This window comes from Siphateles boraxobius, unplaced genomic scaffold (assembly GCF_051911475.1).
Source record: "Siphateles boraxobius isolate OS27281-9 unplaced genomic scaffold, OSU_SipBor_1 35, whole genome shotgun sequence".
Taxonomy (NCBI): Eukaryota; Metazoa; Chordata; class Actinopteri; order Cypriniformes; family Leuciscidae; genus Siphateles; species Siphateles boraxobius.
The window spans coordinates 16,261,514-16,838,229 of record NW_027508975.1 but is presented as its reverse complement, the minus strand read 5'-3'; the positions used below and the strand labels follow the sequence as shown (position 1 = coordinate 16,838,229).

General features: G+C 40.6%; 6 protein-coding genes and 3 long non-coding RNA genes across 59 annotated transcripts in view; 5 read left to right on the top strand and 4 right to left on the bottom strand.

The window, feature by feature from the left end:
• zfpm2b (zinc finger protein, FOG family member 2b) overlaps nucleotides 1–5,874 on the bottom strand; it is an 88,355-nt gene extending 82,481 nt beyond the window's left edge. The window contains exon 1 of the mRNA XM_077196631.1: nucleotides 5,585–5,874. Coding sequence (XP_077052746.1) covers nucleotides 5,585–5,624 — 40 coding nt within the window. The 5' untranslated portion in view covers nucleotides 5,625–5,874. The remainder of the gene's footprint in view (nucleotides 1–5,584) is intronic.
• Nucleotides 5,875–75,008: 69,134 nt separating this feature from the next.
• On the top strand, nucleotides 75,009–91,873 carry lrp12 (low density lipoprotein receptor-related protein 12). The gene is made up of 7 exons (XM_077196651.1): nucleotides 75,009–76,016; nucleotides 78,404–78,460; nucleotides 79,414–79,549; nucleotides 84,389–84,591; nucleotides 86,173–87,274; nucleotides 87,423–87,555; nucleotides 89,643–91,873. Exons 1-7 carry the CDS (start codon nucleotides 75,944–75,946, stop codon nucleotides 90,573–90,575), a joined length of 2,637 nt encoding a protein of 878 aa, XP_077052766.1. The 5' UTR covers nucleotides 75,009–75,943; the 3' UTR covers nucleotides 90,576–91,873.
• Nucleotides 91,874–110,181: 18,308 nt separating this feature from the next.
• On the bottom strand, nucleotides 110,182–350,960 carry rims2b (regulating synaptic membrane exocytosis 2b). 50 transcript variants are annotated; one of them, XM_077196592.1, is made up of 44 exons: nucleotides 350,795–350,960; nucleotides 328,635–328,673; nucleotides 314,910–314,996; nucleotides 310,803–311,013; nucleotides 286,372–286,547; nucleotides 242,781–243,658; nucleotides 221,481–221,545; nucleotides 217,843–217,962; nucleotides 217,061–217,160; nucleotides 205,401–205,524; nucleotides 204,649–204,695; nucleotides 204,430–204,539; nucleotides 195,447–195,494; nucleotides 188,708–188,838; nucleotides 186,120–186,291; nucleotides 185,686–185,839; nucleotides 185,029–185,055; nucleotides 183,476–183,544; nucleotides 182,186–182,321; nucleotides 178,908–178,994; nucleotides 178,459–178,530; nucleotides 176,125–176,217; nucleotides 173,147–173,206; nucleotides 172,890–172,964; nucleotides 172,583–172,630; nucleotides 171,614–171,670; nucleotides 171,013–171,198; nucleotides 168,596–168,705; nucleotides 168,214–168,246; nucleotides 166,936–167,007; nucleotides 166,454–166,522; nucleotides 165,261–165,524; nucleotides 164,187–164,234; nucleotides 163,407–163,442; nucleotides 160,504–160,545; nucleotides 157,607–157,629; nucleotides 154,961–155,100; nucleotides 153,509–153,667; nucleotides 141,725–141,912; nucleotides 117,574–117,715; nucleotides 117,282–117,394; nucleotides 115,042–115,143; nucleotides 114,791–114,930; nucleotides 110,182–112,213 (listed from the first exon to the last, which is right to left on the bottom strand). In XM_077196592.1, exons 1-44 carry the CDS (start codon nucleotides 350,947–350,949, stop codon nucleotides 112,007–112,009), a joined length of 5,415 nt encoding a protein of 1,804 aa, XP_077052707.1. In that variant the 5' UTR covers nucleotides 350,950–350,960; the 3' UTR covers nucleotides 110,182–112,006. The 50 variants fall into 50 exon arrangements, with proteins under 50 accessions (XP_077052707.1, XP_077052692.1, XP_077052696.1 ...); XM_077196577.1 differs by lacking the exon at nucleotides 221,481–221,545 and adding an exon at nucleotides 221,173–221,384; XM_077196581.1 differs by lacking the exon at nucleotides 221,481–221,545 and adding an exon at nucleotides 221,173–221,384 and having other exon boundaries at nucleotides 160,504–160,542.
• A 5,345-nt stretch (nucleotides 350,961–356,305) lies between these two features.
• On the top strand, nucleotides 356,306–369,111 carry slc25a32a (solute carrier family 25 member 32a). Its single transcript, XM_077196660.1, has 8 exons — nucleotides 356,306–356,725; nucleotides 357,803–357,953; nucleotides 360,644–360,729; nucleotides 363,048–363,202; nucleotides 365,146–365,259; nucleotides 365,942–366,087; nucleotides 368,164–368,276; nucleotides 368,763–369,111. The coding sequence occupies exons 1-8, from the start codon at nucleotides 356,530–356,532 to the stop codon at nucleotides 368,777–368,779; spliced, it is 978 nt and encodes a 325-aa protein (XP_077052775.1). The 5' UTR covers nucleotides 356,306–356,529; the 3' UTR covers nucleotides 368,780–369,111.
• On the top strand, nucleotides 361,826–362,738 carry LOC143702610 (uncharacterized). The gene is made up of 2 exons (XR_013190469.1): nucleotides 361,826–362,114; nucleotides 362,278–362,738. It is a non-coding gene; the product is annotated as an uncharacterized LOC143702610 (long non-coding RNA).
• A 2,029-nt stretch (nucleotides 369,112–371,140) lies between the features above and the next one.
• cthrc1a (collagen triple helix repeat containing 1a) lies at nucleotides 371,141–381,247 on the bottom strand. Its single transcript, XM_077196667.1, has 4 exons — nucleotides 381,081–381,247; nucleotides 377,931–378,149; nucleotides 373,526–373,742; nucleotides 371,141–372,066 (listed from the first exon to the last, which is right to left on the bottom strand). The coding sequence occupies exons 1-4, from the start codon at nucleotides 381,234–381,236 to the stop codon at nucleotides 371,924–371,926; spliced, it is 735 nt and encodes a 244-aa protein (XP_077052782.1). The 5' UTR covers nucleotides 381,237–381,247; the 3' UTR covers nucleotides 371,141–371,923.
• Nucleotides 381,248–413,204: 31,957 nt separating this feature from the next.
• LOC143702657 (uncharacterized) lies at nucleotides 413,205–414,805 on the top strand. Of its 2 annotated transcripts, none has more exons than XR_013190493.1 (4): nucleotides 413,205–413,338; nucleotides 413,532–413,842; nucleotides 413,940–414,269; nucleotides 414,419–414,805. It is a non-coding gene; the product is annotated as an uncharacterized LOC143702657 (long non-coding RNA). The 2 variants fall into 2 exon arrangements; XR_013190492.1 differs by having other exon boundaries at nucleotides 413,205–413,496; nucleotides 413,538–413,842.
• Nucleotides 414,806–543,317: 128,512 nt separating this feature from the next.
• Nucleotides 543,318–546,206, top strand: LOC143702589 (uncharacterized). The gene is made up of 6 exons (XR_013190466.1): nucleotides 543,318–543,385; nucleotides 544,135–544,236; nucleotides 544,580–544,657; nucleotides 544,854–545,240; nucleotides 545,675–545,773; nucleotides 546,005–546,206. It is a non-coding gene; the product is annotated as an uncharacterized LOC143702589 (long non-coding RNA).
• A 12,645-nt stretch (nucleotides 546,207–558,851) lies between these two features.
• LOC143702588 (uncharacterized) lies at nucleotides 558,852–565,379 on the bottom strand. The gene is made up of 14 exons (XM_077196573.1): nucleotides 564,942–565,379; nucleotides 564,554–564,646; nucleotides 564,016–564,396; nucleotides 563,312–563,413; nucleotides 562,525–562,757; nucleotides 561,765–561,943; nucleotides 561,580–561,673; nucleotides 561,128–561,472; nucleotides 560,927–561,044; nucleotides 560,723–560,814; nucleotides 560,505–560,619; nucleotides 559,492–559,764; nucleotides 559,173–559,349; nucleotides 558,852–559,089 (listed from the first exon to the last, which is right to left on the bottom strand). The coding sequence occupies exons 1-14, from the start codon at nucleotides 565,093–565,095 to the stop codon at nucleotides 558,902–558,904; spliced, it is 2,544 nt and encodes an 847-aa protein (XP_077052688.1). The 5' UTR covers nucleotides 565,096–565,379; the 3' UTR covers nucleotides 558,852–558,901.
• Between the last annotated feature and the right edge of the window lie 11,337 nt (nucleotides 565,380–576,716).

The following is a 576,716-nucleotide window of genomic DNA, read 5'->3' as shown; positions in this document are numbered from 1 at the left end:
TCAAAAAGCTAAAGAAGCTAAAGCTAAAGAAGTGAATTTGTGGTTATGTTTTATTTGCTGTATGATACCCTTGTTGTCAGAATTTATTGCTGATATGACATATATAGTTCAAATGTAATCTTGATCAACAGTTTTGGCAATTTCTGTCTTTTCCCATTTAAGTAGACAACTTGCCTACAGATGACAAAAAAAAAGTTACCAAGATAGCAGCCATGTAAAATGACATGACTTAAAGGGACATTTGTGTAACTTGAAGGACAAGCTCTTTAGCAAATGTTATGTACAAACACTCTAATTGAGCCGTCTTTTTGTTCCCATTCAAACACAATCACCAGTTTGTGCATCTGACAACAGTTATTGATTTAACATCATTGAACTCTAAAGGCTCAATGAAGGTGAGGAGAATAAAAGTGGTGTGTTCCCTTAGAGCCGCTGGACCTTACTGATAGGACATCTAGCACGGCAGGGGCATCAATGATAAAGGCTCGTCAAATAAACATCTTGCTTATCTTGTTTTTGGCATTGATTCTGTCGGCCTCTTTTAGAGCTACTGTCCCAGAGGCTGCCTACAGATGCTGTTTAAGGACAGTCTTTTGTACATTTGTATTTTTGTCCGTTTGTTGTTGTTGTTTTTTTGGTTCTTTCTTGTATTGGTTGATTGAAACAGATAACAATAATTTAACAATACAGATTTCAATAACTCAAGCCAATATCTACTGAACAATTAAATAAGTACATTTATAATATTACAAAATATTTCTATTTCAAATAAATGTTTTTTTTTTAATATTTTCAAAGAAAAACTTTCTATTTATCAAAGAATCCTGAAAAGTGTCACAATTTGCACAAAAATTTTAATCAGCACAACTGTTTTCATCATTTATAATAATAAGAAATGTTTCTTGAGTAGCAAATCAGCATATTCAAATTATTTCTGAAGGGTCATGTGACAATTGTGTAAGAAATTACACTTTAAAATATATTCACACAGAAAAAAAGTTATTTTGAATGTTAATAATTTTCCTCAATATTACTGTTTTTAAAATGTATTTTTGATCAATTATGCAGCTTTGTAAGTGTAAACGAGACTTTTAAAACATTATAAAAATCGTACCGATCCCAAACTGTGTGTGTGTTTGTGTGTGTGTGTGTATAATGCTTTTTTATTATTATTTTGGTAATAATTTATATTGTATTGCATTTGCACCATTATTTTAAAAAGTCCATCAAGGCAGTGATTTTATCCCTTACCTTAACTGTAATGCACAGCCTCTTGTGGCTTTTCGCTTTCGACTACAATCCAGGTATTACTAATCACTGAGTTGTGGAATTGTTCTGTGCAACTAACAAATAAAAAAATAGTGGCTACATTCCTAAACTGCCCAGATGTCTCCAAGTGTTCCTAGAGAAGGGTGAGCCAGGCGCATGGCGTTCCTGTCCTCTCCATCCCCCCTCCTCTTTTTGCAGCCTAGAGAGCCACAGCACTTCATAGCTCATTAGTGCTGAACAGATGCTGGGGAGAAAGTTGGCACGCAATAAGCCCTCTCTTCATATTGCACTGATCTGTGAGAGATAGCTCACGAATGAGGGATGCCTCATGCTGACAGTTGGCAGATGAAGTTAATCAAAACGGATTAAAAAAAGAATAAAGGAGAGGCAACAAATCTGACATCCTTGATAGGGTATAATAATGAAATAAATTATCATATTCTGACAGCACAAAGTTAGCACCGACAACTACGAATGACAGCCACCAAATAAATAATTTAAGTATTATGAACAATGAGAGCAAGAGAAATACTTTGACAGTTCACTGCTGCAAGAGCTGAAACTATAGCTTATGTGGCAAAACTTCATTAGCAGTTACACCACATTGAAATAGATAGTTATCATTCAGTAGTTAGAAGCATAGACAGTAGCCCCATTTGGACACTTAAAGGGTTCACCCAAAAATAAAAATTCTGTCATTAATTAGTTACTCACCCTCATATTGTTCCAAACCCGTAAGACTTTAGTTCATCTTCGGAACACAAAAGAGCTTTTTGTCCCTCAATTGACAGCAACGCAACTGAAACTTTGACGCTTCATAAAGTTCATAAAGAGATCGTAAAACTAATTCATATGAATTGAGCTATTTAGTTAAAATTTTCTGAAGGAACACGATCGCTTTATATGGTGAATGGATTGAATTTAGGCTTTTATTCACATATAAACATTGATCAGCGAACATAAACAGAAGTTCAACCAAACCTGCTCGACCCGCGAGAACAAAACCCAGTGCGGAAGTTCAAATGTGCTGCATAACACGAGAATGAACCTCATTAGTTCTCGCACGTCAAGCGATCATGCTGGAGCTTCCGCTAACCACAACTGATGTGTGAGTTGATGAATGTTTATGTGAATAAAAGACTTAAGTTTTATCTATTCAACATATAAAGCGATCATGTCTCTTCAGAAAACTTTGGACTAAACTGCTCAATTCAAACAAATTATTTTTGGAGGGACAGAAATCTCTCAGATTTTATCAAAAAATATATATTTTTGTTCCGAAGATGAATAAAAGTCATGATAAACAAAAAGGTTTGGAACGACGTAAGGGCGAGTGATTAATGACAGAATTTAAATTTTTGGGTGAACTAACCATTTAAGTTACACATGTGGTGCATTCTATTTGTCCTCAGAAGTAGGAAAGTCCTAGTCCCCAGTAAGAACTTTTAACTGGAATGTCCCATCAAGTCGGAGTTGCGACTGGGAAACTTGAGGGAAGTGCAAGAACCTCGACTTTAGAATCCAATATGGCTGCTCAGTGCATCAAACATAGTGAAACAGTAGTACTTTGTTGTTTATTAGAAAGTCCTAGTCCCCAGTAAGAACTTTTAACTGGAATGTCCCATCAAGTCGGAGTTGCGACTTGGAAACTTGAGGGAAGTGCAAGAACCTCGACTTTAGAATACAATATGGCTGCTCAGTGCATCAAACATAGTGAAACAGTAGTACTTTGTTGTTTATTAGCTCTTCTGTTTGTCTGTGTCTCAATAAACTAACTGTTGCATGCAATATCCAACCTCTTTTTGTGGACATGATACTCGGCATTATATGTACAAAATCTGTGCATTTTTATGTGTTCGTATTCTGAAAGAACAAGCACAACAAAGGTTTGCCTGGACAGGTCCATCTTAGTTTTCTGACCAGTTTTCTGGCACGCAGTCAACTTGGGTGTGACGTCATTTCCAGATACGATGAGGTAAATAGAATACAGCATTAAAAAACATGTCAATATCATTGAATTAAACATCAGAATATCAATATCTGCACACAAATGCTGATTGACTCATTTCTGCAAAGACTTTTTTTTACTGTCAAGGTGATTTTAGTAGGTGTGTATCAGTTCATCTCATGTACAAACAGGTATCCAAACAAAGCAACCAAAGGTATGTCACATTAACTATGACCAAAAACATTTAGTAGTCCAAATACAGAGGCCGCTGCATTTTCTGAAGTGGTTTATTTTGCAATAATGATGGCCTGACCGTACATTATATGGATATCAGTTAAAAATTATTATAATATGGGGGAGGCAAGGACCAAAGAGTGCATCTTTTTTTTCTTGCATTAGAAACAAGGCACTTTGTCAATTTGTGAAATCTACAGTTTGGCATTAAAAATACAAAGATATTCAACGACAACATGCAGAATCAGTACAGTACTGTTATAAGTAAGAAATTCATAGACAATAAGAATGCCCTCAACATAACAATGAAAATAAAGTTTAAGTTTGAAAGAAAAATAGATGTTATGTTAGTATGGAAACCATACCTAGACTCGTTGCATTCTGCCTTTTTAATCCGCTGTCATTTATTTGGCAAACCCGCCTTGCACTGACCAACAATTTGGACAAATTTACACTGCGTTTGGCCATAGAGGTGATAAGAGGTTGAGATGAACAGCAGGTACCAGCCTGTGCCTGAGATGCTAATCGGATAGCAGTGATGGCTACTCTCCCACCAAGACACCTTGGCCATCCAATCTCACTTTACCATCAAACTCTTATTACAATAAAACCCTAAACACCAGCAGAGGGGGAAGGCCGCATGGGAAGAGAAGAAAAAAAGGATGACCCGAAATGCCCTTTTTATCTCTCCATAAGGAGAAAGACAGATCCTTCAATAGGGCTAAAATAGTTGGAGAAAAGAAAATACATAATTTATCACTATATTATCGGAATATCCAGGCGGGCTAATAAAGAGAGTGCGGACTGACTATTCCTTGTCTTATCATGCGAAGTGGAGGATGGGGGAGGGATTATCAGGCTGGAACAGACTGCTGGCCTGGAATTCTAATGGTAATAATGGGGTCTCTGATGGTATATCTTCCCCAGCTTATCTAGCCCATTATCTGCCCTTATCGCCGCAGTCATCGGGGCAAATTAATGGAGCTCTTTCAGTGCTCTGGCTTTATCTGCCTCACAGAGGGCACACCAGAGAATGGAATAGGCAAAATATGAAAATCCAGGGTGAATCGCCAGGGTTCAGATAACAGGGCAAAGTGCGTTCAATTGGGAACAAAATGTAACAAAAAAAAAAGAGAGGAACGTCTCTACCCATAACAACCTCTTTGTCCTTTGCTATGAGCAGGTGGCTGGTAAAGCTGTGCTCTTTACAGGTGCTGCTGCGCTCTCTAGCCTACAGTCATTTCAAGAACTCTCTGCTGTGTGCTAGTGTTTCAAATCATTCCAGAAATATGTGGGACACGTCTGCAGATTGAGATATCACAACAACTGCCTTCTGTATAATGCAGACCTTGAAAAGCAGAAAACAGACATGATGAGAGCTGATATGCCTGGACTGCTAAGCAAACAGTTTCAGCACTATAAAAACTCCAGTGAGGTGTGCCATGACGGAAAATAAATTACGCATTTTGGAGAGCTGTCCTTGTGTTATTTCAAGTCTGCTTCAATAAAAATTGAATTTCCTCCAAGCGTCAACCAAAGGTCTTCTCTGTAGATCCGAGATGCATTAACAGATAATTGCAATTTTGCTATGTCTGCCTTATTCAAAGAAGTGTCAAAGTATTGCAATTTTTAAAACTTGCAGGTTAGCCTACATTTTTTTCACTCCATATAAATTTTATTCATTACATTAATTTCTCAAACAATAGAAAAATGTAGGAAGTTCTGATTTAAAAATATATATATATTTTTCTAAATAGTGCATACTTCTCAGTTTATTAAAAGTAATAATAATGCACATGGTTTATACTTCACAAACATTGCATTAAGCCATTCAGACAAATCAAGAGTTGTACGCTGCAACTTTCCAAAGATCTCAAAATTAAAATTTTCTATAATATAAAAGGAGAATAAAAAATGTTCATACATTGAAACAAAACAAGCCTTTGATTTTCTGATCCACGTCTGACTGCTCAGATCAATCAATCACTTGATCAATCATTCAAATCTGTTTAAAATAAACGTTTTTCAACTTTATCTGCATTAAAACTACTATAAACAACTGTCATCTGTTTTGAGAGAGAGAGAGAGAGAGAGAGAGAAAAGCATGAGTAAAATCAGCGTTGGCAAACTCACGTTTGAATTGCTTTGGGTTGCTCTGTTTCCTCCGGGACATTCCTGCTCCGCGCGCTGGACTCGAGATTAAAAAATGATACTGCGATTCATCCAAACACAGATAAACGTGCTGTGTGTAAGATTTGGGTGTGTTTCAGTGTCTGTCTGATTCCAGTCAGGGTTAGTTGGTGTCGTCGTGTAGAGGGTTAAGTTGTGTTGTGATCCGAGCGCACACTGACAGCGCAGATGAGCGCGTGTTGTGCTTTTGTTGCAGGAGGTTTAAGCGCAGTGGTGCGCCGTAGAGCTGCAGCAGCACTACACACTCCACACACACTACAACCAAGTCATATTCACTGCACTGTAGTATTTTAATAGCTTTTAGTTGTTGTTTTTTTCCTTATTCTTCTTCTTTCCTCTCAGGATGTTTTTGTATCAGGTCTAATAATACGGTTTTGAGTTTCGTTTTGTTTTAAAAAGTGTTACAGGTTTTGGTTTTGATAATCATATTAGCTGGAAATCTTTAAAATGACACAATGTAAAAGGTTACATTAAACAGATTTAAACTGTGTCTCAAAACTGTGTCTGTGTTCAGAATTGCATACTACATGCTATGCTTACTATTTCTGCTGTATACAGTATGCATTGCATGGTTTGCAAATGTTGTTAATTCATGGGATGCTATGGCTGGAAAATCTACTACATTTTGGTCAAATGTGCAGTATGCAACAGAGGCCTTGTCCCAAAATTGGCCCATTAGTCTTGGAAGTCCTCCTCTGAGTCCACTCCTGATGTAATGCCATAAAGACAGTTGGTCCTGCAAGACATAAATACACATCAAGTGCACCATTTGAGACAGGGCCAGAGCTTAGTTTGTGCAACACTATATCCCAGAATGCAGTATGCTCACTTTTACCTTCCCAGTGTGAGAAAGAAACTGGAAAAAATAACAACCACGATTTTTAGCATGTCCTTGTTAACTGACTGATTGATCAGACTACAAAGAGATAAGACTATTTTGCATAAAATTTAAAACAATAATTTTTATTTCCGAGACGATGGCTGGATGCCAATTGCTGAATTGCTGAACATGCATGCACACTACTATTTGAAATGTTTCACTATGCATTCTCTTCCATAAAAAAGAAGGCTGTTTACAGTGTTTACTGCACACTTTAGTTCTGAATGTATGCCTAGTGAGCTGACTACCTAGACAGCAATGGCCATAGATGCTTCTGATTTTGGTACTTTCTGAGCTGACACAGAATGGGCAAAAAAATTTGAAATGTCAATTAATATTACTTAGAATATATAAACCTAATTATTAACCTATTTTATCATATCACCCTTGTGAAAAAGAAGTGCACTTAATTGTATTGAATGTACACATGCTGTGAATTTCAATTCTTAAACATATATATTTCATAACTGTCCACTTTCATGACTTTTTCTAACACACTTAAGGACACTTTAAAAAAGTGCACTTTGTACTAGTGTCAAATTAAAAGTTTTACTTTAAAATACATTTTGAATAATTATACTTTAATAGTCGTTTGTCCTGCTTTAAATATGTAGGCCTACACTTATTTTGATGTCTGACATACTAAAGCACATGTAAAGTAGCCTATGTGATTATAATTTTGACTGAAGTGCGTTACCCAATATTACATTTAAAGTTAATATTTTATCTACTAAATAGCTATTTTATCATTTCAAATATATATATGTATATATATATATATATATATATATTCACATTTATTTGCATAGAGCTTTTCACAATACATATTTTTTCAAAGCAGCTTTACAGAAAATTCTCGTGTCTACATTACAATTAAGAGTGATCTGTTATCAGAGGTGACTTTGTCCAAGTTATGTATTTCAGAAATGTACAAATACAAATCATGCAGTTAGTCAATAATGTATTAATTTAGGGCAGAAACAATGAACTAATTGAAGTATTTATTACAAGTTTGGAACAATGATTACAATGTATGGAAAATGTAGCATCGGTGCATGTTGATTCAGAGTTTGCATCATTAGTAGTCTTCACATGTGTTGGGTATCTGAAGGCTTCATGAGAGGCTGGATCCAAACTGGAGCTGACATACTCTCTAATTACCTCGGGATGGGCATCCTGAGATAAAAACAGAAAAGCAAATGAAAAAAAAGCATTGCTGCTGTTCATAACATTAGGCAAATTTGATCTTGTGCATTTGATCTGATATAACTGGAGTACAAATGTATGAGATGCTTTATGTGAATGCTTGGCTAAAGAGATGTGTCTTTAGTCTATATTTAAACGTGAGACTGAGCCTTGAACATTATCAAAAAGGCTATGTTTTGGAGCCAAATGCCAAAAACGTTCTCTCCTATTTATACTATGCAAAACACTGTACATATGTTCATAATGTAAATCTGAAAATGTCCATTCTGACTAAACCCAACTGTGATACTTTTATTCTCATATATTTATATTTTATTCTTATAATTTGTAGTATGTTTCTTGTTGTATTTGTATTTGTATATGTCCACTGGAAGCCTCAGTACCAAAACAAATTCCTTGTGTGTGCAAGCACACTTGGCAATAAAGCTCTTTCTGATTCTGATTCTGATATTTTCTTGACCTGGTGAGAACTGTAACAGCTGCATTTTGAACTAATTGTAGCTTGTTTATTGAGGATGCAGGACAACCACCTAGTAATTTTTACAGTAATTTAAATACTTGATAGGCAAGTTACAATTGAATTTACATTCAATTATTTTTTTTTAATTCACCATAAATGTTTATTTGGCAGTATTTCAAAGATAGAAGTAATTATTAAATAACATAAAGATGTACTTAAATGGATAGTTCACCCAAAAATAAAATTTCTGTCATAATTTATTCACCATCATGTTGTTTTAAACCTGTATGAGTTTATTTGTTCTGTTTAAAACAAAATAAGTTATTTTAAAGAATGTTGGTAACCAAACGGTTTCTGGTCCCAAATGACTTCCATAGTATTCTTTTTTTTTTTTCATACTATGAATGTCACTGGGGTCCAGCAGCTGTTTGGTTACCAACATTCTTCAAAATATCTTCTTTTTTGTTCAGCAGAAGAAAGACACTAAATTATGACAGACTATCTCTTTAAGTTCTACCTAAGTGTGTCAAAAAACACTCTAAAGTTCAGCTCATTGCATTTAATATAAAATTGAACTATAATACATTTTCATTCAATCACAATTGGCAAGTAATTAATTGTCCAAAAAAATTACATTCAGTTGTGTCAAGTGTAGGCCAACTATATACAACAGACTGAAATTCAAAGTGTGTCACCAAAACAGTCCGTTTTGTTTGTAATTTAAAGTATAGATGATAAGCAATGATTTAGCGCAATGGGAATCATGTCTTCAATCTAAGGCTCAACTAAAGGATTTGCAACTCTCTATTTATAAGAGATATCAATGGAGAATTCCAGTTCCATTGAGACACGGGAACGAGCGTGATAAGGGCGGGGGCGCGCCAGAGATGGATTAATTATGAGCGAGCATAGAAAGTAGGCTTATCATCACTTAGCACAGGAGACAGGCTCACACGATCACAGAGCACGGATAAGACGGGAACAATGTGATGATGCTACCTTACAACCCATTGCCTTACTTTTTTATAATTAAAAACTAACATGCAATTATGCCCGTATCTTGCTCAACCAAGAGGGCGATGTAAATAACTGTGCTGTAAAAGGATGGCAGGGGAAAGACAGTCTAAAACACAGAGGACAAAATGACCTCTGTGAAAAAGAAGATACAGAATGGGTGAAAGTGCATGCAACACTCTTACAGTAAATCACAACCACTTAACCTTTAATTCCTAAAAACAATACAACTTCTTCAATGGTTCTTTGAATAGATTCCTGTCAAGAAGCATTATTCACTCTGTAGGAAGTTTTTGAGTTGATATATGTTTCTTTGGTGGGTATATTATTATTATTGGTGTTATATTATTCAGAACAAACTATTTCTGGGTTCTTTAAAACATAATGTTCACTAATGTATTAAAGAACTAGAGAATGACATGTTCTTTTTTAAAACGTAAAACAGTTATCTTATGGCTGTAAAGACCTAATTGGGCTTATATATTTTACTGGACCCTTTTACTTTGAAGAGTGTTGGATGCAATCAATAGAGACCAATATGAGTATATCCCTTTTTGGTTAGTTCAGACTGAAGCGTTACCCCTTGTGAAAAAGAATTGTGCTTAATTGCACTGAATGTGTACTTGTAGTGTACTTAAAATGCTAAAAGTGTGTGTATATATATATATATATTTAAATGTTCTTGTAGATAATATAATATTAATGAAATAAAAGGTCACTTAAATGTACATAAAGAGAGTAAACTTTTATGACTATGTTTCTTTACACTCTTAAGTATATTTTTAAAAAGGTTTATTAATATTTTGCAATGCAAAGATGTGCCCTTATTTTGATGTGTTGATCAACACAAAGCACATGTAAAGTACTTGATTATATTTTTAATTTAAGTGTGTTATTCTGATTAAGAATAGAGAAATCATTCTTTTATCCATTTTTCTAAGAATCATCTTTTAAAGTATTAAAGTATAAAGTGTACTTTTTACATAAGGGACAACATTCTTGAAATGTCTTTTTCTAAATAAACTACACTAAAACAATTGCCCTGTTTTGCTTTATGTTCTAAATGAAGGTTCTGGATGAGTAAATTCATCTAATTATCTAAAGTCAAATATAATGCAAGAGTTGCATATTTCTGTATCATTTTACAATAAGTTTTCATTAGTTAACATTTGTTAACTACATTAATTAACATGAACTAATAATAAACTGCACTTTTACAGCATTTATTAATCTTTGTTAAATGTTGATTTCAACATTTACTAATACAATATTAAAATCAAAAGTTGTATTTGTTAACAAGTTAATGCATTGTGAAGTAGCATGAACAAACAATGAAAAGCTGTATTTTTTATTAACTAACGTTAACAAAGATGAACAATTTATTTATAAAGTTTATTTTTTTAAATTTTATAACAAACTTCAGAGCTGAGTCTCAAGTTCAAGACCCCTATTTTAAACAGCAAGCCTAATTTATTTTCCATCATTATATTCAAAGGATTACATGAGCATATAATGAGCATATATCCCTGCATATAAACTTGTGAAACAATAAATTTACCTCACAAAAGTGAAAGTGAATAATTTAGTTGATACCTTTGATTCATTAATTATTCAAAATTATGAATTTGAAACACTTGTTCACTGAAATATAAATAGAGATGCATCAAATGTGCCATGTTCAATTTATTTTGCCCCCAAAAAAGTTATATACAGTATACTGTAAATAAAGAGAACAGTCATAAGGGACAAAGTTAATCACCTATGATGGTTTTGGATGTAACATCAAATCCTGAATGATTTAAGTGCTCTTAAAGATCCCTCCAACAAACAATACTGAGATCTTTCTCAAGAAACTATTCAAGTCTGGACTTTTGTGGCATGCATCTCCATGCGTTTCCCCCCATCTCTCAGAGAAGATTGACTTGAGCTGTAACAATTAAGGCACAATTCATCCTGTTACTTTATCTGGCTTGTCTGAAGCCCTCAACTCCTTGCACCTACCTTCCATCACCTTCACATTTCTGAAGGCCATTAAAAGGATATCTGATAGAATTATAGTGTGAAATGGGGTAGGGTGAAGCCTGTGTAATGGGTTTTGCATATGTTTTCGCCTCTGGCGTGAGATATATTTGAAGTTCGTTTTTAGTTCATTTGATAAAATAAATTGGCAAAACATCATCCCTGCCAACCTTTTACCCACCTGTGTGCTATCCATAAAGAGAAAAATATATATATAGAATGGTCAAATCTTGCTAAAATAACTCTAGCTTTAACTCCCCCCTAAAAACAAAGCAGAAGATTATATTTACAGTAAGGCAAACAAATTTAGTTTGATGTATTAGTCTCTCAACATTGTCTGCGAAGGATATTTTATAGACAATGTTATCCCTTCCTTCAAATTGGAGGCATATTATGTGAACATATGGGTCTTTGGTGATAAGCCGTGAATGGCAAAAGCTGCTTCCTACTACCTCTGATGTTTACTTCTGTGGTCTTACCACATTTACACAGTGCAGAGAGAGTATGGAAACTCGAAAGGCTTGATTCAATTAAACAGGAAACAGATGCACCGTCAGAACACGGAGGTTGGGAAACCAATGCGGTGGAAACATGGAGGACGTCGCACGCGACATGGTGAGGAAGTGGAAGTGCGACCGGGCCGAAAGGGTAACGTCCACTGAGGTGACGTCAAAGTTATCTTAAAAAACAAATGAAATTGCCATTACACGGTTCGTAGCGACACGGATGTCGACGGGGGCAGTGAATTTTGCTCCTCCCCACGGGAGAGATCGGTCTGCTTGTGTTTGCTGGATTAATAACTTCATTTAAAAGCTCCAGGCAAGAGGAAAGTTAACAGTGACAGTGGCCCAGGTTTTGCACACCCTCAACGAGCCATGAAATTACTGCATGCCACCTGAAAACGGCTGCTGATGGAAAGGGAACGAGCTTGGGGCCAGAAATCGGGGGCTGTCACACATGTACATGGACATACACACACACTATCACACATCACAGATGCGTAAGGAATGAAAGGGCCGGTTGTCGCAATCTTGTTTCTGTGTAGATACTAAAAGCGTTGCATGCTCTGAATCATTTTAAAAGTTATTATATCACAAATGACATTTCTTTAATTTTTCAGTTGTTTCTCTTACACAACAATGAGAGGCAAAGAAGATCAAATTAAGATATTGGTTTCTCAGATTTGTACCTGATATAAAGTCTCCAAAACTGTTTCACAGATCTCACAAATATCTCACATGGTGCTCAGATTTGAAGTCTGCAATCGAAAGATTTCAATATGAACATTTCTCATACATTTTTTTGACTATCCAATAAATTATCTGTGCTAATTTAAGCGTTTTATAGCAGCGGTTCTCAACTATCAACTTTCCTGCCAAACTTTAGCTCCAACCCTAATCAAACCCCAGACAACAACATAGTGTTGGTCCAGATCCGGCCCACATCTGGTACGTGTGGATTCCACGTGTACCAGATCTGGGCATACACTGGCTGCATACGAAAACGTAGACAGCTGACTTGTTGTCTTGCAGCCCTTATCAGGCAATGACTTTGCAGGCAGCGTTCGCACACTAAGGTATCTCACGAAACTGATCACGAAACTTCGGCAGTGTTGCGGTTTAATGATCTTCAGCAAAATAGAGTGAGCTTTAGTGAAAACTTAAATATTTAATTACTACAAGGTTATTATGTGAGTACAGGAGACCATAAGTCTGAATGGACATCCATGACATGCGGAGTCCCTCAAGGCTCAATTCTTGCGCCACTCCTATTCAACATGTACATGCTCCCAATGAGCCAAATAATGAGAAAGAACCAAATTGCTTACCACAGCTATGCAGACGACACACAGCTCTACTTATCCCTATCGCCTAACGATTACAGCCCCATTAACTCCCTGTTCCAATGCATTGATGAAGTAAACAGTTGGATGTGCCAAAACTTTCTTCTGTTAAACAAAGACAAAACTGAAGTCATTGCATTTGGAAACAAAGATGCACAACTAAAAATCAAGTCAGGAATCTGGGTGTGTCTCTAGAGTCAGACCTTAGTTACATTTACATTACATTTATTCATTTAGCTGACGCTTTTATCCAAAGCGACTAAATTTCAGAGGTTGCACGCCTCTGGAGCAATTAGGGGTTTAGTGTCTTGCACATCTTATCCACTGCGCCATCACCACCTTAGTTTCAGTAGTCATGTCAAACCAATAACTAAATCAGCATACTATCACCTGAAAAATATTGCAAGAATTAGATGCTTTGTTTCCAGTCAAGACTTAGAGAAACTTGTGCATGCTTTCATCACCAGCAGGGTGGATTATTGTAATGGACTTCTCACTGGCCTTCCCAAAAATACCATAAGACAGTTGCAGCTCATACAGAACGCAGCTGCTAGGATTCTGAGCAGAACCAGAAAATATGAACATATCACACCAGTCCTCAGGTCTTCACACTGGCTGCCAGTTACATATAGGATTGATTTTAACGTATTATTACTGGTATATAAATCACTCAATGGCCTAGGACCTCAATACATTCCAGACATGCTCACTGAATATAAACCCAACAGATCACTCCGATCATTAGGATCACATCAGCTTGAAATACCAAGGGTTCACTCTAAGAATGGTGAGACCGCCAGCTGGAACCAGCTTCCAGAAGAGATCAGATGTGCTTGTACAGTAGTCACATTCAAATCCAAACTCAAAACACATCTGTTTAGCTGTGCATTTACTGAATGAGCACTCTGCCACTGTTCGTCCGACTGTTTGTACTGTATTTTTTTTAATTACTTTTTTTTATTCAAAACTGTTTTAATTACTCTGATTTCTTTTGATTATTTTAATTTCTTCTTATTATTTTAATTTTTTCTATGTAAAGCACTTTGAATTAACACTGTGTATGAAATGTGCTATATAAATAAACGTGCCTTGCCTTGCCTACAATATTAATTTCTCGCTAGAAATGACATCATAAGTGGAAAACATTGATCAAAAATGTACATTTACATACAAACTGACGACCAACCGCAACTTTCAGACACCATCTTTATTTTTCTAGCTCAACTCTCAAAGACTGGAAAGCACAGGATTGTGGGATGTCAAAGGCAGGGAAGGATACATATGCTGCCTTCAAAAATCAATCAGATGAAGGTATCGATTGCAGACTAGATGGCGTAATCCAAGATGGCGTAACTGTGCAGATGTGTTTTGTCTCTGTCCCTGTATATAGTCCTCGTTTTGCTTTTGTTTTGCTTCACCTACGATTCCATAAGATACGAGCTAAGCAATTGTTCGTCAACATCTCTTTCCGCTATTATGTGGTATTTTTTATTTTTATTTATTTTCTCCTGCATGTAACGCATATTTTCGTTGCTAACGTCGCCTGGCGACGTTAGCTAGCTAACCAGCTACAGCTAGCGGCCTCCACCTATTGTTTTTGAGCCAGCCGGATAGCTCTCTCCCTGACCCGCCTCCTCAGATCCTAGATCCGTCTGCTAACCTGCGCAGCACACCACCATCAGACTAGCGTTCTTAGGTCTTTCCACTGCTCTATTTCACCGCCCCACTGGATCATTATTATTATTATTTTTTTCTTCTTCTATATACTGGACTGAATTGAACTGAATATAAATAATGGACATTGGCTGCCGCGTATCACCGGATCATTCACAGCCAGCCAGCTACCTGGAACGGATCCGACAAACGGTTAACGAGCTACGGCTAGTGGCGTTGTTCCGGACCCGGCTCATAGCTTCTCCCCCTGCTGTTGTTATTATTGTCCCCCTGCTTATTGCTATTATCAACACAGTGACTGTCTACTAGTCTACTCTACGTGTTAACCGGACTTTCACTGGTCATTTGTCTTATATACAGCCGGAGCATCACAGCTAGTTCACCCCGGTTTGTCGATTAGCCGCGGTAGCATACCATGCTGGAGGATAATAACAACCTACAATACGGTACTGTTTTTGTCTGTTAAGCTAGGCCCTAACATCGATTACTGTCTTTGTTCAGTCCTAGCTATTACTTGTGATTTCCCTGTTTTGTTTATACCAAATAATATTATATTATATTTATTTCCTTCATTGCTCTACTCTCATGGAGATTACTCAACCCCCTCTGCTTTAATTATGCTAATTTCTCTACTTTATTGACTGCAGAGCCAGGCACCTCTGGCATATTTTATCTGTCCAGAGATACAATCTCTTTTTTTATTACTTTACGCTTAGGTATACCTCAGTTGAATATTCATACTGTTATACCCTTGGCTTCTCACACTGCACTGCAGTTAGTGTATTACGATCTGATTCCCATTTCTTTGTATAATGCTACCCGCTGTTCTAAACGGCCAGTGCTTAAAGCCATGTGCCATACTCTTATTTATCTTCTCCTTTGCTCATCTGGAGACGTAGAGCTCAACCCTGCCCCTGAAACCCCTAGTGCCTTCCCCGAGCCCCAGGCATTCTCTTTCACTGACTTCTGTGATCGTAAAATCCTTGGGTTCATGCAAATCAACATTAGAAGTCTACTCCCAAAATTAGACTTACTTACAGCTCTTGCACATTCAGCTAATCCTGATATACTAGCCGTATCCGAATCCTGGCTTAGGAAGTCTGTTAACACCATTGAAATAACAATCCCCAACTATAATATCTTTGGGCAATATTGAGTTACGAAAGGTGGTGGAGTAGCAATCTATTGCAGAGATAAGCTACAGAGCTCAGTCATCTTGCCCAGATCTGTACCTAAACAGTTTGAGCTTCTACTTTTAAAAATCCAGCTCTCAAAACAAGGCTATTACTGTTGCTGCCTGCTACAGACTCCCCTCGGCCCCTTGCGGTGTCCTTGACTCCATATGTGAACTCATTGCCCCACACCTATCCTCTGAGTTTTTATTGCTTATAACCCCCCAGTCACTTTACTCTCTAAGCTCAATCTTACACAGATTATAAATTAACCTACCAGGTTCAACCACAAATCAGCGACGAAGAGAACCCTCATAGACGTTGCCCTGACTAACTTGCCTTGTAAATATACCTCTGCTGTTTACAACCAGGATCTTAGCGATCACTGCCTTATTGCCTGTGTCCGAAATGGGACCGGGGTCAAATGACCACCCCTCATCTCCATCAAACGCTGTCTAAAACACTTCAGCGAACAGGCTTTTTTAATGACCTGAACGCTATTCCTTGGTTAAAAATTAATCTCATCCCGTCAGTAGAGGATGCTTGGCTGTACTTCAAAAGTGAATTTATCTCTGTTCTGAATATTCATGCCCCTTTTAAAAAGTTTAGAACGAAAGATAGATACAGTCCTTGGTTCACCACAGAACTGACCTCCCTCAATCAACACAAAAACCGCGTACCGCGTTAGCCTCAAATAAGCCCCGCGATATGCAACTTTTTAAAGAAGCCAGAAACCGATATACTCAGGCAGTTAGGGAAGCAATGGCCCACTTCTTTAAACAGAAATTTGCTTCCTGCTACACTAACTCCAAAATGTTTTGGGACACTGTTAAAACTCTGGAGAACAAACTCACCTCCTCCCAACTTCCTATAGCCCTAAGAATAGATAATACTGTAAGACTGGAAAAACTTGAAGGAAATACACAGGCTTACAAAGTGGTGACCTCGACGTGATGTCGCAACAAATGAATTTCACGAGCAACGTCTTTTCCAGCAAAGTATGGGGATTTTAAAATCAACACGAGGTTTGAACATCTTCTCTTTCTTCTGCCGCTGTGGTAAGTCAACTTTTTCTTCCCTTTTGAGAAGTGTTGAGAAAACGTCTCGGTTACGTATGTAACCCTCGTTCCCTGAGTACAGGGAACGGAGACGTGTCGTCGGGGGAGTTCCCTGACGAATTGGGATCACGCTAGGGAGACCAATTGCCTTCGAGTGAATTAAAACGAGCCAATGAAAATTGGCATGCAAGATTTGCATTCCGCGACCCGCCTACCAGCGCGGGTATAAAAGGCGGAAGTAAACATTGCGCAATGCTTTTCGCTGAGGAGCCGAACAGTGTCCAGTCCTCCGCGAAGGTACAGCAACATGGCGAAGGGACGACACGTCTCCGTTCCCTGTACTCAGGGAACGAGGGTTACATACGTAACCGAGACGTTCCCTTTCGTCCTGGGAACTCCGACGTGTCGTCGGGGGAGTTCCCTGACGAATTGGGATCCCTAATAAAGCGCCATGGTGCTGGCCCCTTCCAGCGCCCGGCTAAGCTACCCTGCAGCAGTTTCTTGAAATAAGTTGCGGGAGCTAGCACGGGAACCACACTGCTGTTCCGCAAGACCCGCACAGTGGACATTGGATAACACTGGGAAAGCGTTCCCCAAGAGAGGGGGAAAGCTGCGGAAGGCCCAGCCTGACTGACCAGGAATACACATATGTACTAGCCCAATGGGGTAGTGAAACATATGGCAGTCCCTGAGGTGGTCCCAATCCAAGGGAAATGGGAGCGCACTCAACAGGGATGACGAACGAGTCCGTCAAGGGGAAGACACGGCTAAACTGCACGTGGCATGATGGTTCACAGTAGAGATCACTGGAGCACCCAGTCTACTAACAACTCCTCACTAGAGGTAGCAGACCTGGCGCCGGGCGGTCCGCCACGCCCAGCACCGGAGGGGTGAAGGAGGAACTCACGAGGCTCACCAACGTAGGGCGCCATACGGAGCAAGAAGCACGTATCCGCTGTTCGAGGCGGAGTGGCGTAGCAAGCCGACACAACTTATTCCCTCGACCCACTGGCCGTAGCCAGAACTCGGGAGGAAACAGGTTCCACACGAAGGCTATAGAACCTAGCGAACGTGTTCGGTGTCGCCCAGCCCGCAGCTCTACAGATGTCTGTCAGCGAGGCGCCTTGAGCCAAAGCCCAGGAAGCGGCAGCACCTCTAGAGGAGTGAGCGCGCAACCTGGGAGGACAAGGCTCACCCAGAGACTCATATGCTCGGGTGATAGCATCCACTAACCAGTGGGCTAACCTCTGCTTGGAGACGGCCTTCCCCTTCTGCCGGCCTCCGTAACAGACAAAGAGCTGATCTGAGGTTCTGAAGCTTTGCGTTCTGTCAATATAAACCCGCAGGGCGCGGACAGGACAGAGAAAGCTAGGGCTGGGTCTGCCTCCTCCTGGGGCAGCACTTGCAGGTTCACTACCTGGTCCACGAAGGGAGTGGTAGGAACCTTGGGCACATATCCGAGCCGGGCTCTCAACACAACGTGAGAAAGGCCTGGCCCGAACTCTAGGCACGATTCGTCGACCGAAAAAGCCTGCAGATCCCCGACCCTCTTGAAAGAGGCCAATGCCAACAGGAGCGCTGTCTTAATGGACAGGATATTAAGCTCTACCGTCAGCAAAGGCTCAAAGGGAGGACTTTGAAGAGCTCTAAGTACCAGAGCAAGGTCCCAAGAGGGTACCGAGTGCAAAACACGAGGTGGATTTAACCTCCTGGCACCCTTAAGGAATCTGATGACCAGGTCGTGCTTCCCCAAGGACTTACCTTCCAGTGCATCGTGATGCGCGGCTATTGCGGCGACATACACTTTGAGGGTGGAGGGAGACAGCCTTCGCTCCAACCCATCTTGCAGGAAGGAAAGCACGACTCCGATCGGGCAAGTTCGGGGGTCCTCCTGACGGGAGAAACACCAATCGACGAACAGGTTCCACTTCAACGCATAGAGGCGCCTCGTAGAGGGGGCTCTAGCGGAAGTGATGGTGTCTACCACTGCCTGTGGCAGACCACCTAGAACCTCCGCGTCCCGTCCAGGGACCAGACATGGAGTTTCCAGAGGTCTGGACGCGGGTGCCATAGAGTGCCCCGTCTCTGAGAAAGAAGGTCCTTCCTCAGAGGAATCGGCCAAGGAGGGGCTGTCGCGAGGAGCATGAATTCGGTGAACCAAGTCCTGGTGGGCCAATACGGCGCCACAAGAAGGACCTGCTGCTCGTCCTCCCTGACCTTGCACAGAGTCTGTGCAAGAAGGCTCACTGGGGGAAACGCATACTTGCGCAGGTCCCGGGGCCAGCTGTGAGCCAGGGCGTCCGTGCCGAGGGTCCCCTCGGACAGGGAATAAAACCACTGGCAATGGGTCGTGTCCGGAGAGGCAAACAGGTCTACCTGTGCGACTCCGAAGACACTCCAAATCAGCTGGACCGACTGGGGATGGAGTCGCCATTCTCCTGGCAGGGGAGGCAGCCGTGAGAGCTCGTCTGCCACACGGTTGAGCTCCCCTGGAATGTGAATGGCACGAAGCGACCTCAGATGCTTCTGACTCCATAGGAGGAGGTGGGAGGCGAGTCGCGACATACGACAGGAGCATAGACCACCTTGATGGTTGATGTACGCAACGGTCGCAGTGCTGTCCATACGGACCAGTACGTGCTTGTGTCTGAGAACCCCTTTGAGGCGACGCAAGGCTAAGCGTACTGCTTGCAACTCTAGGCAGTTGATATGCCAATGCAGTTGAGGCCCCGTCCACAGACCTGAAACTGCATGCCCGTTGTACGTGGCCCCCCATCCGGTGGCAGAGGCATCTGTGAAAACCACAGCATGCCTGGAAACCTGGACTAAGGGCACTCCGGCCCGTAGAAACGCAGGATCCGACCACGGGGAGAAGGTTTGGCGACAGTGCGGGGTCACTTTGACCCGGAACGTGCCGCTGTGCCACGCCCACCTCGGGACTCGATCGTGAAGCCAGCGCTGAAGCGGTCTCATATGTAACAGGCCGAGCGGCGTTACTGCGGCTGCGGCTGCCATATGCCCCAGGAGCCTCTGAAATTGTTTCAGTGGAACCGCTGTCCTGCCTCGAAAAGACCTGAGGCAGGTGAGCACTGACTGGACGCGTTTCTCCGTGAGGCGCGCAGTCCGGGCGACCGAGTCCAGCTCCATACCGAGATAAGAGATCCTCTGCACGGGGCAGAGTTTGCTCTTGTCCCAGTTGACCTGAAGCCCCAACCGGCTGAGGTGCCGAAGCACCATGTCCCTGTGATCGCACAACACATCTCGCGAGTGAGCTAAAATGAGCCAGTCGTCGAGGTAGTTGAGGATGCGAACGCCTTGTTCTCTCATGGGAACAAGGCCGCCTCCGCGACTTTCGTGAAGACGCGGGGTGACAGGGCCAGCCCGAAGGGTAGGACTTTGTACTGATACGCCCGACCCTCGAAAGCAAACCGAAGAAACGATCTGTGTCGAAGGAGAATCGAGACGTGAAAGTACGCGTCCTTCAGGTCGATCGCTGCAAACCAATCCTGGGGACGGATGCATTCGAAAATGCGCTTCTGCGTGAGCATCTTGAACGGGAGTTTTTGCAGGGCCCGATTCAAGACCCGCAGGTCCAGGATTGGCCGTAACCCACCGCCTTTCTTGGGTACAATGAAGTAGGGGCTGTAAAACCCGGACCTCATCTCGGCAGGAGGGACCGGCTCGATCGCGTCCTTCGCCAGCAGGACATCGATCTCTTTCCGCAAGACAGGGGCGTCCACCGACCGCACACGGGTAAAGTGGACGCCCCTGAACTTGGGAGGCCGGCGTGCAAACTGAATTGCATAGCCGAACCGGATGGTGCGGATGAGCCATCGGGACGGAGCCGGAAGCGCTTCTAGCCAGGCTTCCAGATACCGTCCCAATGAACCCACCCGAACCACCGGCGTACCCGCGGAGGGGCAGCGAGGTGGAAGACAGGGACCCGGCTCTGGTGGCGTTGTAGCGACCGAGAGCGGGGGTCTGGGTGCGCCTGACACCAACCTGCTTCCACCGAGGGGCAGACGGCAGAGAAGGCTCGTGGGCGTTCTGCTGCGGACTGCCCGGTGGCGAGGGGAGGGGGAGAGACGAGGAACGAGGCCCTGACTCCTCGTATGCTGGTCTCTGCGCCTCCGGGCCCAGCTGCAGACCGGAGCGACGCAGCTGAGGCTGCATCACTGCTATCTGCAAGCTGGGGAGAGGGGAACGGGAGTGGTGCAGCTCGGGGGCGGCACGCACTGCCATTCTGACCCTCTCGGACGGAGGAAACTGGTCTTATTATACTGCCAGTCTCGACCGTGAGGGGAAACGAGGGACGAGGCCCGGGGGCATCGAGTCCTGGTTTCCCCTCACCCAGCGAGAGACGAGAGTGACAAGGCCGTAGCCCTCACTGCCATCTGAGCGCTGGGGCCCGTGAACGACTCAGAGGAAGTGGACTGCTCAAACTTTGGGTACCGCTGATTACTGGATAACCAGCGGCGGAACAGAAACTAAATTCTCCACCCGGCCCTCCCCCGGGGGAAGGAGTGGTGATGACACGCACTCCCAAAGAGCAGATCGTCACATACTCTGGGTCGCTCCTCTCAGGGTTGCTTCCCTTCCCTTGGGAAAAACAAACTCCGAGCGGGCTGGTTTTGAGGTGCTTCTGGACCACCAGCGTGGACATCGTCTAACCGAGGGCCAGCGCTGTGACTAATCACGGTCAGTCACTAAGCACAGCTCAACCCCGAGTTAGAACTACGCACGTGCAGTGGTAGTGAGAGAGGAAAAACTTCTGCAGATTTAGGCATGTTTGGCTTGCCATATTGGCACCAAAACGCTTCCATACTGCCAAAATTCTTCACACACATCCAGGCGCTTTAGAACAGCCCAGGAAAGTGTGGCTGTTAAGTCTGAATCTTCAGCATGAGAACACGACATTATAGTAGGAACTCAGCATCATTTTCAGAGTATAACAGCCCTCTCTCCGATGTAGCGATCGACATCTGTCCTCCCTGGGGCCCCGAATGAAATGCTTGGTCCCTCATGAGAAGGACCAGAATCCCATCCGAAAGCCTCGACGGCACACGGCACGCTAAGCGGCTCAAGCCTTTACGAGAAAGGGGAGACGAGCAGCACGCCGACGTGGTCATGCACTCCTGAGAGAACATGAACCACCCACGAACGCAGTCTCAACACACTGATTAGGCATGTGAAACAGTGATCGTGGCCGTCAACCAGGCATGCAAGATAGTGAACGTGGCCATCGCTTCGATGACACACGGCACGCTGGGCGCTCAAGCCTTCAGGCAAGGCGAACAACGTGCCGACGTGGTCATGCTCTCATAAGAAAGCATAAACCACCCACGAACACAGTCTCAGCATGTTTGCGATGCGCTAGAGGAGTGAGTGGTTCGTGCTCACTGAAACCCTCAGATCACCAATGTTATTCGCCAAAGTAGCCCTCCTCTGGTGCACCAGAAGAGAAACTAGATCGGGAAATAAGCAAAGGGACTCACCTCATAGAGGCACGCGAGTCTTGATCTTGACCACGCATCTTGAGCGCCGAATGACGCGCGCTGGGTTGTCGTGACAACCCGCGCTGTCAGCCGGCGCTCGACGGCACACGGCACGCTGAGCGGCTCAAGCCTTTACGAGAAAGGGGAGACGAACAACGTGCCGACGTGGTCATGCACCCCTGAGAGAACATGAGCCACCCACGAACGTAGTCTCACACACGGATTAGGCATGTGAAACAATGAACGTGGCCGTCAAATAAGGACAGGGAACGATCGCATCCAGAAACACACGAGTGAAACGTCATCCTGAAAAGGACGCGATCTTCACTCGTGTTGCTCTTTCAGGAAGAAAGTACTCTCTCTATCGTGCTGAAGCACACAGGGACCCAACGCGGCAACACAGCGGGGAAACTGCAAGCCCGCTGTGCGCACTCAACCGTTTACCAGCTGTGAAAACAGCTTTTGAATTAACAGCATATAGACGCAGCCGGCAGACAGGAACCGCGCGGTCGCTGAAACGCCATCTCACCAACACAGAGAGATCCCCTCCCGAAACAGCAGACTCGTAGCAGTAAGAAAAATACAATCTTAAAGCTCACTCACTCAGAGAGGACACAATCGGTCGGCTCCGAAGCTAAAAGCATTGCGCAATGTTTACTTCCGCCTTTTATACCCGCGCTGGTAGGCGGGTCGCGGAATGCAAATCTTGCATGCCAATTTTCATTGGCTCGTTTTAATTCACTCGAAGGCAATTGGTCTCCCTAGCGTGATCCCAATTCGTCAGGGAACTCCCCCGACGACACGTCGGAGTTCCCAGGACGAAAGGGAATGTTGTTTGCATTGTTACGGATCGGAAAGCCATTTGTTTAGTCCGGAACTGAAAAACGTGAGGACGTGATAGTGGCGGCGCAGATGAAGAATGAAACCCCTTGTTAATAGATTTTAAAGATATCCTTGTTTGCCTAAGCAACAAAAAAAAAAAAAACGAAACCTAAAATCGGAATAACATCTTCCAAATGTTTTTCGTGTAACGTTACTTGATGAGGAGCTGTAAAACAAACCCTAAAAGTTTTCAAATCAGCCGCATGTTTGTCGCCATTGTTGTATTGGCTTTGTTGAAACAAACCAGCAACACGTGAAGAGAATCAGCAAACAACAGAAAGAAAAATCTAAGTTTGTAAACGATCGGAAAACACATGATTTTATAAATAAAAGACAGGCCGATGATGCATTGTTTATAAAAAGCTAAATTTGGAAAAACAGGCATGATATGATTTACAGACTAAAATCGGATCTCAAGGCTAAGCTAAATGCTATTGTCCATGCTGTTTCCAAAACAAGGCTAAGCTAAATGCTATTGTCCATGCTGTTTCCAAAACAAGGCTAAGCTAAATGCTATTGTCCATGCATTCAAAAAACCAACACACCATGGGCCCTAGGCCACATTGAATAATATTCTATAATAAACCTAAACTAATCTTTACAAACTTTATATTGCATTTGAAAGCTTCCACTTTAACACAGATGGGATTAAAAGGCAATAATGCAATAATTTGTATTTTCAAATTTGGAGTTGTGCTTCACACATTGTAATGCACTCATAGAACACACTTTATAGTTGTTTGTGCTACTATATGTGCACATAGGCTAATTGTAAGTTTATTCTTTAAACACAGGATTGCTTTATTGTGGGTGTATTTGGAACACTTAGGTAAAGGCTGTTGATGTTGTATTCTAGGCCATGTATCCTGTGTGAACTGAATTGAACAAGTGTGTGTCTATGCTTAATGTGGTTATAATGTGATTCACAATGAATTTGAAAGTCAGAAACAACAAACGCGCATCTCATTAATTCTTGAAAGTCCCGAGACAGAAATACTTTTCATATTCGGAGAACGAAATATTATCACGTTTGAACTAATTCTGGATTGCTCTGAAATTATTTTTCAAAATAGATTACAGGATTCGTATATTTCCACAAGTTTGCGCCAGACATTAGTGACGACTAATACTGAATATCAGATTCAAGTGTACTTGAATGAGGGGAACGAGTTATTTCTGTCCAGAATCAGCAAAATGCTGTTTGATCAACCTGGATTCGGGTGCGTTCCATAACCTCTGTTCCTGAGGTGGCGTTCAAGGGGGCTATTCAAGTGTCTGTTATTGTGTACGTGTGAATACGGCACATCTAAGATATTTAGCCAATTACCTCTGTTTTGATAAGTCAGACTGGCGAGATTGTGTCGTGCATCCTTAGAAGAAGGACTGCAAAGTGATATAGTTTCCTGATCTATAAACGAAAAATATAAAGTAAGAGAAAATAGAATAATCAAACGTTAAAATGACTTTGCCTTCATATAGTCTGAATTTTTGTATCCTTGGTGGAAAACTCCCATAGCTACGATAAAACCACGCAAAGGAACATAGATGAGAATCACAAACTGTGAACGTGCATCTCATTAATCCTGAAACAAAAAAACTTTTCATATTCAAAGCTTCAGGGAACGAAATTTCCCCAAATATAAATTGGAACATGTATAATGATCCTGTCCTGTTTACATTATGGGCCGAAAAGGTCGAGCCTACACTGTATAAACTCAATAAAAAAGGTCTTAACATGGACGCTATTGAGAATGAAATTTCCACTTGGTGGAAAACGGTGGGTAGTAAGCAGAAGAAATCAAAACATGGTGAAATAATTGAGGCTTTAAACTTCATGAGTTATAAACGGCTAGATAAGTCAACAACATTTCTATCTTCGCTTATGGATATTAAATGTGAAGAAGTGCATTCTAAAAATGCAGAGGCAAAAATGTCTGAGGCAAAGATTCAAGATCTCCAAACACAGCTAGATAAATTACTAGCTGAGCAGTTAGCCCTGACTGAAAAGTGTAAAAATCACAAATACACCATTGCAGATCTTAAGACTAAACTAAAATCTAAAAAATGCATGTCTCCCAAAACGCTCAACAGCGATGGGACTAAAAATGTGCACTTCTTAAATGAGCCAGCCTGCTCTTACAATCCTGTATCTTTTCAGACAGGTGAAGCATGTGATAAAGTTTTGAACAGAGTGCCTGTTTCAGCCTTTAAGGTGATACGGCACCCAAATGGCACAGAGTCAACCATTCGGCGTCCTCTAACGGTAACTGAATGTAGCTTGTTTAAAACAGAGATCGGACCATTCCCCTTGAAAGGGCCATTCGAACCATGGTGGAGACGCATTGTTAGTCTAAAACATGCATTTCAGCTTGAACCAAAAGATATTTGGCAAATTGTTATCAGCTCAATTCCAGACGTTCTGAACTATAAGATACCACAGGCTTTGATGACAGGGAACATTGTGCAGTCAATGTATCAAAATGAGCCTGAGGATGAAATCTTTAATAGACTAAAACAATGTCTTCGCGATCTACGTGGTTGTAGTCCTGTTGGATAGGAATTGATTTTCAATCGGAAACAGAGTACTGAAGAATCGTTCGAGACGTATGCAGAAAATATGTTTGAACTGTTTGAGGAGTATTCTGGAATTGAAGGTGTTAACCACAACAATGTAACTCTCCTTGATTTACTACTTACAAATGCAGGACCGCGTGTACAGCAATCGCTCATGTATGGTGCTTCTCCAGCAAAAAATACATTCGAAGGTATTGTTAGCTGGGCAACAAGAATTGAGTCACGAAAACAGATGCATGGTGAGGTAGCTGTGTTAGAATGTCATGAAAATCCTCCATTTGCAGGAGAATTCAGAAAGCCACACAGTGAAAAACTGAGCAGACCCTGTAATTCCTGTCACAAAACAGGCCATACAGAGGAAAAGTGCTGGTCATTGGGCAGAGGCAGACCTCCACCCTATTTCAAAAAACGCAGAAAACCACACTCTGATGACACAAACCAGCGCTCTGCAAGCAACCAAAGCTCAAATGCATCCCTCACTGAGCTAACAACTTTGGTCACTCAAGGCCTTCAGCTATTAGCGTCATTTGCTAGTCGGGTAGCAGCCCAATAGCAAATGGCTTAATAGTTTTAACATCTAAATTCATTGAATCGGTCACATTTTTCCCTTAAATGTATTGACACAAGAACGAGCAGAGACTCTTCAGAGACCAGAAACAATATAATTTCATTTATATTCTTAAATTATAATATACATTATATTGTAATCGCCAAACAGGGCATTAATTTGAGAAGTATGACATTAACATTAATCCTTACAGTTCGATTTCGTTAACCTGCTACCCAGTGCCAAAAGGGCGGAGGTGTGTTTAAATTTTTTGCCTTTAAAAAACACTCCCGGAAGTGTGGCACAGGTAAGCAAATTTACAAGGAGGGTGTGAACTAAACATCAGACAGACCACAGCCTTTTGCAGGTAACTAGAGACCTGCACTAACCAAATGTGTGAACGACACCATGAACTAATTCATGCCCACAGATCTGGCTGTAATGAAAGCAACTTGTAAAACCCGAAAACTGGGATCTCTAATGCTGTGACACAGCAGACTGTGAAGGCTCGACTGCAAGAGCAGCTTTAAGGTGTCACACACTGCACCGAAGCAGCAGCAATAATTCAGACCTGGTCAATGAAACTCGGTTTCATGTGACAACTGGAATTAAAATTGCAATGGACATGATAATGGAGCAAGCAAAATAATTCCACATGTCTGAATTTGAAACTGTTTGAAAACATCAGAATTAACTGTGGTTCTCTCTGCATTTGTTTCTGTCAGGTTTACTTCTGCAATTCCTCGGAGGACGGATGCCAGGACGGGCCGGACCTCACGATTGTTAGAACATAATCTGAGACTCGGGAGATGGGTGAAAAGACACTTCAAGAGGCCATTAACATCTCACAATAGCATATCACTATATAAGCATGGCCTCCCAGTATACAACTGGAACTAAATTTACGACACAATTATTATAGATTAGATTCCACCCATCTCCTAGACATGAACACTGAACACACTCCTCCATCACTACACCCTCACATCATCATCACCTGGAATAGATCAAGTCTATCCAGGCTGAACACTATACATCATGGGAAGATCACCTCACTAAAGACCTATTGTACATCTTCACACTAACAGATCCGGATAGCTTCACACATATAGGATGATAGAGCTGATCCAATGACGACAGTCTAACAGAGACGCACATAGCATACTCCGTTCACAACACTCACACAAAAACACTGTAATATACATATGAATGGTCACAGCCACAAATCGATGATGCAAATTATAAGCAGAGACAGACCTGCTATTCAATTTTCAAAATGTTAAAATTTTCTGAATGTTATTAGGGTGGTTGGAAAGTCAGAGGGCCCCTGATTTCTCAATAAACCACTAATAACAGAAACATCATAACTAAGTAGATCGCTTTGTGTGAACGCTTCAATCAATTACAGAATTTACAATTCAACCCTGTCATTGACTGTGACTTAGCCAACAACACACACACATACACACACACACACACACACACACACACACACACACACTCTCTCTCTCTCTCTCTCTTTCTCTCACACAAACTCTCACACTCTCACACACAGACACACACACACCCTCACACAAACACACACTCTCACACCTGTTGCAAGGAATGAACAATCTCCATTCTTGAATACATTTAAGCATGTTCCAAGTCACTTCTTAGATTTGCATAAGTGGCTGGCATTGGAAGATTCCTGAACAAACACTGATTATTATATACAAATGCATTTATTGAATAGTATTGTTGTTATTACATGACCTCTTGATCCATAGAATCTATTTGATTGCTTTGATTACACTGACCTCTTGCTGCATTTCCTTTATATAATTCAGACCAAAAAATATTTATATTTAAGAATTGGATATTTAATATGAGACATCCTTACCATTCAGGACCTTGAGAAACATATGAGACAGATGTACCATTCACACTTGCTGACAAGAACATGGTATTTTACATTGAAGATGACATGATTTTGTTTTGTTGCATTATGCGTTTCTATGCATTTCTTCACGAGTTCAAGTTCATATGTGTTCAATCGTGAAGCGGACATTTAAGATGCTTTTCAGATGTCTCACACAAGGCAGTGTGAAGCCAAGGAGAGCCCCTTCACCCACTGAGGTCTGCCCAGACAACCGCACTGCTGGAGGTGACAGGATTGGTCAAGAAGGGACAGATTATCACCCTGGGGAAGGTGCCAGGGAAACGGAAGTTTCTCCATGAAGGAATGACACGTCAACTGAACAAGTCAAAAGGTCCAGATTGACTCTATGAACTTTGCTCAAATCACTGGATCACCGGAAGAAAGCCTGAATGCCTTCTTCCACCTGCTGGACTCAAGCTACATACACCTGGTGAGGCCAGGTGTTCTGCAGGTGAACAAAGCCCTCTGAGCTTCTACAGATGCTAACATTGCAAAGACAATTTTTTGAGTTACGTCTCGAGGATTACAACAACCGTCTTACTGTGACCACGTAAGTGTTCATCTGAATTTGACCCACGTGGTCAAGAGGCCAATCTGTAAGACTGGAAAAACTTGAAGGACTTTAAGAGAGGGCCACTCTCTGAGAAAACAAAGGAAATTAACATTTGAACTCCCCCTCATGCACTATTGAGATGAAGGTCTCACCTCCCTCATCCTAATCTACATTTCTGTCCCCCATTCTTCATCCTGGCAGAGATCTCCCAAACTCACACAAGAATCTAAATGGTTTAATGTGAATGATTATAATCTAGTTTTATACATATTTGGTATTATTTGAAATGTCTCGGTACGACTGGTACAAATGTCTCATTCCCAAAGAAATAAACCCAAAAGGTAATAAAGTTCTTAGGAAGTTTAGAAATATCTTCCACACCCTCCAATACTGGAGGGTGTGTCTTTGAGTTAACACCTTCGACCATTTGACTGAATGCTAATTTTCCACTGCTAGCAAATGGTGACTTACAGGTAAAATTCCACTGTGAATGATGTTTAGATTTGAAATGAGGTCTGGGTATATAATGAAACGCAGCGAGAGCTCAGGGCCTTTTCTGTATCTGAGATCGGCCCGTGAGGCTGAGAGTTGCGAGTCTCTCTGCCTCACGCATTTCTTGTCGGGTAAACTTTTCCTCTTTGTTCTAGAGCATTTGATGGTTTGCATTGATTATCTTTCAATTGATTATGGAATTGTAATAATACATTTACCTGACATAATAAATTGTTATATTTGATTATTCTAACAGACTTTGAATTTATTTTCATTGGAGTTAAAAGGAATAGTCAAACATTAACGTATATTTAATGATGCACAGATATCATTGAAAAACCTTTTCATTTTATGGAGTCAGATGAAACGAGTTAATACATAAGATAAAATGTATTGCATTTAACCAAAAATACTTTGCCACGAGAAAAGACAGTAACACGCAAAGACCTTCACCGCTAATTCGAATACCGCCATTGGATCGAGTTAGACGGCCTTACAATACTATAGATAAGGTTAAGATATTAGAGAACTTTAATAAGCATTTCGCTGAAGCCGGCCACACCTTTTATCTAAATACTCGCCCTCAAGCTAGCTACCACAACACCCCCATGCTCAGCCCCCTCCACACACTTTTCCTTTACCCCTATCCAGACAGCCGATGTACTGAAAGAATTGCAAAAGCTGGACCCATACAAATCAGCTGGGCTGGATAATTTGGACCCATTTTTTCTAAAATGATCTGCAAATATTATTGCTGCCCCCATCACCAGTCTATTTAACCTCTCTCTCTTATCTTCTGAAATCCCGAAAGATTGGAAATCCGCCGCAGTCATTCCCCTGTTCAAAGGGGGAGACACCCTCGACCCCAACTGCTACAGACCAATAACCATCCTACCCTGTCTTTCCAAAGTTTTCGAAAAACTGGTCAACAAACAAATTGTCAGTCATCTCGAATCCCACTGCATTCTTTCCACTATGCAGTCTGGTTTTCATGCTGGTCATGGCTGCACCACGGCTACCCTAAAGGTCCTGAACGACATCATAGCCATTGATAAAAAGCGATACTGTGCAGCCGTCTACATCGATCTGTCCAAGGCTTTTGATTCGGTTAATCAACCTGTTCTCATCAGCCGACTATATAGCCTGGTTCTCCAACTATCTCGCAGTCAGGGTCCAACGTGTTAAATCGGAGGGCAAACTTGTCGGGACCCATGCCCTTCTCTATGGGGGTGCAACAGGGCACGATTCTCGGTTCGACTTTATTTTCCCTCTCAACGATGTGGCTCTCACTTCTGGGGACTCTCAGATCCATCTTTATGCAGATGATACCATCCTGTACATGTCAGGTCCTTCGTTAGATACTGTGCTCAAAAATCTCCAGGAGATTGTCATTGCCATTCAACATTCCTTTCGAAACCTTCAGTTATTACTAAATTCAGGTAAATCTATGTGCATGCTTTTCAATCGATCACTGCCAACAGCTGCCTGTCTACCTAGCATCACCACGCTGGATGGGTCTGAGTTAGAATATGTTGATACATAGAAATATCTAGGTGTCTTGTTAGACAGCTCTCTCTCCTTCCAGGCACATATTAACAAACTAAGATCTAAAATTAAATCTAGAATCGGCTTCCTCTTCCGCAATAGGACCTCCTTCACTCATGCTGCCAAACTTGCTTTGGCGAAAATGACTATCATTCCAATGTTCGACTTTGGTGATGTAATTTATAGAACTACGTCAAACCTTCTGCTGAAAAAACTAGACATGATCTACCATACCGTCATACGTTTTGTTACAAATGCCCCTTACAACACCCACCACTGCAAGCTCTATGCATTAGTCGGTTGGCCGTCATTAACTACTCTGAGCTTAACTCATTAGTACCAACTTATTTACAAGTCTCTGCTTGGCAAAGTCCCGCTGTACTTAATCTGTCTAATTATCTTTCCTCTACCTACTCGTAGTCTACGGTCTAGTAGGTATACAGCCATAGTCACTCCGAAAGCCTGCACAACATTTGGCCGCCAATCTTTCCAGTTTGCAGCTCCCAACAACTGGAATGAACTACAAAATACCCTAAAACTTGAAACATTCATATCACCAGTTGCCTTTAAACTACTCCTTCTGAACACCTGTCCGATCTATGTACCTGCTAGCTATCTTCAACTTCTCTCTTTTATGTTATGCCCGCATAGCACAGTGGACCTCTTTCACCTGCACTACTGTTATATCTGCTGACTTTCCTGTATTTATTCATGTTGCTCAGATATTTCTCAAATGCTCTTTCCCATAATCGCGGTTATACAATCCATTCACCCAAATGATTTACCTGCTAGACACACTTTAATCCTTGTATATCCAGTAAAATGATATTTTTTTATGTACTATTATATTTTTAAAGTATTTTAAATTATATTCGCTAATGTTTTAGCTATGCTGTTCAACAGAACGACATATACCTTATCTTCATATTGTGTTTTACTGTAACTTGTAATTTCCACTCCTGTGTTTTGTGTACTTATTATGTAATTTTACGAATTTTCGCCTTTTTCTTGGCCAGGTCGCCGTTGTAAATGAGAATTTGTTCTCAATCGGCCTACCTGGTAAAATAAAGGTTAAATAAAAAAAAAACATAATTAAAAAAAAAATCTCACGAGACAGGAAGTGAAACGTCTCGGTTACATATGGTAACCCTCGTTCCCTGAAGGAGGGAACGGATACGTAGGTCATGACCGGCAAATAGTAATCTCGCTAGGGAGGCCAATCTACTTCGAGTGAAACTAAACAAGCCAGTGCACATTGATGTGCAATCATTTGCATCAGCTGTTCAGCCTTGCAGCATGGGTATATAATGAGCAGCAGATGTGATTGCACTTCAGTTTTTTGCTGAGGAGCCAAGCCTGAAAAGATGGCCACCCCGGCAGGCAGCAGCAGATGTGGTGATGGGTCGGATGTCTCCATTAACTCCTTCAGGGAATGAGGGATACAATATGACGTAAGTCGTGACCGACGAATAGGAATCCTTACCAAAGCGCCACAGCTACTGCACCCCATCCAGCGCCCTGTGCAAGCCTCTACTCCTTCTTGCCTGTGAGGACGATAGGAGAGGGCTTACACAGAGTGTACCTGTCACTGTTGTTCTGTGATAACCAATACAGTGAGATATTGGATAACACTGGGAAAGCGTGCCCTTTCTGTTAGGAAAGAGAACGGTGTGGAAGCCACTTCTTCAAAAGAGTTATGTGGGAAATACATATGGACTAGCCCGAAGGTTGTACTGCATATGAACTACTGGGTGACTTAGCCCAAGGGAAAGACACAGGCTTCTGTTAGGAGCAGCCGTGGAGAAAATATACACATATGGGACCCAGCCTAGACCCGGTTTTCAAGGATTTTCAAGGACCTGGCTGGTTCTGGTGCAATCGCGGCTCACACCAGAGCAAATAAACGACGCGCAAATAAACGGCTTTTATGTGTGATTACTGAGAACATAATCAAGAAACCTGGACTCGGTCGAGACCAAAAGCCATATTTGGCAAGACCAGTGGCCGAGACCGAGACAAGTCCGAGTCCGAACACCAGCGAGTCCGAGACCATAGAAAACGGTTTCCTACTGTTTTGCCATCTATGTGGTCATGATATGTTGAATTAGTGGCAGCATGTACTTTGAGGGTGGAGGGGGACAGCCTTTGCTCCAACCCTTGCAGCACGGACCCTATCAAACATCTTCGTGGGTCTTCTCGGTGAGAAGAACACCATTCGACGAACATGTTCCACTTCAAAACTTACACACGTCTTGGATGGGGCCAGTGCAGACTTTGATGGTGTTAAGTACCTCTGGGGGTAAGTCACCTAGAACCTCTGCGTTCCGTCCAGGGACCAGACATGGAGTTTCCAGAGGTCTGGTCGCGGGTGCCATAGGGTGCCCCGTCTCTGAGTCAGAAGATCCTTCCTCAGAGGAATGGGCCAGGGAGAGACTGTCAAAAGGAGCATGAGTTCTGGGAACCAAGTCCGAGTCCCTTGTAGCGGCCTTTTAAAGCGGCTCAGAACGAGACGTACTGCTAGCAACTCGAGGCAGTTGATGTGCCAATGCAGCTGGGGGTCCGTCCACACCCCTGACACTGCATGCATGTTGTACGTGGCACCCCAGCCGGTGGCAGAGGCATCTGTATACCACAGCATGCCTGGACACCTGTTCCAAGGGGACTCCTGCCTGCAGGAACGAGGGGTCTGACCACTGGCTGAAGGTCTGGCGGCACGCCAGTGTGATTGCCAGCTGGTGAGTGCCATGATGCCATGCCCATCTCGGGACTCAGCCATTAAGACAGTGCTGAAGCAGTCTCATATGGAGCAGGCCAAGCGGAGTTACTGCTGCTGCCGCTGCCATATGCCCCAGGAGCCTCTGAAAGAATTTCAGTGGGACCGCCGCCCTGCCTTTGAACGTATTCAAGCAGTTCAGCACCGACTGAGCAACCGAATATCGAGAAAAGAGATCCTTTGCACAGGGGAGAGTTTGCTCTTTACTCAGTTGACCTTAAGACCCAACTGACTGAGGTGCTGAAGTACGCAGGGGAGCGGTCACCGCGAACACAGACAGGGATGTGCACCTGTCTGTGCGGTGTTTCTCACTTGCTGGTCTTCCCAGCCGTGAAAATGGCTGTTGAGCGCTCTCACTGCGCACCTTACCAGCTGTGACAAGAGCTTTTTTGTTTTGCTCAAGTCAAAAAACAAAAAAGAGAGAGAAGAGAGGACCGCTTGCGCTGATGTGTTCTCATGCCCACACCAGGGTGGAGAGGTCAGAGAAAAAGGCTTGTTTGAAGTTTTCACAATCTCCTGGGAGTTTGTAAAGAGCATCGAAATGCTTGGCTCCGAAGCAAAAAGCTGAAGTGCAATCGCACCTTCTGCTCATTATATACCCGCACTGTGAGGCTGAACAGCTGATGCAAATGATTGCACGCCAACGTGCATTGGCTTGTTTAGTTTCACTCAAAGTAGATTGGCCTCTCCAGCGAGATTCCTATTCGTCGGTCACAACGTACACTGGGTGGGAACTAACATTACATACGGATGTGCCTTGATGCCTTCCGACCTTGGAATGTGTCTTCCGAAGGCAGCATGTATCAGTTTTCGGACGTAGCCACTATGTTGCTGTTTGGGAAACACCTGGACAAGCTAATCAAGTGTTCAGGATTACTAGAAAGTTATAGGCAGATGAGTTTGATCAAGGTTGGAGCTGAACTCATGTTCAAAAGTTTGGTTGAAAGTTTTTAAAAGAAGTCATTTGTGCTCATCAAGGCTGCATTTATTTAATCAAAAATACAGTAGTATATATACACACACACACACACACACACACATATATATATATATATATATATATATAAATTTACAATTAAAAATAACTGCTTTTAATTTAAATGGGGCATTTACATGACACTGTTTTCAACTAAAAACTGACAAACTTTTTATGCATTTTAGGAGTTCATTATCATGACAACAGTGTTTTGGGGGCCTAACGAAAATTAGTCATGGTTTTATTATAGTAAAAGTGTAGTAACCATGTTTTTTTTTTGTTTGTTTTTTTGGTGGATTGATTACCATTTGTATAACCACAATTTGGCTACAAATACCATGGTTAAACTATAGTTAGTGTAGCAAAACCATTTTTTTTAATCATGGCTAATTTTCATAAATGTAAACTTTTGAAAGTTGGTTTTAAAGTGCAAGTTTCTGAAAGCCATATCGTTATTGTCTCCGTGTAAACTTTAAAAAATGTGAATTGAAAACGGTGACGTAGTGTGCATGCGTATTACGTTTTCTGTCTATTGGTGCGTAGTGTTTCTTTTCAATGTGAAATCACCAACTACTGGACTGAATAATACAGCGTTTTTAGTAATTTCCGCGGATTGGAGATTGTTTTGACAACATCGTCGCCTGTATGTGAAAAATACAAAGGAAAAACGTTTCCGTGTTTAGTACATCATTGTCCTGAAAATATCTGGTTCTCCTAGACAATGTGATCAAATTGAGATCAGATTAAGATGTCTGGTAGTCTCTTGTCAAGAAAAAGACACTAGTCAGTCATCTCACATGTCTCCTCTAAAATTTTAGAAGAGAACTCAATCATTTCTCATCAAATTCCTCCAAGACCGATTTAAATGAGGTACAGAAGAGGTACAGCTCTATCTTAGACAAAGGTGATAGATTTTGAGCATACTAAGTCACAACAGCTGACTAATACAATTTTCCATTGTGTTATCCAAATGTTGCATAGATATCCAAATGTTGCATAGATATCTATGCATTTCCTGTAATTATACACATTTTAAAAGCAAGATGCAATTTTGAAATGCTCAGACTAAATGAGATTTTGCTGACTGACCACAGAGGGAGTGAAGCATCAGGCTCGTCATTATTGAGACATCACCGTAACATCCTTTTGATAACTATTATATTTCACTAGCTGTTAATGAGAATTAATTAATTGTGTAAATGCTACTCCAAAAAGCATTATTAACAGCATTATCTATCTTCGGGTTAAATCCAGAGGGGTTTCTGTGTGCCTGTAAATGAGAGCTTAATTAATTTAGGCCCTGCCTTAAGAATTGATATGAATTGTTAACACTGTATGTGGCCTCATTAATATGTGTCCCTATGGGCTTGGACTGCTAATCATCACACATACTAACAACCTGACGGAGTCTCTGTGTGTGGATGCCCCTCGCACAGGGACGCTGACATTAGGTAATTAATCATTAAGAGAACAACACCTCTACTTATAACACTCACACAAAGCAAATTCAACCCCTGTCACTGACTCTGGTTATGAGATCACTGAAATATATTTTTACAAGTCATTAAGCAAGGAGTCTAATTAATTATCCATTTTTAACCGTGGTTTTGTGTTTTTACGGTTTACATAATCAGTATTACATTATTAGTAGCAATACTAATCTTTACAATTCCAAAATAACAAAAATACATCTATTATAAATGCAAAAAGACCTATCAAATTAAAGCAGTATGTAAGCAAGATATAAAGGCCTAATATACTGTGAATACTTTTATTAAATAAATCAACACAATAATAATAATACAAATACTAAGGACACACGTTTTCTTCCAAGAAAATCCAGGATGTGTCACTTTTGCTTAAACAAGTAAACTCTCTGACATGTAAGCAAAGATAGTTGGTCTCTGTGGAAGATGTGCAGTGATGTGCAGCTGGGAACAGGATGGGAACTTTCTGTTTTATAATTAAAATCGAACAATGTAAATCAATAACAAAAATGTCTAGTCTTAAGTGATCCCAAAGTTGGATCTGAATTTCATCCTTATCAAAATATAATCCATCAGTGCTTCCCCTTACCCATACAAGTCTATGTTTTTAATTGAAGTGATAACACAATAAAAATATATTATGAAAATAAGAATAAGAGCCTTTAGAGCCTGAATAATTCTGCTCAGGTGGCCTGTAAGTTATGATGAATATTGAAAATGTTGGAGATGCATATCTGATTCATGAATTATTAAACAGCTACGTTATTTATAATAATTAATAAATCAAATAATAAAATTATATTTTAAAAGACCCTCTAAGAAAGTAAATAAGGTCAATTTTAATTTGATGTTGTATTTAAGTAAAAAAATAAAATAAAAAAACACGGATCAATGTTCAGCAAAGTGTCATGAGGTAAGAGAGCCAGATAACAGGTGCGGAGAAATAGTATATTTTAATGAGAGAGCTTGCCAGGAGATCGATAAACACAAATATTCTCAATAAGAACTTAGGGCTTCTTGTAGAAGGGTTACATTCAAATAAAGTCTCTGCTTGAAGAAACAACTAATACAGCAATCAGCCTAGTAGACGATAATTAGATGAGATCTCCGTCAAGTGAGTAGAGGCACAGGCTGAAGGCGCTCGAGGGAGACTTGAGGCAAGCGGCGATTCTCCGGCTCAGATCAACAAGGCTATAACAATCAGCTCTCCGACACGACATGACCGAGACAGGACAGAAGACAAAATGTTAGATGGCACATAGCATACACACAGTAATGCAATACTCATGGAAAGACAGGAAGGAAGAGAGGGGAGAAATAGAGACGCTAATCAAGAGAAAAGGATTCAGGTGAAGGGAGGCAAGGGCCCCAACTAGTGAACGAGTAACAGCTGATGAGGATAACGAGGGGGTGTGTGAGATAATGAAAAAAACAGCGTGATGTGAGAGAAATGACCAGGATCATGACAGTGCCCCCCCCCTCAACGAGAGCCCCCTGGCGCCCCCGAGGGAGAGAGCTGACGGGACCGAAAGAAATCGTCAATAAGGGACTGATCTAGGATGTCACGAGAGGGGACCCAGCTCCTCTCCTCAGGACCATAACCCTCCCAGTCCACAAGGAACTGTTGACCCCGACCCCGGCGGCGAACGTCTAATAGTTTACGGACTGTGTAAACAGGAGTACCCTCGACCCGAACAGGAGGAGAAGAGTAGCGCAGAGGGGAACAAATAACCGGTTTAATACATGAAACGTGAAAGACAGGATGGATGCGACGAAGATGATTGGGGAGCTTTAGTTGGACCGTGACAGGACTGATGATCTTAGACACACGAAAAGGTCCAATAAAACAGTAACGTCGGGGAATAACTGGATTGGAGCTGAGGTGAATAAGGATTTCAGACGATCAAACACGTTCTGGGCGGACTCGGACCAAAAAAAACAGGACTTGGAAGACGTCAATGAAGTCAAGGGAGCGACAATCTGACTGAAGCTACAAATAAAACGCTGATAAAAATTGGCGAAACCGAGAAAACGCTGAAGAGCGTTTCGAGAATCTGGAACTGGCCAATCAGTGACTGCTTTTACCTTGTCAGGGTCCATACTAACCCCCTCCGGCGAGGTTACCGAACCCAGAAAGAAAACTGACTGGGCGTGAAACTTGCACTTCTCAGCTTTAACAAACAGTTTATTCTCGAGAAGACGTTGAAGGACCTGTCGAACGTGCTGAACGTGCACCTGGAGAGAAGGAGAAAAAATAAGAATATCATCGAGATAAACGGAAACGAAAACGTTCAGCATGTCCTGAAGGACATCATTGACCAAAGCCTGAAAAACTGCGGGGGCGTTGACCAACCCGAACGGAAGAACGCGATATTCAAAGTGCCCCAGGGGAGTATTGAACGCAGTTTTCCATTCATCCCCTTGCTTAATACCGATTAGGTGATAAGCGTTGCGGAGATCGAGCTTAGAAAAGAACTTGGCTCCTTGTAAAATCTCAAAGGCCGATGACATAAGCGGTAAAGGATAACGATTCTTTATGGTTATGTCATTCAAACCACGATAATCAATGCACGGACGCAGCGATCCATCTTTCTTTTTCACAAAGAAAAACCCCGCACCGGCCGGGGACGTGGAGGCAACTATGGTACCTGCGTTTAAGCATTCAGACAAATACTTCTCGAGAGCCTCACGTTCTGGCGCGGATAAAGAATACAAGCGTCCGCGAGGGGGCGTGGTACCGGGGAGGAGATCAATGCTACAGTCATATGGACGGTGAGGAGGGAGCGAGGCCGCCCGCGATCGACTAAAAACCATACTAAGATTGTGATATTCCTTAAGTACGCCAGACAAATCCCCTGGCTCTTCCTGCAACACAGAGACAGAGGAAACAGGAGGAAGGGCAGAAGTTAGACACTCAACATGACACGAAACATTCCACGACACAACAGAACCCTCCACCCAATTAATCTGAGGATTGTGTTTAGTAAGCCAAGGATGATCTAAGACTAAAGGGTAATAGGGGGAACAAAAAATCAAAAAGGTAATGGTCTCATGGTGGTTACCAGAAACCGTGAGAGTCAAAGGAGAAGTCTCTCGTCTGACCCTCGGTAGGGAACTTCCATCAAGGGCAAAAAGGGGAGTGGCTTCCTCTAACTCCTTCAGGGGAATACCCTGTTCACGCGCCCAGCCCTCATCAACGAAAGTTTCCCTCCGCGCCCGAGTCGATGAGCGCCCTGCAGAGAACAGAGGAACTGGGCCAGCGTAGGTGAACCTCAAAGGTGGTACAGGAGATAGGTGGAGAGTCCAGAGAAATCGCGCTCGCCAGTAGCCCTCCCCTCACTGGCGAGCTCTGGCTTTTAATGGGCATGACAAGACAAAATGGGCGGCGGAGGCACAGTAGAGACAGAGACGATCTACAATTCTTCGTTCCCGCTCTGATGGAGTGATATGGATGCCACCCAGCTGCATAGGTTCAGAGCCAGACGGAACAGAGGGAGAAAAGGGCAAGGCAGCTGGTGCAGAGGATAGAAGGGCCGATTCCATTCCACGAGCCCTACGGCGGAGGTCGAATCACTTCTCAATCCGTATGGCCAGCTCAATGAGAGGGTCGAGGCGAGTCGGAACCTCACGCGCCAGTATCTCATCCTTGACCTGAGCGTTAAGACCCTCAAGAAAGCGAGCCAACAGTGAAGGTTCGTTCCATCCGCTGGTGGTGGCCAGGGTACGAAATTCTATGGAAAAGTCAGCAACTGAGCGCTTACCCTGGCGCAGTGAAGAGAGAAGGCGAGAGGCTTCCTCCCCATAAACAGAACGGTCGAACACCTTGATCATCTCCTGCTTAAAACGAGAGAAACGCCTTACACACTCGGCGTCCGACTCCCAAACTGCTGTTCCCCATTCGCGAGCCCTTCCAGAGAGAAGTGAGATGACGAATGCCACACGAGTGGAGTCCTCGGAATACGTGGAGGGCTGGAGAGAGAACACAACCTCGCATTGAGTAAAAAATGAACGGCACTGAGTGGGCTCACCGGAATAACAGGGAGGATTATTGACGCGAGGTTCAGAGAGGGCCTGCGAAGCGTGAGTAGCAGATGGATCATGGCGGACCCGGTGAAGCTGTAGCGTGAGGTCATTAACTTGAGCGGCTAGGGAATCAACGGCGCGCCGCGCAGCAGCGAGTTCCTCCTCGTGTCTTCCCAGGACAACTCCTTGGATCTCTATAGCTGACCGGACAGGATTCTCCGCAGCTGGGCCTGAGTATTCTGTCATGAGGTAAGAGAGCCAGATAACAGGTGCGGAGAAATAGTATATTTTAATGAGAGAGCTTGCCAGGAGATCGATAAACACAAATATTCTCAATAAGAACTTAGGGCTTCTTGTAGAAGGGTTACATTCAAATAAAGTCTCTGCTTGAAGAAACAACTAATACAGCAATCAGCCTAGTAGACGATAGTTAGATGAGATCTCCGTCAAGTGAGTAGAGGCACAGGCTGAAGGCGCTCGAGGGAGATTTGAGGCAAGCGGCGATTCTCCGGCTCAGATCAACAAGGCTATAACAATCAGCTCTCCGACACGACAGGACCGAGACAGGACAGAAGACAAAATGTTAGATGGCACATAGCATACACACAGTAATGCAATACTCAGGCAAAGACAGGAAGGAAGAGAGGGGAGAAATAGAGACGCTAATCAGGAGAAAAGGATTCAGGTGAAGGGAGGCAAGGGCCCCAACTAGTGAACGAGTAACAGCTGATGAGGATAACGAGGGGGTGTGTGAGATAATGAAAAAAACAGCGTGATGTGAGAGAAATGACCAGGATCATGACACAAAGGATACCTTCAAATTTTATAATTTAAAAATAAAACTGGTTTCCCATGCGGGCTTATAAAGACTACCTGATCTCACTCCACTGGCTCTCAGTTGGTCTAGAATCAATATTAAGGTTTTAACGCTTGCTTTCTTTCAGGACTGCCACTGGAACAGCACCTCCCTACCTCAGTTCACTCCTACATGTGTACACTCCCTTCCGTCAGTTAAGGTCACTGAATGAGCGATGCCTTGTATTTTCTTCACAATTAGACAAAAAGTCACTCTCCAAAACCTTAATCACATCCAGAAATCACATCTTTAAGGAAACAGCTCAAGATACACCTCTTTCACAACCACTTAACCACCAAACACCCTTTAACCACACACACACACACACACACACACACAAACACACACACACACACACACACACACACACACACACACACACACACACACACACACACACACACACACACACACACACACACACACACACACACACACACACACTTCTACTAGTTGTCAAGTAGTCCATAAACCTGGCATTATGTATTATTATGTTCCTCTCTTGTAAGCTACTTTGAATAAAATAATCTGCTAAATTTGTAAATGTATAAAGTCGTTCATCAAAAAAAAACCACAAAAAACCCACACAAAAACAAAAACAAACAAACACTGATGCTTCCAGTCATTCAAGACATCAGTTCTTACATTGTTTTCTGACTTACTCCATTCTGTCACTGACATTTCCATCTTAGATTGAATAATTCTGTTCATTTGGCCTGTAGGTTATGAACATTGAAGATGTTGGGCATGCACAACTAATTCATGAATTATTACATAACAGTGCCATTATTTAGGTCAGGGGTGTCAAATTCAGTTCCTGGAGGGCTTCAACCTTAATTAAACACACCTTATCCTAATCAAGTTCTTCAGACTTTTTAAAAAATTACAGATGTGTATGTTGGAGTAGGGTTGGAACTAAACTGTATAGGACTGTTGCCCCGATTTAGATTAATTAATTAATTAATTAATTAATTAAATGAAATATGTGTACAGTGTTTTTTAAATGAGGAAATAAATTACAGATTGCCCCTTTAAGAAAGTAAATATGGTCGATTTTAAATTCATGTTGTTTTTAAGTAGGATAAAAATTCAGCAGAGGACACCTTAAAATTCTGAAAACAATATCAAGCAGTTGCACATTTAAAAAAAAAAACAGTTTTCCCAGGGGGCTTAGATTATAAAGTCGTTCATCAAAGATAAAGTGTATTGATGCTTTTAGTCGAGCAAGACAACAGCTCTTACATTGTTCCCATATCTTCCTTCATTCCGTCATTAACATTTTCAGCTTAGATGAACTTTGGCCCATTATCATTTGCAGTGAGACAGGTGCTAGCTTAACGAATGCTCCCAGTGTTTAATTAGCTCCCTGTGGGACAGTAGACAGGATTATCAAATGAAAAACTCCATAATTACTATCCATCACATGCTCACTTCCTCTCTCTGAGAACATCCTCTCCTAGCGCTGTCACCACTGTAGCATCTCGTGCATCAGAGCAGCGATGGGGGCAGAGAGAGTCATCCAATGGGGTGAGGGGAGTTCAGAGGCCTAGACAGAAATGCCCTTCTTCCTCATATAATGCCCAGCACCTGATCATTAGAGGTTTGATAATGGTATGCCACCATTATGGTTCAAATATGCAGAAGCTGACATGTCAATTAGCTGCTGAGAGCCTTGAACTGAAGGCAGAGCATCAGTGTAGTGCTGGTAATTAACTTAAACAGTAATTAGGCTTCTGTCAGAGATTGTCGTGTCATAACAAAAGATAAAGACAAGCTGTTAGCTTGCGAGGAGACAAAAGATCTCAGAGTATCATCTCTACATACGAGGATCTCTTATAGAGTTATGGAACATCCCTCATTGTGCTGCTTCATGATCTGTATGTAACCGGGTGGTAAATGGCTTTAAAGTTTGTTTTTCTCCCTTACGTTAAAGTCTTTTATTTAATTATTATTTTCCATGTTTAAATATAAAAACAGAGACTACCTGTATTTCTTTGGAGTCATCAGCGGGGGGCGCTTTGTGTGTTGTCCACGACAACGTGTTTGCGCTCTTGCCTCACGGCATCCGTAGTATATTTTGTTGGTGAGATGTGCAGTGGGCAGTGCAAGAGAGACGCGCATTCTCGAGAGATTGTCGACAATTTGAGTCATCCATGGTGTGCACCATATTGTTGGAGATTTCAGCCCTTCGTGAAGTGAAAGTGTTGGTGTGTTGAAGCTGATTATTATGTGAGGGTTATTTTCTCTAATTTCTCTAAAGTGATAAATAAGTGGGTAAAATAAAAATGTACTTACGTTGTTTTGTTTTCTGTGAACAGTATTCCCACTGCCGTATTGTATTGAAAAGTTTGATAACGGACGTTACTCTTATTTTTGATTTTTCCTTTTCTTTGTTTGCATTTTAAACAGTTGTATTATTGCATTGCCGTGTTTAAGAGTCTTGTGTTTATCATACACAAGTGGACTGTGATATTTAGCTGGTTTTAATTGTCATCAGCTCTGTGAATCTCATTCATTTAATTTTGTTTCTTTCTGCTCTTTTCTGTTTATTTTGTGAACATTTAAATAATTGGAACTGTTTCTTATCAATTAAATCGATAAACCACATTTGACAATCAGTAGTTTTTATTTCTATATCATTAAAGGAATAAACTTAAAGTAGATAGAACCCCCAGATGTGTTCCTGGTGGTAAACCTAAATCCCCGGTCACACATTTTGCTACCAGGAGTGGGGTTGTTTATTCAATCTGATTCGTTTTTTACGTCGAGCGGTATAGTTGGGTTAGACAATAAGGCAGTGGTGAATATTTTCCAGAGGCTGAGGAGGTCGGGAGTGTGGAGGATCGTGGTTGCGGACGAGATGGTCAGCGTGGGACTGATCGTGTTTCCAGTGTGTCAGGCGTGACGGCTGCTGAGAAGACTAGTCCAGCTTGACGGGGTTCCAGTTGTCAACGTGTTAGCTCCCAGGATTTCTGGCCGCATCCAGGGACTGTGCACCAGCACGAGGGTGTATTTGAGCTACCAAAAAGTACTGTGAAGGCTGAAGTTTGCGCCAGAAACATTTATTTAGGACTGAGTTGAGTCAATTCTGAGTTGATCCTATCTGTCCTGCATGTGTAAAAAATGTCTGACTCTGAAGAACTAACTGAGGAGGAGGTGCACGTCCCTGTCGTTGGGGCTGTGGGAAATGATGTCATAGAGCAATTGAGGGGTCAGATACAAGAGTTAAGTGATTGGAGAAATGATACTCTGGCCAATAGGGCTGCTGGGGGAGGTAACTCAACCCGCTCTTACATTTATGTTCCTCGAGAACGCCAGGTTCAACCTTTTAGCGGGGAGTATAACAAAGATGGACGGTCTGCAGAGGAGTTTATTGAGGAGGTGGAAAAGGTTCTACGGGCCAGAGACCAGACACAAGAAGAACAGCTTGACTTTATCATCTCTCTTTTGAGAGGGCCTGCACTGGAAGAGGTGCGTTTATGTGTTGGAAACCATTCCAGGCGGGCCAGTGACTTGTTTACTTTCCTGCGGGAGGGGAACGGCGTAAGGGGACTCAATTGTTGCAAACGTTTTACAACCGCAAACAATTGGATGGGGAAGATCTGCGAAATTACTCTCATGCACTCTCGCGCCTTTTAAGCTCTGCAGCAAAGCAATCCCCAGGTGACTTGGCAAACGAGGAGGGAATTTTGCGTGATCAGTTTGTGGAGGGTGTGCGAGATGCTGTGTTAAGGCGAGAGCTGCGTAAACTAATCAGAGATAAGCCCCACTTGACCCTGCTTGAGGTTCGAAATGAGGCTGTTCTTTGGTCCATGGAGGAAAGCAGGCCGACCAGAGTAGCAAATAGTCGACCAGTCCATTCAGAATTGCTTGGTCAACCGGGTGATACTTCTGTCGGGTCTGAGAAACAAACTTCTACTCTGTTGAATGATATTTTACAGGTGATTTCCCGGCAGGACAAGCGAATAAGTGAGCAAGAGCAGACTATTTCCGAGCTCACCAAGGCAGTCAAGGAGTTGACTATGCAGCGTTCAGTGTCTGTTCCACAGAATTATGTACCCATATCTAAGCCGCCTCCCAGGTTTACAGAAGAGGGAGAACCTATCTGTTTCAGATGCAACGGGGTTGGGCATATCGCTAGATATTGCACCGTGAGACGGGTCGGGAGATCCAAGAGTGCTGGCAGGACAACTGAAGGGCAAGAAAAACAAGGTCATTCTGCTGCGGGCTGTCAGGCAGCACAAGGGGTAGTATCTGGTTCACCACCTCTGGGAACTAGTCAGGACAGGTTCTTTGAACGGGCTGTTGGAACGTGCCCGATGGTAGACTTGAACATAAAGGGTGTGCCAATGTCATGCTTGTTAGACACTGGTAGTCAGGTCAGTACTATTTCTGAGGGGTTCTTCCGAGAGCATCTATTTGGGGATGATCGTGATGTGTTGTCTACCTCAGGTTGGCTAAAGATCACGGCAGCCAACGGTTTAGACATTCCCTATTTGGGCTACATGGAGCTGGATGTGGAAGTTATGGGGATGACCCTGCTGGAATGTGGTTTCTTGGTCGTTAAAGAAACTCCTAGTCCGTTGTCGGTGGCCGTGCTCATCTGAATGAACATCATCAGTAAGTGCCGAAGAATTTTTCATGCTGAGTTTGACACCACGCTGGGTGGTAGGCTGGATTCGGACTGGAGGGCAGTTGTCCAGCAGGCACAATCCGTTGAGTTAGTTGAGCGAGTTTCATTTGCACGGGTCGTGGGTAAGACTCCTGCTCATGTGCCTGCTTGGTCGGCAGCTACTGTCCTGATTAAGGGGATGTAAACCAGTAAAAAGGATGGTTCAGCCTGGTTGGTAGAACCAGCAAATACGGCCTTACCAGGAGGTTTAGTTGTAGTACCTATCTTGATTTCATCGGAGTTACCCGTGTGTCCAGTGAGAGTACTTAACTTGTCTCAGGAAGATCTTTGGCTTCAGCCTAGGGCCCGTCTAGGTATGTTGTCTCCCGTCGATGGTTATAGTGTGGGTTCGTCCTGTGAAGTGAGGTTCCAGCGAATTTCCGCAGACACAGAACAGGTACCTATGGGTGAAGGTCATGGTTCTGAGCCTCAGGCCCAGTCAGTTTTGGATCACATTGACATGGGAGGCACACTTGAACAGCAGGTTCAGTTAAAAGCTGTGCTGGGCAAGTATTCCAGCGTGTTTGCCCTGGAGGACAATGATTTGGGTTATACAGATAAGGTTCAGCATGAGATACATCTGACTGATGACGTACCAGTGAATCAGCCATACCGGCGAATTCCACCAAATCAGTACCAGGAGGTCAGAGAGCACATCACCAGGTTGCTGCAAAAGGGTGTAATTCAGGAGAGTGGGAGTGCTTACGCCTCGCCTGTGGTACTTGTGCGCAAAACTGATGGGTCGCTACGGTTGTGCGTAGATTATCGAAAGCTCAATGCCAAGACGAGGCGTGACGCATTCCCACTACCCAGAATTGATGAGAGCTTCGATGCCCTCAGGGGAGCGAAGTTCTTTTCAACGGTGGACTTGGCCTCTGGGTATCATCAGATTGCGGTGAGTGACCGGGATAGGGCCAAGACGGCGTTCACCACACCTTTTGGCTTATTTGAGTACCGGAGAATGCCGTTTGGGGTCTGCAACGGACCGTCTACCTTTCAGCGGCTCATGCAGTCTGTTATGAGCGATCTGATCTTTCAGGTGTTGATTGTGTACCTGGATGACATTTTGCTGTTTTCACAGACTTTTGAGGAACACCTGGAAAGACTAGAGATGGTGCTGAAACGGTTGTCAGATACCGGTTTAAAAGTCAAGTTGGGGAAGTGCCATTTTCTCCAAGACTCTGTGCGATTCCTTGGCCACCAAGTTTCGGCACAAGGGATTTCTCCTGACCCAGACAAGGTTGTTGCAGTCAGTAATTGGAAGACCCCAGAAACGGTCAAGGAGCTGAGGTCATTTCTAGGGTTCTGCAGCTATTATAGGAAGTTTATTGAGGGCTTCTCGAAGATAGCTGGACCCTTACATGATCTGGTAAATGCATGTTTGCATGAAGGCAGGTGTGCAAAGAGTGGTCGTCACTTTAGGTCTGGTTGGTCTAATGAGTGTGATCATGCATTCAGTCAGTTGAAGTGGAAGTTAACAACGGCACCTTTGCTTGGTTTTGCGGATTTCACTTGCCCTTTCATACTCGAGACTGATGCGAGCCAGAATGGCTTAGGGGCCATTCTGTACCAGGTACAGGATTACAAGAAGCGGGTCATTGCATACGCAAGCAGAAGATTGCGTAACGCAGAGAGAAACGATCGCAATTACAGTAGCATGAAGCTTGAACTACTGGCCCTTAAGTGGGCTGTAGTCGAGAAGTTTCGTGGCTATTTACTTGGGTCTTGGTTTGAGGTGATTACAGATAACAATCCGCGTTGTCACTTGCAAACTGTGAAGTTAGGAGCGATCGAACAGAGATGGGTTGCTCAGCTGTCTGTCTTCAACTTTGAGGTGAAGTACAGGCCATGCAAGAGTAACGCTGCAGCTGATGCTCTGTCTAGGCAGGAGTTTGCAGGGGAGCCAGAATCCGTTCTTGACGCTGATTGGGATGAGTGTGTAGCGATTTGCAGTGTTTTCAGCCGTGGTACAGCTTTGGAACCTGAACTCGCTCAGAAGGGACTTGAGTGCTGTAGGTTAAGGCAAATACGTGTGCTGGAGGCTGGAGAAGCAGTCGCTAGTCTCCAAGGTAACACTCATACGCTTCCTGGTTACACTAGGGAACAGCTGGTCGAGTTTCAGAGAAGTGACCCTGTTCTGAGGGAATTTAGAGAGTTTTGGAACACGAAAAAGAGACCAGATCATCTGGAAAGAAAGTCTCTGTCCAGCTCTGTGAAGTGCCTTCTGAAGCAGTGGAGCCTCTTAAGAGAACGAAATGGGTTGCTGTATCGAGTAGTAGATGGCCCTTCTGAGGAATGCTGCTGGCAACTGTTGTTGCCGGGTTGTTTGAAGAAAGCAGTACTGCAGAGCGAGCACGACGATATGGGGCACCATTTCAATTTCCATTTATTCATTTAGCTGACGCTTTTATCCAAAGCGACTTACAATTGCTATATACGTCAGAGGTCGCACGCCTCTGGAGCAACTAGTGGTTAAGTGTCTTGCTCAGGGACACATTGGTGTCTCACAGTGGATTCGAACCCGGGTCTCTCACACCAAAGGCATGTGTCTTATCCACTGCGGCACCAGGGCATTGAGCGGACCTTGGGGTTGTTGAAGCAGAGGTGTTTTTGGTCCGGTATGTATGAGGATGTGGAGGAATGGGTAAAGAAGTGCCAGCGTTGTATCCTTACCAAGATGCCTCAGCCCAAGGTCCGTGCCCCTATGAGAGCATTCTTGGCAACCAGACCCCTGGAAATGATTGCAGTAGACTTTACACTCATAGAGCCTGCTTCTGATGGGCGTGAAAATGTTTTGGTGGTTACTGATGTTTTCACAAAGTTTACACAGGCGTTTCCCACCAAAGACCAAAAGGCGGATACCACAGCAAAAACCATGTTGAAAGAGTGGTTTATGAAGTACGGAGTCCCTGAGAGGTTGCACTCCGATCAAGGTCGTAATTTCGAGAGCGAAGTAATTGCTGAGCTGTGCAGACTCTATGGTGTGAAGAAGACCCGAACCACCCCTTATCGGCCGCAGGGAAATGCCCAGTGTGAACGGTACAACCGAACACTTCACAATCTGCTACGTACATTACCACCAGAACGTAAGCGCCGTTGGCCCGAGTACTTGCCGGAGATAGTCCATGCTTATAATGTGACTCCGCATGCTACTACAGGATTTTCCCCATATTATTTACTTTTTGGGGTGTAGCCACATCTTCCCATTGATGCATTGTTGTGAAGTGAGGAGGTCTCAGAGGGAAAACAAGACTAGTTGTCTGTCCATCGAGAGAGGCTGAGATATGCCCATGAGAAAGCAAAGGAGTACTCTGAGGAAAAAGCTCTAGAGAGAGTGGCTCGGCTGAATGAAAAGACATTTTGTCCCCAGGTCAGTGTGGGCGAGTTGGTGTATCTGCGCCAGCGGCCTCCAGGGAGGAATAAGATTCAAGATGCCTGGAGCCCGATCATCCACCGAGTAGTGGAAATAGTTGGCACAACTTACACTGTTGAGCCGTTGGATGGAGGGCTCTCGAAAAGGGTACACAGGTCAGAGTTGCGACCAGGTGCCGTACCTACTCCTAGGCCTAGGAGTAAGAAGTCTGAGCCCGATGCACTGCCTGTCATGTTGGATGTGAACAAGACTTCTGAGCCAGATTTGGTGATAGTAGAGGAGCAACCCTTTGTGAGAGGGGCTGCACACCCTTCAGTGCGCTCAGAGGCACTGGGTACTTCAGGGTTGAGAGGTGGCCAGTTACAAGAATCAGCGGGTTCGGATGGAGACCCTGCAGAGTCTGACAATGTGGTCCTTAATGTAGAGACTCCAGTTGAGCGTGTCCAATCGGAGGAGCTTGAGATTGGTGAAGTGCATAACCCAGTCCAGAGAGAATTGCCAGTTCCAGCTATGCGCAGAAGCAAGCGAGCAACTGCGGGTATTCACACTAATCCTTTTCATGCACCCAGGTCCGCTTGTCATGCAGTGAACGTCAGCAGGGATATGGTGTCTCAGGTATTGGCCAGTATTGGCACTGCATTGTTTGAAAAGGCATTGCAGGGTGTTATGAATGCCGAAATGGGTGATTAAGGGAGTCATCGAGGACGCTGACTTGAAGCAGGGGAGGATGTAACCGGGTGGTAAATGGCTTTAAAGTTTGTTTTTCTCCCTTACGTTAAAGTCTTTTATTTAATTATTATTTTCCATGTTTAAATATAAAAACAGAGACTACCTGTATTTCTTTGGAGTCATCAGCGGGTGGCGCTTTGTGTGTTGTCCACGACAACGTGTTTGCGCTCTTGCCTCACGGCATCCGTAGTATATTTTGTTGGTGAGATGTGCAGTGGGCAGTGCAAGAGAGACGCGCATTCTCGAGAGATTGTCGACAATTTGAGTCATCCATGGTGTGCACCATATTGTTGGAGATTTCAGCCCTTCGTGAAGTGAAAGTGTTGGTGTGTTGAAGCTGATTATTATGTGAGGGTTATTTTCTCTAATTTCTCTAAAGTGATAAATAAGTGGGTAAAATAAAAATGTACTTACGTTGTTTTGTTTTCTGTGAACAGTATTCCCACTGCCGTATTGTATTGAAAAGTTTGATAACGGACGTTACTCTTATTTTTGATTTTTCCTTTTCTTTCTTTGCATTTTAAACAGTTATATTACTGCATTGCCATGTTTAAGAGTCTTGTGTTTATCATACACAAGTGGACTGTGATATTTAGCTGGTTTTAATTGTCATCAGCTCTGTGAATCTCATTCATTTAATTTTGTTTCTTTCTGCTCTTTTCTGTTTATTTTGTGAACATTTAAATAATTGGAACTGTTTCTTATCAATTAAATCGATAAACCACATTTGAAAATCAGTAGTTTTTATTTCTATATCATTAAAGGAATAAACTTAAAGTAGATAGAACCCCCAGATGTGTTCCTGGTGGTAAACCTAAATCCCCGGTCACATGTATCATACAATGAATGTCTTTATTTCCCATTTGTTTTTACTGAAGTTTCAACTCTGACCATCATACTTATTAAACGGCCTCAAAAAGTAGCCTTTTAGACATCAATTGATCATTGCATTAAACAACAAAATTTTTACATTATTATTATTACAAAAAGAAGAAAGATGGCACATCATAACACACCCAAGCAATGTTTAATAATGTGATTACCCTGATAATGTGAGTATCAGGCTGATAATGTGATTGCAACGTGTTGCAACCCATGACGCAACCTGTTCCATGTAAAATAAATCAGCTAATATGACTGGTGTCTGCATTACACTTGGGTATTAGTTATTTTAAATTTCATTTTTAAAAGTAAGTTAAGATGGAAGAAGCAATCCCTCGAGAACAGTGTACATCCATTCATCCATCCATTTTCCTGTATATGGTTGCTGGGATGTTGGGGCCTGTCTTGGACCCAAACACACTGGTTGGATTTGTCAGTACATCAGAGGGTTTCAGAACAGGGTATAATTATTGCTAAACTTTAACACGTTAAGAGTGGAGTTTGACATGCATCACAATAGAAATAAAGGGAAACATCTGGTCATTTAAAATAGTGCAAGACTGAAAATCATGAAAGAGGCCTACAATAAAATAAAAGCAATTTTAAGAATGGCCTCATTATCTAGATCTAAAAAATACATATTTTTTAAAAATGCAATGACAGCAATACGAGACAAGGCATTTTAAGAAGGCTCAAACATATGAAATGTGTCCCCTTAATTTTAAAATAAACCACTCTTCAGCTCAGTTTATTCATTGGTTTTGTAATTAAAATGCCTGAAGGCATTAGAAACCGTGTGGCTCATTGTGATTTTTCCCTTTTTCAGTATGGCTGTGTGTTACGTTCCAGCTCCCCAAAGGGAGGAGAGCCTGACAACCCACTGCTCGGGCCCACCGATGCCAGCAAAGGAGGTATGGAGTCGCAGTGTGAGAAAAGGACACACCAAATACCGTAATAAAAACAAAACTTAATTAGCCACGGTAATATTGTAAATAATAAACAATAACAATTTTCTGTGAAAAGGGGAGGGCTGGACAAACCAAAACAAAGAAATAAAAAAATACCACCCCTAACCTATATTAATCCCCAAAAAAAAAAAATACCACCCCTAACCTATATTAATCCCAAAAAAAACATACACACACACACACACATATATACATATATATATATATACACAAAATCCCTATATGGCACACGATCAAGGCGCCCTAACCAAACTTACAGCTGGTGGTCCGCCCAGGTCTAGCTGGTGTTTCTAGACAGAGAAGTATACCTACGGGTGATGTATATATACACCCCAGGGTAGCTCTAAAATGTACTCCCCAACTCCCTATATTTAAAAATAAAAAATAATAATTAGTACTAATCGCACACGCACACGCAGGGTACAAACCAAACCAAAAACAGGAACAGAGAGAGAGAGAACTGATCCAAATCTGCGCTTTTTGAAGAGCCCAACCAGCTGCAGCCACTGATGGGTGGGCGGAGTTCCAAGTCCCAATCAGTCATTGGATCACCAATCAGTTGCCGGAACGGTCACAGAAGCCATCTTGCCTGGTAGAAAAACACAAACACAACCAAAAGCAATACCAGAACAAAATGACTATAAAACGAACCCAGAACTCTGGGGACGTAACACTGTGTCTTGTAGGAGATAAACGCTGAAGGGAAAATATGGGAGTAGCTAATCTTCAAATCCTTGGCATGCAGTGAGGTGACTGTGATAGAGGAAAGGGCTGCCGTCGATCAGTGTGCTGATGAAATGGAGGGGAAGCAGATGGGGGAATCTCACAGTGTGAGGTGAAGAGAGGCCGTTCTTTCAAATCAGCAGCAAAGAGAAAGATGAGAAGACACAGAAAAACATTCCGAACACTTCATCAGCAGTGGCCCACAACCCAACCCAATCTCTCTGCAGCTCATGGACAGCATCTGTGACATAATGTTTAATAAAACAATTTACAGTAATGCACTTACTCTGGAAGTCAGAATAAATGTTAACACAAACTGTTTCAATTGCTGATATGTAAGGCTTGAATATTATGTTAACATGAAAGTAAAACAGTAATAAAAACAGAACTTACTGTAGAACAGTGTTCCCACCACAAAAGGACAATTTATTGAACTTTACAACTTAAACAACACACAAGGTTGTATGGAAGACAGTAAGTTCTTTAATGAAACCTTCACAGTTATTCCACTTTGTTACTTTAGCAATCCTCATGAATATATTCTTCCATACAGTAAATGTCTGTTGTTCAAGTGCATTTACTGTAAAAAAAAAGAAAAAAAAAGAATAGTGGTTCTTGCCTGTGCAAAACTCCCATGATGCTGGTGTTTTGGGGTAGTTTGGGGTAGAGCTGTGTTATGTGTCTGATAAAGGGGTAGTTTGTAGCATATTGCTGAGATATTGTGTATTCTGATGCTGCATCCGAAATCGAATAATATCCTATTATATAGTATGTGAAAAACAGTATGCCAAAAGAGTCGTGTGTCCTAAAACAGTACGTGAAAAGTCCCCAGATATGACCTATACCGGAATTCTGCTGAAATTCTGAAGTGCACATTCTAAAAACACTTTACTATCCCATGAGGATATGGGAGAAAATTTATGAATGGAAGTGAAGTGAAGCAATGGACGCCTGTAGGTCACTTGACAGTAACAACATGGATGTGTTACTTCCGAACTTCATTCATTCTACCAATAGTCATACTATATAGAGCATACTTTTTTAACAATTGCAAAGTAAATTCAAATATAGTACCTACCTACTCAGACAGCGTGCAATTTCGGATGCAGCGTGAGAATGTTTTGGAATGTTGCTCTGGTTGCAACTTGCAAGGATTTTGCTAGGTTATTTACATCAACAGCAATACCATTTTGAAATGTTCAACAGGGAGATCTTTTTTTATATGTAAGTGAATTGAGATGCCCCAGTTCCCGAAAATAAACAGCTTTTGTGTGGTAACAGTTCTTCATATAATAAATAAAATTAATAAAATAATATGCCTGGTTTCCATGACACATTTTTTTAGTAAAATTTATTTGGGTTTACAATGGAAAAATTAAGTAAGTTACTTAATTAAGTCAATGGGACTTTTGCCCATTTTATCATAAATAAAGTTGTGGTCACATTACCAAAATTTTGCAGGCAAAAAAGCCCATTGTTAATTGTCAATAGGGTTACATACACAACCTGAGACTTTTACTTCCGTGTTGAAGGTGGATGCAGACCTTCAACACGGAAGTAAAAGTCTCAGGTTGTGTATGTAACCCGGTTACATAGCCTCTGAGATGCTGCGTCAAGGTCGTTTACACTATGCGGGAGCCCATGTCTGAAGCACGTCTACACACGCCCGTTCCTGATTATTCTCAGCCTCAGACGTCACACCGACGTTGGCTACACGTCTGATGCATATGGCACACTTTTCTGGAAACACTTTCGAAGTTGTGATCTGATTGGTTGAATTAATTAGTTAATCAATTATTGCAGTAAACTTGCTCAACCTTCTTGAATTAATAATTTATTAGATGCACGCCGGTCTGTTATTGTAGGGACATCAATATTATATTGTCACGCCCCTAAACATGACGCGGAACAAAACGAACTGTGATTGGATCAAACGTCCTCTTAGGTGGTCCTTGGCCAAGAAAAGCTGCAATAGAGTCCAGACCTTCTGCCGTCAGTCTGAAGGTCTGGATAAGCGAGACTAGTTCCTGATTGGCTACACGTGATAACGTAGTGACATAACAAAGCCACGGGATAGTGCTTGCCCAACAAGGCTGTGTATCTGCACAGAAAGTTGTTGAGCTCAGGCTGAGTCCAGATGAACTCTGAAGGACTTGACACCCTGGGGTTGAATCCATGTCCAGACTATAAAACCTGATGAATGTGTGCAGAGAGGACCATCCTGCCATCTTATAAGGATGCACCCCTAGCCAGAGCTTTGGAAGACGCAACGCTCCTAGTGGAGTGGGCCCTAACCCCTTTGGCGAAGCCATACCACACACCTTATAGGAGAGGATGATTGTGTCAGTGATCCAATACGAGATGCGCTGCTTGGTGACCGTGTTTCCTCTATTGCAGCCACCAAAACAGCTGAGAGGATTTACGTCACTTGCCTGAGCGGAGAACATAAATCCCCCGAGCATGGACCGAACATAACAGCTGCAGGCCTTCTTTCTCTTGCGTCTCATCAGATGAAGGGAAAAAAGCCTACAGGACCACTGGCTGACCATTAATAGAAGAATTATAGTTCTGTACTATAGTTGTATGTATTGTAGCTATGCGCCACAGTATAGCTCTGACATCACCTGGAGCAAAGTCTAAGCAGGAAGAGGCTACTGACTGGGCCTGCAAGTCCCCTACTCTCTTGAGGGAAGTCAATGCTAGTAATAGAGAGTTCACTTTAAGAGTCAGCATTTTTTTAGAGACTAACTCCAAAGGCTCGAATGGTATGGTAAAGGTATGTGGCTAGCAGAGATGGCGGCCAAACCTGGCCTGTTGAAAGCCGTTCTTGAAGGAACTTCAGCACTGAACCAACAGGGCAGCTGACTAGGTTCAGGTGGTTCTGCTCACACCATGATACAAAGAGTCACCTATTTAAAGCATCCAGCTTCCTGGTGGAAGGGACTCTAGAACTCAAAATTGTCTCAATAACCTCAGTTGAGAGACCAGAATCTAGGATTTGGTAGCTCGGGGGCCAGACCCAAAGTCTCCAGATCTACGGCTTGGGGTGGGGTGGGATTTCCCATGAAATGCTGTCTAGGAGAAATACCAGGTCCAAGAACCATAATCGGAGCGGCCAGAAGGTGGAGCAAAGCTATCTGAGGAAAGGCTTACAGATGCAGCCTCGGCCATGTCTGGACCATGGCATCCAGCCCCAGAGAAGCTGGAGGTGTGAGGGTAAAACAGAGGGGACAGTGGGTCGTCTCCTTCAAAGCAAACAAGTCAACTTCCTCTAGGCCGTACCTCTGCCATATAGACTCCACCACTTAAGGATGAAGTTGTCATTCACTGGGGCTTAGCCCTTGCCTAAACCGGATATCTGCCCCTAAGTTTGCACGCACCAGAATGTAAACTGGCTTCAGAGACAAGAACTTTTCCTCTCCCAGAGCAGAATTTGCGTACTAAAACATGATAGTGTTTCAATGCTATAAATACTGCCCTCATTTCCAGTCAATGTGTCAGTAGAGATGAGGGTCACTCCAAAGGCCACTGGCTGGCTGGGCTGCCATTGACAACCGCACCCCAGGCCGTGAGGAAGGCGTCTGTCACTAAACTCTTTTAACAGCAAAACGCTCTGAGAGCCTGGCCCTTGTTGAGAAACCAGAGCTCCTTCCAAAGTCGTAGAGCATTTAGCCCCTGGTGCGTGACCCTTACGACCCTGGAGGGATGATTCAGAGGATGAAACCCCCAGCTTCTGAGCCAGAACTGGCTTATCTTGAACCTGTATATCCAACGAGTAGAGTTTTTTGGGTATATTAAAGTACTGGCTATAGAACCCTGATTCTCTCTCTGGGAGGGGTACATTTTCTATGGCCCCTTTCACCAAGAAAGACTTTTTCTGATTCCTGAAAACCCCCGTAGCTACTACGCAATTGAACTGAGGTGGACGGGAGGCAAACTGAATCCTGTAACCTTTTTTGGTTATTCAGTACCCATAGAGAGACATGTAGCAGTACCTGCCACACTGCCAGCTCGACGCCCTGAATCATTGAACTGGCAGGGACCGACTGAGCGGGCCGAAAGGAAAAATGACTCTTGATGGAAGATGGGGTGAATAGTGGGTGACTCTCAAAAACAGAGTGATTATGACAAAACAGAGTGCATGATTATGATAATAAAATAATATGATAACAAAAAACAGTTTGTAACATAGCACGTTGTTCTGCCAGTCGTTGGAATTTCATGCAGAGACTCTCCTCATGTCACGGGCTGGTTGAGGTAAACACGGGAAGCAGGATCGCAGTTGCAGCAGTATTTATTAACAAACTAAATTCGCATGAAGATGAACAGAGAGAAAAGGTACAGGAACAATCACGCATAAAGCAACAATGACCGACAAGGAACAGACTGAAGCACAGGGCTTAAATAGAGAGGGAACAGACAAGTGAAGCAAGACACAGCTGGGGCAAATTAACTGATAATGACAGGTTGACAGGTGAATTAACTAAACACTAATGAGGAGCGGGAAACTGGAAACAGGACTGAACCAAATACACAAAGAACAGGGAAAACACAGGACATACATGTGACACCTCATGTGTTTGCAATTTGCATAATGATGAATGTATTTTTACAAAAGTTTACAAAATTAAGCAGCATAACATTAAGATTTTGTACAGCTAAAATAACTGGAAGCGAATGACACCAGATGCCTCACACATTAAGTTAATGTCCACGCCTGCTCTTATATTGAAAATAAGGTGTATTAAGCACAGCTTACACAGAAGTCACTTTCAAACCAATGAGCTTTCTGTTGGTCAATGCAGCAAACTCCATGATCAATTTGAACCTGTTGCGAAATTGTCCTCATGCAAAATTCCCAATCGTGTGGATTTCTATTGAAATGCCTGAATTTAGCCGGTGAAAATTCTATTAATGTGACCACAACTTAGGTCTAAAGTATTAACACACCTCAACAAGTCTTGTGATTTAAGGTATCATTCATATATGTAACACAAACATTGAAGACAGGTTAAACACCAAAGTTTAATACTTTAAACATTAGCATTAGGGCTTTGTTCATACAGTATATGACCAATAGTAAAAGTTATGCTTTAGCCAGCCCAAAAAAAAGGGATAAATCCTAAACATGCAAACTCCTTGATGCTGATGAAGTCTTGGCTAAAGAATGATATCAGACTAAGCAAAGGTTCATTAATAGCAGGCGTGCGATGCGTTTCCTCCTTATCAAGTTAAGCCCGGCAAGAGGACTGATAAGAGACTAATGCAAATTCACTGATAAGAACTGAGTGCAAATATTTATGATGTACCTTCAGAATGACGCATAGGTGAGCCAAAAACAAGAGCTTCGTTTGTGTGGTCTTGAGAGGTGAGCAGAAAATAAGTTTAGTGGACGCTCTATTCCTGCAACCACTTTGTGTTGTGTGTGTGTGTGCTTTCTGTGCGCTAAGCTGTTCATTTAGAGAGGGTAATTAGTTACTGTAATTACAGTGATGTCATTGGCTTAATTGTTTTTGAAACTGACTGTATGCCTGTAAGAAAAGATTGCTGGGCCCTTTACAGGATTTGAGTCGGAAAATGTTCACTTCAACACCAAAGTCGTGTTTTTGTAGGATCGACTGAACAACCTTTCTCAGAGGAAAGATGTGTGTGAGAGAATCAGCTAATTCAGACTAATTAGCAAGCGTAATGTGTGCTCTTGGATTAAAAACTTGAAATAAACTAAGGTTTGAATGAATTACTGGTGGGTCGAATGTAAATACAAAGTACAAAATACAAAGTTGAAAGTGTTTTGCACATTGAAAGTCTGGCAAGGTTAGAGCCAGTCAGTGGCTCACTGCTCTAGCACACAGCGGTGTTACAATAGACAACATAACATCATTTAACCTTTACAACGCTCGTATTGATTTTTTTGTGTTTATCAAGACTGTGATCAGAGCTTGCAGCTGGCTCTGATGGTGGGTGATTGGGTTAATTGAACGGTTGTGAGAAGACAAAGAGATGTTTGCCATGTTAGCCTAGCCTCTGGGAGTAAAAAGTTAGCAGTAGCAGTTAGCGAAGTAAGTACGGCTATTGTAGTGAAGCACGAATGTTTGGGGGCTAATCGCATGCTTGATTCCATACAATTTAACCAAAGAGGGGACTGTTATTTACAATACGCACAATATAACAAAGGTGGTTCAAACAAAACCCTACGGCTGTTTTTCCCTATCTAGCGAACTTCCTCCAGGAGATCTCGGGACAAAATTGGGAAGGCACGTTTTAATTAAATCCCTTTTGCAAATAACTACTGACCATTATAAATCATTTGGTATCACATAAAACTATTTTACTCTTCTCTCTGTGGTGAGCAGAGTGAAAGGCCTTTTCAGGTCTAGATAAGTGTTAATAAATTACCCATGTTTCCCCGTTAATGGCTGTCAGCCTGCCTTGGAGAGATATCATTGTGTGTCATGAATATTTTGATGTTGTGATTAGATCAAAAATGCTGTGAATTCCTAAACAGCTCGACGCAGCACCGCTGATCAGAAATGGCTATTTCACCCAAACAGATTATAGTGCTTGCATATCTGCAGATAGGGAATAATTAGAATGACACCGTGCCTGTATTCTGCTGTAATAGCCCTGCTACTTTAGCCTATCCCTGTGATCTGGAGACTGCACGGAAATGCACGTGTTTCTGAGATTCAATGTACCTTGGCAGCTGAGATAATTACTATTCTGATGCATAAGCAATTTGTATTTACTGGAGGAGGGGAAAGAAAAAGAAAATATGGAGAGAAGAAGAAAAAAAACCAATTCTCATCCCTGTGAGAAATTGATTAGATACTTGCAGCCATTTGTGTATGGTAGTTTCATTGCCTGTCCTCATTATTTGTGGACGATTATCATCGCGCAGCATGTGCGCATGCTACTTGATGTTTTAATTGACAGGCACAACAAAGGAAGAAGTGAGCTGGATCTCTGAACAGCACTGCAAGACTATTTTTGTGCATTTATTCTGAAATATCACATTTGCACCATACAATGCTTGCTATTTCAGGTTAACAAATGGAGAAAAATAAAATAAGATTATTTTCAGAATCTCAATAGCTTCCTCTAGCATTGAGATAAAATTGTGATCAAAATTAGACTTTTGATTAAGTGTCATGAACTTTTTCACTTGAGAAAAAATACCCAATCTCACATGTGTTTCCTCTAAAGTTTCGAAATAAATCTCAAAAGCATCTCATACTGTGCTCAAATTTGCCAAGATGCTAAAGTTTGCAATTAAAAGTTTTAATGCTGTCAAGATTTCCATATGAACTCCTCAGTTTTTTACAGGAATGATCTGAGATGTGCTACCACATTTATTTTTGTAGCTCAATTTTTGTGTCAACAATTGCCGAATTTGGGGCTATTTTATTTGTACAAATGCATTTTAACCCTGTAAAGCCTGACATATGAATTAATAGTCAGAATTTTTTTTTTTAACAGTTTATTAAACCTTTAGATGAAATACTAAAAATTAAAAAGTTTGCATTTGTGTTTTGAGTATCATATCTGTATCAGGAATTTATGGGTCAGTATGACATAGGAACTGAAAAAACATCTCAATTTTATTTAGAGACCCAAACTGAGGAAAAATTGTAATTTGCTGCAGTTACTCATATTTATATGACAACAAAGCAATATTAAATTCTGATATGATGTTCTGATAGCTTGCAATGATAATCAATGTGATCTTTATCAGTATATCGGACTACTGTTATAAGTTATATTGTTATACTGTTATACTTACATGCTTTATAACAGTAAAGCATATAAATATCAGTTGTCACTGTATCTCCAGGCCCCCGCCAAGAAGAGCAGCAAAGCCAAGAGCAAGCGGCCCTAGGACTGGTGACCCAGTGATGGAAGGGACTGCTCTCCAGGAGACGATGACCGCATCGCTCCATCCCCCGGGAGAGGGCCAGGCGGAGAATCCTATGTTTCATTTTCTTTGTGTTCCGCCGCTGGCCTAAAAACCAGCAGTACCCAAATTCTCTATAAAAGAGCAGTTTCTACCATCTCTTGGTCCGAAGAGGACCCGGAGAGCAGTGGGGGGACAAAATCCTTACCACTCTAATCTGCCTCCTCTGTCGCCAGCGGGCAGCAGTGTGTTGTTCCGGAACGCCACCGAGCCGCCTCCTGCCCCTCCTGCCCCGTGGAACCAGGTAAGTGTTGCACAGCACACTCAGACGCCGCTATGGGCCGCCTCCCAGAGAGAGCCGCCCGGGCCGTGTCCCTGTGTTCCACCTCGCTGCCCCACTCCGGGTACGCCTACGGTCCCTTTGGTCCCGCTTGTACGGTCTCTGCGAGCCTGGTTAGCACTCCTCTCTCGCTGGCTCATTCGGACCATCAGGCTCGGCTATGCGATTCAATTAGCCCGGCGTCCCCCGAAGTTTCAGGCCATCCACTCCACTACAGTGAGAGCAGCCGATGCCCATGTCTTGCATGCGGAGATTGCAGTCCTACAAGCGAAGGACGCGATAGAGCCGGTCCCTCCAGCCGATATGAGGTCAGGGCATTACAGTCCCTACTTCATTGTACCCAAGAAAGGTGGTGGGTTACGACCGAATCTCCGCTTTTGAATCGGAGCCTCCACAAGCAACCGTTCAAAATGCTCACGCAGAGACGCATTTTCGAATACATCAGTCCCCGAGAATGGTTTGCACCGATCGACCTGAAGGACTTTCATGTCTCGATTCTTCCTCGATACAGGCCATTCCTGCACTTTGCGTATCGAGCATATCAGTATAAGGTCCTACCCTTCGGGCTGTCTTTGTGCCCCCGTGTCTTCACGAAAGTCACAGAGGGGGCCCTTGTTCCCATGAGAGAACAGGGCAGTTGCATCCTCAACTATCTCGACGACTGTCTCATACTAGCACACTCTCAAAATCAGCTATGCGAACACAGGGACCTCATGCTCAGGCACCTCAGCCAGTTGGGTCTTCAGGTCAACTAGGAAAAGAGCAAACTCTCCCCCGTGCAGAGGATCTCTTTTCTCGGTATGGAGCTGCTTGAACACGTTCAACTGCGGTTCCACTGAAATTCTTTCAGAGGCTCCTGAGGCATATGGCAGCAGCAGCAGTGTTAACCCCGCTAGGCCTGCTTCATATGAGACCGCTTCAGCACTGTCCCGAGTCCCGAGATGGGCGTGGCATCACGGCACTCACCGGGTGGCAATCACACCGCGTGCCACCAAACCTTCAGCCTGTGGTCAGATCCCTAGTTCCAGCAGCGTTCTCCTTCCTAAACAGAAAGGGTACGCTTTCCCAGTGTTAGCCAACGTATCACTGTATGGGTTATCACGGAACAACAGTGACGGGTACACTCTGTGTTAAGCCCTATCGTCCTTCCAGGCAAGAAGGGGTAGAGTCTTGCACGAGGCGCTGGATGGGGTTCAGCGGCTGTGGCGCTTTGGTAGGGATTCCTACTGGTCAGTCATGACCTACGTTGTAGTGACTGACCGATAGGGAACGTCTCGGTTACATATGGTAACCCTCGTTCCCTGAGGGAGGTAACGGAGACGTAGGTCCCGTCGCCACATCTGCTGCCACCAACCGGGGCGCCAGCTTGTCAGGTTGGCTCCTCAGCAAAAATTGAAGTGCAATCCAGCAGCTGCTCGTTATATACCCGTGCTAACGAGGCTGCGCAGCTGATGCAAATGATTGCACGCCAATGTGTATTGGCTTGTTTTAGTTTTACTTGAAGTAGATTGGCCTCTCTTGCGAGATTCCTACTGGTCAGTCATGACCTACGTCTCCGTTCCCTCCCTCAGGGAACGAGGGTTACCATATGTAACCGAGACGTTATTAGTGGTGCTTGCCAAAGGCAAGGCATCACTATTGTTATTGCTCATACTTAAACTTCGGCACGCTACTCCTCCCGCACCGTTTGTCTTAGACCCTTGAATGAGGTGTCAAATTGACCGGTTTATTGAGGACAGGTGTGCTTTGTCTTTTATAAGCGATTGGGTGTACGAAATTAGTCCGGCGGGCGATAAATCGGGCGAAAAAAGTTCTGTGTATAACATTGGCACAGAATTTGTAAGAACATATCTTTGGATCAGAAGGTCAAAGAGACTTTGAGCTGGGCTCTTTTGACTCGGCCTATCAAGTAGTCAATAAGTAGTCAAGTTAGTCATCCTCATTATAGCGCTTTTAACAATGTAGATTTTTTCAAAGCAGCTTTTTACAGAGATAAACATATAATTTAACCCTCTAGGCGCCACGGTCGAGTTTACTCGACAAGATCGGGCATTGGAATAAAACGGCCGATTTTTTTCAAATTGGGTGTCAAATTTCGTTCGACATCCCCTCCACTGGATGGCAGACATGTCATTCTTCACCCCCGACTCAAAAAAACGTAATGTTTCTATACAAAATGTTCGAGTTAGAGCGCATTGAATCAGTGCGATCAAAAGCGGAGCTAGTGTGCGAGTGAGCCATGTTATCAGAGCCTCTCGCCATCACAATCGCGGCGACAGTATTGTGGTGGAGACTTTGTCTAATACCACTGGGTATGTTAGACGAGGTCGAAGTATTCATAGGACAGTTAGGAGGCAACGTGGAAGCAGGGTGAGGAGTCGCAATGACAATGAAAGTAGTCCGAGCTGTGCATACTCGGCGCGCGCGCGAGGCAGATCTGGCCGCGCTGCTCGTATCATCTCACTCATGATCTGTGCCTTGCTGTGGCGAGTGAGAGTTTGAACTAAACAGGTCTTGTCTACTTGTGTTTGTATGTCATATGAATAATATATATGTGCCCCATACATGGAATCAGAGTGCCTACTGTATTTAGTAAATGTATCTCTACAGCAAAAGTCCAACCACTACATGCATTCGGTTTGTTTCTACCATTTATTAGTAATGATTTACAGTTTGTTTAATACTTAATATATACCTGAGCATTCAGTATTGTGCAATATAGCATACAGAAGGTGATGGACATTTTGGGGGGAAAGAAGTGCTGCATTTTATCATTTAAACGTGACTTTTCATGAAAATTCTATAATCCAAGATTGCCGCCACCATATGACGTCATAATATGCAAATTAGATGGGAAAATGTAATCCCTACATAAACTTTGAGTCATCCTTAATATTTCTCTAATTTACAGAAAGTCTCTATCTTTTATCACTTTTAATATATAGACTTTTGAAATTAAGATGTCAAAATTGGACATTTTAGGAAAAAACCTCTGGCGCCTAAAGGGTTAAGGTAATAGAGATTGGTTTGGTTTTATAGTGGTTCTTGAATAATGTTTTTTCGTGCTAAAGTTAGTTTTGATTGATTCACTTCCGTCGAAATTATCATTTGTTATTAAATTAGGGGCCGCTAAGACGACACCGTTCTCTCTAAACAGACTTTAAATGCGAACCTGTGATTGACGCTGATGGCGTTCACATGCGCATTAAGAATTGATTCTTTAGTTATGTGAATATATGTGCGCAGGTTTGTAATTGCCTAAAAACCATGCCTAAACAAACTACTTGTCTTGCCTATAAATTTTGATGCAGAATTTTATTTTATTTTATCACTTCGGGCAGGTATACGAACCGAAAATTCCACAACGCTTTATCTGTAGAGTGGTATAGGGATCCTCCATAGGGAGAGGCTAGTTGGCGCTTCAGCACTGCATTGTCATCGGGTCCAGGCGAAGATTCTTCGTCAGATCTGGAAATGGCCTTGATAAGGGCTGCGGGAAAACCTCGGGATAAACAAAGACACTAAAATTAGCGTAGATGCCATTCTTTTTATGATGTAACGAGTACATCAGGATTTAAGGGAAGTGCAGTAGAGCATTACAATAATCTAGCCTTGAGGTCATGAACGCATGAACTAGTTGTTCCGCATTTGTCAATAAGAGCATATGACGTAATTTAGATATATTTTTAAGATGGAAAAATGCGGTTTTACAGATACTAGACACGTGACTTTCAAATGAAAGATTGGTATCAAACAGCACACCCAGGTTCCTAACTGACGACGAAAATTTAACAGTAGTGACATAACAACTTCATAGCCGCACCATAGCAACCAGTTACATGACCCTAGCAACCATTAAGCCAGTGGTTCTCAACTCCAGTTCTCGGGACCCACTGCTCTGCACATTTTTTATGTCTCCTTATTTAACACACCTGATTCGGATCACCAGCTCTTTAGGAGAGACTCCTTGATCTGAACTGAGTGTGTCAGATAAGAGAGACATACAAAATGTGCAGAGCAGTGGGTCCGGAGGACTGGAGTTGAGAACCACTGCATTAAACAACATAAACAAGCAAAATCTCAGCACCAGAACATTGTAGAAACATAGAGTTGGCCTTTTTGGACTCAGACTGGCAAACAGTCTTTAAATATCAACCCATAAACTGTATAAGCAAGCCCTAGTAAAGAGTACCCTAGCAACCGTACAAACACATGAATAACCTATATCTCAGCAGCAGAACATCGTATAGACATGGGGGTGGGCTTGTTTGTTTCGTAAATATTGTTTTGTGTAAATATCACCATGGTAACTGTGTAACCACACCCTAGCAACCGAGTGCCGAGTTTTGCCACTGCAAGCGGCACTCACAATTTCTTCAGGAAATGTATACATTCTAGTTTGAATTATTATTATTAAAACTTTGTGTTGGAACTATTATTTGTCTATTTGCCTGCAACCAGCTGTGACAAATAATTCTCCTGAGCTTTGAAAGAACAACCTCAGAAAAAAAAATTCCTCTGTATTCTTTCTTTGATATCTCAGTTGTTTCTCCTAAACAGAAATTAGGTCAAATAAAGAGCTATAATGATATATTGCTTAAATATCTTGCTTCTCAGTCTCCTTTTTTTTCTCCAAAGGAATTGTAGGAGAACATCTGAGATAAAGTTTATGCTTAAAAACATCTGAGCAATAAAAATTTCCTCTGGGTTAATACGAACACACAAACTTTAATAGATTAAGAAGCGTCTTTTAAATTATTCAACTTTCTAAAGTAACTTATCTTTATTCTTTAATTAGTTTGCCCATATGCCACACATATGCATTCACTTTAATCCATATGGTAGCCTACTGCCTTTATAAAAAAATCTGGGAGTTATTCTGCACAATCTATGATGGGTTGATCCAGTCTAAGCAACAGAAGACAACAGCAAACTTCTAATTGTGCAAGTGTGGAAAGGAACCAGTAATCTGTGCAGATGGTTGTCAAAATTGATGAATACTTCAAAAGAGATGCGTCAGTCGAGATTGGCACTACAGTACGAGACCACAATGCAGTGCCCCGCTCAGTTTGTACGCTATTTGCCCGCAATCCTGCTGAAAATGAGAAAGGAGATGTTGGGAAACATCTGGAAAAGCAAATCCCAAATGGCATCCTACGAGATTCTGCACTTGTCAGTCATCAGCCGTAATGGCGCTCTCTGGGTTGACAAGCTTTCATCAGCGAGGACGATGTTTATCGCTTCAGCAAACTGACGCATGGCAGCTGTACTGACTGTTCACAGCACACTGGGCCATTTGAGCTAGTGACACTGAGGTATTACTTTGCACAAATTAAGTTAATTTAAAGATATAGAGGAACATTTAATTAGTGGTGTTTGCTGAGGCAAACATAACTCTTCGGTTTTTGTGTCTAACGTCTTGCTTGCACTGTTTGTGCTAGGAACATTTAAATGATAGCCTACCTCAAATCATGCAGCTTGATGAGACGAAGTGTGCTATTACTTTAAGAGATCAAACTCACTGTTTGTCTAAACTTTTAAATATAAAGGTTGCAAATGGTGTGTTTTTTCCAGCAATGCCATAGAAGAACCATTTTGGGGTTTGCAAAGAACCTTTCAGAACCGAACAGGACAGTTCACCCAAAAATGAAAATGTTGTCATCACTTACTGACCCTCAAGTTGTTCTAAACCTTCATGAGGTTTTTTTTTTTCTTTTGTTGAACACATAAAGATATTTTAAAGAATTTTGGTAATCCAACAGTTAACGATAGCCATAGTAGAAGAAGAAAATACTATGGAAGTCAATGGCTACCGCCAACTGTCAAAATATCTTATTTTTGTGTTTAACAGAATAAAGAAACTTATACAGGTTTGGAACAACATGAGGGTGAGTAAATGATAACAGAATTAAAAAAAAAAAACTGGGGGAACTATCCCTTTAAAAGAGACCACCCTGAACACCATAGCATTGCAGAAGTATTTTTGCCTGTTATATTTTCTTTCGGAAAATGTAAAAAATAGGTGTCATTGCAGTTGTCATGTGCATGAGAGGAACAACATGTCTCTCTGTCAAATATAGACTGCAATACATGATACTGATAATTCTCTGCAAGTATCTTGAGCAGTAGATTCAGACAGAAGGTTCGCATGGAGTTCAGGGTCACTTCCTGATGTTTAATGTATCTTTCTATCCTTCTTAGTAATTTATTCCCTTTCTCCCTCTCTATTTCTGCTTACCTTCTTATTGTATGGCGGGGTTACTATTTTTAACCTTCCTCTAAAGACCCTTCATCTGAGCACTGAGATATGACTGGGGTGACATTTTATGGAGTCAACAGTCTCTTATCGAGGGCTGTGTCTTAAGCTTTTCTCTCCAGGGTTTACTAGCACGGAGAGTGCGCTGAACTGCTCTGATAGCACTACTGATCTTAACAGAGGAAGACACTGATATGTAGAGTTCTGAGCCTTACTGTCATCCAACTTCAGTTTACATATGCTTATTTTGTAAAAAGAAAGGTTAAAACATATTGAAGGATTATGATTGCAACTGCGCTGGAAACTTAATTGTTACGGTTTTGAACATTTAAAAAAAAAAAGTTTCAATTGGAGCCCTCTCATAAAAGGGCATTACAACACCATCAAAGTATTTTGAGAATCTTTTAATGTCAATTAATAATAATACATTATCTATTATCTCAATATTAGCTGTATATACCTTAATATTAAATGTTATAATATTATTATAATCTAAATATTGTTGTTATTATTTAGAACTTTAAGCATTTTTGATGTTTGAACTCTAAATGTTTTATCGCTTTTAAAAGGGCTGGTGTTTCTGTTTCCGTCCTATTAAAAGGTTTATGCTTCCTAACTGGTGAATTTTACATTGTTTGTACTAAAATCATTATAAACTAAAACATGTATGCACCAGTAATGAGAGGAACTGTTCTTCCTCTTGTGTGAATGGTCCAGCTCGCCAATGATTAGATCAAGACCAATTCTGATTCTTGGCAGATTTAGTGATATGTAAAATGTCTTTCAAAGAAGAGCTTGGTGGCATTTTGAAACAAATCAGCTTTAACGATCTGGATTTGTTTGAAAAGCATTTTTACATTATCAAGTAACACTGAAAAGGTCCTTGTTGATTCGAAAGTGATATGTGCAAATATCATGTCTCCTTTATAAAGCTGACAGGGTTGACTCTTAAGATTGTCTTTATCAGACATGTCTTTACCTTAAGTATAGCAACTGATTGGATATTGGTTTAACATTTGTATACAATAATAAAGAGATGTCAACAAGTAAAGGGATGCTCTGCACTACATAATTAAGGAACTAACAGCACAACAATGCTACCATCTAGTGAGCAAATGGGATAGGACTCTACAGTTTAAAGAGAAGTCTGGACCAAAAAAGGATTTAAATAATTCCTTTTGCTGATTTGTCTGGCAAAATATGTTGACAATCTGAATGGGATAACCTTGATTTACCCTCACTGTTTCTATGAATTTAATAATAAAATGATTTCAATGTTTCTTGTGGGAATGCAAAACTTTTGAGATTTAAAAGCATTGAAATATATTTTTTCCTCCCTTTTTTCTCTCTCACATCACTGCGCTCATTTAGGGGCTCTGTATACATATTACACTTACATGTTAAATATGTTTTACCAAATACTGTTTTTATCTTAATGCCAAAAGAACTTTTATTTTGACATATTGCATTTTAAAAATGCAGATAAATGTCACGGAACGGGTGAACGGAGACGAAGATACAAAAGCAGGTTGAGGTGATGTTTTTAAAATAATACAAAATAAAGACAAACTACAACTAAAACAACCCCGGGGGGGAAAACAAGAAAGGCTTCAGGCAAAAAACAGGAATCAAGAGGAAACATTGACAACGAACCAGCACAGGACTACAAACACAGGGGGGCTAAATAGGGGAACAAACAAAGGAGGTAAACGAGCAGGACAGGTGGGACAGATTAACCAATAATCTGATAACAAGATGGGCGGGGTTAGACAATAGACAGGAGAGCACATGGCACAAGAAATAACAAGACAGTCATGTGCTCACAACAGACCAGAATAACACAAACACATGACAACATGACATAACCCCCCCTCTACGGAGCGGCTACCAGACGCTCCAAGGCCCACAAAAAACAAACAAAAAAAGAGTCCAGGAGGGCGGTGGAACGTTGGAGGATCAGGGGGAGGGATGGGGGGCCAGGTCCATGGAAGGGAACAGAAACAGGGGGTGATGATTTAGCCGGCGGCCAGGGCGAAGCAGACGGTCCGTCGGGCGGCCAGGGTGAAGCAGACGGTCCATCGGGCGGCCAGGGCGAAGCAGACGGTCCATCGGGGGGACAGGGCGAAGCAGACGGCCAATCGGACGGCCAGGGCGAAGCAGACGGCCCATCGGGCGGCAAGGGCGAAGCAGACGACCCATCGGGCGGCCAGGGCGAAGGAGACGACCCATCGGGCGGCCAGGGCGAAGCAGACGACCCCTTGGTCGGCCAGGGCGAAGCAGACGACCCCTCAGGCGGCCAGGGCGAAGCAGACGACCCCAGACATCAACCAGCAGTCGAGAAGCAGGAGCAAGAGGGCACTGATCTTGTGATCTTCGCAGTAGGCTAGTGAATGCACCAGAGAGAAATGCACATTTAATTTCATAAGCAGAGAGCAGTCTGTTTTCTTTCGTTTTGAATTGTTCTGTTTACAAGTAGACATATCAATATAGATATATTTTTTCAGGTCCGTGAATAGGCTACCTTATAAGCTGAGTTTCGGTTCATTTATGAGACGCGCTCCAGTTCACGCGCTTAAATCCAGGCAATTGGTTGATGAAACATTGATTAAAATTAAGATACGATTAATACAAAACGAAATTCACTTTAAAGAAAGGCTTTGTGTGTGTAAGGTCTCTGTGAAAGTTTTAAAGCAGTCTTTTAGTGCCGCTTCAGAGCGGTCGCGTCCGTAACGGAGAACTGTCACGTCTGTAACATTGTTTTTTCCTCATAAATGCGAACACGAAAAATAAAATAAAATAAATATTTTATGTTCTGGGGAGAGCCAACCCTTCTTCATCCGATTTGCGCAGTTTAATTCACAGAATTACAAAAAAAATAAAAAATAAAAAATCGTTGCCTCCTAAAAGTTAAAGTTTTTTTTGTCACGCATGATTGTCTATTTCCATAATATTAAAAATAAAACGCATGTGTAGACTGATATTTTTCTAATGTCTGGACTCCTTTCAGGGAGGAGCCTATGGATAAACAGACATTTCAATATTTTGGTATTAATGCATTTTCTGAGAATTTATATTTCAAGTTTTGACTGCAAATGTCATGTCCATAAAGCTGGAATTCCCAAATTTTAAATAATTTATCATCAACTAGTTTTGTGGCTAGTTACGCTGGGAGTTGGAAGGGGTGTGTCGCCATTCTGCAGGTTCGTGGATCTGAGTGTCGCGATTTCGGTTTCATATCGCATATCGTTACAGCCCTAGTCATTTTAGAATGTTAAGTTCTACTTCTGTATAGTTATTTTGGTGAAAGTAACTCAAAAGTAATACAGGAGTAATGTAACGCATTACAATTCTGAGACAGTAATATTGTAAGGTAATGAATTACTTTTAAATAACAGTAACAAGTAATATATAATGTATTACAGTTTGGAAGTAACTTGCACAACACTGGTGAGCATATAAGAAGTATTTCCTCTGGAGAGAAAGAGACTATATAGACACCAAATATGTCACACATATTTGTATGCAAAGTCTGAAACATTAACCCATTAGAGTTTACAAAAAAACATATGCCAAAACAACATCAGAAGGAAAATCATGAGATGTGAAAATAAGATACATGTTTATACATTTCTCAAGTGGTTATATATATATGTGTATATATATATATATATATATATATATATATATATATATATATATATATTTATATATATATATATATATATATATATATACACACTCAAAAAAATAATTTTTGCCTCTTGTTAAATTTAATTAAGTAAAATAAGCAAGAGTAACACAATTGTTTAATATTTTGTCACAACTTAATTTAATTGTGTTCAATCAACCTAATATATTTAAAACTGAAGTTTACTTAATTAATTTGTGAGAAAACTACATGAATCATTTTTGTTGACAACTAACTGGGCAGTGGATCTGTAGTTCCCAGCATGCTTTGCAAGGGACTGCATTAGGAGGGTAAATTTAGGGATTAAAGTGTTATTTTATGTGTTTTTCTGTAAATGGAAAGATGTTGTTAGTTAATGTTAATGTTTAATATTCAGTAATGTTAGAAACTTAGAAGACTTTCTGTAATGTTTTTTAATTTTGTGGTTACCATTATGCAGATGAGTGGTGACTGTGTTTAGATTAGGGCTGGGGGCACTCAATATACTCTATACATGCATTAAACTTCATTTGCAGTCCTCCATAAGTAATATTCAATATTACTCTGTAAAAAAGTGGTTTTAATTAAACTGAACACTAGTAGCTCCTATCATTGGAAATAACTGTAGAGTCAAATTAGCCAAAATTATAATGTTGGCGAATCTAGGCAGGGCAAAAATTAAATATAGTCAACCTGACAAAACTTTATCTAGCAGGAATGACTAAATAAATTTAAGTTCATACAACAAGATTATAACAAATAATTTCAAACGGGGATTAAATATATTAGGTTGATTGAACACAATTAAACGTTTTAATTAAACAATTAATTAACAATTAAACGATTAAACAATTAAACGAAATTAACAATTAAACGATTAAACGTTCCCTTAACGTTAGGGGGAACGTTCCCCTAACGTTAAGGGAAAGTTCTAGGAACGTTCTGGGAACCAAAAACTAACGTTCGCAGACCGTTCCCAGAACCTAAATTTGTTTGCTGGGCGGTACGCTTGGAACCTCAACAGAGGTGGTACCATTTAAAGCGAACCGAAGCGAGCCATACCGTACCATACCATGCAGTGGAAAAGCGCCACAAGTGAGCCGTACCGAGCCGAGCCGTACCGTACTATGCAGGGGAAAAGCGCCATAGCGTGCCGTACAGAACCGTGCTGTAGCGTACCATGCAGTGGAAAAGCACCATTAGTTTCAGGGGAAGTTGGCCACATTTCTTAGTTGGGAGAGTGATTTTGCTGGACTATTCATTAAATATAATGAATAATTTGTGTGTGATTGGTCCAGACCCTACACCTCCATTATCCCAGTGTAAGAGGAGAAGAAACAAAGAACTTCAGTGAATAAACTTTGACTAAAGAAATCTTAAAAAAAAAAAAAAGTAGAAGAAAAAAAACATTCGCTTTCTCTACATAAGGGTGTCAGTAGGGAATAAACTTTGACTAAAGAAATCTTAAAAAAAATAAAAAAAGTAGAAGAAAAAAAAAACATTCGCTTTCTCTACATAAGGGTGTCAGTATTGATCAACAAGAGTAAAGGTCATGAGTGGTTGTGGGGGGTCTTCAGTGTACCCTTTTCCTGTGATTTCTCAGTTCAAATAACCGGACTACTAGCTTGTTTAGCTTGTTTTTCTGTGTAGTCAGTGTGTTTATGCACACACATTTTTATTTTAAAGTTAGCATGAGATGGAAATTGGGATTTCATGTTCATTGTGTGTCAAGTCTTTGTAAGGGGAACTAATAATTTGTGATTGGTGAGTAAATGACAGAATAATTTTTGGGTGAACTAACCCTTTAAACACAAAGTAAAAGCTAAACACAAAGTGTCTCTTTCAATATATTTGTCATGCGTAAACAAATCTGTCATTACTACAGCTACGAAACTGGCACCGAGTAAGATGGCAGAGCATTGAAAAATGCTGCAGGGGATGTTAATATTTGTAATTATATATTATGAGAACACATGAATTAAAAAAAATGATGTGCGTGGATTAATCTTTTATATTAAACTACAATATTCCATAAAAAATGTGAAGTGTCAGTTTTTATTTCATGGTGAATTTAAGTCTCCATTCGGTGTTACTTTTGTTTGTTTTATCTATAAAAAAGTTTTCAGTAATAGGGGTTTTAAAAGTTATTTACCACTTTAATTAAAAAATAAATTTATCAACAAATAAATATTTTCCAGCAGCTTGGTGGGGGAAAAAAATTATATAATTTAAGTTAAGTCGATCATGTTGCATGTCTAATTTCAGTTTGCTACTTTTCAAATGTTTTTATGTAGATATTATCATTATTTTACCCTTGTCCCTGACCCAGACTTTCAATCTTACAATATGAAAACCCTTCATATTAAAATATTACATTATGATTATAACAAGGAGTCAAATAAACAATTTCATAATTTATTTGTGAAAATAATTGAATTGTTCCACATTAGTGGTGTCATTTCCATCACAACAAAAGATGCATTTAGTTGCAACACCTCAGAAAATGATTTGTCTTCTAGATGTATGTATAATTATTTTGAATTTAATATATTCTTCTTTAGAGTACTACAGAAAGCTCATACGCCAAAACACTTAGGGGAGACTGGGGACAGTTGCAACACTTTTTGCATTTGGCTCTGTTACTCGAGACGGTTTGGATTAGACAAACCAATTGTTTATAGAATAAACTTACATCTGTATGTTAATAGTCTAAACCATTTAAAGATAATCTACATTTTTCACAATTTGCTTTTGAATGTAAGGAGTCAGATGTTGTTTGGGGATGGTTGCAACATGTTACAAATACAATATATTACAATATATGTCAGTGTTAGCAAAAGGATTATTATCAAAAATGTAAGTTATAATAATATTACAGTGTTATTTATTTATCAGCTTTGATTAGATGACAATTATAGATTTGTCTAAATGAGTAGGCCTTATGTGCAGATGTCAAATATTCAAATAGATATAAAATGCAGTAGGCTTTTAGTGACATAGGAAGAATGGAACAATTTGTAAGGCAATTAACTTTTATTTAGACTATTGTCTAGACTGTTGTTTTTTTAAACTATATTTTATATTATATTATATATATATATATATATATTGAGAATACATAGATATATATATGAGAAAAAAAAATCCTGAACCATCTGTTTACTTCCTAACGGATTTAACCCCGTCATTGGGCATGCGTGGATGACACGACATCTGTCACTCAGTAAGGGGCACATGGGCCGTTTGAACAGAGACAGATGTTAGTTTTTCAACCCATGATGTCTGAGCTCAACAATACAGGGGAGCTTGAATGCAGTGACCTCTCTGACTATGAGAAGAAGACCCCGCGGTCAAAGCCTTTGTTAAACAAAGCGGCTATATAGCTCTCTGTTATACTAGTTGCTGTATTATCCTCAGGGTCCTTCCACATAAGCCCTGTCTCTTTTGAAAATTTTAAAGTAGTTAAAGCCATTAATTGATAAAAAATAAGTATTTACATATATATATATATATATATATATTATATATTAGAAGATATTAAGTGGCACAACTGTTTTTCAACAAAAAACAAAAAAAAAGTTTCTTGAACTGTAACTCAGCATGATTTCTGAAGGATCATGTGATTAATAATGCTGCACATTCAGCTTTGCCATCACAGGAACAAAGTAGCCTACATTTAAAATATATTAAACTTTTTACTGGTATTCAATTCAAAACAATATAAATATATTTGATTTCCATATTAATGTATTATGGTATTTAAGTGGTAGGCTACTTAAACGTATCTTAAACGTATGGACATCATCACAAGTATAGTAATTAAATTACACAATCAACAAAATGTAACATTTTGTCATCATGAAAAATTAAAGGTTCCTTACAACAGACTTTGTAACAGGATATGATATGTAACAGGATAATTTTCTAAGTGTTTGTGTTCAAAGGTTTTGACATTTTATTAAAGGAATTAAAAAGGGACTTTAGGCTATATCAGAGGAGAAGATTCTAAAATTGGGATTACAGTGAATGGTTCTGGCTTTGTGAAGATGAAATTTATACATAGCCTAACCATTACAGTATGAGTCATTAGAAAGAATTTTGCACCAAATAGACAATCAGTGGTGTTGCAAGGCCCCCTGTTGTTCCATTATTAGACAGTCCTGGAACAGTGCAGTCCCCCTTCTCAACCCATGTAGCCTATTTTGAGTTAAATAATAATAATAATAATAATAATAATAATAATAATAATAATAATAATAATAATAATAATAATAATAATTGTGCGAAAGTTAATCGATCCTTAATTATTGTTTTAACATATTGTGGGCAGTGTGTGTGTGTGTGTGTGTGTGTGTGTGTGTGTGTGTGTGTGTGTGTGTGTGTGTGTGTGTGTGTGTGTGTGTGTGTGTGTGTGAGAGAGAGAGAGAGAGAGAGAGAGAGAGAGAGAGAGAGAGAGAGAGAGAGAGAGAGAGAGAGATGGTCAGAGGGGGAAGGGCTGGTTTGTGGTGGTAAATACCCGGCTGTAACAACACACAAGCGATCGGAAAGGCCAAAATTCCGCAAGTAGATTTCAGTCAGATAAAGAACAAAAGACGATCATGCAGTTTTATTTTCAGTATTTGGTTTGGTCAGATTTCTGTTAGCGACATCATGCAGTAGATCAGTGTGTGCCTATATTTGTCTGGATTAGGGCTATTTGACACCTTTAAACTCTTGGAATTAGCGCTTTCACGTTGGATCATCGATAGATTAGTGTTGATCTCGTCTCAGGCTTTTAAGGATACTGTTTGTGTAGCTATGTTTTAAAGGAGCTCGTGAGCTAAACAAAAGCGCTAGCACAACCGGCTAACGTTAGTCAACACTGGTGCATTTATTTCGAAATATATCAATGATGGACATCGGAAAGGATTTAGCTGCTTTACAAATTAGATAAATGTGCATTTCACCCCAGAGGTTCATCAAATGAATCAATGGGTTTTATAGTAGTAAGTTAGATTAGAGGTGTAGGTTGACATTAGCATTAACGTTACCCTGTTAGCATTAACGTTAGCGACTCCTTTGTTGGGAAGACTGATTGTGTTTTCACTCACTTTGCTTTTTGTTGAGGGAAATTATCGCTTTTATTCAAACTTATTAATGATTTTATTATGTATACATTATTATAATGTATCTAAGACGTTCGTTTTTCTGTAACATCAGTGTTGTGTCAAGATAGAAGTAGGAAACGAAAAGAAATGTTGAACAGCTAACGTTAGTGTCTCTGGTAATATTCCTATAGAACACATACGTTATTGTGTATAAATAGCGATACTAAAACTACAGAGTAGCACATTTGATAATTTAAAGCTATTATGGCCTACGTTTTGAACCTAAACAAGATCTACTTGCTATGGACACATCTAACGTTACTCTTCATTTGTATGGGTAAGACACTTCTCTACCGTTTATTGATTTATATAATATATAGACTACATGTTTCTTCTATTTCTCTATTTACATATCTCCCTGTATGTGTTTTTCTCACACTATTTTGGTTATGTTAAAATAGCATTAATGTTATAGTATAATGCCGTATTTCGCACATGCTCGGTTATAAACTAGGCTAGTTATTTTGCAGTGGTGCTGCTATGGGAAAGTGTGCTGATTTTCATTCACATACATTGAGGTTTCTCTAATGGTTAAATAGGGTTTGATTTAATAACTGCCATAGAAACTCTTGACACGCTTTAAACATGTAACAGTTAGAGTGAATGTGATTACATGGCTTGTGTTTGAGATCAGATCCGGGTGAATGAAGGGAACAAAGACTTCTTTTGTTTACAGCATGTCTGTCCATCTCTGTGATTGAATCCCATCATTTTGACTGAAAACAAAACAAATTAATCCTTTTGCCCTTCATTCTCTCGTTTTATTTCCCATCCACCTCTCTTTATTTGCCCTCATGATGGATTTTCAAACATGTGCATCTCATGGTTTGGGGAATTCTGTTTTTTTCTTTTCCTCTTTCACGTTTGACTATGTTTGGAGGATTCCTGCTTTCTAACTTTCTATATAAAACAGATCAGGGGTGTTTTTTTAATGTGCAACATTAGATGGAAATGATACAGCTAGTTGAATGTACTGAATGGCAGCTATAAAAGCACATTTACTGGAATTTGCACATACTTTTCAACTAATCTTAACTAATTTTTGAAATGGACAAAACTGAGCCCTGGCCATCCATACGCTTGCATTAATACTTTACTATAAGGTGTAATTTGTTAACAATTAGTTAATGCATTAACTAACAGTAACAATGAGCAATATATTTTTACAGCATTTATTAACCGTTGTTAATTATAGTTTATAAAGTTCTCATTCATGTTAGTTCACAGTGAATTAACAACTAATGTTAACAGATGCAACATTTGATGGAAAAAAATATAATAGGCTAAATGTTGAGATTAACTAAATATAATAAATGCTGTAGAAGTACTGTTCATTGTTAGTTCATGTTAACCAATGTTGACAAATTAAGCTTTATTGTAAAGTGTTACCCTTCTCACAGTTGGCGTTGCATTATTTTATTATTTAATAGATAAATCCGTGTAAAGTTTAATTGTTAACCAGACTCTAGTGATTCAAAATTGCTTGTATAGTATCATAAAGACTGGTCCATCTGTTCCAGTTGTCAAATCTGTTGCTGGGGATCTTACAACTGACCTATTGATGTAGGCAAGCTAAAATATCCACCGTATCCATCAGTTGTTGTACATTTGTTGTATAACAACGGCCTGTTTTGCATGCCTGTGTTTGAATGTGGACTGTTTCTCCTTTGCTTTGCTCCCATCATGCCCTCAGCTGCTGTAAGCCAACAGACATAAGTGTGGGAAACCCCAACAGATGATCAGCAAGCTCAAACAATGAGGGATCTTCAGGGCTTACCTAGGGTTTTATTTTTTGTTCATGCATACAAAAAAGTATATTGTAAATAGTATGTTTGCAGTATACTGCAGAAATAGAAGAGTAGGATGCTTCTGTACATAGCCAGATATTTAGCCTAATTGCTAAACCCCGAAGTTATCAAACAGTCATCTTGTGCGGCTTTTAGAACATACTAGTTGCATCTAATCAGTTTGTATTGGTGTTGGATTTTGGCGGAAGGGGAAGGTACTACAACGTGCCAAAATACTAGGTAATCACTAATTTAGTTCTATATATTATATTGCAATGTTTTTTGTAAAGCATTTAAAAATGTGAGCAAGCAAGTGATTCACTCTGGGATGAAAAACCTTGCTTAGTTTTGGTAGGCATTGGCCAACAAATTCAGTTTTACTTTCATATCTATTCCACTGAATAAAGAATGGAGGGAGTTTCCCTAAAAATGTCACTTTAATGATATTGTGAGAAAAACATACTGACAGGAACATTTTTATATAAATTAGATACAGTAGAAACGCCCAGTCTTTTAATTTTGATGAGAAGTCTAAAATGTGATACATTTTCGTCTCCTTCCTTTGCATTCTAATTTTGAAGTAAAGCATTGTGTCTTGTCTTCAGAATGATTGTGGGTGTTTGAACCAAATTTTTCTATGTTGCTTGAAATGTGGGTAGTATTCTGGGTCGGTCTGTTGCTCACAAATGTGCTGTTTTAAAATTGGTTTGATTCCATATTGTTCCTAGTGGATAAAATTTGGACTCTTTGTTTTGTAAAGCTCTGCTGCACACTAGATTGAGTTTGAAGAATCATGTCTTTCTGCACCCTTTAGGTTTTCATCTACATGTATTGATTTCTGCAGCATCATATGTTTTTTTTTTTTCTGTTTTTACAGGTAATGCAGTTTCTTCGGAGCTCAGCGAGAATGTATATGTATCAGGGATGTCGAACGGTAAAGTCTTGAGTTCTGTTTTGATTTACATACCCAGGTTACAGATCTTGTTCATCTTCAGAGGAAAATAGACACTTAATGTGGTTAAACTCTGTGGGTGACTGATATCCAAAACATTTTTTCAGAGTCCTCAAACATAGCTTACAGGGAGCTGTATACGTGTCTTTGCAGGTCACTTGTTTTTTTTAGTTTTTTTAAAAGGAATGTAAGACATATAAAGGCTCTTGATATTTAGCCCAGATTAGTCTGCCACCCACATGTTACCTCTTGCCTGGCTAACTTTTAACTGCTACTCTTTCATCCACCCTATCTCATTAGTAGGCCAGCCTTATTTCTAGCATTTTTTTTTAGGGTGAATTCTGGAACCCACAATTTTAGGTTACATTGCACATGTATTTAACAATTTACTGTTTTGGTGTTCATAATTCAGTGAGCTGTATAATCATATACACTCTCTCTAGAGTTAAAAGCTTTTTAAAATGACTCTGCCTTGAAGTCTAAAGCATCATCGCATAATTTGTAATGAAGGCTAGAATGCATTTCAACATGCTGTTGGAAACATTTATTCTGAATAAATAAATGAAGTCAGCAGAAATGTTAACAAATATTTAATTCCCTAATAAAAAAGGACTAAATTGTTTAAGCCAACTAAGAATTAAATTTTAGACTAAATATTTTTGGTATCCTTTTTATCCTTTTTTTCTTTAAATCAATGTGATATTTATGAAATGGTCTGACTGCTTTACATGAAGAGAGCTTTTTGTGTGGAGCATATGCAATGTAGCATGTCCAAATAAGAAGGCTAATTTACAAGGTTTATTATTGGTTAAGATACAGTGAAGTAATCAAGATGGCTCACTTGGTTTTGGACAGTGCTATTGTGTATTAATCACCCATTATGTGTTGAAATCTGTGTGCAGGGTTCTAATCTTTGTTTTTGTGGTCTTCTCCAGCCTGTGGAGATGTAGCGGAGCAGATAAGGGCGTCCAGTGGAGTGATAACCAGTCCTGGTTGGCCCTTTGAATACCCTTCTCGCATCAACTGCAGCTGGAACATCAGGGCCAACCCTGGAGAAATCATCACCATCAGGTAACACTTCACCACAATACTACAATATTTGCCAAAAGCAGGCCAAGAAGAAAGATGGTGCTCTCAGTTTACCGAAATTACAGGTTACAGGCCATAGGCACTATAAATTCCTTCAGTGGTGGTGGAATCTGGTACTCTGTACAAATTCAAGCTACAATTTTTTCATAGTAACTGCTCTTGCTGAAGCAATCTGCCTCTTTAGATACAGATTAAAAATGGTGGTCAACTGATATATTGCCAAAGCTGATATTTGGCTTTAAAAAAATAATAATATATGTGTGTGTATATATATATATATATATATATATATATATATATATATATATATATAATTTTTATAATTTTTTTTAGTATCGGCATCGACCGATACATTTTCCTGTTTGGCCGATGTGTCAGAAGCCGTGTTTATTTTGACAGCGTTGAGAACGCCAGTGCCTGAGCACACAACGCTCCCTGTGTCCTTCTTCATTAGTTTATCATCTCTCGTCTCTGTTTAACAGTTCTTTCTAGTACTTTATTAATTGAACTGTAGTTAACCCAAAAAAGAAATTCTGTCATTAATTACTCGCCCTCATGTCGTTCCAAACCTGTAAAGGACCCCGCACACCAATCGAGAATCACAGCGTCTAAGCATCTAGGACAACTCGAGGTATCAAACACCGGACGCGCACATTCTTAGTTTATGCCCAGCAATATTGTTATGTTTAAGGACATTATGAAAGTAAGATAATGTATGTACTATGTTATGATTGTACTGTACAATTAAATGCAATCGTTGCTGAATCTGCACTCTAAAGACTTTACCTCAAGGCGTACGTTAACTGAATTAATTGAGAATCTCACCTGAAACATAATCCGTTTGCAATCTTCATCCAGGCAGCTGATTTCTGTAATTAAATGAATGTAAAACTAAATGTATCTTGCAGCACAGGGTGAAGTCAGTATGTACATTAATGACGATTTGAGACAAATATAATGTACATTTAATGTAAAAAATATGTAAATGGCGCTCTGTGGCTCGGCAGGATTTTGAACAGGGTCCTGGGTCGTAGCAGGGCGTCGCGGACAGACGCCAAATGACACTGCCTGTGTGTATGTACACTCATAAAACATAATGTTCAAATTTTAAAGACTTGACACGGCGTGGCGCTGCACTTCTCGTCCGGCGTGAAACCCCCTCAAGGCTTTTGGGTAGCACTTTACTTAAAGCCTTTATGTATAATGAATTATAAAAGTATTTTCAATTCATTAATTATGCCTTGTAATTCGCCTTATAATGCATTGTATGGTTTCATGAATAACAGTAACCACAGTTATAATACATTATAATACTTATCTAATCATTAAACACAAGTATAATGCATTAAAACACATGACAAACAATCTATTTCAGAATCTGATAATATTATAATGCATTTTTACTGTGGTTACAATTATTTCTGAAAAGATATAATGCATTATATAACATACATTATAAATACTTTAATATTTTATAAAGTGTTACCGACTTTTATTCATCTTCGGAACACAAATGAAGATCCTTTTTAATGAAATCTGAGAGCTTCCTGTCCCTTTATTGACAGCCTATGCAACTATCATTTTCAATCCCCAGAAAGGTAGTTAAGACATCATAAAGTTAATCCATGTGACTCCAGTGGTTTAACCTTAAATGTATTAAAAAAAACAACAGCAATTTACCACTTTATTTACAAAATATTAATTTCCAACCTGTAAGACGTTTGTTTATCTTTCACCTTTGTTTATATAGCGCTTTTTACAATACAGATTGTTTCAAAGCAGCTTTACAGAGATAACAGGAAAATAATGTTGTAATAATATTGTTAAATATAAAATTAAATGTCCCCGACTAAGCAAGCCAAAAGACAAAGGCGAAAAAGGCGACAGTCTTTGGTACACAAAATATATTTTTAATGAAATCTGAGATCTTTCTGTCCCTCCATTGACACCCTACGCATCTACCACTTTCAAGCCCCAGAAAGGAAGTAAAGACATCATAAAAGTAATCCATGTGACTCCAGTGATTTATCCTCAATTTTATGTAGTGACGTGAGGGCTTTTTTTACGCGAGGGGTTTTTTTTGCGCAAAAAAAACCAACACTGTTTAGAAATGATTAATCTCCAACGCACGTCCACGCAACAACGTCTGCTCTCGCGCCAACAAAACATGAAAAAGATCTTCATTTGTGTACTGAAGATGAACGAAGGTCTTACGGGTTTGGAACAACATGAGGGTGAGTAATTAATGACAGAATTTACATTTTCGTGTGAACTAACCCTTTAAACATACAGTAGTAAACGGTATAAGAAATATTATACCTATTGCTTTTATATTATTAGTAAAAGGACAGCAAACACGATAATACTTTCTCATTTACCATCAGCATGCAGTTAATACGCATTTTTATAATTTACAAATCTTTGAATATCTAAAACTTTTCACTGCGCAAACCTGGCTTGCAGACTTGGTTGAATCATGCTGTGTGATCTTCTGAAGTGTGCATTTGAAACCTGCACACAAACGCGTTACTCTGCGCTTGACAGTCGGTCCTTGTGAATTGAATAGAATTGAGCTGTCACTGGAGATGCACGTTCGACAAACTCGAAACCCTTGATTTCAAACTAGGCTGTGCTTTATCCAGTTTCCCACTAAGTCTTATTTATGTCATTTTTCACTGTGCTGTATGTAAAATGTGTAAAAAAACCCAATATCGGTCGACCACTAATTAAAAACACTGGGCATCTGTTTGTTTTTATCCTTGTCATATCTTTACAACAGATATTTTTAAAGCAATGCAGTGTCTCTTGGAATTTTCATGGGGATAGGACTGTATTTTGAGTGCTGTTTTTTTGAGTGTTAATATAAATTATTTATTTTTTCAGTTACTGCCACCTCAAACAAACTCCTTTTGAAGTGGTTCTTTATTTCTATTTTTATGTTCTGCATCTGCTCTATTCTTGAACAGCCTGTTTGCCTCAACTAGAGCATTTGTTTGTGTCTTTATCTGAGAATGGTGTCCATGGTTACTGGTACAGAAATAGACCCAATTGGTATTTCTTCCCACAGGATGTGATTTTTGTGGTAAACACAGAAACTCACTAATTTTTCCAATGGAAGCGGTCTCATAGAGATGATTGGTCCGGTTGTTTTTGTTTTGTACAAATATGTATATGAACACCTTGTTTGTTGTACTTAGTAGGGCTGCACAATATGGCTCAACATTTTGTGCTTGTATATTAATATGTCTAATAATAATTATTATGATTTATTATTATTCCTCAGTAATATTTCTTATTTTATTAAATATTTTTATTATTACAATAAAATGTTCATTATTATTAATATTATTGTTATTTAGGAATAAATATAATAATTAAAATATTAATATTTTACATAACTTGTTTTACGAAAAACTGCAGGGTTACCTGTTAACATACAGGCAGCCTATGACTATAGATCATTAGAAAGCTCTGAGGATTTATTATAAAATATTATATTATTATAAAATTTGTGACAATTTCTTAATTTTGTCAGGAGTCGTCCATTTCTTTAATATGAAATTTTATGCATCCACTGTGGGGGAAAAACACTAAACACTAAAACACTATTATCATATAAATTTCTTTAGAGAGAAGTATTATTTTTTTTTCCACCAAAAATAGGATGGAGTGAGCATTAGTGAGCGCTAAACTCACTTCTGTTTCATTCATCCTGGAAGCCAGAGGGCGCCCTCGAGCAGAAACTCCACATTTGCCTCAGAAGCAGTGTTGCCGATCAATAATGAAAAAAATCCCATAATGTACGATAATTTCAGAGTTTTCAGTCGTTTGTCCAAACACACATCCTACCGCCTCTCTCTCTGACCCAAATCATTTCGCAGGCTCATCTGCCTGCACGCAAGCACGTATACACACACAGGCACCACATGGTGTCGCCCGGCCCGCACGTCAACACTACAAAAGAAGATAGAAACACTTTGACTGATTAAACATGAAGACAATAAACGCATGATGACTGTGACAATATATGGTGTATTTGAGTTCTTCAAGCCTTCTCTGGTATTTTCATAATAAAGTATATTTATAATGCATTGCTAATCGGCATAGCCTTTATCACTGTACAGAATACTATAAAATGATATATTGTCTGCCTTGTTCTGTGATAAGAAGCCACATCAGATCACAAAAGGAAATATCAAACACTCGATTCTGACGATATGAATTGAGTAAAAACTTTAATAAATGTTGTCTTTTGTTGGACAACAGGTTTATGAATGCTTTACAAGTTTGGGAAGATGTTTGAGGCATGTTCCTTTTTTAAAGTTATAAGCGACTCAAACTCAGTGCTTTCAGAGACGGAACAGCATTTACTACTGATCACAGAGCCCCCCTTCACTAACACGCTGTGCATATATTTATTTGATGATAAATTGCATCCTTTGCCATTTCATAATCGCATTGAGCCAAATCACGATTTCGGTTCGATTTCGATTAATCGTGCAGCCCTAGTATTCAGCAAGACACTACGTCCCACATATACCTCCTCCTTTTTTTTGTCTTTTCGTTTGGTAGAGCTTTTCCCAGCATCATGTTTCTTAATTTGTACTATTTAATAATCATACATCTGGAAGTCATGATCTGTTGCAGTTTGAGACATAAGATGCAATAAGACGTAATCCTGTGTCTAATGTCAGTTAACTCATTAAATTATGAAATAGCTGTTTAACTTCTTGATTACAGGGATACTGTTTTAAAAAAATATATATATATAATTGTGCACATACCGGACATTCCTTTACTTAAAATTGGTTGTACTTTTAGTTTTCAGGACTTTGAAATTCAGAGCTCGCATCGATGTGGTTTAGACTGGATCTCTATTGGCACCTACAAGAACCTGGATGGGTACCGGGCCTGTGGCTCGTCTATTCCTGCCCCATACATCTCCTCTCAGGATCACGTGTGGATCAAGTTCCACTCTGATGACAGCATGACTGGAAAGGGCTTTAGGCTCTCTTACATAACAGGTAGACTTGCTATTTATATCCCTTTAGATTTAACTGCATCATTGAGGATGCAGTTACGTAGATGTCTTCAACACTGTCTGGCACTGCCATGCAAAACTTCTACTCTTGTGAAACAATTTTCACTCTCTCTCTCTCAAAGGTTGCATTTACATTGCATGTCTTGATGGTCAATTTTGACTATATACGATTTTTTGACGACCAGCTTCTATCTTTTTAAAGTGACCCATATCCGATATCTGCATTTACACTATACACTTGGAGAAACAACTCAAGGTAGATGTACTGACCCGGAAAAGCTTTTTCTTTCCGTAACGTCTTTAAAGGTCAGCAAAACATTGGTCTCTTAAGGCAAAGGGGAAAAAAACATTGTTACAGCCTGGATGAATGTAGCAATGATCAATGCTATAATCGCTGTGGTTGGTGTTGTCGCTTTTTCAATGACATACAACTCACATTGATCGGAATATCCGATCTGTCTGTTTATGTCAGACACAAATGCACATATCCGAATCATTTTAGATTTTTTCCACATGAATAAGGTCTGAAACCAATTTGAGAATATCGGAATGCTTTTTTCCTGCTTCCACGTTCGAGGGTCATATCTGATTGGAATTGGGTCAATTGAACCATGTATTGTAAATGTGACCAAATTGAATCTGGTTACTGAAAAACGGCCTGCTTTCCATGAACACTTTAACTTGGCTTTGTTCTTGAATCAGTTTTTTTTTCTTGCATTTGCTCAAACTTAAGTTTTGAAAAACTCCTAACCTATCATTTCCACTTGGTCAATTTGAAAATGGGATTAGATCTCAGACTTGCATTAGGCCGTGTGTCCATCAAAGCATTTTTTCACGCAGCTGGCGTATAATTCCAATTGTTTTCAATGGGAGCGCCGCGTTTTTAGAACGCCATGAGCGTAACGAGGCGCTGAGCGTGTATTTAACGCTCAAGCGCTGAGCGCCCGGCGTTTTTTACTGGTTGCCGAGAGTAGAAAATTTTTCAACTTTGGGTAAAACGCAGCGCTCACTGTCACTTTTTACCCAGCCGTCCAATCACAGTGGAGGAGGGGTGGGACAAATACCACACCGACCAACTGTCACAACATTCTTTATGTACAACGATGTCAACCAACAGAGCTAACCGAATAAAATGGATGAAAAATTAATTTTTAGTATGAAACAAATTATCTGCGAAATCAGTTACAAGGAAACTGTGCTGCTGATATTCTGTATCATAGCAACAAATCGTCTCAACTGAAAAAATTTAGCGCTGCCAAAACTTTCTCAAGCGCCCACAGCTAGGCGTTTTCAACAGAGCGCATAGCGTTTTTAGCCAGCTGAAAACGCTTTGGTGGACACACGGCCTTAAATAAGCGAAACAAGTCCTTCTAGAGACCAGCATATAATAGACAATTTAGGTTTTAGCTATTTAGATTTCATGCTTAATATAGATCACAGACTTCCCTTTGGCTGTTGCACAGTAAACATCCTCTGAAACAAATCTTCCAAAAATGTATGAATCAAACATTACTATCAATGCTTATGTATATCCAAAAGGCTAAAATCTGTTTGTAATTGGTAGGTAAATCGGAAGAAGCCAGTTGCAAGCCTGACCAATTCCACTGTGCTAATGGGAAGTGTATCCCGGAGTCATGGAAGTGTAATACCATGGATGAATGTGGCGATAACTCAGACGAGGAGCTGTGTGTACAGCCAAACCCCTCTGCATTCTTCTCCTTCCAGCCCTGCGCTTTTAACCAGTTCCCTTGTCTTTCACGCTACACCCGTGTTTACACCTGTCTGCCAGAGTCCCTCAAATGTGACGGTAGCATTGACTGTCAAGACTTGGGCGATGAGATCGACTGTGACGTGCCCACCTGTGGCGAATGGCTGCACAATTTCTACGGTACTTTCAGCTCACCCAACTATCCTGACTTCTATCCACCTGGTAGTAACTGCACCTGGCTGATCGACACTGGTGACCACCGTAAGGTTATCTTACGCTTTATGGACTTCAAACTGGATGGCACAGGTTACGGCGATTATGTTAAAGTCTACGATGGATTAGAAGAGAACCCCAGGCGTCTGTTGCGTGTGTTGACTGCATTTGACTCTCGAGCCCCTGTAGCGGTGGTGTCATCTTCAGGACAGCTTCGGATACACTTTTATGCTGACAAAATCAATGCGGCTCGAGGTTTTAATGTTACGTATCAAGTAGATGGCTTTTGCTTGCCATGGGAAATCCCATGTGGAGGGAACTGGGGTTGCTACACTGAACAACAGCGCTGTGACGGCTACTGGCACTGTCCCAATGGCAGGGACGAGCTCAACTGCAGCAACTGCCAGGAAGATGAGTTCCCATGCTCACGAAACGGTGCCTGCTACCCACGTTCTGACCGGTGCAACTACCAGAACCGTTGCCCAAACGGCTCAGATGAGAAGAACTGCTTTTTCTGTCAGCCTGGAAACTTCCACTGCAAGAACAACCGCTGTGTTTTTGAAAGCTGGGTGTGTGACGCGCAAGATGACTGTGGGGATGGAAGTGATGAAGAAAGCTGCCCTGTAATTGTACCCACACGAGTAATCACTGCCGCTGTAATCGGTAGTCTAATCTGCGGCCTGCTGCTGGTCATTGCTCTGGGCTGCACCTGCAAACTGTACTCGCTCAGGATGTTTGAGCGCAGGTAAGTGAAGCAGTTACTAAAGTTATACCCAGACTAAAGCTAAAATAGAAATTGATTGGCAGGGAAAATAATTTAGCAGCTTATTAGTGTATGCGTCTGTGACTGTTCTCTTGTCAATTACCAATTAATGGGTTGGTTGTTCTTCCAGGTCATTTGAGACTCAGTTGTCCAGAGTGGAAGCAGAGTTACTGAGAAGAGAAGCTCCTCCTTCATATGGGCAGCTGATTGCTCAAGGACTAATCCCCCCAGTGGAAGATTTTCCTGTCTGCTCTGGAAATCAGGTAAGAAGACTCCATAATTATGTACTTTAGGTAGGGCTGGACAATATGGCCAAATTTTATATCACGATATATTTCTTAATTTCGGTCGATACAATATAATTCCGATATAGATATGAACAATATAAAAGCCTCAGAAAAACTGCCAAGAACGCCCACAACAGATGTCTGTATACAATCTTCTGAAAAATGAATTTGCCAAGTCTATCCAACCTGCTGGAGTCTTTTGGTACTGCACCATAACAAACTACATGAACCAATGAAAAAACCCATCATAACAATAATATTCTATTCTCAATACCTGCTACAAGACTATGAATGGGTAGCAATATTCAATTTGAAATGTAATATGCAAAATGACACTGCATTTCTGTTTTAAAATTTACATTTAACTACATTTGTGCAACGTTTGGTGCAGAATTAAAATTCAATTATATAATTTACATTTGCCATTTCATACACTAGTTTTAATGTGTAAATTGAATACATATTTTAGGGTTTTATAAGTTGCAAAATTAAAATGTATTACAGATATGATTAGATATGTTTAACATGTTCAAGCAAAAACTATAGCAAAATGATAATTTAAATGTTATTTTTCTTAATTGCATTTACACTCACAGTTAAGACACTTTGTTCGAAATGCGATTGCATTTTCATTAAATGTCCCGCAATGAATGTAGCAAAATTCAGTGTGCAAACTGAAAATTCATTCCGAGCCGATCACGCCCCCTCCCGCCCTGTCAATCACTGCGTGAAGTTTCGGTTTCTTAGATGTTAAAATCATATATTGGTCATTCTGAGGTCACTCCGCATCCCCACATGCTCCAAATACACGCAAAAAGTCTCTTTTGTTTGTGCTTCGTTTGTGCCGGTTAAAGTTTTGTTTGTGCTGCTTCTATCGTTTGGAACTGCTTCAGATGGTGCAACAGATTTGTTAGTCGGCACCACTCTCAGTCTCCGGCATATTTTGCAGCACGCTGAAACACCGAAACGCCACTGAATTTATACCACTGAATTTATACCACTGAATTAGTCTTTCCTCTCTTATCAACTATTTTGTCTGCTTTCTCTTTACTTGTGGAAGCTCGTTCAGTCATATTTGTATTGCGGTCAGGGGTGCTCATTTTGTAGCTAAAACTTTCCGCGTTGGAGATCAGCCTACTAGTGCCGAGCGTCTGTGGTGGACGTCATCACGAAAGTAGCCAATTGTGTTCTGCTCTTTCTGACGGCTGCCCGCCTAACGTCAGTCAGTGACATGCTGTATATTGAAATATCGAAAATGTTTTTAAAAATCATATCACCGTTATTGGAAAAAGAATATTGCAATATTTACTGATATTGAATTCTTGTCCAGCCCTAACTTTAGGCCCGTATACACAGAACAATAATTATATTAGCATACACACCAACTTGCACGCTGCAGTTTTGTCATTTGCCGCTTTTCATGCTTTAGCTTGGTGGATTCTGATTGGTTTTTATTGTTTATCAGCTGGAAAAAATTCTTCTGAAAGTGATCCCAAATACAGGTCCTTCTCAAAAAATTAGCATATTGTGATAGTTCATTATTTTCCATAATGTAATGATACAAATTTAACTTTCATATATTTTAGATTCATTGCACATCAACTGAAATATTTCAGGTCTTTTATTGTTTTAATACTGATGATTTTGGCATACATCTCATGAAAACCCAAATTCCTATCTCAAAAAATTTGCATATCATGAAAAGGGTCTCTAAACGAGCTATTAACCTAATCATCTGAATCAACTAATTAACTCTTAAACACCTGCAAAAGATTCCTGAGGCTTTAAAAACTCCCAGCCTGTTTCATTACTCAAAACCGCAATCATGGGTAAGACTGCCGACCTGACTGCTGTCCAGAAGGCCATCATTGACACCCTCAAGCAAGAGGGTAAGACACAGAAAGGAATTTCTGAACAAATAGGCTGTTTGTTATACCATTTAAGAGATTTTACTCGCACTCATGCTCAAATACATTTCGCACATCTATTTTTAGTCGAAAATGCGAGTGAAACGTTTGCACTGTCGAGCCCTGGGTAACATTCCCTGTTGTTCTTACTTTCAGGCATCTGTTTTAGAAAACCTAAGACTGGCAGTTCGTTCTCAGCTGGGATTCACCTCAATCCGGCTCCCCACCACAGGGCGCCATGGCAACATCTGGAGACGCCTGTTCAATTTCACACGTTCACGACGATCTGGTTCTCTTGCACTGGTGTCTGCAGACACTGAAGAGGGTCCTGCCGGCAATGCCTCTGCACGTGAGCCAGAGAGGCTTGGCTCTCACCGTGGACTCTTGCCCTTGGACTCAGATGACACAGACACTGAAAGTGATCACCATCCCCGCAGGGATGTCCCTGGAGCTGTTGGAGGCCTGATGGCCCCACTACCACAGAAAACTCCCCCTACCACAGCCGTGGAAGCCATCGTCTCTGTGTCTGCCAGCTCTGCCCCACTGGTCAGCCGAGAAAGCAGCATCTCTGAGAGCATCTCAGAAAGTTCTGGAGTAACTGGACCTCTGTGTACTACTACTACTATTACTACTACTTCTGCAAGGAGCCCCTTCAGCAGTGCTTTAAGCCGGGTCACACGCAGCCTGCGCTGGATTCGTTTCTCTCTAGGTCGCTCAGGTGACGGAGGGTCAAGTGGCATTGGGCAGAATCACAGCCCTCTGCGGCAACTGGAGCAAGGAAGTGCGGGCTGTACTGGTGTCAGTATTAGGGGCGAGGATGAGGATGACGTGGAACTCCTCATTCCTGTCTCAGACTCTGGCTCCCTGGACAGTGATGAGAGCTCCAGGCCCCTGCTGGAACAAGGCTTTGAGCAGGCTTTTGTGCCCCATCTAGCCCCCGCTGCCGTCTCTCTCAGAGGCCGGCTGGTGGGTAGGGACGGCCCCTGTGAACACTGTGGAATTGTCCACACGGCGCGGATCCCAGACGCATGTCTGGAGGTGACTGCGAAAACAGAAACTAGTGATGATGAGTCACTGCTGCTCTGTTAAGAATTGCCCATATGACTCTAAAATGCCCCTGCTCACAGCTTGCCATTTCTGTTATCGCAACCTAGTGGAGCGGAGGTTGAATGTCTTTTTGACAGGTGTCCGAAGAGCTTCAGAAGAGCTTCAGAAATCAGGTACTTTTAAAGACCAGTCTGTAAAAATCATACAGAGTACGAGAACTCCCCAATCCCACTGTGCAATATTAGTATTCGTTGAGATGTTTACCAGGTCAAAGTCTATTTTTCTGAAGAGTCAAATTAAGCTCACATTGAGTAGAGAGTGAGCCACTCTGCAGTTCTCAGTATGGGAAAGCAGTACAAACAAATGCATCTATCCTGGACAGTGTGGAACAACGAAAGACTGAACACATCCAAGCGCTCTGAGGGATTTTTACCTAACCTTTAATTTATTTGTACATTTGATGTCATACATTTGTTTTATTAAAGGAATGGTTGACCCAAAAAATTAAATGACTACTCACTCACCCTCATGTTGTTCCAGACATACTATTTGTGGAGTTATTTTGAATGATGCCCTCCAAGCTTTTTCCTAAACAGTGAATAGGGACAGGCTGTCAAGCTTTTTAAACGATGATAAAACTGCACATGCACATATGACGTATCAAGGTACATTGTGTTAGATTTGGCATCAAATGCCATTGGTTGAGGGCAACTTTCAACTATTAACGCAAAAGTCATATGGACTTGTTTCAGGGTTCTTATTGTATGGAAAAGAGCAGCTTGGAGATTCTGCAAAGTTTTTTCCCTTTTTTTTAGGAGTAACTGATGAGCAAATAACAGATTTTATTTTGAGTAAAATTATTCGTTTAACTGCTTGCAAAAATTGGGATATCAACCAAAATTTGGTACGATTGTTCATTTCAGTGTGAGTTTGGTCCCTGCTGCAGTGGTACTATGTGCGTCACATGCGAATATGAGTGAGGGACATTTATTTATAACAGAGTATAATCTGAGAGGAAGCTACTATTTTTAAAGGATGTTGCATTGTATAACAGCCACTTTTGTTTGTTGTATTTATTTTTTGTTACCGTTAACCTTTTGGTAACCTTACTGTTTTGGTACTGAGAATTGTGTGAGGGTGTATATTTATTATTGGTTTTCATTTCGATAGTGTTTACTTGAAAAGCATGTCCAGCTGTCTTGTGCTTATTTCTTTTTCCATTTCATAATGCGGTGTTAATATATCTATGTACATACACACATACACAAACATGCAAAATATATATAAAGATAAAGATAAAAAGTGTTTACTGCACCAAGAGAATAAAAGTGTTCACCCCACTTGTTTATGTTTGACTTTTCTTCTTTTTTTCCTTAAGTGAGCAATAATGGTCATTGGATTTTGGTTTGTAGCAAAGAGGAAGCATTCTAAAAGTCGTCTTTGGACTGCAGAAAAAAACTACACCAGTGTCTACTGATGGCCCTAGACATGCTGAAACGAGTACAGGAAAAACTAAATTTAAACCTCACCAAAGAGAGAGAGAGGAGGAAAAACATGACTGTATAAATTCGTGCTGCTGTTTCCACTGGGTGGAGCCAAAAGCTAGTTTTAATTTTATAATATAGTCGAGTAGTTATTCTGATTAAAAAGTTAAACACATTTGTAGTTTTATCAAAAATTAAATATGACCCCTAACCCAACCGATATCTGTATTTTAAAATGTATATTTATAATTTATAGTCTGAAATGTGACCTCAGAGGAGACCACAGCAATTTATGTTGCCTTTTACAGGTTTTACAAACACTAGGACATATTTCTCAATACTTTTCAAAACTCTGAAAAAGTTTCAGACTTTTGAAAAAGAGATTCCAACTTGCAGCTGGGCACAGCAGTTAATTTCACTTTCAAAATGCATTAAAACTAGGGTGACCACCCGTAGCGCGTGCGCGCACAGCGTTTGAAGCCCAATTCATGCGTCCCGCAAATTGAGACCGTGTCACGCATAATCAATGCTTGCTCAAAAAAAAATTGGTCGCTCTATATCCTCGAGCCCCAGGCACCCAAACGAACATTACTTGACAGTTCAGCACGCTACTGTTGCCACACCCACGTGACCTCAGTTGAATTGCTGACTAGGTTCTATGACTAGGTTGTTGTCAACTTTTTCATTGTTGTCATGACAGCGCAGTGACTTCTCGTTCCGTGAACCTCTGGAGTTGTGAGTTAAGAATTTTTTTCCTAACTGTTCCTGTGGTGTTGAGCAACTACAATAGGTTGTTTGCAGTCACGTGACTGTGTTGACGCGCGAAATTCAGATGGAGGGCAGGAAGTGAAGAACGCAATGGACGTGATGGAGGAAAGTCCGTACTGTACTACTTTAGACGCTATTACAAGAGAAATATATAAACAAAAAATCTAAACATAAGTTGGACGTGATCCATACGTTATGAAGAGGACCGATTTTCAACTGAATTGAAAGATTTGCCTGCCATTGAGGCGGTAGATATCAGCAACTACCTCGTCTCACAGACATACTTTGACTTTACAAAGTTCAAAAACTAGTACGTTACACAAACAGACACATAAGCTGTATTAACTCAGCTTTGACGAAGTGATCACTGACACACACGGGCATTTTCCCATTCGGCTCCTCCCGACCGGCAATTTTCCTATGTTTTTCTGTCAATTTCTTGTATTTTCCCCCCTTATGAACAACAAATTTTGGCACACGATAAAAACTCCTCGAGGTTTGATCGATTTGAGCAACCATAAACGACGCAAAACATAGGCATTTTGAGTTTGTTATAGTGAGTCCTAAATATAGAAAATCACTTCCTGCCCTCCATCTGTATCAGAAGAATCAGAATCAGAATCTGAAAGAGCTTTATTGCCAAGTGTGCTTGCACACACAAGGAATTTGTTTTGGTACTGAGGCTTCCAGTGGACATATACAAATACAAATACAACATGAAACATAATACTACATGTAGTCAGAATAGACATTTTCAGATTTACAGATTATGAACCTATTTACAGTGTTTTGAATATTATAAATAAATAAATCTACATATAAGTATGTATCGCTATGGCAACGCAGTGACGTCATGTGAAAACAAGCTATTCCTGTTAATCCTATAATTTTATATTAATATTTATTTAAGGTGAATAAATTGTAATGAAAAATAAATAAAATTAAATAGCTAAAGTAAATCGTAAGTGGAAGTGCATCTGTCAATTCATTGAATGTTCAAAATATTATGAATCTTTACTTAGAAAAAAATACATATTGGTTGGCCTATTCATGAGCATACATCAGCAATTACACATGTTTAGGGGAATAGGGCATTATTAATATACCATGTAAGGTGGTATGTGCTAGAAATGGGTAAACCACTATCAGTGAGTCTGTCCGTGGGGTGGGGGCACCGCCGCGCCAGGCAGTGTCCCACATTGTCCCTCAGAAACATACCCCTTGTCCCACCTTGGGCTTATTAGCAGGTGGTCACCCTAATTAAAACTACCTTGAGAAAAACACTTGCAGTTGTTTTAAACAATTGCTAAAACACTAAACCCCATTCTTTGAACCAAATGCTCAGTCAGTGGCCTAAACATTTGTCAAATCAATTTTGGCAAAACTTTAAACAATTTCAGGTAGTTAGACACCATTCGCAATTATAATGTACTCCTTTTGAAAAACTATAGTCTTAATACAATTCTGTCAATACTGACTAAAGCAAGAGGCCACCTATGGACAGAGAAGAACATTTAGATATGATTAAACTGGTGCTTTTAAATAAATTCAAATCGATCAAAATATTGCTAAGAATTTTATAACTTTGGTCTTAGAGAACACCCTGAATAACATAAGTCTATAATCATTGGATGTAATATAATCTAGCAGCTCCATGGCCAGCTCTCTGTGTCCTGCTTCAGTGCTTTTACGACCCAGGTTTCAGTGATAAGGAACAAGACCAAACTGATCAGAGCACATTAAAGGTGCTCTAAGCGATGTCTCGCATTTTAGTGCGCATGCACATGAAGGGGGGTGTGGGGAGTGGAGGAGAGAGAACCATGAAGAGGGAAGTTAGCTAGAGGAGAGATGTCCTAGAGCGAAAAAGACTAACGTTAAAATAGTATATTCTTGAGAATATTGATATAGCCGACACACGACCAAAGAGACGACGTTCCGATGAACAAATAACAAAGAATAGGGAAAAGGAGAAGGAACGCGCGAAGTGACTCTTTCAGGAAGCACGGAAGGGAGGGGACGGGATGAGGAGGAGGGAGGGTCGAGCTAGCCTCCATTTTGTTTGCCAATACTTCAAACGTCAACAAGAAGTGACATCACCCAACATCGCTTAGCACTTTTAATAATGACTAAGGCCGTGTGTCAACCAAAGCATTTTTAGCCAGGAAACTTCCAAGAAGTTCTACGAATAACCTAATCGAGTTCCCAGATAGCCACATTGTGTCGGCCCAGATTCGGCCCACATCTGGCACATGTGAAATGATGTTCCCTTTCAGTCGATGACGTCGGACGTAGTCGACAAGACTGAAATGGGATCACGTCAGGGAGCTTATTGTCTTAGAGTATTATTGAACGAGCCAATGCACATTGGCGTGCGAGATTTGCATCTCACACTCCGCCCCACGTCGCGGGTATAAATACGGAAGTAGATGCACGCACCATTTGCCTTTCGCATCGGAGCCGAGCTTCATGTATGGTCTTCTGAAGAGTATTGTTATACAACAAGCGACTGTGTTGGCGCTTCTTTGGGAAGTCTCTCCTGGTGTCGGTGTTTACTGCGTGAGTGCAAGGTGATCGCGAGCTTTCAAGCTCTCAACTGCTGTTTTCACAGCAACCAAATTTCTGTTTGTGTTTGTTTGTCTGATGGCGTTTGAGGGCGAGAGTGTGAGTGTTTCACTGATACAGGCTGCACCATTCCTGTGTCAGTGTTGCCGCTGTCATTCCCCTGTGTGCTCCGGCACTGGTGAGAGGTTTTCACTTCCTAAAAGAGCAACACGGGTGCGTTTGCGTCTTTTTCAAGATGTCATTCCACCTGTGCGTTTCTGGATGCGATCGTTCCTTTTTCCTCTCTGACGGTCACAATTGTTGCATCATATGTTTGGGCTGTATATTTATGTGTATATAAATATACATGCATATGTATGTGTATGTTCAGCATGCTGAGGCAGCTTTTGTGGACAGCTCGTGTTCTCATTGTGAGAATATGACTGTCGCGGTGTTGAGATCGAGACTCGCCTTTGTACGCAAAGTGCGAGTCCCCATTATCATGCCCCACCCCCGGGTGGCGTATGAGATGGGTGATCGGAGGATAGTGATGGATGTCTCGCCCGGTAACCATTCCCTGTGGGCTCCTCACTCCTCCATTACACCGCAGCCGATGGAATTCCTGTTGGACATGCTGGTCCCTCTGTAATTGACCGATCAGCTGTTTCAATGGGGCTTCCCCCAGAGGATAAGATGTCGATAGCAGCATCGGAGGGTGAGCTGGCCTCTGGAGATGACGACTCGGCTTTGTTATCACATTGCCCGAGCCAGAGCCATTGAGTGTAACATTGCCCGAGCCAGATCCAGAAATGTCAGCTATGCTGAAACGGGCCGCCGAGGCTGCCAGGCTTGAGTGGAAACTCCACCGTGTCCCGTTCAGTCTCGGTTGGAGGATTGGTATCTCAGGGCGGGCTGCGCTGGTTCTCAGCTCGCCGCCCCAGTGCTTTTCTTTTCCGAAATGCATGGAGAGCTTATCAGGTGGTGAACAGCACCTTTCTCTGCCAGAAACTGCCTGAATAGCTTTTCCCCCTCACTACCCTTGATGGAGGAACGGTGAAGGGTTGCGAGGTGTCCCTCCATTCATTGGAGCGGTCTGTCATGACACAGGTGCACCTGTGTCTGGCGGTCGCTGCATTTTGGGGGGATCCTCGTCCCCACAAGGCCTGTGAATTCTCGTCCATTCCGAAGGGCAGAGTTTACAAAGTCTCTGGGAAAGCCGTTTTATTTTGCATGCCATGGCGCTGCTACAGGTCTTGTCAGGCCAGGGTACCCATGTGTACTGTCATGCACGAGGGTAGCCCAGACCGTGCACTCATAGGTGAGCACCGCACCACATCCGACCTCGCCCTCCGGGGCATGAGTGTCGTGGTGTGTGCGATCGCTCTGGCGATGTCCACCTTAGTGGTCCAGGAGCGCCATCGTTGGCTCAGCCTGGTTGATATGGCGGCTCACTCCCTCTCCCCGGGTGAGGGCTGGGTGGAGTCTTTGTTTGTGTGTGTGTCTGTTCCGCCGCTGGCTCCCTGAAAAAAAAGAAAGTGGAGCAAGCGGTACCCACACTTCAAAGAAAGAGCAATTTCATCTGTTCTTGGGTCCCAAGAGGGCCAGTCTGGCGGGTGTGACCCTGTATAGCCTTACACCCCTCAGCCCCCCCTTGGTCGCCAGCAGGCAGCTTGGTGCGTTCGAGGACCCGGTCATCCGCCTTCTCACGCGCCCCCTGCTGCTAGTGGAGACAGGTAAGTGTTGCACAGCACACTAACACCACTTTCTCTACTTTGCTGCCCCACCTCAGGCTGGGCTATTCCGCTCAAGTAAGTGATAATCATCACATTAGGTGTTGAGCAGATGTGCTCCTGAAAATCCAGTGATATTCATCACACCTAGTGTTGAGCAGTGCTCCTGACTTGTGCGTGCTTATCTTATCCTGCTGGCGAAGGATTTTATATAGCCGCTCCTCCAGCCAGTATGAAGGCCAGTTGTAAACTCGTTCTTCATGCTACTAGGTGGTGGGTCGTGACCATCTTGGCCCAAGATTGGTCTGCAGCTCCAACCTGAAAGACATGTGCTTCAGATCTCTACCTTCCGCGCCGCAGGCCATATGGTGTGTTGCGTGTGAGGGTTGAATTATCAGTACAGAGTCCTTCCCTTCGAGTGTGCTAGAGCCCGTTGGGTCTTCACGTCGACTGGGAGAGAGTAATCTCGCCCACGGGTTGAGTTTCTCTTTTTCAGTTTTGGAGATGGACTCGGTCCAACACGTCTCTCCATGAGAGTGTGTTCAGCTGGTGTTTGAAGTGAGAAAGGGTCCCACTGAAAGAACTTTCAGTGGCTCCTGGGGCATATGGTAGATGCAGCCATTGGCTTCCTCCATATGATGACCGCTTCGGCGCTAGCTTCAGGATTGGGTCCCGAGGTGACCGTGGCAGAGCAGCTCACCCTGTGTGACTATAGTTCATCCCGGTCTGCTGCCAAACCCTTTCCAACTGAGGGGCCATGTATAAAGGGCGTGTTTTAACGGGACCTGGGCGACCCTCGACTTCACGGGCATTCATGCTTCGAGTTGTTAGACATTGCAACCGTTGCGCAAGCTTCCCTTGCATGTCACAACTCACCCGTCACCTCCTACTTGGAGTCAGAAGCTTCTGAGGACGCTTTGTTCCACTCTTCCCGCTTTACTTAATCGTGCTGCCAACAAGCCTCACGACAGTTATAGCCAGGGCAAGTGCAGACTCCACCCCTGGGGTCCAGCTGGGTCATGACCATTCCGGGGCCGCTCAGTTGCCTCTCCGGTTTCGTCTCCCTGCCAGTTGTGTTTCTGTCCGACACACACTTGCTCTCAGCTGCCCCAGGGGCCTAAATAGTCCCCAGTGAGCCTTCCAAAAGCGACTGCAACTCATGGTTGTCTGGCGCCTGCTCAAGTCAGTGAATCCTTCACACTCATGTTGAGCAGAAAAGCTCCTGAATTTCAGTAAAGTTCATCGCACTCAGGTGTTGAGCAGCAGTGCTCCTGTAGCTCAGTGAATTCATCGCACTCATGTGTTGAGCAGAAATGCTCCTGAAAGCTTAGTGAACTTATCTCTCTCTAGTGCTGAAGGGAAATGTTCCTGAAGCTCAGTGATCTTCACATGTAGTATTGAGCATGCACTTACGGTGCCAAGTCATGAGGGAACAGGTCTTCATAGTTGCCCCTTATTGGCCCAACTCGACCTAGTTCCCATCGACAGCCTTCCTGACTTCCCCTGAACACATTTTCAGGGATGGGCACGATGGCACCAGAGTTCTACCTTAGAGACTAAAAAATGGTTCTACGCTGAACGCGGAGGTTCAGATGGCTATCACAGGTACATGTGGTAGTTACCATCACTTCTGCGAGCACCCCCTAGAAATGGGTAGCGTGCTTACGCCTTTAGAAGTTGAACCTAGTTGTTGAGTACGTCTTCCTGAGGAGATCCTGAAAGCTTTCGATCATTTCAGTGCTTTCTTTCCTGCAAGATTGGTTGGAGTAAGCCGTTTCCTTCACCCTCAAAATGATGTTGCCTCTGTGTTTTAACGACGCTCATCATGATGCAGAAGCATGGAGAAGCACGTCTTGATCATCAGGTTCCTGAGGAGCAAGGTAATGTAAATCCTTGCGTCCCTCTTTATCCTCTTGGGCCTTATCTCTGGTGCAACTGCACTACAGAGACCGCCCCTGAGCCACTGCAGGCAGTGAGTTAAAAAATCTGTTATATTAGTTCTCCTGCTAGCAATGTCTCTACTAGAGGGTAGGCTTTCGGTCAACATATTGTGCCTGGAGTTCGGGCCGGTTAACTCTCACAAGCTGAGACCCCGGCTTGGATTGTGCCCAAGGTTCCTACCTCTCCCGTAATAGGACCAGGTGGTGAGCCTGCAAGCGCTGCCCCAGAGGAGGCAGATTCCGGCCTGGCTTTCTCTTTCCGTTCGCTTATAGCAGCTAGACGTGTACATAACGCAAGTCATAGACCTCAGACCAGCTCTTATCTGTTAGGAATTCAGCTAAGAGGGAAGGCTGTTTCCAAGCAAAGTTGGCCACTTAGTGCCTACTTTCATTTCGGTGGGAAATTCCAAGATGCAACATGTCCTCTTAGGTGTTGAGCTCCTCTATGATGAGTGTAAAGTGCTCCACCTGGGCGTTGACATTATGCTTTGCTAAACAGATTCTAGAGTTGGGGGCTGGACGACACCTATTGAACCACTGCTTCCCGTGGGCTCCCTTCTCATGAAGCCAGTTTCATCGTAAGCCCGGTTCAAGTATCGGCTTGCTGCGCCATTCCCCTCCTATGCACTGAATATGTGCGCCTTTTTCTACTCCAGTTGAGTTCCCTTAAATCTGAACCCTGTTGAGTTCCTCCACACCCCTCTGACGTCGGACGTGCGGGAAGTCTGGTGTTAGGCCTTCCACTCGTAAGCAGTGTGAAACCTGTGCTAGGTTGGGTCCATATGTTGCGGTCCCTACGGCGAACCCATATGTGTATTCTTCCACGATACGGCTCCCTACGGTCGAGCCCGTGTCTTCCCTCGGCAGAGTCTCTCTGCCGTCACTGTCTGGTGAGTCTTCCCCCGTCTTAGGTTGGAGCCACCCCAGTGACATTCCATATGTCGTACTGCCGGTCATCAGCCCAGTTCATATGTGTATTCTCCACATTACCTCCCTTTGGGTAGGATGTGGCTTCCGCAGCGTCCCTTCCTTCCAATGTACGGGAACGCTTTCCCAGTGGTCCTGTAGGGACAGCAGTGACTTCCTGGCCTAAGCCTATCCTCTTCCGCTAAAATATCGGAGGATCAGAAGACTCTTGTCTAGGCTCTGGAAGCTGGCAGCGTTAGTGGGGTTTTCATGGGGTGATTCCATTTCAGTCGAGTCGAATACGTCCGACGTTATCGACTGAAAGGGAACATCCTGGTTGCGTATACAACCCACCGTTCCCTGAAGGAGTAAACGGAGGACGTAGTCCCCTTGCCACTACCGCTGGACCACCGCTGACTCCGAGTTACGCTCGGCTCCTCAGCGAAAAAGCAAATGGTACGTGCATCTACTTCCGTATTTATACCCGAACCAGCGGGGCGGAGTGTGAGATGCATATCTTGCACGCCAATGTGCATTGGCTCGTTCATTAACACTCAAAGACAATAGGCTCCCTGGCGTGATCCCATTTCAGTAGAGTCGACTACGTCCTCCAGGACGCAACCAGGACGATCTGGCCCACATGCTGCGTTGAATGATGGCACTTGGGCGGACCTCTCCTGTTTACCAGATCTGGGCCACAAGCAGGCCATAGCAATGCCACATGTCAGCCAAGAGCAAAAAAAATAAACCAGAAATGGAGCTTATCTGAGCCACAAAATCTGTGTATATTAAATACGGAGCCATCTCAGCCTTAATAAGCCTGCTAACACGCAGAATCACTGAAGGAAAGAAGAGAATAGAAAAAGAGACGAGCAGAAACAAAAAACTACAACTGACTTCCAGCCACAGCCTTAGATGAAATTAACTGAAGATAAAACAAGACATTAAATCTCTCATGATCTCAGCAAAGGAGGATTAAATAACTCCACAAACAGCATTACCAGCCTCACTTAATACTAACCAGATTGACTATTTCTGTCATACGTCTACAGAAGTTCTTATTGAGAATTAACAGTGCATGGTTAAATTCTAATGTTTCATTTGAAGTCACCATAACGGTGATTAGTCTTCCCATTAGTTGGGCTCTTAACTATACCTTTTGACTTTTTTGGCTGCTGTTACAGTGTGTTTTCTCAAACATGTTTGCAGTAGCAAAGGAAGCTAAAGCGAAATGATAAAATGTGTTAATAGACGTGTAAATTACCTGTTGTAATAATAGAAATAACCTGCTGATGTCATTTGAATCTAATCGAATCTAACAATTTTGTTGTGCCATTCATATTTACATTACACACCCTGTGTTACTGCAGCATGACATCCAGCAGTACTGCAGTGATCAGGTAGAAGATTTTTACAAACACAAAAGCGAGTAATAAAAAATGCACCCACTATTTTAAAATTTGCAGCATTAACTCGAGTGTGTGCGTGTGAGTGTGTGTGCGGCGTGCGTGCGAGGCTGCAAGTGTGCTTGTGTGTGCGAGGCTGCATGCGTGCGGGTATTTGCGAGTATGTGTGCGTAAATAAAAAAAATCCTTGGAAAATAATTCTTCATGCCTTAACAGCTTGAATTTAACTCTACACCTCATTTTGTATATGCAGTTATGAATATGCAAATGAGCCCCATCTCCACTCACTCGCACTAGCTCAGGGGCCTCTTTTATAACCGTTGCATACGCACAAAACAGGCTCTCATCCTCACGTCCTCAGGCTGTTGAGCGATTACAACCTCCTCCTCCTGTCGTTCTATTTCCAAAGCATGCAGCTCCTCTTCTGAAACCTCTGGTTTGTAGAGGTATGGTTCTGGATCTTGACCGTCTAAGAAGTCACCCTCTTCGTCTCTCACAAAATCTGCCATGTTCATCGCCATTCACTATCTATGTCTACTGTAGGAAAAATAGCCTGCTAATATTCACGCCGGTATGTTGACGGAAGTGGTGGGATTTCAGGTGTTGCATGATATCTCTGCGCCCAAGTAGCAGTGCTTCGCCTGTGCTTCCCCCTATAGTCCCAAGTAAATATCTGCCAAAGAAATCGCCTAGTCTTAATCTGCATTGCTATTTGCACTCGTTGTGAATGCGCAGGCCACAATAATTAATTAGTTGTTTTTTAATCACATTTACTCAAGACATGCTATCCAGCAACAAAGGATTCCATTCATTATGCTAAGCTAAGTTAGCGGCCGCTCTGCCAGACTAAGACAATGCATGCACTGCGACAAAAATGTGTTTGCCCACCTATCTAAATGTAGGGGAGACGGTGAAGAACCCCTATTTCAAAAAACGGTGGCGTGTTCCTTTAAGCTGGACTATGATGCTATTTTCTTCTAAATCTGCTGTACAGCCGAAACAAACTTTGTTGCATTATTTTCCTGGTATCACTGTTAAGTTGCTTTGAAACAATCTGTATTGTAAAAAGTGTTATATAGATAAAGAGGACTTGACTTGACTTGACTAAAAGGCAAAAGCACGCAAGAGACAAAAAAAGACGGCAAGCTCGGATGGCAGGTTAACAGGCTAGCAAAACGCTAGCGCGTTGTGCTATTGATAATGATTTAGATTAAAGCTAGCGAAGTCAGATTAATGTGACAGACAATATAAGATAATATCAAATATATTGTGATGATAAAGTTATATAAAGCAAAATAAACAGCGAGCTAAGGTAAATGGAGATTTAAACAAAGCTATACGGAGCATCAAATGCAATCCACTCAGGTAGACAGGAAACCAATGTGCAACAGTGAAAACCAACCGTCATAGTAATGCTGATTGGCTACACGTTTGTTGTTGTGTCTGGTTTAGAGGATGGATACCCGAACCGAGCCCGACGGGACCCGACGGGCCGGGCCGGGTTCGGACACATATTTTGAAATGACATTCGGGTTTGGGTCGGGCTTGGTCACGTCGGCGCGATAAGGCATTGAACATTTGAAATTTAAAACAGCTTATTATAATGTTTAACTGGATGCAAATGTATGTTTTTGTGATTAAAATAAATTTAAAATATTACCCTAACATCCATCTTCATGTGTGCAGAATTTTGTTTATGTTGCTGTGACAATGCGCAACACGTGCATGCATAATATTGCATATTTGGCTATCATCACTGCCTTTGCTAGTTCCTCAAGAAAAATTCCTCAGCGGGCCAAACAAAAACTGACTGAAAAATGCATTGAGTACTGCTGTAAAGATATAAGGCCATTTCGTTCCATTGAAGGAGGGGGTTTCATTGAGCTGGCCTAGCAGCTTATTAACATCGGTGCTACATATGGTTCAGTGGCAGCGCAGGATATACTGCCTGATCCCACCACTGTGTCAAAACGGTGCCGTGAGCTGGCAATAGAGAAACGCACAAAGCTGGTTGAGCAGCTAAATTAGTAATTTAAATTACTAAATCTGACTGAGGTGAATTCGATTGGAATGACAACGGATATCTGGACGGAGGACTACCACAAATTAAGCTACTTGACCATCACTTGCCATTTCGAGACACGATCATTTAAAATGATAAGCACTGTATTGACAACAGTCGCATTCCCACTGGAAGAGGCTAAGACAGGGTAGAATATTAGGAGAGAAATCATCAGACTTCTAACGGAGTATGGCCTGGATATGAGTCTGCTGAATAAAGTGGTGGGTGACAGACTAAGGCTCAAACATCATCAGTGCCCTCAGACCATATCGAAGACTTGACTGCCAAGATCACGTTTATAATACGGTGATGAGACACGCCCTAGACCCAACACAACTGGCCCAATATGCTCCAACTTTTGCAGACACTCTGCAAGCTACCAAGGCACTGGTCAAATATGTCAAAAAGTCGGGCATGGTTCGTCTGGTGACAAAATGACAAAGTTCGGACAGCTTTGCTGTCAAAAACGGTCATCCAAATGGCAGACACGAGGTTTAGCACGGTATATCTGACCTTAAATTCTGTCCGCTTGGTTTATCAAGAACTACGCGAAAAACTAAATGATCGCGCAGAGGGCTTGCGGATCGATGCCATATCTCCGGATGTCCTTGACTTTCTTGTCGAGTTCCTGCTACCATTTTATGATGCTCAGCGTGAACTTGAAGGGGACCAGTACCCAACAATAAACCTGGTGTTTCTGTGGCTTGAGCGACTGAAGCGTCACTGCAACAAAAAAACGACTGACAGCCCCTATCAAGCCATCATCCGCGAGCGGCATCTCAGTTGGATTTTTCGTAAAGTGGAGATCCAAGAACTCCAAAAAATTGCAACTTTCCTTTGGCCTAAATATAGCCAGCTCCGAATGTTGTCCTCCTCAAAGAGAGACAACCATCACCAGGAGGTTCGGAGACAGCTCAGTGACCTCCGCACCCAGGAGACCGTCACTGAAGGACCAGCGCCCAAGAAAGCGTCTCGGTTACGTATGTAACCCTCGTTCCCTGAGTAGGGAACGGAGACGTAACGTCGGATGACGATGAATGGGGTTTCGCTTAGAAAGCCTATCGCCTTCGAGTATACAAAACGAGCCAATGGCAAAGAAATAGAGAATACACATATGACCGGGAGGGATGCATATGGAGAACACTGGGGTGTCCAGTCGCAGGTGGAATATTTCAACCCCAGGGGTGGCAAGGTGGCTTGCCAAGGGAAAGACACATGCTCAGAGAGGCTTACAGTGGAAATACACATGTGGGGGTCGCTCAGAGGAGGGACCATGCACACGGGAGGCACCTAGCCGACACGCATGCAATAGACACTGGCGCAGACGTCAGGAGTGCTGGAGGAACTCAGGGTTTTCGGAGAAGCTCACCTGAGGAGAATATCGCATATCCAGTCCGTGGAGTGGAATGGCGAGCAAGCGAAGACACCTGAGCGGGTCCAGTACTAGCTGGTTAAAGCAAGTATATGAGAGGACACTGGCTTCACTCGGAGATTGTAGAATCTGGCGAATGTGTGGGTGTCGCCCAGCCTGCAGCTATGCAGTTGTCTTTTAGCGAGGCACCATGCGCTAGAGCCCAAGAGGACACCACACTCCAGGTGGAGTGGGCAGTCACACCAAGGGGGCACGGTCGACCTTGCTGCTGGTATGCCAAGCAATGGTGTCAACTATCCAGTGAGACAACCTTTGCTTGGAGAGAGCCTTTCCCTTCAGCTTCCCACCATAACAGACAAAGAGCTGGTCTGAGGTCCTGAACACTGCGTTCTGTCTACATAGGTGCTGAGAGCACATACTGGAAAGAGCAGTGCCAAGGCTGGGTCTGCCTCCTCCAGGGACAGCCCTTGCAGGTTCAACACCTGGTCCCGGAAGGGAGTGGTAGGAACCTTTGACACATATCTAAGCCTGGGACCCAGGAACACGTGAGAGTAAGCCGGCCCGAATCCCAGGCATGCTTCGTCAACGGAGAATGCGTGCAGGTCCCCTACCATCTTGATGAAGGCTAATGCAACCTGGAGCGCTGTCTTGATTGACAGGAACTTATAGCTCCACTGATTACAAAGGCCTAAAGGGGGCACTCTGCAGGGCAGTTAGAACCACTGAGAGGTCCCAAAAGGGAACGAGAGGAGGGCGAGGAGGATTCAGTCTCCTCGCTCCGCTGAGGAACCTGACGATCAGGTCGTACTTCCCAACAGACTTACCTTCTACCGTATCATGGTGTGCGGCAATGGCGGCAACGTTTACTTAGAGGGTGGAGGGAGACAGCCTTCGCTCCAACCCTTCTTGAAGGAAGGAAAGCACGACACTGATCGAACATCACCGGGGGTCTTCTCAGTAAGAAAAGCACCAGTTGACGAAGAGGTTCCACTTCAAGCATAGGCGTGTCTCGTGGACGACGCCTAGCGGAAGTGAAGGTAGCCACCACCGCTGGTGGTAGGGTACTCAAACCTGCCTCGTCCCCTCCAGGAGCCATGTGTGGAGGCTCCAGGATCAGGACTAGGGTGCCACAGGGTGCCCCGTCCCTGAGAAAGGAGGTCCTTCCTTAGAGGAATGGCCAGGGAGGTGCTGTCGCGAGGAGAACTAGTTCGGAGAACCAGGCGGTCCACTGCGGCGCGACCAGAATGACCTACTCCTCGTCCCACCTGATCTCGCACAGGTCTGTGCCAGACGGCTCGCTGGGGGAAAACTTATACTTGCAGGGCCCCGCGGCCAGCTGTGCCCTCAGACAGGGAGTAAAACAGAGCGCAATGGGTCGAGTCGTGGGAGGCAAACAGATCTGTGCGTCCGCGAACTGGTCCCAAACCAGCTGAACCGACTGGGGACAGAGTCACCATTCTCCAGGGAGGGGCTGAAGCTGCGGGACCTCGTAGGCTCCACAGTTCAGGGCTCCAGGAAAAATGTCTCTAAGCGACCTCAGATTCTTCTGACTCCATAAGAGGAGGTGTCGGGAGAGTTGCGATATACGGCGGGAGCGCAGACCACCCTGATGGTAGATGTACACTACTGACGCGGTAATGTCAGACCTTGAGCAACGCAAGAGCGGTGCAGAAAAAGGCATACTGCCAGCAACTCGAGGCTATAGACATGCTAAGGGCGCTAAGTCCTGTCCAGGAGCTGGCGGCAGCGTGTCCATTGTGCATGGCGCCCCGGCCTGTGGTGGAGGCCTGTGTTGAGAAACAGCATGCCCGGAAGCTCGTCCCAGGGGCAGTAGCCCATAGGAACTGAGGTTCGACCACGGGGTGAAGGTCTGACGGCAGGTCGGAGTAACTGGTACTTGGAGCACGCCGTGTTGCCATGCCCACCTCGGGACTCGGTCGCGAAGCCAAAGCTGAAGCGGTCTCATATGAGCAATCTGAGCGGCGATGTTGCGGCTACGGACGCCATATGCCCCACGAGCCTCTGAAAAAAATTCAGGCAAGTCAGCAGTGGGTGAGTGGAGAAAGCGACCGAGTCAATACCGAGAAAAGATATCCTCTGCACGGGGCAAAGTTTACTCTTTTCCCAGTTGACCCGAAGGCCCAGACGAGCTAGGTGCCGGAGCACTGGGTCCCTGTGTTCGCAAATAGTCTCGAGAGTGAGCTAGGATAGCCAGTCGCCGAGATAGTTCAGGATGCGAACCCCGTGTTCCCATGGAGGAACAAGGGCTGCCTCGACAACCTTTGTGAAGGCACGAGGAGACAGGTCTAGTCCGAATGGGAGAACAGAGTACTGATATGCGCGCCCCCTGACAGCAAACCGTAGGTACGGTCTGTGTCGAAGGAGAACGGAGACATAAAAGTAGGCGTCCTTCAGGTTGATCACTGCAAACCAATCATGTGGCCGCACACATTCAGAAATGCGTTTGGCCAGGAGCATCTTGAACGGCAGCCTGTGAAGGGGGCGGTTCAGATGCGCAGGTCCAGGATTGGTCGTAACCCACTGGATTTTTTGGGACAATGAGTTAGGGGCTGTAAAATCCAGACCTCATTTCGGCTGGAGGGACAGTCTCGATCTTACCCTTCGCCAGTAGGGTAGCAACCTCCACTCTCATGATAGGGGCATGGCCATCAACCATAGTGGAGCGGACTCCCCTGAAGCGGGGAGGAGACCATGCGAACTGAATCGCATAGCCGAGCCAATGGTTCGCGCGACCCCAACGGAACCGAAAGAACTGTGCCAGCGGAGTCATGCGAATCACAGACGTCCCCTCGGTGGTGCAGCGAAGCGGCATGACCGGCCCGGACGTGGACGGCATAGCGGCCCGGTGTGGGGGCACGGTCAAAACCGCACCCTGACAGAGGAGGTCAGGGAAGGACCAGCGTTCCGTGGGGGCCTGCTCTGCCAGGGGTCTGGCGACAGAGGGGGATGAGAGCGGTACGGTCCCGGGGACGGCACGCACTGTCATCCGACTCTGAGACAGAGGGCGACGAGGGGTGCACGGCTCGAGGGCAGCGCACCGTGTCGTCCGAGAACTCTGTGTGCTCAGAGATGGGAGAGTCAGTTCTTTCTGAGAATAAGGATTCTTCCCCGGCCCTCCACCAGGGAAAGGAGTGGCCCTGCTGCCAGCTCCTGGAAAGAACTGAGTCCCATCTCTGAGCAGCCCGGGTGAACGGGCGGGTGGGAGCCGCGGGAGGGCCTGTAAGTTCAATTTCAACAGCGAATGCTTACAGTGCTGCTGGACAGGCCGCCTCTGCCCTGCATGCCATGGCCATCCTGCAGGTCCATCAGGCCAAAGCTCTTAAAGAGCTGCACAAGCGTAGTTCTGAGTCGGGTTAATGCAGGAACTGTGCTCACCGATCAATTTCACTCTCCGAGCAACGAAGGTCACAGCGCAGGCTCTCGGCCAGGCGATGTCCACCATGGTGGTCAAGGGACACCATCTCTGGGTCAACCTTGGATAGATTAGGGAGGTTGACAAAGTCTGCTTTCTTGACCTCAACTCGCAAGTTGGCCTCTTTGGCCAAGCAGTTCCCGGCAGTCAAGCAGTGAACAGAGGCAATTAAACACATCTTGCCTCAGCATGATTCCACTTACAGGCCGCAGAGGGTATCCACCTGCGGTTGCCACACCAGCTCCACCGCAGCCCAAGCCTATAGCCCGGCCACAGCGTTGAGCTTCCCACAGGAAAGCAAAGGAGCCTGCTCATTATGCGAGTGTTAAGAACCCCAAGAAGGTTTCGAAACGTCCCAGGGATGGCAGTGGAGAATCTCTTCTTTCCTTTTATTTTTGTTCTGCTGCTCTACCAAGAGGCAGCGGTACCCATATTTTCAAAGAAAGAGAAGCTTCCTCATTCCCTGGGTCACACAGTCTGCAGCTCGAACATGCTGGCGGCTGGGCATGTTCAGAGGATCAGGACTTGGAGGATTTGGAAAATTTCCAAACGGTATCCCTAATCCCGTCACCTTCCTTGCCATCATCTTTTTTATCCTTTTGCTTTCAGTGCAATACATTTTTTAACCATCGTTTCCTTCACTGCTGGAGTCCTGAATTATTTTTGTTTGCCTGTTTTTTGTCAGCCTGTATTATGCTTGCAAATAACACTAGGGTCAACTACTGACATCCCTCTATTGGTCAACTACTTAGTGACTGAAATCATAAGTTCATCTATTACTAGTAATGATTTCAGCAACTAAGCAGAAAAAATCAAAGACCAGAATCAAAACTGTAATAATCTTCATGAATCCAATGGATCCAACCAACCCCGTGACCTCACATGCTGTAGTTCTTTAAGATGGCAGCGCCCTATTGCTACAAAAGCTGTAACAATATATATATATATATTCTTTTAAATGGATACATTTATCATGTTTGCCACATCATTTTTTATTGGATTGGAAATCAATTTACTAAATAATGTTAACTTGACTGACTGCTTAATTTCCACGTTAACACACACATTCACTCTTCTAACATTACTTTAATGTCTTTATCATGTCAATGTAAGATTTTTTTTTAAAACAAACAAAAAAACACCATTACTTGGGCATTTTAACCGAAATGAAATGCCCAAACCCAAATTAAAGGGTCAAACACACATATTTTAATAAGATGAATATTATTTTAAACTTTATTAGAGAGTGGGGCAATCACACAACTTTTCTGCTCATCTGCCATATTTATGACCATAGCGAGGCACAAATGTAATATTTGGATGTGCCTGTGCTAACCTGACATTTGTAAAAATGTTTTTGGTAACAGATCAAAACCAGTGATCAACCGTTTTTTTTTTTCTTGGTAGCTCTGTTCATGTGTTTTTGTATTTACAGTAATTAATTTGCTCAGCATATGGATGAGTGGAAAAGTCACATGACTGAAAATTTCTCTTCATCTTGTTGATGACAGAAGCGCTTGCACTCAGTTGAAGTCTGATGGAAACTTGCTTATGGTCAGTATGTTTCTTTATGAAAAATGGAAAAACTTAATTTTTAACCTTTACAGATGAGGATATAGAATTGTTGAGTGTAAGTTAATCGCTGGAAAAACATGTATCCAATGTATTAAACAGCACAGGCTGTCAAAGCATGTGACAAGGCAAGTCAAATTGTAATGATAAGATATATTATTTAATTAATTATTACTTTGTAAAACAAACTGTGACAAATTTGAACCCTTCTTTGGAATTATCGATGTGCCTCATCTTCAGTGTAACATTCAACTTAAATTGGCATTTGGATTAAATTGGTATTTTGACCTAAAGGAGAATCCTGCAATCCATGAAAGTAAATGTTTTGGTATTTTAAGCTGTAGTATGTCATGTTGTAATGTCTGTGGCCTTCACAACAGGTTTTAAAAGGTTAGTGGGCAGGTTTGGGGAACAATAGCAGACAAAACCAGGAATTAGTAAATGAATTTTATTCTCTGAAAACAAGAAACAATTAAAAATTCATATTGTGTGGCAATTTTCCCATCTCAACAAACTGTAAATCACTCCTCATTCGACAACCAGTGTCTGTTGTGTTGAATAACACAATGTGTATAAACATTGTTCAGTCCACTCTGAGATCAGAGACTTGTACAGCACCATCCAATGGGATCCATTTTTATAACATTTTCTTAATAACAATAATAAAATAAAATAAAATATACTTGCAACCTTTTCAAGTCAACCTTGAATAAATATAAATTTTCTTCTGAACCCCCTCCCCCCCATGTTTTTTCTTTTGTCTGTTTGATTCTCTTTTCCTTTTTTCTTTTCAAAACTTCAAGATAAGATGAGTGCCAAGAGGTGGAATGTTGCATTGAATGTTTGAACCGTCGGCCACAAAACCTCGACCCCGACCTGAATCCGTGGACGCCACTGAATCGGGGCATGGGGGGAGGGACGACAGAGCCTCCGGTCCACATGCACTGTACATAAAACTGCAAAAAAATTCCAAGATGTCTCTATCAAAACATGCTGTATTACTCAGATGGTGTGCTCAATCCATGTTGCAGACCCTTTTCAACATGCTTGCTTTGAATGAATGAGCCATTCTCGAGTAGCGGAACACAGTGGGATCATGACAGACCCATACGATAATCTACAGCTCTGTCTCCACATGAACACATTTATGGCTGCATTTGAAGGGAGAAATGTACAATCTTCATGTTACATTTTTATATCGAAATAAATATTGTACATTTATTGTTTTCCTCAACCATCTCTTGCTTTTTTCCCGTTAATAATATGAGATACAAAGTCTCACCAGGTCATACCTGTAACCGAGATCTGTAAAAATACAGAAGAATATTCTAAAGGATGACAATCACGTCGTTATCATTTTGCATTCAGTCCCTTTGAAAATCATGCACTAGAGAATTTCATATTAAAAATAATACAAACTGTTGAAAATGGCTGATCTGGTCATCCTTAAATAAGTTTCTTCCTCTCTCTCTTTTTTCCCCCTTTTTTTTGCAAGTCTCGAGGAAAATAACCATAGAATTTTTTTTTTAAACAACTTTGCATCCATGCAAAAAAAGAAAAAGAAAAAAAAAGAAAAAATTATAAATTTCATACAGTACATCAACAAAGAGAACATCATACCGGAGCACATAAAGGTCCATTATTTATTTATGCTTATTTTTTCAGAATTTTGTTGTGTCCTGAATCAAACAGGATCTCTGGCCGTATCCATTTCCTCATCACCAAACTTTGAAGATCGATCCAGTGGAGATCGGGCTTGATGTAGTTATGATTCCCATGAGGACGTCATCTCTCCTAGGTTACTCTTTCCTATTCCATTTTAGCCAAATGCTTCTCTCTTTCTAGATCTTCTTTTGACAGCTTGGCTTGTGGTAATGGCTACAACGCATCAAGTTCTAGGTAAGAAACACTGACATCTCTTTGCATACAACAGAGAGTAAACAGCCAGAGTAAAACAGTGTCTTCCTTTTTCTACTGTTAAGAGTCAGACTCTGCCGAATCCCTGGCTGCATCTCTTCAGCTGAATGGAGAGACTTCCTGTGGCGTTCTTTCCCTGCGTGCGACAGCAGCATACAATTTCATTTCATTTATTTTTTTGGCAAAAGGACGCAGGCCTTTTATTTGCCTCTTGTTGCATGGGCTCAGAGGACACAACATCAAGCATGCAGTGTAACCAGGACGTGAACCGTCGAGACCCTCTCCTCTCTGTCAGTGCTGGAGCTACTCACGCTGCTCTCTACCGCTCACCTCCTCGTGCCGCTACGACCGAACGTTGGAACTGTCCAGGCCTGAATCTGGAGGTTTACTACTTAAAGGTGCCAAGGTTGGGTCCACCAATGAGGTGGGAGGGAAGAGCTTGTACCAGCCAATCACCATGTTGGTCAGCTCTAAATCGTCTAACAGGATCTGGGCGGCTCCCATGAAGGACTTGTGGTCCATGCGTCCATAGTCCCCCCAAACAATAATCTGTAGAAAGAAAAGAAAGACATGATTAGTCAAAGAGTTTCCAGGGATGTGGTGCATTATCATCAACTAAAACTAAATCTATTAAAAAAAAATAGTGATTTGAAATAAAGCTGAAATAAAATAAAATATAAATATTAGATGAAAAAGTTCAATAAAAAATGGAAACTTGGCAAATAACTAAAATAAAAGTATTTGAAGTATTAAAATTACTAAAACTGAAATAAAAATAACTTAAAGCTAAATAAAAATGAAAATAAAAAAAAATACTAAAAATTCAACTAAAATTAAAATGAAAACTGAAAATGTAAAAATAACTAAAAAACACTTTAAAATGTTAATAAATACTATAATACATAAATGTGGTGAAAACAACTCTAACTCAAAATCAAAAGAAAACACTAGGAAAGAAATTTAATTTGCCTTTCATGACACTTTCAAGTACACACTCTCTACTACACTTAAATGGGGAAAAATCAAAGATAACGTCAGTAGACTATGGAGTGCCGCAAGGATCGGTGTTAGGCCCTCTGCTATTCTCAATATATATGCTCCCACTTGGTAATATTATAAGAAAACATGGAATTAATCTCCCCTGTTATGCTGATGACACTCAATTATATATTTCATCACGGCCAGATGAAAACACTAACTTATCAAATTTGACAGAGTGTCTCAAAGATATAAAATGCTGGATGACGCGTAATTTCCTGCTACTAAATTCAGATAAAACGGAGGTATTACTTATTGGTCCAAAATACTACCCACAAACTCACTTACAATACAACTTTAATATAGAAGGATGTCCTGTTACTTTATCCACTACAGTAAAAGACCTGGGTGTTATACTAGACCGCAACTTGTCTTTCGAAAATCATATTTCATATGTTACAAGAACAGCCTTTTTCCACCTTAGAAACATTACAAAGCTACGTAATATGCTATCTGTTTCTGATGCAGAAAAGTTAGTTCATGCATTCATGACCTCGAGACTAGATTATTGTAATGCTATATTAGCTGGCTGTCCTGCATCCTCAATAAACAAGCTACAGTTAGTGCAAAATGCAGCTGCTAGAGTTCTTACTAGGTCAAGAAAAAATGATCATATAACACCAATTTTATCATCTCTACACTGGTTAACTATCAAATTCCGTATCAATTACAAAGTACTATTACTGACCTATAAAGCCCTAAATGGTTTAGCTCCTGTGTATTTAATGGACCTTCTATCGCCCTACAATCCATCGCGTTCTTTAAGATCACTAAATTCGAGGCTTCTGGTCATTCCTAGGATATCTAAGTCCACTAAAGGAGGAAGGGCGTTCTCACATTTAGCTCCAAAACTCTGGAATAGCCTTCCTGATATTGTTCGAAGGCTCTGACTCGCTGTCCCAGTTTAAAACTAGATTAAAGACGCATCTCTTTAGCCAAGCATTTACATAATGCTTACCTTTTATACCACTGCTGAATCAGATCAAATGCATTTAATATTATAAAACTTGAAGAGTCTGTAGGTTATTTGTATAGGTTGCATAGTATTTACAGTCATTACATTCCTGTGTATATTGCGTGAATGACGGGTGGTTGGGTAGATATTGTGTTTTGCGGTAGGTGGTATGCCATACGGAACCGTTGCCACTGAACCTGCTTTAACGACGACAGTGGGGCTCGACAGCCTTAGTCAAACGGGTCGGCGCGTATGGTTGGGCTGCGGAGAGATTGTGAGATTGTGGTTGGGTCTCAGCAGCAGGAGGGATGTAGAGGTCAGTAAGCAGGGCTGAGTTGAGTGGGGGACGGAGGGGGGTGACTCTGGGACGCAAGAATCACTGTCTTCATGTTTTTTATCATTTGCGCCCGTGTTATTGAAATCATTATGAACAGCAGCTACGCTAATTATTTTCCCTTTTTGCTTTTCTGCTGTTATCTCGGGATGCGAGTCCCGAGAAAAACGGCGTTCATCAGCTCCAGTTTGTATCCAGCCTTTCACGGAGACTTCAGATACCCCAATCACAAAGCCTGTGAAGAGACGACTCAACACCGGCGACATGGACCCTCTATGGTGGACGGCACTGATCCTCAACAACTCGTCTCAACACCGGAGTGATTACTTGGACTTCGAAAAGATGGAAATGGATAAATATTCTAAATGTTCCGATCCAATCTGCCTTGTAATGCTGCCCGAATCATAAATCATGCACTGTTCCTTCGTTGGCCAGAGGAGAACTGGCCCTCCGACTGAGTCTGGTTTCTCCCAAGGATTTTTTTCTCCATTCTGTCACCTGATGGAGTTTTGGTTCCTTGCCACTGTTGCCTTGGCTTTTGGCTTGCTTAGTTGGGGACATTTAATATTCAATAATATTATTGATCTGCCTTACTTAAGGTGGACGTTGACTCAATTTTCTTTTAGAAACAAACACTGTTATATTATTTTCATGTTATCACTGTGAAGCTGCTTTGATACAATCTGTATTGTAAAAAGCGCTATATAAATAAAGGTGACTTGACTTGACACTTTTTTGCCTTACATGTTGTTCATACTTAGTAAAGTGAGAAAATAAAATGCAGCACTTATGGTGTTACCTGTAAAACCTTCCCCTCAGGGTTCTCCTCAAACTGAAGCTGCTGTTGATAAAGAGGATCCAGAGTTTTTCTAGCTGTCCGCGTTTTCTTTTTGTTGATGCATTTCCCATTGTCCAGCAGATATACTTTTACATAAGGTGCTGCAAATGAAAGATTGCAGGGATTTACATATAAACCTCACAAAAAAGTCCTAGAACAGGACTATTAAAAAGTGGTATTGTGTCACGATCAGATTGAGTAATGAGGTGTACCTGGGGTCTGTTTGTTCCCTGGTTTGCCCACCAGGCCTCGAGCCCGAATAACTTCAACATCCAGCCTTTCTTTCCTGTGTACCATACCAATCTGGATGTCACCTGTGGAGAAACCACATCCAAACTCTTAGAGCAGACAAAGGGTCTCTTTATAGAAACTATTTGATGAAAGGCAACACAGTGTTATTACAGTGCTATGGACAAATCATTTTCAATATTAAAGGAATATTTCACCACACAATTCTGTCATTATTCAGGTTTTAGTTTATTTTTAATGAAACCTGAGAGGTTCCTGTCCCTCTATTGAATGCCAAATATTATTACGGAGCTCCGCCTATGATTACTTATCTTCGTTAACTGTTCTTATTCTGTTCATTGGTTATTTTATTTATGAATGGATTTTGTTTTCATGAAACTGTTGACTGACAATAAATCACATTTAACTAATCTTAATTGTCAAATTATTTTCATCACATGTATTGTAAAATGCTGTAATTTGAGAGTAGGCATTGGTCCACCTTATTTCACCAATGTCCACTATTTAACAAATATTAAACTTTTATGAAAAAAAAGAAAAAAATACTAAAGCATGTAAATTGTTTAATTCCTTCAATATCTACACGCTTTAAAAATTTCAGTCTGAATTGTTTGAATGCAACTTCCCTTTGTTTTTAGTAGCCTCAGACGCTCGATCGCCCCCAAACACATATGGGGGTTGGAACAGTTCAGTAAGCTTCACGGTGGGGGTGGGCAATACAAGGTGTAAATCAACGACCTGTCATACAAAGAGTGCTGGCTTGCCTGATAATAAGTGTTTTAAACAGAGTAAGCAAAGGCAAAGTCAATGTGTCCAAATGTAATTTTATTAAGCTTAAGGTTTTACATTAAAGTATTTAATCGTTTGAAGTGATCAATCCAAGTGTTCAACTGGCTTTAGATTTTTTAATCAGTGTGTTACGATTGTCAACAATCTTATATTATCTAAACAAGTGCCCTTGCCAACTTTATAGAAACAAATTTGAGTGGAACCGGAGCCTGAGCTGAGGAGATACAGAGCTTGTTTATTTGCAATCAAACTTGTTTTTTAATGAATATGTATCCTGATACTGTTCTGAGACTTCATGTTAACCTCAAAAGCCTGACAAAAACCGCTTTAACAGATACATTGAGCACCTTCAGAAAGTTTTGTCAGCTATGGTACAGCACAATGGAGGCTCTACTAGAATTTAAAAATGTTTTGTAATGTTATAACTTGGCATTATTTATTAAACCAAATACTTGACCATAACAGTCTACTGTCCCTTATTTTTTAAGCATCAATAAGAATGGTAAATCACAAATCCTGTCGGCCAACATCAGTTAAGAGGAAATATTTACAAGGGAGTGAGGTTTTACTCGCACAGCTCTTACTAGGTCGTCTTCGTTACATAAAAAACAAATGCTTACATAAGGGTTTGATTACTAAATTTGGTTATGTGAATGTGATTTTTAAGAATCATATTGACAGTTATGATACTTTTCTTGCAATCTTTTTCTTTGCAAAAATTTCAAATGGAGGGATCAGAAACCTCTCATTTTCATTAAAATCTCTTCATTTGTGTTTCAAAGATTAACCAAAGAATAACATGATATTGAGTAAATGTTGACCTATTTATTTTTGGATGAACTACCCCTTTAAAGGATTAATTTCTGATCAAAAATTATACCGTAACCAAGCGATCCTAGGTGTTTATGACTTTCCTCTTTCAGCCGAACACAATCGAAGTTTTATTTAATATAACTTCGATTGTGTTCGGCTGAAAGAAGAAAGTCATAAACAGCTAGGGTGGCTTTAGGGTGAGTAAATTATGAGATCATTTTCATTTTTGGGTTAACTATTCCTTTAAGCCCAACGTATACTCCGATATTTACGCATATGTAAAGCATACAGTTTGCATAATGTAAATCTCATCATAGTACACATACTGTATGCGCATAGCCCAATTATTCTAGTATACTTTGTATATTATAAATACTTTATAGTATTTATAACAGATATCCAAGAAGGATATCTGTTTGGCTGTATGCATACGCTAAATGTTTGTCAAAACTGAAGTTTGACAGTGTCTTATATAACTGAACCCATTGTTTTGTTTGTTATCATTGTCCATTGCCGTTATTGTTGCTTGTTCATTGTAAAGCGTCCTTGAGCCCTGGAAAGGCGCTATATAATTAAAACTTATTATTATTATGATACTAACCCATTGGAGGTGTGGCCAATGTCTGTCTCCCTGCCAGCTGGGCTGGGCCAAGACCATCCAAAAACTCAGTGAACTGGCTGTCTGATGAGATCTTCACTCCAGGGAAGATTAGACTATTAATAGATAATCGACAGAAAATCAGTAAACTGAGTGCTAAAGGCTTCTTGCAACACATTTCTTAAAAGATATCATCACTGATGCAAACCCAGCCAACCAGCAATGGTGGTGATGACATCATGTGATTTATGGAGTGGTGGACCATCATATTCAAATAGATTTTTACAGCACTTACTTTCCAGGTTTTGCCTTTTCGCCATCGTCCGTGGTCTCTCGGCTGGGCTGCCGTGTCATCCTGCTCTTCATCTCAACGGCTAAACCCGTCTCCACACTCCGCTGGATTGCCAGCCGGACTGGCTTCTTTTTCTTACCCTCCTCTGAAAATTACAACAAGGGGAAGGGAAGATGAGAAAATAAGACAAATGCGTGACACTATGACCACCCGTTCCACCCCACAGTGTTTTGAGTCCATGTCGAGTAGTTTTGTGGTCTTGGTCTTATGAGCATTTGGACTCGGTCTTGACTTTGATTCAGACCGTGTCCAGTCAGGAGAACTTCAACTCATGCATATGATCTGCTTTGAGCTATTGTGTATCTCTGGACTGGAGCAAACTGTGTGCACGCTGTTTGCGTCACACTGACATGAAACCAGACTCCATTCCCCCTAAAGAATATTTACATTGTTTGAATTGTTCAGAGTCTCTTCAGGTCTCTGTCTTTACTCAGACTCAACCTACTCAGGTTTCAGTCTGGACTCCCAACATGTATGAGCTGGTCTGAACTAGAACACTGCTAGCACAAATGCATCTGCCATTAGTTTAGCAAACTCATAGCTCCATCCCAAACTTATGCAAGAGGAAGTGGAGCCAGAAGTCAACATGTCGAACCATTCAATCTTCAAGAACCACAGATCAACAGTTTTCATGCTCTTCAAGTAACATAAATGGTTTATTTATAGTTGTCTGCCCATCAAACTGGTTTGGAGAAAGTGTTTTAGCACTAGAAAACATAATACATTTCACCCTTTAAGAAAAAAAACTTGACAACTACTGAATGAGAAAAAAAAAAAAAGACATGTTATGATCAGCAGGGGGCGTCAAGTCTGCCACTCTGAGCAGCAGGACATCCTGTGTCCCCCAGTCAGGTTTTACACATCCATCCATCCATCGACACAAACATACATCACTCATATACGTCTCTCTGGCTTTCCGATGGTCACAAACCCTTCACAAACAAATTTTGCGCTGACGAATAAAGCTTTTAAAAACACAAGACACTGAAGCACACCTGATATTTAACTTCATTCTTACCTCCGTCTGCCTCGTCAAAGGAGTTCATGCAGGGGAAATAGATAGCCAGTGCTTCGAAGGAGGCAGACAGGCTGAGCCGGCTCTGCGAGCGCTGTATCCGCATGCCGGGGACAGCGGCGCTGCCATCCTGCCCTTGTCTGCCCATTTTACCACCCCGGCACTCTCAAACACCTCAAAGGACACTGAAGAAGGGTGGCAGATATGTATAGCTGATGCTGTGAGTTGGTTTTGTAGAAAAAAGTTTGGCAGGATTGTGTTCGGTAGCAGCTGCGAGTCTTATTAGTTCTCAGGTTGATATGCGGTGAGGATGACTGTCTGACTCTCTCCTCTGCAGCGCACTACTTCCCATCTAAAGGGGTGGGAGGGGGAGACGGTGACATGTGCACGTGTTTCACAGAGGATGTGGCCAATCAGAGGCACAGAAACTAAAAGACCTCTAAAACGCTTCTCCAGGAGACAGAGCTCTGCCTAGAGATATGACTGAACACAAACACATGCACATGACTTGCCTTCTGACTGCAGCTTCATCAGTCACCACACACACACACACTCTCTCATCCTCACTGACGCACAATTATATGTGCACAATAGTGTTGAGGAGTGGTTATAAGTAGTAAAGCTACTATCTTGATAATATTTTTTATTAGCTTGACAATAATTCAGCTGTTCTCATGCAGCTTTTCCAGAAACAAGCTATATTTACCATGTAAATTATACATCACTGCTTTTTATGTCACATTGTATTGTGCACGCAGCTGTACAGCAGAGTGAACAGGAACAACAGATGGGCGAAGACATGAAGTCAATCTTCCTTAAAATGGAGATGATGCCTGTGGTACCTTGCCGATGATGGAAAACACTTTCTCAATCTAATAAGATTGATTTCCTGATTTAACATCACTTCTGAGACTAAGGACACACATTTGTTATTAGTCTACCCAGCAAGATATTCTTGTTTTGAAAGAAATGAATACTTTAATTCAGCAAGTAACAGTAAAGACTTTTACATTGTTACAAAAAAACTATAGCAAATTAAAGTTGTTCTTTTGAACATTTAATATCAAAGAATAAAAAAAGTCCATCACATTTTCTACAAAAAGATTAAAGCAACTTTTTTTCAACTGATAAAAATAAGAAATGTTTCTTGAGCAGCAAATCAGCATATTAGAATCATTCCCGAAGGATCATGTGACACTAAGACTGGAGTAATGGCTGCTGAAAATTCAGCTTTACATCACAGGAATAAATTACATTTTAAAATGCATCAACAAAGAAAACAGTTATTTTAAATTGTAATAATATTTTACAATATGACTCTTTTCACTGTACTTTTGATAAAAAGATGCAGCCTTGGTAAGAGATTTCTTTCAAGAACATTAAAACCTTAGAATGACCACAAACTTTGAACGTTAGTGTACATTATCTCACATAACCCTGCCCCTAAACAGCACAATCTAAGATTGATCGAATTACAGTCAAGTATTTACGATTTGCCAGTCAAGCTGCTCTTCACATATAACTGTGTGGTTCTTGACCAAAAGAGGCAGCAAAAAAAGGTCCAGAACTTCTACCATCTGTGATCTTCGTTAAATTGTTATAATAGGACAAATACGTTATAATATACAAATTAAATAAGCAGTGCTTTAATTTTTCAGCTAGGTATATTTAACAGTAAGAAACTGAATAGTCAAATGTAAAAATAAACTGCATAGACTTCACTTTATGAATTAAACATGTACTGATGCTACTGAAGTTATTCAGTAAAGATCAGTGTGTGATTTTCGTTTTGTCTTTTGTTGTTTGACATTACTGAGACAAATGTCAGCAGGTAAGCTGCTGTCACCTAATGCACAGATTCAATATACCGACACACATCCGATTTTCTCCCTGCTGTTTACATTCACTTAAGATATATCCGACTGTAAAATAGAACTTAGCTCAGTTCTCGTGAGAGAACCATAATCACTCTAATAGTTAGACAAAGTTGCACAATGTGGGCAAATAATCTTTGCAAATCAGCGACTGTGCAACACGCAACATCCATAGAAACAGTCTCAACTCTGGAGAACTATGCGTCTCCATTTACAGGTAAGAAAAATCACTTTACAAACTTATATACACACCCAATATGTGCAGATGTGCAGTTGTGATTTATTTTCAGACTTTTAGTATATTCTGGTAGCTTTAATGTAATTTAGCTTCAAATGTAAATAGCTCCAAGGAACAGCATGTTATCTTTCTGAGGAAAACAGTGTGACAACAGGTCCTCACCACCTGACTGAGCTAATGACATTAAAACCCATGAAACAAACATACTGCAATATCACAACCTGTTACAAGAATTGCAAAAATTGCAATGTTCTACTCAGTTAGCCTTTTCATTAACAAAGTGAAAACTAGCAGCTTGGTTTTGTTACTGAACAGAAATGAGACGACAACCTAAAGCGTGAAAATTCCATTCATTATGGTGTTTTAGGCAAATAGAAACTGCATGCACCTTAATGAAGACAAGACCTTTAGTTTAAATATGAGATCTAATCTACACTTCTGTAAGTTATAAATATCTTATTGTGGGTATGTTGAAATCATCACCCCTGCTGCATACTGGCTTAAAATAGTAACGTCTTAAACCTTCCTATTAAAGTCTGAAGAATACAGTTGTGACTCATATCACCGCTCAAACCTCAACATGTCTGACAGTAACACAAATAGTGTAGTGCACATAAAGTCTAACAGAGCCAAACTTCCCACAACGTTTCACTTGTGTCATTTCTTTTTAAGTAAACAATCCAATGAACTTAAAATACCATCTAAGCACTAAAAATAACTGTGGTTGAGATCTGTAATGCAAACCATTGGCTAATAAATGTGCAGTTTATATTAAACACTAATATTGCAATAGCGCAGACAGAAGACTCAGATCTGACATTAGACTCACTGTGTCTAGGGGGGGGGGGACACAGTGAAAATGTAATCCTTTGTCTGAGCCGGGACAGGTTTCCTTTGGAATATAAAGAAAAGCGGATCCAGATCTTCCCTGACTATACATCGGACGTGACCATCCGGCGTTGTGCCTTTCTATTTTGGTGATGACAAAGCTGAATTTTCAACAGCCATTTTTTCCAGTCTTCAGTGTCACATGATCCTTCAGAGATTATTCTAATATGTTGATTTTCTGCTTAAGAAATGTTTATTCACTTTTGATCAATTTAATACATCCTTGCTGAAGAAATATATATATATATATATATATATATATATATATATATATATATATACAGGTCCTTCTCAAAAAATTTGCATATTGTGATAAAGTTCATTATTTTCCATAATGTAATGATAAAAATTAAACTTTCATATATTTTAGATTCATTGCACACCAACTGAAATATTTCAGGTCTTTTATTGTTTTAATACTGATGATTTTGGCATACAGCTCATGAAAACCCAAAATTCCTATTTCAAAAAATTAGCATATTTCATCCGACCAATAAAAGAAGTGTTTCTAATACAAAAAAAGTCAAAATAATTCTTACTCTTATAATTCCTTCAAATAATTGTTCAGTTATGCACTCAATACTTGGTCGGGAATCCTTTTGCAGAAATGACTGCTTCAATGCGGCGTGGCATGGAGGCAATCAGCCTGTGGCACTGCTGAGGTGTTATGGAGGCCCAGGATGCTTCGATAGCGGCCTTAAGCTCATCCAGAGTGTTGGGTCTTGCGTCTCTCAACTTTCTCTTCACAATATCCCACAGATTCTCGATGGGGTTCAGTTCAGAAGAGTTGGCAGGCCAATTGAGCACAGTAATACCATGGTCAGTAAACCATTTACCAGTGGTTTTGGCACTGTGAGCAGGTGCCAGGTCGTGCTGAAAAATGAAATCTTCATCTCCATAAAGTTTTTCATCAGATGGAAGCATGAAGTGCTCCAAAATCTCCTGATAGCTAGCTGCATTGGCCCTGCCCTTGATAAAACACAGTGGACCAACACCAGCAGTTGACATGGCACCCCAGACCATCACTGACTGTGGGTACTTGACACTGGACTTCAGGCATTTTGGCATTTCCTTCTCCACAGTCTTCCTCCAGACTCTGGCACCTTGATTTCCGAATGACATGCAAAATTTGCTTTCATCCGAAAAAAGTACTTTGGACCGCTGAGCAACAGTCCAGTGCTGCTTCTCTGTAGCCCAGGTCAGGCGCTTCTGCCACCGTTTCTGGTTCAAAAGTGGCATGACCTGGGGAATGCGGCACCTGTAGCCCATTTCCTGCACACGCCTGTGCACGGTGGCTCTGGATGTTTCTACTCCTGACTCAGTCCACTGCTTCCGCAGGTCCCCCAAGATCTGGAATCGGTCCTTCTCCACAATCTTCCTCAGGGTCCGGTCACCTCTTCTCGTTGTGCAGCGTTTTTTGCCACACTTTTTCCTTCCCACAGACTTCCCACTGAGGTGCCTTGATACAGCACTCTGGGAACAGCCTATTTGTGCAGAAATTTCTTTCTGTGTCTTACCCTCTTGCTTGAGGGTGTCAATGATGGCCTTCTGGACAGCAGTCAGGTCGGCAGTCTTACCCATGATTGCGGTTTTGAGTAATGAAACAGGCTGGGAGTTTTTAAAAGCCTAAGGAGTCTTTTGCAGGTGTTTAGAGTTAATTAGTTGATTCAGATGATTAGGTTAATAGCTCGTTTAGAGACCCTTTTCATGATATGCTAATTTTTTGAGATAGGAATTTTGGGTTTTCATGAGCTGTATGCCAAAATCATCAGTATTAAAACAATAAAAGACCTGAAATATTTCAGTTGGTGTGCAATGGATCTAAAATATATGAAAGTTAAATTTTTATCATTACATTATTGAAAATAATGAACTTTATCACAATATGCTAATTTTTTGAAAAGGACCTGTATATATATATATATATATATATATATATATATATATATATATATATATATATATATATATATTTAGACTGAAGATAGACTAAAATAAACCTGAAATAATCCTTGTAACACATGAATGGAATATTCCACAATGTCATTCATTTAGAAGGAATAACACACTCAGGAGAACTTTAATGGTCCATTAAGTACAGTCTCTTGAATAACAACCAGGTGTTGAAATGGCTCTTTACCATCATATCATGTCCTGAGATATTGACTTGTGTTGACCCTATGACCCCTAACCTCTTCTCCAAAGAAACAGATGGACTTGGTGGAGCGGTCAGCATGTTATTAACACCTGGACCACACAGACCGTAAACGCAAGTCCATTATTCCACAACAAGTGGTTTACACAATCCTCTAAAACAGTCTTTGACAGGGTGTTTAGAAAGTCTCTGCTACTGAGCAAAGCGCTTTGGGAAAGTTTTCATGGTACTGTTTTTCATGTATCAGTTCCAAACCCTAGTGATCTGCTTACCTAGAGAACATTTTAGGGCAATTTCAGGTTAAAGACTCGATTATAACCTATCATACCATAGGCACACCCAGCTCTACAGGCTGTTCTAGGTGGACACAATTCTGCTGCCTTTTAACCCTTTCACATGTAAGTTTAAAATATTCTAGCTGATCCCCCAGCGTGAGCTTTTTAAGGCGACAGCTATTTTAAAACGTATCACCTTATAATTTCCATGGGACGCGTCATGCTTGTCACGTGACAATCCGCAGCCACAATAGTGTTGTATGACAAATGTATTTTGTATACAGCGCTGTATCTATCTCTAAATGTACTTTAGTTCTTCCTATTTTATTCAAAATATTCACAAACTTGTTGATTATGTCATCAACTACCTGATATTACGATTCTCAAATATGTGTAAGTGAATGCGTTTTGTCGTTTAAAAACCTTTATAATTAGCCTGGTTAAAACCAGATCCTTCTCAGTCGTAACTGAGTTAGGGTCTGGGGAAGGTTCATTCACAGCTCATTTTCAAAGGGGCGTCACCAACAGACGTCGCTCAAATGCCTCTGTAAGCAATTGGGATAGACCTTAAAACCAATCAGATCGATCGTCATCTTGTAAAGCCCGCCTCAATTTTTGTGATTGGTGCCTCGATTTGGAAAGATTGGAAATGAACTTGAATGGGCTCTTCGCCAGACTAACTTGCAGAGCAAATCTAAATTTGCCGGAAGTTCGTCTGGGTTTTCCCAGGCTACTTTATAATGATCATGTTATTTGATCTGTGATGCGCGATGGGCGTCACCATGTTAGTTTGCACCGCAATTCAGAGAATCGCATCTATCGGATTTACAACACGTAAATTCACCCACTCCTTCAAATACATGAATGTAAGTGGCCGGATGTTATAGTTACCTATACAATGTGTATACAATGTGTATTTGACCTGAATAAAACACCTCGTCAATTCATAATTAAAAGGATTGTTAATGCCACGTCCATAGACATCCGTGTGTTTTTTACAAACTATAAATGTATTGTTTTGCTAGTACTTATGTGTATTTAAATGTCTGAATCCCAAAATAAACATTATGTGGTTGAAAACACTGAATATGACAAGCGCTGAACTCTCTGGCTCAGCACCACCAACGCGTGAAAGCACGTTTGAATTTAGCAGAGATATATTTTATAATTTTTGAGAGATATGTTGAAAAAAACAAATTAATAACAGAAATAACAAACAAAAATAAATTAGGTGCAATGAATCTGATTATTTTTACTATTATATTGAGGAATGACTGAGACGAATGAATAGCGCTTCTCGCTCATGTGAGCGAACACACACTGGAGAATCGAACGTTTGGGCAATTCTCAGTGAGTGAATTCATAGCCGAGTGGTAGAACTTACGTTTCGATCATTTAGATGTCACGGGTTCAAATCCCGAACAAACATGGACAATTGTAAATTTTATATTAGCCTATTAATGCATTTTATAGCCAATTAAACGCACGTTTAAACGGCAAACAATAAAATCCAAACCAGTGTTTCAGTTACGTTCATGGTTCCAGTGGCCTTAATGCATGCATGCAAGCTTTTCAAAATGTCACAAAGCGTTTTGAGATTATTTTGAATGAAATATTGAAGTTTATAATTAAGTGTTTTGGCACACCACACAATGCATTGTTCTAAAGTCGAGTTTTATTCTGGCATGTTGAATTAGTCTTCGACAAACGCGGCGGCGTGTTCATTTGGATTTTTTTTGTCTCATAACAGCTAAAACAACTTAATAGGCTACTCCGTAATTTTTTGGTCACACAGATAAGAGTAGAGTAGCCTACATCGTTCAAAACTGTAAACTTTTATTCATATTAGGCTAACGACAAAAGTTCTCTGTCGTCGGGAACTGCGCGTCACAAAAATGAACCGAAAATGCACTTGCCTCAGCTCAGTCACGATAAGAAATCGGCTATGTCTAAAGCCTTTAAATGTCTAAATATTTAATAAATGTTATCTGATTATGTAATCTGAAACCGTGAGGTACAGAGGATCTACTCAAACATGTTTACCTATCATGAGAGCGATTCCCAGTGAGGAAAGGACAAAGGCAAGGGTGAAAATCTCGCTCTAATTAAATGTAGGCAAAATCGCCCTAAATTAAAATGTAAAAACAGATCAAATAATCTATTTGTCGAAATGTTCCGATATTGTTTAATTTAAGTTCATAATTATTCTATACATGTTATTTAGTTTAACAACCGCACCACGAAGCACTGTTGTTCGAGATTTATTTGAATAAAATTCTTTTTAAAAACTTTATTCGCAAATCGCATGCACCCTGGTTGTAAGGATCCAAAGATCTCTGTGGAATTTAATATTGAGTTGAGCATTTTGTTTATGACAACAAATGAAAATGTTTTTGAAGATTGTAATTAGTTTTGCTTGGAAAAAGCTGGCCCAAACCGAAGTAGCGTTTTATTTATTCAATTATTGAAATAATGAAATACTTACTAATAAACCCTCTATGACAGAAATATCACTACATGTAGCTTAAATTATGTAATTCCTTCATTATAAACACTTTAAAAGACTAATGCTATAATGTCTAGAATAGCGATTTAAGTGTGAATTGCAACTTCACTTTGTTTTAAGTCAGTCTCAAACTCAGCCTGTGTGGGGTTTGGAGGGACAGTTCAGTTCAGTGCTTTATCGTGCGTGCAGGACAATAGGTGTTAATTTTCCGTCTTTCATATGGAGAGTGTCGGATAGCCAGCCTGATGAGCATGCAAAGGCAAAATTCTTTTAAGGATAAATCTCTCAATGTGTCCAAATGTAGGCCCTATATCTTATTAAATTATAAATATTGTAGTTTATTTATTGTATTTAAAGTTTTTTCACACAAAATTTCAATTGAAGTGTTCAATGTAGTTGTTTCAACTGGTTTTGTAGAGTTTTAGAATGTTTGAGCAGTGTGAATGATTGTCGACAATCTGGCATTGTCTAAACATGAACTGTTGACGAAACGCAACGCCAAGAAACGAATGGGAGTGATCAGCAGATACAGAGCTCTTTAATTCGCAATCAACCTCGTTTTATTGTAAGATGAAATCAACAAGGCATGCTGTGTCTTTGAAGCAACAAAGGCTAAATAATTTGTTAGTTTTTTTCGTGATCTGTATGGATGACACACAGCGACATATACAGTATTATCAGCTGTATGATGTGTTTTTACCCTGAAATGTTTAATTTCGAGAGCGACCCGGCGCGCGCAGTGAGGGAGACTAAATAAACTTGCTAAAAAGAGATCCAGCGCACTAGAGAGACAAATGAAAACGCATGTTCTTAATTTATGTTGCTTTGGACTATTTTCGTTTTGTACTGTTTTAATTGTTTAATTTAGTTGCAATTTCTTTTGCAATACAAATTTAAAATGTCACAAGAATAAGATTGTTTCTTATTTTGCATCGTAAAGGAAATAAACTCTAACCTCGATGTAATTTATTTAAGTTTTTTAAATAAATAAACTGTCCCGACTGTCACGGTGTGGGCGTTGTGTTTTGTTCCTTGTTCTTGTCTGTCATGTGTTTCCCTGTCTTTACATGTTCAGCTGTTCCCCGTTCTGTTGATTAGTCTCCCCATGTGTTTCTGATTAGCCACGCCCCCTTGTTATCTTGTTTAGCTTTTTTGCCTGTGTATTCTTACCCTTGTTCTTCAGTTGATGTTTGTCGGTCGTTGTTTTTGATGTTGCTGGTAGCTGTTCCGTGTTCCTGTCCTGAGTCCATTGGATTACCTGTTTGTTTTATTAAAGTGCTTGCATTTGGATTCTCTCTCTGCTTCTTCCTTGCTGCATCGTAACAGAACGACCGACCAAAATGAATCCAGCAGCACGGACCTCGTCTGATCTCCCCAGCATGAGCCGGGAATTCGCGGGTCAGATCGCAGCCTTGGCCCTGGATAGCCCTGATTTATTTCAGTTCACGTGGGGATTTATTCCTCTTGCTTCTTCGTGCTCCCTCGGAGACGAGGCTATTAAATTGTGTTACCGGCTCGGGGCTAAGGAGGTCAGCCCGAGGGAGCTTCCAAATATCTCTGGTCTGGACTGGAGAGAGGCACTCTCCCGATGTCTGGAGAGCTTCCTCCCACGGTACGCCAGGTCATCATCTGACCTCCACGCCCAGCTGGATTTTCACGTCAGCCACGTCCAGCCAGAGCTTCACGTCAGCCACGTCCAGCCAGAGCTTCACGTCAGCCACGTCCAGCCAGAGCCTTCACCGCTGGTCCCGTCCAGCCAGAGCCTTCACTGCTGGTCCCGTCCAGCCAGAGCCTTCACCGCTGGTCCCGTCCAGCCCAGCGCACTCTCGCTCTCGGAGACGGAGGAGGAAGAGGACTTCCCGCGTCCCGCAATGCCTGGAAGTCCTTCCTGTACTTCCTGTCAGCCCAGAGTCCTCGCCGCTGGTCCCTGCCGATCCAGAGACTGTTCAAGTCACGTCTACCGATCCAGGGACTGTTCAAGTCACGTCTGCCGATCCAGAGACTGTTCAAGTCACGTCTCCCGATCCAGAGACTGTTCAAGTCACGTCTGGCGATCCAGAGACTGTTCAAATTACGTCTGGCGATCCAGAGACTGTTCAAGTCACGTCTGCCGATCCAGAGACTGTTCAAGTCACGTCTGCCGATCCAGAGACTGTTCAAGTCACGTCTGCCGATCCAGAGACTGTTCAAGTCACGTCTACCGATCCAGAGACTGTTCAAGTCGCGTCTGCCGATCCAGAAACCGTTCAAGTCACGTGTGGCGATTCAGAGACTGTTCACATCACTGCTGCTGATCCAGAGACTGTTCACGTCACTTCCTCCGAGCCAGTGTCTACGGACAAGATGGCCGCCTCCGAGCCAGTGTGTGTGTTGTCTGCTGTTCCAGTGTGTGTGATGTCTGTTCCCGAGCCAGTGTGTGTGACGTCTGTTCCCGAGCCAGTGTGTGTGACGTCTGTTCCCGAGCCAGTGTGTGTGACGTCTGTTCCCGAGCCAGTGTGTGTGACGTCTGTTCCCGATCCAGTGTGTGTGACGTCTGTTCCCGAGCCAGTGTGTGGGATGTCTGTTCCCGAGCCAGTGTGTGGAATGTCTGTTCCCGAGCCAGTGTGTGTGTTGTCTGTTCCCGAGCCAGTGTGTGTTCCCGAGCCAGTGTGTGTGTTGTCTGTTCCCGAGCCAGTGTGTGTGTTGTCTGTTCCCGAGCCAGTGTGTGTGCTGTCTGTTCCCGAGCCAGTGTGTGTGTTGTCTGCTGTTCCTGAGCCGGTGTCTGCTGTTCCTGAGCCGGTGTCTGCTGTTCCTGAGCCGGTGTCTGCTGTTCCTGAGCCGGTGTCTGCACCACCCTGGCCGCCCGAGGGGTCGTCTCCGCCCTGGCCGCCCGAGGGGTCTTCACCGCCCTGGCCGCCCGAGGGGTCTTCACCGCCCTGGCCGCCCGAGGGGTCTTCACCGCCCTGGCTGCCCGAGGGGTCTTCACCGCCCTAGCCGCCCGAGGGGTCTTCACCGCCCTGGCCGCCCGAGGGGTCTTCACCGCCCTGGCCGCCCGAGGGGTCTTCACTGCCCTGGCCGCCCGAGGGATCTTCACCGCCCTGGCCGCCCGAGGGGTCGCCTTCTCAGCCTGCTCCACCCACGGTCCAGGTCCGCCCTCACTCCACGAACCTGGCCCTCCGTCCCTCCCCCAAGACCGCCTCCACTTTACCACCCTCCTGAACTTTAGTGTTTTGTTTCGAGGGGCGTCGGGAGCCGCCCATAGGGGGGCGGCTATGTCACGGTGTATGTCACGGTGGATTACCTGTTTGTTTTATTAAAGTGCTTGCATTTGGATTCTCTCTCCGCTTCTTCCTTGCTGCATCGTAACACCGACACTTTATCTAAACCTTGAAATGTGCGATGTGGTTTCAAAATTTATTAATTTTATTCTTCTTTTACATTTTCATTGGTTTTCATATTGAAAGCAATACTATTTAGTTAGTCTGTTATTTTGTGTAGCCATGACAAAATCAGTCGTTTTCTGATTTGTTCAATGTATGGATCTGTTGAATAAAGACATTAAAGACAAGCTTCTTCATTTTCATTTTCTGACGCGATCGGCTGACAATCTTCCTTCATCAGTTTTGTCGTCTGTGCAGTGGCTCTACTGGAATGTAGCACATTTATGTTGTAATGTGCCATTGATAATTAAACAAAACGCCTGACTTTAAATAAATAAACAGTTAATAAACTCGCTTATAAACGGTTACCTATTTAAGCACCAAGACCGGTAAAACATAAAAGGCTGCATGCCATGTAGGCTTCAATGAGATTCGATCTCGGTTCGCTTGAAGCGACGCAAGGCTCATGTTGTTGCGTTGACCACAGACCTACCGTCAGCAGGCTACGCTGGTGAGATAACGTCTTGTGCTCTTGCAAAGCCTCATTGATGTAACCTAACATGTTTCTATTGCAGTGTTTTATTTTGAAATGTTTTCATTATTTATTCAATTTAATTTCAGTATTGTGATTATGAATCAGTTTAACTACAATGTTTCACTTGAATTCATCTGCTACCAGTTTTTAATCGCTATGAGCCGTGGCGCGGCGGCAGATTACGCAATAGAGAGAATAAACTGACACTTTTCAAAGTCTGTGATTGCAGCGCCTCTCAGCGGTAAAGGGCAGCAAATACACACCCACAATTTACCGCCGCGGGAACGGTGGTAAATTTTACTATAATAATAAAAGTATTATTCTGGTTGGCTACCTACTGTATACTTAATTTAATACTGTAATTTTAGATAAAAATGCTTAAGACAAACTCTTCTGATGTGCCCTATTTTTGTGGTGTATAACAGTGCAGATGTAGAGTTTCCTGAAAGCCACTTTTGTTATTTGTCAAGTTACAAGATTTTTTAAAAATGTATTTGTTTTACAATATGTTTAATACAAGAACCATCTTAAACTGACTTACCAAAAACTACATATGAGAGAGGACTGTTCAGGACAAACAAATTCACTTAAAAATCAAACAGACTTGCCAGTGCTACAAGAGAGAGAGAGACAACTCTCTTTGTTGTTTACCTCCACTCATCTGTCAAGAAAAAATAACACAAATGTGACTTTGACAAACAATGATCAATGCGCTACAACACTAATCACTGGAAAGTGGTTTGTAACTTTCTAGTGGTGTGTGTGCTGGATGTTGTCACATGCTGAATCATACACCTCAGTTTAATGTCCTTGTCATCATCAGATCTTATTTTTCAGAAGCTCTACACACAGATCACAAGACTGTGCTATTACTATCAAGGAAGAAATAATCACTCTAATAGTTATACAAAGCGGAACAATGTGGACAAATAATCTTTGCAAATCAGTGATGGTGCAACACGCAACATTCAAAGGAACAGTCATCACAACTCTGGAGAACTATGCGTCTCCAATTACAAGGAGAAACGACACTTTACAAACTTATATACAAACCAGGTTTGATTATTCTGCAGTTGTGTTTAATTTCCAGACTATTAGTATATTCTGGTAGCTTTATTGTAATGTAGCTTTAAATGAAAATAGCTTAGAAACAGCATGTTATCTTTCTGAAAAAAAAAAAAGAAAAAAGAAAAGGTGTGACGAATTAACAACAGGTCCTCACTACCTGACTGAACTAATGACCTCAAAATCCCTGAAACAAACACACTGCAATATCACAACCAATGATAAACTGGACAGGATGAAAAAAGACAATGGCCTGGTCAGAAAAATATTGTTGGTACTGTTTGCTAAAAAAATTATCTCACAGCATTTTTCCATGAATGTTGCTTGAAATCATACAGCTAATGTTAAGCACTTTAAATGAAATCAAGAATGTAATACAGAACAATTTTTTATATTCTTTGTGGTTTTGTGTTATTTTTATGGTTAATATACATACATCATTAGGTGCCACTCAAGCGACATATGAACAGCAGAGTTTTACATCATGCCATACTGACGTACACAGCCAGTGTATCTTCCTTCAGACTGTGTGTGCCTGTGTGTGAAAATCGGAGGAATGAGGAGGGTTATTTTTGGCTGTATATGACTGATCCAGCAGGAAATAGGAAGGAGAGGATCTTTAAATACGTGAGAAAAAAGCATCGGGTGTGAGAATGAGCCTGTTAAGTATGGAAACATGTCAATCTGTACAGCGGGATAGTGAATCATTACTGCGCCACAAAAATATCCACAACCTATTTAAGGGGATCTTGGTGGATGTACGACAATCATATAGTAGAACATGTATAGCTGTCTTAAACACTATACTTTTAGATCTGGATTTATGTTTTCCTGAACACAAAAGAATAATTTTAAAGATTGTTTGTAAGCAAACAGTTTTGGTAACATTGTATGGCCAAAAAATAAAAATAATGAATAATTAATTAAATAATTAATTAAATAATTAACATAATAATAATTTAAAAAAACTTTACCAAAATTTCTCAACATCTTTTATCTTCCACAGAAGTAAGAAAGTAATACATGTTTGGAACAACATGAAAGTGAGTAAATGATGGCCATTTTTAATTTTGGGGTAAATTCTCCCTTTATCAACAGTCAGTAGCCAAACATACTGCTGATTTGCTGAATCAATGACACCACAAAGTTTACAAAAATGAGTACACTTAAGCATACTTAAAAACTTATTATGAAAACAATATACTTTAAGAGAAAAATAATAAAGTGGGAACTGAATATAATGTTTACTTTAATGTCATTTATATTCATGTTATTACACATTTGAAATGATGCAGTTGCAATTTAGTTCATTTCAAATATATTAACTTAAAATTTAATATTGAATAATACACTATGGTTAAAATTATAATTTAGTACTTTACATGTGCTTTAGTATGTTAGTCAACACATCAACATAAGTGTACTTTAATGCATGAAAAAAAATTAATAAAACTTAATGGTTTAAAATGTATTTAAATTAAAACTTAATTTGACATTATTTCAAAGTGCACTTTTTGTAGTCATGAAAGTGTACTCTCTTTAAGTGCACTTGAGTGGCCTTTTATATTTTTAAGATTTTACCTACACTACAAAAGCACATTCACTACAATTAAGAGCACTTCTTTTTTTGCACGCCTGTGGTCACATTGTACATACTGAATACACAAAGCCAGAGGAGCGTTTGAGTTATTGCCAACACAGATGAGATCACTCAAGTGAAATAATGCCCATTATGTCAACTCACCAGTCAAATCAACACAAGTGCTGAAGGATTGGCCTCCAGCAGCAAACCTCTTTTAAACACAACAGTTTTTCCTCAACGGACAGCAACGGGGCATCTGTGAGGGAAATTTACACACTTGCATGTGGCAAATGCTGTAAAACTGCTTTATCTAAAGAGAAGCTTTGACCAGTGTAATCATACACTAACGATTTCACAGTATAATGAAAGAAATCACAGGTCAGCAAAGAAATCTGTGGAAGAGGCAAAGGCGGCCCTTCAAATTGGTGATATCGTGGGACAGGTACAGCATGGAAGAGGGGGTTATGGGCTCAGTTTAGCTCCTCCTAAATGGCACAAGGCAGCCCCAGCTCAAAGGAGGAAGCTGCTAGTCAAAGAGGTGTGAAAGCAGGAGGAGAGGATGAGGTGTATAAAGGCCATTTCCCAGGCCAAGCAGGGAGAGTGGATGAGATGGGAGAGTGTGGAACAACGCAAGATGGGCTAGCAAGACCTTTGGTCAATGGAAGAGAGTAGGATCAGTTTCCTTATCAGGTCAACATATGATGTTCTCCCATCACTACAGAGCCTAAACCTCTGGGTAGGAGAGGATACCTCTTGTCCTTTGTGTTCATCACCTGCCACATTAAGGCACATTTTGACAGGATGTAGGGTGGCTCTTAGCCAGGGTCGGTTTACTTGGCGCCATGACCAAGTACTGTGATGTTTGGGTTCAGCATTGGAAGATAAGCGTAACATGACCAATAAGTTGCCACCTGTTCTAGCAAAACATTACACACAGAAGACAATATTCCTCCGTCCAGGCGAGCAACCACCAAGAAAAGGTGTTAAAACCAATTTTCGTCCAGGACAACTGGAAGCGGCTAGGAACTGGAAGATGCTGGTTGATCTTGATCAGCGGATTATTTTTCCACCTGAGATTGCCACCACTAACCTCCGACCAAATATTGTTTTGTGGTCTGGATCAGCACGCATTGTTCAACTGATAGAGTTAACAGTGCCATGGGAGGATGCTGTAGATGAGGCATATGAGAGGAAGAAACTGCGGGACGCTCATCTGGCCACTGAAGCAGAACAGTGAAGATGGAGAGTCAGGGTTTATCCAGTGGAAGTGGGTTGTCGAGGATTTGTGGCACACTCTACAACCCGGTTCCTCAGAGACATCGGATTCAGTGGCCAAGAGTTGCCTCGCACAGTAAAGAACTTATCTGAAGCAGCAGAGAGGAGCAGCAACTGGCTGTGGTTGAGACGGAAAGATTCTGGCAGACTGTGTACAGGCTGCCACGCTACGGTTTCGAAGAATTCTTGAAAACTCGAAGAGTCTGTTGGTTTATTTGTATAGTTTGCATTGTAATATTATGTTCCTGTGTATTTTGTTTGAATGAGGATTGGTGTCTGGACAGGTGGTATGCCATACGGAACCGTTGCCACTGAACCTGCTTTAATGAGGGCAGTGGGGCTCGACAGCCTTAGTCAAACGGGTTGGCGCGTATGGTCGGGTTGCGGAGAGATTGTGAGAGATTGTGGTTAGGTCACATGTGAACTATGAGGAAGGAGCAACCTCAGCAGCAGGAGGGAGGTAAAGGTCAGTAAGCTGGGCTGAGTTGAGTGGGGGACGGAGGGGGGTGACTCTGGGACGCCAGAGTCACTGTCAAGCCCTCTTGAGGTGTCGTGGGCTAGTCGACGAAACACTGAGGACGGAAGGTGCCCACTTGAAGACCCTAGAGATGTTCCCTACTCAGCTCAATCCAGACGGTTGTTATGGGGGGACCGCACTGTGGTTGCAGCCGTTGTGTGTGCTGACGCGTGTTAACACTAGACACAGGGAGATTTACATCACCATATGGAAAGAAGCGTAAATGGATGGAGAAGCATAGGTTACTGTAAAGCTACGTCTTAGTTGGTGCTTATCTTGGCGAAAGCCGAGTACAAATCAGCATGAAGTTTTAACATCTACTCTCGTGTAATGGAAATCAAACCACGTGGAGCTTCAGATTCAAGCCATCCCATCCCATCCCAGCGGTTCTTTATGAGGCAGAGCGGGGTGTGAGGCACGATTTAACCAGTAGGACCTCTGAATCCTACCTGTGAGCTGTAGAGTGGGACATGCACTTCCTTAAAGCTAGCTCATATCACTGCATGTGTGTGTTCAGATGGGCTACTCATTAGGTCATGACTTACATCATGGATAAAGTGAGAGACAAAGTGCTTTGTTTCCCAGAATAAGAAAAGCAGGTCATTTAGGGATGTTAAAGGATTTTTTTTAAATATATTTTTTTAAGGTAAAATATTTCCTTTTATCTGTATTAGTTAGTTAGTTAGTTAGTTATTGTTTATTTGAGTGTCAAACACCTTTTATGGTGCCCAGCCCTCATGGGCTTATTAGACACAACAGCTTCACACATATCACCAAAATAGCCACGTGATATAAGACAAAATCTCCAACATAGTATAACTAAACCACAAAGATAAATACACATACAAATAGAGATGACATACGGGATATCATACAGGATACAGAATACTTTGCCGTAAACACCAGGCTTTTTCTATAAATTTTGCCAAAGCAAAAACATGATTATCAAACAGCCAGCACAAAATCTCCCCTTCATATTTCCAAAATATATCAGGATTTTTTAACTGAACTAATTCAAAAAGATAGTTCCTTAAATCATAGTATAAAGGGCAATAAAAAACAAAGTGAAATTCATCTTCCACAACCTTGAGATCACAGAATTCACATAAACGTAAATGTTCAGGTATACCCTTAAATCGACCCACTTCCACTGCCAGAGGTAAGGTACTAGTTCTCAATTGCGCACAGAGAGACCTCTGCCTTCTCTTTAAATTAAGGAAAATATAAGGTTCTGTTACAAAATCATTCTTAAACTGAACATAATTTCTGAGTTTTGGCTTCTTCCATATATCTTGTTTCCAGTGATTTTCATATTTACTTAACAGTCTTTGTCTGACATCCTTTATATTACATTGAAGCTTATTGTAGTACCTTATATGCAAGTCAGACACAGAAAATATTGACAAAACTTCTCCACACCAGGGGTGATGATTTGCTCTGTCCCAGTTAAAAATTTTCTTCGTTAGCCTTTCCTCTGGCAGACTAACAAGACGGTTCCACAATCGCACCATTTCACACCTTTGTTTTACAATACATGGATCCCATCCTGCATCTCCATTCACAGCTACCTTCGCTGCATATTTATGTACCCCAAGAAAACATCTCAAAGCACGATTTTGAACAGAATTACAATCATAAACCTCTTCAAATCCCCAAACTCCTGCAGCATAAAACAAAACTGAGTCAACCAAAGATTTATATAGTTGTGTAAATGTCAAAAAACCAAGATCTGTACATAGTTTCATTTTACTCAACACAGAACCCAATGCCCTTCCAGCAGACTCTGCTAGTATTTTTCTTCCCTCTGTAAACTTCATATTTTCATCAAAAACAAAACCAAGGTATTTATAATGACTGGTATATTTTAAGGACACAGGCCCAAACTGAAATACATAAGTACTCTGTAATTCACTTTTTTTCCTAAATTGAACAACTTGTGTTTTTTCATAATTAATAGTAAGACGCCATTTTCTACACCAGGAACTCATAATATTCAACATATTTTGTAAACTTACTTCATTTTCAGCTATCAAAACAATGTCATCTGCGTAAAGCAGAATACTTAGATTCATGTCCTCAATTTGTACACCCAGATTTCCCTGCTTAATTTCTTGGGCTAAATCATTTATGTAGAAAGCAAACAGGGAAGGGGAAAGTAAGTCACCCTGCTTCACCCCAAAAGGTGTCGGAAACCAGTCTGTTCTCAAATTATTTATCTGTACACAAGCAATGGGGTCTCTGTAAAGGAGTTTTATAGCATTATAAAATTCCCCATTAATACCAAATGAAAGTAATTTAAACAGTAAAAGGTCTCGATTAACACAATCAAACGCCTTTTTGAAATCAACAAAGCAGGCAAAAGTACTTTTACCTCTATCCAAACGCGCTCTCACCACCGAGGATAGCACATAAATATGATCAAAACAGGACCTGTTTTTCCTAAAACCATTCTGTTCATCTACTAATCCCCCATAAGCCTCCAAAAAAGCATTAAGTCTGTTGTTAAGGACTCCTGAGTAAATTTTATAGACTGTACTAATCAAACTAATCCCTCTATAATTCAGCGGGACCCTATGATCATCTTTTATGGATTTCGGGATAGGTTTGATAATTGATCGATTCCACACAGATGGTATAATACCATTCTGAAAACATATACGACATAAACAATGTAGAACATTACACAAGCTAGGGTTCCTAAGTACCTCGTTAGGGAGATCTTCAATGCCCACAGCTTTATTTACCTTGGCTCTATCTAGTACTTTAAGTACTTCCTCTAACGTAATATCACTGTTCAGTATATCATTTTGATAGTATATTGTGTTCATCCCGGTTTCCACCTCCAATTTTACTTTACAAGTTTCTTCTAAGAAATTATCATCAAATAAAGAGAAACTACTATAGGAATATAATTCACGATAATCCTTTTCCCACTTTTTTAATATTTGTCCACATTCAAAAGAAGATTCGCCAGTTTCAAATAAAACCTCCATAGGAATTAATGTTTTCTTTTTTGGACCTAACTTAAGTAATTCCCTCCAGAATTGCTGAGGGTTACCAGTTTGTAACTGTTCTAATTTGAGGGCCTGGCCTCTTTTAAACCTTCTTTTACAAAACCTAAGCTTTCTATCAAAGCTAGTCTGACACTGTACAAATTCACTATGCAAAGCCCTCCTCTCCCCAAATTTCCCAGGATTACCCTTAAGAAATAATCTTTCTGCCGATCGTAACTTCGACCATAATTCATTTAATTCATTATTCCAGTAAGGTTGTTTAACTCTGTAATATTTCTTTGTAGCACCCATATTCTTTACAGGACAATATTTGTCCATCTCAGCATGTAAAAAATTACAAAGATTAGAATAACATTGGTCCATATTTTCTTGATTTTTATGTACACTCTGTAATTGGCCTATTACCTCCAATAGGGCCCTACAACACATATTTGAAGACAGGAAATCAACAGGGTAATTCCTGTCTCGTCTTGCATATTGTGGACAGTCAGCCTTACTCTGAATATTGACCACCTCCCCCGCTTGAAAACGTAAACAAAGAACTGAATGGTCAGGGATTCTGCTATGATCATCAATCAGATCAAGACTTCCTGGACCAACCCTGTCAAAAAGTTGTGAAGGTAGATAAACATTAAATCCAAGACATGTATTCAAATTAACATGAGGCGTTACAATATAATCCACAACAGCTTTGCCCCTTACAGAGATGGAAGTAAAGTTATCATTTTCCGGATTCAGCCTCCCATTAAGTATACAGCATTTAGAATCCTTCAAAAACTCAAGAAAGGTATGACCATGCTTATTTACATTGGCATCCAGAGCTAATCGAGGAGGAAGATCATCTCCTTCCACATAGTCCTTAAGCGCCCCGATCCGGCTATTAACATCACCACATATATAGATTGAGTCCACCTTGTCGGTAACAGTATATATCAATGCCAATAGATGGTTGAAATAAAGATCTGCATTCCTGCCCCAGACAGATGATTCTGGAGACAGGTAACATGAAATTAAAATGAAAGAATATTGCGATTCTCTATGCTCAAAACATAAACAAAATATCCCATCAACTGTTTTATCAACAATGCAAACTAAATACTGCTCCAACACAGCATTTTTAACCAAAAATCCCACTCCACCCGAGGCTTTAACAGCCCTCTTATGAGCAATACGATTGTGTATTAGTGTTTAGTAGTGTTTCAATTAGCAGGTTACTAAAATATCTCTAGAAAGTCATACAGGTTTGGAGTGACATGAGAGTGAGTAAATGATGACAACATAACCATCTTAATCATTAAAAAAAAGAAAATGTTTTTTTATGGTATTTTCTTTTTAACATATCATGAATTATTCATATACAAATATTACATTTTTGAGGAGTCACACCATGTGAATTTTGCAACCTAAACTAACCTTGCTTTGCAATAAAAAGGTCAAATTATCTGATATTTTAGGAAACTTACTGACCATGGTGCTTTGCAGGTGCTTTCTCTATTAAATCACTTCCTGTTTTTTTTATTTATTATTTTTTGTCCATGTTAGTTGCACCACATGACTTCTGAATGAATCTTCACTGGCATTGATTAAGCCTGTATTACACAGGGCTGTATAATGAATGAGAACAGACCTATTCAGAATTTGTACCAGCAGCACTGCATGGTTCAAATGGATCTCCATCCATTGAGATGATCAGTGATAATGATCCTGATTCATTTGAATGGCTGAGCTGTATGACTCATTTTTGGTTTCACAAAAAACCTTTCAGTGAACAGTTCTTTCTTATTGTAAAGAAGATTTTAAAAATCCAGAGAGCCATTTTCCACTATAAAGAATGCAGAGATGGATGTTAAAGGTTCTTCATGGAACCACAGTTCACAATAAAGAACATTTGTTGTCAAGAGGGTAGGAGTAGCGAGTGATTTTCTTGTTTTGTTGTTTGATTAACATTAATGACACGGACAGCAGCAGGTTTATTAGGCTGTCAATTTAAGACCTAATGCATGCATCCAATATACTGATACACATTTTATTTTCTCCCAATTGTTTTCTACATTAACATAACCAAATGTGTGTAGATGTATACCAGCCAAGCCTGACCTTTTTGACATATATTGGTGGGTATTAATGTTTAGGCATTCATTTTATAAAGTTAACTGACCACTACTAAACGCTTTATAACTACCTGAATTAACCATGATTTACAGTAGAAATACAAGTTAATAAAACATTTATTGACACAGTAAGTAACTATTACTATATGTCTGAATAATTAGATGTATGAATGTACTTTTAAATAGTTTATTAATAATTTACTTACACTTTCCAAGTGATCCTATGAACCACTGACAACTCCTAAATAACTAGTTAGTAAATAATGCAATACTTAAATAATCATTAATAAAGTTTGAAAATACAATAATTAAACAAGTTATAGATATGCTAGCTATAATTTATAGCTGTATTTATAAAATGCTTATTAATGTCTATTAATGCTTTATAAATGATTACTGTTTACTAATGCTTAAAGGTGCCCTAGAATTTGAAAATAAATTTATCTTGCCATAGTTAAATAACAAGAGTTCAGTACATGGACATGACATACAGTGAGTCTCAAACACCGTTGTTTTCTCCTTCTTATTTAAATCTCGTTTTTGAAAAACACCCCTGAAAAAAAGGCGAATCTCCACATAACACCGACTGTGACCCAACAGTCGGGATCATTAATATGTAAGCCTCCAACATTTGCATATGCCAGCCAATGCCAGGCGGAACTGCGCAGCCGAATGTGAAGACTTTTCATACCTTACCGTTCAAAAGGAATGTCAACAGGCGTGGTTGATGTTTATATATAATCGGATACCGCAACAGTTTAATTCAAAGTTGCTAGTTTGCTCTGCCCATTTCACCATTTCGACTTATTTTCGAACCTGGGACAATATCAAGCAGGCTTCTCTCAGCGTCTCATAGGCCTACTGAAGAAGGGGGTAATTCCAACTATATTCCCGCAAGTGGTAAGTAGTGATTTTATTAACGATAATTTACACTGTGTTATCTAGATCCAGCGCAAGATCCTAGTACAGTAACTAATATCAAACTCCAAGTAACTAGCATACATAACTAAATAGTATGACAAAGTATTTATGCTGAGGTTAATATTTCTTGCCTGTGTTGTCATATAAATCTACAAAATAATACTTTTAGATACATATGTAAATTCCCTTTTGTCAAATAATTGTACTTTCGTCTATTTCATCAACAACACGTCAGGGGCTAAGTACGTTAATTTAGTTGCTCAAAGATAATGTTAGCTCACTCGATCCTTCTAGCTAACGTCACATTCTACACCACATAAGTTGAAGCTATATTTATTTGACAAGGCATCTAACGTTAGTCCATTTGTTCAAATGTTTTAATTTTTGAAAACTGACGTATGATTATTTTGCACGCTTGTATTTCAGAGTGCACCACAGCTCTTCAGAGCAGAACTCCTCATTACTATTCATGACCCTTCCAAATAAGGTAAATACAGACCATTTCATTCTAGGGCCAATTTCTAGAGTTGAAAATGGACCTGTAAAACCATATCTGGACATTTTAAATGCCCTTAAACAAGCCACATACCCTTATGTAGATATCAGAGACAAAATTAAAATATTATTTCAACACATTCTAGGGCACCTTTAACTAAATAAAGTGTAACCAAAAATTGTACTGACTCTAAACTTTTGAACGGTAGTGTAAAGTGTTGGAAAGTTCGTCATTCTCTTGGGTTAATGTACTAGCACAGCTCACTCACCCTCTGGGTCCAGCTGTGAGGTACTTTGACTCTTTTTTCCCAGTCCCACCATGGCGGCCATCTTCGCCCCGAAGCTGGAGCGCCTCTTCTTGTCATCGTCCTCATCATCATTCCTGCCCAGCGAGCACATGTCTCCACCCACACTGGAACTCTTGGTGATGACGGAGCCAGGGGTGGCCGTCTGAGCCCTGTGTTTCATTTTAGATGTAAACTCACTGTCAGCAATATCAGAAGGAGGTGATACAGGAAGAGGGAAGGAGAGGTGGACAGGGACAGGAAGAGAGAGGAAGGAACAGGCTTAAGCTATAGGATTTAGGAGCAGGGTCAAAGGTGAAGGACAGTCACACTGGTATAACAGCCACAGTGTATGACATCTCCGGGGAGCAACATGACCAGCATCTATACAGTGCTGCAGGGATGACCTATTTTTCTTAAGCCAAAACCCGGAAACAAGTTGCAATTTAGCACTTCCAGTTCTATCGGACTGAAGTTATTAGGGTTTTGAATGGGTTTTTGGTTAAATGCCTGAAATAAGTTCTGTGGTTATTTTCACATTTATTCTACAATATAAAATACATCGGTAATACCCCCTTGTGATATAAACAAACAAACAAACAAACAAAAAACTTTGTGTCTAAATCGAACTCCAGAGGTTGTCTGGGACATTAAACGTCTTCATGCTGAACAGATAAATACTCACTAGTCTACTTTCACAGCCTCATTGTGTTTTGTGCTCTCGCAAACTATTGTTGTTTGCAAAAAAGTAAATGTTTTTTTAAATGGGTCATAAACTGAATTTTTTTAAATTATTTTATAATGTTTCCTGAGGTGCAATTATATTGTTAGAATGATTTTTACATAAAAAGGTCATAGTTTATAAATAAATAGCCATTTTCCACCCTGATTTTAGCCCTCTGATTTGAAAACTCTGTTGGAAGGGGTGTGAACTAACGAATTACAAATACTCACGTTACTGTAATTAAGTAGTTTTTTTTCAGAAATTATACTTTTTGAGTAGTTTAAAATTTTTGTAATTTTACTTTTACTTGAGTACATTTTAAGTGATGTATCGGTACTTTTTCTCCGCTATTTTCCTTCTGTTTGTGGTCGTTACTCGTTACATTCTTGTTTTAATTTAATTTAATTTTTATCCATCAACGTGATTGGATCGAGTAATTGGTCTCGTGACTGTCATCAAATCAAATTAAGGATAGAAGACTTTAACCGCCTATTCCTGCTGTTACTCGTGACTGCTGTGGAAGTGCATTTTTCACGCATCAATTCAATCCAGATATCAGCGTCTTCCTCTAATATGCTAAGGTACATTTCACATATAGGCTGGCCTGTCTACAGGGCCTAACATTTGGTCTGAGGTTGGGGGTATTGCGTGACGAGTTCATAATGCGGTGAATTCCCGCTCCCATTTACTTCACAATCGCATTATAGAGAGACGCCCATCACGATCTGTGCACTGCCGCGTCTTGCGCTCGCCATGCCGCCAGATTCAGCATCAGTGCACTCTATGAACCATGGCGTTAACTTGAACTAAACATTTTTCATGATCAACTTTTGTTTTTTTGTGTGTGGATGCTGCTGATAAAACAGCTTCGCGGAGACTACAAAGAGACATGCATTTGTGTGTGTGTGTGTGTGTGTGTGTGTGTTTGTTTGTTTGTTTCTTTTGTAAAAGTTTCCTGGATATAACTTCCCTATTTAATGCACAATTTTCCTTACAAATTATATTAAGCATTACAATGTGAGTAAATGTAGCCGTGTAAACTGTAAGGGATGATGCCACCCTTCTAGAAAAATGTCCATTTACGTTTAAATTGTAACATAATTAATAGCATGGAATTAAAGTGTGTAATTAGCGTTAGCTCACTATCTTAGCCTTTTTGAGTGCATTAGGAGAGGAAATCTGATAATATTAGTGATTCTCATTTATCAGAACACTAACATTGGTAGGCTACCGTTTTGGAGAGAAATTGGGTATTTTTTAATCTCTCTATTTAACCCATCTCATGGTGTGTGATGCTGAACTATCATATGAGTTTCTAAAGGTTTTTGAATTCTTTGCACAGTTATGAATATTGATATTTTTTGTGCAACAATAGCATGCTCAGGCCCAGTGGCCTTTTGCCTAATTTTAAATGCTTTTTTCCCCCCAAATAATATGATTTAAATGGTGATGCGTGTACTGATTTGATGCATTTTAAAAAGATGGATGATAGATATTCTTCAATCTTTCTGACAAAGAACAAAATATAATGTGAATTACAGTATGTGCAATTTTTTTTTTTTTTTATAAATTGTAGTGCACAGTGTTTATTATAAGGGGTAGAATCCGCAGCTCAGTACTCACTACTCACTACTCATGAGTACTTTTAAATAAGCTACTTTTTTACTCTTACTCAAGTAGTTTTTTGGACAAGTACTTTTTACTCTACTCACACTACATTTTTTGGAATGTAATGGTACTTTTACTTGAGTATGTTTTTTCAGTACTCTTTCCACCACTGGTCTGCTGTGAGACTTGAATGTAAACGCCCACTGCTGTTATTGGCTAACATATTTGCATATGAAATAAGTATTACATGTGGAACTCTCTCGAAATCTTTTATTACGTTTTTAATATTACAGCTGGCAAGATTACCTAATCGTGAAAATTGTTGATTATAGCATTATATTTTGATTTACTCCCGTTGAATGAAATGTTGCAGCGATGAGCATTGTAGCCGATGACAGATATGTCTGTGGAGTGCATGAATGCAGTGATCTAGTCAATGCAACTCTGCACTCTCACAAATGCTTTCATCATAACTAACAGTTGAAACACAATGAAAATAAGAGATTCATTGAGCAATGTAGAAAGTGTCATTAATTATAATTGGAATTTTGGCAAGAGTCCAGAAGTCACTGATAAACTCACGCTGTGTGATTGACAGCTACAGCAATTATAAAGGGAGCATTCTTTGATCCCTTTCTGTGTATAATTTATTCAAATTTAAATAACAGATTATTTTAACGTTAACATTAACAAACATTAATACATTCTGTAACAAATGTATTGCTCAGTCTTCGTTTAAGTTAGTAATGCATTAGCCTTAACTGATGGGACCTTATTGTAAAGTGTGACCAAAATCTTTGATTTTGATTGCAGACTTGTTATTTTGTAAGAAGTCATAATGGTGTCAAGAGATGTAAAGACTGTGTGCTGCTGTGTCTATTTTGAGTTCACCTGCCATGAGAGATTGCTGTAAAGAACAAAAATGTCTCTAGTGTAAAGTCAATCTCTACAAAATTAATTGAATTAATCAGCATTAGGGTTAGCATTATTTAATTGAATTGAATAGGTCTACTCCAGCATATCTTGTAGAAAGGTCAGGTATGGAATAGAGACTGTAATATATTAAGTATTTATCCACAGAGGCACAGTTTGCAGAAAGCTTGTATAATGACCTATTTTAGTGACGTGAGACAAGCTCTTGAGTCAAACAAGGGGGAAATAATGAGACAGTGACTCATCAAACTCAAGCTCTCTCTCCTGAAAAGATATGAGAAGATGGCTTTAGGATACTAACATGAGATTGAATCCTGAATCCTGTGCTAGTGATCCATCTTACTACCAGAAACGAGAGATTACTTTCTGTTTGTTTTTCTGTGAATGGCAAGTTTTTGAGTGAACATCTTTTCTGGGTTTGTATCTACCATATGAAAATACTTTCAGAAGAATTTTCTGAGGATTGTTCTATTGACACTGAGTTAAAATATTTCTACAGTCTTGAAGAAGAGGATGTAGCTGTTTCTATGACAACTATCTTCAACAATAATCTTTGCTATGAATGTTAAAGTCTTTATTAGGCAGGATCATCAGACATTAAACACTGTAACACTATACAAACTGACTCAAATGTATGTGTTATTACTTTTTTATTTATTTTAAATATGCCTCTACAACCTGATATTGCTTTGTATATTGAAATCAACAGGTTTCGGCAGGTCCTATTATTGTATCTGTCTACAACTGTCTAACTTATTAAAATATCTTCAAATAGTCTGAACAAACTATCTTACATTCTTGAAATACTGTACTTAAGATTTTAGACAAGTTTTTGTCGTTTTTAACTGTACTTTTAACAAGAATATAAAAAACTTTTTTATGATACATATGAGAACATGCAAACGGTTAAGATTGGGCTGAAAAACAGAAGGAAGTGCAGGGCAGTAGGTGCTACAAAGATGGCAAAGATGCATTAAATTGATCAAAAGCGACTGTAAAGACATTTATTATTTCTATTTCAAATAAATGCTGCTCTTTGGACTTTCTATTATAAAAAAAAAAAAAAGTGTCACAGTTTTTAGAAAAATAGCAGCAGAGCTGTTTTTAACATTGATAATACGAAACGTTTCCAAATCAGCATATTAGACTAATTTCTAAAGGATCAAGTGACACTGAAGACTGAAATAATAAGCTTAAGAGACTTCTTTCAAAAACATAAAAACCCCATTACCGACCCCACATTTTTTAACAATATAGTAACTATAAATTACAATAGGCTCGTAGTATCCTTCACTAGAACTGAGTCCCTGGAGTATACAATACTATGTTCTGAAGCAGGGGAGTCTGAACAGTAGCCAGGTTATCCCGATATATTTTCTGTTGATATGAAAGATCAGGTACATTTAGCAATATAGAGGGTGAATTATGTATTTGATGTATAACACAATGCTATGACAAACTATATGCCTTTCTCCACTGACGTTCTAAGTTCAAAGCGTTTCTAAAGATACTGATATTTAGAAGGCAGACTGAGATAGCAAACCCGGACATGGTTTGTGTAACATTAGCAACACATCATTAGCTGTTTGATAACGTAGTAAATTAAAAAGCTAATCATATTAATTACCGTTATGTGTCCGACATTGTAAAGAGCGATATCATTGTGCAGCATTTACTACAGTAATTTTTGTAAAGTTGACCAAATCTCTGAGCTTGTGTTAGTGAGTGGAGGTGGGGTTAATTTGGATATTCATGGATCTGCATATACTAAATGAAGCAAGGGTGTAAAGTTATGTTCAAGCTATTTTATGGCATGAAGACATTTTTTTTTTCACAGGATTTTTTTTTTCAGGCGAGACCCTACAGGTGAATAGGGTAATTTTTTTAACTAGCAGATATCACCATGAAACTTAGCCAGTTGATTACCTAAATTAAGATGAGAAAAAACTGTTTTACAAGTTTTCTGTAATTTAATGTTTAAATATGCAAATGAGACATTATCTAATTAAATATGCGCTAATTTGCATATATTTTAAAAAACAAAATCTGAGTATTGGATAAAGCCAGGTTTCAAATTATTTTTTCATTGTGTTCACATATTAGATGGGAAACAAATTACAGAGGGATCTATGGATATCTACTTTTGTTATCCTGTAAACCAGAATATACTGCCAATAGCCTTAAAAAATGATTTTCGACATGTTTTTTGGAATAAAATGTTATATCAATCAGGCTAGGAATAATATATTTACAAATCCCTCTGTAAATGTCTTCATAATATAACTAGGTACAAGACTGGAAAGTTTGGTGTATATAGGTGAAACTGAAGTGGAGATTTCAGACTTGGAGTATGAGAGAACAGTCATTTTGAGAAAACGGGCTTTAAAGATTTAGCATCAGCCAATGAGATTGCGCATTTAGAGTAAAATCCCCCCTTTTACTTTCGCGATTGGTTGCTGATAAAAAGGAAATGACCATATTTGGATCGGGCATTATTGTTCAGGAGAGAGAGAGCTTTCTAATGGTGTGTGTGATGACAGGGTGCAGATCACGATCGCGGAGCAGAGGGATGATTTATAACGACAACTTTTGATGAATTTATGAGAAATCTACAGACGCAAACAGACAAAATGTAGTAGAATAAAGACCTAAATGTGTGTTTCGGACTTTTTTTCACCACAAGTCTGAAAGAAGACATGTTATTGAAGATAAATATCCCAAAATCTCAAAATTGACCAGTGAAAAAAAAACAATGTTTTGGCCTGCCGTGTCTCGCCTTAAATATGGCATGTTGGTGATCAAAGTTTTAAGGGATACAATTATTGACTACAGGGGGGCTTTAAGGGCCTTATCAGCAGGCCCGGAGTGGGTAATCGGGAGAATTCCCGGTGGGCTGCTTTACTTTTGGGCCGGTCGAGGATTTTTTTTTTTTTTTTTACATTTGTCACGTTAGTCTATTCTAGGCTACACACATTCCGCATTCTGACACCGCAGCACGCAGCCTATGCAAGGGTTGTACCATGTGACGGAGTTCTCCCCTCCCAAATAGAGTTGGTTGGGTCCATAGCTCGTCTTTTTCCAAAACGTTTTCTCAGGTAGGCTACTGATAGCTGGGCCGGCCCTACCGTAACGGTAGGGCGTCAGGTAGGATGGATGGGAGGAAGAGGCCAGGAGGGGCTGAAAAAGCCAGGTAAAAAAAAAAAAGGCATTGGAGGAGGATGCGGCCAAATGTGCCAAGACAAACACAAGTGGCAACAGGTAAATAGAGATAGGCCTAGTAATGATTAGCATTAGCAACGCTGCAACGTAATTATTCGGCTAATACTGTTGTAGCGTTGTCAACCTATTCACAAGCAAAATATTAAATTTAATTAAAATATTAGCCTTTTTGTATCACCCAATTATGGCGATTCATAGACTTTGCGAATATTATGCAAATTTTGATAACAAAACTCAAGCTTGATCCCTGTATGCAGTAAAATGACCTCTTAATTATTGTTTTGTAGCTTCTGAGCAGCAGATAAGCCAGTCCCCGCTGAAAATGAGGAGGCCATGACTACAGCGAAAGGTAGAGCGGATACCAGAGTAAACAGTATGAGTTAAAGTTACATAATGTAAGAAAGAGCAGTATGCTTTTGTTAATTTATCAACCTATCCTTGTGGAATAGTGGAATATTTTTTGTTAACTTCTCAGCTTAAGTTAATTATTATTTAACCTTTACATTATTGTTGAACCATGGTATTAATAAAAACTACACAATAGTAAGAGCTAAACTGTTGCTTTTATTTATCCAATTTCCACCACCATGGAAAAGTGGGCTGGTCTTAGGCCTGAAACTCCCGGGCTGAAAAGTGTCCCCACTCAGGCCCTGCTTATCAGTCAAAACAAATGAAAATGGTGGGTTGACAGAAGGACTTCACGTGACAAAGGAGGACTATTGCTAACTATGGCATTTCATTTTGGCACTTAATCTCATGCTGCAGCAGCTCAGTGTGTTTGTGGAAACTTGAGAAACCAATGCAGACATAGAGGATTAATGCTGAATGTTTTCATTTCCTGTGACGTTTAGGCAGAAGCTATGAAATCTAATGATTGTGTCTGTATGAATACACAATAACTTAGATAGGAAATAACCTTGTCTTGCTATGAAAATGGCATTTGACTATGAATGAGACTACCCCTCATTAAAGCAACATGAATGGGCGTCATACAGTCACAAACAGTAAGAGGGATAAAACATTTTGAAGAGCGCTGGTGCTGCTTTGAAATGACTGTAACCTAATAAAAATGCATTCTGCGGTACTCAACATCTGTATGAGTGCACAGAGTGCTGGTTATGTAAGAATTCATGCTACTGCAGTTGCTAATTAGTGAAAAATTCAGTTGACAACATTAAAATTCTATTTTATCTGCTGAAACGTTTTAATGATCACAAACACTTCATCTATATTCAGTTAGTGACCCACAAACTGAAAACTTATTGAAGTGGAAATTGGTGGAAATGCTTGAGAACTTAAGCTTGTTTCTTGTTTTTGGTCTAATTGGAATGGAGATGGCAGCTGTTCATGCAGAACTCCCCAAGGTTAATAAGATGACAGTGACTCAAACTCTTTTGGGACAATATGACGAATTAAAGGGCAGTGGAGAGTGGTGCCATCTAGAACTACCAAACACAGGATTGAATAACAAGACACATGCACTGACAAAAAAGTGAAATAACTGTGTCATTTATTTAAAGTGCATTTTTATGTTGGTCTAATCTAAAAACATAGTTCCCTTTCAGTCTGTCATGTTCAACGTTAACTCTATACTGATGTATGAGGAGCCGACTTAGGAGCCCAATCACCCTCAGGTAGCAAGAAATCAGGCCATTGAAGATTGGCGAGTGATATTTGCATGCCAAGCCACTCCCCCGGACAAACGGGTATATAAGCTGGCTGGCAACTCACTCATTCAGCTTTCTGCTTTGGAGCCGACCTGTTGTTTCTACTCACTCTGCCATCCGCCTTCGCTAAAGAGAGGCGAGGTTCTTCTGTTGGAGAAAAGGCGCATTCAGCTACACAACACTTTGAGGCAGCATTCGATGATGGTCCATGTTCTCTCAGTGGGGACATGACCATCATGATGTTAAGATCTAAACACATGAGTGCCCTCCATTATTCCCCGTTCTGGTTTCTCTGCACCACAGAAAGCCACTTCGGTTAATAAGCAGGGTAATCTATGGATTGTTGTGGGAGTTCTTCCAACAGGCCAGTCCCCATGGGCCACCCACTCCTCACACACATCGCGAGCTTTAGAGCTTTATGATGAATCCGCGGGTCTTTCTGACGGGTGACCTAGCGTCTCATTCGGAGCTCCTGCGGAGAATCAGTTGTCGATCGCTGCATCGGAGGGTGGGCTTGAGTGCTCCAGGGATGAAGACTCTGCAGAGCTGCTCTCTTTAGGGAGAGCAGTGCAGGTTGAGTCGGACCCAGAGCTGACAGCTATGCTTTTCTGGGCAGCTGCAAGCGTAGGGCTTGAGTGGAACCTTCCACCTTGTCCTGAACTCTTGAGGTTGGACGACTGGTTTCTCGGCGCAAGGCGTGCTTTGAAGCATCATCTATCACACATCTGTTGCCACCCTATCAGCATGTGGTCCTAGCTTGCATTTCTAAGGGCAGGGGTACCCTTAGAATAAGTGTCCAGACATGTTGTTGTCACAACAACATGTTGGGCTGGGGCACTGTATGCGACGGGCATGCAGCTTCGGGCTCCTGGACAGGAGTTGCTAGCAGTATTGTTACAACTGTTGCTGCAGGACAAGCACATATTGGTCCAAAGGGACAAAACTGCAACGGTGGCGCACATCAACAAACAGGGTGATTTACGCTCACGCTGCAACTCGTCCGCCATCTCCTCCTCTGGAATCAGAAGCAGCTCAAGTTGCTCCATGCCGGGCGAGCTCAATGGTGCGGCTCATGCGTTCTCACGACAGCTCACACTTCCGGGAATGGAGACGCCATCCCCAGGTGGTCTGGATTTGATTCGGGGACGCATTTAGGTAGGCCTTTTTGCCTCTCCGGAATCCTCCCATTGGCAGCTTTTTTACTCCCTGACTGAGGGGACCCTCGGCACAGATGCGCGGGCACACAGGATCTATGCAAGTATGCGTTTCTCCCAGTGAGCCTGCTTGCATAGACACAGTGCAAGGTCAGGGAGGATGAGGAACAGGTCTCGATGGTTGCACCATACTGGCCCACCTGGACCTGGTTCTTGAACCTGATGCTCCTGGACCTTCTTTCTCAGAGATGAGGCACCATATTGTACCCACCTCAAGATCTCTGGCACCTGCAGAGACTGCCCAAAGTTCCCAACACTCCTTTTCTTACAGTACAAGTGCTGCCCCTGAAGGAGGCAGACCCATCCCCCGAATTGCCCAGCCCAGACAGAATGCAGAGCTGAGTTGGAGCTCACTCTACATGGCTCCTCTTTAGCAGACATCTGCAGATCTGCAGGCCGGGTGACACTTAATACCTTTGCGAGATTTTATAATCTACGGGTAGATCCAGTTTACAGATCCAGATCCAGTTTGATAACGTGTTAATGGTATAATAGGTAGGTGGCCGGAAAACTGGCTTGGTGTAGCAGTGTCTGCTGTCATAGCTCAGCGTTTGTAGTAGTTCCATCCGTTTCCAGGTAGGACCTACCGCAGAGTTTTCTTCCATATGTAGCACTGCCAAATGGTCAGTCCATATGTGTATTTTCCACATGTTACCTCCCTACGGACAGGATGTGGCCTCTGTAGAGTCCCTTTCCATCTGGACTCTGCATACTTCCCCAGTGTTATCCAACCAGTTGTGGCTGAATAGGGTAAAGCAGAAAGGAACAGTAACTATTGATCTTCCCCCTAGAAAGTTCTGTTCTTCAGTCCCACCAGGTACGGAGGTCTGTTCAACTTACATTTTGAGCTGGGAAGGGTCAGCATTTATGGCACTTTCCATAGGGATCTCATGCATCAGTATCGACATAACATTGAATCTGACTGACTAAAAGTGAGCGTTTTGTTTACTGTTGTAACCCTCCTCCTATATATACACACTGCCGTTCAAAAGTGATCAGTAAGTTTGTTTAAAGTTTTTAAAAGTCTGTTATGCTTACCATAAAATACCATTTATTTATTTGATTAAAAATACAAAACAAACACTAATATTGTGAAATATAACGTACAATTACTTTTTTTTAATTTGATTATATTTTAAAACGTAATTTATTATTGTGATGCAAAGCAGAATTTTCAGCATCTTTACTCGATTCTTTAGTGTCACACGATCCTTCAGAAATAACCATAATATGCTTATTTGCTGCTAAAGAAACATTTTTTATAATTATCCGTGTTGAAAACAGTTGTGCATATTTTTTTTCAGGATTCTTTGATGTATAGAAAGTTCAAGAGAACAGCATTTATGTAGCATTTTAAATGTCTTTACTGTCACTTTTGATCAATTTAATGCATCCTTGCTGAATAAAAGCATTAATTTCTTTAATTTCTTTCGAAAAAAAAAATATTCTCACTGACCCTAAACTTTTGAACGGCAGTGTATAATGTTACAGAAGCTTTCCATTTCAAATAAATACTGTTCTTTTGAACTTTCTATTCATCAAATAATCTTAATTTGTTTTTACACTGTTTTCAACATTGATAATAATAATAAGAAGAAATGTGTCTTGAGCAGCAAATCACATATTAGAATGATTTCTGATCATGTGACACAGAAGACTGGAGTAATTATGCTGAAAATTCAGCTTTGCCATCACATGAATAAATCATATATATATATTCAATATATTCAATATATATTCAAAAAGAAAAGTTATTTTAAATTGTAATAATATTTCACAATATTTGTGTTTTTTCTAATTTAATTAAATAAATGCATCCTTGGTGAGCAGAAGAGACTTATTTTGAAAACAAAATGAGAATACAGCAAAATTACTTAACTAAACCACGTTTGCGACAAGTTAATGCTTTGCGCCTTTAAACGTTTTTTTTGTTGTTGTTGTTTTTTTTCATTTAACATTATTAATCAGCAGATTAACTGATACAATATCTGATCTTACCTTTTTATATTCACATCCAGGTGGGAGAAATATTAATTTTTTTTGGTAAATACTGGTAAAAATTCTTAGACATCAATGCTTTGGCTCTCTGGGCCCAGGATTCCCATCTATCATAACGATTTTGAGCGTTTAGGATTTTTTCTTGCACAGAGTACTACAGCTGACCCAATGGAAATGTAAAACTGTTCTAAAAAAGTATTGTCCGGACCTCCACTAGGAAGGAAATATAGATCCCGGACCTCTTGGAACTTTATCTTAATACCCCTCCCTTGATTTAGGGGCATGATTAGACTGGGGAGAACATTAGCTGAGGACACAAACTGGAGAACACTAAGCTGGAGGACATTAGCTAAAGGACACTAGTTGGAGGACATTAGCTAGGTTTATGAGACAATCTGCTTCTAACCTCTCAGGTTCCTCCTGTTCTTCCTCCTCCTCTGGGTTCTCAGTAGACAAACCCACCCCCCCTTCATGCCCTGCCCCCAGTGTGCTTGTTGTAGTTGCTTCCAACTGCTCAACAACAACAGCGACCTCTTCTCCCTGACTCGGAAGGGCCTCCGCACGGCTGACATATACACACACGGACAGTCAGTCAGACAGACACACAAACACATAAACCAAGCCATGACATCGTGAAAGGAAGCATGCAGGACAGAAAAGACACAGAACAGACAGCCATGAGCTTGACAGACATGCAGATGATGAAAATAAAATAAATCTTTAACAAGATAACAGAATTAAAGTGTGAAAATAAATTAACACTCCTAATTCTGTGACAATAAAGGCCACAGAATGATGTTGTCATATACTTTGAGATTCTCCTAAGTCTTAATCCTTCTGTTAATGGGTTAATCTTATAAAAATGGAGTCCAATTACAAAAACATGTCCAAATCATATTTCAATAATACACTTTAAGCTTATTTATAAAATGAAATGTTTTTGCTTTGTATTGAAACATTCATGGAAAGTAAACTCTTATTAGTGTCATGTGAAAAAGTCTGCTCAATTCTGTGATATGAAAATAAAACAATGTTGTATAATTTAATTAATTAATTAATTAAAGCATTCATTAATTGTTAAAGGATATTAATACTTTTATTCAGCAAGGAAATTGATCAAAAGTGACAGGTAAGTATTTTAAATTGTTACAAAAGACATCTATTTTAAATGAATGCTGTTCTTTTGAACTTTCTATTCATCAAAGAATCATGAGGAAAAAAGGTATCACGGTTTTCATTGATAATAATAAGAATCATATTCGAATGATTCTGAATGATCATGTGACAGTAATGGCTGGGCTGCTGAAAATTCAGCCTTAGCATTACATAAATAAATTACTTTTTAAAATATATTAAAATAGAAAACAGTTATTTTAAATTGTAGTAAAATTTCACAGTATAAATATTTTTTGAAAAAAAATAAATGCAGCCTTGCTATGCATATGATACTTTTTTCAAGACCATTAAAAAAATCTTACCAACCATAAACTTTTGAATTAGTAAAAAAAACTTGAATATACCGGTATACTTGAAATAGTATATATTTATTGCAATACAGTAATTGATACGTTTAAAAACGTTAAGCAGAATATTTGTTTCTCTATTGATTTTGAGGTGAAATATGAGCTGGACATTTCTTCATTAGAGTCACCTATACAAGTCTATTCAAAAACCTGTGATGTCATCTCAGCCATTGGTAAACACACTCTTGGAAAGTTCAGAGGTTTGGTTCACTTCACAAGCAGGCAGAGCCACACCTGAACTCATCAGAAGCACAGTAAGTGTGACCAGAGGGTTTTTCCATAGCTGAAGATACATCCACAGGTATAACAGGTCAGTGGGTTTATTGTGTGCCTACCTGATCCTGCGGCTTGCTCGCACCCTTTCTGATTGGACAGACATGTAGCTCGTGCTGCTAAGCCGAGATGCACTCGACATAGCGGACACGTCGCTTACATCACTGTCTGATGACCTCATGGAGAGACTGTCCATCCCCTGCTGTGAGAAAAAAATAAACAATGCTGATTATTACATTAAAATTATGTTGCAAAAACTGACTTAAAAATAGAAACGAAATAAATCTCAAACACGGTCCAACAGTGCCCAACCCACTTTTTCAGCTGCATTGGTTCCGGAAGTATTTTTCCATTCATTTTTTTCCACAGGGATTTTAAAAAAGTCTATGTTAAAGCATTATGCCATGAAACAAACCTATCAGCTATGAGGTGAATCACTACAAATGTTTTTTTGAAGCAAAAAAATCTGACAAAAAGACAAAGGTTTAAAGACTGTCGGCTTTAATGGGGGAAAGAACTACAATCCCATGGAGCATTGCAAATGACAATCAAATTATAAACAATGGTAAAAAATGAAACTATTCATTTAAAGTTGTTAATTATATCTATAGAAACAATATTTTTTTAAGTGTTTTACAAAATTTGCACAAATAAATATACATTTATGAACTTAAATTAAATATTCAAGTATTTTGAGTATAGGGGTTGCGTAGAGCTTTGTTGGCGCGATTTGCTCGCTTTGTCTCTCTGATTGGTGGAATTTTCTATACAGCATCATGGGCAATGTTTTTAACCACAAATTCCACTGATAAACGTTATTATTTTAAAATAAGTTGAAATAATGGAAACAGATGGCTTAAAAAAATATATCATCGATTAACAACCTCAGAGCTCACAACAGGTCTTTCTTTAAAGGGTTTAAAGTTAGTGTTATAAATCAGTTTCCCGTGAAAAATGAATGTTCCCAAAACGCGACTGTTGCACTCTAGAGTTTGATGTTAACATGTTGCTAAGCTAACACTAATACTCTAATAACCATAAAAATTAGATCACAGATCACACAAATAATTATTTTAACTATTCAGTAATAAATGAAATATTAGTATATTTTTGGTCAAAAGTTCTTGACACCATCAGCCATCTTGGATATATCTAAGATGGTTTGGATTGCGTTCTGGAATTGAATTGCATTATCCAGGGTTAGATTTTGGTCCAAGTGGTTTGTCTGTGCTTATTTACAGTAGAAAGTGCATTGAATGCTGTCTTGGTAGGCAACTCACTAGGTTTTAAAGAAACCAATAACTAAAATGTTTATAAAAGTCACAAAGGATGTCATATTCAAGAGCACACACAAATCTGAACTGACAAAAAAAAAAAAAAACTAGGTTTATATAACTTCCGTCATTAATCAAAACAGAATAGAGGACGAAGTGAAGTATTTGTAACATATGCAAGAATTATGGGAAATAGTGTACACGTGCCTCTGTTGAAGATCAAATAAAAAAGAGACGTGTTATATAACTACAGGATTCTCAGTGCTCATCTTTTCTTATAGTAAACTCAACACGAGTCATGGTGGTGTATTTCAGCAGTATATCAGGAACAAGCTTTTTTACAGATACTTGACACCTTATGTAACCATGAGGAACAGCTAATCAGTACTTAATGTCTATGTGAGGGTCTTTATATTGTGTCCTAACCAGGCACAACATTGTGTCCTAACAAGCAACACACAGTAAATCATTAATGTTAATCAGAGAGCTTTTGAGAAATATTATTAGATTTTAAAATAAGCGTTTCCAATTAGAATTTGTTTTAAAATATCATTCATTTCTATGATGGCAAAGCTGAATTTTCGGCATATTAACTGCAGTCTTCAGTGTAACATTTGTGCTGCTTAATATATTTATGTAAAACTGTGATACATTTTTTTCATAATTCTTTGATGAATAGGAAGATTTAAAGAACAGCATTTATTTGAAAGATAAATATTTTGTAACATTATAAATGTCTTTACTGTCAATTTCGATCAATTAAATGCATCCTTGCTGAAGAAAAAATATGAATGAATTTTTTTTTAATCTTACTGAACCCAGTCTTTTGAACGATAGTGTACAAGCTGTAAATTACGGACTCTGAAATATACTGTTTAAATTTAAACAAAGTACAATTTTTTTTTATTGAATGATGTCTTTAGTTAATGTGATTCTCTACACCTAAACTTACTTTGTTTGGACACATGTGTGAACTAGAGGAGAACTGACTTCAGTTCATACATCTAAAATCACCAAAACACCAGGTGATTAAAAGTTGTTGCACAAATTGCTGATATTTTGTATCCAAATATTTTTGGCCCCTTTGTAGCAGTCCTATTCATTTTGCTTTCACAATGTAAGGGTGGAAATGAATTTTACTCCAACTGAAGAGAACATTCCTTGCTGCAAAGTAAACTATTCTCAGTCCACTGGTGGCAAAGGCCAAACGTCTGTCATCGGACATGTTTGTAAATGCTTAAAATATCACCTAAGAGAACTATCTGAGACTGATACACTGGCTGAGACTTCTCGTCTCTACAGGGTTATTCTAAAAAATCATGAAGTCACCATGAAGAAAAGCTTCAAACAAACAGCTCCTCATCTATTCCCAAATTTTAAGGATACAATTGCTTTACTGTAGAAAAACTCAAGCAATGACAGAAAGAAACATACCTTTGATGGATCCTTCAAAGTGCCTGCGTGACAGCAAAAGACAAAAAAGTTAGATGTATTGAAACCCATTACACAGAAGCACTGTACTGTATGTAAATTCATAAATGTTGCTTGTTGATACAAATACACATCCAACAAACTCCGAGGCAACACACATTAGACAACAGAAGTTATATGGACAGCATTGTTCAACAGTAGGAAATTATAAGCTGATTCAGTCCAACCCAGATAAACAGATGTGCAAGAGAGCACAATGCCATTAAGCAACTGAATGAAAATTGATTTGACCAGTCATTTAAATACAATATGAAATGGTTTTATGAATGCAAGTTACACATGACTGTGCAGGAGATGATATCATCAATAATTCTGGCAGGAAAAAAGGAAGGGACTGTATTTTGTACCATGTACTGTATATCTGCTAAAGATTTACTTTGTCGGCTTTTAGGAGTACACTTGCACATGATAAGATCAAAGCACACATGAGCTCGTAAAAGAGTAATGGACTAAAAGCCACTAAACTAAATAAATAAATAGATAAATAAGTAAACAAATCACAGGTTCTCTAAGGAATAGAGTACAACAGTGCCAACCAACTTTTTCAGCAGCACTGGTTCCGAAAGTATTTTTTCCATTCATTTCTCTGATAGGGATTTTAAAAAGTCTTTGTCAAAGCAACAAAGTATTTGGAAATCAGACAATATGGCTTTAGTGATGGAAAGAACTACAATCCCATGTAGCATTGCGAACAGCATAATCAAATTATAAAATATATAAAACTACGAATTTAAAATGTGATTATTTATAAAAACAATAGGTTTTAAATATATTGCAAAACATGCATATTATACATAGAAATATTTCAGTATTTTGAGAGAGTAGATCGACTCGATTATGTGCCGCTTCATGGTAGTGGGTGGAGCTAAATAGATCTTTTAATGTGGGTTTGCTTGTTGTGCTCTCTGATTGGTGGAAGTGTCTGTAAAGTATCATGGGAAATGTAGTTTTTGGACACAAATTCTGCTGTTAAACTATTTTATTTTAAAACTAAGAATGGAATTTTTACTTTTGGGAACCCGCTTGTTGCACTCTATTGAACGAGCATATTAAATAACATTTAGCAAGCATCAAGAACCCCCCCCCCCCCAGGCTTGATTTAAACACTAATGCCTGGGGATTTTGGTCTCATATAGAAATAACTTACTGAATTCCACATATTTTGCCATGTCAACATTTATGCAATGAAGTAAAACAAATCTTTCTGAAAGATAAGACATCTTATCCTATTTCTGTGAACCACTGAAAATACTGGAATAATTTTGAATACTGGTCTTTAACATGTGATGCTGGTGTCTCCACTAGATTGCTTAACTAACTTAACCAGCATGACTTCCTTGGTCTGGAAAAGTTAGTTCAGCAGTCTAGCTTGTTAAATAAGATAGTCTAATGCAGGGGTCTCCAACACGTCGCTCGCGAGCTACCAGTAGCTCATGCCCTGATTGGAGGTAGCTCACCAAGGGGGCGTTCACATATCGCATCTCCTGCGCGCTCAAGTTCGTTATTTCAAATGTAGGAAGCTCATAATTGAAGCGACGCACTCATTTTTTCCATGCGCAGCAAGATGAAAAATCCATTAGCTACTAAAACTTCTTTGTCATTGTGGAGAGCGCAGTGCATGGTTGCATAGCAATGACAGACGCCACGGGAAAATCGGACCGAATTTTACTATTAATAATGAAAGATAAGCTAATGTGCATTGTGAACGTCAGTAATTTATCTTTTTTGACTCATTCTTTTTATAAAAATGATTTAAAGGCTGAAATATGCGAGCTTTTTATAAATCTTTTTTTGTCAAAACTTTATTTGTACTTGTAGGCTACATGTTAGTAGATAACATGTCGCAAGACACTCCTTTAAAATCTGACCATTATTTTTAATGTTGTTATTTTGTTTATGTAAACAAAAAGTGAAAATGAATTCTAATTATATTTGTTATTTGCTGGTTTTCGACATAAACCTTGGTGAATGGATTTTATTGTGTAGTATTAGTACTTTTTGAACAGGATCCTGTGATAACCGTGATCATTTTGGTCACTATAATCATGAAATGAAATTTTCAGGCCATTTCATCTCTAGTTAAGATGCACTATAAAATCAACTATAATTATGTGTTTTTATAGTATAATATTCAAAGTACAATTTTCTTTAAAAAAAAAAAATCTCTGCTTCTGTTCTTTTCTCTGACATTTAAGGGTGACATATATAGGCCTAAAAAAACTCTTTTAGGTCTAAAACAGTTTAGATAGTTGTTAATATGAGAGTTATGAGACATTATTTAAGAGATTTAAGTATTGTATTAGCCTACATGAGTAGCTCTCGGCCACTATATTTTTTAAAAAGTAGCTCTCAAATGAAAAAAGGTTGGAGACCCCTGGTCTAATGGATTTCATTAGAAAGACAATATGCACAAGCTTGCGAACTTTAAACTCTTTACCCTTCAAAAGTTTGGAGTCTGCAAGATTTTTCAATGTTTTTTTTAAGAAGTCTAATGCTTAACAAGGCTGCATTTATTTAATCAAGCATACAGTAAAAACAGTAATATAGTGAAATATTATTACAATTTAAAATAAGCAACAGAAGAACAGAATTATTTTAAATAGAAATCTTTTGATCTCTAATATTTAATATGAAATCTAACATTTGCTGTCACTTATGATCAATTTTAATCCTTGATTAATAAAATTATTAAAAAAAAATTAAAAACCCCACTGACCCCAAATTTTAAAACAGCGTAATTCCAATGTTTTAAACTGTTTTTATAACACTACCCAACCATTTACCCTGTTTGCTCCACACACACACAGAGTTTTGGAGGGGTTTATGTTAGTCTAAATTACCTGCATCTCCATTCTCTGACACTGTTGACTCTGACACTACTGCTGATGTATGGATGAAACACAAAATGAGAGGAAAACAAGACAGTTTAAACAGACACATGACACACGTTATGATGGACACGCACGCACGCACGCACACACGCACACACACAAAAAGGATTTTAGATGCATTTCAGATTCAGAAACTCATCACTCATGCCGAAACAAAATAAGATCTGAGAAATCCAACACCTCAGAAAAACCTTAAAGCATCAAAAGAATGACCTGAAGTGTACTAAGCAAAGGTTAATGTGGAACATACGTCTCAAACACACACTACAAACACAGGCCACCATCGATGCTCTATTTTCCCCACTACATACTACATGCAACACAACAGTAATGTCTAACATAGCTCAATGGCATTATTGATTCACGATTTATTGTTATAATTCTACTTTTATTGATATTAATTGTTTAATCTGAGAAGCAGGTATTCTATAAAGGTATTCAGGTATTCTTTATAATATAAAGATATTCTAACTCTAAAATCACAACAAAAAGGCCAGCTCTTAATTCATATTTTGAAATCATATTAGCTTTCCAAAAACCAAGTCTCCAGTTTTATTTTACCAAACAAATGATACAGGTGCTATAAAATTACTGTTAAATGTAGTTTATTCTGTTCTTCTGTTTTTGATCTTTCAGTATTCAGATTATTCAGCTGTTTATCATAATGTATCAAAATTACAGATTCCATTACAGAACCATTCATCTCAGCATCAATAAAAGTGTTAATTACTTAATTACTACCTTCCATCCAACTATTGCCATAGTGATGATGACAAAGAACAATTAGCAGTTCAGTTCTACATCCCTATATAAATAAAATATATCTTGCTATATACATATAGGTGACTTGACTTGACTAAATCTAAAGTGAATGACGTGAACTCTAATCAATAGGGATATGCACAGACATTTTTAAGGGTAGTGGCCCAAACCAAGAAAAAGGGCACCATGTTCTGTTGTGTTTGTTTGCAACTATTTTCAATAGAGCAAAAACATACTGTATTGACATTATTATTTCTAAAATCTAAATAATTACTAAACTGAAAATTATACTGTTGTATAAAATCAATATCACATTTGGATTTGTGCTCATAGGCCATCCGAGAAAAAACTGCTCTCTTGATCGTGTGATACCTTGTTAAAAAAGGAACTAATTAGAGGGGAATTTTTGCTCCCATATCTTAAATTTTGAGTCATCATCGTTATTATTATTTTGGTTGCATTTCCGACCCTGGTCTTATTCCAATCTTTTCGACAACTAGACATGTACTAAACCATAACATAGCCTGCCATTTAAAGATTACTCTCTTCAATTTCATGAAAATGTGTTGTATAATTAAAATGTGTTCATCTTAAAAACAGACAGATTTTAACCTAAAATTGCAGAATAAACCTCTTGAACTTCCAGATTAAGTCAGCTATATGGTATTGTACTGTGTTTATAACGTGTGTTTATTCTACATCAATCCCAAAAGACCTTTTCAAGCACTGTGTGATTAGTTCACTTAAAGTCCCCCTGTGGTGAATATTAAGTTGTTTCTATGAGGTGTTTTTCATATGCTTTAAGACAGACCACAAGTCAACACCATTGCTGAATATTTTCTCTTTAGAAGAACCAAAAACAGTCTCAAAAACGCAGTTTGAAATTGCTGGTGTTTCTGAAATCATAACTAACTTGAAACAAATCACGTCAACAAGTGATTGACAACGGTGATTGAATCTCTGAGCTGGTGTGAGTGAGTGGAGGCGTGGCTAATTTACATATTCATAGAACCGCATACACTAAATTAGGCAAGTGTGTAGAGTAACATTCAAGCTATTTTAAGAAAAAGCTATTTAAAGGAATTTTATTTTTAAAATATGACATTTTGATGATCAAAGATGAGTTTTAAGAGATATAATTAGTGACTACAGGGGGGCTTTAAATATTTATTGCTGCTTCATAAATGTATTGCAAAAGATCGTGTTGAAAAATGGGTTTATAGTGCATTTTTGTGTCGCAACGTGTTGTCTGTTCAATGTGAGCCGCGCTGATAAAAAAATCACCCTCAGCAGAAAGAGGACAAGTCAAGCATTAACGAGACCTAAAAAGCTCATGTTGGTCTATCATCCGCAGCCCATAATGAGAATAAACACCAATATATTTATTGATATTTTTTGCTTGCTAGCACACCAATTTTGAAAGGTAGAAATCACGATTGTGTTAATATACTGTATGAGTAATGAGTATTATATACTCCTCTAGTCCGCTGGGGAACTCTGAGCACGGCTGTGGTGCGAGCGATAAGTGGAAAGCCCGGACCGAAGTGGATTTGGAGCAGGAGATTCATTACAGAATGCATTTAGCACGAATTGAAATCCACTCCACTCATATACAATACTCTGCCTGCTAGAGGGATAACTTGGACCAAGAGGACAGAGGGGCAGTGGCTCAGGCCCCGTAGCTACACGTAACTGCAACGCAACATTTGACAACCTATATTACTGAATAAAAACAGCGAAAACCCTATTTGGGAATAATTTTGTAGTTGGTTTACAGATTAATCTGAATTCACCTTGAATCGGACTTGCAAGTGCTTCCCAGTAGGCAAACACACCACACCAGTTTTTTACCTTTTTGATGTTCAAATACACCAAAAAGGAATACTACATTTTTGTATATTTTAATAATCATGCCGTATAGAGCAGTAATTACAGAGGGTTCAGTCTTAATAAATAACATGGCAGCAACAAGAGGAGCAAAAGAAGAGAGCTACACAGCAGAAGAAGGGCTGCAATCTAGTTCATTTGGAAGCGCACTAGTGTTGATCTATTCTACTAAAGGCAGATGAAGACCACAGGTTGTGGCATACCAGGAGCTTTCTTCTGCTGGTCCTCCCATGTCACCTCTGAAGTTAGACAAGGAGAAAAAGTCAATGGTCCTAGTTAACAAAATTGTTAAGTAGATGTGCATACTTCAAGCCAGCAGAGTGCATATATAAGGCACATTTAGCATGATTAAATTACAATTATACCCTGTTTACCTTCGTAGTTTAAAAAAAAAAAAAATCCAGTTATTTTTTTCCCTACATAAAGCCAAAAAAAACTTTCCTTTTTCAGTTTTCACTATTCATGCATATTTGCAATTATAAAAAAATAGAAAAAAATGTAAATTAAATAGTAATTTAATATTATTATGTTTATTTAATCCCTTTTAAAATGAATTTTAATTAAAAAAAATTAAAAAGTTGTACTCTAACTATGAAAGTCTAGTTGAGAGGAAAAGGAGTGTCATTGAGCCATCTACAGGTAAATGAAGGAACTTGGTTTACACGAGTGTCCAGTGGCTTCAAAAACATAATAAACAATTATTCTTAAAATAATGACTAATCCCTCAAAACAAGAAAAATAGCACAGCTTAGTGCAGAAACAGAATTTCTAAACATTTTCAATAAAATCACTCTTAATGACATCACCAACACAATCATAGCATAAATAGGCTATGATATACAAAATATATCTGATACAAGTGTAGCCGTACAAACGTCAAGTACTGCAAACGTATCTACTTAAACATCTACTTTTCTAAATCTCTGCAACACAAACACACTGTAAAACATCACTGAGAGATTCACACGGTCACACACACTTGCCTTTCCTCCCATTGACAGGTGGGGGAGCTACAGGCTTTTCCTGGGATTCTTGTGTCGGAAATGGCACACACATAAACAGAAGGGGAGTTTAATAATCAGTATTTTCCACAACCACACAGGTACAGGTTTACCCATGCTAAAACACACACACATGCTACTATGAAGCTACAAGCACTCAATCTATGTTCAGAACATTACACTAGTCTTACTATTTGTGCTGCAATATCTAATACTGTTTATGATTGCATACTGCATACTGTTTGATATACTATTTTAAAGTATCACAGGAAGTATAGTGTATACCAGGGGTGCAAAAATACCTAGTTTCAACCCTGCTCCAACAAACATACCTGTTAGCTGGATCATGTGCGTTTATAATTAGGGTTGAAGCTAAACTCTGCAGGGCTGTGACCCTCAAGGAACTAAGGGTGTGTCTCAATCAGCTCCCTAGCTTCCTAGGTTGTGAATTAGGATATCGTGTACACGAATATTGGTACTGGTAAGGACAGTAAAGACCCTGGCTCACTACACATTGGGTCACTGATGACCTATTTCCGTACAACATCACTACTGGTATTTATGAACAACAGGAGAACTGATATCTTTCTGACATCATTTTTAAATGTTATTTTAAGTACATGAAAAAATATGAAAATACTAAGAATATGAAAAATACTTTGCTTGTTACATATAAGTGCAAAATGTATGTTTATGTTGAAATATAATTCAATAATTTTTAATAATAAAAAAAAAACATCTATTGTGTGGTGAGTTGGCTCACGTGATTTTTTTGTGCTTCTGAACTTCCCTTAAAGGAACACAGTGGGAATCGATGCTCTCTGGTTTTCTTGGTGCTCTGTGGGACTTTTTAGGGAGCGAAAGTTTTAGTGGTAGGATGGTCCACTGGTAGGATTTTGTGGTTGAGGCCCTTTAATTGGCAGACTGTCTGATCAGTTCCCTGACTACTGAACTAGGGAGCTGATGGAAACATCAGCACTTAGGAAACCTAAGTTTTGCATCCCTGGTGTATACTGTGTAGCATGTAGTAAGAAGTACTCTTTTGCATTGACACACCTGACACAGAAGCCTGTTGTACAAGAGGTGAGGCTGATGATGAGGCAGTGGCTGGAGGGGGAGGAGCATGTGATGCAGGAGGAGGGGCATTGGCTGGAGAGGGAGGGGCATGTGTTGGAGGAGGAGGGGCCTGTGCAGGTGGGGGAGTGGACACTGAAGAAGGTGGATGGGGATGTGCAGGAGGGAGAGGAGAGTGGACATGAGGAGGTATGGTGACATGTGCGATGGTAGGGCCTGGGACAGGAGGCTCCATCCTCTCATGAGCTTTGTTGATGATGACAATGAAGACAACATGATTGGCAGAGACAGGGTTGTGGACATAAAACAAAAAAAAAACAAAAAAACAGGAAAATTAACAAAAGGATTATTTGGGCGGATATTTATGAAATGTACTGAAATATAAAAAAAAGACAATAAACATGAAAATATTTACAGGAAACTTGCTACTTTAACAGATATCGGTAACAAATATTTTGACATTAGGAAAGTGTGCATATGAAATAATCCAGTTTAACTGATATCTTATTTTATTGTGATATATTTTTTTATAATCATAATTTTTTATAATTTAATTGTCCAGAATAAAACTTCATGACTTTTACCTTAAATACTTATTGGATTTACCAATAACTGATTTATTATTTGGTAAATATTTAAAAAAAAAATAGCTTAGCTGTTCAAACTATAGCTGCTAATTTTTTTATTTGTAAAAACATATATTTAAATATTATTACAATTTAAAAGAACTGTTTTCAGTCGATACTTTTTTTGTTGAATAGAAAGCTTAAAAGACAGCATTTATATAAAATAGAAATCGTTTGTAACAATGTAACAGTTTTACTGTTACTTTTAATCAATTGAATGCCTCCTTGCTGAATAAAAGTAGCCTAATAATTTCTTGCAAAAAAACACAAAAAAAAACACTTATATAACATATAAAAGCAATGGCAAGAAGAATATTAAACTATATGAAACAAAATCAGAATTGTTGGTTTCGGCTAAACATTTCGGTGCATTACTAATAATACGTTACGTACGATGACACACACAACAAGGTAGTTTGTGCCATTGTATTGTAGTGTACTGCTACAGTATTTACTGACCGTTTTTTAACATTTTAATCTACACCTTTTTTCCTTATTTGTGTATTCTTATTATGGGATCAATTGCTTGCTATGCGATAACAGCATTACCAGCCATTGCTTGTGTGACTTGTGGAGGTGGAGGGGGCGGGGCTGTGTGTTGTGAAGCCCCTCCCACCGCTTCAACATTCAGACAGAAATTAGTGGAAAAAAGAAAGAGAGAAGTATGCCATCAGACATTAGGGTGAGAAATAGAAAAAAAAATATGAATATGAATAGAAGCAAAAAAAACTAAATTAATCTACAATTTACTGAAAGACTGAAATGTTTATTTTGTAAGTCCACCTGGTGACTGAACATACTAACTAGTGTGCTGCAGTACAAATGCAAATATAATTCTGAAAATTCAGTTTTTTTAACACTGAATTATTTAATATAAAAAATGATAAAGATCCATTACAATGTAATTTACATAGTCTATTAACAAACTTATTAAAACAACTTTGATGCAAATGCAATTACTCTCAGAATATAAAGATCATATTTGCATTTGACTGATATAAAGTATCCCATGTGTGCTAAATATAATTTACCAGCGACAGTCTGAGGAAGCTGGGAAAGAATAGGAGAAGGAGGAGGAGGCTGAGCTACCACCCCTGTTCCTGCTACATCGGTTGATGAGTTGTGCAAATCAAAAGAGAAAGCAAACCAAAATGTCAAGAAACCAAGAACTAGTGACTAATAAACCATAATTATCACTGTGTGACTGAGAGGATTACTGCTAGGAGTAGACCGCCATGCAGGTGCAAGTGACTTACATTTCTAAAACTAAATATACAACATAAATATAAATAAATAAATATAGATTAATTTCTCAATATTGCTCACATGCCAATGATTATCCCTTCAAAGGGAGCAGCCCCTCTGCTATAAACATACCAGAATTTACCCTGTTTTTTTAGCACTTACAATACTGTCAGAAGATGTTACTAACGTTAGAGTTCTGACATAAATTGCCTTTCTGCTTTTACCTGTATTTCAATAAGGGCAAGTAGACTTTTGTATGGATACCTGTTTACGCCACATAATTAATATATATATAAAGGTAATTGCAGCTTTTTATCTCAGAATTCTGACATTATTTCTTACAATTTTTCTGTTAAAATCACAATTCAGACTCTTTTTCTCAGAATTTTGCAATTTCGACTTTCTCAGAAATTACTTAATTTCTCGCAATTCTGAGTTTGTATCTTGCAATTTTGAGTTAACAACACGCAATTCTTTATTTTTTATTATCTCTTTTTTCCTCAGAGTTGCAAGTTTATACCACGCAATTTGGACTTTCTTTCTCACAATTGCAAGTTTATAACACCATTCTGACCTAATTTTAAGTTTTTATTAAAGTATAAGATAAGAGTAAACATCTCAAAAGAAATTTCCTCCGAAGGAATTTTTTTTTTTTCCTTCAGACTTGTTTTTCTCAGTTGACATCTCTCATTTTCTGAGAGAAAAAGTACTGAATGCAAGATGTAAACTCACAATTGCCAGAAAATAAAGTCAGAATTTTTTTTTTTTTTACTGTGTGTGACGAAAACAACCACTGTGGCAGATTTGGATATGATTCCAGACATGGACGGAGTACATAGACTACACAAAGCATACATCTATAATGATACATGTACAGCACTATTAATTGCACAACCAAGGCTGAAGCATCTGTTCACTATACCCAATGAATGCCAGAAGCTAGAAAATGACAGGTAACGCTCACAGACCAGAGCTAACAGGTTTAGTCAAACAGAGTAGATGATAAAGCTGTAATAAAGAAGACCGAGACGTAGCTTAACAAACAGAAGCTAGTGCTTACAGACCTTCATAAGGCTCAGTAATTCCCTCGCCATCTTCTGGGAAAAAGGGTGGGGGAAAAAGCAATCCATGTTGTGTTATGTAAAGGACAATAATGTTATTTTATCCAAATTGTAGTTACACAATATTCTTTATCTGACTTGTGGTCAAGATGTTTGTTTATGCATAAGCCATTTTTTTTGTGATAACTGATACATTTGTGCAATAAAAGGCTATAGTTATTTATTACTGTTGATTTTTTGTCAGTTACCCAATGGAAAGGTTATTCTTATCATCAACATATCGCTAATATATGCGTCTGGTGACCCTAACCTGACTAATTATAAAGGCTTTCTACCCATGGTGAGCCAACTTGCAATTAGGAAGAAGACTGGTTTATCTACTCACTTCTGTCCACAGAGCCCTTTGGTGGAACTTGCGGTAGCTGCCGACCTCTTCGACTCGATACTGGCGTGCTGGTGGGACTTATTTGGACCGATCCGGTACGGGGATTTGCCCTGCGGGACAGATGGTGTGTCAGTAATAAACAAAGCATTACATCTAAAGAAGTGTTTGTCGTCGAGTCATAAACCTGCCCAAGACAGGGCAGACTGATTGACTACAGACACACGCTGGTGAGAGAATACTAATAAAAACAAACCTAACTATGGTTATACTGGCAGTAGCATCACTTAGTAATGATACAATAGTGTCAGAAAACACACTCCACTTGATTGCTATAAAAAGGGACACATACTATGTACTATTAAACAAAATAAGTCAATATTTGGCACGGTTTTCTCAAGGGTTAGTAAAAAAACAAAAGGAAGTAAAAACATTTGGTGAAATATACGTTCTGTAGATAAGGTAAATCAACATGAGCTGGTACAGCAACCCACATAATATTGTAGGTGAATCTCATGAAAATTGTCAAGTCATATTTCACCCCAATATCAAAAGAAATACATGATAAATTATATTTTTCATTTCATCAACAAGGCCTATTTTACGTATGAAGAAATTTGTGCATTTTACATAATTTCTCCTCTCCCCTGTTACTATAACTTCTCACTATAAATCTTCTTATTTACATTACTTTAAAGGAAACAAATAATTATATATTTATTATATTTAAATTGTAAAGTTTTAGTAATGTTTGCTGCATTGCTTTTCATTTCTGCTGATTTGCTGAGTTATATTGATGTATTTTTCAATTGTGGGAAAGTACTTTTTACAAACCACCTTTTAAACTGTTACAGAACGCCTGTTCTGGTAAAAAAATAAATAAATAAAAACTACATTTGATGTTTTCATATTATGTGCAAAAGATTTCTTTTTGCACAAAATATATAAATTATGTTGGCTTGTTTCCATTACGGTATAAAACAATTTAAATGATAATTGCGACTTTTATATCTCACAATTCAGACTTGTTTTCTCACAATTGCGAGTTATATTGTCAGAATTGAGAGACAATTGTGAGATGTAAACTCATAATTGCGAGATATAAAGTCAGAATTGTGAGATTTAAAATCGCTATTCAGATTTTTCTTGCAATTCGAACTTTTTTTACTTGTGGAAAAAAGACAACTTTTTCTCAGAATTGCAAGTTTATATCTCGCAATTCTGACTTTATAACTCACAATTCTGAGAAAAAAAGTCAGAATTGCTCATTTATATCACAATTATGGCTTTTTCACAAACAAGTCAGAATTGTGAAATAAAAAGTCGCAATTACTTTTTTTATTTTTCATTCAGTGGAGAAAACAAACTTCCATAATAAATAAAACTGCAAAATGATATAGAAATGGAATATAAAAAGAAATGAAAATCAACATTTAAAATGCTTAGAATTAGAAAAATTAACCATCTGGAACCATCTGAAAATCACAATAAAAAATATATATTTTTTAATCTAAAACAGGCTTAATTTTCTTTTTATAAAATATTTTTTCATATATTTATCTTCTTATTTTGGGGTAAAATATGACAACAAGTTCTTGGCACATGTTCTTTTGTGTAAAACTAAAGAAAAATAACCATTAAATAAATTTCACATATATAACCATATAAGAGCATGCATTTAGTAAATGTGTCACAGTCATGTGCATTTTAGCCACGTAAACAAATATATACGTTTAAAATGCACATCAACTCCACAGTAAACACAATGATCTTTAAAGCACCTTTTGAGCTCAATGTCACATTTGCTTTCCAATGATCGTACATGTGCCTCACATCTCAAAGTAAATTTGCGGCACATTCAAGAGCTACTGTGTCAGTGAAAGTTCATGTGTAAATCTGAACATTTATGTAATTTCCTTGAGACTTATGATGTGCCGGGCAAATCTTAAGCCAAAAGGTTTTATGGTGTCTCAAAAGGTGGGATGGAATCAGCATCAGGAAAGGTGCTTGTGGCTGCTAAAGCTGCAAGGAAAGTGAAAAGGCCTAAATGCATGAGCACACGGCACTCATAACAGCCCATAACTCAAAGCATAAACTGTTAAACCACAAATAAATAATGTTAGTAAACACAAAAACAAATATAATAATTAAAACAAATAAGAAAGTAAACAGTACGATGCCAGGTACAACCCATTATATCTCAAATGGATATAACAGGTGTGTCTATAATTCAAATGAAAAGACGTTAGTAGCAACCATCATCACTAATCTCTACTCAATAAATGAAGACAAATCAAAAACAGCATCGTTCCAACAGGGTTAAAATAAGAGGAAGTGGAGAGAGGCATTCCAGGTGACAGGAAGCAGAAGGCATGGTTTCGTTTAGGGCTTTAGTGCTTGTTGTGATGGGTCTGGGTCACCTCGTTAAGGCAGGAGAGGGAGGAGCGGATCTCCCTGACGGTAAGGACGGCATGGATCTCATGTAGCCGGAGTCGGGCCGCTCAGACGAGCGGGAGCGGGTGTAGACCGGTCGCTCCATCATGGGCCGCTGGTCAGCTGACCTGGACCTGTAATGGTCATGTCTGTCCACCATGCTGCGGCTATACCTGCAGAATGTTAGTCAAAAAGCCACGCTCAGCTGAGCCCCACTGCATCATGGGATCACAGGGCATCAAATGCTCTATAATCGCAGCTCGTTAGGTTGTTCCTGTGAAATTATGCTTTTTGGCTAATAATTGGCAAAAAACAACCAAACAAAAAGTTTCAATGTTGGTTGCTCAGGGCCATCAGCATAAACAGAAAATCATAAAGAAATACCAAACTGAAACAACCAAAAATAAGTGTTAACCAAAGAAAGTCAACAAACTGACATGTGCAGTAATAGGCAAAAGTTAAAGAAACAAGCAAATAAATGCTTCTGGAAGCTGCTGCAAAGAAAACAAGAGAAGACATTTCATAATATCACAACCATTAACCCCATGACTAGTCTACTCTATTCATCTAAAAATTCTACTGTATTACCTCAGATCTTCCTCAAAGTACTCATTGTTAGCTGGGAACTCTGGAATATGATCCTCTCTATAGAGGTGCATGAGAGAAGAACATGAAATGGTCATTTAGAAGCTCTCATAGCTGTCAGGAGTTGCTAAATAGCCTTATAACACAATATACCCTTATGAAAAAGAAGTACGCTTAATTGTATTGAATGAGCACTTGGGTACTTCAAATCTTAAAAGTATATTTTTTTGCTAAACTGTAATTGCAGATAATATAATATTAATGAAAGTACACTTAAATGTACTTAAAGAGAGTACACTATCACGACTGATTCTAAACACACTTAAGGAGACTTAAGTAAAAGTGCATTTCAAAATAATGTAAAAATTAAAGTTTTATTTTAAAACATTATGTTTCAATAACCTTTTTTGTGCTTTCTAGAAGTACATTTGGTGTACTTAATTGGTTAAAAAATTCAAGTAAGCCAACTGCATTTAATATAAATCTAAACAAATATATTTTCATTTAATTGCAATTAACATGCAATTAAGTGACTTAAAACATTACATTCAGTTCATACTTAAGTATATTATTTCCATAATAAGTACTCTTTTTAAAAGTATGCTTAAGTGTTCTTCTTTTTCATAAGAGTTTATAGATAATGTAATGCATAGTATACTGCTCAAAGAGAAAATCGCTTACTACTTCGAAACAAACAAACTAAAACTAAATGAACTTCATTATGTTTTTAAAACTGGGTACCATACTAATATAAAAAATGTATTTAGTTGTGCTACTGCTAAATCTTCTAATCATTTAAGCAACATGCGATTTGTTTTTCACTGTGCTAAAGCTTCCATTTACCAAAATATTAGTGAGCATTTAAAAATGCTGCAAAAACGTAAAGGTAACAGGATAACTAAAACATTTAAGTTGAACTAAGGTCTGCACTGAAAACATCTTCTGAAACTATTTCACTCAATGTAATAATACCTTTCTGTGTCTGTAGATGGCTCAATTTCTATCCTGGGGCATGTCCTACTGAATAAACCAACCTCAATGTGTTAGTGCCACACTTAGTACATTATATTCAGTTTTTATTTGCTTGAAAATGTATAAAAGGTCAGTGTTTGAGAAGATAAATAAAATAAAAAGGAGTCTCAAATCCATAACTGGGATCTAGACACAAAGTCTCAGTGGGAACATAAATTGGGCATCTGTTCCTAGCAGTTAATAACTGATGAGTAAAAAGAAAGAGTTTGTGATGTATTGTGGCTGCTTATCTCTACAGAAATCTTACCTGTAGTCCCCACTGGTTCCATTCATGACATGATTGGGCCATGGAGTAGATACATGATTGGGCCCATTGTAATATCTTTAAATGGAGGATGAGGAACGATAGATTGAAATGAAGAAAGGAAAGTATGATTAGAATGAGCGACAGCTGAATTCGGGCAAGGGGTGAGAGTTATGTATCTATAGTAAAATAGTCCACTTGAATACTATTATGGATGCATAAACATAATGCATTTCTCAACTTAAGTATCTGGGTTTTACCTCTCAGGTGAATCAAAAGAGTCACTGTAGGTAGACATTTGTCTATCTCTCCTCATCCTCCTGAACACAAAATAACACATAATCAGATCCTATGTGCCAAACATAATTCTACTTGCCAGAAAGAACTCCAATGCAGCCATAAAGTGTTATAGATTCACATTTGCTCACGATAACAGATCTTAAGTTAGTTATGTCACTATGATATGGCATGACACATCACTCATGATTTTTCCATGATAATGGAATAATTATTCAAATTCGTAATTAAATAACAAAACAGTTCTCTCAAGATCTCATTTACTTTTATGCATTTGGTAGACACTTTTACCCAAAAGGACTCACATTGCATTTAAGGTATACATTTTATCAGTTCATTCATTCCCTTGCTTTTTGAACCCATAACCTTGGTGTTTTGCTGACAACTTGAGCTACATCAAGTCTCTCAGGAAATCTAAGATTTCAAAGAAATAAAAGATTGGCAATGCAAAAGTCGACTCCAGCGCTAGGTTGTTGTGGGTGGTCACTGGTTTCCAGGGAGTTGCTAAGGGTTTCTTTGTGTTTTTTAAGTATGTTGCGTTGGCATTGCTATAGGTCAAAATCAAAAGAGACCATACCTAGGTCTATTAAGTGATTTTACAGCAGTTTTCTCATCTCCTATGCAGTGCTGGGTAGATTACTTACAAATTGTAGTCCGGTACAGATTGCAAATTGCATTTTGAAAATTGAAAATGCATTCCACAATATGAATGGCATTAAACATTGCGTCAGGGTTTCCCGAACTGTGGTTTGTGAAGGAACTGCAGGATGTTAGTGAGTTTATGAAAAGCTAGTAATGAATTAAATCATAAAAATGTTAAATGAAAATAAATAAAAACAAATCAACACATACTAAAATGTTTAAATATTATAGTTTTTTTTTACCTGGATGTCATGATCATTAATCGACATCAGAGAACCATGAATATCTGTGTTGTTAAATTATTGACTTAATTATTAAATATATTATATCAAAAGAGGTGCAGCTGACTAAAAAGTTTGGGGAAAACTACATTACAAGTAAATATGAACTTACATGAATTTGTAAATTTTAATGTGTTTGAAAGAAAAAAGCCTCCCAAAGACAGTAATAAATGGTTAAATGACTCTTAAATTATAGTTTGAATAATAATTCAAATGTGTTCATCAAAATTTGATTAGAAATGCAAACAATCCTTAAAAGTGGATTTCTGTAAATTCAGTGGTCAAGTGCTGTTGCCTCTCCATTTTCCATGTTATTTTAGCCATTTGACTAGTGGCTGGTGTGAAATTCCACAAATCGAGAAGACTTTACAAACATTTATAAGCGATAAACTTTTTACAAAAGGAAGATTTGGGGAGAATCAAGGAATATGTAATCATGTAAACAATAAAAACTTAACTCTGGTCTGATTATGAGAAGTTTAAAGCATAATAATCCCATTACAAGTACTTAATTTTTGGAATCAAAAATTACACAATCCAGATTACATGTAATCAGTTACTATCCAACACTGCTCCCAGCAATGGTGTGTCTCTTCTCAACAAGCCACATGGTTTGAATTTAATTATTACTATTAATTCATCGTAAATATTAATATAATATTTTGATTCCAGGGAATGCCTGAACTGATAGAATAAATACCTCAAATGAAATGTAAGTTGCTTTAGATAAAAGCATCTGCCATGTTTATGGTTACATCATGGAATAAAATAAAGGTTCCAATAGGCGAGGCCATTGAAGAATCATTTTTGGTTCCCAGTTATGTAAAGAACAACTTTTTTTCTCAGTGAGAAGAACATTTTAATAATCTAAAGAACCATTTTCCACTATAAATACTTTTTGAGGAGTGGAAAGATTCTATGGATGTTAAAGAATCTTCATGGAACCCAAGATGCCGTTAAAGTACCTTCATTTTCAAGAGTGAAGAGATACGCAAGTATATTAAGGTGTGGTCACATTTACTGTTGTAAGGTGAATTTTTACAGGCAACATCAAGTAATTTCAATAGGAATCCACATGACTGAATTTCATGTGAGGGTAAATTCCAACACAGATTCTGCAATGGGTTCAATTTGGTCATGTGTACTCTGTTTGGTTTGAATGTGACTTCTATGTGCACAGTTTCACACATCACAACACTGTTGACAAATACATCTTTTTTTTTTTGCCCTCGAAATTTTGCTAATGTGAATGGCGCAAAAATTATATGTGAATCTTATCACACCTTAGGGCTTCTGTACACCAAAGCTGGCAAGGTCTACTCCATAATATATGAGTCTCCACTACACATCCTAAATCGATTCAATCCCATATTTCTGAGGGGTAAATAATATATTTATATATAACAGGGTGAACATTCACTGTAGCTTGCAGTTTTTTGACTGGCAGTTCTGTCATAGTGACGCTAGTTGGCTTGGGACCGAAAGAGCTAGTGCTCAGTCATCAAAACAACACAAGCCATCCAGTGAGCAGCGCTGAAGATGCAATTCATTACACAGTGGGAATGGTGGAGTGGGAGCTGCTAAAGAGACATACATACACATTTCACAAATTTCCTTTGGGAAATATTGTTCTAAGATTACTGGCGTACTTAGTAGCATAGTCGGCAAAGTCACAATCTGAACGCTATCATCTATTTTTATCCTCCTGAGAGGAGCCATAATGACTCCATATCATTATGACGACGGCACAAAGCTTTCTCAATGGGCAGAGGATTGACGCTACAGCGACACGTAAAATTTGCCACTGTTTTTCAAACATTTACCACATTTCTGTAAGAAAATGGCCCATTTGACGTTATTGTCTCCTTTTCCGCCCATTGGAAAGTTTCCTTTGTAAATCTGGAGACATAAACATGAAACATTTTGAAAGGCGCCACTAGCTATTCTAGCCCAAACTACCACCACGGCACTAATATGAAGCATCATGAGAACGAGAGTGAACCTCTGTGGTTTACTACCTGTCCACGCTATTGTACCCTTCTGAGTATGCACGGGCCATCCTAGTGGAGCGCAGTAACCTGACCGCGTCTTCACGATAAAGGGGGCACATACTATGAGTCAGAACAGAAAGTGAAAGTGCAGTAGTTAGAGACGGGTAGGACAAGTGGGCATTATCTGAGTGGTAAGAGTGTGGGGCACCTTTTTTTGGCACCCCCACTCTGAAAGAAGGAACAGGTGAAGATCACCCAAAGCACAAAAGCAGAAATCAAGTAACCTCAAGTCAAGAGAACTAAGCTATCGACACAATAATTTATGTTGCAGCAAACATCAGCAACAATGATTTGCTAAACTTTTAGAAGTGAAAATGTAGTGCTTTTCCGGTGGTGCGAATTAAAAATGTGAAAGTACGACTACTTGCATGTATTACGATCACATGCTAGCAAGTACTAGCAAATGCACAACACTACACTGTTATTTTTGAAGGAATCCTGGGGTGAATTCACTAAAGGACATTGGCCTTTCAAGGTGTATTATAGACTATATAGACTTTATTTTCAAAACAGTATTTGCTTGGCTAAAGTATATTTTGGGTTTTACGAATTGCATTGCATAAATATAGTCATCTGTAGATGTCTGGAGAGAAACAGCACAGAAATTGAACGAAGTTTGAACTTTCAAGGGCACACGAGTCGATCGCCTGTTTGTGCATGCTATCAAATGGAGTATACTTTGAAAGGGTAAGCGCTCACGTCAAAACTGAAGTATTTTTTAGGCTTTCCATCACAATATTATGGCAAGGGAAAGTAGGCGGTAAACTGAATCACTTAATAGAGATGTTTGTTTAAATTTTTTCACTATTCATGGGAGTAGTAATGATGATCAATCGATGGAAATGAGCGATTATTGGGATTTGATTACCAGGCATTTATCCCTGTAGAAGCATTACAAATTTCAAGAGTTTACTGGGTGTCTGGACCTCTTCGGTGCAGATATGCCGCACAACTATAGTGAAAATTGTCTAATGAAAATTGCCCTTGTTTGTTTGCTGCATCCATATTATGCAAATCGCATTCAGCACAGAATATTGTTGCCTGATTTGTGAAAAATGAATCAGGCGCAATTCATTCATAGTGAATTCCCAAAGGTTTTAATACAAGATTTGAACAGAGAATATGACACTATTGTTCAAAAGTTTGGGGTCAAGAAATTGAAAAATGCAGCAAGAATGCATTAAATTTATATATATATATATATATATATATATATATATATATATAAAAATTGAGAGTAAAGATTGTTATAAAATATTTATTTTTCAAATAAATGCTGTTGTTGTGACGTTTCTACTCAAAGATTTCTGAGAAAAAAAGTCACGCTTTCCACAGAAATATTAAGCACAACTGTTTTCAACATTAATAAGAAATGTTTCTTGAGCATATTAATGGTTTCTGAAGGATAATTTGACACTGAAGACTGGAGTAATGGCTGCTGAAAATTCAGCTTTGCCATCACAGGAATAAATTATTATTCAAATAGAAAAAGAGTTATTTTAAATGGTAATAATATTTCACAATATTACTGCTTTTATTGTATTTTCAATCAAATAAATGCAGCCTTGGTGAGCATTAGACACTTTTTAAAAAAAACATCAAGAAATCTTACCGACCCCAAACTGTTGAACAGTAGTGTATTTTGTCCCTCAGTTTGAACACAAAACAAACAAAAATCACATTGACAGTAATACATTTACAAAGGGTAAATAAACAGACGACATATTTTTATTTTATTTTAAGTATACAGCATTAGTGTTAACCCATACAATATGATCATGTGAAGCCAGCAAACTGCTAACTTTTCTGTAAGAAAGAAGTGTTTTAAAAAATTGAAAAAGCTGCATTTCGTCTAATGGTGCATTACTACTTTTTGTTTGTTTTTACAAAACAAGGGCAAGTCAAAATAGTTTCAATGGTAATGGACAGTTCTTCACAGATTATATTGATCTATGTAGGTCTTTCCTTGTATTGAAATCTGGACATTCCTTTAAGGTAGTAAGAATGTGACAGTATTAGTTAGAGAGAGGTGCTGAATGTTTTCTCATGTAAAAACATGACTCTTATCATCCAAAAAGGAGATCTATAATGCATGAGTGAATTAATTACATACTTGTTATGACTTATTAAAGTGAAAGAACAGCCTCATTTTTCTTATACAGTGCCATGTGTGGGCAAGCTGTCACCTGTCAATCAGCTAGCAGCAGGAGGTAAGTGGGTGAAAGTGAGAGGAGTGCTGTGATTGGAGAGAAGGGGGAGGTGAGCAGGGGCGCGTAATGCTGCTCTGGGGTAACAGAATACCTGGGGTCCTGGATAGCGGGGTCGATGGTTGGCTGTCTGTGTCTGGTTCGAGGAGGGAGGGTAAGATACTGGCTGCAACCACAGGGAGCAAAGAACAGAAATATGGCTGAATGGAGCTATTGAATATGGAGCAATGGAAAGATAAAAGCGAGAGAGGCAGTGATTGACGGATAAAAAAAAGTGTGATGTCAAAGAGAAAGGAGGAGGAACAGATTTTTTCCCCTGCTTTCTCAAAATGAACTGAACCTTCCTACGATTCTCTCTGTGCTGCTGGCACATCATATTCGTCAAACTGAATTTCCATAATCACGTTAACTGAAAAGATGAAGGTATAATGGCAACATTCCCATTTGTGTTCCCTCTATCAGGAAAAAAGCAAACTAAGACACAAAGAACTTTTTAGGGTACAATAAACACAAGCGCTCTCTAGCGTTTTATGTGACACATACCTGTCTGGTGAGTATCTGTCTTCAGACAATTGTTGTCGGGGGCCATAAAGCGAGGGTGCTCCTCTCACACCATGGTCTAAACTTCGACTGAAGGAGGAGAGAGAAAAGGAGAGCTCTGCTTTAACAATGAGCACCAGGAACAGAAGTGCCATATTTAATGCGTTATTTTACTATTCTGTAGATTATATTATTTTTGCACCTAATATTTATATTTTATTTCAGTTAACGAATAAGATGTTTTTTTTAACAAGTTTTAAATAGAACCGTTTATTGAACCTTTAGACAAAATATTGTTCTTTAAAAAAAAAAAAAAAAAGTTTGCATTCGTGTTTAATGTTTTGTCTCATATTTGATACATCAGGATTCTATGGCTCATATCATACGGTATAGGACAATATATTTATTCAGATACATTTATAAAATGAATGATACTTTTATTCAGATTAATAAAAATATGTAATTTGGTGCATTTGCTAATATTAATATGGCCAAAATGTAAAGTGAAAAATAATAGGATCTTTATAACAGACAACTCTGTACATAAAATGCATTTAAATATCAGTTGTTAGTCTATAACTTCTAGTAATATGTCTTAGTAAGATTAGGGCTGCGCGATATGACCAAAATTTCATATCACGATATAAGTCATCTCATATCCCGACAACGATATATATCACAATATGGTACCTTTTCTGTAAATGCAATAAATTAATAGTTTATAAATATTTACCAGATGGAAAAGAGTATTTCTTTTTTACATTTCAAAATATATACTCAAAAATGTACTCATTCATATGTGATTATTTTTCTCCCTTTATTTAGAACTTCTGGGCAAATGTTTAAGAATGTAGAAATATAAAATAATTTTCAAAAACAAATGATCACCGGCCCATTGGCCCAACATAAAATACTGATATATAAACAGTTTATTATTAATTATTATTACTAATTATTAGAATTATGAATGTAAACAATACATTACTAATGTTATTTTATCGTTCTATTAAATATTTTAATTTGGCAGTCAACCAATCACTAATTCAAATAGTACCGACTGTGCAAATGTGATATTGACGCATATATGCCTATCCAACGTGAGTGAAATGCCTGCGCTCAGCTCTCAATCATCATAGGTAAGTTGCAATGCCAATGCGCTGGTGTTAGTTTTTCCGAGGATATACTGTATATGTCACCAACTGTCAAAAAATTAGGCCTACATTTCAGTGAAAACTAATAGTGGGTAATATGCAGCTTGTTGTGTTTTTTAAAAACCAGCGGAAATTGCAGGATAGACTAAAACATGGATTCACACAACGTCACATCACACACTTAAAGCGCTTCTGTGAACGGAGAAAACAGAATAAAACAAGATTTCCATTACACGAGAGTAGATGTTAAAACTTCATGCTGATTTGTACTCGGCTTTCGCCAAGATAAGCACCAACTAAGACATAGCTTTACAGTAACCTATGCTTCTCCATCCATTTACGCTTCTTTCCATATGGTGATGTAAATCTCCCTCTGTCTAGTGTTAACACGCGTCAGCACACACAACGGCTGCAACCACAGTGCGGTCCCCCCATGACAACCGTCTGGATTGAGCTGAGTAGGGGACATCTCTAGGGTCTTCAAGTGGGCACCTTCCGTCCTCAGTGTTTTGTCGACTAGCCCACGACACCTCAAGAGGGCTTGACAGTCACCCCAGAGTCACCCCCCTCCGTCCCCCACTCAACTCAGCCCAGCTTACTGACCACTACATCCCTCCTGCTGCTGAGACCTAACAACAATCTCACAATCTCTCCGCAACCCAACCATACACGCCAACCCGTTTGACTATGGCTGTCGAGCCCCACTGGTGCGTTAAAATATATAAACAAAATATATAAAACTAATACATATGCCTATACGCTAAATATAGGCTATTTCAATTAAATAATTACAGATTAACAAAACGAAAGGAAATATTTTGCTGAGCTTCGGTTCATTGAGACAGGGTCCAAAGTTCACGGTAAGGAAACAGACGGCAGAAAATGGATCGTGCTTGTTTTTTGTATTTTACAAAGGCTTTACAGTTTTGAATCATGTCTTGCTTCTATCCGTATTACTATAAATTACAAAGTAACAGATTTTCCTGAACAAAAATTCCCCTGATCACGCCGACGCCTCACGCGCACACAACTTATTCTAGCATTGCTAACTTGACATCGCAGCCTGTTAATTATCAAAATAAAATAGTCAATCAAACATATAGAAAGTTAACCAAACCATGTCCATGCTACAGAGGTAGCCCCTCGTTTAGGAACGAGCTCGTCGATTTGTCCTGGCTGGTGCTTCTCCAGCTCGGAGCCACTCGGTTCTGTCTCCCCTTTACTCTCTATGTTATTCACGTTTACGTTTACATTTATTCATTTAGTAGACAGTTTTATCCAAAGCGACTCAAAAATGAGAACAATAGAAGCAGTTAAACTAACAATAGGACAACAATATGCAAGTGCTATGACCCTTCCCAGTTTAATCTAACGCAGTACCTGTTTTTTTTGTTTTTTTTTAAGATAATAGATATAGAATAGAAGATAAAGTGTTAGTATTAATGGATCAGGTGTTGCCGAGTTTCTGCCTGCATCATCATGTGGCGTGTAAGATTGGAGTCGTCCAAATGATGAAAAAGTTTTGCCGTAAACTATGTATTTTACGACACTGCGAAATAAACGATAGAGCATAATATGAAACGATAAGACTTTTTATTTCGTCCATCCGATATATATTGTCATATCGCACAGCCCTAACTAAGATGATATGTAAATGCTTATTTTTATGATCAAAGTTTTTTTATTGGGGGGGAAACATATACTGCAATGAAATACAATGATGATTGAGAGATGAACAAATAAACATTTCTCAAAAGCCTGATGTATCATAATTGATGCTCATGTTTTAGCATGATTTTTTTTAAAGATAAATGATGCATGCATAATCAAGTACACCTAAGTCCACTAAGTGTTCATCTTGAAATATTATTAACAATATACAATTTATTTTTCCGTTTACTTATAAACATTTCACAGCAAAAAGTCATGTGTATCTGAAGAGGGACATTTGTACAATTATCCTAAAAGGCCTTTTACTTGTTAAAAAAGTATCTATCAGACGACAGAAGGCATCTTCTGAAAGTTACTATGTGTTTTTCATAGCTCACTGAACTCATATTTCCAAAGATTCCTCATAATATGACCCTTTACACATAAATCACTCATTTGTGTTTTTCTGTTGTAGATTACCTTTGTGGGGGAGGAACGCTGGGTGAGCGTGAACGTGTGCGGATCATGTCTGATCGTGAACAGTGATTGGATGACATCACCTGCTCAGGTACAGACAGAGTGGAGCTCTGGAAATCCCTGCCATTGTGACGGTAATCTGAGGCAAACACAACACAACAGACATTTAACAACTCAACTCAACATTCAGTGAAATAAAGGAGCATGAGTAATTAGTATTATCTAATACAATGGCATTCAGACATTTTTGGGTGTCCACACTACACAATGACACTTTGTGAACATGAAAAGAAGTGACGCCTTCTTGAAGTGAAGGCGTAAATTGACGCCTTAAGAAGTGAGCACAACCGTTAAGAGTCCTGTTACAACGTCAGAGTGAAATGACGGTGAGGATTTTCCTTGTGCTGAGTTGGGAGAGACTAAAGTTCACAGTAATCTTCTCTCTGACAATATCCTTTAATTTGATTTGTTGATCAGCATGTGTGAACGCACACAAAGGCCTGGGTAGCCCACGTGCAATCAGACATCAAACAGATAATTCCAAAGACAACAGACATCCCTCTGGAGTTTCATTCATGTAGATCAGATCAGGTTGTGTGTTCAAACGGTCAGTAAGATAAAAAAAAAAAGATGCACTTTTGAACTTTCTATTCATCAAAGAATTCATCAAATAACTGGTTTCAACATTGATAATAGTAAGAAAAGTTTCTTGAGCAGAAAATCAAATATCAGAATGATTTCTGAAGATCATGTGACACTGAGGAGTGCAGTTAGGATGCTGAAAATTCAGCTTTGCCTCCACAGGAATAAATTACATTTTAAAATATTTTAAACAGTTGTAATAATATTTACAACAATACAACGCAATCTTGTTTCTGCAACGACGTCTGACATTTACGTTTTATGTGGCGCATAAATGATATAATGGATTTCCAGAAATTATATCTGAATACGATTTCAAACCATATATGAATGTAGCTTGAAATGGATTTGTAAAATTGTAATCTAATTCCAATATTTAGACTGACCGTCTGAACAAGGCTTATAAGACTGACCCAAAACTCGGTATATAATCACACTGTTGGTACCACTTTCCACTAAAATGTGAGTGAAGTGAAATAATAAGTTACAGTATAACTTTGTTTTATGTTTGCAATACATTGCAAATTAATTTGATATATAAAAGAGCACTGAATTTAATTGAAAAGCACTGAATGCTTTCAATGACGCTCAAGTCTTCAGTTTTCTAAGAACAGTGTGGTACTAAAGCAGAGAAAGGTGACTTCGCTGTACCTGAGATAACACCAATCCCATCTTCACAGTCGTAATCAGAGAACTCGCTGTCACTGATTCTCTGTGATCCTGAGAGAGAGAGAGAGAGAGAGAGAGAGAGAGAGAGAGAGAGAGAGAGAGAGAGAGAGAGAGAGAGAGAGAAGGGTGGAGGAACAGATCACGAGGGACATAATGAAGAAAATACCCTCTTAACGTGACCGTCTGTTGTAATTTACAGCACGGTTCACGTGAGGTTAAGTAATCTAGCTAGGGTCACAGCACAGCAAACACACGCACACACTAAACTAGCATCATGTTATCAGAGATGCACCAATATTGAAATTATGATATTAACATATTTTTAAATAATTTAAAAAATCTTTAACATTTCTAATTAATTCTAAATTAATAATTTTTATAATTAGTTATTATATTGCGAACTAAACATAAATTGTATTTTTTTATATAATTTTATTATAAAATTATAAATTATTTTGTTTTATGTGGCTTATATGATGGCGGATATTATAAATATGTACAGTTGTGCCTAACATTTTTTTGTTCGTTTCACAAAAATAGCTTTCAATAAAGCAAATTCTTCACTTTTACATTTTAATTCAATTTTTAGGCATGAAAAAACGCTTTTTACTTCTGAAAGCTTTTAAGAGTGTATAGTTTGACCTAAAAAAAAGATCTGATATTCTTATATTGGATATTATTATATTGGATATTATTCAACCTAAAAAGACTGATCATTTAAAAATGCTCATATTGGTCCATTTGTAGTTATAATTTCAGAAAGCATTAACTAACGAGTATTACATTTGTTACAGTATTTAGTAACATTTGTTAACATTCGTTATTAGAAAAACTGTTCAATGTTAGTCCCTTTCAGCTGAAGTCCATTAAATAATATTAATAGATGCAACTTTTGATTTGAATAATATATTGAAAATGACCTGAGAATATTTTATGTGAAATTTTTTTCCATGCTAAGGCAAAGCTTATGTGAAAGCAACCTAGACTAGTTTGTATAATTTGCATGTAAAACAAAATGCATTTGTTTCTAATGAAATAACTTTAGGTAAGAGGCTCTTTGTATCCCTTACAATATATCCATGCCAGTTAATTTTAGTTTAAGCTGACGCTTTCTCATTTGTTACCTTTCTACATTGGAAAAACAGCTGCAGCTCACGATGAAACTCACATTGATAACAGAAACAAACTTTGGTTCAAAATAGTGAAACACAGCAAACATCAACCACAGAAAGGTTTGTGAGAGACTGGGAAAAGCGTTAGCAGTCCATACATAGATCGTCTCAGGAACTGGGTTGATTTTATATTTTTTAATGGTGAAGATCAGGCCTTAAAAGGGATATAAGCTTTAAAATGAGGATTGGTGGCATGTAGCAGCAGCAATGTGCATTAACTCCATGCAAGCTGTGTGGAATAGTGGGTGTTTCTGAAGAGTATGAGGCGGAACTGAGGGGAGATCACACTTTGGACAGTGTAAAGGATACAAATCACATTGCTGGCCAATCACATGCTAACAGGAGCAAGCAGGTAAAAGTTACCTGAGTTGTATAAATACGGGCTCTTGACTGGAAATGTGTCAGTGGTGGATAGATAGTAATATTTTTTTGAAGGAAACAAAACATGAAAAAAAGAAACACATCAACAAAAACAAAAACAAACATACATAAAATGTTCTTTTGAACTTTCTACACATACATTTTTAAAGAAAAATGCATCATAGTTTCCCCAGCAATAATAAACAAATATATAAACATAGAAACAGTTATTTTAAATTGTAATAATATTTCACAATATTATTGTTTGATCAAATAAATGCAGACTTGCTGAGCATAAGAGACCACAAACTTTTGAATGGTAGTGTGTATTTTTTTACATGTCTATGTAATGCAGTGTAATTCAAATTTTATTTTATGATTTAAACAACTGGTAAATGAAACAAAATGATATGATGAATGATTAACATAAAATGAATCATGACAGGACTGTTTACAGAAGTCGATTTACACATCTGAAAGTGGCCCTGACTGGATTTAAATACCGGTATGTGATTCAAAATCTATTGCTGTTCACACTGTTCGGTCAAAATCAGATTGAGATCACATTCAATTGTACTGTGAATACTTTAGTTTACCATTATTAAGCAGTTTCAATTGATTATGTTTGTGTTTATTGTAACAGTAGATGTGTGTACATACTCTGTAACCTGCGCGTTGGGCTCTCTCCATGTAGGAGACGTCTCTGCATGTAGGGTGACGGGTTAGGCAGCGGCATAGAGGACACGTCATGTGTTTGGAGCTTATACCAATGAGGCTGATCATCCAATAGCGCTGTCTCCAGCTCTATCAGAATCTACACACACAAACACACAAGGTATGAAATACAGAGCCATTTATAATGACTTATGTTTTGAGTTTAAACTGCAAAATTGTGCAATATTTAAAGTATAAACTTTGCCAAGAAAGTTTAAATTGATTTTAAACTAAAACTTCTATTCATGTCTGATATTGCTTTCAGACATGAACTGCCACAACAGTTATCTAGCATTATACCGAGTAAACAGTGTGAAATCTTTTATTACTACGAATGTGGCATCATAGAGACATACAGTGGGATGGTGTTTCTCTCTCACCTCTCCCAGGAACTCGCTTTCTTCCTCTCGGACTCTAGCCTGGTCCCATAGCGTGATCTCCAGCATACGTTCCCTGAACTCTCGCCTGTGCACTGGCGAGTACATGAACGTCTGGTTCCACTTGGGTTCCAGAGATTTCTTCACTGTTTTCGTTCTCCTCTTGCTTTTATCGCTGAGAAGAACAGGTGAGTTCATATTTTACTGCTGCTAATATGACTTAAACTTGAGGGGTTTTAACATTTAGTTTCACAGACCCTCATAGAGACAGTCAATCCAAGGACCCTCTCATTGAAAATAATAATTATATATATATATATATATATATATATATATATATATATATATATATATATATATATATATATATGTATATATATATATATATATATATATATATATATATATATATATATGTATATATATATATATATATATATATATCACATTATTAGACTTTATTACACATTTTGATAATTTATTATTACACAAAATATTATTTATTCATTCATTCATTTATATTCAGAAATGAATTTTCATTTCAAATGTAATTTATAGTTTTTTTCAGTAGTTGTCAGTCTGTGTTTGTGGAATATTTCCCATTAATTTTCCCCATGTCTATATCCCTTCTATAAATTAAGGATTTTGAGAATTTTAATGCATTTTCACTAGGTTTTGAAGTCTTCGTAATAAAAATATAATGTCTTTTGAAAAACACTTTTTGTCCTGAAAATACTTAATGGGTTTACTATAAAAATGTATGTAATTGTGTCAATATATCAGTGATTTTGAAGGTTTCACTGTGAATAGACACAAATTTGTTAATAACAACTTCGGGGATTATCGAACCTCAATTTATTGTCCTGGCTTAGAGTAAAAAAAACCAAAAAAAAAAACCTTAATACATTGAATTTACACATTAATTGTTTTTATATTTTAGAAAATATTTTATAATTTTTTATTTAGACAATTATGAAAATTAAAATTAAATCTCTGTTTTTTTGTTTACTTCGAACATCCTATTCATTAAATAATCTTTAAAAAGTCTCTCAGTTTCCACAATATAATTAAGCACTACAACTGTTTTCAAGATTATTATTTATAATAAAATGCTTCTTGAGCAGCAAATCAATGTATTAAAATATACAAATAATCATGTGACACTGAAGACTGAAGTCGTGACTGCTGAAAATTCTGCTTTGTCATAAAATATATTTTAATTGAAAACAGTTCTTTAAAATTTCAATAATATTTCACAATATCACTGTTTTAAAGGTGCAGTGTGTAAACATTTTGAGTATCTATTAACAGAAATGCAATATGACATCCATAACTATGTGTTCAGTGGTGTATAAAGAACTTACTCAATAAACCGTAATGTTTTTATTACCTTAGAGTGAGACATTTATATCTACATAGGCGCGGGAATCCCCTTCTATGAAGGTCGCCATATTGTGACGTCATGTTTCTACTGTAGCCGACAGCGAACAAACAGAGTTACAGAGCGCGTTTCGTCACTACCTTGAAAGAGAAGCCGCAGAAAGCTAGAAGAAGCTAGCCATAAACACCGTGAGTAGTGACTTTTCCCTTGTCAGTGGTGTAAATATGTAGTTGGATTGTTTCATGTAACTTAATTCTTCTCCCTCGCTGTGTAATGGCTTTGCTATGTGGGGATAAATGTGCTGGTTACGTTCGTGAGACAGCTGATTAGTAGGCTACTCTTGTCATTGACCGTAAAACAGTTAGAGGAATCACCAACCCGTCGATCTTGGAAGCATTTTAAGTCGATCGAGTTTCCAAAATCAGAGAAAAAAGCCTATTGTGTGTAGTAAGTGGTGTCTAGGGGATGCGGAGGCGCGCGCGCTGTTACAATCATGTAATTTTTGCCGCACGCACCTTTGGGCTCATGCGGACGCGTCGAGTATAAACAAGGCTTAATGCTTTAACCAGCTCAGCCACAGTAACTGCTCATATTAGCCAGCTAAACTTTTACTACCCTGTTAGAAAAAATATATAGTTGCATAGTTTTATGTGGTTCTTGTCCCTCGCTATATTATGGGTTTGCTATGTGGGGAGAATGTGCTGGTTACGTTCGTGAGACAATCAGCTGATTACTATTATTATATTATGTATTAAGACCCTTGATCCTCACCTGACTATGGCTTTGTAATCTTTATCCATGATGTGGTTTATAATGGACTGTGGTACAGAAACTTGGTTTACTCTGGCTATTCTCTGCTGTCTCAGACGACGATGTTTGTCCCGTTTTAGCCACCGTAGCTTCTTCGAAAGGGAGGGGTGAGCAGTGGGCTGAGCCCTTAGTGCAAACTCGCAAACGAACCGCTACATGTCGCCAAAAGCTACACACTGCACCTTTAAAGTATTTTTGATCAAATAAATGCAGCCATGGTGAGCATTACAGAATTCTTTCAAAAACATTTAAAAAACGCACCACCTGACAACAAACTTTTGACCAGCAGTGTAAGTATTGTTTACAAAGGTTATCATTTGAGATTATAATTAAAAATCCAAATTCAAAGTTCTTTTGAAGGACAAAAGCTGAATATATCTGAACTCTGAAGTGCAGGTACCTTCTGTCAGGGAGGAAGTAGATTTTGACGTAGGGATTCCTAGGTCGCCCGTCTTCTCGTGAAGGGAGGTCTTTGGCGCCCAGGAGAGTGACAATGAGTTGATGTCCCACTTTATCGTACCATAGCTTGACCTGCAGGAAGACACAGACTTTCTTAGGTGGTATGTAACGAAAGCCTACCCCAGAGGTTCCAGGGAAGCCCTGCAGAAGCATCACATGCTTGGCAGAACTTTCCCAGAGCAGGTACAGCACCAGCACACAGCAACTAAATCAAGTTAACTACCTCTCAAGATCAACTTTGATGATCAACTAAATTCACCACAAAAAAAACAAATATGAAATTCAAACTAGTTCTAAACACTGAATCACATATTTTGATACCACGTTTCTGGGGGCTGACTTTTTAATGCACTCAATATTCCAGGTTGAATACAGCTTCATTATCACAGAATCTTTTTTTGACTTGCATCTCAGTTTGTAAAAACTTTTGTTTACAATAAATACACTGTATTGCACTTACTATGGGGAAAGACACTGTCTTAAATATAAATTAAAAGCGATTAAAACCTTTTCCCTTTTGAGGGAATCTGGGGTGAGTTGAATGAAGACACTTTATAGAACTACTCCAGCATGACAGCGTCTGAAGCATGTGTGAAATTAGTCCAATCCTGATTGGAATTGCGCCGTGACGTAGCGTGTGATGGTGCACCACAGAAGCTACAAAGGTAAGCTGGCACACAATAGTATCAGTTTCTGTTCTTCAGCAAGTGATCTGTGTGTGTGAGACTGTCATGTTCTATTTGGTGTAGTTTATTCTGACAAAAGAAAGAAATTATGGCGAGTAAGAAAGCTACAAAAAATGGACTAAAGTTTTGTGCTCTCTGCCTGGGAGCAGAGCATGCATGGGCAGCTCTCAAGGGGGGCTGCCTGTACTCACTGTGAGCAGGTGAGGTTCGTGACCTGCGTCTGCCGAGGCAGTGCGGCATCTTAAAATCATGGTATTAGCAAATTGAGCTTGCAGAAGAGGTGGAGTGAGCTTCAGCCCTTTCTTTTCCATCATCTGCAGGTTCCAGCCCTCGCATTTGGGATACGGAAGCCTGCTCTGCGGCTTCTTCCACCCCGAGCAAGTGCTCGATGCTTGAGTTCTTCATTTCTGAGGAATTGGAAGATCTCAGCATTGAGGCGGGGGAGATTGAGGATTACCAACCTCTTCCCCCACTTATGTAGAACTGGTTGAGGTTGTGACTTGTGCATGGTAGCTTGCTTTTCCATTTAGTTTCTACAGAACTCAGTTTGGCTAGCAGATAAACGCTTTCTGTTGAGCCAAGCACAACCTCAGCGCCGGGGCTTACCGTTCTTTCACAATCTCCATGTCGAGTTATTGAGATGAAAGAAGTCGTTCTCTTCCTGCTTATCGAGCCCATCAGCAAATGTGCATTTCAACATAATGGGCTCCATGGCAGCATCGGTGGCAACTGAGAGGCATTTGTAGTTTACACCTGTTGTGCATCAAGGAGAGTGACAGAACATTCCTCCTTGATGCCCCGTATCGAGTATATCATGATGACAGTAATCAGGATAAATCTAGGCCAAGTCATCACTGGGCTCATGGCAGCTGCGTCCAATGTAATATCTTTTGGCCTGCTGTAAATGAGACCCCTGCAGTGGTGGCTCAGGACCAAGGGGTTTTCCCAGAGATGGTGGAGTTAACCATCTGAGGATAGGTCCTGCTGGATTTTTTCCTTATAACGGTGGAAACAACTCAAAATACTCTGTCATTTTTGAGGATACAGATAAGTGAAAGACATAATTTGAAACTATAAAGTTTCTATAAAGTATATCTACTTTTATTTGTGTACATTGTCAATAACAACAAAACTTTGTGCTTTTGTAAAACAAAGAAAACATACAGGGTACACTTTCTGCTGTCTCAGTCTCTGGGAAATTCTTTCTGAAACATTTCATAAACATGAGCCGGAACTCACTGAATACTTGCCACACAGACATAAGAGATGCTTTTCGACAGACAACCCACTGTCCGCTGTGGTTATCCCTCAGGCAACGCAGCTCCACTTGGGCTGGATGCCATGGTACAGGCGTGGCCGAGCCGAGTGCTTTGGGTCTCCCAAGAAGGGGTCCCCAGTGCCTTAACCTCTGTTGATCAGGACACACTCTATGAGGAGTCTTACATCCTCGAAAGCTCTATTATCGGGGGTTTCCTTCTAAGAAGTCTGTGAACACATTTATGAGATTCTACAGTCTGCGTCCCTTTACCACACCTCCTGAATGGTTGAGAGCGGCTTGCTTCAGGCTCTCAGAAGCTGAGGCTGTTTTGTACTGGCTTACCTTTGTAGCTTCCGTGGTGCGTCATGACGCGTATATATATTTTACTTATATATTATTATAGTATAAATAGTATAATAAAATAAAAATGAAACTGCTGATTTGAATGAACAGCCATGTTAAAGTGTAACAATATGCATGGTAACATGAGACTAGTGTGATAAACTGTCTTATAACATTTCACACACAAGGTTAGTAACAAACTCTAATGACAAGACCAGACATAGGTAAACCCAGTTTTACACAATGGTCTACATTCATGATGACAATTTACATTACAAAAAAAATATTTTAGAAATGGTTTAAAAATATAAATTCACTCATGTTTCACACTTGCCCAATACAGCTAATTCATGAAAGAATATCGGAAGGTCACCTTTAATGTAAATGTGTTTTTACTTTTCTTTTACAAACTGAGGGATGAGTTTTTGGAAGAATCTGCAGTATGCCACATCAATAGATATTAAACTGCATTTAACCCAAAATATTAGAGGGGAGCTATTTTTTCTATGATTTCTGACATCTTGCATGTTAGACTACATGTTAGAGGATTTGAACAGTTGTTTGTGTGCTAGTCTGGGTTGTGGAATATTCCATCCCTCATTGGCTGGCCAGGGGATGAGGGCGTGTCTACCCAATTAAGTCTAATTCAATCAGATGACTCAAATGTAGTCACAATTTGTCAAATTTATTCTAAAACTGACAGACACTTTCAAAGCCCAGCAATCCAAATCAAATAAAATACCACACAAGAGACTAAGCAAAGGAAATGTTAACATAAAACAATTTTTTTTTAAACTTTTTCAATTATCTAATTTCAACCCAAACTAGAATTTAAATGAAGCAGCTTTGAAAGTCTCAGTTGCATCTATCTGAGAATGAAATAAACTAAATATTAATTCTCATACATGCACACTAAAATTATCCTAAAAATCAAGAAGGGCAAAAACTGGAAGGTTTTGAAACATGGCGGACAAAAATATGAATAAAGCATTAAATAATCAGATTCATCTCGCCAAAAATTATTAATTTATCTTGAAATAAAGCAAGCAGTTAAATAAATCTAAACCTAAATGTCCTTAATTGAATAAACAATTAAATCAAAAGTTACTTGTATTCATTCATTTAGAAATGATTAAATCAGTGTTAATCAGTATAATGAGTTAAAAGATGCTTATTTATTTATTTATTTATTTATTTATTTATTTATTTATTTATTTATTAAAGACAGTGTAGGCAATTTGTTCCAGAATTATTATTTTTTTGTTATGCTGGTTGGAAGTCTCCACAGTGTGATAGCAATCACTGTTAAGTGCTCTAAATGTATTTATATATATCGTCTGTAGATGGCCTAGGACAACAAAATGTTCTTCCAATCATTGCATTCGGTCCATTTATGCATTTCAGTGGCAACACTATCAACGGCAAAATTAATCTGCTGCAGTCAGGTGGTGAGACGTGATTTATTTTTACGCCGTTTCTCGTCTCGTGATGGTTTGAAAACTCTGCAGTGTGCATTCATGTGTTTTGAAGGAGGCGTGGCTTTGGAGAGCACTCTGAAGGGAGGGTGAGATCTCATGCTTTTAAAGCTAACTGTTATGAATTCTGTCCGTGTTTCCCCGTTCTTTGTGTTTTTGGTTTAGTCCTGTTTTCTGTTTCCCGCTCCTCGTTTCTTGTTTAGTAGTTCCCCATTATCACTATTAATTTTCCCGGGTGTCCCCGATTAACCACGCCCCCTTGTTATCTTGTTCAGCTCATTTGCCCTTGTATTTAAGCCCTGTGTTTCAGTCCAGTCTTTGTGAGTTCTTGAATGTACGTGAATGTGTGATTTTGTAGCATTGATGTTGGTTGATATGTTCCTGATCCCTGTCTAAGTCCTCGTCAAGTTTAGAGTTTGTTTAATAAAGTGTGTGCTGCAAGTGGATCCTGCTTCTTCCTTGCTTCAACCACCATCATTTCACTAACTTGCTATTGCTACCCAGTCCAAAAATTGCCTACCTTACCTTTAAATCAAATAATGAAATGCTCCAATTTGTTTGTAATATTTCGTATATACAATTGTACAATTTATTCTGTAATGTAATTACCTTTTTGTTTTATGCATAGAAAAATAGTATTTTGTCACGTTTAATTTACTTCCTGAATGACAAATCAAACATTTATTTATACAATTTTGAGTACTTTTGTCCTCTATGAAAACCTTCTCAAGCATTAATAGTAGCTTAATTATCTCACTTCCAAGCATTTGCCCTTTTTGAGATCACTAGAGCTAAAAGAAACACTATAATGCATCTTTAGAGAACTTACTATTCTAAAACATACTCCATTACTAATGCATGCAGCAAAGCAACAGAAAGTGCTCAATACAGACTAGGGCAATTCAGGTAGCTTCCATTTCAAAAAAGAGCAGGGGGAGGCTTCAGTCCAAACAAATTGTACCATTTGATTCTTACACAGATGTATCGATGTCTGTGTTTTTATTAGTTGACTGCATCAGGAATAAGGTTGGGTACTGTTTGAATTTTAGCGATTCCGATTCCAATTCACATTCCCATTCCGCTTATTGATTACGATTCTTATTGGTTGCCAGGTTTGATTCCAATATGGTAAAAAAAAAAACAAAAAACTTTTAGATATTAAACATATTTATTCTGTGTCTGTGTCTTTGCAAAACATTCTGAATACCATGAATGGTAACAATATATTTTAGGGTTCAGTTCTCACTTTGAACTAGTTGCCTATTAGCTTGCATTTTACTAGGATATTGGCTGTTTATTAGTACTTATAAAGCACATATTAATGCCTTATTCTCCATGACAAAAGTTATTCAGTCAAGATCAGTAAGTGATTTTCTTTTTCTTTCATTCTTTGAATGACAGACAGCAGCATGTTTATTAGGCAGCTGTCACTTTACGACTTAATGCACAGATCCAATATACTTGTACACGCATTTTCTTTCTCAACTGTTTACGTTCACTTAAGACATAACTGATTGTGTTTAAGATTATATTTTGACAACATTTTGTGTGTATTTGTCCATTCAAGTGCAAGAAGACGTGAAAGAGAACTCAACTTAGTATTTATTCACTATATGAGAGGTTAAATTTTGTACGCGCGCTCTGGATGTGTCCAGCACGCAAGTGCCGAAATGAGTTTTAATTTGCATCTTCTTGCTCTTGAATGGTTTCGAACCACAGGAATCGATAAGTGGAATCACATTTATTTTATTATCTTTTTTTACAAGTATTCTTGATCTAAAGTATCCGATTCCAGAAATGGAACTTATTTTTGATCCAACCCTAATCGGGAAACAATAGTCTGAAAATCTAACATTGCAATATCTAAATTTTTGAAAACTACAGCAACAACTATTGGAGTTAATGCAGTTAAATGAGAAATCATTAGCAAGTGATATTAAAGAATTAGTTAACTTAAAAATGAATATTCATCATTTACTCTCCCTCATATTGTTCCAAACATGTATTATTTTTTTCTCTGTGAAACACAAACCAATGTTTGTTTTTTAAAATACTTGGCACATTAAGATGCCACTACAGTTTTTTTTGTCAATTATGTCTTGTGTGCATAACATGCCAGGTTTAAACTACTTATTTTTTGTTACACAGTAGAAAGCATGTCATATGGGTTTGCCTAAACGGTAGTCATTTGGTACAATTTGTTTATTTATCTATGAAGTTTAGAAACATGTTCTACATTGGAAAATGCAATATTATCTTGAAAGTGTGGCAATAAACAGTGTATCTCTTCATTATAACACAGAACATAATATTTGATAGTACTGATACAACCTGATAGTACTAGTGTCTTTGGCATTGATTTTTTTTAACTAAAAATTTAAACTAACAGCATGCATTTCATTCAAATAATTTCTTTAAAATATAATACAAATATAAAGTTCCATGTTACATGACAAAGAATTAAAAATGTTTGTCTAAAAAAATCAGTTTAAAATTTAAAGAGACTTAATTTAGTAACCTACGCTAATTACAAAATCATGCCACATTTAAAAAGGTTAAAACAAATGTCTCTTTAAACTATTAAATCAGGTATGTAATTCATGCAGAAAATTTCAAGCCTCAGCAAGATGGCCTTTCAATTAACTAAGCAAAAAACAGACTGTAATAATGAAACCGCTCTTATGAATTGTGGTTATAAATTGCAAGGGCAATGACATATTTGGGGGGGGGGGGGGGGGGATAAAAACTGAACAAAAGAGCAGGGGGAGAAACTTGGAATGCTGCCATTTTCCTGCAGTGCATTTTCCAAATAGCGCACAGAGAGAGTAAGGAGGGATTGAGAAAGACTGCCATAAATGAAAGAAAAGATTAAAAAAAAGACTGAGCAGAGAAAGAGAGAGAGAAGTCTGACGATGTTACCTGGACCCTAGGGACAAAAGGCGTGGTTCTCCTACTAAGGCATGGACTCTGGATGAGCAAAATTAACAAAGAAAACAAAAGCAATACAACTAAACCAAAATTGCACAGAGGCAAACAAATTAAAACAACCCATCTGAGAAGAAATTTTCCTAACAGAGTGACGTAAAACAGCTCTTATTCATCAAACTGCTTCATACTCAAACATTACGAGAATCGTAAAGCTGAATTAACCTTAGGCTTTTGTGGTCTGAAATAGTGTCAAAAGATGATTCTTATAACGCAATGTAAGTATGCTTATAAAACCACAGTGACACATGTTGGTAGGTACAGTGTAGAATACCTTTCAACTTTAAATGCCTTATAATGTTTCTCAATAATGTATAGTCAGCAACAACATGCATGATCAGTATATGTGTGTTTTCAGGTTTTAGGATAAATCTCCCTCATTCCAAACAAAAAGAAAAAAAATGACAACATCGCAACCCATTGCAAGATAAAAGAACAGATACAATTCAGCGCAAAAACAGAAAAAACACTTTTACTATTATTGTTAATCAGTATTGCCTTTTTAAACACATTTCTCTCATGATTTCTCCACATTTAATATAATTTCTCTATTAAACAATTAACAGAAACAATAATTGCTAATTGTTTCCCATGCCTGAAGCAATTTACTGTACTGTATGAAAGCACTAACACCTGGATGAAACTTACCTCACAGACGTCTCAGGCGTAGTTAGGACCACTGATAGTGCAAACTGTGTAAATTATTTATATGCTTCCCCTAAGTTTCAAACTGTCGTTAAGACCGAGGTTGATCGTTAAAGCAGACAGAGAAATGTACAGTAGCTACCCCTTCAAGGAATTGACTTTACCTAACATCCTGATCCACCTGTGCTGTGTCAGAGCTGACCTGCAGAGTCTACGTCAATCAGGTAACAAGCTTGAAAACTGAGAATACGTTTTGCATTACGGGATACCTTCCAGAATCCAGGCTGTCTGTGACGGACACTGTCTTGGACTGACACAACTAGTCTAGTATAAAGTGCATATATATATATATATATATATATATATATATATATATATATATATATATCATCATACATCTCGCTAACTTTTTTAAATGCAATAAACTATTTTGGTTTCACTTTATTTTGATGGTCCCTTTAACACATTCTGTTGACTATAAGTAAAGTTGCACCTACATGTCTGCTAACTCTCATTTGGGTGTTAGTAGAGTATTAGTAGACTGGTAGGGTTAGGGTTAGAATAAGTTGACGTACTTGCAAAGTTACTTATAGTCAGTAGAAATTCTGTTGGAGGACCAACACAATAAATAGTTAGCAGATATTAAGCAGACAATCTACTAATACTCTAATGAGAGTTAGTTGACATGTAGTTGCAAAGTTACTTATAGTCAACAGAATGTTCAAAAGGGACCATCAAAATAAAGTGTTACCACAATTTTAATTTAAAAAATTGTTTTATATATCCTATGTTTTGCTCATTTAACTTTATAGCATAGAACACAGATTTAGCTTAAAATTATTTAAATTTAGCATTTAGTAGCATTTAGCATTCCACAAACCTTAAAGGGCCCCTATTATGCTATTTTAAAGTTTCCTATTGTTGTTGTGGAGTCTCTTACAACATGTTTGCACACATCAAAGGTAAAAAAACTGTTTAATTTCCTCATAATATACATTTGCACATCGTCACATTTTCATGATTCTCAAACGACTCGTCAAATGAATCAATCCCTCTAAATCCCTCCTTTCCGCGAGCTACTCTGTTCTGATTGGCCAGACAGCTCAGTCTGTTGTGATTGGCCTACAGTGTACAGTGCGTCGATAACAAAAACGCCCATTGCCATAACATATCAGCTCTGCTTGTCGCCCTGAGGGTTCCTACACTGTAAACTAAACACAGTAACGAACAATGACGTTGATTTGACCATATCAATGCGAGCGCTAGTCCGATGATGAAACGCTGTTATTCAACCCGAACCTCCATCGCAAGGACGACTTGAGCAGGACGTTTCACAGTGATACACTACTCAGTTTGAGGTACATTATAAGATATTGCAACTGTAATTCCTCACCAACAAGTGTATGTTTTTTACATGCACTTGTTTTTTAGCGATTATCTTTCTAATATACTGCGGTGAATACGTGGAAACTGTATCAATAACAGTGCATGTATGCAATGTACATTACCCGAGCTCTAGAGTGAATGATCTGATGTAACATAAACGTTGGTAAAACAAATATTTCCTCAAAGTAGTGAGAACGACAGATAATCTGCATTAATAGACAGTTTTAGGTAATACTGGCCCACAGCTGATCAGCAGAAGCATTTCAGTAAGACAGTAATAATGTGAGTTAGTCAGTTAGCAGGAGACCTACGCAATATAAAACTCAAAACTACGTTTTTTGAACACCATCTTTCAAGAGCAAGCAGTTTGCGAATCCTGCATTGAACTCTGAGATTGGAGAAGCAGTCGTCAGTAGAATAAAGGGAACACAGCAAAAGTTTAGGATTATACTGCTGTGATATTGTGGTAAAGATGAATTTTAACCACTGATTCTTCACATGCTGATCCTTGGGGAGTGAAAAATAACTGTCTTTACCTTCACATTATAGAGCACAGCGTCTTCTCAACATGATGCTATCCAGTACAGGAATCAGCTGCCAGTTTGAGGTTCAAGTTTCCCTGGTGTCTGCGCGTGCAATACGTGGGCGGGCAATATACTAATGTTTCGTCTTGACGTCACAACGAAATGGCTTATGACTCATTTGAAGAAGGATTAATTTAATTGACTAGAGACGACTCTTAGTTTTGAAAGACAATAATTTTATATACAGTGCACTTTCAGATTTAAAACTTTGCAGGATGTTTTCATTCACTTAGAGCTATGTTACACACTACATGAAAGGTCATTTTCAAAATCCATAATAGGGGCCCTTTAAAGGGTAACTATGCAGTTTATTTTTAGCTTAACTCAACAGCTTCGGAGTCATTGGAATGGTTATATTACTTTTTTCGGGTTGAAAGGGGGTTTTCTTGCTCCCCCCCCGGTGCCTGTGAGCGGAAAAAACACCCTTGCAACTTTGGTCCGGCGGACCGCCGGCCTCAGCTTCAGGAAGTATCGCGTGATATCAGTTCTCGCGATGTAACGAATTGCTTTACGGCACTGCACACATACCAATAAGCACATACATATGAAGCACCCTCTATGGAAGACACTACACTAGCGCGCATTTCAGACGTGATGGCAGACTCGACGAAGGAAAAAACGAAGAAAGCACGGTCAGAAGAGTCTAGGAAAAGGAAACGAGAATCTGACCGTGTGAGGAACCGGACAAGAGTCCCACTCAGACAGGCTTTCACTGTTAAAGTTGATTCGTGCGATTATCATGAGAAAATTTGTCAATATCTCACATAACAATATCTCACATCTCACATTATCAGTACATAAATAAGCCTACACGTTGTAAATGGTGCAAACGAGCGCAATTTCCAAACTATTATGATAAAGTGCAATAATCATGTCTAACGACTTCAAACGGACAATGTTATGAAATAATGAGACGTACATGTAACTTTATTGATGTTATCTGGTATTTTGTAATGTTTACATTACACTCAATAAACACAACTGAGATCATACAGTATGCCTAGGCTATAGGCTATTTACTTGTAATTTAGCCACAATCATGTAAAAACGTTATAAGCCATCAAACGCGGTAGGCTACTTTATAATTATAAAGTAATAAAGTGCAGAGCCTCTCTGCGTGAGTGGTATTTACGACAGTAACGTTAAATACAAGTACTCCACATCGACTCTAGGGGTCGCTGTTTGACAAATACAGAATTCCGGCAAAGTGTGCCTTTAAAGGGACAATGTGTAGGAATTTCTCCCATTTAGTGGTGAAATTGTATTTTGCATTCAAACGAATAGTGCTCTACAGAGCCTCGCCTTTTCAAATGCGTGTTGCAGCTACGGTAGCCGTTATGCACCAAAAAGCTATGACAGGATGTCGAGTTTTCCCTCGGGTGAACAGGTTTGTTATTTCAAACAAACTGCAACTTGACACAACAAACAAACGGATGTTTGATAGAATTGAAAGTTTCCAAAGGCAGAGGAGCGACCAAAAAAAGCTTGTAATTTAGAAAGCAGGCAGGTTCAGCGTCTCTTTTGAAAGCTTTCTCCTGCATCAACTCTTTCCACCTGGAAAAAGCTATCCTGACATTAAACCTTGTTTTTTGCAATCTCCGGTCCTGTGGCTCCACATAAGTATGGTCCTCCATTATAAATAACCATGCAGAGCAGCCTTTTAAACTTGCCGAGGCAGTGACAAGCGTCTCTCAAATCTTCTTGTCCTTTCAGTCAAGTGACGCTGGCTCTGAACGAAAATGCGTTGTGGAAACGTGTTGGCCTGGTACTCTCTGCTATTATAGTTTTTCAAGATGGCGGAACGACATGGAAGCCTCCGTGGACCTACCCATCCCATTTACATAAAGATAATAAATTCTTTGTTTATGAGGATAAGTCAGATCATTGGAAGAGGTATTTGTACACCATTGAGGACATATTTATGAATAAAAATATTGATTTTAGATAATAAAATACTTTAAAAAATACACATTGTCCCTTTAAATACAAGTATCAAAATTAAGTAAAATTTTAATACACTGGCACAACCTAATTAGGATCTATTTTTAAAATAAAAAGCTAGTAATTAAGTTATATATTGTGCTCAAAATGTTATAAAATTACAATATTGTCACCACTTACTGAGTCCTGGCTGTTCAGTGACTCATAACGTCCATTTCTAAATAAGCAATCTCTTGGGAATCCTCAAACATTTAGCAAATTATGGTATTAAAAAAAAATAGATTTTATGCTTGTAAATTAGAAAGAGGGAGAGTTTATCTCCTATTTATGGGGAACTAGATGTTAATGTATTTATGTAATGTTAAAATTACAAAGAACAGCATTTTTTTAAATTGTATTATAATTATTGGGCATGCAGTTCCCTTTCAAGGAAACTCGAGCTGCATCAACTCTGTGGGATGTGCGTCCTGAGCACGTATGGAATCAGTCCAATGGAGAGATGGAATGTCATTCGGCGGGTGACATCATCGACCAGGAAACTATAAAGCACCCCAAAAACAGAAGCGCGACAGCTTCTGTGACTCAGCAAGCGCTTTATGTGAATCATTGTCTCAAGTGGTTTTGTCTGCCCTTAGGCCCCATCCACACTACTGCGTTTTCGTTTAAAAACGGAGACCTTTTGCTACGTTTGCACCTCCCGTCCACACTAAAACGGGAAAAACGAAGACCCAAAACGGAGAAGTTTAGAAACGCTGGAGCTCCGTTTTTCGTTTTGAATCTCCGGAGGGCGTTTTAGTGTAGACGGGACAAAACGGAGGAGTTTAGAAACGATGACGTAGAAGGTCACGCTCGGCTCTATGATTGGGTGTCATCACCCATGACGTGTCCTTCCCTGATTCGTCAGCCACCCATCACATGTCCCGTCACCGGAAGAAAACAAACAAAAACATCCTGGACTACGTAGCTGATGTTAGTGAGTGCAACATGGATAACGAATTACAAGCGTTACTGACTTTGATGTCTTTGTTAGCAGCTGTTGTGCAAGCAAATTCTGCATTTTACAATGCTATAACTGCCTACATGCGCCGGAGGCAAACTATTATTCGAGCAATCTATGACAATTCCCGTGTGCAGCGGCGGTATCAACCGTACATGGAGCGTCGGTTTTGGGTTAAGCCGGGAAGAACCAGCGCATGGTGGGATAATTTTAAAAATCAAGTTGTGGTCCCTGAGGAATGGTGCGAAAACTTTCGAATGTCCAGAGCGGCACTTATCAACCTCAGCGAAAGACTACGTCCGCACGTGGAAGGAGCAACAACAAAAATTTATTCCATTGTAACTTTAAGTAAAAGTTCCACCTCGTCGTCGGTCCATGAAAAGAAATCTCTGGTCTTCGACATTTTCTAATCTTTGCAGAGGTAGCTAACGTTACTTGCTTCCTCATCAAATCTGAGGAATAGTCCATCCGTTTCCTGTTTACACCGGCACGCGCATGCACAGTGTTGGAGAATGGTCACGTGATCCGAGTTTTCAGTCGTTTTAATGTGGACGGAGATCAATTCTAATACGCAGCTAAAACGCTGGTGTGGACGGAGATCGTTTTCGTTTTAATTCTCCGTTTTTAAACGAAAACGCAGTAGTGTGGACGGGGCCTTAGTTGTCACTAGGCAAGAGTATTTCAATATTTCAAAAAAAAAAATTTTATGTATATATTGAGAGCCATGGCGAGCGAACAGCAATATAGAAAGTGTGTTCCTCCCTGCCCGCGCTATCTAACGGGCGGGGATACACACAATCTATGTGTTGTTTGGGAGTTCAGCATGCCCAGTCAGCTCTCGAGGGAGCTGACTGTGAGCATTGCGAGCGTTTTCCCCTTAGAACGCTCCGCTGCCGCTGAGCACTCTTTGAGGAGAGTGGTTTGGTTCGCCATCCCCACGGATCGGGTCCCGCTTCTGTCGAGGCAAAGCGGCGGTGTCATTCGTGGGGATCGCAGATGAATCTAACATCACTTTGATTCTCTCAGCCGTAAAACAGGTGAAGCTAGGCCAGTTGCTCACTGTAAAGCAGTTCCAGAGACTGCTGGGTCTGATGACAGCAGCATCCAACGTTATACCTTGTGGCCTGCTGTACATGAGACCGTTACAGTGGTGGCTCAGGACCAAGGGGTTCTCCCCGAGGGGAAACCCACTCCGCACGATCAAAGTCACGTGGCGTTGCCTCCGTGCTCTGGTCAAGTGGAGGGAATCTTGGTTTCTGTCCCAAGGACCTGTGTTGGGAGCTCTTTGTCGTTGTGTAACGCTAACGACGATCATGAGTGGTCGTCCAGCCCAAGGTCTGTGGCAGGACAATCATCTCTCGTGGCACATAAATTGCCTAGAAATGTTGGCATTGTTTCAGGCTCTGAAGCACTTCCTCACAGACCTGAGAGGCCGTCATGATCTTGTCCGGTCAGACAACACATCGGTGGTCTCTTACATAAACCATCAGGGGGTATGCGTTCGCGCCCGTTATACAAGCTGGCTCGCCAGATCCTTCTATGGTCCCAGGGGAAGCTTCTTTCATTAAGGGCGATATTTATCCCGGGGTAACTAAATCAGGGGGCAGACATCCTGTCGAGGCAGTGGCCGAGGCCCGGGGAATTGAGACTCCACCCCGAGGTGGTGGAGCTCCTTTGGAAACATTTCGGTCGTGTCGAGGTAGACCTGTTTGCTTCCAGGGAGACATCACACTGTCCACTGTGGTTCTCTCTAAATTCATCCAGCCCCTCTGGGGTTGGACGATATGGTACAGGCGTGGCCGAGGTCGCGTCTGTACGCTTTTACCCCGATTGCTCTGCTCCCAGGAGTTCTGGAGAGAGTTCGCCGGGACGGGGTCAGTCTACTGCTGGTAGCCCCGTTCTGGCCGGCCCGAGTATGGTTCGCGGACCTAGTGTCTCTCCTCGATGGCTCTTCTCTGGAGATTCCGATCAGGAGGGACCTTCTCTCTCAGGCGAGGTGGGTCAGACCAGGAGAAACTTAATTTACTCTGCCCGGTTAGGGCTTTAGATGCTTATGTCCACAGAGCTGCCCTGTGGAGGAAGTCTGAACAGTTGTTCATTTGCTTTGGGCCACCCAGGAAGGGGTGTCCTGCAACTAAACAGAGGATGAGCAAGTGGGTGGTTGAGGCCATTTCACTTGTTTACGATTCGGCTGGTCAGCCTTCACCCTTGGCTGTACGAGCAGGAGTATGACTGCTTCCAAAGCTTTATTGTCAGGAGTTTCTCTCCACGATGTCTGTGATGCGGCAGGCTGGTCCTCACCGCACATTTTTGTTAGGTTCTATGATCTTGACCTCAGCTCCACTACAGGGGCGCAGGTGCTCTCGTCCTCTGTGCGCTCTGATTTCACATGACGGGCACTTGCTCCTATGGCGACGTGGGTATTAGCGTTCCCACAGCGTTGATGCAGCTAGAGTTCCCTTGAAAGGGAACGTCTCGGTAACGTATGTAACCCTAGTTCCCTGAAGAGGGAACGAGATGCTGCGTCGTTCTGCCATACTCCCGGCATGCCTGTTAGCACTTGCTTTGGCCTACCAGAAGCTGTCGCGCTTGTGTTTTTGGGGTGCTTTATAGTTTCCTGGTCGATGACGTCACCCGCCAATGACGTTCCATCTCTCCATTGGACTGATTCCACACTTGCTCAGGACGCACACATGCAGGGGCGTTCCCACAGCGTTGACGCAGCGTCTCGTTCCCTCTTGAGGGAACTAGTGTTACATACGTAACGGAGACATTTTTATGACCTCATATCAGCAGAAATCGAATGAAATATCTGTATTTTTAAAAATGACACTGCAGGACTATTCAAATCAACCAGTGAAATAAAAAATCTGATAATAGTGGTGATTTTTTTTTATTTGTAAACATGATTTTTACAGTTAAAAAGTTTGAGGTCAGTAAGATTTTTTTAAAATGTTTTTCATACACGTTTGTAATGCTCACCAAGGCTGCAATTATTTGCAAAACAGTAACATTGTGAAATATTACAATTTAAGTTATAATTTAAGTGTTTTCTATTTGAATATATTTGAAAATGTAATTCCATGAAAACAGCATTTATTTGAAATAGAAATAATTACTTTATAAATGTGTATATTGCCACTTTTGACAATGTAATGCATCCATGCTGAATAAACTGATAAAAAAAAACTAAAAAAAACTTTATCACCCCAAACTTTTGAACAGTAGTATAAATTACCTATATTCCTGATGTTTAAAAAACGATTTGTCCATTTGTCAACTCCGCACTACTCTTTTAAAGCTCTTTTTAAAGTCTAGATATCAGTCAATTGTGCAGAGCATCTGACCAGATGCTGGTACTCACTGAGAGCTGTCCAGACAGATACTGAGGGTTGTCCCGATGCATGCCAGGACTCATTGGGGAAGTGACAGAGATAGAGGGACCCATTTTTTGGGATTCGAAGGAACTTGAACCTAAAAAAAATAATGAATGAAGGCTTAGATCATTGATCCTCCTGCTAGCTAAAGCAATGCTAAAGTACAGATGTGTTTCAAACAATATATCATTACCAACTAAACTTACTTGATTCAAGTTGTCCATGTGTGCTCTCTGGTATTCTAGGGACATCTCTACAAGGAAAGAGTGAAGAAAATTTTAATGGAGAGCATTCCAACTATATGTCAGAAAGTAATTGGGAGGGTAAAAAATATCAAGCTTTGATTACACACACACACACACATATATATATATATATATATATATATATATATATATATATATATATATATTCTATGAAATGGGTTTAATCTCAATCATTTCAACCACACAGCAATTTTTGTCAAGCAGATTCGTAATAGTTATAAACAGCAATCTTTACCTGATTTTGTTTTATGAAATATAATTACCAAATGAAAAGATCATTAAAATATCAAATATTTACAATGGAAGATAATTTTACTGTATATTGCCATCAAAATAATTTTAAATGCATCACTGATATATTGCCCAGCTCTTCAATGTTAACCTGAGCATTTGACCATTTTGGTCCTAGACTCTTAATGGTTGAAGGTAGAAAAATGTCTAGCATTTTGAAAGACACAATTAATAATTTCAAAGCATGTCAAGATGTTCTCCTAAAGCATTTTCATTTCAAATCATGAATGTTGAAGTTTCTGCATGTCTGTGTGTGTTAGTGTGTGTATGTGAATATAAGCATTCATATGTTGAGCTACCACGGGCTACACTTCTTCATAAGCCTCCATTGTCAAAGAAAATGTGCTTTGTGTCCCTGAACTGACACAGTGAGTAATAATCCATCACCCGCTTTAACTCACCCAATGGGCCGTGAGACCACCAGCTCCACCTGGGGCTCTGGCTTGGATTCTAGGATTATATTGTAAACTTCCTTGAATGTGGCTCCCTGCAAGACCCTCCCATTCCACTCCAGAACCTGATCACCTGAGGACGGATACAACACAGGATGTATACAAAATAGTTTATCTCCACTTAAAACAACAGACTTTTAATTTTACTACATAATTGACTCACTTTTATGTCATTCTAAAACGTCTCGGTTACTAATGTAACCCTCGTTCCCTGAAGGAGGGAGCGGGAGACGTAACGTCGACGTGACGATGTAATTGGGGAACACTTCTGGGAGCCCTATCAACTTCGAGTGTCTACAGAACGAGCCAATGGACGTTGGCGTGCCTGAAAAGTGTCACACGCCCCGCAGCGCAGGTATAAACAGGAAGCGGGCGAACGCATTCATTGTTTTCCGCTGAGGAGCCGAGATTGTGACGGCCGTACAGCGATGGTCAGCCACCGTGGCGACGGGACATTACGTCTCCCGTTCCCTCCTTCAGGGAACGAGGGTTACATTAGTAACCGAGACGTTCCCTCTCAGTCGCTCACGTTCGATGCAACGTTGACGTGTCGACGTAATTGGGATCCCATGGAAAACGCCACGGTTCTTGCAACACCCAGCGCCCTACGCAAGACTCTCAGACCCCTAACTGGCTGGGGCGGAAGGCCTGCGTAGAGGGAGTTCGAACTGCTATTCCGTTATACCCCACACAGTGGAACTCTTTGGATAACACTGGGAAAGCGTGTCTTTCCAGGGGAGAGGGACGCTGTGGAAGCCACACCCTGCCCGAAGCGAGGTAACATGTGGAGAATACACATATGGACTGGCCGTAGGGGCAGTGCAACATATGGAATGTCACTGGGGTGGCTCCAGCCTGAGAAGGGGGAGGCTACACCAGACAGTGGCGGCAGAGCAGACTCTGCCAAGGGAAAGAAACACAGGCTCACTGCAGGGAGCTGATCGTGGAAGAATACACATATGGGATCTCCGCAGGGATCACCACATATGGAACCCAGCCTAGCACAAGTTACACAAGCATACGAGCACAAGGCCTGGCGTCGGACGCTCCGCAACGTCCGACTGCCGAAGGTGTGCGGAGGAACTCTACAGGGTTCGCCTGAGTGGGGAACTCGACTGGAGCAAAGAAGTGCACGTATCCGCTCCATGTGGACGGGAGTGGCGCAGCAAGCCGACACTATAGCGGGAACTTCGGTGTTACCGGCTGGTTGAAGCAAGCACACAGGAAGAAACCGGCTCAACACGTAGGCTATAAAACCTAGCGAACGTGTTAGGTGTCGCCCAGCCCGCAGCTCTACAGATATCTCTCAGCGAGGTGTTGTGTGCCAGCGCCCAAGAAGTGACACTCCTAGTGGAGTGGGCTCTCAACCCGGGCGGGCAAGACACGCATTAGGCTTCATAAGCCAAGGCGATGGCATCCACTATCCAGTGGGCCATCCTCGTCTTGGAGACAGCCTTACCCTTCTGCTGGCCTCCGTAACAAACGAAAAGCTTATCTGAGGTCCTGAGGCTTTGCGTTCTGTCCACGTACAGGCGCAGAGCGCGGATGGGACAGAGAAAAGCCAGGTCTGGGTCTGCCTCCTCCGAAGGCAGCGCTTGCAGGTTCACTACCTGCTACCGGAAGGGAGTGGTGGGAACCTTGGGCACGTATCCAGGCCGCGGTGTCAGGATCACGTGAGAGTTAGCCGGGCCGAATTCCAGGCACGATTCGTCGACCGAAAATGCATGCAGGTCCCCTACCCTCTTGATGGAGGCCAATGCAACCAGGAGTACTGTTTTACAGGACAGAATTTTTAACTCAGCTGATTGCAGAGACTCAAAGGGTGATCTCTGAAGAGCCGAAAAGACCAGAGACAAATCCCAAGAGGGTATAGAGAGCGATGGAGGAGGATTTAGTCTCCTAGCCCCGCTCAGGAACCTGACGATCAGATTTTCTTTTCCCAGCAACTTACCCTCAACTGCATTGTGATGTGCGGCGATAGCGGCAACATACACTTTAAGGGTGGAGGGAGACAGCCTTCGCTCCAACCCATCTTGCAGGAAGGAAAGCACAGTAGCTCCTCGTGAGAAGAACACCAGTCAACGAACAGGTTCCTCTTCAACGCATAGAGGCGCCTCGTTGAGGGGGCTCTAGCGGAAGTGATGGTGTCAACTACCACTGGGGGTAGGTCACCTAGAACCTCCACATCCCATCCAGGGAACAGACATGGAGTTTTCAGAGGTCTGGAAATGCCATAGGGTGCCCCGTCTCTGAGAAAGCAGGTCCTCTCTCAGAGGAATGGGCCAGGGAGGGGCTGTCACGAGGAGCACTAGTTCTGGGAACCAGGTCTGGTTGGGCCAATACGGCACAACTAACAAGACCTGCTCTTCGTCGTTCTTGACCTTGCACAAGGTCTGTGCAAGAAGGCTCACTAGGGGAAACGCATACTTGCGTAGGCCCGAGGGCCAGCTGTGTGCCACAGCATCAATGCTGAGGGTCCCCTCAGTCAGGAGGTAGAACAACTGGCAGTGAGACGTGTCCGGGGCGGCAAACAGATCTACCTGTGCGGTCCCGAAGCGCCTGAAAATCAGCTGGACCACCTGGGGATGGAGTCGCCATTCTTCCGGTAGCACCCGTTGCCGTGAGAGCTCGTCGGCTGCAGGGTTGAGCAGGTCTGGAATATAAATGGCACGAAGCAACATCAGATGATTCTGACTCCAAAGGAGGAGATGGCGGGCGAGTTGTGACATGCGGCGGGAGCGTAGACCACCCTGACAGTTGATGTACGCAACGGTCGCAGTGCTGTCCGCACAGACCAGAACATGCTTGCCGAGTAGCGGCATTTTGATGCGGCCCGGTGCAAGATGTACTGCTAACAACTCGAGGCAGTTGATGTGCCAATGTAGTTGAGGCCCCGTCCATAGACCTGAAGCTGCATGCCCGTAGTACGTGGCCCCCCAGCCGGTGGTAGAGGCATCCGTGGTGACCACAGAGTCCCTGGACACTTGTTCTAGGGGGACACCTGCCCGCAGGAACGAAGGGTCCGACCACAAGCTGAGAGTTTGGTGACAGTGTGGGTCACTTGGACCCGGCACGAGCCACTCTGCCACGCCCATCTCGGGACACGATGGTGGGGCCAGTGTTGGAGCGGCCTCATATGAAGCAATCCGAGCGGCATTACCGTGGCTGCGGATTCCATATGCCCCAGAAGCCTCTGAAACAGTTTCAGTGGTGCCGCTGTTCTGCGTCTGAGCATGCTCACGGAGTTCAACACTGACTGGACGCGGGCCTCTGTGAGGCGCGCTGTCATGTTGATCGAATCGAACTCCATACCGAGAAAAGAGATCCTCTGCCCGGGGTAGAGTTTGCTATTTTCCCAATTGACCCGAAGCCCTAGGTGGCTGAGGTGACTGAGCACCATGTCCCTGTGTTTGTACAACTGCTCTCTCGACTAGGCGAGAATAAGCCAGTCATCTGTAGTTGAGAATACCAACACCAAGCTCAAACATGGGAGCAATGGCCGCCTCCGCGACTTTCGTGAAGACACAGGGCGACAGGGCCAGCCCGAAGGGTAAGACTTTGTACTGATATGCCCATCCCTCGAACGCAAGTCGAAGAAACGGTCTGTGTCGAGGGAAAATCGAGACAGGAAAGTACGCGTCCTTCAGTTCGATCGCTGCAAACCAATCTTGGGGACGGATGTATTTGAAAATGCGTTTCTGCATAAGGGACCAGCAGTTAACGTAGTGTGATTGCGCAGAGCTACGTCACACGTAGGCTCACTATTGGCCGACGCTCGTCATGTGGGTGATGTGTGTGACGTACAGCAACCAAAGTTTACGCTATTATACTAGTGAACTGACTCGAGGCCCACAGAGAAGGAAATTAATAGTTGTTATTTTTATTTTTTTTGAGAACAAAAAGTATTCTCGTCGCTTGATAAACTTAACCCTCTGGGGTCGAGAAACGTGCCGGCGCGTTTTGCTCGATTTTTTTCACATAGCAGGAAAATAGACTTAAAATACTCTGTCATTTTTGGTCATACAGACTTAAGAAATATAAAAAAATAAACTGTTGAATGTGTACTTTTTATGTGTCCACTTACAATCGAAATAAAAAATTGTGCTTCGGTAAAATAGAGAAAATAAACAGGGTGTGCTTTCTGCCTCTCTGTCTCCGTTAACTTTTTTCTGGAGCACGTCTCTAAACTTAAACAAAGCTCAGCGAATACTATTCACCCAAGCATGAGCAATATATCTTTATAATCATTTAAGTTTGTACTTTTAAAATATCTAATTCAAAACTAAAATAAATATTCTCTGTTTATGTAATCTATAAAAAAAGAGAGGGGTGTCACCCGATCTCATTATGTGACACGCCCACGGAGAGCGCGCGCAATTCCGACGCAAATGATCTGAAGCAACACATGCAAATGTGTCAACGCCCCTCATAAACGCGATAACACAACAAATGTAATCATCAGATTAATGTATTTGTATTTCGTCTTGCGAGGCTGTGTGAGGAATAATCCTGGGACATTTACCTCAGAACATGTGCTGGTTTATTTTCATTTCAAGGAGCGACGGATCTAGCCGAGAATTGTAAGTTTTCTATTCCTGTGCTTTGTTCTAATCGCGATATGGAATATAGTGTCTGTAAACGCAAAAAGACTGTTTAAATTTGAATCACGTTTCTGTGTGTGAATGAATTAAGGGCACATATGGGCGCTGTTGTTTATGTTACAGATGAAATATGAAAGACAACATTTCATATTTTTTGGATAGATTATAACGTTTTAATTCTAAAATAGACATCAAATAAGCTTTTGTTAGCCAGTTTCTGCTCATATGTAAAATATAGTATGTTCGGTCAAAAAAAAAATCATCAACTAAGATGTTATTATAGTATTTGTTCTAATGTAAGGGTACTTTTAAAAAGAATAATTTATAAGAAATTTGTGGGAAAAGACAATTTTCTTTTCAAGATGTTTCCAACTCTAACTTTGAGCAAATTCTGGAGAATTGCCCATATAGCCTATTTGAACAGGATTTGTCTCCAGGAACGACTATTTACTAAAAATGTGCTTTTGACTTTCATTTATATTTGGATTATATACACTGCCGTTCAAAAGTTTGGGGTCAGTACGATTTTTAATGTTTTTAAAAGAAGTCACTTATGCTCAGCAATGCTGTATTTATTTAATTAAAAATACAACAAAAAAACAGTAATATAGTGAAATATAGCTGCAAGCAGCCATTCCGGGGCCAAGCGCAAACGCAGACGACAAGACATGCCAACATGGCTGGAAGTTTCAGACCGACAGCAGCAAGGAGCAATTAAAGACATTTAAAGATGAATTTAGGCAAATGGCTAAAAAATCATATATACAGTAACTTTTAAGATGATTTAATGGATTATCACTTTCGACCAATAGGTGGCGCAGTTACGAAATCGATGTGATGTGGTCAGAGTGAGGTGACAATGACACATACAAAGTTTGGTGTCAAAATATCAAGGCATTGCAGAGATAAAGACTTAATAGTCATTTTGCCAGCATGTCTCAACTTTGCTGCTGCGGTATACGAAAACGGTTTCGTCTATCGTCACAAAATCCATAACTTTTAGTCGGCACGGTATGGAGATGACACGATTCGATTTTGGTGAAAATCGGACGAATGGTCTAGGAGAAGTTCGAAAAAGAAGGTTTTGAAAGTAAATAAAGATGGCGGACAGGAAGTTCGTCCAAATACGTCAAACTTGGTATCTATGTTCTCGGCATGACCCAAGGAATCTATTAAGACCAGTGTCATTACAATAAGCACATTTTAAAAAAAGTTATTAGCATTTTTGGAAATGTTATTTTAACTTTTGACCAACAGGTGGCGCTGTCTTGAAATCTTTTGAGTACCTTCAAGGCAAGGTGCTGGTAACAAATTCTGAGTTTCATAATGTTACAGCAATGTGTTCATTAAGTATAGCATTTCACATCACAAAACTGCATTGAAATCAATGGGATTTTCATGTTTTGTTCTATTATAGCGCCACCAAGAGGCAAAATCTCACAATTTTTTTTCATGTGTCCTTGGAATGAGCCCATACGTGTGTGTGCCAAATTTGGTGAAAATATCTCAATTCGCTTCGGAGTTTTAGACATTTATATGAAAAAAAGCATCAAAAATGACTGACACGTGACTTTGATTTGATTTTACTACCCCTTACCATCAATATTTTGGCATTTGGGCTCTCACATATAGTTAACAAGCTATGGTTACAAACTTCTGACGGTGGTTTCGTCTCGATCGGACTAGCGGTTTCGAAGATATCGGCAAATGTTTTTTAAGCGCTAAATCACAACGCTACACAAACCGTAAGTCGAAACCTAGCATGTTTGGTATCTGTGGACTTGGCAAGGATTCAGGACCTCAACGAGATGACTCCCGTGAAAATAAGTCAACCACAGCCAGAGTTATAAGCATTTGAAAAATAAATTTTACCACTAGGTGGCGCTGTTTCGAAACTTCTCAGGCTCCTTCAGGGCATCGTACCGATGACCCATACCGAGTTTCGTAACAATTCGTTCATGCGTTCAAAAAATACAGCATTTTAGCACATAATTCAAAATGGCCGACAGCCAAAATGGCCGATCTGGGAAAATTCGATATCAGTCGACTCGGCATGACGCCCTGAATCTACAGAGACCACTTTTATGATTTTTGGACAAACCGTTCAGAAGTTATGAGCGAAAATAGCCGTTTTTCATATCTCCGGACCAGTAGGTGGCGCTGCGCCGAAACGCAGCATGTAGCCTCAGGTCATGCTTGTGATGACATGTACCAAGTTTGGTCTGAATACGATTAAGCGTTGCGGAGATACAGCCTTACGTCTGTTTTCGCAAGCGCTACGTAAAATTTGTTTGCGCGTTTATCGAAAGCGGTTTGACGAATCGACTTGAATTCCATAACTTTTTGTCGCCAATGCCTGGAGATGATCTGGTGCGATTTTGGTGAGAATCGGACAAACCGTCTAGGACGAGTTCGCAAAAGTAGGTTTTTTGGACAATTCAAAATGGCGGCCATATTTTTATGACGGAAAATGACGTCATAGGGTGCGATCGAATCGTCATGAGCTCAGGAATCAGAGGAAAAAATAATTTTGTTGATAGGCCAAACGGTTCAAAAGTTATTAGCATAATAAAAGTGAAACTTTGGACAGGTGGTGGCGCTAGAGGCAATGAGTAAGAGACACCAAAATTGGTGCAATTACTGTTGGGACTGTCCTCTATCAGAATGTCAAACCTGAACAACTTTCCCGGACACGGTTCTAGGGGCTGCCATAGACGCCCAGTCGGAAGAAGAAGAAGAATAATAATAATAAATATAGCTGCAAGCAGCCATTCCGGGGCCAAGCGCAAACGCAGACGACAAGACATGCCAACATGGCTGGAAGTTTCAGACCGACAGCAGCAAGGAGCAATTAAAGACATTTAAAGATGAATTTAGGCAAATGGCTAAAAAATCATATATACAGTAACTTTTAAGATGATTTAATGGATTATGACTTTCGACCAATAGGTGGCGCAGTTACGAAATCGATTTGATGTGGTCAGAGTGAGGTGACAATGACACATACAAAGTTTGGTGTCAAAATATCAAGGCATTGCAGAGATACAGACTTAATAGTCATTTTGGCAGCATGTCTCAACTTTGCTGCTGCGGTATACGAAAACGGTTTCGTCTATCGTCACGAAATCCATAACTTTTAGTCGGCACGGTATGGAGATGACACGATTCGATTTTGGTGAAAATCGGACGAATGGTCTAGGAGAAGTTCGAAAAAGAAGGTTTTGAAAGTAAATAAAGATGGCGGACAGGAAGTTCGTCCAAATACGTCAAACTTGGTATCTATGTTCTCGGCATGACCCAAGGAATCTATTAAGACCAGTGTCATTACAATAAGCACATTTAAAAAAAAGTTATTAGCATTTTTGGAAATGTAATTTTAACTTTTGACCAACAGGTAGCGCTGTCTTGAAATCTTTTGAGTACCTTCAAGGCAAGGTGCTGGTAACAAATTCTGAGTTTCATAATGTTACAGCAATGTGTTCATTAAGTATAGCATTTCACATCACAAAACTGCATTGAAATCAATGGGATTTTCATGTTTTGTTCTATTATAGCGCCACCAAGAGGCAAAATCTCACAATTTTTTTCATGTGTCCTTGGAATGAGCCCATACATGTGTGTGCCAAATTTGGTGAAAATATCTCAATTCGCTTCGGAGTTTTAGACATTTATATGAAAAAAAAGCATCAAAAATGACTGACACGTGACTTTGATTTGATTTTACTACCCCTTACCATCAATATTTTGGCATTTGGGCTCTCACATATAGTTAACAAGCTATGGTTTCAAACTTCTGACGGTGGTTTCGTCTCGATCGGACTAGCGGTTTCGAAGATATCGGCAAATGTTTTTTAAGCGCTAAATCACAACGCTACACAAACCGTAATTCAAAACCTAGCATGTTTGGTATCTGTGGACTCGGCAAGGATTCAGGACCTCAACGAGATGACTCCCGTGAAAATACGTCAACCACAGCCAGAGTTATAAGCATTTGAAAAATAAATTTTACCACTAGGTGGCGCTGTTTCGAAACTTCTCAGGCTCCTTCAGGGCATCGTACAGATGACCCATACCGAGTTTCGTAACAATTCGTTCATGCGTTCAAAAAATACAGCATTTTAGCACATAATTCAAAATGGCCGACAGCCAAAATGGCCGATCTGGGAAAATTCGATATCAGTCGACTCGGCATGACGCCCTGAATCTACAGAGACCACTTTTATGATTTTTGGACAAACCGTTCAGAAGTTATGAGCGAAAATAGCCGTTTTTCATATCTCCGGACCAGTAGGTGGCGCTGCGCCGAAACGCAGCATGTAGCCTCAAGTCATGCTTGTGATGACATGTACCAAGTTTGGTCTGAATACGATTAAGCGTTGCGGAGATACAGCCTTACGTCTGTTTTCGCAAGCGCTACGTAAAATTTGTTTGCGCGTTTATCGAAAGCGGTTTGACGAATCGACTTGAATTCCATAACTTTTTGTCGGCACTGCCTGGAGATGATCTGGTGCGATTTTGGTGAGAATCGGACAAACCGCCTAGGACGAGTTCGCAAAAGTAGGTTTTTTGGACAATTCAAAATGGCGGCCATATTTTTATGACGGAAAATGACGTCATAGGGTGCGATCGAATCGTCATGAGCTCAGGAATCAGAGCAAAAAAGAATTTTGTTGATAGGCCTAACGGTTCAAAAGTTATTAGCATAATAAAAGTGAAATTTTCGACAGGTGGTGGCGCTAGAGGCAATGAGTTAGAGACACCAAAATTGGTGCAATTACTGTTGGGACTGTCCTCTATCAGAATGTCAAACCGGAACAACTTTCCCGGACACGGTTCTAGGGGCTGCCATAGACGCCCAGTCGGAAGAAGAAGAAGAATAATAATAATAATAATAAGAACCGGAACAGATACAATAGGTGCCTCCGCACCTTCGGTGCTTGGCCCCTAATAATAAGAACCGGAACAGATACAATAGGTGCCTCCGCACCTTCGGTGCTTGGCCCCTAAATATTATTACAATTTAAAATACCTGTTTTCGATTTAAATATATTTGAAAATATTATTTATTCCTGTGATCAAAGCTGAATTTTCAGCATCATTACTCCAGTCTTCAGTCACATGATCCTTCAGAAATCATTCTAATATGAGGATTTGATGCTCAAGAAACATTAATGATTATGATCAATGTTGAAAACAGTTGTGTACCATTTTCTTAGGATTCTTTGAGGAACAGAAAGTTAAAAACAACAGCATTTATTTGAAATATAATCTTTTGAATCATTATAAATGTCTTTACTGTCACTTTTGATCAATTTAATTCCTCCTTGATGAATAAAAGTATTGATTTATTTTATTTATTTCCCCCAAAAAATAAAATAAAAATACTTACTGACCCCAAAGTTTTGAACGGTAGTGTTACAAAAGATTCTATTTCAGATAAATACTGTTCTTTTGAACTTTACCTCAGAAGTGCTGGTATTTCGAGGAGCAATTCAGCTGAGCTGAGGAATACTGTAGTAAGTTTTTTTCATTCTCAAGTGAATCGCATTTCTGTGTGTGAATGAATGAACGGCAGAGATGCGCTGTTGATGCGCTGTAGCCTAGGCTATATCCAAAGTAATGAATCCTTAACTTTGAAATATGTATAATAAAATATATACTTTAGTTTTTACAAAGAAAGACTGCACTTGAATTGTTGTAATTGTAACCTTTTAAATAAAAAACTATATTTACAAGGTAGATGTAAACAAACTATTAAAAGGTAAATATAAGCCTTTTCTTTAAATAATTTTTATTGAGTTTAGTGACAAATTTGGAGAGAGGATACATATTCCAAAACTGAAAATACAGTATGAGAATTAACTGAACAATTACTAGACATGGCAAAATATAAAAAAAATGTGCAAGACACATATATATATATATTGCTCTTGCATTCTTTCTTGTGGCTCAGTGACACACCTTTTCTTTTCTTTTAATTTTAGTGTGCGTGTGTGCGTGTGTGTGTTAGGGGTGGAGCCGAACCCGAATACGATATTCGGAGCACAAATAACGTGTTTTTTACGAATACTTATTTCAAACAAATACTTTAAAAATATTTGTATTCGAGAACAAGAAAAACTTTATATCAAAAAGCTGCATTTCCTCATGAGACCGCAGTGCATGCCCGGATGAGTGAGTTAGAGTGAGTGACGTTCAGGAAGAGGTGACTGACACAGGCTGTAGACTTAAACCACGCCCATTCTGGCGGGACGTGACGCACGAGGGCGCCCACGCCTTCATTGGTGCTTACGTCACGAATAGTCCATTGATAGGCTGCAGCAGTTGCCGAAGGTTAACCAATAGGCGCGCGAGCTGCATTGCCTAGGTCTGCTCTGTGCAGCAATGCGTTTTAAATTAATGCAAAATTAAGGATCATTTTTGCCTTCAGTATTCTCAAGAAAAGGGGGTTTTCCCTTTTCTTTGAAGTATTATTCTGGTGGTGGGGTTCATAATGTTCACAATGGTATTTTATTAGTTGTTGGTTTAACCATGGATGAAGTAATGGCTGTTATGTTATTTTCTGTTCAATGACGTTCCTTGTTACATGTTCATTATTGGATTTATGGAAAAAACAACAACCAATATTGCATATCCATAATTATTATAATGGATTTAATTAAAGAATACTTACTTATAACGTAAATTAGAAGTGTAACGCAAAAAAAAAAAGGATTTTTACGCCTATTTTGAATTTTACTCGAATACAAATACAAATACTTTTCCCCCCTCAACAAATACAAATACAGATACAAATACCGGCTGCTTTGCACATCCCTAGTGTGTGTGTATAAAGTAAAAAAAAATAACAAAAACATAAAAAGCTTGATTTTTAACTTCTTTTGTCATATATACAATGGAACCACAAAATTCAGCAGGACTGTAGAGGCAGCAGCTTCTAAAATAGTAGACAAAGATGCTAAAGTACTGAAATAAATGTTTAATTGTGGTTTGTACAGAAGTGTTCACCTGGTCGTAGATGGCCGACAGTGTCTGCTAGACTTCCTCTCTTCACCTTCGTGATGAAAGCACAAAGTCTGCCAGACTCTGTCATCTTCCCTCCCACAACCTGCAACAAAGACAAAAGGCAATGAAATTTATTTAAAATATGTTTTACATGAAATTGCAATTTTTCCAGAACAAAGGGTCTGAAAGGTGATTATTTATCTGGATTTTAACTACAGAAAGTTTAACCTCTACCATAGAGAAATGATGATCAGGCATCAAAACATTACAACACTATGTGTGCCAATACTGTGGGGAGAGTTTACTATGAATGGACTGATAGCGTTACTTATTTGCATGCATTTTCTGTATACCCCATTTACTAAAGGAACTATGCAAATCAGGCAACAAAGCAAACACACCCACAAGACTAATACTAAATACAGTTTTCCTGGGGAAACTGCTCCCTATTCACAGAAATGTACCCAGATAATGGCTGAAACTGGGCAAACTTTTAGTAACTCAAGCACTATATCAGCATAAATAGTGCCTTTTGTGGGAATGGGTACTGTTTTAAGAGTAATGGGCCATCAGTAAACACTTTATAATATAATCTCAAGCAAAATCCAGTCCACAATATTGTGACAAATGTCAAAATTCAAATCATTAAGATAAAGTAAAACCTGCAGTATTGCGTATGAAGCTGATCAAGTATTTGCTGAAGTTCTCTTATGATTGGTTGAGGTTGAGGGTTATTAGCATGACTTTTAATGGGTGAACTCTGACAGTGTTTGGGAATCTCTTACCTTGAGGCCCAGCAATGCCCCCGTGTCTCTGGGCACTGTGCCATCTTTCATCCGCTTGTTTAGCACTATCCGCCCTATTAGGCGCTCTCCATCTTTGGATGGTTGCCATGTCACCGGGTGCTATGGGGTCAAAGTGATAATGTACCTTTGGTTTTTATACAAGCATTCACACCGCACATTACACACACACACACACACACACACACACATACAGGCTCAGGGAAATTAGAGGAGGGTGAACTCTTACTTGCTGTGAAGACACAAACCATCCCAAGGTGTTACTTAAAAATAAGGCATTGTTTTAAAGACAAAATGAAATACATTCACATAACCTTTTTTACTTTTGTAATCGTTTATTCTAATGAAACAAGATATTCAACAACAAAAATGTAGGATGGTATTTGATTGTATCTGTTGAGGATTGATCAAGTCATGACAAAAGTGGCCCTTATAGACCAGAATGGAGTTATCCATCTATTTTTATTCTTTGGATTAACATGCGCAAATGATAAGACCAGGAACACACATTTCATGTTGACTTTAAAAGGATATTTTTTTAAGTCTTTTCATGAGGAATTTATAAAAGCAATAAACACCATAATATGTACAGTATTTAAATAAATAATTCACACAAAATTGAAGATCCTGTCATCATTTTCTTACTCTCATGTCATAAACCAATCAAATCAATAAAAGCCTTAAAGAGTTCCCATCCTCTGTAGTTCTCAAATGGTGCATCAAGACATAAAATGCCACATTTGATGTAAATTACATAATATCAATTTTTGTTCTTTCTTTTTTTAGTATCTTGACACTGGTGTTAAAATTTGCACCACATTTGAATTGAATTTGACTTAAAAGGTGCTAGGAAGGTGAGGATAATCAGTGATTAACATTTACATTAGGCCATATTTTTACAGACTTTGTAAAAATAAGTGACTTGTTCCTCACTCAAAGCTATTGTTTGGCTTCAGAAAACTTTGAAAATATAACGTGATTTGTATAGACCACTTTGTGGTACAGTACATGTGTTTGCCATTGTTTGAGCCTGACAGCCTCAGTCCCCATTATGAATAAAAGCATCCTGCAGTACATCTTCTGTTGTGTTCCACAGAGGAAAAAAAGTCATACAAGTCTGGAACGACATAGTAAATGATGACAGAATCTTGGCATTTGCTAACAGCATGAAAGTAATTGTCTTTATATTTTTACACCCTGTAGGGGTTGGTTTGTGCGTTCATCAAGTACAGACACAATAGACAGGACAGGGTTAGAGGTATTCAAGCACACTATTCTCTGGACAGAAACTCACAGTATTGAACTAGATCAGCAGTTCTCAACTGGTGGATCACAACACTGTTCTGATAGGGCAGGTATTAATATATTAAAGCAATAAGCCCCAAGAAGCAGTGGTTTACAGTGATTTTAGAACAACTATAGGCACAACACTAAGCAGAGTTGAACAGTAATATTGATGTAATGTGTGGTGTGTGTTTATACAGCATTTTACATGTTAGAATGTGACTAAGCCAATCATAATAATGGCGCAGAACTATCCATTTGAGTAAAAACAATATGAAATGCACACAACCTGTAGTTGGCTTGGTTTGTAGAAAGGGATGCAGACAGCCCCCTTTCAATTCAAACAATAAAATGGAAAAATATATATATATGTATATGTGTGTGTGTGTGTGTGTATATGTATATATATATATATATATATATATATATAGAGAGAGAGAGAGAGAGAGAGAGAGAGAGAGAGAGAGAGAGAGAGAGAGAGAGAGAGAGAGAGAGAGAGAGAATATATATATTTTTTTTTACATAAAAGGCTGGACATTCAATTAAACCGATGTTTTTGCACAAATTTGTCGTTTTTAGCATAAATTCTTCACTCACTTGGTAAAAGTAAAATTTAGACAGATTCTAACATGGACAGGTTGTTATTACACAAGAGTGTTACAGCGACAAGCAAATTGTCTGTTCAACCTAAATGCAAAACTGTCAGAAGATATTTAATGTTTAATATATATATAGAGGGGAATTTTGGACAAAAAAGGATTTACTGTCTTTAATTGCAATACACCACAAATAAAAACCAAACCATTAACAAAAAGTCTCATTACTTGTTGTGGTTAGAATTTGAGACAAAACTCAAATTTACATGCTTGTTGCTTCATCCATCGCATATGGTTCAGACTTAGGGCCAGATTTACTAAACAGGGTAAATTAGTGTCAGATTTCTATTCCAAAAAATGCTGATGGGAGTGGAAAGTTCTGCGCGTGATCTACTGACGATGCACAAATTAAAGAACACAGATGCAGCCGGATAATTTCCATAATGACCAACGCAATCTACGAAGAGCAGCGCAAATTAGAGTCTGGTTAAAAAGCTTTTTTGGGCGTTAAATAATGGTGCAAATAACAGTAAATTGACTAGCGCAAACTTTTATAAATCACCTTGTATAATTCATGTAAATACTCTTCTCCCATAAATTTTGTGTTTGAAAGGGAAACTCTTACAAATGAATATGCAATAAGGTAAGCCGCAAAAATAACCCTGTCCACGCCTTTTTAGCGCTAATTTTTCACTGCGTGTCTTTAGTAAATCCCGAAGGTAGTTTAACGCCAAAAGAGGGTTTGCGCTGGTGCAAACTAATAGTAAATCTGGTCCATTGTGTTAAAATAATTTAAGACATTTTTAACCAGTTAAAGCAAAACCAGTTGAGAATCACTTATCAAGATCAATCCATCAACCAAAAACAAAAGCAAAGTAAACTGCTCTCACACCCTCAAGCAGTATGGATGTAGCACGCTACTTCTATCCACTACTGTGAAAGACATGGTGAACAAACAAAAACAAAAGACAGGACAGGAAAGGGCAGCATGAAGAATGAGACAGTGAAAAGGGGAAAAGAAAAACAACTGCTTAGTGCAAGATTGATTCCCACACTAGTCTATCCTTGTGTTTAAGCTGAGACTGAAGGATTGTGTGGAAAAAACCATGTCAGGAAAATCCCAAAGGAGGAAACAGTGTGAGAAGGTAACGTGACCAAGTGAGGAAAAACAGGTTTGCAATCAGAATGGGGGCGTCTGTCCGCATCGAGAAGCATGCAGCATATGGAGCAAACAGTGTCAGGAAGTTTGTCATTCATCTTTCTGTGTGTTAGGATGCGCTACGACTTTGCAGCCAGAAGACAGTGGAGCCAAGCAAACAAGAGGGTTCTCCTCTCTCCTGAGAGGCACAGTTAGAGTAGAAAACCCTCTAGGGGCGGAAACAGACAGTGAGCGTGTCGAGCAGGTCAGTCACAGGAAGCGTCGTCCCAGTACCTTGTCGCTATGGCTATGCTCCTCGTTTAGCGTGGTGCTACTGCACGTGTCAACGCCTGAATCTTTGACCTGCGGCTCGCACCACTCCACGTCTTCGTCGTGGGAGCGCTCCAAAAATCGCACCACTGTCTTTTGCCTCTCAGACAGGGCATAACTGGCGTCCAAAAAATATGCCTGCTCATTTGTTTTTCTTTTCCCCCTTTGAATGTTGCCTAAAAGTTATGGATGATATAAAAAAGGAGAAGAAACAAAACATGCAGAGGTGAATTAAACGAGGGGAAATGGGGTGAGAGGGTCATAAGCCTCACCATAGACATTGAGGCAGCCTCGCTATGCCAAGACGCATGGTCCCACCAGTGACCATCCATATCTCCTGAGGACAGCACAGTGAGAGGACACACACTTGTATATACAAGAAAGAACTTATAAAGTTACATGTACAACATTCATTTACTCGCACTTTCATATTCTTACAGCTCTCTTAAAGGAATAGTTCAACAAAAATTAACTTTCGGTCATCACTTTCTCACCCTCATGTCAATCCACACCTGTATAACATTCTTTCTTCCTTGAAACACAAAAAATATTATATATTTTAAAGAATGTACATGCCATTTTTTGTTTCATGCAATTACAATGAATGGGGAATGAATCTAAGTTTCAAAAAGGACATTTGTGATAGAAATCTATTATATTGTAGGCTATATCATTACGCTTTCAGGCAAATCACATCATCTACATGGCACAAAAATGTGTGTATCAAATACCAATAGATGTAAAAATAAATATTGTGATTAAATAAAGTAACTTATTATAAGATAAATATGATTAAAATAAAATAAAATACCATGTATCATGGCATCTTGATGTATTTTTTTCTACAGGTAGTGAGTTTGAGTGTGAGTATGCTCTCTTCTTACAATCATGTGACACAGGCCAGCTAAATATATCAGGGGTGTTTTAACACAAACTTTAAAAAAAGAACTGAAAGTGTCTGAAAGTGATGTAGAAACACACGCTTTGCATTAATGTAATTTTTATTCAGATTTTATACCAAATAAATAGCTTGACATATCAATACTGCAGTATCAATGTGTCCATCCATAGTTCAAAATTAAAATCGCAATTCATTTAATTAATTAATTGGAATGATAAATTCAAGTGTTAAACTCACAGACTCGATTTGGCTGCAGTGATTAAGAACTTACTGGATTTGAAGATTATAAATATATTTCATTCATCTTTCATCTTAAAAATATATTTTTTTGCATTCTACACAAGACTGGAAGTCATATAGGACTAGAACAACATGAGGGTGACTAGCCTAAATGATGACAGAATATTCATTTTTGGATCAATTATCCCTTTAAAGTATAATATTAGTAATCAATATTACTTTTCTTTATACACACATTTAACTTTTCAAAAAAAGGACAGTGTTACATAAAAGCATAAAAGCCACCACCAAAAAAGGCAACAAAAAAAAGGCAAACAGACAGCTTCTATCAGCTTCTTAGCTTAACATCTGTCAGTTAGTTTTCCACTGAAGTAAATCACCTGACTCCCCTCTAGACAGAAGCATTTCAGTTTTTAGTTCAGAAATCTATATCTGGTTGGTTACATACAGACATTAACATCAAGTGTGTAAATGACATTTAAAACACACATTGATTTTATTGCTGTTTGATATTGCTCTTTGCTGTTGCAAAATGTAGACTACATAATACCATAAAATGCATACTATTTTGTTGTGATGTTAAATTTTGATAATCAGATATATTTAACATATACATCGTGCAAATATTAATAAATTAACAAATATTCTCCTTGCATTATCATTGTAACATAAGTAGTTTTACATAGTAAAGCATTACTTTTAAAGGTAAAGTTTTCCAACTGTAACATTTCAATTGTGTCATTATGCCTAAAAGAATAATTATCTGAATTATTAAGTATTATTGTACTGATACGTTCTTACCAGTACAAAACAAAACTGGATTGGATTCATTTAGGTAAACCATCATCATATGATTCATTTGAAATGTGCAAAATAGTTATTTAACTGTGATTGTACCATCAGTACAGAAGAAACAGTAAGACCAAGCTGTAGTTTAAAGACGAAAAATATGGCCATTATGCATCAATAACTTTAACAGCCAAATTCAGTGCAATATTACAACAGCACTATAATAAACGGTAAAAAAACCTGTATCCTACAATACAGCATAGAAACATAATATTGCAGAAGTCTGATTACTGCCGCTAACATTGCATCATCCTGCTCCCAATTTCCCAGCCAACAAGCAGTGGTATCTGTATTCTACCATGAAAAGTACCATGAGCATTGTAAAAGCTTACTTCAGTAGACATTACTTCTGCTTTAACATACACCATGCCTCACAAACCAGAAGCATTTGCCATTTGTCACATCATGTGTAGACCGTCCCCAGCGTCTTCAGGACAAAAAGAATCTGGTCTGTGTAGTCACAATATATTGTTGATAATCCGTCTTTGCTACACCACCTCTTCCAAACCTTGGCAAGTTAAAGTTCCACAAAGCTGATTTACTCAATTACGTCCACCAGAACTCAAATGCAGCTCTTCAAATTCACACTTGTGTCAGCACTCAAAGATCTGGCACATCCACTTCAAGGAAGATGTCACTTCCCAACGTTTGCCATTTTTTATTGCCTCTCACTGTGTAGTTCTTTCCTTCTCTCTCTCCTTGCACAGAGATGGAGTTCATGCCTTAGAATAATGAGCTTACTGTTATTCTTGTAAGCCAGCTCAAACACCCTGCCCTACATAGTCCCTGCATCACTACAGACTGTTTCCCTGAGTTTGGCGTGCTGATCTCTGACTCAGAGAACCCCTACAGCTCGCTCTTGATTCCTTAGTAGCAAGCATTGGCCTCAATCATCTGCACAGAACCAATAGTCCCATTCCTTTCCTTTAGATTTTCCGACCTTCTAGTTGGGGGTTTTACATGAAAGTGACAGTTCAGAGAGAACAAATAAGTTAGTAAGAAGTCCCCACTCATTTGAGATTGAGAAATACTCCAAAGCACACGGCAGCAGAGTAATCCAAATTCATTAAAATATCAACTTACCACCATTTTCCCTAGCTTCACACAGCGTAGCGTCTCGGTGTGCGCCTCCACCAGTTTGCTACTTGACCAAATCCTTTTCCCTTTTCTCAGATGGGGAGGGAATTGAATACTTTGAACCAATCAGGTTGGGTAGTCATTGACTGATCTCCAATGGCACCTGATGGAAGGATAAGCTTGTCAGAGATCAAGCTCCTTCCTTTCTACAGTCAAGAGGTGTGCCACGCTTATGAGGTCAGAAGGAGTGATGTGGATGTCTGATAGATTTGTGGCAACTCTAGAATTTAAAGTTGGCTATTGGATTGAGAAATTTGGGAAACAGTCATGGCCTTAAGAAACACTAATATGGTTATCGTACTAATCCAACAAAACCAAACAACCGTTGGGATTTGGAGTTTGTTGGTGTTTGTTGGGGAGGTGAACTAGCCATTAGATAGCAGACTGAAACAGAGAGACAAAGAATGAGTGTGGTTGAAGGTGTTTCTTTGGGACAATCTTTAAAATTCTACTCCACTGTAGTCTCATAAGTGCAGTAAGTAGCTGTGCTGGAGATGTGACCACTACATATGTACTGGTGCAATTTCACTTTCTGACTATGACATGGAAGTGATCCTCTACAAGTGCCATCCACCGCAAAGCTGCTGGGACTCCCTCTCCCTACCTCTGCAGATGGAGGAAAGGCTCTGGTTAGCTCTCTCGAGACTGCTCCTGTGCAAAGAGGCTTATCCAATTGAGCTAATTGTGACCCTGACAACATCAGAGCCTTTATGGTAGGGGCTAAAACCACAGGGCATATCTTGCATGATAAAAGAAAAAGCAGGAAGAGGAAGGACAGGTACTTCACAGATAGTTAAGAAAGTAGTATTCCATATCCCTTCCTGGTATCCTAACATGGCTAATAAGCACCCAGAGAAAATTTAAACATTTGCTGAAACCCTCTGATATAAGCAATGTTCAGTGAGAATTTCAAAGAGTAAAGTTGTTTTTTAGATATCCAATCTAATGTATTCTCAATTTAAATTGACCCTGCTCTTAATGCATCTCAAGCTGTTGCACCTCTAAAGGTTTTTTGACAGTGTAGTACAATGCACAGACATTACACACCAGGGGCCGGATTCACAAAACATTCTTAAGTAAAAAATTATTCTCAATTGCCAATTTCTTCTTATTTTCTAACTCAAGAAAAAAGATAAGAATATTTTGTATTCCCGAAAACTTTTCTTAAGAATGTTCTTTTCTTTTTTTCTTAAGATGTTACTTAAGATCTTATTTATTTAAGTATTCATATTCTCGAAAAGAATGTTCGTAAATGTCTTAAATACCTAAATGTAAGATGTTTAATGAATTTACTGGGTTGTGTCAAATTGTAAGCATTAAACATAACACTAGCTAGCTAAGTATAATACATATTATTACTAGTGTCATGAATCTGGATGAGTACTCTTAAGTGACACAGATCGATCCTTTGTGTGTAAATGATGTGCTCATTAAAGATAGACAGCACACACAGATACAGGACATGTTCACTCTAGAGAGTGCAAGAAAGATGGAGCGCAAATGAATGGGAAAGATTGCTGCATCTTGAGACACGGTGCATAAAAAACTCGACTGTGAGTGATTAACTCCCGCCAACCCAGTCGCAATGAAAATAGTTTGTGCGCTTATTATGAAATCTACGGTAATCGTCTGGCAGCTCAATAGACGAGCTTTGAGGTACCCGACTACACCAACACCTTTCATTTTCTTCTTAAGTAAAAAATGTTTGTGAAATTCTTAAGAATTTTTCAAGAATTGAACTTAGGATCATTTTTCGTAGAACTTCTTAGAATTTATCAAAAGAATTTGTCAGTATGACTATTGAAGAAACATGTTTAGCACGGCTGAAAAAGGCAATTTGGTGATCCATTTTAATTATTCAACAATTGAAAGATTCTAAGATTCACATTAGGTCATATTAGGGGTGGGGGGGGGGGGGGGGGGGTGATCGATTCTTATATGCATCGCGATGCGGACGATTCTGAATCGATTCACAAATGTCAAAAATTTGGGTTTGGGGGGGTTTGGGTTGTCTTACATGACGACCTCACAAGCTCTAGATTCCGGGAGATTTGAACTAATTTGCGGCCATCAGGGAGCCGCTATAAATATACGGGAGCTTTGGGATGTTTGCAAACGTTCATCGGGCGCTGCGTCCATTGGCCAAAGAAGATCGCCTGTTTGGGCCTCATGTTTTAGACTAAATATATATTTTTTAATTAATATTTGATACCCATTTTTAACAACATGAAAAAGACTATTCAAACATGACATTAAAATATAAATATAAAAAATTACAGACATTTCATGGGGGTGCTGGGCGGGTGCTATGGCTATTATAGGGGGAGCTACAGCACCACCTAGCTCCCGCCTGGCTCCGCCACTGTGTCACAAAAAGTTACATTTTGACTGTGCTCTCTGCAGATGATCATGTACTTTTTTTTGTATAAACTATTTTTGATTGTGCTATACAGCAACAATTTCAAGTCATAAGTTTTAGACTCTTTATTATTTATTGGGTAGCTTTGTATGTCACTAATTATTCAGAATATGTGTAAGTCCACAAACATTATTATTGTATGAAAGATGTTTGTGATTTTTTTCTTGTGATTCTATTTTTTTTTTGTCTGAAGGATTATACAGTTTTGCTCCATTGCACATAACAGGATGATGATGGTTATAAGTCTACTATTTTATGTTAGAGATTCAGAATATGCTGAAGTTTGTGTTAATTTACTACAAGTATGCTGCTAGTACAGGCACACATTTATTTTCCTGTTGGTTCTTTGCAATGTTGGGACATATGTTGGCAAATGTAACCTTACAGTTGAGTTGCCAAATCACTTCAATTTGTTTTATTAATAAAATATATTGGAAGTAAATTCTTTACGGGTCATTATAAATACTTTGCCTTAAAAGTACCAAATAGTCACACACACACACACACACACACACACACACACACACACACACACACACACACACAAAATGATGCATCGATAATCGATTTAGCATCGCAGCCCTCTGGATCGGAATCAAATCGAATCATGGCCAAGAGATTCCCACCCCTAGCTCATATACTTGTCAGGATGTACTAGTAAATAGCACTCCTAAAAAACACCATTATAAAGTACTGTATGTTTTGCATGCTTAGACATGGAATGCTGATTGCTGGTTTGCTGCTCTACAGGATGTGAATTGGGTGTGCTGATCGACCAACTTCACCAGCACTAACCAGCATAAACCAGCCTGGATTTTTTTAACCAATGGATTCACCCAATGAACTAGAACAGAGATATGACTGTCTGTTTGTTTAGCTAGTTACAGATTTATATCTAACCTGTGGTGATGACATTGATAAAGAATTTACTAGGGATGCACCGAATGTTCGGCAACCGAAATTATTATAATTAATAAATAATTATTATAAGTAAAAGTATAAGCCGAATAAGTAAAAAGACTGAATAAATTTGACCGAACAATGACCTTTTTGATGACGCGATCAAATAGTAACCAGAGTAGAGTGAGAGGCGCGCTTTATAAATACAGCCAACATGCCCCCTTTGGGCAGATAACAAAAGAGAAGCTCAACTGATGCATCTGTGGCAGATGTTATACGTGCAGCACTAAAGCGTCTTTTAACCCTCTGTAGTAGACAAACGCGACGCCGCGTTTTGCTGGATTTTTTTCACATAGCAGCAAAATAGACTTAAATACTCCGTCATTTGTGGTCACTTAAATGCAGACTTAAGAAATATGAAAAAATAAACTATTCTATTCTATATAAATGTCTATTTGTGTCCACTTACAATCGAAACAAAACTGTGCTTTTGTAAAATAAAGAAAACAAACAGGGTGTGCTTTCTGCCTCTCTGTCTCCGTTAACTTTTTTTCTGGAGCACGTCTCTAAACGTAAACAAAACTCAGCCAATACTAGTCACACAGGCAAAGGCAATATAGCTTTATAATCATTGAATTGTCTACTTTTAAATGATCTCATTCAAAACGAAAACAAATATTCTCTGTTTATGTAATCTGTATGAAAAGAGCGACATGTCAGAGGTTCTCATGGCAACTCCTTATCTGCTAATCACCACGGAGAGCGCGCGCTATATTGAAACCTAAATGATCTGAGGCAATCCATGCAAACCTGTCAACGCCCACAATAAAGTGTATGTGAACCGCAAAAGTAGGCTTATGTCTAGGACAGTTATTCACTTCATTGTATAATAATAATAACTGAATATTATTCAGTTATTCACAGTTGTGGGTTCATCCACATTTTTTTTGTGCTTTTCAATGCACTTTTTTGGTTACATTTTTTCAGCAGTCAGTTATAGGCCTAACATAGGCTATTCAAGAAGGGGGGCTTCAAAGATGGTTAAATACAAATATATTTTTTATTTTACTAATTTATTTATTTTAAGTTATATTGTGCTTTGTTTAAATAATATCTGCTGGAATGTTAAAAAAGTGTTAAATAAATTGTATTTTTGCAATTTGATTTTTTTTCTCTGAAAAGCAAGACAAAATATTAAAAAAGAATAATTTTACTATTTAATTAAATGCAATGGTGAAAAAATTGCCAAAATGGAAAATATGTGAAACACCCCGTTCTGTATTCGGCCTTCAGCCAACCGTTTCATTATTATTCGGCTTCGGCCAAGAATTTTCATTTCGGTGCATCCCTAGAATCTACAGATCTACAGGACATTACATCATCAGGTCATTTGAGGTCATAGTAAAATACTCACTTTAAAGCGGCACTATGCAGGATTTCTGTTTTTGTCAAACAGCGATCTCTAGAGTCGCTGTAGAGTACTTGTATGTAACGTTACTGTCGTAAACACCACTCACGCAGAGCGTATCTGCACTCACGGCGTCTGCACTTCATAATAATAAAGTAGCCTACCGCATTAGGCTTACCTGAGCCTAAATGCCAGATGACACCAATAAAGTGTATCATGTACGTCGCATTATTTCGCAGGGCTCTCAAGTTTTGAAGACAGGCAAGAGTGACATCCAGCCGACAGATACATTTTTGTCATTGGTTGTTGCGTTAAATCTTACCCAGATACAATAGTGCTATTTTCTGATTGGCTATTGTGTAGCTCGACGAACAACACCAGAGGAGACGCGCTTGATTCCAGCCGGTTCCACAGTGAGAGCGGCGCGGCCAGAGTTGTGGCATATTAAATATATTACAAATAGTTTTTCAGCGTGAGAAATACAATGTGTGGCGGGAGAGCGTGACAAAAGACCGAAATGAGTGACTGTCACGCTCAATGCGTGACACTTGAGAGCCCTGATTTCGTAACAATGTTCGTTATGATGTTGTTAGACATGATTATTGCAATTTATCATAATAGTTTGCAAATTGCGCTCATTTACACTATTTACAACATGTAGGCTTATTTATGTCCTGATAATTACGTGAGATATTGACAACTGTTCTCATGATAATCGATCTTGTCCGGTTCCTCGTGCTGTCAGATTCTCGTTACCTTTTTCTAGACTCTTCCGACCGCACTTTCATCGTTTTTTTTCGCCATTCTGAAAACGCAGGTCCGATGTTTACTCGTGTCTGACTCCTCGCTCGTTCAGTCTGCCATTTCCTCTTTCTCTGTTCCTCTGACAATGCTTTTCTAGCTTTCTGCTTCTTATATGCCAGCTTTGCCATGGGACGATAGTAGAGCCCGACCGATATGGATTTTTGGGGGCCGATGCCGATATTAGGGAGTAAAAAAAGCCTGATACCGATATATCGGCCGATATTATTTATGTGTATATTATAATACAGTAGCAATATTATTTATGTGTATTATAGTACAGTATACCAGTCAAAAGTTTGGACACTTTCCTATTGGTGTGTACAAACTTTTGATGGGTACTTTACACAGTAGCTATAAACAGAATAAATATATTTTATAAACACGTTTTGCAATGATCACTCAAATGTGGTAATCAAACACTTGTGTGACACAGATATGTAATGGAGGCAGGGGGAATGATAGAATGAGAATTATACAGCTGAGCTGTAACCAAACTAGTTTGCATTGCATGTTATATTATATTATATTATATTCTAAATACTGTTGCATAATCTTCACTAACGACGACTTTGTCTTTTAATTTAGTCATAACTTGTATCAATAAATATATAAAAAGTGTCACTGACAAAACCTTATTATCTTCTATTTTTACTCTTAATTCCTCTAATCTCTACCAGTAGAGGAAGAACTCAGATCTTTTTACTAAAGTAAAATGAATAATATCATAATGAAAACGTTTTTAATTACATATGTACAGTACTTTTATACTATTTTAAATAATTAGTAAGCAAAATGTACTAAACGTGAAACTAGGCTACTCTTAATGCAAAATGGCCCTATATAAAGTGTTATAATTATATACATTTTTGGAATATTGCTTGATGTTGTAACGTAGCGTTATCAGGCAGAATGAGCTTTAACACGGTGTCTACACCGGACGCGGCCGTTACTGCTCGCGTCGCAACAGCTGTTTACCCTAGACAAAGCAGAATCAATTTACTGTCGGATATCGCTCGCGCCACGCATTTTAATCAATGTTTCATCAACCAATTGATGAAATTAATTGGTTAGGCCTTCTTCTTAATAAATAAGAAGAAGGCCTAAATATAGCAGACAATATAATCAGGACTTCTCAGCTGCGCGCTTGCAATAGTCACAAGCTCACACAATACGCGACAGAGGCTTGTAGCAGAGAAATCAATTCTGTGAATTACACTGCGCAAATCACAAGTAGGCTACTACCCACCGGATGAAGAAGGGTTGGCTCTCAGTCTCCACAGGCTACATAAAAAATATTCATTTTATTTTATTTTATTTTATTTTTCGTGTTTGCATTTATGAGGAAAAAACAATGTTACAGACGCGACAGTTCAGCACTACGGACGTGAGCGCTCTGAAAGCGGCACTAATGCTTTGAAACTTTCACATAGACATCAAACAGAAAGCACAAAACCTTTCGTTTCAAAGTGAATTTCGTTTTGTATTAATTGTATCTTAATTTTAATCAATGTTTCATCAGCCATTTGCCTGGGTTTAATTTATAAGAAGTAAATTTAGCAGACGATAGATAATCTCGACACGGAGGCGCCTGCAAGTGAACTGGAGCTCGTCTCATGAACCGAAATTCAGCGTATAGACCTGAGAATTGAAATATATCTATATTGAAATGTCTACTTTTAAACAGAACAATTCAAAACGAAAGACAGACAGACTCATGTAATCGTATGAAATGTGCATTTCTCTCTGGCGCGCGCTCACTGAAGATCGCGAGTCAGCATCGTCAACTTCATCTTTGGCTGACACTGACTGAAAACACTTGTTTATTAATAAACAATTAAAATGTCTCCTTGCTATATTTGTTGTATTCATAATCATTATTTTTGCCAGTTCTTGTGACAGCTTTTAGGTGCTTTATTGGCAGCGCCACCCTTACATGAATCACCGTACCCGCATTTTTTAAAATATTCATTTATCGGCCATTATAAATGCCGATACCGATAGTTAGGAAAATGCCTAAAATCGGCCGATAATATCAGCCCGCCGATATATCGGTCGGGCTCTAGACGATAGTTGTTCTTATAGCTAGCCGTATCCTGGATGGGGGCGTGTACGCGTGCAGTGCCGTAAAGCAATTCGTTACCTCGCGAGACCTGATATCACACGATACTTGCCGGCCCAAAGTTGCAAGGGTGGTTTTGCGGCTCACAGGCACTAGGGGGGTGCGAGACGACCACCATTCAACACAAAATCAGTAATATAAACATTACAATGACTCCAAAGCTGTTTGGTTAAGGTAAAAAAGTTACTTAGTTCTGCTTTAACTGTCCTGTAGAAAAGCTATATAAATTCATATTGTAATGGGAATCAACTTAATACTGAATAGAAATGTATGACTGTGTCCACTGAAGCGCTACACATCATTCCCATTCACACTCAAGTATCTTCAGCCTGGCTTACATTGCATAATTAGTTTCAGTGGATTCTTCTTTATCTTAAGTGCAGTTTTAAACTGAATTTAAAGGTGAGAGGTCAATGAATAAATTGCATGTCACAACTGATCTCAACAACTCTAAAGCACAGAAATTAAAACTAAAAGAGATTTACCAAGAGAACTGGCAATTGTACTGAATCTGAGGTCAATGTAACATCCTAGCAAGTCTTTAATACTTCATCTTCTAATTTTTCAACTTCCCACGTGATTGTGTTAAGAATGTCACTCAGGGATTACCGTTACTAGGGACGCTCATAATTTATTGGTTAACCGGTAACCGACAGAATTTTGACAGATTAATACTATCGGTTAAACAGTTTAAAAAGTACTTTTTCAGGATAAATTAAAATAAAAAAAATTAAGGGGCCAGCGTTCTGACATAGAAGCTGGAAGTCTGCACAGTGTTTACTACGACTGACATGGAAGAGAAGAGATTGTTGAATAAAATCATTATTTTTGTCTTTTTTTGCACAAAAAATGTATTCTCATCGCTTCATAACATTAAGGTTGAACCACTGTAGTCACATGGACCATTTTAACGATGTCTTTACTACCTTTCTGGGCTTCGAAAGTTGCAATGATGTTGCTCCCTATGGCTGGTAAAGAAAGACATCGGATTTCATCAAAAATATCTTCATTTGTGTTCCGAAGATGAACTTACAGCCGGGCTATTCAATTGGCGGCCTGCGGGCCACAAGCGGCCCGGAAGCAACCTCCGAGTGGTCCAGCCCGTGGTCCCGCCAAAAACACACATTCCAACAAATTCATACAGTAGTACAGACCACATAGCCTAGCAACACGCAAACAATGCAGAGCGTACCGGTAGTAGCCTAGATTACTATCAATATGTCTTTCTCAACACTGAAACGTAAAATTGCCAATGAAAACCGTCAGTTTAACCCTGCCTGGACTGAAAAATACTTGTTTATTTTACCGCCACATCCAAACACCAAACCGATGTGTTTAATTTGTAATGAGTGCGTCGCAGTACTTAAAGATTACAATGTGCGGTGGCACCAGGTTGAGAAACACCAGACTTTCCGCACCAATTTTCCCGAGGGATCTCAAGAGAGTGCTGCAAAAGTTCAGAGTTTGATTGCATCTTACAACCGGAGTAGTACTACCATGGTGCGATCATTCACAGCCCAAGAGAGAGCTACCGCAGCATCCCTTCGTGTTTCCTGGATATTGGCAAAAAAGAAAAGGCCATTCACAGACTCTGAAACCTGTATGCTGGTCGTAGTGGATGAGGTGATAAATGGCGATAAAATTAAAACGAGCATGGCATCTGCTATAAAAAACGTACCCCTTTCAGATACTTCCAACATTCGTAGGGTTGAAATTCTTGCTGCAGATGTGTATGAAACGCTGTTAGGAGACCTGATGAAGGCTGATACTATGTCTATAGTAGTAGATGAGTCCACAGACAAAACCGATACTACTCAGTTGTACATATATGTCAGGTTGTTTTTTTTACAGCAAGTGCTTCCGAGAGGAGCTGCTTGGCCAACTGCCGTTAGAAGGACACACAACTGGCAATATAGTCTTTTGGAAAATTCCCGATTTTTTAAAAAAATATGGTCTGGATATGAAGCGTATGTGCATGCTTGTGACAGATGGGGCTCCATCCATGACAGGGAAAATTAATGGTTTGGCAGCACGTTGATCTGCTGTTGCACCTCAGTTGATCCCCTTACACTGCGTTGGCATCAGGCGGTGTTGTGCGCAAAACTAAGCGGGGCGCCCAAAACGACAATGGACAGCGTGATGGCTACAATTAATTTTATTTGCTCCACATCAAGCCTCCAACACCGGTTATTCCACATGCTGCTGTCAGAAATGTTTGCTGAGTACCACGACCTTCTTTTTCATAATGAGTTGGCTGTCCAAAGGCAAAGCAATGGAGCGTTTCTGTGGTCTCAGAGAGGAGATACATAACTTTCCTTCGCAGCAGCAAGCAATAATCGTCAGAAACGCACTTTAGTCGAATACTGGACGACAACTTCATGGCCGATGCCTGCTTTCTGAGCGACATTTTCAAACACCTGAATGATCTCAATTTGGGACTACAAGGCAGAGACAAGACTGTCATCGACCTTGTGGAACAGATGTGCGCATTACAAGTTAAACTGGACCTTTTCGCAACTGATTTGAGCACAGGCCGAATGCTGCATTTTCCAACACTCCGCAAACACATCTAATCCCCCGCACAAATCACGGATGTGATGACAGATTTCATTGCGAGGCTGAAAAAGAACTTTGCTGGTCGATTGGATGGACTTGTTCTGCCCACAGAGGTGGCCGTTTTTGTCAGAGACCCATTCACTGTTGCAATAGAAGGGGACTTATCCGCCAGAGCAAGGCAAGTGGTCCCTTCCATTGACGAGGGAAAATTAACACTCAAACTTGTTGACATGCAGTCATCTGTAACCATGGCACAGGAGCTTTGCACTAACGGGCCTGCAATGTTTTGGACTGATGTCAACGTACATCAGGTCCCTAACATTAAGAAAGTAGCATTCATCATGCTCAGTATGTTTGGATCAACACACACATGCGACTCAAGTTTTTCACACATGAACTCCATAAAAAGCAACTCTCGTTGCTCCCTGACTGACCGTACTCTCCACTAATGCCTTCGGATTGCATTGACAACTTACAAGCCTAAAGTCAATGCTCTCTTTCAAAACAAAAAAATATCACTTCTCCCACTAAGTCAGCAGGGTAACTGTAGCCTACATCAATATAATGTGGGATGTGTAACAAAGGCATGCCTAATCACACATGTGGTAATTTAAAATATGTTCCCTCAGTGTGCAGTAGTACACCTTGTATGCATGTGTTAGTTGTGAATACTGTGCACTTTTTATTTTATGCACTTTGAGATGTTCCTGGGTCAAATGTGAGCAAGATGTTGATTTTGTTTCAAAAGAGAACTTAATATTATTGCTAATAGCCTACTACTGTGCACTCTTTTTGTTTTATGCACTTTGTGATCAGATAGGTCATATATGTAGCCTAGGTAGGACTAGGCAAGAGGTCAGTTTTTTTCTTTTGTAAGTGGAAAAAGTAGGGGCTACCTCAGATACTGTTCAGTTAGCTCTTTTATTGTTTTTTTATGAACCTTTTGCTGTGCAAACTGACCAAAGTTAAAAGAGAAACAATTAATAAACCTTACATGTTTTTCAATACATTTGTTTGTGTTGGTTTTAAAATGTGTCATTACGAGCTGCTTCACTGCTGAAATGACTGGCCCAGCTATCCTTCTTGTTTTGAAAATCTGGCCCAACCCGGGCTGAACCCCGAGTTTGGAGCCCTCCCCCGGACAGCACGCCAAATACGCATTAGACTTACTCCCTCTAATTGTATGTAAGTGTGAACTTGTGAAACAGCGATACGTAATCAGGATCAGAGATGGGGGACTCGAGTCACATGACTTGACTCGAGTCTGACTCGAGTCGCAAATTTAAGGACTTGAGACTTGCTTGACTAAATTAAGAAAATGACTTGACTTTGACTTGAGATCCAATGACTCGAGACTTGACTTGACTTGAACTGTATGACTCGAAAATGACTTCATATACATTTTTATATAAATCATCGCAAGATATATTGATGAACAAAATGAAAGCAACGGAACCATTGACGCCAGTCATCAGATTCTGCGCGATTGCGTGACGCACAGAGCACAGAAAAAACATACACCTCAGTGAGTGCGCTAAATTCAAAAACATCTCCCAGCATCTTTTCTTTTTGGATATAAACACTAGAAATTGACCATATTCATACAAGAAGATTTGCTGTATACATAATAACTGGCAAGGGATATCGGACACGGCCATCACAACCTCGAACTTCATTCACCACGTCTAAAAGTAAGCTATGGCTTGTTTAACCTGTTTGTTATAGTGAATTTGACAAACGTTACATCTAGAGAGAATAGTGGTTAAAACAGCATGCCTCTTTATACAATATTATGTTTTCAAATATAGCTTAAGGCTGTCAATAGATTCAAAATGATAATTAATGGTGGCATATGTTTTGTATAACGTGCATAAATTCACGCAGACATTTGCCACAGTTTCTTTCAAATCACGCTTTTAAAGCCAAATATGTCGCTCTTTCCAATGACGAAAAACAGCATAGAAAACTGTTAATGATGTTTTGCCGTGTTTTATGTTTCTCTTGAAGCAGGGTCAGATGTTATCAGGGGGTTGGGGGGCAATGTGAGCAGAATTAATATGCACCCAAAATTCAAGATGTGGAAAAAATGTCCCTATATGAGATATTTTTATATTTATAACATATGATATTAAAAAATATTTCCAGAATATTGGCGCGATTGCGAATGTGATAATGATTTTATACAACAGTCCAGTAAACGAAGAGTGAATATTGTGTGACATTTTAGACGTAATATTGTAAATATTCTCTGTTTTTGCTCTATTTCTCCAATGACCGTAGTTTCAAACAAACCACAGAAAAAGAGGAAATCTGTTTTTTTTTGTGATTCAGTGACCTAGTTGCTTAGTTCCAGATTGAATGTACCGCTTTGAACGAATCGGTTGAATGAATGCTTCTATGACTCGTACATTAAGACGTTGATTTGGCGCCACCTATTAGCGGTTTTAATTTCATAATTAAAATAATATAATTTATTATTTTTTAGCATCTATTTTTTTCTATATTAAAATGATTATATTTAAATAATTAATCTCATAACATTATTTATGGTGTGTAATTGCAGTGTAAATGCATGGATAGAAAAAAAATGGTTAGAACATAGTTAGAAAAAAATGCCCCTGGAAATCTATTTTAGGGGTCAACCATGGGCTATTAATGGGAAAGTTAATGTCTGCCGGTGATATTCCATAAAAAAAATATAAGCAAAGTTAAACATATGACATTTACTATAAAACCAATATAATTAATGTATCACATTTGTGAATTTGCCTTCAAATGTTTTATCTTCAACATTTTTCATATAATTGTTATTATATTAATAATAATTCCAAATTTTGATAATCACAAATACATGCTGTAATAAATTATATGAATATTAATAATATTACGATATAAATGTATAAGAAAGGTAATCAAGGTAATCAAAAATAAATAAGGTTGAGGCCAATATAAACTTTTTTTCTGTTTGGTATTGTAACTTGACTTGGACTTGACTTGACCTTTAGCAGGACTCGACTTGACTTGCTTGAAGTGAACCACTGAATTGACTTGACTTGGTTTCGTGTACATGCGACTTGGACTTGCTTGAGACTTGATGGTATGGGACTTGAGACTTACTTGTGACTTGAACATGTGTGACTTGCTCCCACCTCTGATCAGGATACAAGAAATTGGTAACTGTAATTTGTTACAATTAGGTCAAATAACAAAGATTTCAAGTTAACAATGCTAGAACTGATATATTGTGAGTGCGCGTGAGGCGATCACTTGAATTGTTTCCTTATAACGGAGGAAACAACTTCATACACTCCGTCATTTATGGTCATAAGTGGAAGTCATCATTTGAACCTGTAAAGGGTTTAGTTTTATTTGTGTTCACTTACAATAAAGCAAAACATTGTACTTTTTAAAAATAAAGAGAAAAAACAGGATGCTGCAATCTGCCGTCACGGATTATTTTCTTGTTTGAACTCTGAACTTGTTTAGCACCATATAGCCTACAACTTGCACATTTTCTTTTGTTTTGTTAATATCGTAATGATTGAATTGAAACATTTTGCACATTTAATCCTTTTATATATATATATATATATATATATATATATATATATATATATATATATATATATTGTTTTTTTCTCCGTTCACAGAAGAGCTGCAGGTGTGTGATGTGACGATGAGTGAATATTTGCGCATGTAAAACTAAACCCCTGGAAAACAGATTCTGTTATTCTTAATGGCTCACAGACACTTGTTTATTCTAGTTCAATTTAATTCTAATTTAACATAATCTTGTCGGTTAACAAGCTTTGGTTGCCGGATAGGGAAACAAATAAATAAATAACATCACTAACCGTTACAAAACATCACATTTACAATCACACACCCAGTCTGATAGTCTCTCAAAGTCTGTTATGGTATAGCCATACAGTATTAAAGGTTTAATTATTGTTCATTAAATTAAAAATGCATTCAGCATGACATTTTGGTAGAAATGTTTACTATTACAATCTAGTTAATGAACAACACTGGCTTTTTTAACAATCATTTTAAAGGGATAGTTCACCCAAAAATGAAAATATTGCCATTATTTACTCGCCCTCAAGTTTTCTAAACCTGTATGAGTTTTTTTCTTCTGTTGAACACAAAAGAAGATATTCTGAAGAATGTTGGTAACCAAACCATTGCTGGTCCCCATTGACTTCCATAGTATGAAAAAAAAAAACACAGTTTGCTTACCAACACTCCAAGAAACTCATACAGGTGAAGAAAAACTTGATGGGCGAGTAAATTATGACATAATTTTAATTGTTGTGTGAACTATCCCTTTAATTCTACAATTGCAATTGCATCAAGCACAACTGAAGAAAAAAATTCATCAACCAATTCATCAGGCAAAACTGAATTTCATTGAAGGAGAACCAAAATGTAACCAAAATAATTTAAGATCTAGGATGCCAAATCACAATTCATCTGAATGTTGATTCCTTTAAGGTGCACTAATTAATTGCATGTTTATGGATGCGTCCAAAAGCTTAGGCAGCTGACTTGTTGCCTCTACACTATAAGGCAGTGTTTGCACACAAACGTATCTCACAAAACTGATTTCAGACAGGAGTTCTGAGGAAGCATAACAGTCTAATCATCTACAACAAAACAGAGCAAGCTTTGGTGATAACTAAGCACATATTTAATTACTACAATACTAATTTTGCGCTAGAACTGAAATCAAAAGTTGAATGACATTCAAACTCACACATTTACACACAAACTGACAACCAACCACAACTTTCAGCACAGGATAATGGTATATGGGCAACAAAGAATACATCTATACTGCCTCCAAAAATCCATTGGATGAAGGTATCTCAGCAGACAGAATGTGGTATAATCATTGGATTCGGGATTGCCTCGTTTCCTTCCTACACTTGTGAAGGCATAATTTTTCAGCTTTTGGATGCAGCTATGGCTGTCCGAAATCACATAATCTCTTGAGTAGGTTCTTATTTTGAATAAGTAATTCACAACCGCTAAAAAAATATGTTCTATATAGTATGAGTGTGTGTGTAGTATGAATGTAATCAGGACATAGGCCTACTACATTCACCATGTTGTCATTATTATGTGACCAACCAGCATCAGTTAAAGGAGCTGTATGTAAGAAATGTATTTAAATTAATCATAAAATGGCCCTGATATGACACTAGACATTAAGAAATCATGTTCATTTCAAATACTTATATCACTGACAACAGTAGTCCGGCCAGGATATTGTCATTTAACTCTTCGGGGTCGCCGATCACGCCGGCGTGATCAAGTTACATGACCAGTTTAAGACGTCGAAGCATAAAAACAAAGTCACGTTGAGCGCTGCCCTCCACTTCTGTCGAAAGTGCTGGCTTGAAATTCTATTTTACTTTTTGTTTTGTGTTGATAGACCAAGTAAAAACGGAGATATGATCATTTAAACTTTATATAAAAAAATACTGACGCGTTCGTAAAAGAACGCAAGATGGGATGCGACAGGCGTTGCATTTATTCTAATAACTTCGTCGGTTTTTGTCATAAAACAAAATGGAGAAAAATGTGTGAATCTGCTGACTCTGCTGTTCAGGCTGCACATTTTAGGGAATGGAGGAGGAGCCAACTGAGCTAAGACGCAAAATTGAAAGGCAGAGGATTTACGGAGTTGATAAAGATAGACATATATACGTTATATATATAGAGAGAGATTATTGCTAGTTTTTGGAAGAGTTTGAGTAGATTTTGAGAGTAGTTTAGGAGTAGTGTAGATAGTTTAGGAGTAGTTTAGGTAGTTTAGGAGTAGATTTAGCTAAACTGTTTTGAGGAGAGGCACAGATAAAAAATAAAAATAAAAAACACCTGATATTTGCTGTAAATAGTTGTATGTATAATTTGATTTTGTGTTCATTTTACCTATTGTATGGTATATTTGCACTATTGAGGAACCCCTCTTACTCAAGGAATGAAATCCCTGTAATGTAGATATCTGTGTAATTGTACATGAAGTGTTTTGTAGAGTTTCTAAGCAAAAAAGAAAAGAAAAAACGCCTATTGCCACACCTGCTTTTTGCTGCATATAGTTTAATTTTATCTCAATTTTAAATTTTTTATGGTGTATTTGCACTATTTGCAAACCCTCATACTCTGGGAATGCAAGGCCTTAAATATAGCTCTCTGAATAATTGTGTGCACAACATTTTTTAAAAAGTGGCTGAGCTAAAAAGAAAGAAAAAAAGCCTATGGCTACACACGCTTTTTTTTGTAAATCATATTTTTTTTGTATATAGGTTGATTATATCTGAATTGTACCTGTATATGTTGACATTTACAACTTGTGTTTACATTTTAAACCTTTTAAAATGCTTCATTGAGCATGTTTGTTTTTTTTGTAGTAGAAAAGCTATAATTTTTCTATTCGGATTTTGTGTTTTTTGTGTGATTTTGGGTCCAGTATGTTGATAGAGTACATCAAAGTGAAAAACTAATTGTCTGATCATATAGGTGATGTTGTGCTGAAAAAAATTATACCAAACATTGGTATGGTAAACATTTTTTTATGTTGCAAAATTTAAAAAAAATAAAAGTACTCAAAAACGGCCAAAATAGCCCAAGACTCCGAAGGGTTAAAAAGTGAAGTTGCAGCCCTCAACTGATGTTGATGTTGTCATGTTGTGTTTTGGTCTGATGCGTCACCCTCCACCTATCTACCAATCACGAAGTCAGTAGTGTTGCGGCATCCGGGTTGCCAGCTCTGCTATTTACCACAGCTGCAGCTACAAATGTGTCGGAATCGGATAAAAAAAGTCTAACGTTGCGAATCAGATAAACTGATAAACTCATAAACTCGCTATGAATCCGAAATACTTCGTTACAAAGTCCGAAATAAAACAAGGATCTGTATAGGAGATGCCTTTGAAAGATGGAGACGGCTGAAAACGGAGAAGAATTTCTGGACAGGTAAGATTCATCTATGTTTGGCTAACTTGTACTTGATGTAAATGGACATTTAAAATATTCATGACAGTCGAACAAAGTTATGCATGTTCGTGCAAAGTAACGTTACGTTAGCTCATATGGAGGAGGTGGGTCATCGAATTGGAAGCACTATAGGCGCAATTCCACGGTAAAATAACTTTTTCTAACGCCCATAACACCAATGAAAAGCACATTGTACCCTATGATGTGAATAATGTGTCCCACTTGGAACGTTTTGTAGCCTACTTGTTTATCATGCAAGTTCTACAGCCAAAAATAATAGAATGACATGTAATCTTTCACATCACATATTTTAGCGTTATGGACGTGTACTGCAGAGTAAGTTAAAAAATTACAGCTGGTCGCTTTCACTTATAGTGTCCGCTAAATGAATAGCTGTATCTTTGATATCGACACAGTGACCGAGGCTTGTGCTTGTACTTACGTTAATGACAGATACCTACCGTTAGTATACTAACAGCTACTGTTCTAACAATGTACTGTCACATACGAGTGTACATCTTTAATATTATATTTGGCTAATCGCCATTAGTAAATTTTTGCGATATATAATTACTTTGCAAAACATCTCTAATTTGAAGCATAAACATATTTAGCAGAAAAAAAAACTAGGACTCGTCACTTGCCATTGGAAGCTTCTGTAGCAGCCTACGTTCCTGCTGTATCCTGCAGCCTATCTGGCAACCTCGAGTCAGGGAGGAGGGGAAGGGGATACACCGCTCTACAGTAATTTGAAGGTGATTGCAGTACCAGTTTTGGCCACAATCCTACATACTGCTCCTTTAAGTCGCTTCTCCACCATTCATGAATCCTTTACCGCGGCATCATGGGATAGTAAAGTGTCCATCGTATGAAAGAAGAAATGGACATAAACTCATATATCGGAAGAAATAGGTAATCCGGGTACTTTTTGCAGACTCTTATGAGTACTGTGAATTTGACTCTTTTGTTTTTCGCCAACTGTATAGTGGGGAAGTATACGATTTCCGATGCAGCCTTTGTTTAACTAGCTTTTATCTGTCTCCCTAAACAATCTATACAACATCATTAAACTCTCTGCTGCCACCATCAGCTCTGGAGCACCATGAAGGTGCAGCTCTTTCTAGGCAACTGATATAACAGGAGTCACATCTGAGATTACTTTTCTCACTGAAACACTGCAAATGTTCTTAATCAACAATGAAATTATTCATTTTCACTTTCAGCCAGCAGTGTTTACCTTTTTCACTGATGGACTCACTTTCCAGCTCCACATCCTCACAACTGGTGTACTCTGGCGTGGTGGCCAACTCCTCCTCTGAGCTGCTGAAGCTGCCCATGGTTCTGAGCTTGCCAAGGCGTTTGCTTCGGTTCGGTCGAGGTGGAGGAGGCCGAACCGATTCGGATTGGTCTGAGCTTAGAGAGTCATTTCGCAGCATGCTATCCATTTTGTCCCGATTGTTCCTGCGCATAGCTGAGCTAGGGTCCAAGTGGTGCTGTTGGAGTATGGGTTTCCTTGTTGGCTCCGCCAGTCCTCGTCGGCTTTCACCCAGCACAGGGCTGCGGTGTGGTGTTGGTGGGCTATGATTCGACATCCGATGTCCCGGTGAGCTCCTGTCCTCAGAGTATGAGAGTTGACTTGGACCTCCCAATAGAGGGAGGCGCGACTTCCGTACACCAGGGCCATGCAGAGGCTCGTCAAGTTCTGTATACGCAAGTGAGACGTCACTATGGCGCCGCTCATGCCGTGCCCGTGACACCTGAGCGTGGATGCGCATCTGCTCCTCGTAGGGCTGGGGTTTGACCGGGTAGCGCGCCAGGTTGGGGTCACTGCGGTAACGGGCCTGGTATTCCTCCTCACGGCGCCTCTGGAGTTCATAGTCGTCTAACTGGCCGTCCAAACGCTGGCCTTGTGAGTGCCAGCGTCCTCGACTGTCTCGATAATCTCCCACCTCGTTGTACATTCTTGAACTCCTGGGCGAACGGCCAGGGTCACGTCCGTAGTCGGACGGAGAGCGAGGCATGCCACCTTCAGCCGGGGCATACTGCAGTCCTCCTTCCCCCTCCCTTTGGTTATATGCCGCGTTTGGGTCTCTGGATGCTGATGGGCTTCTGTTTCTTAGAATGGAAAAAGAAAATAATGTCAGTGTGACTGGTCAATACAGTGAGGCAAGTCTAAAGCAAATAAACAAATGTAGACAATCACAAATGAGCTTTGGGCACCTCCTTTTCTCTTCAAGCAATTCAGATAAGAGATGTGTAAAACTACATACTTTAAAAATTAACTAGATTTTGTGGGTGAGTTGTCTGAACAATTAATCTGTCTCAAGGAAGCCCTGTATATTACTCTAATTTAGGGTAATGCCCAAGAAATAGTTCAGATGTGTTTCACATAGGATGCATTCTTGTGTTCAAAAACAGCTGGATGTAGCACTAAAGACTGGAACAGGGTCTCAAGATGTTCATGGTGCAGGACTGGTGCTAAAGACTGGTCAGAAATCATGATTATAATCATGATTATTTTATTATATGGGCAGCCTCAATTTAAAATAAGTAAAAAATAAATCTGCATACAGTTTTGTGGGGAAATGTTTAATTGGGATATGTTTCTCAGGTTGCAACATCTAATATTACTCTAATAGGCAGAAAACCTGACACGTCTAGAGGGTATAAAATTATAGAATTAAATACAAAATAAATATTTTTAAATTATTTTTTTCTTCTTCATTACAATACAATGCAGACAATTATTTAATTTTGGAAACAAAGTCACACTTTTTTTTTCCTCACACAGAATAAATAAACCAGCCATCCTGATCTATGTGTAATTACTAGACCGGCTCAACAGTGACCCAAACAGTCACCTCAAGTTCACTGCCCAAGAGTCCATACCCATTTGGCTTCAGGACTCTCTTGTTTAAGCAGGCATACGTCAACAAGCATCACGGTTGTTCCTGCCTTGGAGCTCTTTCATCGTGAGGAGCCCACAGGGACTGTGAGAGTAGGCAGTTGGATGGGGTTTGGTGGTCCTGGGACCTGTCTGCCATAACAGACCTTTGAGCCATGGCTTTCATAGTGGTTAACATTTAGGAGCACATAGTTTGGCTCTGGCCACAATCATGAGGGGAATTATGTCACACTGAGTCTTTCTTTCTTTCTTTCTTTCTTTCTTTCTTTTTACCTACATCATGTCATGCCAGCCAGTGTCACTTACAGCAGATGCCACTACTCTCCAGCACTGTTTCAAAAAGGAGACAATGGCATGGGTGTGATTGTAAAAGTAAACATCACTTTTGTATTGCTCATACTTAAGGTTAGCGATTTAAGCAAAAACATAACCCTAAATAAACCCTAAATAAAACTTCAGTGTGGAACTCATTTCTCATTGTTTGTGTTTTAGGCACGAATGATACTTCAAAACATGTTACTTGAGCATCAGTGAAGCACCGCAGTGGGGAGTTTTTGCATGGAGAAACATTTTACTTTTATTGACACGGGCGATACATCATTAAATGATTGTGCAAAGTCAGCAGCAGTACCATATTGAGCTGTACCATATTCCAGCACTAAATGATTGCTAAATGTCTAAAATGTGACATCAACCATTGTGCCATCATATGCATGATTGCAATTTTAACCCTGTGCAAAGCTCTATGAGCTTCTCAATCAGAGCAGACCGACACAGCAGGAGAATATTTTAAAACATTCTGTACGTGTACAGTACACAATTACAACATTATAGGTAGTTTGCTTTAAAATAAAGGCCATCTTGAGCACAGATGCTAGACTGTGTACATAACACTATTCTTACACCCAGAAAAAAAACCCTCAGTATTGCACTATTTGTTTATAGAAATTCCTTACATTGGTAAAGGAATTAAAGATCCCAAATAAAATACGATTCCTCATTTCCACGGAAATAGTGCTTGGGTTGGAGTTGAATCAAATCACTAACTATGTCCCTACATATTTTAAAATACAATTCAGCTTATTTTTTGTTCATTTAGTAATGGTCATGAAGCAATTTAAATATATAACAATTCAAATGAATAGTAATATATTTACAGATGTATTTGTAAATAAATGCAATTTATTTAAAACAGGAAAAATAATGTCACTGGAGTAACTATGAAATGTTACAAAAATAGAATGGAATCTAGTCAAATAAAAACACCACATCTGGTTTTAGAACATATACAACACATTAAAACATATATTTTAAAGAAGTCTCTGAAGTTGCTGAATTTATTTGTTAAAAAATACAGTAAAAACATTTTCTATTTGAATATATTTTAAAACGTAAAATAAGGCATTTCTCCAGTCTTCAGTGTCACAAGATCATTCTAATATGCTGATTTGCTACTCAAGAAACATTTCTTATAATGAAGGTTGAAAACACTTCATATTTTTGTGGAAACCATGATTTTTCAGAATTCTTTAATGAATAGGCTATAAAGTTTAAAAAAGAGCATTTATTTGAAATAGAGATATTCTAAAACATTATAAATGTTTTACTGTGAATGAATGAATAATGAATGCATTATTTATTAATTAAAGTTTTTTTTTTAATCTTACGGACCTCAAAACCTTTGAATAGTAGTGTATATTATAACAATATACATTATAGTAATATACTATGTTTACATTCAGGGCATTGATAACTGCATGGAAAGGAACTCAACCCCATTAGGATGCTCAAAACAGCATCTTGGTGAGAGAAAAAGAGGAAGACAAATTGAATGTGTAAATTCCATATCTAAGCAAACCTCACAACGAGCATGATAAGCTTTCCTAATTGTACGGCCAGCTCTGTGTGGGCATTACTCCGGCGTTATAATTACTCGTCTCGGAACATCTGTACGCCTGTCACAAAACCGTCAACTAAGCAGCATTCAGTGAGAGCCACTCAACTGTCAGACAAACGCTGCACAGGCAAAAAAAAAAAAAAAAAAAAAAATCTTCCACGGCCGAGCGCGTCACGCATGCACGCACCTGTCAGTCAAGAGCTGCACATCTGGGCTGCGGGCGCAAGCATGTTGAGTGCGTGGCTGCATCAACCACAAATCCCTGTTTGAGCGCTGTGCACCACACCGCTACGCTGAAGGGCTGAAGAGGTCCAGCTGGGGGGAAACCAGGTCACCACTACAGAAAACACAAGCACTATTCCCGTAGTACAGCAGCTGCTAGTTTAGCACATCATCCACCCCTCCCAGCATGCCCTCACACATGGAGGCGTTATGGTCAGGCCGCACCAGAGCGAAGAGTCAATTCTAGAAAGCCGAAGTGGTCCGAGAGGTGCCGAAGGGTGCCGAGAGGCCGAACGCACGACGAGCAAAGGCTTCTGGGAGCGGAGAGCAGTGTTACCATTTAATGCTGTTATCACAGGCTGTATTTAGCTGGAGGTCAAGCACGACTTTACCCTGCAAGGAGGATTATGGTACTTAGCTGATTACTGGCTGCCTGACGGTTATTGCCTACCAATTGTACGGCTTGGGAACTCCTTCTCCGAGTGCAAGACTGGATTTCGGCATAATCATCTTCCTCTTTGCCCTGACAAACTCCAAGAACAAAGCGCCACAATATCCCAGTGAAATAAACCTCTCTCGATATGATGTATCAGCATATATAACTTGGCTGTCTCAGCATGTATATGCAGAAGGGGTGGTGGTGGGGGGGCATTTCCCTGAGCTCTGAGCAGTGTGGGCATGTTCACAAATATTCATAAATCTGGTGTGTGTGTGTTGAAGAAGACACAACAGTCCAGTCTCTTTCTCAAGCAGACAGATTAACTCAGGGCCTTGTAAGCATGTGTGCACAAATTCATCTATGTGACAGTGAGAACATAGCGCCACCTACAGTCAGTGAAACATAATACACTTTAGCTGATTGGTGTTAATTAAGTGGGTGTACTACAATTATATAAACAATAAGTGTATATTTTTATGTTCAAATTAGTTTTATGAGGGTTTTGTAATAGCCCATGCAGATATCTACAAAACAAGTATAGTATCTACAAAAAAAAGTATAGTAAGGAATGTTGGGCTTCACGATTTGAGGGAAAAATCGAATTGCGATTTTTCTGTTAAAAATTGCAATTGAGAATTTAAAATGTGATAAAAAAAATAATCCCGGTTTGCAGTTCATGTTTGTTGGGCTGCACAATTTGGCCAAAATGTTGTGATTGTATATCAGTATGACTGTATAATAATAATAATATAATATATTATATAAAAATAACTATATAAAAACAAAATAAGAAATATTAATATTGTAATATTTCATAGTACAATAAAACAAAACCGCAGGGAGCTTAAATCTCTTTTGTTAATAATCACTTCTCACTACGGTAGATGGTTGGTGTACATGTATGCTGTGTATGCTGCGACTCAAACTCAGAACTGCTGCTCACGTGTAAATGAGCTCAGTGCCGTGCTTTTCTCTGAAACACACAGCACATACATTTATCTTTAATAAAAATGCAGCCTTCGTGATTTGATAATCGCACTAAGCCATATCGTGATTTCGGATTTATTTTTGATTTACCATGAAGCCCTACTGGAATTGTATTCATAACCAAAATTATTTTTTAAAGATTTTAATAACTTCAGGTTGTGTTAACAGTTCTTTAACACCTGCATTTATCTGCCAATGGGAATGGAGCACTGTACTAAACACTGAATCTACAGTGCCACTGCAGACGAAATTATATTTTAGCTTGCGGTTTAAATTCAATGTGAAAATATTAATATTGCATTGCAGGCAGCAAAGAGAGTGAGAATGACTCTCAGAGCCGATCCTGACCTCCCTGGGGCCCTAAGCTATATTTTGTTAAGGGGCCCTCCTACCTGGCCCATGTAAACCATTTTCCAGTGCCACATAGTTGCACCTGACACCCCAGTGCTCCCACTCTTTGACTAGTACTAATGAAAATGTAATTCCTGATATCAGAAATAGACATTGCTACTAGAAAAAGTACATTCTTAATATCAAGAATTCACATTTTAAATAGTACAAATGTAATAATTGATCGCAAAAATGCATCGTGTGAATGAAAAAGCTAAAATGGCTTGTCATAGCATGCGACTGTGTTTTAAATGATAAAAGCAATACTTGATATTTGATGGTTATTATTTACTGAGAGATGTGCATCCATATTGACCAGTTGGCTATGTCCAGCCAATCAACATTTTAAATGCAATATAGCCTATAAATCAAAAGTCAATGTCAATACATTGCTTTCCATCTTGCTTTATTGCAGAGTAAACTAAACTGACTTGGAGACTAGATAATCATTGTCTTGTTTTAAAGGTATGTCCGCCTATAATGAGGAGTGTCATGTCATCACGCCCATATTGTACTGGTCCCCACCGTCTATGGTCCCCACAGATGTTTTGCTGGAAAGTGCGCGTTTCATTTTGTGCACCCACATATGAACGCATGTTAACGAGTTATGCGGTTATCTTTTCCGAGCTGCAGTTTATAAACAAACACTGTTGCCCTTTGTCGTTTATCAAACGTAATAATTAGTTGTATGTATTCCACTCTCACTTTTTTTGTCAGGAACAAAGTCACAGAACACAGCCCTCAAGGCCCTGGAAGTGGCCAGTGTTTTAAGCAAAACACAGAAAGACCACAATATGCACTGCCCAGCTGGGTTAGCAAGACAGACAGACTAGAGATAGATGCACATCAACTTAACTTTACTGTTCTTTGCTGACAACAAACTTGGAGAGGAGAGAATACAAGTCTACTTGATTGCTGTTCCTGCAATTCACTCTCATGGTGTTTTTTTCTCTCTTTTCGTGACCAGAAGGATGTAGTTCCGCTTAATTTTCTCATCGATATTGTAAACTTTGATTGACGGGTTTTGAAACGAGGGGGAGGTGGGGCATTGAGTAATTTGCGGGGCCCTACACAATTTGCGTAGTGTGCGTATAGAGCTGATCGGCTCTGATGACTCTTATGACCATAGTCTTTTTTCCAATTCATCAAAAGTCATTGAGTGTGATTACTGAATTAATTACTTGCTTACTGAATAACAAGTCAGATCACTTTCAGTCATGTCTGACTGTTCCTGTGTTATGCAGTAGGCCTATTTAAGGTTTCTGAGGCTTTAAACAGTGTAATCATTGTATTTTGAAATGCTACATGTATGTATTTTTAATGTTTTTATTTACTATGTAGCTGGACATAATATATACCTAAAGTTAAGACAGCATTTACGCCAACCACTGTAATATTAAAATCTGTGTAAACACACCTTGCCAGCACAGCAATGCCCTAGAAACCACATATAACATCCTAAGCAACTGCACATTGCTTAGGGAGAGAGGGAGAGAGGGAGAGAGGGAGAGAGAGAGAGAGAGAGAGAGAGAGAGAGAGAGAGAGAGAGAGAGAGAGAGAGAGAGAGAGAGAGAGAGAGAGAGAGAGAGAGAGAGAAATTAGAAGCAAGCAGAATACACGCGCAGGAAATAAATTGGAAACCACCTACATCCTGCCTTCAGTCTTCAGTGTCAGATAATCCTTCTGAAATCATTTTGTTATGCCGATCTGAGACATGTCTTAATATTATCCATGTTGAAAACAGCTTCTTCAGTTTTATGTAGAATCCGGGATTCATTACCATTTAAAAGGATTTTATAAAATCAATACTTTTATGTAGCAAGGACACATTAAAATGATCAAAAGTGACAAACAAGACATTTATAATGCTACAAAATATTTCTATTTCAAAAAAATTGCTGTTCTTTTGAACTTTTCATTCATCAAATAATTCTAAAAAATCATCACTGTTTTCACAAAAAAGATTGAAGCAGCACAACTGCTTGTATTCAACATTGATAATACAATTTTCTTTTTTATTTATCAAATCAGTATGTTAGAATGATTTCTGAAGGATCATGTAACACTGAAGATTAGAGTAATGGCTGCTAAAAATTCAGCTTTGTTTCCTTTGACAGGAATGATTTACATTTTAAAATATGTTAACATAGAAATAATATTCCATAATTTCACTGTTTTTACTATATTTTTGATCAAATAAATGCAGCCTTGGTGAGCATAAGAGACTTCTTTCAAATACATAAAAAAAACTGTTGACCAGTAGTGTATAGAATGAAATTTCCAGAAATAAGAAATAAAATGATAAATATCCAGATTTGTCTAATATTAAATAATCTTAGTCACCTTAAGGCCCTCTAGTGGGCCCTGGTCCCCTGGTTGAGAACCACTGCACAAGCGAGAAATTAAACACTGCACCTTCTCAACTGATGTTGCTAACCTAGTAGAAAGGACAGATGGTATAAATCAAATCCGCCCAGTACATTGATTTCAGCAGAGCATTCGTGTTGTGATCAGCCCGTTGGACCCTCCACACAGTGATCAGACAGCAGCTGAGATCACAGTCTCTCACCAAGGGGGATCCGTCTGACCTGCTTCCATGTAAAAGCTCCAAGACTGCCTTATTAGCATCTCAAGACACACACACACAGCACACACACACACACAAACACACACACACCCACTGTAAGTAGGGCATACCCCAGTAGAGCGGGACACACTCCATAAAAGAGGGGTAGAAAATTCAGGGAAGAGAATCAACCACAACAGTGAGGTAAATAGACCTTCCAATAATAAATCAGGGCGCAAGTATGAAAAATACATATTCGATACATAAACCTTAAGAGGTACACGAATGATGCATTAAAATACCATGGTCTCACAGTTTTTTAGACGGTACCATAGTCATATCATGGTTTTTAGACATGTACTGTACCATGGATATACAATAGTAAATAATAATTCAGTATCATGGTATTTTTTCAAGGTAAATAGTGCCATTCATTACCATACGTCACTTTACCATTATAGCGTACAAAAGTGCATTAAACAGAAGTTGCAATTGTCTTTTCTTCCCTATTGTGACGTACATCCAAGTTTCTTGAACAAGAAAAAATTAAGTGCGGGACTTGATCTCGTCCATTGGGAATCGATGGGATCATTAAGTCATGTCATGTGAATGACAGTTTGTTCCGCCCTCACGCCAGTAAACACGTCATCAGAGAAGAGAAAAGATGTCATCACAAGAGGGAGGGGAAGCTATTTTGATAAAAGATTACAAGGGAACATGAATTTAAAACAATAATGATTATAACAACAATAATTTATAACAAATATTGCAATATTCCATTAAAAAAAAAAAACAAGAATTGTCAATTATGATTTTATGTTGACTTCAAAAGCAAAGCAGGGCCATCAAATTAGATTTAAAAAAATCAGATAGTCTGTGTCTTAATATGATTTACATTTAATGTTTTTTTTTTGGTAGTATTTAATGTATTATATTTTAATCATAAAAGCAACTGGCATTTGACCATGCAAAATTCATTGCCACAATGTTAAAGCAGTTGCCAGGATGTTGTTATGTGGTTCCTAAGGTGAATTCTTAGCGTGTTGCTATGCACTTGCTATGGTTTTCTGGGTAGTTGCTTGGGCATTGCTTGATGGTTGCTATGATGTTAAGAGTGATTGTTAGGCATTGCTAGGTGGTTACTACTAGTGTGTTCTGAGTGCTAAGGTGGTAGGGTGGATACTAGGGTGCACTGAATGGTTCCCAGTGTGTAATTTTAGCATTTTAGTATGTGGATGCTAAGGTGTTAGGGTGGTTGGTAGGGTGCTCTGGGTGGATGCTGACATGTTAGGGTGGTTGCTAGAGTGTTGCTAAGTGGTTGTTAGGATGATCTGGGTGGTTGCTAGTGCTAGTGATTATTAGCATGTTGCAATGTGGTTAGGGTTTTAATTAGTGTTGAAATGTGAATGCTAATGTGTCAGGGTGGTTCCATAGGGGTTTGCTACATTTGGTCCAAGTTACTGGGCGTCTCTACGTAGGGTAATGGGTTAGTTCAAATTATGAACCCTGAGTATGATCAATAGTGATGCTTGCCTTAGCAAATGCCACTATTATATTTCACTCTTAAATCATAGCTGACTGCACTGAACTGTTATAATAAGCTTAACCATTAGTTAGATAACAGAATGCTATAGACCTGTCCTTTAACCCCCCACATCCAAGCAACACCAATATCCAGAGACAATACCACTAAAGAAACGCAACTCTGCGCTAAGTACAGCGTGCCAGACATGAGTCATTCTTCAGAAGGCAGTAGCGGAATGCTCCAGAACGTTGGTGCAGTACTCTGAATCTATTAGTATGCTCGTTGTGTTCCAAATATGCACTGATTTTAATTACCTACTCTTCTGATTCAGCGTACATCACTCAAGCACTGCACTTCTGATAAAGTAATGCCGTTTACTGGAGTCCAAAACACTTGTCAACTTCCTCTCTTTCCAATGGATTGAATGGTTTAAAAAAATAGTTTTCAAACAAAACAATATATAGTATATTCTGTAATTTTCTTTATTCATTTTATTTCATCTTTGGAGTATCAAAATGGGGTTTTATGCACTTCTTTCAATTGTCTTGATTTTTTAAAAAGAAATGTATACTTTGATTGCTGAAAAATGGCTGCTGAAAATAGAATGGAATAGAAATCAGATCTTTTAAATTGTAATAATTTTTCACAATATTATTGTTTTACTGTATTTTTGATCAAATTAATTCAGCCTTGGTAAGAGACTTCAATCAAAAACTTTTTAAAATCTTACCAAACTCAAAATATTTGAACAGTGGTGTACAATGAACAGGAACTGAAGCTTTCAAACTTTCAGACTTATGTGCTATATTCTACGTGTGTGCTATATACGCAAGTCTTCTCACAGCATGAAATAGCTCTGTGTGAGGAACAGAGCAAAATTTGCTATTAATTAACACTTTTGAGACAGATTGTTTCAATAAATAGTTTGATCCAGTTCACAAAATCATCTGAATGATTCTTTTGTGAATCAAACTGATGAATGTAACTATTTTGACTTCAAATTCAGTCTGTTCCTCAAACAAAGCTTGCATAAATTCAGAAGATTTGGAACACGAGCGATACTTTTATGAAGTTTTTGATGTTGGAAGCTTAATTGCATGAAAAATAGTGGCCACCAACACATCATTCTGAATTTCTCTTTTGGTGTGAAGAAAAAGAAAGTCATTAGACAAAAAGTAGGGTGAGTAAATCATGTTAGTATTTTCATTTTTGAGACAACTTTTCCTTTATTTGCACTTTCTTTCTTGTAAAGATCACTCTTTAACTAATGGGCACTCCAGTGTGGTGGGATTTGAAACACTTAGTCCAGCGCTGCACAGACAGTCTCTATTTTGGGCCTGGACAGGCAGGTCATGGGGCCGTAGAGTGCCTTGCAGGCTGCTGAATAAATAATTTGTTCCTTTATATAGTGGGTGAAGTGGATGCCAGTTGAGTCGGCAGCCTTTAAAAGAGGATGCGAGCGAGAGTATAATTGAACACACATTGGTTCCTCTGACGCATGCGATGCAGCACAGCGCAACGAGAGATGTGGGTGAGCGGCGCAGTCAGAAGGGAGACTTTCTCGTCTCATTTTAAATTAAAACATATTTTCTCTCTCTTCTCTCTTAGATAAACACTGCCCTATTCATCCACTCCTGTCGAGCCCTTTCTAGCACTTTCAATCAGATTTCACACAAAAGAAAAATGTAGTGCGGCGCACAATGGCTGAAGTGTAGAAAATTGCAGTGGCTCTGAGAGCAGAGAGCTAAAAATGCGTTGGCGACCAGCTCGGAGCTAAGTATCACTGTTATTTCTATAGCAAAGTTTGTTTCTCAAGGGCAGAAGTGATGAATATTTCTCTGCGTTTTATCAAAGGCAGAGAGATGTCATGTTGTTGTCAGTGACGGAGAGGATGGGAGCTCTGAGGGGGATGAAACGGCTGTGGGTTTGGGAAATGACACTCTACAGTGTGGCAAGAAGTGTTGTGAGCAGACTTTTCGCGTGGAGTCAAGACAGTCCTCAAAAATGCCAGGGACATAGAGATGCACTGATACTGTGATCATGTTCTGTAAAACGCTCCAGCATGTAGAATATATGCAACATTCATTGCAAAAACACTGATGCAGAGCTAGATATTTCCAGATTCATTTGATATATTTTTAAAGAAATTAATACTTTTATTCAGCAAGGATGCATTAAATTGATCAAAAGTGACAGTAAAGACTTTTAAATTGTAACCCCCCAAAAGTACATATTTTAAATAAATGCTGTTCTTTTCAATGTTTAGATTCATTAAAGGGACTACAGGTATGTGTAGTTTTTTAGGTATTTTAATATCTAAAATCAATATTTTTATTCATAAATATGTCCTCAATGGTGTACAAATACCTCTGCCAATTATCTGACTTATCCTCGTAAATGAAGAATTTATATACATGTGACGGGAGGTCCACGGAGGCTTCCATGTAGTTCCGCCATCTTGAAAAACTATAATAGCAGAGAGGGTCAAAAAGTACTAGGCAAACGTGTTTTCGTTCAGAGCCAGCGTCACGTAACTGAAACCACCAGAAACGGAGGAGCAGAGCAGTGAGAGGCGCTTGTCACTGCCCCGGCAAGTTTAAAAGGCTGCATTGCACTGTTATTATTCATACTGTAACATTTGTTTGTTCAGTGTGTCAAGTTGCAGTTTGTTTGAAATGACAAACCTGTTCACCCGAAGGAAAACTCGACGAAGGGCTATTAGAAGATATCCTCTCATAGCTTTTTGGTACATAACAGCTACCGTAGATGCAACACGCATTTGAAAAAGCGAGGCACTGGAGAGCACAATTCGTTTGAATGCAAAATACAATTTCACCGCTAGATGGGAGAAATTCCTACACAATGTCCCTTTAAAGAATCATACTTTTTTTTTTACCATGGTTTCCATAAACATACTAAGCAGCTGTTTTCAACATTGATAATATTAAGAAATGTTTTTTAAGCAGTAAGGCACATATTAGAATGATTTCTGAAGGATCATGTGACACTGAAGACTGGAGTAATGATGCTGAAAATTCAGCTTTGACATCACAGGAATGAACTACATTTAATTATATATACAAATATAAAACAGTTCTTTTAAATTGTAATTATATATTACTGTTCTTACTTTTTTATATCATAAGATTGCATACCATAAAATTGGTGAGCATAAGAGGCTTCTTTCAAAAACATTGAAAAATCTTTATACAGATTTGTGTCCCATTATACAATTGTTTTTTTAATATCTACTTTTATGTTCCACAGAAGATAGTCATAACAAGTTTTAAACAACATGAGGGTCAGTAAATTATGACAGAAATTTTTTGATTAACTACTATTTTAATAAAAATAAACATGCTACCTTCAATACTTACATAAAATTAGTTTTACTTAAAACAGTTATGAAATGTGTTGCATAATTATTTATTTTAGGAAGTACTTTCTGAATTGGACTTTTTAATCATAAAACATTAATACATTTTCAAATATGTAACATGCATTACTTTATTCAATTACCCGATAAATAAACTGAATACCACTCCCTTCGTCATAAAAAAAGTAATTCATATGAAAATGAATGTCTCCATGTCAAATGAGCAACAGATTTAGATTTAGATTCAGCTGTCTATGCTGTAAGCAATGTCTTTCCAGGGTTTCCTTCTTAGTCACTGTATTGTGTTATTGGAGGACTATTTCATTAGACATGTTGATATCTTTATATTCTGTTTTGTTCATATTTTGTAACCTGTTCCGATTTTTCTATTCTCTATGACGTTTTTTGAACAATTACATCACAGTATTTGCAGTGGAACAACCAAATAAGGACATCGACTCCCGGAACAATACTTCGAGCAATCCGCCATTTTTATTTCTCGCTGCGATTTTGAAGTCCAAGCTCAAGGATGCAGAAGTTACGAGAGGGTAAGTCAAAATGTTCGGATGTTGGATGTAGTTACCCACACGCTTCATTACACCGTCTCCCAGCATCAGAACCTCTTTGAAGTGCCTGGTTGAGTTTTATTTTTTGCTTAATGTAAAACAGAAATATCCAGACCCCTGGATTCTGTTCCATTTTATTGTGCTCTCAAGGGTTTTTTGAACCAAGAACACAAGCTGTGTGAATGACTCCTTACCAAGAGCAGTAGTAAATGTTGTTTGGTGAGTCGCGTTACCTGTAGTAGCAGCTGGGACTCATTTCGATGGCCAAAAACATGAAGGTGGGATGTCAAAGCTTATGTTCGACACCAATGAGACCAGCAGCTCTACATGTATCTTGGCTTGCTCGTCTTCTTCCCGGCAGTGTGTAGACGCTACTTGGCATATTTCTTCTTCGCCGTTACGCATGTGTGCTCGGCAAGACTGTTTTGTGTTTGAGCGCCCCCAAGTTGTGTTTACTGTAACTTCAGAAGCTCCAGACACGTGAGCAAAAGCGCCAATCTCATTGGTCGGATAGTTTTTGACGAGGCGGCGCGTCAAACAAAAAAAAAAGGAACCTGAGGCGTTTTTTTAAAATATTACGCTTTTACGCGTTTTTTGCGTCGGTGTGCACACTCACATTGGCGCCCTTTGTTTAATCACGAGGCGTTAAATGTCGGCGAATATCATGCGCGAAATTCGTCACGATGTGAACGGGCCTTTACACTGGTCCTTCACAAAAGCAAGCAAAATTTATCCTCAACTGATCCCCCATCTCATGCATTTCATCACTTACTTTACCCCATGTTCTTGAAATAAATTGAAAATCCCCCAAAATAAATTTAAACCTGAAAAACTCTATCTTCCAAAAATAAAAAGGTATTCTAGGTAGTTGGCTAAATATGATGATATTAGACGCACAATGCTGTTAATCTCCCAATCAATGATCTTAATAGGACAAATATCCTGCCAGCTAAATGGCATCATTTAAATTTAACCTCAGTTTAAGGATCAATAAACCATCTCCAAACTCCAACCCTTGATTTATCTTCACCTTGTCTATTACATCTGCCCTGACCTTATTAGTGCTGCTTGATAAGGCAACGCTCACTATTGTTATTGCTATAACTCACCCCACAAAATTTTGAAATGAATGATCCCTCAAATCATGTGGCTCATTGAGGAAAGTTAAGCTATTACTTTTCTAAGTGACTTATTTTCCTGGTAGGCAGCAAAATAAATTAGCGGGAAAATCCCATAAGCTTAGCTATGTTTCCATTCATGTATTTTTATGTGAACTTTGAGATATAGCATTAAGAACACTGGATGAAAAAGCCAACTTGCGGATAAAATCTTAAAAATTGCCTAAAGAACTTATGCATATGCAATTAAGGTGGATATTTTTATTATTCGCTAAGAAACATGACCATTACACACTATCTAAAATGTAATATTAATATTAAATTAAAATGTCTTCAGGCAAAATCTGTGATCAAAACGATTTGGTATAATTACCTTCCTGAACTGTCTCACACGATTGGATTCCCAAATATCAGGTATCTGACTCTGAATGCAGAATAACAGTGTTTTATTGTGTTTCATCTTCACACTCTGAGGGTCAAGTAATTTATTATGTAGGAAAAAAGTCACAAGCTTCCCTGATTGAATCAACTTTTAATTTTTTAATGCTGATATTTTGTGCCTGTTTTCCAGTAAGCGAAGATTTTGTGTTCCCTTTCGAAAGGGAACTTGAATTGCGTCGAATGCCACTTTGGGGAACGCTTCAGGCGTGACAGGTGTCTGAAACCGCAATCGAATCACGGCAATCCTATTGACCTGCGACAGCCCATGATGTCATCATTGTGCGACCAAGAAGTATAAAAGGGGTTCCTTGCAAACATGACATTCATCTTTTCATCTTCAGGGACTGTTCTGTTTATAAATGCTGAAGGATTACAGTAAGAGAAATTTAAAAATGAAGCGCACGGGGAAGACTGATTGTTTTCAGAAGTGTGCTGACCTGTGCCCAAGATATTTGACGCCGAGTGACTAGTGTTGTCACGATACCAAAATTATCGTTTCAATACCGATACGAAGTCAAGAATTGCGATTTCGATACTTTTTCGATACTTTTTCTGAAAAGGGAGAAACACTCTCAAATATCATTGCTGTGCTTTATTTTAAAACCGGGACAACATTCTAATCATATAACACACTAGTGTTGTCAAGATACCAACATTATGACTTCGATACGATACCAGACTAATATACCTTGACACCATGGGGAAAAAAAACAAAAACAGTAAAAGTAACTGAAAAATATGACAGAACTTACAATTCATTGTTTTACAAATTAATTCAAAAAAACTTTGTTCCTTCCCTGCTTTTTGACCATTCCCTCCCCTTTATTAAATAAAATAATAATTATTAGCAAGTGCCAGTGTGTATACGTCCTTACAAAGATGTTTGCAACATTGATATTATTATCAATCATTAACATTTGCTAACCTTTCACAATTCTGAACAGGTTGGGATGACCAAAATCTTATTTCATGAAACGAGTTATTTAATATTTTTTTAAATGTAATTTTATAATTACAATATAGATATTTAATTTAAATTGTATCTTTGTTATTAAAAATACAAACAATATGACAAATACTATAAGAGACAAATAAAATAAACAGTGCTTCATTTATTTTTTTGAATGCTACTGTTAAATAGATCTAGTACTGTAGTTGAAAAAATAAAGTATTCACTCTACAAATTAATTATAGACTGATTCTTAATAAATATATCAATTTATTCAGTCAAGCATTTGGTGATTGTCTATTTTCAGTTGTTTCATTAACATTAATTACACATAATATTGGGCTGCTGGTCCGGCCCTTTAAGACCTGCACGCAGGCTACCCAATGGAACACATACGATTTATTTTTACAAACGGTTTATATTCCCTTAAGACATACCCAACTGCGTTTACATAAATTTTTACATGCACATTTTTTACCTAGAATTTTGATTATTCAATCCAAATAATCCACGAGAGAGAACTGAAGTCGCAATCGCATGCTGTGTGAAAGACGTGTGCGCGCGCTTCAGCCCGGCAGCGCGAGCACGTCCCGTGCTTTATTTTCTCATGCTCGCATGTTTCACTGTGCGTATATATTTTACTGTTCTGCTTCCGTTGTTTAGTGAATGAAAACAGTGGAAGCAGAGCTCTGCACACACATCATGACTCCAGCTGTCACACATCGACGCAAATTAAAGAAATACTGCTCTCATTATTTAGAGTGCTGTCACTCTTAAAGTACTGGTACTAATAAAATTTAATATCGTACCGATTTTAATAGCTGGGTATTGCGATACCTTTCTGGTACCGGTGTATCGTGCAACACTACGGGTGACACACATGAACTGTGCGTTTTCTGTCTGGGTGACTAGCACGCACAGGCGGTTCTCCAGGGAGCCGCCTGTGCGAACTGTGAGTGTTTTTCTTTGAGAATGCTCCGCTCTCGTCTGGCCCTCTTCTCGAGTGAGGAGGGCTCAGCATCTGGACCTCGTGGTTCAGGTCCCGCTCGTGCTGAGGGCGGCGGCAACTTGCATCATGGGGTTCCCAGAAAGACCTCGCCGATGGCCTTGAGAGAGGTGTAAACCTCTCAGACAATTCGCCGGCTGACAAGTGTGAGTTGCAGGTGGATGAGGAAGACTATTCTCATACTGTTCTCCTAAAGCGAGTGCTCTTCAGGACGAGCAGGAGATGGCTGATGAGGGTGATAATCAGGTAGATCCTTAACCCTCTCAGCCACCCTGCCCCGTGTATGCTGAGCTGGTAGATGTTATGGAAAGCGCTGCTGGCCAGCTGCAGCTGCCGTGCCGGCACGTTAGGGGAGAGGCCGCTAGCGGTAGGCTTGACGATCGGTTTCTCCCCGCCCATAGACCACCAGCTCAGATGAGCCTTCTATTCCTTCCTGATCATCACACGGAGATCAAATGGGCATGGAATAACTCATTATCTGCCTGGACCCACCAACATTAGCAGGCTAGTTTCTCTGATGTTGAGGGGATCGGAGAGCATGGGTATGTGACAGTGCCACCTATTGACGAGACAATCTCGTGTCTGGGTGGGCGTCGACACTGAGAGCTCACACCCTAACATCCAAACCGCTGAAGACTACAGCATGTTTGAATGGCAGAGCATACACGGCAGTGGGTCAGGCCGGTACTACCCTGCACACCATGGTGGTGTTGCAGGCCTACCAGGCCGACCTGCTGGGGGATCTCGACCAGGGGGCAGAGATGTCCCCTGAGGCGGTTGCTGAGCTGCGTCGCACCACAGATCTTGCTCTAGTGGCCACTAAACATACTGCCGCCGCGATCGGTCGGTCGATGGCGGCGATGGTGGCCACGGAGAGGCATCTGTGGTTAAACCTGGCTGACATCGGGGAGAAAGAAAAGGCCTTTCTTCTCGACTCACCGGTTTTGCCCTCTGAACTTATTGGCACCTCTGTGGATGCGGTGGTTGTAAAGTTCAGTGAGACAAAGGCGCGCTCAGCTGCTTTCAGGACTTGTATACCACTGAGATCCAGATCCACGCCCAGACAGGCGTGAGGGCCTGGCCCTTCACGGTCCAAGGACCGTAGACAGGGCCAGAGAGCCAGTGTCCCCTCAATGGCGGAGCAGGTCGCAGAAGAGGCACGACTCCTGCAAGAAGAATGATCTGAGGGAGGTGATCCAGCACAAACGCATGCAACGTCTGTAATGGATCATCTCCCCGGAGGATGCGTTACATCTCAGCCCTCTCCTCTCTTCCCGACTCCCCAGGCATTTCTTACATCAGGCCTGGGGCTGGGCCCATGATGAGAACGATGTTCTTCTGGCCCACCTCGGCTTGGTTAGTGAGAGCGCCTCTTTCAGGCATGTAAAGTGGAAGACCCCATGTTCATAGAGTACCATCTGGTGAGTCTTCACTCCGCACGCCGCAGGTGAGCTAAGTGGTCTTCTCTAAGAAACAATTTTTTTGTGTGCAACTAACACTAAAATGTATTTCTCTACAGACCTTTTGTACACTGTGTAGAGTTATGGGGTCATGTTGTTGTACATTAAGGTAAGGTAAGGTAAACTTGGATATTAGAGCCCTGAAGTTCCCCTGTTAGGTGGTTAGACTTATATGGCTGTCTTTAGTGATCATGTGATGGCTTCTTTTTTGTGTATTCTCGGGGTGTACCACCCCTCATTCTAGTTGTACAGAACTAGGTTAACAGCTTAGGCTTCCTCTCATGATGAGAGCTTTTTGAGGCCGCCGCTCATTCACATAAATGGAATGTTAGTGGAGCGCTAAGTGGCAGAACGTCATTCTAGTAAGACTGGAAGTGTTTTATGCTGCTGCTTGTTTTATTTCTGAGACAAATCTGTGCTAGCCCTTGGGCTATTAGCCACCTCGGGGTAGAGTAGTTTGTCTCCTCCCAAAGAAAAAAAAAGTTTTTTTTGGTTTTGGAGTGTAGACTGACACTGGAGCTTCAGATAGATATTATGTCCAGCCCACGGGGTCGTCTGACATTGTTTGGTCCTCAGTACATCGCTCCCCTGAGCTCTGTTTGAATTTTCATACAGGATAAGCGTTTTTTGCAGCCCTCATATGAGACATCTCTGTCTTGAGGCTGTGGCTTCTCCGAGCCCTCAGGCAGATCTATGCTTACAGGCTGGCCAGGCTCACCAGGGCCGCCATAGTAGCTGGCCTAGGATATACTAGAGATACTGGAGGTGTTCTGCTAAAGCATTTCTGCCTCTGGCCACTATGTGAATGTAGGCTTTTTAAGCATCCCTAAATGACAGCCTCCTCCCATGGTGGGAGTCATTCGGCCAAGGCCCGCACCATTCTCTGCATTCGGGGGTGAGAAAAATTATGCAGGTTGGTGCAGAGGCATGAGTAGTAAAGACCTAGGGTTAGGTCTTCAATAAGGCCTTCCAGGTACAATAGGTCTTTTTTGAGCAGGGTTTAGGCCGTCTTTCGCCTCACGAAGAGACTGGTTTATTGTTTGCCTGACCCCGCCATGCAGAACTAGTATATGGACCCAGGCCACCAGAATAGGCTCCACTCAGCTCACTGAGCTATCTACTCGAGCGATGGGTTAATAATAATAATAATAATAATAATAATAATAATACGTTTTATATATATCGCCTTTCCAGTGCTCAAGAACGCTTTACAATGAACACGCAACAATAATGGCAATGGACAGTGATAACATACAAAACAACAGTAGGTAGATGAGAGTAAAAGTACAGTAAATGAGAATTATGTAGACAGGGCAGCAAACAGCAGAATACAATCAGACACAACGAAATGTAGTACAACTAAAGAATGGTGACATTCAGAAAATAAGTGAGTTTTGAGCATAGTTTTAAATTCAGAAATAGTGTTAACACAACAGAGTGATCGGGGGGAGAGTTCCATAGTTTGGGTGCAACACCACTGAATGATCTGCCCCCGACTGAAGCTATGCGATGCCGAGGGACAACGAGAAGGCTAGAGTCAGAGGATCGTAGAGAGCGAGTCGGCGTGTAGGGGTGGAGCAGGTTATAGAGATAGGGAGCCAAGCTGTGCAGAGATTTAAAAGTGAGCAGGAGGATTTTGAATTTAATACGATGAGCCACTGGAAGCCATTGAAGATCGTACAAAATTCGGGTTGTAGGTGGGTGGCTTGCAATCAAGCCCCATTTACCTAGGCTGTGTGCAGATAAGGTTCTGTTACCCCTAGAGCCACTGGTAGGCCCGAACCCTGTTGAATCTCGGGGTTAGGTGGTGGTACTCCCCTGTTGATACAGGGTAGGTAGTGAGTACCCCACTCTCATTTCTGTATTATTCTACCTCGCACCACTATAGCTCGGGTCAAGTGGTAAGTTCTGACCTTCACTTCCTTTTTTGGGTTTCGAAGTACACTCCCATGAAGCCAGAGCATTGGTATGATCTGACGCCCATGCGTACAGATGGTTGGCCCCTGATTCTGGGGCCTCCATTGAGGCAGAGTGGCGTATGTTTTACTCTCCTTACTTAACCCTCTAGACGCCACGGTCGAGTTTACTCGACAAGATCGCGCACTGAATAAAACGGCCGATTTTTTTCAAATTGGGTGTCAAATTTCGTTCGACCTCCCCTCCACTGGATGGCAGACATGTCATTCTTCACCCCCGACTCAAAAAAACTTAATGTTTCTATACAAAATGTTCGAGTTAGAGCGCATTGAATCAGTGCGATCAAAAGCGGAGCTAGTGTGCGAGTGAGCCATGTTATCAGAGCCTCTCACCATCACAATTGCGGCGACAGTATTGTGGGGGAGACTTTGTCTAATACCACTGGGTATGTTAGACGAGGTCGAAGTATTCATAGGACAGTTAGAAGGCAACGTGGAGGCAGGGTGAGGAGTCGCAATGACAATGACAGTAGTCCGAGCTGTGCACACTCCGCGCGTGCGCGAGGCAGATCTGGCCGCGCTGCTCGTATCATCTCACTCATGATCTGTGCCTTGCCGTGGCGAGTGAGCATTTGAACTAAACAGGTCTTGTCTACTTGTGTTTGTATGTCATATGAATAATATATATGTGCCCCATACATGGAATCAGAGTGCCTACTGTATTTAGTAAATGGAAAATCTCTACACCAAAAGTCCAACCACTACATGCATTCGGTTTGTTTCTACCATTTATTAGTAATGATTTACAGTTTGTTTACTACTTACTATATACCTGAGCATTCAGTATTGTGCAATATAGCATACAGAAGGTGATGGACATTTTGGGGGGAAAGAAATGCTGCATTTTATCATTTAAACGTGACTTTTCATGAAAATTCTATAATCCAAGATTGCCGCCACCATATGACGTCATAATATGCAAATTAGATGGGAAAATGTAATCCCTACATAAACTTTGGGTCATCCTTAATATTTCTCGAATTTACAGAAAGTCTATCTTTTATCACTTTTAATATATAGACTTTTGAAATTAAGATGTCAAAATTGGACGTTTTAGGAAAAAACCTCTGGCGCCTAAAGGGTTAAAGGGTGTTGCTTTGTTGCGGAGTACACTGCCTTTGGCAATGTGATTATGTACCAGGATGCTGTAGGCACTGTAAAAACAGCTTATCTGCCAATGAAGGCTACACGGTTAGGTGGTAGGCCTCAGCAGGCCTCTCTGGAGGCGAGCCCTGATTACGATCAACCAAATAGGTTTGATCACTGTCAGGCGGTTGGCCTTATCAGGGCACCATGTAGCTCAGTCCCCAACCTCTCTGGTTCGTGGCAGCTAGTTTCTTACATAAGAAAACTTTCAGGAGGCCGGCTTTAACAGGCCGCTCCGAGACTGAGCCCCAGGACTGGCTGGCCTTAGCAGGCTGCCCTGGGACTGACACTCAGATTCAGGGTTCACAGCAACCAGTTGTTTACTTTGCTACCAGGTAGTAAGCCTCTTAAGGCTTCCCTGAAGGCGAGTTTCCACATAGGATGGTTATCAGATAGTAGGCCTCACTAGGCCTCCCTGAAGGTGAATTCCCACATATGGTGGTTATCAGGTAGTAGGCCTCACCAGTCCTCCCTGAGGACTAAGTCCCAATGACAGGCAACTGGACAGCTAGCCTGACAAGCTATCAGGTAGTAGGCCTCACCAGGCCTCCCGGAAAGCGAGTTTCCACATGCGGTGGTTGTCAGGTAGTAGGCCTCACAAGGCCTCCCTGTAGGTGGTTTCCCAGGGATGCTGGGTTCGGGCAGCTAGTGGCCGCTTCCTATCAGTTCAGCTGGCCTTAGCAGGCAGCTTTCAATAGGCGAACTTGCGCCCTGGCTCGACTAAAGTATGCATTTTCTGCTACTTCGTTTCCTCCCGGAACCTCCTTTCATCCGCCTACAGCCTGGTTTGCCTACCAGGGGGACCATGTGCTCCCCTCACTGAGGGTCACAATGAGTAAACGGACTCTCGTAAGGCCTCCCAGTTAGATCAGCCCTTAGGCCTTCTCAAGCCTCCTCAGTGTTTTGAAACACAAACGCTGGTTAGATACATGAATCGAGCAGAGAAACTCCCCTCGCTGGCAAGGGTTGTAAGCGCTATCCTGGGTCATGCTCTCCGGGATACCCTGTCTCTGAGATCTGGGCCGAGTGGTTAACTGTCAGTTTTGCAGTCCTTTGGGTTGGATGCCTTATTTAAAGGGTCTTATCAGAGGCTCTGTCTTTGGACAAACAGGAAGTTAGCCAGGCTGAAGTATCTAATGTAAGTGACGCCAGGTCAGGCCTTCCTGGTGGCATTTCGGGTATGTTCCCCTGAATAGTGACTGGCTGGGACTCCTTTGGGTTACCTAGCCCCATTTTCTAGAAGGGACCCCTTCTAATTTGAAGCTGTGGTTCCAGGCCCTTGAGCAGGCCCAGGTAGGCCTTTCAGTAAACTATGTTTATGGAGGTTTTCCTGTGAGGCTTACAGCTTGGGCTATGACCGTTTTTGCTGGTTCTAACAGTTGTCACTGCCACTTGGCATGCACTCCCCTTAGCATGGCGGCGTGGGTATATCGTTCCCCAAAGCGTCATTTGACGCACTGCGAGTTCCCTTTCGAAAGGGAAAGTCTCAGGTTACGACTGTAACCTCTGTTCTTGCCATGCCTCAGGGTCTGCCAACCAAACAGTCCCTTCAGACGATAAGATGAATGTCATGTTTGCAAGGCGCCCCTTTTATACTTCCGGGTCGCACAATGATGACATCATGGGCTGTCACAGGTCAATAGGATTGCCATGATTCAATTGCAGTTTCAGACACCTGTCATGCCTGAGGCGTTCCCCAAAGCGTGATTTGACGCAGTTTCTCGTTCCCTGTTCCCAGGGAACAGAGGTTACAGTCGTAACCTGAGACGTTCTTGAAAAACGTGATGGAAACAGTAAAAAATATGTTGTGCTTGTTCCAATTTTTGATGTGCAAAACATATTTTCAAAACTGAAGAAACTGTGGGTTCCTCGTATGGCAAATCGAATAATCATCATCTAAAGACGCAACTTTTCTGAGAGGGTTTTATCAACTGTCCAACAGCTAAAGTAAAGCAAATTAATCAAAATGCCCCTATTATGCTTTTTCGAATATTACCTTTCATGCAGTGTGTAATATAGCTGTTTGTGAATGTTTAAGGTAGGGGTGGGCGATATAGCCTCAAAATTCTATCGATAATGCGATAATGCGATAATGATATTTATGACGATATAGACATTTTTTTGTTGTTGTTGTTGAAAATTTTCTTATTATGTTTATTTCGCCTAAATGTTTGCTCACTCATTGCGTTTTTACAATGTGGTAATTTTGTTGTTAAGAGTTTACACAACACAAGGAAGCTTGATTTCAATCTCTGAATTAAATTTTAAATCTGTGTAGGTCTAACACCAGTATTCAGAAATACTACAGAAACATAATAAAGTAATCAAATGTAAAATAACACATAGTCTTTTAGTTCTGTTTCCTGATTAAATTAAATACATAGGCTAATAATTCTCATTCATTACAATTAAAGCTATCTTTTGTTGTTTTGACGACAACATTAATGACAGACGCATAGCCTATGGCTGCTGTCACTTTTACAGCTAGTGCACGGATCCATTGCTGTTTTCATTATACTGTCTGTCACACTGTCACATGCGTTTTATACATAACCGACTGTGTTTATGAGTATACTTACCAAGACCGGAAGTTTTACACAATTTTGCGTTTTCCCCCCATTAAAGCGATATAATCCGCGAAAAATAACTTTAGTTTCTCGCGAGCTGTACTCTATGTATGCACGCAGTGCAACTCTCACAGAGAGTGCGCGAAAAGCTTACTGGATAGTTTAAAACCGCTTGAATGTTTAAACTGATAAGAATTAAGAAGACTTGAAAATTATAAACTTTAGTTACGATGCACGGATGGCTAGATTGTGCAAGAGACCATTCAGTCATGTCCCGACTCCTAAACGCGTGAGAGAGAAGACGCGCGTCGGCAGCCCCGCTGAACACTCAAGCTGTTTGTGAAATTGCTAAATCGTCATCGGAGGCTGACAGGCTGCTCTCGCGCTCAGACAGGTGTTGTTGTTGTGCGTGCTAGGGAACGTAAATGCGCCATACGTCATCGCGTTGCTATATCATTGATATCGCAATATGACACTTTTTTATCATGTAAAAATGTATACCGGTATTATCGTGGACGGTATGATATGGCACACCCCTAGTTAAAGGTGCTCTAAATTAAAAGGTAGCTACTCTGTGGAGTTTGATTGTGAACAAGCAAGTTTACATGTTTAGATTAATTTCTAACAAATACGTGGAAAGCATTTCTTTCTCCATTAATGGTAAATAAATATTGTGATAATTGTTTTGGCCATATTGCCCAGCTCTACTTGCTAGTGGTCTATTATTTGATGGGCCAGTAAGCAACCACCTAGCAATGTACCTAGAACACCATGGTGAGTGCATAGTAATACTCTATAAACCATTCAGAACACCTTATAAACCACATACAACAACCTTCTTCAGCAACACCTCTGCAAACACCCACAGCACCCTAGCGTTCTGCCAGTGAGTTTTGCACAGGTAAGCACCACTCACACACTTTTTAGGAAAATATAAAAATCCAGTTTAATTTGCACTGTCTGCAGAACTTACAAGATAAAGCACTTAAATTAATGATTAAACATTTCAATATAATCATTTAAAATAATTTATTAGCCAGGGTTTTAAACCAAGGGTCTGTACAAACACTGTACGCAAGAATTGTCTAAGAATTTACTATTAATACATTATTAAAGTAACACTAGGTAACTTTTCAACCTTTTCAAATATTATATATTTCCAAGTCTCTTGTGATGGTACATCGACTTACAATAGGTTAAATGACACGTCTGCCATAGCCTGATGGGGTATGTAGCATATTTAATCATAAATCATAAATCTTTTTTAATCATTTAAACTTCGGGTTTCGGGTAGTTACCGGCGAACAAAGAGAACTACAAAATTCGACTGCTTTACAGCATATACGTCACTTCCACCACCACCGCCACTTCCTTAAAATCGGACGTGCGAGCCAAATTTTATAGTCATGGCCGAAGCAGGACAGAAAAACAAGAAAGCAAAGGTTTTATCGGAGCAAAGCAAAAAGAGAAAAAGAGAAAGTGATCGTGTTAAAGGCAGAACGAGGATCAACATTGGGCCAGCGTTTTCTCGCTGGCGTGAGCTGAAGGAGGAGGCGGGGTGCCCGACCGATGCGGACTTGGCTGTCATGCTTTTGGACTAGTAAGTATATTGCTTGCATACGATCTCTTTGTTTTTTTGTTGTCTGCCTGACTATGTTACGGAAGCTATCTTATCCTCCGTTTATCTTCATGAATCAAGTAATGATAGTAGAGTAGCAAATTATCAATCTGGTAGCTAGTAAACGATATTCTAATTTTTGATGGTTAGCTATCGCTAGCATTCTCGTTCTGATTTGAACTTTGCAATCGATGAAATGCAAATAGCAAATGTTTGACCTAAAAAGTGTACTCTACATGTACAAAGAAAAAAGTCAAATGAAAGCCTATGTCTAAACGGCGTGTACAACTTTGGTAGCGGCTACATTCTTGCAAGTGAATATATAAGATGTACAAAATCATATTTTAGGATACCTAACATGTCTGTGATATTTATTTTTCTTGCCTCAAGCTATAATGCAAATCGATTTGTAAAATTTGCAGATTCATTTATGGTAGCTTGATATTATAATATTGACGATATATGGTTATTATCTACAACTCAAAGATTGCATTGAAGTATCATATAGATTCAGTAAAACGGTAACCAATAGACTAGGCTACTAATGACGCTGGCTTGTAAACGTGATCATCGCGATCATTTGTCGTTAGAAAAAAAATAAAACCCATGAATTTATTTTCATAAGACATGCTGAAATATATGCCACTGTACCTGGGATGAAGACATTTCACACGCGATGCAAGCAGAACACCTGCATGTGACCTCCTCCTACAGTGTTCAGGGCTATCATGGTTGTCAACAAATGCACGTGCATGTAGAATGACAGAGTTTACGACAGTTGTAGAGGACAATACTGTTTCCCAAATGTAGGGGGACGCCGAGAGCAAAAGTTACCTGGTGTTACTTTAAAATCAGTAGTTGTATTTGTCAACATTAGTTAATGCACGGTGAAGTAACATGAACAAACAAAATCAACAAATTAACAGCTGTATTTTTATTATAAATTTTTACTAATTATTACTAATGTTAACAAAGATTAACAAATAGAGTAACAAATGAATTAGTCATGGTTACTTTATGTTAGTTAATACATTAACTAATGTTAACAAAGAAAACCTTATTGTAAAGTGTTACAAGAATGGGTATAATAGAGACGACTATAATGTAACCAAGAAAACACAGCTTTTTATTTTGGGTAAAATACACTATATAATATTATTGTTTAAATGTTTGGGGACAGTACGATTTTTTTAAAATAAATTAATACTTTTATTCATCAAGGCCCCATTAAACTGTTCAAATGTGACAGTAAAAAGTGTTACATTGTTACAAAATATTTCTATTTTGAATAGAAAACTTTATTCATCTTTTGAACTTTATTCATCAAAGAATCCTGAAAAAATGTATCATGGTTTTAACAAAAATATTAAGCATTAGCATAAACGTTTTCAACATTGATAATAATCAGAAATGTTTCTTGAGCAGCAAATCAGCAATGATTTCTGAAGGATCATGTGACACTGAAGACCCGAGTAAGTATGCTGAAAATTCAGCTTTGCCTTCACAGGAAAAAACTGCACTTTAAAATATTTTCAAATAGAAAATAGTTCTTTAAACTTTTATTAATATTTCACAATATTACTGTTTTTACTGTATTTTTGATACAAACTTTTGAAAGGGAGTGTATATAAGTAATATATAAGCTAAAATGTACCTCACTTGACAAAGTATGATACAAAATAAGCATATTTACTTGTATCAGTGGAGCTGCACCTCTTTTGACTTTCCACCACTTGAAAAGAGAGAAACATCGAAGTCCAACATTATAACAGCTCCAGCCCGCAACGGGATGGGCGCTCTGACTGTCCATCGATCAGTTTGGATTTCCATTAAAAGGAGCTGGCGCACAAGGACTGACTGATTCAGAGCGAGTGCATTTGGGAAGAGAGTACACTAGAGAAAATACAGCTCCTAAATAATCAATGATTGAGGGAGTAAATCAGCCAGAGTGAAAGAGGCCGAAATGTGGCCGGCAATTAATTAGGACATCTGAGGGAGTCAGATTCCATTTCTGTAGCCCACCACTCACATGCAATATCAACAGCATTAGTGCAGAGACCAGGGATCAACAAAATGATTTGGTCCATTGAGATATGGGTTGCTACTAAGTGGGTATAAAGCTTTTGCAAATAAAAGCCTGAATTGTAAAAAGGGCTGGGCGGTGTGACGAGATATACAGCGCAGTGCGACCATAGAAATATGTCGAGATTCTGCACAGCAGATTTACTTGATATTATTTACTCAAAAGTTAAAATTTCTGTAAAAAATAACTATGCAAATAACATTTATGTGCCAAATATATTTGGAATTCCATGAATTTAGCATTATTAACTTCATGTTTATAAACTAAGTATATATGGATGATGATGATGATGATAATAATTACACAAATGGCAGATACTGCATCTTTCATTTTCTTTTGTTTGTTTTTTATAAATAAGATACAACTGCTCATTTTAAAGCAGATGAATAAACATGCAGTGAGGATCTCATCATCATCATCATCATCCTCACACACAAACTCATTCACAATTCACGAACTCTGGGAGTCACTAGATATGTCGCAGCTGACTGCATTAAAGTCTGTAATGTTGCCAATGCATAACTTATGTATCAGAAAACATTACGCACCATAAGTGAAATGATTTCTGGACGACAGATAAAATATCTTAAAGGGGTGGTAATACACGATTTCACTTTTTTAACTTTAGCTAGTGAAATGTTGCTGTTTGAGCATAAACAACATCTGCAAAGTTGCAACGCTCAAAGTTCAAGCAAAGGGAGATTAGGGCTCTGGCGGTATGGATTTTTTCTAACCGCAGTTGAAAAGCAAGATATTCCCACATTATTGCGGTAAACCGCTTTAAATACACACAAAACTCAGCGTATAGGCTAGGCCTACTTACCTCACAGACATGAGAGATAAATAGAAAGCTTAAAACAAAATTCAAAAAGAAATAATACATTTTAGGCAGTAGCCTAGTCAGGTAAGGTCAGGTTTGCCGATGTGCGTTATAGACTATTTATTTATTTTTTTATTTTTATCCCTATGCGCCGATCGGAGACAGAGTTCGCTGCTGATATTCTGGGGATACAACATAGCCAATAGGCTATACTAGGGACTTTAGCCTTTAAATATCTTTGCTGCATTGGAACAGTCTCCTTTCTAGAACAGCCAAGAGCTTTCTAGCCTCGCGGCAGCAGCGCCTTGCATCGTAGACCTGAAAACAGTCAGCGCCGCGGATGCAGTTTTGAAAAAATTTATCAAAAAACGTTGGTGTGGACAGATGATGAGTTTTGTGATGCGGTTGCTGATGAAATAATAATAGCCCATCCCCCCATCTCTAATACAAATGGAATGTTATTATGTGTCATGGAACATTGCGCTCCCCAACTCGCAAAAGATTGGATTTGCTCCATCTTTTGATGTTAAGTTTTGTTTGGAAAACCTTGAATCCATGTAAGACACAATATCATTAGACATAATGTCATGAGAATCATGAATCCATGTCATTAGACACAACTTGCACACATGTGCAGGCCCCGTTTTTTTTTTTTTTTTTTTGCTGTGATGACGTTGACGAGCTCAGTCCCGCGGTTGGAGTCACGCGACCGCGGTATTGCGGTAATGCGGTAACCGCCCCAGCCCTAAGGGAGATATTTGCTTTTAAAGAAATCAATTTCTAAGGACTACAGCAAACGGCCGGTAGGGACTACACGACATTCCTCCAGGGTTGCTGACATCACTAACCCCAATATTTACATAAACCCCTCCTCCGAGAATACTAAATAAGGGGGGCGAGGCCATAGTAGGCTGGAGTGTTGTTGCTGAAATGCCGTCGAAACGCTGTTATTTTCATCCGGATTGCAGGTCCACTTTGTTCAGCCTTCCTAGGGTCGGGGGAGTTAGGGATCAATGGTTAAAATTTATTTTTAACTCGGTCCCTCATAATTATTTCCCAAATCTCGCTCTCTGTGCTGCACATTTTACGGAGGAAAGCTTCCACAATCTTCGCGAGTTCAATGCAGGATTCGCACAGCGGCTTGTCCTGAAAGATGGAGCAATTCCAACTTTAAGAACAGAAGCTGTTGTTTACGGGCCACAACCTGTAAGTATGATTTATTTTTAGTCGATGTGTTTTCCTGTAATAGTTCCTATATATTGTTAATTGTACGTTGTAGCAAGGAAGTTAAAAAATGACAATGCTGTTTGGCTCTGAAAACCAGTTTGTTAAATGCTCATTCATACTTAACGTTATCTGACAAACACCTAACGTTACAAACTTTTTTTTAATCTCAACAGCGAACTTGGAATTAGTGTAATTATTCTTTGATTAGAGCTTTTATGTATTGTTTATCTACAGGTTTGTTTATCTACAGGCATACTAAACATTCTGTGTTTGATTTGGCTACTGTAGCAAAGCCAATGTTTAGTGTTCGTTTTCGGTTAATAGTTCTAGCGACAGATATTTTGCTACAATCGTTCTAAAAATGCAAAAGTAACGGTGCCATACAGTCAGTAACAATCACTATAGATCCGCAGTCTTTACTCAAAAAAATCCCTTTTGAGGACTGTAGTATAATTTGTTAGAACAATTATATGAAATTCTTGTTTATGAAGCTTATTTTTTGTAATACTATCATAATTAGTAAAATTAAATAACAGCGTATCTAAAATGTAATGAGACACAACTACAACAAAAAACAAACCTTTCTGAAACGTCGTTTAACAGCCGTTCTTGAACAGGTTCTGTTCGATCATCTTCACTAACATTCTCTGGGTCTGATTGGTTTTATTGACACCATCGTTTATAATACACCAAAGCACAAAGTGGCTACCGGTAAAGGTAAGGGGCGTGACGTTTTCGAAAAACGTGCACTAGGCGGTTAGCGAATCACAACACACTAGGCCAGCTAACCAATCTGAGCCCATTGCGTATTTGAGGAACTGGCTTCATAGAACCCGGAAACCATCAGATCGTTTTTACAAGGAGGGACAGAGCAGTGTAGAATAAAGGTAAAATATATGAAAAATAATGCAATTTTTTAAAAACGAAGCATGAACACATGTTACAGTGCACCCCACAAACACAATTAAGCCTTCAAAAAAATTTGTTTTACCACCCATTTAAAGGGCCCCTATTATGTTATTTCAATGTTGTTTCCTAATGTTGTTGTGGAGTCTCCTACAACATGTTTACACGCATCAAAGGTAAAAATACTGTTTGATTTCCTCATAATATACATTTGCACATCATCACATTTTCAATGATTCTCAAACGACTCGTCAAATGAATCAATCTCTCTAAATCCCTCCTTTCCGCGAGCTACCCTGTTCTGATTGGCCAGACAGCTCAGTCTGTTGTGATTGGCCTACCGTGTACAGTCAGTCAAGAACAAAAACGCCCATTGCCATAACGTCATCTCTGCTTGTCCTGAGGCTTCCTACACTGTAAACTAAACACAGTAACGAACAATGACGTCGATTTGACCATATTAATGCGAGCGCGAGTCTGATGATTAAACACTGACTACGTTTACATGCAGCCAATAACCCGTTCAAAACCGGGATATTAGCAATAACCCGGTCACGCCGTAACCATGTAAACACCGGCAAAAATCCGAATATGCTCATATCCCGGATTTTAAACACCCGGATATGATACCTGGGGTACCCCTTTTCTAACCCGAATTTTTGGTCATGTAAATGCGTATCGGCATATCCCCATAATGATTTGTGTTCTGCACATGTTCTATTCGCTAGGAATCCTGGTCTTTTGAGTAGAGGAACTTCTCGGCGCATACAAAAACCTGCGTGCAGTATACTGGAAGTAAACATGGCGAGACGCAGCACAGCATACATTTGGAGCAAGGTCAGTACCAGCACCAAAGTGCACACAAAGGCAAACCCGAATAGTGACCTTAACCCGACCATAACCCAAATATTGGCTGCATGTAAACATAGTCACTGTTATTCAACCCGAACCTCCATCGCAAGGCAACTTGAGCAGGACGTTTCACAGTGATACACTACTCAGTTTGAGGTACATTATAAGATATTGCAACTGTAATTGCTCACCGTCAGCATTAACAAGTGCATGTTTTTTACTTGTACTAATTTATTTACAGAGTATTTTTGTAATATATTGTGGTGAATACGTGGAAACTGTATCAATAACAGTGCATGTATGCAATGTACATTAGCCGAGCTCTAGAGTGAATGATCTGATGCAACAATAAACATTGGTAAAACAAATATTTCCTCAAAGTAGTGAGAATGACAGATAAGCTGCATTAATAAACAGTTTTAGGTAATACTGGCCCACAGCTGATCAGCAGAAGTATTTCAGTAAGACAGTAATAATGTAAGTTAGCCAGTTAGCAGGAGACCTACACAATATAAAACTCAAAACTAAGTTTTGTGAACACCATCTTTCAAGAGCAAGCGGTTTGTGAATCCTGCATTGAACTCCGAGATTTGAGAAGCAGTCGTCAGCAGAATAAAGGGAACACAGCAAAAGTGTAGGATTATACTGCTGTGATATCGTGGTAAAGATGAATTTTAACCACTGATTCTTCACATACTCATCCTTGGGGAGTGAAAAATAACTGTCTTTACCTTCACATTATAGAGAACAGCGTCTTCTCAACATGATGCTATCCAGTACTGGAATTAGCTGCCGGTTTGAGGTTCAAGTTTCCCTGGTGTCTGCACGTGCAATACGTGGGCGGGCAATATACTAATGTTTCGTCTTGACGTCACAACGAAACGGCATTTGACTCATTTGAAAAAGGGTTCATTTAATTGACTCAGAGACGACTCTTTCTTTTGAAACACAATAATTTTATATACAGTGCACTTTCAGATTTAAAACTTTGCAGGATGTTTTCATTCACTTAGAGCTATGTTACACACTACATGAAAGGTAATTTTCAAAAATCCATAATAGGGGCCCTTAAAGGTAAACTAAGTAAACAAAGATAACCTCTGAATACACCACCACAAAAATAGCTAAAAATCATACAAGTCAGATTTATTAACAACAGAAAAATAAATGAATATCTATTCAAACAGATGCATGTATCATCATTCCCTCCTAATCTAAATCTATCATCTAGTAAAAAAGAAGATCATAAAGTCAACATTAACTCAATACTGACCCTATTTACTTTCCTAAAACGTGATAATTTTTTATCAATGTATGCTATTCCAAAGAACAATAATACTTGCCATGATCATTTTTTATCAAAAAATAATAACACTTTTACTCAATGGCTGAAATCACTAAAGCCTCTTATTTTTCAACCCATCCTCTCCAACTATCTGTCATAGAGACCACTTTGCACAATCCAGTCAGTTCCTGGTGGATAAAATCAAGTCCCTCCCTATATTTTCTGTTTCACTCAGAAATATGTCACATTACTTAAATAAAATGAGAAAGCTCGAAATAAAACAATGCTGCCTTCAACGCACCCAAACTGTGTATAGCCAGACAATGTTAAGCCCTAGTGCAAACACTCAAGACTAGCCTAAATAATCTTTTTTATTTGTGGTTTTGGAGCATTTTTTACGTTGCTGCGATGTAGTTCTCTCTCATTTTCTTCAGACTTTATAAGCAGATGACACATATGCACATGACAAAGTGTTACTTTAACAAGATGGTCCTGTGAACACTTGTGAAAGGCGCTCATGGTTAGACACATCTTCGAAACCATGACTCTATGCTGTAGTCTGTATTTTGTGAATGAGAATGTATACGCTGTTGTTTGTATTATGATATAATCCATATTCAGTGTTTCAGGTATGCCATAACAATGCTTAATAAATCATTACTTTACTGAATGACTCACTAGGACATTTTTCCCAAAGCAAGTTATTGTGCTTGAGTTATAAATAGCTCAAGGCTCCTCATAGTCTAAATTGGCGTCATAAAGAAAGTCTCAAACCTGCTCCAATAAAGATTCAGCAAAAAAAAGCACTAGTGAGAGCCATATATCTCTCATTATAGATCTATATATAGACATTTACAGAAGGAGGCATTTAGATGCTAATTGTCCCCATAACCATCTAACCAATTTATGACAATGCACTATAAAAAGGGACAAAAGAATAACCTGGCAATGTCCCAATGTCCTAAATCCAAGACGATACGATCCCAGCAGGGATTTGCATGTGAAAGTGGTAATATAAAGAGAACGGTTTAAAAATAAATAAATGCAAAGTGCACAGGCAAAAACATTCCGTCACTCTTTTACTATGCATTAGTGCTCATGTTACATACACTATACATTTATGTTATCTCTAAATGAAGTGATTTACTTGGAATATTATGAAATATGACTGAATAAAATTGACTAAATTAAAATACATTAAGTCATTTTAAAAGTCAGATCAGGTAGAAACAGCTAGTTAGGGTAATAGCATGCATAGTTTTTTGTTTTGTTTTTGTTTTTTACTTTTTCACAATGCATTTAGTAGTCTAATAATACCAACTAAATTGCAATTATTTCCTGGCACAATTTGTAAATATAGATTTGTTAGTAGGTGTATTAATATTGTTGTAATTGAATTAATTGCATTTACATGCAGTGATTAATGGACACTGTAATAGAGTGTTCCCATATTATCTTATGCAAAAAGCATGAAGCTGTTGGCACGGAGCCGTTATAAAACACCCATGCGAATCTTAAGCGATAAACAGCAGCGTAAGTTCAAAGCCCATGGAATTCTTCAGCATGTTTATCTTTAGCACTTGATGTCCCTGTGCTGTATTTCTGTATTCGTTTAGCTCGTGTGTGATGATCGGTGAGCGGGTATCGATCGCCTCACCTGCCGTTCCGCGCCTGTCCCAACAGCTCTGGCTTCGAGGTGTTCTGGGGTGGCTTAAAATGCGATAGAAACGAGCTACAGAACTGTCGCAATGTCCCAAATTGCATTTTCACCAACCCCCTCCTCCCTATCCGAACCCAGTAGTCTTTCACTTGAGGAAACAACAACAGCACACCCACAACCCCGCGACCGCTACATCCGACGCGCTGCCGTGTCGATCAAGTCCCATATTTTCCAGGAGATCTGATGGATGTGCGCCTCATGCTCCAGTCCTGAGGTGCTGCGGCTGCTGGGAGCGGGGGAAGGATTCTGTCTGACGGCGTGCCAGAGAGAGAGAAAAACAGAGCTGCATTTTTACCGGCTGGAATATCTGGAGCTGCGTCCATGCGCCACCGTCTCGCCTCGGAGAATCAGACAAACTGGAGCAGCACAGACTCTCTCACACACATTATTCCTGACGCGCTCGCACTTGCTGCTCGTTACTGTGAGAGTGAGAGATGCGCAAACGGGAGAGTGAACACGGCGTTCTGATACATTGAGCTCTCGGGAGAAGTACAGAGAGAGAGAGGCAAAAACAAGTGTGCATTTTAGGCTAGTGCATATGATAGCTTACCCTAATATGCTGTCTAAGCAGTCAGCTTACTAGGTTTTCAGACACAGCCAGTGCGCTGAAAGCCTATTTCAGCAGACGTTCAAAGCACTGGAGCAGCGCGCTCTGTTCACGGGTGATAGGCCTATGCAGGGGCGTAACCATAATTTCGAAAGTGAGGGGGACAGAATGTCCAAGTGTAATACCAGTTTTATTTTTCTTCAGACTTTTGTTGACAGATTTTTGCTTAATTGGCTTAATATGCTATTTATTTTAAAGCAATAAAGCTGAAAAAAAGAAAGAAAGTTGTCCAGTACTTTATATTGCACATGCAGGGTTTTTCCTGGCTTAAAATGAGGCGAAGGTGGTAAAATCCTGATCATGTATTTTAATAAGATAATAAAATGTGTATTTTTCATAGACCATCATATAGTCTACTGTGTTACCACAGTATTTTTGTAGGTGGATCTCTGTACCTCTAGGGGAGTCCGGGGCATGCCCCCCTGAAAGAATTTTTTTTACATTTTAAAGATAAATTCACTAATCTGGTGCACTTTGAGTGCCCCGAATCCACTGTTAAAAATAAATAATCCAACTGCCCAAACATATGATATTCTCTGATTTAGATATCTGATCATAGCATTACAATTATTCAAATTATCAGTGTTAAGCATGATAATATGGTTAAATATCACAATGAAGCTGATTTAAAAATAACATTTACTTAAAATAAAAGTTCTTCTTTTGGCAAAATTACATTTTCTATAGCCTAAACAAAGTCTGTCTTACTAAACTAAGACTTTCCAATTGAAAACCTTCAAACTTCAAGCTTTTAAAACTACTACAAACTTTCTAGTTAGGCTTTTTCAAGAGGACTTAAAGTTTGTCTACAAACTTTTTTTATCTACCAAATTATGATAAACATCATGTACACGTTACAACGCTGCCTGATTCAAGCAGATCGTGGCTGTTAATGCATGAAAATACAAATTCAGCATTAACATTCACCATGTTTATTCTAATTTGAAGGGCTTTGATAACATATGTGTGAAAATAAAATGCATTACGAGTAAAAAAAGATTGAAAATATTGCATGTTTGTTCGGGTAGTGAATTTACAACAGAACCTGTTAATTATTCAACAAGAGAAATAGGCGGAGACGCGGAGTTATTCATCATTGTGCTACACAATTCGGATACTACATGACAACTTACAGTGCTTGACTTTTTCGTAAAAAAGGAGTGAAGAGTTTTTTGCCATTTTGAACTCTATGAAACTGATGGATTCGGCGCGGGTGCGGGCGTGTCGTAAGCTAATGCACGAGTGACTGATTACCATGGAAACGTGAAAGTCACGTATAGACTATCCTTGACTCTTTTGATTTTAAATATCGATGTATACACACCCATGAAAACCTCAGCTTGTCGTTGACACACTTGCCCTATGAAAAAGTGAGGGGGACGAATTTACATTGTATAAAAAGTGGAGGGGACACGTCCCCCCCCCGTCCCCCGCGTAATCTACGCCCATGGGCCTATGTAACAACTTGTTTTATCTCGTATATCGTATTTTATCTTTTAGGCTACCTCATCGAAACGTGTTAAAGGTCACTTTAAGAAGTGATTGCCTATATGAAGAGGATTGGCAACATGAGGGCGTTTCGTAGGCTAGGCTACTTGGCGAATCGAATCTCATAGCGTTCTGAGACCTATTTTATTTTCCTTTCTAATGTTTTTCGGTGCTGCTAAAATCTTTAACCACATTTTACAGGACATTTTCTCTAACATTTTCAATCTCTTACTAACGTATCATTATAAATGGACAATTCTTGGTTTATTTAAAGAAATATTGCAGTTTTAGTATACAACGATCAGTGACTTTTAATTCATGTGCTTTTGTAATCTTTAAAGGGGTCCTTGATTATAATTTTACTTTTACTAGTGTGTAATGTTGCTGTTTGAGCAAACAACATCTGCCAAGTTATGACGCTCAATGGTTCAATGCAAAGGGAAATATTTTATTTTACAGAAATCGCTTTTTAAGGACTACAATAAAGGGCTGGTAGGGACTACAACAAGCTTCTTTCCAGGTTGGTGACATAACAAACCCTAAAATTTACATAAACCCTGCCCCCGGAAATGCAACAAAGTGGGTGAGGGCATGTTGGACTGCTTTAGAGAAGAGCTGTTGTTGCTGTTTTTTTACACCCCGGAAAAAAGGTTGTCCTAAACCTGATGAACTTAGAGAGGTAAAAAAAAAATTTCACACTGTGCATGAACATTCAAACCTCAACGTTTGTCTGTGCTCTGCACATTTTACGGAGAACAGCTTCCAGAAGAGAGTACAATGCAGGCTATAAGCACAAAGCCATTCCCATTTTTCAGGACAATATGTTGTTTATGGATCACAACATGTAAGTATGTCTTATTATTTGTAGTTGTGTTTTCCATTAACAGTTCCAATTATAAGCTTTATGAAGTTGCTATGATAGATGTAAACGAAGAGCAAAGATTTGCCTCCGCTAGCCTGCTAACTAACATTACAGTATTGATGTAGGGTTTACTTATGTAAGCGCTTGCTTTTGTAAGACTGTTCACCGCCCCTTAGGAAAATTATCCCAGTACTTCTGTGATAATTTGAATTATTGTACCACAGAAATTATATTGTGTAGTTGAAAATAGGGATGCACTGAAATTAAATTTCTGGACCGAAACGGAAACCAAAAATCCTGTATGCACTTGGCATACAGGCCTAATTCACAATGTTTCAAAATCATGTTCCGCCCTTAATCTTTCTTGTTCGTTTAACTCAGTAACTAAAATAACTATCTTCCGGCAGACGGCCGTAAGCATCGATTTACGCCAAAAGAGTAACCCTTGAACTTGACGCACAATGTAATGTCGAACGTCGTTGCCCAGCCCTGTTTGTTTGCACCGCGAGAGAAGTAAATTGCTGTCATTGCGTCATGCGTCAAGGATTACTCTTTTGGCATAAACCGATTTGTACGGCCGTCTGCCGGAAGCTAGTTATTTTAGTCGATAAAGTTTTAAATATGGATATTTTTCTTACACAAACGCATCGCTTCACTTCAGGAGACCTTTATTAACCCCCGCAGATCCGTGTCAAGCACTTTAAAGAGGGGGGGGTGAAACACTCAGTTTCAGTCAATCTCATGTTAGAGTACCTATAGAGTAGTATTGCATCCTTCATATCTCCAAAAAGTCTTTAGTTTTATTATATTTATAAAAGAAAGATAGGCTGTACCGAGTCTTTCCGGAAAAAAACGAGCGGGTGTGGGCGGAGCTAAATAATCACGAGTGTGCGAAGCTTTTGCGTTGAGAGCGTCTGGAAGCTGTGACATCCCAAAACAAACCATGGCTAACAATCAGATTCAGCCATACATTTTTGATCCCGAATCAGATCCCGGAGATGGGCAGTGAAATGGGGGGGAAACACATGGTCTCAAGAGTTTTTTAAAAGTAGAAATGATTTGAACTTGAGCGCAGTGTTTTTATAACACCATGTCATGCGCGAGTTTACAACATTTGTGTGTGTTTACTCATGGTTTATGAGGACATGATTTGGTTTTACAATAAACAAACAGACACCTACAGTGGCCAGCTAAACAGATGTAACGTTATTTAAACACACACACAATACATTGCATGCTCCATTGATACATTAACTATACGTGATCATGTTGTTTACTTGCTGTGCTTACACGCCGATAGTTAACAACACACAGACATTTGAAGCAGTTTTACCGCCTGCGGTTCCAACGCACGACCGTGAACCTTTATCGTTGGAACTGCTCCATCCTTAAGCATTAGACGATCTGCAAAAGCCGAGCACAGCGGTTTGATGGGCTGCTTTCACTCTCTCGCTCTAGGCTACAGGTGCACGCACGCCCTTCCGGGAAAAGTGCCCTGAGGACACGTATAAGGAAATTCCGGCGCATCTGAGGTCACACACGCCCATACTCGAAAAAAAACTTTCCGAAACTTGTGTCAAGCTTGGAAGAGCCAGGATATTTTTTAATATAACTCTGATTGTTCTCGTCTGAAAGAAGAATGTCATATACTCCTAGGATGGCTTATTGTTATTTTTTAGGGTAAGTAAATCATGGTCTAATTTTCATTTTTGGGTGAACTATCCCTTTAAGTGTACACTTTTTAATGCACTTAAGTACACTTTTAAAAAACTTTGTAATCATGTCAAATCTGCTTAAGTGTACTTCTTTTTCACAAGGTTAATATTATAATAATAATAATAATACTGATAAGCAAAGACATATCAATTACAACACCGTAGTAGAGCCCGACCGATATATCGGATATGAGCCTGTCTCATATCGGTATCGGCACATATGACGCAGATTTGCCGCCAATATTAACTTCTTTTTTTTTACTGAACACATAATGCAGCTAAAATTCTTGTAAATTGTGTAACTACGTAGTTTGTCCAAACTCCATTGTTTGCTACTGGCGACCCAGGTCACTGTGGTGACAGCATCCAACCCTTTCACTTCAGTAATGAGGTCTCTTCAGACACGGTGTAAGAGGCACGCACACATTAGCTTCCACTCCACTGACAAGGTATGAAACATGACTAGCTAGCTAATGTAGCAAACGAGTATGATAAGCTAATTGTGAGAGTAAAAGACGGGGACATTGTTTATTTGCTTAGTGTCTCACCTTGTGACAACGTAGCATTAAATCACCATTCAACAGACTCAAGCCACCACCGCACTGCTAACTAGTTAGCAACTTACCTTTAAGACACCGCTTGACTGCTTGTCTGCTGCTGCCTGAACAAGACACCGGACGCGAGCGGCGCGATGCGACAAAAGCCAGTTGAACCCATTATAATCAGTGATGTTGTTCACACTGGATGCGGCGCGACGAGAGCGACAAATCTCAGACAGTAAACTGATGCCTCGTTCTACTTTGTAACAAGCGCTTTGCCGCGCCAGGGTAAACAGCTGTTGCGACGCGGGCAACAACGCCCGCGTCCAGTGTAGAGACCGTTTTAAAGCCCATTCAGCTAAGTTCACATCAATGGTGTGGTAGGCTGCCCTTAATAGCAAAATGTGTTTGATGTAGGCTACGTAGCCATATTATCAAGTCAAGTCACCTTTATTTATATAGCACTTTTTACAATACAAATTGTTTCGAAGCAGCTTTACAGAGATAACAGGAAAGTAAAGTTGTAATAGTATTGTTAAATTCAAAATTAAATGTTAAATGTTCCCAACTAAGCAAGCCAAAAGCCAATGGCGAATAAAGGCGAAAAAAGGCGACAGTGGCAAGGAACCAAAACTCCATCAGGTGACAGAATGGAGAAAAACACCTTGGGAGAACCCAGGCTCAGTCGCTCAGTCCTCCTCTGGCCAACAAACGAACAGTGTTCGATTATGATTTAGGCGGCATAATAGGTCAGAAGTCAGATTGGATCAGAACTTTCACAATATGTATCCAGTTCATCTGGTTAGGGGTCGGAGTCTTCACCGTTACTCTACTTGTGCCTTAAAGGACAAGTTCGGTGTTTTACACTTAAAGCCCTTTTTTAAGATCGTTTCTGATTAAATCGAACGATTAAGATTGAAATTTGGACAAATTCTGCTGTCCCGAGAATTTTCGGTTTCTGTGTTAGCACCCCCGCCACCTCCACAATGGTTTCATAGGTGCACTGATAGAATCATTCATAAAACACATTAAACTTTAGTTTACAAAGACGTGAAACTCACCGAGTGGTCTGGGGTGTTCACTGATATGCTCACACAAAAATCTCTGCAAAAGATGCTTTCCAACAGGTGTTTTACCATTCGTTGTAAAACTTCGGACCTATTTTTCCAAACGCCTCACAACCGGACATTCTTCCATTGAGTGCTTGAATAATAGACACTCCAGCCCAGTTGGTGGCGATAATGCACCTTTGCCAATGTTGGATAGCGTAACCCTACGATACCGCGACTGGAAGACTACAGAAAGAATACAAACAAACCCATTTCCGTTTTCGGCGGCGGAGTAATACTGTACCTCACAGAACATCCAATACAAGTCAATGGAGTTGGACAAAAACTACTATAAAACCTGTTGGAAAGCATCTTTTGCAGCGATTTTTGTGTAAAAATAACAGACCAAGAATTTGTCACAAAATCAAAATTCCATTTTAATTATAATATGTATGGGTTTGTTTTACACACGAGACTCTAACTGCCCTGACCTCGTATGCCTTTTCCATAGTAGAATTGTGCTGCGTGCGCAATTACTGAAAAATAATAGGATTGATGATTATTTTATACAAAATCAATATCAATATTTCTCTTATGTAATACGTTTAAAACCATGTAAAAACTGCAGATGGATGTTATATTGTGAACGCTTGCTTAGCATGGAGATTTCAGTGGAGTTACGACAGACGCGCTGTTTCATAATAGTTAGGGCCTATGATGTCCTTTTAATTTTATGACAACACAGTGCATTGATCTCATAAGGCACAATTATTTTCTCTATAATGCCGTTCAGTGTGCAATATGCGTGTGTGTAGACTGTATATTTTTCACAAAACACTTTTCCCTAATGTCGTTTTTAAGAGTTCAAAACTCATTCACTTTTTGGAGGGAGCCCGGTCTTCAGGGTGTCACGTGATTTTCGTGCATCTAACCTGGACATTGCCATTGCCAACATAAGACCGAAAATGTGGCAAAATCATTTACCATGGTGATTTTTCTTGAGTATTTAAGTATTTAAAATACTCTAAATACACTCCCTCAAAATATTTTGTTACAAACTACATTTTATTTTGTCCACACCTGCAAAATACAAATTACAAAATACACTAAAGTAATTAAATATGTATTTAAAATACATTTAATTGAAATACTGCCCATGTCTGGTTACAACATCAAGCAATATTCCAATCATTTATATTTATAACATTATATAGGGTCATTTCGCATAATGAGTAGTTTCACGTTTAGTACATTTAACTGACTACTTATTTAAAATATTATTTAAGTAAAAGTACTGTAGTTGTAATTAAACATGTGTTATGGTATTATTACTTTTACTTTAGTAAAATATCTAATACTTCCTTGCTTCCCTGGTACTAGAAGATAAGGTTTTGCCAATGACACTTTTGATATATTTATTAGTTATTATTTTATATAACGTGACTAAATAAAAAGACAAAGTCATTAGTGAAGATTATGCAACAGTATACAGCTGAAATGTATCATTCTCATTCTATCATTCACCCTGCCTCCATTACACATCTTTGTCACACAAGTGTTTGATCACAACATTTGAGTGATCATTGCAAAAATTGTGTTATGTATGTATGTATGTATATATATATATATATATATATATATATATATATATATATATATATATATTCTGTATTCTATATTACAGTACCAGTCAAAAGTTTGTACACACGAATGGGGAAGTGGTTCTGGACTGGTTCTGTACTATAATATACACATAAATAATATTGCTACTGTATTATAATATACACATAAATAATATCGGTCGATATATCGTTATCAGGCTTTTTTACTCCCTAATATCGGTAGCAACATCGGCCCCCAAAAATCCATATCGGTCGGGCTCTACACCCTAGTACAGTAACGGAGAGCTTAGCAAAGTCAGGCTTCACTCACATTCATTTCTTAAAATGTAACAGTGTAGTTACTGCAAAATTCATGACCATTAGTTTTACCTCTAGTTACCTCAGAGCCAACTGTCACTGTAAATTGAATGTTGCTTTGACTCAGAAAGTATTAAACAGATATAATTGTCAAAGAAGAAAATTAAGGAGCTAAATGTTAACTGCAACGCATGTATTGTGCCTTCAACATAGCACAACCCTTATCACATTTGTATGTTTGAATTTTACAGATGCTCCTAAAGATCTCAAACATTTGCAGTTTCCTGTTTATTAATGCTGCTGTGTGATTCTTAATTACCACACATAAAATGTCCATACATTACAGGTATCAAATGCATGTCCTGAGAAAATAGTGAAGAAATCCTGAAACTGAAAAAAAATCATATCCAGGTTCGCTAATTTCTCTGTAAGACAATAACAAAAACGTTTTTCTGTCCTATGAATTATCAATAAAAAAAACACTTAATTTAAGTAATTTCCATTCCAAAAAACCTTTAACAAAGCTTCCTCATTGAGACAAAACCTTCTGACATTTTACATTGTCCGAGGCCAAGCAATGTGAAGTAATATAAACTTCTCACCTGTCTGAGGGGACCCCTGAACCGTTTCTGAGAGGGTCCTGGTTTGCTCCGGCTGGGCCTCCCCTTACTTTGGCTTGGGACCCTGATCTAGACCCCTCAGGACCACTGTAGAACCACGCTCCTGACTTGGTGAGGATTTCTTGTTGTTTTCGGCACAGGTTGCATACCCACATTACCTACATGGAAGATGAACAATTAAGATTAAGGGGAAAAAACTGTCAGGAAGAACATAACAAACAAACCAAGATGTCCAGCTTATATGGAGTTATGGTGTTCTAACTATTCCTTTTTTATCATACAGATCAGTAGCGGCTCCTGACCGTAAATTTAGGTAGGGCAGATTCTGGGTCTTAGCGCTAGTTTATGATAAACATTTTGTCAGGTATATATTCTAATCACTGAACACATGCAGAACACTTTTGGCAGAGTTTGCGTTATTCAGCCCGAGGGTGGTGCGCTAATGTTGACTGACAGGCTTTAAATGGGTGGTTGATCATGATTTCACTTTTTTAACTTTAGTTAGTGTGTAATGTTGCTGTTTGGGCATAAACAACATCTGCAAAGTTACGACCCTCGAAGTTCAAAGCAAAGGGAGATATTGTCTTTTTACAGAAATCACTTTTTAAGGACTACAACAAACGGCTGGTAGGGACTACAATGAGCTGTGTGAATGACAGCATGTTAGCATTATAGACTGTAAAAAAAGATGGACGACGCCCCTTCGCTCTCTTCCATTGGCGAGAAGTCAAGTCGCCAGTGTCCCGATATTGTGCTGACATCTTGGGACTTGAGTCTGCACAGTTGCGATTTCGGGACCAGACCTGTGCAGTAGTGAGCAGGAAGTAAAGCCGCGAAATCAACGCCCCGCCCTCACTCTCGCTGAATCAATCGCAAGCACACGCCCCTGCACTTTTTTTAAGTGGCCTGTCTGCTCCGTTCTGCTCCAATTTTTATGTCTGCTGATTGCAGTACCTCGTTAAAATAAGGTTAATACAACTACTAACCACATAGTCATATTTAAAAAGTAACACATTAATATATCCTATAGTATAGGATATATTAATGTGTTAATATAGGACCTATTCTGCAAAAATACGAGTAGCCTACTCATATTACTACAATTAAACAACTATCACAATTTGGTGGACAGTTAAATCAACTTCATATTTAGCTCATGTAGTCTGTTTTAGCTAGGTTAGCATCCTATAATTTATTAATATATTTTGCATGTGCAAAAAACTCAAAGATTGATCGGACATGCCAGATCCGTTAGCACATTCTACTTGAAATTACATCAGCGTGATAAAAACTTTGGAAAAAGATAGTGTAATTTAAAGGTACAATATGCAGGAATTTTCACCACCAGGGGTCGCTATCCTCTTACAATAACAAAGGCGTATAATGATGACGTATATTCCACATTAAGTGTAAACTATGGATCTTGTCGTCAAGCTATTGGATCTTTTATGGATAAGTGAATACATTGATGTTTTTAACATGACTGTGGTGTGAAGCAGTGCGCGATTGCTAGACGTATACCAGCGCCACACGCAACGCGAGCCCCATGGATATAAAGGAATAAGGACATTTCATTCTACCGAACTACACGCAAGTGCTGAATTAATACTCACACAGGTCAGTTTATTAGACGAATTAAACTTGAGGTAACGCAGCGCTGTTTCACTTGCTCTAACAGTTACACTATCACACTAAACGGCATCTGAGTGTGTTGAATGTTGTGAGTTAGGTTGTTTGTTGGCTGTATGAGACTAGCAGTGGGCTAGATCAACATTAGAATAACATACAAATCATATTCTAACATTTCATCATGTTGAACTAAATAACATTGATTAGTTTTATGTACATTTGCTCACCTGTCTAATAAAGTACATGTAACACATCGCGTCTCTGTCAAGTCGAAGTTAGTCGCGGACGTGGAGCTCTCGGCATCTCGAAAGATGTTGATCTTCGTTTTAGTCCTCTTTTTGCCTCAAAGTCTGCTTGCCATAGTCCATAATGTTTGAACAAAACAACAACAGCGTGAGCGTCTTGCTAGGCATAACGGCAATAACCCGGTTGTCCAAGTCTGTCGCCATGGTTACTAACGCAGTGCGAGCGCAAACCTGGCGGAAACCGAGGCTAACACGGATATGACGCCATTGACTGGGGACTCCTCACCCCTGCTCATACGTCCCGTTTCCTTGGTTAAAATCGCAATTTTCTCACGATTTACAAATAGTTGGAAACATTTGGGATATTGTAAGTAATCAACAAAACAAAATATGTAACATTGGCCTAGTGGTTTTTGGATATTTTACTGCAAAAATCCTGCATATTGTACCTTTAATTGTTTAGTTGGTCTCACGTCCCGTTCAATAACATGGGGAGGCGGGGTTTATGACCTATACTAGGACCGGTCACAGGGGGGCGATCGAGAAGTTTTGGCTTCACTTTTCAGGGCTTGTGCGGCACGCATGGTCAGCATGTACACAAGGAGAAGAAGATTTGGAGCATGTGCATAACCTTGCGTGCTCTATACGAAACTAACACGACAGCAAGGTGAAGACGAAGATTGCTCACCGTAGTAGCATAGGAGCAGAAGATTTTGCTTTAGTAAAGCTGATGGGCTCAGTAGCTTCTGCAGCACGATCACAAACATATAGTCCACCAATGTTGTTGTTGTTACGTGTGACATACCGGTGTGTAACTAATGCTGACACGTGGTGTGATGACATCATCGTTTCACAAAAAATAGCTGTTTCAGTGTCCCAAAACGCCGAATCCGTCTGGACGAAACGCCAATACGATACAAAATTTGTATGTATACAGCTAAATGCGTCTCCGTGTGGACAGGGCCTTAGAATTGCCTTAATGTAGTAATTCTGAATGTTGTTTTAGAATGTTACAAGTTATGGATGAATTCTGGTGAGGAAAAGAATGTCATGTCTATTCTCAGCACAAACATAAAACAAACACAACAGAACCACATAAAGGCAATGGGCACGTTTATACTAAATGGTTTATACTTTCATTAATTTGATACGCTACTCCACATAGGAAGAACAGAAATGCCAACTAGTTCTTGACCTGATGCAGACTAATATACAAATAGCTAAAGTGGACTGATATTGTCTTGGTCCGGAGTGAGGTTTATGTAAGGTGAAAATAAATTTGCCCCAATTGCTTTCAATTAGATATACTCACAGCGAAGTTCTTTTTCGTTCTTAGTTTAGGGGTAAAAAGTTCGAAATACGTGAGCAGCGATATACTGTTCACAAACATCTGATGCCACCCACACTGATGAGAGCGATGTTTAGATGAATATGTAAATATGTGCTGCATGCTTTCCTCTCAATAAAAACACAACAAAACTGAGAAAACAGCAAGCATTCTTTTAATAAAACGCAATAAAAGCATCTGATCATATAGCAACGTCAATATGTTTGCACAATCTCTGCATTTCGGTACACTCTCAGAAAAAAAGGTACAAAAGCTATCACTGTGACGGTACCTTTTCAAAAGGTGCACCTTTGTACCTATTAGTATATTGCCTATTAGTCCCTCAAAGGTACATATTGTTACCAGAAGTGCACATATTAGTACCTAAATGGTACATATTTGAACCCTTTTGAAGGGTACTGTCCTGTACCTTTTTTTCGAGAGTGTAAAATCTAAATGACCAAATGACTTTGCTAAAGTCACCTTTATTTTTATAGCACTTTATAAAATAGATTGCTTAAAATCAAGCAGCTTTACTGTATTAAACATGAAAAACGGTGTCAGTGTCTCGTTTCATCAGAAGTACAACTTAATTTTCTAGTATAAAGCAGCTCTCCAGTGTGTTCCTGTTTTCACTCGAGGAAATGACGTCACATCAGTTCGTTCTTTGATTTCGTTTGAAGATTATCGGGGCCTTTAGTATAATGATACATGCCTGCCAAAACTATCTATCTATAAATTACAGGAACGTCTGTCTGTCTGTTATTCGCATATCTCTCGAACTGTTAGTCCGATGGATTTCAAACTTGACAGGTGTCTTGCTACGGGCACGAGTAAGTGCAGTGCAAAGTTTGACGTTGTTTGGATTAGAATGCAAAAGATATCGTTAAATGTATATCGGTAAAATCAGCACACGTTGGCTTTTGCCGCTCTAGCCGCTGGCCACTCCCCCTCTCACACTGCACACTGAGTGAGCACAGCAGAGGACCAGAGACAGCTTTGGCAGCTACAATGTGCTACACACCTCAAACCCACAAAAATGTGCAAAGTAGCACTATTTGGACTGTCTTTGACTTTGAATAAATCAGAAACCCCAGTTTCAGAATCCCATCCCACACATGCAAAGCAGTCAGCTACAGACAACAAATGGCAGCGGAGAGTGTGGATAACATTCTGTTGCGCTTAATGTATCGTTTTCTCAGAGATCACTGTGTAGCTGCTCCAGCCAAGGTCTGAACCTCCCCTGAATCGTTGCGCTTATTCATTTGTGGATGATTGTGGATCTGTCAGTGTGACGGAGCGGCTCCGTCACTGAGTGCGGGACGCGCACACACACACACACACACACACACACACACTCATACACATACTCATTCCCCAGTCCCTTATAGTCTCAATTAAGCTGGTCATAAACTTCGGGATTATGCACTTTTCTCCTACTATTAAGTAGCGCGATCAAGGGTGCACACTTGATAGTTCTACTCTTCTTTAAACATACATTTAAACGAGCACTATAAACACTTAGGCTACTGTGTGTCGAGATGCGTCGCGGGTTTGCTCTGTTTCACATCCAGTTTGGCAGACCCGAAGCGTAACATTTCCGGTTTTTAAATAGCGTGATTCTCGCGCTCTTTCATGGTCACGTGAACTGCATAATTATTGGTTTTGGGTTGTAATAATAATTTGTGATGCAAGTAATTGTGTATGGGGAAGGAAATTTTTTCTGAAGATGGATACAATTATTGTGGAAAATGTTGAAGTATATTAGATATAAGTCCTTTTCGGGAGTTAGTACAATGTGTTGATTGTACTATGTAAATGATGGTTGAGCCTAGTGGGAGGGGCTAAATGGCTTTAAAAGTCGCCGCTTTGGGCCTGTGAAGTCAGTCTTGGTCTGGTTACAGAGAAGGTAACTAGTGGCTGTTATTGTTGTGTGGAAAGAAAAATAGAGTTATTGAGGATATTTTGTTTGTGTTGTGTATAACTTTATTATAGTAAGTTTTTTTTTTCAAATAGTTATTTTTATTTTTATTCTTTCTCTTCACCATTTGTACATTGGAGGCCGGCATAATAAAATACCTCACTATTCTGCGACTACGCCTGTGTTTTTCCCTATTGTGAGGAGTTTGAAAGGGGACCCCGCGACAGTCAGCTACACTGTTTAATTCTGAATATTATATTTTATTCTGGTGCGCTTAACGTTATCATTTACTCAGAGTTTAGGCTACTGTGACAATTACTAAAAACACACACAAAAACAGATTTTGCACGGGCACAAAATAAAACATAAAATAGTCAAAAATGTTTGTTGCAGAATGCTGAACACAAGTACAATTTATTATTGATTCAGTTTATAAAGAGGTCCATGTTTTGGATGAATATTTTGGTGTCCTTACAGACTTAACTACTTCTGTAGGCTGCTGCAGATTCTACTACAAACATAAGTGTTTGTCAGAGGACCTTGGCTACACTGTAAACCCCTGTACCATCTGTCAATCAATATGTATATAGTCAAGGAAGTGGTAAGTAGTAGATGATCACGGTATCTTCTACTACTAATAAAACATCCTTCCATCTATACAAAGCTTGTCCTATATTTGTGGATATGCAGGAGCCAATTATTAGCATTTAGAATAAACAATATAGAACAAAATGTATTTACTACATTAAGGGTACCCATGTGAAAAAGAAGTGAGCTTAATTGTGCAAAATGTTCACTTATGTCAAACCTTAAAAAGTATATTTTAAAAAACTGTACTTGCAGATAATAAAATAATAATGAAAAATAAAAGGCCACTAACAGAGTACACTTTCATGACTATGATCCTTAATGACTATACTTCTTTGTAATAATGTCAAATTAGAATTTTTGCTTTAAAGTACATTTTAAATCATTCTTTTTTATTCAATATCTGAATATAATCACATTCACATACGTGTATATATATACTATATTAAAGTAGTTTATTTCCTTAATAAGTACTCTTTTTTTAATAGTACACTATTTTATAGGGTATTTGTTGTATACTGTGCAAACTAAACCACTAAATAAATTAATCAATAAATAAGAAACTGAAAATGCCTAAAACATAAAACTACAGTTATGCTAATAAAGAATCTTTATTTTTAAGATTGTATGGTAAATGTTTGCAAGATTGTGATTGTTAGATTGGCAGACTTACACATAAACTTCACACTCATACACACTGAAGTCAGACAGAGAGACAGTGAGAGCGAGTAAATCAATGACTACCATTAGAGCTGATGCTAGGGGAGAGTGGTCACCTGTCTTTGCTGAGTCACCAGTGAGAGAGACAGTCAAAGAAAGAGAGAGTGTGAGAGAGACAGTCCAAAAGGGAGAAAATGAGTTTGTGTGTGAATGGAATGGGCCCAGAAAATAGAACAAGAAGGCCATTAGTGACAGCCAAGTAATAAGAAAATATTGCCTGAACTGCTTTCAAATGGACTCTGGACATTAAAGTGCTCAATGCAAATGTTGCTACATGATAAATACATTACCGCAGAGGCTACACAAATTTCTGCATTTAGAGAAACACAAAAAAAACAGTGGCTGACACAAGACTTGCAGTATAAAGCATTGCGGACAACGTTATACATTTTTTTAAATAACTAGTGATTTAAAGTTGATTATAAGTATAGAAAAAAATTAATTTAAGCTTATTATAACCAGATGTATGCAAATTAGTAGTTTACAAGTACAGAGAATATACGTCATTCAAAATACTTGGGAGAGGACGGTCAAGGATCATGCTAGTGTAGTACTTCACCATGAAATGCACTGTTTTGCACATGATTATTATTATTTGTTAATAAAGATGAAATAACGCAGACTGATCAATGACAAAAACAAGCTTGCAAGTTGAATGTTATAATAAAGTGAATTTATTTGCGGTACCTGTTGCACTCAATTTCTCAGGGGGGAAAACAGTTTGTTAACCTTTTTTGACCAATAGAAGGACATGCTGTGTATCAGGAGGCTAAATGTGGTAAGTTGTCATACTGGGAACCTGCATTTAAACAGGCTGTTCAGCTTAATTTAAACTGTAAAACAGGTATAGAAAAGATGTAACCTATAAAAATATTAAATTATATGTATTGGCCAACATTTACTGTAGGTTAATTAATGCATTGCAAAGAACACAGTTTAGGCTTTCAGTTAAATCTACAGTTGACTCAAGTCTGAATGTATAGCAGCGTGTTGTTCACTTTTTTACTCAACAGCGCAAGCATAGGCTACACATTGACATCGAATGTAGGCTAATTCATGTTCGATCAGAAAAAAAGTAATTTGAGACAGTTTCGAACTTCTAAGGAATAACATAATATACATTTATGTAACTGGACTTTTGTTTTAAAAACCAGAGTGAGCCCTTGTGACAACTAGCCCCGGTCTCACCTATGGTAAAAGGAGTCGAAAACTTTTAACATCATACGTAATGCATAAATTAAGTTTCCTACCCATTTCGTCGTTGTGAGTCATATTGTATCCGTCGACACACGGTGAACAGCGAGAGAGAAGATTGTTGCAGTGTGCAATGGACTCTTGACGTATTGAGAGTCTGCTGCCTCCGTCAGAACGAGAAATGATCGGCTCGGTTCAACTGGATTCTGAGAACAGCATGAGAAGACGCTATTGAGCTGCTGTCAGTTCTGCGCATGTCTGACAGCGGAACCGATCGCCGTTTAAGAGGCTGAATGAGCGATGAAGCTAAGAAACTCACTGCTCTTCGCTTTAGTCTACATTATTTACGGATCCTGCCGCTATCAAGCCACTAAGCCGGAATTCAGTTCATTACAAATGCATGCCGTCTCAAACCGCCCGAAAAAACAAAGGTAATAACAGACACGAAGCTGCAGCCAAATACTGTAAACACTAAAAAGCGGAATACACTAAAACAATGTGAGTGAATGAGCGTCCTCTGGGTAATTAATATCACTCAAAAGCTGTAATGAAGTTCACCTAACATGACTTCACAATGTGTGAATGAGATCGAAGTGGACTGAACTCCAATTTGCAATAAAAATATTGTTGTTTTCACTGAATCATTTTAGTTCAAATGAACGCAAATACATTGTAGCACGAGAACGAGAAGTCAGACACCTTTAAACTTGCTTCATTCTCTCTGGGTACTTCACAATGCAACAGAATCAGCTATTGTGTTTGTATTCACTATGAGAAGTGTCTCTAGGAAGTTAAATTGAAGTTAAAAGTTTACAAAAAGGAAGTCTAATCAACAAAATGTTGACTTCAAACAAAACAAGTTAAAACAAAACAGCATCAACAGAGAACAGATCCAAACCCTCTATTAATTCTAAATAACTTTATTCATTCCAATCTGTCACATAAAACATGTTTATTAGAACAATGAGAAACAGCTACTATTTTAATTGAGTTTGCAAATCTAAAACCATGTACTGTATCTAGATAGTGTAAAATTAAGTACATATTAGGGAAACTGGAAAAACACATCTGTAAAGAATTTTGTTAAATGGGTATAACACCCTATAGTCTATTTTTAAGCACACTGCACTGTGCTTAGTAAAAATAGTACATGTCTGTTCAGATACAGCTATTTGAATGTCCATGAAATAATTTTTGTGTAGGTACAAATAACTATTTCCTCAATATGTTTTAGATTTTATTGTGAACAATTATTTTGCATATTTTTCATTTTTAATATATTTGACCTTGTAATGTCATAATTTCACAACTGGATCTTCAGTGAAAATGCCAGACTTCTCTCTGGTGACATACAGGGCTTCTCCAATCATTTAGTCTGCTTAAACTTCACCCCTGCAACATTCATTTGCCTCCACTTTACAACAGCCACATCTCAACATCCAATCAAACTGAACCAAGTCTCCACCCTACATTTTTTTCTTTTTCTATTATTTGTTACACTCAGTATGTCACAATATGAAAGAAAAGATTCTGTTTAATTGTGAATTAAAGGGTTAGTTCACCCAAAAATGAAGTTTCTGCCAATCATTACACACACTCATGTCATTCCAAACGACTTTCGTTCATCTTCTAAACACAAATGAAGATCTTTTTTAAAGAAATTTTTTTTAAAGAGCTTTCTGTCCCTACATTGACAGCTACGCAACTGAAGCTTTTACGCTTCAAAAAGGCCATAAAAAGATCATAAAACAAATCCATATGAATTGAGTGGTTTAGTCCAAAATTTTCTGAAGACAATCGATTCAACTCACACATCAGTTGTGGTAAACGGTAATGGAAGCATATTTGCTTTAAGTGCGAGAACCAATGAGGTTAATTCTCGTGTGTTACACCGCACATTTGAGCTTCTGCAATGATGTTTGTTCTCGCGGGTCAAGCAGGTTTGGTTGAACTTCTGTTTGTTAATGTTTATGTGAATAAAAGCCTAAATTCAATCTGTTCATCATATAAAGGGATCATGGGAATTTGGACTAAACCACTCGATTCATATGGATTAGTTCCACATCTCTTTTCGTGGAAAAGTTTGTTGCGTAGCTGTCAATGGAGGGTCAGAAATCTCTCAGATTTCATTAAAAAGATTTTCATTTTGTTCCAAAGATGTTACAAAAGGTATTGCAACCCACTATAAATTAAGTTATAAGGCATTATGGGGTTAATGTTATAATAATGTCTTTTTTTCCCATTAATCACGTTTTTCTTTTCTTGTCCTTCCATGTACAATGTTGTGGGTGTGAATGTTTAAGGGGCGTGGAGCAAGAGCTCCATGACATCACTGTCCCACCACTGAAAAAGAATCTGGTCATCTAGCACTGCGGGGGCAACTCAATCCATGGCCTCACTAACATGTGGAACCATTGACACTGACATCAGACACAGCAGCGCCGGTGTCCATGACATCCCAACACCAGCTGCCTTCACACAGCTCCACACTCACTGTCCAGCAGGAAGCGCATAGCATGGGAATAAAACCACTTGCTGATCTAGAAATATCTTTTAAAGTTCATCACAGTTCATCAGATTTAACACACTTATATTGTAACCATCCATATTGATCTCAAGCTTTTGAAACAAATCAAAGAAAACCTCACATGCCAGATAAGCAGATAACAAGTGTACATATAAAACTACCATCTAGATAAATGTATAGTTGGTTTGCTGTCTTGCATATACTTCTGATTTAAGAAGCTAACGCTGAGATCTCAACAAAACCCGCAATACTGGTATGTGGCACACCTGAAAAGACGTCTTTTGCCTCTATACCAACAAGAACTCAAGCAAAGTAAGCAGTTCTAACTATATACAAGTGCTGTTTATCGCAGTGTTATCTCATCAGAAGCATGCATGTATAGATCTTCCTACTGCTGCACCCTCACTAAACACTATGCATTATGCACATCATTCATTATTCATGAGCTGTGAATAGTGAATTAGTCGCTGGTTAACAATTGACCATCAGTAAAGTTATTTTCCACATTCCTAAGAGGGCAAAGAGTACAGGTGGCAGACAAATTAGGATGTAAATAATCTCTATACACAGAAAGCAACTGTCTGATTTTCTATAGCACAATCAAAGCTCAGTGTCTGTTTTCACAATAGGGGGCTCGTTGATAAAAGCGATTTAAAAAAAAAAATCTCTTGAAATTATGTCAGAGTCGCGGTTCAGTGAATAGCTTTCCTCTTTGATTTTTGGTCAGTTACTGTAGTGCAAGTGGTAAATCAGTCACATTTCACCCCAATATTCAAGAGAAAATATTGCTTTGTTCCAAATGTAAAAATAAATAAATATTAAAAATACAGTCATTTTTAAATTAAAAATCAGCATAAAAGGCAGTATATGGTGTATCTCACGACCAGATTTTTTCCACATTACAGTGTTTTTGATGTAAAATGTGCAAAAATACCATGGGAAGGAAGTCAAAATGCAAATATGTACGTTTGGGGTCAGTAAACGTCTCGGTTACGTATGTAACCCTAGTTCCCTGATAGGGAACGAGACGCTGTGTCAAACGCTGTGGGAACGCCCCTGCGTTGTGCGTCATGAAGCACGTATGGAATCAGCCCAATGGAGAGATGGAACGTCATAGGCGGGTGACGTCATCGACCAGGAAACTATAAAGCACCCCATAAACACAAGGGCAACAGCTTCTGATAGGCCTGAAGGAAGCGCTAGCGGGAATTCCGGGAGTATGGTGGAATGACGCAGCGTCTCGTTCCCTATCAGGGAACTAGGGTTACATACGTAACCGAGACGTTCCCTTTCAAGGGAACTCGAGCTGCGTCAAACGCTGTGGGAACGCTAATACCCACGTCACCATAGGACCGCCATGTGAGAACTAGCGCACAGAGGACGAGAGCACCTGTGCCCCAGGGGTAGAACTTAAGTCTAGGTCGTAGAACTTAATGAAAGTATGCGGTGAAGACCATCCAGCCACATCACAAATGTCACTGAGGGAAACTCCTGACAGTAAGGCTTTAGAAGCCGCCATACTCCTGGTAGAGTGGGCTCGTACAGCCAAAGGTGAAGGCTGACCAGCCGACTCATAGGCAAGTGAGATAGCCTCGACCACCCACTTGCTCATTCTCTGTTTAGACGCGGGACACCCCTTCTTGGGTGGCCCAAAGCACACAAATAGTTGTTCTGACTTCCTCCACAGGGCAGTTCTGTGGACATAGGCGTCTAACGCCCTAACAGGGCAGAGTAATTTAAGTTTCTCCTGGTCAGACGACAGAAATGGAGGAGGACAAAAGGCCTGCAGAACTGTAGGTCTAACAACATTAGTAGGGACCTTAGGAACGTAACCTGGTCTAGGATGCAGAAAAGCCTTAACCATGCCAGGCAAAAATTCCAGGCACGAGGGTGAAACCGACAGAGCCTGCAAATCTCCGATTCTCTTTAGTGAGGAGATAGCAAGAAGAAAGATAGTCTTAAACGTGAGAAACTTCTCAGGAACTTCTTCGATAGGTTCAAGATGAGCTAGGGAAAGACCTTCTAATACGATGGCCAGATCCCAGGCCGGCACCCTCGTACGAACTGCTGGCCTCAGCCTCAGTGTGCCACGAAGGAAACGAGTTATAAGCGGGTGTCTCCCAAGAGAAACTCCACTGAAAGGGACGTGGTAAGCAGCCAGTGCCGCCACATACACCTTTAGTGTGGAGGGGGATAGCCCTGTGGAGAAGCGCTCCTGCAGGAATTCCAGCACTGCACCCATTGGGCAGTTAACTGGGTCCTGCAGGTGCTCTCCACACCAAGAAGTGAAGAGTTTCCACTTCAAGGCATAAAGCTTCCTCGTGGATGGAGCTCTGGAGTGAAGAATGGTCTCAACAACCTCGGTTGAGAGACCAGAGTTCATGAGCTGGGCCCCCTCAGAGACCAAGCCCACAATACTGGGCGGGGGTGAAATATCATGCTGCCCGCCTGAGAGAGTAGATCCCTCCTGACCGGGAGCTCCAAGGTGGAGCCGTCCAGAAGAGAATTCAGGTCCGCAAACCATACTCGGGCCGGCCAGAACTGGGCTACTAATAGTAGGCTGACCCCGTCCCGGCGAACCCTCTCCAGAACTCCAGGTAGCAGAGCAATCGGGGGAAAGGCGAACAGACGTGACCTCGGCCACGGCTGCACCATAGCGTCCAACCCCAGAGGGGCTGGATGGCTGATGGAAAACCACAGATGACAATGCGTGGTCTCCTTGGAAGCGAATAGGTCCACCTCGGCGCGACCGAAACTCAACCAAAGGAGCTCCACCACCTCGGGATGGAGTCTCCAATCCCCCGGCCTCGGCCCCTGTCTCGACAGGGAGTCTGCTTCCACATTCAAATACCGAGGAAGATACATTGCTCTCAGAAATAGTAACCTCCCTTGGGATCACAGGAGGATCTGACGGGCCAACTTGTAAAGCCGGCGAAACCGCAGGCCTCCCTGATGATTTATATAAGAGACCACCGACGTGTTGTCTGACTGAACTAACACATGATGACCTCTCAGGTCTGCTAGGAAGTGTTTCAGAGCCTGGAACACCGCCAACATCTCTAGACAATTTATAAGCCGTGATAGATGATGGTCCTGCGACAGCCCTTGGGCTGGACGACCACTCGTGACCGCCCCTCACCCTGTGAGGGAAGCATCCGTCGTTAGCGTTACGCGACGACAAAGAGCCCCCAACACAGGCCCTTTGAATAGGAACCAAGTTTCTTTCCACATGACCGGAGCACGAAGGCAGCGGCGCGTGACTTTGACCGTGCGTAGCGGATTTCCCCTCGGGGAGAATCCCTTGGTCCTGAGCCACCACTGTAGCGATATCATGTACAACAGGCCGCAAGGTATAACGTCGGACGCTGCTGCCATCAGACCCGACAGTCTCTAAAACTGTTTTACAGTAAGTAGCTGGCCTAGCTTTACTTGTTTCACAGCTGAGAGAATCGAAACGATGCGGGTCGGAACGAGTCGCGCCTGCATCGAAATCGAAACCGAAACCCAAACGACACCCAGAAAAGTGGTCTTCTGAGGAGATAATACACTTTTCTTTGCGTTCAGCCTCAACCCCAACTTCCTGATGTGAACGAGAACGACATCTCAATGTCGAATTTGCTCTGTCTGAGCTAAAATCAACCAATCGTTGATGTAATTGAGGACACGAACACCCTGAAGCCTCAGGGGCACTAGTGCTGCGTCCACGCATTTCGTGAAAGTGCGGGGAGATAAAGCTAGGCCAAACGGAAGAACCCTGTGCTGGTACACCTCGCCCCCGAAGGCGAACCTCAGGAACTTCTTGTGTTGTGGAAGGATGGAAATGTGGAAGTACGCGTCCCTTAGATCTATCGTGACAGACCAGTCCTCGGATCTGATTTGTGACACGATCTGCTTGATAGTGAGCATCTTGAATTTTGGCTTCCCTACCGAGCGATTCAATAGGCGCAGGTCTAAAATTGGACGCAACCCCCCATCCTATTTTGGAACAATGAAATATCGGCTGTAATAGCCTGACTCCACACTGGGAGGAGGAACCCGTTCTATAGCCTCCTTTTGAAGGAGTGCTTTCACCTCTTGTTCCATAACCAGAGCCTGCTCGGGGCCCACCACTGTAGGCAGAACCCCTCTGAATCTTGGTGGACGACACCTGAATTGGATAGCATAATCCCTTTCTATTGTCTGCAGAACCCAATGAGATATTTTTGGAAGGCTTTTCCACTCTGCCAGAAATTCTACTAAGGGTACCAGTCTCTCGAGACTGGCCTCTGGTGTAACTTGAGCAGCAAACGCAGCGCCCTGTAACGGCACACCGGCAGGGAACAACTGGTCTAACCGCTCTGAAACCCTCCTCAGAGGGAGCGAGCGTCCCTCGGGAAATCGCTCGCTGGGACCGTCTGCGCCCCGGTATGAAGGCGGGGTTGGCAGAACGGGCCCCTGAGGGCACCGAGGAAGAATGGGCACCGTAGAAAGAGGTGCACACCTTTCCGCCTCGGTGGGGACCACCCTCAGTGTCCTGCGCGCCGTGGCGCCAGGACTTCTTCTTAGTTCTATTACTGGGAGATTTCGACTGAGAGTGCCGCGGCTGAGCCCACTGTCCAGCAGGGGGAGCACGAGACGCGACACTCTGCTTCAGCGCCCTATATGATTAGCTCGCAGATGGCCGGGGCTGCTCCCGCCCAGCAGCCCCAGGGACATGAATTTTTTAAGGGAGAAATTTCTTAAAAGCTGTTGTTTGCTTTTCCTTCTCCTGGAATTTATCGATGACAGAATTTACAGCATCGCCAAATAAACCCAGGGGGGAGAGAGGAGTGTCTAAAAGGAAAGCTTTTTCTTTTTCTTTTATGTTTGTCTGATTTAACCACAGATGTCTTTCTGCGGCCACCAGAGCTGCCATAGATCGACCCACTAGCTTGGCCGACTCTCTGGTTGCGCGCAGGGATAAATCAGCAGCCTGACGCAGTTCGCGAACCACGTTAGCACTGACCTCCTCACTCTCACTCACGTCCCTCAGCAGGTCAGCCTGGTATGCCTGCATAATAGAAATAGTATGCAGACATGACGCAGCCTGACCCGCCGCCGAATACGCTTTACCCACAAAAACCGAAATATTTCTAAGAGGCTTGGTGGGTAATGCCGGTGCCTTAACAGATGACGCAGCCTCGAGGGAGAGAAAACTCGCAAGCATCTCTTCCACGCGAGGCATAGCCGAATAACCATATGATTTTGCCCCCACAATATTAGAATATGTTGAAGTCTGGGGACTAAACACTCTATATGACACCGTTTTTTTCCACGATTTCGAAACCACAGTGTGGAGATCGGGAAAAAACGGCAAGCACCGGCGTGGAGGTTGAACTCTTGACGGCAAAAATCTCTCATCTAATTTTGATTTAGAAACAGACTCCTGTCTAGTCACTGGCCATACAATGCTGAGTTTTTCTACAGCTCTTGTTAATACCTCCACTAGCTCATCACTTTCGGGAGTGTAAGGTGGCGAATCCTCCACATCTCCCTCATTTATAACTGGTGCCTCAGCCCGAGCGGAAGAAACCGCAGCACGTGCTTCCGAACACGGGACTGAGGCACTGGATCTCACAGGTGAAGGGAGAGATAAGGCAGAGCCCGTCTCTAACCCCGCTGAGAGATCCATATGCGATCCCCACGATACGCGTCGTCGCTCTGCCTCGGCAAGAGCGGGACCCGAACCGCAGGAAGCGCGCATCGAACCGCTCTCCTCGAAGAGCGCCCGGCGGGAGCGGAGCGTCCTTAATGGCAGACGCTCGCAATGCTCACAATCAGCTCCCTCGAGAGCTGACTGGGCATGCTGCACTCCCAAACAAACAACACAAAGAACGTGTGTATCCCCACTCGTAAAATAACGCGAGCAGGGAGGGACACACTTCCTAAACTGCTGTTCGTTCGCCATATCTCTCTTAATATATATATATATATATATATATATATATATATATATATATATATATATATATATATAAATTGTTTGTGTGGTGCAGAGTATGTAAAGACAGACAATATTCACACAGGGACAGATTCACATATAGCGCGACTGAAGGCACAGAAAGCTGTTGCGCTTGTGTTTATGGGGTGCTTTATAGTTTCCTGGTCGATGACGTCACCCGCCTATGACGTTCCATCTCTCCATTGGGCTGATTCCATACGTGCTTCATGACGCACAACGCAGGGGCGTTCCCACAGCGTTTGACGCAGCTCGAGTTACCTTGAAAGGGAATTAATACTTTTATTTGCAATGATGCATTAAATTCATTAAATGTGTTAGTAAAGATGTTTATAATGTTACAACAGATTTCTACTTCAAATAAATGCTGTTCTATTTCATTCCCGAAAAAGGGTCTCATAGTTTCTACAAAAAACACTAAGCAGATACACAAAAGTTTTCAAAATTGACAATATTAAGAAATTTTTTTCTTTAGCAGCAAATCAGCATATTAAAGTGATTTCTGAAGGACTGTGGGACACTGAAGACTGGAGTAATGACTGCTGAAAATTCAGCTTTGCAATTACAGGATTTAATACAATTTTAAAATATATAAAAATAGAAAACAGTGATTTTAAATTGTAATAATATTTCACAATATTTCTGTTTTTGCTGTATTTTTGATCAAATAAATGCAGCCGTGGAGCATAAGAGACTTATTTTAAAAACATTAGAAAATCTTACCCACCCCAAACTTTTGAACATAGTATAAATATATTAATTGTACCAAACATTTATTTCACTCTAATGGAGCAATAATATAACAGCAGCATATGACAATTAAATTCAGTATTTTTGGATACATCCAATTGTCATTGTAATTCACTTTTTACAATATTAATGCTCCATAATAAAGGGCCTGTGAGAATCTGAACATAATGATAAAACCATGAAGAAAAAATAAATACTAAGAAAAAGAGGAGCTGCTGAACAATTTGTCCCCATGCTGTAAATTAATACAAGTAATTGACAGAGTGATGAAATGGAACAAGTGCAAGAGATGAAAAAGAAAAGGAGATGCCCCGAGAGAAATGTACTGCGATATTAGTATTGATTCATGTATTCGAGTCTAAACTCCAATGGTTCACTGACTGCTGAAAGACAAAACTGCAGTCAGACAAAAACTTCATATCAGCTATTTGAAATCACAAACACATGAAAAACAGAGGAAGGGCTGAATCACTGAATGGAATAGAATGCCTACTAGTGGAAACAGTGATGAACAGCCTATGTTAATTTCATAAAAAAGACAAAGATTTCTTTCTTTAAAAAATAATTTTAAAGCCAAGACGTTACACCAAATTCATTTATCTTCACTTTAAATATATATTTTAGTTGAACTTAATGTTTTTTAGTTATTTCAGTTCAAATATATTGAGATGTATGTATACATGCATGTGTTTGTATTTATATATACAAAATAATTATACACAGTGCACACACATATATTATGTAAACACAAACTTTTATTTTGGATGCGATTAATCGCGATTAATCTTTTCCCAGCCCTAGAAATAATTATAATAAATCATTGCTACGGTAATGGCATTTTGTATTGTAAGGACACAATGTTAATGGCACATGTTAATAATGTAACCTTAACAATAGGTTACTGTAGAGAAAATTGTAACAGACAAAAACAGAAGGTATTTTGTCAAAAAATAGTAGTGGTATTGCAGTAAAGACTGGGTCAAATTGATTATCTTGTTTCAAATACTAATGCGTTTATAAATTTCTATTGTAACAACAAACTATTTTGAGGCTTTAAGTATTTTGTTTTGTCCTCAGGTTTCTTTTGTTTATCCTTCACTGTCTTATTTTCTGATTTGTCATTTGGGAGACAATCTTTATCTGTTGTTTTTGTTTTTGTAATGCTCTTTTTCCATAACTCTTCATGTCTGTTTGGGTCTTCTCTCATTACTCTCTGCATTTCTGTCATCTGATTGTAGATTAATCTGGTATCATCCAGCGTTGCAAAAATGGCATGTTTATATTTAGTTTACAATAGATTTAATATTTGCAATATACACTGTTTAGCCACAGCATTAAACAGCTCTGATACCTCAAGGGAAGGACTCCACAAGACCATCGTATGTGTCCTGTGGTATCATGTTGCGAGGTGGGGCCTCCATGGATCAGGTTTTTTCATCAAGCACATCAAGATATGGGAAATTTTAAGGCCAAGACAACACCTAGAACTCTTTGTCATGTTCCTCAAACCATTCCTGATATTTGTTTTTGCAGTGTGGCAGGGTGCATTATCCTGCTGAAACAGGCCACTGCCATCAGGGAACACCATTGCTGTGGTCTGCAACACTCTTCAGGTGGTGTGTCAAAGTAACAATCACATGAATGCCAGGACCCAAAATTTCTCAGCAGAACATTGCCCTGAGCATCTCACTCCCTCCACTGGCCTACCTTCTTCCCATAGTGCATCCTGCTGCTATCTCTTGGTCGAGTGGTCGAGTTCTGACACTCACATTAGAGGTCTGCTACCCGACCCGGGTCCCGAAAAACTCACGGGTTTCGGGTCAGGTTTGGGTTAATGTCTAATGAATAGCCTCGGGATAGGATCGGGTTCGGGTTTGTAACTAAGAAAAATTTTATAGGCTATACATATAGTTTGCGTTCCGTGTGCTTGCCGTGTTGTAATCGTAAATATTAGCACGCGAGAGAGAAAGTACGTGTGCAGTTTCAGCGCCAACGTCCTCTGATTGCTGTGTTGTGACCAAAATAATGTGTGTGGGAGCACATGCACAAAACCGTTTTCTAAAATAATATAATAATTATTTTTATTTTAACAAATATCATTTTACAAAACTGTTTGTCACAACACCGCAAACAGAGGCGAACGCGCTGAACCCAACAACTGTCGATGCTGTTCTCTTCCTTCAAAACTCGTACTGAGAAGGATATATTTATGTAAATAGTTGTGCAACTACGCAAACTTTGTTTTGAAGTTTAATGTTTGAGTTCCGGCTGTGTTATCTCTCTCTGGGAGTGTAACGTTGTCCGAGCCAGATCCAGAAATGTCAGCTATGCTGAAACAGACGGCAGAGGCTGTCAAGCTTGAGTGGAATCCTCCACCGTGTCCCGAACATTCTCGGTTGGATGATTGGTATCTCGGGGCGGGCTGCGCTGGTTCTCAGCTTGCCACCCCAGTGCCTTTCTTTCCCAAAGTGCATGGAGAACTTACCAGGTCGTCAGGGCCGGCCCGAGGCATAAGCGAACTAAGCGGCTGCTAAACACAATCGAGTTTAATTTTTTTTTTTTTTTTTTAGATGACTTAAACAAGTGACATAAATGAATGAATGAATGAATAATTCAAGACAAGAAAATTCTGATTTCATGATCAATATACCTGCCAACAACTGCTGCTGTGTCTGCAAGCGTTTAAGTCATGCGCATAATCTAGACACCTCGCGAGTGCATAGACAATTCGTGCGCAACTGCAACAGCACAGTCACGGTATCGGTTTAAGTTGGAGAAAATAGCCGCAGGGGACTTAACCTTCTAGGTGTAAGGTTAGCATTTTGAATAAATAATAAACATAGCAGTTTGAACTCTTCTCCACTTTATTATACCACACATCAGATCACTAACTCCAAAAACCACCCGCGACACTCCAGTACCAAGTGCGCACGACCAATTCCTATCTACGGCAAGCCCCGAGGGGAAAAATAGATTGCATACACACATACAACGAGCTCCAGTACATTACCGGTAGGCTATTATAGTAACAGACTTTGTTGGATTCTGTCATGTACAATCCAACAAAGTCTGTTACAATAATAATAATAAAAAAGATTTTGAGAACAGTTACACTGTATTGAGAAATAATAATAATATTTTTACAATTTTCAACAATAATTGTCATTTGTTGAACCCTTGCCCTTACTATGTTTCGGATTTCTCAGTTTTGTCATTATTTTTTGCAAATAATTTATTTTATATACGTTTTGAGACAGTTTGTTTTAAGAAGTTTCAAAGAGTTAGTAAAAGAGTAAAGTAAAAGTTTCAACTTTTTTATTTAAGTAGGCATCTATTTTTTATTTTTTATTTATTTTGTAATAATACATAACCTCACTATACTCATTTATAATTTATCATTATTGCGTGACATTTTTGTCAATAATCGTCAAGCACAGGTGACTTCGTGTAGTGGGAGGGGGCCCCCAAATCAAATTCTGCTTAGGGCCCCCAAAAGGCTCGGGCCGGCTCTGCAGGTCGTGAACGGCACTTTTCTCTGCCAGAAACTGCCTGAGTAGCTCCTCCCCTCTCACTATCCTTGATGGAGGAGCGGTGGTAGGTTACGAGGCTGTCTTTCGCGACACAGGTGCACCTGTGTCCGGCGGCTGCTGCCTTTTGGACGGAGGATCCTTGTCTCCCCTCTAAGGCCTGTGAGTTCTCATCCGTTCCGACGGGCAGAGCTTACAAACCCTGTGGGCAAGTCGCCTCCTCTTTGCATGAATCACAATTTGAACTGGTTCCTCCAGCCGATATGAAGACCAGCATCACTGTCCGGTGTGTCTCCCCCCTGTTATAGGCTGGAGCCACCTCAGTGAAATTCCATATATTGTACTGCCCTTCCAAAGAAAGGGAATGCTTTCCCAGTGTTCTTGTGGAACAGCAGTGACTTCCCTGGCCTAAGCCCTATCCCGTCTCCGCCTCAATAATCCGGAGGGGTCATAAGGCTTTTGTCCAGGCACTGGAAGGTGACAGCACTAGTGGCGTTTTAATTGGGATCCCAATCAGTCGACACATCGATTACGTCAAACGTGAGCGACTGAAAGGGAACGCCTCGGTTACGTATGTAACCCTCGTTCCCTGAAGTAGGGAACGGAGACGTAGCGCCGTCGCCACTATTGCTGAACCACCGCTGACTCCAGGCTCCGCTTGGCACCTCAGCGACTGGTGCGTGCATCCACTTCCATATTTATACCCGTGCCGCGGGGCGAAGTGTGAGATGCGGATCTCGCATGTCAATGTGCATTGGCTAGTTTTAACAGTACTCGAAGATGACAGGCTCCCTAAGTGTGAACCCAAGCTGTCGACACGTCGACTACATCTGCGTTCCCTTCTTCAGGGAGCGAGGGTTACATACGTAGCCAGGATGATCTGACACCTTTCTACCATGGGCAGTATTACGTTTTTCAGAAATATTTAGAGCTAGAGTAGCTCTTTTGTGTGATCGGACCAGACAGGCGAGCCTTTGCACACCATGAGCAGGTGTGAGTCTTGGGCGTCCATGACCCTGATGCCAGTTTACCGGTTGTCCTTCAATGCACCACTTTTGGTAGGTACTAACCACTACAGACCGTAAACACCCCACAAGACCTGCTGTTTTGAAGATGCTCATCCAGTTGTCGTTTCTTCACCATTCGGCCCTTGTCAAAGTCACTTTTTTTCACTTATTCTTTTCTCTTCTTCCAACTTATGAATTTCAAGAATTGACTATTCACTTGCTGCCTAATATATCCCACCCCTTGACAGGTGCCATTGTAATGATATAATAAATTATGTTCACCACACCTGTCAGTGGTTTTAATGTTGTAGCTGTATCAGTTATTTGTCTCTACCACTACACACGGTCTTTGCCGCAACACCTAAAAATGCTGCGGTAAAGACGTGCTGCGGAAATGCCATTTTTCCTAATATTGCAAATAACTGGCAGCTAGCAAGGTCTGATACATTAGTTTTTATTGTATTCATGCATTCATCAGTAATATAAGTTAATTTTTTAAAATGTAGTTCAAAATACACGATTACTAAGGTAAATGGTAAGGACGCACAATAAATACTTAAGAAGAAAAGATGATCTTTATCTTATTTTTTCAGGATCTTGTGAGTGACCTAATGGAGGTGGACCAATCTGTCAGCTATGTGCTTACATGCTAATTTCTGTTTCCATAGAAACTATATTTGTTTGGCTTTGAAATAATGTCATATTAAGAGTCTTTTTCAGTGTTACGGGAAAAAAATCATGTAAACAAAAAAAGAACTTTAAGATGGTGTAAAGTCATATGTATATGAAATTAATTCATTTGAAATAATGTCACATTGTAAAAGAATGAGCTAATTTTAAGTATCTCAACATTGAGACCACAGGTGTGGGACATGAGCAAAAATGGTGTTTGGACCAACCATTTTCCAGTGGTCAGATGGAACAAAAAAATAGATTTTTGGCAGCAAACGCTTAAGATGGGTTTGGTGCACACAGGGATAAAAAAGTACCCCATGTGTAAAATGAAATACTTTGCTGTGGGCCTAATTTTCTGCCAGAGGTCCTGGACATCTTGTTCAGATACATGGCATCATGGATTCAATCAAATACCAACAGATACAAAATCTAAATCTCTGATATAAATCGTATAATGGGCCATGTTTGGATCTTCCAACAGGACAGTGATCCAAAAACAAAAATCAAAACAAAAATGGGTCACTGAGCAAAAAACCAAGCATCTGCAATGGCCATCCCAGTTCCCAGACCTGAACCCTATAGAAAATGAGTGGGCTGAACTGAAGAGAAGAAGCGCCAACATGGATCTGGGAATCTGAAGGATCTGAAAAGATTCTGTATGGAGGAATGGTCTCTGATCTCTTGTCGTGTGTTCTCCAAACTCATCAGGCACTATAGGAGAAGACTCAGAGCTGTTATCTTGGAAAAAGGAGGTTGCAAAAAGTATTTAATAAATCGGGGCAAATAATTGAAAGACATGTATTACCTAATGTGATTTTATATATATATATATATATATATATATATATATATATATATATATATATATATATATATATATTATATATATATATATATATATATATATAATATATATTATATATATTATATATATATATATATATATATATATATATATATATATATATATATATATATATCTGTCATGGTCATGGCATCAAGAGCAGAGGAGGGCTATTTAGAAAACAACATCCCACAAACTACACACCAGAAGCCTGTTGCATGAAGCCGGTTTCAGTTCAGGTAAATTTGAGATCAGTTTGAGCAAACTTCCGCTACATGGCTAACCTGGCCCGTAGCAGGTTTTATTCTGGGTTAGAGTTCCCAAAACTGGGCCAATCAGTTGTGAGTAAAGTGACATGTGCTGTACCTGCACTCGAAATTAAAGCAGTTTAGAGGGGGAAAAAAAGAGAGATCAAATTGCTTGTCTTTTGCTGTTAATTATTGATTATATTTATATTATTTCAATTATAATTATGTATAATTTATATAAAACATTCATATAATTATTATATTAATTGACAACTAATATTAAACTTTGTATTTAAATGAATATATAAATACAAACTTTAAAATATAAAAATTTTAAACAGATTAAACTTGTGTGTTTTCTTTTAAATTATTTGTGAACAAAGTATGTAAATTCAGTTGATACACATGCATATAGTCAGATATTTTCATTTAGCTGGCTTTTTAAACTCACTGCATCAGTGTTTATTTCTGCCTTTTAAATGCATTTAAATTCATGATGTTTTTCATAACAATCTATCAGAGAAGTGAATTGTGTCAGCTCTCTCTTGTGTCAGAATATGGTCATGCAGAATAGGGTATTTAATATGTGCTTTATAAGTACTAATTAACAGCCAAAATCCTAGAAATATACATGCTAATAAGCAACTAGTTAATGGTGAGAATTGGACCCTAAACTGAAGTGTTACCCAATCGTGTCATCAACCTTTTTTTCTGAGCTTATGTACCTCACAAGTGAAAAAAGAGTGAATAAGTGAATCAAGTGAATCAGAATGACGCTCTCCATGGTCCTTGTGTTTGGCTGTTTGCAGCATATGGCACACTTTCAGGTGCACGTTTCAGAGTTAATCACAAACTCTGGATCAAACCCTGAATTGACAGATAACGTTTATACCGAGTATTTTGAGCCCGCTGAACCTTTTCTAAACTAGGTTGGATTTGTAAGGTTTTGTCAACTCTAATACTCTGAAACTCAGAGTTTTTCAACTAGGCCTCAGGAGTTAGGGAGACACTCTATTGTGGGGCTTTATTTTCTTTTTACATTTCAGCACCCTCTAGTGGTTAAGGGATTAAATAGCTAACTTCCTGTTTAGTAAAAAGCCACCAAAGCCAGAAACACAATCTGAAAGATGTCGAAATTGAACATAAGAAACAGAGACACAAGGCCACATACAGTAGACAGGGTCTTTATATAACTTGTCTACAGATTTTAAGATGAGAGAGGGGTCAGACGTACTTTGTTGGACCGGAGTGAGACACGTCCTCCACAGCGTGCGCAGAACTTATTTTGGCAATAAGAACAGACGTGGCCGCAGCCATCGGCAAACTTGGTTTTGTGGCAGATCCCACAGATGGGTGGGTCTCCCTTCTGCTCCGGATTCTTCTGAGCCTCCTCTCCGATCTTCTTCACCTGGTCCTTATACATCTCAAACTGCTGGTGCAACTTCCTGTGGAGAGCAGAGAGGGACATTTAGGTTTGGGTCATTTTATTATTTCCTGTAATTGTCTTGATTTACATTTGGGGAGGAGAGTCAGGTGTGAAGCTGCTCCTGAATCAGTATGAGGGTACATTTACATGACGACGATGTACTAAAAACTGAAAAGTTTTTCCTTTGGGTTTTTTGCATACAGACGACAACGTTGTCTAAACCATCCCCGTCCACACAGATCCATGAAAAATATTAAAAATTGTGTATTATGCATGCCAGGCCAGTAGTTGGAGATGTCACTTTTAAAGAAACACTACGTGCCTATTACTGAACATGTAATACGCATGTGCATGACGTCACCTTTTTTTTTACAAGGTGTTTCCAAAAACTTGCACTTTGAAACCCGTTTTCAAAAGTTTGCATTTTCAGACCCCTGAAACACCGTTGTCGTGTAAATGAGTTTGTGCAATCGTAGCTTTGTCACCTGTTAATTAACATTTATGCAAAACTGATCAGGAATATGAAAATAATTCAGTCAAGAAGTGATATTATGTTCAGCATAACCTGCAATGTTACTGGAAATAAAAAGAAGAAAAAATACCAAATTGGTTACACAATAGGGTGCCTTTTCAGTAAAAAAAATGTAACATTTTTTTAATAAGAATAATTATAAATTTCTACCAATAAACTTTACATATTAACAATTAAAATAATTTTAAAATAAAGTAATTTTTATATAAAAATTTAAGGGAAAAAAACAGGTTGAGATTAATATTCCCATAATGTTGTAGAAGATGATGTTACTTCATTGATGTCTACACTTATTACATTTTCAATATGGATAACAATACCAAAACTGGATGAGGAGGCAGATTTTTTTTCAACATTCATGCCAATTCTTAACTATTTTAGATTTTGTAAATTGGTAAATTTGTCTGAATCTTATTCATACAATTTTTGTGCGATCTTGGTTACACCCAACTATGTTTTTTTAATTATTATTATTCATGAAATTGGTTTGGAATTTTCATTCCTGTTGCTGTCTCAATAGCTATTCAACAAATGTGAGATTTGCAGTTTCACTGCTTTATAAGACACCAATTTTTACCAGTGTTGTTAACAATAGAATGAAAACAGAAATGTTGACTTGGCAAAAAGATGAAATTAATAAGTTTAAGATGAAACTTAAACTGAAATAAAAAGATAAACATAAATATAAAAAACAATAGAACTTGCAAAAGCACTTAAAAATACTAAAACGTAACTAAAATTAAAATGAAAACCAATTCAAGATATTAATAAATGCTATAATTGTGTACAAATAAAAGAAAATAACAGTGATTTCTACCCATTTCATGAAAAGTACAAGTAGAATCTATAAACCGTTTTTAATTAAAAAAACTATAAAAAGTATTTTTTGCACCTTTTTTTGCAACTGTGAAAAGTGATCAGTTGACTTAACTTAATAATTTTAAGGCAATGGGCCCCCTCACTTTTTTAAATAAACTTCATGCATAACTGAAAGAACTAAGTTATGTGGAATTGTCAAGTTCATATAGCTTAATTTTTTCAATTATGCATGAAGTTTTTTTCTAACGGGTTTCCTCACTTTTTTTAAGTAAGTCGATCACTTGTTAGTGTTTAAAACCTTAATTGTTTGGCACATGATTAGTGTGGTGCTTTGGGTTTAAGAGAGCACTGACGGTGTAAACATGACTCTTATTGCGTTGTTTATTCAGTAGTAATTGCATTAATACACCTAATAGGCTTTAAACTCTAGTTTAATTCCTCCTACATTCATCATTCAAACCATATTGAAAAAAAGACAGTAACCATTGACAGGATGCATCTAATACTTTAACAAGACTCGTAAGATGAGAAGAGAGTGTTCCAGTTTGACAAGATCCAAATCTAATGCAGACAGACTCAATCAATAATTTATCCAGAGAAAACACTTACTCATCAGATGATTATTGATCCAGGGGGTATTTTCCATTGTTTTTAAGTCACATGGAACAGTGAAGTATGACGGGGACGGGTTTTACTGTACATGCACTACAAATCATGATATTCAGTTTGAGCCCGGGAAAATCGATAATGTGTCCACTCTGAAACTATCTGACATTGTCTCTCTGCAAGAGTACATGAATATCCCTGTCATCGGTCATGCATGGCTAATGAATTGAACATGTTGTGTTGACATACAATTTGGTAGTCTGATGAAACGGTCTGTCCAAAAAAAAAAAAAAAAGTATCGCACTGTTAGCAGGGTTTTATTTGTTTGTGCACATGGTAACTTCCACATGATTTAAGTACTTTTGAACCCAGAGCATTTCTTTACTGTCTTTAGTAGTGACAAACTATTCAGGGGGTAAACCCCTAGACCAGGGGTGCCCAACCCTGCTCCTACCGATCGACTGTCCTGCACATTTTATCTCCAACCCTAATTAAACACACCTGCCTTTATTTTTCAAGTGATCCTGAAGACCTTAATTGGTTGCTTCAGATCCTGAAGACCTTAATTGGTTGCTTCAGGTGAGTTTGATTAGGGTTGGAGATGAACTGTGCAGGATAGTCCATCGGCAGGAGCAGGGTTGGACACACCTGCCATAGATCATCACACCAGTTCTGCTTGACCCACTTGGATTAAACCATGTTGTGTTCATTTTGACCCAGAGAACGATTTTCCTTTTTCCTGAAATACTAGTTAAGACCCAATCAGAGAGGATGTTCTTTTTCCTAAAAAATCTTTTTATCGCATAATTCGCATAGTTTCGACAAAAACTTACTGACTATGCTCACACAAGGCATAGCAACTTTTGGATTTGGACTTGTGGTGTTCTAGGTCAAAATGACTGACTTACAAAAAATTGGGTAACACTTTAGTTTAGAGTCCAATTCTCACCATTAACTAGTTACTTATTAGCATGCATATCACTAGGATATTGGCTATTTATTAGTACTTATAAAGCACATATTAATGCCTTATTCTGTATGACCATACTTTAAATCCCTTAATCTTACCCAACACCTAAACTTAACAACTACCTTACTAACTATAATAAATCAGTAATTAGGAGTTTATTGAGGCAAAAGTTGTAGTTAATAATTAGATACCAGTGAGAATTGGAGCATAATCTAAAGAAAGTGACCAAAAAATTGCTTATAAATCTCTTATTGCCATTGGATTCCATCTTTGGTCATACTTTAGATTAGGGTACAATTCTCAATATTAACTAACTATTAACTATGACTTTTGCCTCAATAAACTCCTTAAACTTAGAGTTTATTAATAGTTAGTAAGGTAGTTGTTAAGTTTACGTATTGGGTAGGATTAAAGGATGTAGAATATAGTTATGTTGAATAAGGCATTAATATGTGCTTTATAAGTACTAATAAACAGCCAATAACCTAGTAATATGCATGCCAATAAGCAACTAGTTAATAGTGAGAATTGGACCCTAAACTGAAGTGTTACCAAATCGGGTCATCAACTTGTTTTCTTTAAATCAGCACAGGTTTTGTATTTGGAACAGACTGATCATAGGCCGGATTGAGCTGAGCTTATTTACCTCACAAGTGAAAAAAAGAGTGAAAAAGTGAATAAGTTTGAGTGAAAAAAGTTTACACAAGTTTATTAACCTCAAACAAACAAACTGAGGTTTATAAACTCAGATCAATGTGGCCTACGATCAATCAGTTCCAAAAATACATCTGTAATTGAAAGAAACAAGCTGACACAAAGATTGAGTCCAATATTTGGTGATAGCATAATGAGAGATTTACAAGCAAAGATTTTAAAAGCCCAGTCATTTTTGCCCGGGAACACCAAATTATGTAAAGGATTTTTAGCACAGGACAAGGGAACTAGCTACTTTTAGCTGCAAGAATTGAAGCCCCTGCACTGTACTTACGGCTTTGGCTCCTCCTCACTGTGGGACTTTGACTGGGGCTGAAGAACATTACTAACCAGCTCAGTGATTCCACTGAAAGGGTTCCACCTGTTCAGACAAGCATAGCAACATCATGTGGCAAGAACCAAAGAAATGTGTTTTCTCTCTGTCCCGCTTACTCTTTGCATTTTGTAAGACTGGTCGCGATGATTATGCCAAGTAAGACATGTTCCTGGATCAACATCTTTTGTTGATCCTGGAACAACATTCCTGTCTAAAAACATAGTGCTAACCCTATCTTTCCCTCTGAACCTAACCCTACCCATAACTTATCCCTAAAATTGTGAATAATAATGGCGTAGAATCCACTAACCACTGCTATAAGCCTAAACTCAAATCTGATTGTTTGATTGGAATGTTGTTCCAGGATAATCAAGGATGTTTTACTTGGTGAAATCACATTCACCTTGTGGGGTTACACCAAGGAATCCCAAAATATTTGATAAAATGCTGCTTTAATCGAAAATGTTTTTGTGAATAATTTAAGTTTCTTTCTGTGTTTAAAGAAATAGTTCACCAAAAAAATTAAAATTCATAATTTACTCACCTTCATATCACTGCAAACCTGAACACAAAAGGAGCTGTATAGCAGTTTTCCAGCTTAGACATTCTATCTAATATCTCCTTTTGTGTTCAATAGAAGAAAGTCAAGCGGGTTTAGAGGGACATGATAGTGAGTAAATGATGGCAGAGTTTTGTTTTTGGATGGACTATCCCTTTGAGATCACCTACAATAGCTCATGATTTGTAAATGATTGTACAATAACAGTCAGGCCACAAATCTGTGATTTGAGAATGCTATATTCTCACAATATTGGCAAATTGTACACTCAATGTACAAAAGAATTGTAAATATTGGGGGGTGGGGAGGAGTCCATCAGTCAGTAAGTCATTTAGGGTCATTAAGGGTTCCCTTTCAAGGGAACTCGAGCTGCGTCGAGACGCTGTAGGAATGCCTCTGCGTGATTTTGTCATGAAGCACTTATGAAGTCAGTCCAATAGCGTGACGGAACGTAATGTGATGTCATCGACCAGGAAACTATAAAGCATACCTGGAACAAACAGTCAGTAGCTTCTGTGTCTTCAGCAATTGCTCTGTGTGAAACTGTCACTGTCCCACAAGCATAAATATATATCTAGACAGGAGTATAATGGCGAGCAAACAGCTTTTTGGATTGTGTGTTCCTCCCTGCCCTCGCTTCATTACGAGTGGGGACATGCACGATTTATGTGTTGTTGGTTTGGGAGTGGAGCATGCACGGTCAGCTGTAGTGCATGGGGGCTGACAGTGTTCATTCATATTCCCAACGTGTAACATATGCACTATAGAGAATTTTAGCTCTGCTCCTGTTGGCTTTCTTCTCGAGGGAAGAAAGTCAATAAAGATTCTTTGGCTCAGATCTCGCATTTGCAGAGGCAGCGCGTACATTACGGGTATGCAATAAAGATTCTGTAACTCGATCTCGGATCTCGCGTGTGCCAGAGATTGTACAGCGTTTAGATTATGGGTCTACATTAGGGGTGGCATGGTTGACAAAACCCACGGTTCGGTTCGTATCACGGTTTTAGGGTCACGGTTTTCGTTTCTGTACGGTTCTCGTTGTTATTTTTTCTTTTAATCTTTAACACTCCAGAAATGTACTTCAGCATATGATATAGGCTATAGCTTAATTATCCACAATTCAGGATACAGTATTAAAAAAAAATGTATATCATGTAATCATGCACAAACTGAATTTGATTTGACTTTAAGCACATTTTGAGACCATCTCTGAGGAAAGCTAGGTGACATTTTGATACAGCAAGAGAGAAGACATTGATGAAATGCTTTTGTTTATTTGGCAAAAAAGGAGAATGTGTATTGCAATCTCTTATGTGCATTGTTAGCACACAAAGATTAAAATTAACTTGCATTTATCAAACTGTCAACTTCAGTGTAGCTCTTACAAAATGTTTATCTTTTAAAACAAAAAGAGAGGAACTCTTAAAGCACTATCTTTTAAATAAGTCAAAATATGTTACACATAATTGCCTATAATGAGGCTATAACAATAGCAATGGCATAACCATAAAGTGACACATAAGTTCAACCTCAACACAAAAACAGTATTAACAATGCTTCTATTCCCTGAGAGTGAGGATACATTTTTTTCACTAGAAATTTAAGTGCAGTATTTGGAAACATATGACTGGAGTTCTTATCTGGTGTCACTGTATATATTTAAATATCATAGGTAACATGAAATCCAAAATGTTCCCACACACCGGACTTGTACGACGCTGGCGCATCCTCCAACTCTGATTAGCCTTCCTTATCCGATCGGTATCCGATCTTTCTGATCGGTGTATGACATCAAAGTACAGCGAGAGTGATTGAAAAGCATACGGAGCCGTTGCTCTCGCGGTACTTTGATGTTATTCATCGATTGGTCTGTGCAGCGCCGGTTCAAGTCAACACACTGTCTGAGGTCACGGGCACGAAGTTACATTGCGCATGCGTCGAGCCATGCGACGCACACACGCACCGAACCGAGACAAGCGAACCGAACGGTTCGGATGTTTTTTCATCTACCGTGCCACCCCTAGTCTACATATCTGTAATAAGAATCTAATGGCTCAGATTGTGCGTTTGCAGAGGCAGCGTGTAGATTATTTGTCTGCATCTCTGCAATAAGAATCTAGTGGCTCATCTCGCATTTGCAGAGGTAACGTGTAGATAATGGGTCCGCAATGTATTTATATATGCAAGTAACTGAGCAGATGGGAATTCCCTTTCTCTCTTTCTCTTATGATTGTGTGCAAACTAGTGTTTGCATACTATTATGTATTTAGGCTATGGTTCTTTTTGTTTGAGATTATAATATGAATATTCAGCCTGTCATTCAGACCATGTATTCTTGTCTGCTTGTTTCTGGCTGCATTTAATTTTGACAAAATGAAATGTTAAATACTTTTCGGATTTTAAGTCTATATTTATACACTATATTCAGCCTTTCACCTTGACCGTTTCTACTTGTCTGGTTGATATTTGGCTGCATTTAATTTTTGAGAAAATTAAAAATGTACTCATCTTATCTTTAAAGGGTTAGTTCACCCAAAAATGAAAATTCTGTCAGTATTTACTCACTCTCATCGTAAGACCTTCGTTCATCTTCGGAACACGAATTAAGATATTTTTGATGAAATCTGAGAGCTGGATCACTCCTCCATAGGCTTCTAAGAGATTGAAACTTGCCAGCCCCGAAAAGTTATTAAAGATATCGTTAAAATAGTCCAAGTGACTACAATGGCTCAATCTTAAGTTTATCAAGCGATGAGAATACTTTTTGTGCGCAAAAAAAACAATAAAAAATATCTTAATTCATGTTCCGAAGATGAACGAAGGTGTTACGAGGTTGGAACAACATGAGGGTGAGTAAATACTGACAGAATTTTCATTTTTGGGTGAACTATCCCTTTGAGGAGTTAGATGTCTGTATCAATATAATTTTCAGCTTTTTCATCCATGTTTACTTGTCTGGTTGAAATTTGGCTGCATTTAATTTTGAGAAAATAAAACATGTACTCATCTTATATTTTAGGAGCAAGATGTCTGTATTAATATAATTTTCAGCTTTTTAATCCAGAATGTGTTTACTTGTCTGGTTGAAATTTGGCTGCTTTTAATTTTTGAGAAAATAAAATATATACTCATCTTATCTTTGAGGAGCTAGATGTCTGTATTAATATACTATTCAGCTTTTCATCAGACCGTGTTTACTTTTCTGATTGAAATTTGGTTATATTCTATTTTTGAGAAATGGATAACACCTCATTATATGGTGCCCATCTTCCTTCGGTGCCCTACAGCGAGTTCTAGTCTCAGTGTCTGAATCGCAGAAGGAGGGTTTAAGAGGGGTCAGTTCGGTTGTTTCAGTAACAGTGTCTGGTTTGGGTTCCCTGGGTTTCCACTAGAGGTCCTCTTCCACCAAGGTGTTCTTAACTTACACTACATTTCCCATCATCCTGTTTGTCACTCATTGATTATTGCACACAGCTGTTTCCCGTCACCTTGTTAGTATCTGTGTGTAGTAACCTTTTGTGTGTGCGTTCGTGACAGTTTCTTGCCGGTCATCCGTTTCAGGACGCTGGACTGGCTTCTCAAGCTATACCAGAGACAAGTCTCGAGAGGCTGGTTCCTTTAGTAATCTCAGCCGTAGTCGTCATGGGATGAGACAGATCTGAGGACAGTCGTTATCTAGAAGAAGACTTCAACTAAGAAGAAGTCCTGATGCTGATGGCAGTCCCCTATGGAGAGAAGCGGTTCCCACCTCATCAAAATACGGTGCCCGTTTCTCCTCAGCGCCTTCTGGGAAGCGACTCTCTGAGGAGTGTCGCAGCGCTGCCAGATCGGTTGTTCCCTGCCGGTTCGCCGTTCCAGGGCACCGAGGTGTCAGCGTTCCTGAACGATCCTCCGAGGAGGGTCGTTAAGCAGTCAGTTCAGTTGTTCCTTGCCGGTTCGCCGCTTCAGGGCGCCAAGGTGCCAGCATTTTCCAGCGATCCTCAGAGGAGGGTCGTAGAACAGTCAGTTCGGTTGTTCCCTGCTGGTTCGCCGTTACAGGGCACCGAAATGGCTGTTCGACCAATACCAGAGGCCAGTCTCAAGAGGCTGGTTCCTTTAGTAGTCTCAGCCGTAGTCGTCTTGGGATAAGACAGATCTGAGGACAGTCGTTATCTCCAAGAAGGCTTCGACTAAGAGGAAGTCCTGACGCTGAGGCCATCAGACTTCTGAGGGCAGTCCCCTTCGGGATGAAACGGTTTCCAACTCATCAAAATACAGTGCCCATTTCTCCTTGGCGCCCTCTGGGAAGCCACTGGTCGAGAGACTGGTCCCCTTAGTGGATTTCCTGGCAGCGTGGAAGCTCATGTGAAATATATCTTGTTGGGTCCTGCTCATTATAGAAAAGGGTTACAGAATTCAGTGGTTTTCTTCCGCCCAGATTTCTATGGGTCCTCCCTACAGTGGTGGACCCCGAGCAGGAAGTCCTGGAGATTCGCTTTCGGGGGCGAAGTGTACCAATATCAGGTTCTTCCATTCGGCCTAGGTTTATCATAGCTCAATCCTAGCAGGTGGTGATTTCGACTTTGAGATGTCGTTCTGTCTCACATGAGAAAGCTTGGCTAGGCCAGTCACTCACTGTGAAACAGTTTCAGAGACTGTTGGGTCTCATGGCAGCTGCGTAATAACGTAATAATGTTTTGCCTCCTGTACATGAGGCCCCTGCAGTGGTGGTGCAGAAGGGGCCTCCGAGGGGAAATCTGTTTCGTATGATCAAGGTCACGCGGTGATGCCTACGTGCCTTAGTCATGTGGAAGAAACTTTGGTTCCTCGCCCAAGGTGAGGCCCAGTGTTGGGTGCTTCTTTTCGTTGCGTAATGCTAATAACAAAGGGAATTTGCTCTCTTTAAAGGCAATTTACATCCCGGGGTTTTTAAATCAGGGAGCAGACATCCTGTCAAAGCAGGGGCCGAGGCCTGGGGAATGGAGACTCCACCCCGAGGTGGTGGAGCTCCTATGAAAAACTTTGATCGAGTAGAAGTAGACCTGTTCGCATCTTAAGACACGACACACTGTGCTCTGTGTTTCTCACTCAGTCAGCCAGCTCCTCTGGGTTCATTTCCCTCGATAGCTCTGCTCCCAGGAGTTCAGGAGAGCGTTCGCTGGGACGGGGACCGTTTTCTGTTAATAGCCCCGTTTTGGAACCTGAGTATGGCTCTCCTCTGGAGATTCCGCTTAGGGGGGACCTTTTCTCTCAGGCGAGCGGGTTGATCCTTCACCCCCGGCCAGAATTGTGGAAACTTTGGGCTTGGCCTCGGGCCCAGCTCATAAGTTCAGGTCTCTCAACTGAGGTTGTTGTTCCTCCACAAGGAAACTCTACACTTTGAAGTGGATATTTTTCACTTCCTGGTGCGGAGAGCACCAGCCGGACCCAGTTATCTGCCCAGTGGTTGCATTGCTGGAGTTCCTGAAGGAGAGTTTCTCCGCAGGTCTATCCCCCTCCACATTAAAGGTGTACATGGCGGCCTTAGCTGCTTACCACATCCCTTTAAGTGGTGTATCCTTGGGGATACACCCTCTAGTAAAGTTCCTTCGTGGCACTGTGACCAAGAGACTAGGAGTATGGCTGCTTCTAAAACATTATTCGTCAGGAGTTCCCTCCAATATGTTTGTGATGTGGCAGGATGTTGCCTCGCCGCACACATTAGTGAGGTTTTTGACCTTGACCTTGGCTCCACTCCAGGGGCACAGGTTCAGCCTATCAGAAGATAGTGACTGTTTGTTCCAGGTATATTTTATAGTTTCCTAGTAGTCGATGATGTTACATGAATAGGGATGGGAATCGAGAACCGGTTCTTCTTCAGAACCAGTGCCCAGTGAACCAATTCCTGAACCAAAACGTGGCATCGAGCCAGAAGAACTCTAAAGTTTGGTTATATTTTACGCGAAAAGACGACAATATGAGGCGCCGTCTAGGGCTTAAATCAAACTTCATTCACTCACACATATATGAAAAACTTGCATACACGTATACTCAGTAGTCAAACATACATGCTGCTGAATGCTCGAACAAATACATATGAAGGAAACACCTAAAGTCGCTCACGCACATACACGCAAACTCTACACACACGAGATGCACGGAACTCTCCAGGCACATACTCATATGAGACGCGAGCACACACACACACACTCAAACTCGTGCACATACTCAATGAGAGTATGACGGCACCTCGTAACAATACGGTCACTTGCAACACTTGTAAAATTTCCATTTCGTCAAAGGGGGGGAACTACCTCCAATATGCAGAAACATTTGGCCACACACACACCATGAACAGACTTTAGTCCCATGAAACTTAAACTGGAATGTCACTGTTTCTGTCACTGCGACTTCACGAACAGGTAAACACGCACACGCACGCACACATCACTTTTGAAGTAAAATTGAAATTTGAGGATGCAGTGCCTGTAATGCATTGAGATATCGAATTGAACTGAATCGATGACATGATAATCATAATCGAACCGAACCGTGAGACCAGTGTAGGTTAACACCCCTAATACTGTGTGCTGTGTCAGCGAGTTAATAACAATTAACAAACAAATAAGTTAAGCTATAAGTTCAATAAGTTAATACAAACAAACAAATTTGTACTTATTCCCTCACCCAATGAGAATCGATAATCGAATCGATAAGCAATATCGATAATGGAATCGGAATCGTTAAATTCTTATCAATTCCCATCCCTACACATGACGTTCAGTCACGCCATTGGACTGATTTCATAAGTGCTTCATGATGCAATCACGTCGAGGCGTTCTCACAGTCTCTCCACGCAGCGTCTCGTTCCCTCCTCAGGGAACCAGGGTTCCCTTTCAAGGGAACTCGAGCTGCGTTGAGACGCGGTGGGAACGCTCTGCGTGATTGCGTCGTGAAGCACGTGTATAATCAGTCCAATGGAAGAGCGAGACGTCATAGGCGGTGACGTCATAGACCAGGAAGCTATAAAGCACACCAGAAAACAGACCGCGACAGCTTCTGTTGCCTTCAGCAAGCGATCTGTGTATTCTGTCCTTGTCATATTTATTGTTGTCTGTCAAGTTGCAATATATATATATATTATGGCAAAAGAGAGCAAGCAGCTTTTGTGTTGTTCCCTGCCCACGTTATATCACGGGTGGGGACACACACATCAGCTTTTTGTTACTATTTGGGAGTGGAGCAAGCCACAGTCAGTTCTCGAGGGGGCTGACTGTGAGCATTGCGAGAAACTGTCCGTGAGGACGCTCCGCTCCCGCCGGGCGTTCTTCGAGGAGGACGGTTCGGTTCGCGCTCCCCGCACGGGTCCCGCTGTTGCCGATGCACGGCGGCGACTCGCATTTTGGGGTTCGCAAACGGATCTGACAGCGGGGGTTGGGACGGACTCTGCCCTATCTCAGCTTTCACCTGCCAGATCCAGTGCTGGTGATTTCCAGTTCCGAGGAATTGGTATCGTTAGTGTTTTGTTTAGAAAAAGAGAACAAAACAAATAAAGATATTAAGAAAAGGCAGATGTTTGAGTTTTCAATAAATGAATAAATAAGTCAGCTCATAACTCTGTTGAATAAAGAGGAGCTTTAAAAGGAGGTTTATCTAGTGTTGTTGCTAGTTAAATATTTTCTGGCCAGCTGAACTTTATGAGAGTGAAAATAAGGAGTTTATTAGATGAAATAAATCTAAAAACAGAAAAACTCTGTATCTCAGCCTCCTCGTCGGGGACTGCCGTTTTTCCCTATCTCCACACCACACTGAGGTGTCAAGATCGTGGAATAAGTCGGTTTCTATTTTATGTGTTTAATGCCCTACGTCTAACTATAGTAATGCTATGGGTATTAAGTATCATGGTATGACAGTGCCTCGGGTTAAAGAGATGCTTGCTAGCTTTCTCTCTCCCGAGTCGGCGTCATAATTTTTAACCCCGACGTTACCCACCAGCCATCTAAATAAAAAAATTTTTAGGCAACGCTGGTGGGTAAATTATAAAGACATGGATGAATGTGAGGTTGTCAGCACTGACGCTATTCGAGAATTGCGTCGTGCAAAAACAGATAAACTATACTGGGGAGGGACGGTTTCGAGAAATCGTTTCTCCTCAGCGTCCTCTGGGTGGCGACTCTCTGAGGAGGGTCGCACACGGCCAGTTCGGTTGTTTTCCTGCTGGTGGCCACGGACTGATATATATATATATATATATATATATATATATATATATATATATATATATATATATATATATATATATATATATATACACGTTTTTCTGATTTAAAAGTAAAGAAAAATAAGATAAAATTATGTCTGTTCTTCTGGATGCTCCGCTTTCAAGAAACTAAGAATAAACCGTTCAGCGGCGTTCCAGAGGTTTCTTCCTCACCAATCTATGTTCCTGAGACTGCTGGGCGGAGCAGTCTCAGTCTACTAAGCTCCTCGCAGCACAGCGAGCATCGCCATTTGGGCTCCTCCACAATCAAAGGGGACTTGGGTGGCGGTAGCAGTCTAGCCAGTTAGAGATATGCAAGATCTGAGGGCTATTTTATCTCTAAAAAAGCTTGGACAATAGGAAGCCCTGATGCCGAGGCTATCAGGCTTCTAAAGGATGGTCCCCTCCGGGGTAGGGATGGTTTTTGAGAAAATCGTTTCTCCTCGGCGCCCTCTGGGGTGCGACTCTCTGAGGAGGGTCGCAGCGCTGCCAGTTCGGTTTTCCTGCCGGTTCGCCGTTCAGGACACCAAGGTGTCAGTGTCCCCAAACGATCCTCCGAGGGGGGTCGTAGAGCAGTCAGTTCGGTTTCCCTGCCGGTTCGCCGTTTCAGGGTGCCGAGGTGCCTGCTTTTTCCAATGATCCTCCGAGGAGGGTCATTGGAACTAAGTTATTTAAAGGGAGGCAAGATCTGAGGACTGTCATCTCTAATAAAGCTTCTGAGGGCTCCTCCGGGGCAGGGACGGTTTTGAGAAATCGTTTCTCCTCGGCGCCCTCTGGGGTGCGACTCTCTGAGGTGGGTCGCAGCGCTGCCAGTTCGGTTTCCCTGCCGGTTCGCCGTTCAGGGCACCGAGGTGTCAGCGTCCCCATACGATCCTCCGAGGAGGGTCGTAGAACGGTCAGTTCGGTTGTTCCCTGCCGGTTCGCCGCTTCAGGGCACCGTACTGACTGTTCAACCAAATCCAGAGGCCAGTCTTGAGAGACTGGTTCCCCTAGTAGAATTTCTGGCAGCGTGGAAACTACTGCCACATATTTCTCGGTGGGTCCTGCACACTATAGAAAAGGGTTCAGAATTCGGTTCTTGTCCGCCCAGATTTCTAGGGGTCCTCCCCACTGTGGTGGACCCCGAGCAGGCTTTGGTTATGGAGCAGGAAGTACTGACACTTCTGCAAAAGGAGCTGTAGAAGGGGTTCCTCCTCCCGGCAGACAGTCAGGGTTTTACTGCCATTACTTCATTGTTCCGAAAGAGGATGAGGGGTTGCGTCCTACTCTAGACCTGCGTCAATTAAACAGCATATTATGCTTACGCTAAATATGATTGTGTCACAGATTCAGTCCGAGGACTGGTTTGTCACAATAGAGTTAGGACGCTTACTTATCTATCCATCCTCATCACAGGAGGTTCCTGAGGTTTGCTTTCAGGGGCGAAGCATACCAGTATCGGGTTCTTCCATTCGGCCTAGGTTATCACCCCACACCTTTTACAATATGCGTGGATGCAGCTCTGGCTCCTCTGAGATTCCAGGGCATTCGCGTATTAAATTATATCGACGATTGGTTGATTTTTAGCTCAGTCCGAGCTTTTGGCAGTTCAACATCGAGATGTCGTTCTGTCCCACATAAGGAGGTTGGGGTTGCGGCTCAACACCAAAAGAGTGTACTCCTCCCAGCTTGAGGACCACTTTCTAGGTGTATTATGGGATTCGACAACAATGCAAGCACGTCTGTCTCCTGCACGTATTTCTGCGATTCTCACAGCTGTAAAGAATGTAAAACTAGGTCAGTCACTCACTGCAAACAGTCTCTGAGACTGTTGGGGCTCATGGTAGTTGCGTCTAACGTAGTTACTTTTGGCCTTCTGTACATGAGACCCCTGCAGTGGTGGCTCGGGACCAAGGGGTTTTCTCCGAGGGGAAATCCGTTTTTCGCATGATCAAGGTCACGCGGCTATGCCTTCGTGCCTCGGTCATGTGGAAGAAACCTTGGTTCCTCGCCCAGGGCCCGGTGCTGGGTGCTTCTTGTCGACGCGTCACGCTATCGACGGATGCTTCCCTCACAGGATGGGGGGCGGTCATGAGTGGCCGCTCGGTGAACGGTCTTTGGCTGGGGCTCATGGCAGTTGCGTCCAACGTAGTTACTTTTGGCCTTCTGTACATGAGACCCCTGCAGTGGTGGCTCGGGACCAAGGGGTTTTCTCCGAGGGGAAATCCGTTTTCGCATGATCAAGGTCACGCGGCTATGCCTTCGTGCCTCGGTCATGTGGAAGAACCTTGGTTCCTCGCCCAGGCCCAGTGTTGGGGGCTTCTTGTCGACGCATAATGCTATCGACGGATGTTTCCCTCACAAGTCGGGGGCAATCATGAGTGGTTGGTCGGCGAAGGGTCCGGACAACACACTGATGGTCTCGTATATCAGAGCAGATATCCTGTTGAGGCAGGGGCTGTGGCCCGGGGAATGGAGACTTCACCCCGAGGTGGTGGAGCTTCTTAGGGAGAACTTCGGTCAAACTACAAGTCGACCTTTCGCATCGCTTGTACAATGCATTGCCCTTGTGTTTCTCCCTCACGCATCCAGCTCCGCTTGGACTGGATGTAATGTAATAGGTGTGGTTGCCACTACACCTATACGCTTTTCCCGATATCTTTGCTCCTGGGAGCTCTGGAGTTGTGGATACTGTGGGCTCGGCCTCTGAGGGGGCCCAGCTCATAGATTCAGGTTTCTCGACCGAGGTCGTGGAGACCATACTCCAGTCTAGAGCTCCCTCCACGAGAAGACTAATATGCTGTTCTCTGCCTGGTGCAGAGAACGCCTTCTGAATCTCGTTTCTGCCCTTTTTGGTACAGTACTTGATTTCTGTAATGAATGTTTCTTTGCTGGGCTATCTCTGAGGAGAGATCCCTAATTTCGTCTTCTCCGTGGTACATGAGGCTGAGGCCTGCACGTACTTGGATTTGCACCTGGTTGGTGGTAGTATTTCTTCACCCCAGATCGGGTTGTATTTCTAGGTCCCTACTAAATGTGCGGTCATTTGTGCTCCAGGCCTTCTGTCCTCCACCTTTAATACCCCAGATCAGGAAAATCTTAAATCTGTTATGCCCTGTCCGGGCTTTGGATGCTTAAGTCCACAGAGCTGCTCAGTGGCGTTTATCAGAACAATTATTTGTTTGCTTCGGGTAACCTAAGATAGGTTGCCCTGCATCTAAACAGATAATGAGCAAGTGGGTAGTTGAGGCTATCTCACTTGCTTATGAAGCGGCCGGACAGCGTTCACCTGTGGCTGTTCAGGCCCATTCTACTAGGAGTATGGCTGCCTCTAGGCTTTAATTTTGGGTGTTTCCCTTCAGGATATTTGTAATGCGGCATTCTGGTCCTCACCTCATACATTTGTCAGATTTTATGACCTACACCTCTCCACTCCCGGGGCTAGGTTGCTTGCTTCTAGTGTGCGCAAGGACTTCACACAGAACGGGCATTTGTCTTATGGCGTAGTGGGTATGGGGTTCCCACCGCGTCTCAACGCAGCTCGAGTTCCCTTGAAAGGGAACGTCTCAGGTTACGTATGTAACCCTGGTTCCCTGAGAGGGAACGAGACGCTGCGTTCTCCCGCCATACTTCCTGCATGCCCTGATCGACTTGCTTCAGGCTTTTTCAGAAGCTGTCGCGGTCTGTTTTCTGGTCTGCTTTATAGCTTCCTGGTCTATGACGTCACCGCCTATGACGTCTCGCTCTTCCATTGGACTGATTATACACGTGCTTCACGACGCAATCACGCAGAGCGTTCCCACCGCGTCTCAACGCAGCGTCTCGTTCCCTCTCAGGGAACCAGGGTTACATACGTAACCTGAGACGTTATATATATATATATATATATATATATATATATATATATATACACACACACACACACACACAAACACATTTACGTATACATTCTATTTTAAATAAATGCGGTTCTTTTCTTTTGAACTTTATATTCATCAAAGAATCCTGAAAATAAGAAACAAGAAATGTTTCTTGTGCAGCAAATCAGAATATTAAAATGATTTCTGAAGGATCATGTGACACTGAAGACTGGAGTAATGATGCTGAAAATTCAGCTTTGCATCACAAGAATAAATTACATCTTAAAATTTATTCAAATAGAAAACACTTATTCTAAATTGTAAGAATATATGACAATATTACTGTTTTTAATGATCAAATAAATGAAGCCTTGGTGAACATAAAAGCCTTTTCAAAACCATTAGAAAATCCTACTGACCCCAAATTCTTTTTACAGTAGTGCATGTAGTGAAAATTAAAAAGTCTTTACATTGTAAAAAGAAAAAATAATATTTTTCTAATGCACTATAAAAACAATTTTCTGATGGGGTAAGACATTAAACACTTCCTTAAAGATATAAAAATAAAATAAAAAAAGTTTCAGTTTTACTTCTCAAGTAAACTGATCTTGTTTGAAGGATGTTTCTTTCTCTTTTTTTTTTTACTGGAAAACAAGAGTGTAATGCAATAGATAAGTGATCAGAGAAACGGCAGCGTTAGAACTAAGGGTGGAGAAAGAAGCCACAATATGAAAGCAGGCGAGTTTGAATCACAACAGGAAAGTATTTCTGTATACTGGAGGACGGTGGAGGAGAAACTGACCAACTACAGGTACATATGGGTCACTACAGCAACAGAGATTTGCTATTAAACGTACAACCCAAAGGTTAGTAGGATGAGAAAGCATCAGTAAATCAAATGGGGAAAAGGGTCCTACAAGAACATGTCCTGAGTTTTCAACTACAGAACATCATAAAGCCAAATAACTGATCATAGGTCATCTCTGAGGGATGTATCATAGACAGCAAATGGCGAAGAAGGAAGACTGAAAGCTTTAAGTATGTTAAAATAATTTACTTGTACTCACTGAGCTGGTTGAGGCTTTGTTTCTTCTTTGGGAGGTTCCCTAAAAAGATATGTTCAACAGCTCATCACACAGACAGGGCAAAACATAAGACAAAATCAAAAACGGACATATCAAAAACAAATTAAAATATGGCATAATGAGGTTAGAAAATGAATAATAGTAAAATAAAATAAAAATATTGGGGCTGCAAAATAATGTTCCAAATTGTTAAATACAATTATTAATAATATTGAATAATATTAACATCATTACATTTCATGTTATTTAATGACATTTTAGCATGAGTTGGACCTTTAAGAATTATAATTTTACTAAGGGGGAATTTTATGGAAGCTTGTTTCTGTCACAGAATATATAAAAAAAATTGTCGTGGTCAGAATTATTGACACCCTTGGTAAATATGAAACAAAGAAGCCTGTGAAAATAAATCTGCATTGTTAATCCTTTTGACCTTGTATCAAAAAAAAATTATAAAAGAAATCTAACCTTTCATTGAAGTAAAACAATTGAAAATGGGGGGGGTATCATTATGAAATAAATGTTTTTCTAGAAAAAGCTCTAATACACATTGGCCACAACCTTTTATTCAATACTTTTTGCAACCTTCTTTTGCCAAGATATCTGCTCTGAGTTTTCTCCTAGAATGCCTGATGAGTTTGAAGAACACCTGACAAGAGATCAGAGATCATCCCTTTATACAGAACCTTTCCAAATCCATGTTGAATGGAGTCCATGTTTATACACTTTCCTCTTCAGTTATAGGGTTCAGGGGGGACTGAAATGGCCATGGAAGAGCCTAAATTGTGTGCTCAGTGACCCATTTTTGTGTTGAGTTAGATGTTTGTTTTGGATCATTGTCCTGGTCGATCCAACCACAGCCTATTATAAGACTTCGAGCAGGCATATATATATATATATATATATATATATATATATATATTTGGTTTATATGATAGAATACATGATATCTGAACAAGATGTCCAGAACCTCTGGCAGAGAAATAGGCCCACAACATTAAAGATTCAGCAGTATATTTAACCATGGGAAAGGGGTACTTTTTTATCCCAAAGTACACTAAACCCATCTGGTGGGTTTGCTGCCAAAAAGCTATTTCTTTAGTTTCATCTGACCATAGAAGCCGGTCCTGTTGGAAGTTCCAGTATTTGTACACTGAATGCTGGAGTTTGTTTTTGATGACAGTAGAGGATTTTTCTTGGAACCCTCCCAAACAACATGTGGTGATGAAGTTTTTTTTTTTTACACTAAGACTCAACTAATTTCTGCAATTCTCCATCTGTGATCCTTTGAGAATCTTTGGCTACTCAAACTTTCTTCCTCAACATGCATTAAGACAACACACATGTTCTCTTCCATGCAGATTCTTAATTATTGCCCTGATGTTGGAAAGGGGAATTTTCAATGGTTTAGCTATTTTCTTACAGCTACTTTAATTTCTGTCAGGACCACCATCGTCAAATATGATTGACAATTAGCATACAGTTTGGATTAGAGGTATGGTTCTGCTCTAGGTAAGAACTCCCTAGGCATCCATTCTACCTAGCATACCTTAGGGTAAACAGAACAGAACCAACATGAATGTATTGCAGATATCATTAATGAATTTGAATGTACAACATAATTTTAGTCTGATTCAGGGGGGATCATAATGCCAAATCCTGACAAACAAGAGGAGGAGCTGGGGATGGAGGAGGGTAATTAGAGTTTATATATGTATTCAGTGATAGGCGTCGTATTTCTATAGGTGGGGATCTATACCTATAGAAATACGACGCCTATCACTGAATACATATGTGGCGGTTCTACCAACCGCCAACACCTAAAGTGGCGGTAATGCATTTATTTTTCTTTGTAGATAAATCACAAACACATTTTTTTCTAGATATTTTTTATTCCTTTCATAATGATGCTAGTTCCCAATCTGAGTGCACGCATTTTGGTTAATAGTATTCATTTGAGAAGAATTGCTTAGGGATTTATACCTGTCTTTTATTTCTCCACATGCGGCTGCCGAGTCATCTGCCAAAGGGGGGGCTGGACTTTGAGAGCACCTTGTATACTCCACCACAGGAAGTGGAAGGAACCAACTCCTGGCCGTGGGCAGAGGGACTCTGAACTACAAAGTTTTTAACACACCAGCATGTGGATATTTTGTTTGTTAATGTTAATATTGGGTTTCAGTAGTGTTTGTTTGTACAGTATATTCTTATGGTTGGTGGTTGGGTTTATTTTGGGTCTTTTTAATTGTAGTCAATTAAGTTTTCCCCCTTTGTGTTTGGTGTAGGTTAGCCTGTGTGTATATATACCCCCATTTTGTGTCATTCAGTAGGTCAGATTTGTTACGTTCCGATTTATGTTGTGGTTTTGTTATGTTGACCTCAGTTTAGTTGAGACCCACTTTGATTAATTCTGTTGTTACTTTCTTTTTCCTAATGATTTGAAACTTTGTTTGATTTGTAGGCTAAATAAAGCTGGGTTTTTTTGCAAATCCTTGACCTTGTGACTTGCCTTTACTGCTTGGTCCGTGACAACATATATAAGCTCTTTCAGTATTATCAGCACCTTTATCGCGCTTCTCAGGAGCTAATTACCCTCCTCCATCCCCAGTTCCTCCTCTTGTTTGTCAGGATTTGGCATTATGATCCCCCCTGAATATACGTCGATAACGTCTGACGTAGTTGACGTCGACTGAATGGGGATAACCTTTGAAAATGCCACTAAAGCTGCCACCTTCCAGTGCCTACACAAAAGCCTCCTGATGCCCCCGCAATTTTAAGGCGGGGAAGGACAGGGCTTAGGCCAGGGAAGTCACTGCTGTTCCTACAGGACCACTGGGAAAGCGTTCCCGTACATTGGAAGGAAGGGACGTTGTGGAAGCCACATCCTACCCAAGGGGAGGTAAGTGGAGAATATGCATATGAACTGAACGGATAACCTGGCAGTACGACATATGGAATGTCACTGGGGTGGCTCCAACCTAAGACGGGGGGAGACTCACCGGACAGTGACGGCAGAGAGCCTCTGCCGAGGGAAGACACGGGCTCGACCGTAGGGAGCCGTATCGTGGAAGAATACACATATGGGGTCGCCGTAGGGACCCCAACATATGGACCCAGCCTAACACAGGTTCCACACTGCTTACAAGTGGTAGGCCTAACACCAGACGTTCTACACGACCGACGTCAGAGGGGTGTGTAGGAACTCAACAGGGTTCAGATTTAAGGGAACTCAACTGGAGTAGAAAGGCGCACGTATCCAGTCCATAGGAGGGGAATGGCGCAGCAAGCTGACACTTGAACCGGGCTCACGGTGAAACTGGCTTCACGAGAAGGGAGCCCACGGGAAGCAGCGGTTCAACTAGGTGTCGTCCAGCCCCCAACTCTAGAATCTGTTTAGCAAAGTATATCGTCAACGCCCAGGCAGAACACTTTAAACTCATCATAGAGGAGCTCAACACCTAAGTGGACATGTTGCATCTCGGAATTTTTAACCGAAATGAAAGTAAGCACTAAGTGGCCAACTTTGCTTGGAAACAGCCTTCCCTCTCTGCTGAATTCCTAACAGATAGGAGCTGGTCTGAGGTCTATGGCTTGCCTTCTGTACACATCCAACCGCTATAAGCGAACGGACAGAGAAGCCAGGGCTGGATCTGCCTCCTCCAGGGCAGCGCTTGCAAGCTCACCACCTGCTCCCGTTACGGGAGAGGTAGGAACCTTGGGCACAATCCAAGCCGGGGTCTCAGCTTGTGAGAGTTAGCCGGCCCGAACTCCAGGCACAATACGTTGACCAAAAGTGAGCAAGTCCATACCCTCTAGTAGAGACCATGCGAGCAGGAGAACTGATATAACAAACTTTTTAACCCTCTGAGGTCTAAGGGGTTTTTGGGGTCCTTGAGGTGTTCTGACATGCTCTGACATTTGTGCTTTTTTCAGTTATTTATAAACATGTTAATGGCAAAGATGTAAATTCAGTCTATATAGCACAAATGGGGCTACCGTAATATGTGAGCAACATGTATGTACATGTTTGTATTTTTTAGAGAATAATGTTTATGCGTGGTAATTGAAAAAACTAAAACTTAAAGTGTAAAGTGAAATAAGGCCACAAAACATACTAAATATGTGTCCACAAGACTTTTATACTAATGGGTGTTGTTGCCTAGAATTTTTGCTTCAAAATGACCTGAAAATCATCCTGCCTAATCATTTACACAAAACAATACATTTATTTAAATTTTATAAGACACCTTTTGTTTGGAAAGGCAATATGCGTGGAGGCGTGTTCACTCCTGAGAAGACAAAAGCCAGATAATGTGCCACATTCATAATGAGCTGCATATTAATTAGCCCTTTCACACAGCTGTGTCACAGGGTCCCAAAGAATGCAAGGACAAAAGAAATGATCAATATAAACATATTTTACAATTAGAAATTGTAACCAATTACAAATAGGTTACAATTACAGTTTTACAAAACTGTCAAACACTTTCATTTGTAACATATTGTATATGATATATTAGCATATACATGTGAATTTGCAGTTTGTTGCTTATACAGACATTTTATTGCAACATATTTCAGTCTATTTTTACTCATCTTAGTAGGCTATAGCAATATAGTTTGGATGTGTTCATGTAAACATAACGTTTACTAATGTAGGTGCGAGAGTGAATGAACGGCAGAGACACGTGCTGTATAACTGTAGTAAACAAAGCGTGCGCGCGCCTGTGCCGTTCATTCATCATTTAGCCTACACACAGACACGCAATTCATATTTAAACAGTCTTTTTGCGGTTTACAGTCAGACACTATTCAATATCGCGATTAGAACAAAGCACTTAAGAATAAATGACTTACTACATCAGCTGGATCCTTTGCTCCTCGAAATGAAACTACCAGCACTTCTGGTACATTTTCCAGGGTTATTAGATAGTATTATTGCTCACAGCGTAGGGATACGCTGTGTACACAGCTGTAGTAAGATACTGACTAAACATGATGTGTTTTATAATCCAGTTGGTGGGCGTTGGCATGTTTGAATGGCTTGCCTTAGATCATTTGTGTTTGAATACCGCACGCTCTCCGTGGGCATGGCACATTAACGGGTAATCAGGTATAATGAGCTGGAAAGAAAAAGACTGACATCTCTCTCTTTTCATACAGATTACATAAACTGAGAATATTTGTTTATATAAAAAACACGTTTCAGAATGGACTTAACTGACAGAGAGAAGGCAGAACGCGCATCATGTTTTTTTTTTCTTTATTTGGCGACAAGCACAACACTTTATTTTTATTGTGAGTATCCACAAAAAAAATAGACTCTTATCAGGATCTAATGATGTACAACACTTAATATGTAAGATCAAAATCAACAGAGTATTTTGAGTTTCTTTTGCACTGATAAGAAAAAAAGCGAGACTATCCCGCCCGTGCGATAGCCGACCTCAGAGGGTTAACTCACTGCCTGCAGTGGCTCAGGGGCGGTCTCTGCAGTGCAGTTGCACTAGAGATAAGGCCCAAGAGGACAAAGAGGGACGCAAGGATTTACATTACCTTGCTCCTCAGGAACCTGATGATCAGGACGTGCTTCTCCATACTTCTGCATCACGATGAGCGTCGTTTAAACACCGAGGCAACATCATTTTGAGGGTGAAGGAAAACAGCCTACTCAAACCCATCTTGCAGGAAAGAGAGCACTGAAATGATCGAAAGCTTTCAGGATCTCCTCTGGAGAGAAGAGGCACTCAACGACTAGGTTCCACTTCTAAAGGTGTAAGCACGCTACCCATTTCTAGGGGGTGCTCGCAGAAGTGATGGTAACTATCACATGTCCCTGTGATAGCCACCTGAACCTCCGCATTCAGACGTTAGACTGGGCATCTCTACAGCGGCCGGCTCCATGCTGAGGCCTGGCTGGAGGCTGCTGCGGAGGCCCAGCAGGAGCGGCCGCCGGGGAAGGCCCTCTATGACGAGCAGGCGGAGGAGCTGCCACCGGCGGAGGGTGGAGGCAGCAGCTGGCTGTCGGCGCAGGAATTGCCGGATGACCTCCGTCTGCGCTTGAGCGGCAGAGAACTATTGGATGCAGTTCTCCGCCGCGTCGCCGACCAGCCCAACCTGGGAAATTGGGGAGACCAGGATCCGAACCTTGTCCCCGCATCCACTATATCAACCAGGCTTAGCCCACGATGGCGCTCCTGGATCACTAAGGTGGACATCGCCAGACCAATTGCGCACGCTTCGACACTCGTGCCCCGGAGGGCGAGGTCGGATGCAATGCGGTGCTCACCTATGAGCGCACGGTCTGGACTACCCTCGTGCAAGTCCATGAGTCCCATGGCCTGACAGACCTTAAGCAACGCCATGGCACGCAAGAGAAAGCGGCTTGCCCACAGGCTTTGGGAGCTCTGCCCGTCGGAACGGACGAAAACGCACAGGCCTTAGGGGGGAGATGAGGATCCCCCCAAAAGGCAGCCGCTGCCGGACACAGGTGCACCTGTGTCGACAGACTGCTCCATTGGAGGGACAGCCTCGCAACCCTTCACCGCTCCTCCATCAAGGGTAGTGAGGGGGAAAAACTATTCAGGCAGTTTCTGGCAGAGAAAGATGCCGTCCACAACCTGGTAAGCTCACTATGCATTTCGGGAAAGAAAGGCACTGGGTCGGCGAGCTGAGAACCAGCGCGGCCCACCCCGAGATGCAAAACTCCAGACTCCAACCGAGACTGAACGGGACACGGTGGAGGTTCCACTCGAGCCCGGCAGCCTCGGCGGCCCGCTTCAGCATAGCTGACATTTCTGGATCTGGCTTGGGCAATGTTACACTCCCAGAGGGAGATAACACAGCAAAGTCGTCATTTCCAGAGGCCAGCTCACCCTCCGATGCTGCTATCGACATCTTATCCTCAGGGGGAACCCCCATTGAAACAGCTGATCAGTCCGTTACAGAGGGACCAGCATGCTCAACTGGAATTCCATCGACTGCGATGTGATGGAGGAGTGAAGAGCCCACAGGGAATGGTTACCGGGCGAGACATCCATCACTATCCCCCGATCACCCATCCCACATGGCACCCAGGGGTGGGGCATGGTAATGTGGACTCGTGCTTCAGGGATGAAGGCAAGTCTCGATCTCAACACCACGACAGTCATATTCCCACAATGAGAACATGAACTGTCCACAAAAGCTGCATCAGCATGCCGAACAAATATATACATATTTATATACATATAAATACATAGCTCAAACACATGATGCAACAATTGTGACCGTCAGAGAGGAAAAGGGAACGACCGCATCCAGAAACGCACAGGTGGAATGACATCTTGAAAAAGACGCAAACGCACCTGTGTTGCTCTTTCAGAAAATAGGACCGTCACCAGTGCTGGAGCACACTGGGGAATGACCGAAGCAACACTGAACAGTGAACTGAAACAGTGAAGCACTGACTTTTCCGCCCTCTAACCAGCCGTCAACACACACAAACATTTAGAATTTGTTGCTGTTAAAACAGCAGTTGAGAGCTCAAAGCACGCGGTCACCGCTGCGCTCACGCTGTAGAACACCAGCACTGGGAGAGTCTTCCTGAAGAACACCGACACACCCGCTCGTTCTAAACAACAGCACTCTCAGAGACATCAAACGATCGGCTCCAAAGCGAAAGGCAACTAGTGCGTGCATCCACTTCCGAATTTATACCCGCGCCGCGGGGGCGAATCACGCGAATCATGCGACTCACGCACGCCAATTCCATTGGCTCGTTCAATAGTACTCGAAGAACATTGGCTCTCTGACGCGATCCCCATTCAGTCGACTACGTCCGACGTTATCGACTGAAAGGGAACTGACGCTACGCTTGATTTTGTTCAACAAGCTTTTGCTGCACATCAGAACTATATTCTTTGGTTTTACTTTGGTTTGTAATGGATGATTAAGGGGAATTTGTCATTTGTGTGACCTCATATTTATACTCCTGTGAAACAAGAAGTCATAGCTAGACAATTTAGCTATGTAGCCCCCCCCCCCCCCCCAACCACACACACACACACATTTATTAGTTTTTCTTCAATGAAAGGATTTTTTTTTAATGAAAGATCAAAAGGATAAGGATAAGCAAATCAGATTTATTTTCACATCTTTTATTGATCATAATTACCAAGGGTCTCAATAATGACTAATACTGTATATCTCACAATTGCAAGAAAAAATGTCAGAATTGTGAACACAATTGTGGCAAAAAAAGGTTTTTTTTTTTGTTTTTGTTTTTTTTTGGCAATTGTGAGGTATGCTAAGCTCAAAACTGCAGGTTATAAAGTCCGACCTGCAGTTCGTTATATAACCTTGGAATTCAGATTTTTTTAAAAGTTTTTTATCTCAATTAAGAGTTCATAACTCACAAGTACGAATTTATATTTCACAATTGCAAGAAATAAAGTCAGAATTTTTATGTTTATATCTTTATTTCTCGCAATTGTGAGAAATAAATTCAGAATTGTGATGTGTATATCCTTATTTTTTGCAATTGTCTAATAAACTCGCAACTACAAAAAATAGTCAGAATTCCCAACCCGATCTCACGTCAATTCATACGAATTTTACGAGGTGGCTAATTCGTACAAATTCATATAACCTCACTTGTACGAATTCGTAAAAAAATTTCCGCCCCCTAAATTTACCCATCACGTGGGTACAATCACGAACAAATTCATACGAATTAGCCACCTTTTAATCACTTGTACGAATTCGTACGAATTGGTAGTGAGATAGTGTTGGAATTCCAAGGTATAAACTCACAATACTGAGAAATAAACTCAGAATTGCGAGATATTAACTTGAAATTGTAATAAAAAAGTCAAAATTGAGAGTTTATATCCTTATTTCCTGTAATTTTGCTTAGAGTCTGCATTGTGAAAACAAAAATTTGCAATTCACTTTTTTATTTTTATTCTGTGGCAGAAACAAGCTCTATAGTATTTAATCATCATCAGATTTTATGAAGTTTGAAATGTAGGCTGGATATGGATGGCTGGTGTTCCTATGTGCTGGAGATTACACACAGGACTGTAGTTAAAATAATACTAAACCCACTGCTGATGACTGTGTATTTTTGTCATTAAAATCAAGACTTATTGGAATAAACTTTATTTTACAGTGAAAATATTTTTGTTATATTGTGATACAAAATTAATCAAATTCAACATTTGAAATCAGATTTGAGATCATATAAGAAAATTATGAGATCAATGAAGAATGGCAGCCCCAATAAATAGGTAGACGGTTATAAAAATAAATATGAGTCGTGTATTACAGAAACAGACATACATAAACCAGCATGAATATAAAAATCATATAAACATGAACTATTTTAACAAAAAGAGAATAAATAATATGTAATGAGTGAAATAAAACTGTTTTTCTTTATATGTTACTTTTGGTATTGTAAGTAACATTAAATTAATCTTTAATCTGAAGACCTTTTGTGTAAAACCCAACAAATGATGGGTTATAAAACACACCTGACCAACTGTACAATTAACACATTGTTCATTTGAGAACTTTTATATTACCAACATCATTTTAACTTGAAATCCACAAATCCACAATGCTCGGGAGACTGTAGAGTACTACCATATTTTCTCACTATTTCTGCAGCATACAGTATGAATACTCTACACAATATTATGCTCAAATGTGCAGCATTTGGAACCAGGACGCACTGCATAGAACACCATATCCCACAATGCAATGTGTTTGACTGGGCCTTCCATTTCTTGTCTGATGAACAAATTGTGTGCACTATATGTTAGCATTTATTAGCTTGTAGAAAAGTTACTTACCACGATGGCTCTTTACCACATATTTTATGGTGGTTGTCAGTGTATTACAAAGGTACAAAATGCATCTTAGTAATTCAGTTACTGTACTGTTGTTGTATATACTATAGTCTGTGTAAAAAAGTAGCATACTTGTACAGCAACTTTTTAAAGCCAGCACAAACAACAAGCATAGTGTTAATCCTGTTACATAACAGGTTTGACATAAGACTGATTACTTGAGACTGAAGTCTCTTAAAATGTCATATACAGTATGACAGAGATGAGTGTTTGGCATCATGGGGGAAAAGAAAATTCCCACACTTTAATATGGAAATAATTATTTGATGGTCCTGTGGAAATCCCAGTGTACGTTTGGCCAGCTAAACACTGTGCCTTTCAGAACAAGTAAAGAGATTACAACCTGTTATTAGCCAATCAGCATTGGCCATTCTAAATGCCTGACACTAAGTCCTAATACAGTACAGCTCTGATGCAGAGATCAAGTGCACTCGCAACACTGTAGCATCGTACATGGTGTTTAGAATCGTTATTGTGTTTGAAATTGCACATTCGATCTCCAAACAGATCCTTCATACTTGCCTTGCAGTGTAAAGCCCTATTTGGACGGGATTACTTTTACATGAGGTGGGGAAAAGTAATTATTTCCAGAGCTTCCCAGTGATTTTAGTCCCATCCGAATGAACATCTCAGTAATCATTAAATACTGTAATTAAATCATTATCTGTAAATATGTAAGTAAATATTCCGTCATTTCCTCTGTAAAAGTAGTTTTCCACAATTTTGTAGGCACTTTAAGAAGCATTTAGTTGCTTTCTAGGGGGTGGGATGTCAAGTCTGTGGCAAACTGTGGCAAAAGGTCGAAAGCACTTGTTAAAGGAACACAACTTATTTTAGCTCTAGGTAAGTGCCTATTACCAATAGAATCTAGAGTTGACTAGACCTGACTGTTATACATACATATCAGGAAGCAACCTAATAAGCACATGACGACAGGGAGGTGACAGCAGTGGATAAATCAAGTTACCCCTCCCACTTCTGCTAGTTTTACTTTTGGTAGATTTCTTATCCCTCACGAATTGGCCAATAATATTACAGACGTCCTGTGTTAAAATTACATTACTCCATAAACCCTTGTAAAAACTAATCCTGTCCGAAAAGGGCTTAAGATGAAGCTGGAGGTTCCTCACAATTGCACATCTCATCCAAGACTTTGGAAGTTATTTTTAAGCGTACAACCAGTGAGGTGATTTTTAATCTCTTGTGAAAACTTTCGCTAGTCTTTTCGACCTGCCCAGACATGCCAGACATCACTTTTGGCACTTCATAGAATGATACTGTTTGACTCTGAATGGGGCAAATTCCAAAACTGAAACAATATTTGCTCAGCTAATATTTGTTCAGAATTCTAGGGGAAAACCAGATGTAATGTTGGTTATATACTTAATCTAATGGCTCTTAAGTCACAATAATCCCCTGCACACAATAAGGAAAACAGAAGCTAATTTCCTTGTCTTTCAGCACACTTTTCAGTGCTAAGTTCTGAATGTTGCTCAGTGTATAATTCCATGATTCTTTGAGTGCTGGGGGAGGGTTGTCAGTCCGATAGCTTCAGACTCAACAAATCCACCCAACCTAGAAGCGCGAGTATGAAAAAGGCTTGGACACACACTACATGCAACTCATGTACTTACACATTTAATACACACCAGTAGAGTGTCATACAGTGAGCTACTTTGCCATCTACTGTCTACATAGGCAGCACCCTTCTATAAGAATTGATTTTTAAAGGTTTTACTTGCCTTGAAAATGCAGTTGCAAACAATTTTCTAAATGGAATTGCAGAGATTGTCTGGGACATTAAACATCATTATGCTAGTCTGCTTTCACAGCTTTGTTGTGTTTATAATTGTGCTCTTGCAAACTAACTCAAACTTGTTTCAGCTTGTTTCAAAAAACTCACTTGCGGCACCCTCCTCCCCCTTTCTACCGCTGCTCATGTGCATTTGTTATTATCGGAGCCGGCCAACTTTATCGTGTGGAGCTATGTCTACCGAGGTGGGTAATACATAATACACATTGAGGGGGGGTGTGTGTTTATGTGAATTGCCGTAAAGCAGTTTGTGTTTCTCGCTCCTTCTTGCTTCTCATGAGATTTCCTACTTCCAACTTACCGGGACGCTAGTCCCCATGTTGCAAGGTTCGCCTGGGAACGTTGGGGGGAGCAGTCACCATTTTCACTGGAACAGGTTATTTAACCATCAGATGAAACTACAAATCTGTCATATATTTAAATATATTTTTCATTACACGTTTGCAATGAAGTTGCAATTTAGTACATTTAAAATATATTAACTTTAAATGTAATATCGAATAACACACTTCAGTTAAAATTGCTATCTCTTATATAAAGCTCTTTACATGTGCTTTATTATGTTAGTCAAGACATCGAAATAAGTGTACTTCTTTAAAACATGACAAAAGATTAATAAAAAAATTATTTAATATGTACTTAAGTAAAACTATTTTATTTTTACATTATTACAAAGTGCACTTAAGTCATGGAAGTGTACTCTCTTTAAGTACTTTAAGTGGCTTTTTTATTTAATTAATATACTATTATTTGCAAGAGCAGTTTTTCTTTTACACACTACAAGTACACATTCAAAACAATTACGCAACTATACTTCCAAACTCTCTCGACAGGTACAGCCAAAATCTGGCATGCCAGAATGGTCAAACAAACACAAAGTTCTGAAAGTGCCACTTGTTTGCACTTAAGTCAACCTATAAATAGCTTAGAGATGACTCTGCACATTAAACTGGAATACAAGAAAGGATTTTAACATTTATAAATGAAGCACCTCACCTTTAAATCTTGTTTTAAACACCTGTCAATATGAACATTTCTAAACTTAAATGCACTAACATCTGTAATCAACAAGGTATGAGATTTTTTCCACCATCAGAGGTTTATCAGACCACTACACTGTTCCATTTCTCTAGCTGAGGAGGACAAACCGACCAGACACCTCTTAAAGGAGAGCCTGTGTGTGAGACTTAAGTACTACTATCAAAACAGACACACAGAGACAAAGATACAGACTCTAGCATGTTGCAGCGGGTCTGCACTTACTTGATTAATACTTAACCACTACTTGACTGACTTTGCAAAAACTCTCTAATCTTCATAAGAAGCCTCATTTTTCCATAGATCATCACTCTTAGCACTTAATACTCAGGAGTGGGTGCACAAGAAATGAACGTATCTGCTAGAAAGCACAGTGTCACCTCAGATGACCGCCTCTGCTGTGCTCTTTTAGCAGGATGTGCAAAACTACATTCAAAAACAGCTAGAATAGAAACAACAGATAGAATCAAACAGATTGAACATTGAGTTAACTATTTTTTACTTTTATTCCCGAATTTAAACATGCAATGGCAACAGATTACTCTGAATGTGTACAGGCATGAACAGACTGATAGATGTTTTTGTCTAAATAGTCTCAGTTCAACAAGCATGGGTTTTTCTATGTATGTTTTATGCCTGCTACAGACTGTGCAATTTCGGCAATCCTATGCGTTCATTATAAATCAGACTGTACGACATGGATCGAATAAACTTGGGTACGACATTTATGTAGACTGTTGTCAGGGTTGTTGCAGGATGCCTAAGACGAGGACACGGGAACTGAAGTATAGTTGATTTATTTACAAACTAAACTTACAGGAACAGACAGAAACAAAGGAAACTCCAGGACTTCAAAAACACACAACCTTACATCGACGACGACCAACAAACACTGAGGGAAAACACAAGGCTTAAAAGAACTGGGACTAATGGGATGATTAACAGAACACAGGTGAAGAAACTGAACACAAATGAGGAGCGGAAAAACTAACAGGACTGAACCAAAATCACAAAAGACGGGGGTGAACAAGATCACAAAACTGAACTAATAACACATAGAAAACGTGACAGAACCTCCCCCTCCCCGAAGGCGCGTCCTCGCGCCGTATAACATCAAAAGGGGTGGGAGGGTGGGCGCCCTTGAGGCTGACGAGGGCATGGTGGTACAGGGACGGGAAGCCTCCAGGGCGGAGCTGGTAGCTCGGGGAACCGGGGTGGAACAGGCTGTGGGCTTGGCCAGGGCGGAGCAGGCTGTGGGCGTGGCCAGGGCGGAGCAGGCTGTGGGCGTGGCCAGGGCGGAGCTGTCGGAGCAGGCTGTGGGCGTGGCCAGGGCGGAGCTGTCGGACCCGGCTGTGGGCGTGGCCAGGGCGGAGCTGTCGGACCCTTGGGCGTCCAGGGCGGAGCTGTCGGACCCTCGGGCGTCCAGGGCGGAGCTGTCGGACCCTCGGGCGTCCAGGGCGGAGCTGCTGGACCCTCGGGCGTCCAGGGCGGAGCTGTCGGACCCTCGGGTGTCCATGGTGGAGCTGACCCTTCGGGCGGCCATGGCGGTGAGGACCCCTCAGGTGGCCATGGCGGTGAGGACCCTTCGGGTGGGCGCCCCCCCGAAATTTTAATGGGGAAATTGACAGGAAAGGGGGGATCCGGCAGCAACGAGGGTCTTGGGCTGGGCAGGACCAGCAGTGAAGAGGTTTTTGAGCTAAGCAGGACCAGCGGCAAAGGAAACTCTGGGCTGGACAGGACTGGCGCAGGATCAGTGGGCTCTGGTACAGGATCAGTGGGCTCTGGTGCAGGATCGAGGGGCTCTGGCGCAGGATCAACGGGCTCTGGCGCAGGATCAACGGGCTCTGGCGCAGGATCAACGGGCTCTGGCGCAGGATCAACGGGCTCTGGCGCGGAACTGGACGGGGCCAGCACATCATGGGACTCGGAACTGGACGGGGCCAGCACATCATGGGACTCGGAACTGGACGGGGCCAGCACATCATGGGACTCGGAACTGGACGGGGCCAGCACATCATGGGACTCGGAACTGGACGGGGCCAGCACATCATGGGACTCGGAACTGGACGGGGCCAGCACATCATGGGACTCGGAACTGGACGGGGCCAGAACATCATGGGACTCGGAACTGGACGGGGCCAGCACATCATGGGACCCGGAACTGGACTCATGGGCCAGAGCTGATGTGCGTGCCGCCCACACACACAGAACAGCCACAATCAGTACCGTGTCCTCATGAGCAGATCCAAGTGCGGCGTATTCAGTCTCTGGCGGGCAGGCAATTGGCTCCGGTTCTGGCAAACAGGCGACGGGCTCAGGCTCTTGCTCGAAGACTGGCTCTGGCTCTTGCTCGAAGACTGGCTCTGGCTCTTGCTCGAAGACTGGCTCTGGCTCTTGCTCGAAGACTGGCTCTGGCTCTTGCTCGACAGGGCGGATGAGATGAGGATTGGGCTGGACGCAGAGATGTTGATATTGAAAAAGCTGTCTAGACCCATATCGCCCATATCCTCCCCTGTGACCTCCACGGATCCCCCGGAAAATTGCTTTGCGGGTTCCTAAAAAAGCCTGCTTATCTATCTCCATCTTCCACTGGAGGCTTTCACTGGAGGTTTTTTCTTTTAATGGTTGGTCGTTCTGTCAGGGTTGTTGCAGGATGCCGAAGACGAGGACACGGGAACTGAAGTATAGTTGATTTATTTACAAACTAAACTTACAGGAACAGACAGAAACAAAGGAAACTCCAGGACTTCAAAAACACACAACCTTACATCAACGACGACCAACAAACACTGAGGGAAAACACAAGGCTTAAAAGAACTGGGACTAATGGGATGCTTAACAGAACACAGGTGAAGAAACTGAACACAAACGAGGAGCGGGAAAACTAACAGGACTGAACCAAAATCACAAAAGACGGGGGTGAACAAGATCACAAAACTGAACTAATAACACATAGAAAACGTGACAACTGTACGATGATGACACCTATTAACTCGTAGGCTACGACGCATATGTAAGGGATAATGTACATCCAGCCGATTGTTCCCTCAGAATAAACCCCCTTCAGGCTGATGAGGACCCCGACACGAAGCCCGCTTATTACACGACTACTTGCCACATAAGTAAATAATTAGACACGAAATATTGATCTGAGTTTAAATATTTTATTACGTTTTTAAAAGAGAGCAGTTGGGCGGCAAGTTCAAACTAGACGGATATTTAAGAGATACAGTATACAGTCATGCTACTTATTACACAGCATTTTGCCACATAAATAATTATGGATAAGTGATATTGATTTCAGATCAAACTGTTTTAAAATCGTACCTGTTTGTTTCTTATAATCCAACCGTGTACAAAACAATAGTCACAAAATGGCAGCAGCTGCATTTGAATAAAACAAGAGAGAGCGAGTCCATGATATTAGATGACATAATTAAATAAGTGTACACAAAATATTGATTTAATATTTTAATATTTTATTAGCTCACCAACTGCAAAACTTCCAAGAAGAAAAAGCGTTCCTAGCAAGCATATAGTGCCGCTGACTTTAGTAACGCTGGACGAGCCTGTGTTATCTGTTTTCAGCGGTTGTTATCTGTGAAACACCATACCAATGGTGCGGCTGACCAATCAGAATCAAGTATTCCACAGAGCCGTGTAATAAAGAAGAATACAACATCATCAGTATGCACTAGTGTCAATCAAATAGAGCAAGATGAATTGCACTTTGACAATTGTGTTTTTTATGTGCACTGAAAAATAGAGGAGAAAGCAAAAGAGGAGAATATGGATGCGGTCATGGCTAGGGAAAAGAGGCCAATTTGGAATGGCGATTTTGAAAATGGAGCTTCAGGTAAGTAGTCAAAAGTTTTAGCGCCATGTTGCATTGATCAATATGCCATTTCATGTTGCATTTTTACTGGCTAGACAGTAGACGTAGGATGTAGCAGCAAACACACAGTGAGATGATCATGCTAAACTTCTGACACTGTCAGAAAATTATTGCATGCTATCTTTGGTCGCAAGACCGTGACAACGGACGTCTTTAAACCTCTCTCACTGTACCAGGTAGGACCACCGTTTAGGAGCCACAACCACAGAAACTGCCACAATTGGTCATCAACATCCTATAATTTAGAAGTAATAAGCTATTTTCTATCAAGTTTTTGACCCTCTCTTTCGAACACTCCATTTTGATAGGCGTTCCGCATTCAAGACTTGCAAGTAAATGCCCACTGCTATCACTGGGTAACAGTTAAATTCATCTGAATGGTTCGCAACTTGGCAAAGGTTTTGGCACTTTCTGAGTGAACACAAAAAAAAAAATCATGGACATGATTCTAAAAGGTTAAATGGTCCCGAAAAAAATAGTCACATTTGTATTGTTCGCGGTCAATTGTTTGACCGCATTGGAAATAAACAGGAGACGAATTTTATCAATTTGAAACTTTTGTTACTGCGCACAAACAAATTCTTATTGAAAGCTCATTTTTTGAGATATCACCCTCAAATTTGGAACACCACTTGTTTGATTTTAGACTTTTAGAGTAAGACGTGTTTTGGAAAATATGTCATATAAAAATTTAAAATTGTATCTTTTTTCTGTGAATTTTTCATAACAATAAATGCAAAATTTTATACATTTTTTTAAAAACTTTTTTCACTTAAGGAATAATCTGCCAAGTGTCGTCTTTAAAAAAGAGATCATAAGTCTGCACCAAAGCATTCAAGATGTATGACAGTTTAAGTAGGAAATTTCATTAGGCCTATGCTCAAAAAATTAATAAATGTATTATAACTACTGCATAAATATAATTTATACCGTAAAATCCCCTAAAAAAGAATCTGCAGTAAAATAAAGCGAACAAACGTTTTACTGATGCGATCTGACTGGAACTTCATTAAAAACAAAGTTCACGCATTATTAATGTTAGGATGTTAGGATCACAAAGATGGCAATGCAAAGATTTTTTTTTTCACAATTTGTGATCCTTCACAACATCTTGTAATCCTCAGAGGCATCTCTATCATTTTGTTGCTGGAGTAATCGATCCTGTGTTTGCGGCTGTCTCGTATTTACTACTACATGGCAGAGAGGCAATGATGTAGAAGTAGGCATTGATCTTCTTCTAGAGAAGAGGTCTTTTGTCGCACTATGACGTGATAATGTGACAAAATCCGAAACAAGTCGTTTTTTGAGCTTGGTTTCAATAAAAGCTGTTTTTGGACAAACAAGGAAGTTTTAAGTTATGAAACTTACAGGATTTTTTTATAATACAATGGCCCCTTGTATGTCAAAAGATCAATTCATTTAAGTAGTATTTCTGGAGTGCCATACAAACAAAAAGACACAAATAACTGCTCACTGGACTCATAAGCCCCTGGCAAAACTAGAAAGCTATTCTTAATTGTTTTTTTTTCTTGGATTTTAAATCCATGATACTTAATTACACATGTGTGAGAAAGACATTGGTGAACTACACAGACTACTAATTAATAACACAGCGATCAGATTAAGCCACAGTATCCAACCCAGATCAGAGAGATTGACATCTGACCGTGTGACTGTGAGATCTCCAGTGGCACAGGCCTTACAAAACTGTGTCAGTTAAACAAGTTCATGTAAGGTGCCAATACAGCCACAGAAAGAGCTCATTTAAAGTAAAGAACTTTACATGCTCTCTAACTGGTCGAATAAAACAAACATTTATATAATGTTTACAACATAAATGATTCCTAGATTTGATTAGAGAAATGTATATTATATTATATATTATAATGTAAAATATATGTATAGTATATTAAAAATATTACATTTCTTTGATTACATCTTTTAAAATCCTAACTCAAATTATAAGCAACATGCATTTTTTTTTCATTCTCTTTGTTTAAGCACCATTAATAAGAGAGAAATCACACACTAAATATAGTACATAGCAATAGAATAACCGGATGGTTGAAATCGTCACCTTGGAATTATAAGGTTCTACCTGACTTATTCTGTGGCAACTTATTTACATTATGTGAATGTGGTTGTTTTTTTTAAGTTGTGTACATTTTGGGACTTTTTAAATAGAAAACAAAAAGGTTCTATCAACAGTCAAATGGAATGCAAAAAACTTTGAAGCTCAATATCTCAAAACTGCTCAGAATACAGATAGAACCTTATAATTCCAAGATGGCGAAATGTGTCCAAAATGCTTCCTGCTCTACTGTTTTCACTCCTAATGCTTTGTTACTTCCCTGTGGTCGAATCAGACAGTAAAAGCATTGATTTTTTTTAAGCTATTAATGTCCTATTATGCCATCAACACAACAACAGTGTTAACAGATCATTTGGAGTTGATGAATATCTGTTTCTATTTTAAAATGTAATTTATTCCTGCTGAATTTTCAGCATCATTACTCCAGTCTTCAGTGTCACGTGATCCTTCAGAAATAAGTCTGATATGTTGAAAAAAAATTTTTATTATCAATGTTGAAAACAGTTGTGCTGCTTAACACTTTTCTGGAAACCTTTGATAAATAGAAACTTAAAAATGAACAACATTTATTTGAAATAGAAGTCTACAATTTGTACGAAATCTTTTAACATTATAAATGTCTTTACTGTCACTATTTATCAAAATATCTGTAAAAGAAAAAAGATAGCTTTTTTTTGTAAACTTTTTTTAAAACTTTTTTAAAGTACCCATTTCAGCCATAATCCAGACGTGCTGACATTATGCATTTAACGATTATGCATAATGCATTTAACATTTAATGTTCAATCATCACCTATGTCTTATCGGAAACTGGCTTATCTGACCTGCCACCACAAAAGTGTGATAAACACTAGAGGCATCAAAACATGCCACTATCCCAAATATTCACTCTGTAAGTGTGACATTTGAGAGTGCAATCAAGCACATCTTGCAATAAGAGCTTGAGACAATTAACTATTCTTTTTTAATATGTTTTTAATATATATAAATAAATATATATATACAGTATATATATATATATATATATATATATATATATATATATATATATATATATATATATATTGTATTATTGTTTTTTGTTAAAACAGGTGATAATAAACAAACCTCAGGGGAGGTGAGTTACACCAGCTTCAATTGTTTAGTTCATAACCGAATAGTCTCAGTTTTCCATTGACAAGCAGGCACATGGCAGAGGCGTACTGGAGCTGGAGCTCACGCCGTTTGGCACCGATGGTGGTCAGGTGTTCTACAAACAGACCTGAGTGGGTACATTGGCACAGAATTAGAAGTTCACTGGGTTCACTCCAGCCTTGGAACTTAGAGCCAAGTGGGCCACTCCAGTAAATAATGTCTACTCTCTCTCTTTCTAAAAAGAGAGCCGACTGCATCTAAGAGCAAATCTTAATGGAACGAATTAGAATCAGACAGCAAGATAAATGAAGATAAACAGATAAACTGTTAGATAAACAGATGCTTAATTATGGGATAGTTGATATAAATAGATTCAATTCCCAGTGCCTTGGGGCCTTGAGCAATATACTTATAGCTGAAATGTAGATAAAACCATCAGTTTACTTTGTGTCTATAAAGCAAAGTCCAGTGTGTTGCAGTGCTTATACAGAAATAACAGATGACTGTAACAGCGTAGTCCAGGGTATGAGCAAATGATGACCATGTGAAATCTTTGTCGGACGTTCAGATGCTCTTGATTCCATTGAAGCACAACGCACTCTTTTGGATCATTCTCAAATCATGCTGGCAAACATGATCATCAGGTTTCATACACGTGTGGAGCTCATGCAGCTCAAGTGCATGAATTAAAACAAAAGAGGGGGGACAAATTAAATACTTAGAAATGTACCAATAAATGCCAATTTTTCTCTTGTAGTTTTCACTCAAATTGTCATGCTGTTAATGTAATTTGTAATGAAATAGCAAAAATAGTAGCATTTGACTCAAGAAATACAATCTCTGATCCATGTTATTCAGCATGATTTAAGAGCATTGACCTTAATTGGAAGCATCTGACCATTTGAAGTCAACATAGTCACAAATATGCTTACATTTGTTTTATTAGAAACCTAGAAACAGGGAAGAGCTTAATTAGTGTATTTCATGCCATGAATAAAAAAGTTTATTTACTTTCAATAACATAGATTTTATATATATTTAAGATTATAAAATATTATTATTTCTTCATTTCCAGGCTTAAATTATATATCAAATTTAAGCCTGGAAATGAACAAATAAAAATATTTTAAGATTCGACACTATTCTGCATTAATTAAGATTCCACACTAAGTTAACTTACTAGGCATATTTTTGACTATGTTGACTCCAAAATATCAGATTCTAATACTCCCACTGAATCACTCAATGTTTTCAAATATGTGTACAGTACCCTATAACAATTAAACAAGGATTACACCAATGCAGAAGTAGAGGAATTATTGCATGTTACACTGCAGGACGCCACTGTCACTGCTTGACATCATGTCAACTCCCTACCAACTACCAGCAAACAGGTGCACCCTTGAGATTAATACAGCATGTCAAGCAAGCACAAGCAGAGAGAGAAAGACTTTCTGGCAGCACACACCGCGCTCCATACATCCATCGACTAAGGAGAAAACACATCCGCACTGCGAGCACGAGTGGACAGCGCCGTGGTGCTGAAAACACCGCGCAGAGCTTCCACGGCAACCGCCGCAATCGCGCAAATATACTTGCGCTAGGTTTCGCGTTAATGTTTAACGTCTGACCTATTCGACAGCACGCATTAAAAAGTGTAGTAATCTCTTGTAAACGGCAGCTGGTGGGAATTTTAGCGAAGATGGCGCCCACAGCTAACCCAACCTACCAGAGCCTCACAGAATGACCATAACTGAGACAAAATACTACATGCACACACGGCGCGAGCCACGAAAACCTCCAAAGCGCGTGACATTGACCTCTCTGATGGTTAACCCGGGCATTTTGTCCGGGCCCATCTCAACAATAGCCTAATATTGACTGTCTACGAAAGCAGACGTATTACATTTCAGGAGACAGTCATGCTGAAAATAACAGGGAGGGTTTTAAAGAGACAAATGCAGCCATCATCCACAAGCCTGTGACTGCAGCACTGCTAGCCAGACACTCTTTAAAATACAGGTTCCCTCACTAATGCCATAGTAGAAACTGTCTTTGGTTCCCTAAAGAACCTTTTAGTCAAGAGTTCTGAAAAGAACCACTTTTTAGTGTGAATAACAGTTTAATAATCCAAAGAACCTTCTTCCACTATAAAGAACCTTTTGTGGAATGGATGTTAAAAGGTTCTCCATTGCACCATGTGCCAATAAAGAAGCATTACTTTTAAGAGTGCAAGACCTCTCTATTAAGGGTGCAGAACACAATCAGCTGGCTTACTTCAGCATGGACTGCTCTTTCTCCTCCTCTTTCTTCTGTCGGTCCATGACCGAGAGGATGATCTTCCTCTCCTCCTCGGTGAGGTGGCTCAGATCCGGCATGTCCGGTGGAGCAGGAGCCGCAGGGGATGCGGCCGGGTCCCCCCGAGCTGACATTTCCAGGTGTAGCTGCTGCTGAAAGAGAAATGGATGAACATTAAATACATCTGCAGAGAATCAATGCAGCCTACACATGCTCTTGTTATAAACTTATGGGATACATAACTGTATGGATCTTGCTCATAAAAATAAAAGTGATGCCAAAGAAGAACCATTTTTGGTACCCCAAAGAACCTTTCAGTGAACAGTTTGTGTATATATATATATATATATATATATATATATATATATATATATATATATATATATGTGTGTGTGTGTGTGTGTGTGTGTGTTTGTGTGTGTGTGTGTGTGTGTGTGTGTGTGTGTGTGTGTGTGTGTGTGTGTGTGTGTGTGTGTGTGTGTTTATTTTATTTTTTACAGTGTATAGTAGTCTAAATGCCATTATGTCCTGATCCTGAAGGCGGCATGTTTTATGACAACACATTGTCTCATCTATGAAACCATCAGATTCATCAAACACAGCCGGTGTTACATTGTAGATGTAGTAGCTACATTTAGAGAACTTTATTAACGATAAACAAAATTACCCCGTGACAGCATGGGAACGCGTGTAGTACGGTACACAATGTAGCTTGTCACGCTGGCTCATAAAAACAAGCATCTTTTGAGAATAAGGTGTAAAACCCTAGGGGCTTCTCGAGTTACATGACGGTTTCTGGGAGGCGAGGGCATCCCAAGCATGCCTGTCGAATGTGTTTGGAGAGAAAACGAGTGCTTGCCTTTTATTTCGCAATCATGTTGAATGCAGTCTAACCCATGGCTGCTGCTGCGAATGGAGAGCTCACGCGCATCGTCCAATGGCGGAGCGCGCGATCCCTTATTGTGGTTATCGGCGTCCACGCTTGCAACCTTCCCCACGATTCCCTCCTGGTTGCTGCTTCTAACTCCAAGAGAATTCTTGAATGCACAAAAATGGATGCGGTTGGTGAAACGGTCTGATAGGAGAGCGAGGCGGAGCAACGGTCTTACGTAGGATGAAGATCAGATGGTCCAGTCTCGCGGGCGGGGTCAGCGGAAGTGCGCGCGCCCGGACACATTCATTCATTCATTTACAGGAGGCGCGAGAGGAGCTGGAGCTGTGATGTAGGCTATTGAGACAAGTCATATTTTTTATGGTTTATGTATGTCACAGATAGTAATACATTAAATACTCTGTATATTAGTTTAAATTCAGTTTGTTTTCCTCAGACCTCTCTAAGAAGCATGTTAGTATACTTAACTGCATCAAATTAATGTCAAACCAAATTTTTGGAAGACCATTACGAAACTGAAAGACATAGGCCTAACCCAAACTAATAATTAATTGAGTGGCAGATTATAATCATACCATATTAAATGAAAAGTCAAAATAATTATATTTGAACTCGTTAAAATTGGACCTCATTTAGTCAGTTTACAATAAGCTACCTTAGTTGAACAAATAATAAAATTTAAAATCAAATAATAAAATGCAAAGATCACAAAGTTGGTGTCAGTAAGATTAATGTTTTTTTTTCAGTAAGGACGCATTATATTGATCAAAAGTGACAGTAAATACATTTCTGATATTTTAATTCATAGTTTTAATCTATACCTTTATATTCATCAAAGCATCCTCAAAACATGTGTCAAGGTTTCCACAACAATATTATGCAGCACAACTGTTTTCAACATTGATAATAAAAATAAATGTAACTTGAGCAACAAATCAGCATATTAGAATGATATCTGAAGGATCATGTGACTCTAAAAACTGGAGTAATGACTGATTAAAATTCAGCTTTTCCATTACAGGAATAAATTACATTTTAAAATATTTACAGTATAAAACAGTTACTTTAAATGTTATTTATATTTTTTTCATTGTATTTTGTATATAAAATAAATAAATAAATAAATGCAGCCTTGGTGAGCATAAGAGACTTCTTTCTAAAACATCAAAATATTTACTGACCCCAAACTTTTGAATGGTATAGTTTCATACAATTTAAACAATATTAGCTCACTGAATTAATAAAATGAGAAATAAGGTAATTATATTATACAATGCAAGTTTCATGACTGACACTGGCCAAGCTATTTGGTGACTTGTCTGTGCCATTTAGTTCTTTACCATCAAATAGTGTTGTAGTCAAGACCACCTAAACCGAGACTAAGACAAGATCAAGACCAGTGTTTGTTGAGACCAAGACTAGACCAAGACTTTGAGGGGTTGAGACCAAGACAAGACCAAGACTTTGAGGGGTTGAGACCAAGACAAGACCAAGACTTTGAGGGGTTGAAACCAAGGCAAGGCGAGACTGAGTCAAGACCATGACCAAAATTAAATGCATATTTGCAATTATGCTCATATTTGTGAAAACAGCTCTTTTGCTTTTGTGATATTGCTTAAAAGTTATAATATAAAAATCAATATCTCATATAAGTACTTGTTTGCAATCACATCTTGAATTTTTTGGGCATTTGTATTACCTTTGGTGAAATTTTTGACTATGCCTTGTTGATTTCTGCAGCACATCAATAAAAGAAAGAAAGAAATCAATTAGAAATAAGTTATTGATTCCATTTGAAGCAGGAAGTTTTAGATCCAATCACATTAATGATGTTAACAAATAAATCAGACAGTGCATTGGCAATTTAGTGATATCCTCGCAGTTGCGGTCTTGACCAGTCTTGAAATAAAATCCTGAGTCCTCTTAACCCTTAAATGCATGATTGTTTCACCAATCATTATTACATATTCAGGTCTTTATCGACCCAGATCTATATCTAACAAGAAATGGATGGATCTCCTGTCGCGATAACATATTACTCGCCTGATATTAGAGTAAAAACGCCAGGAGAATAAAATAAAGCATAATTTGTTACCTTTTGGAGCTTGGAAGGTTTCAGTTTGAGCAGAAGTTTTATACCATCATCACTGTCCTCGTCAGAGCTCTTTTCCCAGTACATTATGCATCTGGTTCATATTCGCGATCTCAAACATATTCTTAAAACTATCATTTTCAATATCTTCAAAAACAATATTTTTTATCGCTGCCAGCTTCTTCACCAGATCCACCATAAAGTGACAGTGACACTAATGTTTGATTGCATTCAGTACTTGCTCTGCAGTAAATCTCTGAGCCATTTCAAGTTTTGCTGATGATACTTCCTATTCTTTTGTTTTCTGCTTGCGGTAACTATGAGTGAAACGTCACTTCATCACTGTGTATCAAACATTGATACCTTGTTAAATAAAGGTGAATTACACTTATTCAGACATCAAAGATACAATTATTGTTGTGCAGATAAAATATACTTGCACTGTTACACAACAGGGGTTGTTAGCAACCCTATAATTTTTTTTTTACAAAAAATGAATGTAAAAACAGGCATTCTTTTATGATTTAATTTTTTTCTTGTTATATTGTTTATAGCGAATTGATTGAGGAATACTAAGAGGGTTGATGTCTAACCTTGATGAATGAGGAGGAGGGTAGAGAAAGACGTCCCAGGTCACTAAAGACCTGATGTATGCGTTTAAGGGTTAATCTGAGACCCAGACAAGATTGAGTGCAAATGCAGCTGAGACAGAGACAAGACCAAGACCTTCAAAAAATGGTCTCAAGACCAGTCTCAAGTACTACAACACTACCACCAGATAGATACAGAGATCAATGATCACTGACAATGGTTTTTATGAGCAAAAGAGATGTACAGGTAAAAATAAATTACTTCTCTTAACATGAGGTTCAAATACGGGATGCTTTTAAATCAGTGCTGCTCAATCAAGAACTGCCATAGCAGGTCATCACACGATCATTCAGGGAGGAAACTGAACAACGGAATATGTTTTTTTCAGCTTTCCTTCTTGGAAAAAACAACAAGGGAAGCAGGTCGAGGAGCTGACAAGAAGACGCCGGATCGCGTCGGTTGCCGCAATCAGGAGGAAAAACTTTAACTTACTTAGTTATTGTCCTCCACTGCATTTGTTAAAAGTTGTACAAAGCAAGAGGTTGTGTATTGTATATTCCTTGATGACTATAGGAGGATAGTTGATGAATGATGTAGAATTCGTGGTTCATGTTAGCAGATGATAAAGCCAGGCCACATTGCATGAGTCAAATTATATTTATTAATTTTGTTTTCAATTAACAATTTGCTTTGATATTCTGTAGCCTACATCTTTTTACATGCCTTTTTAAAATGTTTGAGAATCAAGTTTTTATATAACTGCTTAATAAATACATTAAGTTACTTATCTGTTTATGTACTGATTGCATCCACAAAGACCCTTTAAGTACACATAAACTGGGATGGGCAAAGATACATCAAACTATTTTAAAATAAGCTATCAAATACCCTCATTTTTACATGTCAACATTAACTGATGACAATAAGGCACAGTATTTAACAAGTCACCCATCTTGTGACATTATAACGTAATGTACAACACGTTTTTTCTTGCACAACCTATGAAAACTTAGCCTAACATATGCTGAAAATAGCAAGCTAACATTAACTATGAGAGCTGCTTCTCAGGTCAAATAGCTATAACATTATGTACAATGGTAATCAACTTAGCATAGGCTACTAAAACCAATACCAAAACTAAACCATATATCTATCAATGTTGTTTGTCCAAATAACGTTTTTTTTTTGGCATAGGCATTTAGTTTCTCCCGGTAGGGTCCCTTCTCTTTTTCTTTAAACTTCTCAATTTCTTCCGTTCTTCAATTTTACCTCGTTTTAGCCGAACACACCCACTTTTATAGCCTACCCATAAAGGTAAACAGAGATCGTGCCTGTGAGGAGTTCATCGGGTTATTAGCTACCTTTTCTTCTCTCCATTATCATCAGAGAAAAGTAAATACCACTTTAGTTTTCAACTTAAATTCATATAACGTTATACAATTTATAGCATAATTGTAGCCTTTAGGCTATATTTATAATTCATTTTAAACATTGAATCAATCCTTAGGTCAAAACATCAATTCTGTAAAATGTGTCCAAACCTGGTGTAACATTATGGATCTAAGAGATTTTTCTTTCAGATTTATTTGTTTGTTTTGGTTTCCATTTATTAATCATTCATTTATGAGTAACTTAATAGCCTATACTAGGCTAGGTGTCGTATTAGAATATAATACAAAACCGTATACATAGTACATTTACATATAAACATATAAATAGTAGGTTGTAATAAATATAGTGTAATAAGTCATTGTTAAATATAGTCGCTCACGCTTGATCTCAAAAACAAAACTCACATGCACAGATTTGTAAAGCCTGTGGAGTGGTCTGATCTTTGAATGACGTCACATGACATGTGATGGAGATCCGCTGGTGGGATGCGTGTTGCTCCGCCCAGTTATATGCGTCATCACGCTCTGTTATTTACCTTCTCTCACAGTGGAGAGGAGTGGAGGTCAGACGCTGAAAGAAATTATAGCGGTGAATAATGGCCCAGCGGTGGCTATTGAATTTAATAGGGGAATTGGTTACTTGACGTTTTTTCTTAAATACCGGGGTTAGTGTGTCGCTGTCTGCACTGACATTGTTTTTACTGCCTCTTGCGCACGCAGGGTGTCCGTCTTTAGTACGTAAACAAACATGACTGCTACCATTTCCAGGCAGAGAAATGCTGCAGTCGCTGCAGACTCCTCTGGTTCTTCTTTTTCCATTACAGCAAGCCTCCTGCGACTCTCTAAACACATCAAATATGAAAATCTTGCAGCTGGACTCAGTGGGGGTGTTATTTCCACAATGGTGTTACACCCCCTGGATCTGATCAAAATCAGGTTTGCAGGTAAGTAACGTACGTTCTTCTTATAAACAATTCCAGAGTGTGTCTCAAAACCTATAGCTAGCTAGCTAGCTAGCTATAACCTATCTAGACAGCATGTTAGGGCATCATTAAGTGAATGCATTATTGGAAAAAATATATACTGTCTAGAAGAGCTTTTTAATTAAATTACAAAATAACACAATAACTGGTTAACGGTATATGTTATAACAGAGCACACTCAGAAAAGGAAAATAATATAAATATTTTTAATTGATGAAATGTAATATAAATGTGTAGGCTTAGGCTACATCATGTTTTAGGAACAAAGAACAAGGCACTTGCTTTTTTGCTGAATAGGTAATACAATTAATTATTTTAAAATGAGATAATTAATGTTCCATCACTATTCCAATTATTTCTATTAAATGAATGAAACATATAGAATGCTAAGTTGCCATGAAATGAAAGTTGCTATATACTTTTCTTCCCTCTTGATCCATATATCTGAGTGAAATAGCTTATGATCAAGAAACAAATACAGGGCGGGACTAGATTTTGGATGGGGAATTGATTGGATCATTTTGATTTGTTATTGCTGTGATCTCATGTGAGTGACAGGTTGTCCCGCCCTCACATCGATAAACACGTCAGAGAAGAGATGTTGTCGCAATAGGGAGGGAAAGTTATTTTTTATTAAACATTATAGAGATATATGAATGAAATAAAGTATTTATAATGATGTGCACAGATAAATTATTTATAATAAATACTAGAGTATTCCATAACAAGAATTGTCAATTTTGATTTCATGGTTACTTAACCCATTTGTGCTTGTCATAAAAAAGTGTTACTGTACAAACATTATAGGAATAAACAAGCTGTTGATCCAGTTTCACAATCTCCAAAAGCATGTTGTTTTCATGCTCAGTAGGTTTTGAGACACAGCCAAAAACACTAGAAAAACAAACAAAGAGACCACAACACAGGTAGTTGTACATTTGCACTGGCCTCAGTGCCTTTTTAAGGATATTTTTAGATAACATTGAGGCAAAAGTGGGAGTGTGTTACCCCCTCCCCACTGTTTCTTACTCTTTCCAGTAAGTGATGGTTTGAAAATGCGACCCCAATACGATGGCATGGTGCACTGCATGAAGACCATATGGAAGCTGGAAGGAATTAGAGGTCTCTATCAGGGTGTGACCCCCAACATCTGGGGGGCTGGGGCATCATGGGGCCTGTACTTCCTCTTGTAAGTAGTCGAAGTTGTGTTAAAAGGGAAGCACATAATGGAATTTCCTGTTTGAATACTTCTAACTTCCGTATTCACTACCATTGAAATGTTCGAGTCAGTACCATTTAAAAAAAAGAAAAAGGAGTTAGTACCTTTATTCAGCAAAGATGCATTGAATGGATCCAAAGTGACAGTGAAGACATTTATAATGGTACAAAAGATTTCTATTTCAAATGCTGTTGTTTTAAACGTTCTATTTCTCAAAGAATCCTGAAGAAACGTATAGCATTTTCCACAAAAATACTATTAAACTGTTTTCAACACTGATAACCAAATCATCATATTAGAATGATTTCTGAAAGAACATGTGACACAGAAGACTGGAGTAATGATGCTGAAAATTCTACTTTGCCATCATAGGATATTGATATTGATAATATATTGGAATTATATTTTACAAGATTACTGTGTTGCTGTATTTTAATCAAATAAATGTGAGCATGAGAGCCTTTAAAAAATTAAACTTCCAAAACTTTCGATCAGTTGTGTAAACGGCATTGATATTGACTATTTTCATAGAATTGACTAAAAAAATACAAGTGAACTTTTTTTTGAAAAGGCATCAGGTTCACAGGCCAAAAAAAAGAAGCTAACAGTGCTGTGCCAGTTGATACTGTACGAGTTATGAAGATACTCCACAAAGTTATCTGACCTAATTTTAGATCAGGATCACTAACAAACAAAGTGTGCATGTGCAAGAACATTATATGGGTAGCAACACTGAAATATAAGTAGCAAGAGCCTTGTTGATTTGTTCTTTGTCCTTAAAAATCAGTTGAAAAGTACGCTGTAATATTAAGAGGAACATGTCTCCTGTCATGGTGTGTAAGAAAAATTAAGCAAGGTCATGTAGCTAACAAGGATACTAAAGACCGCAGCTTCTAGTGCCAGTCGCTAGAGCACCTCTTGAGATCAGGGGAGTGAGGTTTACACGCACAGCCCCTACTGGCCTAACGTCCGTTACACTCAACCCCCTAAACCTCACTCCCATCCGGGTCACGGCACCAAATAACCTGGTCTCACTCAACCCACTCCGAGCGCGATTCGACCAGGGGTCTCCGGCGTGGGAGGCGGGCGCTAAAGACTGCAGCCTCTAGTATGAGTCGCTAGAGTGCCTCTTAAGATCAGGGGAGTGAGGTTTACACCGTGCACTAGCCAGACGCGATGCGATAAGATTCCAGCGACAAATAATTTGTCTGTCCACACTAGACGTGACTCGACTGCGAGATGTGTCAAAATCAATCAGAACAGCTTGTGGGTGGAGTCTCACGTCAAGTACACAGCACCAGAGAATAATCTTGACTGCACTCGCAAGAAAATGGAGAAATGCGAAAAGTGTTGCAACCGTCCCCAGTTTCCCCTACATAATACAATTCACAAATATCACACAATTTAAACTTTATTAAAAATACATAGGCCACTGAGCTACTAAAACAATCTTTGTCAAAGAATACACTTGTTTGTCCCACTCAACCCACTCCAAGTGGGATTCGAACAGGGGTCTCTGGCGTGGGGGACGGGCGCTAAAGACAGCAGCCTTTATAGAGTTCTCAACGGGCCTGAAAATTACAACCCGACCCAACCCGGCCCCTGGCTTTTAAAGCCCGGACCCAATGTAACCCGACATGAATTATCTGCCCGAACCCGGCCCGACGCCGCCGATTTTCTTCCCCCCCCCCCCCCTTTTTTTCTCATACACGTATTATCATGACCAGCAGACGGGAATTCAAATCAACCTTTAATGTTCACGTCTTTTAACAATAGCCTACAAACAACTGAGACAAACTTTAAATATATAAATAGGCTATGTAGGCTACTAAATATGCCTCAAATAAAAATCTTCTGGACGACCCTGTTTTTTTGCTGTCATATTTCATCAGCACCTTGCATTTTGAGCATTGCACATAACCTGTAGAATTTCCATCAGAATCCAGCACCACACCAAACACTTTCCAGACCTCTGATTTTCCCACTCCTGTAGTAGCGACGGTGAATTCACCTGCGGCAAGTTTACTTTTCACCAACTCCATCTTCTTCTCCAGGCTAAAGGCGTGCACGCAGCGGCGTGCCAGAGTTTTTTTACGGGAACAGCAGCGATGATTAATAAATTTTTTTTTTTTTAAATTAAATTTAAATTTTTTATTAAGCCCGAGGTCCTACCCGACCCGAGTCATTTTCTTATATTTTCGACCCGAACCAGCGGATCCCGTCGGGTTTTTTGGGCCGACCCGGTCCGTTGAGAACTCTAAGCCTTTAGTATCAGTCGCTAGAGCGCCTCTTGATATCAGGAGAGTGAAGTTTACACACACAGCTCTTACTGGCCTATGTCCGTTACACTCACCCCCCTAAACCTCACTCCCATCTGGGTCACAGCGCCAGCAAGAGTTCAAATACAGCAGCATTGACCCAAAAATGAAAATTAAATAATGTGATGATTTACTCAAGTCATACAAGGAGTAAATTATAACAAATTTAGTTTTTTCTCTTCCATTAATGTAAGCCTACCCTCACTAAAATCCCCATGGGGATTCAATAACAATTATATAAAGGATACTCATTTTACAGCACTGTAATGCACTGTACAATATATATCCATGTGCTATATGGCTCTCAGGAATATAATCTGGTCATTTTTCATCTGCCCACAGTTATAATGCTATTAAAGCGTACACACAGGAGGGACGGCAAACAGAGCTGAGTGCTGGCGAACACCTGGTGTCTGCAGCGGAGGCGGGTCAGTATGAGAAAAGAGCCACCTGTGAGCTTGACCCAACTAAACACAGCTAAATCTGTAGCTCGGTTATGAGACTGGAACAACTGGAATGTCAGGGGCCTTGGAGACTGTGTTCTTCTGTGCAAGCTGGCTCGTTTCTTTTATGGCTGTTATATCCCGTTCCTTTTGACTGTGCCTTCAACTCTGTAACTACCAACTGTGAAATGAGTATGCTCTTTATATGAAAATATATACCAGGCTGTATATCAAACCCAGACACTTAAACGTTCTTAATTAAAACTTTACTTTTACACAATGATAAGAAAACAAACAGGACTGAAATACCTGTAATTTGCCACTGCTCATTTACATCTCCTGAGGGCATCAAGTTTATTTTAATGCATAATAACTTCAAGTTCGTTTTGATATTGTGTTAATCACTTTTTTAAAAATGTTTTTTTGGTAATGTGGATCAATTTTAATTTTAATTTTTAACAGGATGGAATATTTTATTGACATAAACCAGATAATACCATAAATCTTTAAATCCACTTCTTCCTGGAGGATGTTGTCATTAAGGAAGTTTAAAAGGAAATGTTACAAAATACTAAGAGAATGGAAAGTGATATTGTGGACATATACATTAATAACCAGCTTAAAACAATATTCCCAAAAACTTTAGAGAAAGGCACCTGGAATATTTCTTAGTAAATGTACCCTTTGCAAAGCCCTGCCTTGAAAAACGTTCTTGACCAATCCTACCTAAGCAAATGTTGCTTAGTTGCAATTAAACAGTTTGGGGTGGGTAAGATTTTGTTGTTGTTTTAAAAAAATAAGTAATACGTAACACTTTTATTCAGCAAGGATGCATTAAATTGACAGTAAAGGCATTAAAAAATTTTACAAAATATTTGTATTTCAAATAAATGCTAATGTTTTGAACATTCGTACTGACATATTAGTAATTTAATAATTATTAATAATTTAATTAAAACGAGTGAACAAATTCTTAGTTCCTGGTCACAATATAAATATTTGTTGTCAACATTTCATGTGCTAGGCTGCGTAGTTTTTTTGTTGTTTTTTTGTTGTATTTTTGATTTAATAAATGCAGCCTTGGTGAGCATTAGAGACTTCTATCAAAAAGATTTGTAAAAAATCTTACCAACCCCAAACATTGAACATTATTATATGAAGGATTTGTGTGTTTGGATGGTTTTACAGAAATTATCCAAAAGTATGGTAAAGTGTTGTTGCCAGGTCACTAACTTAAACTTAAAATTGATTAAATGACGTATTGATTCAGGTAAAAGCAGAAGAAATTGTAACTAAAGAGTTCAGAGTAGCATAGTAAACTATGTTCTCTCCACTCACACTAACGTTCAGCTTGCAGTTGAGACTTCTCTGTTTTCAGTGGACTGTGTGAAGAATTGGCCTTGATTCTGATTTGCAGACTCTGCAGATTTGAATCCCTCTAATGCGTCATTTGATTTCTTTGAAGAAATATGGTAAAAATGCTTTGCAATGTCACAGTTCATTCCAGCCCATGTAGGAATAATATGCAGTCAGTTTTGCCACTTACTGAGCAATTTTACTGAAAACAACGCTGTTTCAGATAAATCTTCAAAGGCTTCATATGGAACAGTCTGTAAAGTGTGTCTTGGCGACTTTCCTTTATAGTTAACCTGTATGTTGAATTAATTGTACGGAAACCTGTTTCGGCCTCAGATTAAAAAACAGTAATTGCAACTTTATTTATTTTAATTGCAACTTTATATCTTGTAATTGGGACTTAATATCTCTCATTTCTTTATTTTAAACTTGCCTCATAATTATCCTGCCTCACATTTAGTTTTTACTTGAAGGTTGGAATGGGCTTTGATCATGTATATTAAAATACACATAAAGGGGATATGAAAATATTTTACATAACAGGAATGACTAACCTCAAAACTGTTTTTCTATGTGGATATGTTGAAACTGACCAAAAAAATAAAAAATAAAAAATGTAAAATAGAGAAGCAGCAAAACTCTGGTCTCGGCTCAGGAAGTGAAACAATCAGCTTTTTCCCCATTGCACACCAAAGAGTATTGAGGGAGAAAATAGTCCTACAATATCAGTACAATACAATGTTATCACTAACTAATAGGAAGTTAGCACACTTCAACTTTCACAATATTACCAAAACACATTCAACCTCAGCCTGCATAAAATAATACGGGTCTGAATTATTATTCTGATTGGTCTCTTTTACACGTAAAAAGATCTCATACAGAGCACTAACGACGAATGACTTCGTTAAATGTTGGTGTGAAGGTCCCCTGTTCCATGTTTCCAGGCATTCTGACGCTTTGCCTCACCAACCCGGTCTGGGTGACAAAGACCCGGCTGGTGCTGCAGTACAATGCAGACCCGTCACGGAAGCAGTACAAGGGAATGATGGACGCCCTCGTGAAAATATACCGTCACGAGGGTATCCCGGGACTATACAGGGTACATCTACAGATTTTAAACTAACCTGAGATCCTGTTACAGGTGTAATAGAGCTTTCATGTGTGCTAATCTCAAGATTAAAGTCAACATGAAATCAAAATGTTACTGTCTTAAACCAGAGGTGTAAAGAGTACCTGAAAACCATACTTGAGTAAAAGTACAGATACCTTAGAGTGAAAATAACTAGTCACCAATTCAAATACGACTTAAGTAAAAGTCTTACACCCGGTTTAGCAGACAAGGCTTAAGCCTAGTCCCAGACTAAAATGCGTGTTTGAGTTGTTTTAACTGAAGGCAACATGCACTGACGTATCTTAAAATAAGTCAGTGCCATTGTTTTGTCACAAGATGCACACCAGTAATGTGTTTTTTTCCCGTTTTTTTTCTAAGGAATGTTTATAAAAGCTACTTAAATGTCCTAATTGAACTAAGGCCTAATCCTGGCTTAGTCTAAGCCCTGTCTGTGAAACCGGGCCAGTGAAAAACAAGAAACAAGGCATTTTTGAAGAGAGCAATCAAAATATTATTTTCTCAAATCAAAATACAACTCAAAACCTCAAATAAATCAAGGTTGACACAACAGCCTCTTAAGCGTCTACAAACACTCAATCTCAGTCAAGCTCAAGTGCTCAAAAAGGGAATAAGTAAACCAACATCCTTCAAAAAGGTCTCTTCAATATAACAGATAAATAAAATAATGTTTAAAAGCCAACTCGCACTGGACACTGGTTTTGGTGTACTCAGTAAAAGTAGTCAAAAACAAGTGTGCTGCCGAATGTAGTGACAAGCTTTTAAACTAAAAGATACTTTAGCATCATTTGTATTGAAACTTGGGTTACACTTTATTTTAAGGTGACTTAGTTACATTGTACTTATTCAAGTACTGAGTAATATTAATTAACTACATGTACTTACTATAGAGTTACACTTAGGGTTTTGTTTAGGGTTTGTTATTTGTAATTATGCATACTGTTATTACTATAGTAAGTACATGTAGTAACGTGTAACTACGTCTCCTAAAAATAAAGTGTTACTGAAACTTGTATCATATGTTTTCAAATACATTTGTATCATATGTTTTCAAATACATTTGTAATAATACTTTGTGATGATGAAGTTGCTATTTAGTACATTTAAAATACAGTAACTTTAAATTAAATTTTGAATTACACTCTGCAGTTAAAATTATAATCAAGTACTTTACATTTGCTTTGGTATGTTAGTCAACACATCAAAATAAGTACTTTAAAGCACGGCAAAAGTATTAAATCATAATGATTTTAGTTTGTACAGTAAAACTGTTAGTTTGACTTTTTTTAGTTTAACACAAATACTAGTTAAATGTATACTTAAGTCTGTTTGGAAAACATTCATGAAAGTGTACTTTAAGTACACCTAAGTGGCCTTTTATTTCATTAATATTATATTATCTGCACGTCCAGTTTTTAAATTGTACGTTTTTAAGCACTTGAAGTGTGCATTCAATACAATTCAGCGCTCTTCTTTTTCATGTGCAAAGAAAAGTTTTCCTTTCTTAATGCTTGTTTAATAACTTGGTCCCATATTTTTATTGAATATCATGTTTACTCTGATATAAGTCACATTATGGACTTAAATGAGTTTCATGTTGACTTTAAAAATAGTGTAGTGATCCATCCTTTTACTTTCTAACATTGTAGATCTTTGTAGGGCCACAAGAGGGTGTGATTGAACTATATTTGAAGGATTGATACAGCTCTTAATCAGAGGTTCAGGTTAGCCCTAAATACAGTATATGCTAAAATATTTGTGAGACACGCCAAATTGTCCTAACATTATTACATATTGTAGTTAAGTTCACTCTAGTTTAATTATTGTCTAGTTGAGCTCTTAGACTATGAGGTAACTGTGTGATTGTGGCTTTGTATGTTTGTGAGCCTCATTTTGTTGTTCTGCCACTGCAGGGTTTTGTGCCTGGGCTGGTGGGGACTTCCCATGCTGCATTGCAGTTCATGACCTATGAATGGCTAAAAAGAGAGCAGAACAAATATAAGAAGATGCCGTCTGAATCCCTGCTGGTGAGGAAATAAAACCAGCCTTAAGTTTTCAGGATACACTAGGAGGAGGAACATCACTGCATGACTTTCATATCTCAAATCTTTGTGTTTCTATACCTGTGGTAGATTTTCTTGCTTATTCTGGCCAAGTACTGCCCAATTTTTACAGCAAAGGGTCATACGACTGTAAATTGTACAGTACATGTACACACCGTTTTTGACCAATATATTGAAATGGTCCAGTCCTTCATGATATCTAGAAATAAAAACATATTATAAATTAAAGTTATAAATATTGCTAAAGCAGTTTATAGCTGATTTAAATATGTTATATATACAGTGTATATATATATATATATATATATATATATATATATATATATATATATATATATACACATTACTTTTTCAGGTTTAAATATATAAGATATAAAATGTAACATTTTCAGGGCTGGAAATCTTGTTAGACTAATAACAGCTAATAAAATCCCAAACTCTTGAGCTCCACCAGTGTCTTGAACTATAAATTCATTCATTTTATAAGGTGAAAAGGCACCACATACAAAGATTGACCCTCACGATTATGTGGCTTTTGACTGTATTGTAACCTTTAGAAAGAGAGGTTTATGTGTACTGGAACCAGTAATGATCTTTGTTTCATGGATGTGAGTCAGTCTCTCCTTCCTGTCTGTCTCTTTTTCAGTCTCCACTGGAATACATCACCATGGCAGCCATTTCCAAAATATTTGCTGTAGCAGTGACCTACCCATATCAGGTGGTGCGCGCTCGCCTGCAGGACCAGCACAACAACTACAGTGGAATCGTGGATGTCATCAGGAGAACATGGAGGTATGAAATCACATGGCACATAAACTCTCTTCAAACTCCATCACAGAGCACTTAGAGATTGCCTTTACCAATATGCCCTCATCTCAGAAAAAAACATGAAATAAAATGAAATTGGATCAATTCATTTGAATCCCTACTGATGAGGAAATAAAATCAGCCTTATGTTTTCAGGATAGGAGGAGGGACAGCACAGCATGACTTTTATATTTTAAAACTTTTTCGGTAACACTTTACAATAAGGTTCATTAGTTGATGTATTAACTAACATGAACTAACAATGACCAATACATTTGTTACAGTATTTATTAATCTTTGTCAATGTTAGTTAATAAAATCCAGCTGTTTATTGTTTGTTCATGTTAGTTCACGGTGCATTAACTTATGCTAACAATAATAATAATGCTGTAGAAGTATTGTTCATTCTTTGTTCACGTTAAATAAGTTAATTAATGTGAACTAATGAACCTTATTGTAAAGTGTTACCACTTTTTCAATACCTCTAGTAGAATTTGCAGCTTGCATTTTGATCAAGTACTGGCCAATTTTGAAAGGAAATTTTCATATGACTGAAATTGTACTGTACAGTATCATGTATGCCCACTGTTTTCGACCAATAAATCGAAATGTTCCAGTCCTTCATGAGGTATCACTTTAGTTTAGTGTCCAATTCTCACTATTAACTAGTTGCTTATTTGTATACATATTACTTGGATATTGGCTATTTATTTGTACTTATAAAGCAATTATTAATGCCTTATTCTGCATGACCATATTCTACAACTTTTAATCTTACCCAATTCCTAAAATTTACAACTACCTTACTAACTATAAGTAAGCAGTAATTAGTTAGTAAAAAGTTTATTGAGGTGAAAGTCGTAGTTAATAGTTAGTAAGTAGTGAGACCCTAATCTTAAGTGTGACCCTTCATGATAACAGGAAATAAAAACTTTGAAATTTGAAAAAAAAAAACCTGTATATCCAATATAGACATAATAACCAATTTAATTAATTGTTTGGACATGTTGACTTGTTTTTGACTTTCCATAATTAAATTTAAAAAAAAAATCTAATTTATTTTAATCTATAGTACCATTCAAAGTTTGGGTTCAGTACGATTTTTTAAATGTTTTTGAAATAAGTTTCCTATGCTCTCCTGGGCTGCATTTATTTGAGCACAAAAACGGTAAAAAATAAATAATAATAATAATACTGTGAAATATTACTACAATTTTAAAAAAAACTTTCATTGATAAATTGAAAGTTTAAAAGAGTAGCTTTTATTTGAAATAGATTTTATTTAACATTATCAATGTCTTTAATGTCACTTTGGTGAATTTAATGCATCATTCCTGAATAAAAGTATTAATTTATCTTAAAACAAAAATCTTTTGAATGGTAGTGTATATGTCTCGTTCTTTTTTTTTGTGCTAGATTAGTACTGTTTTGAATATTTATAAGTCAGTGCTTAATAAGAGTATCCATGATAAAATAAATAATAAAGAAAAATAAAAAAATGTACAAGTACAAGAAAAATCTTTTTCAAATCTAGTTTAAAATACATGTGCCAGGTAGTAGAAATGTATTATTTATATTCATTTTGGTTTCCTATAATTTTGAAAAAGAACATCTATTAACTCCAAAAATGTCATGTGGTGTAATCATCAAATAAAACTTATCTTTTTCTTACAGCTTGAGTACATGTGAGAATACACATCTTAATCATTACTTTATGAAAAAGTTATTAAATACATTTTAAGGTAAAACATCGTTATGTTTTTGGGGAGCCACACCACATGATATTTTACAACCTGAACTAACCTTGTATTTTCATAAAAAGGTCAAACTATTAGATATTTTTAGAGGTTTTTGACCATGACACAGTCATGAGGGTCCTCTCTATGATGTCATTCCCTGATTTAAGGAAATTGCGAATCCGCAAATTGGTTTCACCATATGACTTTGATTTTGCAAAGAATAATTTTTTATATATCATTTCTAATAATAATAATGTCAATTGATAATTTTAAATAAATACAAGGGATTCTGCAAAACATGTTTGTGTTTGTCTCTCTCTAGCAACGAGGGGATCGAGGGCTTTTACAAAGGGATGATCCCCAACTTGGTGCGAGTCATTCCAGCGTGCTGCATCACCTTCTTGGTGTTCGAAAATGTGTCACGCTTACTTTTGGGCGAGTATCACTAAACCTTCAGGAGTCACATGCAGGACCAAAACAACACGATATGCCAGGACTATGTATATGTGTTAGAGATGAGCAGGAATATGAAACATTTCCTTTTTAACTGTTTTGTTGAACTCAACAAAACTAGAATTTAGTGTGTGCACTGAATGAAAAAAAGAAAATAGAGGTGCATATGAGATTTAAGAGTTGTTTTGTCGAGTTTATTGAGAGATGTTAAGAAGGAGAATTCAAATTTGTCTCACAGATGTGTAAATATTGAACCACGAAAAAGTGTAATTTCAAAATGTGAATTGATTTCAAGAAGTCAATGGCAAGAACTGGTCTTGGAAAAGTGAATTCAAGCCATCCTGTGACAATGCAACCAAACAAAAAACTTAAGATGTTTGTCTTTTTTTTACGATATTTCACTAAACAGCTGCTATATTTGCTGAGCTATGCGAGAGAATGAACCCATTTACCTTTACCCATAAGCAGATCTCCGCTGGCTGTAGTCCCTGGGTTGAAACTCACTGGGCATGCTCAGGAAATGATGTAACGCTAAAGGATAATGGCACACAGGCCTTGGAGAAACCGATACTTTGCTGGAGGACAGGAGCAGATTTTAACCAGATGTGTGTATGTAGATGACATCTACTGGAAGAGAGGAACGCTTTAACTGGAATGAAAGGAGAAATATGAAAGAAAGAACTGCGTTATGTAGCAATTGAGAGGCCATAGTGTATGTATATAGAAATGTGCTATTGTCAATGACACACAAAGAAGAGCTGATGTATGTACAAGCCATTTTTACACATCTAATAAAGGAATATATGTAACAGACAAAGGACCCTGAGCTATTGTAAACACTATATTTTTAATAAGGACCAACAATGACCCTATAAACTATTTGGACACTTCTAAACGTTTGGGCTTTTGACTTTTTTAAAATGTCTTAATGTCATAGCATTCAATGCAAAATGTCAAAGCAATATTGCATTTTACTCTCAAATTCTGCTGGTGCAATCTTCCCTTGTGAAGAAATGTGCTTTGTTGTATTGAGTATGCACTTGTAGTGTACTTAAAGAGATTATTAGACTATTAAGGACACTTAAAAATGTGCACTTTGTAAAAACGCCAAATTAGTGTGTTTCATTTAAAATACATTTTAAATTATTATTTTTTAACATACTTTTGTCATGCTTTAAAGAAGTACACTTATTTTGATGTGTTGACCAACATACTAAAGCACGTGTAAAGTGCTTTATTATAATTTTGATGTGTTGACCAACATACTAAATCACGTGTAAAGTGCTTTATTATAATTTTGATGTGTTGACCAACATACTAAAGCACGTGTAAAGTGCTTTATTATAATTTTGATGTGTTGACCAACATACTAAATCACGTGTAAAGTGCTTTATTATAATTTTGACCGTATTGTTATTCAGTATTCCATTTAAAGTTAATACATTTTAAATGTACTAAATTGGAACTTCATTATAATTGTTCAATTAAATATTTTTTAAATGCATGAAAAAGTTTTTTTGGTATTTGATCATAAATACTTCTCTTACTGCATTTAATATCAATTTAAAATATAATGGATTGCAATTAAGCATCAAGTTTGCATTTAAGTACATTTGTTTAAAGTGTACCTTAATCAGTACTCTTTTTAAAAGTATGCTAAACTTTTTCACAAGATAATATCAGACACTTGTCTGAGTTTTTTTTTTTTTTTTTTTTGCACTGACTTTCAATCATTTGGTGTTTTTTAATGAATGTATCAAGTCAGGTCTCAAGTGCACACTGGTGTCACAGCAGATGTACTCCATCATTAACTATCAACATGATCCACTAATCACTGAAAACCACAAAGTGTCAAAGACGATACTAACTGTCTTTTTGCTATTTTTAATGCAATGACAGTCATTGACACATTTCTAAGTGACTATAATGTTGTGGGTCAGTGAATCCTAACCTGAACTAACAGTAATCTGAATTCTCTTTATATTTAATTCTCAGCAGCACAACAGCTGCAAAACTACTTCAATACCACAACAGACATTCCAAGCCTTAGTCATGCTACACAGTGCAGTTCACTGCATTTTCCCATCTACACCACATTTTATGTGCTGCTTTTTGCTCATCTCATTTTTAAGCTAATTATTAAACAGTTGGTTTCAACTAGTTTTATTAACAAGCCATTTACTACTTATAAATGTGTTTTATTTTTTCAATGTATGTATATGTGGAAAAATGTGTACATGGTGTAATGGGTTAATCAATGTCAATTAAGCGTATTTCTTATTAATATAATGCAAAATCAGACCCAATGGTTTTGGTCAAAATATATACCATGATATATACTTAATTATAATATTGTGTGTGTGTGTGTGTTGGGGGGTGGTAAAGCAATAGCAAAATATGTGTAATGAGCAATATATTTTTACAGAAGTTAATAAAAAAAATCCTATTCATGTTCACAGTGCATTAGCTAATGTTATAATAGATACAACTTTGGATCTTAAAATGTATAAGTAAATGTTGAGATTAACATTAATAATAATAAATGCTGTAGAAGTGCAGTTCATTGTTACTTCATTTTAACTAAAGTAGTTAACTAATGTTAACAAATTAAAACTTATTGTAAAGTGTTACCTTGGTTTTTAACGTTTTTGAAAGAAGGCCCTTATCGCTGCATTTATTTGATCAAGAATGCATTAAAAACAGTAATATTGTGAAATATTGTTATAATAATAACATTAAATAGCTTAAAATAAATGTAATTTATTCATGTGATGGCAAAGCTGATTTTTCAGCATCATTACTCTAGTCTTCAGTGTCAAATGATCCCTTCAGAAATCATTTTAATATTCTGAGTTGATATTTCTTTATTGTTATCAATATTAAAAACAGGTGTGCTGCTTCAAATTTATGTGGAAACCATATAACATTTTTCAGTATTATTAGACTTTTCTATCAATTTAATGTATTCTTGCTGAATAAAAGTATTAATTTCTTTAAAAAAACAACTTTTGACAAGTAATGCATTACATTAAATAAATTTAGATTTGTTTCCACATTACATTTTTTAATATTGAGGTGAAACATGACCCTGACTTTTCTTCATAGTTCTTGGTCATTTAAAAAACTCCACAATGGATACAAAAATATGTGAGTTCTAGTCATACAGGCACAAAGAAGACCACTAAATAAATATTAGCAAAGCAAGGATCATCTTTGTTGGGACTCTCTGTGTAAAAAAATGATGGCAATAACATGGTGCAGTGATGACATCTTGGGTAACAAAATGGTACTGTTTCAATACCATATTAATTTACTATGATATTTACATAGTACAAGGTACTTTTTCATCATTCAAATTTGTATCATGGTATTGTCCAAAGAACCATAGTACTAACATGATACTTATTTCTCTCTAATTGTCTGTACTACCTAAATTGAGCATACTAAATACCTCTTATCTGAATCGGAGAGTCTTAATCTAATACATGAGAGTTGCACAGACTCAAAGCAACACTATTAGCTTTAATTTGTCAAATTTCTATGAGGAAGGTCCTTTCTGTGAAAGGAACATGATGTCGATGTCTTCTATTGCCATGGTGACAGCGACAGTGATCAGTTAGAAGGGATGTTCATTTTGGAAGCTCTTCGATGATCACCCTGGATACAGAGTTCCATCCTGTAGATGCGTCACCACGAGGGTAGTCGGCACAAGTGCCCACCCATATCCCAACATCCACCAGACCAGCCTGGATCCCATCACAGAGGCCCTCGACTGGCAGGAAAAACACAAGCAGTAGTGCTCATCAATACTGTATAATGGGATAAATGTGTTGTTACAGAGGCAGACACAAATTTCTCTTGCATTTTTCTGTCATTAGTATTTATTTTTAATATTAATGAATTATATAAGCATAATAATTAAACATAATATTAAACCTAATAATAATAAACACACAAACACATATAGCACAACAAATTATTTAAGTAAAAATATTATTTGAACTGACTAAAGAATATATATGTTTTAAGTATTTTAACAAGTCACAATTTTTTTTAAATTAAAATCACAGGTTAATTAGTGCTGTCAGTTATTTATTAATAATGAATATAAAAAGTTGTATATATCCGTCCAAACAGATTTTAATTGGGATAAGAGAACATTTTAACAAGTTATTTTTTGTTAGGGCATATATTTCACTGGAATTGTGTGTGTGTGTGTGTGTGTGTGTGTGTGTGTGTGTGTGTGTGTGTGTGTGTGTGTGTGTGTGTGTGTGTGTGTGTGTGTGTGTGTGTGTGTGTGTGTGTGTGTGCGTGTGTGTGTGTGTGTGTGTGTGTGTTTTGCAAAATGAATTAAAATCGATGTATATACAGATAAGATGAGTTAGTGTATGCTGAGATGCTGAGATATGAGCTGGTGAGAAACCACGAAGAGCTCTCAAATTCCTCTGGTCTCTCTATAATTGCAGTATAGATGGTTACGAAAACTGCCAAAATGCCTTCGACCACACAAAAGAATACTCAAAGGAAACCATGTGACAGAGAAATCTGCATGAGAGTCTTTTTCTGCGTTCAAAAATATGAAATGTGTACAATAGTGGATTAATGGTTATGAAAGAATGGTATTTCAAACAGAATAGTTTTTTTTAAACATTTTGTGATCGTTAGAAAGTGTCAGTCATGTGATTAATGAACGTGGTTAAAAAATTGAGTTTTAAAAAATTGAATTATTGTAAATACACAATATATGTGGAGTGTATATTTTAATGGAATGTATATTTTGGTGGTGTAGAGTCCATTTTATGTTTGCTATGTGCCATATTTTGGAAACCACAAAGCCATAAATAGATGTGAAATGTATCTGCATAATTGCAGAGTGTCTAATTCACACATGCAGCCATAAACAAGTATAATGGTTAAAAATATTTTTATAACATCAAGCTTTTTATTTTAGAATATATGGGAAATAATGAATATATATTTAAGTAGCTAATTATAAGATCCAAGCGAATAAGTTTGAAATATGTTATTAATAATTTTATTGGCAACATTTTACAATATTTCTATTGCACAGATACATTTTAACATGTTAAGTTTCTAAAGTGTTTATCTTATTTGTCGATGTAAAATTTGTATTATTTTTGCATTTTACTGACTTAAACAAAAAAAATAAAATGACCTTATCTTGCAGATCAGATAAAACGTAAAGGATGCAGATAGTTTGTAAATGATACCTGTGGATGTCCTGTGTATGTTTATGGTGGAGTTGAGTTCAGGGCTGCCCTGGTCCAGGTAAATTATGGATTCTATGGGTAACGGCCCAGTGCATTCTGCCCCATTAAAGGTGAAGTACCAGCGCTGACAGCAGGCCGTCTTACACTTAAGCCTGAGCGAACCGCTGAACAGCACACGCAGAGCACTGTCTGGACGCTGCTTGGTGAACGTGCACTCCTGTGACAGAGAAATCAAGACATTTTCCATTGTTAAATTACTGAATGAATGTCTGAAGAGGCAACCTATACAGTTGTGTCCAAAATAATAGCAGTCCAACATCACTAACCAGATCAATCACTGTTTTTGGTAGAAATTATATTTCTACATGGCAAATCATTTACTAGTAGGTGTAGAAGAGTAATAGAAAAACAACACACCCAACAGTCATGACATGCATGCTGCTTATTCTGTGTAATTGAATCATTTGCTGAAAGGGGCGTGTTCAAAATAATAGCAGTGTGGAGTTCAAAAAACTGGAGTCAAACAAGTGGCCCTTCTTTAAGGAAAAAGGCAGTACTGTACTGTACTGTGGTGGTTATAGTGCATTTCTCTCTGAAAATCCGAGTAAAATTGGCCATTCCAGACATTGTTATGAAGAACAGCGCACTTTGTTTAAAATTTTTTTGGAGAGGGTAAAGTATATAAAGTGCAGAAAATGATAGGCTGCTCAGGTAAAATGATATCAAATGCTTTAAAATGGCAACCAAAACCAGAAAGACGTGGAAGAAAACAGAAAACAACCATTCGAATGGATCGAAGAAAAGCCAAAATGGCAAGACTCAGCCAGTGATCAGCTCCAGAGTGATCAAAGAAGATCTAAAGATACCTGTGAGTACTGTTACAATTAGAAGACCCCTATCTGATCCCAAGCTATCTGCTAAGAACCCCGCAAAGTCCCATTGTTGAAAATGACGTGCTAAAGAGGGCACAATTTGCCAAAGAACACATTGACTGGCCTAAAGAGAAATGGCGCAATATTTTGTGGACTGATTAAAACAAGATTGTTCTTTTTGGGTCTAGGGGCCGCAGACAGTTTGTCAGACGATCTCCAAACACTGACAGTGAAGCATGATGGCACAAGCATCATGATATGGGGATGTTTCTCATACTAGGGCCTATTTAAATTAAAGGCCTATTTAGGGCCTCATACCTGGTTAAATAAAGGTTTTATTATTATTATTATTTATCACATACGACAGATCATGGATCAGTTTGAGTACATCAAAATACTTAAAGAGGTCATGTTGCCTTATGCCGAAGAGGAAATGCCCTTGAAACGGGTGTTTCAACAAGACAACGACCCAAAACACACCAGTAAGCGAGCAGCATCTTGGTTCCAGACCAACAACATTAACGTTATGGAGTGGCCAGCCCAATCCCTGGACCTTAATCCAATAGCAAACTTGTGGGGTGACATCAAAAATGCTGTTTTGAGGCAAAACCCAAGAAATGCAGAGGAATTGGGGTATGTTGTGCAATCATCCTGGGCTGGAATACCTGTTCACAGGTGCTAGAAGTTGGTCGACTCCATGCAACACAGATGTGAAGCAGTTCTCAGAAACCGTGGTTATACAACTAAATATTAGTTCAGTGATTCACAAGAAAGATAAATCTTCAAGCATTTTTCAGTTTATATAGTAAATGTTTGACTTTTTAAAGAAAAATGCGTGTATTGAAATACAAGTTATTATAAGGATTTTGAGCTTTACGCACTTTTTTAAACACACTACTATTATTTTGAACACAACTGTATATGTCTAGTATAATATGTGTTATAGACTATTTTGGTTTGGCAACAATAGAGTGCTGCATGTATTAAATCTCGGAAACAAATTTCATTTTACCACTTCCTGTTCCAGCGCCTTTAAGTCAATGGGTTTTTTTTTAATGGATTTTTGGTAAAATGCCTGAAATGAGGTCTGTCTTTAATCCAAACTCAACATATTTTCACATGTTAGTCCATGACATAAAAATACATCAGTAGCACACCACTTGTAATTTTTTAAAGCTTTTACTTGTCTCGATAAAGGCAGTTGCTAACAAGTGTCTAAATGGGACTACAGAGGTTGTCTGGGACATTAAACATCATCATCCAAGTCTACGTTCACAGCCTTATGTTTATGCAAACTAGTATTCTAACTAAAACTTTCAGAGAAAATGTTTTTTAAAAAAGTCTGAAAGAGCTGTCGGAAGCTTAGCGATGAAGTCATGCGAATGTAGTGTGTTTTGTTTGTTTTACTTTTAACTTCTGGTGATTGTATTTCAAAATCCACCAAAAATGTGTTCATTTGTGAAGATTATTATGATGAACAAATTGTGTAAGGATCATAAACTTTTGTTGGTCACGTTGCTTATTTTCTGCAATAATCCAAAAGCCAATGAAAAAGAGAGAGAGCGCACTTCTGTTGCATGCCCTAGATTTATGATCATTCACTCAGCACGTGTCATTTGGATTAAAACTAAATTGTATATGTAGGTAAAACATGAACTGTGTAACGATTGGATCCCTAAATTATTATAGGACGTTCGCAGTACAAGAAGTTTCATGAACGCAAACATCCGTAGCGCGCCCCCCGAAAACACGGGTCTCAGATAGTGCGCAAATACTAAATTGAATTCTCTTTCACGTCTTGTGCTTGGTACAGATGAATTCACATTAAATTATGTAAACTCACCCGTCTTGTTGAGTATTCTAGTAAACATAGTCGGTTATATCTCAACTGCACGTAGACAGTATTCATATTACACATGTGCATTCGTCTTAAAGGGACAGTAGCCTAATAAACCTGCAAAGAAATCACTCACTGCTCTTGACTAAATACCTTTTGTAACTTTATAAAGATCCATCTATATTTAATGTACACAGTAATGAATAAGCAGTGATATTTCCCATTTAATTACTTTGTTCTGTATTTGACCTATTTATAATTTGATTATTTGTTCTTCATATTTTATTACTGACTCATTACTTGTCTTTAATAATGTTTTAAATTCACATTAATTAGGCTAGTAGTTTTTGCTGTAGTATCTAAATTGCAATAGAGAATTGTGATATTTCACTGATATCTAGACATTTGAACACTAACCCAATCCTCAGCACTGAGTCCTGCTGAAACAGCTCTAAATATGTGCTGTGCTATTAAATGATAGATAAAATAAGATCCAGCAATAGAATAGACTAATATGATTCATATTCTTTTGGTTTCTCTATCCAATACATAAACAAATTTACAAATGCAGTGAAAATACAGGTATCGGTACTCTGTATCGGCAAGTCTCAAAAAGTAAAGAATCAGTATCAGACTCGTTCCGGAAAGAGTGGTATTGGTGCATCCCTAGTTTTTGTCGAGCGAACCAGTTTAATGCAAACTTACAGTTTGACCTAAACTATTAAACTATCATCACTGATGTGCTCACGTTTAAAGCCATTACCATTGATGTTAAAGGTTAAGTGTGTCATTTTTTGGGGATGTTAAAATGCTTCCAATACATTTGATTTGTCAGCTGATTTCCTGAAGACTGTGAACACTGTAACACTTTCATAACATTGTTGTGTTTGTTTGAGCAGTCTAACATATTATCTTCTGGCTCAACCAATGATGTGAGTTTGGCGCAGGGCTAACTGTTTGTCCAAACACAGATGTCATCCTTTTAACTTTTCATCTCCAACAAACGACGAAAGCTATTAATTTCCAATGTAGAGTATGAGAGCTGCATGCAGTTCCGATCATATGCGCACGCTGAATTTTCAGATCCAATTTGAGCTTTGGTTGTGCCAATATTTTACCTTTTGCAGCTAGACCATTTGTGACTGTCCGATCAATTATGTATTCTCAGAACTTGAGATGAGAACTATTAATTATATAAAAGTATTTTTTATAATTATTAAAAAATTGGGTAACTCTTTACAGTAAGGTCCCATCAGTTGATGTTAGTTAATGCATTATGCATTAGTAAATATTGAAATTAACAATAACTAAGGTTAAACGCTTTAGAAGCATTTTTCATTGTTAGTTCATGTTAACGAGTGTACAGTAGTTAACAAATGGAACCTTATTGTTATTGTTGATATACTCATATATTCATTATTTATTCATTTTATCATCAAAATGTGACAGTTGTAATCTTAAAAGTTTGGCTGGCATGGCCCTGTTAGCCAAAGGTTTTCTGTTTATGTTATTGCAGGACCATCAGCCAATCCGTGTTGTGATGATGTCATTTCTTGAGGCTCCAGAGTCACTAGTCACATACCATTTATGACTGGTTCAAAACAACATGGCAGCAAAACTGAGCACCCATGAGCAAAGTACATTCAGAGAATATAAGGGAGCTGAATAGCTCTTACTTTAAGAACATAATACTTACAGCTATTTTGCCTAGATCAATGCCGTAGTTTAATGAATTCCAAGCACACTGTTTGAAGTTAGGTTTCCAGGGATCATCAAACCTTTCTGTCACACACTCTCCCTTCTCGCCTTTAAATCCATCTCTCCCAGGGATTCCTGGTGTTCCTGGAATGCCATTTATTCCCGGGTTCCCATCCCTTCCTTGCACTCCAGGTACACCCTGCATGCATGGCTGGTACTAATGACAAAAACATGAAGAAAGGAGGCATGGAACTATTTCAGTACTTTTCAGAGTCTTTTGGCTTGTTAATGAGGATGACAGTGATTCACCATGATGCACAGTCTGCTATAGGGTGGGAGAGCACCATGACGCTGTTCTTGAAAACGGATACATTTGTGCCGAAATGGCAAAACAATGAAAACAGAACATTGAATGAAGAACTGACCACAGTCACAGCCTGTTAACTTGATTCAAAGGGATTGTTCACCCAAAAATGAAAATGTTGTTATCATTTACCCAACCTCAAGTTGTTTCAAATCTGTATGAATTTCTTTCTTCTGCTGAATACAAAAGAAGATATTTTAAAGTGAAAACAGTAACCAAAAAGTTGATGGGCCCCATTGACTTCCATAGTATTTGGAAGTATAGTTTGATTACTGACATTCTTCAAAATATTTTCTTTTGTGTCATACAGGTTTAGAACAACTTGAGTGTAAGTAAATGATGGCAGAATTTTTATTTTTGGTTGAACTATCCCTTTAAGCTCTTACATAAGACATGAATATTTACAGGTATTCTGGCAGACTTTTGAAAATTTTGAGGATTTTTTCTTACATTGTAATCATATATTGCTGCTTGTTGAAATAACAATAACAATAAAATATCTGAATTAAGGCCTGTTCACACCAAAAACAATAACTATAAAGAGAACTATAAAAAAAGCTGTATTAGCATCCACACCTACGGACAATAACTTCTGTTTATTATAAGTTGTATGCAGTAAATCTGTTTGTCACCTTAAATGTTCAAGCTCCTTAAAATCGGGTGGATTCTGATTGGCTATAAATGTTTGTATCATTCATGAGCTGGGAAAAAAAGTGCCGTTTTTATTATAGTTGTTAAGTGGACTCTGCTATTCTTATAAATTTTTATTATTTTTAAAACAATATCTTTATCAATGGTAATCATCCTTGGTTGGAACTGGCCTTTAGTCTTTTTCAGATTTCTTGAGTTTTCATCCAGTGAGTAAATTTAATCCACTTTCTTGGAGTTTTTCAATAATGACAGTTCTCTAATGCCATGCGGTGGTTTTACAGACCGAGGCCATCTTTCACAGGTTTTATGGAATCATACCCATATGTATAAACACCAGTGGGACATAAAAAATTCAAATGAATCTTAGTGGTGTGGTTTGTTTGCATCCGCTGATAAGAATGTGGAAAGTTTTGTGTTTGGTTAGATATTACTTACTTGCTTTTTAAAGTTAGCCAACCAAAAGCATTTCAAAATTCACCAAGAAGTGTACTAAATGCAAAGATCATCTTGATCACACTTGGCCATTGTGGAAATGAACATAATTTCAATTTAAGCATCTGCCACCACTTTACCAAAGTCTCTGCTCCAGTGAACAGCCTAATTAATCAGATTAAATTAAATTAATTAAGTGAAACTCTTACGAGTGAATAAAGATAGGTGGATCTTTATTTATTTATTCATTCATTCATTCATTATATTTTGGACTGTTCAGTTCAGCAATTACAAGGTAGCCTATTCGGTATATTGTTATCACTGTTTTATTATTATTATTATTATCATATTATTATTAATTTGACTTTATTTATTTGCATATAGCCAAAGACATTGACTTGAGAGGTTTGTGTGTGGTTTGCAGACTATTGGTGGTGCATTTACGTTATACATATTTTCATACATTCAATAGATTAAATTGTGTTCACGAAACAAATCACCGGCATGTAGCATTTTCTATAAACAGTCACTTGAGGGTACGGCCATCAAGTAGTCACAAATTTGCCGGATCTATTTGTTTCAATGAAACAGTTAAAAAAAGTTGGTTCTTTTGAGACGATTTTTTCGACCGTTGATGTTTAATTACAGACAATAATTTTAGATTAGGTTAGGCCTACATATCATGCGTCAGCTCTTGCGTTGTTTATGGTTACAATACGTCAACCACTTCTGGCTCCCATTCAAAGTTTTTACAATCGAGCTCTTACAAACGGTTTGCGAATCGATTTAACTGAATGAATACCGAATAAATAATATGAAGGTTAGTTAGCGATTCGAACATTACTACAAATCCAAACTACAACATTGCGTCGGCCCAGATCCGGACCACATCTGGTATACATGTGGATTCCATGCGTACCAGATGTGGGCCTGATCTGAGCCGACACTGTTGCTGCCTAGGAAGCCATTGTTAACACACTAATTGACACACAGTGGGGCTTCGTGTGTGTGTGTGTGTGTGTGTGTGTGTGTGTGTGTGTGTAGGTTTATATTACATGTTGGGGATCAAATGAAAAACCTGAGATCACCTACATTGTGAGGAAATAGATTAATACTAAATCATATTTTTTTGAAAATCTAAAAATGCATAAAGTTTCTGTGATGGGTAGGTAGGGGTATAGGGAATAGAAAATACAGTTTGTAAAGTATAACAATCATTACGCCTATGGTGAGTCCCTTCAAATTTAGCGAAACCGAGTATGTGTGTGTGTGTGTGTGTGTGTGTGTGTGTGTGTGTGTATTAGAGCAAAAAAAAAAAAGCAACACAATACTAATTACCATAAATTATTTAATTATAAACCTATTCTCTGAATCCATTAAGAGACTGAATTCTGCATTTCCCCTATTGAGGTAAACTTTTATTGAAATTTTCAATCAAACGTAATTAAACTAATCATAGCGGAAAACAAAAAAAGGGGGGGAGGGGGTTGGGGCACTTTAACAATGGCAATAATTTTGTCTTTTATCTAAATGAAGTAGCTACTTCCATCTTTTCGAATCAGCCTGACTATCTGAAACACATTAAAAAATTACAAGAAGGGGACACTAAAATATTTATCATCTGGTAGGCTACGATGCATCTTCCCTATCTTTGACCTGGGTTTGCATTTTAACATTTCTTTTAAACGTATCATAGCCTACCTTTTCAGTAAACTCAACGTCTCTTTGCCGGGCGCTCCTTTCTTTAGCCTTTTCGGCGAAACAGAATGGCAAAGTTATCCAAAAGAAAATGAGAAGCGGAGGCAGTATTTTAACCATCATTGCTAAACTGCAGAGGTTTACAGCGTGCGCGCGCATGTGCTCTGATCCAACTGTTGCCAACTAATAACTTTTTCTAAGAGAATGAGACTATTCTGTCTTCCTGCAGGGGGCGCGTGGAGAAAGAAACGAAAGAAAGATCTAAAGACCAGTGTTCAAACCTCGGGACGTGTATCATTGGAGGGTGAACCTAAATTTCGAGGATTAATAATTGATACATAAATGAAAATCCACCCAATAATCTCTATTGTATGCATAGCTTAATCGTTTAATCACATACAACTGTGATTGTTCCTTCCAGACCACCGATGAGAAAACTATACCACGTGGCAACACACCTAGGCTAATGATAAACTTCATCTGAGTGCTAGCAAATAGCTCACTGACTCCACCCACCATTGCTCAGATGTTAAGATCAAAAAAGCATTAGCCTATATCTATTCACACTGTGTGACGACAGTAGTACTATAGGCTATCTATCACTATTTGCACTTATGTAAACAATATGCTTGGTACAAACATCAAGCCTACACCCAGAGTAAATAGCATCCACTTTTTTTTTTTTACACTAAATGTAAATCTGAAATCTCAGAATAAGTCAATTTATTATAATTTATTAAAATACATGAAAGTCATGAAGTATCAACCTAAAACCAGTACTTTAAAGTTTAGTTTGTTTTTGATATTTTTAATAAAAATGGCTTTGGGGTCTCTTAAGGTGACTTGTGAAACTCTTGCCTATGAAACTTTACTGATCGGCTATTATGATTTTAAATAACACCATTTAAGGTAAAAAAAAATGAATAGTTGTTCCTGAACAAGTAGTCTATTCATTCAGTGTGTTTCTTTTCCCTCTCCTGGCCTGGAGGCACCACAGAGACAGGAACTGTAGTAGGGGGTCTTAGACCACAGCTGAGGTATTTCCCTGTCAACATCCCGTAAGCCCGCCTCATGCCATATGAAAACACAGACATTAGCCATATTCATAATGTTGAGGAAATATAGCAAACATTTGCATCCAAGAGAATTCGGTCTCAATTTAGTCTTGAGATGTGACCATTAGAGAAATTTCAGCTATATTTCAAACTTTCACTTTCAAACCAAGCATCTTTCTGTATATCTCATGTCCTGTAACTGGACATTATTTCAAATTTTAAGCAAATTCAATAACTTTAATGTCTTTACAAGCTATTGTTTTGTTGTTGTTGTTGTTGTTGTTAACTAAAACTAAATAGAAAGACCTATACAAATATATGAAATAAAGCTGAAATAAAATATAAACATCACATGAAAAGACTTAAAAACTTACAATTAAAAAAACTTAAAAAGTAGAAATGTTGCAATGCCAACTAATGTAAAATAAGTTGTAGTACATAAATAGACATTTAGAAAAAAATACATTATACAGAAACAGATCTTATTAAACTAAAATTAAAATGACATTTAAAAACATTTCGTTTTTTTAAATTAAAATTTAGCATGATTTATAAATTGTTTTCCTCATAGCGACCAAAATTTTGATCTAACAATGTAAAAAAAATCCAGGTTTTACTATTCTTGTGACACACGCACACGCGCGCACACACACACCAAAATATGGTTGAGTAGACACACATACAATCACAGAAATTTTCAAGAGCTAATATGAACAAAAATGTTTTGTTACTCTTTTCTATGAGTATATCTCATTACTATTTTTTAAGGTAGATCATTTAAATTTAAATTTTAACAATTTAAATGACTTAGTACTACTATATCTATTTCTACATGAACACAGAGAAAGGAACCAGTAGATGGCAGAAGCGCTTTATTATAAAACTTATCCTGTTCAAAAATGACACACATCCACACCACTTATAAATTGCACTTTCAACATGATAACTGAAACATCTCAGTAAGAAATTAAAAGTTAGGAGCAAAGCATACTAAACCTGTACAGGCAACACCTAATTTAGACAGTACATTTTTGTTTTATTATTATGGCTTTAAGACAGCATCACCTCCGCTAACAAAAATTGTTATGAAACTGTTATTTCTGAATGATCTCTGAATGATCAAAATGTGCAATTTATTACATATTTAAAGATAAAAATCTTTGTTATAAAAACGTTACAGGAATATTCTATTTTTATCATTTTGCAAACATTATGAGTACGCTATGAAAATTAACCATGATTTTCTGATAGTAAAAGTGTAGTAACCATGTTTTTTGACGGATTAATTACCAGTTTTATAACCACAGTTGTACTACAAACACCATGGTTAAACTATGGTTAGTGTAGCAAAACCATGGTTAATTTGTGGTTACAATAACCATAGTGTTTTGGTTTTATTTGTAGTAAAACCATGGTACATTTTCATAAAGGTTATTTTTGAATGTTCACTGAACTTTCTGGAAAAACAATAGTAACATTTAAAAAAGAAATTTCAGGACACAATGTTCCATGAGCAATGTATAAATGACGTTTTTGCGCTAACATTTTGGGAACATCATGAAAGACGAGATAACTTTTTCTGTTAGCATTACTGAATATTTGTTCATAACTTTGAGAGAACCTTGACAGAAAGTTCTGAGAACGTTCCCTGTTAGCTGGGCTATTGCTCATATTTGTTGGATCTGACCAACATAAAGCAACCACCCTAGCATAATGGTGTCAACTTATGCACTGGCAAACACCACTCATATTCTTTCTCAGAAAAAAAAAAAAAATCTGCTTCATAAATCACACTGCACATGAGCTATTAGTATATATTGTGTGGTGTTTCCATGTGTCTAGCTCTATGAGCCAAACCTCTCCTGTCCACTGAATGACTCACAATAGGCAATGACAGAGTGGGAAGCCGTTGCTTAAGAAAAGTAAAGCCTTGTTGTAATATTGTTCCTATGCAACAAGTCGAGAACAGACAGCTACATACTTTGCATTTATATCATGGGTGCCCATTTTAGACAGCTTGTTATTTTAATTATAAGCAAATACAGCCACCCTTACTTCAGTTTGCTGAAATTCAAAGTGATTTGGTTTGTTAAATTCAACAAAGGGGAAGCACAATAAGGATAATTAGAAAGTAAAAACAAAATTACATTAGTTCTTTTGTTACCACAGAGGAGAGGTGGAAAGTCTGTCACTAGAGCAGAGTTAGTTCATTTGAGTAAATAGAATTACATAAAAAGAAATTAGAGGCAATTAAACTAGACTAAGCTCCTAGTTTATTGTTCTTATTTAATTAATAGGATCAGTGCACTTATTTAGAGTTTGCTTGTTTCCAAACTCCTACTGAGAATGAACCCTTTCAAGTCATTCAGAGCTTCTCATATAATTGTGTTTTACATGGAGAGGATGGACAACACAATTATAAGATGTTGATGACATGTTGAAAATGCCATTTTATGCTGTCAGCCTAGTCTTACTTTGTTCTGCTCGAATAATACAATAAATGAATGCTTTGTTACATCATTTTATCTCCCGAGTCTTTCTGGTAGAACTGATATATTCGAGATTCTTAAGTTCGCTCCAGACGATAAAAGGTACCCCCAAACCCTCTAACCAATGACACCATTCATCCAACGCTAACTTGACTGCCAGCAACTCTGTTACCAATATCATAATTACGTTCGGCAAACAATAAACGATGAAAAAAAAACGCACAAGGATGCATCTTGTCATCCATGAATGAGAGCTGGAGGAGAACGGCTCCTACCCCCACCTCTGACGCGTCAACCTCCACCACAAACTGATGGGAAGGATCAGGAGCCATCAGAATGGGAGCTGAAACATAGCGGCTCCTGAGGTTGGAAAATGCACTTCCGCTGCACCGGACCACCTGAACATCGTTTTGGTGGAGGTCAAGGTGGTCAGAGGAGTGGCTAGTTGGCTGAAATTGCAAATGAAATGCCGGTAGAAATTGGCAAATCCCATAAACCTCTGTAGGGCTTTACGGGAATCTGGAATTAGCCAATCAACCACAGCCTTAACCTTGTCAGGATCCATGCGCACTCCCTCGGACGAGATCATGTAACCCAAGAATGGTACTGACTGTGCATGAAATGGCTTTTCTCCTTGACAAAAAGCCCATTAACGTGCACATTAAGACCCTCCTGACGTGCTGAACATGTTCCTGGAGGGACGAAGAAAAAATCAGAATATCATCCAGGTAGACATATATAAACTGATCATTCATGTCTCTCAGCACGTCATTAACGAATGCTTGGAAAACTGCAGGGGAGTTGGACAGGTCAAAAGGCATAACCAGATATTCAAAGTGCCCCCTGGGGGTATTAAAGACAGTTTTCCACTCATCTCCCTCCCTTATGGGAATCAGATGATAAGTGTTACTTAAGTCTAGTTTCGTGAAGATGGATGCTCCCTGCAATCGCTTGAAGGCAGAAGACATCAACGGCAAAGGATAAGTGTTCTTTACCGTGATGTTGTTCAATGCACGGTCACAGGGAACCATCCTTCTTCTCCACAAAAAAGAACCCTGCCCCTACAGGAGAAGAGGAAGGACGGATGAGCCCGGCTGCTAGAGAATCATAAATATATTTCTCCATGGACTCCCTTTCTGGAGCAGAAAGTGAGTATAACTTGCCCTTGGGCGGAGACATACCTGGTACTAGATCAATAGCACAGTCATAGGGATGATGCAGAGGAAGAGAAGCAGCCTGGGAATTATTGAACACTTCGTTCAGGTCGAGGTACTCCTCAGGCGCGTTAGACAGAATCACAGGCTCATCCTGTAACAAAGACGAACAGGCAGACTCAAGACAAGAGGCATGACACTGATCGCTCCAAGCCGAGACGGAACCGTGGCCCCAGTCAATCCTGGGGTTGTGCTGAATCAACCAGGGGTGGCCCAGGACTATGTAAGCCGACGGGGATTCAGTGAACAGGAACGACCGGTGGTGAGGGTAATGGCAGGAAGTTCTTGTCCATTCAGTGCATTGACAGAGATCTGATGGGTGAGTGGAATTAAGGTAATCTGGAGGTGTTGTGCCAAGGTGTAATCCATAAAATTACCTTCTGCTCCTGAATCTAGCAGAGCCTGGCAGTGGTGAACTTCGTTTGCCCATTGCAGTCTTACCGGGAGGAGAGTAATAGATGAGGATTCTTCCACGGACAGTCCGCCCGACAGTAACCTCAGTTCTACTGTCGGGCTTGGTCTTTTACTGGATAGTTCACCAGAAAGTGTCCAGTTCCGCCACAATAAAGGCAAAGTCCTTTCACCCTCTGCCGTTCTCTCTCCTCCTGGGAAAGCCGAGCTCTACCCACCTGCATGGGTTTGCGATTGAACGTGGGGCTGACCGCATTGCTGACACTGGCAGTAGAATACTCTGAGGTTTTGGGACCCTGAGTCTGACGTACACGTTGGTTCCGACATTGTAGGCGTGAGTAGGCCAGAATTAGCCAGAGTAGTCAGATAGCAGGTAACAGAGTCTCATGGACAAAACCAGATCCTCTGTGAAGCCCCGCAGGAACGACCAGGAAGCCAGGGACAGATATTCAGTAGGGAGATTATATAGTCGAGCTGACGAGGCACAGCTGGCGCTGAAAAGATGATCAGCCACAATCAGCAGATACAACTACACGCACACACAAGGAGAGAGAATGAGTCAATTAATCCATAAACCGTAACAGTTTCAGGATATTAACATTTTAATTCTCTCTTGTGAAATTAGCATCACCATTCGAGACGCAAGTCTCACCTCAGTATCATCCTACTCTACATCTCTTTCTCTTGACCTCTGTTTTGTTTTATTATGTGTGGCGGCAGTCGACCGTGAGGGACTGCTGTCTTTACTTTTGTTTTTGTATTTATTTATTATTAAAATTGTTGATTGTTCGCCGGTTCCTGCCTCCTTCTTCCCATAACATCTAACCTTGTTACAGGTTTAATGTGAAAAATTATTGTACAACACTGTAAATGTTTGGTCTCATTTGAAATGTCTTAGTGTAACTGGTACAAAGGTCTCATTCCCACAGAAGTAAACCAAAAGGTAATAAGGTGTTTAAGTGTTAGCAAATTTTTCCATGTGAAAGGAGTTTCTGCTTCGGTCTGAGTATATAAAGAAATGTCTCAAGAGGCTCAGGGCAATTTGTAATGAGATCGCCCCGTAATGCTGTGTCTTTCAGACACTCAGCATTATGTATTTCCTGAGTCAGGTACATCTTTTACTCTTTATCTGTGAGCATTTTATGTTATTGTATTGATTATCTTTGAACTGATTATGTAATTGGCATGATACATTCAGGGCCATATGCTTAAGGTTGTACCTAGGGTGACTGGACAACCACTGGACGACATGTGTACTCGTCACTGCCCAGAAGCGCGAAAATCAGCCTTTAAATCAAAAAGTTCCTGAACTGATTCCTGATTGGTGAGGTGAAAGGTTAGCTCCGCCCCTGCTGGAAAGTTTGCAGAAGATCGCGTACATGCACAAATGTATGAGAGACAAGAGAGATTGGGAACGACACGAGAGTGAGAGCAGATGCGATTGAGGGATTTGAGTGAAAACAAACTGTTTAATAATTCACTAATAGATTATTAACAAGTTGAGAAGGAGATTTATGAGGTATTAATTCTTAAAAAAAGATCACGCTTTGAGAAGAGTGCGTTGTGAATCTGAATGCGACGAGAAGAAAAGACACTGACGTGATAGGATCCGAACAAAATCTTTTTCTTTGGGAAACTACTTTATTTTTGTCTCTGATTTATATTTCTCCTTGGCCGTTTTTTTTTTCTAGGGTTTTATTTTTCTCTTTTGTGAGTGTCTGAAAAATTGCTGCTGTGATCCTGAATCCTGTCCTGGCTGTGGATTCTTATCCCTGGTTTGGACTGGCAAGCCATCCCATCGTACCTGGAAACAGAGTAAAAAGAGCAGTTAGAAAAAGAGTTTTCTGATTGGGTTGAACAGAACTGCATACATTGCGTTTTTCAAGTTTTCCTGGATTTCCCTGAAGACAAAATTACGTTTTCCCCCTCCCCCTTCTCCTCATATACTGAACTGTATTCATTTTTGATGAACATTCCCACTCAGTAAATTTTAAACAAGACATTGAACTTTGGAGAATTTCAGAAATTGATATTGGGAAGTTTCTGTTTATTATTTATTTGAAATACTGTATGTTACTGTTATCTTTGTTTTTATTTATTATATTATTTAATTTATTATATTTATGATATTGGTCGACTCTCTGTCTAAAGACAATGTTACTTTAATTCAGGTGTATACAACCAAGGGGGCTATACATAATATCTAAGATATTAGCCAATAGCAACCATCTAAGATATTAGCCAATTACCTCTGTTTAGTGTCCCAAAACTGACGAGTTTTGATTGTGGGCCTACATAATATGAACGGCCGGTGTGAGGACCCTGTTCGACTTTGGCAACCGAGTGAACAAAGATAATAAGAGTAAAGAGTTAAATAGAATAATCAAATGTGCTGCAAATCTATTATATAAATGACCAATAACTAATTGGCAATCTAACCTAAATTCAAAGTTGTGATAAAAGGGAGTCAGATAAAAGCTTAATTGAAATCAAATTACTTTGCCATGCGTAAAAGACGATAACACGCAGTAAACATTCACCCACTTATCGGAAACTGTCGTTGGACCGATTGGGCGGGACTTACAATCTGTAATTGATTGGATCATAGTGTTTTGCTATTGCTGAGATCTAATGTGAGTCAGTTTGTCCTGCCCTCATGTCAGAATACACATCATCGCAGAAGAGAAGGGATGTCGTTGTGTTACGAAATTGCTGAGACTAGGTGAAAGATGCAAATGCAGCCTCATTTCAGAATAATCCATAAGAGTAGTCAAAAACAGGCAAAGGGTCAAAAACACACAATAGTCAGAGTAATCCATATGACATGCAGATTCCAAAAAACAGGTAATCAGGCAAATGAGGCAATCCAGGAAACAGGCAGAAGATAAAAAAAACAAAAAACAGGAAACCAAAATACAAATGCTCAATTGCAGTGGTAATACCACCAAGACTTCACAAATTGTGAGTGCATGAGACGGCACTCCTCCCGACTCCTTTATCTCATCATGAACTATACTTCCCATAGGAGCAGAATGGGGGAGGGATGGAGGGCCATGTTCGTGGAGTGGAAGCAGGACTGGAGAATGAGGCAGATCCGCAACTGGTTAGCAAAGGCTTTCTTTGGCCCATATTGGAGAGGCAGGTAGTTCATAGACTGCCTTAATGACTGTGTTAGGGCAGACTACGAGTTCAAAGGAGAATTCACAAAATGGTCGCCGCCTTGGGAGGTTCTGTAGTGGCCACCGCTGGCTCAGGAGGAGCGGTAGCAGTGTGTGTGGCCCAAATACATAAGATAGCAACTGATGTTAAAGGATGTGCAGCCGATGGCAGTAGGACTTCTAGGACCACCTGACTTAGATGTGTTGAGACCAATTGACTTGGGACCACTGGATTCAAGTACGCTGAGACCAGAGAACGTGGGACCACTGGAATGGGATGCACTAAGACCACCAGGATGCCGGCCGCTTGGAGCGACATAAGCGGTGGGTCCGCCACACTGGACGCCAGTGGGACAGCGGGGGTTGCTTTGAGTTCGGTGGCCTTGACAACTGTAGACTCTGGCGTGGCTGCCAGGATGGCTGGAGCTGGTATCAAGTCGCCCCCCACTAGAAAATTCTTTGAGGGCTCCACATAGCCCTCCACTTCTCCTACTGTGAAAGAGAAACCAATCAGCATCAACCCTTAGTCTATATAGTCTTGAAAAACTATAATTAATTGCCCCTCCAGGGAGCCATGACTTTATAGGCTCATTGAGTCCATAGCTCATATATCCATTTTGGTATCTGATGAGACAATATATAAAACCAGTGGACACATTCCTTGATGGACAGGTCTCTCTGACGGAGATGCAGTAACTGGTTGACTGGGTCCATGATTGGTCTGGGTCTCAGTCGGCTGCTGTATCTATACATGGCGAAATCTCCTATTATGAAACTGCTCTGAGACTTGGTAAAAGATCCAAATGCTAGGGATGGCTGACACGAAACTGCCTTTTCTTCTTCTTGTTTCTTTATTTATAAAGCACAATTTAATACGAAAATGGTTGCCCAAAGTGCTGTACAAAAAACCTAAGTAAAATACTGTGATGTAACTCAGGGTTCGTGTGTGGGTGATGGAAGGAGACTCGGGGTCGGCAAGTAGTGGAGCTCGTGCACTTTATTAAAGGTCCTCTTTGCACAGCGCTTTCTTGCGCTCTCAAAATTAACTCAAAACAAAAACAGTCAATTTGCACATGTAAGGCAATACTCTTCCCGCTGTTCACAGCTTCATAAACATCCAACGAGGCAGCACTCTTTCCACTGTTAACAGCTTAATAGACGTTTCGTCCCGACCGTCAGCGTGCACGAGCTTCCAGTCTCTCTCTCTCCTCCGTTATCAGCACAGCCCGCTTATATGCGGTCTCCTCACGCCAATTACTGAAATCACAAACAGGTGTTCGTCATTTGAACTTGACCCACTTACTCACCGCTCGGCTCCGCCCTCGCTCTCCTGCTACAGAGTCCGCTGAACCACGCCCCCCTCGCCACATACCCCCACCGCCCGTCTCAGGCCGGGGAGCCGTCCGGCCTGCAGCCTCCCCCCCCCCCCCTGCGGGAGAGGAAGTCGGCCACAGCCATCTGTGCACCCGGCCTGTGGATCACCTTGAATTTAAAAGGCTGTAAAGCTAGATACCAACGGGTGATCCGCGCGTTGGTATCTTTCATGCGGTGGAGCCACTGCAGAGGAGCGTGGTCCGAACAGAGGGTGAACTCTCGCCCCAGGAGATAATAGCGGAGAGTGAGGACGGCCCATTTGATGGCCAGGGCTTCTTTCTCAATGGTGCTGTACATAGTCTCTCTCTTTGAGAGCTTACGACTGATGTACAGCACCGGCCGTTCCTCACCCTCCATCTCCTGGGACAAGACGGCGCCCAGCCCCCTGTCCGACGCGTCAGTCTGCAGGGAAAAAGGGAGAGAAAAGTTAGGAGCCTGTAATAGCGGCCCGCCACACAGGACAGCCTTTATCTGGGTGAAAGCCTGCTGACACTGCTCCGTCCACTGGACGGTATCTGGTGCCTCCTTTTTAGTTAGATCAGTCAGCGGGCTAGCAAGGTCCGAATAATTAGGTACAAACCTTCTGTAATATCCTGCTAGCCCCAGGAACTGTCTAACCTCCTTTTTGGTCTTAGGTCTTGGACAGGTCGCAACTGCTGCCGTCTTATCAATTTGGGGACGCACCTGCCCATGACCCAAGTGAAAGCCCAGATACCTGACTTCCACGCGCCCAATCGCACACTTCTTTGGGTTGGCCGTGAGCCCCGCCCCTCGCAGCGTCCTGAGGATAGCTCGCAAGTGCTGCATATGCCGCTGCCAGTCATTACTATAGATGATAATATCATCCAAGTATGCCGCGGCATATGCAGCATGCGGCCGGAGGATTCTATCCATCAGGCGCTGAAAGGTGGCAGGTGCCCCGAACAAGCCGAAAGGAAGGGTAACAAATTGGTGTAATCCAAACGGCGTCGTGAAAGCGTTTTTTTCTTTAGTCATTGGAGACAAGGGGATCTGCCAATAACCCTTTGTTAAATCCAGTGTCGAGTAAAATCGAGCCGTGCCGAGCCGATCAAGCAATTCGTCCACCCGTGGCATTGGATATGCATCGAACTTCGATACAGCATTCACCTTACGATAATCCACACAGAACCGCACTGAGCCGTCAGTTTTAGGCACTAAAACTATCGGGCTCGCCCAGTCACTGTTGGATTCTTCTATTACTCCCATATCCAGCATAGCCTCTAATTCAGCCTGAACTACTTTCTTTTTATGCTCAGGCAATCTATATGGCCGGCTGCGTACCACCACACCCGGTTCGGTCTCAACATGGTGCTGTATGAGGTTTGTTCGACCAGGGAGGGGCGAGAACACATCAGCAAACTCTGTTTGTAAGTTTCGAATGTCAGCGATCTGGGACGGTGAGAGGTGATCTCCGCAAATGGCCAGAGCGGAGGATTGAGACTTTAAATTCGCCTCTGGCCCGAGATCCTCCTCCCCACTCACTACCGTCGCCAGCAACGCTGACTCCGCCTCATTCCACTTTTTTAACAGGTTGAGGTGGTAAATCTGATGTGCTCCGTCCCTATCTGATCGAAGGACCTCATAGTTGAGATCCCCGACTCGCCGTGTGACCACAAACGGTCCTTGCCACTTAGCGAGTAATTTAGAGCTGGAAGTGGGAAGCAATACAAGCACTTTATCTCCCGGTGCAAATTTACGTAGTTTAGCCCCCCTGTTGTACAGCCGACTTTGTTTGTCCTGGGCCTGTAACAAATTCTCCATAGAGAGCCGCCCCAACGTGTGGAGTTTTGTTCTCAGGTCCAGGACGTATTGAATTTCGTTTTTGCTATCCGAAGGTCCGTCCTCCCAAGCTTCCCTAAGTACATCCAGCACCCCGCGGGGCTGGCGACCAAAGAGCAGCTCGAAAGGGGAAAACCCCGTGGAGGCTTGGGGGACCTCGCGTACAGCGAACAAGAGGGGTTCTAACCACTTATCCCAATTTTTGGCGTCTTCCTGTACGAACTTACGAATCATGGACTTCAACGTGCGATTAAATCGTTCTACCAAGCCGTCCGTTTGTGGGTGATAGACGCTGGTACGAATCGATTTAATACCCAATAATTCGTACAGTTCGCGAATTGTGCGTGACATAAACGCCGTGCCCTGATCGGTGAGAATCTCTTTCGGGATTCCCACCCGGGAGATTAACTGAAACAGTGCACTCGCAACACTTTTAGCAGAAATGTTGCGCAGCGGCACTGCTTCGGGGTATCGCGTTGCATAATCCACCAGAACCAATGCAAAGCGATGCCCCCGTGCGGATCGTTCTAACGGCCCGATGAGGTCCATGGCAATTCTCTCAAAGGGGACCTCTATTAATGGAAGGGGGCACAAAGGTGCTTTTCGGTTGGCCGGTGGATTCACCAACTGACATTCACGACAAGACGCGCACCACCTGCGCACATTCTCGTGAATGCCTGGCCAGAAAAATCGGGTCATTAGACGATTCAGTGTAGCTGCTTGCCCTAAATGCCCAGCCATCGGATTACAGTGAGCCGCCTGAAAAAGCATTTCCCGGCGGCTCTTTGGAACTAACAACTGAGTTGTATCTTGTTTTGTCTGGGTATCCTGGGTCACCCGATACAACTTATCTTTTATCACGGCAAAATAAGGATACGAGAGCGGTTGGTCTGGGTGGACAGGTTGTCCGTCGATCACGCGGACCTGATCAAACGCATTTTTGAGCGTATCATCTCGGGACTGTTCCAGAGGAAAATCATCGCGTTCAAAAAGGATTTCCCTTTCTGAAGCGCTCCGTTCCTCTGAGACAGACCCCGAGGGTCCCGGCACAGCCTCTCCAACCTGAACCACCGCTCTCTTCTCCTGCCTTCTTTTAATCCCAGAAGCACCCGTACATAAATAAGCCAATAGTGTTTTAAACCCCGGCCAATTGGTTCCCAAAATCAACGGGTGCTGGAGGTGCTGGTTAACTGCCACCTCTACACTATGCTTTTTCCCCCGAAATTGGATAGTGACTGGCACTAAGGGGTAACCCACCACCTCACCGTGCACACACCGCACCTTAACCACGCGGCTCCTATCCAATGCCACTGGATGAATCAAACTTTGATGGATGGAGGTCTGGTTACAACCTGAATCCACCAAAGCTTGATAGGTACCCCCCTTTACACTTACTGGTATCTGGTACAACCCAGCTTGATCGGGGGCAACCTGTGGCGCGTCGGGGACCCTGACCAGCGTTCCGACCTCCATCACCGGGCACCTATCCACGAAGTGCCCAGGGTCCCCGCAACGCCAGCAGGCCGGCCCAGGCCTCCCCGCCATCCCAGTGGCGGGAAGTGGGTCAGGTGATTGACGTGAGGAGACTGCAGGGGCCGGGGTTGGCGGACCGCCAACCATCGATGGGGTTCCCCGGGGCGGCGCACGTGATGCAGGGGCCGGATCAGCTGCAGGGCTGGTCCTCCAGCGGGGCGCCGGGCGTGGTGGAAAGCCACCTCGGGACCTGGGAGCAGGGACAGGGCGAGAGAGAGAGAGAGAGGGAGAAGGGAGAGAGAGAGAGAGAGATGTCGGTAGGGGTTCGCCGACCCCTGGGCACGCCACCAGCTGGTCCTCTGCCAATTGGATGGCCTGGTCCAGCGACGTCGGGCGGTGGCACTGGACCCACTGTGCGGTCTTCTTTGGCAGACGGGCGATGAACTGTTCCAGTACCACCACCTCGATGACTCCATCGACGTCGCGGGCCTCGGCCATCAGCCATCTGCGGCACGCGTCCCGGAGCTGTTGCGCAAAGATAAAGGGCCGGCCGGATTCCCCGAACTCCATGGAGCGGAACTGCTGACGACTCTGCTCCGGGGACCGGCCGACCCGCTGAAGAATGGCGCGTTTCAGGTCTTCATAGACCAGGAGGTTGCGGACTGGCAGCTGCTGGGCGGCGATCTGCGCCTCGGCCGAGAGCAGCGGGATCAGACGCATGGGCCAGTCCGCGGGCGGCCAGCGCCCGGCCTCGGCCGACTTCTCAAAGAGGTCCAGGAACGCCTCCGGGTCGTCCTGTGGACCCATCTTGTGGAGGGGAAGGGCCGTGGCCGGGGCCGACAAAGGAGACGCCCGAGCCTCCTGGTCTAGCCAGCTCCGGAACTGCTCGCGGTCCTCATGCTGGGTCTGGAGGAGTGCCTCGAAACGGCGCTGTTGCTGATCCTCCATCTTCAGCAGAGCCTCCTGGTGTTGTTGGTGGAGTCCCGCGAGCGCGTTGATGATGTCCGCAAATGGCGTGGACAGAGTGGTTCTGGCGGCGGCCTCTCCTTCCATCCCGGGTTTCGGCACCAGTGTGATGTAACTCAGGGTTCGTGTGTGGGTGATGGAAGGAGACTCGGGGTCGGCAAGTAGTGGAGCTCGTGCACTTTATTAAAGGTCCTCTTTGCACAGCGCTTTCTTGCGCTCTCAAAATTAACTCAAAACAAAAACAGTCAATTTGCACATGTAAGGCAATACTCTTCCCGCTGTTCACAGCTTCATAAACATCCAACGAGGCAGCACTCTTTCCACTGTTAACAGCTTAATAGACGTTTCGTCCCGACCGTCAGCGTGCACGAGCTTCCAGTCTCTCTCTCTCCTCCGTTATCAGCACAGCCCGCTTATATGCGGTCTCCTCACGCCAATTACTGAAATCACAAACAGGTGTTCGTCATTTGAACTTGACCCACTTACTCACCGCTCGGCTCCGCCCTCGCTCTCCTGCTACAGAGTCCGCTGAACCACGCCCCCCTCGCCACAAATACTAATCATACAAAGAACAAATAGTACAACAATAACATACATACAAATAAATAGACAATTTAAAAAAAAGTTTAAAAGTGAGGTTAACGCATCTTCACCTCGTAGGTTTTTGTGAGAGGAGAGGGATTTTGAGATAATCGCGTTTAATTTACCTCAGCTAAATAAGATACGTAATTATTCAAACAAAACCTACAACTTCCTTGTCTAATGTGACATTTATTTGTTCAGTCTAACTGAAGGGACAGAATAACGTTAGCTGATAATTCATGGAGTTTAGATCTTGTGTAAATTACAGTAGAGTATGCTAACTTAAGCTATATTTCTTTTAGTATTCATTCTTTACTCCTACCGTTAGGAAAAGTGTTGAACATCTTCTGGTCAGATATGACAAATAGTCTATTTGGCTTATCTTTCTAATACCTTCTAAAACTTTTCCAAAAATGCTTGTGAACTTTTGAATTTGTTTCTCTGCAGCGGCTTTTCTGTCCCTGACTTGTGCTTGTTGAGCAATAATCAGATCAGATCATGATTGTATTATCTCAGAGAGTGTGCCGACTTGGCACATGCCCTGCATTTTATACAAATTGCAGAAGATTATAGCAGTTGGATCATCGCTTGAATCAGACATCATGACGTTAAGTAGCAATTTATGTTTTCAGAGCACACAGCAGTTCTCTTTCATAGGTTCACTCAACGCTGCGTAGCTAAGACAGACCGATTGTCTGAAGCCCATATAAAATCACGCCAATACATTAGCTGATGGCGCGGTCGCAACCTCGATGTTCTTACATCGTCATATTATATTGGCGCGCGGGCCATCTGCTCCTCAGATTTCTCTGCCTTCATTAAGCGGCCATTCTAGCCCTTCGTTCTCGGTTTTTCAGACCCAAATATTGGGATTTTAGCATCAGCATTCTTGATCTGCACTTCAGGGACTGCGAAAAGTGGAACTCAGTTCTCCTTGCGGTGAAGTGCCATGGAATTTCGTCGTTGCCTGCCGCTATACGCTCGCTTTATAGCGAGTGCAGGCCCTCACAGTAAGTGTGTTAAATGTTTTTTTTTCTTTCTTTTTTTTGCATGCACGCGAGGCTGTTCTAGGTTTGTCAAAATGTACATTTTGTGACAACCTACTTCTCAAAACCCCTGCTCTAGGCTTGCGGTTTTTGAGAAAGGGTCATCCGCCCGCCCTCGTCGCGCTCCTGAGACCGCCGAGGCCTTGCGGGGATCCGCGAGCTGGCGTTCGGATGTATACCTCGAGGGTATGGAGTATGAACAGACGGGCCTCGCCCCTTTCTCTCCCTCCCTCTCCCGAGCATGCGCACTGCGTCTTGCCAGTCGAGTTTTCTCATGATTATTTATGCCTTAGCCTGGAAGTGCCGAAAGTTTATTTCGGGCTAGAGGATGTGATTTACACTGCAGCGTATTGATGTGCTTTTGCAGGCTACAGAGAAGCTCGCTATTGACTGGCCCGACGAGCCCCGAGAGTTACAATCGTCTAAACTCGATGAAGATTTGTAAGTGGTTCTAATTCTAGGCCGGAGCGGAGAAAGCTGCCCTTTTTCAGTGATCTGCATAACGAGATCTCCAGATCCTGGAAGCAGCCTTTTTCCGCCCGTTTGACTAATGCGGCAGCCGCTGACTTCACCGACCTCGTTGGTTCTGTGGAGCAGGGCTATTCTGCCATCCCAGTGGTTGAGGACACGCTGGCTACGCACCTTTCTTCGTCGTCGGCTTCATCGTGGAAATCTCGCCCCCTCCGTCCCTCTAAACCATGCAGGACTACTTCCGCCCTTATCGAAAGTCCTACAGGGCAGCTGGTCAGGCAGGCATGGCCCTTCACACTATGTCCATCCTCCAAGCCTACAAAGCGGATGTTCTAAAGGAGATGGACGAGGGCCCTGGCCTAACGCCGGAAGCTGTCAAGGAGCTTCGTAAGGCCATGGATCTGGCCTTAAGAGCCACCAAGCACACCGCGTGTGTGGCGGGCGCGATTGCTGCGGAGCGCCACCTGTGGCTCAACCTCACAGAGATCCTTGACAAGGAGAAGGTTTTCCTCATGGACGCCTCGGTTTCTCAGTCTAGACTGTTCGGGGAGGCGGTCAACACTGTGGTTGACAAGTTCCGGGCCGCAAAATCCCAGTCGGCCGCCTTCAGGCAGTTTATGCCCAGGAGGGTTAGGGAGTCATCTAACCCCTCCCCGTCTCAACCCAGAGAACCTGCCTTTCATAGAAGAGGTTCCCTCAAAGGAAGTGATGCAAGGCATCTTCAGCCATTACTTCCTGGTCCCGAAGAAGGGCGGTGGTCGGCGACCTATACTAGACCTCCACCGGTTCCCTTTACAAAGGGAAATTCAAGATGTTGACGCTGAAAGCTATCATATCTCAAATTCGTACGGGGGACTAGTTCGCGACTATAGATCTGAAGGATGCATATTTCCATATTCAGGTTTCCATATTCAGACACAGGAGGTTCCTCAGATTCGCCTTTGGAGGAAAGGCTTACCAGTACAGGGTCCTTCCCTTTGGTCTCGCTCTAGCGTCGAGGACGTTCACAAAGTGTATGCATGCTGCTCTTGCCCCGTTGCGGCTTCAGGGCATTCGTATAGTCAACTACCTGGACGATTGGCTCCTTTTAGCCCACTCCAGGGAATTGGTGACCCACCACAGAGACATTGCCCTTCGTCACATTCAGTCTCTCGGCTTGAGGTTATATACCGAGAAGAGTGTTCTCACCCCAGCTCAACGCTCAGTTTTCTTAGGGGTTCGCCTGGATTCCGTTCTGATTCAGGCCCGTTTGGCTCTTGCCAGGATTTCCAGTCTCGTGACATGTTTGGCCCGCTTCAGGCTCAGCCATCGTGTTTCTGTGGGCACTTGACGCAGGCTTCTGGGTCTCATGGCCGCAGCCTCCCCTGTGCTTCCCCTAGGGTTTCTCCACATGAGAGCTTTTCTGTAGTGGATGAAGCTTTCAGGGGCCCGGTCGACAGGACCAGCTCTTCGCCTGTTGAAGGTGTTGCGCAGTTGCTCCCGTGCCCTTTCAAGCTGGCGGGACCCCCTCTTCCTTCAGAAAGGGGTCAGCATGGGCGCTGTTTTCCGTCACCAAATGATTAAGACGGATGCCTCTCTGAACGGCTGGGGCGGGGTTTTCAAGGGCAGGCCAGCATGTGGGGTCTGGACTGGGGAGACTCTCTCTTGGCACATGAACAGCTTGGAGCTGAGAGCTGTTTCCCTGGCCCCTCATACTTTTTCTTCCTTTTTTCAAAGGACACCATGTCATTGTCAGAACAGACAATATGGCGGTAGCGTCCCATGTAAACCGGCAGGGGGGCTCACGGTCGCGCACCCTAGACAGGCATGCGCCACCTCCTTAGTGTTCCACAGGAGTGTGCTCAGGACAAGTTCCTTTAACTGAGGGCAGTCCATGTCCCCGGGATCTTGAACCTCGCAGCAGATTTTCTGTCGAGGCAGAAGCTCAGATCGGGGGAGTGGATGCTGAACCGTCAAACAGTATCCCTGATTTTGGATGTGTTCGGAAAAGCGGAAGTGGACCTCTTTGCATCACAGGAGTCGTCCCAATGCCCACTTTGGTTCTCCCTGAGGCCCCCAGCACCGTTGGGAATAGATGCATTCGCCCACCCATGGGCGATGCAGAACCTTATGCATTCCCGCCTGTCAAATTGATCCGGTTCTGTCCAGGGTGAGGGAGAGTGGAACCTGTCTCCTACTCGTAGCCCCATTCTGGCTTTCCCAGCCGTGGTTCTCGGAGCTGGTTCCTCTTCTGGAATCCCCTCCCTGGGAGATTCTGGTCAGGGAGGATCTACAGAAGGTACTCAACCAGAATGCCTATTACCGCCGCGCCAGCTCCACCGCGGCAAAAAATAAACCGGTCGCATTTCAAAGTCATTCGCGAAATGACCGCCAGGTGGCGCAAAGGGACATTTAGCAAAACAGCAGCAATTGCCGCATTTTGAAATTTAAGTGGGGCTAATGTCAATTAACAGTAAGGATGAAATATTACAACTATAGTAATTTCCAAATAAACCTACAACAAATATGAAAAATCAAAACAAAAGATATTGACATTTGCTGTACAATAATGAAACAAACAAAGATTTGGTGGAGTTGAAACTGCATGTTAAAAAAATAATTGTATTATTAATTAAAGAAAGACAATTTGGTAAATGTTATTTAAACAAACGATCATACAATTGTATGAACAGTGAACTATTATATATCTGTTTGTAGGCTATCTGTTTATTAAAAAAACACAGCAAAAGGTCTTGTAAAAAAACAAGATCGAGATTGATTGAATATGTTAAATTAATAAACAAACAAAACAGAATAGAACAAACTTTTAGAACAAAAAAAAAACTTTTATTAAATAGCCTATAAGCTACAACAGATTCATTTAAATTTAACGAAATCAAAACGTAATTATGTAAAAGTAGCCTACATTTTAAACAGAATATAGCAAACTTTTAGAGCAGAATATTTTATGAATCAAAAGTTAAAATAGGCCTATCTCGCAGTCAGTGAAAATAAATTAGGTGCAATGAGCTAAACTATTGAGGAATGAGACGATTGAAGAGCGCTTCTCTCGCGTGCATGCACACTGAACAACTGAACTTATGAGCATTTCTCAGTGAGAAAAGTCGTGGTCGAGTGATAGATCTTAGGTTTCAATAATTTCGATGACACGGGTTCAAATTCCGAATAAACATGGCATTTATAAAATAAAATTACCATGCATTTCCATTTTACACTAAGGAACAAATCTTATCCAACAGATTGACTGAATTTAAGTCTTCAAAAGCAGTTCTGTTAAAAAAAAAAGTGAAAATAAAACTTTATGGGGTTCCAAATAGGCTACAGAAAGAGTTTTTAAAAACATGGTTGTAACCTAAGCAAGGTGCGATTTGCCGGTGGGGGATTTCCCCCATCCACGGTAATCAATGCTATAGCCTAAATAGACCATATCAAATATAGACTATCTATATTTTTAAATATACAACACGCACGTTTAAACAACAAACAATAAAATCCGAACCAGCGCTTCTGCTCCTGTATTGAGAGATAACATGCAGCGTGTTTCAGTTACGATCCTGGTTACAGTGGCCTTAATACATTCACGGCTTTTTAAAATGTCACAAAGCGTTTTGAGATGGTTTTGAACGAAATATTGAAGTTTATAATTAAGTATTTTGGCACACCACACCGATTGGCGCTACGCATTATTCTAAAATCGGGTTTTATTCTGGCATGTTGATTTAGAGTTCGACAAACGTGGCGGCGCGTTCACTTGAATTTATTTTAATTACAGCTAAAAGAACTTAATAGGCTATAGCCTGCTCCATAATTTTTGGTCATACAGATAAGATATTATCTTTTAAAACTGTAAAAGGTCTACGCTCACAATTGGCTAAGGACAAAACGTTTTCTCGCTCATGTGGAGAAACAAATGTTTGGGCATTTCTCTATGAGTAAATTCATGGCCAAGTGGTAGAACATACGGTTCAATCATTAAGATAACATGGGTTCAAATCCCGAACAAACATGGACTATTGTAAATTTTGTATTTATTAACGCAGAGAGATTTACACCATATAGGCCTTGTTTTTCGCTTATATTTATAAAATAAAATTACCATGCATTTCCATTTTACACTAACACCGCCGCCGGCGATAGCGTCAAAGCGGCTAGCGAGCTCCGGCGAGGGCGGCGCAGTGCGTCTTGGATGGTGAGAGCGGCGAGGAGAGTTGAAATCAGGTCAACTTTATGGTAATGAGCTATGACGCGGTTCGGCGACAACCGGCGGCAACGATTTGGAATATAGAAGTGCTCCGTTTGAGAGGATTCCAGAGAACGCAGTCCTGTAAACTTTGGTTCCGACCACATTAGTTCCCAAGCATAATAGAGTAAAGGTTGATCATTGATAAGATTTGAATTTGATGAGAAAGTGCGCAAGACTATTTATAGGCAAGATTTTCGCGCTAAAACACTTTTTTTCTGCGGGAATGTAAATTAGAATAGAACTTAACCATGAACACAAAAGCCACACCACACACATGGCTTTTAATTGGTTTATTTCGTCAGCAAACATGTCGCTATAATTATTAAGTTCTTTCCATCGATCAATTTTCTGCAAAAATAACGATCGACATGCTTGTTTGTTTTGCATCCCCTTTAAATGAAGTTTTAAAAAAAGACCAAGCATTCGATCTACGTCAGAGCGTCCACGAATCTTTCCAAGGCGTCGCTGGCAGGGCGGCGAGAGCGAATTTTGCCGCTCTCGCCGGGCGGCGCTGTGAACGCACAGTAAAGGAACAAATTGACTTTACATCTGTATAATACCAATCTTAATTTCAAAAGCAGTTCTGAAAAAAAATAAAAAATAAAAAATTTTATATATATACATTTTTTTTTTTTTTGATTCCCTATAACCTACATAGAGTTTTTAAAAACATGGTTTTAAGGTGCGATTTGCCAGGGGGGATGGGGATTTCCTTCTGGCCTAAACATCCCTGCTTCTGGTGAATTATTTTAACCCACCACCCCCTCCCCTCCCTCCCTCCCTCCCTCCACAGTAATCAATGCTATAGGCTACTTCATCAATAGACCATATAACATATATAAAATAGAGATATTCAACAGGCACGTTTAAATGACAAACAATATAATCAAAACCAGCGTTTTCGTTGTTCATTAGTTCCAGAGCATGCACGGCTTTTCAAAATGTCACAAAGCGTTTTGAGATGATTTTGAATGAAATATTGAAGTTTATAATTAAGTGCTTTGGCACACCACGCCGAGTGGCGCTATGCGTTGTTCTAAAGTCGGGTTTTATTCTGGCATGTTGAGTTAGTGTTCGACAAACGCGGCGGCGCGTTCATTTGGATTCATTTTTCTCATTACAGCTAAATAACTTAATAGACTACTCTGTAATTTTTTATCATACAGATAAGAGTAGAGTAGCCTACATAGTTCAAAACTGTAAACTTTTATTCTTATTAGGTTAACGACAAAAGTGTAGGTCTATCTGTCGTCTCTGTTTCCGGGAACTGCGCGTCACAAAAAATGAACCAAAAGCCACTTGCTTCAGCTCAGTCACGATAAGAAATTGGCTATGTCTAAAGCCTTTAAATGTCTAAATATTTAGGCTAATACATGTTATCTGATTATGTAATCCATATGAAAACAAGAGGTAAAGAGGATCTACTCAAACATGTTTAGCTATATGTGAGTAGCCTAAAATTATTTTGCAGCCAGTGTGGTCTAACAACTCTCCGTTGGCATTCGAGCGGGAAAAACCAAACTCTGGTCAGGCCAATCACATCGTGTATAGAGTTGGTGGGCCGGCTTAACATAATGACGGCAGAGTTGTGACGGTTCCGCGTGATTTCCATAGGTGATTTCCCTGCTACTTGAAAACAAAGAAGATGCTGCTGGCGAACAGCGGTCTTTCGAATCGGCTTTGGCCGCGACTCTGGATGACTTGGAAAACGTCACTTAAGTCATTCTTAAAAAAGGGAGATGTGTTCGGAGTTTTGACGACCGGATACGGCAAAAGTTTAATATATCAACTAGCTCCGCTGGTGGAAAAACACATGGGACTCGCTCAGCCACAGCCGTTCGTTGCTCTGGTTGGTTGTAGCGCTGTCCTATTGCGTGCAGAGGGAATTTGAAAGACAACCGTTTATCCCGCCCCTCGGATTGAGGTATGCCAATTGTGAGTTCCCAGACCTAACATCTTGATGTAGGTCTGGCTTGCCAGGCAATATGTGAGTGCTTTCCAATGAGAAAATGACAAGGCAAGGGTGAAAATCTCGCTGTAATTAAATGTAGGCTAAATCACCCTGAATTAAAATGAAAAACAGATCAACTAATTTATTTGTCGAAATGTTGCAAATTTGTTTCATTTAAGTTCATAATTATTCTATAAATGTTATTTAGTTCAACAGCAGCACCACGAAGCACCGTGGTTCGAGATTTATTTGAATAGGCCTAATAAATAAAAAAACTCACAATTCACAAATTGCATGCACCCTGGTTGAAGGATCCAAAGATCCCTGTGGAATTTAATATTGAGTTGTTCATGACAACAAATGAGCATTTGCTTGAAAATTATATTTAGTTTTGCCTGGAAAAAGCTGGCCCAAACCAGTTTTATTTCTTCAATTATTGAAATAATGAAATATTTAGTAATAAACTTTTATGACAGAAATATCACTACATTTAGCTTAAATAATTTAATTAATTAATTATCAACACTTTAATAGCCTAATGCTATTGTCTAGAATAGCGGTTTAAGTGTGAATTGCAACTTCTCTTTGTTTTAAAGGGGACCTATTATGCCCCCTTTAACAAGATGTAAAATAAGTCTCTGATGTTCCCAGAGTGTGTATGTGAAGTTTTAGCTCAAAATACCCAACAGAATTTTACAGCATGTTTAAATTGTCACCTTCCCTTTCGTTGTCACTCCGAGTTATGTCGGATGACGACGAACGGGGTTTCGGTTAGAACACCTATCGACTTCGAGTATTACAAAACGAGCCATTGGCAAAGAAATGCCAGGGGTCTGGGGAATTTGCATAGCGTATCTCCGCCTTACCTCGTGGGTATAAAAGGAGGACGCCGGCAACATGCAGATATGTTTTCGCTTCGGAGCCAAGAGTATTTCTTCACTCCACAGTCATCTCTGACTTCGCTCTACGAGACGAGCTTCTCTCTCCGGTGTTGGTGTGACGGCGATCTGCAACGAGCTCACAGTGCCTGCTGATCTGTGCAGTGATCTGCCAGTGTGTGTGTGTGTCTCCCTGTGTGCTTCAACATCGCTGAGTTTTTTTCTCCTCTCATAAAAGAGCTCGCACGCGGCACGTCTTTTTAAAGACGGCTCGCCCGTGCATTTCTGGTTGCAGCGGACTGGTATCGGACTCTGATGGGCACGAGCGCTGTCTAGTGTGTTTGGGCTTTAATCATGCTTGAACAGCGCTCGTGGGTGACTCATGTTCTCGCTGGGAACGTGATCATCGCGTCATATATAGGTCGAGACTCGGTGAACTCGCAAGAGTTAGAGTCCCCTCATCCACCCCCCGATCTTCGTCTGGTGGCCAGGGTGACCTGAGGGTTACAGTCTGGATCAAGGTGCCGACTATGTGTCCGCGACCCCAGCCCCCCTCTTCAATGACGGTGCCCGCTAGTGAACTGCTGATTCCCGCGAGTCTACCCTCTGGTGGCCCGCGTGTTTCAGTTGAAGGTACAGAGGAAGATGCCATGTCTGTTGCAGCATCACTAGGTGGGTTTGAGTCTTCTGGAAGTGAGGGCTCGTCACAGCTGCCACCTTCCGGTGTGCATACGGCTGTGCCTGAGTCTGATCCGGAGATGACGGCCATGCTTTCCTGGGACGATGGGTTTTGGGTAAGGCCGCCGACCCTCGTCCACGGCAAACCCCAATACCTCTCTTCCCGGACGTGCATGATGAGATCTCGAAGTCCTAAAAGACCCCCTTGTCTTCTCGGGACCGCTCGCTGATCTCATCCGCCTTTCCTCCCCTCGATGGGGCCGCTGCCCATGGGTACACTGGGGTCCCCCCGGCTGAACGCTCTGTTGCGATGCTATGTGTCCTCAGAGTGCTTCTTCTCGGCGCAATCCTAAGCACCCGCCCGTGGCCTTTAGTTTTTCGTCTACGCTTGTGGCGAGATCCTATAGCGCCACGGGACTGGCAGCACCCTCACTGCATGCCATGGTCATTCTGCTGGTCCACCTGACCCAGATGCTCATGGACCTGCACGAGGGCGGGACTGACCCAGCGCTCTTCACTGAGCTGCGCGCCGCCACTGACCTTGCTCTCCGAGCGACGAAAGTGGGCGTACGGTCCCTGGGTCAGGTGATGCTCACCATTCTGTGGCTGAACATATCTGATGTGCTGGATGTCGCGCGGACCCGTCTGTCCGACATTCCCATATCCCAAGTCGGTCTCTTCGGCAGTGCGGTTGAGGGCTTGCCCAACAGCTCTCAGCCGCCCATGAGCCGACTGACGTTGATTCTGTCCCGACGGCCCCGCCGTCCGCTCACATCCCTCGGTCTGCCCACCGCCGAAGGCGCCCTCCCGCAGCTCCCACCCCGCCCGTTCACGGGCCGGCTCTGGGGGCCGCGGGCGGACGCCACAGCCCTCTCCAGCCCCGCCCCCCGCTACACGCCGGGTTAAGCGGCGCTCTTGAGACGGGCTCCTCGGGGATGGAGCAGAATGAGGTTGATTCTGTCCCGATGGCCCCACCGTCCGCTCAGATCCCTCGGTCTGCCCACCGCCCAGGGTGCCCCCCCGCGGTCGGACGCCACAGTCCTCTCAAGCCCCGCCCCCCGCTACATGCCGGGTTAAGTGGCGCTCTTGAGATGGGCTCCTCAGAGATGGGACTCAGTTCTTTCCAGGAGTTGGTAGCAGGACCACTCCTTTCCTCGGGGGAGGGCCGGGGAAGAATCCTTATTCTCCAAAGAACTGACTCTCCCGTCTCTGAGCACAGAGAGTTCTCGGACGTCACAGAGCGCCGCCCACAAGCCGTGCTCTCCTCGTCCCCCTCTGTCCCAGAGGTGGTTGACACGGCGTGCCGTCCACGGACCAGTTCGCCCCTGTCCCCCTCTGTCGCCAGACCCCTGGCAGAGCAGGCCCCCGCGGGACGACCAGCTTGGTCCTCCCCTGGCCCCCTCTGCCAGGGCGCGGTTGCTAACTGTGCCCCCACATCGGGCCGCTATGCCGTCCACGTCCGGGCCAGTTACTCCGCTTCGCTGCCCCTCCGGGGGGACGCCTGTGGTTCGCATGATCCCGCTGGTTCAGTTCCTGGGAGCCTGGTTAGAGCTTCCCCGTCTGTCCCGCTGGGTCGCGCGGACCATCAGGCTCGGCTATGCGATTCAGTTCACACGGTCTCCACCCTGCTTGGGGAGTCCGCTCCACTTTGGTCGGTGGCTATGCCCCCATCATGAGAGCAGAGATTGCCACCATGCTGGCGAAGGGTGCAATCGAGACTGTCCCTTCAGTCGAGATGAGTTCCGGCTTCTACAGCCCCTACTTCATTTTCCCCAAGAAAACCGGTGGGTTACGGCCAATCCTGGACTTGCGCGTGCTGAACCGCTCCCTTCACAGGATGCCGTTCAAGATGCTCACCGCCAAACGCATTTTCGAATGCATACGGCCCCAGGATTGGTTTACAGCGATCGACCTGAAGGACGCCTACTTTCACGTCTCCATTCTTCCTTGACACAGACCGTTCCTTCGGTTTGCTTTCGAGGGGCAGGCATCCAGTATGCGGTTCTCCCTTTCAGGCTAGCCCTGTCTCCTCGCACCTTCACGAAGGTCGTCGAGGCTGCCCTTGTTCCCCTTCGGGAACATGGGGTTTGCATCCTGAGTTATATCGACGACTGGCTGATCATAGCTCACTCTCGAGTTCAGGTTTGCGAACACAGGGACCTAGTGCTTCGGCACCTTGCTCGTCTGGGCCAACTGGGAGAAGAGCAAACTTTGCCCCGTGCAGAGGATCTCTTTTCTCGGTATGGATATCGACTCGGTCGCCATGTCCGCGCAGTTTACGAGCGAGCGCGCGCAGTCACTGCTGACTTGCCTGAGACAGTTCGAGTGCAAGAGTGCGGTTCCACTGAAACTTTTTCAGAGGCTCCTGGGGCCTATGGCTTCTGCAGCCGCGGCAACGCCGCTCGGATTGCTTCATATGAGACCGCTTCAGCTTTGGCTTCGCGACCGAGTCCCGAGGTGGGCATGGCAACACGGCACCCTCCGAGTAACAGTTACTACGACCTGCCGTCAGACCTTCACCCCGTGGTCGAACCTCAGTTTTCTACGGGCCGGAGTGCCCCTGGAACGAGCTTCCCGGCATGTTGTTGTAACGACAGATGCCTCCTCTACGGGCTGGGGTGCCATGTGCAATGGACGTGCTGCCGCGGGCTCCTGGACAGGACCCCGTCACCTCTGGCATGTCAATTGACTCGAGTTGCTGGCCGTACGTCTTGCTTTGCGCCGCTTCCGGGCCGTGCTCAAGAACCAACATGTACTAGTCCGCTCAGACAATACCGCCACTGTAGCGTACATCAAACATCAAGGTGGTCTACGCTCCCGCCGTATGTCGCAACTCGCTCGCCACCTCCTCATATGGAGTCAGAAGCATCTGAGGTCGCTTCATGCCATTTATATCCCCGGAGCCCTGAACTGTGCAGCCGATGAGCTCTCACAGCTTCAGCCACTCCCTGGAGAATGGCGACTCCATCCCCAGTCGGTCCAGCTGATTTGGGACCAGTTCGGGGACGCACAGATAGATCTGTTTGCCTCCCACGACTCGACCCATTGCGCCTAGTTTTATTCCCTGACCGAGGGCACGCTCGGCACGGATGCTCTGTCGCACAGCTGGCCGCAGGGCCGGAAGTATGCGTTTCCCCCAGTGAGCCTTCTTGCGCAGACCTTGCGCAAGGTCAGGGAGGACTAGGAGCAGGTCATTCTGGTCGCGCCGTACTGGCCCGCCCGGACCTGGATTTCCGAACTAGTACTCCTCGCGACAGCACCTCCCTGGCCGATCCCTCTGAGGAAGAACCTTCTTCCTCAGGGACGGGGCACCCTATGGCACCCTCGTCCCGATCTCTGGAACCTCCACGTGTGGCTCCTCAATGGGACGAGGCAGGTTTGAGTACCCTACCACCAGCGGTGGTGGCTACCATCACTTCCGCTAGGGCGTCGTCCACGAGACACGTCTATGCGTTGAAGAGGAACCTCTTCGTCAGCTGGCGCTCTTCTCAACGAGAAGACCCCCGGAGATGCTCGATCAGCGTTGTACTTTCCTTCCTTCAACAAGGGCTGGAGCGTAGGCTGTCTCCCTCCACCCTGAAGGTCTATGTTGCCGCTATTGCCGCACACCATGACCTCATCGAAGCTAAGTCGGTGGGGAAGCACGACCTGGTCATCAGGTTCCTGAGAGGAGCGAGGAGACTAAATCTGCCTCGCCCTCCTCTCGTTCGCTCTTGGGACCTCTCAGTGGTTCTAACTGCCCTGAAGAGTGCTCCATTTGAGCCCCTGCAATCAGTCGAGCTTAAATTCCTGTATATGAAGACAGCGCTCCTGGTTGCACTGGCCTCCATCAAGAGGGTAGGGGACCTGCACGCATTCTCCGTTGTCGAAGGGTGCCTGGAATTCGGGCCGGCTTACTCTCACGTGATCCTGAGACCCCAGCCTGGATATGTGCCCAAGGTTCCTACCACTCCCTTCCGGGACCAGGTGGTGAACCTGCAAGCGCTGCCCCTGGAGGAGGCAGACCCAGCCTTGCACTGCTCTGTCCAGTAGAATGCCTTTAAATGCAAATGAGCAGCTGCTGCCGGCCCAGAGGGCGGAGCCTCACGAGTGACGAGCTCGCGCTCAGTCAGGACAATCTCATCTCAAGGAATGACAATATCAAAACATAAACTCTCAGTAGCCGTGTTCATTTCGACCCGGAGTCAGTCAATAATGCCCACAGAGCCAGATAATAGATGCTGTATGGAGATAGAACAGGTATAGTCTAGTTTAATTACGGTTATAACTTATTTTTCCATCTTGCTTTTATCGACTATTAGTAGGCTACAAGCCTGTTGTAGCGGACTGCCCAAATGTTGTAAAAATATACTGATGAGTTCAATTAAGTTTATTGTACATCTCACAAAAGACGAAGCGTCAATTTCACTCCAGAAAATCACTGTAAGCTGAATAAACACTGTATAAGAAGTCCTTAATAAAGGGGAACTGAAACAAAAAAAATATAATTTGATAACATGTTGGTTATTAAAATTGTAAACAAATTAATTCAATTTAAATTGAACAAATAATTTTTTCCCAATACTGAAATTAACATTTGTTGTTATCAGAGCGCAGCTGTGTTCGATGACGTCACTGGCATGGTACCACTGTAGACTACTAACTTTATGTCAGGCTATACTACTGCTACTCTGACTGATTTTGACAGTATGGACAGAGAACTGTACAAGTTAACACTAAAAACAGCATTTACTTAAGAAATTGAATCATCAAATGAAATAATAAAACTGCATATTCTTCACTGTATGATTAAAAGGTATACTACTTCTTAGACTGCTGTCACTTTAAGAACTACAGTAATGCAGGGGGATCTGGAATATACTGATACACATAGAACCTTGTGTTTTCGACACTTTAAATGCAATATGACGATAAAGAGAATTTAGTTTATTGCCCGCGCTGTGACAGCTGCCTGTCTGTGCATTAAGTTCAAGCTGTGTGCTCGTCAAATTTAAACTGGCAAGGCGCGCCGCCGCGTCTCTCATACACAGTTTGAAAGCGGCTGAAATCACAATAATATGTATCTTGCGGGTGTCGTCGATGGAAATTGCTTATATTGGATAGCATCCTCGATGTCGGATTCATTTAGCAAGGTGATCTACGGTGAAGGTGAACATTCACGATAACAACTAAGAGGTGAGAGGAACTTGTTTACAGGACCCGCCAGGGTCACATTTGTGCCACAGTCATTTTGCAAATATGTTATTCTGTTCTTGATGGCATCGGATGTGTTATATTCGCTTGTTGGACAGATCACAATGCAATAAGACCCCCCTCTCGATCTGTTATGCTCTTGAGATGCTATTTTGCTGGAGCTGTCAAGGTAGCCTACCATGCCAGTTACGTCACGGACCGTTGAAGCTCAAGATGGCTGCGCTCTAGTAACAAAACACCAAACTAACATCACTGTTTCTCCCCCTTGAAACTACTTCAGTAGTTTCTATTTCGTTTCAGTTCCCCTTTAAAGTCTTATCCATAAACTCTCTCCCTCTCCCTTTCATTATCATCAATATACACAGCGAAGTACAAAATACACTTGTTATAACTAACAGTAAACAAATATTATACACACATTTTCAGGGGGTGCTTAATAAACTGCTAAACTGTAGATCTGTAAAACAACTCCTATGAACTGTAATAAAGTACACGCTCTCACTTTCATTACTGCGATGATCAATAACGTTAGGCCTATCGCTCCAGTAAATAAATAGAGCTATGTGGATTAATACAGCTACTCAACACCGACAACGCTTGGGATACATTCTCTTCAGTGCAGCAATGGCGGATATGTACAACTATCAACCATAGACAGTAAAAGAAATGGACACAGCGACCCCATTGATTTCAACGGAGAAGACTGAAGCCAGATTATTTCACTTCCTGCCTGATGGCTGAGCGACTGCGCAGGCTCAAACTGAGCTTGACAACAGTCTGACAGTTGTAAATCTTCTAGTAGCTGTGCCAAGACAAATCTGAATCACCTAATTCCTCAAATACGTTGTTGAAATATTTTGTCCTTATACTTTTATGGACTCTCTATCTACGGGCTTCTCCCTTCACTTTATGCCTCTATGTCGCTACGATTGCCTCATAGACCGTAAAAGATTGCCAGCGAGCATCTCCTCCTGTCTATACGGTAATTTCTCTAAAATACGACACAGAGTCGCGTGGTTATGATGCAATCGTTAGCCTAATTTTACAAAAACGTCTTCTACAGGGCCATAACGTAAGATACAAAGTAATGGAGCCTTTTTATACATTGTCGTGTTTCTTTAGAAATAAACAATGGACAAATTAAGTCTTTGGACGCCTCAGATGTAAAGTTATTCGCCGTCAAAGCAATGCCAAAATTAATGGGAGTCAATGGAATTCTAACAGCAGGTGAAGTTCTGCTACAATGGCGGCCCCCGTGAAGCTTCAGTTTCCGGCTGATGGATTAACCCCTTGCTCTCAACTCGCTGTGAAGTGTCTGTCGACACTTGTGGGCGGGGCCGCATTCTGAAAACAGGAGACACTGCTTATGATTTATGGGGATTTAAAAAAAAAGGAGTGGATGGATTTTTATCACTGCTGGGTGGTTGTGTACACATTTATGCCAAACACCATGCAAAAGTGAATTTTGCATAATAGGTCCCCTTTAAGTCAGTTTTAAGTCAGGGTTTGGAGGGACAGTTCACTGCTTTATCGTGGGGGTGCAGGATAGGTGTTAATACCTAAAGCAATACACCTTTTGAACTCTGAACGCTGAGGACTGTGGATTAAGCATGACCCCTTATGTACTATGTATTAATGTGTTTGTCTGTATGTATATGTATGTTACTTTATATGTTTAATGTTTACTGTTTAATGTAATGCTGGAACCTGTACCAAAGAGCTGTACTGAAAACAAATTCCACCAGCCTGGCTGTGTGGTCATTAAAATAAAATAAAAAAAATAAAATAATGTTCAATCTTTCATATGGAGAGTGTCGGATAGCCAGCCTGATGAGAAAAGGCAAAATTATTTTAAGGATAAATCTCTCGATGTGTCCAAATGTAGGTTATATATATATTATTAAATTATAAATATTGTAGCCTATTTAAATTTTTTTTCACACAAAATTTCAATTGAAGTGTTCAATCCAGTTGTTTCAACTTTTGTAGGATTTTAGAATGTTTGAGTAGTGTGTGATTGTCAACAATCTGGCATTATCTAAACATGAACTCAAGGTTCAGCGAAAAAATCGGCCATTGACAGCCGAAAGCCCTGCCAAATTATGAGGGACCTGCCAATCGTGGTAGCCAATCAGTATCGTCCAACGTAGCACCAACCAGCCTTGTATCCAGCCTTTCACAGAGACTTCAGATACGCCAATCACAAAGCCTGTGAAGAGACGACTCAACACCGGCGATATGGACCCTCTATGGTGGACGGCACTGATCCTCAACAACTCGTCTCAACACCGGCGTGATTACTTGGACTTCCAAAAGATGGAAATGGATAAATATTCTAAATGTTCCGATCCAATCTGACTTGTAATGCTGCCCGAATCATAAATCATGCACTGTTCCTTCGTTGGCCAGAGGAGAACTGGCCCTCCGACTGAGTCTGGTTTCTCCCAAGGTTTTTTTCTCCATTCTGTCACCTGATGGAGTTTTGGGTCCTTGCCACTGTTGCCTTGGCTTTTGGCTTGCTTAGTTGGGGACATTTAATATTCAATATATTATTGATCTGCCTTACTTAAGGTGGACGTTGACTCAATTTTCTTTTAGAAACAAACTCTGTTACATTATTTTTCATGTTATCACTGTGAAGCTGCTTTGATACAATCTGTATTGTAAAAAGCGCTATATAAATAAAGGTGACTTGACTTAACTTGACCAACCAATCACATGTAGTCAATGGTGGCGCCGGCGAATTTTCAGTAATGGCGGCGGTGTTTGGCTCGGTAAATTTGTAAATGAATTATCAGATTAATAAATAATTATTGTTTTGTAAGTTGGATTTGAACTTTTTATGTTAGAGACAGTATATCTGTGTCTACTTTAGTTTAATTGGGTAATCTAATCATTTGAAGAAACGCAGCTTGTGCACCGTGTGGTCCTGGTTTGTGAGGGGCTACCATTAACTTCAAATACTACGTTACTATTACCATCACCATTAAATATTAGCTTTTGTTAACATGCTAACTTAATCTATTGATTAGAATAAAGGTAATGCTGAGTTATTGACAAGCTCAGCCTTGATGATACACGTGCAACACTAACCATATTGTTTTTTTGTGTATTTCATTTTTCAGGGGATTGTCCAAAAATCCAACCATTTATTGATTTTTGTTTCATTACTATTGCATTTTTTTACCAAACAGTTATTTTAAGAACTACCTTTCTATCTCTAACTCTGTGTACACTCTGTTCTACACCTCTTGTGTAACTGCCAATCAATGATGGCAGGTAAGAAGCCAATGTTTTCCCTAAAACTTACTAACTAAAGTTAATTTGAGCAGAACTTGCAAAAACCTGCCCATGTTAAAGATGTAATTAGACTTCTAAAATGTTCTACCTTTATATGTGAATGAATTTGTTGCTATTTTGAGGTATGTTATTTTCTCGTATACTGCATGTGTACTCATTGCTTTTGGAAAAGAAGAAGTCTTTTCTGGGACAGGCAGTTGTCCCTATTACAACTGGGGTGATGTCAAGTCCTGAGCACTTTCAGGCAAAGCATGTAAAGCATGCCATATATTTTGAGGACAATGGCATCCACAAGCATTGTACAAAGCACACATGCATTTTAAATGTTTGTTGTAAGTTAAAATGTATTAAATTTCTCTTGTCTTTCTAAAAAAATATTGTGTTCCTTGCTTTTGTTTGAATGCCCGACTACAAAAGAGGTGCCATTGGCATTGCCCAAGTGTCGGCACATCTTGTGTTGTGCCCCTGACCTACATAATCATAGTATGTGCAATGTAATTAGTTAAATTTTAAAGTCTTGTTTCATTTAGATTTCATTCATGTTATGATTAACTCACCTCATCTTTTGTCCTTTTTGCAGATCTTTCAGTTACATGCTAAATTACCAGTCTGGTGGATACAGACTCATTTCGGAAGAGGGCACACTCTTGCTGGCTTGACAGTATGTTTACTTACTTTTACGCATTTGATTTAAATGTGGTTAAAATATTAACTGAGAAATTTAATGGTATGGCAACATGGTCTTCAATTATTCTCTTTTTAATCATGCTCATTTTTATGCTCCTCAAATTTAAATATTCAGGTGTAACAAATTGGAGAGAGAAGTCTGTGACATGTCAAGAATATTAACAGATGTACACACTGCAGCCCTGCAGACACTGCAATGAAATTTACAAGAACTGCTTACCAGGTGTATACATTATGAATGAAAATGTGATCCCTTCTCGGTGCTTAATGACAAAATGCCATAAGAATAGTCATTCATGTGGCTGCATCCATGTGTACTGTTAATAAGGTAATTTGGATATTAATGTCACAATTTTCTTATGAATCCTTTAGGTCATGTTGGAAGAGGAAAACGAGGAGAAATGCAAGGCTTTTACTCGGAAAACACCCATCCATGGTTTTGCAGTGATTGGTGTCAGCTGCTGGAGAGTGAAAATCAGTTTAATCCACCAGTTCCAGTCTAAAAGCCTACTTAATCATGTAACTATTCTTTCTTTTTTCTAACTAGACTTTAACTTAACAAATTCTTTCTTTTTAACTTTGCTAATAAGCTAATAGAAGAGGTCAAGTCTGAAGAAGACCCTCATCAGTCTGTTTTCTGCTGACCAAGTTACTACAGGTTACAGGGGTCAAACACTACGTGACTTGCGTGATTGGATTCACAGAACTGTACTTTTATGTGTATTTCTTTAATGAATAAAGTGAACATTATCTGTACTACTTTCTGAGGAGGGAAAGTTTCGGTCTGCTCAGGCCCTCTACAGCTTTGGAGGAACTGTGATTCCCTTGTGCTTTTATGTGTGTTGAATGCTCTGTGCAGGTCTTGTGACATGCAACAACAGACCCCGAGACGCATTTCTACGACCTCCGAGGTCATCACCGGACCAAGTCTTGGACTCGGATGACAATTATCTTGATTAATGTCGACTTACCCTCCTATCTATCCATAAGTGCAGAATGTTTTAGAATTTGTTTTCTTAGCCAATCAGAAGTAGCCAACATGTATACACTGATGTCGTTCATGCCCTTAGAAATGGTATAACTGGTGTGAGATTTTGTGTACGGTAGGAGTCTCTGGCCTGCAACCTCCTCGATGATACTACAAGCTATTCTTCAGTAAATTTTTACTTATTTGATTGAACCTCACGACTCTTCTTTCATCATATCTGGTCCTGGGTCTTTAAGCTGTTATCCCCTAACACAAGAAACATGGTAAATCTTGTTAAACCACTGGTAGACCATTCTTGTTAATGAATCATGGGTAAATTCGCTAACCAGAAAAAGGTGGATATATTTCACTATTTAACAAACATGTATACTCATTCATAAGTTACATTTATACATGTACAAATTCATAATTTCAAGTGTAGCTTTTTATTTGTTGTTTTATTGTCTATGATCTTCGTAACTTGAATTTAATCAAATAATATAAAATAATTACTAATAGAAGTATTTTATGTAAATAAGTACTAAAATTATATATAATAATATTAATAATAATAAAATAATATATAATTAAAATGACATCATAATTTATTTGCCTGGCTAAAAGCGGCATACACCTTCGACTTCCGGTTTTTAGCGGGAGCTGACATGCGGTTTTATTGGCAGGTACTGTCAGCTGCCAGTGGCAGCTACTTCCTGCTGCCAGCTGCCGATTTTTTCGCTGAACCCCCTTCATGAAATGTTGAAATGTTGACGAAATGTTGATTCGTTTCTTAGTTCATGCTAAGAAACGAATGGGAGTGATCAGCAGATACAGAGCTCTTTAATACGCGATCTGTTTCGACCTCACTCAGACCGTCACTACGGTCTAATAGGATGATAACCTTCATTCCGCCTTCTCTCGAGACCTTATGTAAACAAAGTCATGCCCATGACCCCGGAAGCGGAACGTCACGCACTATAAAAGGCGAGTAAACTTCCGGCTCGTTCTTTTTACCTTTCTCGCCTATAGAGACCCGGTACAGGTAGGAACCGAATTAATATTTTTATTCACCATTCAATTCATCACCCAAGTGGTGCAGGTGCCTTGTGCCCCTGTGAATTGTGGTGTTTTATTTTTGTATTATCTGTGCAATCACTTATTCTTGCTGTATGTGCTTGAATTGTGATTAGTTGATTATTGATGTTTGAGGCTAGTTTCTACAAACTAGCCATTCAATATTCTATGCAAGCACTCAATTCATGCTATACCCTATGTGCTGATGAATTGAGAATTATTTTATTGTAGGCTACTTTCAGATATTCTGAGACTAGTTTCTAAACATACTAGCCATTCAATATTATGGGTTATTTCTTTTTTCAGAGTATCCACAATAACCTAGTGAATATACTTCATTACAAAATATTTGGTGAGTATTGTTACCTTTGGAGCCCTATATCACTGTTCGCAGCTGTTGGGGTTTGATATAGGCCTGCTAAATACGTTCGCGTACTAGTGCAGACCTTTTTTGCTTTGAGTGGGCTTGATATATCCTTCACGGCTGTGCGCAGTCAGTGGGATTGTGTGTGGCATGGCCTCTCATTGCTGCAGATATTGCCGATCATCAATGGACCCTCGTGATGGGCATCGGGAATGCCCTTCATGCCTGGGGATGGCTCATTTAAGAGAGGATGTGGATAATCCCTGCAGTGCGGCTTGTGACCTGCCCAGAGGGGAACGCGCTAATAGCGCTAATAGAGCACACAGTTCTGTACCTGAGCGTGGTAGGGAGAGGGAACGCTCATCGGACAGGCATAGTCATAAGCGTCCTCGCAAGCACTCACGCGATGGCCATGAACCACACCGATCAAGCCATGAGAAGGTGGTGGAAGTGGCTAAACCCCCAACTTCTGCTCCACCAGTGGAGGGTGGCAACACAGACACTCAACTACAGATCCTGGCTGCTATTCAAAGTTTAGCACAGAGGATGGACAGAGTTGAAGCCCGTCACTCATTTTCACCATCACTACCTCCTGGTCAGGAAGGCGTTCCTCCACCTGCACAGCAGGGTAATCCTGACACTGACACAGAAGATGCTGATGTATTATCTCTTCGTGCTCCCCACTCACTAGTTGATAATGCGCAGCAGGCAGAAGGAGGGAGCCAAGAAGAGGGACCCCGTTCAGATTCTGCCGAAGTGGATGGTGAATCAACAGGGAGGGATGATTTTCCAGCAAATACTCTGGTTGCTAGAGTATTTAGTGCAGCAAAAATTCTTTGTTTGCAGCCTTCTGTGCCTGACCCAGCTCCTGTCGCGGGTGTCTGGGAAGGCATACCTCAGACTAATTCTCCATCTTACATTCCAGTGGCAGATGATTATACCTCAATGTTGAGGACAACATGGAAGAAACCATCTCAGAAACCTCAATTCAATGCAGGCTGCAGACGGTTGGCCAATGCCCATTACCCAAAAGAAACTGGACTGGGGGACATGCCACCAGTAGAACAAGAAATAGCATCATGGACAACTCTGGGACCAGCTTATGCATCTGCTAACCCTCGCTGTCCCAAGAAGGAGTGTGCAAAAACTGACCGTCTGATCTCAAGATCCTTTAATGCCACTCGTACAGGCAATGCTTTGGCTATCCTCTTAGCAGCCTTACGGAAAACAGTAAGTGCGGATGACCAGGATTCTAGGAACCTGGTTGATTCTGCTCTGGCAGCCCACTCACAATTGACCCGTGATGTGGGGGACGCCATGTCTTCGGCTGTTTTATGTCGTAGACAGATATGGCTGGTACAAACCTCTTTGCCAGAGACCATACGAAGCGAGCTAATGAATTTGCCAGTAATTCCCGGTCACGTTTTTAATTCAAATTCTCAGGAGGTGCTGGATAAGGCGGAGCGCTCCATTGCAACGAGAGAAGCTGTTCAGCGGGCTTGTCATAAACCAGCTCCAGTCTTCAGACCAAGGGATCGAGACACACAAAGGCCGCAGCAACCTGCCTGGTCTAGACACATGAGTGGCAATCTTGTAAGTGTTCAAGGGCTACTAGTGTTCAAGTAGCTTTCGTGCCCAAAAACAAAATCCTGCCACTTATCCCCAGAGGAGATTTCAGTCCCGTGGGGGAGCCCAACAGAGAGGTTCACGAAAGGGTGCAGGACGTGATGGCGGACCTGCATAGGGGTCAGGGGCTGGCCGTCGACTGTTCCTCTCAACTTTCACGGGCCAGTTGGGAGAGAGTGATCTCAGACCAGTGGGTTATATCCACAATAACTCACGGGTATCGGCTACAGTTTCGACGGCGCCCCCCCTCGTTTTCAAGGGTCAGAATGACTATTGTCAAGGACCCACTATTGGAGCCCGTATTAAGGGAAGAGGTGCAAGCTCTTTTACAAAAAGGAGCAATCACAAAGGTGCCCTTCAACGCACAGCAAACTGGGTTTTATTCAATGTATTTCATAATTCCAAAAAAAAGATGGTGGTCATCGTCCCATTCTAGATCTCAGGCACCTCAACCAGTACTTAAAAATTCTTCCATTCAAAATGATTCATACAAAGATGGTAATGCAGTCCGTACGTGCAGGAGAATGGTTCACGTCCCTGGATTTAAAGGACGCATATTTCCATGTTCCAATTTGTCCAGAGCACAGGCCCTTTCTCCGCTTTGCTTTTCAAGGCCAGGCCTTTCAGTTCCAGGTTCTACCGTTTGGCCTGTCTTTGGCACCGAGAGTTTTTACGCGGGTGATCTCAGCCGCCCTAGCTCCCCTTCAGCTGCGCGGTATCAAAATCCTGCCATATCTGGACGATTGGTTAATTTGTGCTCCTCTCAAGAGCAGGTGATCAGAAACACAGAGGAGGTACTAGCTCACATTCAGTCCCTGGGGTTCACGGTGAACTGGAAGAAGAGCAGTCTCCAGCCTCAACAGCAGGTGAAATTCCTGGGGCTACATTTCAACTCCATAACAATGGAGGCATGTCTCACTCCCCAGAGAATAGACAGCCTGGAGAAGGCGTTGGGTCACTTCCAGAAGGGGAAGCTTGTGACAGCCCACAGGGTTCAGAAGCTGATAGGACTGATGGCGGCAGCATCAGTGGTAATTCCCTTAGGCCTACTGAGGACACGGCCGATACAGAGGTGGTTCAATTCTTTTCGTCTTCATCCAAAAAAGGACAGAAGAACGAGGCTGTTGGTGACAAAGGCCTGCATGGGGGCCTTACTCCATTGGAGGGACAAGGACTTTCTCCGCAGGGGAACTCCACTGGGCAATCTTCCTCACAGAAGATCAGTGATAACAACAGACGCATCACTGACAGGTTGGGGAGCCGTTTGGGAAGGCAGATCAGTAAGGGGCAAATGGGATCCCCCTTGGTCATCAGAACACATAAATGTGCTCGAACTGAGGGCTGTTCATCTCGCTCTCATCTCGCTCTTACCATTTTTGCGCCACAAGCATGTGCTAGTGAGAACAGACAGTACCTCAGCAGTTTACCACATAAATCACCAAGGAGGGACGAAATCACTACGCTGTCTCCAGGTGGCAACGAACCTGCTGACATGGACATGGCCACGGCTGTCCTCACTGAGAGCAATCCACATCCCGGGTGTGACAAACAGAGCAGCCGACATTTTGTCCAGAACAGGGCCTCTCCCAGGGGAGTGGCGGTTGCACACGGAGGTAATAGCCCAAATTTGGACTCGATACGGGACAGCTCATGTAGATCTCTTTGCTTCCAGGGAGACGACCCATTGCCTGGGATGGTACTCCCTCACGGTACAAGAAGGCAGTTTGGGCCTGGATGCTCTGTCACAAGAGTGGCCGAGAGGCTTATTATATGCTTTTCCCCCCTTTCCTCTGATTTCCCAGGTCCTCCAGAGGATCAGGGAGGGTCATTGCACAGTTCTGCTAGTGGCTCCACGCTGGCCGGGAAGACCATGGTTCCCGGACCTAGTTCAGTTGGTTCAGGGTCCTCCGTGGCAACTTCCAGGGGGCAGATCTCCTATCCCAAATAGACGGGCAGATTTGGCATCCAAACCCGATGGCACTACGATTGTGGGTATGGCCTCTGCAGAGTCCGTCCCTCAACAGCTAGATGAAACGGTACGCGAGACACTGAATAACGCCAGAGCTCCATCTACTCGGGCTAGTTACTCCATAAAGTGGAGAATTTTTTCAGAGTGGTGTTTAGGCTTGAATGTTGATCCAATAAACTGCTCTGTGCCACTTGTCCTTAGATTCCTGCAGGCTCAACTGGATCAGGGCAAAGCGGCCAGTACAATCAGGGTTTATGCTTCATCTATTTCAGCATCTCATCGGGGAGTGGATGGCCGGCCATTAGGCCGACATCCCTTGGTAGGTCAGTTCCTGAAGGGAGCTGGTCGCTTATGTCCAAATCGCACTTTGCGGGTACCCAATTGGGATTTGCCTTTTGTACTAGACTCTCTCACTAAGCCCCCATACGAGCCTATGGCAGATGCAGATTTTAAAGCTTGGTCTCTCAAGACAGCTTTTCTCTTGGCTATATGCTCTGCTAAAAGGGTAGGAGAATTGTGTGCGCTATCTATTAGTGAGGATTGTTTACGTTGGAGGCCGGATGGCACAGGGGTGACGCTCTGGCCCAACCCTGCCTTTTTACCAAAAGTACTTAATTCTCAGTTCAGGAATCAAGCTCTGGAGGTAGTTCAATTTCAACCCCCTTCACAGGCAGATCAGCAGAATTTGCTCACCCTTTGTCCAGTAAGGGCATTACGCACTTATGTTAATTTTACTCAGACCTTGAGGAAGTCTCATTCTCAGCTTTTTGTTTGCTATGGGAGGGCCAGACTAGGGTGTCCACTTTCTAAGCAACGTTTGTCACATTGGTTGGTGGAGGTTATTTCCCAGGCTTATACAGGAAGTGGGTTACCGGTTCCTATGGGAATACGGGCCCACTCAACCAGAAGTGTAGCTACTTCTTGGGCTGCACTAAAAGGAGTTTCAGTGGGGGAGATTTGTGCTGCAGCATCATGGTCTACACCATGTACATTTGCAAAATTTTACAGAGTTGACATAACTAGCACAACGCCTGTCAGCACTGCAGTTTTGATGTCTGTAGCCCAGCGAGGTTTGAATAGTTCAGAGTTTGTAGTTCCTCGCGACCCTGTTGACATGAGTCATCCTATTAGACCGTAGTGACGGTCTGAGTGAGGTCGAAACAGATCGTAAGTTATGAATATAACTATGGATCTGTGAGACCGAAGGATGACCGGCACTATCCTTGTCGCTCGGAACACTGGGGCGTTCAAGGTAAGAGAACGAGCCGGAAGTTTACTCGCCTTTTATAGTGCGTGACGTTCCGCTTCCGGGGTCATGGGCATGACTTTGTTTACATAAGGTCTCGAGAGAAGGCAGAACGAAGGTTATCCTCCTATTAGACCGTAGTGACGGTCATCCTTCGGTCTCACAGATCCATAGTTATATTCATAACTTACGTTTTATTGTAAGGTGAATTCAAGGCAAGCTGTGTCTTTGAAGCAACAAAGGCTAAATAAATTGTTAGGTGTTTTTTTCGTGATTTGTATGGATGACATGCAGCAATATACAGTATTATCAGCTGTATGATGTGGTTTTACCCTGAAATGTTTCATTTGGAGAGAGACCCGGCACGCGCAGTGAGGGAGACTAAATAAACGTGCTAAAAAGAGATCCAGTGCGAGAGAGGCATAGAAAAATGCATGTTTTTAATCTATGTTGCTTTGGACTATTTTCGTTTTGTACTGTTTTATTTAGCTGCAATTTCTTCGGCAATACAAATTTAAAATGTCGCAAGAATAAAATTCTGTGTTTCTTATTTTGCATCGCAAAGGAAATAAACTCTTAACTCGATGCAGCTGTTTTAAATTTAAAAAGAAAATTCCGACACTTTATTTAAACCTTGAAATGTTTGATGTGTTTTTTTTAAGTAATTTTAGTGTTCTTTTACATTTTCATTTGTTTTTATATTGAAAGTAATAGGCTATTTAGTTAGTCTGTTATTTTGAGTAGCCAAGTCAAGTCAATAAAATCAGTCTTTTTCTGATTTGTTCAATGCATGGATCTGTTTTTGCAAAATTTCTTCCGTTGCTATGGCCTGGCATCACTGTCATCTCAATTTCGTAAATGATACACAAAACAATAATTTAGCAGACTAAAGACGAGCTTCTTCATTTTCATTTTCTGACGCAATCGGCTGACAGTCTTAATTCCTTCATCAGTTTTGTCGTCTGTGCAGCGGCTCTACAGGAGTGTAGCAAATTTATGTTGTAATGTGCCATTGATAATTAAACAAAACGCTTGACTTTAAATAAATTAACAGTTAATAAACTCGCTAATAAAGTTACCTATTTAAGCATCAAGAACGGTAAAACATAAACGCTGTTGGCCAACATCGGTTAACAGCATGTAGGCAACAGTGAGATTCGATCTCGGATCACTTGAAGCTCTGCGAGGCTCATGTTGTTGCATTAACCACAGAGCTGCCATCTGAATGTTAAGTTAGCGTCTTATGCTCTTGCAAAGCCTCACTGATATTGCCTAATATGTTTCTATTGCAATGTTTTATGTTGAAATGTTTTCATTATTTATTCAATTTAATTTCAGTATTGTGATTATGAATTATTTTAACTACAATGTTTCGCTTGAATTCATCTGCTACCAGCTTTCAATCGCTCTGAATGAGCCGTGGCGCGGCGGGAGATTAAGCAATAGAGAGAATTTACGGACACTTTTCAAAGTCTGTGATTGTAGCGCCTCTTAGTGGTAAAAGGCAGCAAATACACACCCGAATTTTACTGCCGCGGGAACGGCAGCGGTAAAAGTTTTATTCTGGTTGAATACCAACTGTACTATCCCAGCTTCAGGGCAGGATATGGCATCCTCACCCTGACATTTGGAAGCTATTCGTATGGCCCATCAGAGGCCGCTAGCTATGAACATTGGTCTTCTCGCTGACATCCAGGAGACCAATTGCGAATGCGAGTGCCCTTTCCACGAGAAGCCTGTATCCCTCCAAGCGGAGGGTTTTTGAGTCATGGTGTTCGACACACGCTATGGATCCAGTCAGCGGTGGGTTCAGTGCTGGAGTTCCTACAGGAGAAGTTTGCTTCTGGAGCGGCCAGATGGTCCTGAGCTCCTGGACATGCACCTACTTGATGACGCACTAGAGCCACTGAGGCTGGCCCCTCCCCTAATCGCGAGTTACTGTCAGTACTACTAATAGTTACTACCATAGACAATAAAAGAACTACAGCACAGTCTGCTAGCTAGCTATGCCTTCATCACGGAAATGCATAGGCACCTGGATGCGATCACGTACAAAACAGATCAATGTCATTAAATTTCCGAAAAACGATAACATCAAGAAGAGGTGGATTAATTTTGTGAAGAGCCACCTTGATGGAGAGCTGAGGATCACTGGCAATTTTATAAACTTTTGTCGGAGACAACTGGGACTCACTGATAATACGCTGTTACTGGTGAATGGGGCCGAACCGACTATCTCCCGCCACGGCCTTCATCCTCCCGTCGCGCCGACAACTGGTGCCATCATCGGCAGTGCGTGCGCATCCATTCCGGCTTTCGTGGCGACAGTTGAGTGTGGCGACGGCAGCTTTCCTGCGATTGGGTGTGGTTTCAGCGCAGCTAGCGGACACGCCTCCAGCGTTTGAGAGCAGAGACTGCTGCTCATTTTTTCAAGATTTTGATAGCTTATTGTATGTACTTGCCGGCTTTTTTATCATTCAAATTTAGCTGGGTGGCTAATAACACATTTTTCTGTGGAGTGACAAACTCAGAAAACATACTTAATTTTGACTTTACAGGGACTTTAAAGCTGCAGTAGGGAGTTTTGAGAAAATGTTGACTTAGCCTGAAAATTTGAACAAGCACAACTTACAGGTCCCACCCCCTTGCTCTCTGCTGCGCTACAGCCCTCCCTCCACAGCTCCTCCCCCACAGCGGAGCCTGCCGTGAACGCGCAGGCTAGTAAGCAGGACCACCGATGACGACGGATTATAAACAGTTATGGAACATTCACTAATAGGGACGAAACATCAACAATATTCTTTACATTGACTATGGCCTTCCCATACTTTGACTGCAAACTTGGTCCTCAAATCATTATGTATTTTGCAATACATGTAACTTTATAACGTTGCACTCTTTCTATAAGTTATAAATAGCTAGTAAGATAACGTTAAAGGATTAGTTCACTTTTAAAAAAACTTTTGCTGATAATTTACTCACCCCCATGTCATCCAAGATGTCCATGTCTTTCTTTTTTCAGTCGAAAAGAAATTAAGGTTTTTGATGAAAACATTCCAGGCTTTATCTCCATATAATGGACTTCAAAAGGACACAAACGTTTCAAGGACCAAAGGACAGTTTCAGTGCAGCTTCAAAGGGTTTTAAACGATACCAGACGATGAATGTCTTATCTAGCGAAACGATCGGTCATTTAAAAAATAAATAAAAAACTTTAACTTTTATAAGCTCAAATGCTCGTCTTGCTCTGTTCTGTGATGCACGTTCAAGTCATTTCTTTCGTTGAATGAACGAAATGACTCCGAAAAAGACTGGTTAAAAATGAACAAAGCTTTTTTCGAGTCATTTCGTTCGTTGAATGAACGAAATGACTCGAAAAAAGATTCGTTCATTTGGATGAATGAGTTCAAACAGGAGAGTCACGAACGACGGTACGCGCTCGTGTAGTGCAAGAGAGGGGTGATCAGCTCGTACACGAGCGTGATTGACACTGCTAAGACATTCCTCCTGGGTCTGATTAGTTGTTTCTGACCGGGAGCGGTGTATTTCTGCAAATGGCAATAGAACCACAGGGAGGAGCCAGAGGAGCTTGATTTTTTCACAGATTATCTGCCTCATATTCTACTGTCAGGACATAATGACAGTTTTAACAAATATTTGTTTACAATAGTTACCTACTGGAGCTTTAAGGTGCGGTCAAGGTTGCATTGTGAAATTTCGTGATTCCTCTAGTCTAGGAATCCATGCAATTGAGAGTTTCACTACCACTTTCAAGGCCCAGAAAGAAAGTAAAGACATCATTAAAGTAATCCATGTGACTCCCTTGATTTAACTTCAATTTTATGAAGCAACAGGAGCAAAATTTAAAAACACAATTTACCAGTTTATTTAAATTATTTATCTCCAATGCGCGATTACAAGGGCACCACAACGCATGTGAGCTGTGTTGACGCGAGAGTAGACATTGTTGCATGAACGCGTGTTGGAGATTAATATTTTTTGTAAATAAATATGGTGAATTATGTTTTTTTAATTGCTTTAATGAGGTCTTTTATCACCATTCTGGGGCTTGAAAATGGTAGTTGCGTCATTGGAAGGGAAGAAAGCTCTCAGATTTCATTAAAAAGATCTTCATTTGTGTTACGAAAATGATTGAATGTCGTATGGGTTTGGAACGACATAAGGGTGAGTAAATTATGATAGAATTTTCATTTTTGGGTGAGCCAACCCTTTTCCTGCAGGAGGTGGAGTAACTTCAAATTACTGCTGTATATAAAGAGCATGGCATGAGGACCACTTCGCTATTATTGTTCTTCGTAGTTTTGCTTTTTTCTATTGTTTGATTTCATCATGGGTTCCCTCTTATGTCACACACCCCCAGGCTGCTAGAGCACATGTTCACTCTTCAAAAACTGCGCATTCATTCTTTTGACAAACTTAAAGACAAAGAATAAGTTTATATACATGTAGAATGACTGTACTTCATATTAGTTAGCTTTTTTTGCTCAAGAGCACAATCTATTAAAGTCCACATCAGAAACTAACAAGAAGTAATGGCTAGCAAAAAAGCTACCTTGAGGGAAAGGTTCTTAGCCTCAGCCGACTCCAGAGGTTCGAAGGGCGCCTCAACCAGCCCTTCGAGAACCACACCCAGGTCCCATGTGGGAACTCTGGTATGAGCTGCAGGTCTCATCCTCCAAGCCCCATGGAGGAAACGTTTGACCAGCTGATGTCTCCCCAGAGGCCCATTACCCAGAGGAGCGTGGAAAGCCGCAATAGCAGCCACGTACACCTTGAGTGTGGACGGGGTAAGACTAGCCGAGAAGCGATCTTGGAGGAACTCCAGCACTGAAACTACCGGGCAGTTAACTGGGTCCACCTCACGCTCTCTACACCAAACGGTGAAAACATTCCATTTCAGGCCGTACAATTTCCTTGTAGAGGGAGCTCTAGAGCTGAGTATGGTCTCTACCACTCCTAGTGACAGGCCAGCCTCTCGGTACGGTGCCCCCTGAGGGGCCAGACCCATAGTTTCCATAGCTCTGGCCGAGGGTGAATATTGAGTCATCTGCTTGTGTCAGCAGGTCCCTCCTGATGGGAATCTCCCACGGTGGACCTTAGTGGACAGTTCGCCTTCTCTCGAGACACGAACAGATCCACTTCCACTGGGCCAAACCTCTGACATATTGACTACACCACCTCAGGGTGGAGTCTCCATTCCCCGGGCCTCAGTCCCTGCCTCGACAGTATGTCTGCTCCCTGATTCTGATCCCCTGGGATGTATGTTGCTCTGAGAGACAACAGTCTCCCCTGGGACCACAGGAGGATCTGATGCGCCAGTCTTCACAGTCTGATGATTTATATAGGCCGCCACTGACATGTTGTCTGACCTCACAAGGACGTGGTGACCCTTGAGGTCTGGCAGAAAACTCCTCAGAGCTTGGAACACCGCCAACATTTCCAGGCAATTTATGTGCCTGGAGGAATGATTGTCCTGCCATAGGCCTGTCATAAAGCGGCCGTCCATGACCGCGCCCCAGCCCGTGAGGGAGGCATCTGTCGAAATGGCTTTCCGCGATATGGCGCTCCCAGCACGGGACCTTGGGAGAGAAACCAAGCTTTTTTCCACATAGATAGGGAACTTAGGCATCTGCGCGTAACCCTGATCATGTGGAACGGGTTCCCCCTTGGGGAAAACCCCTTGGTTTTCAACCACTACTGCAAGGCCCTCATGTGCAGCGGGCCGAATGGAAAAACGTTGGACGCTGCTGCCATGAGCCCTAACACTCTCTGAAAATGTTTCACATTGATGCTTGACCTAGCATTATACTGGTCACCGTGCCCAAGATGGACTCGATTCGTGCAGGTTACAATTGTGCCCGCATCGTGACCAAGTCCCACACTACTCCCAGGAATGTGGTTTTCTGTGCTGGTGCCAACACGCTCTTTTTCGTGTTGAGTCTAAACCCCAGGCTCTGGATGTGGGCAAGGACGACACCTTGATGCCGAACTGCCAGCTCTTGTGACAGGGCCATAATAAGCCAGTTGTCAAAATAATTTAGCACCCTAATACCCTGAAGCCTCAGCGGAGCTAGAGCTGCATCCATACATTTGGTAAATGTGCTAGGGGAGAGAGCTAGGCAGAATGAAAGAACCCGATATTGGAACGCTTTGCCCTCGAAAGCGAACCTCAGGAACTTCCTGTGAGATGGAAGGATGGATATGTGGAAGTATGCATCCTTCAGACCTGTAATGACAAACCAATCCTCGGATTGAATTTGATTTACGATGATGGGAATGGTTAGCATCTTAAACCGGATCCTCCTCAGAGACCGATTCAAGTGCCTAAAATCTATTATTGGACGCAACCCCCCATCCTTCTTGAGAAATATGAAGTGGTGGCTGTAAAACCCGGACTCCCTGTCTGGCAGAGGAACACGTTCAATGGCCTCATTTACCAGCAGGGAGTTTACTTCCTGTTCCAATAGCCGACCCTGCTCTGGGTACCCTGCTGAATTTCGGTGGGCGGTAACCGAACTGCAGTCTGTACCGCTTTTGAATGGTGCGCAGGGCTCAAAGAGAAATATTTATCATATTTTTCCATGCATCTAAATATTTTACCAAGGGAACCAGCCTCTCGTTCGAGATTCGTTCTCAACTCCCTAAATCGGCTCTCTGGCAGGGTTCGATTGAATACGATTCTCGGTGTGTGGACGCGAGCGTTGCCTCGCCGCAAGCCTGTGGGGCAGACAGTTCAGCGTGCTTTCCGTGGAAACTGATGCGTCCCGAAGCGCACATGACTGTAGGAAGCCGACATCAATTTCCTGTGGGCACCGAGGAGCAAACAACTTCGATCACTCCACCCCGGTTGAGGCAGCCCAAAGAGATCCTACATTTGCTAGGATCTCTTCCCCCGAAGCCTTTTGCGCCTGCAGGATGGCCCTCAGGTCGCCTTGCTTCTGTTGAGGCTTCAGCTGAGAACGCTGTTTATGCCCCCAAGCTCCTTGAGGGGGGGGCTCTAGAGGCAGTACTCTCTTTTTGTGTCGGTCTGTATGATGAGGAGCTGGTGGATGGCTGCGGTTCCCCACTGGGGGCAGACTTTCTGAATTTCAAGCAGCGAGGGAGATACTGCTTGAAAGCTGCTTTTTTGCCTCCTAAAACCTCGTCGAACAGGCCAGAAGGCGAAATCGGGGCATCAAGACAGAAAATCTTGTCTTTCTGATGCCTGAAAGATTTAACCACAGATGGTTACCCCGCAATATCATCTGGAGTTGGTCCCTCATGCTCATAAATATCCTTGAGAAGGTCGGCCTGGTAAGCCTGCAGCACTGCCATCGTGTGCAGACGAGCTGTGTAAATCAGATAAAAATGGTAGACCCTGGCGATGAGGTTGCTCTCTGTGCTGCAGGAAGCGCTCATCTAATTTGATTACTGACTGCGCTTCCTGCCTTTCACATGGCCAACTGATGTTTAAACGAGAAACAACCTCTACTAGCTCCTCATATGCGGGGACATGGAGCAGCGAGTCATCTCCATAATCCCCGCCCTTGATGCTGAGCACATGACAGCTCAAATATCAGGTTCTCCACTCGAGAGGAAGAAGGCGCTGGCCTGGCTTACTGCGCTACCAAACAGTCTAAAGCGTACATTGATGTGTGTCCCCACCCATGATGTAGCGAGGGCAGGGATGCACACACTGCTTGTATTGTTTACTCGCCATTCTTACTTTTCTTTTTCTGATATATACAGTATTCCCCTGTCAAATATCCTTTGTTTGCTTATTTTCAATTGGGCCAGCAACACACAAAATAGTTGCAAAGTTATTTTTGGCCTTGTATATATGGTTGCCATGATATTACTGTCAAAGACAAATTGATTTAATCATAGAGTAAAATAAACATCCCTTAGTGTGACATTCTTACCATGGCCTCTTAATCATCCCCATACATACTGATTGGCTTCATCACTCTTTCTCCTCTCCAGCAGTAAGCCGGTGTGTGGTGGGTGTTCTGGCGCAATATGCCTGCCGTCGCATCATCCAGGTGGATGCTGCACATTGGTGGTGGTTGAGGAGATCCCATATCCCCCCAAATCTATGTAAAGCGCTTTGAGTACTCAGAAAAATGCTATACAAATGTAACAAATTATTATTATTGTTATTATTATTATTACCATTCGCCAATTAATTCAAGTTCTAACAGTGTAAAAGATTTTGGGTCGTTGTCTTGCAGACTGATGCTACAACGCCTGTGGGATTGTCACTGAATAAATAATAGCAGCATATACACACAGTCATATGCTTTTTTGGCAGCTCTGATGTCTGATTACAGGATTAAACCTGGATTTATTTTTGAAGATTCTTAGCAGGATCCCGATTCAGAAGCTGCATCCTTCAAAGGACAAATGGGATGGTCTAGCCTACGGAGGATTGCTCTTGTTGCCTAGTAACTGTGACAGTTGCCGTAGACGAGCGGCAGTAACGTTTGCACTGGACTTTTTTTTAAAAACTAAATTAATATGGGTAACACTTTATTTTGATGGTCCCTTTTGAACATTTTGTTGACTGGAAGTAACTTTGCAACTACATGTGAACTAACTCTCGTTAGAGTATTAGTCGACTGGCTGCTTAATATCTGCTAACCTTTTATTGTGATGGTAACAAGCTGTAAGTCCGTAGAATGGACCTACATGTTAACTAACTCTCATTACAGTAATAGACTGTCTGCTTAATATCTGCTAACGCTTTATTGTGAGGCTCCCACAAATTTCTTTGTGAACTTTGCAAGTACGTCAACTTATTTTAACCCTACCAGTCTACCAATACTGTAATAATAATAATAATAATAATAATAATAATAATAATAATAATAATAATAAATTTCATTTATAATGCACTTTTCATTTGAGAACAAATCTCAAAGTGCTACAGTATACATATTACAAAAGTAAAAACAGGGGCAAGAATGGGGGGGGGGTTCAACGAACACCACTAACCACTCGGTGAGCTACACAGTTTTGAAAACGAGCGTTAAGGGTTGTTTTAAGGACATGTTTGTGCATGCCAGTAGACAGCCACTCTGAAGTGGTCAAAGGGAATTCTAAAAGAGTCAAAAAGTCGAGACAGGACCCATCGTCAAAATTTCTGTGTCCACCACTCTAGTTCATCCAAAACAAACTAGATAACAGACTCAAAGTGCTAAATACCAGAATTATCCTTAAACTTGACAGCTGAACGTAATCTGTAACAAAGGAAACTAACTAGCAGGTGATCAAGACTGAGCTGAAGCACATGAAACAAACAAACAATGAAACAAACTGTTAAACTGGCATGCAATGCATCTTGGAATAAGCTAGGCCTAGGGAAAGAAGGACACATTTGTAGGACATTGATACTAGAAGCCTTCGAATTTGGACAGCCTTCGTCGCACTGCTGTGACTGTTGTGCTTCGAATGCAGCATACGAAAGTCGCAGCCTTTGGATTGAAACGCAGCTATTGAGTCAGCATATGTTCATTTCTTAACTTATGGATTTCCAATTACGATTAAAGCTGACCAACTAGAATCTCCAAGTATCTCTTAAGGAGAAAAAAAGCTTAAACTTTTTTTTTTTAAAGTCTGGTCAAGCAGGAATCACAACTATTTAATTTCCAACTGTAGTCCCTGGGGAGGTATGACAAATTTAAAATTAAATAATAATTTCACAGGATTATGGATAGAGTGATGTCCATCTTAACTACAGATATACAGGTTTACAAAACCGAAACGGTGGAGACCTTTACACTCTCTGTTTCACCCCTCCCCAACAAACACACAAACAAATTAACAGCATCTTAAACACATTATAACACAATCCAACTCTAGACACTCATTCAAACACAACACACACACACACACACACACACACACACACACACACACACACACACACACACACACACACACACACACACACACACACACACACACACACACACACACACACCATCTTAACGATGTGTGCAAACTTGCTTACTTAGCAACCAACTCTTTGCCAAGCCCTGAAAAATGTGAAAATCTGTGCATAAAATATGTTCCGTGGGAAGGGTATTCCACTGTCTCATGGCCACACATGAGAAGGAGAAGCTCCCAAATTGTGTCTTACGTTGTGGGAGGCTACACTCACCCCTTGTGACACTTCTAGTTGTTCGCATAGTTTTTTCGGCGCAAAGTGTTTCAAACTTTTTCAGAGGGGGAGCAGTAAGACTATATATGATTTTATGTATCAAAGACACATTTGACAAAATGAATCAGACTCATTTTTCTTGAATTATGTTGTACATTAAATTATTGAACATTGTTTATATCTGCAATACATTTATGTTGGTTCTGTTCTGTTTAACCTAAAGCCTGGTTCACACGGGATGATTTTAAAAATGTCGGCCGATTTTCAAAACCTGAGAGATCCCACACACGGCTATAAAAAAATCACGGGTCTAACAGTTTTTGTCGTACAGTGTGTGGTGTGCAGCCACACGGCAAAATCAGCACATCACACACAAACCGATTTGACTCCTGAGCATTCCCAGGTCAGACGGAAAATCTTGCAATATCAGCTCGAGATCAAACGTGACTTCAGAGTAAACAATCATGGCGGACGAGGAAGATGCAGTGGCAATAGTTTGTAGTTTGTTTTTAACCGAAAAAAAGTTATCAAAAGAAAAGGCGATGGTCAAAGAAGTGGAGACAAAGCGAGCATGGACGGCTGTTTTGATTTTGTTTCCCGGTGCTTCCACTGCGCCTCGTCACCTCGCTTTCTGATTGGCCACACGCCACAGTCTACAGGCTGCGTGCTCGGCACCACACACGAGGAGAAATCGGTCCAAAAAAATCCAACATGTTGGATATCCCCGATTTGAGATCGGAGCGGTCCCGACGTCCTTCCGAGCAGACGAGAGCACTCTTAACACACCACACACGGCAGGAATATCTGAGCAGATTATTTTACGATAATCGGAGCATACTTAAGATTGTAGGAAGGGGTAAATCGGGGCTAAAATCGGCCTAATTATCCTGCCGTGTGAACCAGGCTTAAGGGGGGTTATGCACCCTATGCTAGGCTGCATGGCTGGGCAGGGACAGAACAGAACAGAACTTGCCCAGAACATAACCATACCGCCAATCCAAAGTGTATGCTAAATGTCAATCATCTTTGATGATAGATGTCCTGTCAGAAATAAGATCACGAAACGTAAAATAGTTATAAATTGCCATGAGAAGGTGTTGGAGGAAACTCAATTTAACAAGCTTATAAAAGCTTAAAGAATAAGGCACACGAAAGCAATCTCTTGCAAGCAGTGTAAAATGTCCTACATTGCCAGATTGTAACTGGTTTAACTGGAAAGCAACCGTATCAGGACCAAAAGCAGATGATATTAAGATGCTTTGCTCAGGGGCACAACAGTCAGAAAAAGAGCTCACGGTGGGATTTCCTGTTCATGCGGTGCCCTCATGCTCCACCCACAAGCTCTAGCTTCAGAAGCCGATGCTTTATCAATTAGGGCCATGCCCATTAGTATATTATTCACTGTCTTCATGCTGTTCTGACGTTCTCTTTTCCATGGCCAATTAGCCAAAACACATTTCCAATACATCACTGTATCACACAGATTCTTCTCTCGCAGACTGTTTTGCCACGGTCAATAAGCTCAGCAGAAATGTCACTGCTTCGACCACGGCCTTGGAGGAAAATGAAAAATCAGCTCTAGACATTATGTTATGGTGCTGCTGAGGTTTTGTACTTTGAAGTATGATTGCTGTAGCTGTCTCACATCCATTAATGGAGCTTTCCAGCACGTAGTCAGAACTCAAACTGTTCACATTTTTGTTGGGTTTGTGTTTGTCCATATAGAAAATGTTAACTTACTTTCTTTAGTAAGGTGTTTGTTTCATAAAATGTTTTGTGTTGTACTTGTTACAAGAATTGTTGAAAATTCTTTCATCATTTATTTTGTGCAGCTTTTCTCACATAACAACTCAGGATGTGAAATACACAAGCTTTGGTATAGAGAACAGGCCAATGAAGGCTAGAGCAGACAGCCATTCAAAAGTCAGTTAATACTTTTATTCAGCAAGGATAAAAAATCTAATAAAAACTGTTCTTTCTTGGCGCTTTTCCACTACACAGTACCAGCTCGCCTCGCCTCAGCTCAGCTCGACTCGACTTCAACTCGCCTTTGTTTGGTTTGCATAAAAGTTGTACCTGTACCTGCTTTCGGGTATTTTTTTCGTATCACCTCCGGCGAGGTTCTGAGCGACCTGAGGCGAGCTGAGGCGATACTAAAATGTGACGTTTAAACACGGCAGACTGCTGATTGGTCAGAGAGAATCGTCACTATTCACTGCGCCATAATTGCACGCGCCAGACGGAGTATCCTGAATAACCCTGCCATTTTTAAATAGTTTTGCCAGAGATTGCGTGATTTTTAAATAGATATAACTTTACCCATGGCAACTCGGAAGAATACGCTGTGTGAGAAACAACCACATCCCGAGGATCAAAAACAGACACTCGATTTCCTCCATCGTCCTGTGTGTGGATAGCGGGTGTGTGTCGCGTTGAAGATTACGTCAAGGCAGTTTCCTGCGGCGTCGCTATGACGACCAGGTACTATTGGGGAGGTACTATCTGCAATGGAAAACGGAGCTAAAAGCGAGCCGAGACGAGTCGAGTCGAGTCGAGCTGGTACTGGTTATGGAAAAGCACTACTGAACTTTCTATTCATCAAAAAATCGTGAAAAATGTATCAGTTTCCACAAACAAAATGAAGCAGCACAATGTTTTCAACATTGATAATAATAAGAAATGTTTCTTGGTGCACCAATCAGTGTATTACAATGATTCCTTACGGATTATGTGACACTAAAGACCGTAGTAATGACTGCTAAAAATTCAGCTTTGCCATCACAGGAATACATTTTTTTTTTAAACATTCAAATAGAAAAATGAAATTTTTAATTGTAATAATATTTCACAATATTACTGTTTTTCTGTATTTTTTATTTTAAAAAATGCAGCTTTGGTGAGCATACAGTAAGTTCTTTTTCAAAAACATCATACTGACCCCAAACTAGTGAACCATCCAGTACTGTGTAACTTACATTTCAGACACAATATTGCCAGCTGCTTTATAGATTTTTTTCCTTCCCCCAAAACGTCTCAGGTTACGTAACCCTGGTTCCCTGAGAGGGAACGAGATGCTGCGTTGAGACGCGGTGGGAACGCCCTGCGTGATTGCGTCGTGAAGCACGTGTATAATCAGTCCAATGGAAAGACGAGACGTCATAGATGACGTCATAGACCAGGAAGCTATAAAGCACTCCTGAAAACAAACCGCGTCAGCTTCTGGAAAGCCTGTAGCAAGTTGATCAGGGCATGCAGGAAGTATGGCAGGAGAATGCAGCGTCTCATTCCCTCTCAGGGAAGCAGGGTTACATACGTAACCTGAGACGTTCTCTTTCAAGGGAACTCGAGCTGCATTGAGACGCGGTGGGAACCCCATACCCACTACGCCATAATGACAAATGCCCGTTGTGGCGAAGAGGACGGCCGAGGGACGTGAGAGAACGGCGCGAGGCCGGTGGTGCGATTGCTAATGAGCAACACATGTGAAGCACACCAGTCTCGCATCTCTCACGGAGGAGCGGAAGCATAAAGGAGGAGCGACGACGTTGATGATCGAGAGAGGAACAGGCCTGTGTTTTATTTTAGCCAGCAGTCGTCCGCGAGGGGCTGCTGGCAGTTCTTTATGTTTATTTTCGGTAGCCAGCAGTCGTCCGCGAGGGGCTGCTGGCGGTATTTTGGTTTGTTTGTTTTATTTTAAATAAATTTTATTTGATTGTTCCCCGGTTCCCGCCTCCTCCTTCCCTGAAAATTGCTACACTTATGTGGCGAACAGGATGGCCGAGGGACGTGAGAGACGCGAGACCGATGTGCTTCACAGGTGTTGCTCATTAGCAATCGCACCACTGGCCTCGCGCCGTTCTCTCACGTCCCTCGACCGTCCTGTTCGCCACACCCGTTCTGTGTGAAGTCTTTGCGCACACTAAGAAGCAAGCAACCTAGCCCCAGGAGTGGAGAGGTCTAAGTCATAAAATCTGACAAATGTATGTGGTGAGGACCAGCCTGCCGCATTACAAATATCCTGAAGGGAAACACCCGAAATTTTAAAGCCTTAGAGGCAGCCATACTCCTTGTAGAATGGGCCCGAACAGCCATAGGTGAAGGCTGTCCGGCCGCTTCATAAGCAAGTCAGATAGCCTCAAATACCCACTTGCTCATTACCTGTTTAGATGCAGGGCAACCTTTCTTAGGTGACCCGAAGCAGACAAATAACTGCTCAGATTTACGCCACAAGCAGCTCTGTAAACGTAAGCATCCAATGCCCGAACGGGACATAACAGATTAAGTTTTTCCTGATCTGGGGTATTAAAAGGTGGAGGATAAAAGGCCTGCAACACTATTGGGCCCGCAACATCAGCAGGGACCTTAGGGATGTAACCCGGCCTAGGGTAAAGAAATGCCTTCACCATACCAGGTGCAAATTCCAAGCATGTAGGAGCAACCAACAGGGCTTGCAAATCTCCAATTCTCTTGATAGAAGAAATAGCGAGAAGGAATAAAGTTTTTAGAGTGAGGAACTTTTCTGAAACCTCTTCGATGGGCTCGAAGGGGGCCAAAGCTAGACTCTCAAGTACAATGGCCAAATCTCAAGCCGGTGCTCTAGAGTGCAGTGCAGGTCTCAACCTCACTGTTATGTATTGTGGTGCTCCTAAACAGCAAGCATTGCTTAAGCTTCAAGTGGCTTTTGATGTCATTCAGTCACAGCTTCATACACTAAAACTTGCTCTAAATGTTGACAAAACCAAAATTATGTTATTTTCAAGCTCAAAAAAGGTGGTAGACAATATTATTCCTATCCAGACTTTACGAGGTAATGTGATCGAGTTAGTAAAAGAGTATAAATATCTTGGCATCATTATTGATGATACTTTATATTTTGGCTCTCACATAACTCAACTAAAGAAAAAATTAAAAATAAAGCTTGGGTTTTATTTTAGAAACAAGTTTTGTTTTTCATTTAATGTAAGAAAGAGGTTAGTTTCTGCTACTTTTTTGCCTGTACTTGATTACGGTGATGTGGTATATCAATTTGCTTCTCTTCATCTTCTCTCCTCTTTGGATTCCGTCTATCATAGCACTTTGAGATTTATATCAGATTGTAAACCTTTAACTCTTCGTTGTATATTGTATAACAGAGTGTCACAGTGTCTGATTGTGTTTCCCTTGTTTGTCACTAGAGGTCCTCGTTTTCACGGTGTCTTTCACATTTGACTTCATTTCCCAGCATTCTATCTGTCACTCATCAGTTCATTGCACTCAGCTGTTTCCCATCACCTTGTTAGATTGTGTGTATAAATACCCTGTCTGTTTTAGTATTTGTTACGGATTCCTTAGTTTGGGTCACACCACTTCAAGTCTGTGTTTGTTCTAGTTCCTGTTTTGTTTATTCCGAAGGGTCTTCACCGCCCTGGCTGCCCGAAGGGTCTTCACTGCCCTGGCCGCCCGAGGGGTCTTCACCGCCCTGGCCGCCTGATGGACTGTCTTCTCCGCCCGGGCCGCCCGATGGACTGTCTTCTCCGCCCTGACCGCCCGATGGACTGTCTTCTCCGGCCTGGCCAGTTGATGGATTCTTGGTTTCGCCCTGGCCGTCGGCTAAGCCCTCACCCCTTGTTCCTGTCTCCCTTCATGGACCTGGCCCACCATCCCTCCCCTGATCCTCCACCGTTCCTCCTCCACCGTTCCACCTCCCTCCTGAATTCTTGTGTTGTGTTATAACTGTCGTGGACCGTCTGGTAGCCGCTCCGTAGAGGGGGGGGGGGGGGGTAATGTCACAGTGTCTGGTTGTGTTTCCCTTGTTTGTCACTAGAGGTTCTCGTTTTCACGGTGTCTTTCACATTTGACTTCATTTCCCAGCATTCTGTCTGTCACTCATCAGTTCATTGCACTCAGCTGTTTCCCATCACCTTGTTAGATTGTGTGTATAAATACCCTGTCTGTTTTAGTATTTGTTACGGATTCCTTAGTTTGTGTCACACCACTTCAAGTCTGTGTTTGTTCTAGTTCCTGTTTTGTTTATTGTTTTGACGGCTTATTTGGATTGACCCCTGCATGTTGACTACGAGTTTGGATTGCCCTTTATTAAAAGAAACTACTGCTCATGGATTATCTGCTTCCCGTGTGGTTTTCGTGACACAGAGTAGCCTGGCCCTCTCTGTCGATTAGAAGGAAAATGCACTATTACTTATTTATTTATAAGGCTATTCTGGGGTTGTTGCCTTCATATCTAGATTGTTTAATTCATAAGAAAAGTATTTTGAAATATTCCCTCCGGTCTGAAAATTGTTTTACCCTTTCTGTTCCACTTGTAAGAACTGAACTGGGAAAAAGGGCTTTCATGTATGCAGCTCCATTTTAATGGAACCGACTCCAAACTAAATTGAAATTACAAACTCTGGTGCCTATGGAACATTTCAAAACTATTATTCGGTCACTTGAAGAAGACTCAATGATGTGCAACTTTTTTTTAAGTGTTGTAATTTTATATTTGTTGTTGATTAGTAATTTTGTGACTGTAACTGCTGTCCATTCTTGGCCAGGACACTCATGTGAAAGAGATTTTAATCTCAGAGAGACTATCCTGGTTAAATAAAGGTAAAAAATATATATATATATATATATATATATATATATATATACCACAGAGAAAACGTACTCGTTTACTAACATAACCTCGGTTCTCTCTAGAGTGGGAACGAGTACTGCGTAATATCTTACGATATGGGGAAAACCTCTTTTCCACGAGATATTGAAGCCAAAAATTATCCTTAATTTTGAATGAATGTAAAACGCTGTGCGGCAGCATGCAGACATAGGCAAGACGGCTCGCGCACCTTTTGGCTGCCCTGCGGCAACAGTAGCAGCCTATCGAGAGAGGCCCTGCGTGACGTGATCCCAATGGGGATCCCATTTCATCACGTCCCGCCAGAATAGGTGTGGCCTTGGCCTATAAATACGCTCGACAGGCAGATACAAACTGGTTTTCATCACTTAAGCGATCCAGCGCTGTTGTATGCACGGCAAGATACGCAGTTCTCGTTCCCTCTCTAGAGAGAACCGAGGTTACGTTAGTAACCGAGTACGTTCTCTTACGAGAGTATCTCTCGTACAGCGTAATATCTTATGCTATGGGGAACACAATGCAACATGCCGTGCGTACTGGGATCCCACACCAAAGTCCCAAGGGCAGTAGCCCGGGGCTTATATAGTGCATAATCACCGTAGACTCACAGATAGTTGGAGAAGAGAGGCTACAAGCATCATTCCCCATGAAATAGCATCCCACAGGAGCTAGTTATGTTAACAGTGTTTCACGCAGACAGGGTGAACGTGTTCAGCCTGAACTGGGTATAAGTACGGGTTATTCAACACCCATGGAGCTGTTCTATCGATCAGTGAGTGATGCACAAGCAAAAGTCAGCATTCTGCGCCGGCGCAGCGGGGCAGACAGTACTGAATTCTAGACCGACAGCAGCTTGACATATGAGGCGGGATCCTCTAGGTTATAAAACCTTATAAATATAGACGGCGAGGCCCAGCCTGCCGCCATACAGATATATTGCAAGGAAATCCCGCTAGACCACGCCCACGACGAGACCACGCCCCTCGTGGAGTGCGCTCTGACACCCAAAGGACACAAAGGCCCTTATAAGTGTAAGTCTGCGCTATGGCATCGACTATCCATCTGGATAGGCTCTGTTTTGATGCGGCCAGTCCCTTGGAGCGTCCGCCAAACAAAACGAAGAGCTGCTCAGTCTGTCTGAAGACAGACGAGCGGGACACATTGGCTCTCAGTGCCCTGACAGGACAGAGGAGACTCGCATCCTTCTCCTCATCATGAACCGGGAGGGCGCACAGGGAAATAACCTGGGCCCTGAACGGTGTGTTGAGGGATTTGGGCACGTACCCATGCCTTGGTTTGAGTATGACTTTTGAGTCATTAGGCCCAAACTCCATGCATTCACCCCGCAGTCTGCGGGTGAAAAGCCCTGAGCTTGACACCAGGCAGAGAACACCGACCACTTTTAGGAATAGAGCCGTCTAGTAGACTGGGCTCTAGCCTGCGTGATTGTGTTTAACACTCCCTCTGGGAGGTTAGCGGGTACCCGTTGATGGCCCATGCATGTAGGGACCATAAATCCGGGCGATGATGCCAAATCGAGCCCTTTGCCTGAGAGAGGAGGTCTCTCATAACCTGTATCAGCCACGGGGCAGTGCTGGTCAGCCGCATCAGGACTGGGAACCAATTCTGGTTCGTCCATAGCCTGAGATATAGGTGCTATGGCCCCTTTGCTCAGCAGTTTCGCCATTTCAGCTCGAAGTAGATGAGATACTTAATTGTTTACCGTGGTTTCGACTCGCGCCGTGTAACGGCGGGGATGTCGAGTGAACTGTAGCAAATAGCCTCTTTTTATAGTGTTCAACACCCATTCTGATACCCCGGGAAGCTTTGCCCACGCCTCTGCGTAAATAGCTAGAGGTAGAATGAAATACGGCCTCTGGCCGCAGAGCTTCGGTGTGCTGAGACATAAACACTGTGTTTAAACCGAGGGACACGTATCGTGAAGTGTTTGTGGGCACCGTGTCGTGGGCACATTCACAAAATTTTTTTTTTTTTTTTTTTTACAATTGACATGAGTCGATTTTATTTGTGCTAGCCCTGAACTGTGGAGGGCTGTGTCTGTGTGTGGGAATGAGCACTGAGACGTGGTTATTCTTACAACACTCATAACACCATCGGCCGTGGCCGGAATACCAGAAAATACACTCTTTTTTGGGATTTATCTGGGTCGCCGTAAAAATGGCGTTTGTGTGCAGGCAAGCGGGCTGTGGTAGCGGCTTGTTTACTGCGAAATACACTGGAACAGTCACATTGTTTGGAACTGAACGAGCAAGAAGTTTCGGTGGAGTCTGGCCGCGGCGAGACTTAAACACCGTGGGTCTTAGCGGACTGTATGTGTGTTGGTTTCGTTTTACAGAAACCGTGGTACATGCAGTGTGTAGTGTTTGTGGGCACTGGGTTGTGGACACATTCACTACATTTAATGCACAATTGGCATGAGTCGACCTGATTTGTGCGAGCCCTGCATTGTGGCGGGCTGTGTTTGTGTGTAGAAATGAACACTGGGCTGTGGGTATTTTTATTACACTCATAACACCATCGGCTGTGGCCGGAATACCAGAAAATACACTGCTTATATGATTTTCTGGGTCGCCGTGGAAACGGCATTTGTGTGCAGGCAAGCGGGCCATGGTACCGGCTTGTTTACTGCAAAATACACTGGAACAGTGCAGTTTCTGGAACTGAACGAGCGAAAGTTCGGTGGAAGTTTGGCCGCGGCGAGACATTTTTTTTTTTTTAAATCTGCTGCGAGAGCTGGGATCGAACATGGGTCTCTCGTGCAGATAAGAGAGCGTCATCACAGTTTTTGCGTTTGTTTGCAGGCGTGCGTGTTATACAACAGGCTCATTGCTGCAATATTGACATTTTCAGCCGCTCAGACTACGAGGAGCTGAGAAATGTTTGAGAAATGGAGATTGGTCCGGCCTTGGCGGGACAAAAACACACTCTTTCCTCATTTCGCCGGTGACGCGTGCCCACGGGTTGAGAGCATCATCACAGTTTTGTGTGTTTCGGCGTTTGTTTGCAGGCGTGCGTGTTATACAACAGGCTCATTGCCGCAATATTGACATTTTCAGCCGCTCAGACTACGAGGAGCTGAGAAATGTTTGAGAGATGGAGATTGGTCCAGCCTCGGTGGGACCAAAACACACTCTTTCCTCATTCCGCCGGTGACGCATGTCCACAGGGGGCGTAGCTTTCTTGTAACGTAAAGAAAGCTAGCCGCGCCGTGGTTTTGATGCTGGCCCGTTTCCCTGACGACTCGCGGGCAGAGGGGGGGAGTTCCACAGAGCTCGCCCAATCCTCACTGTCCGACGCCAGGATAGAGCAGCTGGCCTTCTCTACAGATGCAGCTATCTCGTCGTCATTAAAGGCGGAAGCGGCGGCCGTTGTCCGTCAGCGAGCGACTCGAGTCAAGCTGGTGAAGCTGGCGGGCGAACCGACGAGCTTTCACGGGCTGGAGAAGGCTCGGGGACCCACTGAGTACGCCGCTTTTATGGCGCTGCACTACAGCGGGCGGAAGAGCAGGCTCTGAGAGAGATGCAAGTCGAGTCCTCAGAGTCACCATGAGCATCAACTCGCCGTCAGCGAGCGTGAGAGCCACATTATCCTCACCCAGGCAGGAAGCGCAGATGACGGTCCCAGTTGCTGATTGTGGCTCGGCACGAGCCGCAGGATCTTTGCATCTTTAAAAAGACGCAGCTCTTTTAGGAGAGAGAGAGATATACAGTGAGAGTGTGAGTCGCAGCGGCGAACACACACTCTTAGCAGCGAAAGGATATAGACGCCGGAAAGCGTAGCAGGTACGGCGGCTGAAGGCGGCGAGGTGAAGGCCAGCGGCTTCAGGCTCGAAGGCTCATTCCGCAGAAGGCTTCGTCAACAGCCCGGCTTCTCACTCCGGATCCAGCGATGCAGTAGTGCTTCGATGAAGAGATGAAAATCAGTTTGTATCAGCCTGTCGAGCGTATTTATAGGCCAAGGCCACGCCTATTCTTAATGGGTGGTGACGAAATGGGCGCGAAGCACCACCATTGGGCATCACGTCACGCAGGGCCTCTCTCGATAGGCTGCTGCTGTTGCCGCAGGGCAGTCAATAGGCGCGCGAGCCGTCTTGTCTATGTCTGCATGCTGCCGCACAGCGTTTTACATTAATTCAAAATTAAGGATAATTTTTGGCTTCAATATCTCGTGGAAAAGAGGTTTTCCCCATAGAGTAAGATATTTTGCAGTATGAGAGATACTCTCGTAAGAGAACTAATAATAAGAGGATCTCTCCCAAGAGAAGTGCCACTCAGAGGAGTGTGGTAGGCTGATATAGCTGCCACATATACCTTTAAGGTAGAAGTAGATAATCCTGCAGAGAAACGGTCTTACAAGAAATCAACAAGTGTACCAACAGGGCAGTTAACAGGATCTAAGTGACGTTCAACACACCAGGTGAAGAATAATTTCCATTTCAATGCATATAGTTTTTTCGTGGAAGGCGCTTTCGACCATAGTCGAGAGACCGGATTCTATGAGCCTGGCCCCCTCAGAGGCCAGGCCCACAGTTTCCACAACTCCGGATGAGGATGAAATATCGTGCCCCCTGCTTGCGACAAAAGGTCCCTCCTGACCGGAATCTCCAGAGGAGAGCCATCTAGAAGGGACACTAGGTCCGAGAACCATATTCGGGCCGGCCAGTAAGGGGCTAATAATAATAGACGGGCCCCTTACCTGCGAACCCTCTCCAGAACACCTGGAATCATGGATATCGGGGGGGATGCATACAAGTGCAGCCTCGGCCACACCTGCACCATCGCATCCAGTCTAAGAGGAGCTGGGTGTGTAAGGGAAGGGACAATGGGTTGTATCTGATGATGCGAAAAGGTCGACTTGAGCTTGACCAAATTTCTCCCAAAGGAGCTCCACCACCTCGGGGTGAAGTCTCCACTTCCCGGGCCTCAGCCCGTCTCTACAGGATATTCGCTCACAAATTCTGATGCTCCGGAATATATACTGCCCTGAGTGACAGCAATTTCCCCTGGGCCCATAGGAGGATCTGATGGGCCTGCTTTCATAGGTGACGTGACCTCAGACCCCCCTGATGGTTGATATAGGAGACCACCGATGTGTTGTCCGAGCAGACAAACACATGGTGGCCCCTCAGGTCTGGCAGGAAATATTTGAGAGCTTGAAATACTGCCATCATTTCCAGACGATTTATGTGCCAGGAACATTGATGGTCCTGCCAAAGACCTTTTGCCGAGCGGCCACTCATGACCGCCCCCCATCCCGTGAGGGAAGCATCCGTCGATAGCGAAAAACGTCAACAAGAAGGCCCCAGCACTGGGCCCTGGGCGAGGAACCAAGGTTTCTTCCACATGACCAAGGCACGTAGGCATTGCCGCGTGACCTTGATTGTGCGAAACAGATTTTCCCTCGGAGAAAACCCCTTGGTCCTGAGCCACCACTGCAGGGGTCTCATGTACAGAAGGCCAAAAGTAATTACGTTGGACGCAGCTGCCATGAGCCCCAACAGTCTCTGAAACTGTTTCACAGTGGGTGACTGGCCTAGTTTTACATTCTTTACGGCTGTGAGAATCGCAGAAATACGTGCAGGAGACAGACGTGCTTGCATTGTTATCGAATCCCATATAACATCTAGAAAAGTGGTCCTCTGAGTTGGGAGGAGTACACTCTTTTTGGTGTTGAGCCGCAACCCCAACCTCTTTATGTGGGACAGAACGACATCTCGATGTCGAACTGCCAAAAGCTCGGACTGAGCTAAAATCAACCGATCGTCGATATAATTGAATATGCGAATGCCCTGGAGTCTCAGAGGAGCTAGAGCTTCTGCTAGAGCATCCACGCATTTTGTAAAGGTGCGGGGTGATAAACCTAGGCCGAAGGGAAGAACCCGATAATGGTATGCTTTGCCCCCGAATGCGAACCTCAGGAACTTCCTGTGATGAGGATGGATGGATACATGGAAGTACGCGTCCTTCAAGTCCATTGTAACAAACCAGTCCTCGGACTTAATCTGTGATACAACCTGATTGAGTATAAGCATTCTGAACTTGAGTTTCTGAACTCTGCTGTTTAAATAGCGCAGATCTAGAATAAGAAGCAGCCCTCCATCCTTCTTTGGGACAATGAAGTAATGGCTGTAAAACCCTGACTCTTTGCTGGGAGGAGAAACCCTTTCTATAGCTCCTTTTTGCAGAAGTGTCAGTACTTCCTGCCGCATAACCAGAGCCTGCTGGGAGTTCACCACTGTGGGAAGGACCCCTTGAAATCTGGGCGGACGAGAACCTAGCTGAATTCTGTAACGCTTTTCAATTAAATGCAGGACCCATTGAGAAATATTTGGTAGTAGTTCTCACGCTGCCAGAAATTCTGCTAAGGGAACCAGTCTATCGAGACTGGCCTCTGGATTTGGTTGAACAATCATTTCGGTGGCCCTGAAGGGAACAACCGAACTGATCGCTCTACGACCCTCCTCGGAGGATCGTATGGGGACGCTGACAACTCGGTGCCCTGAAACGGCGAACCGGCTGGGAACAACCGAAGTGGCAGTGCTGCGACTCTCCTCGGAGAATCGCCCCCCAGAGGGTGCCAAGGAGGAACGATTTCTCGAAACCGTCCCTCCCTGGAGGGGACCACCCTGAGAAGTCTGACGGACTGGGGGTCAGGACTTCTTCTTAGTCCAAGCTCTCTTGGCGATGACAGTCCTCAGATCTTGTCTTCCCCTAACAGGCTTGGACTGCGACCACCACCCAGGATCCCCAGATTGAGGGGTAGCCCGAGCGGCGACGCTCTGTCTTTGCTGCACTCTGTGCTGCTGTGAGGAGCTCGTAGACGGTCGAGACTGCTCAACTGTTATATTACGAGCAGTCTCGGGGACATTGGACCGGCGAGGAAGAAACCTCTGGAATGCCGCAGATTGCTTTTTAGTTTCTTGAAACCTATCGAAGACACTATTGATAGCGTTGCCGAACAGACTTGTAGGTGAAAGCGGTGCGTTCAGAAGAGACCTATCTCTATCGTTAATATCTGAAAGATTCAGCCATAGATGCCGAAATTTTCTCGAATTGCATCAACTCAGTGTGGCTCCTCAGTGTCACCTCACTGGATAGCCGCAGCATTGGTGCTTCAACCTGGGGAGGAGAAACCTCAGTGCGGGCTCCTTCCTGGGCAGAGGCACTGGATCCAGCAGGTAAGGGCTGAGAAAGGGCGGGGCCCGTCTCAAGCCCCGCTACTAGATCCATATGCGAACCCCAAGATGAAAGCTACTGCTGTGCCTCGGCAGCAGCAGGACCCGCACCTCCGGGAGCGTGAACCGAACCATCCCCCTCGAAGAATGCCTGGTGGGAGCGGAGCGTCCTCACGGACAGCTTCTCGCAATACTCGCAGTCAGCCCCCTCGAGGACTGACTGGGCATGCTCCATTGATGTGTGTCCCCACCCGTGATGTAACGAGGGCAGGGAACAACACAACGCTTGAAATCTTGCTTGCTCGCCATAATAGAGATAATATAGAAATATATATTGAACTTGACAGACAACAATAAATATGACAAGGACAGCTATACAGAGAGCGCTTGCTGAAGGCACAGAAGCTGACACAGTCTGTTTTCAGGGGTGTTTTATAGCTTCCTGGTCCATGACGTCATATATGACGTCTCGTCTTTCAATTGCACTGATTATACACGTGCTTCACGACACAATCACCGCGTCTCAATGCAGCTCGAGTTCCCTTGAAAGGGAACAAATAATTCCAAAACGAAGTTCTGGAAATAGAAGTTCCAAAATAAGAAGAAATATGTGTTAGAGTATACATTTTCCAGACTGACACCAAGTGATTTTCTGTAATGCTTCTGTTTTTATAGGGATTAAAGCAAAGGAAAATAATTTAGAAGAATTTACAAATAATAGAGAAGTTGGGTCTTGAGGGTGGGTTGAAGATTTACAGTGTTGAATGAGAAAGTTAACGGATCCATGCACAAAAACACACCTGCGTCTGTGACAGGCCACCTTAGGCTCTGTCAACAGCAAAAACAAATGTGTGTTAGCCATAAAATGCTGCCAATGGTGTGAATTTTGGGACACCTGTTTATCTGAATAATGCAAGAAGAGGGTAGCGTTTGAGAAACCTAAAAACAAATTATTTTTTAAAGTCCATTTGATGACACTAGTGGCACATAAGACACAACTTTCACTAGTTCACACTTACAAATAAGTTAGATTGAATAAACGGTTGGTATGCTTATTTGCCGTGCTGTCCGGGGAGAGGGCTCCGAGCTCGGATATTCCAGAGTACTCCCCCCGGAGTACTCCGAGCCCGAACCCAGAGTACTCCCCCCGTATTGCTGGTGAAGAAGTAACCAGGCTAATGTGAGAGGACAGGGTGGTCCTCCTCCCCGTGCTCCTCCCGAACTTTGTTAATAAAACATCATTTAAGATTAAACTGTCAAAAAAATCTGCCAACCATGAAATGCCACTTGTTAACTAAACCAAACACTTTCGCTTTCTACTGATAGCACTATGGAAGAGGATGTTTTTGGATCGTTTGAATGAATGAAGTTCTTTTACAAATAATTTACCTCAGAGGGACATGTAGTTAAGTCTGTGAAAAAAAAGGTATGGACAAAACGCCTACAAAGGAAAGAAAAAAATAATCAGTTTGGGGAATAGTTCTCAGTGGTAGTCTTCACTTCCTTTCCTTGTGTTTTAATTAATCCCCAACCAATCTGGAGCTCAGGTAATGGACTTAAGGGAAACCATCTGTGTAACACATTCAGGGATAGCGCTCAGTTCAACCTTACATGGTTTTTACAGCATCTTCCATAACATCAGCAGATATTCAAGCCAGCTCTCAGCGTGGACAACCACATTATTATACATCATTGATCAAACTCGCAGTGAGAGATTAAACAGACACTCCTGAGTCCTTTACCTTAAAATGGGTAGCGTAACATGGGTGCCTCATTCAGCTATGTGAAGAGGGTTTGAGTCTTGCAGAACAACTGCTCATTCACAATATTCATTCAATATAAAAACAGTTATATAAAGGGTATATATCCATATATCCTGATGAGCCAAAATATTATGACCAGTCACAGGTGAAGCGAATATCATTGAACATCTCATAACAAGGCCACATATTAAGGTCTGGGTAAACTAGATGGTCAGCAAACAATCAGTTATCGTAGTAAACGTGTTGGATGCAGGAGAAATATGCAGAAATAAAGATAGACTTTGACAAGGGCCAAATTGTTATGGCTAAGCAACTGGGTTAGAGTATCTCTGATATGGCAAGGCTTGTGATTGCTCTTGGTCAGCAGTGGTGAGAATTTACCAACAGTGGTCTTAGGAGGGACAAACCAAAAAACGACGACAGGGTGACCCTGGCGTCCAAATTCCCTAGATCTCAAATCAGTGGAGTATCTGTGTATATGCTGTACCAACAAGTTCAATACATGGTGGCTTCACCTCCTACATGACTTCGAGAATCTGCTGCTAACGTCTTTATGGGTCTTGTAGAACGTCCTGGTTGCGTATGCAACCCACCGTTCCCTGAAGGAGGGAACGGAGGACGTAGTTGACGTCGACTGAATTGGGATCTCGCTAGAGAGCCTGTCTTCTTCGAGTACTATTGAACGAGCCAATGTAATTGGCGTGCGTGATTCGCATCACACACTCCGCCCCCGTGGCGCGGGTATAAATACGGAAGTGGATGCACGCACTAGTTGCTTTTTCGCTGAGGAGCCGAGAGTTCCTCCTTCAGGGAACGGTGGGTTGCATATGCAACCAGGACGTTCCCTTTCAGTCGATAACGTCGGACGTAGTCGACGTCGACTGAATTGGGATCACCCTTTGAACACGCCACTAACGCTGCCACCTTCCAGTGCCTAAACCAAAGCCTCCTGATGCCCCCGCAAATTTGAGGCGGGGAAGGACAGGGCTTAGGCCAGGGAAGTCACTGCTGTTCCTACAGGACCACTGGGAAAGCGTTCCCCGTACATTGGAAGGAAGGGACGCTGCGGAAGCCACGTCCAACCCAGAGGGAGGTAACGTGGAAAATACACATATGAACTGGGCGGAAACCGGGCAGTCTAACATATGGAATGACACTGGGGTGGCTCCAGCCTAAGACGGGGGGAGACACACCGGACAGTGACGGCAGAGAGACTCTGCCGAGGGAAGACACGGGCTCACCGCAGGGAGCAGTATTGTGGAAGAATACACATATGGGGTCGCCGAAGGGACCGCAACATATGGACCCAGCCTAACACAGGTTCCACACTGCTTACGAGTGGTAGGCCTAACACTAGACGTTCCGCACGTCCGACGTCGGAGGGGTGTGGAGGAACTCAACAGGGTTCAATTTTAAGGGAACTCAACTGGAGTAGAAAGGCGCACGTATCCAGTCCATAGGAGGGGAATGGCGCAGCAAGCCGACACTTGAACCGGGCTCACAGTGAAACTGGCTTCATGAGAAGGGAGCCCACGGGAAGCAGCGGTTCAACTAGGTGTCGTCCAGCCCCCAACTCTAGAATCTGTTTTAGCAAAGCATATCGTCAACGCCCAGGCGGAGCACTTTACACTCATCATAGAGGAGCTCAACACCTAAGTGGACATGATGCATCTCGGATCTTTACCGAAATGAAGGCAAGCACTAAGTGCAACTTTGCATGGAAACAGCCTTCCCTCTCTGCTGAATTCCAACAGATATTTGTAGAGCTGGTCTGAGGTCTATGGCTTGCATTCTGTACACGTCCAAACGAACGGACAGAGAAGCCAGGGCTGGATCTGCCTCCTCCAGGGCAGCGCTTGCAGGCTCCGGGGTCTCAGCTTGTGAGAGTTAGCCGGCCCAGACTCCAGGCACAATACGTTGACCAAAAGCGAGCAAGTCCCTACCCTCTAGTAGAGACCACGCGAGCAGGAGAACTGATATAACAGAATTTTTAACTCACTGCCTGCAGTGGCTCAGGGGCGGTCTCTGCAGTGCAGTCGCACCAGGGACAAGGCCCAAGAGGATAAAGAGGGACACAAGGATTTACAAGACCTTGCTCCTCAGGAACCTGACGATCAGAACGTGCTTCTGCATACTTCTGCAACACGATGAGCGTCGTTTAAACACCGAGGCAACATCATTTTGAGGGTGAAGGAAAACAGCCTACTGCAACCCATTTTGCAGGAAAGAGAGCACTGAAGTGATCGAAAGCTTTCAGGATCTCCTCTGGAGAGAAGACGCACTCAACGACTAGGTTCCACTTCTAAAGGCGTAAGCACGCTACCCAATTCTAGGGGGTGCTCGCAGAAGTGATGGTAACTATCACATGTTCTTGTGATAGCCACCTGAACCTCCGCGTTCAGATGTAAGACCGCCCGGAATCTCCGGGGGCAGAACGCGTGTGCCATCGTGCCCCGTCCCCGAAAGAGTTTTCAGGGGAAGTCAGGAAGGCTGTTGATGGGAACCAGGTCTAGTTGGGCCAATAAGGGGCAACTATGAAGACCTGTTCCTCTCCTGACTTGGCACGTAGGTGCAAGCGACGGGCGCAAAAGACAGGAGCATTGCTCAACACAACCTGTGAAGATCACTGGGCTTCAGGAGCATTTCTGCTCAGCACTTGAGTGTGACAAGTTCACTGAGCTTCAGGAGCATTCCTGCTCAACACCTGAGTGTGATAAACTCACTGAGCTTCAGGAGCATTTCTGCTCAACACTTGAGTGCGAAGAACTTCACTGAGCACCAGGAGCATTTCTGCTCAGCACTGCGTGTGACGAATTCACTGAGCTACATGTGATGAACTCACTGAGCTACAGGAGCATTGCTGCTCAACACCTGAGTGCGATGAACTTCACTGAGTTTCAGGAGCAATTCTGCTCAACATGAAGAGTGATGATTTCACTGACTTGAGCAGGCGCAAGGCGACCATGAGTCGCAGTCACTTTTAGAAGGCTAACTGGGGTTAAACGCATTTCTGCGGTCCCCTGGGGCAGCTGAGACCCAGTGTTTGTCCAAGGGTAGTCCGCTTGGTTTACACAAACACTGGCGGAAAAATGAAACCGGGGGCTGGGTAGGGGGGGGCAACTGAGCGGCCCTGGAATGGTCATGACCCAGCCGGACCCAGGGGATGGAGTCTCCACTTGCCCTGGCTATAACTGTCGTGAGGCTCGATGGCGGCACGATTGAGTAAGCGGGAGGAGTGGAACAAGGCGCCCTCAGAAGCGTCTGACTCCAAGGAGGAGGTGACGGGTGAGTTGTGACATGCAGGGGAAGCTTGCGCAACGGTCGCAATGTCTAACAACTCGAGGCACGAATGCCCGTGTAGTCGGGGGTCGCCCAGGCCCCCGTTAAAACACTCCCTTTGTACATGGCCCCTCTGTTGAAGAGGGTTTGGCAGCAGACCGGGATGAACTATAGTCACACAGGGTGAGCTGCTCTGCCACTGTCACCTCGGGACTCGATCATGAAGCTAGCACTGAAGCTGTCACATATGGAGGAAGCCAATGGCTGCAACTACCATATACCCCAGGAGCCTCTGAAAGTTCTTCCAGTGGGACCCTTTCTCACTTCAAACACCAGCTGAACACATTCTCATTGGAGAAACGTGTTAGACCGAGTCCATCTCCAAAACTGAAAAAGAAATACTAAGCCCGTGGGCGAGATTACTCTCTTCCAGTTGACCTGAAGACCCAACGGGCTCTGGAGCACTCGAAGGGAAGGACACTGTACTGATACTCCACCCTTACACGCAACCCACAGGATGGCCTGCGGTGCGGAAGGTAGAGATCTGTTTTTAAGCACATGTCTTTCAGGTCGGAGCTGCAGACCAATCTTGGGCCAAGATGGTCACGACCCATCACCTAGTAGCACGAAGAACGAGTTTACAACTGGCCTTCGTACCGGCTGGAGGAGCGGCTATATCAAATCCTTCGCCAGCAGAATAAGATAAGCACGCACAAGTCAGGAGCACTGCTCAACGCTCGGTGTGATGAATATCACTGAATTTTCAGGAGCACGTCTGCTCAACACCTAATGTGATGACTATCACTGACTTGAGCGGGGTAGCCGAGCCTGAGGTGGGGCAGCAAAGTAGAGAGAGTGGTGTTAGTGTGCTGTGCAACACTTACCTGTCCCCACAAGCGGCAGGGGGCGCGTGAGAAGGCGGATGACCGGGTCCTCGAACGCACCAAGCTGCCTGCTGGCGACCAAGGGGGAGCTGAGGGGTGTAAGGCTATACAGGGTCACACCCGCCAGACTGGCCCTCTTGAGACCCAGGAACAGATGAAATTGCTCTCTCTTTGAAGGGTGGGTACCGCTTGCTCCGCTTTTTTTTTTTTTTTTTTTAGGGAGCCAGCGGAGGAACAGACACACACACAAACAAAGGCTCCACCCGGCCCGCTCCGGAATGCTTTCGCTGTCGCTTGCCACCTGGCTTGGCTGCGCCTGGAGCGGGCTGGGCGTCCCTACTGCGGCCGGCTCCATGCTTAGGCCTGGGTGGAGGCTGCTGCGGAGGGCCAGCAGGAGCGGCGGCCGGGGGAACTCCCACGGCGACGAGCAGTCGGAGGAGCTGCCACCGGCGGCAGAGGCAGCAGCTGGCCACCGGGGCAGGATGTGCCGGATGACCTCCGTCTGCGCTTGAGCGGCAGAGAACTGTTGGATGCAGTTCTCCACCGCGTCGCCGACCAGCCCAACCTGGGAAATTGGGGAGACCAGGAACCGAACCTTGTCCGCATCCGCCATACCAACCAGGCTGAGCCAACGAAGGCGCTACTGGACCACCAAGGTGGACATCGCCAGACCGATCACGCACGCTACGACACCCGTACCCCGGAGGGTGAGGTCGGATGCAGTGCGGCGCTCACCTATGAGCGCACGGTCTGGATTACCCTCGTGCATGCCATGGGTGCCCTAGCCTGCAGCAACGCCATGGCACGCAAGAGGAAGCGGCTTGCCCACAGGCTTTGTAAGCTCTGCCCGTCGGAACGGACAAAACCTCACAGGCCTTAGGGGGGAGACGAGGATCCCCCCAAAAGGCAGCGGCCGCCGGACACAGGTGCACCTGTGTCGACAGACCGCTCCAATGGAGGGACACCTCGCAACCCTTCACCGTTCCTCCATCAAGGGTAATGAGGGGGAAAAGCTATTCAGGCAGTTTCTGGCAGAGAAAGATGCTGTTCACCACCTGATAAGCTCTCCATGCATTTCGGGAAAGAAAGGCACTGGGGCGGCGAGCTGAGAACCAGCGCGGCCCGCCCCAAGATACCAAACTCCAGATTCCAACCGAGACTGAACGGGACACGGTGGAGGTTCCACTCGAGCCCGGCAGCCTCGGCGGCCCGTTTCAGCATAGCTGATAATTCTGGATCCGGCTCGGGCAACATTGAACTCCCGGAGGGAGACAATGCAGCCGAGTCATCATCTCTAGAAGTCAGCTCACCCTCCGATGCTGCAATCGGCGTCCTGTCCTCCAGGGGAGCCCCGAGTGAAACCGCTGGCCCACCCATTACAGATGGACCAGCAGACAACACAGGAGGCTCCAGTGGTTGCAGTGGAAGGGAGGAGTGAGGAGCCCACAGGGAATGGTTACCGGGCGGGACATCCAACACTATCCTCCGGTCACCCATCCCACACAGCACCCGAGGGTGGGGCATGGTAATGGGGACTCGCTCTCCGCGAACGAAGGCGAGTCTCGCCCTCAACACTGCGACAGTCATGTTCCCACAGTGAAAACACGAGCTGTCCACAAAAGCTGTCTCAGCGTGCTGTAAGCCCAAACACGTGACACAACAGTTGTGACCATCAGAGAGAGACAGGGAACGACCGCACCCAGAAACGCACGGGCGGAATGACATTTTGAAAAAGACGCAAACGCACCCGTGTTGCTCTTTCAGAAAATAGGACCGTCACCAGTGCCGGACCACACAGGGGAATGACCGCTGCAACACTGAACAGAGAACTGAAACAGTGAAGCACTCACTTTTCCGCCCTCTAACCAGCCATCAACACACACAAACATTTAGAAATTTGTTGCTGTTAAAACAGCAGTTGAGAGCTCAAAGCTCGTGATCACCGCTGCACTCGCGCTTTAGAACACCAGCACTGGGAGAGTCTTCCTGAAGAACACCGACACACTCGCTCGTTGTAGACAACAGCACTCTCAGAGACATCAAACGATCGGCTCCGAAGCGAAAGGCAACTAGTGCGTGCATCCACTTCCGTATTTATACCCGCGCCGCGGGGGCGGAGTATGTGATGCGAATCACGCACGCCAATTACATTGGCTCGTTCAATAGTACTCGAAGAAAACAGGCTCTCTAGCGAGATCCCAATTCAGTCGACGTCGACTACGTCCGACGTTATGACTGAAAGGGAACCAACAGCAAATTAGTCATAATGGTGCTAATAATGTTGTGGCTCCTCGATGTGTGTGTGTGTGTGTGTGTGTGTGTGTGTGTGTGTGTGTGTGTGTGTGTGTGTGTGTGTGTGTGTGTGTGTGTGTGTGTGTGTGTGTGTGTGTGTGTGTGTGTGTGTGCTGTCTTCAAGCTGCCTTCTGTCAATTTTCAGTCATATAAACTGACAGCTACTCATACCTCTCTAACAGCCCCCTCTCCTGTCTAGCTCATCCATATTCATACAAAGCTTGAATTGGAAGTCTATGCACTGTAGCTTACCAGAAAACTGAGCTTTTTGTGACTGGAATACACATTGAGTGCCACATCCTTTTTTGTTGTTGTTTAGTTTTAGGCACATTTTGTATATAATTTGGTTTTAAGCTGAATAAATAAATAAATATATCAAATTATATATATAGCTTCAACTAGAATGTGTGTGTGTGTGTGTGTGTGTGTGTGTGTGTGTGTGTGTGTGTGTGTGTGTGTGTGTGTGTGTGTGTGTGTGTGTGTGTGTGTGTGTGTGTGTGTGTGTAAATGATTTGTATCCATATACTGTAAATTTGTATTCCCACCAAATGTGGGTGTGGCTTAAACCAGGAGTTTGCCCAAATATATGAAATGCCAATTTTAAATCGACGTTAGATACAATACAAAAGTAAACGGAATGAATTATATAAGGTATGTACCAAGAAACGTCACCTCAAAAAAATTAAATAAACAGAAATAAAAAATAATACAGACCTATTAATGGTGACAATTTATGCCCCTTTTCACAAGATGGAATATAAATCTATGGTGTCCCTAGAATGTGTCTCTGAAATTTCAGCTCAAAATACCCCCAGATCATTTATTATAGCTTGTCAAATTTGCCCTTTTTTGGGTTTGAACAAAAATGCTCAGTTTTTGTGTGTGTCCCTTTAAATGCTAATGAGCGGCTGCTCCCCGCCTCTGTTCAGAAGAGAGTCATCCTTTACACAAGCTTCGGATACATTCACAAAAAACGCGAGTAATCTCACTAATCCAAAATCTCAGAAATAACCCGTGTAGTGCAGCCTTACAGAGAAACTCAGGTAGTGCGGGTTGTCACCGTTCCGTATTAACCAAATGGCATCGCCTTGGGTGGAAACGTGCAGATTAAGGGGCGGTAATATTATAATAAGATCCCGCTTATTTTTTGACATGCTTGCAGACAAAGGCTTACCAAAAAAAAGTTACTGGGTTGATCAAGAATCTGAGCAAGATCTGGAATAATTATAACCCTGATGAGAAAGGGTTTAACCCTATAGCTTGAAAATTTAAAGTTGACCGATGTACATCTTGGTTAGGCAGGTCCACCATCTAGACCAGCACCTGACCACCAAAAAACATTTTTTTAACCACCATAAGAATACATGCTGGGCTAAACTGCAGTACACTACCTTAAATTAATTGAAAGTATTTGGGATGTGCTGGAGTAGACTCTACAGAGTGCTTGACTCTTGCATTGTCAATACAAGATCTTTACCAAAAATGGATGCACCTCCTGATGGAAATAAATGTTGGGATTATATTTCCATCAAGGGGTGGATTAATATATATATAAATATGAAAGCGGTGGTGTGAAGTGTTTGAGAAAAAATTTCCAAGACAGTTGTAATGTGGCCTTTATATAACGATAAGAAAGAAAGTCAAACCCTAGAACATATAAGAACACACCTTTAAACATCTCAGATGGAATAGTTTAAAGTGAAATAGGTTCATTATAGCTGTCTTGTGTCAATTTTCAGTCATATAAACTGACAGCTACTGATACCTCTCTAACAGCCCCCTCTCCTGTCTAGCTCATCCATATTCATACAAAGCTTGTCATGGAAGTCTATGCACTGTAGCTCACCAGAAAACTGAGCTTTTTGTGACTGGAATACACATTTAGTGCCAGATCCTTTTTTGTTGTTGTTTAGTTTTAGGCACATTTTCTATATAATTTGGTTTAAAGCTGAATAAATAAATATTTCAAATTATATATATAGCTTCTACTAGAATAGGGAACGACCAAAATCTACATATCTGTTGAAATGTTTCAATAACATATTTCAAATCAGAAATCAAATCTCTTAATGACACAACTGTACTGTATATTACTGTATTACTGTATATTTGCATATTAGTCTCCATAATATGCAGAAAAAAGCATTTCCAGCCAAGTCTAGCTAATACGCATGTGCATGCACGACAGAAAAACAAACAGATGATACCTCTATAAAACAGGCAATTGTCCATATTGAGCATTACAATTTCACAGATTGGTTTTATATTAGTGGATGTTTCCTCCTTTTATGTCTCTGTTTGCATTCACAAACATATTTTAATCCATGGTAGATGTCAAATATGATCTGATGCCCCTGACACTATTTTAGTGCTGTTCAGAGGCTGACAGAACCTATATGCGAGAGGGACATGGCTGTTTTGGCACCGTTCATGCCAATGCAAGCAGCGTGAGTCTGGCAATGAGGATACGCATGCTTGCATTTCTCACCCACATCATCTCAGTCTCTCCACTAGCACACTCTCTGTTAACACTATTAAATTTGCCAAAAAAAAACCACTGAAGCAGCACAGCATATGGTGAACCATAGCCTATAGGATAAACATTATGCTGACGATACTTATCTGGACTAGTAAAGATAAATTTAAAAGGAGGGCACTTGGGAGCATATATAAACATAACAAATGATTTATCTGTGCACATTATTATTATTCATTTTTAAGTCCCCCTGTAGTCAATCATTTTATGTCTTAAAACTCATCTCTGATCACCAAAATGTCATATTTAAAAAAAATTAAAAAATCCTGTAAAAAATTTCTTCATGCCTTAAATTAGCTTGAATGTAACTTTACACCCTTGCTTCATTTAGTATAATCGGATCCATGGATATGTTAATTAGCCCTGTCTCCACTCACTCACACCAGCTTAGAGACCCACTCGGTCAACTTGCTGACGTAAACGCTGCAAAATGGTATCGCTCTTTACAACCTCGGACACATAAAAGTACAAAAAAGTTTTATTTGAAATATATTCCCTTTTTCAATAGTACATTGCATATACACTAACAAAATCTTTACTATCTTTAAATACTTTAAAAACTTTAAAATAATTGTACAGTATATTTTCTAAAAATATATTTTAGGAAAATATACTTGAAGTGAAAATTAAGTTTATGTTTTAAAAGTGTATTTGCACTTTATTAAAAATATATATTAGGCATATTTTAACTGTGTGCTGGAAATGATCATTGTAATAATGCATTGAAAGTATACTTTCAAAATACAATATAGTATACATTAGTATGTTGTACAAAGTATAGCTAAGTATAGTATGTTGTACAAAGTATAGCTAAGTATAGTATGCTGTACAAAGTATAGCTAAGTATAGTATGTTGTACAAAGTATAGCTAAGTATAGTCAGTCAGTCAGTCAGTCAGTCAGTCAGTCTCTCTCATACTAAATTAGTCTGGCTGGAAGTATACAGTACTTAGCATTTTTTCACTAGGGTAGCCTTTTCTTGACTATGCTATCAAACAGCTGTTAGCTAATAATGTGTAGCTAATCTTACAACCATGTTCCTGTTCGCCATTTCAGAATCAGACTGCTGCCTTCTGGGATCAACATCCTTAGAAACGCTTTGAACAATGTCAGGGGAGAAAGGCATAGGGCCCTTTTCAACGATCTAAGCGGATGGTCTTAAGCGCATGATCTGAATCCACTTTTGCAAGTCACTTTCATTTATATAGCACTTTTAACAATATGGACTGTTTCAAAGCAGCTTTACAGTGATAATAGGAAATTAAAGTAACAGAGATTGTTTTGGCTTTACAGCAGCTCTAGAATAAAGTTATTGTCCAGCTAAAGTTAGTTTTGATTGATTCACTTCCGTCGCAACGATCATTAGTTATTTGATTTTGCTAGTTTTACGACAGAAAAAATGGTTGTCGCGCTCGGCACATGGTCTAAAGCAGGGGTGCCCAACCCTGCTCCTGCCAATCGACTGTCCTGCACAGTTTATCTCCAACCCTAATTAAACACACCTGTCTTTAATTTTCAAGTGATCCTGAAGACCTTAATTGGTTGCTTCAGGCGTGTTTGATTAGGGTTGGAGATGAACTGTGCAGGACAGTCGAATTGCAGGAGCAGGGTTTGGCACACCTGGTCTAAAGGGTTGTCGCTATTCTCTTAATGAGTAATGTGTGTGTTTTGGGCTGTCAGGGTTCTGTCACTTCTGTCTAGTCTATTTCTTGGTTTTGTGACAGAGCCCGGACACTCCTGTTTTGTCTTGTACTGTGTAGCACACAGCTTGTGTTTTACACTAGTTTGTGTTAGCACATGGCTTGTGATTTGTTTAACTGGCCATGTGCTTGTGTTTTAGTCATGTTTGGTTTGAGCACATGGCTTGTCATGTATGTTTCCTTGTGCTCTCCTGTCGATTGTCTAACCCTGCCCATCTTGTTACCTGATTATTGGTTAATTTGCCCCACCTGCCTTCCCTCATTGCCCTCTTTTGTTTGCTTCCCTATTTATTCTCCTTGTGTTTGCAGTCCTGTGGTGGTTTCGTCGTCTAAGGTATCCTCATGTTTCCTGTTGCTGTCAAGTCCAGTTCTTGTAAAGTCTTGCTGTCTGTCTTGTTTCCCCCACGGGGTAGTTTTTGTTTTATTTTATGCTTAATAAAAGGCCATCACTCTGCATTTTAGTCCTCGCTACTTTCATCAACCCATATCCTGACATTAACGTGCAATAAACCAATCAGAGTCTCATCTCTCATTCCCTTTAAAAACCAGTTGCGCACGCGCCATGGCGAATTTGCTATATGCAAGCGGAAAGACTGAATGCTTCTCTAGCGAGGAAACGGATCACCTAGTGCGCGAGGTTAAAGAGGGCAAGCAGACCATCTACGGGACAAGCTGGATTCCACCATATCTTTATGTATACAATTATAATCGTTTACATTGTAATTATTTTATTTTTAATATTTGGTATGTTTGTGTGCTGCAGCCCTGTGTGTGTATTAAGCAGAGTGTACACGTGTTGTGCAACCGCCTATAGGCTCACATACAAAGGCTCAAAATAGCAACGCAACAACAATGTGCCTGCACACACCTCATTTTCTGACCAGCATACCCATGGGCGCATAAATAGGTGCGAATGCATTTGCTATTTAAACAACATAGCGCAGGACGTGAAAAGGATAACTACGTCAGACTGAAACTAGCAAAAAACACTTGTCGCACCTGCCGCTGTATTGTGCCGGGTGTATAATAGGGCCCATAATAGTTCATTATAACATCGTAGTATACATCATACACCCTCTATATTGCTAAATCTACCCCATTTTTCATATCAACAAAAAATATACTGAGTAGTAGTATTACCATTCGGCTTATGTCAAAATGATTTATGACCCTATGATTGACAGGTGGGCGGGGCTAACCTTTGACCTTCCGGAGGGTGTTCCGGAGGTCCTTTGATGTAGGGATTAACCTTTGACCTTCCGGAGGGGTTGTTCCGGAGGTCCGTTAATGTAGGGATTAACCTTTGACATTCCGGAGGATGTTCCGGAGGTCCTTTAATGTAGGGATTAACCTTTGACCTATCGATCGATCAAGTTGACAGTTGTCTTTGCCCTATTGACCTTTGTATGATATATCAAGTTGCCAGTTGTCTTTGCCCCATTGATTTTGGCCTATTGACCCCGGGGGGGGAAATAACTTCTTGCTGTGGGAAATCCCCTCCATGCTAGCCGTGTCGGGGTTAGTGAGAAAATAATTTTTCGAATGTCGCATATAGATTAGAATAGATTAGAATTACAAAAGTAAAATCATCTTACCGTTTCAGAGAATTGGGTTTAAGTTGAAAAGAGTTGAGGATCTTTTGAAAAAGTTCCTCCGAGTGATTCTCTCACCGGTCTTTTGCATCTGACAGTCTCCGCACTGTGTGTGTGTGTGCGTCTGTCTGTGAGTGTGTGCGTGACATCCGATATCCTGGCATTCCTGAGCACACTATATAAATGGGGATAGTGAGAAAAAGTTTTTCTAATACTCTCACACTAAAGTTGAAAAGCATGCTGCTCCTTTAAAATGGTTATACATTTTAGTCATTTACAAATATCTTACACTAAAGTTGAAAAAGCATTGATCTTTAAGAGTATATAAATGAAATGTACATTTAGTCATTCACAAATATCTTACACTAAAGTTGAACACATTCTGTTCTTTAAAAAGTATATAAATGATATGATTATATCGTTCATTTTAAAAATAACCATCTTTTCTAAATTTACTGAAACACAGTGCATCAATTAGTTTTGTTTTAGATGAACACAAAATAAATAAATAAATTTTCACCTGGGTTGAAGAAGTAAATCTACCGCCATGTGTCTGGCCTCGTGGGTATAAGGGTTTGATTTAATGAAGTTGTGAAGGTTTTATGTTTGAACTTTGACACGCGGCTTCGCAGGATGTCCCTCCATATTCCAGAGGAGAGGGGATTGCTGAGGACGGTGGAAGTGAGAAAAGAGTTTTTCTAATGATGCCACATATTTTACACTAAAGTTGAAACACATTCTGTTCTTTAAAAGTATATGAATGAAATATTTATAAAATTTACATTTAGTCATTTACAAATATAATATTTTCACACTAACTAAAGTTGAAAACGTTCTGTTCTTTACAAGTATATATGAAACGGTTATAACATTTACATTTAGTCATTTACAAATATATTATCTTCACCCTAAGTAGAGTTGAAATACATTCTGTTCTTTAAAAGTATATAAATCATATGATTATATCGTTCATTTTAAAAATAACCATCTTTTCTAAATTTACTGAAACAAAGTGCACCAATTAGTTTTGTTTTAGATGAACACAAAATAAAGAAAATCATCTTACATTTTCAGAGAATTGAAGAAGTAAATCCCAACACATCATTGTCCTTTTAACGTATGAATGTATTTACAAAGATGCAATAAGTTTAAAGTTTTGATACAAAATATCCCCTGAGTGTTTTTCTCCCACACCGGCGTTTTGACACTCTGTGATTCAGAGTGGTGTAGGAATGTGTGTGTGTGTGTGTGTGTGTGTGTGTGTGTGTGTGTGTGTGTGTGTGTGTGTGTGTGTGTGTGTGTGTGTGTGTGTGTGTGTGTGTGAGTGTGTGTGTGTGTGTGTGTGTGTGTGTGTGTGTGTGTGTGCGTGTGCGTGTGCGTGTGCGCGTGCGTGTGTGTGTGTGTGTGTGTTACATGAGACCCTCCGCATTGCTGGGGACAGTGAGAAAAATAAAAGAAGATTTAAATTCAATTCAATGAATAATTTAAAGTCTTAATAAAACGTTGTAATACAGTCGTATCTTCTATTTATCTTTTGAATGATTTTGTTTAATGGTGCTCTAAAGTATAATGTTTATTAATATAGTCATAGCCATAATGATTTTTGTACTGTAACAGCATATTCTATCAAGTACACCTAAACACGACCATCACAGAAAACTGCATCTTTACATTGTTTTTTACATACTGTTTTACTCTCACACACACAGTAACCCGGCTCCATAAAATTAACTAATCTCTATTTTTAAATTAAATGATTATAAATAAAGTATATAACTCAATGAATATTAACAAGTATGTTACTAAAATGAATTCAAACTATTTAAACATAGTTTTAGCTAAATTAATTTATATATAAATAAAAAAGTATATAAATATAAAAATACCTTACATTTCCATAGTGCTGAAGATGTAGTTCTTTATGCAATGATAAAAACAGTCCAAAGTCATAAACAAAACCCTCCTGGTTCCTTCAGTGATAAACTACAGGGTGAAATGAAGCTTCACACCCTCAGATAGACGAGAGGAGTTACAGGACAGATGGACCTCTGGGGTACACTGTCACAGTAAAGTTAGTCTGATTTTCAGAGTTTTATTCATACTAAATTCATTTGAAATATTAAAAGTTTAAATTAGATCTTTTAAAATTAAAAGACTGTTTAAATTAAATCTTTAACGTTTTATTAAAATCGTATCTTATATTTATCTTCTTAGAAAACATCTGTATGATATAAATGATTTTACATAAATTTAACCTAAGGTATTATTTTTACTAAAGCGTCTGTTCAAAAAATAAAGCAAAAACTGTACTTTGGTATCTTAGATCTTATACAAATTATTTCAAACAGTATTTTTGTCATGCCGCATGAAACATGTTGTCAAAGTTTGTCACAGTGTGTTTGTTTGTTTTTGTTATGTTTTGTTTTTAAGAAATCTTTTAAAATGTTATCATTTTTTGATGCGACAGTTTGTCTGTTGGAACAGCCTTTGGGGGAGCTGATGATACTCTATAGAAGGAAAACATGCCCTTTGACCTCCTCCATTTTGAAAGCTGTTTGTTAAAGACCCTACAATTTAGTCCTTTAAGGTACGTTGTGTAGGAATTTCTCCCATCTAGTGCCTCGCTTTTTCAAAAGCGTGTTGTAACTACGGTAACCATTATGTACCGAGAAGCTACGACATGTCTTCCGATAGCACTTCATCGAGTTTAACTATACATGTTCTACTGTTATGCTGCCTATATCATGAATTAAACAATCAAGCAATGAAAAAAGCTTGTAATTTAAACCATAACATTGACTTACCTACGAGAAGAAAGCAGGACTTCAGCGTACCTTTTCAACGTCTTTCTCATTCATTAGCTCTATCCACCGGGGAAAAGCTAATATTTACCCTCGTTTTGAATATGTTCTGAATATGCTTTTTGGTTACGAGGATTGCATTATGAAGTACCGGACAGTGCAGCCTTTCAAATTTGCCGGGGAAAGTGACAAACGCCTCTCACTGACCTCCTTCGGGGGTTCAGCCGGGTTCAGTCAGCCGGCTCTGAGCGAAAACGCCTTGAGGTTGGCTAGTGCTTTTTGTCCCTCTCGGCTATTATAGTTTTTCAAGATGGCGGAACGACACGGAAGTCTCCATGGCCTTCCCATGTAAATAAAGATAAGAAATTCTTCGCTTTTGAGGATAAGTCAGATCATTGGCAGAGCTAATTTTACACCAATGAGATCATATTTATGAATAAAGACATTGATTTTAGCTAATAAAATACTACTGTACATTTAATTTCAGATGTGTAATTTACAAATCAGCATTTTTCAACCGAGTGAATCTACACATGAGAGATCTTCAGAAGTCGTAACTTCAGGGGTCAAGGGGTCTCTAGAGAATATTTAATTTCCCTTAAAAACCAAAGATTAAGTTTAACGACGCTAGTTTGCAACGTTCCCCCAAAAATCAAATACTGTATTAACCTTTTCAAAGGATAATCTAGCTTTAAAGTTAAAACCAAACATATCTTCATACCTGTTGTGTTCGGACGCAAGGCCATTAACTGGTTCTTTTGTTTTATACATTTACTTTGCTTATTTCTACAAATATCAGCCTCACGATGAAGTTATAACACGATGAACAAGATAATCATACTACCAAATACGCCTGACACAATGTTTTAAAATACAACTAAACCATGATAACAGATGATTTTTGACAGAAAGAAATGCATGTTGATTACTAAGTTTCAGGCATAGTGCAATTGTGCAATGTTTGAGAAAGGCAATATTGGTGTAATCTTTTGTGCGGTCTCACCCACAACGCAAAACTTTGTGTTGGCTGATCCAGGCATAGCTTTACTAAAAGAAAATAATATGCAAGTCATTATCAAACTTTAATTAAACCATATTTTATTTATTAATATTGTGGTTTCATGCTGATTTAACGTTTTCGTTTGGTTGTTATTAACCTTTATTTTTTACATCCAGCACAAATTAAAGAGACGTATGATGTAATGGTGTTCGCTGACCCCAAATACACAGATGGTGGAATGTTCACAAGCGACAGTTAGATATTCTCCCGCTTAGTATGGGTGCACATAGTTGTGCTTAAATGTTTGGGTGTATTTTTACACACCAACATATTTTGTCACACCGCAGCGATATTTATTCAACATATTTTGTCACACACTTGTAAAGACTATGGCCTACCTTGAAAACATAATCTTTATGCAGGAATCACCCGTGTCCAAAACATCCATGTAAGATTCAAAGACCAAATCACTAAGAAAAGAAGATTGAAAAGCATCGCTTATAACAAATACACAAAAGTTTGCAAATGATGGTTTTATTACTATTCAGATAGCAGACGAAACTGTTTCACATTTTGAATGTCGGGCTGTATGTGTTTTAGGTGAAGAATTTTCTTTGAGAGCCGTCAACATTCAGTGTTTATAGGAATAAATGACCATTAATAATTTAAGCAATGGTATTTCTGTTTGAGAACTAAATTGATACTTCGTTTTTTAGTGCAACTTTCCCTCAAAAAAGTAAATACGGCACAAACTATTTAAAACAAATACAGGAAGACCAATTGTAATCAGTTTTGAATGTTTGTAATTGACATTTTATATACTAGTCGATTACGCCGTTTACATATTGTTTCTTTTTGTTTTTGTACAGTTTGCAAAACTATAGTCTACGAGTGTGGTCAAACATTTAGGAATTTATGAGAAACATGGGCAAATATAGCATAAAGAGAATTAAATTCTTCTATGTGAGTGTTTAAGACTAAACCAATCAAATTTATTTTAGAACATCTTTCTGCTATGTCTACGAAACATCATCATGAAAGATGAGTATTACTGTTTTTATGGTACCTATAAAACTATTTCGCTTCAAACTCGTCTAACTACTGCACATTTCACAGCACGGTCATAGATACACAGTTATTTTGTGCATGTAGCCGAACAGCAGTTAAGCTAATGAATTGCCTTTGATAAGCAGTATTTTTACGTGTAAGGTGGGATGATTCATTTTTATTCCGTCCACACCAATACTTTGACACCAGAGTTTTAGGTCTGATCCAGAAAACAGACGGTAAGCAGTAAGTTATGAAAACATGTGGTAAGCAGTTTTTGCCCCATCATCAAAATGTTTAACATATCGTAAATCTCAATTGTTTGATAAATTATCTAACGATTATACCTAACTATCAACAGTTATATGTGAAACGAGCTCAGTCGCCTTAGAGATGGATTCTTGTTTATATTGAACATTGTTATTGAACCGCATGTTTAACAGCTCTAGGGTTCTTAAATTGTTTACCGCGGTTTCATTTTGAACAACACTATCGTAACACTTATCGTATCGCCGGGTGTGATTGTAATGTTTTGTATGGTGTTTTTCTTTACACTTTCCCCCTGGATATCTGGTTCCTACAGTTAGCGGTAATGTTAGTCAACTCTATGTCTTCTCTTTGTTCATATTTGACAGTATTTGCATGGAAATGGAAATGTAAGGTATTTTTATATTTATATACTTTTTTATTTATACATAAATTAATTTAGCTAAAACTATGTTTAAATAGTTTGAATTCATTTTAGTAACATACTTGTTAATATTCATTGAGTTATATACTTTATTTATAATCATTTAATTAAAAAATAGAGATTAGTTAATTTTACGGAGCCGGGTTACTGTGTGTGTGAGAGTAAAACAGTATGTAAAAAACAATGTAAAGATGCAGTTTTCTGTGATGGTCGTGTTTAGGTGTACGGGATAGAATATGCTGTTACAGTACAAAAATCATTATGGCTATGACTATATTAATAAACATTATACTTTAGAGCACCATTAAACAAAATAATTCAAAAGATAAATAGAAGATACGACTGTATTACAACGTTTTATTAAGACTTTAAATAATTCATTGAATTGAATTTAAATCTTCTTTTATTTTTCTCACTGTCCCCAGCAATGCGGAGGGTCTCATGTAACACACACACACACACACGCGCACGCGCACGCACACATGCACACGCACATGCACACACACACACACTCACACACACACACACACACACACACACACACACACACACACACACACACACACACACACACACACACACACACACACACACACACACACACACACACATTCCTCCACCACTCTGAATCACAGAGTGTCAAAACGCCGGTGTGGGAGAAAAACACTCAGGGGATATTTTGTATCAAAACTTTAAACTTATTGCATCTTTGTAAATACATTCATACGTTAAAAGGACAATGATGTGTTGGGATTTACTTCTTCAATTCTCTGAAAATGTAAGATGATTTTCTTTATTTTGTGTTCATCTAAAACAAAACTAATTGGTGCACTGTGTTTCAGTAAATTTAGAAAAGATGGTTATTTTTAAAATGAACGATATAATCATATGATTTATATACTTTTAAAGAACAGAATGTATTTCAACTCTACTTAGGGTGAAGATAATATATTTGTAAATGACTAAATGTAAATGTTATAACCGTTTCATATATACTTGTAAAGAACAGAACGTTTTCAACTTTAGTTAGTGTGAAAATATTATATTTGTAAATGACTAAATGTAAATTTTATAAATAATGCATTCATATACTTTTAAAGAACAGAATGTGTTTCAACTTTTGTGTAAAATATGTGGCATCATTAGAAAAACTCTTTTCTCACTTCCACCGTCCTCAGCAATCCCCTCTCCTCTGGAATATGGAGGGACATCCTGCGAAGCCGCGTGTCAAAGTTCAAACATAAAACCTTCACAACTTCATTAAATCAAACCCTTATACCCACGAGGCCAGACACATGGCGGTAGATTTACTTCTTCAACCCAGGTGAAAATTTATTTATTTATTTTGTGTTCATCTAAAACAAAACTAATTGGTGCACTGTGTTTCAGTAAATTTAGAAAAGATGATTATTTTTAAAATGAACGATATAATCATATCATTTATATACTTTTTAAAGAACAGAATGTGTTCAACTTTAGTGTAAGATATTTGTGAATGACTAAATGTACATTTCATTTATATACTCTTAAAGATCAATGCTTTTTCAACTTTAGTGTAAGATATTTGTAAATGACTAAAATGTATAACCATTTTAAAGGAGCAGCATGCTTTTCAACTTTAGTGTGAGAGTATTAGAAAACTTTTTCTCACTATCCCCATTTATATAGTGTGCTCAGGAATGCCAGGATATCGGATGTCACGCACACACTCACAGACAGACGCACACACACACACAGTGCGGAGACTGTCAGATGCAAAAGACCGGTGAGAGAATCACTCGGAGGAACTTTTTCAAAAGATCCTCAACTCTTTTCAACTTAAACCCAATTCTCTGAAACGGTAAGATGATTTTACTTTTGTAATTCTAATCTATTCTAATCTATATGCGACATTAGAAAAATTATTTTCTCACTAACCCCGACACGGCTAGCATGGAGGGGATTTCCCACAGCAAGAAGTTATTTCCCCCCCCGGGGTCAATAGGCCAAAATCAATGGGGCAAAGACAACTGGCAACTTGATATATCATACAAAGGTCAATAGGGCAAAGACAACTGTCAACTTGATCGATCGATAGGTCAAAGGTTAATCCCTACATTAAAGGACCTCCGGAACATCCTCCGGAATGTCAAAGGTTAATCCCTACATTAACGGACCTCCGGAACAACCCCTCCGGAAGGTCAAAGGTTAATCCCTACATCAAAGGACCTCCGGAACACCCTCCGGAAGGTCAAAGGTTAGCCCCGCCCACCTGTCAATCATAGGGTCATAAATCATTTTGACATAAGCCGAATGGTAACACTACTACTATACTGGGATAACCTGGCTTTTCGGGAGACTCCCTTGTTTCAGAGCTTAGTAATGATATTTTACAATTTACGTTAAAGACTGCTACGAGACTACCATGCTACTCTCTGAATCAATAGTTAAACAGCATGAACTTCTAGCTCTTAATTTGTCTGTTTCAAAGACATGTCAACTCACTATAGTTGGTTGTTACAGACCTCCATCAGCTACTAGCGATGCTTTATCTTTTTTGAAGCATTCTCTGGTTTCCTTGAATTATAAAGAATTATTATTAATGGGTGATCTTAATTTGAATTGGATGCACCAGGTATCTGATGATTTGAAAGCGTTCTGTGACACTTACAATCTTTTTCAACTGGTGGATTCACCTACCATACCTAATTTAAAATTCCCTGAAAAATCCACATTATTGGATCTTGTTCTCACAAATGCCCCTCATAAATATTCTTTAGCTTCCGTGTTTGCAAATGATATTAGTGATCATTGTGTGGTTGCGGTAGCTAGAGATACTAAATTACCCAAGCAGAAACCACGAATTATCACCAAGCGCTCTATGAAACCCTTCAATAAACAGGGTTTTTTAATTGATCTTGCTCAGGTTGATTGGAATATAACTATGTCAATCCTTGACATTGAAAGTGCATGGAAATATTTGTATGATAATTTTATTTTGATCATTAACCAGTATGCACCTTTAAAAAAATTTAGAGTCAAATGCCGAGATGACCCATGGTTTTCAACCACATTGTCTGACCTTATTCACGAGCGAGATACTGCATGGGCTAGGGCCAGACAAACCAATTTAAATCCTGATTGGTTGTATTTTAAACAGCTTCGCAAAAAATGTACAGTTACAATCAGAAAGGCAAAAGCAGAGTATTTTCTTGATAAAGCCTCAGTAAATACCAGTAAGTTTTGGAAAAGTGTGAAGCTTTTGACTGGTAATGGATTCGTTTCAGGTCTTCCCCCTTGTATAACAAAGGATTGCACTAAAATAGTAGATAAACTACAAATGCTCAATTGTTTTAATAGTCACTTAATTGGATCCGGGTCTCAGATTAATAATTATAATGTAAATTCTGAATTCCTTACTGCAGAGCATAATTTATGGACAACAGAGTTTGTTTTTAATCATATTAATCCTTCTGATGTTTGCTCTGTACGAAAAGATCTAGATGTAAACAAATCATCAGGTCCTGATCTTATTGAACCATTGTTTTTAAAAATAGCGGCTGATATTTTCTTACCGCCATTGACGCATCTGTTCAATCTTTCTTTAACAACTAATAAAATTCCACAGATCTGGAAGTGTGCACTCGTGGTTCCTTTGTTGAAAGGGGGCGACTCTAGTTCATTAGATAATTACAGACCGATTTCAAAGCTTTGTATTTTGTCAAAACTTTTGGAAAGAATTATCAGTGACCAACTGACACAGTATTTACAGATGCATAAACTGTTGACTATCAACCAATTGGGATTTTGTAAAAAACACAGCATGATAACGGCTATCCTGAAAGTTGTAAATGACCTTGTTGGGTCCTTAGATGAGAAACAACACTGTGCATGCCTTTTTATTGATTTATCTAAAGCGTTTGACACTGTGGACCATGAAATATTGTTAGAAAGACTTAGAAGTGTTGGGTTGTCAGTTAAGGTAGTCTTGTGGTTTAAGACGTATTTAAAGGGAAGAACCCAATGTGTGCAGGTGCAAGGTATCAAATCTGACTTAAAAGAAGTGGCTAAGGGAGTTCCCCAAGGATCTGTACTGGGGCCATCATTATTCACTATATATATAAATTGTCTTGATGTAAATATTGATAAAGCAAGGTTTCATTTTTATGCAGATGGCACTGTCATCTATTGTGCTGCTCCTACTAAACAAGAAGCTTTGAGAGATTTACAATCAGTATTTGATACCATTCAGTCAAGGTTTTTTATTTTAAAGTTGGTCTTAAATGTTGAGGAAACAAAATTCATGTGGTTCTCCAATTCTAGAAAATCTTTAGATAGTTCTAGTGTTTTTCGAACTTTACAAGGAAAACCGATTATATTAGTGTCAGAGTATAAATCCCTGGGCATTATAATTGATGACGCATTAAAATTCATTCCACACATTAATTCATTGCTGTTCCTGATCCTGATCGATTGCTCCTGTCTGCCTAGCTGCCTGCTGTGTTTTGTTTGCTTCGAGGCTGTAAGCTCCGTCTAAGCCTCGTATTAGCTTTGTATTTCTTTCTGTTTTGAACCATCATTTACTACCATTTCTAGATGTTTATACTACTAAATACAGCTTAGACAACATCTCAGATTAACCTGACATCGCTAGCTTCCGTTATTGTTAGAACAATACGCTAGTAACTCGCTAGCCTGTTAACGCGCCACCCGTGCGCTCAGTTATTCATTTATTTTTCTCTCGCGCGCCAGCGCCTCTGAGTTCATAAAAACCCCAGGTGAGTAAGAATCAGTCAACAAACACGGTGAGTAATGTCTTGTCCTGTTATTGTCACCTGCACTTCATGTTACATGTTTAGCATAGCCTTCCCCGTCGGCAATATAGGGTTTATACGTGATAAATGCAAGGAAACAGTCAGGCTGATGGAGAAGATTTCAGAATTAGAAACACGCATCCAAACTTTAATTGAGGATAGTAAGTGTGCTAGAGCTTTAGATTCTACTTTGGATGCGCCTAGCATAGTGAACTCTTTACATGATTCGGTTCCGGCTGAATTATTGCCTGTGCAGCCAGGCAGATGGGTGACAGTGAGGGATCGCTCTAGTCACGGATCAAAAAAACACTCTTCCGTTCCGATTACCACAACAAATCGATTTGCCCCACTCAGTGAAACACCCACTGAGAATTCTGTTGATTGTGCCCTGGTAATTGGCGATTCTATTACACGGAACGTGAAAATAGGGACACCAGCCAACATAGTCACATGTTTGCCGGGAGCCAGAGCGCCTGACATCAAAGCAAATTTAAAAGTGCTGGCTAATGCTAATCGTAAATTCTCTAAGATTGTTATTCACGTCGGCACTAATGATGTTCGACTCCGTCAGACAAACTGGCTAAACCGACCATCTGCTTGCGGCCTCGCGTCACCAAGGTCAGATAAATCCCATCACATAGAGACTCTTTCACCTAGATATCATCATATAGAGACTGTGTCTGTTCCCCGAATTTGGAAATCCAAAAAACGTCCAAACCGATCTAAGGTTAAAAATGTAATTGATATTCAACAAATAAAAAATAGATATAATACAGATGAGCAAACAATAAAGCTTGGGTTGCTGAATATTCGATCCCTTACTTCAAAAGCACTCATAGTTAATGATATGATTTCAGATTATAACCTAGATGTGCTGTGTATGACAGAAACCTGGCTAAAACCAGACGATTACATTACTTTAAATGAGTCCACCCCTCATGATTACTGTTATAAACATGAACCTCGCCTGAAAGGCAAAGGGGGAGGTGTTGCTGTAATTTATAGTAATATTTTCAAAACCACTAAAAAATCTAGTTTAAAATATATTTCTTTTGAAGTGTTGGTGCTTAATGTAAAAGATAAATCAAGTTTGAGAATTCTGCTGGCAACTGTATACAGGCCACCAGGGCACCATAAAGATTTTATCAAAGAATTTGCTGACTTTCTATCAGAATTAGTATTGACTGCAGATAAAGTCCTAATTGTTGGTGATTTTAATATACATGTAGATAATGGAAAAGATGCAATGGGATTGGCATTTAAAGACATTCTTAACTCTATTGGAGTTAGACAACACGTTTCAGGACCTACTCATTGTCGTAATCATACTCTAGATCTAATATTATCACATGGAATCAATGTTGATGCTGTTGAAATTCTGCAGCAGAGCGACGACATCTCAGATCATTATCTAGTCTCATGTAAATTACATTTAGCCAAGGCTGCAAAGCCAACTCCGTGTTACAAGTATGTTAGACCTATCACTTCTGCCACTAAAGATTGCTTTATCAATAATCTTCCTAATCAGTTTCATCGTCTCAGCATTCCAGATAGCTTAGAAGAACTTGATATTGCAACAAATTTTTTTAACTCTCTCCTTTCCAGCACTTTAGATACAGTTGCTCCGTTGCTCTTAAAGAAGATTAAAGAAAATATTCCAACACCGTGGTACAACGAGCACACCCGGGCCCTTAAGAGAGCAGCCAGAAAAATGGAGCGCAACTGGAAGAAAACAAAACTAGAGGTATTTCGGATTTCATGGAAGGAGAGCTCGATTGCTTACAGAGAGGCTTTAAAAGCTGCTAGATCTGATTATTTTTCAACCCTATTAAAAGAAAATAAACATAATCCAAGGTATTTATTTGAAAAAGTGGCTACACTAACGAAAAAGAAAGCTTCAAGCCCAGAAGTTTCCAAGAAACACAGCAGTAATGACTTTATGAACTTCTTCACTTATAAGATTGATAATATTAGGGACAAAATTATAACTATGCAACCGTCTACTACAGCATCACATCAGGGAGTGCATTATAGTCTCCCCGAGGTAAAATTTGATTCATTTGTTGCCATAGGAGAGGAAGAATTTTGCAAACTCGTTAATTCATCTAAATCGACAACATGTATGTTAGACCCTATACCGACTAAACTACTGAAAGAGATGCTTCCAGAAGTCATAGATCCTCTTCTTAACATCATTAATTCATCTTTGTCTCTAGGATACGTACCAAAAACCTTTAAGCTGGCTATGATTAAACCGCTTGTTAAAAAAACGCAACTTGATCCTACAGAATTAGTCAATTACAGGCCGATCTCAAATCTACCTTTTCTGTCAAAGATACTAATAAAGGCAGTATCCTCACAACTGTGTTCCTTTCTTAAAAGAAATGGTACCTGCGAGGATTTCCAGTCAGGATTTAGACCGCACCATAGCACTGAGACAGCTCTCATTAGAGTCACAAATGATTTGCTCTTATCATCCGATCGTGGTTGTATCTCTCTATTAGTGTTACTTGATCTTAGTGCTGCATTTGACACCATTGACCACAACATTCTCTTAAATAGACTAGAAAACTATGTTGGCATTAGTGGAATTGCATTAGCATGGTTTAAATCATATTTATCTGACCGCTATCAGTTTGTAGCAGTAAATGAAGAGATGTCTTATCGATCACAAGTTCAGTATGGCGTACCACAAGGCTCAGTACTAGGACCGCTGCTGTTCACTCTGTACATGCTACCTTTAGGAGATATCATTAGGAAACATGGAATTAGCTTTCACTGTTATGCTGATGATAATCAGCTCTATATTTCGTCCAAACCTAACGAAACTCACCAATTCACAAAAAAATCGGAATGCATAGTTGATATCAAAAATTGGATGACTAGTAATTTCCTACTACTAAATTCTAAAAAAACAGCGATTCTAATTATTGGACAAAAAACTTCCACACGTAATAACCTAGAATACCGTCTAACACTTGATTGCTGCTCTGGTAAGTCTTCGTCGTCAGTTAGGAACCTGGGTGTGCTCTTTGATACCAATCTTTCATTTGAAAGTCACGTGTCTAGTGTTCTGTAAAACCGCATTTTTCCATCTTAAAAATATATCTAAATTACGTCATATGCTCTCATTGACAAATGCGGAACAACTAGTTCATGCGTTCATGACATCAAGGCTAGATTATTGTAATGCTCAACTGTGTGGTTGCCCTGCACGCTTAATAAACAAACTACAGCTAGTTCAAAACGCAGCCGCTAGAGTTCTTACCAGAACCAGGAAGTACGACCATATTAGCCCGGTTCTGTCAACACTGCATTGGCTCCCTATTAAACATCGTATAAATTTTAAAATATTGCTGATTACTTACAAAGCACTAAATGGTTTAGCTCCCCAGTACTTGAGCGAGCTCTTAACGCATTATAGTCCTTCCCGTCTATTGCGATCTCAAAACTCCGCCCAGTTGATAATACCTAGAATATATAAATCGACTGCTGGCAGTAGATCCTTTTCCTATTTAGCACCACAACTTTGGAACAATCTTCCTAACATTGTCCGGGAAGCAGACACAGTCTGTCAGTTCAAAGCTAGACTAAAAACACATCTCTTTGACCTATTATTCACATAACACTCTATAGCCTTCTATAATTCAATATTAGGCTGCTTAGATTAGGTCAGCCGGAACTGGGAACACTTCCCTCATATCCTGATGTACTCGTTACATCATAAGAAGAATGGCATCTACGCTAATTTTAGTGTCTTTGTTTATCCTGAGGTTTTCCCGCAGCCTGCTGGATCCAGGCCGTTTCCAGACCTGACGAAGGACTTTCGCCTGGACCCGATGACAATGCAGTGCTGAAGTGCCAACTAGCCTCTCCCTATGGAGGATCCCTATACCACTCTACAGATAAAGCGTTGTGGAATTTTTCGGTTCGCGTACCTACCCAAAGTGATAAGATAAAATAAAAATTCTGCATCAAAATTTATAGACAAGTAGTTTGTTTAGGCATGGTTTGTAAGGAATTACAAACCTGCGCACATATATTCAAACGCGCATAACTATAGAATCAATTCTTAATGCGCATGTGAACGCCATCAGCGTCTATCACAGGTTCACGTTTAAAGTCTGTTTAGAGAGAACGGTGTCATCTTAGCGGCCCCTAATTTAATAACAAATGATCATTTAGACGGAAGTGAATCAATCAAAACTCACTTTAGCTGGCAAAAACATTTTTCAAGAGCCACTATAAAACCAAACAAATCTCTGTTACCTTAAATTATATGTTTATCTCTGTAAAGCTCCTTTGAAACAATCTACATTGTTAAAAGCGCTATATAAATGAGGATGACTTGACTTGACTAATTACTTGAAAAAAAAAATAAGGAAGAAGTTGGGATTTTATTTTAGAAATAGGTCTTGCTTTTCGCTTAATGCAAGGAAGAAGCTTGTGTCTGCGACTTTCTTGCCAGTTCTTGATTATGGGGATGTAGTGTATCAGCATGCTCCTTCTTATATTCTTGCCTCCCTAGATGCTGTGTACCATGGTGCCTTAAGATTTATCACGAATTGCACATTTTCTACACATCATTGTGCATTATATAATAGAGTCTTTTTTATCTTCTCTTGCTGTACGAAGGAAAATGCACTGGTACTTCTTGATATACAAAGCATTTTTTTTTTATAGCAACTTATCTTTGTTGTATAATTAAGCACAAAAAGAATTAGGTAACTATTTACTGCGCTCACAGTTTTTTTTACAATCTGCATGTACCTCGAGTCAGAACTAATATAGGCAAAACTGCTTTTAATTATGCTGCACCTTCAGAATGGAACTCTCTACAGATGACATTGAGGCTGAATCATTTGGTGTCTTTCAGCAATTTCAGAACACTTATACAAGCGCTAGAGAAATATTTAATGATTTGCAACGGCTTCTGAAGTTGTACTTTTTATCCTACTTTATTGTGTGATGTATTGTTTTATTGTTATATGTGTATATGTGTTTGAATAATTGGGTCGCCTATTTTGGCCAGGACACTCCTGTAAAAGAGATTTTAATCTCAGTGAGGTTTTCTGCTCGTTAAATAAAGGTTAAAAAAAAAAAAAGCTAAATCCTGCCCGCACGTTGACGTGATTGGTTAGGTCAGAAACATCAGCGATTTCAAACCACGTTTTTGAGACTTTAGATTTTAGGTTTTGTCTTTAGATCACTGCAGTTTTAAAGGGTAACTAAACCCTAAACCACCTTTTTTAGTTAGTGATCTGTAAGAATGGGGCTTTATTAGTGCTGTGCATTGATTCGAGTAACTTTTTTGACATTTGGGTATAAAGTGTTTTAATTCTACAATATATGGTGTAAAAACGTCTGATTGCTGCCCTCTTCAGGTTGAACGGTGGCTACTGCAGTTGAATTTTCCTATTGGATGTTTGGGGTGGCAGGTGACGTAAGCGGTGGCAGGTGACGTAAGCAGGTACCAGCTCACCACTCCCTTGGTACGAGCTACCACGCCCTATACCACGCAGTATAAAAAACATTTTTTCGTCAAAACCGCCGTAGCGAGAGAATGTCAGGAGTTGGAATTGCGAGTATTGAAAATGATCAGGATGAATTAATGAATTAACTGGACTTAACACTCTGGTCTTGTCATATTTCATAGCTATACCTTGGGTATCTCCCTACTACAACGTTTCTGTGCATCTTACGTCATCGCAAAGGTGCACGGCGCATGACAGAAAACACTACGCGGGTCAATATATTGTGTTTTTTATTAATTTGGTGATATTATGCATAGTTGAGTAAACAACACAGGTTTACTGTGTGTGTGTGTGTGTGTGTGTGTGTGTGTGTGTGTGTGTGTGTGTGTGTGTGTGTGTGTGTGTGTGTGTGTGTGTGTGTGTGTGTGTTTGTGTGTGTCGCATACAGTGTCTTTCCGCTGCTTGCAAAAGGAGGTAGTGGATTTCCATTCATTTTTGTTGCCCTGATTGCACGCACTACGCGCGAATACTCTGCAGACTCACTCTTGCTCGTATCCAAGGTAAATCATCAACACTATCATCCCTTACATGTGTTTTAACTAAATACATCATAATCGGCTAAAATGCATGCGCAGGATACTTTTATTCCTGAACAAGTGCGCTCCCGGTCCGTGTTGCTTTCAGATACAGGCGAACCGCAGCACGGTTCTGGAGCAACTGAACTCAGACCACCTTCTCCAGGCAGTCTTGGGTTCGGTACCCCAGTGCGCACCTGGGTCCACATGACAGCGTCCACATTAACGATTTTTCATGTGAACCGTGCCCCGTTCCGAACTAAACTGCCAGTGTGAAAGCCCCCTCAGAGTCGAGTCTGACAGCTCAGCCCCGCCCTCCGTTCATCCCCTCTATCTCCGCTGGGCTCTGCCCACTTTTCCAGCATTTTTCAATATTGCCAGTGGGTGGAGTCAGGCTCTGACCAGGGTTTAGTTACCCTTTAAAGAGAAAATACTCAGCAATGGTGTTGACTTATGAATGTGCACATGGTTTGTCTGAAAGCATATTAAAAACACCACATAGACATACAAACAACATAGTTCCCACAGGGGGACTTTAAATTCATGTGCCCTCGTAAACTTTAATCAAAATACTATAACTTCCCTCCCTCTTGCAGCGACTTTTCTTCTCTGATGACGTGTTTACCTGCGTGAGGGCAGAACAACGTGTCACTTACATGAGATCACAGCAATAGCAATCAACAATGATCCAACATTCCAATAAATTCCCGATGGACAAAATCAAGTCTTTCATACACTTTTTCTTTTTCTTTTATTTACTTGGATATACATCACAAAAGGGAAGAAAAGTTAGGAAAATATGCAATTTCCTTTTCATGCTTATTTTAAGTAATTTTCTAATTGTATAAATTTAATTTTTCAATTAAAATATGTAAATGTAATATAGAAAATCTGTTTATAATTTATAACAATTAGGCATATTGTGTTGTATATTCTGTCCGTTTACACCTGCTGTCACAGTCATGTTCTGTTTCTGTTTAATGTTTTTTCCATACCTGTTTGAGTTATCATTTGTCTCCTTGGGATCAGCTGGTTATTCTGTTCAGGTGTGTCCCGACTCCCAATTAGTTCCCAAGGTTTTCCTCTTGTATTTATACCCCGAGTTTCAGTAAATAATAGATTCAATAAATCTTTAATTTTAGTAGCCATTTATTTAGTTTGATAGAACTCTTAATATGTGACGTGTAATACCATCTTTGTTTCTGAAGGTCCAATTGCCTTACAAAACAAAGATATTTGGGATTTCAATTCAGCAATATTTTTCAATTTGAAATGCTTTGTTCAGACAAATGTGTTTGACTAATTTGAACAATATTTTCTGGGAATTCTGTTGTTTTAACATGACGTTCTATGTAGTGATTGACATTTCTTATAAGGACCATTGAAAGTTCCTAGTAAAATGGAAAATATGTAGTTGTCGTTTTTAGACTGTAGGCCAATGTGTTCTTTTTTTTACTGATTGTTTGCTTAAAGGTGCATTGTTCTTTCTTTTGTGAAAAAGTAAAGAATATATTCTGAGAAATGAATGTCTACACAATGAAAGTCATGAGGTCCAATGTTGTTTGGACCTCAACATTCTTCAAAATATCTTATTTCATGATCCAGATAAGAAAGAAAGTCATTCAGGTTTGGTATGATGTGAGGGCGAGTATGACAGAATGTTAATTTTTAGGTGAGCTATGAATATCTATGGCTTTAGCTCAAGTAAAACTAATGAAGTGAAATTCTCATGAAGCTATCCATTAGTTAAAGGGGTGGTAAAACACATTTTTTCAAAGGCTTTATTGTGTTTGTGGGGTGCACTGTAATATGTGTTTATGCTTCATTTTTTAAAAAATTGCATTATTTCTCATATATTTTACCTTTATTCTACACTGCTCTGTCCCTCCTTGAAAAGGGGGTTTCAAGCATAAACAAAAATAAAAGTGTAAAATTTCTTTAAGTTCAGTCTTTTTCACGTACATTAGAATATGTCCTGTTTAAATTTATATTTTTCTGAGGAAAAAAAATACTACCATACATTTTTACTGTGATTTTACAGAAGACACCCACAAAAGTCATTCAATTTTTACATAAATATATCTGTTATACCGAATGACCATGGTTTGTTACTCTGAATGACATTTTGATAAAAAAAGAAAAAATAATATCATTGTTCCCATTATTGCAATGTTTTGAATATTATTCTGTATTATTAAATTCCTGAGCAAATCACAGAAGCAAATGCTGAGAAGAATAACCATTTTATTCCACAATGCATATCATATTCATGTAAAAATGAACTGAACTGGTGGTAATACTGTATAATCAGTATCTCATTTCATTGAGAACTTGGAACTTGAAGGACACACACCTTAAAGGGATAGTTCACCCAAAACTGAAAATTAGCCCATGATTTACTCTCCTCAAGTCATCCTAGGTGTGTATGACACTCTTCTTTCAGACGAACACAATTAGAGTTATATTAAAAAATGTCCTGGCTCTTCCAAGCTTTATAATGGCTGTGAATGGCTGTTTATGATTTGAAGTCCATAAAAAAAAACATTCATCCATCATAAAAGTGCATCTATTCATGATGAAAGTGCTTCACATGGCTCTGCGGGGGTTAATAAGGGCCTTCTGAAGCGAAGCGATGTGTTCGTGTAAGAAAAATATCCAATATATATAAATATCCAATATATATAAATATCCAAAAATATTTAAAACTTTATCGACTGCTTCCGACAGACTTACTTACTTTCGACTTACATTAAAAGAGTAACCCTTGATGATGTATGATGTAGATCTAGGAGTAGTGTAAGCTTTGACGGTTCTCGTGGTTCAAACAAACAGGGCTGGGAAACAACCTCAAGCTCCTCCCACATTTCTCATTAAAAATTCTAGTATTAAACTCTTATTCTTGACTAGTGTTTTGTTTTGCTCTATCCTCTGCACTGCCCCGGCCGTTCGTCATTACGATGTGCGTCAGGGCAAGTGTTACTCTTGTAGGGTATGGACCAATCAGACACATAGTAATTATTCATTATATACAAAGGTTTATGAAACTCCTCACACAGCCCAAATGAACAAACACAGGGGCAGAAACAGTGTCATGTTACAGGGCATGATAAGGAGATTTTACGACCTCCGAGGAATATGGCCACATACTCAAGAGAGAGACTATGAAACAGAAACCCTCTTTAAAACAGACTTTGCTGCATTAATCATAGACTAACTGATCTATAAATGAACATGCATAAAACTGTGAAAGAAACAGTGTAAATGGTTTACTGTCTCGTGTACTATTAGGTATATATTATGGTATGTATCCTGGTATACAACCAACTAACGATCAATGTAACCTCACCTGTATCATGCCTCCTACCTAATTAATCCTCATTTAATGACTCACACTTTGATGTACATCACCTTCTTCTAGAATGCAGTGTGGATGTGTTATAGCTATCTGAGCATTAATGAAGGTATAATCATGCTAGGGACAAAGATCCGTAAATCAACTAAGAGCCACTTTCCCTCTCAGACATGTCACCTTTCTGATTGGTCGAGTTCAACCCTTAGGGGAGGATCTTTTCCAGGCCTTATTAGAGACAGTCCACATGTGACCTCCCTCTCTTAGTTCTTTCATCCAGCTGCAACACTGTTCTGGTGATTCTGGGGAACCCCCTCCCCCTCCACGGGGGCCCCAGGGCCCAGCAGGCCTCGATTCCAACCAGATATGGGCTCAGGCAGGAGAGAGATGACTCTCTCACAAAGAACCAAGGACAATCTCAAGAGTTTTGGAACAAAGACTCCAACCAACAACGACTCCAATCACCCATCCTTCCGACTTCCTCACTTCTCCTGGGTGCTCGGCGTGGCCTCAACAGAGTCCCAGGCCTTGACCAAACCAGCCATGCGTTCCTGGAGAAAGAGAACGCTCAACCAACTTCCACTTGACACTGCCGGAACCATCAACGACTTCAATTTTCAACAACTTCAAGAATTGTTCCCATTACAAATGCAAGTATTCAATTCAATGAAATGTGAAAATGAAATTCTGATGGTTCTTCTCATAGACCCTCTTCCGGTTTCCAATTTCATCCTATCACTAACCTATTTATGTATTCATGTGTGTATGTTGTTTAGTTTATTTATATTCATATAAATATCTATATTTAGTTAATAAAACTTGTACATAATATGTATTTGGTTCTGTTTTGTTTGCAATACAAGTCACTTTACGATCACGGTTTTTGCTACTGGCTCAAAGTACTGTACAGGCGAAGAAATAATTATTCTTCTGTGGCCATGGAAGATACCCTTTTCTTAGAATAAATTAATAATCAAAAGAGTTCGTTGGAAGAACTGATTAATTGATTGTAATATTAATTCAGCCACATCAAGTTAATCCAATTAACTGACCCAAATATTTATAATTAATAATAACAAGATATTATTGATTATTAATATTTCCAAAAAGCTGAGTTCCTTACACTCTTCCGCCGTAAATCGATGCATACGGCCATCTGTCGGAAGCTAGTTATTTTAGTTGATAAAGTTGATATGGATATTTTTCTTACACGAACGCATCACTTCACTTCAGAAGTCCTTTAGTAACCCCCGCAGAGCCGTGTGGAGCACTTTTATGATGGATAGAGATTTTAAAACATAAACGACCATTCACTGCCATTAAAACGCTTGGAAGAGCCAGGACATTTTTTGATATAACTCCGAGTGTATTCGTCTGAAAGAAGAAAGTTACATACACCTAGGATTGCATGAGGGTGAGCAAATCATGGGATAATCTTCAGTTTTGGGTGAACTATCCCTTTAACAATTGTGAAACAAACTGGTGGTAATATAATCAATGTCTCTCATTTCATCGAGAACACACACACACACACACACACACACACACACACACACACACACACACACACACACACACACACACACACACACACACACACACACACGCCTAGTCGATAACTTTCTCCCTGTCTGCTGTGGTGAGTTTTAACTTCTTCAGGGTTAATGGCTCAGGTTCAGACACTATTGCCTTCACACTTTAGGCCTAGGCTTTGACACAAATTTCACGATTTGATTAGATTTCAAATCAATTTGATATTGATTAAAATCAACTGAAAACAGCATAGACAGAAAGATCAATTAACAAATCAGTACTGGTTCTTCAAAATGAGAATCGATTAAAATCGAGAAATCTATCTTTTTAACCCAGCCCTATTATTTTGACATTGCAATACTCAATATCTTTCTTGTCTCCTTGCTAAAAGCGCTGCCCTAGCTACTGGGTCTGAATTAACTATCTGCCGGGGCCTACTAACTCTCTCTCTTTGTTTGTGGGCATCCTAAAAAAATCAGTAACACATAAAAAAAATTACATTAAAACATTAATATATTTAAAGATTCATATTTTCTTTTAGAGCTAAACATCCCTCATTTATCTGAAATATAAAAAAAAATGCTAAAAATGTTATCTAAACAGTGACACTGTCATTCAGTGTAATGGATGACACTGTGGTTTAACAGACAATTTGCATTACACAGAATGACAAAACATTACCCTGAATGACGAAACTTCTACTTAAGCTAATATTGCAGGCTAATAACTAGCCACCTATATCAAACAGTGAACTTGACCAGAAAGGTTAATCATAATTATTTACAACATCTACTTATTTTTCAAAAACTCTAAAAATAAAAGTGTTTTTTTGTCATTTCACTGAATGACAAGTGTTTTTGTTACTCAAGTTACAACTATGAAAAGGTGAAATTATCACATTTTTAAGAGCAATAAACTTAACTTGGGGTGCTTCTCATTTCTTATTTGTGCATCCTCGCTTCCTTTCCTAGCGCCTCAGCTCCTCCCCTGTAGGTTGTGAGGGAAGGACGCAAAGGAAAGAAAATGAGGAGCTTTTCTATACATTGGAATACTTTATCACTCGAGCGTTACTTCGCAGTGTCATCAGCAGCGCTCAAAGCATCTGCCCTTATGTTGTTGAAGTTTGTTTATATAAGAAATTCATAATGAATAATAATAAGGCATGATACCCTGTTGAAATATGTGAGCTGTGTGGTTTATATAAACTGCATAGGTAAACTATAATTTAAAAAGATTGTGACCGATGTGAAGGGGGAGGAGAATGTATACGTGCGTCACGTTTAGTCAATGGAACAATTCAGCATAGGATACACCTGTGTATCCTCGCTCATGACTCTGAAAGCCTCCTCACTCCTCGTTCCTCGACTCCTCGCGGTGCAATTCGTGAATTGAGATGTCCTTCAAGATGGCTGTGCTTGATTGGTTTCAGGGTCATAGGGTGGAGGACAGAGGAGCGAGGAGATGAGGAGGGATATTGAGAAGCACCCTAGCTGCAGCACCACAAGATCTTCAGGGTGCCCTTTGATGATGTCACTGACTGCTTGATGACTATTGGTTGTTTATTTAATTAAAAAATTGCTTCCTGATCCTGTTACACTGAATGACCTCTGACAAACTGCATATTTGGGACAAAAGATCCCTAGTTATTTCAATACTTAAGGAAAAAAATAATACATAATCCTTTTAATATAATACAGCCAACATTTATGTGAACATGCCAAGGAAGCTAATATTTTTTTTTAACATGGTATTTTATATGTTTATATAAAAATGTAATATTAAAATCAAAGTCCGGACCATTACGCTGAATGACAATTTTACACTTTGGAGCATTATTTTACTCATATTTTGTCATTTTCTTTTCACTAAAGTTATTTGAAACATGAAAGTAGACTCTTTACTTCCATTTACTATGTTTTTTTTTAATGTAAAATCCCTTTTGTAAATTTAATTTGATGCCGACACCAAAATGATGACGACTCCTCTTTGACCCAAAAACGGTCTGATGGTTTCCGGGTTCTACGAAGCCAGTCCCTCAAAAATACGCAATGGGCTAAGATTGGTTAGCTGGCCCAGTGTGTTGTGATTCGCTAACCGACTAGTGCACGTTTTCCGGAAACATCACGCCCCGTACCTTTACCGGTAGCCACTTTGTGCTTTGGTGTATTATAAACGATGGCGTCAATAAAACCATACCAATTTGAGCCCGAATCAGACCCAGAGAATGTTAGTGAAAATGATCAAGCAGAACCTGTTCAAGAACGGCTGTTAAATGACGTTTCAGAAAGGTTTGTTTTTTGTTGTCTCATAACCTTTTAGATACGCTGTTATTTAATTGTACTAATTATAATAGTATTACAAAAAAATAAGCTTCATAAACAAGAATTTCATATAATCGTTCTATCAAATTATACTACAGTCCTCAAAGGGATTTTTTTTTTAGTAAAGACTGCGGATCTATAGTGATTGTTACTGACTGTATGGCACGGTTACTTTTGTATTTTTAGTACGATTGTAACCAAATATCTGTCGACAGAACTATTAACACAAAACGAACACTAAACATTGGATTTACTACAGTAGCCAAATCAAACACAGAACCATGTTTAGCATGCCTGTAGATAAACAAGCGATAAACAATACATAACTCTAATCAAAGAATAATTTACTCTAATTCCAAGTTCTCTGTTGAGATTAAAAAAAAGTTTGTAACGTTAGGTGTTTGTCGGATAACGTTAAGTATGAATGAGCATTTAACAAGCTGGTTTGCCGAGCCAAACAGCGTTGTCATTTGTTTACTTCCTTGCTACAACGTACAATTAACAATTCGAACTATTACAGGAAAACACATAGACGAAAAATAAATCATACTTACAGATTGTGGCCCGCAAACAACAGCTTCTGTTCTTAAAGTTGGAACTGCTCCATCATTCAGCACAAACCGTTGTGCGAATCCTGCATTGAACTCGCCAAGATTGTGGAAGCTTTCCTCCGTAAAATGTAGAGCACAGAGAGCGAGATTTGGGTAATAATTAACCATTGATCCCTAACTCCCGCGACCCTAGGAAGGCTGAACATAGTGGACCTGCAATCCGGGCACAGATGAAAATAACAGCGTTTCTTCGACATTGCAGCGGCAACAACACTCCTATACCACAACTCTTCTCCAACACAATATAAAATGGCCTCGCCCCCCTTATTTCGTATTCTCGGAGGAGGGGTTTGCTGACGTCCTTAGAAATTGATTTCTCTTTAAAAGCAAATATCTCCGTTTGCTTTAAACTTTGAGCGCTGTAACTTTGCAGATGTAGTTTATGCTCAAACAGCAACATTACACACTAACTAAAGTTAGAAAAGTGAAATCGTGTTTTACCACCCCTTTAAAACAAATTTGCATACAATTTCTGTACTTTTCGAAACAGCACCTCGGATGGCTTTTTGTTTGAGTGTCTGCACACCTCAATGCAGCGTGTTGTAAATTTCTAATGCTCCTTCATCTATGAACTACAATCAACAGTAAGATACAAATGTGGTCTTTTTTGTGGTCAATTTTTGGCCATGTTTTCAGTCAGAGATAATGGCAGTGGAGGAGTAAATTACTATGTTTATCTGTAGTAACTGCCCGCGCTCTGCAACTGTGGGCAAGACTTTTTTTTGGTGTTAGCATGACCTCATCCTTGTAGAGAAAATTGAATTCTGTCCTATAAATGAATTCTGAAATACGTTTTGTCACAAATGCCAAGTTCACTGTTTACTCTGTGTAATGGGGTGGCCATTTCAGTGTATACGCAGCTGCGCTGATATGTGGAAATTTTCAAGGAATTCCTAGCTAAATTACTTTCTTATCTCTGTGGGATTCTTTTTATAGTTGGTAGCCACTATGAAACGAGGTCTAGTGAGGTAATACTAGGTGCTCAGAGTATTCAGACAACTGGGTATGATGGCAGAACCCTTGAAGTGGGCACTTTGGAATGAGCAGGGAACTTGCGTGCCATTGTGTAGCTGTTTGGAACACACTTGGCGAAGGGAGCAATGACAGCCAACATAATTTCCTCATTATCTTCACCTGGGGTAGCCTATTCTCATGACAATGCAGCACGGTGTCCATCAGCTGTTCTTACAACAGAATTTTCTTAGTATTGCTGTTAACATAACTGCATATATATATATATATATATATATATATATATATATATATATATATATGTGTGTGTGTGTGTATTGTAGCATCTGGATCAATCAGACACAAATTATTCATTATATTTAATGAATAATCCAGCAAACTTACTCTCCCAAAAAAGGTCTATGAAACTTCCTCCAAAACTAACATCCCAAATGAAGTTAACACACTGGCCGAACCCGGTGTCCTGTTACAGGACACATTAAGACTGATAAGACTTTTTACGAACCAAAAGGAAATTTGCAGATGTGACTGGGTGAAATGGAAGAAATACACACCGGAAGAAAACTATGCTTTTGAAATTGGGTTTTTATTCTGACTGCTGTTTTAAATAAGTGATAGCGGTCAATGGGAGCACAATTAGACAGATAAAAGTCTAATTAAAGAAAGTTTAAATTGTTTGACGAAATTTCACACACAAAAAAAAATAGATTTCACTAGTAAAACAAAAGAAAAAGAAACCACAAACTGTGGAAACAGTTTACAGTAAATTTGAAAATGACATATCATCAAATGTCACAAAAACTCAAATTTAACCAGGGGATCAATGGCAAATCCACAAATTGCGTGACTCAATTCACACTGAAACGCAGTGAAATCCACTGCAATACGTCAGATTTAACTCTATTACTCAAAGCCAAATCAAAATATCGTACAATTAATTGGAATACGTTAACCCAAACTGGAACACGGCAGTGGCCAATCCTTCACTAATCACCACGAGGTTCACTCGTCACACATTCCGCACAACCAAAAAATTCACATCCAGAAAGACGATAATTTGAACCAGTAAATCAGATCGATGCACGCGCAACAACATGGAGCTCTTCTGTACACTGAAAATGGCTTCTCTGGTCGCGCGCACGCATCCAAAACCAGTGAATAGTATCGCGAGAAGAGAGAGATTTCTTAAAGGGGCCACGAACATTTTTAATACAAAATAAAAAACAATTTATGTTTATACTACTTGGCCACATTCTCCCCTGCTAAGACGTCATTGTCCTCAATGATATCAGTACATATTTTTAACTTCTTTAACCGCTTCTCTGAAGAACACACTACCAAGGCTTGTCAAAACCGGGGAAAAAACTTCAGGACTGAGTGAGACAGAATTACAGGCAGATCTTGGCTCATTAAATGGGTTTGAATGCACACCCGCATTGGCCCGGGTTGTTCTTTTGGGCGCAGGAACAGGTCTCCTAGGCACAGGTTTGTTTATGGTAGGTACAGGGCACGGTTCTGGTTCCACCGCCTGCTCCAATTCAGCCGGTTGTTCCACACAATCCAGAACGTTAGCAGGACCACCATCTAAGGCTGCCTCAGACCCAGAGACTCCAACACCCACATACCCTGTCTCTTCAAGATGAGGTAATGTAACCTCTTCCAACACCAGATAATCTGGGTCAGCATTTTCAACTTCCACCTGCCCAAACAGATTCTGAGATGGTGATGACGAAGAACTCTCCGTGACGAAGAACTCTACCACTGGTTCCACAACAGAATTTACACAAGGGCGCAAGTCGACTCTGTGGACTCTCTTACTGGGACCACACTCTAGAGGCTCAACCGTATATATGGTGCCCAGTACATCTATAACCCGATACACTGTAGGAGCCCAAGCATCCTGTATTTTGTTTCTGCCAACAGGTCGGTGATGCAAATACACTGTTTAACCAACACCAACGGAAGGACAGTAGATCTTGTCGTTTAACGGAGCGAGTCTCTCAGCAGCCTTGTGCTCTGTGTATTCTCTCGCTTTTTGGGGCTTCTCTGAGTCGATTCTGGTGAATTACTAACCAATCCTGTCTCCTATCCACAGCTTGTTCCCGGCCTAGAAGAGCATCGACGGGAAGACGTGGTTCTACACCAATCAGCAAGAAATAGGGTGAGCATCTGGTTGTTGCATGTGTGTTGCACATTGTATGCATAGATTAACTCAGGGAGGTGTTCTGGTCATCGCCTTTTCTTCTCAGGAGGTAGTGTTCCAAGCAACTCGTGGAGCGTCCTGTTAAATCTCTCGCACCGTGCATTACCTTGGGGACGGTAAGGAGTTGTATGTGTTTTCCTCACTCCATACATTCGACACAGTTCAGCTATCACCTTGCTTTCAAAGTTCCTTCCCTGATCTGAATGTAACCTCTCTGGTACTCCATACTTCATGAACCACTCTTTCAGTAAAATCTTGGCTGTGGTATCAGCTCGCTGATCTCGGGTGGGGAATGCCTGTGTAAATTTGGTAAACACATCTGTTACGATCAAAACATTCTCACGACCATCTGTGGCAGGTTCGAGCACTGTATAATCCACTGCCACCACTTCCAAAGGCCTTGAAGCTAAGAACGGCTTCATAGGAGGACAGATTCTCGGCTGCGGCATCTTGGTTAGAATACACCGTTGACACTTTTTGACCCACCTCTCCACATCTTCATACATGCCAACCCAGAAGCATCTCTGCCTTAACAGGTTGAGCATACGTTCAATACCCTGGTGTCCCATCTTATCATGGACACTTTCAAGGACTTGATCTTTTAAACGGGCTGGTAGGAGCAGCTGCTGGAACTCACCAAGATGGAGATCCTCCACAACACGATAGAGCAACCCATCTGACTCTCTAATATATTTCCACTGCTTTAGCAGTGACAATACAGGCTTAGGTAGGTGATGTCGTTGCTGACTGGATGGCTTTCGCTTATGAACCCAAAACTCCCTGAATGAGTAGATTATTGAATCATTTAGCTGGAAATCCTTTAACTGAGCTTTGGTATAACCCGGAAGGGTAAATGTACCTCTCTGACAATCAATCCCTTCCACTCTGGCTCCACACTCTAAAGCACAAATCTGACTCACTATACAGCACTGATCACCAGCTGTCAACAATTCCACATCTAAAGGTGTGCACTTGTTGATAACATTACAAATGGCAACACAATCATCAAATTCTGCATCCTCAGAACTAGTAGGCTCCCCTGCTAATGGCTGCCTAGAGAGGGCATCAGCAGCAGCATTATGCCGTCCAGCCCGGTACTTAACCTCAAAATCAAAAACAGCTAATTGGGCCACCCACCTTTGCTCGATAGCACCTAGTTTCGCTGTTTTCAGATAAAATAATGGATTGTTATCAGTGACAATTACCAATTTTGAGCCCAACAAATACCCCCGGAATTTATCGGAAACATTTCCAAAACATCCCATTTGAGAGCTATTAGTTCAAGCTTCATACTACTATAGTTCTGGTCATTCTTCTCTGCATTTCGTAGCCTTCTACTAGCATAGGCGATCACTCTATTACAGTCACCTTGTTGCTGGTAGAGCACTGCACCTAGTCCTTCACTACTAGCATCTGTGTCCACTATAAATGGAAGAGAAAAGTCTGCATAGCCCAATATTTGAGCGGATGTAAGCTTCTCTTTCAACAGTTGAAAGGCTGTCTGACACTCTGCTGACCACAATGAACACAACTCAGGATTTCTCACAATGTTTCAGGCACAAGTTCACCAAATCATGAAGAGGGCTGGCGATTTTGGAAAAACCTTCAATGAACTTTCTGTAATAACTAGAGAAGCCTAAGAATGATCTTAACTCCTTTACTGTACCAGGTGGTTTCCATTGTCTCACAGCTTCAATTTTTCCAGGGTCAGTACCAATGCCTTGAGCAGATATTTGATGGCCCAAGAATTTAACTTCTTCTTGGAGAAAATGGCATTTATCAAGCTTAACCTTGAGCCCGGTTTCCTTCAATCTACTGAAAACGACATCAAGTCTCTGGAGATGTTCATGGAAACTAGATGAATATACAAGGATATCATCCAGATAGACCAAAAGGATCTGGAAGATCAAGTCTCCCATCGTGGATGTCATAAGACGCTGGAACGTGGATGGTCCATTACAGACCCCGAAAGGCATACGAGAGTATACAAATATACCAAACGGAGTAGTAAAGGCTATCTTTGGCTGATCTTGCTCACGAACAGCCACCTGATGATACCCGCTAGCCAAATCAATAGTTGAGAAGAACTTTGCACCTTGTAATGCATCAAAACTCTCTTCAATGCGGGGCAAAGGAAAGGCATCTCGTTTCGTTTTGGAATTTAATTGTCTGTAGTCGACACATAGTCTAAGACTACCATCTGTCTTCCTCACGAGTACTATGGGCGAAGCATAAGCACTATTGCTGGTTTTAATAACCCCCTTCTTAAGAAGCTTGGTGATATGCTCCCTGACCTCACAATAGTGGGTTGGTGGGATGCGCCGATAGGGCTGAGGAATCGGAACATCATCTACCAGATGGATCTCGTGCTGCACCTTGTCAGAGAATCCTAGTTCATCGTCGTCCAACGCAAACACATCCACATACCTCAATAACAAAGATTTAAGCTCCACCTGTTGCTCAACGGTACCACCTAACTGTAGCTTGTTCAGAAACTCTGTTGAGGTATTCGCCAATACCTGTCTCTCTTCTGTGTTTACAATTACCTCTTCCACTCCATCCGAGATTCTCTGGAACTTCACTTCACAACCCTCCGTTGGAGTTAAGGATTCAACAGGACAGAGAGTACCCAGCCGAGTATTTGGCTGCAACCATACATCCTCTGTGGAGAGATTTAAAACTTTTATGGGAAACAATGGTTTTACAGTGGACACAAGGGAAGGTACCACGATCAAACCCCCAGGTAAAGGTGAATTTCCAGGCTCCAACAACAGTTTTGAACCCTCAGGTAATGAACTCTTAATTCCCCTGACCATTAGAGTTGCAATTGATGAAGCAGGTATGTGCACTGTCTCTTTTCCAGCCACCCGTCCAACAAACCGTTTCTCAAATCGACTGGCACTTTGCATCTGCTGGAACGCCTCTCTCCAGTCAGACTGCAACTCCCCTCCTAGGGTGGTATCGAACTCAGCATGAACTAGCGGTCTACATCTGCCTATGATATTCATGCCAATGAGAGCCGGCACAGCTGAAGAACTTTGTGCATCCCGGACTACTAGAAAACCACACTCTGGCAGGGTGATACCCATGGTTTCAACTGGTAGCTCAAGATAGCCAAGGTAAGGGATGTCTAAACCATTGGTGGCAGTAATTTTGAGCCAAACGGATGTGGAAAGCATATCACATGCTTCACCTGCTAAGTGCTCTTTGAAGAAATGTTCTGTAATGGTACTGACTTGGCTCCCTATGTCAAGTAAACACGAAATACTCACTCCCCCGATTTTCAAATCAACTACAGGTCATCTCCCCACAGCATGTTTTAGTAGTCGATCATGATCTGAGTCCTTGGGAGTTGAGCCAACAGATTGCCCTCGCATCGCCTGGCTCACAGCGACCGAGGGAGTGCATTTCCCTGTGGCATGGACGATGATGCATCGTCAATGACTCTTTGTTTGTTTCTTCTCACACAGTTCTTAGCTATGTGACCCACCCTATTACACTTAAAGCATATAGGCTGGCCGTCATCAGTAAACCTAGGCTGCATCTTAGATTTAGTACAATTCACAGATTCAGGCTTAGTGCAGTGTGCAGTCAGTTTCTGAACAGCTTGAGTCAACTCTCCAATGGCCTTGCCTTGTTCTGCCACTACTTTTAGAACTTCATCAAGCGTAACAGAGCTCGCTGTAGGCATCGCCATAGCCGCACACTGGGCTTCTGTAGCTTCCGAGCTTACATTACGGTTAAGGACTACTTTACTAGCACGCAGTTTGGGATCTTCAAGAGACCACATTAAAGCTTCATCTCTTACTTCGATCAAAGTTGACCGTGGCCTGTCCCTCACCAACTTACGAAGTTCTCTTCGAAGTGCAGCATCTCTTACTCCCTCAATGAACTGGTCTCGTAAAGCGACATTTACATTTGCAACCGCATCGGGAGACTGCTTCAAAACAGAGTTCAATGTTTGCGACAAGGCATGAGTATGCACGAAGGTCTTCACCTTCCAACTGTATGCGGGTATAGAAAGTCTGCAATAGCTGGGCAAGACTACGCTTTTCCCTAAAGGCCTCCCTAAGGTAAGCAAAAATGTCTTCTGTTCGCTGAGGTTGACCCCCCCCCCCCCCCCCCCATTAACCTAACCTCTTCCAAAGCGCCATCTTTCAATAGGGAAAGAACAAAGTCGGGTTGGTCTTCTGGAGTCTGGTTTCTGACAAGCAATACCCTTTCCACTTCTTCGATGAATTCATCTACATTTCTACCATCTTTGCTAAAATCGCCAATGAAAGACAGAATGTGGCGTTCCCTTGGCACATATATGTAGGACCTGGTTGGCTCTCTACTTAGGTTTGCAATAGCTGCCATGACTTCAGCATGCTTTCTGCTGAGCTCTTGGATTTGTCCCTGCACATCACCCATGTCATGACTTACACCCTGTTCGCTAACAGTATCCTGTACTACTGTATATTCATCATCCGACTGTGACATGGCGAATTAAATTAAAATGTCTTTTCAGCAGCAAAAAGTCAATTTAATGTCTTTTTTCAGTTCAAAGGATATGTGATCAAGAATGTCTGTATAGGTTCCTCTTCTTGCAGGAAACAGGAAACACAAAACACACTTCTAGTAGGCAGTACGTTCTTGAGCTTTGACCACAGATGGCGATGTTCCCTCCTCGTCCAACAATCTTGTCCCTTGGTCACGAACCCTCAGCCGACGTTGTCACACTGGACACTCACAGGACGGTTGACTGCCTCCACTCCGGGTCCCTGCAGCTCACGTACCCACCACTACCATATTCCAGAAAAAAACGCACTAAACACCTAAGAGCTCCCAACTGTCAGATACCCCACTCCTGGTACCAAAATGTGACCGGGTGAAATGGAAGAAATACACACCGGAAGCAAACTATGCTTTTGAAATTGGGGTTTAATTCTGACTGCTGTTTTAAATAAGTGAAAGTGGTCGATGGGAGCACAATTAGACTGATAAAAGTCGAATTAAAGAAAGTTTAAATTGTTTGACGAAATTTCACAAAAAAAAAAAAGATTTCACTAGCAAAACAAAAGAAAAAGAAACCACAAACTGTGGAAACAGTTTACAGTACATTTGAAAAATGACATCATCAAATGTCACAAAAACTCAAATTTAACCAGTGGATCAATGGCAAATCCACAAATTGCGTGACTCAATTCACACTGAAACACAGTGAAATCCACTGCAATACGTCAGATTTAACTCTATTACTCAAAGCCAAATATCGTACAATTAATTGGAATACGTTAACCCAAACTGGAATACGGCAGTGGCCAATCCTTCACCAATCACAAAGACGTTCACTCGTCACACATTCCGCACAACCAAATACATCCAGAAAGATGATAATTTGAAGCAGTAAATCAGATCGATGCACGCGCAACAACATGGAGCTCTTCTGTACACTGAAAATGGCTTCTCTGGTCGCGCGCACGCATCCAAAACCAGTGAATAGTATCGCGAGAAGAGAGAGATTTCTTAAAGGGGCCACGAACATTTTTAATACAAAATAAAAAACAGTTTATGTTTATACTACTTGGCCACACAGAGAATTGTGACTCTCACTTAATTCTTGCTGAGAAGGAGAAATAAACCCTTTTAATCCTATATATAACCACGTGAGAAGTATATAAACATGTATCTAATTTTCCCATCTCATGGTTTTCCTTTTATGTGGTTTGGCCTATGTCTTCATTTTCTCTTCTTAACTCTTTTGGATTTATGTTTCAGACTTGCATACTATGGTTAACCAAAATCATATGTTTAGCATGTTTAGTCTCTATAAACTCCAATCTTCGTCCCCCATTTGTTAATTCACATTACATTTTGCTAACTTTATGATGCATTAGCATTATAAGAATCTTGAAGATTCTTTTCTTAAACACCCAATCAAATTACATATGCAAATGCCCTGCTAGAACACAAAGGGTTGTAAAATCTCCCTCCAAAGGGAAAACTTCTTATTGGCTCATACACCTCCAGAGGGTGTGACATCTTCACACTTTAAAAATCACCGATCACAAGATCATGTCTCTTAATCCTAATGTGAAGATGATGCTGAACTAGAAGTTCCCACATAGCAAATGTTTTCTGGCCCAGCTCCGGGCCACACAATCACTTTTCCCTTGGCCCAAGTACCGCAAAGAATGATGGCCCTGAAGTGGCCCAGAACTGGATTAAAGACAAGGGTCACACATGGGCCATAACCGGCCCGAATCTCAGCCAGTTAATCACCCTTAAGTGGCCCTGAATTGGGCCAAAACATGTTTGTATGTGTGAGGGAGAAAGTGATCCTATTTAGGACTGTCCTCAGGAAGTGAAGTAGAGCTCTGCAGCCCCTCTTTTCTCCTCAAGCGCTCTCTCCTTCCTCCATCTCTATTAGGAGCAAGCTGAAGCCATTTTTGTATAGCATGTTGTGTCAGACGATTTTTTCTCACAGCAGCTAAAAGACAAAATATTAAATTAATAATACAAAATGAATGAATACATATACAAACATTCATCCACCTACTGTAAATAAATGTAGGTAACAAATTAAAATAAGGTTGCTTTGGTTACATTTTATACAGGAAATGATTGCTTATAAAGTGGCACTATTGAATGACTAACTGGCTTGTCAGAGTTTGACAACAGTATTTTGAAAAAAAAGTGCATTTCATTTAAAAAATCTGTCTTAAACAGTTGCTTAACATACTTACTGCATTGGTTAATGTAAACTAATAATGACCTATCAAAGTCACAGATTAGATTTAGATATAATTAAAGGAACACGCCGATAGTGATGTGACATTTGAACCGAGGCGTCGGAGCTTGTGTCGAGAAAAAATGGGCGTGCCAGATGAAGCTGCGATTCGAGGCTTGTGTTGTTAACGTGAAAATCACGTGACCAATGACAAACAAGGCCTCGGTTTGTGTGGATACGTCATCGGTTCGGTCTGAGTGTCTCTACGGATAAATCGGATTTGAAACTCGCGCCACCTTGTGGGTGTTGTTAGGAGTAGTAGAAGCAGTTGTAGTAGTGTCAGAGAGTCAAAGAACGTCCTGGTTGCTGAGCACGGAACGGAGGACGTAGTCGACGGTCGACTGAATAGGGATCTTGCTAGAGAGCCTATCCTCTTCGAGTACTATTGAACGAGCCAATGTAATTGGCGTGCGTGATTCGCATCACACACTCCGCCCCCACGGCGCGGGTATAAATACGGAAGTGGATGCACGCACTAGTTGCTTTTCCCTGAGGAGCCGAGAGTAACCCAGGGTCAGCGGTGGTCCAGCGGTAGTGGCAAGGGGACTACGTCCTCCGTTCCCTCCTTCAGGGAACGGTGGGTTGCATACACAACCAGGACGTTCCCTTTCAGTCGATAACGTCAGACGTAGTCGACGGTCGACTGAATGGGGATAACCTTTGAAAACGCCACTAACGCTGCCACCTTCCAGTGCCTAAACCAAAGCCTCCTGATGCCCCCGCAAATTTAAGGCGGGGAAGGACAGGGCTTAGGCCAGGGAAGTCACTGCTGTTCCTACAGGACCACTGGGAAAGCGTTCCCCGTACATTGGAAGGAAGGGACGCTGCGGAAGCCACATCCAACCCAGAGGGAGGTAACGTGGAGAATACACATATGAACTGGGCGGAAACCGGGCAGTCTAACATATGGAATGTCACTGGGGTGGCTCCAGCCTAAGACGGGGGGAGACACACCGGACAGTGATGGCAGAGAGACTCTGCCGAGGGAAGACACAGGCTCGCCGCAGGGAGCCGTATCGTGGAAGAATACACATATGGGGTCGCCGTAGGGACCGCAACATATGGACCCAGCCTAACACAGGTTCCACACTGCTTACGAGTGGTAGGCCTAACACCAGACGTTCCGCACGTCCGACGTCGGAGGGGTGTGGAGGAACTCAACAGGGTTCAATTTTAAGGGAACTCAACTGGAGTAGAAAGGCGCACGTATCCAGTCCATAGGAGGGGAATGGCGCAGCAAGCCGACACTTGAACCGGGCTCACGGTGAAACTGGCTTCATGAGAAGGGAGCCCACGGGAAGCAGCGGTTCAACTAGGTGTCGTCCAGCCCCCAACTCTAGAATCTGTTTAGCAAAGCATATCGTCAACGCCCAGGCGGAGCACTTTACACTCATCATAGAGGAGCTCAACACCTAAGTGGACATGTTGCAGCTCGGATTTTTACCAAAATGAAGGCAAGCACTAAGTGCAACTTTACATGGAAACAGCCTTCCCTCTCTGCTGAGTTCCAACAGATATTTGTAGAGCTGGTCTGAGGTCTATGGCTTGCATTCTGTACACGTCCAAGCGAACGGACAGAGAAGCCAGGGCTGGATCTGCCTCCTCCAGGGCAGCGCTTGCAGGCTCACCACCTGCTCCTATTACGGGAGAGGTAGGAACCTTGGGCACAATCCGAGCCGGGGTCTCAGCTTGTGAGAGTTAGCCGGCCCAGACCGCAGGCACAAAACGTTGACGGAAAGCGAGCAAGTCCCTACCCTCTAGTAGAGACCACGCGAGCAGGAGAACTGATATAACAGAATTTTTAACTCACTGCCTGCAGTGGCTCAGGGGCGGTCTCTGCAGTGCAGTCGCACCAGGGACAAGGCCCAAGAGGATAAAGAGGGCCGCAAGGATTTACAAGACCTTGCTCCTCAGGAACCTGACGATCAGAACGTGCTTCTGCACACTTCTGCAACACACTTTAGCCACCTGAATCTCTGCGTTCAGATGTAAGACCGCCCGGAATCTCCGGGGGAAGAACGCGGGTGCCATCGTGCCCCGTCCCTGAAAGAGTTTTCAGGGGAAGTCAGGAAGGATGTCGATGGGAACCAGGTCTAGTTGGGCCAATGAGGGGCAACTATGAAGACCTGTTCCTCGCAAAAAGACAGGAGCATTGCTCAACACAACCTGTGAAGATCACTGGGCTTCAGGAGCATTTTCTGCTCAGCACTTGAGTGTGATAAGTTCACTGAGCTTCAGGAGCATTCCTGCTCAACCCCTGAGTGTGATAAACTCACTGAGCTTCAGGAGCATTTCTGCTCAACACTTGAGTGCGAAGAACTTCACTGAGCACCAGGAGCATTTCTGCTCAGCACTGCGTGTGATGAATTCCCCGAGCTACAGGAGCATTTCTGCTCAACACCTGAGTGTGATGAACTCACTGAGCTACAGGAGCATTGCTGCTCAACACCTGAGTGCGATGAACTTCACTGAGTTTCAGGAGCATTTCTGTGCAACATGAAGTGTGATGAATTCACTGCCTTGAGCAGGCGCAAGGCGACCATGAGTCGCAGTCGCTTTTAGAAGGCTCACTGGGGTTAAACGCATTTCTGCGGGCCCCTGGGGCAGCTGAGAGCCAGTGTTTGTCCAAGGGTAGTCCGCTCGGTTTGTACAAACACTGGCAGGAAGACGAAACCGGTGGGGCAATTGAGCGGCCCCGGAATGGTCATAAGCCAGCTGGACCCAGGGGATGGAGTCTCCACTTGCCCTGGCTATAACTGTTGTGAGGCTCGATGGCGGCACGATTGAGTAGAGTGGGAAGAGTGGAACAAAGCGTCCTCAGAAGCTTCTGACTCCAAGGAGGAGGTGACGGGTGAGTTGTGACATGCAAGGGAAGCTTGCGCAACGGTCGCAATGTCTAACAGCTCGAGGCACGAATGCTCGTTTAGTCGAGGGTCGCCCAGGCCCCCGTTAAAACACGCCCTTTGTACATGGCACCTCTGTTGAAGAGGGTTTGGCAGCAGACCGGGATGAACTATAGTCACACAGGGTGAGCTGCTCTGCCACGGTCACCTCGGGACTCGATCATGAAGCTAGCGCTGAAGCGGTCACATATGGAGGAAGCCAATGGCTGCAACTACCATATACCCCAGGAGCCTCTGAAAGTTCTTTCAGTGGGACCCTTTCTCACTTCAAACACCAGCTGAACACATTCTCATTGGAGAGACGTGTTAGACCGAGTCCATCTCCCAAACTGAAAAAGAGATACTCAGCCCGTGGGCGAGATTACTCTCTTCCAGTTGACCTGAAGACCCAACGGGCTCTGGAGCACTCGAAGGGAAGGACACTGTACTGATACTCCACCCTTACACGCAACCCACAGGATGGCCTGCAGTGCGGAAGGTAGAGATCAGTTTTTAAGCACATGTCTTTCAGGTCGGAGCTGCAGACCAATCTTGGGCCAAGATGGTCACGACCCACCACCTAGTAGCACAAAGAACGGGTTTACAACTGGCCTTCGTACCGGCTGGAGGAGCGGCTATATCAAATCCTTCGCCAGCAGGATAAGATAAGCACGCACAAGTCAGGAGCACTGCTCAACCCTCGGTGTGATGAATTTCACTGAATTTTCAGGAGCACGTCTGCTCAACACCTAATGTGATTATCACTGACTTGAGCGGGGTAGCCGAGCCTGAGGTGGGGCAGCAAAGTATAGAGAGTGGTGTTAGTGTGCTGTGCAACACTTACCTGTCTTACCTGCTTTTTTTTTTTTTTTTTTTAGGGAGCCAGCGGCGGAACAGACACACACACAAACAAAGGCTTCACCCGGCCCTCACCCGGGGGGAGGGAGTGATCGTGCCACTCCATGAGCATATCATCCATTCCTGGGCGGCCCGCTCCGGAAAGCTTCCGCTGTCGCTTGCCACCTGGCTTGGCAGCGCCTGGAGCGGGCTGGGCGTCTCTACTGCGGCCGGCTCCATGCTGAGGCCTGGGTGGAGGCTGCTGCGGAGGGCCAGCAGGAGCGGCGGCCGGGGAATGCCCACGGCGACGAGCAGGCGGAGGAGCTGCCACCGGCGGCGGGTGGAGGCAGCAGCTGGCCACCGGGGCAGGATGTGCCGGATGACCTCCGTCTGCGCTTGAGTGGCAGAGAACTGTTGGATGCAGTTCTCCACCGCGTCGCCGACCAGCCCAACCTGGGAAATTGGGGAGACCAGGAACCGAACCTTGTCCGCATCCGCCATACCAACCAGGCTGAGCCAACGAAGGCGCTACTGGAGCACCAAGGTGGACATCGCCAGACCGATCACGCACGCTACGACACTCATGCCCCGGAGGGTGAGGTCGGATGCAGTGCGGTGCTCACCTATGAGCGCACGGTCTGGATTACCCTCGTGCATGCCATGGGTGCCCTAGCCTGCAGCAACGCCATGGCACGCAAGAGGAAGCGGCTTGCCCACAGGCTTTGTAAGCTCTGCCCGTCGGAACGGACGAAAACTCACAGGCCTTAGGGGGGAGACGAGGATCCCCCCAAAAGGCAGCGGCCGCCGGACACAGGTGCACCTGTGTCGACAGACCGCTCCAATGGAGGGACACCTCGCAACCCTTCACCGTTCCTCCATCAAGGGTAATGAGGGGGAAAAGCTATTCAGGCAGTTTTTGGCAGAGAAAGATGCTGTTCACCACCTGATAAGCTCTCCATGCATTTCGGGAAAGAAAGGCACTGGGGCGGCGAGCTGAGAACCAGCACGGCCCGCCCCCAGATAACAAACTCCAGATTCCATCCGAGACTGAACGGGACACGGTGGAGGTTCCACTCGAGCCCGGCATCCTCGGCGGCCCGTTTCAGCATAGCTGATAATTCTGGATCCGGCTCGGGCAACATTGAACTCCCGGAGGGAGACAATGCAGCCGAGTCATCATCTCTAGAAGTCAGCTCACCCTCCGATGCTGCAATCGGCGTCCTGTCCTCCAGGGGAGCCCCGAGTGAAACCGCTGGCCCACCCATCAGATGGACCAGCAGACAACACAGGAGGCTCCAGTGGTTGCAGTGGAAAGGAGGAGTGAGGAGCCCACAGGGAATGGTTACCGGGCGGGACATCCAACACTATCCTCCGGTCACCCATCCCACACAGCACCCGAGGGTGGGGCATGGTAATGGGGACTCGCTCTCCGCGAACGAAGGCGAGTCTCGCCCTCAACACTGCGACAGTCATGTTCCCACAGTGAAAACATGAGCTGTCCACAAAAGCGTGCTGTAAGCCCAAACACGTGACACAACAGTTGTGACAATCAGAGAGAGACAGGGAACGACCGCACCCAGAAACGCACGGGCGGAATGACATCTTGAAAAAGACGCAAACGCACCCGTGTTGCTCTTACAGAAAAATGGACCGTCACCAGTGCCGGAGCACACAGGGGAATGACCGCGGAAACACTGAACAGACAACTGAAACAGTGAAGCACTCACTTTTCCGCCCTCTAACCAGCCATCAACACACACTGTTTGTTGCTGTTAAAACAGCAGTTGAGAGCTCAAAGCTCGCGATCACCGCTGCACTAACGCTGTAGAACACCAGCACTGGGAGAGTCTTCCTGAAGAACACCGACACACTCGCTCGTTGTAGACAACAGCACTCTCAGAGACATCAAACGATCGGTTCCGAAACGAAAGGCAACTAGTGCGTGCATCCACTTCCGTATTTATACCCGCGCCGCGGGGGCGGAGTGTGTGATGCGAATCACGCACGCCAATTACATTGGCTAGTTCAATAGTACTCGAAGAGGATAGGCTCTCTAGCGAGATCCCCATTCAGTCGACTGTCGACTACGTTTGACGTTATCGACTGAAAGGGAACTCTCATTGTTGTTGCCGTTATTGAGTCATATATGTGTTAGGGCTGTATTTATTATTACATTATATCAGGTTAGAATACATATATTATTATTATTAATTATAGTAGCTATATTATAGTCTTGTTATATTAATGAGATAAGATTATTTGGATTTTTGGATCTGGACTGCTTTTTGTTTTGGATCGCCCTTTTGGATTTGTTTGCTTTTTGCGACTCTTCCTTTTTCCTGGTAATGGAGCTAGCTAGAAAGAGGAAATCCTCCCCTGTCTGGGCTCAAAAGAAGCATCAGTATCCTCATTTATACCAACTGGCACTGGCATTTTTATGTTCCTCTGCATCCTCTGCTCCTTGTGAAAGGATATTTTCCAAGGCTGGAGAGATTTTGTCCAAGAAGAGGAATCGTCTAAACCCCAACACACTTAAAAAAATTCTGTTTCTCAATAAAAATCTATAGTAATCCTTCCTTCACCCACCCCAAACTGCAGTGTTGCAGTTTGCTCCTCTAAATCCCCAGTACCATAAGCACAACACTGCACTAAATCTAGTAACAGTTCACTGCACAAAACCCCCCAGAAACAATTCTTAACTTTTTCCCACCCCGGACTATTCTGTTGCAGTTTACTTTATTACACTACCTCCACCATAAGCACTGCACGCAACACAGTGTCACTTTTGTTGTTCACTATCCAAACAATTTATGAATAATTAATTAACTGTGTGTGTGACAGTTGTCTCTGCACAAGTAAATTCAGACAGAGAAAGATAGGCTACATATTTTATTTTATACCCAGGCAATGGACAAATGTCTGCTCAGGTCTTTTTATTATCGCAAATGAAAGGTTACAGACATTAACAGTGAGAAGAAAATAAATAAATAAATGAAACAGAACGTGGTGGGTAGTGGCTTTATATGGACATCATACGTCTGCTCAGGTCATTGGTCCAGAATGAATGAATTTGTCTGCTAAATCTTTGCACAGTAGCTAGGTGTCACTAGTGAGCAATGCTGAAAGAAGCTTCGAGTAATGAACCTTTGGGTGAAGCAATGGGCTGCGAAGTCTCAGTGGTTCTGGAAGCCTCATTTTGCCATCACTACACGCCGACTTTATGGGACTATCCCCCAGAGTTAGATAAGTCCATACATACCCTTTTCATCTCCGTGCGTGCTTAGACTCTGTTTGACACACCCACCGCTAGCCTAGCTTAGCACAAAGACTGGATGTAAATGGCTACAGCTAGCATACTAATCCCAATAAGTGACAAAATAACGCAAACATTTTCCTATTAACATGTTGTGATTTGTATAGTCACAGAGTGTTCAAATCACAAGGTCATATGAGACACAGCCATATTTTAACCGTATAAATATTGGGAACTAAATTCTCAGAAGGCGAAGCACTGCTACTTAGGCGGAGTGATTACCGCAGCACCTGAGACGCACAGTTGTTTCTTCTTGTTTACCTCCAGCTCTGCTCATTTGTTACTGGGGCGATAGAGCGCATTCGTGACAACATAATACTAACATTACAGGGGATAAATGGAGCCCGGGAACAACTGCAATAGTAGTGACCACCCTATTCATATAATAGTGTCACTAACGTTACATTAGATCTAGCTATTGGCATTTTAACAGTAGGCTAGTCATCTAAAAACATAACAGAACACTTACCGCAGCCGCAGGCGATCCACTTTGTCCTGTCTGTGCTATCGATGGGATGGCCGTATCCTTCAGCACACGTTTCATGGTAGAAATTACAATAGAAATCATTAGGACATTTGTATTGAATAAATTGAAATTCAGTTGAAATTTGGCGGTATGGCTTTGTTCAGGGAGTCCTCAGCAGCAGAGGACAGCAGCAGCATTAAGGAACGCTCACAGTTTAGCACTGGGAGAGCAGAACCATTCCCCCATATGAACAGAGCAGCAACGATGACAGAATAGCAAATACCACGTTATAAATGACAAGGAGGAGCTGGGGAGGTGGTGGGTTGCAGAGAGCAAGCAGCAAGCAGTTAGGAGCAAACTGAATCTGTTTTAATAGGGCACCCTGATTTGAGCGTAATCATTAGCAGCGAGGGGAGATGAACAGCTGATGCGCTGATGCAGCTCAGCAGACCGTGTTGGCCAATAGCGTTAGCAGCATCTTGACTACTTGGCCTGCCAGAACTGACGCTGACGCTCAATTTCTGTCAGGTCCATTTAAGTCAAGAACACATAAGACAATAGAAAAGATTAGGAAATTTGTATTGAATAAATTGCAATTCAGTTGAGAATTGAAATTTGGCGGTATGGCTCTGTTCAGGGAGTCCTCTGACCTTTCATGAGCACCATGAAATAGCAGAGAGTCAGAGGACAGCAGCAGCATTAGGAAACGCTCACAGTTTAGCACTGGGAGAGCAGAACTATTCCCCCCAAACAAACCATACCTGGCAACCTCTTGTGGATAAGACAAGAGATGGAATTAGACAATTAAAATGCTTAGAAAACTTTATGAATAAATACGATTAGTGGGCAATATATTTCAGTTCAGATGAGTCTCCTGACCATTCATGAGCACCATGAATTTAGCAGAGAGTCAGGGGACAGCAGCAGCATTAGGGGACAGATGAGTCTCCTGACCATTCATGAGCACCATGAATTTAGCGGAGTCAGGGGACAGCAGCAGCTAGGTCTGTAGTCAAGACCACCTTTGTCGAGTCCAAGACAAGTCCAAGGACTAGTCGAGTCCAAGACAAGACCGAGACCAAAGAGGTTCGAGTCCAAGACAAGACCGAGTCCAAAAAGGTTTGAGTCCGAGTCAAGACCGAGTCCAGGACAGGGAAAAAAAGTCTTGTGCAAGACATTATCAAGACAATCATTTTGGGTTATTATTTGTTGATCTAGAAGCAAAAACAGTGTCACAACACCCAGGATTTTTAAGTATAGACATTCCCCTTGATATCATATAATCTTCTAATCTAAAGAAAACAGAATGATGACATATGGTGATACCTCATAATAGCAGTGTTTCACTGTGGATCTGAAAGACGCATACTTTCACATTCAGATAGCCCCCCATCACAGGCCATTCTTGAGATACGCATTCGAGGGGCAAGCTTATCAATACACAGTTCTGCCGTTCGGTCTGTCTCTAGCACCCCGTACATTTACGAAGTGCATGGACGCAGCGCTTTCTCCCCTAAGACTCCGGGGAGTGCGCGTGCTGAATTATCTCGATGACTGGCTGGTTCTGGCGCAATCGCAGCTCACACCAGAGCAAATAAACGGCACACATATAAATGGCTTTTATGTGTGCTTACTGGGAACATAATAAAGACACCTGGACTCAGTCGAAACCAAAAGCCATATTTGGCACGACCAGTGGCCGAGACCGAGACAAGTCCGAGTCCGAATACCAGCGAGTCCGAGACAAGTCCGAGACCATAGAAAACGGTCTCGAGTCCGGACTCGAGTCCAAGACCGGACTCGAGTACTACAGCCCTAGCAGCAGCATTAGGGGACGCTCACATGAATTAGACAAGGAGAGCTGAACTATTTCCCCCAAACAGACCATAAACCAACCTCCTGTGATAAATATGAAAAGGTGTGAGATCGCTCTGGCGCAGCCCAAGGGAAGCAGCAGCGCGGGCGCGGGCACATCTTATCTTCCGCCTTAATAATACGAACTACAGAGTGAAATAAACATCCATGAGCATCTGAAAGTGTTTTAAAAGATAGAATACAACTTTTCGATTTCCGTATCATGTTACATGGAATCGCTCAATCGCAGTGTTCCAACCGAAAACAATAATGTAAGCGTCATAACGTCACATTTACCTCAGATAAATGTCCATATCCATGATAGCCCGTGACTTGTTAGTCATCTAGAAAAATAACTCTGGAGAGGAGCAAATCGAATTGTGAAATTTGTGTCAATACACAGCCCTACTATCTATCACTGCAAGCTGCTTGATCTGTGCTGCATAGTGCTAAAAGCACAGCATGTGCAAGGCGAGCAGTTGCCAATGACAACAGATAAGTAACGCACATTGCCAATATGATTGCATAAGCCTAGCAATAGCATTTAAATGAAAACGACTAGATAAGCCCAAGCAAATGGATATCATTAGCAAACAGCATGCTGCCCATATCCTAATAGCTTTTAACAATGAGCATTAAAAGGAACTTAGCTTAGCTTTGTGAAGACTTTCAGAGATGAATGGAGAGTGAATACATTGAGTCCTGTTTCAATATTGCAGAGAGCAAGCAGCAAGCAGTTAGGAGCGAACTGAATCTGTTTAAATAGGGCGCCCTGATTTGAGCGTAATCATTAGCTGCGAGGGCAGATGAACAGCTGATGCGCTGATGCAGCTCAGCAGAGCAGATCGCTGATGAGACCGTGTTGGCCAATAGCGTTAGCAGCATCTTGACTACTTGGCCTGCCAGAACTGACGCTGACGCTCAATTGAGTAAACACGATGGTCCTTGATGATCTCTTCAGGTGTGCTTGGATCGATATCCAGAGCAAATAACGTTAGCCATTGATTCATCAGGTCAGCGTAATTGGTTGGAATTCTATGAAACATCATGGTATTACCTGGTCTCTTCTGTTTATTGTCGCAGCTCTTTACAATACAGCGAACACCCATGATTGTAAACTATGCTTTTACTATCTAGTAATTGCTGACTCTATTACTCCAACTCCGAACGAATTCTCTGCTCTGCACCACGTTGCGTCTCAGGTAGCCCAAGTCTCACTCCGCACAAGTAGCAGTGCTTCGCCTTCTGAGAATATAGTTCCTAATATTTATACGTTTAAAAGATGGCTGCGTCTCATATGACCTTGTTATTTGTACACTCTGTGACTATAAAAATCACAACATGTAAATAGGAAAATGTTTGCGTTATTTTGTCACTTATTGGGATTAGTATGCTACAGTGCTTTAAGTGGCCCAAAAGAGGTGCCGGTACTCTATTATTATTTATTTTTTGCTGACTTTTATATACAGCAGTCAACAGACAACCTTATAAAAAATAATAAATCCTTTTATTAGTTTATGGATCTGCTTGAGCTAGAAAGAGCTACTGAACATAAATAAAATGTGCAAAAGGGTATTGAAAAAATACCCTTAGAAAGAGCTACAGTAGAAAGAGCTACTGAACTTAAATAAAATTTGCAAAAGGGTATTGGAAAAAATACCCTTAGAAAGAGCTACAGTAGAAAGAGCTACTGAACTTAAATAAAATGTGCAAAAGGGCATTGAAAAAATACCCTTAGAAAGAGCTACTGTAGAAAGAGCTACTAACCTTAAATAAAATGTGCAAAAGGGTATTGAAAAAATACCCTTAGAAAGAGCTACTGTAGAAAGAGCTACTGAAAATAAATAAAATGTGCAAAAGGGTATTGAAAAATTTTTGAACAAAATGTACATAAAATAAATTATAAAACATAATAATCATAGTGTTCATTGTATTTGTATTTTAACCGAGCAGCTATGGTTGCACGTTTCATACTCCCTCTCCGGGGACATTCTAAAACGCTTAATGTGAAAAACGCTTAACTTGGATTACTGCACTAAGACAGTGATATTAAAAGACCAAACTCAGTACAAATCATATTAATAAACCATACTATGTATAAAAAAATAAGATGAGCCCAGAATATGAACGCAGCGCGTTTAATTACACGTTAAGCATTTTCTTCCCATAGAAAACCGTTATAAGAAAACGCTTAACGTGGCTTTTAATATCACTGCCTTAGTAGCCTACAGTAAGCCACGTTAAGCTTCTTATAACGGTTTTCTATGGGAGGAAAACGCTTAATGTGTAATTAAACGCGTTGCGTTCATATTCTTGGCTCATCTGATTTTTTTATACATAGTATGGTTTATTAATATGATGTGAACCGAGTTTGGTCTTTCAATATCACTGTCTTAGCACAGTAAGCCACGTTAAGCATTTTTCACGTTAAGCGTTTTAGAATGTCCCCCTCTCGGGACCACGTTGGTTGACACTGACAGCGGCAAAAGCGACGCATGCGCTTTTCACTTGTAAAACTCAAGGGTGTATGGGTAATGTAGTCTCTGCTCTCGGTGGGACGAATTAGGAAGCGTGCATTGTGAAGGGCGCTCTGAAAAGCGGCAGCGCAGCCAAAGGATTAAAACAGATGTGCAAATGAGCGTACCGGTACGCTAAAAGCCCGTTCTGGGTGCACGGAGAGGTGGCGGTACGCTCAAGAGCTATATTTGGAAGTGGCGGTACTGAGTACCGGCGCGTACCGGCCCACTTAAAGCACTGGTATGCTAGCTGTAGCCATTTACATCCAGTCTTTGGGCTAAGCTAGGCTAGCGGTGGGTGTGTCAAACAGAGTTACAGCACGCACGGAGATGAAAAAGTTACGTATGGACTTAGCTAACTCTGGGGGATACGGTGAATAAGCTAAAGTCCCAAAAAGTCGGCGTGTTCCTTTAAATCTGATTATACAACCATTGAATCACTTTCAGCTTTACAAGTCAATTATTGATTTTTCCTATCATTTTAACAGCATTACATTGTTCCACACACTGGTTAGGAAGCACCGCGCCTCGGACATGCACTCGCATTCTCAAGTTCAAGGGGCAGTGAATCAGCTACCATATAGGCAAAAGTTCACTTCAATAAAGAACAAAGAGGCATCCGAGTTTGAATTCAGGTATTTAAAAAAGCAGCAAAAAAAGAGAGGGAACTTCACGTCTGTCAACAGCGGTTGTCTGACAGACGTCTTCACCCTCCAGCGGGAGAAATTTCAACCGACGCACCACGTGAACCTCATTCACCAACCAGAAAAGCTACTGTTACAGTGGAGATCGCACCAAAATAAACAATAGTTGACCGCACAGTTGTAACTGTACATATTTTTAAATAATCTGCTGATATTTAGAAAAAATATAATTTTTTTGTAAGTTTTTAACATGATTTTGTGTTGCTTAAACTAAAAAGTATGGAAATCGTAGACTATTTTGTATGTGAATTAAAACATTTTTTAATTACAAATATATATATATATATAAAAAATAAAAATAATAATAAAAAAAAATCAAACTCAATTATCATGTTAGGAAAATATTTTGTTCAGGTCAAACGGATTTTGGAATTTTTTAATGATAATTGAATTTTGTGAACATTGCTGAAAACTAAATACTATATTTATTAATCATTTATAATTTTTTTAAACAATTGGACATAACTTTTTTCACTGACTCACATATAAGTCAATTAATATTATCTATTATTATGGGTGGGGAGAATAATCTTGCCTTGAATAATATATAGTAGCAGGCCTAAATACTTATAATTGTCCGGTACACAAAGTATGGGCCATAATCGCTAAACTGATCTGGGCCACACACCTTCCATCCACAATCGGCCCAAATGTTGTCTGCCATTATGCAACAAGCCAGCAGTGCCATTATGAGACCACATTTGGGGCAAGTCTGTTTGCTATGTGGGTTTTCTAAGGACTCCCAAGCTTGTGCCAGGCTGCAGCCTTTTATTTCCATTCACCAAAGATCCTCTGACTCCATCTGGTTCTCTCTCACCAAGACAACATCGGCAAAGATCAACTGGAGGCTTAACAAATTGCATCAGGACAGTTTAATTCAAATGGGCGAGACATGCAAGTATCAAACTTTGTCTCATTATTTGATACATTAAGTATCCTTACCCCTTTTAATAGAAGGGTGTGTTAGAACTAAACTTATGGTTTGCTTAAGGCTGTTGATCTGCTGAATTTTAAACAATGCTATAACTTCTTGCTTTCCTGCTTCACCTCTCTGTCCCTTGGTAAACTGTATGCATCCATGTATGTGTATGTTAGGGTAGTTTAAGTGTTTAGTCTAGTTAATAAAATCTTGTTCATGTCACACGTAAAGTTGTCAGTGTCTCAATGTGTGTGTGTGTGTGTGTGTGTGTGTGTGTGTGTGTGTGTGTGTGTGTGTGTGTGTGTGTGTGTGTGTGTGTGTGTGTGTGTGTGTGTGTGTGTGTGTGTGTGTGTGTGTGCGTGCGTGCGTGCGTGCGTGCGTGTGTGTATTTCTCTGCTCTCAACCTTAAATCTGCCGTCTCATCTTTGGATTATCTATAAAACTTTTTAAATGTGTGAAAAAAACTTAAATTGCTTTGTTTGTAAGTTAACTCGAACTCTCCTGCCACCTAGCTTTAAAATGAATCACGAGTATTCGCTGGGTCACTTGACCATAAATGATAAAGTTACTTCCTTGAAATTACCATCGCATGTATCCTTCGCTAACGTCCTTGTGGAAGGGTCAGGGACGTGCACAGACATTTTGAAGGGCAGGGGCTCAAGTGAAAAAAGGGCACTTCTCATAATTATGTATTTTTTTACTTTTTTTAAACAAAGTATATATATTAACACAACTCTGACTTCCTTTTTAAAAAATTAATTAAAAAGTTAATTAATTTTATCTTCCTCAAAGTCACGCAATTGTTTCATTTTCAAAATATGTCTACAAAATAATCAGTTCACACAGAAACCATGATCTCCTTAGTATTCACTAGGTTTATCGAGCAGCAAAGGAAACCATGCCACAATGTGCATGTTTTCTATGCTACTAGTTTCAATCAAGTATGTATTTAGAATAACCTAAATAACTGCATCCAGCAGAGGGGCATGTTTTACTAATAATTTGTTTATTTTTGAACAAGGCACTACATCATTTTAATTATTTTGGTGTTATCAGAATACATAACACTTTAAAATCAACACAAATATACACTGTAAACTGAAGAGGGCTGTTGATGCTATTTAGTTAATTTTACTGAAAAAATCACTGCAAACATGATTGACAAAATACCAAAATACAGCAACTTAATAAAATTATTTAAAAAAAGGTCTTCTACTTCAAAATAAAATCTGTTACTTCCAAATTCTGTAAATTCTGGTCTTTGACATTATCCAAATGTAGTCTGAGTACACTTGCTAATGGCTAAACACTTTAACGAGTTCAAGAAAGTTGCCCTGGTTTGAGCTTGTGGCAGACTCATCATCACCCCTGAAAGCCTTCCCCTGCCGTGCAAGATATAAAGTTATGTCAATTAATCGGGTCAAAATTTCTCTGTTTCTTTGTTTCTCTCTCTCTTTCTGCCTTGTCTTGAGCATATGATACCTCAAAAGCTGCTTGTAAAGCACTGTTTTTATACGTGTTCCATCGCACCATGCTTGTTAAGTGGGCCTCTGAGTCTGCATGCTCTTGCATTTTTTCAAGTCCCCTTTTCCAGTTGTCAACACCAGCCACTCTCCACGTACTTGTGTGCTTTTGTTCATTAAGAAAAAGCCGACAGCAAAAGCAGTACAAGGGGCGTCATGCAAGCCAAAATTCTGGGGGGGCACAATCTGAGGCAATTGTTTTCTGACGGTTAGACTAGGCAAGCTATCGATAACTTTACACTGACACAACTTAAGTTAATGCTCTGAATTCGCAGCTAACATCAAATCCATAACTTTTTGATTAAGTTAAAATTTCCAGGTCAACCACAAATAATACCACTATCTTTTAATATCATCCGACAACTAATTCAATGCCGATTTGTTGCTTTGCCCACTTACCAATTCAAGACCAACTGTAAAACATTGCCAGCTCAATGTGCGAGACGAGTGAGTTGCTTGAACATACACAGCAAAGATTCTAGAGCGCTAATTTGATATACACTGACACCATATTAGGAAAAAGGGGCGGGCTGATGCTGACCGATGTATTACACATCCAGAAGAATCAGGCATGTGATTGGCTAAGGACAAAAAAGCAGGAAAATATACGGATTTTGTTGTTTTATTAGCATTAAATAGATAGTTCTCCCAAAAATTTTAATTGTCATCATTTACTCTCTCAAGTTGTTTTAAACCTGAATAAGCTTCTTTCTTCTGTTGAAGTTATTTGGAAGAATGTGGGTAACCAAACAGTTGATGTACCCCAGTGATTTCCATAGTATATTTTTTTGCTATAGAAGTCAATGGGGACCAGCAACTGTCTGGTTACCCACATTCTTCAAAATATTTTCTTTTGTGTTCAGCACAAGAAATAAATTAATATAGGTTTGGAACAATATTACAGTGAATACATAATGACAGAATTTTTATTTTTGGGTGAACGATCCCTTTAAGGACAAGCGGCTGCATGTTTGTTATTAGGGCTACTGTCTCTTTAAGACCTGTACGCGACGCGTCTAATATACACGCAATTTGACAAACAGATTTCTCTCAATTTCCTCGGTTTGCTTTCAGTTTAGACATAACCAACTTTCCTTATGTATTTGTGTGTAACCTTGTGTGTATTTGAGAGTATTAGCGAAATAAGACTCGAAAGATAACTTAGTCCAGTAACCAGGCGCTGTTACAGGCTTTTTTAGTGCATGTGCGCGTCGGGTGTTCGCGCTCAGTATGTTAGAACAGCGCATCTGCAGTGAATGACATGTTTAACCGGCAAGGCTTTTTAAAAAGCACATGCAAATAATTAACTTTTGTGAACTCACTGAACCAGGGGCGGATCTAGAAAAACATTTATGGGGTGGCGAGAGGGAGGCAGGAATTTTTGAGGGGTGGCAACATATGGCGGACATATATTCTGAATTGAATCACAGTTATCACTGTTTGATGAGAAATGGTATGTACACACTACAAAAGGGCACATACTGCCATTTACAAACTCATACAGACAAACTCAGTCTCATGGAATCAATGTCTTGCACCTGAGGTTTCATGTGAAACAGTTCATATTAGGAATAAGCAGGGGTTAAATTGGGATTTATTACGTGGGGGCCGGTGCTCTCCCTAGGGGGGTCCGGGGGTATGCCCCCCCCCCGGGATTTAAAAAATAAAAATAAACCATTAAATGGCACTTTCTGGAGAGTTTTGTGCAAAGAAATGGAGAAATTGAGTATTACATGATATGTGAAAAACTGCAAGGTTAAAAGCATATACTTTGCATTGTTGTAGTATCAACAGGTATTAGGACATTTAGCATTTACATTACTGTTTGTGATTACCTTGTTATGATATAGTGACCCATACAATGTGCCAAACATTTGTGCCACATGAAGAGACAGTGCAGGATATGAAGGTAGCAACAGCTGAAAAGATTTGGGTCTGTGGTGACCAGGTCCACCTCACACACACTTCCTTCTCCCATTCTCTCTCTTAACTACTACAACACACACACACACACACACACACACACACACACACACACACACACACACACACACACACACACACAAACACACACAGCCTACTCTGCATCATTTCACATCCAGGTATGCACAAGTCACAAAATTTTTAATCAATCTATCCTTGTGGAAAGGTTGCTTGGTAGCTAAAAGTAGGTCTAGCAAGTCTTATATTTCTGTAATTCACACAGATCAAATACAAATATGCTGACTGAATAGATTGCTAGTTTATTTTGAGTAGCCAGCTAGCAGTTCTCTTGGCAGTTTGCTGATAATCCGGTGTCTGAAGTAAAATGCTCAAAATATCTCCTGAGAAAAATCATCACATGGTCAACCTAGTCTTGGTTATTTAATTTTTATTTTATTTAATCTTATTTTCCTTACCTTGTCATTCAAGGCCCAGGGCACTTTTTGTACATTTCTGGAACGTTTTCGCGCTTCCACATCCCGCGCAACTACGGATCTCCCAGGAACATTCATTACATATTGCTGCGTACATTTATCCGTGTCACCTAGATGCGCGTGCGCGATCATGGTCGACTGACAACGAGATTAAGCCCCGGCCCAATTTAACCACTGGGAATAAGTGACCATACAATGTCATCTCACGTAATAGGAGATAGAAGTATGATAGAAATAAGGGGCATTATCACAGGAAAAACATTAAGGTAAGACACGGGTGATGAGTGGCAGATGTGTGAGAGTTTTCAAATCAAATCAGTCTCTTGCCGCTCTGAAGTAATCTCGTGCTGCGTTCACTGCAGTCGGACATTGGAGATTCGCGCTCGTAAATTGTCAAATTGGCCACAACTTTTAATTTGTTGCTGCCAACTGGGGTGGCAGCAGGGGTGGCAAGGCTTTCTTTTAGGGTGGCATTTGCCACCCCATGCCACCCCGGTAGATCCGCCCCTGCACTGAACTGATGTGTCCCGTTCCTCTGCGTTAACATTCGATGTGAGTATTTGTCGCGTTGTACACTAATGCTGTTGAGACCGAGGCGCCAGAACTGCAACTGATAGAATGCACGATATACATATTTCTACAAAAGCAGTCTGCAGCTTGTTTGGAGCAAGGATCATCGCGCAAAGTTGAACTATATCGATATATACGGATATGGTCTAATTCCATATCACATTTAAAAATATATAGATATATATTTTTATATCGATATATCGGCCAGCCCTACTGTTGGCCTAACAGCGATGTTTTTGTCAACTGACAACGATATCACTGTAGCGCGAGAGCGACTGAGGTAAGAAATTGAGCAGGTGAACAAGCTGAACGCAAATACGTCCTTGTTGATACTTGGAAAGGAAGGAAAAAATCTGTACGCATGTCAGCCTGTTATGTCCTCATATCCTCTCCTTTTCACTCCGGCAGTCTCTTCCTCTTCACCAAGGACAGTGATTTCCTGATCATCTTTGTAATCTGTGTCAGTCGTTGCCTCTATAACCTCCTTTTGTCTTTCAGTTGTCGTTTTAGAGATTTCAACTGCTCTCTCAGGTGTAACAATTTCAACATCTGAGTTATCTGTTCTCGGTTTTGTTTCTGGTACCTGGTTTTAACCATTTGTGGCAGGATGGGTTAGCACCCCTCCCACTTGTTTTAGGTTTGACCAATGGCCAGGGTTCCGGTGCGTATAAGAGCATGAGCTACCAGTTCCTTGGCATGCGTAGTTATCCGGGGTCGTGATGTCATCTATGCGCCCTGCTGCTTTCTGCTGGGTTCAGCGTAACGTGTTGCTCGTAAAATTTGCCGAAGCTGTTTATCCACTGGCGGTGTTGTTGGCGGGTCTATGGGCTTGGTTGGAGGGTTGAATGTGGACATTTGAGACAGGTAAGAGAAGTATTCGGATGCGGGGTGGTTTATAGATGAGGTTATATGGTTTGCTTTGAGGCGGGTGTCACAGGGTGAACAAACCGGGAACCAAAAAAATTGTTGACTCGTTTCCAGGGGGAAGGAATGCCGGTGTAACACCGGGCCGGTGCTGGGTTTACCTGTCATGGCCGCCAACCATAACAAGCGCCAGCTGAAGCCAGTGAGTAGCGCTTCATTGAAGCATGTGTCCGGGAAAAAGGAGTATAAAGAGAGGGGCTTGAAGCACAGTAGGGAGGAGGAAAAATGCTCGGGCAGTAGGAAAGCTCTACAAGAGTGCGCGAGTGGATTGTAGCAGCGGCAGTGAGCGGTGACAGGTGCAGAAAGCAGCGGTTTAAGACCTGATCAGTGTTCTATGTTGAGTCCCCCGAGACATGCTCATTAAGTGAGTCTTTTAAAAGAAACCACGAACAGCAACGCAACGAAGTAAGTGAGAAAACTTCACAGAGAAAGAAGGAGAGTGACTGGCAGAAAAGAGAGTGGAAACCCGCTGCAGGATTCACGTGATTCACAGAGGGAAAGTTAAGTGCACCCTTTTATGATTTACCTTCTGGAGAAAATCACATGTAAAGATTTACCATCACTAGTGTACGACTAACCTGTGTTTGTGGGCAGTGTGTGTTATCCTGTTGACAGAGCAAAGAACAGTAATGGTAACGGCTGGGAAGATCGCTGAATCCATGTTCATCTTCTGAGACCACTATTCCTTGGATCATTCACCCTATGAAGAGAAGAGAAACGAGTTGATTAATCACTGTGACGGTAGAGTAAGTTTGCAGTGTCTGAAAGAGTGAAACAAACACGTGTGGAGATTTACAAGAGTGATTTATGCACAAGTGTGGTGTGATCAAACAACTGTGTTTCCTCTGAGTCTCTGACGGATGAAATTGACCCATAACTTTGAAGTTTCGTTCAAACTGATCTGTCCCCTCTGCTGTTCTGTGAACAGAGAGTCTACCGCTGCATTCTGCTATTGTTGTCCTGTGGTAAGCGAAGATTCAGTTATTAACTGTTGGATTCTGTATTCACCATTGCTGTTCTGTGAACAGAGAGTCTACCGCTGCATTCTGCTATTGTTGTCCTGTGGTAAGCGAAGATTCAGTTATTAACTGTTGGATTCTGTACTCACCATTGCTGTTCTGTGAACAGCGAAATTCTGCCGTCCGCTGCTGCATTCTGCTATTGTTGTCCTGTGGTAAGCAAAGACTCAGTTATTAACTGTTGGATTCTGTACTCACCATTAATGTTCTGTGAACAGGGATTCTGCCGTCCGCCGCTGTATACTGCTATTGCTGTTCTGTGAGTCTGCTGACTGCTGTGTTTGATCCACTGTCTGTCCCACAAGCTGATTCAACGAGTCTGACGATGAGAAAAGCCACCGTCTGTCCTACGAGCTGATTCAACGATTCTGACTACGAGAAAAGCCACTGTCCGTCCCACGAGCCCACCCAGAGAGGAATATATTTACCTGTAGAACGGAAGAATACCTACCAGCACTCCCCTCCCTGTATCGTACCAAAGCCACAGCCCCGAACGTCCCTGCCCCTGCTTTTATCCCTTTTTAATTTTAATAAAAAAACTTTTTAAACTTACCTTGGTTGTCTGTCCTCTGGTGTCTGCTCCTCCGGAGTGTGGTAAATAACCCTTGGCCTTAACATCGGTGCCACGAGTAATCTGACTGATCTGTATGCTTAGTGTACGATTTATCGGTGCTTCATGCCAACGAGCATGTCGGAGACATTCGCCTCCATCTATCGCATAGTCTGGGGATGGTGATTCTGGGACAGCGTGCTTGGTTGTGAGTATACTGTTTGAGCGTAAGCCAAGGGAGAAGAACTCTCAGTGTAACACCTCTCTGTTTTACTTTTTAGGCATGCGACAAGGACGATACCTACCTTCTGAATGAGTATTATCTGCCCTGTGTTTCGCTATACGACTTTGTTTGCGCTGTGCCTCATCAACTGCTGTTCTGTTTGGGTTCCGTTTTGTGTGTGCTGTTTTGTTGCGAGTGAGTCGTCTCGAAGGGGACCGTTCAAGCGAACCGTTCTAAGTGAGCCATTTCAAGTGAACGGTTTTCAGCGAAGGATGACTCTGTGTCTGTGATATGTTTTGAGGTTGTGTTTCCTTTTTTTTTGGTTTATTTCCTTAACTATTCGAGACCGAGTATTTCTGAAGTTATGTTTTGTTCTGAACCAATTGATTGTACTAGTGAATTTATATGTTTTTTTGTGGTTGAATTGTATTGCTGAATTTATGTGAGTTGTCGTTGTTTGTTTTTTTGCATAACATTGCTTTTTAATGTCCTTTTTTTCTGTTGTTTGTTGGCAGGGCCTGGGCATCCAGGGGCAGATGAGAGGGCAATTAGGTGGTAGGGTCCTCACTGTGTGTCGTGGTGTTCTCTGACATGAGTTGTGGAGTGTGTGCACTGAATAGAGTACTCTTCATAGAGGTGATCCCTCGAGACTGCCCTTGGGTATGCCCAGGTTTACCTGCCGCCCACTCTAGAACCTAGTAAATTGAAGAGTGATTGCTGGTCAACACCTTTTACAGAAAAAGAACTGTCTTTTAACAATTCATAAAATATATGTTTTCAATCACCTATGTCTCTGACTCCAACTGTGGTTAGGATCTGTGCGTGCCTTAGCTTAGATGTTATATTAAATTCTTGGGGCGAAATTACCCAAGTGGCGTAGTCGGAAATAATAAACTGAAGTGAGCGTGGGTATAAATTGTTACGCCCAATGCCATATAGAATAGAGCTGCCGCTCCCGCACCACTCTGCCACACATGCATTTAGCGATTTGCTACTCTTGGCTGTTTCCTGGCCCTCCTTCTCCTACCTTTTCTGTATCCTTTCTTTTTTTGGCATTATGCATCCTGAAGGCATGATTAAAATTAATTGTTTAAATACTTTTTGTTTCACAAGCCAAATAAGTTTTTAGCTTTACACAACCAAGCGTCATTCAGAATACTGAATTGCCTGAATGTTAATACAAATACATTAATATTATTATTGCTATGCATACACACACACACACATACACAATAACTGATTGTGAATTACATGGACTAGAGGACTGCATTGGAATTGAGTGCCGCAGGGTCCCGGCCGGGACCCAACGCAAATCTCGCGGGAGCAGGCGGTTTGAACCTTGCTGCGGGCGGGAATGGGCGGCTAAAAAAAAACCCTGCGGGATCGGGAGGTAGCTTAGCGAGTCGACATGATGGAGAGATGTCAATAAGTGGACATAGATATTGTGGGAGCGGGTGGGAGTGTGACACATACGTTACGGGAGCGAGCGGTAATAGTCAGAAATTCGGCGGGCGCGGGCGGGAGCGGGATGAAGAAAACAGTCCCGCGCAGGGCTCTAACATGGACCTAGTTTCACATTTGAGGGAGGACTGTATCATCATCATCAAATAAAACCTTCAAAATCCATATTTAGATGGAGTTTGTTTTAAACCTACTATTCTCCATCTGTTTGCATCTGTAGATTTCTTCTAAATTCACCAATTTAGATTTCAAATTTTCAGGGGGAAAGACTCTTGATGTATGTAAGTGTGAGTGAGAGAGAGGGAGAGAGGGAGCACTTCAGAACTCCTGACCTGATATTTAGATTAACCCTATTCAATAAATTTAATTTGTTTGACAGGGAAGCTGTGCGCAAACAGGAATATATATATTTTTTTCAAAAATTAAAAAAAAAGCACCCCAGAAAAAAAGGCACTTTCTCTCCAGGTATAAAAAGGGCAGGTGCTCAAGCCCCCTTTGATGTCTATGTGTGCACGTGCCTGGGAAGGGTCCTTCGTGAAGGGATACAGTTGTTCACTTTCGTTTGGAATGCCCCCTACAAATTGCGTCCTCTTCTCAAAGTTTCCTTCAAGGGCGCAAAAACGCGTTTTGAAATTTGCGTGTTCATAAGCAGTCTTTAGGCACGTAGGCTTACTGCTTCTTTACAAATTACATTACTAAAGTAACTACTGGCCTGACATGCATAATACCGTATTTTAAGTCGTTTTTTGCAGATCCGTGTCGACAGGGATTGTTTTGAAAATGCTGTCGTCTGTACGTGAAAAATGCAAAGTTTCCCATTCGCTGCTTTGTTTTCTTTTTTCTTTTTTTTCTTTTTTTCTTTTTTTCTTAAGTTTTCTGCAGGCATATAAAGGGTGTTACAACAGAAGTAAAATGAAAAAAGGTGTCTGAAGGAAAAAGAAAATCAACAGAACAGTTCCACACTTCAATATAGACGCTGTTGACGCAGTTGACGCTGTGTGCTTCAAGATTCTGACACAAGTGCTAAGATTCCGATTTGCCCAGAGAAATTTCAATTATAAGAATTATCCAATAATGTCCCAGAGAGAAGGAAATTAATAATTGAAATAAAGTCGTTATTTTTGTTTTTTTTTGCGCACAAAAAGTGTTCTCTTCGTTTGATAAACTAAGATTGAGCCACTGTAGTCACTTGGACTATTTTAACGATGTCTTTAATAACTTTTCGAGGCCGGCAAGTTCAATACCTGAAGAACCCTATGGAGGAGTATGGAGGAATGATCCAGCTCTCAGAATTCATCAAAAATATCTTAATTTGTGTTCCGAAGATGAACGAAGGTCTTACGGGGTTGGAACAACATGAGGGTGAGTAAATACTGAGAGAATTTTCATTTTTGGGTGAACTAACCCTTTAAATCCTAAATGAATCTGCAGTGGTCTTGTGGTACAGGTCTCAGAAACTTACCATCTTACAAAATTCCCATCTTATAACATGTTTTTTTGTCATGTATTGTTTATGTAGCACGCTGTTTGGTGAGCATTTTCAAGTCAGTTTATTTTCAAGCCAGGTCTGTTCATGTCAAGTTCATGTACTATTTTTTATGTCATGTTTTAGATGTTTATTTTTCATATCTGTCTACATTTGGTTAAATATACCTGCACATGGTTTCAACTTAACTCTCCTTCATTGTACTACCATTTTATGTAAATAACTATAACAATGCCCTGCAGGAACATACCTCTTTTTGTTCGAATGTTATACTGCTGCTCTGTGGAACAACATTTAGACTACTACCAACTGCTATATCCAATAAATCACAGGTGTGATTAAATGACTGCAGACAGTTATTACAGTATCTCGCAGTAGCACTTCACTTTAGCTGGAAATGTCCTGAACACAACCGCATTTTCCCATACAGGCGTGGAAGGGAGAAGAAAAAAGCTAAATGTCAAAAGCAAAAGCACTTTATTTGGCCTTCCGAAAGGCCTTTCCTGAACCTAGGAGAGTACAAGGCCGGCTGTGCACAAAGTCTGTTTCTGAAAAATGGGGCAAGAGAGATTCAAATGAAAAACTTACCAGTGTGAGATGTTCTGCTGAAATTGCGCTTGCGAAGTTGGTTCCGATCAATCTGCTTGTTAATCTGAATTTTCAGAATTCAACTCAGGCTAGAACTTTTACGGCAAAACTGATGACATTATTAACTATTTTTATATTTGCTTTGGAAGCTGAAGCTCGTGATTATGGTAAGGGTCATTACATTTCCGACACACGTTTGAGGTGTTCGGCCAATCACAATACCTCGCGTTGCGTCAGGACGCAGTGGGAACGTCTATATCAACACTATCATAATGACCAGCGCCTGTCTTGTGTGAAATCAGGTGAGTACAACAAAGACAGAATCCCCTGGGACCCAGGAGTGAAGCCCAAAACTAGGTAGCTTGGCAATCAGAATACAATGCGCTTTTTGGAAAGAGGGACTTTTTAGAAATAACAGCATTTTAGAGAGACTGGGAATAGAGGAGCTACACTAATGTGTACAGTATGTGAATAATGTGTATGTGAATTTATTTTTGAACATTAAAGCATGTTAACATATTCTATTACACAAAATAATTATCTTTCAAAATAGCATCATATGACCCCTTTAAGACCTGGGACAGTCTTGCACACTTCCTGTTGCGTGAACACACTCTTAAGCAGACAAGACTGTAAGTGTGGTGCTACGTTCCAGTCCACTTTTAGACATGCACTTGCGAACTTCCCCAAGCACTTCTCGTCGGGGGAATCCCTGCCGCCATTTTGAAGTGCGTTCCACTTCGTGAAGTGGACGAGGGAAGTTTATATGGACAGACCCTCGTTCCCTCGATTTTGACCGTATGTGTACATATGTACACTTCAGGCAGCTCCATACACCACAATGCAACACGATTGTGACGTCACTGCAGATCTCGTCTAATCACCATCACCACAAACAACTCTATGATATATTAATTAGATTTTTTATATATATATAAAAAAAACCAAACACACCTATATACATTTGGATGCTGCATTAAACAAATTCTTAAAGGGAAAAAAAAATGTATATAATAAATCAACGCCATAGCTGATTCCAAGTGATCAAGGGCTTAGGACATTACAGTTTAGCCGATTGCAGTTTCCGCCAGAAGTGGGCACTCGTGCAACGTAAGCAATGACGCACATCCGAGTGCACGAGACGGAGGGAAGTTAGCGAGTGAAGGGCATGTCAATTTTGGACTGGAACGCAGCCTGGGTATTGGACAGGCCCAATGAGAACAATATAGCTAAAAACAGCAAATATTGGGGCCAAGCAAAAAGAAGATGATAAGACATGCCAACATGTCTGGGACTGTCAGACCAACTGCAGCAAGGAGCAATTAATGACATGTTTAGAGGATCTAAGGCAAAATAGCTGAATAATCCTACAGCAACTAAAAATATGATTTAACGGATTATCATTTTCGACCAATAGGTTGCGCAATTACGAAATTTATGTGGTGTAGTCAAAGTCAGGTGACAATGACACATACAAAGTTTGGTGTTAATATGTCAAGGCATTACAAAGATAAAGCCTGAATAGTCATTTTGGCATCCTGCCTCAACTTTGCTGCTGCGGTTTTGGTTTTGTCAATTGTCACGAAATCTATAACTTTTAGTAGGCACGGTCTGGAGATTTGATTTTGGTGACAATCAAACAAACAGTCTAGGAGAGGTTAGAAAAAGTAGAGTTTAAAATAAAATAAAGATGGCTGACAGGAAATTTGACTGACTATGGCAAAGTTGGTATCTATGTTTTCGGCATACCCCAAGGAATCTATTAAGACCAGTGTCATTGCAATAGGCACATTTATTCAAAAGTAGTTATTAGCATTTTTTTAAATTTTGTTATAACTTTTTTGCCACAAGGTGGCGCTTCCCCAAAACTTTTTGAGTACCTTCAAGGCATGGTGGCGATGACTCATACCAAGTTTCATGATACGCTAATCATGAAGTTCATAAAATTTTGCATTTTATATCACAATACTGCATTGAAATCAATGGTATTTCATGTTTTGTTCTATTATAGCGCCAACAAGAGGCACAATCCCACAATTTTTTGTATGTGTTCTCAGAGTGAACCCATACATGTGTATGTCAAATTTGGTGAAAATATCTCATTTGGCTTTGGAGTTATGGACATTTTTATGTATAAACACATAAAAAAAACACCTGACTTTGTTTGCATTTTCTTGCCACTTACTTTTAATATTTTGTCATTTGGGCATTAGCTTATAGCCAATGACCTATGCTTTCAAACTTCCTACGCTGGTTTCGTCTCGATCGGTCTCGAAGATATTGGCAAATGTTTTTTAAGCACTAAATCACAACGCTACACAAACTGTAAGGCGAAAACCTTGCATGTTTGGTATCGTTGGACTCGGTAAGAATTCAAAAATGTAAGGAACCACAGCCAGAGTTATAAGCATTTGAAAAAAATAATTTTTTGAAACTTGGTTTGAAACTTCTCAGGCTCCTTCAGGGCATTGTATTGATGACCAATAACGAGTTTCTCAACAATAAGTTCATGCATTCATAACATACTAGCCTAGAAATCTAGACGCACCCTAGCGGCAGCAAAAAATATTTTGCAGTCAGTGTGGTCTAGCAACTCTCCGTTGGTATTCGAGCTGGAAAAACCAAACTCTGGTCAGGCCAATCACATCGTGTATAGAGTTGGTGGACGGGCTTAACATAATGACGGCAGAGTTGACGGTTCCGCGTGATTTCCATAGGTGATTTCCCTGCTACTTGAAAACAAAGAAGATGCTGCTGGCGAACAGCGGTCTTTCGAATCGGCTTTGGCCGCGACTCTGGATGACTTGGAGTTAAGAAAACGTCACTTAAGTCATTCTCAGGGGTGTGAAGGAACGAATTACAAATACTCACGTTACTGTAATTAAATAGTTTTTTTCAGAAATTGTACTTTTTTGAGTAGTTTAAAATTTTTGTAATTTTACTTTTACTTGAGTATACATTTTAAGTGATGTATCGGTACTTTTTCTCCGCTATTTTCCTTCTGTTTGTGGTCGTTACTCGTTACATGCTTGTTTTAAATGTATTTAATTTTTATCCATCAACGTGATTGGATTGAGTAAGCGGTCTCGTGACTGTCATCAAATCAAATTAAGCATAGACAACTTTAACCGCCTATTCCTGCTGTTACTCGTGACTGCTGTGGAAGTGCATTCTTCACGCATCAATCCAGATATCAATCCTCTAATAAGGTACATTTCACATTTCTGCTTAATATGATATTTATATAGGCTGGCCTGTCTACAGGGCCTAACATTTGGTGTGAGGCTGAGGGTATTGCGTGACGAGTTCATAATGCGGTGAATTCCCGCTCCCATTTACTTCAAAATCACATTATAGAGAGACGCGCGTCACGATCTGTGCACTGCCGCGTCTCGCGCTCGCCATGCCGCCAGATTCAGAATCAGTGCACTCTATGAACCATGGCGTTAACTTGAACTGCATTTCTGTCAGTGCGTGACTACAGCTCGTTAATATTGATCCATTACAATCCGTCTTCATTTGGCAAGTGCACTTGCGCAAAAACATTTTTCATGTTGAACTTTTTTTTGTGTGTGTGTGTGTGTGTGTGTGTGTGTGTGTGTGTGTGTGTGGATGCTGCTGATAAAACAGCTTCACCGAGACTACAAAGAGACATGCATTTGTGTGTCTGTGTGTGTGTGTGTGTGCGTTTGTTTGTTTCTTTTGTAAAAGTTTCCTGGATATAACTTCCCTATTTAATGCACAATTTTCCGTACAAATTATATTATCAGCATTACAATGTGAGTAAATGTAGCCGTGTAAAATGTAAGGGATGATGCCACCCTTCTAGAACAATGCATTTACATTTAAATTGTAACATATTTAATATCATGGAATTAAAGTGTGTAATTAGTGTTAGCTCACTATCTCAGCCTTTTTCAGTGCATTAGGTGAGGTAATCTGATAATATTAGTGATTCTCATTTATCAAAACACTAACATTGATACCGTTTTGGAGAGAAATAGGGTATTTTTTAATCTCTCTATTTGATACATTTTAAAAAGATGGATGATAGATATTCTTCAATCTTTCTAACAAAGAACAAAATATAATGTGAATTACAGTATGCAAAATTTTTTTTAATTTATAAATTTTAGTGCACAGTGTTTATTGTAAGGGGTAGAATCCGGAGCTCAGTACTCACTACTCACTACTCATGAGTAGGGCTGCAACTAACGATTATTTTGATAATCGATTAATCGGACGATTATTTTTTCGATTAATCGGATAGAAATTAAATTCGATTTTTTTTTTATTATAACTAAATAAAACTGTAAATCAGGGTATTTATGTGTAAAAGTGTACTTTAAAAAGTGCAAAAGCCACACATTGAGTTTTACTAATATCAATATTTGCATTGTTTTTAATGATAATTGCTGATGGCAAGTTGACAAACATGATTATTGTTAAAAAAATGATATCCAACATATTATGTTTTAACACAATTTTTGTTAAAACAAATTTACACAGACATGTTGTTCAGATGTGAATATCTGAATTAAAAACAAACTAAAAACATCTAAAATATATAATTCATTTAATTTTTATTTAAAATTAATTATATATAAGGAATATAAGGATAAAGAATATAATATATATTATATATAATATATAAAAGAATAATATAAGGATAAATTGATTAAATAAATATAGAAAGACTGAAAACAATTGTGTGAACGTAGAGCCGCAGTAGATCGCGTTTGAAAAACAATTAAAACTTAGTAGACAAATGCTATAAAAAGAGAACGGAATGGAGGTAACGTTACCCAGCAAGCTAACAGGCTTGAGTAAAGGACAGGAGAAATTATGCATTAGTGCACAAGCATTCGCTGAAAACCACTGAGTACAGTGACTAAAAAACAATATTTTACTGCTGCTGTTATTAACTGCCTTTATATTTAGTGCTTCGCTTTGTAAAGACCGTTTTAATTTAACCTATTTCTGCGGTAGCGCTATTTTAATCCATCACTTACGTTGCGAGCGAACTGATTGCGCAACCTGATGCTCGAGACAAAATACAGACATCCCAAGATCCCGGAAGTCCCGGGAGTCTCCCGCATATTGATTGCGGCTCCCTGATGCCCGCGAATTAGTTCAAACTCCCGAAATCTAGAGCGCGCAAGCAAGAGCGCGCATGCGAGACAGAGACTGCTCCAAACCGTGTAGCGCGCGCGCTCGGCAGAGCGCCTGACTGTGCGTTCACACCGGACGCGAATTGCGCGTCAAATTCGCGTCTACCGCGTCTAGTTTGACGCTTGACCACTTTGTGTTAATTCGCGTGTCAAGAGAGAAACTGACGCGCGTAAAAACAAAAGTTTGAAGCGAAATTTACGCGCGTCACGCGCGTCTGAATCGAAACCCGTTGGCGGCCATCTTTTTTATGTTGATCGAGCATTCATCGGAGAGTCACCCCTCTGTATTTGCTCTGGAGAGCAGAACGGCGGCTTAGGGGTAATCGTCGCCGTATTTGTGTCCATCAGACCCTTCGAAGGCGAACCCAGTGTGTCGAGTTTCACCATTGGCTCGCTCCAGGAGCTGCGCCTGGATGACGGCGGCTTTCAGCGGTACTTCCGCCTGTCCCGCGCCCAGCTTGATGACCTGCAGCCCTACTCATGAGTACTTTTAAATAAGCTACTTTTTTACTCAAGTAGTTTTTTGGACAAGTACTTTTTACTCTACTCACACTACATTTTTGGAATGTAATGCTACTTTTACTTGAGTATGTTTTTTCAGTACTCTTTCCACCACTGGTCATTCTTAAAAAAGGAAGATGTGTTTGGAGTTTTGACGACCGGATACGGCAAAAGGTTAATATAAAAACTAGCTCCGCTGGTGGAAAAACGCATGGGACTCACTCAGCCACAGCCGTTCGTTGCTCTGGTTGGTCGTAGCGCTGTCCTATTGCGTGCAGAGGGAATTTTAAAGACAACCGTTTATCCCGCCCCTCGGATTGAGGTATGCCAATTGTGAGTTCCCAGACCTAACATCTTGATGTAGGTCTGGCTTGCCAGGCTAATAAAATATAGCATTTTAGTACAAAATTCAGTTTGACGAATCGACATGAATTCCATAACTTTTTGTCATGATGGTCTGAACATGATCTGGTTCAATTTTCGTGAAATACGGAGCAACGGCCTAGGTGAGTTCGAAAAAGTAGGTTTTTCTGAGAATTCAAAATGGCGGACCAATTTTCATGATGTAGAATTACTAAAAGTTATTAACATAAATATGTGTGAAACTTTGGAGAGTATTTGGCGCTAGAGGGATTGAGTTAGAGACTCCAAATCTGCTATGGTGACAGTTCAGACTATTCTCTATCTGTGTGACGAATTTCATAACTTTCCCGCAAGCGGTTCTATGGGCTGCCATAGACTTCCATGGCGGAAGAAGCGGAAGAATACTGTAATAATTAGAACACAAATGACATCAAGAGGTGCCTCCGCACTTTCAGTGCTTGGCCCCTAATGATACGTAAACAAGCAGGAAACGGAGGCCACGTGACAAGAAACACATGACTAGATCACGTGAGGGGAAAAGGGAAACACATGACATGAAAATTAATTAATAAACACGAACAAAACTCAAACAGACATGACAACAGTAATTTTTTAGCTTATAGATTTTGTCCTTCTAAAGTATCTCTCAATCATACTGAAGCTTCTAATGTGCATTCCTATAAAGCAAATATTGATTTAAACTGATGCTTTTGTAAATTTAAAAGTGATATTGTTGTACTTGCATCAGGCTTGTGCAAAATTCAGAATTTCAGAATTGGCCTCCATTCAATTCATGAATTGGAATTTGAATTGAATTGACTCCGCCCCACAGGAAGTTGAATTTGAATTGGAATGACAGGAAGTGGAATTAAATTCAAGGCAATTCAAAGAAATTCTACACAGTCACACATAGGGTGACCACCATCAAACAAACCAAATGTGGGACGATGTGGGACATGTTACCAACACTAAAGCATAACCTGAAACTGTTATATAATGTTCATTTAACTTAATAAAAACATTTGTATTCTGCATTTCAGCTGATAAAAATACTTTGTTATTTAGTCCCTTCCAGACAACACAATTACATCACAATGTAACATAACATGTCTTTATTTTACTTGCCATTTAAATTCAACATCACTAAGCAAGGCAGCAGGCATCATGCAGATCACTATTTTTGAAACAGTTCTGACTAATTCCAACTAAAATCCAACAAAATAAATAATGAACAAATAAAATATAAAACAACATGAAATTAGTTTATTGACAGCCTTGTATATTAAGAATATATTACACCAAACACTTTCATATTTTTAGAAAGGATGTGAATTAAAACAACTACAGCAGGCAATAAATTGATCAATTCTGTTCAATTCAAATTTTAATTTACCGAATTATCCATTTGTTTTCTGACAGGGAACACATGGAACGAATAACTGCTCAACATTTTGATTGACAACCTACTAGTGACCGTGTTTACTCCTTTCTTTTCAACCATTGGATATGATTTTAAAAACAGCTGTTGTATTTGTACTTCTGACTAATATGCGACGTGGGGGACAAGGGGTGAAAATGCTGTGCGGTACAACACATAGCGTGACGGGTGGTCACCCTAGTCACACAACAAGAAGAATATGTTGAATCTCGCATACATTCAGCGTTAGGAAGGTTATTTTGGAAATGTAATTGCTTACTGTTATAAGTTACCCATTATAAATGTGGTTTGGATTATTTTATTTGGATTACTTTATCAATGTAAATCAATTTCCTTTTAATTTGATTAGCAACTATTTAAATTACACATTTTACCTCAGTAATACAACTAAATACAATTACATTATTTTTGTAATTCAATAACATAATTTCATTACAGTTAACTCACTCCTCAACCCTGCATACATTTGTTCTAATATATATATATATATATATATATATATATATATATATATATATATAAACAAATGTCCACCTAAAATTTTTTTTTTTCTTCTAAAGATTTACTAAAGTAATTCTGGGAGTCATGTTCTATCATGTTCTGAGTCATGTTCTATCATGTTCCACAAAATTATAATTACAATAAATCAAACTTAGCTATTTGTTCTGTGACTAGAGCTTTTAACATTCATTGCTGGGGGAAAATATTTCCTGTTAATGTAATCTGTACAAGTAGTTCAAACTTATATCATTTATAAAATATGTAATGCAATCATATCTGACATATACTGTAAAGCTGCATTGTTAAACAATTCACTTAAAATATCTATATGAATTTCTTAGAATTTGTTTTGAATTGCAATCTGCTTACTTTAATTCAAATTCGAATTGTAATTCTAGATCCTGTTTTTGACATCAATTCAAATTCAAGAATTGAATTGGAATTTAGGAGTCATTCTCAATTCAATTCTAAATTGTGCACAAGCCTAACTTGCATTGACTTAGTGCTCAGATAATCAGTCTGTCATGATCCTGATTCTTTCCTTCTTTTTTCTCTCCTTTGTCTCCCTCTGCTGGTAATACTACATCTCTTCTCTCTCTCCTTTTTCACGCACACACCCATCATCTCTTCCCCTCATTACCATCAGCTGTCTCATTATCATCTCACCTACACACCTGTTCTCTATCTTCCCCTTATCTCCACGCTACTTCTAGCTCTCTCTTTCTTGTCTCATTTGTCGGATTATTGTTTGACCTTCATGCACGTTATCGCTGTATATGCAACATCTCAGAAGCTGTATCACTTGTCCTGTCCTGTCCTGTCATTTCATGATCGTAAAAACGTCAGTTATCTACTGCTGTGTTTTACCACTTCTGTGCCGTACCCAGCCATCTCCATGGAGTGTAGCAGAGGGTTCGTCTTCAAGCCCACTGTCCCGACTACTGTACTCACGAACCTTCAGGTTCTCCGGCTGAGGTCATCTATCCTCGTTTGAACTAGCAGCTGAGCGCTGCACAGTTTCCTTTGTGAAAGAGACTTTTTCTGTTTATTCAGCCTGTGAGGCGTTGTCTTATTTTTCATTAAAAGATTTACCTGCAATCATTTCTGGACTCCTCTGTTCCGTGACAGAATAATCCGACCATTAAGATGGATCCGGCTGGTGATCACCCCATCCAGGCCGCCGTGGAGATGCAAGGAGCTTTGTTGGGGAGGCACGACGAGGAACTCTCCGTGGCTCGCCGTGCTGTGGACTCTTTGTATGCTCAAGTGGCCGACCATTCTCAGCAGCTTCACAGGGTCCGTTTGGATGCGGCTCATCCTGCCGCTCTGGATTCACCTGAACCACGGGTAAACAATCCTCCTTGTTACTCTGGCGAACCTACGGAGTGCCTTCCCTTTCTGACCCAGTGTGAGGTTGTTTTTTCACTCCAGCCGCCGACCTACGCTAGAGAGCGTTCCCGTATTGCCTATGTGATCTACCTTGTTAAGGGCAGGGCCCGCGAGTGGGGAACGGCAGTTTGGAATGCTGAAGGTGAATGTCTTATTCGTTACTCTCTGTTTAAGGAAGAGATGCTGCGCGTTTTTGATCCCTCTGCCCATGGTCCTGAGGCCTTGCGCGCATTATCCTAATTACATCAGGGAAGACGCACTGTCTCCGACTTTTCTGTGGAGTTTCGGACCCTCGCCACCTCTTGCGGATGGAATGAGCCAGCCCTGGTTGCTCGCTTCACTGAGGGCCTCAATGCCGAGATAAGGGACGAAGTACTGACCCGGGAGGTTCCCACTCATCTCGATCTCCTGATCGATTCAGCCTTACGCATGGAGAAGCGCTTTGAATTGCGCCAACGCGCTCGTCGCACCATGACCACACCCACTTCTTCATCCTTTGCCAACACTCCGCTGACTTCTACAGACCCAGAACCCATGTAGCTGGGTGGGATACGGATTTCAGCCACCGAACCCCAGCTCCGGATTGTCAACCGCCTTTGCCTCTACTGCGGATCTGACAAGCACTTTGTTACTGTGTGCCCGGTAAAAGCCAGAGCTCACCAGTCATGAGAGGGAGACTGGTGAGCGCATCCTCTCTAGACCCTCTACCACGCTCTCGCACAACGCTTCCTGTTTTTCTCCGCTGGATTGATTCCTCTGCCACCTGTCCAGCCCTGATTGACTCTGGAGCTGAGGGAAATTTTATGGACAAGAACTGGGCTTGCAGGCAGGGTATTCCTCTTGTTCATCTTCAGGAGCCTACGTCCATCTTCGCCCTGGATGGCAGCGTACTCGCCCAGGTTAGCTGTTCTACAGCACCGGTGAGTCTCACCGTATCTGGCAACCACACCAAGACTATTTCATTTTTGATTTTTAATTCCCCTAGTACCCCTTTAGTTTTAGGCCATCCTTGGCTTACCAAACATAATCCCCATATTAATTGGGCTAAGAATTCTATACTCTCCTGGGGTCTCTCCTGTCATGTTAATTGTCTTGTGTCTGCTGTTTCTCCCGTGTCCTCTGTTTCTGTTTTTCAGGAAGAACCAGGGGATTTGTCCGGGGTTCCCGAGGAGTACTTCGATCTGCGAGCGGTTTTCAGTCGTTCCCGGGCCGCAGCTCTCCCTCCTAACCGTCCTTACGATTGTAGAATAGAGCTTCTCCCGGGTACCACCTCCCCCCCGCGGGAGGCTCTACTCTCTTTCGGCCACCTGAGCGTAAGGCTCTTGAGAAGTATCTCTCAGAATCATTAGACGCGGGTACTATCGTTCCGTCCACTTCGCCGGCGGGGGCAGGGTTTTTTTTTGTGAAGAAGAAGGATGGTTCGCTGCACCCCTGCATAGATTACATAGGGCTGAACGACATAACTATTAAGAACCGGTATCCTTTACCTCTCATGTCTTCAGCCTTTGAGATCTTGCAGGGGGCGCAATACTTCACAAAACTAGATCTTCGCAATGCCTATCATCTGGTCCGCATCAAGGAGGGTGACGAGTGGAAGACGGCGTTTAATACATCCCTCGGGCACTTCGAATATCGCGTTCTTCCGTTCGGATTGGTCAACGCTCCCGCCGTGTTCCAGGCACTTATTAATGATGTCCTCAGGGACATGTTAAACCTTTTCGTGTTCGTTTACCTAGACGATATCCTGATTTTCTCTCCTAGTCTCCAAGTTCATGTGCAGCACGTTAGACAGGTGCTTCAGCGCCTCTTAGAGAACCGTCTTTTTGTCAAAGCCGAGAAATGCACCTTTCACGCCCCATCTGTTACATTTCTCGGCTCCGTTATCTCCGCCCAGGGGATTAGTATGGACCCTGTCAAAGTTTGTGCGGTTACCGACTGGCCCCTACCTGAGTCTCGTGTTGCCCTTCAGCGTTTTTTGGGGTTCGCGAATTTCTATCGACGCTTTATTCAGGGTTTTAGTCAGATTGCGGCCCCCCTTTCCGCGCTCACTTCAAATATCTCTTTTCTTCTGCGCCTATTCTGATTACCCCGGATTTAGAGAGACAGTTTATCGTCGAGGTCGACGCTTCGGAGGTGGGTGTGGGGGCCATCCTCTCTCAACGCTCCGCTGTTGATGAGCGGATTCACCCCTGCGCTTTTTTCTCTCATCGTCTTAACCCTGTCGAGCGGAATTATGATGTGGGAAATCGAGAGCTTCTGGCCATTCGCCTTGCGTTAGGGGAGTGGCGTCACTGGCTTGAGGGTTCTACGGTCCCGTTCGTGGTTTGGACTAACCATAAGAATCTCGAGTACATCCGTTCAGGCAAGAGACTTAACGCCGTCAGACTCGCTGGTCTCTGTACTTTACACGCTTTGATTTTACTATCTCTTTTCGCCCGGGTTCCAAGAATCAAAAGCCTGACGCTCTCTCTCGCCAGTTTCCTTCTCCAGAGATCGTGCCTACGGAGGAGGGGATTCTTCCCAAGAGGGTGATAGTAGGCGCGGTCAACTGGGGAATTGAACGTCTGGTTAAGCGCGCACTGTCCCGTACTCAGACGCCAAGACTCTGTCCTAAAGGTCTTTTATTTGTTCCTCCTTCTGCCCGTCGCGCCGTACTTCAGTGGGGTCACTCTTCTAAATTATTCGCTCATCCGGGGGTCAGAGGTACTATCGCCATCGTTCGACAGAGATTTTGGTGGCCCTCCCGCGAACAAGACATTCGTCGCTACATCGCCTCCTGTTCCATTTGCGCCCAAACCAAGAGCAGTAATAAACCCCCAGCGGGATATCTAAGACCCCTACCCGTTCCCTCTCGCCCGTGGGCACAGATTGCTCTTGATTTTATCACGGGGCTTCCTCCCTCCAGGTGTAACCAGGTTATTCTCACGGTCATTGATCGCTTTTCTAAAGCCGCCCATTTCATTCCGCTGACTAAGCTTCCGTCCGCCAGAGAAACCGCTCAGATAGTCGTTGATCATGTTTTTAGGATCCATGGTCTTCCCGAGAATGTAGTTTCTGATAGGGGACCACAATTCTCTTCCCTCTTTTGGAAGGAGTTTTGTCACCTTGTTGGAGCCTCAGTCAGCCTCTCCTCTGGGTACTATCCCCAGATGAACGGTCAGGCTGAACGCGCTAACCAAACCATTGGTCATCTGTCGCGCTGTCTCGCATTTCGTAATCACGCGTCTTGGGCAGAACAGCTTTCCTGGGCAGAATATGCCTATAACTCCGCCCCTGCCTCTGCAACCGGCTTTTCGCCTTTTCAGAGTTGTTTAGTGTACCAACCTCCGCTTTTTCCCTCCTCCGACCTTAAATCTAAGGTGCCCTCCGTACAAGCATTCATCCAGCGCTGTAAACGAACTTGGAGAACGGTCAGGTCTGCACTTTGTAAATCGCGCGCCATTACGCTTCGGGCCGCCAATAAACGTCGCGTCAAGAGCCCCCGTTATGCTTGTGGTCAGAGGGTTTGGCTTTCCACTTCGAACCTTCCTCTTCAGTATCCCTCACGCAAGCTCGCTCCCAAATTCATTGGGCCGTTCCGCGTCGTTAAGGTCCTTAGTCCGGTCTCGGTTAGACCGAGATTCATTGACTTCTTTCGCTCCCGTCAGTCTTCCTCTTGTGCGCCGGGTGGCACACCTTGAGGAGAGGGTACTGTAATGATCCTGATTCTTTCATTCTGTTTTCTCTCCTTTGTCTCCCTCTGCTGGTAATACTACATCTCTTCTTTCTCTCCTTTTTCACGCACACACCCATCATCTCTTCCCCTCATTACCATCAGCTGTCTCATTATCATCTCACCTACACACCTTTTCTCTATCTTCCCCTTATCTCCACGCTACTTCTAGCTCTCTCTTTCTTACCTCATTTGTCGGATTATTGTTTGACCTTCATGCACGTTATCGCTGTATATGCAACATCTCAGAAGCTGTATCACTTGTCCTGTCCTGTCATGTCATGATCGTAAAAACGTCAGTTATCTACTGCTGTGTTTTACCACTTCTGTGCCGTACACAGCCATATCCGTGGAGTGTAGCAGAGGGTTCGTCTTCAAGCCCGCTGTCCCGACTACTGCACTCACGAACCTTCAGGTTCTCCGGCTGAGGTCATCTATCCTTGTTTGAACTAGCAGCTGAACGCTGCACAGTTTCCTTTGTGAAAGAGACTTTTTCTGTTTATTCAGCCTGTCAGGCGTTGTCTTATTTTTCATTAAAAGATTTACCTGCAATCATTTCTGGACTCCTCTGTTCCGTGACACAGGCTATTTGTGTAAATTTAGATTTAGATTTAGATCAACTTGATTTGAATTTTATATTTGATTATACCAAAGAAAATGAAGAGAGGTATTCAGAAGGTAAATATAAACTAGCATCTGCCTCCTTCCCTCTCCCCTCTTACTGAGGTCAGGTGGGGAGTGTTAGAGGCTTCCATCATGCACTTCCATCGGGTCCTGAAGCGTGACCTATGATGTTGTTTAGCAGTGTTTTATTATTGATATTCCTGCCCTCTGATTGGTTTGGCACATGATATTGATTATGAGTGTTTTGGATATCGGGGTTTTAAGTTAAGGGTAGTCAGGCCTCCTCTCATTCTAGAGAGTAATTTTTGCTGAGCTTTGACTCTCTGAATCCGCGTAGCTTGACACTATTGAGTCGTTGGCTCTCAAGAGCCTCCTTAATATAACTAGTTAGGGCTCCTCTTGATTTTGTGAGTCATTATGTTGCCTCTTTTCAGACCTCAGTCTGAGGTGGGCCTCCGATATGTATGGCTCTATGAGCCTCCCTGGAGTGACTTCCAGTGGAAGCATATTAGGTCTCCTCTCATTTTAGAGAGTTATTCTATTGAGACCTCTGCTCCCCAGAGCTCGGCTAGGATCGCAGTATTAGGTTGTAGAGCTCCTTTTGAGCCTCCTTGGTAAGCAGTCTTGGCATAGAATGTAGTTAGGCTTCCGATCATTTTAGAGAGTTGTCATGTTGAAGCGTCCGCTCTTAGGAACTAGGTATGAACAATGGTGCTATGTTGTGTGGCTCTCTGTGAGTCTCCTCGGCGATCTCTTCTTAAAGGGTTAGTTCACGGTTACGACTGTAATCTTGGTTCCCTGAAGAAGGAACGAGATGGTGCGCTGAGATGATGCTGTGGGAACGCTCTGCGTGATTGCGTCGTGAAGCACTTTTGAAATCAGTCCAATGGCGTATAGGCGGGTGACACCCATCAACCACGCTAAACACTGTCAACTTCTTATAGGTCGAAGCAAGTCGATCACAGGCACACCGGAAGTATGGCAGGGTGACACAATGCCTCTTCAGGGAACTGAGGTTACAGTCGTAACCGAGGTGTTCCCTTTCAAGGGAAGAAGACGCCTTGGGAACGTCTATACCAACATCACCATAGTGACCAGTGCCTGTCTTGTGTGAAATCAAGCGAGCACAACAAAGACAGAATCACATGGGACCCAGGAGTGAAGCCCAAAACTAGGTAGTAAACCCGACAAGTGTGTGCGGAAAGGAACAGCCCGCCGCATCACACACCTCTTGTAGGGATACCCCTAATACAAGGCTACAAAGCCACCATACTTCTCCTGCTCCAGCGCACCACGGAGGTAACCGGTTTGTTTCCTATGCAGGGATCTCTAGAGTGAGCATGGCATCAACAACCTAAGTTGAGCTTTGGTCAACACATTTTAGAGTGGCCTTTTATTGTGGCCAGCCTAAGGCACACCTGTGCAATAATCATGCTGTCTAATCAGCATCTTGATATGCCACACCTGTGAGGTGGATGAATTATCTCGGCAAAGGAGAAGTGCTCACTAACACAGATTTAGACAGATTTGTGAACTATGTTTGAGAGAAATAGGCCTTTTGTGTACATAAAGTCTTAGATCTTTGAGTTCAGCTCATGAAAAATGGGGGGGAAAACAAAAGTGTTGCGTTTATAATTTTGTTCAGTATATATATTGTGGACCCATTATCTACACGTTGCCTCGGCAAACGCGAGATCTGAGCCAATAGATTCTTATTGGAGAGATGAAGACAAATAATCTACACGCTGCCTCGGCAAACGCGTGGTCTGAGCCATTAGATTCTAATTGCAGAGATGCAGACCCATAATCTTTTTCAAAATTAATCAAAAGTGCCCTTCTTAAACAAATATCAATGATAATACTGTGGTCAATAAAACAAAATGCATTTGATTATAATTAACATGACAATGTGTACCAAACGAAAGTAGTCTAAATTCACGTTTATTTTTACGTTTATGTCAGTCTGAGGTGTCATTGCCATAACACGCTGCTATGGGTTGCATCACTTGCGTGTGACGGTCTTGCCTCGGACTTCAGGCAGTCTTGCCCCAGTCTCCGTTTTCGAGGGTCGACGGGTCAGTGTGTGTGGACGGTAGGTGCAACCGTAATGAGGGTTATGCACTGGTGTAAATGTATAGTATTCCACAGTCTGCTCGGGAACCGATGCTCTCAAGCCAAATATGGTTCTTTCAGTGAGTGGGCCTATATGGCTCGACAGCAATTTTTTAACTTTTTTTTTCAATAATAAAAGGTAATGTGTCGATTCAATTACAAATCAACATATGACATATTTTAAAATATTGCATAATTAATTGAAGCCTGTTTGTCACGTATAATACACTGACCAATCGTCATCTGGCATAACAAATTCAAATTTCATCGAACAATGTGAAGTTGGGTGGTAATTTTCCGGTCATTCATAAATCGTTTGAAAATTACATGGACAGACGAATTTACATGTATGAAGCGATCTGAATCTGCATCGTTGAAAAAAATGGATGTTAATTGACTACAAAGCACTGCACAAAACCAGCACCAAAAGTAGCATTAATGGTAAGTAGTGTTAAAGTCACTTGTATTTTATTTTGATATATATACATGTATATATATTTGATATATATATATATATATATATATATATATATTGATACACCGTTTACTATGCAGTAGACATAATTACGCTAGCATAAATAATAGCAATAGTATAATTGTCACGGTGTGGTGCAGGCAGAAAGAAGAAGAGGAGTTAGAAGTTTTTTTCTCTCACTCACACACACACACACACACACACACACACACACACACACACACACACACACACACACACACACCCCATTGACTGAACAGAAGGGAACTAAATACAAACACAGATGAACATTGATTGACAGAACACAGGTGAAACAGATGATGAAGATGGTGATTAACTAGCACAGGTGATACAGATGAACTGATAATGACACGTGACATGAAGACGTCCAATTAAACCAAACTAAACAGAACACAACTGTGACAATAATAGTACAGTACTACTGGTCAAAAATGTGGACACTACTATTTGAATGTTGTTGTTGTTTTTTAAAGAAGTCTCTTATGCGCATAAAGCCTGCATTTATTTGATCAAAAAATAGAAAAAAATATTACAATTTAAAATAATAGTTTTCTATTTTAATATACTTAAAAAATATATAATTTATTTCTGTGATGCAAAGCTGGATTTTCAACAGCCATAACTCATAGGGGTGGAAGAGATCTGTGAGGTATTTTGGTGAGAGTCCATGGAGAGATTTGTAAGTGAGCAGGAGGATCTTGTAGTTGATGTGTGACTTGACTGGCAAACAGTGGAGCTGTTGGAGAATGGGAGTGATATGCTGCCAGGGCTGGCTGCAGAGTTCTGGACATACTGGAGTCTGCTAAGGGATTTGGTTGGCAGGACAGGACACCATTGCAGTAATCCAGATGGGAGGTGATGAAGGCATGGATGAGTGTCTCAGTTACTGAATGTGTAAGTGAAGGCCGGAGTCGTGAGATGTTTCTGAGGTGGCAAAATACTTGGTGATGTTGTTTATGTGGGACCGGAAGGAGAGAGGAGTCCAGTATGACACCCAAGTTGCGCACCTCAGGAGATGGGGAAATGGAGCAGCCATCCACAACCAGGGCAAGGTCTCCAACTTTCCTGAGTATTGGTGCAGGGGCCACATCACATTAGTGTCACATGATTCTTCGGAAATCATTCTAATATACTGATTCATTATCAATGTTGGAAACAGTTTTTTTTTCCATTGAACCTGTGATACTTTTTTCAGGATTCATTGATGAATAAAAAGTTAAATAGAACAACATTAAATGAAAATAGAAATTCTTTTATAAGTTTGCTGAATAATAAAAGTATTAATTTCTTTTAAAGAAAAAAGAAAGAAAGAAAATTACTGACCCCAAACTTTTGAACGGTACTGTATATCGGTACAAAGATGTTTAAGATGGTTTTTTTGACTAAGAATCCTGAAAAAAGTATCAACAGATACATTGCGTGTATCCCCACTCGTAATGAAGCAAGGGCAGGGAGGAACATAGGATCCAAAATGCTGTTTGCTCACCATTATATTTCTGCCTAGATATAAAATATGCTTGTGGACTAACAACAATAAATAGACAGAGACAGTTTCACACAGAGCGCTTGTTGAAAAAACAGAAGCTGACAATGTTTGTTCTGGGTTCGCTTTATAGCTTCCTGCCATGACGTCACCCGCCTATACGTCATTGGACTGATTTCACAAGTGATTCACAACGCAATCACACAGAGCGTTCCCACAGCGTCATCTCGACGCAACATGAGCTCCCTTGAAAGTTCCGTTCTGATTAGAACATCAAATAGGTTCTCTCCACTCAGTGACGCACCCACTAAGAATCCTGTTGAAAGTGCCCTATAGTTAATGATGATTCTATAACCGGGCTATTCAATTGGCGGCCCGCGGGCCAGGTCCGGCCGCCAATCATCTCCATATGGCCCGAGGGCATCTCAACCTCCCTCCTCTTCTGTTCCTGGCGGTGCGGCTAAATTCAACACAGTCTCACTCCCTACTCGTCAAATGTCTGACGCATGGCCAAAGGACCCTGGCGTCACTTTTTTGACGCACTGGGTATACCTTCGGCTTCATTTTTCAACGTGCGGGGCAGTCCCATAGACTTCTATAGAACTCAACAGCGTTGAAATTTGACGTCTTGGGTCGATCACCACACCGCAACCCGTTGTCTGCCTTGTGGGTCGAGACAACAATAAATAAAAATAAAAAGGAATAGGCTACCAAAATGATCTATGCCAGGGCGATTAAAATGGCGGCACCCAGATAATTTTTATCTGGCCCTCCAACTGGTGTTTGATGTTTAAAAACCCTCGCAATCTGATATCAAAGTGCTCTCAAAAGTTTAGCGCGTTCATCAGCGGTGAGTTTAACAACGCACATTGTGTGCAACCACATTCAGCGGTGAGTTTAACAACACTCAACTGCAGGTAAAACGGCATTCAGAGGTGAGTTTGACCAAAGCAACGCTCAACTACAGGTAAAACGTAATTAAAAGGTGAGTTTAACAACGCTCCAATGCGCGTGCAAGTATGCAGTTTAAGCGTTTTCTTCTCATAGGTAAACACTGCTTTATCTAGAGCATGCTGGATAACGTATTTTTATCGGAGGTTTGTTGATTTTAATATGCTACGATTGTGTTCAATTAACCATTTTTTTTTTAATTATTATTTTTATTAAATCCTCTCAATTAATAACGCTGACGTCACCGTATGGGCGATCCCAAGGTCCATTGCGATTTTCCACTCGGTAAGTAGAAGGGTTAATTAATAGAGATGGATATTATTCTTACATTTACACATCAAAAACTGTTGGATCAGGACAAGAAATTGTGTTTAGAAACTTTAGATTTGTAAGTTGGCCTTTTTTATGACAAGAAATGATAGAAGACATTATAAAAAATATAGCTTTCTGCACCAAATGTGCAGGCTAGCAAAGTTAGCTAATTGAATTCAAATTCATTTTTGTCGCATATTATCATGTAAGGTACAATCATAGGGGAATGTAAGATTTTCAGATTTTTATTACATAGCCCGGGCCTCAACTATCCAACATTATAAATGTTCAGAATGAAGAACGGTGTTGCCAGATTGGTTTGTTTGACAGCCTAATTGTTAAAAATCCATTGTATTAACAATACAAATTAATTACTACATTGTATCTCATCAACATTTTTCAATATGAAATAAAACAATTTATATATACATAAATAATGTAATAAGTAATCTTGTCATAAATTATTGACTGATTCATATACATATATATATAGTAGCTTCCAAAATAGGTGCACTCTAAAGTGCACTGTAGAAAATTCATGCCATAGAGACTGATATAAGTGCATGGTTATTATTGCAGTGACACTAAATTAGCTAACAGTTAACCTTAAAGTTAGCTGCTCAATCGTTCTCATTGTTTTGGTAGAAAGCAATTATGCCAATAAGTTGTGTTGTGTTTGTTTACACTGTCTAAAGTGCACTCTAGAAAATGTGTGTGTGTGTGTGTGTGTGTGTGTGTGTGTGTGTGTGGTGTAGATTTCAAAATGTCTCGAAAGAAGTTCAGGCCTTGCCCCTCCTGCCAAGCACCTAACCAGGTGAGGGAAAGTCGAATAGAGCATTATGTCCAATATTCAAATATGTGGTTTTAAATGTTATACATTTCTCTTTATTAGGTCATTTGGACACTATAAAGTATACTCCTACTAAACGACCCTGTATGATAAGTGTTCTGTGTTACAAAACAGTGATAATTTAAGGCGTCTGGTTGATATCAATTTTGATTGCTTGTTTTGCACCAAATGCCATGCCTGGTTGTCTCCTTCATCTGTCACTTTAACTGTATGATAATAATAATAATAATCCTGTGTCAATCTAGAGACGCATATTCTGAATTTTATTGTGCTTCGTGTGTTCCTCTCTTTCCTGTATACAGCCAAATTAAACTGTATATTGATTCTACTTCTTCTCTGTGACTGTGGATCTGATGTCTCACTTTGGTATACTTTTACCAACACAGGTGAGCCGCAAAACCTGCAGCTCTTGTTTCGCAGCCATCTCCCAAAAGAAGAAAGTAGTGGCCAAAAAAGTGACCCTGGACAGGAAGTGGGGGGAAAGTGTCCTAAAAAACAGAAATGCGGGAAGAGTGGTGGACTCTGCCCATATTGCAGTAAGTAGAAATGCTCATATTTCATTAAGCAATATGATTTGTTTCACTTTCATTAATATTTTGTGATAGGGCAAGGGAATTTCCTTTTTTTTTTCAATAGGGTGGAAAGTAATGCAGTGGGAATAACTAATGTTTGCTGTCTGCATTTATTTATTACAGGTGAAAAAACTAAGTGCATTGGGCTATGTCCCAATTCTCTTTTTCGCAAAGAAAGATAAGGCCTCTGGAAAGTGGGTGTCTGATGTGGTGACCCATCTGCTACCCACTGAGGACAACCTAAAAATTGTGGCCACCATGAGAAAGGCCTACAATTTTGTATTGATCAAAGAAGGTAGGATTTGTGTAATTTAAGTCATGCCTGTTTTTTTTATGATGGTGAAATATTGAAAATTAACATTCACATGCAATATTGTAGGGAACTCCATGACGACATTGCCCGAGCCACACCCTCAGGCCCAGCCCGATCCACACCCTCAGGCCCAGCCCGAGCCACACCCTCAGGCCCAGCCCGAGCCACACCCTCAGGCCCTGCCCGAGCCACACCCTCAGGCCCAGCCCGATCCACACCCTCAGGCCCAGCCCGATCCACACCCTCAGGCCCAGCCCGAGCCACACCCTCAGGCCCAGCCCGAGCCACACCCTCAGGCCCTGCCCGAGCCACACCCTCAGGCCCAGCCCGAGCCACACCCTCAGGCCCAGCCAGAGCCACACCCTCAGGCCCAGCCCGATCCACACCCTCAGGCCCAGCCCGAGCCACACCCTCAGGTCCATCCCGAGCCACACCCTCAGGCCCTGCCCGAGCCACACCCTCAGGCCCAGCCCGAGCCACACCCTCAGGCCCTGCCCGAGCCACACCCTCAGGCCCTGCCCGAGCCACACCCTCAGGCCCAGCCCGAGCCACACCCTCAGGCCCTGCCCGAGCCACACCCTCAGGCCCTCCCCGAGCCACACCCTCAGGCCCTCCCCGAGCCACACCCTCAGGCCCTCCCCGAGCCACACCCTCAGGCCCTGCCCGAGCCACACCCTCAGGCCCAGGCCCAGGAAAAGGAGACATTTTATATTTTAGATTTACACCCTGTCTCTCTCCCTGTGAAGGAACAACCCCCCCCAAAAAAACGAAAGTGTAAGTTAACTGTGGTCTTAGCACACCATATATGAGTTTCTCCTTTTTGTAATCATTATTCATGAAATACAGAAATCTTTAGATAAATTTAAGTGCAATCAATTACCGTAGTTAATAGTGAGTAATTTTCAGTGGCCAGTCTGATACACAAAGGAGTTTGTCCTCGCATGCATACCTTTCAGTACTGAACACGCACACTTTAGGAGTAAAGCAATGAGCTTGAGGAGAGATGAATACACACACACACACTCACACACACATCAGTGGGCAGCCCAGGTAGCTTATCCCCCCTATCACTGTTCACAATCTGCTTCAATAACCTTTGGGCTAGGCAGTAGGATAATTAGGCTAAATTTCGGCTATGAAATCAATGAATCTGATGGCTAAAGAGCAGTTCATTCCAGGAACTATAACTATAACGATAAAAGCGTCCAGACAGACTGACCAGCTATAAGCAAAGTCTCACCTTGTGTTAATAAATGTGATGGCTAAGATGTGATAGGTTCTTATTGGTTGTTAGCTTTTCTTTTTATTGTTCTCAAAATCGCTTTAAAAGCGATCCCCAACGATATTGTTCTCAATGTCGTTATAGTTTATCATATTAACGAGAACAATATTTTTTTTTATATAGTTATCGTTTTTGGTGTGAATGGCCCTTTATATATGTATTCTTTAGTTATTTAGCTGTATTTTCTGACGTTTTCAAAGTTCAAGGACAATGCTTAAAGTTGTTCCCCAGGTTTTATGAAACTTTAAGAATTTAAGTTTAATTTCTAGTTTTTTTACATTTATGGTTAATTAATATTATTATTATTATTTTTGTCATTTTAAGGTTGCCGGAAATGTAGTAGGCAAAAAGTTTTCAAATATGACTCCATAACAGGACGAAGGATAAATGAGGTAAGAAATATATTTTTCATTAGGCTGTCTGATCATCTCTCCATTGTCTGTGGCTCATCGGGCATTTCACATATCACAAAATACTGACCATTTAAGCATTGGTAATTTGAGTCCATTTAAGTTCAACTGAAGGCCAAGTGGCCTTGGCCTAAAAATTATGAAATTCAAAACCTGATTATATGTTTGTGTCTTTCTGTAGGGGCAAGAGGAAGTAAGGGTGAAATGGTTACCTTGCTCTGCGTGGTAAGTACTGCTTTATATTGGTTTATATTGCCTTCATACATGTACTCTGTTTCCACTTTTTACCATCTCATAGGTAGTGGATAAAGGTTGAAATTTATATTGTAGCACACACAACTTTAAATGTACAGGTGGGTCTCAAAGTTTTGCAACCAAAAAGCAGCATTGAAAGAATTGTCATGTCCACTAGGTTTTAGGTCCAGCGTCAATGCAGCCTTCTACCTGGAGATTTTAGAGCATGGTTCCATCTGCTGACGAGCTTTATGTACATGCTCATATCCTTTACCAGCAGGACTCTGCCCCTGCCACAGGTACAAAACCGCAAGTAACTGGGTAGTCTCGCGTAGCCAGACCTTCAGACTGACGGCTGAAGGTCTGGAATTCATAGCAGCTTTCTTTGGTCAAGGCCCGCCCATAAGGCCGTTTGACCGACATGTCAAACAACCAATTACAGTTCGTTTCGTTCAGCGTCACGTTTCGACGCGTGGAAATGTCCCCACAACAACAGACCGGCGTGCAACAAGTCAGTCAGCATAGAAAATCAAAGGAGAAGAAAACAAGCAGTAAGTCATTGATCTGTTCGTGCACGTATAACAACAATGGCGTCTGCATTACCACATCTGATCAAAACACCGAGTAAATCAGTAGGAAACGCAATCACACGTCTGCGCTTTGTTTCCCGGCGGACCGAAAATAAACGCGACACTTGCGCCCCCCCGGAAATCCGATAAAATTCAACCAATCAGATGACGACTTCGACATTCCTGAAGTGTTTCCAGTTAAGTGTACCATATGCATCAGACGTTTAGCCAACGTTCCGTGGGCGTGACGTCTGAGGCTGAGACTAGTAACTGGGTTGCTTAGCATGGTATTGCTGTGCTTAACTCGTCTCACCTGAACCCCATAGAGAGGACAATGATAGAAACCAAACCCAACATTACAGACAACTTCAAGGTCACTATCAAAGCAACATGGGCTTTTATAACACCTCAGCAATGCCATACACTGATGGCCTCCACACCACACCACACTGATGCAGTAATTTGTGCAAAAGCAGCCACACCAAGTATAGAGTGTATGCATTAACAATTTTTGATAAGTCAGATTTTTTCATTTATTTTCAAAAGGTCGACATTTCTGTATTCCTCTTTATTATAATATAGTGAGTTGATTGCTTTTTTTGGTTTTCATGAGCTGTAATCAAGATTAAATCAACAAAAATTGCTTGAAATATTGCACAATATTGTAATTGTAGACCTATCTGTATATTAATTACACTATTGGTTACACTGTTGGTATAGGGTGGATTAAATGCAGTGTCAAATATTGTCTACAGGATTTAGCCACTTGCTCTTTTCAGTACTATGCATAATTCCCCCTGTGTAATGTCTATGTAGGAAGTAGACATTCACCAATATATTGGCAGAACATCAGTATCGGCCAAGATCATCCTTGTTGACTGATATCAGCTATTGACTTTCTATGACTTTATCTATGAGAGTGGCTGATGTTTATCTGTTACATTTCATCAAGCACTATATATGTATAGGTTTTATAAAAACAATGAAATACAAGACCGTACAATATTTTTTGAAAATATTTATGCTGTGAAACTATTGTTAAAATGGCTCCTGTTTTTCACTGTTCTAATGTTATTTTTTTTTACTGATACTTACAGTGGAAAAATCTGGGAGGAGACATGGGAGCCGACCTGCCAGTTCTCACCAGGTGCCAACCATGTGTAATGTCACACATTGGTCTGTAATTCAATGAGTTAGATACCTGCTATGAAATGTCAAGTTTGCCATTACGGGCACAGCCATCCTGCTTGCGGATGTGACTACTTTAGATGAGGAGGAGCCGCGTTACACACTTTCAATGGTTTCCACCCTAACATGCTGTCATGCTGTTTTTTTATTTATTTTAATTATTATTGATTTTTGTTAAAAGCTGTGTTCAAATAAATCTAGGTATACCATTATTTCTGTTTGTCTTTCCATTCACCTTGTGGGTTAGCCAATCATATGAAATCTTCAATGCATCAAATGATATATTGTAATGTGATGCACAAAGTATGTAGGAAGGTGGGACATGTTTTCATTCATATTAATTGACACCATTAAGGAACCGTTGATTCCACCAGCTAAACCATACATTTTCTGTATAAAGGGTAGCTGAGGTAGGCAGGGGTGGATAAATTAACAGGCTTACCAGGACCAGAGGTCAAGAGGGTCCAGAAGCCTCTAAAAATTTGAAAGCATGCTTGGTGTTATCAGATTTCAAAAATGTAAGCGTTAAATAGGTGAAATAGCTTATTTCCTTATTTGACAGTGCTTACAGTGGGTAAACTTTGGTGACCATATCCCTACTCGTCAAATGTCTGACGCATGGCCAAGGACCCCTGGCGTCAAGTTTCAACGAAAGAGGTGTACCCTTGACGTTGTTTTTCGACGCGGGGGTCCGTCAGATAGACATTCATGTTAATCCCTCATCGTCGGATTTAGACGAAAGGAAATCAACTGTCCATCAACGGTGATGCCCTCGTCACTGACTGTGACGCTGATGCCGTCACTTTATGCGACTGTTGGTCTCGTAATTTAATGGTCACGTAATTTAATCTATTGATTCGTTTGACACGGATTTATTTATTTAGCCTATTTATTTCGTCATTTTCGTGATATCAGCACGTTTTTTAAACTAACGTATTTCAATGGGAAGCATCTTTCTTGATCACAGCACGATTCTTTCTGCCTGTCAGGCTAGAGAGCTGTTTAATCAACATTTATTCACGAGGTCTTATCATGGTTTGTGTATTTATTTTAATGTTATTATTTCGGTCTTATTGCCAGGGAAGCTGGATTGCTTTGTTTTTTATTGATATTTAAAAAATTATATTTTATCACTAGGAAATTGCGCTGAAGAAGTCTCATTCCGGACACATCGCGATATTTGGCAGTAGTTCACGTGTGCAAGATGTTGGTAAGTAGTCGTAAATACGCTGTCCTTATAATTTTTGATATAGGCTAATGTATTTTCTGTTTGTCGATATTAATCAGATTAGCTCACGTTCAGTCACTGCATTATATCTGTCATCTCCACGGAGGTTTTGCGTTTCATTGCTTTCTAATTCAAAACAGGGAGATTAAACAGCTGTCACGTGACGTTATAGTCCTAGAACTTTAATAAGTTAATCATATTCATATCAGGTTTAAAGTAATACAATAAGTTCCAAAGTTGTATTTGTAGTAAGCACAGTAAAAACAACACTCCCCATGCTTTTACATTAGTTTTACTGTGATAAGTGTAGGAAAAAGACCGTTATCACAAAACTTACCATGCTTTTACCACACTATTGGTAGTTTTAATGTGATACTTATTGTAAATGCACAGTAACCACAACACGTACTATGCTTTTACTACAGAAACCCTAGTTTTACTGTGATAGGTGTGGTAAAAGGACAGTAACCACACAACTTACCATGCTTTAAACCTCAGTAACCTTAGTTTTACTGTGATGGGTGTAGTAAAGGACAGTAATCACAAAACTTACCATGCTTTTACCTCAGTATTGGTAGTTTTAAAGTGATATTTGTTGTAAATGCATATTAACCACAACACTTAGCATGCTTTTAATGCTTAATAATGTAACATCCTATATTTGTAAGTTAAATCTGTACTTTTTCCTTTAAATAATCCTATATATTATTCATAATGATTCTCTTTTTCAGCTGAAAAGACCAAAAGGGCCTTTCGGACTCAGTCAGCTCATTATTGTTTGAGGACAAGTAAACCGAGGAGACGGACAGCTGCAAAGGCAAATATTCACAATGGTATGTATGTGTTGGTTTTAACCCTAAATCAAACATTTTATAAAAGCATTTGTTGTTTCTTAAACCTTTTCTTACAAAACCCATAGCCCAATCAGTACGAACATAGTTCATAATTCACATGATTTAACAAGTTGTCAAATTCGTACGATACTCGTACATATTTATATAGTACATAATTCTGCGATTATCTGCGATTAGCATGCGACTGATAATCCTTACTTGTGTTTTAAGAATTTTTGCTTAGTTTCCTTGCCTCCAGTCCTTATGGAATATTTTCATTTGAAAAATAATTGGTTTCATGTTATATTGATCAAAGGGTTAAGCAAAATGACTGTCTCTGCAGCTGCTTCTCAATCCAGAAGAAGGGATCCTGTGCATGAGGAAGGCCTTCAGATAGAAGATTAAGAGTTGGCAAGTCTTGGTGAGAATACTGAGTGTTACAGTAGTATCATTACACTACATTTTCCAATTTCCACCATTTATTTAATCATAATCAAGCATTATGTTTTGTCAGTTCCACTACAGACTCACAGTATAACTGATATATACTTGTGTGTGATCATAATCATGAGTATAGCCCTTTTAAGGACAAGTGAATGTATATTTTTGTTTTTTAGAAACAAGACTCGAGTTAAGGGACACCATAACTGCAGGTCAGGTTCTGGATGGAACAGACAGAATGGTTTCTGCTTGGGAACAAAGGCAGCTTCTCACAGATGTGAGAATGAAAACTGCTAGGCCTATGCTTTTTGATGCAAAGCTCTCAGCCGAGAGAGTATTCATCCAAAATTGTCACAGATGCTGTGCTGTAGAAGCTGTGATCAGGTGCCTGGACTGTGTACCACTGGACATGGAGTTCCTCTGTGCTACCTGTGACATAGAGGCCCACAAGAGAAATGTCTTCCATGACAGAGAGGCTGTGTTTCATGGATTTCTTGAGCCCGTTCCCCCTACAACTGCTGTGGTGGTGGATGAAAATGGCCAGCCTCAGTTTTGTAAACAAAGTATGTTAAAATTAGCATTATATCAAATTGTCTCATACTTATAGTGTAATTCCCCAAATGTTGTTGTAGCTAGCGCACATGTTTATATTTAACAGAGTTTCTAAATGGCTTAGACATTTTTTAAACTCAAAAGTGCAAGTGTGAAATTTAATAGCTGAATAACAAAAGTATGATTGGTTTTGACAGTTCTGACCAGCATATCTTTGACCAGCTAAGTCAATTGCGTCTTAATATTTTTCAAAATGTGTTTAAGCATTTACATGTTGTTTCAACATAGTGACAATTACAGTTGGAATAGTGGTGTGGCCAGTTTGGATTAATTGTAGGGTTTTAAAGCACTATTTTGAAAATGAGGTTAGCGTTTTGGGAAATGCATCTAAGGGACTGAGGAGATGCTGTAAATACACCCTTCATAACTTCTTTCTGTTTTGCAGTATGTCAACTGCCTGTTCCTGCACCAAGGTCAATTTGTGAATGCACTCATGACCTCACAATCACTCCAGGGAAGCATATTTCTGTGGTCACCATCAATGGTGTGTTGTTCTGAAAGCCCTCCTTTTTGTGAAAGTATTATTGTACTATAACTTTACCGCTGTATGCAATGCAAAGCTTTTTATCACCATGTCATTTTTAGGTAATGCCCAAATGCCATGTCAAATAGCTAATATATAATATATTTGTATCTCTGTATAGAAGGCAATCTGTTGCAATTTGATTACTGAAATTATTTTAGTCTTTACTACATTATATTCACTTGTTCACAGGACGATATGATGTCTACTTGCCTCGGAAATCCTGTCCATCATGCTCTGCAGAATGGACTCCCGAGGTGAAGGACCTGCCCGTTTATCGGTACTGGCCAGCGAGCACCAGCTGCCAGACCCTATACAAGTTTGATGTCTTCACCTCGTTTGAACATATGAAGGTGACGGCACCAGCCATGTCCAGACAGGCCTTCCTGAAAATGTTGGAGCACAGATCTGTTCAAGCTGGAAGGGTAAATCTGCCTGAATATCACTGAAACATATAACAAACAAAATTATATTACTGTATACCTAATATTTAATTATGGGTATTGCTTCAAAAGATCCTAACCAAACATGTCTTAATATGCAGACAGGTAGTATCTGTGCTGATACATTTCAGCTAAGCCTTTTTGAGTTTACCTTCTGTCAATACAAAGAAGAGGATATGTGGCAGGTCCATCACTTTGAGTGTCCAGCATGTTCTCCAGACATGTTGGCTGTCTGCTCTGATGGAAACCGAAAACATTACCGCTTCAGCAAGTCAAAAGGGTAGGTATAGGTATTTTTTAGAAGTTTATTTTAGTCTTGTCTTACACAAATAGTAGCCATTCGGGTTGTCTTTGAGTGATCATAACTTACATGTTAACAAATAGTAAATGTAGTACTTGTGATTTTTATTACTGACGCATGTTATCTTATGGACAGGACTGAGGAGCCACCCATATATGAGGGCTTGTTTCTTGCCAAGGACGAGGAAGCTGCTACCTTTGTTGACCTTGTCAGAGGCAACATAAGAAGTGTATGAACATTTGATTGTTTTTTTTTTTATAATAGTTGTTTATACAGCTGTTTTGTGTTTTTATGTACCTTAAAATGTGTTATAAACTGACTTTATAGGCAAATGACAGTGCTGTCTGCAGTACTGCTAAGTTCACCGCTGGCAGAGAGATGTCAAAAAAGTCTGGTTCTCAGATAGACGAGGAGGGCATTCAGTGTGTGTGTGTGTGTGTGTGTGTGTGTGTGTGTGTGTGTGTGTGTGTGTGTGTGTGTGTGTGTGTGTGTGTGTGTGTGTGTGTGTGTGTGTGTGTGTGTGTGTGTGTGTGTGTGTGTGTGTGTGTGTATGATTCTTGAGTCTGATATTTGAGTTTTAATGGCAATCCAAGTCTGAGTAAAAATTGAAAGCTATTCACACGTTTCCTTGCAGAGTGGTATTTATCTAATCTTTATAGTAGCCAAGTATTATATTTATCATATATTTTGTTATATGCACTTATATTGACAGAGATGTGTGCTTAAGCCAGGCCTTACTGGGTCAATTGATTCTTAACCACTAGATTTTCTTCTGATTTATCAGACATGGGTTTCTCTTACGAGGACTGAGCCATTACCGCGGAGAAATATTTGCTTATCCAATGTTTCTTCAAAGAGAGATGTCATAGAAGGCAAATGTTACCTTCTTCTGTATGGATGTTACATGCAGGTAATTCTCATTGTCATATTGCAAATCCAACTCAATGATTAAAATGTCTTGTTTCTCAGCTTTACAGTTATGTTAGTCATTTTAGATTTCTTTGTTACACTCACATGATGCTGCTCCTGCTTTTTAGGTACTGGCCCTACCTTAACAAAGTAGCAGAGGGTTTACCAGAGCTTCTGCCATTGACAGAAATGAGGCCATTCCTGAGCGTCTTGCATGCCAAAGCCCATACAGCAAAATGCGAGGTACATGCAATAACTTTAAGTCTGGTATGGCTGTAGTTATTGAGAAATAATGGGTCGGATAATAGAACGTGCTGTGTGTTATCTTTCACCAACTGCTTTTCAGCTGCTTGTTCAAATTTGTAGGACAGGGATTTTGTTTTTCCCCGCCAAATAAAAGCTTGGGTCATGAGATGTTTTAGAGATAATTGTATGAATTAATGTAGATATAACATTCAAGTAATCTTCAGTGCAAAGGATTATTTTTACATTTGTGCATGTTATGCCTGATTGGATGATGTTATATCAAAACTCCTGAAGTACTGCTACATAACACTTCTCGCTCTGTTGCAGGTGAGATGGGGTGGCAGAAGCCAGGATGGAGCAGGAAACACAGTGGGAGAGGAAGTGGAGCAGGTGTGGTATTATTGTCAGTATTTTAACTATGGCTACAAAGAGTCTTAATAGAAACCATTACACCAAAAGGTACTTATTTGTCATCTAAGTAACACACCTGGTGTGAGGGATAAATCATATCCTTTATGTATGAGTTAAAATAAAGAATAGGCAGTTCAGTTGTTTTCAACAATTCAAAATGCATACATTTGTAAGGGGTCCCAAATTCCTAGGATAATACAGTACACATGCTTTCTGTTAAACCACAACTTCAAGATCTATGGTGTGTACGTAATATTTTTGTGTAATGGAGACCAAAATTTGATTGTATTATTTTCTTTATAGGTGAACAGCTTTCTGTCCAGGGCAGCACTTGTCACAAAATAGATGACAAAGGCTGGTTGGTGTTACACTTACACTACACGCTGTGGTAGCCTAAATAAATAATAATAAATACTTAATAGTGTTTTTATAGGTAATTAAAAAACAAAGTTTATCTGTTCTGTTCTTACGAAAGTTATCATTGTATTACTTCAAGGTAATTACCAGTTCAACTAACTTTTAGTGATATGGTTTTGGCATGTCTGTTGGGTTACTCTTATTGCCTTTTGGATGTGAAATCTTACTTTTTGGCTTCTGGGTGCATTATTGTTTTCATTAGGAAGAGTGAACATGCTAATGCGACAGGCCATGGGTTGGAACAGAAGAAAGAGGGACAACCTATATAATATAAAACATTCCTTGTCCACTATTCCATTCCTTTCCCCAACCAAAGGCAACACCTTCAGGTTGAAGAGATCTATCTTCGACCAGGTAATGCTACTGAAACGCTTGGAGGAGGAGCAGAGCATCCTGGTAAAGGAGATGTCTCAGCACATCAAGTACCTTCTGAAGCAAGTCCAAGAAGTGGAGTCACTCAGAGGACAGACTTTGGAGCGGATCAAAACCTGCAGTATGTACAAGATCTTTAGATTTTAGTATTATGTATTTGTTTATAATATATAGATAGATAGATATATCTCCAGGGAACTCTACTTTATACATTGAGTTGTGATCAGGCACTTCTCTTTCTATTTTTTTCCACAATTCCTCTACAGGTTTCGTTGACCTGACAGAGGTCAACGAAACAACTGGCTTCAACTGGCTTCTCAACACATAGGCTCAACAGTGTCCTCAATCGGAGCGGTCACTCACTTAGAAGTCAACACAAACAGGCTGTTAATGCATACAGCAGTATAGCCACTATGGAATTTGATTTTCTTTCCATACATGAGGACATTGAGGAGTGGGATGACAATGGCTTCGCCAGCCCTGAGTCTGAGGAAGAAGACACCTAAAGACCACTGCCAAACAACACACAGGAACTGGAGATTTGTACAAAAAATCTTGCCTTGCCTTTGTTTTAAATAGCTGTACCAAAGTATCTACAGGAAAGTTTTTGTAGATTTTGTGTGTATTTTTATTTTAAAAAATAGAAAAACATTGATTTATTTATCTCTTCTGACATTTGAGCTTGCTGGTTTCAGACCAAAACTGCTTATTGCTGCTTCTCATCATCTATGCATGGAAACATCTAATGAAGATTCAATGGCAGTCTGTAATTTTAACAAGTATAATTCTAATGTACTTTGGTATTTCCATAATGTATGTGGATTTATACTGTATTTGTATGCAATATGCATATACTACCCATATTATTTTTTTGTTATTTGTAGTTATAGCATACTGAATACTGTCAAATAGCATTGAAACCATAGATGTTTTTCTTTTATGTTTTCCATATGACATCATCTAAATGTACATACAGACAGACAAATCCAAACATTTTTCACTTACATCCTGTAAAACTATAAAGAAATGTCTTTGTTATGATGCATACATTTGCACCACTGTAATAAACCCATTTGATTGAATTGTCTGTTGTGTGAACTTAATATGCCAGTTAAATCCTTCAGTGGTGGACAGTAAATAAGTACATTTACTCAAGTACTGTAATTAAGTACAAATTACTGGTGTTTGTTCTTGTGTATTTTCTTTTCAGAAAACTGTTGAACATGATGGTTGTCTTGTGTAGACGCATTTTTGATGTGTAAATCTCACAAACAGATTACATTTCCTATAGAAATGTAATTTTTGGTTTTCATGAATGTGAAAAGAAAAGTGATTTATTTTATAAACCTTATTTTTCTGTTAGCTAAATTTCATATTCACAAATGTAAATTTTCTAAATGCAATCCTCTTTTTGTAAGATTTAAACTTGAAATGAAAATGTATTTTGAATCTATTGAGTTCTCAAAAAAATGTAAAAGCTATAAGAACAGTGGCTGTGTTTAAGGATTTGGCACTTAATCTGGATTAAAAAGACTGAAGGAGCTTAATCTGGATTGAAGGACTCAATTGTATTATGTTATGACAATAACTGTTGATGTTTTTTTTTTCCTTTTACGAGCATTTAATAAAAATAAAAAAATAAAAACAGATTGCATTTCCTGTGACTACTTCAAGATAAAAGGTCACTTGTGTTTTGCCAGTTAAATGCTTTTAATGTGAAGCTTTACAACGGTGGGGTTTTGCACACAAACAATATGAAGAGTATAAATTAAGGTACTCAACAGTTTATACAAGTACAGCTAGTACATTAGTTGATCGACAGAACTTTAATAGCCAGCTATTTAGTCATGTCATGTAAAAACATTTCATGGTTCCATCTTAACAAATGTGAAGATTTTCCTCTTTTCTTTTTGATTATTTTAATATATATTTGTAAACATTTTTAGGTTTAGACTGACGAAACAAGCAGTGTGAGGGTGTTACTTTTGGGCTATGGGCTCTCGATTCATAAAAATAAAAAAATCAGCAAATTCATCCATAATGAAATAATCATCTCATGCAGTCAGAGACAAAATTGTTCAACCACAACCAACTACTTTTACATTAGCACATGAGTACAATAATATCATGATAATAATATTACAACGTTTTTCTTTCAGCTTTGAATACTTTTACTTTCAATACTTTACATTTTCCTGATTATGCTTTCATAATTTTACTTAAGTAACATTATGAATGTGTTATTTTGACTTTTACTTTTACTTGTAACAGAGTATTTGTCCAGCAAATTATTAGTACTTTTACTTAAGTAAATGATCTGAAAACGTCATCCACCACTGACATCATTTGTAAGTACTTTTGGACACCTAATTGCATCTTTAGACCAATGCTGATGTTCATAAGTTTATGATTCTGGCCAAAACACTAAAATAGTCTGTTTGTTGCTTTGCTGTAGTACATATGTGCAGTATTGTTATAATACTAAATTTTAAAAATATATATATATAAAAATTGAGGTCGGGGCCTCAAAGTCCTCACCTAAACTATGCCTGAGCCAAGGCTGTGTCCATGAAAAGTTAAAATTGAAACTTTGTCGTAGGACTAAAACAAATATATTGTTGGAAAGGGCTTGACCTGGAGAGTAACATATGTCAGTCTGAAGGTTGTAAATGGCTCCTGCTTTGAAATATTGACCTCTGAACCTTGATTTTGGTGCATGTTGGAAAGCTTGTCATTCAGGAACAGAAGGGGCTACATACATGAAACCAACTGTTATAAATAGCTCTTGACTTCAGCTATATGACTATACCCATATGGATAGAGTCACCAAGAGGGGGTGCTGTCAAAAATGGTCAAACTTGATTTTCACCTGTTTAACAGTAAGGTATTTGAAATTTTATTACACAAATGTGATTCACATCAGCTTTAACCCATCAGTGTACTCTTACATCATTATTTACTCATTTCAATTTCAGTATATTGAGTCATATATTTTTAAACTACAATTCCCTCTAGCCGCGCCATGCCACTTGATACTAATTAGTATCGTATTTGTAGTTTTTCCTGTTTGCAAAGTTAGGCTGTGAATAGGGTTGTAAAAAGATGTATGCACTGAATATATTAAATATCTAGTACAGCCAAACTAGTACTTGTACACTGTATTTAGGTGTTGTATGATTAGAAAAAGTAAAGAATTTATTAAAGTGATTTATTAAGGCGATTTTAGCAAGTAGGCCTATATACACGCGTTTCATGATTATGTTCACTCTCGGCGGTAGTTACTTAAAGTAGTTCCTTAATTACACCTCGGAAGTGTAATTAAGGAGCTTTAGGCATTTGTATATTGTTTAATTAAAATTTCAAAACGTTTGTTCGGCCGCCATGACTTAAATAAAAGTGCTCCTGTTTGCTTATGTTGTACGTGTATTGTGTACAATACTGTGCTATGTAAATAACGTGGTCAATGTCAGTGTATGGTCAATGATATATGGACAGACCTGAAAAACACCCATCATAAATTAAAAAATGTACAGTGCGTACTCACGATGTTTGTAATAGGCTAAACTTACTAATATAAGGCTACAAATCACTCCTAAATGTGTAAATATGTATATATAATTTCCTTTCTTTTACTTCTTGTTATACAGATATAGATTACCTTTATCAAAGTCTCAACAGGCTATTAACTTTGCTAATGTCCATGTTAACTCTCCTTATGTGATTTATGTCCATATTAAATTCTGATTGTGGATTTACTGATTATCAAATAAAGTTTAACTGAAAGTTTTCAACCATCCCCTTGATAAAAAAAGTTCTTAAACTAGTTATGTCATAGATTGCAAAACTTCATAATAAAAGACAAATCTGTAAATGTCACATAGTACACTTCATTTATTTTGTTAGGTATAGTTCAAATTTCATAGCTTAAACTCTAGTTTGATATGAATAACAGAAATGGCAAATGAACAACAAATGTAGTACCAAAAACAACATTTTATTTATTTGCAATGTATGTTGCATATTTGCAGGCTAGCTGCATGGGAATGGAATCAGGCTGGCTGCCAGGATGGAGGCCAGGTCTTTCCACTGAGAAAAACAAAGAAAGAAAGAAAGAAAGAAAGAAAGAAAGAAAGTAAGTAAGTAAGTAAGAAAGAAAGAAAGAAAGAAAGGGAAGTTGAAGGAGAATTGGAAAGTATAATACACATTGGATTGATTGTCATGATTGTAACATTTACTGTTTTACAATACTTTGCAGAGTTGTGCAGTGCATCAAGAATCTGTTGTTCCAGAGTGGGGACGAGGCGATAAAATTATAATGTTAACCTAGTCTTGCATAGCCAGACCTATCTCCACACTAGAGCTGTGCCAGAGTTGGAGGAAGGTCTTGCTTAACCCATTATTATTCTGGTGTGTTTCCCTGTGCGTAAGATTACTTTTAAACAAGATATAAAACATCACGGTCATTATGGTATGTCAGTGTTACTCACAGTAACTGTTGCTCATGGAAAATATATATATATATTTATATATATATATATATTACATATTTTTAGATAGGCACAATACAGCTGGCAGGTGGAACAATAATGGGCCCAGTGCAGCAGCTTAAAATGTCAAAATGTTGTGTCTAAAAATTTTGTGTAGCCTGACCTAAGCCAAAAGACAACAGCCCATGTACGTTGGTCTGAAAAATGCTTGGAATGAAGACTAGCTGAATTATTGGAAAAATGTTGTTTAAATAATGCATTCCTACTTTGTGGCCTTTCCATAGTTACCTTTAAATAGTGAATTTCACTTTTGGTTTCATATGGCTGTGGATGCACAGTACAACATATCAGTATCCTCACAATTGTAAACAGCATACAAAAACGGTTTGCATTACCATTTTTCTTTAATTATCTCTACCCACGACAATGGAGAGAGCCAGGTGTGCTGAATTCTGGATGTGTGGAGCTGAGTGTAGTGGTGTGTGAGTGGAGAGAGCCAGGTGTGCTGGTTCCTGGATGAGTGGAGCTGAGTGTAGTGGTGTGTGGGTTGAGAGAGCCAGGTGTGCTGGTTCCTGGATGAGTGGAGCTGAGTGTAGTGGTGTGTGGGTGGAGAGAGCCAGGTGTGCTGGTTCTTGGATGTGTGGAGCTGAGTGTAGTGGTGTGTGAGTGGAGAGAGCCAGGTGTGCTGGTTCCTGGATGAGTGGAGCTGAGTGTAGTGGTGTGTGAGTGGAGAGAGCCAGGTGTGCTGAATTCTGGATGTGTGGAGCTGAGTGTAGTGGTGTGTGAGTGGAGAGAGCCAGGTGTGCTGGTTCCTGGATGAGTGGAGCTGAGTGTAGTGGTGTGTGAGTGGAGACAGCCAGGTGTGCTGGTTCCTGGATGAGTGGAGCTGAGTGTAGTGGTGTGTGGCTGGAGAGAGCCAGGTGTGCTGGTTCCTGGATGAGTGGAGCTGAGTGTAGTGGTGTGTGAGTGGAGACAGCCAGGTGTGCTGGTTCCTGGATGTGTGGAGCTGAGTGTAGTGGTGTGTGAGTGGAGAGAGCCAGGTGTGCTGGTTCTTGGATGTGTGGAGCTGAGTGTAGTGGTGTGTGAGTGGAGAGAGCCAGGTGTGCTGGTTCCTCGATGAGTGGAGCTGAGTGTAGTGGTGTGTGGGTTGAGAGAGCCAGGTGTGCTGGTTCCTGGATGAGTGGAGCTGAGTGTAGTGGTGTGTGGGTGGAGAGAGCCAGGTGTGCTGGTTCTTGGATGTGTGGAGCTGAGTGTAGTGGTGTGTGAGTGGAGAGAGCCAGGTGTGCTGGTTCCTGGATGAGTGGAGCTGAGTGTAGTGGTGTGTGGGTTGAGAGAGCCAGGTGTGCTGGTTCCTGGATGAGTGGAGCTGAGTGTAGTGGTGTGTGAGTGGAGAGAGCCAGGTGTGCTGGTTCCTGGATGTGTGGAGCTGAGTGTAGTGGTGTGTGAGTGGAGAGAGCCAGGTGTGCTGGTTCCTGGATGTGTGGAGCTGAGTGTAGTGGTGTGTGGCTGGAGAGAGCCAGGTGTGCTGGTTCCTGGATGAGTGGAGCTGAGTGTAGTGGTGTGTGAGTGGAGAGAGCCAGGTGTGCTGGTTCCTGGATGAGTGGAGCTGAGTGTAGTGGTGTGTGGCTGGAGAGAGCCAGGTGTGCTGGTTCCTGGATGTGTGGAGCTGAGTGTAGTGGTGTGTGAGTGGAGAGAGCCAGGTGTGCTGGTTCCTGGATGTGTGGAGCTGAGTGTAGTGGTGTGTGGGTTGAGAGAGCCAGGTGTGTTGGTTCCTGGATGAGTGGAGCTGAGTGTAGTGGTGTGTGAGTGGAGAGAGCCAGGTGTGCTGGTTCCTGGATGTGTGGAGCTGAGTGTAGTGGTGTGTGAGTGGAGAGAGCCAGGTGTGTTGGTTCCTGGATGTGTGGAGCTGAGTGTAGTGGTGTGTGAGTGGAGAGAGCCAGGTGTGCTGGTTCCTGGATGTGTGGAGCTGAGTGTAGTGGTGTGTGAGTGGAGAGAGCCAGGTGTGCTGGTTCCTGGATGTGTGGAGCTGAGTGTAGTGGTGTGTGAGTGGAGAGAGCCAGGTGTGCTGGTTCCTGGATGTGTGGAGCTGAGTGTAGTGGTGTGTGGGTTGAGAGAGCCAGGTGTGCTGGTTCCTGGATGAGTGGAGCTGAGTGTAGTGGTGTGTGGGTTGAGAGAGCCAGGTGTGCTGGTTCCTGGATGAGTGGAGCTGAGTGTAGTGGTGTGTGAGTGGAGAGAGCCAGGTGTGCTGGTTCCTGGATGTGTGGAGCTGAGTGTAGTGGTGTGTGAGTGGAGAGAGCCAGGTGTGCTGGTTCCTGGATGTGTGGAGCTGAGTGTAGTGGTGTGTGAGTGGAGAGAGCCAGGTGTGCTGGTTCCTGGATGTGTGGAGCTGAGTGTAGTGGTGTGTGGGTTGAGAGAGCCAGGTGTGCTGGTTCCTGGATGAGTGGAGCTGAGTGTAGTGGTGTGTGGGTGGAGAGAGCCAGGTGTGCTGGTTCCTGGATGAGTGGAGCTGAGTGTAGTGGTGTGTGGAGGGATGGAGCCTGGTTTTGTGATGGTGTGGCTGGTGTTTCCTGTTGTGGTGACTGGTCACACGGCACCAAATGTAAGATGAAGTTCTCTTCTTGAGGCAGTTGGTCTGGGTTGAGTCTTGTCCAACCTATAAATGGACATGGAACACACACAAATATAATATATAACATGCAGTTAGGCCAAAGTGAAAATAAATGCAACCCAAATCAACCTAGACGGTAAAAAAAGATGGATTTTACCCACAGGATTCTGAAAGGCATGGGGCAGAGGAGTCAAGGAAGAATGGAGAATGGGTTAGATATGTGTTCTTTCAACAGCTGTTAAGTATTGCCATTATTGTGTCACAGTCTAAGACGCAAAGAACATTGTCATCCATTGTAAGCTTTGTGCGACCATCAAAATGTTTACAATCACTAACAATTCTAAATCTAATTTATTGAAGCAGCCATGTAAAACTTATAAAAAGAAACGTCAGTGCTGGGGGTGTAGGATGCTACTGCCAGTGATGCATGCACTCGTCAGGAGAGTGGTATTAAGCAAAGTTGAATCTTCTGTAAAAACGCTGAATACTGCTCTTATAAATACATGTGCAGAACAACATTAGTTCACAAATCGGAGTTGACTTGCTTTATTTTTTATTTCAGCCAGTGATGTTAGGAAACGTTATGTTTTGTAAAAAAACATACTCCATGCTGCTCTTATCAATATGCTATTAGTTAAATAGCATTAGATAGCTATTAGTTGGGACAGTTTATTATTTTTAAATATGCACATTGCTTCTCTGTATAGCATCACCTGGTCGGAGAGGCAGCAATGTGTAAAGTTTGGCTGATTGTTGACTCCTAATGTTAATTATTGTTCCAGTAAAGTGGATTCATTTCTAAAATAAGCGGACTAAACAGGTTATTTGTCACTTTTTAGAAAGGGGCAGGGTGCGGGATAGTAAAAGTAATATAGTAACGTGACAAGTAACGTAACTAGTAACTTTTAATTTCCTGTAAAAAGTAAAGTAATATTATAACTTTTACAGGAGTAATTCCTGAGTAACTTGCCCAACACTGGTTGTGGTCTCAGTGACTTTCATGCCGTTAGGTTCTTTTTTGCACATCCAATCTCTATTCGCAGTGGCACAAGTAGTAGAATTACTTTTGACTCCCATTGGTTTTAAAAAATACATTAACACAAGTTAGTCTTAAAGGGCAAAATGAGTAGGATTGTCTCGTGCTGTTTAAACACGATTCACTTCGGTTACATTCTAAAGCACAGATAAACTTGACCGGTTGACCCCACCTCCACAGAACCCTGTTGGAAGGAGCCACATTGGCGGATTTTTTGTGAATACAGCCAAAGCCACCATCAGCCTTTAATATAGGTCTGCTATAAGTGTGTGTGCAGCTCAGACAGAGACAGAACACAGACGAGAGAGATGGAGACAGCAATGTAACCTGGTTTCTGCTTTACTATAGAGTCAGAGTCCCGTCTTTTATTTTATGAGAAACCACAGGAAGTCCTGTTTCCCATTTGCGCTAGCTTCCCAGCTGAGTGTTTAGGCCCAGTCAAAACTATGCAGCCTCTATGCAGGAAAAACCCTGCAAAAGCTTATCGACATACAGCTGTGTGAATTTAAATAATCAAAGTACTGACATTTTTATTGATTGGATTTAGCTGGAGGTCACTAATTTAGCTTTAGCACACTTCCAGGCTGGTCATCTGGCTGAAATGCAAACTGTGACTAAATAAGTCTGCTGGTGGTCTTGTGCCAAAGCTTTCAGCATATTTGATTTGACAGTGAGTGTGACTCATTAAAAAGTTCAGCCTCAATGGCGCTCCCACTTTAGCTGCGGATTTCAAAATTTCCAATAACTTAAAACTACCAAGCAGATAGAAGTGATGTATTTTAAAGCACAGGTGACCCCTGCCATCATCCCAAAGCAATTTTTGTTCTTGTTTTCCACAATACCAGCTCTTTAAAATGACTCTAGGTTGCAGCTAGGCTACAGCCAGATCAGAATTTCTAGTCTTTGCTGTTTGGAAAATGTGACAACACCAACAATTGTACAACGGATAGTGAATATATGCATGTGTATGCATTTCAAGGTTAAATAAATGCAACCTCACCTTCAACCATCAATTTGTAGATGGCATCCACATTGTCAAGGCATGTCTTCGCTGATGTGCTAAGGTTGGCATGCATTGGCAGCATTAGTTTAATTTGGCACTTCCCTGTCACCACCTTAGGAGGATGTGCAATCAGCAGCAGAGGCTTCATGCCAAGGGCATACAACTTCTCAAGCTGTAACAGAGAGGTAGAAAGATCAATTAGATATATACACAAAACTTGTTTTAGGTGAAGAGATGTCACTTTCGCTTTGTAATAAATCCATGTCACTAATCAATAGATTAAATTACGTGACAATTAAAAATTACGAGACCAACAGTCGCATAAAGTGACGGCATCAGTGTCACATTAAGTGACGGCATCACCGTTGATGGTTTCCTTTCGTCTTAATCCGACAACGAGGGATTAACATGAATGTCTATCTGACGGACCCCTGGCGAACTTCAGGCGTGTGCATGTGATTGTAACATGCGCGAGGGGTGGCGTGTGCATGACCTGTGATTGACACTGACAGTCAGATCTCACACCCCCCTGCGCTGATTGGACCCGATGATCCGGGAGCAGTGGATTTTTGCAAAACAAATAACACGCTCCAGAAGGGTAGGTGGACTTAGAAGCTCGGGTTTTTTTCTAAAACCACTTTATTAATGTTGTTCTGTCGGATTATAGTGTCGATTTCACTGAATATGATCAAAAAAATTTTGCCGACGGCAGCTTTAACTGGTGATTTTTTAGGACCTGCCCCCACTACTAAAAACAAACAAACAAACAAAGGAAACACTGACAAATATAAGAAATCAAACCAAAAGTGAGTTAATGGTCATTTATAACTTCGAGAGCTCCTCAAACTGACAATCCTCAATCTGACAGTTCAGAATCACTGTCGTATCCATCCCAATCATTCTGGAAGTCCATACTTGTTCCAGTCAAAACTTGAGCATAACAGTCTCTTGCATGCTTCATCATTCTGGTCACTTCTTGCTTCTTTCTCAAAGTTAAGCTGAGGAAACCCTTGATCCCTTCTTCATTTAGAGCCCACAGCTCACCTTATGGGAGTAAAACAAAAAATTATCAGAAAAAAAATTACAATGTAGAGTATAGTATTACAACACATTACTTAAATACGTACTTTGCAATGCCTCACTGGAAAGCTGGGATGACATCTCCTTGAGTGTGTCTGCACGAGTGGAGAGAGATTTCCAATGCTTTGCCATCTCAGAAAGAACAATCTTCTTCTCCTCCTCAAGTCTCCTTATTGCCATCACAACATCAAACGCCTTCCTCTTGGTTTTCAAATCTACAGCGTCTGGGATACAGTTGTGGAAAATAAGTAAATTGTAAGTATGATTATTTTTCAAATAATATTTGAGATAATCTGGGATAAGGCATAATTGGTTTTGTGCCACTATGTGAATCAAACAAAATTGTCAACAGATTTGTGTACATACCACCATGTGAAAGTTGCCATGGCCAAACTGTCTCGTCAGAGAGAATGATGTCAAAGACGATTCTTTCTGTATCTGGAACCATACTGTTGTATTTTTCAACGACAGAGCTAAGAATGGCCTTCTCCTCTCTGATTTTGCGCCGAATCCGGGCCCGACCTTTGCTGCCATCAGTGTCTTTGTAAAGGCGCTGGGACCTTCTTTTAATGCTGGCCACCAGCACCTCCATTCTACTGGTCACCGCGTCAAGATCGGCATTCTTTTGGGATGTTGTTGCTGAGAAGAAAAGAAGTGTAAACATTTCACTTACATTTTCATGGCAGTAACTGAAACGAGCTAAGTCTCAGTGTAACACAGAACGCCACAGGGAAGTCATAAGGATTATCCCTCTTTGCTTCTTTTTTTTTCTTTATAAAAAAAATGCTCCTGGAGGAAGGACAGGTGAGTCTCAATAATCATTTCATATTTATTAGCGTGTATAGGAAGTATGTAACAGGGTACCAAAGAAAATGACAAAGTAGCCAAGATGGGATCCGCTAACTGCAAGAAATGTCGGAAACACTTTATTTTACGGTGTCCTTGTTACATATGTTACATGAACTTAAAATAGTAATAACAATAAATTATGCATAATTACATGTAACTAACCCTCAACCAAATCCTAATCCTACCCTAACCCTATAGTAAGTACATGTAGTTAATTAATATTACTCTGTACTTAAATGTATAATTACACTGTGACAAGACAAGGACACCTTAAAATAAAGTGTGACCGAAATGTCCAATGTTCCAACTTTTGGACTGTGCACCATTCAGGTACTTTCAGGGCACTTTGTTTTGACATGATTTCCAGTGTGCATGCACTACATACTAAAATTTGGCATTTTAATTGCACAAGTACATGACCAAGAAAACAGTGTATGTATGATTTCATTTTAAAACAGTAATTACTTGCAGAAGCATGTCTCCCATTATTCTGCAGAACTGAGACATTGAAATAATAGTATAACTATCACCTTCTGCCCACTCCTTAATATCAGTGACCCAGCCCTCAACTTCAACCTGTGTCACTGCCAGCTTGATTTTCATGCTTTCCAGGTCCTGAAGTTGGCTTTCCAGGCGTTTTGTGGCCTTCAAATAACAAAAAAAGGAAACAAAAGAAAAATGTTATACCTACAAAAATATACAATAGAAAGTATTTACAATATAAGAAAATAACAATACTCATCTCTACCTTCTGATATCGGCAGGCAAGTGAAGCAGCCAAGTTATTAAACTTTTGCTGATTCCAGCGCATGGCCATCAGTGTGAGCATGTCTGTACGTCCTGCAAAAAAGAAAAAAAATACACGAATCTGTGTTGTACCACATGTCCCTCACTGGCTACAATTTTCTTGTAACACTTTCAATCTAAGTAGTGCAGTGTGTGGTTACCTTACCTGCTTTGGACATGTGCTTCGTGGTCACAGCAATCCTAGAGAGGAAGGCGTTACACTGCTCAACCTCCTCCCCAAGTGTCAATCCGGCCCCTTGCTGGTAAGCTCCACTCCATTTAACCTATTGAAGAAAATACTTAAAAGCTGCCAACATACCTTTGCAGGTGTTTAGGGACAGTTAATAACCTGGTAATGTTTTCTTACCTCGCATTTAAAATCATGGGCTTTGGCATGAAACACTGAGAGGAATGGTTTCATGCCCAGAAGGTGCTGGAGCTCCGGGCAGCTTTTTGTCACTTTGTTGAGGTAGGGCCAGTACTTGCAGGTTACATCCATGGCAAAAAAGCTTATTGACTTATTTGCCAGCTTGTTCTGCAGGTAGAGGGGATAAGCATATATTTCTCCCCTGAACATGTTGAGAGCGCCGAGAAAAACTCCATGTCGACAGACCGCAAGCTCAAGTCCCTCCTCATCAATTTTACTAGAGGATCTCTGAGAAGTTTCCCTGGCAGCTGACCACTCCCCTCCACAGACACCTCTTCCAGAGACCTACAACATGGAAAAAGGTTGATATAAATAGTCAGGACTCACCCAAACAATGTCAACTGTAAAATGTTATTGGTGGTGTTTTTAGAAATATTATACAACAAGTTTACATGGTTGGTGTTGGAATGAATGTAATCCACAAATCGTTCTACTTCATCATCTTTTGCAATGAAGATGCCATCAAATAAGGCTTGTTCTTCAGATCTAAATGAAAGAAAGGTACACATTGACCTTCAATATGACACAGCAAAGGTTACTTTAACAACACTGCAAATTACACACATTTTGTAAGTACCTTGCTGCGTTCTTAAAGCGGTAGTGCTTGCGATTTCCGTCCACAGAAACAGCAAGCATGTCTGGGGTGCATGCAGGACAGATAAAATGCTCCTCCCTGCAGATCTTATCCACTTCAAATCTAACAGCCTCCCACTCCAAAAAGCTTTTTCTGAAGCTGTCTGCTGTGATCTTCCCAGTCTGTTTCAGAATAGTAAAACATGTCAACATAATTCACAGTTAACTTAACTAAAGTGAATAAGGTCAAAGGTGACACCAAATCCTCCTGCATCGAGCCTCCACAGGCAGCCGCTCAGCCAAGTGCATCATTGGAAATCTTTTGGCTCTTTGTATGTCATGGACAAAAAGCATCACGACCAAAGTCCCCAAAAAAAAAGACTCCCACAGCAAACTTAACCAATGTCTTTATGGACCTATTTGTTTTTTTCTGAATGCAAACTGCATGACTAGGATGTGACATCACTACTTGATCTTATACACAGGTCTAATGTTTTGAGTGATTGAGTTGATAAATTGCTCCAATACTTTTGTACATTTAGTGTACGAATTTAGATTTTTTACTGAGTGGTAGTTTTTACACAAAGACTTTGAATCTTAGATGATGTTCTATCAATGTATCGAGTATAGCTGAATCACTGTTTTGATTTCATCAACATGCTCCAATTATAATAATCAATGTGTTGATAATGTCACCATAGTCATTCTGCGATACACATCAATACTAGTACTAGTTGTTAGTGATTCCCACCACTCATACTCACACGGCCAAAGCGGACAGTTCGTTGATCAAGCATTCTTAAGAATGCTTGGTAGGACAGTCCTGGTGCTGCCATCTTCAATTCTTCATAAGAACAAAAAACATCTGTAGCGTACACAGTGGAAAAGTGAAGGGTAGCAGGCCAGTAGTCATTACGGACTAAGTCATCCACTCCAGCGCTCCATGTGGCTTTGCATGCCTCACATTTCATCTCAGGCATACTGAGATCATATCGTCCTGGAAAAATCAGGAAAAGTAGCCTACATTACTATCACCTATGTAGTACATTCAGAACTAATAAAACTTAAAATCAGACATCTGGCAGTCTTTCTCATTTGTCAAGTGCCTCTTTTGTGAGACAGAACGCAAAACTGAACATCCCTCCTACCTATCCTGGGTCTTTCACAGGCGGGAGATGCACATAAGGTTATAGATGCGGGCGGGAGCGGGACTAAAACACATTATTGCGGAACGGGACAGAATATTGCGGGAACGGGGGGGGGGGGGGGGGGGGGGGCGCAGGACTGAAAATCCTGCCCAGCGCAGACCACTATAGGGAACGTTTGAATAGAAATAGATCAGGACACATTTACAAAGCCAATAGCACAGCCTTGTTTTTTTTTTTTTCAAATAGGACAATGAAAAGTGTCAGGAAGCGAGTGGGAGAGCCCTATGGGGTGTAATCAGGTTAAAGTCCAACCCAGGTCCCTATGGGCACTTTGCCCAGAATGTGATATGGACGCTAAAGCCACTTGATCTGGAATGTTCCCTTAAGTTCATTTTATTCTTACCATTCATTGTAACCACAGCAACAACTTTTCCTGTGTTGACACTCAACGATCCCGGAGAACAACTACATATTTTTTTGGGCATCTCCAATGGCACAATACACACTGAAAGACACATCATATGCAGGGATTAAAGACATGCATCATCCTATGTACTAGCTAGGAAGTATTCTGCAATCATTTTCTTTTTCTTTTTTCATTAATGATTTGAAAAGCTTTAAAGATAAAAGGTCATTAAGTGTGTTTCAGAGAAAGTACTCAAAAAATTCTCGTGAAGCCTATTATACTGTAAAGTTATTTAAATAAACTGAGAATGGGACTAGGGCTGCACAATATATAATTGCACTTTTTCTGACAGATAAAGCGATTACCATTTCCAATACGATTTTTGAATGTGTATGATTTGATTCAGTTCAATATTCCAAATGTCTCTTTAATTTGTGCCACCCCTGATAGGTAAGCACAGCCAGAGTACAAGACTATCACCCACTGACCGATTGAAGTTCACCAATCAGAGTTTTTGTACCCTTCACACACCCACCAACCAGAAGTTGCACAGTCAAGGAGGATGACGTGAATATAAAAGTCAAATGTCACAAATGATATTTGAAGATTTTACCATTAGGCAGTTGTGTTGGATCATATTGCAATTATGATTGCAATAATTGTGCAGCCCTAAATAAGACACTCAAAGAAATACAGCTTACCACACTGGGAAAGAGCCCTCTCCACGACACAGGTTGTTAGAGGCAATGGCTGAAAGAATCCAGCTATTGTTGCATCCCTGTTGTGGAAGACATGGTTTCGGTGTATACTGACATCACAATCAGCACAGAAGAATGGTTGTGGTCGGCAGTCACGACAACGGACAGCAGCTGGACTGCTGCCACATTGTTGGCAGATCTGAGTGTTCACATTTTGTTGTGCCACCATGGTATTCACCAGACAGGGTCTCTCTTTCTCCCACCTCTCTGAGAGGAGACTTTTTCGAGTAGACCAGTCTGAGGAAGCTCGTGGTGGTGCTGGTGCCATTTCCTGATCATCCAAGTCATCACCCTGTGAGTGGTTTAGCTCTTCAAGGAAAGTCTCTGTTAAAATAGTACATCATATTTAAAAACAATTTTCTACACTATCAAAGTGTGCAACATGTTGTCGGTTATTCTGTCGCAAAAACATGTAATTTACATTCTAATTATTAGAATCTATAAACATAATGAACTAATAGACACAAAATAAAGAACATACCAACAGTATCAGGAGGACAGTAGTTGGTTATCTCAAAGCTGTTGTCCAACATCCTAGTATGAGAACCAGTCTTACGACTGTAGCTGTGACTAGCTGTAGCAGAAAATAAAACCCAAATCAACCTTTACAGCATTACAATTCCATAGATTTTGACAAGCTAATTTTATTCCACACAATGATACATACTTTTATTGGCCCAATTTCGTTGTCTATACCACTTTGGATGATCATGAGTATGTAATAAAAACCTCATATCTCATACCAGACACATGACTGATTCATGTATTCAATCCCAAGTGGTAAAACAATCTATATCTCCGTTTTAGATATATGTGAAAAATCACAGGAGTACTCCTTTAAGTAATATGACTGAAAAAAGAAAACTGACCCGTTTGGTTTCGGGATGATCTCGGTCTGTCATAGACAACATTTCCATCACTGTCTCTCTTCAGCCACCTGACAGGTTGATGGCTAGTGGATGGTGCTGCCTCCTGGCCTGGTTGATGGATGGTGGATGGTGCTGCCTCCTGTTCTCCCGGCATCTTATTGATGAAATCTTCCAAGATCTGGAGTTCATAATTTAATTTAGAATGTTCAACAAGCTCATCAAGCTCATTAAGGACCTGTTTGAAATTGGAATTGTCACTCACGATGAACAAGGACAAACAAGACAACACTAAAGGGATAGGGGGGAAGAGCAAAAACAACAGAGAACCAGACAGACTAACAACAATTAACTAGACAAAAGTGGCTCTTAAAAGTGCCTTTGTTTTTGCTTTGTAACGAAGCTGAGGTTTTGAAGTAAATGATGAAGGGACTAGGGAACCTGTTGAGAGAGGGGAAAGATAATAAATTCAGATTTGAAGATCATGCTACATACAACTACATAAATACTAAATAACTGAAAGGTTTAAGAACTTGAGAAAATGTTGGTCTAGTTTGCCCATGCTTTGGGCTGTGGTGGGGAGGTCTGTGGGTGCTTATAATATTAGGCCAGAATACTGTAGGGCTGGGTGTTACCTGCAAACTCACAATACAATAACTCACTAGGTATGGACTGATCTTGACACTCATGTCTGATATTGATACCAACCATTCAAAATGCCAGTTTGGCTGATAATCAGTGCCATTTTTTAATCTGTTTATGTTATTTCTTTAACTTTTTCCCTGTGATCCTTTTTATCAAATAGTTCCCTCAGCAGTCATAGTAGTTTAGAACACTAGCTTTTAATTAACACTGATTTAATTTCTTTAATTTAATTTAACTGATTTAATTTAATTTACACTGACTAGCATGTGTATAAATGGGCACAAAACACTGGGCAAAGAGCAACGACACACAACAACAAGAAGAATCCCAACGCAGACATACATTACAGCTAACACGGTATGTCTCAGTATGAAAATCTTACATTCCCCTATGATTGTACCTTACATGATAATATGCGACAAAAATGAACTTGAATTCAATTAGCTAACTTTGCTAGCCTGCACATTTGGTGCAGAAAGCTATATTTTTTATGTCTTCTATCATTTCTCGTCATAAAAGGACCACCTTACAAATCTAAAGTTTCTAAACACAATTTATTGTCCTGATCCAACAGTTTTTGATGTGTAAATGTAAGAAGAGTATCCATCTCTATTAATTAACCCTTCTACTTACCGATTGGAAAATCGCAATGGACCTTGGGATCGCCCATACGGTGACGTCAGCGTTATTAATTTAGAGGATTTAATAAAAATAATAATTTTTAAAAAATGCTTAATTGAACACAATCGTAGAATATTAAAATCAACAAACCTCCGATAAAAATACGTTATCCAGCATGCTCTAGATCTTACCTATGAGAAGAAAACGCTTAAACTGCATACTTGCACGCGCATTGGAGCGTTGTTAAACTCACCTTTTAATTACGTTTTACCTGTAGTTGAGCGTTGCTTTGGTCAAACTCACCTCTGAATGCCGTTTTACCTGCAGTTGAGTGTTGTTAAACTCACCGCTGAATGTGGTTGCACACAATGTGCGTTGTTAAACTCACCGCTGATGAACGCGCTAAACTTTTGAGGGCACTTTGATATCAGATTGCGAGGGTTTTTAAACATCAAACACCAGTTGGAGGGCCAGATAAAAATTATCTGGGTGCCGCCATTTTAATCGCCCTGGCATAGATCATTTTGGTAGCCTATTCCTTTTTATTTTTATTTATTGTTGTCTCGACCCACAAGGCAGACAACGGGTTGCGGTGTGGTGATCGACCCAAGACGTCAAATTTCAACGCTGTTGAGTTCTATAGAAGTCTATGGGACTGCCCCGCACGTTGAAAAATGAAGCCGAAGGTATACCCAGTGCGTCAAAAAAGTGACGCCAGGGTCCCTTGGCCATGCGTCAGACATTTGACGAGTAGGGAGTGAGACTGTGTTGCTAAATTTGGTTAGATATGCGCGTGGCCGCAGTGGCGCCTGCAGCTGTACGGCTATACGCACTGTGTGTGTACCATGAGCGCTCCGACTGACCTGAGAAACGTTTTCAGTCCGAATATTTCAGCAGTTATTATGTGTGTGTCCCGTATTTCTGTCGACTGAACCAGCGATATCAATCATGCGTGAATTAATCATTCTTTGGTTCGATTATTTCCTTTCCATGAATTGGCCAAACGCGCTTGCATAACGGTCTGAAACGATTCGGATTCGTTCGGACCGTTCTGGCACTGAATCATCTGAAGCTGTTTCTCGGTCAGTAAGAACAAATAGAGAACAAATAGTGCTGTTTTCAGTTGTTTCACTAGTTTACTTTGAACTACGCAGCACGGCGCAGTGGATAACGGAACGCTAGCTCAAAGGAGTTGTGTTTACTCCCAGTTCCGGACACTATTATTAAACAGCGTTTCAACCTGACACATCAATCTGTTACAAACCACAAATCACTCAATGATTTTAACTAGTATTAAATCAGATGAAACAGCCTCCACATTCCCAACACGACTGATGAGGTAAATAGCAGAAACATTGTGCCATGAACGAAGTTAGAAGACCATAAATCCCTAATCACCACCCTTACAAACATTTACCATGAATGTACTGTAGTAATTTACCATGGTTTGGGGAGAAATGTGGAATATTTATATTGAATACTATGTTATAGTCATTTATATTTCATTAGATTTATTAGGGGGCTAGAAAAACATATAATTAATTGTGTGTATGTTTTTACCTGTTCAGGCATTTTTTATACAGTGGTAGTGTATGAGTAGCCATGCATGGTTTTACCTATGATTACGAAATCTCACTGTCAGAATATTTTAATTTAAGCCTATAATAATTATTAACAAAATAATTCTTACCAATAGATATGATCTTGTATAATTCATATATTTGTACATAGCTGTAAATAAGTTATTTATTATGGTCTGATAAATCTGCATACTGTTGGGTACAACATTTCCAAGTAAATACAATACTTTTATGTTTACTTTAGCTTACTTATTGATACTGTTATGTTTCAATAAATAAGATAAACCCATCGGCCCACCTCAACTTTTCGATTTAATAATCCGGCCCTCGAATGAAGCTAATTGAATAGCCCTGTTCTATAACATGGAACGTGAAAATAGAGACACCAGCCAGAGCGCCTGACATCAAAACCAATTTAAAAGTGCTGGTAAATGCTACTCGTAAATATTCTAAGATTATTCTTCACATGGACACAAATGATGTCTCAATTCGCCAGTCGGAGATCCCTAAAATTAACATTAACGAGGTGTGTACACTCCCGAGTATGATGTAAGACACTGTAATATGCTCTGGCCCCTCCCTGTTCGCCAGAGTGATGATATACTTAGCAGACTGTCGTCACTCAATGGCGGTGTGTTTTATTAGGGTTGGAGATGGACTGTGCAGGTACAGTCGATCGGCAGGAGCAGGATTGGGCACCCCTGACATATAGACTGTGTCTGTTCCCTGAATTAGTAAATAAAATAAAAACTGATGTTCAACAAATAAAAAACATATATAATACAGATGAATGAACAAATGATGAAGCTCGGGTAGCTGAATATTAGATCCCTTTCTTTAAAAGCACTTTTTAAATTATATGATCACATATTATAACCTAGAAGTGCCTTGTTTGACAGAAACTTGGCTAAAACCAGACGATTACATCACCTGGACAACCGATGTACCCGCGGAGGGGCAATGAGTGTGCTGGAAGGGATAGCCAGAGATGTGTGAGGAGGCAAAATGAAATGAAATTAGGCATTTATATGGCTTTATTATGTACCACTGACACCCATTATTACCTACACATACCACAGGGTGAGGACCCCCTGCTGACCTCACCTCTTCCAGCAGCAACCTGGTTATCCCAGGAGGTCTCCCATCCAGGTTCCTGCTGGTTCCTAGACATTACAAACGACATTACAAACGACATTACAAAAGACATTACAAAAGACATTACAAAAGACTACAGTATGTTTTTCTGCTTATTTGGTGTGATGTTTGAACAAGAGATATATTGGGATTTGTGAACATGCAGAGTGAAGCGTTTAAGAACGGCTGAACAAGACTTTGGGCTCTAGAGGTCAGGGGGCAGCTAAATTCAGTGTTCCACTGTCAGTTTGTGACAAAAAGAGCACATGCAATCTGTGCATTCCTTATTTGGCAGCCTGCCCAAAGAAAAGTCACCGCCTGTAACCTTGGAGAATGGTATAAAGATTGCTCAGCCCTTCCTGACTGTGTCTCACTCTCTATGGAGATTACCTCCTGTGTGTTGACTGATTCCTTCTTGCAAGAATAAATACTTTTTAAAGACAGTTTGGTTTTCAGAGTGTCTCTTACGCAGTGATATGATGGTTTGTTAATTTTTGCCACAACATCTTTCACTCACTTTGTTATCGACATCGGTACCCTGAAAAATGCTGCCCAAAGGAGCTCATGTGGCACTGACCCATATGCATTAGCCAAATCCAGGAATGTCACATCCTTTTTAGCTGATTGAATTCGTTGCCAGATAACATTGATGTGTTCCAAGCATCCTGAGAACCCTTGAATGCCCGCTTTTTGAACTGAAGTGTCAATGAAGCCATTCTTTAAGAGGTAGGTTGACAATCTCTGAGCAATATTGCTGAAGAAAATCTTACCTTCGACGTTTAATAGTGAAATAGGACGAAACTGACTGATGCTTGTAGCATCTTTTTCTTTAGGTATAAAGACTCCACCTGCCCGGCGCCATGCTCTAGGTACAACCTGCTTTTCCCATGCCACTTTTATCAATTTCCACAGAATTCGTAGAACTCCTGAAGCACTCTTGTACACTCTGTATGGAACTCCAATAGGCCCTGGAGATGATGAAGCCCTTGCCTTTCTCACAACCTGCTCTATCTCTTTCCACTTAGGTGCACAGACCTCAATTTGGTATTCTAGTGGATTGATAGGTGGGATGTCTGACGGAATTGACATAGGCTCATGCCTTTTTGCATCTGTATGCGTTTCCTCCAAATGTCTCTCTAGCTCAACCCTAGATGCGTTTAAAGTGCCACTCTTCTCACTGGTGAATAACTTCTTTACGAATTTGAATGGGTCTTTATAGAAATTAGCCCTTGCACGCTCCTTCTTTTTGTAGTGTTGCCGTAGGCGCTCAGCTCTGTGTAATGTTGCAAGCTTATCTTTTATGGCCCTTTGTAAGAGATTGAGTCCCTCCTTTTGACTTTGTTCTTCTCTTTTCCATTGCTTCCTCAGCTGTCTCCTTTCTCAAACTAACCCTTCAATTTTCTGCTGCTGTCTAGATACATCAGGAGTAGTTTGTACTTTTTCCTTCCCTTTTTCCACACCAAACCTCTCACTTCCATATGCGTAAATGATGTCCCCAAATTTATCCAGCTTCTTTTCAACTGTACCAGTTAATCTTTCCAATGCAAAGCATAGATCTGTGTTTACCGTGTCCCATGCAGTTTTCTCACAAGCTCTTTCTGATTTCGATTTCAATTCTGATTCTAATACTGGGTCTCTCCTTTGACTCTAAGCATGTTTATAAAGCTGAGTCTTTACACTGTTTTCTTATAGGATAATGCTTGAGCTTTCCATGTGAGTTAAGTGTTAATCCTCTATAATCGCTGCTGCCATGAGCACATAAAATGTAGCCAGCTGCTAATTAACATTATGGGCCCTATTTTAACGATCTAAAATGCAAGTGTCAAGCGCAAAGCGCAAGTAACTTTGTGGGCGGATCTCGGCTCTGTTGCTATTTAACCGGCAGGATAAATTACTCTTGCACTCGACGCAAATCTAAAAGGAGTTGGTCTGAAGTAGCTTCATTATTCATAGGTGTGGTTTGGGTGTAACGGGAAACAAACCAATAAGAGCTTTATATCACATTCCCTTTAAGAGCATGATGAACGAGGTGCGCTTGTTCCATGGCACAACACTATTATAACCGAGCATTTACCACCAGGCGCGCTACAGAATCGGTTCTCAGGAGATTAATGTTCTCGCCAGGGCCGTAAAAGAAAGAGAAGTGACATTGGGGATGGGACAAACCCACCCAAATTAGCTTCGGTTAAATATGCATATAATAATTTGGGTAAATGTGTAAGCTTTATGCCTATTTTTCCCATCGTCATGGACACAACAATGATTTCCCTTGTGTTTTAATCATTTTCCTTATAATAATGTAATGTATCATTTGCAAAAAGGAAAATGCATCTGTGTAGATGAGAGAATCATCTACAGTGTATGCGTGTTGTTCACACTCTGTATTATGGCCAAGCATGCGCACTTAAAATATCATCTGAATGTACGCGCAACGCGCCACTGACTTTAGACAAGGTTTTTTCTGGTCAGTGGCGCAATTGTTTTCTGGAACTGCAAAATAGCACCAGGGATAGCTTGCGCCAGAACACGCCTCCTTTTTTGCGCTGAAGCCCCCAGAGAGCACAAGTTCATTCCCTAGTTTGCCGGCGTGCGTCTGTGGAGGGAAAGGTCTTTGCGCGGGTACAAAATACGAATACATGATACATGCGCACACGGTGTACAAAGTCAATTGCGCTGGGTGCAAGATAAGGCCCAAGGTGCGATTGAGAGTGAATAATACCATCACAGGCCTGGAGTGAAAAACAATCTGCATGCTCAGCACATCATGTGCATTCAGGATCATCAAAACAGAACTATCTACTTCTGATTACAATTAATCATTATAAATAGAGATTTTTAATATCTAAAAATGAGGGAAACCAGAAGCAGTTACAAATAGACTAGTGTGATGGCATTAATACCGCACTCTTCCTGGCTGAACAAAGTTTTATCACATCACTTTGTAAAAAGTTTGACAACAATGATTTGCTGTGTGAAAGTCATTTTTGGATGTCCAATTTTTTTGTCTTTTTTGTCTGGTGTTTAAAGTTGTGATGTCTTTTAAGTACAACTAAACTGTAAAAAATTAAATTGGAGTATGTTTTAATATAAAATAAAATACTATTTACTATTTTGTATATGTCAATCCTACACCAGTGTGTGTGTGTGTGTGTGTGTGTGTGTGTGTGTGTGTGTGTGTGTGTGTGTGTGTGTGTGTAAGAAAAAGTTGTGTGTCAATGAGTGTCGCGCTGTGTGTCTGTCTCCCGTGAGCCTGTCTCTTCTCCTCCTCCTCCATTACGTCTTATCTGCGTGCCGCTCTGCATTGGTAGCGCGCACGTGACTGTGCGCGCCGTGGCACTCGCGACCAGGTGAATTAAATTGGGGTAATCAGAAGCTCGCGCTCAGTTCAATGAGCGGGAGCACATATACACAATGCAATCATTTGGTTGTAATGAAATGGACTGAGAGGAAGGCAGAAGCATTGTGCATCCACTGTGAGGAATGAGACTTTTGATTGTGACGGGCTATCGGTAAGCTCATGGACTGTCATTTAGATCTTTGTCTGTTTAGGTGCAGAAATGTATTTAATAAGCTAAATGTGTTAATGTGGGTGTGAGTTAAGAGTTGTCACTGCATAGTTAAAGAAATAAATCTAAAACCAAATGCTTGGATGTATATGGTTAAAAAATGTGGGCTTCTTACCTTATATTTGTGAGTAAATACTTAAATAGACTTGTTAATGCTTAAAATACATATTAGTAAATGCTGTTAAAATATAATTGTTTGTGGGACATTATACTTCATCTAAAAATATTTTACATTGTTGAAATACTTACCTTGACATGTGTTTACTGTAACTGTGAATAATACCTGTTTATTCAAAATGCTTATTTTTGTATTTAAAGGTTTTTCACCTGTTACTTCTATTACTTCTGTTGAATTGGTCAAAATAAAATCATCTGAGTGAAATCCGAAGTCTGGTCCTGGTCAAGTGTGGACACCTCACAGCTAGAAGAAAACACTTGACAATGAGTAACCCGTTCTGTAATATGATCGCATATTAAATCCGTAATATTTAAATCCTTTAAGCTGTGCACTTATTTGAGAGAGTCAGTTCAAGTGTTGAAATTGCCCCAGCACTGTCCCACTCTGATATATTAAATATATTAATGGTGAAGTAAATATATTAATGGTGCTGTATTATTTCTGGTGAATATATTCCAAAAGATGGCAGGCAGATGAGGTAATCTTCCAGCTGAAAATAAAAACATAAAATAAAATGCAGTCCATTTACCAAAATATATTATAGTTGGCCCTGTCTCCTATACTGCTAGCAGTCATGACGACACACAACTTTTTGAAGACATCTAATCAGTGAAAGTTTTAAGATATTTCAACCATAAGATTTGTTTTGTTTTTCATATTGCCACTGCAGCTGCAAGGTTTATGTTTAGTCAGTCTGTTAAGTGTCATTGTGTTTTGGTTCTGTTTTCCCTGTTCTGGTTTGTTTGTTCCCTGTGCTAGTTAGGCCCCGTTTACACAAAGGGAAAATGCAGTTATTTTTCCTGCGGTTTGGCTCTCATTTACACGAAAACCCCGTTTTTATCACAGAAAACGATTATTTCTAAAAACTCCGGCCAAAGTGGAGATTTCTGAAAACGCCGGTTATGTGTTGCCGTGTCAACTGGGAGAAACGGGGTTTTAGGTTCTCTCTTGTCGATTCTGGGGATTCTGATTGACTTGCATGGCTTTATCCTACTCCATACACTTCTGCCCATAGGTTTGGCATAGTTATGATGGCGCTCGCGGCGTATTTATGTGGGTTGTGTGCACGGTGTTTATTATTGAAAACGGAGGGGGGAAATATTTGTTTCTCTAAATACCCGGCCATGTGTAAACTTAGCCTTAGTCTCCATTGTGGTTAATTTAGTAGCCTACCACACCTGTTCTGTTTTCCCTTGATTGCTCCCTTGTGTGTATAAGCCTTTGGTTCATTCAGTTCTTGATCTGGTATCGTTTGTGTGTTACGTGGTTGTGATTTATGTGCTACACCCTGTGATTCTCCTGAGTGTTTGTGTTGGATTTACGATTAAAGACTGTTATGTGATAATCCTTGTCATTTAGTGCATTACAACCACTCACATTTGACAGTAGCAGTGAAGTGGAGGTTCCCTGTGGTGCTTTTGTGTACAAAGGTCTGTTTTGGTTTTGCGGTAAAGATCTTTTGCCTCTTCTGTTTAGCACACATTAATGAACTAGTGCTCAGACACCTCATGAAATATCATCATTAATGCTGCTCTGCAGTGCCACAACCCCCCAAACGTCAGGGTGCATGTAACTCCACTGTTGACTCTTTGAAGCAGCGATAAATGTTGCCATGGGCAACCAAGACCTTGTGTGACTCTACACACTGCCTCTCTTACTGGCTGCAGACTTTTTAAAATCAGTTTAAACATGTCACTAATTTTTTTGCTCATACATAGGTCCATTTGTTACACAGTGAGCCTCCGTCAATAATCGGTTTTCCATTTAGTCCTTGTTTTTTTTTTTTCTCTATTTAACTCTAGTGTTCTAGAACAGCATTTTTTTTTCTTTTAACGGATTCACGCCCACCATGTCTTGAAGCTTTCAGTGAGCAAAAACACTTCTTTCCTTTCAAAGCTAGGTAGGAGTGTGGCGTATAAAGGAATAGATTTTCTTGTTCTTTTCTTTTTCTTTTACTCTAAAAGACAAAAGGAGATTTTGGTCAGTTCCTGCAAGATCAAAAATGGTTAAAAAAGGCAAAAAAATACAATGAAATGGTGGATACAGTGTGTGCTATATTTCAAACCTTTTGAAGCCACATGACAGTTTTTTTTTGTGAGAAACTCAGCAAAATGTAAATGCACTTACACATTAGAGAAAACTCTGATGGAGCTTAAATAGCTATATTTAACATTTGTTTTAAGAGTGCGGTTTAAAATCAAGCTGAAATACTGCAAATTACAACCCCAAATCAGAAAAAGTTGGGACATTTTGTAAAATGCAATAAAATCAAGAATCTGTGATTTGTTCATTCTATTTAACCTTTTAATAACTGACAAAAGTACAAAGAAATGTTTTCCAATGTTTTCACTGACCAACATAATTGTATTTTGTAAATATGAACAAATTTTCATTTTGATGGCTGCAACACCCCCCCAAAAAGTTGGGACAGAGCCATGTTTACCACTGTGTCACATCACCTTTCTTTTAATTACACTTTTTATTCATTTGGGAGTTGAGGATACTAATTGTTGGAGTTTTGCTTGTGGAATATTTGCCCAATCTTGTCTGATACAAGACAGCCGCTCAACAGTCTGTGGTCATCATTGCCTGATTCTCCTTTTCATGATGATTCATACATTTTCCATAAGAGCCATATCTGGACTGCAGTAAACAGGCAGGCACATCCCTTCTATGGTGCAGAGTGTCTAGAAACCACTCAGTTGTAGCACGTGCAGAATGAGGCCTGGCATTGTCTTGCTTCCCAGGAAAGATGTCATCTTGATGGCAGTTTATGTCTCTGTACAATCCAAATATATGCCTCCATGTCAATGGTACCTTCAAAATAATGCATGTTACCCATACCGTTTGCAATGATGCACCTCAATACCAGGACAGATGTTTGCTTTTGCACTTGTCGCTGGTGAAAGTCTGGTTGGTCCCTTTCATCTCTGGGACTGAAAATTCTGTGTCCATTTTCTCCCAAAAACAAGCTGAAACATGGACTCATTTGACCACAGCAGACATTTCCACTTTCTTCTAGACCATCTGAGATGAGCTCAGGCCCAGAGAACTCGCCGGCATCTCCACATAGAACTGATGTAAAGCTTTCTCCTTGTGTAACACAGATTCAAGTGGCATTTCTTAATGCAGAGTCAGACTATGTTCAGTGAAAACAGTTTTCCAAATAACTCCTGAGCACATGTGGCTGTATTCAACAGAGTTGCATTATGGTATCTTGTGCAATGCCATCTGAGGGCTCAAAGGTCACACACATTCAACAGAGGTCTACTGCCTTACCCAACACAGACTGAGATTTCTCTGGATTCCCTGAATCTTGTGACAATATTATGTATGGAAGATGATGAAAGGCATACATTCTTAGCAATCTTCCATTGAGAAATGTGATATTTTAATTGTTTGACAATTCTCTCATGATATTTGGCACAAAGTGATGAGCCATGACCCAACTTTGCTTAAAAAGACTTAGAAGCACTTTTACACCCAAACATGATACTCTCAACTATTACCAATTCACCTGCTCATTGTGGACTGTTTCAAAATAGTTGGATAATCTAGTTTGGATAATCTTTTCATTTTTATTTGGTCTCTGTCACAACTTTTTTGGGGTGTGTTGCAGCCATCAAAATCAAAATTTGTTCATATTTACAAAATACAATTATGTTGGTCAGTGAAAACACTGGAAAACGTTTCTTTGTACTTTTTTCAGTTAATAAAAGGTTAAATAGAATGAACAAATCACAGATTCTTGATTTTATTGCATTTGACAAAATGTCCCAACTTTTTCTGATTTGGGGTTGTAGATTTCTGAAAAGTTTCTTCTTAATTGAATTGAATGTGCACTTGTAGTGTAATTCATATCTTAAAAATATATATATTTATTAAAAACTCTACTTGCAGATAATATAATATAAATGAGATAAAAGGACACTTCAACAGAATACAGTTTCATGTTTTTACAGTAACAGACTGTTACAATTACGGTTGAGGCAGAAGCAGGATCTAATTGCAGCAGTAATATTTAATAAACAGTCTCAAACTAAACAAAAACCAG

What these genes read in the sequence shown, in the direction of transcription:
- lrp12 (XM_077196651.1), top strand. Translation starts at nt 75,944, where the DNA reads ATGGCCTACGTTTTGAACCTAAACAAGATCTACTTGCTATGGACACAT. An exon ending in TAGGCTCTCTTACATAACAG is followed by an intron (nt 84,592 to 86,172) that starts GTAGACTTGCTA and finishes TGTAATTGGTAG; the next exon opens with GTAAATCGGAAGAAGCCAGT. An exon ending in CTGTCTGCTCTGGAAATCAG is followed by an intron (nt 87,556 to 89,642) that starts GTAAGAAGACTC and finishes TCTTACTTTCAG; the next exon opens with GCATCTGTTTTAGAAAACCT.
- slc25a32a (XM_077196660.1), top strand. Translation starts at nt 356,530, where the DNA reads ATGACTGCTACCATTTCCAGGCAGAGAAATGCTGCAGTCGCTGCAGAC. An exon ending in GATCAAAATCAGGTTTGCAG is followed by an intron (nt 356,726 to 357,802) that starts GTAAGTAACGTA and finishes TACTCTTTCCAG; the next exon opens with TAAGTGATGGTTTGAAAATG. An exon ending in TGGGGCCTGTACTTCCTCTT is followed by an intron (nt 357,954 to 360,643) that starts GTAAGTAGTCGA and finishes ATCTGCCCACAG; the next exon opens with TTATAATGCTATTAAAGCGT.
- rims2b (XM_077196577.1), bottom strand. Translation starts at nt 350,949, where the DNA reads ATGTCAGCTCGGGGGGACCCGGCCGCATCCCCTGCGGCTCCTGCTCCA. An exon ending in AGCATAGCCATAGCGACAAG is followed by an intron (nt 217,963 to 221,172) that starts GTACTGGGACGA and finishes TTGACCCCATAG; the next exon opens with CACCCGGTGACATGGCAACC. An exon ending in CCCGCTATCCAGGACCCCAG is followed by an intron (nt 176,218 to 178,458) that starts GTATTCTGTTAC and finishes TCTGACTCATAG; the next exon opens with TATGTGCCCCCTTTATCGTG.
- LOC143702588 (XM_077196573.1), bottom strand. Translation starts at nt 565,095, where the DNA reads ATGCCGGGAGAACAGGAGGCAGCACCATCCACCATCCATCAACCAGGC. An exon ending in GAAGCACATGTCCAAAGCAG is followed by an intron (nt 560,815 to 560,926) that starts GTAAGGTAACCA and finishes TCTTTTTTGCAG; the next exon opens with GACGTACAGACATGCTCACA. An exon ending in TTCCAGTGAGGCATTGCAAA is followed by an intron (nt 559,090 to 559,172) that starts GTACGTATTTAA and finishes TACTCCCATAAG; the next exon opens with GTGAGCTGTGGGCTCTAAAT.
- cthrc1a (XM_077196667.1), bottom strand. Translation starts at nt 381,236, where the DNA reads ATGCGCGCGCACGCTGTAAACCTCTGCAGTTTAGCAATGATGGTTAAA. An exon ending in ACGTTGAGTTTACTGAAAAG is followed by an intron (nt 378,150 to 381,080) that starts GTAGGCTATGAT and finishes TTTTGTCATTAG; the next exon opens with TACCAGCCATGCATGCAGGG. An exon ending in CATACACAGGACATCCACAG is followed by an intron (nt 372,067 to 373,525) that starts GTATCATTTACA and finishes TTTTCCTGCCAG; the next exon opens with TCGAGGGCCTCTGTGATGGG.